Raw genomic sequence first — 561,672 nt, 5'->3', positions numbered from 1 at the left:
TTTCAACCTATATGTATCACTTTGGAAATTTATGGGGTGAAAAGTACAATCAAATTATTACAGTTAGTGGCAATTACAACAGCTACCTGCTAAGTGACTAATTTATCTCAACTGTTTATACAGCTGAGAGCACTGTGTGTGCTCATTTTTATGCTCACATTTAAAATCCTTTCTTCCAAATTAAATAAAAACCAATGTTACCTTTTTTTTCTTTTTTCAATAGCTGCTACAGATTATCTTGGTTGATATACAAGTGTCTCAGTTCACGTAACTGAGGCAAATTCATTGGGTTTATGCTTTCAAAAGTGAAAATTCAGGTAGGGAAATTTTACTTTCTTCAAGATCTTTGGTATCCATCCAGACATTTGAGCGATAGTTCCTCTGAAACAGCAGATGAAAACAAGACACTAAGTTTTTTGATGACTTAATTCTTTCCACAATAGTCTAATTGTTTCTCAGCATTCAGTTGAATATTATGAAAGCAGTACTCAAAGACTGGGCTCAAAGATTTTTGCTAATAGACTTTAATAATGCCATGAACATTCCTAAGAAAAAATGATGTAAACAGAGTTGTCAATTTACACAGGGACAGAAATTGGAGTGGCATTGAAGATCTCAAAGGAAACAAATCTAATAGGAAAATTTTCCTCTCTCTTTTCAACCTTCCATACCAGAACAGTCATTTGGGACCTCTCAAAGCAGTTAAAGCACATGAGTTCAGGAGGCACTGATAACTACCTGCAATACATCTCTGCTAAAAAACCAAGGCTCGTACATCAACTCTGCATTGCTTGGAGGAAATGTGCTCAACATCCAGCTGGCTGCCTTACAAGTCTCTACCAAAGACTTTTCCTCTCTTTCTGCCCATGATGATCCCATTCATCAAATTCAGTGTGCCTTAAAAATGGCTTTGGTACCACTTTTCCACTTGTCAGTTATTTAATGCACTCAGAGGCGGTCAATTGGAATGCTGTTTGGCTTTTGCTTGGTCCCATGTGCAGAACAAACTGTCTCTTCAAGCCTCTAAATTCTGCCTCTCTTTCCAGTATAACCCACGGTCCTTTGTGGATGACCAGGCAACAACGCTTACTCTGCTTTCAGTGGATTATGGTTCAGGTAAAAAGCAGGAAAGGCAATTTCCTGATTCCGATAGTTAGCAAATGTTATTTTTGGTTTGAATTTTGTAGGGTTCTGAGCACAACCTCATCCTGGGGAAAGTCGTGTAGATTTCCCTGCAAGACAGCACTGCCCTGAACAATGGAACCTTTAATGACAATAACCATAGCAAAATCCTCCTCATCAGGTGAAAGGGGAAACTGTGTGTGGTGTTTAGATGTTGCTTGTAATTATTAAAATTGGGAACACTGGCTGTTGGGAGTCTGAAAGAACAGGAAACAGGAAGGAGGGGGCAGGAGTTGGAAGGCTGGGAGCAAGCTACAGAGGGTGCAGCAGCAGCTTGGTAAAGAGGTTTCCACTTTGAAAATAAAGTCCTGTTGAAGCTTGTTAGTACCTTCCCTGGTTGATACAACATGCGAGAGTATTCAGTATTCAAATCCTAAACAGGGGTTACTTTAGTGATCACATGTTGTCCATGGCTTCAGGAAATATGTGGGTGGCCACCTATGGAGATGGCCATCTGTGGTACCTCTAAACACGCCATTACTGTGGATTGTACTTTATGCAGCAGATGCTCAGACCCATGTACGATCCATCCTGAAGATGGCAGGGACTGCAGCTGTGAGTGGGTCTATCTTCATCTTAGCACACTAAGCAGAGAATGCTTTTCAAATTCCTGAGTACCCTCGTGAGTACTCCATTTAGTTTTCTAGATTGCAGCACAGTAAATATCTGACATGCTGCTCTTCTTCAGGCTCATGAGTTCCAGCCCTAAGCCTGAAAGCTCATATCTTAAATTAGAACATTCTATCCCTGATAGTCACATTGGACTGTCCATAGGCCTGTTCACTAACTCAAGCTACCATGGGCCTCCTCAGGCACTCCAGAACTAATTGAATCAATGTTTTCATTGACTTGACAATCTTTGGATGGACTCTGGTCAGGGTGAGAAAGAATACATACACCAGTTCAAAGCGCTTTAGCATGGCCAGAGAGTCCATCCCACTTACCTTGGAGGCACTCTCTGAAGAAAGACCAATCCTGCTAATCCTTTTGTTGTAGTCTGCCAACACAGTTTGGCCTTCAGCCCCTTGACAAGGTCAGCTGTGCTCCCTGGTGGTGGGATCTCAGAGCACATGGGATGAAAAGCCCGTGGTTGCCTGTGTCTCATGCAAGCTGCAACTGCAGTTTGCACACATGTATTAAAGGGATTGTAGGCCCTCTCCTTCTAGCTATTTATCTGCTATATAGGTCCTCCATTTGCTAGAGACAGTAACTGAAGCCTGAAGAACAGCAGCATGTCAGATATCTAAATCCTTATTTGTGTGGGATGCTGTCATGCAAAGGTTTAGTGTTCTGCCTCTATCTGATGGTTGAATATAGTGTGACACTGGTTGGAAGGAAATATAATCCAAGTGTCAGGATTAATATGGAAGATTGGAGAGAGAAAAGAGGTTTGCATTTAGCTTCTGCTGGGATATGAGAACAGTCAAAGGTGGGAGAGAATTAGGCACTGCCAAATCTAGGCATGGATTTTTCATGGAAGCCATATACACACACTGTATAGTGCAGGCTAATATATTTGTTCAGAGTAAGAGGACAGAGGCAGAATTAGTATCAATCAGTACCTGTTAAAATGTGGAAACTTCTGACTGCAATCTCTGCTGGAAAATAAATTACCTTCATTTTATAGTAGGGACAATTGATCTATTGTTAGAAGGGGATGAAACTAAAATGAAGATAATACAAAATAGAACAATGGTAGAGCAAAATTTTGTAAACCAAAGGTTTTACTGCCACTTTTGAGAGAGAAAAACACTTTGAATCCAAGGCAAAGAAAAACCTCATCCTCATTTATAAAAATGTATTTTTAAACAAGTCCTTGAAAGGGAGCTCCAGAATTTAATACCAATTATTAGTAATCTAAAATCAGCTTTGTAAATAAGGGGAATAAGTTCTTTATTTTCCCTGACATCACCCACAATAGTCTTTGAAGATCAGCCACTTTATTTTAGCAATATCTGATTCTAAAGTGAAAGAAAATGTAGCACTTTTGTTCCTTCAGAAATGATTTATTTATAATACACAACATATTTGCCACAAATGATTTGAAGATATTTTTTGGACAGCCATATTCTGTCCCCTAAAGGCAAAACGATAGAAAAGATTAGTGTTCTAGCTACCTTCATCTACCAATTAACATCACAGCAAAAATAATAGAAGGATTAGAGGCAATTAATTTCTTCTATGTCAGAATCCCAGATAAGGGCAAGGAAATTCTGAATTTCAACAGCTGAATGGGCAATGCCATTTGCTTTCTTCCCTACCCTCCTCCAGAATGGCTGTGGGGTATGACTCTTTAAAACCTGCAGGTGTCAGCAGGTAAAGCCCACACATTTGGGGCTATCCATGGATATCCTAGACCCTCCATCCAATTTCCTGGCTATAAAGGTAAAATAATGCAAGTTTCAAGGGAAAAGAGATTGTAGAGACTGGTTTCCATCAACTTGACTCTGCTCTGTTACTCCACTACTTGAGACTCCCTAACATGTGGAAACATTCCTGTTAGACCAATGCATGTACCCCAAGTCCTACCTCCTCCCTTCCCATGGTCCCAGGCAGATCTCTTGTGGCAGTGAGTTCCACAACATATTTTATACAAATTATGATTTCCATCAATTTTAAGTGTACTCTTAATTTAATTGGGTGTCCTCTTAATCTGGTGTAATAACGACAAATGGTGAGATAACAGAAGTGACCTGCTCTGTAACATACATTGCTTTTTTTAACCTTATTACATCACCTCTTTAAATTACCCAGCCTTAGTCCTTTTAGTCTCTTCTCAGACAGAAAGTTTTCCATGTCTCTGATCATTTTCATTGCCCATTCTTAGGCGTTTCTGATTTTTGTTATATCCTTTCTGATATAGTATTCAAGGGGAAGATGAATAATAGTACATTTATACAATAGAATTTAGATTGTATTAAGATAGGGAGAGAGAATTTAACATCTTGTGTGTGTTTCTGTTTTGTGTTTCGCCACTGCTCCATGCTGAGGCATGATTAGAGACCATAAACAAGTTTTTCAATTTTGATCTTAAATAATTTAAATGTGTGTTTTGATTTTGCTAGCATTACTTTTCCAGCAAACTTTGCTCATATTGTCACATCCCAGTGATGTCAAAGCAATAAAAAGGAATTATATTGTATTGGACATTACTAAGAAATCACTTTTAAAGAATGGAAATCAAAAAAGGTCCCAATGATACATTGAATCATAGAAACATAGGGCTGGAAGGGACCTTGAGAGGTCATCTAGTCCAGCCCCTTGCACTGACGTAGGAACAAGTAAACCCAGACCATCTCTGACATGTGTTTGTTCAACCTGTTTTTTAAAACATCCATGGATAGGGATTTCACAACCTCCCTTATTAGTTACCTACAGGAATAAGTCACTATCCTTATAATTAGAATGTTTTTCCTAATATCTAATCTAGATCACCCTTGCTGCATACTAAACTGATTACTTCTTGTCCTGTCTTCAGTGGACAGAGAACAATTGGTCACTGTTCTCTTTATAAGAGCCTTGAACAACATATTTTGAATTCTGTTATCAGGTCCCTCCTCAGTCTTCTTTTCTCAAGAATAATTATACCACAGTTTTTAAATCTTTCCTTACAGGTCACATTTTCTAAACCGTTCATAATTTTTGTTGCTCTCCTCTGGATTCTCTCTCCAGTCTGTCCCCATGAATGGACTTTGGAAGTTCCATAGAGTGTCATATGTGACTAACCGGTTTACAGGCTGGAAAAAAAGATGACTAAAATTTCTGCTCTTTACCTTGATACAGTGGCATAAAATGGATGAGCGTTATCATGGTATCACACTGTTTGTGGTTCCACTCAGGCAATCACATCAGTATGGGCAGATCTTTATATCTTCTTGGAGCCCTATCAAAATCACAATTGTCTCCCTGCATGGCTCCATTTGAAAGAAGAGGGCCTAGATTTGTATGAATAAACACTCTCCTAGCTGTAGCAGGAATACACTGGGAAAATGTATGTTCATTTCAATAAAGAAATACCTTTGAAAATATCATTGCTGTTAGTTTATGGGGCACTTTCAAAAAAACACAGCAAGATACATTCCCTGGCCAAATAGTTTACAGTTTATATTAAACAAGAGAAATAAGACAACATTTCAAGGGGCATAGAGAAGGAAGTATTATGTGGAAGATGTGCCAATCCATCATCTCAGGATTGGTTTGGAAGGGATAGTAGCAAGGGTAAGCAGCAAGTGATAATACCATAGCCAGCCTGAATACCTTTATAAAACTTTGACTGAAAATTATGTTGCTATGCTAAAAATACCAAGCACTTACAGCTTCAATATATTACTCATCAAAACAGTAGCTGCCTTCCTGTAGCTCTAAGGTAAATGAGCATTGCTGTCATTGGAATAAAGTTCTGCCTTTACAGGGATGCTAAGAGTGGGAGCACTAATGTATTTGCATCTGCATCACTCACTAGTTTGATCTTCTGACTCACTCTCCTGACTCTAAGACAACAGGATGTATTTCAAAGTAAGGTGAAGTGTTCATGAGCAAGGCCATTGTAGCCATCCATGATATTTGTGCACAGAGTAAATTCATACCAGCATGCAGTTCTGGGTACAGAATGATAGCTTTTGCCAGCACGTCCAGCACCTCCTAATGCTGAGCATGTTTTAAAGACCTATAAACCAACTACACTGTGAAATACTTATTCCGGTGATAGATCTGTTACATACATATCATTTTACACAAAGAACTAACTCACGGATAGGAAGTTTTTCTTCAATATTAATCTTAAAATTTTCTTCTACCCAATTCACAAGAAATTTAAAGAGAAATAGCTACAGTATTAGTTTTTAAATACAAATAAATGACAAATTTACCAAATTATAAGAGTGAAAGTTACTGAAATTAAACAATTGCAAGTATATACTTAATATTAATACACAATTGAATGCAACATTTTACCTACTTATAGCTCTATGAAATATAGGAGGCCCTTACTGGATGTGGGGAAGTGGGGAAGGATGAGACTCTGGGCTTGGCAAGGGAGGCTGGCAAGCAGAATACCACACACTGTATTTCTGTAGTCTGACTTGATCCATACCCAACTCGTTTTCCAATTAGCACAGTAACCAAAGCTGCAGTAACTAGTATTGTCAACCCCAAACACGCATAAATCATGACTCAGCCCCCAAAATATCATAAGGTTTGTTTAAAAATTATGAAATTTCAAAACATTAGGTACTTTTTATTTGCCTTCTGGATTTTGAGCCTTCAGAGTGTCTCTGGGTCATGTCTTCAAGCTTCTCTTTTGCAACTGGCATGGCTAGAAGTTGACTGTTTTATTTACTTATTTATTTTTAAATTAAAACTGAGATTTTCACATATTCACCCAGCTCCAGAAGTGGGAGCATTAAGAAAAACCAAATATCATGAGAGTCATGATAAAACTCCAAGTGTTGGCAATACTATATAATTGCAGGCCTGAGACAACTCCCACTGATGTCAAAATAATTAAATGTGAATTGGATCCAGGTTTGCACTCTATGCTTCACGGTCTGTTTTAGCAAATACTCAAACCCAAGTAACGGTGATGCCACAAATGAAGGATTCACAGGGTGAGATCAGAAGTGAGGATGGTTATACCAAGGAAGAGTTTAGAAACTGGACAAAAGAACAAGGAGGAATTTGGACAGTGTCTAAGAAGCTCTGATATTAGATTTTGTCTGAACTTTGAAGAAAATTCTAAAGAGAGGTGAGAAGTTTAGTGAAGAATGAAGAAAGTAATCAGGCATGTTCCACAGTAGGCCTAGTTCTCATTTTCCCCAGAGAGCAGGGAAGGAATATCTTGGATTATTTTGATCTGCTGTGCCTGTATTAATCAGGGGACTGGGCTCTCTCTTCACTGAAATGCTATGTGAGCTTGGACAAGTTAGCTGCCCTTTCTGTACCTCCATTTATCCATCAGTGAAACGAGTACAATGCTACTAGCCTCAGAGGCATGTTGGTTCAGATTTAATATTTGTAAATTGCATTGAGATTTTTACATTAATAGCTTCTTATAAATTAATATATAATGTATAATTTTCCATGCCAGCTCCTGTTGCTGTGGATAATTTCTTTCATCAAGAGAAAGAATACAGGCAACTGTATCAGAATTTAATGGTGTGGAAATCAATTTATAAAACGAATTATAATATTTGTTAGACTAGAAAAAGTAATCTTCATGTAATCTTGATTTTTTTTTCTTTGCAGAACAAGATAATGCAGTTTTCATGTAAGGCTTTCCTCAGAATGGGACTAGCAGCAGTTTATACAGCAACAGCCAGGTAGTTACCCAACATGAATCAGGGACACAAGAGATTTGCTAAACTATCTAGTCCATATGCTTTCTAGACCTTAGGGCATACAGTATTCTCTAGTGCTTTGTCCAGTCTATTTTAAATGCCCCAAGTAGTATGGCTTCTTCCATTTCCCTTGAGAGTTTTTCTAAATACTCATCCTAAATTTTCACCCAATTCTAGGCCTGAGACACCTGCAACACTTCATCTCCGTCCTTGGTGATTACATCCACCAAGTATTTGTTAACAGTCATGTCATGCTCCCTCATGCTCCACAGCTACTGTTTCTTTAAGTTCTACTTATTTTTTTCCCCGATCCCTCAAGCCCCGTAATGATTTTGGTTGCTGCTCTCTTCTCTCAAATTCATGAATATCTTTCTGGTACTTCTCTAGAAGTGAACACTATATTCTAACTGTTGTCTCAAACCTGACTAGTGCCGAACTATTTACTTTTGGCTTGTATATACAGCAGAAGCATCACATCATGGAAGCAAGGAGTTGTTTTCCCCTCCCCTCATTCCCTTTTATGCGATGTTATTCCTTACTTGACTGTAAAGTGCCATGCACACCAACAACAACAATACCTAGCTCTTACAGGGCACTTTTCATCAGTAGATCTCAAAGCACTTTACAAAAGGAGGGTAGTATCATGATCTCCATTTTACAGATGGGGAAACCGAGGCACAAAGGCAAAGTAACTTGCAGGTCTAACCCAGGTCTCCTGAGTCCCAGTCCAGGGCTCTATCCCATAGGCTGCATTGCCCATACAATACAACAGCAGTTTATACAAAAGAGTATAACAAAGAGAAAAGTACTAAAGATGGCCCAGAAACCCCCTCCCTAATTCCAAGTAAATTTGACATGGCCTGTATTCTATGCTATATAAATTCATGTATCATGCTTGTCACCGTAGTAACAGATTGAGTGCTATGAAGTACCTGTTAAACAGACATATATCCCTGCAGCAACCACAAAACATACACAGAAATATGACCACCTTTTAAAAATCAATACTTGAAAAAGTACTTCACAAATCTCTATCATTTTGCAGATAGATAAACTGAGGCACAGAGAGGGGAATTGACTTGCCCAAAGTCACCCAGAAGGCCAGCAGTAGCAGAGCTGGGAAAAAAACCCCAGGTCTCCTAAATCCAAGTGTATTACTTTCTCCATTAGGCTCCACTGCCTCCTTTAGATGCAGGGATTTATATGTGCCATGGGATCACACGCTTGTCAGGCAAATTCATGGAGCAATGCAATTTTTCTCCTTGTTATGACTGCCCTGTCCCCAAAGCACCCTGAAATCTGCACTCATGATTGAAGGTGAACCAGAATATTCCTGCTGTGAAGTCCAAACTCTCTCAGACATACCAACCCATTTAAGGACTGACCTACATTTAAAAAGTTTTACTTGACAGCATAACTCTGTTGGGTAGGGTCGGTTATGTTTGCCAACATAGTTATACTGGGAGAGTCCTACGCCAGTATAAAGATGCCTTATACCAATATAGCTTATTTTGATTTGGGAACCAAATAAGCTATACTGGTGATATGAGACACCTTTGTACTGGTATAACCGCATCTACACTAGGGTTTTTTGCCATTTTAGCTATGTCTTGTTAAAGCGACAAAACATTTAAGTGTAACAAACCCTACGATGCGTCCGGAATATCTTTCAGAAATTAAAGGGAAGAGCCTAATTTTTTAAAAGGGGGGCTTGTGAGCCATTTCTTAATGGTCCTTCCCTGTCCAGGCAAAATAAGAGTAGCAAGCCTGAATAACCAGCCAGCCGAGCAAAGATCAGGAATTAAGATGAGGGGCCTGTATGTTGATGTTTGAAAATATCCTAAGGCACTTGAAGCAACTCCTCCTACTACTCCTCCCTGTGCTATGTAGTAAATACAAATTAGAGTTTTAAACTCAGCCCTTTATCTGAGGCTCATTGATAGGGCCCTACCAAATACACGCTACATTTTGGTCAATTTCATGGTCATAAGATTTTAAAAATCATAAATGTCATGATTTCAGATATTTAAGTCTGAAATTTCACGGTGTTGTAACTGATGGGTCCGGATTGTGGGTGGATGCAAAGTTATAGTAGGGGGGTTGCTTCAGAACTGGGCGGCTAGAGGATGGTGGCTGCTGGCTGGTAGCCCAGCTCTGAAGGCAGAGCTGCCACCAGCAGCAGCCCAGAAGTAAGGGTGGCACGGTATGGTATTGCCACCCTTACTTCTGCGCTGCTGCTGGTGGGGAGCTGCTTTCAGAGCTGGGTGCCTGGCCAGCAGCTGCCGCTCTCCAGCCACCCAGCTTTGAAGGCAGTGTAGAAGTAAGGGTGGCAATACTGCGATCCCGCCCCCCCCCCGACCACTTTTAGGGTCAGGATCCCCAGTCTGAAAGAAACACTGGTCTCCCCCGTGAAATCTGTATAGTATAGGATAAAGTTACACAAAAGACCAGATTTCACGGCTTGTGACACGTTTTTCACGGCGATGAATTTGGTAGGGCCCTACTCATAGTGGTGGTGGACGGTGCTGGAGGGTAGAGAAAACAAAAGAAAGATGGTGTAATATGGGGCTTGGAGGGCTGGGCTGCTTAGGGGTTAGCGCACCTGACTTCCAGCCCATTGTTCCTCTCTCAGGGTGGTAGAAGTGCCTGTTTTGGACCTTAAGCCAGGAGTCTTTGGCTTTCCACCTGCCTCTGAGCGTCAGCTCTTAAGGTTCTGGTGGCGGGGTCCCAGTCCATGGCCAGGTAGGAAGCAACCCCAGCAGGGTCTTCCCTACTCAAGTTCACATTCACTTTCCTGGGCTACTTGCCATTGTCCCTTCAATTTGGGGTGTGGCACCTATAGTCCAAACAGAGAGTCACTCAACCAAAAGAGTACAGATGAGCAGGGCCCTGCAGGATTTCAAAGGGGATAGTGGTTGGAGAAGACTCTGCCTTGTTGGGCCCTCTCAGTCTCAACCTTCTGTCTGGTTTCCTGCAGCCTCTCCACCCTCTGCCTGTGCTTTTCAGCTCCCTTTTAACCTGTGCCTCCAGTTGGAGGATGCACAGCGGGTCCAGAGGGGCAGGGCTAGTTGGGGTTGCCTTTTAACCCCTTCGTGCCCAGTGTGGGGTTTGTATACCTCACCACAGATGTGGTTATGCTGGTGCCCCCAAAAAGGGTAAGAGCTAATGCTCTGAAGGACATGTTCCCCCCCCCCACCCCACCCCCGGCTCAGTGGCAGGATGCCAAGGGAAATTTTGCAATCCTTACTCATGAAGAGGACTGACATGCAAGAGAATTCCTCTGTGAGGGGGCAGGTGGGAGGGAAGAAGAGGAGAATAGCATAGTAAATTCATGAGCCCACGCACCCCTATAGATAGACAAAGGGATAGCTGCAACGATAGAAAAGCATGGTATGTTAGGCTATAAGATAGCGAATTCATAGTGTAAAGATTTAACATAGGTATGTCAGGAATGAAGGAGGAAACTGTATAACAGGAGAAACAGCTTAGGAAAGAAGACCATTTAACTAAGTCATACGTTCAGGATTCAGTATAACATCGCTATTTCCAAATGCTGCCATGAGGGACAAACAAACCTGGCTGGTTACTCTCCATTTGAGCATCTTCCCTGCTCTTCTTCAGCATTCAGCTGATTATTTAAAAGTGTGTTTTTTTCTAACGTAGACCATGTGGCATATTTTTCTAAGAGTGCCACCCAGCCACACACACAGTCAATCAGCTACTGAAACAGACTCAAAGAGCTGACAAAAGCTGCTGGCAAAGATCCAGCTGCAGAAGGTGCTGTCCAGTTGCTGAGAGCTGGTGGAGAATTGTTCGTCCAATAACAGATTTCTCCAGCTACCAAGTAGCACAGCAAGAGAGGAGCTGTCCAGTTGAAAAATGCAAAGAGGAGGTCAGCTGGCAAGCACAATAATTGTGTAATTTAGCAAAAAGAAAAGGAGGACTTGTGGCACCTTAGAGACTAACAAATTTATTTGAGCATAAGCTTTCGTGAGCTACAGCTCACATCATCGGATGCATTCAGTGGAAAATACAGTGGGGAGATTTATATACATAGAGAACATGAAACAATGGGTGTTACCATACACACTGTAACCAGAGTGATCACTTAAGGTGAGCTATTACCAGCAGGAGAGCCGGGGGAGGACGGGGGGGGGGCGGGGGATGACACCTTTTGTAGTGATAATCCAGGTGGGCCATTTCCAGCAGTTGACAAGAACTCTGAGGAACAGTGAGGGGGGGAGATAAACATGGGGAAATAGTTTTACTTTGTGTAATGACACATCCACTCCCAGTCTCTATTCAAGCCTAAGTTAATTGTATCCAGTTTGCAAATTAATTCTAATTCAGCAGTCTCTCTTTGGAGTCTGTTTTTGAAGGTTTTTTGTTGAAGTATTGCCACTTCTAGGTCTGTAATCGAGTGAGTACTCCTTTTCTTTTTGCAAATACAGACTAACACAGCTGCTATTCTGAAACCTGTGTAATTTAGAACACACACCGTCTTGCAAAACATTCATGAGCTACTTTATGTACACCTTAGAAATGGACTCAGACCTGTAACCTCAGACCTGTTACAAGAAGAGGATTTCAGATCTGAATCTCGGGATTCTAGTCTGACCCAGTAGATCTGTTTCCAAATTGGATAAAAAAAAAATTAGATGGGATCCGTTTTCCTGATCCATTTTGCATTCAGCACAAAAGGATGGAAAGTTGCCAAGACTTTCCACTGTCCAGGCTGGTGACAACGTTGTTAAATCAGATGATTTCTCAAGATTTTCCATAATTTTTACATAAGAACGGCCATACTGGGTCAGATCAAAAGGTCCATCTAGCACAGTATCCTGTCTACCGACAATGACCAATGCCAGGTGCCCCAGAGGGAATGAACAGGTAATCATCAAGTGATCCATTCCCTGTCACTCATTCCAAGCTTCTGGAAAACAGAGGTTAGGGACACCATGCCTGCCCATCCTGGCTAATAGCCATTGATGGATCTATCCTCCATGAATTTATCTAGTTCTTTTTTATCTATATGTGTGTGTGTGTGTCTTTGGGTTAAGTCTCACAAGAACAGCTTGCAAGATTTCAGTGACATGAAGTCTGAGCTGAAACCATGGTTTGGCTTCAAACCCAAATTCCATATCTAAGCCTAAACCAGAGCTGAATAATGCCACTTTGGTCCAAACCTAGTAGTTCACCAGGTTCCACCAAGAGTGCTATGGTGGGAGGTCTAAGGCAGTGATACTCAGGACTCAGTCGTTCAGGAGCCAGGTTAGCAAGCAACATTACCCAAAAGAGTCACAGTAATGTTGCTTGCTAATTTGGCTCCTGAACCACTGAGTCCTGAGTATCACTGCCTTAGACCTCCCACCATAGCACTCTTGATGAAACCTGGTGAACTACTAGGTCTGGACCAAAGAGGCATTGTTCAGCTCTGGTTTAGGCTCTCTCTCTCTCTCTCTCTATATATATATACACACATACATACATACACACACACAGCAAAAGACTGATTGAGTATTATTTTATCAACTACAATTGGTTAACAACATAGTAAAAGCATCCTGATTGGTTAATAATTAAATCACACAATGTTTTAATCTCATGTGCTGCAAAGAGCTGCAGGAGATGCATTAAGGAGCCACTTGCAGCTTGCAAGCCTCAGTCTGAGTATCACTGCTCTAAGGTAATATAACCTTAACATGGGTAAAATAAGACTGAAAGTGTTCATAATTTAAACAAATTAATAAATCGCTATAAAGATAATGACAAAGAAACTAGTAATAATAGATACGCCCAGCTAAAAGCTCCCAAAAGCAAAAAAAGTGGGGGAGGAAGAGAAGAAAGAGCAACTAAGAATATTTCAGGTGTAAACTCGTGAAAATGAGAACTAGAAGAAGAGCAAGGCCAATAAGAGTTATGCACAGTGAAGAAAAAAGCACACAAAGCAGTTCCCCCAACAGATAAATATGTAGAGGAAGTGTTTTGTGCATCTGGTATAAATTCTCAAGTCTACAACATAAAGAATAGCATTTACCACCAACTGGACAGCAAATATGTAAAGACAGCCGAAGAGTTCACAAGAAAAATTCAATTAAAAATAAAAGTCCCCACACTTCCCTTAATGTTTTCTGCAAATTCAGTATCTTATGCTTTAGGTTACTCTAATTATTAGTTTACATGATCACATAGATCTGCAATTAATCAAAGATTCTTATCATACATATATGCACAGGAGTAGAATTAAATTAGACAGTGAAAGTTTACTTTTGGTACTGTATTTCCTAACTTGAGTGCTGGACTACAGACTTAGCAATTCTTGTAACTCAGTGTTATCAAAGGGGTTTTCTAGGGTTTTGCATTTAAATAAAATGGTAATCCCATAAACTAGAACTATTTGGCTAGGCACCATCAAAATGATCTGCCCCTCGCTTAGTGCCTTCTCAGTAAGCAATGGAGGGGCACATTTAAAAAAAAATCACTGTCTTCATAACAGGTACGTAAATGGTCTCAAGATCACTAAACACATAAGAGTGCATTTTGTACTATTTAACATCCCATGAAACTCCAATACCAGTGAGGAGGTTACACAAGAGGCAGAATTTAAGGATGCTTTTGGAACAAGATCCAGCATTGCATAACTACCCTGGATCTCCTTGCATGATGATTTAAGGCAGTTATGCAATCTTGGGTCTTGTTCCAAGAGATCCGTCCTTTCAAGGTAAGAGAAGGATGTATAAGTAACTTCAATAGTCAGGAATAACCTTGGCATGTCCTTTACAACTGATAAATTAACAGAATTTTCTTGACTTACTATGGCAAATGCCAATGAACAAGAACATAGTTGAAGGTTGGACTGCATTTACATGCGACAATTTCTCTTTTAAGTAGTCAGCATTGTATTTGTAAAAAGGAGATTGTTCTATACTTTTCCAATCTACTAGGGAGAGGAAGGTCTGTCTTGCCCTAGTTTAGACAGGTCTATCTATGTGTTGTGAACATTAGACATCTGAGGTGACAAGAAAGGAGAATGATTCATTCAGGCAAGAAGCTGCATAATAAAAGCTAAGAATAATCCAGTGACCTTCAGCTAACTGAATCAATTCAGTAATGTGGATGCTGCTAAAAATTAACATTTTTTTCCATTTTCATTCCTGAGGAAGTAGCTGACAGGATGATTTCATTTTCTCAGAACATCTTGTGGGTCAGCGGTTTTATTTTGACATTTTACAAATGTTTCCAGTGGTAGCAACTTGTACTGATCAGTTGAAAATGTATTTTCATTCGTCTAGTATAAACAAAGCCCTATGTATTATGCACTTAAGCAGTCTTGCAAATGGCTGCCCAGTGCTCCATTTTTGTAAAGGCAGGCACATCAATTATTTTGTATGCTGCATAAATAGCCAGTCAGGTGGACTGGTGGAAAAGAGTGCCTGCAGAGGCTGAAGAAAGAGTAAAAATTAAGGGGAGTGTTCTGAAGGAAGTGCTTCTCAAGGGGGAGAAGAAACTGTGCTCCCATGGTGTTTAGACACCCAACAAAACAGGCACCTTCCCCAGCTGAAGAGCTCCTTAAGTGCACAGGAAAGAGACTGTATCATGTGCACCTTAGAAACTCTGGCATAGTGAAGCCAGCAGAGATTGGGCATTCTGCCATGCAGCAGGCTGTCAGCAGAGGCTTTTTAGGCTCTGCTAGGCTGAAGTGGGAAATTTGTGGCTGCAGGTTGCGGGTGAGGGTGCTCTTAACTGTACTGGTCTTTACCATTTAATTTAGATCAGAGGAGCTTTGTAGGACAAGAGGCTGGCCCTTATGTATAAATGGATCTTAAATAGGCAAACAAATATTGCCACGTAAGTCTCTTAAGTGGAATTTTAAAATCTAAATGATCCTCTGTACCTGGTAATTACATGTTTTTCAATCTGAAGGATCAGACTACAACAAAAACAATCACTTCACACTGGGGCGGGACATGGCAGCAGTTTGACAGCACACACCCATATCTACACAACAACTACACAACAGCCATGCCTACACAACAACGTGGGTAGTCTGAAGGAAAGACACTGCATCCAGTAGAACCTGCAGAGAACTTTTCAGGCATGCTAAAATAATTGCTGAAATGGGAAATTAGCCAGCATACTGGAACCAACATGAACACCTGCAAAATGGCTATGAGGAATTAGGACCTCACTTTTACACCATTTCCAAAAGATGGCACTTACAGCAGCACAATGGCCTTATCACCATGCAATACTGACTAGGGGCGAGGGAACACTTGTACCTACCAGATTAACAATAACACTTCCAACAGCAGCCAAGTTCTAATCTTGGAGGTTCCTAAGCAAGAACTGACCCTGTTTAGCTTGTTACTGGAATGGCTGCTGGCCAGTGGGGCTTTTGTTTCTTTAAAAAACAACAGTACAAAAGAAAATTCTGTAGAAAGATAACTGAAAGGGAAAGCTACTACAATGCTAAGAGGTGTAATAGGGCTAATGAACCAGCTTCTACTGTCTCAGTAGGCCAGAAAGAAATTCTGAATAGTCATTAACACCCTGATTCAGGGAAGCACTTAAACCCATGCTTAAATCCTATTGAATTTTCAGTTTCAATAAGAAATAAATGGGATTTAAGCACATTCTTAAATCCTTTCCTGAATTAGGGCCTAGGTGACAAGTGAAGATGAGCTGGTTGGGTTCACACTAACCCTTAGGGGATATTTTTCACCATTATAAAAACCACCCAGAATTGGAAGTTGGTCAAACAACATTGTTATGAACATGTATAAGAATCTGACTAGAATAATGTAACAAAATTGGCACCTGGTTCTATATTTTTAATTAGCTAAGAGGTTTGAAGGTTGGATAAATATATCTAGTTTTATATCCTTGGTCTGCTGATCTTTCACATTTACATTTAAACAGATCTTGGCTAATGTTTTGTATCTGGATACATACTGCACCTAAATCACACTCATATCTGCACTTTTCCTATATTAAACACTTTCACAGTTTTCAGTATTAACATGCACACTGGTATGATTCTGCCTGGTCTGTAACTGATAAGAGCAGTTTAGGTGAGGTGATATTCTCTTAACCATGACGGTATAAAACAAATATTTTTTTTAAAGTTACCCTTAATACAGTTGGAGAGATACTACAGAGGACATCTTTAATCTTTTTTAATTTAAATTCCTGTAGATGTCAACTTCATTAATAGGTATTTCTTTAACTGGAAAGGGATATCCATAGCCATTAGGCTAATGATAAATCTAATCAATAATGTAAGTTATGGAAGGGCTATGGAAGTTATTTTAAGGGCTATTATATGACAAGTTAATTGATTGAAGCTATATGTAATACAGGGGTGTTATTTTTGATCTCGTCTTCTGCAGAATGGGAATCCAGATTGTGGAGTACATAGAAGACATGAGGGATCAAGGCCTTGATTCAGAAAAACAACCCTATTCAGAATAGCACTTAAGCACTTGCTTAATTTTGTTTAGTTCCAGCATATCACCATGTGTGCGAATTTTCTCTCAGGTCAGTGATCTTGGGGGGTTTTCCACTTTCCTTTTCAGTGTGGGGTCTGGGTTGCCTGCCAGGTTCATCTGGGTATTTCTCATTTAAATCTTTTCCCTGCCATTGCAGGGGCCTTGAGCACTAGTAATGTACCTTGGTCCCTCTTACTCCCTGCCTGTAGCACATAATTGTTTGGTCTTCTGAGTACTGTAATACCTTGGTCTAATTTCAGTTGTTGGGTTTAGTGTGCAGGTGGCCTGTGATATACAGGAGGTCAGACTAGATGATCTGGTAGGTCCTTCTGGCCTTAAACTCTATGACAAAAAACAAACAACCCAAACAAAAACATTTTAAGTTGAAATAAAAATGGTCATTTAATTTAAAAAACGTTGATTCAAAATGGAAAATTTACATTTTGAATTGGTTCCAAATTTCCAATGGGAAAGCTGAAGTTTTTCAAATCAAAGAATTTTTGGTTGACATTTCTTACAAGGAAAATTTCAGTTTTTTGAACATCTCTACTTTTTAGTCAGAAATAAACACAGCTCTGTTTATTTTAATACATATGGTTCCAGATATGATACATGATCATCAATGAATGTGGGTTCAGTGCCACATTTGTGAGGTTTACTTCATTACAGCATGTGTCTCTGTGTTTACAGTATGTGATTCTAGATTGCTTCTAACTTAATTTTTACTGAAATTGTCTGCAAATTAAGTTCATGCATTTCTTCTTGGTGGCTAGGTATGTGAGAAGCTTCAAGTATTAAAAAAACAGTTTCTAGTTATTTGAGCATTTTTAAAAATGAATTGTATTATATCTTTTCATAACTTGAAAACAGAAAAAAAATAAACAAGAATTTCAACAGGACAACAAATTACAACCTACAGAACAGAGGTGTTTATAAATAGAATAACCATTTCAGTGTTAGAGTGTTCCTACCCCAATGGTAAATAAATATATACAGACAGACAGAGGTGTGGGTGTGTATATATAAACTTCATAATAGAAAAAGATTTACAATTATACAAGTGTGAGCAAACTAAGAGAGCTAAGAAGACATATCCTCTTACAAGGCAAGGGTATTGTTATACCCACACTGTTAAATAACTGTTCAGTACAGGTACTAAATCCTCATAGCAAACAGCTTTCTATAATTTTAGGTCAAACTATTTTCACTTTTCACTTTGCTGATCTGTAGTATACAGACCACTGCCTTAAATGTTGTGTAGTCATTTACACCTGTGTAAAGTGAGTGCAGGATGGCTATAAAATGCTACTACCAGTCTGAATGAATAGATAATTCTGCTTTGGTAGCATTTTAATCCATTTTGCACAGATTAAATGACTACATAAAGATGCTAGGTATTGAAGAATAAGGTTCTACATGTTTCCAAGCAATAATAGCATGTACGAAATGCCAATCTACAAAAGGCACTTAGTAACCTTTGAGCTAGTAGCAATACAGGGTATAAATGCAATGCAATTTTATCAAATTAGATGTTGAAAAAAGACGCATCACAGAGCTGGATCATTAATTTCAACAGTAATCACTGTTAACCTTGGGGTTGTTTTGCCATTGCCATAGTACTAAGCTGCCAGTTCTAGCACTATGTATACTTACCAGCAAAAACAAACACACTTTTCAAACCAGCTAGGAAAGCATGTGCAATGGCAGAATTTATCAAGGGTATATCTCTGTCACGTTAGCTGGGCAATGTTCATCCTTTGATTGAGTCCTCAGTGTCCTGGCTTTCCGCTCTGGGATCCTGTTTAACATTCACAAGCAAGTGAAAAACTTGTGTAGCATCCTACAATATACCATACTTAACTTTACAAAATGAGTCTCAAGGGAACAGAAGCTGTAATTCTATCAGCAAAGAGTCTTTTGGAATCCTGAGACTAGAGCTCACAGTGTACTGCTAAGGTGATGTTTAGGAAAGCACGCAGTGTTAGACAGCTTCTCCAAATCCCAGTCCCAAACAAGGTAGATCGGTTATTCAGTACAACACAATCAGCAGGTGCAGAGATATTTAGCACAGAAATAATAAAATGTCTGGTGAACAAACCAACAACCAGCCATCTCTAGAAAAGTCTCCTCTCCCACAAGGCAATTAAAAAGTAGATCTCATGGCCTGCATGGAATAAGGCCACTTACACACATACTCCTCTCCATTGCTATGGAATTGCATTTAAATTGCGGTAGGTCACTAATATTATCTGTTACTTTTCAATCATGCTTTTCCGTGTCAGCAAGGCCACCCCAACTACCTCTCACAAGCACTGGATGAAACCACAATCATAGTGCTTGTTTGGCCTGGAGTTCAGATAATAGATCACTGTACAGAGGGGCTTTTATTTCCAGTCTTAACTTATTTTCATCAGGTGCCTCAATTTCCTGGCATGCTTCCAGGCCTGGCTGTACACTTCAGAGCTTCAGTCAGATGATGCATTCTGACAGAATAATTACATTTTTCTTCACTGTGAAAATATCATGGGCCATCTTGTTTTTGCACTCCATTTGTACTCCCACTTGCTTCATTTCTGCTGTCCAGGTTATTAATCTTGGCCATATGCATTTCAAACCTTCCCTTCTTAAAGAAAAACAGGTGTTCGCTCTGTTGTCTCTTTTTGAGTTGGGTACTAAGCAGAGATGATTTAAGGCTACAACATTTATTTCCAGATCTGAACTTCCCCAAAGTATGGATTTGTTTGAATACAGAGCTTAGGCAGAGGTTACTTCTAGTTCTATGTTCCAAGAGTTCCTGACCACCCCTGAACACACACACAGGCAGAAACAGAGACAAAATAAAGATCCTGATTTTCCTTTGCCTTGATATATGAAACCAGTATAATTTTTGGGAATTCACAGTCTTCAGAGTGGTTGAAAAACTGAGCGGGAACCAGTCCACTAGAATCAGCAAAACATTTATTGACGTGTTTATTGGCATTTCATTTATTGGAAAACTAAAAAAGGATGAAATCTTCCAGAAAACTGCCTTGCTGGCTGCCTGCAAGCCATGTTCATTACATGACTTCTTCTCTTTAAGAAAAAAAAAAAAAAGAAATTAAGAGAGCTGAGGGTTAAGAGTTCATTAGGGCACTAATTTCAGTTGCATTATCAGGCATTTTAAATCCAAGTGTTAAGACCCAAAATACAACAGGAAAAACACTGCTTAAAATGGACATATTGACAAACCCGCATACATATATCAGTGCTACCAGCTCTGAATATAGGTATAACATATAGCATGGCCAGCGTTATTACACGAGACCCATTTATATGAGTCAGAACTCTCTGTGTTACTCATGAGTGGTGGAGTGAAATGGAATCATATGGATTTACAGTGAGTGGGCCCATGGAATCCGATAGATTTACAGTTGTAGGACCAAGTGCTTTAGCAGCTTCCCTGGAAAGTCCTGACAGCTTTGATTTGTTTAACAAGAGGACATTAGCCAAGAAGGGGACTTACTTCCCTCCCCCCACCCCCATCTCATTAAGACACAATTTGTCAATTAAAAGGCTGAGTGCGGTCAATGCCAGCAATAGAGCGAGAGGAGCCAGCCAGCTTCTACCGAGTTTGGGGGGGGGGGCGGTTCCATCATCTCTTTCTTTCCCAGATGAAAGTTTGTATCAGCCACTTTCCTCTAGAGCTGGTCAGGAATTTTTCAACACAACTTTTTTTTGGTCAGGACATACTACTTTTGAAAAAACTTTGAGCCAGGAAGGTTTTTCTGGTCGAGGATGACTTTCTGGTCAGCTAGAGCTCCAAATAGCTAATAACCCAGTGGGTCGTGCACTCACCAGGGATGTAGAGACCAAGGTTTGAGTCCCTTCTCCATATCCGGCAGAACAGAGACTTGAAGCTGGGTCTGCACACCCCTGGTGAGCATCCTACCCATTGGGCCATCAGCTATTCTGGGGCCTGTCGTCCTCAGACTCTCCTGTTGGAGCTGTTCCATTTGGTATAAATAATTAAATATCCACAGGACCAGAGCAAGAGCCTGACTCCATAGGCTGGTGGTTAGAGCACTCATGTAGTATGTGGGAGAAACAGAGACTTGAACCTGAGTCTCCTGTATCCATGCCCTAACCCCTGGGCTACAAAGTCAGTCTCTCTGGCTCAATGAATGGTTAATTATTTATACAACGTGAAACAGCTCCACTAGGAGAGACTGACTCTGTAGCCCAGGGGTGACTCTGATGATTATGGCATGCACCTGGGGTATGGTAGACCCACTTTCAAATCCTTGATGTGGGTCTCCCACACGCCCTAAACAGTGGAGTATTGGCTTTGCTGGGATGGATTTATCTTTTTTTTGTAATTAAAATTGTCAAAGGGTCTTGGGTTCATCCCAGCACAAAACAGGAAACATTTTGAAATCTCAGAAATTCTCACAGGATGGGAAAATGGTTTCCCAACCAGGCTCCAATTTCCTGCAGACATTCCCAGGATAGCTGAAAAACAGTCCTATCTGCACTTGCTGAACAGATGTACAGGTAGGAATCTGGGCCAAATTCTTGAGAAGGATGTAATGATTGTCTGCTTCTGCTGCATCTGTTCTCTCAAAGCCAGAGAGACTCCCTCAAAAAGTGTTGATCTTTTCTGGGCAATCAGACAACAACTCTTTGCAGCTAGAGGTGCTCTGGTCAGATATTCAATGGAGACAACCAGGGGCGCCATTTCAGATTTTGGTGGGGAGTGGAGGGGGTCAACTTTAACCATGATTCCAGGTGCTACTTAGGCAATGGAAATGTCTCTGGCTTTTTTTGTAGATAATAATTTAGAAATTAGCTGACAGGAGCACTATATCTAATTCCTAAAGAATCTCTAATACTCAACACTAATACTAACATGTTCGGACATAAGAACACAAGAACAGCCATACTGGGTCAGACCAAAGGTCCATCAAGCCCGGTATCCTGTCCTCTGACAGTGGCCAATAGCAGGTGCTCCAAAGGGAATGAACACACAGGTTATCATCAAGTGATCCATGCCCTGTCACCCAATCCCAGTTTCTGCGAAACAGAGGCTAGGGACAATATTCCTGCCAATCCTTGCTAATAGCCATTGATGGACCTTTCCTCCATAATCCATCTAGCTCCCTTTTGAACCCTGACATGACATCTTGTGTCATGTCACTTAAGGAACACTGGTTAGGTTTAAAATTTTAAAGAAATTCTTACTCTTGAATATGACCATAGAAACAATTGTAGAAAAATCTAGATTGCTTTTTATAATTTATGCTACTTACTTTTTGCAATTTACTAAGCTTGGAATAGCTCATTTAACTTTTGGAAACATCATACTAGGGCAAGACTCTGTGAGTTTATACTGCACCAGCTTGGGGCTCTGGAGGTATTACCATACTACAAGTAATAGATTAGAAACTGACTTTAAACAGGAGTGAAACTGACACTTTCAAGTTACTTTCACAGTATTGCCAACCCCAAATGTTCAAAAATCATGAGTCAGGCTCACCAAAAATCATGAGATTAGGTAAAAATAATATATTTTGTGTTCCTTTTATTTGTCTTCTGCTTCTTGAGCCTTTAAGGTGCACTGGGGTCACATTCTGAAGCTTTCTCCACAGCCAACAGGGCTAGAAACTTACTTTTTCATCACATATCCACTTGACTCCAGGAGCTAGGGCTTTAAGGAAAACAATAATCATCATGAGACTCATGACAAAATCATGAGAGATGGCAACATTGCTTTCAGTTCTGTTTAAAGGCTAATTACTTTCCAGAAGGCTCTTGAGAAAAAACACTACAGTGATTGAGTTGCAGTTCTCACGGACAAATATTTAAAACCAAACACCAAGAAAATTCCACTTTTTAAAGTTGAGAAAAAAATTGGGACTTCTGAGGTATATCAGGGCCACTGCAGGCAGTAAAGGAAAATAAAGAGGCACAGGAGTTCTGGGCAGCTTTTGCACTTGAAAAAAAGTTGGAGGGTCAAATCTTCTAGTCCTTAATTGGGTAAAACTTCTATTACCATCAGCTCCTGCAGCCATGGATATTAACATGTGCTCAATAATTATACACTTCATATTTAAATATTTTGAGCCATCTTATCTAGGGCTACATATTTTATATGCATTGGCTCAGGGACTATATTTTCTGGCATATTCTGAACAGTTCTGAACACAATAAGAACACAAGAATGTCCATACTGGGTCAGACCAAAGGTCCATCTAGCCCAGTGTCCTGTCTTCCAACAGTGGCCAATGCCTGGTGCTTCAGAAGGAATTAACAGAAGAGTTAATCATCAAGTGATCCATCCCGTTGCCCATTCCCAGCTTCTGGCAAACAGAGGCTAGGAATACAATAATACAATACCATGAATAATACAAATCATGACAATAATCATCAACTTTATTGACTCTATGGCTGCAATTTCTATTCTTTGTTCTGAAATTGGTTTGAATACAGCTGAAACCCTAAGAAGTTGAGGAATAAACACATACTCATATGACACTTTCTCATTCCTTCCTTTTCTCAAACTCAGATAAAAAATGACAAAACAAAAATGGTTTTCAGCTAAAATATAAAATTTCACAGCAGCCATTGCTCTACAACCCAGCATGGGGCAGAACCTGCCACCCCTTGGGGGTTAAGTGACCCCCCTCTCATCTGACTCTCATTCTTCATCCTTCCTGACCTCTGTGCTGCTTTTTATGCTGTCAGCCAAGACATCCTTCCCAATAGCCTGGGACCATTTGCTGGTGTCTCAGAGAACTGGTCTTCTTGGTTTTGCTCCCATCTATCAGAGTCCTCTCTTTTTGCAGCATGCAGCAGAGAGAAAGGCTGGTCCAGTGAATAGGGAGCTAGCCCTGAGATACATGGGTTCTACTCCCCGACCCCCTCCCCCGGCCTCGTGGACTTCCGGTATGACCTCAGTTTCAAAGGCTTTTAGGCACCCAAAGATGCAGCGAGGCATCTAGTGGGGCTTACAAAGCACTTAACCTAAATGCTTTTGAAAATCTTACTAGGTGCCTAAATACCTGTGAAAATCTGACTTTTAGTCCTTCTGTGCCTCAGTGCCCCATCTGTACAATGGGGATAACAGCACTGCTCTACTTCACTGAGCAGCTGTGAGGAGAAATAGGTTACAGATTCTGAGGTGCTCAGATATTACAGTGATGGGGTCACATAAGTACCACAGGTAGAGAGGGAACTTGTGTATACTACTGCTATCCCTTCTCTGGGTTTTGGCCCCTTCTTTTCACCTATCCCCCTTACATGTCTCTGTTTTCTGAATGTACCTTGGCTCAGGCAGGGCTTGGCTGTATTTCTTCTGAGTTCCCTGCATTCTGTCTTCACTTCCAGATCCTTAATTTAATTGCCAGCCCTTTCTTATCTTAATCACCCTGCCTCTGTTTGTAAGCAAAATGCTGACTCCCTGCCCCTGGAACACAAGATGAGACCAGCACCACTCCTCTGATGAACTCACATTCCACATTCAGCATGTCTACATTGGCAGAGTTACAGCATCGGGAGTTACTGCGCCGCTCAGAGAGCGCTGAAGGGAAACCGCTGTTTTGTGTTCACACTGTCAGCTGCCTGCGCAATAGCATGGTCACACTTACGGCATTTGCAGTGGTATTCGGAGCGGTGCACTCTGGGCAGTTATCCCACAGAGCACCTCTTTCTCTTCTGCCGCTAAAACTTGTGGGAAGGCGGAAGAGATCCTGGGGGATCCTGGGGTCCTGTCCCAATGACCCGTGATGCATTGCTTTGCATCCCAGCAATCCCTGTGCTTCTGTCCACATTTGGCAGCATCTTTCAACGGTTTGTGTATGGTGTGCTGGAATGAATCCCGAATTGTTGACCAGTATACTGCTCGCTCTGACCAACACATCACGAGTGGCAGTGGAGTAATTCCTTAAACTACAAAGGCAACAGGAGTTTGTGACATTGATCTTGCCACACGTAGTAGCTATGACATGAGACTGCTTGTGGCATTCACAGAGGTGCTGACCACAGTGGAATGCCACTTTTGGGCTCGGGAAACAAGCACTGAGTGGTGGGGTCTCATCGCGATGCATGTCTGGGATGTGGAGCAGTGGATGCAGAACTTTTGGATGAGGAAACCCACATTCATGGGACTGTGCAATGAGCTCGCCCCAGCCCTGCGGCACAAGGACATGAGAATGAGAGCTCCCCTGCCGTTGGAGAAGCGCGTGGTGATTGAACTGTGGAAGCTGGCTACTTCAAACTGCTACCAATCAGTCGCTAATCAGTTTGAAGTGGGAAAGTCGACCATTGGACTTGTGTTGACAGAAGTTTGCAGGGCCATTGGAATCACAGACTTTAAGGTCAGAAGGGACCATTATGATAGTCTAGTCCGACTTCCTGTACAACGCAGGCCACAGAATCTCACCCATCCTGCTCCAAAAGATTGTGACTCTGGGCAACGTGCATTGTATTGTAGATTGCTTTGCACAAATGGGGTTCCCTAACTGGGGAGGGGCAATAGATGGCACGCATATTCCAATTCTGGCACCAGTCCACCTAGCCACTGAGTACATTAATCGCAAGGGGTATTTCTCAATGGGTCTACAGGTGCTTGTGGATCACTGTGGGCGTTTAACAGACATTAATACAGGCTGGTCCGGAAAGGTGCATGACGCACGCATCTTTCGGAACACTGGCCTGTTCAGGAAGCTGCAACCAGGGACTTTCTTCCCTGACCAGAAGATCACCCTATGGGAAGTCAAAATGTCCACTGTGATCCTGTGAGACCCGCCTACCCCTTAATGCCGTGGCTTATGAAGCCATACATGGGGCAACTTGACAGCAGCAAGTAGCAGTTCAACAACAGTCTGAGCAAGTGCCAAGTGCTTTGGGCCATTTAAAGGCCCACTGGCGCTGCCTCAGTGGGAAGCTGGACCTGGCCGATGACAATATTCCTCTGCTTATAGCCGCTTGCTGTATGCTCCATAATATTTGTGAAGGGAAGGGTGAAAGCTTCACTCAGGGCTGGACCACAGAGGCTCAGCGCCTGGAGGCTGAATTTGAACAGCCAGAGGCCAGGGCTATTAGAGGGACACAGCATGGGGCCATAAGGATCAGGGATGCCTTGAGGTACCAATTTGATGCTGAAAGCCACTAATATTTGTTGCTATGCTTGGGAGTGCAGTGCTTGTAATGCTAGGAGGTGACTAGTGCACATGATGCAATATGTGGGTTTAACATAATTGTATGTTGCTTTGCAGTTCTCTTTTTGCTTTCAATTAATAGAATAAAGATTGCTTTCAAACCAACATAATTCTTTTATTAAAAGACAACAACTGGAGGAGAGAGTCAAACATAAAAAAACCATCAGCAGTGAGGGGGATGGGGGGAAGGGAAGGTCCCAGGAGGAGAAGGGGTCCTGGGACGGCTAAAGATTTGTGTGTGTCCAGGGATTATATCCAACCTTCTCCTTTGGAGTACAATGCAGTGGGTACTGTACTTTTTCAGGGCCAAATTGCAGAGGGATAGGTGTTGAGTGCAATGGATAGTGGGAGTCTGCAGTGCTGGACTGTGAGGAGGGAGGAGTGGAATGCCGCAGGTATAGACTAGAGCCAGGAGGTTGATAAGAGTGTGCTGGCGGTGTGCGTGGGGTGCTTGGGAAAGAGTTTTGTGACAGCGGCTGCATGGGAGGGTGGGCGCGGAGCTGCTCGGTTTGAAGAGCTAGTATCGCCTGGAGCGTGCCCACTTGGTGCTCTATAACCTTTAAGAGCTGCTCCGTGGCTTCATTCTGGCATGCCGCATTCTCCTTTCGGTCCCTCTTCTCGCTGTCCCGGCACTCCTTCAATTCCTGTTTCTCGGCGGCAGAGTGCATCATAACTTCATGGAGAAAGTCCTCCTTAGTTCTTCTTGGCCACTTTCTAATTCTGTGCAGCTGTTCCACCGCCGATAACAAAAAGGGAGGCTGGGCTCCCAAGGACATCTCTGTGAAGTTTAAACACAACATTTTATAGAAGCAGTATTGTTTACAACACAGACAACACTGATTCAGTGATTGAAAACACAGCCAGTACTCACACACCTGTCACTAACTGACTGACCCCAGGCAAGCGCACATGAGCCACAAGACCCCCAAAATGGTGAGCAGCCGCAGGGGCAGGATAAATCGCTCTTCCCGGACCCTGCTGTACACTGGGCACGTGGCTCTTGGGGAGAGCCAGCACTGTAGCGGGGGGCCTGATAATCCTTCCTGTCCCCACACTTTCCACAGGAGGTGATCATTATGGAAGATATCTCGCTGCTGAGGGTAAGCAGGGAATCAAGGGAGGGTCTTCTCCAAGCCTGCAGCTTCTATCCTGGCCCCTATGCGGCTGGCCTGTGTGCAGCAATGGTCCCCCCCACCCCGTGATGGCAAAATGGCGCGGGAAAGTTATCGTTAATGGGGCAAGAAACAAAGCAGCTCTGTCGAAGAACATGCGACAGCAGATTGCCCAGTATCTCCATGAGAGTTTCCTGGAGATCTCTGAGGGAGATTCCCGTGAAGTGAGGGAGTCAATCAACAGCCTGTTCCGCCGCTCAGATTAGGCATGCGGCGGGAGACAAGCCTGTTTTCTGCAACCCTCCTGCCCCCAACAACTCGCTTCAGCAATTCCCAAAATCAGATCCACTTACCAGAGGCCTCCTCTCCTGTTTGCACTTCACCAATCTCTGACCTCTGAGTCATCCTCTGCCTCTGGGGCCCCCTCCCCATCCTCGTCCAAGATTTCCTCCTCCTGGCTCAGTCCACTCTCAACAGGCATTCAAGCCACCAAAGTATTCACAGTGGTCTTCACAGTGGAGGTGGGGTCACTGCCAAGTATCACATCCAGCTCTTTGTAGAACTGGCAGCTCATGGGCGCAGCATTGGAGCAGCGGTTTGACTCCCGCACCTTGTGGTAGGCATTCCGCAGCTCCTTCACTTTGACCCTATATTGCAAGGTGTCCCGGTCATGGCCCTTTTCTGTCATGCATCGTGAACTCTGTCCATAGGTATCATAATTCCTACAGCTGGAGCGCAGCTGGGACTGGACAGCTCTTTCTCTCCAAATGCTGATGAGGTCCAGCAGTTCGGCATTGCTCCAAGTGGGAGATCGCCTGGTGCGTGGAGCAGGCCTGGCCACCTGGAAGGATGCACTGAGACCACTGCACGCATCACCGAGCAAACAGGAAGGGGACTTTCAAAATTCCAAAGGAATTTACGGGGTGGGGATGACGGTTGCTCACATGAGGGCAGGGCAGCTGAGTTCAAATCCATGGCCAGAGAGGAGAGAACAGGCATTGTGGGACACCTCCCAGAGGCCAGTTGCAGCACCACAGCGCTGTAGCCACTCTACGCCTCTCGTTGGATGGAGTTTTTTTAAAGCGCTACAACTGCCCAGTTTCTGCGCACTGAGTGGCTTGGCAGTGTGTACACCTCGGGAGTTATAACGCAGAAAGCTACTTTACTGCACAGAAACTTGCCAGTGTAGACAGGGTAGTCAGGCTGCAGGGAAGTTAAGAGTTCTGCCTGGAGCTAGGACACCCACTAGGAGCAGAGCTCCTGTACAAAACTCAGCGGGGGATGGGGGAGGGCTAGATCCCCCCCAGAGACAACCTGGGTTGATTAGAACTTTACACATCTAGCACAATATACTGGACAGAATTTGCAGCTGCTATGGGGGAGGATGAGAAGGAATCCAAAGAACCTCGATCACAATCTCAGTATAGGATTATTCTGACACTTGTGCGCTAGCATTTTTTCATGGCCAGTAAGAATACATCCCATTTTTGCCTCTCTCTAGCCTTGAAGTTTTTTACCCTATATTATGGGGAGAGAAAGCTGCTGAGAGCATTTATTGTTAAATCTATTATGGGATGTTGGCCCCCTCAGTCTGGAAGTCCTTTCTCAAACTTGGGTCTCCCTCATGCAAGAGCAACAAATAAAGACACTAGTCAAAGATGCACCACTAAAACGGCAACACTCAAGCCAAGGGCACATAATACTTCATTGATATGCTGTGAACCACAAGCAAAAGCCACATATAAATGTTGTCACAGCAGCCAGCTGCCCTAAGAACGCAACCTCATGGATAAAGTCAAACTTTGGGGTTTTGAAAAGAAAAAACAAATGCCAGCTGCGCTCTCTTTTTAATGAATGCTGAAATTCTCATCTATGAGTTCTGAATGCTGGTGAGCATCTGCCTGCTCATCGCTGATCTGTCTAATCTAAGTATTTAGACAGATTACCATGGTGACGAGTTGAATGTGTGTTTCCCACCACTGGGACCACTTAGGGTCAGGGATTATTACAGCCATTATTACAACCCTTCTAATGGCTCCAGCAGATGGGAGACAACAGTTCCAGGGCTGATGTTTCTGAAAACAATAGAAAGGTACCAGGCTGAAGGAGGTGCCTCTCCTATCACCTGACTATTGAATCAAAGTTGGGGCAAGGTCCTGCCCCCAATCCCTGGTAATGATGATCTTACTCCTCTGGTAACCAATGGTCCATGTAGCCCAGTAGCCTGTCTTCCGACAGTAGCCAGTGCCAGGTGGGCAGCTATGGTCAGAGCTTCTCCATTGAAGAAGTACATGTTGGAGAGCCCTTCCTCCTTTCCATGTGGTTCTGTGGATGCCTCTCCATCTCAGCTCAACCTCAGAGCTATCAGCCAGAGAGGCCTAATTGTTCCTTGGTGTCAGCCAGCCACCAAAGAACCCCTCCCTCCCATCACCCAGGGGAACTACACTGAGCATATTCAGTCAAGAGGCAAAGAGAGTCAGGTTCAATATCTGCAAGAGAGCAGGTAAGGCCAGAACTGAATTACACAGCCATGGGCGTGTGGGAAAGAACAGGTTGCTGAATCCTGGATCCTCATGGAGGTTCTGCAGGATACACAGCAGTGGAAGTTATTGTGGACTGGATAGCGCTAGATGTAAGCAGTGACAACAGCCAACCCAGGGAAAAAAGAACAAAAAAATCCTCCAGAAACCTCAGATCATAGCAGGTTAAAAAGCCTTTTAATTCATCTTTAATTACAAAGAGGGCTGTAACTGATTAACAAACCGAAGCATGAGAGGCTTCCACAGCAAGCTGCCCCTTTTAATAGCTCCACGCTCCACTGCACTTTAAATTAACAGACTATATTCCATGGGGGATCTTATAGCTTTGCTATTTCTGTCATGTTCTGTTCCTTTTCTTTCAATGCAAAACTGTCAGAAGAGACTAAAAGACCCGAAGAACATAAGAATGGCCATACTGGGTCAGACCAACGATCCATCCAGCACAGTATCCTGTCTACCGACAGTGGCCAATGCCAGGTGCCCCAGAGGGAGTGAACCTAACAGGTAATGACCAAGTGATCTCTCTTGATGCCATCCACCTCCACCCTCTGACAAACAGAGGCTAGGGACACCATTCCTTACCCATCCTGGCTAATAGCCATTAATGGACTTAACCTCCATGAATTTATCTAGTTCTCTTTTAAACCCTGTTATAGTCCTAGCCTTCACAACCTCCTCAGGCAAGGAGTTCCACAGATTGACTGTGCGCTGAGTGAATAAGAACTTCCTTTTATTTGTTTTAAACCTGCTGCCCATTAATTTCATTTGGTGGCCCCTAGTTCTTATATTATGGGAACAAGTAAATAACTTTTCCTTATTCACTTTCTCCACACCACTCATGATTTTATAGACCTCTCTCATATCCCCCGTTAGTCTCGTTTCCAAGCTGAAAAGTCCTAGCCTCTTTAATCTCTCCTCATAGGGGACCCTTTCCAAACCCCTAATCATTTTAGTTGCCCTTTTCTGAACCTTTTCTAATGCCAGTATATCTTTTTTGAGATGGGGGAGACCACATCTGTACGCAGTATTAAAGATGTGGGCATACCATGGATTTATATAAGGGCAATAAGATATTCTCTGTCTTATTCTTTGTCCCTTTTTTAATGATTCCTAACATCCTGTTTGCTTTTTTGACTGCCACTGCACACTGCGTGGACGTCTTCAGAGAACTATCTACGATGACTCCAAGATCTTTTTCCTGATTAGTTGTAGCTAAATTAGCCCCCATCAGATTGTATGTATAGCTGGGGTTATTTTTTCCAATGTGCATTACTTTACATTTATCCACATAAAATTTAATTCCCCATTTTGTTGCCCAATCACTTAGTTTTGTGAGATCTTTTTGAAGTTCTTCACAGTCTGCTTTCGTCTTAACTATCTTGATCAGTTTAGTATCATCTGCAAACTTTGCCACCTCACTGTTTACCCCTTTCTCCAGATCATTTATGAATAAGTTGAATAGGATTGGTCCTAGGACTGACTCTTGGGGAACACCATGAGTTACCCCTCTCCATTCTGTAAATTTACCATTTATTCCTACCCTTTGTTCCCTGTCTTTTAACCAGTTCTCAATCCATGACAGGATCTTCCCTCTTATCTCATGACAACTTAATTTACTGTAATAGCCTTTGGTGCGGGACCTTGTCAAAGGCTTTCTGGAAATCTAGTAAGACATGATCTCCCTTTACAGAAACCATGTTGACAACAATTTATGTTCTTCTGTGTGCCTGACAATTTTATTCTTTACTATTTCAACCCTGTTAGTTGTCCTCTTTTTAAAAAAATATATATGAGAAGGTTGTTGCAGCAGTGAGTTTTATTTGTTGGGCCATCATGCAGTAGTTTGCTCTAATGTTAATACCAGCTATTAATTATTAGTACCTCTAACTTCAATGGACTCAGTCACAAGCCATTCTACATGCAGGCTACGTCCGAGATCCAGCAGCAGAACAGACAGAATTATTTCAGGTTTTTCCTTGGTCTATGTCACCTTTAGGTTTTCTCTGTACTTCTGAAAAGTGGCACTTATTTGAATGGTTTATCAGAATTATCCTTCCCTGTAGAGAGCACTGGAGTGAGTGCTCTTAAGGAGGAAAAGCAATATTTTCTTCATCATTAAGAAAAGTTATTCTCTCATTTGCATATATAAGAATCCTACGGGTTTCAGAGTAGCAGCCATGTTAGTCTGTATTCGCAAAAAGAAAAGGAGTACTTATGGCACCTTAGAGACTAACAAATTTATTTGAGCATAAGCTTTCGTGAGCTACAGCTCACTTCATTGGATGCACCCGATGAAGTGAGCTGTAGCTCACGAAAGCTTATGCTCAAATAAATTTGTTAGTCTCTAAGGTGCCACAAGTACTCCTTTTCTTTTTAAGAATCCTACAGAAGGACAGTGGGGTGGGAGGAGGTATTGTTTCATATTCTCTGTGTATATATAAAGTCTGCTGCAGTTTCCACGATATGCATCTGATGAAGTGAGCTGTAGCTCACGAAAGCTTATGCTCAAATAAATTGGCTAGTCTCTAAGGTGCCACAAGTACTCCTTTTCTTTTTGCGAATACAGACTAACACGGCTGTTACTCTGAAACCTACAGAAGTTTGAAACTCAATTCTACTTCGAAAACAAAGGGTTCGGTGATTTGTTGGATAATGAGCAGCTAGCTTGCAGCTAGAATGAACAGATGTGTTGCTGTTGACAGATTTTATTTTTAAAGGAACAAAGGTCACTGAAATGTTGGTTTTTGGTTTTTGAGTTTGGTTTTTTTAAAGGAAAAAACACAGTTACACAGGACTTTAAAAACAGATGCAAGAAAATCAGAGGTAGATCAAATTTGGGGCTATCTGGCCTTGAGAACATCCCTTTAGGCTGAACCTTAAGCGAAAAGTGTAAATTTAAGGAATGCCCACAGCCCTTAATGTGCTTAACTCTTTAACCTCACTCTGCTCCCCGAAGATTGCTCTCTGAAGAGTCACTCAGAAACCTCGCTTTCCACTCTTCCTGCAGTGGATCAGTGCTGACCACAAAAAACAGCACAGGAAGTGAAAGCTGATGTTAAATAGATAAATTCCATCTCCTCCTGCTGAGTCATTTTTACAAACTGTTTTATTTTTCATGATATAATATGGGTGCCTACCCTCATTTTATGAAAATCTCAGATGTTACTTTTGCTTGAAGTACTCAAAGATATCTTCTGTGGCCCCCATGCTACTGTATGTAGTCTATATTGTTAGAGGAACATACTACCTACATTCAAAAGAAACATAAAATCTTCTTTGTCGGAACAGAGAGATGCTGGTTTTGAGGGTGTTGAGGTTTCAGGCCCTTGGTATGCATTTCTAATTATGCCATTAGCATATTGAAAAAAATTGCCCTGCCTCTTTAAGTATGTTAAATACCACAAGGAAAAAGAGAGAGAGATGATTATAGAAACTTATTATAAGTGTGCCTTGCAGCTTGTGTTTGAAAAACTGCTCAAGCTTAATATATGTATAATAATAATATAGTTCAATCTAATGTGCAGATTAAAAAAAGTCGAAAGAGTAATTAACAGATTATTTGCTCTGAGATATTTAAAGGGACATTCAGTGTTTTCCTCTGTTTTTAATACCTTCTTAGATGCTTGAAATTATGTTTTCTTTAGTACTTGATGGCTCAGAGATTAGTCTCAGAAAAGAGAGTTTTCCCCCACACTTAAAAAGGCCCCATCTCTTGTTTCTGAATAAGGCTACATTTATTACCCCAGGAAGAGTAAGATGGGGTCAAAGGAGATGCACTAGCTGACAGCACTTTCCTAAAAAGTCTCAAAACTCAAAGGAAGTTTTGTGCAGGAAGTTTTCAAGTGAGGGTCACAGACCACATTTACATTAATAGTTTATATCAAGGGTCAACTTGCAGCAAGTCAAGAGAACCCCAGCTGCCTCTCATCACTACCTCCTATATGAACAGTAAGGAAAGTCTAATATGAAAAAAGTTCAGTAATTTAAAAGACAAACCAACCACACATGCCACCCACAGAATGGAGGATCAGGTCCAATGCACAGTACAGGACTTAGCAAATGGGATACCAGGGTTCAATTCCCTGCTTTGCCAGAGACTACCTGCATGAATGTGGGCAAATCACTTACTCTTTCTCAGTTTCCCATTTGTAAAGCAGGGGTAATAGCACATTACTACCTTACAGGGGTGTTGGGAGGATAAATACACTAAAAGATGGCAAAGTGATCATATTCTACAATAATGGTGACCATATAAATTCCAAACACCATATGAACAGGGATACAATAAGAACTACCATATATGAAGTGTAGTTGGTGCCTGTGAACTTTTTCCAGTCTTCCTCTCACTGGCTAAAATGTGTCACTTAAAGACTTTGAGGGTGAGTTTGACCCAGCAAACAGCACCTGAATTTCAGTTTCATGTTTTGGCAGATTTCATAACAAGAATTCAAGAGAAGCTTTACTTTGGTTTTGTCTCCTCTGACACCTAGAGCAACCCTTGGATTAAATCGCTCAGGTTTAATGGCACCTAATCCCAGAATAAAGCCAGCTGCGACTATAGGAAGGCCACACTCTGCTTGGTGCACCAACACAGTTTACATAGGAAAGGGTGTGTGTGAGGAGAACTTACTGGGGACTGACCCACATACAGGCTCTCACCAGGGCCGATTTCCAATTAGGCACATTAGGCACGTGCCTGGGGCACCGGTGTTCTAGGGGCACCTAAAAATTCAAAGTTTGCTGTGCATGGTTCCCAGAAGGGTGCGGGGCCGGCAGAAGTGGAGACAGCCTCATGCAGCCCTGCTGGAGTGCTCCTGCCAGTAGGGAAAGCAAAAGAGCCCCCTGTGTAGGGTTGCCAACTTTCTAATAGCAGAAAACTGAACACCTTTGCCCTGCCCCGCCCCTTCTCCGAGGCCCCATCCCTCACTCCCTCCATCCCCCCTCCCTCCATCGCTTGCTCTCCCCCACCATTACTCACTCATTTTCACTGGGCTGGGGCAGGCGGCTGAGTATAGGAGGGGGTGAGGCTCTGGCTAGGGTCAGAAATGAGGGGTTCAGGGTGTGGGAGAGGGCTCCGGGCTGGGGAAGGGGTGAGGTGCAGGAAGGGAGGAGAGTTCTGGCTGGAGGTGCGGGCTCTGGAGTAGTGCCAGGGATGAGAGGTTTGGGGTGCAGGAGGGGGCTGGGAGGTGGGGGCTGAGGGGTTCGGAGTGTGGGAGGAGGCTCCGGGATTGTGGTGTGGGAGGTGATATGAGCTCTAGGTTGGGGGTGCTGGCTCCAAGGTGGGGAAATGAAGGGTTTGGAGTGCAGGAGGGGACTCCGGGCTGGGGAACGGGGTTGGGGCGTGGGCTCTGGGAGGGAGTTTGGGTGCAGGGGGGCTCAGGGCTGGGGCAGTGGGGTGGGGTGAAGGAGGGGGCTTCTGGCATGGGCTCTGGGCGGTGCTTACGTCAGGCAGCTCCCGGAAGTGGCCGGCATGTCCAGCTCCTAGACGGAGGGGTGGCCAGTGGACTCTGTGCACTGCCCCATCCGCAAGTGCCACCCCTGCAGCTCCCATTGGCTGCGGTTCCTGGCCAATGGGAGCTGTGGAGCCAGCGCTCAGAGGGGCAGCACATAGAGCCCCCGTGGCTTCCCCTACACCTAGGAGCCAGAGGGATATGCCAGCTGCTTCCTGGCATCTGAGCAGAGCTGGGTAGGGAGCCTGCCAGCCCTACTGCACTGCCAACTGGATTTTTAACAGCCTAGTCAGGGGTGCTGACTGGAGCCATCAGGGTCCCTTTTCGACCAGGTGTTCTGGTCAAAAACCAGACACTTGGCAACCCTACCCCTGTGGCAGGAGAAGAGCTCAGCAGTCCAGTGCAGGAGGCCCTGCCAGGCAAGTGGGTCCTGAGGGAACCCGGCCTGGACAGGACCTGCTCCTGCTCCAGCCTGTCTGATCACGCCACTCCCAGCAGACACAGTCACCTCCCACAGGGGCCGGTGAGTGCAGCTGGTGGGTAGGGCATGGGAGAGTGGGGGATTTGTGGAGGAACTGGGGGGGTTGTGGGAGAGATCTGTGTGAGCTGAAGTGCTGGGCAGTGGGGGAGGCTGTGTGGGGCACTGGACAGTTGTGGTGATAGGGCTGTGCAGGGGGCGCTGGTTGGGGGTGGGGGTGTTAGGGTTGCCAGTTCTGGTTTGATGTATTTCTGGAGGTTTCATCGCATCACATAATATTTAATTGAATATTAATCTTTAATTGCTGGAGAGAGTTGGCAACCCTACGTGCTATGCAGGACGCTGTACAGTTGTGGTGGCGGGTTCTCCAGCCTGGGTAGCCGGGGGCGCTGAAAATGCTGTGCCTAGCCCTGGCTGTCACCGGAGAGAAATCAACGTTTAGCAATAGAAAAACAACCTTCTCTTCTGCTTCCCCTTTTCAGCCAAGGAATTTAAAGTAATTTTTACTAACCTCAAACTTAGGAATGGACTAAAACATGCAAGGAAAATCCTGATGTCCTTCTCTGCTGTCACTCCCACTTCCAGCCATTTTATCTCCACAGAGCTTTCTTTAGACTCCTCCTCCTTGCTTTGCTTTCTCTCTCCCTTTTTATTTTCTCTTCTTGCCCCTTTCCCCTCCTGAACCTCTATCTAGTTTTCCCTCCAACAGCCTCTTCTCCTTCTTGTCACCACTCAGGTCAGCAGCACCCAGCCTAGTTCACCTCAAAGGCTGTATCTGTGGCTTAGCCTGTTTTAATCCTTGGGGAAACTTATTTGGAGTTTATTTGCAGCGTTTTGAAGACACTCAAATGAGCGCAGTCAGCAAGTGCCAGCAATATCACATTTCAAACGACTACGCTTAATTGTGATGCAGACAGGCTCAGCCACCTCCAAAACTCTTCATTTACTAATCAGCTACTTTACCCTTTAAAGCAGTGCTTCTCAAGCTATTTTTTTTTCCCAGTGTGCGCACAGACCGGCAGCCGATGGCTCGCGGACCGGCACCGATCCGTGGACCACCACTTCAAGTAGCACTGCTTTAGACCACTCTCGAATGAGATGATTCGAACAACCTGTGACTCCTTGCCATCCTGGCTGAATTGATAATGAGCCTCAGCTGCCTTTCTGAAGACCCACACAAGCTCCAGAAGGATGTGTAAAACGTAGCTAGGATAATGCAGACTCTTCAAGTCCCTAGTGCCAGCTGCTGGCTTTCAATCCATTGCTGAGTGCTCAGACACAGCACTGATGACAGGGACTTACCCCAGAATACACTATGAAGAGGGATAAGGGTTCACTTGCTGAATCCCAAAGGACTTTTTTTCTTAAAAGTCCATGAAGAGAAAGAAGCGACCAGCTTACACATCTCAGCCAAAAAGGAGGACCTAGCTCTCACCCAGTGAACCCTTATTACAAGGAGACTAAATGGCCTCAATTTTTAACGGAAGAGACTTGATCTTCTGTAGATATTGAGCATTAAGACCCAGACAACCGTGTACACTATGTTTGAGCCTGGCTGACCCATGCTGGGGAAGGCCGCTTGATGGAAACAGAAGGGGCTATTTATTGCATGGGAGAATTACTTGGGGGCAAAGGGCATAGTAATCCACTGCCTGAATTCCTCCTCACTCAGGGTATGTCAACACAGCAAAGAGAAACCAGCAGCTGGCCTGTGCCAGCCGATGGCTGCAGAGCCATTTCATTGATATGCAGACTTCTGGGCTGGGGATGGCGTCTGAGCTCTGGGACCCTCCCACCCTGCAGGGTCCTAGAGGCTGGAATCCAGCACAAGCCCAGAAGTCTGCACAGCAATGAAACAGCCCCAGAGCCCAAGTTGGCTGGCACAGGCCAGCTACGGGTGTCTAGTTGTGGTGTAGAGATATCCTCAGTGCCACTGACACACATGCACAAACCACTGCCATGTCCTTCAAATCACGATCAGCCAATTTTCCAGAAGTTTCCCCAGCATGTGGTTTGAAAGTGGATATATTTATAAACAGGACTGAGTGCCCAGTTACTTATGGCTCAGCATGTGTAACTGCTCTTCTTTCCCCACAGAATCAAAAGCCATTCATATTAAAATGCCAACTAGATAAACAGATGTTGCAAGCTGATGCAATGACCTACAATGAAGTAATTTAACTAGAAGAACATTAATTGCAGGCAGTACTTGAAATCAGCAAAACCACTGGGCTTCCTTAAAAGTTGTAACAGGACCCAAATGAGAGATCTAAATCAGTTTGTACAGCTCACCCTGGAAACGGTTCAAACATTTCCTATCACTTCAGGCAGATAACTCCATTTGCAATGCAGATTACACTGATTTTGCTTAAGTAGCTGCAGAAGGCTGGATGATCTACTGCATAATTCATCTCTCCTAATGTCATGCATGTTAAATCAACTAGCTCAGTGATGCAGACTCTTAGAAGGGCCTGTGAACCAATTCTGACTTTAACTCCCCTCCCCCACACCATTTTGAAAGAACTAGGAAAGGGAACAAGAGGTGGCTTCATCACACACCTAATCTATCCAATACCCACCACTGACCCATTGCTACAATACTGATGGACCAACAGTGAACAGCATATTCTTTCATAGGAAGCAGTCATGGAAATTGAAATGGTTTGTGAAAGAGTGGAAAAAGTACATATGTAACTATGTAATTAAAACATGCATTACCTCTTCTCTCACATACACAAAATTAAGTAGCTTTCCTGACCACATCCAAATGTAAACAGTATTAACTTTTGAAAAGTCACTTACACCAAGATATGATCAATGTGTTCATGCAGGGCTCAGAGCTAGTAATAACAGAGCTTTCAGTTATTTAAAGGATGCAGACTGAAAAATGTATCTGAGGATGTGAAGGGTTTCCTGATGCCCCACACCTTAGTGGTCACATTCCAGTCCCAGTCCCACTCTCTTGGTCCTTGGGTTGGCAGGAGCTAGGTGCATGCTGGAGGGAACATGTGCGGTGCCTGGGAGGAGGAAGCATGCCTTGCATCATTCATGTCACAATGATTCTGCTCTCTAATTTAAGTGTATCTCTGGTTATCCCCCTGCACATGCTAAAGGGTGGGGGGGTGACTGTACCTTTTTTGTTTGCTTGTTTTTCTGACTCACGCAGCACTGCTGTGCTGTCTCCAACACACTTCCACTTCAGCCTGCCGTGTCCAGTGCCCTAGTTCCCCACAACTCCCGCAGCCAGCCAGCTGCTGGACTGCATTGGTGCCAGGCACCAGCTCTGGGGTGCAACTTTGACAAGTCAGCAGTGCACATAGAAAAGAGATGAAATTTGTTCCAGGCAACTGTTGAGGCAACTCCTCTAGGCACTGGCACTTGGGGGTTGGGATTTCACATCCTCTGAGCCCTACCCCTCTCCAAATGGCTGCATTCTGCAGCAGACAGTAGAAGAATGCACCAGCCTGCAGTGTTGCAACATTTCTGCCACTTGCAGCTCCAACCTGACTGGGACCCTAAATCAGTCTGCTCCTCCGAGGCTGCCAGCAGCGTAAGTGCTCTTGCATTCCATGCCACGTCTTGAGCCCAGCAGGCTTAGTGCGTCAGCCTCCTCCTGCGCTGTTGCTATTTCTTTGTCAGCTGTCTGCTGGCACTGCTATGTTTGACATCATAGGACCTGTGTAACACTTGCTTCTGAGACCCTTAGGATCAGCTCCATTTCCCTGCTGCATAAACATCCTGCCCCCAGGTTTGCAAAATGGACAGAAACTCCAGCAGCTTTACACAGCTCTATTCAGCATTTACCCTCAGGTAAAAATCTGACCGACTGCAGAGGAAGAGCATCTGATAGCATTTCTAATAAGGCAGCAGCACAGCAGAAAAATTCTTAAATTCTCTCTCTCTCAGGTATTTATATGGCCCCCATTACTGTAATATCTGAACGCCTTACAATCTTTAATTTATTTATCCTTGCAGCACCCCTGTGATGTACAGAAGTGCTATTATCCCCATTCTACAGGTGTGGAACTGTGGCACAGTGTGGATAAGTGTCTTGCCCAAGTCTTCACAGAAAGCCTGTGGCAAAGCTAAAAACGGAGTCTCCAGCATCCCAGTTAACCACTGGACCATCTTTCCCTCTCTATTAATACAAATGCACAGGGAAATAAAGAGATTACACTCATTAATATTTTGCAAAGTTTTATTCGCAAATCAGAATGACAAATATATTTCATGTGTTCTGATAGAGTTTGTATTCTTGCCAGATACTCAATAAAAATCTGAGTATTTCTCCTAGTAAAAACATAGGTACAGAGGTTAAAAACAGCACTGGTGTGTCAATAATAAAATATCCATATTATGTCAATTGATTTATAATAAAATATTTATTTATTCTTTAGTCAGGCTATTGCATCCCTCTTCTTCAGATTCCCAAGGGGCCAGGAATGCATTAAAAATATAGATCTTCTCCCAAAGAGGCATGTCCTGTAATATGTGCAATCATTATAATGAAGTACATTCTTACATTCTACTTTCAGTATCAAGGGGAAACCTCAAGGCTGTTGTACAAGGACAATTATATTTAAGATTCCAAATCATTAAGAGTGAAATTCACCCCTATGCACAGAGCAGGATGAGGACTATGCACCACGTAAGTCTTCTGGAAAGATCTTAACTAAGTGGTGCTTATATCTTGTACCGGTCCTTCTGCACAGGAGTGAATTTCACCCCAACAGAATACACAGGTGTAGAGGAAAGAAAATATAGTAAAACATACTAGTAAACCAGTGACTAGAGTTTGCACTGAAACCTCCAAAATATACACAGGCATTGGATTAGTATTTGAAAAAAGGTCAGGAAATAGTTTTGCTGAAATATGAGTATTGCCTATAACACCCCCTGGTGGTTCCCTTGCACTGAATGCCACATCCCATACAAGTCATGTGAAGCTACGGCTCACAGAACAGTTTAGTAAGGAAAGGAGGGCAATGCTGGTTTATCTGGGAGTGACAGTACGGTTGTGGTTATTACTGCATACTCATGTCCTTAGTTGCACAGGGGTACAGCCAAAACTAAAGGGCAAAATCCTGAAAAATGCTAACTCATACTGACTTCAGTGGGAGCTGAGTGCATTCAACTCCTCACAGGACTGGGTCCAAAGCAATGTCAGATGTTATAATCCAGGATGTTACTATAACCAGGACTCAGGGGCCTGATTTTCAGAGGTGCTGCACACCTGCAGTTCATGCAGACTTCAAATTAGAGCTCTGGATGCTCAGCACGTCTTTAAATTCTTTCTTTGCTTATCTCAAAATCTCAGGGCCAGAGCTTCATTTCCCATATCCCATCTGACAAACTCAGGCTAATCTGAGCACCATCACCTGGGAAAGGACAAAGAGAATCCTGAACTCAGAAACTGGGAGACAAGTGGAGGAGCCATTGATTTTTCAAATATATGTTTTTAGTGTTCTCTTTATAAATATTCCTCTGTAGAATGAAAAGAAAATACTTTTTCTATACACTATTCTCTTGTTATTATCCATTACTACAGTACAAATTCACTTTTAGTCCAATGTTTAAGTCTACACAAGCTGATGTGTAAAAAAAATATAAAAATAGGTAACTGAATGATACACTGAAGACTTGGTCTCCATTAGCTTGTAAACACAGAGGAATTGGGTGAGTGAGTAGAAGAGCAAATATAATTTAAGATGTGGAACCTGGAAAATAACAATAATAATAATGCAATCATACATTAAAATATCAGCACAACAGCTAATAAAACTATATATATATATATTTGAGTGTAGTATATTACAACATATGACCACACTACGGACAGTGTTGAAAGTCCTCAGTATGATTGTACAATATAATTTATCAAAACCTAGGTTTTAATATTGAATTTGTACCATTTATGTTAAAGTAATATTATAATCCCCTTTCATCCTTAATAGTCAATTGGGCTATCTGGAATTCTGCATAAAAACAGAATTGATATTTTGCTTGGTCCATGTGATATAGGTGCATTGTTGCCAGTGTTCAGCAATTACTCACTGTCTGGATACCTTATTAGAAAAGTGATAACAGCTCAGGACTTTAGAAGATGAGAGAGATGAAGAATCGGATATAATACATACTGCTGTACAAACAGTGTAAAATAGTTAAGGATGGTTTTAAGGACATGCATATATGACCCAGTGGCTCGGATACATGAAATATCCCTCTCCTGGAAGTGAACACAAAAATAAATTCCTTGCACACTGAAATAAACACGAATTCTTAGTGACCTAAACTGTAATCATTAGCAAACTTACCTTAACTTGGGAGATATTAAATATTATACACACAGAGAACTGCAGAGAGTAAGCAAAGAAGTGGGAGGAGTGGTAGATACGCTGGAGGGCAGGGATAGGATACAGAAAGACCTAGACAAATTGGAGGATTGGGCCAAAAGAAATCTGATGAGGTTCAATAAGGATAAGTGCAGGGTCCTGCACTTAGGACGGAAGAACCCAATGCACAGCTACAGACTAGGGACCGAATGGCTAGGCAGCAGTTCTGCGGAAAAGGACCTAGGGGTGACAGTGGACGAGAAGCTGGATATGAGTCAGCAGTGTGCCCTTGTTGCCAAGAAGGCCAATGGCATTTTGGGATGTATAAGTAGGGGCATAGCCAGCAGATCGAGGGAGGTGATCGTTCCCCTCTATTCGACATTGGTGAGGCCTCATCTGGAGTACTGTGTCCAGTTTTGGGCCCCAAACTTCAAGAAGGATGTGGATAAATTGGAGAGAGTCCAGCGAAGGGCAACAAAAATGATTAGGGGACTGGAACACATGAGTTATGAGGAGAGGCTGAGGGAGCTGGGATTGTTTAGCCTGCAGAAGAGAAGAATGAGGGGGGATTTGATAGCTGCTTTCAACTACCTGAAAGGGGGTTCCAAAGCGGATGGCTCTAGACTGTTCTCAATGGTAGCAGATGACAGAACGAGGAGTTATGGTCTCAAGTTGCAGTGGGGGAGGTTTAGATTGGATATTAGGAAAAACTTTTTCACTAAGAGGGTGGTGAAACACTGGAATGCGTTACCTAGGGAGGTGGTAGAATCTCCTTCCTTAGAGGTTTTTAAGGTCAGGCTTGACAAAGCCCTGGCTGGGATGATTTAACTGGGAATTGGTCCTGCTTTGAGCAGGGGGTTGGACTAGATGACCTTCTGGGGTCCCTTCCAACCCTGATATTCTATGATTCTAAGTAAATGGGTAGAAACATTGCTCTGTTGGGTACCTGGCTGACTCTTCAATATAAAAAGTGCAAAGAGAAGTGTTTGTTCTGCAAAGTGATGCTGACAAGTAAGCCAGATCCAGCGTTCCTCACAATGCCATTCTGGTGTTCAGATGCTGCTGCAGTACCTGGTCTAACTCAGAAGGCAGTTGTCCTCAATTAAAAACAAGGCTTAGTACTCAGGGAACAGTTGATCAAAGCAGAATTAAGTTAATTTTTTAAAAAATGTAGGGAAGCCACCTCAGATTTTACAACAAATATTCCTTACAAGGCTCAAGTCCATATTTCCAATCATCTACCCTTGACTTTTCTACTGTGGCCTACTAGCATAGTATCTAAGTGCTGGTTCAGATTTGTCATGCACAATGTCTCTCTAGCTCTCAGTAATCTAACGTTTCCTCCACTATCATCACTGTTGGGAAGCAGGCACTACTGCTGTGATAAGTGAATTTTTGGAAGCAACTTGTAACAAAAACAAAGATGTAGCACTTATTTCTTTGTGGGGAAAAAGAAAAAGGAGCTACCAAGACAATGCCAGTCACTGAGGCTAATGAGAGAGCACGGAAACACAGTAGAAACACTGAGGCAGAGCCTCAGCTGGTCTTAAATTGCCATAATTCCATTAACTTCCATGGAGCTAGGACAAGTTATGCCATCTGAGGCTCCATCTCAAAGAGTTTAGAATCAGACTTCTGAACAAGTCTAACAAGGTAAGGGAAGTCAAGAGTAGCTAAGAAAGTACTGTAGAAATCTAGATGAGAGATAAAAAGATTGCTGCATAATTTTGATACTCTGCAATTGGTCAGTTAGGTATTGTCTTCAATAGGAAAAAAAGGTATATTAACTTGAATTAGCTATCACAAGGCAAAATCCTAGTAAAGACAAGGCACTTGTAGTTTAAAATGAGTTAGCAGATCAAGATAAACCCTAGATAGCCATGTAGTCTTAACCTCAGCCAGCTAACGTGTGCAAACAAACTGCCTGGTCTTCACGAGGGTTTTACCTTGTGTTTGCTAACGCAAATTCAGAATACACCTTTTCATCCTAATGAAGACAAGGCTTTACAGGCTGAGGATCACCATAGACTTAGCCCTGGTCTACAGCATTGTTGAACATGAGGTAGCCTATATTTTACATCAACTGCTTCAGACTGTTGTCTGACATTTGGTGGAAACACTCTGCTTTCCATCCCTTTCCTTTGTAATCCTCCTACTCTATTTTCCCTTCTCTCCTCCAGTCTTTTCTAACCTCCCCAGTTCTTTATCTACCCTTCCTAGCTATCCCTTTCAGTCATTCCTCCTCATGGATAATTTCCCACCTGCTTACCATTGTGCCTCTTCCTTCACACTTTCCTTTCTGCTTCCACTTACGCTACTCTTTCTTCCTGGATGCTGGATACTTCTTCCTGATGCATGTGCTATGCATGTTTTTATCCCCACTTAAAATCGGATATAAAGCTATGACTCAAATTTGATTTTTAATGCTTTGCAAAATGTTCACAGTGAAACCTGAAGCCAGGCAAAATTTACCTGGTGTTATGTTTTAACACAAACTTGCAACTCTAACCTGTTAAAATCTCTAGCTTGGGATGACTGATACAAAACCGTTCAAATCAGGTGAAATTTTGTAGAACAAGCAGTTAATTCAGCTGATTTTGCTTTGTGGTTTTAGCTACATCAAACCCAAAACAAAGGGTTGGTCTCCACATACTTTGGTACCAATTTAACTATATTGGCTTAGAAACCAATATAGTGAAAGTGGTGCAACCCCCTAGTGTGGATGCAATTATACCAGTGTAGAGCTTATTTTCACAGATTTGTAGAGAATGGTCCCTAGTATAAAGCACAAATAGTCATTGGTCCAAGCAGACAGTATGGGACCGACTCTATAGCCAGTGGAGGAGGGAGACCCCAGATCAAATCCCTGCTCCAATGACTATTTAATTATTTATACACTGTAAAAACTGCTTCAACAGGAGAGACTGAGCGAGCTCCACATCAGAATATTCCATAGCCCAGTGGCTAGGGCACTTTTCTGCACCGAGGGAGCCCCAAGTTCAAATCCTTTCTCCACCTCAGGTAGAAGGGGGAACTGAATCCGGGTTTGCCATGAGTGCCCTAGCCACCAGGCTAAAGCTTATAAGGAAGACAGCAACGGTGGTACCACCACTTCTCCCTGTCTTTTGCCAATGGCATCTCAGTCTTTGGGAAAAAAAATTTTTTTTGCTGAAACTATGCAGCCCTTTGTGTTGATTCTGTGAATAGTTTCAGTTTGTTGAAAAATGCGTACTGTTTGTTGCAAAAAAAATTCCCTCAGGTCCAGTCCTTACGCCAGTTCTGTGCCATCAGGCTAGAGCCTTAGATGATAAAATGGAAAAACACGATGACTTTTCATCATGACAAGGATAGCGGTATTATTGCAGACCTCTCTCAGACGTGTGTATCTGTGTTACTAATAATAATGAGAAAAATTATTTGTAAAAGTTTGCTTAAGAAGTAATAACAGCTTCACTGCCATAAAGGCTGATCCTTTGGTATTAATACGCACATTCGTATATGTGGCTCAGGATGTGAATTGCGCTACACTTAAGAGAATGTCAGTAAAAACGCAATGTTCTGGATACAGGTGATATCACAGTTCACAGATGAATTCAAAGAAGAATGAAAAGCTCTACAAGTAAAATTATTCCGACGGTGTCGGTGCTCCCGCACTTCTCAGAGAATCCGGACTCCCCAGTTTTGTAAGTTTTCAGTGGATCTTGAAAAATATTATGCAGGTGCTCTGTGTAATTTGAAAAGTGAGCAGCATCACTGAATCTGACCATAAACCAGATTTGCTCTTAGGGCTGCATTTTTAGCCAGGGTGAGGTTTTCCTCCTGTGTCTCTCTAGTGTGGAATACTAGATACACTAAAATATGCTGCTTTTCCTCAGATGAGTGCCATTTCTTTGGGAAAGATCTTCTTCCTGGTCACTTTCACAATTTCTCTGAAATAAAGAGGCTGCCATGTTTCAGTCTGTTGAATGAGATACAGAGTTCCTACATAGATTAGCAAACACATACTTAATCTGTCACCTATGGGGGGATAAGCAGTAGTGTGAAGAGAAACATCACTGAGTTTCTCTAGAAGTGTAAGGTGCATTATGGACATTTTCCCCATCAACTGGAACATTTAGTAGGCCACAGCGAGACACAGGATTCTAGACTGGTTTGTCCACTTTGGGGTGGCTGTCCCCAGATGAGATTATTGTGCCAAAACTAAAATAAGTGACCTCCCAGCCAAAGTACAGCAGATGGTGTGTAGTGGGGTTGTTGATCTGACCCTAAAGCAGGACATCCTTGTTCCTATTTTTCTATATTGACTAAAACTCACTGTCAAAACAGCTTGACAGAAACCCCTATTTTATCTTTGGCTAAATAGAGACTGGGAAAATGCATGTAAATAATAAAGCAAAAAATAAATAACACCCACTAAAAAACTATAGATGGTATAAGAACCTATACAGAATAGAATACTTAGACAAAAATGCATCAGGAGTACATAAGCTTCTTATACTTGCAACCTAATGAATTTTTCGAATCACGTTTCTGCAAACCTAAAGTTTAAGCAATACAAACCGTCCAGTGATGTGCTCTCATGAGAAGCCACTGAACACAAGGGTTTTCCCATTTTAGATAAGACCTTTTATATTCAAGTGCTTCCTTAGTCCATGTTTGCTCACATAGCAACCTTCTGCTGAAGTCTATGGCAAAATCTCACTGGCATCAGTAGTGCAAGATTTGCCCTTAGCATCAAATTTCCATTCCCTATGCAAAGCCCATTTATTTTGTCTTTGCACAGGGGAACTACAATACATAGTAGGGTTTGGGATGAAATCACCCCTTCCCCACCCAGCACAGAGCAACTGCACCTCCTCGCCTCTCTCAGTTAAGGGTTTGATACCATGCTCATCACTATGGTAGCCATGTACTTAGTGCAACTTTCATACTACTCCCCCATATTATAATTTTGGCCATGAATTCAGTTTGCAGAGCCACTGGCCACTCCTTGCTCCCCATTTATGCCGCAGATAGCACTGTTGGAGCAATGGCCCAGGGTACACAAAAGGTACAGTATCTCATGGTCTGGTTTCTCCATGGGTTGACTACCCAGAACCATGGCAGTTCAGATTTTTTTGGACCTTAGGTGCCCATGCTAGGGGAGCAAGATTCACTTCACAGTAAAATGGTTACTTTTCCCTTCCCTTTTCCCCTTGTTTTTTCAATGTACCTACCGAACTTTCATCCTGCATCAGTGAGACCTTTCTCATCTGTGAGCGAGATAAGTGGTTGCACAGTGAGACAATACTGTAAGAGAGCTGGGGGAGGAGAGAGATGAGAATTAAGTGACACTTGCAATGTAGAAATCCCTAGCATACTTAAAAAGAAAAGGAGTACTTGTGGCACCTTAGAGACTAGTCTCTAAGGTGCCACAAGTACTCCTTTTCTTTTTGCGAATACAGACTAACACGGCTGTTACTCTGAAACCTAGCATACTTAATACAGCGATAGTGCTTTACACCTTCAAAGCACTATGCAAATGTTAACTTGCCCTCAAAGCCCCTCAGCGTAAGTAAGTATTACCACATCAGTATTAATGTCCCAATGCCGTACCTTCCATCGCCTTCTGGCATATTGCCTTTTGAAGTTTTCCAAGTTAATGACAGATTCTCGCCTCACCAAGGCCTGCTGCTTGTCCATTGGCTGGAAGACAAAAGATGACAAGTTTCAGAGTAACAGCCGTGTTAATCTGTATTCGCAAAAAGGAGTACTTGTGGCACCTTAGAGACTAACCAATTTATTTGAGCATAAGCTTTCGTGAGCTCCGATGAAGTGAGCTGTAGCTCAGGAAAGCTTATGCTCAAATAAATTGGTTAGTCTCTAAGGTGCCACAAGAGATGACAAGTTGATTGCTTAGCTTTCCCTAGGGACAGAAAGTAAACATAACTCTGCTTCTGTCAGTTACACACTGAACTGAGTTAAAAACCAGAGAGAGGATGGCAGAGAGGTGCTCAGCCGAGGGAGAAGTTCTTGACTGTGCTAATTCTTCAGAGCGCTTCCCTCTGTCGACCTGTAGCACCTGTGTCTTATCTGCATTGAGCCTGAGTTCGCTGGCTTTCATCCAACCCCCTTTCTCTGAAAGGCATTGGGAGAGCAGGGAAAGGGCTCCAGCAGGGGCTGTTGAGAAGGAGATGGAGAGGTGTTGTCAGCATATTGATGACATTTTAGCCTGTATCTCCACAGCCTTCCGCAGGGTTTTGACAAGTGTCGCTTTGGAATGATGATAGAACAGAACCCTGTGGGGTTCCTTAGTCAAGGCCCTTTAGGAAGGGAAACAGGTTTCCTGGCTCTACCTCTGACCCCTTTGGAAGTAATGAGGGTTTAAAATTAATTCCATCCAGCTGCCATAGTTAAGTGCATAAGGAACCCTCACAATCCATGGTGCTGACAGACCAAGTAGTATTAACTTGAACATCTGTCATAGGGAGCTAGGAATTGTCATACCAGGTCAGGCCTGTGGTTCATCTACTTCAGTGTCCTGTCTCTGACACGCATTCTGTATCTGTTTAGCTTTTTAAAGCCAAGCCACTGTTTCAACTCCTGAGAGGGTTTTAAGGTCCCATCAAAGGCAAAATCTCAGTTCAGCCTTAACTCTAAAGTCACTATTAGTTCCTCCAGGGTAAAGGGAAACAGACGAGTGTACTTTTTTCATTGTCCAAGCTGAGTGTGATGCTAAAAGTAAACAGCACAGATGGTGAAGGGCAAATTAGATTGATGATCAACGATCTGAAGTGTTTAACAGAGACATTACTAAGAAAAGCTGCTTTTTAAAAAAAAGAAATATATGATTTTTAAACCTGATAGTGTTCCCTTTAAAAAATAATACCCTTTTCAGAGGTTCCATAGGGCTTAGTCAATATCCCAACTGCTAATCAGCCATGTCAGATCCTTCCCTATGTACACTGTCAGGTGGGTGGGAAATGATGCTACTGATATCATTACTAGTACTTTAGAAATCAGGGAACTATATCAGTCCCAGTGTACTAATGAAATACTAACAATGGAAAAGCTGAGTAAGCCCCCAAAAAGCCAAATCATTGTTATTAAACAGTGTGGAAATTTTTGCATTACACTAGTTCAGAGGTTCTTAACCCATGGGCCATGTCCCCAAAGGAATTCAACCAACTCTTATCTGCTCCCATTCCCTCTCTCTGGTATTCTGCTGAAACTAGTTTATTCAGTTACTTGCATTGAGGTCCCCCATAAAGATGCTTCACATTGTACCAATCCTAGTGGTCCAAAACAACTGCATAGGATTCTGGGTGCATGCGAGAGGAATCAGATGCAAGGAGTTGCACATGGGCTTATGTGATGAAAGAGGTGAAAGGAGAGATAATCTCCACTTAAGGGGAACATAAAATGTTACAAACATTTTAAGATGTGATCACTAAACCTGATTCTCTGTTTTAATGCACGCAGCTTTTTCTAGAGATGAGCCCTAGTGACAAAGTTCAGATCTAGATCCTAGCTTTCTAGCTTTGGATGTGTTAATATTTAGGGTTTCAATGTTAGGCCCTTTAGAAAGATACACTTCAGCCAAAGTTCAGAGTGAACCTTTCCCTAATTTCGTACCTCTTTTTTCCCCCCAGCATGTCTTTTTGGTGTGTAAGTTTACTGGGTTTACTATTTACCAGAAGGATTTGATAACCCCACCTCGACAGTGCTGTTTCGTGCTACCAATCGGCACAGGGAGACTTTATAGACACAAATAACTTTTTGAGGGACTTGTTAATCCAGTTTTGAAACTGGAGAATGTATAACATATGAACAAGAAATACTGAGAAACTTCAAAGAGATCTATCTACATGTCCTCTGCTACTCACACATCCAATTGTAACGCACCAAGAGTGCTGCTTCTCCGCTGACCCAGGAAGTAGGTCAGTAGCATGCTGAAGCAATGGCAAAGACCCGAATAGGCCATAACTATGAGGAGTTTGCTGATCAGTAAAACAGGACATAAGAACAAAGTTATAACAAAGATAGCTTTCAACTGGAAGTGATTCACATTACAAGAACTGGACAGTTATTTAAGATGGATTGCAGGAGGTGCTCATTTAGGTTGTGAAACCAATAGGTTCAATTCAGAACTGAACAGGAAAAGTAACGGAATACATAGGTTTCACTTGCATGAGGCCTGTCATGAAGTATCATTTTCATGAAATAGTGCAAACTAAAAATGGGAACTTTTCCCAAACTCCTCATAATAAAATGAGAGAACGTTAGCTGACATTCAATATCAGTTACGGTACACATGCTACATCAGTAAATGGGGTCCAGGGAACTTATGTTGTAAGTAGATGTTATGGTGGTGGGAGATCCAGAAATGCTTAGATTTAATTGGATGAGAATGAAACAAACAAGGAAATAGAAGCACCAGAGCAGAATGGAAAGTGCACCCTCAAAGATTTAAACATCTTGTCAGAAAACTGGTAATACTGTTGAGCAGACAGATTCTCTTTCACACAAGCTATAATGCTGTTAAACAGCCAACACTGTTCTAAACAATACACCTATAACAGGGTACAACACCACATCTTTTCTTGTCAATAGTTCTGCAATTTGACTGTAGCCCGTCTGCTGATGTATTTTACAGAATCTTTATAAGAAAGGGAGAGAGAGCAAGGAGGTGCCATAGGACATCAGCATCAATGAGGGACTCAGAGTTTTAAAGCTTTATGCACATGTATTCTGAGATACTTGTCAGCCCAAGGACAACCTCAGAGCCAGCAGCATCTAAGTGCAAGTTGTTCAGCTTTGGCTCTAAGATTTTAACAAATATTTTTATGCAACAGACAAAAGGTATGTAACACCTTGAAGATATGCTGTTAGATAGTCATGGCTTGATCATCAGAGGGGTTGAGATTTCACAAATCCCTTTCAAATGGAACCTTTTAGTGCTCAGCACTTCTGATAATCAGGTCATCAATGTAAAAACTCCAGAGGATTTACCATAGTATAGCAGACCACCACTCAACCCTTTCTTCAGTCTTGGCCAATACCTGATCCTATCCCTTCTGGGCCACCAGAGGGCAGGGAGGCCATATAAATAGGATCTTTTTCTATAAAAGAGGATATGAAAATGTCAGTTCTAAAAAGAACACTTTTTGTGGGAAATCCAGGACAACTTTCACTGTTGCACAGAGAAATGTTTAAAGCCTAATGGCAAACACCTGAACCATTTGCACTGCTTCTGCTTCCCATCATTCTCCGAAACTGTCCTCAGCTTTGGAACCTGTACAAATAAATACAGAGGCTGCGATTTCATCTCCAATGACAAAGTATGTCAATACCTCTGAGAGAAAGGAGCTGAAATTATCAGCCTGCCCTCCATCTCCGTTAAAGATAGACAACATCTGTGCACAATTGACCCTGGATATTGAAGCATGAGATGTCAGTTCCCCACATTATAAGGGGCTAGGCAGCATGCCACAAATGTGCTAAGTCAAAAAGACTGGTGAGAAATCAGGTTAGACCTACAAAATGTCCCTGTTAAATGTCAGTTGAATAATCATCAAAAAACATTTAAGTGCTCGTTCAATGGCAGAGCCCTTGAAGCTCCACCAAAATAATTAGTTTTCTGATACTCCAGACTGTTAATAATCAGTTGCCCCATATTGCTAAGTACCTTGCAAAGTTGTGATCTTGTCATTCTCAGCTGGACATGCTCCTTTCTCAGGAGTGGTACAGCACTGTCCTCCTTCAGCTCATGAAAAAAGCACAGGCCTTGAGGAGTGGGTCATAATTATACTAGCCTCAGACATGCTAAAGAGCAGAGCACCTGCTCTAATGTCCCTTCTGTTCTGTGCTGGTACATTCATACACAGAGATAATCCAAAAGGACAGAAATATGGGGCCAGAAATGGGGCAGACAGATTCTGTACATTGAGGGTCTTTTCTCCAGATTTTGAATCTTACTAGATTTTCTTATTTTTCAAAATGAGGGGAAGAGAACTTAGATTCTGAAAAAGTTGTCTAGTCCCTCTGGACAGTGGCCTCTTCAACGTACCGTGCAGCACTGGGCAGAGCTCTAGGCTTGGACTCTCAAAGGAGCCTGACGCTCAGTGGCAGTTGGGCCCCTCCCTCCCTCCCTCCTCTGGCACCCTTGAAAATTACAAACGAGATATAAGATTTATTAGGTCCTTGGTAAAATTTTCATTTAAGCACTTAAGTGACTTTTGAGCCTGAGTCCCTTTTTCAAAGATATTTAGGCACCTTACTCTCATTGATTTTAGTGGGAGTTAGGCACCTAAATATCTTTAAGGATCTGGGCCTTCGGCACTTAGCAACCTCAGTCTCATTGAAAGACAATGTCACTTATGTGCCTAAGTCACTTAGAAACTTTTGAAAATTCTACTTCCATCCTGTCTAATGTGGAATGTGTCTCAGGATAGGGTGCGTGTCTATTTTCTGCCCATCACCAGACACAGCTATTGTGCTTCAGATAGGTGTAAAACAAATATATACATTAAGCATGGTTTTTCACAAGTCTCCCAAAGTCACTATGAGAACATGGCACTTTCTGATTTATCATTCTCTGTGAACTGAATGAGAATACATTGGTGCTTTGTAGATAAAAATAATAAACAGGATTATTCTTATAACCTTATGAGCAGCAGCCCATTACATTTAAATTATTAGCTTTTCCAGAACAGAGGAGTGGGCTTTTTAGGGGAGGGCAAGGGCGGACAAAGAGAAAAGTCTGACATGTCATCTCTCCCTTTGTCCTCTTCTTTGTTCAGAGCATGATTATCTGAAAAGGGGGATTTTGGCCACTAAGACTGGAGAGTTTGCCTGAAGCTATACAGAGTGACTCTCACTTTTACCCGTTTTGGGAAAGCAACTGCATCCATTTCCAAATGGGCTGCTAGAAGCAGCACTGAGAGCAAACATTGTTGTTTGACTCTTCTCTCATGGCCCATGCCAGAGCTAGAGAGCCTAGGGGGGAGGGATTTCTTGCTTGATCATGTTGTTTGTATTGTGGTAGTGCACAAAGGCCCAGTCAACATCAGCCCCATTGCAATAGCTGGCCCTGTACAAATCTGTGGGCCTGGCCCCAAGAGACTTCCACTAGATGCATCACAGAACTGGCCATGCAGATATTCTCTGACAATCTGCAGTCTTTATGTCAGGTCATTAAAAACATGGGTTTGATTCCTGCATTGGACCCTGCTATGGCATGGTCAAGTTCCCACTCCCTGATTCTCTGGGCTTCCAGGCAGCTCTATGTTGCACCACTGGTAAAGACTCCTTGAAAGGACCTATGCCAGTCTAGAACTGCCATGTGACACACAGGTCCACCACACTCCCTCCTGACCCACGACACACCCCTCATGCCAAAGTGGCAGGCAGCAGAGGGAGAGAAAGGAGGAGTGTGTGTGTGTGGAGTGTGAGTGTGACAACTGTGGTACAGATGCCCCAATTCATTTTCTCTGCAGGGCATTTGCCACTGGATTACAGCCCCTTTGCAGTACCTCAGCCTCACAAAGGAGCCATAAGCCAGCTAGAGAATCTGGCTCTATAATTACTTCACTAAGTAGATGTTTAAATATCCTATTTCAGTCACAGACTTCCCCATCAGAGACTACAGCATCCTGAATAAGAGACTATTTATTGTGTCCAAAACGTGAAATGGTTACATTTGTGCACATAAATACAGCCCGAGCAGTTAACCTTTCCTTTGAAACACAGGAAAAAGGTGCATTATTCTGTTTAAACATTGACTTTTTTTCCTTTTCCTTTCTTGTAAGTTTCAAAAATGACCTTTGGAACAAACACACCAGTCTCAAGTTCTACCACACTGAGTCAATGAATTGTTTCCTTTGAGAGACCTTTCTTATTGTGGAATAAAAGTCAAAGGTCTATTGACACTGCCTGATGGATCATCATCCTCACAAATAATTTTCCACAGCAAAATATACATACACAGTTCTCCAGTCATTCCATTACAGATTTATCATTCTGTCCTTCGAACAAAATATTTCTGGTACATAAAACATAAGGTAACTGTTTTTATGGCAAGAACTTCACATTAAAGAAATAAAAATGATCTAACACTGGTCCCCAAACTTTTTGCCTCGGGCCACCCCTTACTCCTGTCCGTGCCCCCCCCCCCCCGCCTCCAAGCTGGGTCTGGGAGCAGGGCTGCTGTACTGGGAGGGGGACGCTGACAGGGTTAAGGGGGCCAAGGCTGGGGCCACAGCCGGGGTCAGTGACGGAGCCTAGGCTGGGGCCAAGGCCGGCAGCTGGGGCACAGGCGCTTGACCGGCAGCTGGACCACTGGGAACAGAGACCTGGGCGTGGGGGCAGGGCCAGGAGCAGAGCTGGGGTGGGGCGGGGTGGCGCTCCTACCCCAAACCCTGTGGAGGCTAGCCTGAGCCCCAGCTGCATCCCCCAGACATTCCTCTGCACCCCCCTAGGGGAGCATGTCCCACAGTTTGGGGACTTCTAACATCTGATGATAATGAAAGAGAGACTGTACCCTGAATAACTAGCCTATAAAATAACCTTAACTTTCCTTCATTAGCTGTGATTTTCATGGTGTGAAATGATAAATCACTGCATCATTTGCTCCGTTTTAAAGGGCTGCAATAACCTTCATAAGTGTTTTTAATGATCTGCTGTGCAGAATTATCCCCAGCAAGTCTGCAAGACTATTGCCCTCATCCAAACAAGAATGCTACCAGGTGATTTTATAGACTTCAAAGCATGCTAAAAAAGGAGTGACATAGTTTTTCATTTCAAGTGAATTACCTAATAATCTTCAGGTAATTACCTGAAGATTATTACCTGAACATACAGGTAATTACCTGAACATACATTCAGGACCTGTATGTTTACATATTATTATAACGTTAGTACAGAATAACTGCAGGGTTACACGTGCCCTAAAACAAAGTGATTTCTAATTCTAAGGGTTCAGAAACTGGGCTGGTCACAACATCAGCACAAAAACCACCTCAGAGTATAAGTTTTTGGTCAATAGTTTGTGCAACATTTCCATATTTCTATTTTAATGCATAGGTGGTGGTTTTGTGCTGAAGTTACACACTGAGATGATTTCTTACAGCTGCACGTTGAGACAGACGGACAGCAAGGGGTTCTAACGAAGATTTTTGCCTGCTAACCAACATTACTGTCTTGATTCTGCAACATCAAGATTCAAGCCTGCAAGGAATTCCTCACAGCAAGATCTATTTAACAGCTCCATTAGTGATTCATTAATATCTTTGTTGAAAACAGAGCCAAAGTTTCCATTCACACGTGCTTCATTTCCATTCTCCAGCTGAAAACTACTCATTAAATCCTGGATCCATGCGAGTTCCTCAGAAAGTTCCTGACTCAGAGATTCATACTGAGACTTTAGATCAATGTATTTCCCAGTGACACTTGCAAGACTAGAACCTACAGTCTTGATGTCATCCTGAATATGTTTCTTCAGGGATTCAATTTTACGGTGCTCATACTTCAGCTGTGAAAGCTTGTGTCTCACATTTTCATTTTCTTCTTTGTACCAAGCTTCTTTTTCATTATATATGGAAACCAGAGCATCAATGTCCTCCTGCAGGGAATCGTGGGACATAGCCAGAGTGCTGAAACCATGTTCCATCAGAGAAATGTCTTCTACCACCCGGGCAAAGCGCTCAAAGTTGATGTAGGTGTTATTTGGTGGCATACTCGAATGGCACTTGATGGTGTACTCTTTCAGACGTTTTGTCTTCAGCTGACTGTTCTCAGCCTTCTTGTTTTCTTGGACTTTTGTTTCTTCTATCAACTGGTGAGTCTTCAGACAGAAGAACCAGTATTACTGATTGTTTATCAAGATTGCAAGATATTGCACAAATTCAACTCTACACAGCAGACAAGGGATGCAAGACTGCATTTCCACAATGCTGGGGAGAAGCGTCGTTTCCAGTCATTGTTCATGCATTTGATTAAAATAAAAGGGGTAATGTGACAAGCATTGAGCATTCATTCACATGGGACAAGTGTAAATAAATTAAAGGGCCGTGAACTATTTGCATGCTACAGTTTGTGCAGTTAAATTTGCAAAACCATCAACATTTGTGGGGGAAAAATAATCCTGAAAACACTCCACTCAATGTTTTGTACAATACATAACAAAATTAGAACGATCCAGTGTTTAAACATCCACATTTGCCATGCTGAGATTGCTAAATTTATTTTCATTAAGAGATTTATCTACGGAGGCAAGCTTTGCTTAGAACAAAACAACACACACACACACACACACAAATCCAAATACCAAGCAAATCCAGACAGCTACTAGCTCACTACACCAATGACATTTTGAGGGAGCTGATTTGTTTTCACATTTGGTGTGGTCAGCTCTTAACACCCAAAAGCACTACATGAGAGGTATGGTTTGTGTCCATGCAAACACTGAGTAGAGATGAAAACAATACAAATTGTGTTCTAATACAGAATACTGTATGCTGATTTATTTATAGTCCAGTCACCTCTCCTTTGGTGTTTATTGTAATAACAGAAGTCATAATTAAGGCTTGCAGAAATCCAAGATTTTGGAAGGAATTGAAGCAGTTTTTACTACTGTTTGTCTTGCACTCAAGGATCTCAGAGTGTTTAGTAGCCAGTTATTTCTCATAACTTACCTGTGAAAAAGGGGAGTATTCTCCCTGCTTTGCTCATAAGTGAAAGTGAGACATGGAGAGGCTAAGGTTCACTGTCTGGTTCAAACTGATTTCTGAAAGCCGTAACCATGATGAATTCTCTTGCCGTTTAGGCACATAGCCTTTTGTGTGGAAATATAAATTCCCATAAAAATTCTGTACTAGTTTGTCCTGAAGCAAATGTTCACCTGTTACAAAATCACCACCCATATTCTGTCACTATCTTTGGCCTTACCGTTATCCAAGGATGAGTGAGAGCTTCTTGAATTGTGAGCCGTTTCCTGCAATGAAACACAGACTTAAATGAGAGCCAAGCTGCTTACCATACACTTCTTTCAGGGTGTTTATGAAACAACATTTTAATATTGTACTTTGTATCTATAACACTGTCACCAGTAGTGACAGGATTACTTACAGTGAGGTACAACTTTCAGGCAGAAGGGTTCACACACAGTTTTCTGTCTTCAGTGTTAATACAGTGCTATCCCACAGCAGAGCTGTCAGCTCTACTTAATTTTCATTTCCACACAATCAAAATCTCTCCCTCTCTCATTGTTCTGTTAAAAAGAGGTGAAACGCTACTAATGTTTCATGATATGTTCTGTCTTACTAGTCTAACGTGCCTAATGAGTGAATTCTTCCTGCACACACTTGGTCTGCCTTTTTCTCTATATCAATTGATATAAGCTTAATGTAATCAAAAATGTCTTTAATGCACGAGCTATTAAGTCACCCCTGGAGCTCTTGCTTCCTGAAAGCAGTATTCCTGGGCAGGATGCTTCAGTACTAAATCAGAAAATCTCCCTTTCTCCTACACCCTAGCAGCACTGCAAACAGTACACTATCACCTTCAGGCAGGATGGATATAAACAGGGTACTGCCTTCACAGCTGGTTATGGCACAGATATCAATATGCCTGATCTGCCACGCTTGAAAGGCACTTGCTAAACCTGTGCAAAACATTCACATCAGGCTCTAACATATCCCAACATATCCTGGGGTCTGAAGTTTGGAGAAATGTTTGCTGATGTGTTTGGACAGATACCCTAGCTGGCATCCTTCTCCCAACAACCCCCATTATTTACCTTCTCCCCCATATGTCTTTAAAGGGCACCCTAGTAACCTGCTTTCCCACACCTTTCTGCAAGTGGCCCCCACTCTGTTTTCAGGAGACAACCGATGACCACTCCCCCTAGTACTAATAGACTCTTCAGAGGGCTCAGCAGCACATAACCCACAAGGATGCCCTTTCCTCCCTCCGCCCACCCCAACATAGTGCAGGAAGTGTGGCAAGATAGTCCTGGTGCATCCAGCTCATTAAAAAACTTCAGAAGCAGAGATCCCTCTCCTATAATCCCTACTGCAGTAGCTAAAGAATCTCTGATTCCCTAATCACCACGAGGTAGGAGAAAAGCCCCATATAGCTGCTAGAGAAGTGCCAGGTGTACCTAGCTGATGCACAAGAGTTAATGGGCCATATTTGACACGAAGACAACTGAAGAGCAAGGAGTTTGCAGCAATAAAGGGTACGAGCTGAGTGCATCTCACTTCCTAGAAGGTTTCTAATGGCTTGGGATGTGGGAGCAATTATCCAACATCCACGACAGACCAGGGATAAGAGCCATCCTGCCTCAAATGATGGACTCTGTTAGGACAGTGAAGAGAAAATGGTGGCCTACAGGTGTGAGTAGATAGGGTGTCCCTCTGGAGGTTTGAGATTGATGAACACAAGCCTCCAAGTGAACACACAGGAGCTAGTTTCCTGACAATCTCTGCAAGCCAATCTGCAGGCTTTAGCATGTGATTAATAGATTCCAAGGCCAGAAGGAACCATTGTGATCATCTAGTCTGACCTCCTGTGTAGCACAGGCTGATAGAACTTCCCCAAAATAATTCCTAGAGCAGATCTCCTAGAAAAACATTCAACTTTGATTTAAAAATGGTCAGTGATGGAGAGTCCACCAGGCCCCTTTTATTCATAGATACTAAGGTCAGAAGGGACCATTATGATCATCTAGTTTGACCTCCTGCACAACGCAGGCCACAGCATTTCACCCACCCACTCCTGTTCCAATGGTTGATTACTCACTATTAAAAATTTATGCCTTACTTCCAGTCTGAATTTGTCCATGCAGAGCAGCTGCTTTTGAAACACTGAATATAAAATCAACTCTCTCTCTCTCTAATTCACACACACACACTCACTCACCCAGGACATGTGAATTGAGATGTCATTAGAGGCAATAGAAAAAAACATTTAAAAATTACCAGACACAAGGGCAGCTTCTAAAACCCAATAAACTCCAGTAATTTGCACTTTACAAAAAAAAAAAAATATCCAACCCTACTGGTGAAAGAAAATGCATGCCAAATTTTGGCATATTTGGTGAATTTTGGTATAGGGCATATTTGTAGGTCTTCTGTATATAGAGATTTACAAGGGACACAGCAATACACCTGTACTTAATGCCTCACTCTGGGACAATGACCAACTCTGTAATGAAACTCTGAACTGCTCAGTGTGCTCATTTTTGCCTGGGTGGCATGAAAGGCAGCCAGCCATTTTTGTACATTCACTTACCGTGTGTCTTTCACCAGGAGTTTCCGGATAAAGTCTTTTGCCAGATCACTGGTGTGACTGAAAAATTCCTCATCAAATTCGTAATTCACGGCTGTGATGTTGGCGAGAGTTTCCTGCTTCGTTTCTCCAAGGAAAGGGGATGCGCCACTGAGCCTGAACAGGCCAGACAGGAAGATCATGTTTTGATTGGGGAAAAATAAAGTTACTTTGACGTGATTCTGAGATTGTGAAATGACAACGATAGAATGTGGGTCTCTCTTTCAGGGCAGCCAAGAAGATTTGGAAATAATAGGCACAAATCTGCATCACCATATATATAGCTACAAAACAGACTCACAAAAGCAGCATTAATGTGTTTCCATGTGCGACACCAAAGACCCTATTCTCAGACACCCCCATCCCTGACACACACACAGGCTATTGCCCCCCAGGGTAAGAATAATCCGCACTGGAGGAGAGGTCCAGTTGCTATGAATGCATCAGGGGTACACACACAGATACTCACAGGCTATGTCAGGGAATGTCCCCCCATAGTTCCCATCAAGGAAGCCCTGTTCAGTAGCCCCTCTGTAGGCTTTTTGGGAAAACTCCTGCCCTGTGCTGTTTTTCCGCCTGCAGTTCACTGGCAAGCATCTATGCACAATGTGCACCTAGAGTTGGGCCCAAGAGGTCCACATAAATAGAGAAAATTAATTGCTCAGATTTTTGTGGCCTTGCCCTGATTTCTGCAGGGTGGGAAGAGGACATGGCATTGATTAAAACTAGTCCGCAGGACAAGCCAGGGGACTTACAGTGCAATAAAATAGAACATGAAGAGCTAATTCTATCAGAGCTCAGCTCCATGCTTAAAACTGCAAAGATACACTGCAGTCATCATCCTCATAAAACACCATTCAGCAATCTTTTAGATGGAAAGGGCTGTGAGCCTGCCTTGCATCTCTCTCAAATATAACTGACATCCTTCATCTGAGACTCATATTTACCTCAATCACACAAAAACCTGGGGTTAAAGCACTTCTATTAGAGTTCCTTTTTTAATACCATGAATGCTGAGTCAAGAGAGTTAGATATCCAGCAAGTGTTCTTTATACTAAGGAAACTGATGTAATCCCATTAAAATAGTACTACTATTCTTGCCTCCCCTGTTTGGACTTTGGTAGTGGAAGTTCAGGATGCAGTGGGTTCAAAACAGAAATGCAGCAAACCGTTCAGCTCTAGGAGGAGTGACGTTGCTTGTTTAAGTGATTCTGCTCACAGTGGGCCTTTATCATCCAACACTGTCACACTAACCAAGGATCTTTTGCATTACACCTTAATAATGGTGATTACGTCTGCTCAGTGAGGATACGAGAAACACGGAGGCACTATGCACAAAAACAGGGAGCTCCGAAACGCTTTCATAGTGTGGACCAAATCTCAACAGAGAAATTGCCATGTAACAACCCAGAACTGCCACAGCTGCTGACATGGGAAGGTAATATTAGAGCACCGAAGAGCTAAAAATACTTCCCTAAGTATTGCCCTATTTGATTACAGTCAATTGTTCTGACTACTTACGCTCTTCACTCATCCCCCACTTGTCCCTTTGTTCCATTTCAGTCAGCTAGAAACAAGGAGGACAGCAGGCAACACGTGAAAAGCCAGCTCTTTGTGGCCCACCAGTGGTTACAAAACAGAGCTGGGGAATCCCTGCCATAATGTCTTTGGCCATATTTTTTCCCTTTCCTCAAAATCATACTGTGGGGCACTTGGCTTCTCTCCTCCCATCCACTGTCCCCTCAATTTGTGTGTCGTATTGGTCCTTTGTGACTTTGGGCAAGTCACTTCACCTCTCCATGTCTCAGTTTGTACATACGTAGAATGGAGATGATTCTCTCCCAACTTTAAATCACTAAATGATCCTTGAAAGGCACTGTATAAATGCTGCTTTAGGACCTTGGCTCTATGAGAGTAATCATGAGGATGTAGAGAAACTGGAAAGGATCCAGAGGCAAGCAACAAAGGTGATCAAGTTGGTGGAATGCAAGCCATATGAGCAGAGGCTGAAGGAACTGGGTATGTTTAGTTTGGAATAGAGGTGATTAAGGGGGGGCATAATAGTGGTCTTCAAATTCTTGAAAGGCTGCCATAAAAAAGATGGAGAAAAGTCGTTCTCTCTTGCCACAGAGGGCAGGACAAGAGGCAATGGGTTCAAACTACAGCATAGCAGATTTAGATTGAATCTCAGGAAAAACGTTCTACTTGTAAGAAGAGTAGGACAATGGAACTGCCTAGGGAAGTCGTGGAAGCTCCTCACTGGAGGTTTTCAAAAAGAGACAGGATTGCCATCTGTCCTGGACGGTCTTTAGACCCAAGAAATCCTGCATCTTGGCAAGGGGTTAGACTAGATGATCCTGGTGATCCCTTCTAACCTTATGGTTCTATGATTCTATGTCTTTATCAAGAGGCTGGCCCCAGTGATGATAACAGCTTACTACTTAGAACTAAATTAATTATTCCTTTAGCTCTGATGGTAGGGGCTCGTGCTCCTGGGGCTGAAAGACCTGGGTTTGACCCCTGCAGTGACCTTGGTGTCCATAAGAACGTGGTCATGTGTGTTACAGTAGGTAATGGTATATATACACTCAGCGTTCGTTAAGCATTTTGTAACTCCTTACAATGAGAGGCACCGTACGGTATCAACGGAAGTTAGTATCAATAAAATTAAGAAACAACTCTTGAAAAATACAAAATGGGTTTAAAAGTATTATAGTGTGTGCAGGGTCATACCCCACCCATTCAAGGGCTCACACAATCGTCTCCATCCCTTTTTACAGAGGGCTACTGTTTTTATGCTTGTTTACTATGTTAACCATTGCTACTTGTATTAGCCATTCTGGAAGCTACTGTTAGGGTGGGGAGAATATATATTCACAAGAACCGGGTAAGATTTTTTTGATTTGTAAATGCTGTCAAAGGATTTATGTCAGGTTAACTGTGCCACTAAGGATGTGGATTTTTCACACACCTGACCAATGTAGTTAAACTGACCGACTTGTCTAGTGTAGACCAGGCCTGAGAGAGGCAGATATGAATGTCACCTAGCTGTCTGCGCCTTAGTCTCCATATCCAAATACCAGGACACTGACACCTAGCAACCAAAAGCCCAGAGGGAGACAGACATCCCTACCTCTCAGCAGGGAAACTGAGCAACATACCCCTGCTCGAGAACAAAGGACTGGGGAATAGTATTCCCCCTAATTTTTTACGTCCATGTGCGCAATGAATTTTGTTATGTGCACCAATATGGAGGTGTTGTGAGACACATCACCTTCCTATTGGTGCACATAATAAAATTCATGTGGTGGGGGTTTGGAGTGTGGGAGGGGGCTCGGGGCTGGGACAGAGGGTTGGGGGGGGATGTGGGCTCTGGAGTGGGGCCAGGGATGGGGGTTTGGGGTGCAGACTGTCCCCAGTCTGCAGTGGGGAGAGAGGACTTCCCCCGCCCTCTCTTGCTTCAGCAGCTCGGGGCCAGGGGAGAGGCGCCTCTCCCTGGCTGCGGCGGCTCCAGTGGGGCTGGGCTGGGCCAGGCCGAGGGCGGGGCACCTCTCCCCACTGCGGCAGGTCCGTGCTTTGGCTGGTGGGCAGGGGCGCCTCTCCCTGCCATGGCAGGTCTGCGCTGGGGCCGGTGGAGAGGGGCACTTCTCCCCGCCGCAGCCCTGAGCCCCTGCGTGAGGCTTAATAGGCAGCTGCATGGCTGCACAGCTTAAACGGAACTTAGCTGGGGAGGTATGAGGTGTGCGTTGGGGGGGGGTAAAAGTTGGCTGCTGGAAGGCGTCAGGGTTCTCACCTGGTATCTGACCAAAGAGACAGACAGACACCTTGAACAATGGAGTTCACTAGAGCTCAGCTAGGCTCTGGGCTGACCAGAATGGTCTTGTTTTAAGTACTCTATGCTACTCTTTAAGTACCGTTCTGTATGTTAACCTAAGGACTTCCTATGCTATGTTCCAGTTGACTAATAAACCCTACTGTTTTGACAACACTGTTTGAATGTCACTACAGAGGCTAGCAGACATATATTGATCCCTGGAGAACGTACAAGTCTCTACCAGGAATCTATCTTGGTTGGACTCACAGAACAGAGCTCATGGTATGAAGCAGGAGTGCTGCAGGCCCAGAGATCCAGTCTAAGGAGGTGGAGAAGCCATCTGATTTACTTTGGAGGAAGAGGGAGACCCCTAGCAGGTCTGGCACACTGAAGGGGTTCCTCCTAGAGCAGTGTTTCTCAACTTGCGGCCCAATCAGCGCATGGGGCAGCCCATGTAACATCCTCATGGCCATAGTTAGTATTGATGTGGCCCACAATGGTAAATAAGGGGAAAACCACTGTCCTAGAGACTGTTCCAAAGTTGGGGGTATAGCACTAATGCTGTGGATCCATGACACACCCCAAATTTACTGCGATACAACAGAGCCAGGATTAGTAGTAATCTAAAGGGATACATTGTTTGCATGTCTCTTTTTTTTCCAATGGAGATTTTAGATATAAGTAGAGATGGGTCAGAGAAAACTCCTGTTCTGAACCACCTCCAAGTTTGGGGAAATTTGGATCTGGAATTCATGGGGCAAGCCCATCTCTGAATACAAACTTATTGTTGCAGAAGGTTTCTAGGTCATTTCAACCAGATGGAGCAATGCAAAAGCAAAATCAATGCTTCTATCTCTCTACAGAGCAAAGGTATATAAGTAGAAAAGAATTGTCCTATTGGAACAGAGTACTGCTCCACTCCCTCTATTATCCTGCCTCCAGCAAAGGCCTGTGTATGCGACACTTCAGAGGAAGGTGAAGGCCTCTCAGAACACCTGACTGTCTGTGCATTACTGTCATCACAGGGTAAGCATTCTAACCTGTTTCTTCTCAACATCCAGTCTCCCTTCCCATTAATCTATAAACAGATGTAAATAGCAATTTATGAAGACATTGATGTCCTATCACGTTCAGATGTATCAGCTGATGACATGAGGAATGCAAATAAAGATCAAGGATCTGGACAATTTTAGAATTGCTCTTTAGCTGCTGGTGGGCTACCTAATGTGTCTCGGACTGTATCCATGTGCCCCTTACTGTACCCCAGGGCATAAGGGACTTCACAGCATCCCGGCTATGTTGTCAGCTTACAGCCCTTTTATAGCGGGCGGGGTCGAAGCTCAGGGAACAAACCAAAAGCTTTCAGCATGGCCTGTGGGTGTGTTTAATTCTGCTCCACTTGCTTTGCCCACCAGAAAGAGATTCCTCTTTTAAGTGTCTCTATCTTTGTTGGGCCTGATGCTGCAAAGATTGCTAATGCAAAATTCCCGAGGCCAATGGGAGCTCTGGGTAATGGCTGCAGCATGTAGCCCATTGAGCCCACCCAGAAGAACCCCAGGGCTAGAGAGGCTGAGATTTAAGTGGGATTTTCAAAAGTGCTCAGTATTAGCCTAACTCTGTTCCCACTGAAGCTGATGGGTGTTTGACATCAATGGCAGCAGCGGTCGGCCAACACTTGGTGACCACTTTTGAAAATCCCACCCCCAAAAACATGAGGCACAGGTGCTTCTGGTCCTATGTAGAGGCATTTGCTGGTCATTGGTCCTATCGCCTCTCTTTTAGTTTCACTTAATTTTCTTTGCTTTCTCTATTTTAAAAGGCCTCTGGAGATCACTTGTCCATCAGTCCCTTGCCCCATTCCTGCTGTGCAGCTCCTTCCCTAAGGGACTGATGAGAAGAGCTGCTTTTCACTAGCTTCCTACAACTTTTACAGCTGTTCCATACAAGTGGATCAAATTCTGTACTTACAGTATGTAGGTGATGACTCCTATGCTCCTAGAAAACAAAAAGAGCAATTGATTGTAGGTTTTATACATGTGTGACATGAGTCAATTATAGCTGCTAGATTGGTAGATGAACTATGATATTAGCAGTCAGACAAAACCTATGTAAAAGTCAGTGCTTCATAAAAAGGAACATGAATTTTGGATACAGGCTCAAATGATGTGGATATCTGGGCTTTCTTTATATGGATTTCTTAAGTCATGTTGGTTCATGGTAGCTAATTAGCTATGGTACATGTCAGAAGCATGGAGGAATATCCGCACGGATGTTTTAGCCACTATGACCATTTTGGGCAGAATAGCTTGGTGTCGAAGCTTTCTCTATTCACAGCACTTTTATAAACAAAGCTATCACAAGGCATTGCAGGGACAATGGTGCCTTTCAAGAGGCTCTCTCCAAAAGGTGACAGCTAGTGGCAAATTGTTAACTCCTATTTTATATAATTCAATTTTTTTTATATCATGAGTAGAAGTTTACTATAAACAGCAGGTAAAAATGGAAGGATTGAATGAACAGCTATTTACTGTATGTCAGCATTGTCTGATATGTAGAGAATGGATTTTACAGAGAAACTGTGCAGTATAGAAACTATAAGAAATATAAGAAATATATAAGATATAAAATATATAAAAATATAAGAAACTAGCAGTATAACATCTTGGAAGAAAAGTTAATGCCGAGAACTTACCACATATCTGCAGCTAGCCCAAGTGGTTCATAGTTCACTATTTCTGGAGCTGTAAGAAGCATTTATTCAAACATCAGCAACAGATTGAGTAATTAATTTTAGCAACATGAATTGTATGTGTAGGTCAAGAATTATATCAATCCGTGGTAAAGGCAATGCCAGTAGTTATAGGAGGTCATTTCTGTTTAAAGTTCTACAGTGGTGTGCATGTGTGGCAGTAGGAATTTAATCTCCCAAACAGAGGGAGAGCTAATTTAGAGTCAATTGAGCATGAAAGGGATCAAAGAATAAAGAACAGGAAGACATTACAATCCATCTACAGTACTAATTATACCTTCAACAACAAATTATTTCATGTAACAGCATCCCTAAGCAGATGGATCTAAGCATTTTCTCCCCAATTATTTCAGAATGGCAATAAACTGATGCCATTAATGCCCGGTCTTTACTTAGTAATTGGCCAGTCAGGGACTGCTCTAGCGCAACTTGCCCAAGGTTTCTTTCCAGCCAACACACCATTCATTACTATTGTTGTCAGCTGTTACTGTAACTTCATTGTAGCATCTGTAGAAGAAACACCTTGTGGATGAAAAATATCCATGTAGAGGACTGAACAAAGGAAGTGATAAACGGCAGTGTATTGAGGTGTGAAGAGGTGTCTAGAACAGGGCAGCAGGGATCAGTGTTTATTTAACAGCTTCATTTATTATCCAGAAGAGGAAGTAAATTAAACTGAATAGATCTCAGATTGGCAGATGTAAAAACCAGTAAGGACCAAGAGATAATACAAGCAAACCTAGAGGTTAGAAACATGATCAGGAAGTCACAACATGACAGTCATCCTGGAGTAACAAAAGGAAGGGAGCTATAATCCAAATAAAAGGAGTACTTGTGGCACCTTAGAGACTCTGGTTAGTCTCTAAGGTGCCACAAGTACTCCTTTTTTTTGCGAATACAGACTAACACGGCTGTTACTCTGAAACCTGTCATAATCCAAACAGGTTCAGTGGGAGGGAGTTATACTTAGAAAGCAGTAACATCAACAGAGACCTATATTACTCCATTTTACAGATGCAAAGTGGCTCTGACTTGCCACAGGGAGAATAAGTAACAGAGATGGGATTAGTGAGCGGGGGGGGAGGGGAGGGGGTCCAAAATTTCAACCCTGTATTTATTTCTCTAGCTCACTAATTAGATAGCACCCTGATCTCTTCAGCTCAACACCTACAGTTTACAGAAGGCACCTTTTGGCTGCTCCACTGAGAAGATTCAAGCATGCCCTCTAGATGCAGTGCACCCAAATGGGGTGGCAATTTTAGGGGACTGAAAATGCAGAGGTGTTGCTGGCTTCTCCAGTGAAAAGCTGCAACACAAAGGAATTGCTTGAACACTCACCTACAAACTCGGGTGTCCCAAAAATATTCTTAAATTCAACTCCATCTTCTATTTTATGGGCTAGGCCGAAGTCAATGACTTTTATGTGTGGAATAGGAATATTCTTGTCTAGAAGCATAATGTTTTCGGGCTAAAAATAATGAAACAAAGATTAGTTATATTATTTGTGAGGAAGCTAACAGATCAAGAGCCTAAGCAGTATCCTTTAAGTCACCTTTTCATGCTTGTACATGTTTGCAATACTGCAGAACAGGTAAAAACCACAAACCTATTCCCGGCAATGCAGACTTCATTGTTTTGATAAACTGAACAAATTTATGTAATGTGACATTCATTGTCAAATCATACTTGACAGCAGCAAAATTAATACTCCTCAGTGTCTGAAGCCTCCCTCTCAAAAGCAATACTGTAATTCACTTCACTTATTGCCTTTATTCTTTTCTCTCACAAAAGCTGCAGCATGTCCTGCTTCCTAATAAGTCAGGACCTTCCTTGTTCTCTTCACCAGTTGCTTTCTCTCTCTGCCTGCCTATGTTTATTTTGTTAATTATAGTTGTTGTGGCAGGATGAAGATAAAATACACCTGGTTTCCAGGGAAATGATGACACACCAGAGTTATTCACATAACTGTAAATAATTGCTTGGCTCAACTAGATGCGTTACGAGATATGTTATGAGACTGACATGCTGAGCATGGTGGTACAACACAGAGGGTGAGCTTACCATGGCCTGGTCCCTTCCACCACAATGGGGTATGTTCAGATCCTGGGATGAGGATCTGAATGTCTCTGAAATTAGAAGGGGCTAGGATTGGAGATTCTGGCCCACCTCTAGTAACAAGCTATTCTAAGAACACATGGAGAATTTCTGACTGTTATGCAACCAAAAGCACCAGGCCAAACCTGATAGAATTGTGAAAAGAGAACCATTAGCATCCCTAAGCAGCAGGTTCGACTCCATACTCTGTGCTGTATCTATTAATTATTTTTCCACTAACTTTCTTAGCCCCTGTCATTCCTCCTTTATTTTATAGTTTTTAGAGCAACATGGCTAGCACAGCTCTGACGAAGAGCTCCAATGCTATTCAATTTTCATTTTTTAATCGTAGCCTGGAAGCAATAGTCAGAAAGTTTGATTCCCTGTTGGCAGCTGCCTGACCATTTCAGAACTAATTCTCATGTGCAAGGAGCTACTGCTAACACACACGCTCACTCTGCATTACACTTGCAGACAGGCTACATGAATAATTTATTTTCACAGCCATTGGACTAGGGTGATTTTAGCTCCAGGCTAACTATGCTGGTTTTCTTCTGAAGATTCAGTGCACTCAGCTGCCAGCAGTGTATGTTGCTGAGGTGATGCAGGCCTGTTTAGAACAGACTTATGCTAGAGGCTGTACAGCATGAAACAAGAAGTTATTCAACCGTCATCTCTATTCATCGCCTCTGCATCTTGGTGCAGATCCTCACCTGACGTACATAGGTACAGTTCTGCTGCAATCAGTGGTGCTGTGCCCATTTACACCAGAGAGAGCTGATCCCTGGTGTTCTCAGGCCTGCATCTGGATTTCAGCAAGTGACAAGGTGCAGACTATACCAGCTGGAAATAGGTCATGAGAACAGACTAGCAGGAAAGGGGGAGCTATCGGAAAAGTGGTTGCCTGGCTAATATCATAGGAATAAAACACAAATCCGTATTTCACTTCTCTCTAGTCACATAACTGGATACATGTACATGTCTGCCTTGTTCACAGTACAATTAACATTTTCATTATGTCACAATTCTTTACCCACCATCTAACCCTTTTTACTGCTGCAAAACATTCCCCAATATGTCCTGCTACCCCACTGATTTCAGCAGAACATTAGCAGAGGCCTGACAGTGCAATTATTATTGATATTGCACCAAGCTCTTCAGGGCAGGGTCTAGTTCTATTGTGGGTCTTTGTACAGTTCCAAGCCTACCATCAGTGCTTGTAAGAAATTAGCAAGAAATGGTTATATATTTATTTAAGCTTCCTTTGCCCCCAGAATCTCTGTGGGGAGTGCTAGGGTTTATGGGCCACTTGGGAGAAAGGAATTTTCAGTTGTTATAATGGCTATAAAATATTTTAAATGTGATTTCCCTCTTTTACATCCCCCTCCCTCCTTTGGTGTATTGTCCATCTCCAGCAGTTCAGTGGCACTGGGTTTTGAGTTTTGTTTGTTTGTTTCGCTTCAACAGCCTTTATTTTTGCAGACACTTCCACAGTCAAATCTCGGCAAGGCCACTAAAAACAAACAAACAAGCAAGCCTCCCCCCAAAAAACCCATTTCAAACTAGTTCCCATTATATGTTCCCCAAACTTCTGTTTTTTTATGGCAAGATTGAAGAGATTGATAAGAGTGACAAGATAATTATGGATCTCCATTTCCCTAGTTGGATTATTGCTTAAAAATAAATGCCTAGCTTAATGCTGCAGAAGCTCTAAAAATAGTCCTATAAAAGCCAGATGAGTGATATCTTGAATCCGGCTTTAAATCACTTGTGAGTGATTTATTTACTGTATTTATGAAATGATATCTCTTCTGCCCCACGTGCACATTTCTTTTTGCTCTTTTTCCAACATCATTATTGACCACTGAACTTTATTGACATGGGACGTGGATTTCAGTAGCCAGAACTCACCCTGGGAAAAGTTTTATTCATGTTCACATAATTATATTCCATCACTGAATGGTATCATATTTTTCAAATGCACAGTGTAAACCTTTGTTCTTGGGCTACGTGGCTTCAGGGTAACCCCAACATACTCACACCCATAAACAAACAAACATATGGACAGAAGTTTGATGAAGTGTACTATATTGCTGGGATATATGCAATTGCAACAAGAAGACTATATATTCAAGAGAAGAACTTGGGCATACATCTGCCCATGTAATACTCATCACTGCAGTAACTAGGCATCACAGAATTCTAGAACCAAAATTATGGTGAACAGCATGTGATCTACTCTAGGCCCCCCGCTCCCATTTTAAAGTTCCTCATATCTCCTCTACCTTCCACCTTGCTCTGAGGAGGGATGGAGCCATGTTTTGTACATAGTCCTGAAAATGGCAACATTTGTGGAAGCAAATTCCATAGCTGCAGGCCTGCTGCTGAGAATGCTCAGTTTCCCAGCCTCAAGTTTCATCCTTGTGGGTGACAGAATCCTAGTTCCAGAGGCAAATTGTTGTCGAGGCAGATCACAGTCATGGACAGAGACAGAGTCTCCCAGGAAGTCTGGGCCAGTTCCATGAAATGCTCTGAAGATAAGGACTAAAACTATAAATTCACCTGATAGTACATGGGGAACACTGGGGTGATGTGCTCTCAGTGACCTGGATGACTAAGCAGGCCAGCAGCCATATTCTGAACCAACTGATACTTGGTGTTGGAATGACAGTGCCAACTAAACCAGTGATTCTCAACCACAGATATGTGTACACCGGAGGGTACAGAGAAGTCTTCCAGGGGGTACATCAACTCTTCTAGATATTTGCCTACTTTTACAACAAGCTACATAAAAAGCACTAGCGAAATCAGTACAAACTAAAATTTCATACAGACAAGGACTTGTTTATACTGATCTATATCCTATACGCTGAAATGTAAGTACAATATTTATATTCCAATTGATTTATTTTATAATTATATGGTAAAAATCAGTAAGTAAACAATTTTTCAGTACTAGTGTGCTGTGACACTTTTGTGACCCTATTTTTATGTCTGATTTTGTAAGCAAGTATGTTTTAAGTGAGGTGTAGCTTGGGGTACACAAGACAAATCAGACACCTGAAAGGGGTACAGTAGTCTGGAAAGGTTGAGAGCCACTGAACTAATCTACCTCTTATTTCCTGGTCAAACATACATTGCCGAAGCTGTTTGAACTCTGTAGTTTCAGAATAATGTTCCTCACTCCTCACAGAATTCTAAACACAATCACTGTTGTAGTTTGTGCTGTGTTTGGTAAAGAAATGAACTGGACAGGACTGGAAGCAGCATGTAGCACTCACAACGCACATACTATAACTTGAACCCAGATCGAGTGGGTCTCTACATAGGAAATGCTTGCCAGAAGTGGGAATATGGATTAAGTCTAATATTTACAAGGCAAATGTTATATTGACTGTTATTAATATTTAAAAGTTCACTTAGACTAATTTGCTTTGATGGAGTTAGGATTCCAAAGGTAAATTACTTAGAAAAGGACTCATGATGGTTACTAGTTTGTGAGTTCTCTGGGGCAGGTACTGTACATCTTCCAGTATGTTTGTAAAAGCATCCACCACGTTTTGGGTGCTATTATATAAACAATAAATAACAGTAGCATTAATTAAAATATCTGACACCCACAAGATGAAGGCTTTTTTGATTTCTCATTCTCATCACTAAAAAGAAATACAAGGCTGGACATTAGGAAAAACTTCCTAACGGTCAGGGTAGTTAAGCACTGGAATAAATTGCCCAGGGAGGTTGTAGAATCTCCATCATTGGAGATTTTTAAGAGCAGGTTAGACAAACACCTGTCAGGGATGGTCTAGATAATTCTTAGTTCTGCCTTGAGTGCAGGGGATTGGACTAGATGACCTCTTGAGGTCCCTTCCAGACCTACGATTGTATGGTTCTAAAATCTTGGGAAATACCATTTCTGCTTTCCACTGAGTGCTGTCATGTCCATCCATCACAGGAAGCCTCAGTCCAAAAAGCTAAGCATTCTACGCTTCCACCTTCTCTATTATCAAACATATTTTATATACCATCACATTTAAATGTATCACATATGCTGCATTATAGAATATATGCTATAATTATTTCTTTTAACTAGGTCAATGTTTCTTTACCTTTAAATCAAAATGAGCAATTTTCTTGGCATGGAGGTAGTTTACACCATCTAAAATCTCCTTAATGAATCTGGTTGCTTCCTCCTCACTCAGAGACTCTTTCTGTGCCAGAAAGTCAAAAAGTTCTCCTCCAGACACTCTGCAAGACATACAGGGAAGCCTTGGGTTAGCTACAGCAGGGTAAGGCACACAAACATCAATATAGTTAAAATGGCAAACAAACAAAATGCCATTCAGAACAAGCCCACTCTGAAGTGTGAGCCAGGATATGAGAGTTCTAGTCCCAGTTCCGCCACAGACTTCCTCTGGGATACTGAACAAGTCACAACCTCCTTAAGTCCTACGGTAAACTGGGGATAATAATCCCCTATCTTCCAGGTGCTTAAAGGCTTAATTCATTAACGTTTGTAAAGCACTTTGAGTCTCACCTAAAGAGTCCTACAAAAATGCACAGCATTATTAACACATATATATGTGTACATAGGTACACTATAGCACTGTTAACAAGTGACTTTTTTACTGTCCATTTTAATAGGGATGGAGGAAATAGAACAAACTAATATTGTTGTCTTGATGAAAAACCATTTTCCTCATCTTTCACCATCAGTAGTATGATGCAATGAGATCTGCCAACAGAATCTGCTTCCTATCCCAGGACATAGATAAAGACCTATTAGTGCTCTTATGAGAATGCTTGTTTGACATGTACCTGACAGAGAAACCTTTATTTTGTGCCAGATTTTAAATAAGCAAATTAACTAAGCCTGGAAGATACTGTAAGCTGTTTCCCCCAAACAAGGAAATGTGAAAATAACAATCTACTTACAATTATGACCTTTCAGACCAATAGTAAAAAAATATTTACCCCAGACAAGAATTCTGCGGCCATTTTTGTTTTCTTATATTATAAGCCTCGGGACTGTTTTCTATATTGCAACATGGCAGAAGATCAACATAATGACTTAGCCAACATCTCTAGTGCTATTATTTTACAGGTCTGATATTTATACTATGATATTCCTCTTTCAGCTCATCACTTGTAGTACACAGCACGAATACTGAGTGCCTTTGGGCCTGCCTGATCCTGTCATTACTCACTCAAGGCCTCCTACTGAGAACCCAGCACTGAGCAAAGATTTCAGGATCCAGCAGTTACTATGGAAAATAAGCCACTGGCATCACTGATCAAACAACATATCACTAAAAGAACCAAGGGCTGGAGGCCTCAGATGCTTGAAGCTAAATATGCTGGAGCAGCAGCACAGAAGTAGCTTGATTGCAATATGATTTTTATAGCTGTTCCTGCCTACTGCTGATTTGTTTAGCAGCAGGGTCATATGCAATCACCTGTCTGAGCTCAGGTTTCAGAGTAGCAGCCATGTTAGTCTGTATCCGCAAAAAGAAAAGGAGTACTTGTGGCACCTTAGAGACTAACAAATAAGCTTATGCTCAGATAAATTTGTTAGTCTCTAAGGTGCCACAAGTACTCCTTTTCTTTTTGTCTGAGCTCAGGTTCCTATGCAGTATTTTTTGTGATGTGACTATGACTCCCATTCCACCCTCTTCCAAACAAGCAAGGGATTTTCTGGGCACGGCTATAAAAGCTGCCCCAGAAAGTCAAGTGCAAACAAGAACTCGATGAAAGCACTGTTAAAATACACAACAGAGAACTGGGCGTGAGCTCATTTCTTAGCCTGTGTGGTTGCTGTGGGCAATGAAGTGTATTCAGCTCTTCCAAAGCCGATGACCAGAGCCGTCCCTGGGGTACGGCGAATCAGGGTGACTTCCCCGGGCCCCATGCTTTGGGGGGCCCTGCAAGCGGGGAGGTGAGGTGGGAGGCGGGTAGGCCAGCGGGGTGAGGAGACTAGCAGGAAGGTGAGTGGCAGGCGGGGGGGGAGGGAGGGTTGAGGAGGAGCCTCCCCTACCAGAACCTCCCCCTTCCCGCAGTGCTTCCTGCCTGCCAGCGGGCCCCATCAATCAGCGCCTCCCGCTTCCTCCCAGCACCTACCGCGGATCAGATGTTTCACAGCATCAGGAGGTGCTGGGGATGAGGGCGGAGGAGTGAGGGCACAGCACGCTTGGGGAAAGGGGCAGAACTGGGCAGGGAAGAATCATAGAATATCAGAGTTGGAAGGGACCTCTGGAGGTCATCTAGTCCAACCCCCTGCCCAGAGCAGGACCAATCCCAACTAAATCATCCCAGCCAGGGCTTTGTCAAGCCTGACCTTAAAAACTTCTAAGGAAGGAGATTCCACCACCTCCCTAGGTAACGCATTCCAGTTTTTCACCACCCTCCTAGTGAAGAAGTTTTTCCTAATAGCCAACCTAAATCTCCCCCACTGCAACTTGAGACCATTACTCCTTGTCCTGTCATCTGCTATCACTGAGAATAGTCTAGATCCATCCTCTTTGGATCCACCTTTCAGGTAGTTAAAAGCAGCTATCAAATCCCCCCTCATTCCTCTCTTCCGTAGACTAAACAATCCCAGTTCCCTCAGCCTCTCCTCATAAGTCATGTGTTCCAGACCCCTAATCATTTTTGTTGCCCTTCACTGGACTCTTTCCAATTTTTCCACATTCTTCTCGTAGTGTGGGGCCCAAAACTGGACACAGTACTCCAGATGAGGCCTCACCAATGTCGAATAGAGGGGAACGATCACGTCCCTCGATCTGCTGGCAATGCCCCTACTTATACACCCCAAAATGCCATTGGCTTTCTTGGCAACAAGGGCACACTGTTGACTCATATCCAGCTTCTCGTCCACTGTCACCCCTAGGTCCTTCTCTGCAGAACTGCTGCCTAGCCATTCAGTCCCTAGTCTGTAGCGGTGCATTGGATTCATCTGTCCTAAGTGCAGGACTCTGCACTTGTCCTTGTTGAACCTCATCAGATTTCTTTTGGCCCAATCCTCCAATTTGTCTAGAGGCAGGGTGGGGGCAGAATGTGAAGAGGCGGGGGGGGGGGATGGGACTTTGGGGGAAGGGGTGGAGTTGGGGTGGTGCCTGGGCAGAGCAGGGGAGGGGGGAGCACCACCCGGCAGATATGCGCCAAGTTTCTAATGTCCCAGGCCCTGCACCCTCCTACGGATGGCCCTGCCAATGACTTACAAATGTTAACTGGCGCTGAGCAGGGATGATTATCAGTTGTATTTCAGAGCTTCCTCATGGTCGGAATCATAAGCAGTAGGACGCACGACATGGAGCATACTGATCTGGGAAGGAGTCGCGCAAAACTTTTGCTTTTATGAATAAATTGCTGGCAGACAAAAATTAACTTCATATGACCCAGGAGTCTGATACAACTATGGTTTCAATAGCTGCATTTGCTCCTTCTTCCTACTAGTCTCAATCTCCTCACCATACAGTCTTTTCTCATTTGATCTTCTGTCTTCCTTTTAGGTGATGTTTAACAAAGCCAACCTAAGCACTGACACCATGCCAGGTAGGTTTTCCTTCTACATTGAACAGACAGTTTTCCTTCTACATTGAACATTTCAGGAGCAGGGGAACATTGGCAAGTAGTAGCAGATTTTAAGGCCCTGTAGATCAGTTTAGAGGGGCCTGGAATAGATCTGCATAGATGGTGGGAGGAGAAAGGAATGTCACATATTTTCTTGGAGCAATTTGTTTGTTTACCAAATGTACACAAGTCCCATTTCCTTGAACAGAGACAAACTGCACACAGGCAATGCCTGTCACCAGGAAGTAGCTGTTTTGGGCCTCTGTCGTGAACTCTCCTGGAATTTGACAGTCTGAACACACATTCTTTCTATGGGCTTTTCTTCCGTGAAACCTGCTAGTCCACTCAGCAAGGACGACTTGGCCTGGAAAAGTGAGCGTGGGCATCAGTCCACCTCTGGTGCAGCTGCTTTGTAACAGGGTGCCCTCGCCTCTTGTGAGTGCCCCCTTGGCCGAGTGCATGCCTGCACACTCTCTCTCTCTCTCTGACTGTCCCTCCTCTGGGACAGAGCAGCGCCCCAGGGCTCCCTTTGTGGAAACAATGTCTTCACCCTCTTGGGGCTTCCTGGCTCCAGTCCTCCAGTCGGGCCACTATAGTTCAATCCCCCCCTCTGGGGTGTCTCACTGTTCAGGCCAGTGGCTAATAGGGGTTGGGGGGGAACCCAGGTCCACCCACTTCTCTGAGTCCCAATCCAGGGACCCTGTAGATAGCAGCTGTCTGCTGTGTCCCTTTATCTAAGTCACGCTGCCGCTCTAATTCTCTGGGCCACTTCCCCGTGGCCCTGTGCCATCTACAGCTTTACCTCAGGGCCTTGTCCTGATGGAGTCCCTGCAACCATCTCAGGGCTCCTTCTCACTCTCCCTGGCTTCCGACATGACTACCTCACGACACTACTGTGTCCCACACAGCCACTCTAGAAAGCTTAGAGGACCCTCTCCACTGCCTGCTTTTGGGGGCAGGGTGTGGCAGGACCATGAGGCCTCCAGCAGTGAGCCTCAGAGGGTCTGGTATACCCCATCACAATAATACAAAAAAATCTCAGAAAAGGGTTGACTGCCTACACAGGATACTTTATTCCGCATGATCTCCCCACTAGCTCTCACTGCACCCATCCTGAATGTTTATGCATTTAGAACACGCACAACATTAGCACCGTCTGCACTAACAGGAATGTCAGTAATATCACGATCCATTAACAGAATCTTGGTTGACGCTGAAGAAACTGCCAAGCTTTTGAGAATGGGAACTGTAGATGTATGCTGAAATAATTCCTCTTTTCTGGATTTTCCTTTTTCATTGTAATTTACACTGAGCTTGGTACAGACTGTGACTTTAGGGAATTAGACTGTGGAGAGAAAATTTCTGAGGTAGAGCATACAAAGGCAAAACAAACATTTAACGGAAGATTTGTGAGGTAGTGAAAACTAAAACCCCTCACAGAGCTAGTTCAACACAAAAAAAACACCACAGGAATATAGCATCCTCTAAGAAGCAAAGAGTACTTTATAAACAGTAATGATTTAATCTCCAGCACCCTGATAGGGTAGGAAAGAATTGTCCCCACATTACAGAGAGTTTAAGTAACTTGTCCAAGGTGATATAGTAAGTCAGTTGCACAAGTGACACTAGAATCCAAGTCCCCGGACTAATAGACCTGTGTTTCAACCATTCGGTCCATGTTTCTCTAAGGAAAGAACGGTACCTTGAACCCAAACATTACCTGAAGGGGGAAACTACCTTTGTTAGTTCAGTAAGAGATATATCACCTAACTTGGAGCTCAAAGAGACACAATGGCAGAAGAACCTACTCCTTCCCAGCTGCACCTGATTTCCCAAACATTTCTGAAAACAGTGCCTTTAGACAGCCACAGGTGAACCCACAGCAAAATGCTCTCAACACACTTACTCTTTTGTACCACAACACACAGATACACATTACAACATTTGTAAAAGCGGCAAAAAGTCCTGTGTCACCTTATAGACTAACAGACGTATTGGAGCATAAGCTTTCGTGGGTGAATACCCACTTCATCAGATGCACGTAGTGGAAATTTCCAGAGGCAGGTATAAATATGCAAGCAAGAATCAGGCTAGGGATAACGAGATTAGTTCAATCAGGGAGGATGAGGCCCGCTGCTAGCATTTGAGGTGTGAACACCAAGGGAGGAGAAACTGTTTTTGCAGTTGGCTAGCCAGTCACAGTCTTTGTTTAATCCTGAGCCGATGGTGTCAAATTTGCAAATGAACTGAAGCTCAGCAGTTTCGCTTTGAAGTCTGGTCCTGAAGTTTTTTTGCTGCAGGATGGCTACCTTTAAATCTGCTACTGTGTGTCCAGGGAGGTTGAAGTGTTCTCCTACAGGTTTTTGTATATTGCCATTCCTAATATCTGATTTGTGTCCATTTATCCTTTTACGTAGGGACTGTCCAGTATGGCCGATGGACATAGCAGAGGAGCATTGCTGGCACATGATGGCGTAGGTTACATTGGTAGACATGCAGGTGAATGAACCAGTGATGGTTGTGGCTGATCTGGTTAGGTCCTGTGATGGTGTCGCTGGTGTAGATATGTGGGCAGAGTTGGCATCGAGGTTTGTTGCATGGATTGGTTCCTGAGTTAGAGTTACTATGGTGCAGTGTGTAGTTGCTGGTGAGAATCACGGGACCTAACCATCACCGGTTCATTCACCTGCACGTTCACCAATGTAACCTATGCTCAGGATTAAACAAAGACTGTGACTGGCTAGCCAACTGCAAAAGCAGTTTCTCCTCCCTTGGTGTTCACACCTCAACTGCTAGAAGAGGGCCTCATCCTCCCTGATTGAACTAACCTCGTTATCCCTAGCCTGATTCTTGCTTGCATATTTATATCTGCCTCTGGAAATTTCCACTACATGCATCTGACGAAGTGGGTATTCACCCACGAAAGCTTATGCTCCAATACGTCTGTTAGTCTATAAGGTGACACAGGACTCTGCCACTTTTACAGATCCAGACTAACATGGCTACCCCTCTGATACATTACAACATTGGGATATCTGTATGATTGTATTTTTCAAACTGGTGCCACACACATCAGACTGAGTTCCCTGTCTGCCCTAAGAACCCTAGCCAAGAAGAACATCCCCAGTCTTTCCCTCCACACAGCTTCTTCACTTCCACATTTAGCAGCTGGCACCTTATCCTTGTTGTGAAGGATGAGGCTATTCCAGCAAAAGCTAGTAAGAATGGAATGATGCTATCCGCTTATCCCTTGGAAACAGCTGATCATTTTGTTGTATGTACACAGACTTCAACACCCACCCCAAACACAGACTGTTGTTTCAGGGCTGAGAGCTGGCAGGACCCAAGAGGCCAAGAATGAAGGAAACGGAACAAAGAGCTGCAGCCCCAGGGTGACCTCCAGGTGCAAGGGCATGTTGCGGAACTGCTGAGCTGCACGTAAAAAGGATCAGCTGCCGACTTAGCAGTGTTCTTCCTGTCCCCTTGTCTTCGATGGAACATATTCTGCAGAGGAGGAACGGCAGCAGTCACATTTGCTATAGGAGGGGGCCATGGCCACAGCTGAGCCAGCAAGTTTTGGTTGGGGATAGGTTCACCTCTCTCCCCAGGGTACTGGAGATCCTCCTGTAAATACCCTGTCAATAAATCAAACGGAGGGATGGGGTGGGGTGGAATTGGGTGGAGTACAAGGGAGAGCAAGGGGAGCTACTGAGACTGGGTGGGGACAGCCAGCTTCAGGTTGGGAATGGGCATCCGGGCAGTTCCTCCTGCCATTCCTATAGCAGTTCCTCAGCAGATGGTGCCTTGTGGACCCCTCCCTACTGCCCTGTACACTGAAGCCCCCTGCCCATGTGCCAGTACACTGTCCCTCACCCCATCCCAATGGCCTCTCCAGCCGCTTCTCTGCATCCCGCTCTCCCCTCAAGCCCCAGTGCACGCATGTGGGGTGGAAACATAGCCGGGTCCTGCTCTTCCCTCCATGAGATATTGTGTGGATGGAAAATATTGTGGCGGCAGAAACATACATCAGACCCACGCCCAACATTTTTATGGAGGGAGGAGGAGCTAGTCCCCTCCCCCAACCACTGTATCCCCTCCCCCCGCCAGCCCTGCAATCAAGGATATTGGATACGCACATTCAATTCTTCCACTCTCTGCTTTCCCCTGCTTATCATTTGTCAGCTTCCCTAGATCAGGAGCATGGCCAGACACTCATTACAGTTCCCCATTTCCCTGTGGGATAAGGTTTCTGCTTCCTCAAAGTGGCACCTTTTAGAATAGATTTAAGGGGCTGGCCTTTGACATACTCCCTTGTTGCTCCTTTGAACTCTGATGATTCTGAGTGCTTGTCTACACATGCACACCAGCTCTGAAATAACTACATCTGTTTGCCAACTTGAGTTACACTGAAATAAGAGGGGCTACTCACAGACTTGCACCCAAATAAATAAAGGTTGAACTCAAACTGATTTAGTTATTGTGCCTCCAGTTTGTGTGTAGACAAGCCCAGATGCTTTGAGCATCTCCCATCCCTGTTGTAAAAAAACAGAACATTTTGGGAGTGGGGGATTTCTTTTGGCTCAGTAATTGACAACAAACAGTTGCAAAATTTTCTTGAAAATGAGATTGAAACCAGCAAATTGATAGCAAATCTCTTAAATTTGGGGAGAAACAGACATGTACTGTGCTCAGCTCAAACAAAGGCAGTACAGCACGGACTTGGTGTTTCTGTGGATCTTTAAGCTGTGATGACTGGCTTGTTCTGAGTCAATGTCATACCATTTACAGCACGTCAGAGTGGCTGACGAATAGTACTGAGATGGAACAGACACTCTTGGAAGCCACTAAAATCAGCAGCATTTGACCACTTAATGTTGCTAGTTGTCAGATTCAGCCTGTGGAGAATTTCACACCATTATGCGGTGAGCTGTTTGCACAGTCACAGGATGTATCTGAAAAAGGTCACAGTGACACATTTAGGGGATGATTTTCAATAGTACCCAAGACTTACGTACATTTGGTCAGTCAAATTGCTTGATCAGCTACTTTTTTTAATACCGTCCCCCAGCTTTGTACAGTGGACTATCCTGGACAACATTGTCGCTGCTGTATGGACGTAGCTGTATTGTGTGTCTGTCTGTCTATGTTTCCACAGTAGTACTGCAAGAACAGTACTGTGCTCTGCTGGGATGTCATTGGCAGGCCTCCTACCAAACCTCGGCCTCTGTTCGCCTTCACAGCAAGCTGCAGTGACACGGGGAGAGAGAGTTCCTGCTGCTTAGGTCATTTTGCATTACGTGTTACATTGCCCAGACTGGGTTGGAGGGGCGGACATGCTGTACCGAGTAGTGAATGCCCAAGTCCTCCCCATTGCTACAAAAACTGAGCTCCCGTGGCGTGGCTGTGGAAGGACATTTCTCCTCTACATGGTCTTCACCTCTCTCCCTGCCCTGTTTTGTGCTATACAAAGGGAAGGAAATCCCTTATGTTGACATTTATTTGCATGTCTGTGGTGCTCACCTTGAGATTACTACCAGCTTCACAAACCAAACCACCCACCTACCCAGCCCAAGTATATAACCCAAACAACTTAATCATTCCTGGAGCACTGTAAAATTACCTGGCACCTCACACACAGTGTAAGACAAGTTCCTAGCCCTGCAGAGTTTATAATCTAAGGCCAGGAAGCCGAGGCATTTCAGTTTCAAATTGTCACACATACAGTGACAATGTCACTGGGAAGCAGAAATTAACATGGGCAGAAGAATGTGTGTCATAGAAAGGCATACAGTACCACCCAACCCATCTACAAAATGGGGCTACATCAACTGTTTGGACTCATTTTCCATTGGTGTAGGAAGGGCAATGCAGTGTTAGAAATAGCTGGCTGGATCCCGCTGTCATTTTGTATCCAGAGATGTTGCCTTGGGAGAAGTATTTCTAGATCAATGGGTAAAGCACCACTAGGGGGACCAGATTGCAAGTGTGAAAAATTGGGACACTTTTCCGGGGAGTGGGACTCAGGGGGCACAGCTGCGTACATAAGATAAAGCCCCTAATATTGGGAAGGTCCTAAGTGCCACTGGATCAGAAGATGTACAGCTAATTTATTGGTTATTTATTGGTTACTGTTGGAACTAGGAATTTTGATACTATCCTGAACGAACCCCATTAAAATGACAATTCTTTAATGAATAAAATCCCATGAGAGGGATTTTCGCACTCTGTTATTGTCAGCAGTATTAACCTTACATCGAGGGATTGCTGATGACATTATGATTAACCTTACACATAAAGGCAACTCCCTGAATGCAAACTCAGAGTTCTAAGCCATGCCACATGAATGCTTCCCACTCAAGGCTTTGCTAACAGGATTCCCAAGCGCACCGCCAGCCTGCCGCTGCTGTACATTGGTAAAGCATACAGACACACAAGTAAAAGTTTGTTGTTATCCAAGCCAAGAAGCAGGTGAAGAAGTCAAATTGTTTTCAGTCCTTTTAAACAGCACAAACTGGTCTGCATTAAAAAGCAACATCTGAAGCCAGATGATGCTTTGCCTTGTTTTGCAAACCATTCTTTCCTTTTAGGTCACACACTAGATGAAGAGTACGTTCTACACAATCTGTGCAACTGGTTCTTGGGGGAGGAGGTTGTTTGTGTGAGGAAGCTGCAGAACCCTAAGGATCTGCATTTCCCCCCTGCTGTTCTGGATATTATCCTTCTGGTTAAGGACAGAAACAACCACAACCTCTTTTGCCCATTACCTTCATCCTCACCTGTACCCCAGTCAGACACAGGCGTTCCCACTCATTGGCCAGAGACACTTTCTCTGCAGCACTACCAGCTCCTGCTGACTCAAGGAGCAAAAGTGCATGTCACACTGTACACAGGTCTGCCACATGGTGGGGCAGAGCACCACAAAAGGCTAATTAAATCGAGCTCATTGGGAGTTTTCAATTGAAAATGCAATTTCTGAAAAATCAAATTTTTTTGTGGAAAAATCTAAACAAAATATTTTGTTTTGGGTCACTTCAACATCAAATTGGTGTTTGCTGGAGTTGTTGCAGTGCATCATGAGAGCTTTAGTGCAGGCACCTTATGCTCTCCATTTTCCTCTATTGGCCAGGCTCCCTGGCAGGACTACAGCTCCCAAGATGCACTGCAGTCTGTCCTCTAGTTGAATCATCACAATGCATCATGGGAGACAAGCTTTACTTATTAATAGGATTTCACAGCAATTCTATTGTCCTTGATTCTTCATCAGGTTAAACTTCAGACACACTGCAGCAGTTTACCCAAGGATTTGACTCCAAAGCCACACGCATGTGATACACTGGAGGCGATGCAGAATTGGGCCGTAAAATAGTTAAGGCATCTAATTGTCTCCTTGAAAATAAGGACAGACACCTTAAACTTGACTTAATATTCTTTGAGAAGTGTCAATATAGAACAGAGGACAGTTTTGAGGTGCTTGTGAGAGTCTGAGTTGCTGAGGAGACAAGCTGCAGCGTTCTGTACTTGTTGGAGTTTCCTAATTGCTGATGGCTTCATGCCCAGATATATCGCATTGCTGTAATCCAGCCAAGAAGTGACTAAGGCATGAATAACTGAGGCCAGGTTATCATTCTCCAGGATGGGACAGACTCTCTTAGCTAACTAGATGGTATTAAGTGTTACTCTCAGATGCTGCTATGCAAGAATTTAGTTTCAGCAAGGAATACAGGAGTACTCTTAAACTATGGACTGAATTGACCAATTGTGGGTGTGACCCTTCAGCTAAAGTTGACTGCATTGTGGCTGCAAACCTCTTCAGAATGCTTTCATATGCCCACCAGCATCACCTCTGTCTTGTTATGGCTCAGCTTCAACCAGCGGTTCTTCATCAATAAGCTGATCTCATCCTAAAGCATGGGGCTGTCTTGGTGGTACTGGTGTGGTCATACATGGTGAAAGATAAGGAGTTATATGCTATCTGCATACTGTTGGCTCTGCGGTGCATATCATCTGATCAGTTCATTTAAGGGATGCATGCAAACAGGATCTGTTGTAATGACTGGGCCTACCCATTTGCCCTAATTGTGAGTTCTACTGTAAGGAGTGAACGAACATTTAGTAAATGACACAATGACTTATAACAATACATTTTGATGGGAAAAAGTACAAAAGGGAGACAAAGAAACTTAATTAGCCTATACAAGAAGGCCTACAGATATAATTCAAGGACTGCATTAAGACCATGCCTGCTAAACCAGAGAAGCATGGGACCAGAAATTAACGGATCAAAATTGGTGTGTCAGAAGCTAGGCCTTACTGATTAACAAAACAATGAGAGGATGGGCTATCCTGCCCATCATTCCCTTTTGGGATCCTCAGAAAGATATTTTGGAGGGAAAAGTTGGCTAGCATGACACTGGCTGACTGAAAGGAGGAGGAGGAATGAGCGTCACCATCATGGCTGCCACCCCCACCATTTCCTGGGACCCTGGACCTTTGTTCTAATCTTGAGAGATGTTCTGACCACTCCAGGCCAGAAAGAGGGAGCCAGATGAGCACTGCTCCGGCTAATTCCTGAACACCAGCTGGGACTGACACTATGACAACAATGCAAAATAAAAGAACCACTGTAGCAAGTCTCAGAGACCAGGTTAACTGACTTGGGCTTGTGGGGCTCATGCTACAGAGCTAAAATATTAGAGTGAATGTTTGGGCTTGGACTACAGGCTCTGAGATCCACCCCCTCACCGGTTTCAAAGCCCAGGCTCCAGAACTTCTACACTGCTATTTTTAGCCTTGTAGCACAAACCTTGAGAGGCTGAGTCAGTTGACCTGGGCTTTGAGACTCACTGCTATGGACTCATGGACTTTAAGTTCAGAAAGGAGTACTGTGATCATCTCGTCTGACCTCCTGCATATTGCAGGCCACAGACCTCACCCACCCACTCCTGTAATAGACCCCTAACCTCTGGCTGAGTTACTTAAGTCCTCAAATCATGATCCGCCTTTTACACTAGTTTAAACCTGCAAGTGCAGAGGAAGGTAAACCCTCCCCCCCACCAGGGTCTCTGCCAAACCAGCTCCAGGGCAAAATTCCTTACTGACCCCAAATATGGCGATCAGTTAGACCCTGAGTATTGGAGAGGACCCACCAGCCAGACACCTGGGAAAGAATTCTCTGAAGTAACTCAGAGCCCTCTCCATCTAGTGTCCCGTCTCCAGTCGTGGGGGATTTTTGCTACAGGCAGTAGCCAATGGGCTATTTTTGCAATACCCTTTAGTTCCCCATCCCTGGCTCTCTCTTCCAGTGGGTTCTTTTCCTTCCCCAATTTATTTCTTCTCTTTCCTATCCTTCTCCTTCTTCCTTCTGCCTATTACAAGTCTAGCTTAGCTGGCCAAGACTGCAAATTTTGCAACATTACTGCAAGCCTGTGACCAAAAAGACAGGTAAAACAAATGCCCGAAACAGTCCGATACCAGTACAAGTTTGCCAGGTCTTGAAGTGCATAATAAGACCGGGTGCTGTGTCTGTCTTTCTCCAGCAGCAAACTTGCAAGTGAAAGTTAACATCAGAGACAGAAGTTGCATTTTCTGTCTTTGCTGTTCTTTTTTCTCCCCTTTCGTGTGTGTTTGTCTTGTTTTGCCTTCTAGGAGACTGGACTAGACTTTAACAGCAGCAGCAGCAGTTCCAGCCCATCTCAATTACCTTCTTTTTTCCCCACAAAAGGACAGTTACCACTGTCTTTAACACCACTGTCAGACAAGGATTTTTCCCCTCTAAAGACTCTCTACAGCTAACAGAAAAAGGAACATGGGATGGTGTTAAATGAAATAGTTATTTAATGCTTTACATTTCAAATGCTTTTTCTTTCTGTTTTTCTTTCTTGTATCTTTAATAAAAGGTTAAAGAGGATTTCTAATAATGTTTTTGCCATGGTACTAAGCAGGCTGAGGTCTCTGTGTACCCAACCCTGAACCTTGTTTAAAACTGTTTAATGTTGGACAATACCAAGATCATGTTAACATTTTTGACTATTTGGGCACCTTTATTTCATCTAAATTAATACAACAGATCCTTGCTTTACCCCGGTCCATTGGGTTCCTTATAATCTTTGAGATTATTTGTTTATTAGACAATTCTGCTTTAAGAAACCTTTGAAAGAATCATCTAATTAAAAAAAAGCCAGATAAGGCAAGTGACACAGTGCTACCTGGGGCACTACAATAAGCTCAACCTTATCAAACCAGTCAGCAATGGGCTACAAACACAGTACCAAGTGTGTACTGGTGACAGGGCTGGGATTATATTACTACTGTGTAAAACCTTAATAAGGGATGGGCTAACAGGTTGGAGAACATTACAAACTGGTCCAAACTTCTGCCTGTCTCCCTAACAATTCTGACAGGTTTAGAACATGTGCCTTCCTCCATGCTTCAACTCCCACCATACCCACAATTAACTTCCTCCCTCCTTCCCCGCCCCCAACTCTCCAACCAAGGGAGAAGCAGACACATTTGTCTATAATCAGATTCCCATCACCGGCTCACCCATTCTCAACTCCACGAGTGAAAAGAGTGAAGGCAGAGCTGGTGCTAGGGAGGCGAGAACAGTGCCAGGCAATGCTTAGTGCCCCAGAGCCATCAGAGCTCTAGGGCTCGAGGCATCAGCTGTAAACTAAAGTTTTCTTTTGTAGAGCCTCAAGAGGATGCAGAGCATTTGAGGGGTGGATGAACATTGGATGTTTCTTGGGGTGGGCAGAGCAGGAGAGGAAATGAAGAAGACCCTGTTAGAGATACTTGCACTTCCTCTAAATGTACGTGTTAGGCCAGCAGTGAGCAAACATTAGGTAATCTCTGTGTTCACAAACCAACAGGACTCCATGGTTTTTTGCAGCAGTGACCCGAGAGGACTAACAGGCACATCTGTCTCTAGAGCGTGTGCTGATTTATTCAGGGGAGGCTGTTTACTGGTGACCTCATTCTATTTTTCTGCCTAGGTCTGCTGTTGGTTTCTCTAGCCCTATGGCCAAGCAGTTCCATTTTAAGAACACTCCTGTGCTCAGGAGGCCTCCACAGCTCTTTCCTGTTCCTATTTGCCTCATCCTACAGCGGAGGATAGGAAATCACTCTACTCACAGCTCGAGGATAAGGACCATATCTGTCCTGTTCTCATAGACGTCGTGCAGCTTGATGATGTTGGCATGCAGGATCTGCTGCAGAATGTTCACCTCCCGCTCAATTTCCTCACGTCTCACCCCCCGGCGGCTGGCCCGGCTCTGACGCTTCTTAATGAATTTGGCAGCATATTCCACTCCAGTGCTTTTCTCTCTGCATTTCTTCACTATTGCAAACTGGCCACTGTAAGGACAAAGTTATAACAGCAATTACACTAAAAGCTTTCACAAATCCCATGGGCAATACCATGAAGCTCCCAGAATTAGCTTGCATAGACAGGGTCTGAACCTGCAAATCCTTTGGTGAATAACCCTTATTCTTACTAAAAAGAAAAGGAGTACTTGTGGCACCTTAGAGACTAACAAATTTATCTGAGCATAAACTTCCATGAGCTACAGCTCATTTCATCGGAAGCTCACGAAAGCTCATGCTCAAATAAATTTGTTAGTCTCTAAGGTGCCACAAGCACTCCTTTTCTTTTTGCGAATACAGACTAACACGGCTGCTACTCTGAATCCTTATTCTTACTGCTACAGTAACAATTTTCAGGATTGGGTTAATAAATTGTACGTTCTGCATTCACCATACTTTAATGAAGTGCTTTAGACCATGCAAAACAAAGTAACCTGTCTGAATGGAAGGGAGGGTCCTAGATACAATCATCAAAGAAATTTTTTAAATTATCAAGGTCTGAGAGCTCAAGTCATCAAAAACTAGAAAATTTAAAGTGAGTCCAAACTGCCCTTCATTTGCTAAGTGAAGTTCAGGAACTGAAGTACACAAAATACAGAATGCCGTCTGATGCTCTGGAGGGGTAGATAATACCTACTACACACATTTGTGTCAGACCTGTAGGGTGTAATTTTCAGAAGGCTCAAAGAGTACATCAGCCTTTGTAATTGGAAAGTTAGAGACAAGTGCCCAGTTTGCATGTACAAGTGCAAGTTTGTGTGTGGAAGATGCTGGTCCACACACATTATTGCACTCGGCTTGAAAATCTGGCTCTCAATGTTATTTGAAACTATGCAAGTTTCTTAATGTCAGTTTAAACTAAGAAGAATGTTTCCCTAATACTTAGCAGGACAATAGTCTAATTCACTGCATCAAACTTTTAAACGGCAGGCAATTGTTTGCAGTTGCAAGCAGACTTTTCCTGACAGCAGCTGCTAGATGTAGAGGTCATCATTCCAGTCCCAAATTTAATATTTTCTCCCATCCCATAAAAAGGAAACACTTGGAGATCAGATCACTAATACAGAGTATAATGTCCTACATGTTTCAGTCTCATTTACATGATGGGAGCCTTGTGAAATGAGACATTTCCTTTAACAGGAAAGGGCAGGGGAACTCCTCATTTTAACCTGCATGAGGTCATTATCACCGACTCAGTTCCTCAGTTAGCTCCTGCAAGACGCATTGTTAGACCACAGAGCTGCCACTTTGGGTGCACAGCTGATAGTAGTTCCATTTCGTTTCTCTTTATGAGAGCTTCTCATAACTGGACAAAGTGAAAGATCATGTCCAAGGCAGGAATATTGCACAAGATGGAGGGGTTATTCATGTGACTCTCTGACCAGTTCAGTTCTAACAACTTATTCTGGACAAAGAAATCAGTGGTGTGTGAGTATGCGTGTGTGTGTGTATATATATATATATGCTTAGCCATGCAAAAAACATAAGAAGTTTACAAAGCAGGATAGGAAGGCAAGGGGATAGCCTTGGACTATGCAGTTAGTCTGTACAGAACATGTACATAAGCCACTGATGTTTACTCAAAGTTTTTTAATAGAGAAACATAGAAGGAGGATGGTCTTGTGGTTAAGCCAATGGAGGGACTCCGGAGATCCAAGTTCAATTCTCGGCTATACCACAGATTTCCTGTATTACCCTGGTCAAATCACTTAATCTTTCTATGCCTCAGTTTCCCCATCAATAAATGGGAATTACACTTATTTTCTCCTACTTGTCTTCTCTATTTAGATTTTATGCATTTAGTGCAGGAACTCTCTCAATATGTGTTTTACAGTGTTTCACACAAAGGGGTCTTGACTTCATTTGGGTGCTACCAAAATAGAATTATTATTCATAATCTATAGATGTTTCCAGGAGTGTCACTCCAAAGCCTAGAATGCCTGTTGAATCAGTGTGAAGCAATGGAAACAGCTACAAGCATGGCTGAGAGCTTTTTGTTTAGAATATCACCAGGGTCAATCGTCACTGGGACTCTCAGACTGTTACTATCCAATTTTTAATTTCTCAGCTCCCCCCCCCCTTTTTTTTTTTTTTACATTTTACAAATTCCACCCGTACAGCACCATGGGCTTTCACCTAGCAACAATAATAAATGGCATTTGGCAAGCTAGCAAGATTCCTCTTAAAATCAGCTGCCTTTAATTACTAACACGGCTTATGTAGGATGTAGCAGACTGTCACTTCAACTGGATCTGAAAAACAGACTAAAAAATGTGCTGTGACAAAAATGGGTTGCTTTTAACCAAGGATAACGTAGGGGATTTAAATGGAAACGCTTATTACTTATTATTATTTGGCTTGATGAAAATTTGCACTATTCATAGTAAGCAGAGAAAGCAGCAAGCACATGTGTATGAGCATATGTTAACCTTGTGCACAAAACCATGGTTGATAGATAGGTCTGTGAAAAATATTAATAACAACAACATCTGAAACCAAGTGAACCTTGCCCAACTTTAGGTTTCATTACAAACTTCAAATTCAGACAGGTTCATCAAAAGGGTCCCTGAAGTTCACAAGCCTGGCCAGATTTAAGGTTCCACACAAAATTTGTGCAAAGTTGTTTAGTTTGGATACAAATCTCTCACATTTTAGGTTCTTTCACTCAGATTTTGTGAAACCAAAACTCAAAGCTGAACTTGGGGCAGGAGGGGGAAGAAAGAGCAGGATAAAGCCAGATAAAATGCTGGCACAAACCTCTGCCAACCAAAAGGACGAGGATTCACACAGCTCTTCTAGCCAGTACCAGTAACTCTGTTTAAATTACAGTGCTAAATAGGTATCATTTCACCAGATTCAGATATACCTCCATATGAGGCTGCAGGGAATTCAGCTACAATTAGAAAGAGGAAGTGGTCAGTCTACTCCACTCATCGTGAGTTTAATTCGTTTACTGGCATCACTTAGTTCAGCAGAGAGTTAAGTTTTCTCTACTGGTGAAAATGCTGATCTTTTATACAAATCGACAACACCTAAACAAAGTTCTTTTATAACTATTAAATAGGCCATCTCAGGGTCTTCTCCAAGATGATGGTGCTTTCAGGAATATTTATTGATCTTTTCATTATCAGCAACACATTGCTGTTACATGGAGACCTCGTGAGACAATGCAATCATGTGGAAAGTACAGGATGAAATTCACTTCCCAGTATTAGCAGCTACCTTTTTTTACATAATTGCATCCTCACTGGAATTCATAAAATATTGATACTGATTTATGGCTGGGGGAAAAGTAGAATGAATGTTTAGATAATGTGCTGTTGTATATGTGCTGGGATATTGACAAATGAATTCCATTATAGGGATACAAAATATTAAGCCACCTGAGGCTTGGATCTGTGGTTAACATCAAAGGCTTGGTGTTCCATCCAAGCACAAGAGGCATAAAAAATGGTGACTTGTATAGAAAGCAGAGTCAGTTGGAACATTTTTGGCAAAACTAAGTTTTAAAATCTTGAAAGTTCCTATGAAACAGAATTGTTATCCTCAGGTCCAGTCAGCTCTAATAGTGTGTGCAGGGAGAACCTGATCCTGCATTAATGAGAGCACTTCTGTGAAGACAAAATAATTACTCATGCTTAATAGACTACAGAGGAGTTCAGAGCTATGGTCTCATTAATAAGAGGAGGATCAAGCTTAAACCTGTATCTCTTCAGAAACTCCCACTCTCTGCTCGTGCCCTGCCCCATTTTCATACTGTGTACTTGCAAGAGAAGGGATGCAAGATTTCATACTGCACAGAATAAAAGACAATACCCAGCACTTCACTTCACTTATACCCATGAGCAGCATCCACTCCCCCTTGTGCTGGCACACTATAACTTTGAGCAACCCACTGATCACAAATGGGTAGGATCCTGGCCCAAATGTATTTGTTCAATATCAGGTATATCCTCATTTAGGGCACTATATCCCAAGCTTGCAGGTAGTTCCATAGTTTCTACTATGAGCTTACAGACTACGCTCTGTGCAAGGATCTCCTGATAACAATCACAAACATACTCATTAAATGCAGGTTTCAGAGTAGCAGCCGTGTTAGTCTATATTTGCAAAAAGAAATGGAGTACTAGTGGCACCTTAGAGACTAACCAATTTATTTGAGCATAAGCTTTCATGAGCTACAGCTCACTTCATCGGATGCATAAAGTGGAAAATACAGTGAGGAGATTTATATACACACAGAACATGAAAAAATGGGTGTTATCATGCACACTGTAAGGAGAGTGATCACTTAAGATGAGCTATTACCAGTGGGGGACGGGGGGGGGACAGGGGGGGAGGAGGGAGAGGGGGAGAAAACCTTTTGTAGTGATAATCAAGGTGGGCCATTTCCAGCAGTTAACAAGAACATCTGAGGAACAGTGGGGTGTGTGTGTGTGTGTAAATAAACAAGGGGAAATAGTTTTACTTTGTGTAATGACTCAATCACTCCCAGTCTCTATTCAAGCCTAAGTTAATTGTATCCAATTTGCAAATTAATTCCAATTCAGCAGTCTCTCATTGGAGTCTGTTTCTGAAGTCTTTTTGTTGAAGAATAGCCACTTTTAGGTCAGAAATCTAGTGACCAGAGAGACTGAAGTGTTCTCCGACTGGTTTATGAATGCAAACACCTAAGATTACAGGCTTTCACTTACATTGGAGAAGCTATGAGCTGCAGTGATTTTCAACATTATTATATCCTTCACTGGCTTGTATGCAAGTGCAGTTGGGAATATAAATTATGCACACTGCATCACAGTCTGCAATCACACACTGCAATTGTATTCACTACCTGATAATGAAACACTCTAAGAACCTTACATAATTAACACAGAAACAGCTATTTGGAGTCAGTCTTAAATCTACAAAAGGCAAGGAAACCAAGAGTTAAAACCTTCCCTTGACCCTAGCTTGCCCTGGAATGCCTCGGTAGTATGGGGTAAAATCTCACTCACTAATTTCAGATTCTTATAAAAACATATTGATATGTTTATGAACCTTAGAGCCATTCCAAACATTTCTGGTGTGGTCTAGAAGATTTATTTATTTAGAAGACTTTTAGTGCATTAGACCTGATGTATGATTACACTAATCTACAACCACCTGCTTAAAGAATTTTGACAACAGACTACTAGTGTTAAAGTTCTCCCTTCTTTAATTTACCATTATGCAAAATCCTCACAACAGAACTTAATAGAGAATGAGATTCCTGCTATAGAATACCATAGGTTACTTTAAAAATTCTATTACAAGATTTGATCCCCCAATAAACCCTGTAGGTTGTCTAGAGTGATTTCTATAGAACCTGATAGTTTTAATTTCTATTAAATCCTCCAGGAATCATCTACCAGAATATTCTTTCCCAGGCAGGATTGTTTGATCATGTGTTTCTAAAGGAATTTGAAAGTAGCACTAGTTTTGTTTACTTCCTTGTCTTCAGGGCTGTGTCATCAATTTTATTAGTACAATTCTGGGAAGAGAAATCACTATGTTGCATCCGATGAAGCGAGCCGTAGCTCACGAAAGCTTATGCTCAAATAAATTGGTTAGTCTCTAAGGGGCCACAAGTCCTCCTTTTCTTTTTGCGAATACAGACTAACACAGCTGCTACTCTGAAACCTATGTAACCACTGATTCAGGTGTGTACAAACCACACACTCTTGTACGTATCCTAAATAAAACAGTGGTGTTGGGTAGCTTGGAGTTTTATTTTTTTTAAAAAATCTTTCAAGTTATCAGTTACACAGCACAAAAATTGTTTTCCAATAGGTATTTATAATCCAGGGGGGTGCTGACTATTACAAAAAAAAATTAAATTATGGCTTCCTGAGACATGGACTTTATTGAGTACTGGGACAGTCCAAGGGCTTGAGACAGTTGAAAAGAGGATGAAAATAATGAAGAGAAAGCATAAAGGAGCCAAATACACCATTGGTTAGCCAGAGATGTTCAGAAAAAGTTGATGTAATAGCACTGACATTATGAATAGTCCATATACATACACTGACCCGGAAACCTTTTCAGGTTTTTTCTTACATTAACATCAAGTGTTAATCCCCTTCCCCACTCCCTGCTTCTTGCTATATGGTGCAAATATATCCACTTTATATATACTTGTTGCCAAGATCCCATGCGTCTTCATTACAGTATCAGTGGACAATCAGAGCATTATTGGACCATTCTTGAAGATGAATGGCCCAAAATAGCAGCTAGTGTTTAATGATTTTCTGCACCACCAGCTCATTCTTTTCTAAGGAATGGATATTCTTCATTATATTAAGGCACGAGCTAAGAGTTGGAGGGAGGGCGGGGGAAGACGAGAGCACAATAATCTCAGTCAATGGTTATAAAAGCCAGCCCGTTGCTCTCCTTACACACTGACAGAACCTGTGTCTCAGTTACCCAAAGTACATATTTCTTGCAAAACCCCATAAAATTATCTTTTATGACATCAAAGAGATTTCCTCTCATCATACAGCAGTTGACATTCACCGCCAGGAATGTGCTCTAGCTTCCTTGTTAACGATCATAAAAAATGACAGCATACAGTCAGAAAAAAACCCTGGTACTACAGTATTTCCTTGTGACCCTGACCAAAATAACAGCCCTTCCTCCCATGCACCATGTAAGAAACAGTTGCCTGCCCCAAAGAGCTTGCAATATAGACAAGACAAGGGCTAGAAGAAAGGAAATATGACCTACATATATGGAACTGAAGCACAGTTAGATTAAGCCATTTACTTACCTTAGCACAGAATCTTTAGCAAACCTGATAAATGAATCCAGATCTCCCGAGTTCTAGCCAAGAGCTTTAACACAAGCCCACACTTCCTAGTGCATCAGTGAAATAAGGATGACTGAAGTCCTACATTGCAATATGAACAGCACACACGCAATATAATCCCAGAGACAGACATTTGCTAATGTTTTTTTAAACTAGTGAAGTTTGTTGCATTCCTCAAATATTTGGACAGCAGTACTGCAGTCCTGTCTCCCCACCACAGCCCTGGGGCAGCCTGCACCCAAACCCCCTCACTCCTAGCCCCACCCCCCACCGCAGAGCCTGCACCCCCAGCCGGAGCCCTCACCCCCCCAAACACTCCAACCCTTTGCCCCAGCCCTGAGCCCCCTCCCACACTCCAAACCCCTCAGCCCCACCCCCACCACACATCACCTCCACATAACAAAATTCATTCCGCACATGGATGTAAAAAATTAGAGGGAACATTGACAGTGCTTAACGTATTTAGATTCCATTTCAGAAGCAAAATTTAGATGAGTACAAAATGCAGTTTATTTTATCATCCTATAGTTTGTGGGCAACAAAAAGACCAGAATGATTGATACCACCAGTTTGGTTTGCTCTTTTTTAATGGTTATTTTTAATTCTGGTCTCGGAGGGGTAATCTTAAACTGAGTGGAGTGAACGAAACGCTTTGTGGCATCCCAAGAAGGCAGACAGCAATGCTAACAACAGTAACATCACCATGAAACATTAGAATAAAAATAGCCTTTCTAATAAGATGTAAATATACATATGGGATGGCATCCCCCCGCCCTTCTTCTTCTATTCCAGGAATACTGCTTCCTAGAGTGGCCGGCCTGAAATGCTGCAAAATGCACAAATAATATTGAAAAGACACTGTTAGCTACGGTGTCCCAGCCAGACCCTCTTTCCCTGTTTGTGGGATGGGGCTGTCAGGCAGCTGACTCCTCTTGTGATTTGAGAAGAGCAGATAACTTTTTTAGTTCAAATATCACAAACATACATTTGGAAGTGATTAAGTTACTGTTTTTATATTTTGTTTTTTAAAAATGCTATGATTAGGAATATCTGTAAGATAGTCGGGAATCCACTGACAGGGGCTTCTAGACATTGGTATACCAGTGAAAGATGTGATATAAAGCCAAAAGAAAACACCTCTTACAGTCTGACTGTAGTCAGAAAATGAGAGATTGTGCAGTTAAGGCAATGGGCTGGGACTGAGGAGAAGGAGGATAGTCCATGGTTAGGGTGCTAGGCAGAGACTTGGGTTCAAACCTCTGCTCCCCTACAAACTTCCTGAGTGACCTTGGTGTGACCCTGTGTGGGCAAGTCACAGCATCTGTGTGTCAGCTCCACATCTGTAAAATGCAACTACTACTAAACTCAAACTAAATGATAACATAATTATCATTGACTATAACAAAGGGGCCTGGATTTCAGTTTGGGCCCCCCAGGCACTACTGTCATACCAATAATAATGGTAATCACTCTCATTTTTATTTTCTCTCAATACCTTTCTATCCACATATGCCCAGCCCAGCCTACAAGTCACGAAGCTGAGTTCTCGTGTCATCCGCCCTGCAAACTCAATCTTGGACACAAGCATTGAGCTGGGCTTCCTTCCGTTTCCACTTCTGGAGTCAGAACATGGCTGACAATTCTGTCGTTGCACGAGGCAGACCAGAACTCAGCTCACTTTTTTATTCAGAGATGTTAACAGCAAGTAAGCTCAGCAGAGGGTCTGTAAAGAAATGCTAATAGTAATTTAGTTCAGCAGAGGGTCTGTAAAGCCAGCAGATAGAGCTCAGGACGTATGTAGAGAGCACACAAAATATGTTGAGCAAAGCACAATTTTCCAGTAATTTTTCTGACCCTTCCTCCATTTGAATGGCACCACAGGGTAACCCTACTGGGCCTTTTAGTGTCAACAGGTGCAGAAAGTTGAACGTCCCAGTTTCCCTTGACACGCCTGAACAGGCTGTTCTTTCCTTTCCCCTTGAGGACAAACAGAGTGCGTCAGACTAAGGGACAGAGTTATGATAAGCAACAATGTGTAGTTGTAAGTAATTTTGGCATTTTACCTCTGCCTGATGTAGTGATATTACACATGGTAAAGTTCAATAAACTGTGGTAGAGACAGAAAAACGTGCCTTTTTAGGGAAGCAAAGATGACCTTCCCCCACTTACTTTTTTGTGTGTGTTTTGTTTATTATGTTTAGCAAGGTTACACTTAACTTCCTACTGTGGTCCAGTTCCTGCTCAGATGTGCACTTCTCTAAAGATAGAAGCTGAGTTAAAGCAATTATGCTTGGTATGCCAGCCAGCTGGCTTTAACACAGTTCAGTCACATTCTGGGCCTAGGGACTTCAAGTGAACTTCGAATATCAGAAGAATAAAAAACTTAAACTGTAGATTTACATGCAACAGAAAGCTTGGGAAGGGATACCATAAATATATACGTCTTTTTCTTTGCAATTTCTTTACACATTTATTCTCCAAGAGAATATCCCCAAAAGATAAAGCCGCCAAATCAATAACATTGAATGGGAACGCTTGACCAAAGATAATCTGTAATCAAAGAAATGTCTCTACTCCATATTATGGATCTCTGTGCAAATACAAAGACAAACCCATTAAAACCAAATCACCTGTGCCAGAACACACAGTTATTTTTACATAGGCTGTACTGTGCTGTTAAACACTTGCTACATTTCACCCCAGCAGCGGCTGCATATCTGCAGTGGTCAAAGGAATTACACAGTGATATAGTGTGTGCAGTTTTTAAAATGTAATCTGAGATCTATGTGGATGGAGAGGAATTATATAAATTTGAATAAGGTATTTAATCTTTTAGAGAGAAAATACTTATGATTTTTTACGTTAATAACTTAACCTCTAGGACAGGGGTGGGCAAACTTTTTGGCCCGAAGGCCACATCGGGGTTGCAAAAGGGTATGGAGGGCAGGGTAGGGAAGGCTTTGCCTCCGCAAACAGCCTGGCCCCCACCCCCTATCCATCCCCTCTCACTTCCCACCCCTGACTGCCCCCCTCAGAACACCTGACCCATCCAACCCTCCCTGCTCCTTGTCCCCTGACCACCCCCTCCCAGACCCCCCAGGACCCCGCCCCCTACTTAATCCCCACTGTTCCTTGCCCCTGACTGCCCCAACCCTAGCCACACCCCGGCCCCCGACCACCCCCTCCTGGGACCCCCATCCCTAACTGCCCCCCAGGACTCCACCCCCTATCCAACCCTCCCTGCTCCCTGTCCCCCCAATTCCCGGGACCCCCCAACCCCCTGGGATCCCATCCCAATCCAACCCTCCCTGTCTCCTGACCGCCCCCCTCCCCGATCCTCTGCCCCATCCAACCGCCCCCCTGTCCCCTCACTGTCCCCCGGGACCTCCTGCCCCTTATCCAACCCTCCCTCCCCCCACCCCCTTACCATGCTGCTCAGAGTGGCAAGTCAGGCTTACTGGAAGGGCTGGGAGGTGGGCAAGCACAAGCCGCGCTGCCCGCGCGGCAGCACCATTACAGGGGAGAGGGGACAGTGCGGGAGGGGCTGGGGCGAGCCTCCCCAGCTGGGAGCTCAGGGGCCAGGCATGACTGTCCCGCGGGCCGGATGTGGCCTGCAAGCCATAGTTTGCCCACCTCTGCTCTAGGACAAAGAAACTTCAGAAACTATCTATTAGGCCATTGTTTTACATATTTGTCCCTTTAGGGGAACTTTTAAATTTTTTTCTATTAGAATACTGAATACATTTTAAAAAGACAACCACTAGAAGCACTGAAGAATGGAAAGTATGTATGGACTTCCAACTGTCAGTTAGATAACAGTACCATAAGATCAACGTACATGTTAGCTTATTTCCAAGAATCATCTTGACTGCTGGCAGGGCATCCATATGGCCCTGGAAAGCAGGATGCTCTGATATTTCAATACTGTGCATATTCCCAAGAATGTGTCAGGCAGGAGAGGCCGTTGATGTAATTCACACTCATGCTTTACCCAATGCCTGTGACAGGGCTAATTTTAGGGTTGCCAGACTTTTCAGGATTTGCCAGTTGTTGGCTCTCTTACTATTTAATGGAATAAAAATAATGTTTGGTCTCTTGACAACCCTGATCTATAGAAATTTTAAAAAATAATCCCATCCCATGCTATATATCCTCTGAGCTAGGCGATACTATATTTTAATCTGAAGATAAGCATAGCCATCTATGCTTACTGGCAGCAACCAATTCGTTCATTTTATACTGTACATTATGCGGAAGATTTTCAAAGTCAGTGGCAATCAGGTAACTAATACCTAATAATATCTAGTATCATGTAATGTTGAGAAGAATCCCATCATGGCTATGCAGCATTGCTTATAGTTGAAGGGTCACATTGCATAGTACCTAGTGAATTATATATAATGACTTCTAGTTATATTTTGTGTGTTGTTAGAATTATCTGGAGATCTATCAATAGCATGGTATCCATTCTAGTAGATATAAAATGGTTCACTATGTATGTTTAACATTTTCCTTTGAATTTAAAAAAAAAAAGATAATTTAAGTGAATTTAATGCTAGCGAATGATGCCAGAATGACCTAGAAATAGGACTCATCTGTGTGACTTGAAAAGATCACCACTACAGGGGAGAGGGTAACTCAATCTTTATGGCCCATTCACTCCTTGCCAAGCTCAAATAAGGGACAATTAATATCAATTATGATGGTAGTTTTGATGCCACAGACTTCAGATATGGACTTTTTGTTACTACTGACCTGGGCTCGATTTGAACCAGTGACTTGGAGTTGGGAAATTTCTATATCCTATTACCATTTCCTCAATGTATCAGTCTCCATCTCTTTGTTTCTCCTTTACTTTTTTAGGAGGTGGGAAGGTTTACATAGTTTTAAATACCTCAGTAATTACTATAGTTGCCTGGCTTTCAAAGGTAAGCCCTCTTTGTTCAAAGCCTTTTTTTAAAAAAACACAGGAACTCTAACACTGCTGTCCTCTCACAGTTAAGTAATTTTTCTTAATGGAATTTGTCTTATTACTCTACTGCTGGTCAGAAATTGTCCTCTCTCTTTCTCTGTATTGCCTGAAAGTTGCCTGCCCAATTCTGCTGGTAATTTTAAGTGGCATGTTTTTCCCAGCAGAGAGGCAGCCACACGTTTTGATAATTCCCCATACTAGCTGTTTTTTCAGTTTTTGTTTTCCTGTGACGCATGGCTCAGACATAAATCATGCATGGTTCACAAGCTAAATATGTAAAAGGACTTTCCTGGAGGATCTCTGTGGTCACACTTACCACTTTCTGAAAACAGAATGCCACAGTATTTTTAACATGTTTCACTTCTAGTGATCACAGACAGCAAACTATACAGTGAGGTCCAGCAGTCCATTTCAGGCTAAGCTACTTAGATTGCAAGCTCTTTGGGGCACGGAGAGTCTTTCTCCACAACACCTAGCACAATGGGGTTCTGGTCCACAACTAGGGCTCCTAGGAACTATGGTATTACAAATAATAAAATAAATAAATAATTGCTTCAATGAGAGTTTAATCTGACCGCAGTACATAGTAACAATCTATATCAGAGGTGGGCAAACTAAGGCCCGCGGGACCATCCTGCCCGGTCCCTGAGCTCCCGGCTGGGGAGGCTCGTCCCCTGGCCCCTCCCCCACTGTCCTGCCTTCCCTGCAGTGACACCGCTCAGGCTTTCCAATAAGCCAGTCCTGTCGCTCTGAGCGGCATAGTAAGGGGGCGGGGGGGTTGGATAAGGGGCAGGAGGTCCCAGGGGGCAGTCAGGGGACAGGGGGCGGTTGGATGGGGCGGAGGTTCGGGGAGGGGGTGGTCAGGAGACTGGGAGCGGGGGGGGGGGGAGAAGTTGGATGGGAGGGTCCCGGGGGGTTGGATAGGGGGTGGGGTCCTGGGGGAGCAGTTAAGGATAGGGGTCCCGGGAGGGGGCGGGGGTGTGGATTGGAGCGGGGCAGTCAGGGGACAGGGAACAGGAGAAGGTTGGATAGCAGGTGGAGTCCTGGGGGGCAGTCAGGGGACAAGCAGCAGGGAAGGTTGGATGGGTCGGGGGTTCTGACGGGGGTAGTCAGGGGGCCTTCCATACCGTTTTGCAACTCTGATGTGGCCCTCGGGCCAAAAAGTTTGCCCGCTCCTGATCTATAGCATGGTATTTGAGACAATGGAAAAGAAATCTAAGTAGTGGAAAAGTCGTTGGAGAAAGTGTCACTTTACTCCCATGCAATTTTATGGAACAAAGACCTTATAGTAAATCAGGGGTGGGCAACTTTTTGGCCTGAGGGCCAAATCGGGGTTGCAAAATGGTATGGTGGGCACAGCTGGGTAGGGAAGGCAGTGCCTCCACAAACAGCCTGGCCCCCACCCCATATCTGCCCCCTCTCACTTCCCACCCCGACTGTCCCCTTCAGAACCTCCGACCTGTCCAACTCCCCCTGCTCCTTGTCCCCTGACTGCCCCCTCCCGGGACCCCTGCCCCTAACCGCCCCCCAGGACCCCACCCCTTATCTAAGCCCCCCCTGTTCCCTGTCCCTTGATTGCCCTGACCCCTATCCACACCCCTGCCCCCTGACCGCCCCCTCCTGGGAGCCCCGTCCCTAACTGCCCCCCCAGGACTCCACCCCCTATCCAAACCGCCCCCCTCCCTGTCTCCTGACTGCCCCCTCCCCAAACCTCCGCCCCATCCAACAGCCCCCGTCCCCTGACTATTGAACCTTCCATCTAAACATCTCACAGTATTTAATAGACAGTGAAATAACCCTCTCAACAGACAGAGATAGAGATAGAGAAGGAAAAAACACCTAGGTAGGCAATAAGTGATTAATCTCTTTTTACTTGAGGTGTCTTATAGGCATGAGGCAGTCAGAATACTTCCAGCCAAACAAGATACAGTGACATTAGGTTGTGTCACTGCACCCTGAATTGTCTTATTATTCTTCTAAAAATGGACTGGCTTTTTATTCTGTTAAAGACACTTTATTTTGTTCATAAAGATCAAAAATGTCAGTTGCTAGTCAGTTCAAAGTATGGCATGGCATTTTCACAGACAAGTCATATTTTTACTTTTATTAATTCATTTTATGATGCCATTTCAAGTCTTCTTGCTTTAGATTAAGATTTAATATAAATTATTTGAAATTCTCGGTGCCATCCAATAAACTTGGCGTCTGATAATACTGACTGCCATTTCTATAACATCTCTCTTCCAAAGACCTTTACAATCTAAGCAAAACTATCACAATCTGTATAAAAAAAAAGGATCACTCTGCTCATCACCGAAACGTAGCTACTGTTGTGGCATACAGAGCCTTTAAAAGAGAAGTACTGAAGTAAGTTGAATAGGCAGAATGTAAATTACCCCTTTATAGGGATACGATTTTGTCATGGAGGTCACAGAAATCGTGAATGTGAATAAACGCCACGCAATCTTGGAAATGGCTGTAAAACCCATTTGATTAGGTATTCCCTTCATTGTCTTTCCAAAATGCAGTCCATGTCATATGCTGAAGTCAATACAAATCTGTACTGATAATTGTTTAACTGTGTACACACACAGTGGAGCCCGCAGCCATGGACGTATTATGAATGGTGTGTAGCACTGGCAGGTGCGCCAATTGGGAGGTAGGGCCAGCCGGGGCGGGGGGGGGAGAAAAGGGGCAGTTTACACTGGACCCCCGTTTGAGAGGGTCTTCCAACCGAGTGGCATGGCAACCTGGCACATAAGGTTGCAGTGCCACTCAGATTTGACCCACTGGTCCCTTGATGGGGAAGCTGCTGACACAAATCTGAATGGAGCTGTGCCCCTGTGCCAGGTCACACACCGGCTGGGGGGAGAAGCCAGACCACACCCCATTGGAGAGAAGCCATGCTACCACTGAGGTGGCAATGTGGTTCAGTTGTGCGTATCACTTGTTTAGTTGTGTTCTTATGTATGCAGATGTTGTGTACGTTGATGTAGCAAAAATTACATTGTTTGATTAACTTTCTGTGACTTATCACTTTTTTCCACACCTGTGCTGTGAAATTTACTAAAAATGTCCATGCCAAAATTGTAGCCTTACCCATTTGTAATTTAAATCAGGACACTGGGGCTAATATCGCCACTCTTTTGAGCAATGCTATCGGTTATTAACTGCCATGGATTAAGTGGTGGGGATATTGGCTTTACAGCTCTCAGCTACACAACACCATACTGGGACACTGCCTGAAGAGTGACTCGGAAGGAACAGTGCCACCTACTGAATCACCAGCAGCATTTTCTTTAGTAGCCAGGCATTTCTTGGAAGTCTCCCAACCAGGTAATGACCAAGCAGATTTGGCCCTTCTGAAGTTGCAGGAGTAGATCACAGGCTCCAGTAATATGCTCTAGCCCAGCAATTCTGCCCGTTTCCTGATAGTCTGACAAGTATTTTACATAGTCTCAAGCACAAAAATAAAACATGCATACTAAAATATTTTTCACTTATCACAGTAATTGATGGGCAGAATGTCAGCAACTGGAATGACAACTAATAGAATCCAGAGAACTTTGGAAGGTCAGAGCTGACACTTTTAGAAGTAATGGTTGGATTGATAGGGGTAATTGCTCTGTGCTGCTAGGCTGAGCATGCTAGTGTATAGATAATATTTGTGTAGTGGTTTAGTATAACCTTTCTGTACCTTCAGTTTAAAGGTCAAAAACTGTTTAACATGTACAGGCTGCATCACTTATATAATGCACCCGAGAGCAGGAAAGAGAGAACTTATGCTGTGCTATGAAAAGACATTCAACTATCAACAACTCCTTGGTTCACATGGGCCAGAGCTGGCTCAGGCAGAAATAAAAGGAGAGGAGAAATTTTTTTTTAAAGCTAGCAAACAATTCAAGTCTTTAGAAAAATCCACAAGGCCTATAGTGAGCACGTTTCTTTAAGCCGCCAATTTCTTTTTTCGTCAGGGATTTTTCTATTCTTCAGTGTAACTTTCTAGTCTCATTTAAAATCTGTGTTACAAGTAGCTGATGAGAATCCACCCTAGGTAGGAGGACAGCACAACGTCTATGCTGTTTATTCCCTCTGCTGCTCCAGTGCAGAGGGGAGGAATCTTAAGGGGGCAGTGGGGGAATAAATCTCTCATTACCACTGTTCTGAGCACATAGGATGGGACATTCAGATCAATATTGAGTTCGTTTCCTGGGAAAACAGCAGGTTCTGCGGTGGGAAAGAATTGACAAACTCCTTAGCATCCAATTACAGAGCAACACTGAAGCTTCATTGAAGGCCGCCTATCATCCAGTGGCAGATTATTGACAGGCAGAGAAACAATGGTGAAGAGAGAAAGGTAGCCCTGAACAAAGAGTGGAGAGCTCCATAATGCATCCTTTAGTTAATGAATTGACGAGGACCCCTTTAAAAAGGCAGATACACTGTGTATCTTCCAGTGTAGGAAATCCTATGACTGAGGATTCCTCCATGCAAGAATATGGCAAACAGTTATTCCAAAAAAACACCTCCTTCAAAGTCCATGGGTAGCGTGGTAGCTTGTTCCCCATACATCTGAAAGAGGAGGGGATGGCTTTCAATTGCATCAGGTACACAGCCTACTGATCTCTCCCTAAACACGGACCAGTTTTACTCCAAGCAACACCTCCAAGCAGTGGGACTAGTTTAGCTATTTGGATTATTTTAAACTTCTTTCCCCTCTAAGGTGTCAAAATGCTTTAAAAGCCCACAGCCCATACTGAGTTCGTTAGAAACAAGAATGAATGAAGGAAAATCCAGAAGGAACGAATGTTATAGACTCCTGACAACAACCACACATATGGTGGTGAAAGATCCAAGTGTTGGAAATGCTCCAGCACTAAATTCAATCCACACCTGCACGTTCCCTTCACACATATGTAATATTCTTCTGGATTTAGTAGCAAAATATTAGAGAGGTGCTGGTCACAACTAGAGTATGTCAACACTGCACATTAAGCCTGGGCTCTGACTCAGGTTTGAGACCAAGCCCCCTTTCCGTCTATGCTCAAATCAGACTCGGGTCAGCAAGCACTTAGGTCCCAGATCATAGGACCCTGCAAGGGGTGGGTCAGAATCAGCGTCCCACTGTGACTGACTCCAAGCCCTGTCATTCTGCTGTGTGGACACAGGTGAAGCTGCAGACCCAAGTCAGAAGGTCTACATAGTGCTGTATGGACGCAACACGGCTGTGAGATCCGGGTCCAGCAATTGTAAACTCAGGTTTACAACACAGTGTGGACACTCAGGCACAGTTTCGAAACACCCAGTCCCACAGACCCAGGTTTAGTGTGAAGTGTAGATGTATCCATAGAGTTTAATGCCAGAAGAGACCAACATATAGTCTGACCTCCTGTATATCACAGGCCACCAATGCTACAACTCAATAGTTAAGGTAGAGTTCCATTATGCATTTAAAGCAGGGAGTCAACATCTGTGCTTTGCATGAAAAATACAGCATAACCTCCCCAAATTTAAGCACTCACTCTGAATACTGAATGGATTTAAGGGCAGAGTTAAAGGTGTTTGGGTGGCTTAATTGTGAATTTTTTATCTCAATATGTCTGAATTTCTTTTAAGTGTAACCTCAACTCTAAATTTCCTGGGTTTGTATTGCTTGGCTTTGGGATAATTACAACATCCCGAAAATGCTTTTTACCCTTACGTTCACAAAATGTGCTCTCAACCATAACACCATCTTGACAAGTTCCTAGAAAAAAACTGTAGAAGCATTAAGGTCTTTGCTGAATAAATTTTCTTGTGAGGGTGGCACAACTTAAGCCGATTTAAGCAGTACTTATTTTACTGGACTTTTTAAAAACATGATTTTTTAAAAATTGTAAAGCATTCACTCTTAACTTTTTCTCACCATAGCTTAATTTGGAAGAAATTAAACCAAAATAATAAGCACTCTATTTTCAGTTCTATAGTATACTAAAGATCAGTAGACATCTCATTTTCTACTTCCTTTGAACCGGATACAAAAATATGTCTAGTGTTCAGTTATCTTTTAAAATCAAAAAGACATATTCTAGAAAAAATCCTCTCAGAGAGATAAAAATATTCTTTGGAACCTTGTTTTTTCCTTTAAAAAATTACCATTCCTGCCTCTTTCATGAACAAGTGTCAAAATCTGCCTACATCACAAATTTTCTGGCAGAACAAAACAAGGCCCTTAGCAAAATGTTGAAAAGGAGCCATTTTAAAGTCTTTCAATCTCTTAATTTAATCAAAGTTTTAAGAAAATGTTCTAGTTTGTTAATGAGAACTAACCCTAAATAATAAAATTAGGACTTCTCTTTTTGTTAAGATGATATTTTGAAAATACAAGGATCTGTTTTCTTCTTAAATGTCCGCACGGTGACTGGCCCCTTTAAGATGGAGCAGGGCACAATGCCCATCTGGGCTTAAGGGAAGGCACTTGGACCTTATAAAGGAGGACACCACTGCAGGCAGGTTTAAGCAGATGCCTTCAGGGAGTAAGAAGGCTCCTGCAGGGCCTTACACCAGCAGGGCGAAGATACCAGCTGGGAAGGCCAGTGGAGAAGGCCAAACTCCAGGCAAGAGGTGTTGGGAGAGAAGCAAAGACAGACCCTCAGAGAGGTGGGTTGTGCCCAGCTTGGAAGTGGGGTGGGGAAAAAATTAACTTAAAGGGATGATAGACATGGTTTGGGGGGTGGGGAAGCTGGGTCCAGCTAAACCTGGGATGAAGACTTTGTAGGCCTGTGTTCTATTCTGAAAAACTTTGTGCAGGACTTAATAAATTGGACCCCAAAGAGGAAACATTTTGAATATCTAAACTATGTTGACATTAAAGGGACCTGAGTGAAGGGAAAACTGAGAAAGACCTCAGTTGAGCCATGCTTGACTATCAGGGGGAGCTACAAGGCAGGCACACCCATTTGACTCCTCATCAGATCAGTCTTATAATGGGACACTGCTGGTTTTAACATCAACCATGGGTAGGCTATTACTTTCCCCATACTAAACCACATACACCTACAGAGTTGAACTAGAACCTGGTTCTACTGCTCCAAACACACTGGTCTCTCCCATGTGAGTTAAAGGACCATTTCAGTTTCCTCCAAACTACAGTACTGCAACCCACCAAGAAACATGCTCTTTCATACACAGCACCCTATTTTGTTCCCAGTAAAGCCATCGGTGATGAAAAATACATAATCCACTGATATCAATGGGAGTCCAATTGGGTCCAAGGCTATTCACACACACACACAAAACTTATTTTCTTCAAATATAACCACTGCATGAGATTTCAAGGAATTGTAAGTGTCATTTGCACTGAAGGGGCATATGAATGTTTAGCATATCTGGCACGTAAATACCTTGCAACTCTGGCTACAATAGTGCCATGCAAACGCCTGTTCTCACTTACAGGTGACATTGTAAATAAGAAGCAAGCAGCATTATCTCCCATAGATGTAAACAAACTTATTTATCTTAGCAATTGGCTGAACAAGAAGTAGGACTGTGTAGACGAATAGGCTCCAAAGTTTTACACAGTTTTGTTTTTGAGTGCAGTTATGTAAAAAAAATTCTATTTTCGTAAAATGCACTTTCACGATTAAGAGATTGCACTACAGTATTTGTATGAGATGAATTTAAACATACTATTTCTTTTATCTTTTTACAGTGCAAATATTTGTAATAAAAATAATACAAAGTGAGCATTGTGTACTTTGTATTTTGTGTTGTAAAGGAAATCAATTAATTGCAATTATTTTTTAAAATTGTTTGACAGCCCTAAAAATAATATTGACCTGTAACTCAAAACCAGCTTGCTGAATTCTCTTCACACTTTGCAGAAACATTCTCCTTTGCCTTCAGAGTAAATCTGACTATTTTCAGGCCAAACCAGTTTTCCAGGCCAAAGTTATAGGTGGGCTAAAATAAGATGTTACAGTGGAAGCTGGCTGCTATCTTAGCCACTCCCTAATACACAAACACACACAAAAGATACATTTTTCATATATATATGTATGTGTACACACACACACACACTCTCTCTCTCTCTCCTAGTATTTGTTTGGCTGGCTGTCCAGAAAAGAGCAGTGTTCAAAGAATTAAACATTGCTTCGAAGGATTTTCGCAGTTAGAAAAAATAAAAGCCCTGACCTGAAGCTATGACCAGTCCACACAAGAGATCCACTTCCTGGACACTACAGTGCTAATAAACGATGGTCACATAAACACCACCCTATACCGGAAAACTACTGACCGCTATTCCTACCTACATGCCTCCAGCTTTCACCCTGACCACACCACACGATCCATTGTCTACAGCCAAGCTCTGCGATACAATCGCATTTGCTCCAACCCCTCAGACAGAGACAAACACCTACAAGATCTCTATCAAGCATTCTTACAACTACAACACCCACCTGCGGAAGTGAAGAAACAGATTGATAGAGCCAGAAGAGTTCCCAGAAGTCACCTACTACAGGACAGGCCTAACAAAGAAAATAACAGAACGCCACTAGCCGTCACCTTCAGCCCCCAACTAAACCCCCTCTAACGCATTATCAAGGATCTACAACCTATCCTGAAGGATGACCCAACACTCTCACAAATCTTGGGAGACAGGCCAGTCCTTGCCTACAGACAGCCCCCCACCTGAAGCAAATACTCACCAGCAACCACATACCACACAACAGAACCATTAACTCAGGAACCTATCCTTGCAACAAAGCCCGTTGCCAACTGTGCCCACATATCTATTCAGGGGACACCATCACAGGGCCTAATACCATCAGCCACACTATCAGAGGCTCGTTCACCTGCACATCTACCAATGTGATATATGCCATCATGTGCCAGCAATGGCCCTCTGCCATGTACATTGGTCAAACTGGACAGTCTCTACGTAAAAGAATAAATGGACACAAATCAGATGTCAAGAATTATAACATTCATAAACCAGTTGGAGAATCTCTCTGGTCACGCGATTACAGACATGAAAGTTGCGATATTACAACAGAAAAACTTCAAATCCAGACTCCAGCGAGAGACTGCTGAATTGGAATTCATTTGCAAATTGGATACAATTAACTTAGGCTTGAATAGAGACTGGGAGTGGCTAAGTCATTATGCAAGGTAACCTATTTCCCCTTGTTCCCGCCCCCCCCCCAGATGTTCTTGTTAAACCCTGGATTTGTGCTGGAAATGGCTCACTTTGATTATCATACACATTGTAAGGAGAGTGATCACTTTAGATAAGCTATTACCAACAGGAGAGTGGGTTTGTGGTGGGGGGGAGAGAAAACCTGGATTTGTGCTGGAAATGGCCCACCTTGATTATCATATACATTGTAAGGAGAGTGATCACTTTACATAAGCTATTACCAGCAGGAGAGTGGGGTGGGGGGAGAGAAAACCTTTTGTAGTGATAATCACCCATTTTTTCATGGTTTGTGTGTATAAAAAGTCTTCTGTATCTTCCACAGTATGCATCCGATGAAGTGAGCTGTAGCTCACGAAAGCTTATGCTCAAATAAATTGGTTAGTCTCTAAGGTGCCACAAGTCCTCCTTTTCTTTTTGCAAATACAGACTAACACAGCTGTTACTCTGAAACCTATAACCAGAATGTACATTACAGGAAATTTCTCTCAGCAAGTAATCACATCGCTGGGGAGTAGCTGTGCATAACACATGTTTAAACTAGGACATCTTTTCTTATCATGGGTTGGCGAGCTCCTCCCATGTGTAGAATACCCCAGTTATCTCTGCTTTTCGGTTTCACTACAGTAAGTAAATATTTGCGAGCCATGTTACTAAAACACTGATTGTATGCCAGGCTTCAAGGTCTTATTGCTGGTAGTAAAACACTGAGTTTGATATCCTTTTAAGTCTATTTAATCAATAGTGAATTTCACTGAAAAGGGCACTAAGGCAGTGGGAGTTGAAAACTCAGCACCTTGCAAGACAAAGCCCACTGAAGTCAATGGGAATTGAGAGTGATCAGCACTTCGCAGGAGGCACTCAGCAGCCTGAGGGATTGGGCCTTTCAGAGCAACTAGCATTTCAGTCTTCAGCATACAAATCAATCCTGTTGATCCTACCATAGAGTATGGAAGGAAACAATATTGGCCAAAATAAATACCTACAGTAATTATGGGTATATTTGCAGAGCATACTTCCTGTTTTATTCTTCCGTGAAAGATCAGTGTCATCTAGTTCTCACACATTTAAAAAACCCACAAGAACATTTTATCTCCCATCAAAAATCTTACAGTTCAGAGACAAGTATAAAAAAAAAAGAAAAAAGAGAGAGATTCAGAAGCAGCCTTGATAAAGTAATGAAATGACAGTTCCCAGCTGGACACCACAAGAACAAAATCTAGCTCATGCACTGATTGGACCTTGTAAAGTCGGCTACTGAGCATGGTGACATAGCCAGTTTTTCAGGATATTTAACAATAGGCGACTGCCCAAGAACAAGATCAAGCCTTCGGTCTCAGGCCTTTTCAAATAAAGCCAAGTAGGTTTCTCTTGTGAAGCAGGAGAAATAGCCACCGTTAGTTCACCCAGAATGACCTTTTACTTAGCTCATCAGAGTAGCAGGAGGCTGATAAAGGGTTTCCTTTTTCTTCCGACTGACAGGAAAGCAGATTTCCACAGCATTAAAAATACGGACATTCACTTGAGTCTTATTCTTTTCCTTATTATTAATCATTTTATTATGATAGTGCCTAAAGATGAGGATCCCATGGAGCTAGGTGTGTATATCAGCAGAGTAAGAGACAGTCCTGGCCTTGAAGAGCTTATAATCTCAATAGACAAGACATGCAAAGAGTGGGGAGAGGAAATATTAATATCCTCATTTTACAGATGGGGAACTGAGACGCCAAGCAGTCCTGCCTTAAATCTGCAGAGAATAAAATGCAAGATAACAAGGCAACATACAGTGGTTGTAATTTTTAAAGCAGAGATACTGTACACTGAGTACAGTACATTATATTGGGAGCTTTATTATAGGGAGTGAACAGCCCAATTCATTAGCAAATCATGACTGATTTTTTGTAGCCCTGTATTGTATTAAACTCCTTTGTTGTTCAGACATTTGGAGAACTGGATGTTGGAATCTATCTTTTGTCTCATTTCCCGCCCCATTCAGGACTGCCCAGAAGCGGGCATACGCTTTAATCTGCGAAGGACAAGGTAGCATATACTGCCCCTTCCACTACACAGAGCCCCACTGAAAATAATAGGTCTTGAAGATACATAATGGTCCATTCCCCAAGCTCTGAACAGAAATACCAGGACAGACAAATGATTGAGTAAGAAATGAACTAGCTGCAACATGCAGTTAGTGATATCTGAAATAACTTCGCTCCAAAAATTAAAACACAAGAAAAATGAATAAAAAGAGGATCCTAGCAAATATGCAGGAAGTGAGGATTTCAGCCAAAGTCTCTCTTCTCCAACCCAGTTTGAAACCCTCTAAGAAATGCACAGAAATGGCATGCATGTGCAGCCAAACTTGATCCCTCTAAGGTCTACAGTCTAAGCACAGCACTGACTGATGATAATGCAGGAAAGACCAACTTGGATTCAGCACAGCTTTTGTGACAAGTGAGCATTGCTCCAACTAACCCATTCCTGGCCTCTCTGGGCAGTATGTAGTACCGAGGAACAAGATGGCTGTGTCACCACACCGATTTCCGTACCTTCAGAAGGCTGTATGTGCTTCTCCAGACACCAAAAGGTAACCTGTACCGTGAAGGCACACCTGTCTGCCCCTTTGTAGGCCAGGGTGCAGTATAAGAAGCCATATCAAACAGCCAGGTGTTTCCTGCTCATTCCTATGGCCAAGAGGATTTCAGACACGCCTGAGTATTTAAGTTGGCAGAAGCGTTCCTTGCTTTTCACACATACTGAGCAACTTCTGGTTTTGGTCCCCTTCTGACATCAGCTCAGCTCCTGCCCCCTAGATCTGTGCATAGAGGGGACCTTCCCAGAGGTGAAAGTAAGCTGTTACAGTCCAGTATGGCATACCAGCAAGAGCTGGTACACAGCTGACCGTACCGGCAGGGGGCAGCTTCCCCAGGAGGCAATTTAAAAGGGCTCCCGGACACTGCTACTGCAGCCGGAGTCCCAGACAGGGTGATCAGATAGCAACTGCGAAAAAATGGGATGGGGTGGGGGAGGGGGGGTTAAATAGGTGTCTATATAAGAAAAAATCCCCCAAAACGGAATTGTCCCTATAAAAACAGGACATCTGGTCACCATAGTCCCGGGCCCTTTAAATCGCTACCCAGGCCCCAGGGTAGAGGCGGCAATTTAAAGGGCCCGGAGATTTAAAGGTCCCACCCCTTCTGCCCAAGTTTCCCCCCCCAGCCCCCTTTTAGGACCCCGGCCCTGCGTACTGGTAAGTCCCTAAGTTACTTTCACCCCTGGACCCTCCATGTGTGGATCTTCTCCCTCCTGCACCAAAGGCTGCTCAGCCCTCTCCAAAAGAGGAGGCCTCATGGCCGGCTCCGGACCCACACAGGGCGACAGGCTCAAGATAGAGCATGCAGGGGTGAATGCACATTATTCCTCCCCCAGTGCCATAGACTTGCCTGTCACATATCGCCTAGGGCTATACGAACATCATTTTCACAGCCCCTAGTGGCTGCTATCACCAAGGAAGCGGGAGGGTCCAAGCCAAGAATGACAGGCTGTTGGAAGCACAGGGTCTTTCAGAGAGCTATCAGATTTGGAGGAGGAAGTTGTTGCCCCACTATCATGACCGGACAAGAAGGTGGGAAAAGAAGAGGGGATCTGCAGAGATTTCTTCCCCCAGAATTGCCTCCCATGGTAAGGATATCCTGGGCCTCTGGATGGAAGAGGAAGATACTGTCCCAGGGACCCGACTCATGCCAGGCACCGCAGAACAGCACCTGAAGTTCCTACCTCTGCCGTTCCTGCAGCGCTCTGTGTTTGACCTGCTTTCTTAGGGGAAAGACTTCACGCAAAGCTTCCCTGTGAGCCACATCACACTTCCAGACAGCTCCATATGTGTAATACACAAGGTGGAACAATACTGTCAGGAGGACAAAAATGACAACATCAGCCTGTGGATGAGACTATGACATATTTAGGGGACAGTCTAATGACTCTAAAAGATGCACCCTTCCATTGATGATGATGATGATGATGTTAAACAGTAAAAAGCCATACATACTGGAAAGCCCTTGTCACCATAAATCCATTAATCAGAGGAGCTGTGGTCTTTAAAATTAAAATACAAAACACTTAATACAGCTACTCCTTTTGCCTGCATGCAAACTTCTTTTAGCTGTTATTTTTGCTTTGAAGACAATGAGACTGCAGGCCTGGCACATTTAATAACCCAATGTTTTATGTCTATTACTAAGGTGGGGAGGGGGTGGGTGTGTGAGAAAGAGAGAGAATGTGTGTTGTGGTGTTACTGTGGCTTTAGGGGGATGAACAGAATCTTCAGGGTGTGGGAGCCGACAGTGGGAGGATGCTGTTGGTTTTAGTTTAGTTTGATAGATTGACTGAGTTAAGATGCTCGGTATATAAGTTAACTCTATACGTAATACAGATTGTTAAATTACTAGCAATGAATTATTATTAAGATTTGTGGATTACCTGAATACAAAACAATACATGTGTATGTCTGTGTGTATCTATCTATCTATCTAAATGTGTGTGGGCGTGTGTGTATTGACTGTAGGGTAATTACTGGAATGATTTTACCAAGAGATGTGGTGGATTCTCCATCGCTGGAAGCCTTTAAATCAAAATGGGACCTCTTTTTCTTTAAAAATGTGCTCTAGCTCAACCACAATATAGGAGTTTAATGCAGGGATTACTGGATGAAATTCTGTGGCCTGTGCTATGCAGGAGCTCAGACTAGGTGATCATAATAGTCCCTTCTAGCCTTAAAAATCAATGAATAAATACTGCAAACCACTCTAGAAGGCTGCGCTGTCAATGCTATTAATACCAGCTTTTATGCACCTTTGATACTGCACAGTGTTAACAATATAATTTAAGGAGGACAACTTGGCCCACACTGCTTCAGACAGAAGTATCTGTCAAGCCCTGTCTCATTTATGTGGGCTCTGTGTGGTTAGAATGATCGGCCACTGCACTGCAAGCACATCTGTTCAACACTTACAGTAGGAAACAAAAAAATGGACAGGAAATGCTTACAGACAGCCTGTAGTGGACTGTCACAAACTGAACAACCAAAAGGGCCACACAATTTGCCATTACGTGAATAACAGTGACATTAAGAAGTCAAAGAACCTTTTATATACCCCTGAATGGGCTTTAGGGGGTTAACGCTAAAAAACATTCTGTGGAAAATAGCCTTTGGAATTTCCATTCTCTAGGAAACATCCCTGCCGTCACATAGGTATATGGGAACTGGCTCCTCTAGTCTGGTTTCCTGTCTACAAAAAAGGCCAGCCCCAGATGCTTTAGAGGAATGTGTAAAAGTCCCATAATGGACAATTACGCAGTTGGATACCTTTGGGTTAGGAGCAAGATGGGGAACCTCTGTTCCTAACCCTGGGACAGGCAAAAGTTAGCTTATGCCCTGAAGTAGGAGTGTTGATTAGCTCTCATACAATTCTGCCCTAGCTAGTAGAACAGAGGGTATTTTTATTATCCATATAAAAGTCTAGCCTTTTTTCTTGCCCTCAGTAGTAACAACAGTGGCACAAGACCCACTTCAAATCTGCTCATCACAAAGACTTCTGGCAGGACTACAGTACTGCAGGATAGCAAGAAAGTGCCATGTCCCCTCTTTCCACATCCTGGCCAGAGGAGCTCTTGGGAGCCGCAAACCAGCTAAGCAAACCTGAGTGTTTGAGGTAAACATCAGACCCAAGCATCAACCTCTGCAAAAGATTTGTTTTGCCCTTTTGAAGATGGAAAGGAAAGTGTGACAAGTGCCAATGTTTAGTCCATCAAAAATACAGTTATAGCTGTAGTCAAACGCACTCAGTCAAGAGCAGCCATCCCCTAAGCAGGAATGTATCTCCAGGCTGAATCTCTGACCCCAGGGCAGAACAATGCTGGGTTGTAATAAGAAATACTGTGCGTCTGTGTTTCTCACCATATATTTGGGTAAGCTTTCACATTCAAGGGTCATGATCTTCTCAGGCTGATCAATTGTGACGGAAGAGATGGCTCCCAACCCCTCAGCTGTAATAGCATGTCTGACCAAGCCCACCTACGCCATGGAAATAAAAGCCTAACATGAATCCAGTCTCTCTGACTTTAACCAAAAGCCCAAACCCTGAAGTGTCCACTGCCATTAAATGGAAAAGGGTCACAAGGAGCAGGAGAAAGAGGCTTTGTACATCTAGCAGGAGTTGGTCCCATTGCTTGCTCTTCATGTACTCTCACCTTGTGTGAACAATGTTTAAGTTGATGCTCAGCTGTGTTCTTGGCAGTTTCTTGCTGCTGTCCTCCAAACTAGACAGATGACAGTGTCCAGCAATCCACCTGCCACCCCATGTATTTGTCTCAGAAGTGTTAAAAAAAAAAAAAAAAAAAGGGTGGAGAACTAACAACCAGGCATCTTCTGGCCACCCATTTGGGGATGAAGCTGTGGCTCTTTTCAGACTAGGGGTAGGCAGCAGTATGCCTTGGCTGAAGTTATGTTTGGATAGCCAGTTCATTTCTCTCCTATCTTAATTTCTCTAAACTGCTTTTTATATACTATGAGGGGGAGGGATTCATGATGCAGCTACTGCAAAGTTTTAACTCTGTTTCCCATGTCGGCACCTCCTAAGGATTACAGACAGGATCACTGATACATGGAGTCAGACCTGTGTCCAAATCTAGCACAGGAGCCTTCCCCTCTTCCTCATGACAGCATAATGCAGTCCGTAAAGCATGCAAAGTAAATATACAAAATTTACTTAGACTAGATTTGTAAAACAGCAATGCATGGACAGTGTGCATGAATATGCAATGTTCTACTCTATCACTCGTGTGTGCAGGAAAGAGACTACATTGTCAGCTGCATCAGTTTAAATCACGCTTCAGTGTCTGATAATGTTGCAGTGGATACATATCCTGTTTCCATGTCTAATGTTGTTGTCAGCCCCATGTTTATGGTGGAGAATGGGTGCCAGGAGTTTTGAACCTTCATGTCACATTTTGAAAGATTACTGCTGCATTTGAGGGGTTCAGTACTGTAATCTCAGATAGGTGACTGTGCATAGCCACAGCGGTTATAAAGTTTGCAGTTGTTCTTGTCTTACAGCTGAGCTTATCAGTCACGTGATACCAAGTCAGAGTAGGGCTGAGTGTTAGCTGATTGGGAGGGATGATTAAAAGCTATATTTCTATATCTTGGACACTGCTTTCCTCTGACCAAACTGCAGCCCCGCCTGTCAGTGTCTCATAGCCAGAATGTAGCTACTCCAGAATGTAGTAACTGGCTCCAAAGAGCTGCAATCCTTTCAAATACATAACTGCAAGGATACCTGAAATGAATCCCGGTGATGAAACTCTGATTCCTCAGTGTGGAGGCAGGGATCCCTCCTCCAGGATTGAAAGGACACAGAGCATCTCAATTAACTCCTATTTCTAGCTTCATCTTCAGAGCTCAAAATAGAAATGCAGGCTTTGCTTTGCATCTGACTGCAAGAACCAACTGAGTCTCGGAACTGAGGACTCAAAATGCTGACTCTCAACTCTGCAGTATGTTCTGCATGGGTAAAAATAGATACCTGAGTAACCAGTAAAAGTCACATTCTCTAGAATAAGCAAATGTACTACATTTATACCTTGTAGGTGGCACAAGGCTAAATCTCTGTGTGTCTGTATTATAGATACACACACAGATTTTTTATATATATATTTTAAAAATATGACTTTGCAGACTTAACTCAAAGTTGCTTTTGCTGGCAAACAGACAAGTTCAGATAATCATATACTGAAAGCTTCAAAGCTTAGAACTGAAGTCCCAAAACATCTCACTTGATCCAGAGTTCTAGAATTAAAGTGCAATGCACCCTCATTAAGCAGCACCTGTCATTTTGCTTTTTCCAAGTTACGGAGGTATTGGTAGTGATAGTGACCCTAGAGTTGAAGATGAATTAAGATTTACACTTAGAGCATGACTCAATTTAGTTTCCATTTTATACACACTAACTCTTCCTAGAACAACTGAATGTTCTACACATTCTTCCTCTCTGCCCCTGACAAAACCCCACATTTTCTTTTTGAAAGAGGAAACATTTAAAGACCAGCCCTTCCTAAAATTTGGTCCTGAGACTCTCAGTTTTCTAGGGTCCCTTTGAGCTAAAGAGCCATAATCACCATAAACTCCAGTCTTCACACGCACACTCTGATAACATATTGAAGGCAGCCTCTTTGAAAGTATTTATATCAAAATAAATTATTCCCCTGGCATAATCTATTCTAGCTTCGCTATCAAGTACCACCAGCTCCTTCAATTTTCCGGTGCTGCCTGATGGACCAGATGTGTTCTGCACTTTGCCCGAGGGAGACAGGTTGGGCAGCACGGGTGAAGCGGGCGTGACAGCTTTCACACGGATGCACAAGAGGCCAAGGAAAAGGGAAGGAGAGGTTCTGTGCACCGGAGCTGGGGAGACTGGGACACACTATGGAACTGGGAGTGCGGGAAGCTCAGAGCCTTTACTGCTACAGCACCGCACATGACGAGTTCCATCTGCAGGCTGTTGTGATTTGTACGTTGTGAATGGTTCCACGTTAGAGCTGAAAGGGATTTCGCTGTGGAATCAGCAAGCGTATTTGGGCAGAAAGAAAAGGAGTACTTGTGGCACCTTAGAGACTAACCAATTTATTTGAGCATGAGCTTTCGTGAGCTACAGCTCACTTTATCTGAATGCATCTGAAGAAGTGAGCTGTAGCTCACGAAAGCTTACGCTCAAATAAATTGGTACTCCTTTTCTTTTTGCGAATACAGACTAACACAGCTGCTACTCTGAAACCTGTCTTTGGGCAGAAAGTTATGCTTGGTGAAGTTGCTGTGGCTGTGAACATCCTCAACTGCGGGGTTATAGCCAGTTGCTGTGGATGCGCTGATTGATGACTGTAGGGAGGGGTCCATATCACTAGTACATATTTATGGCTTGTCGAGAAGCGCCTAGAGCAAAGGACAAATGCTCCCTTTTTAAAATGGATGTGTATATAAATAAATGAATGTGTTTGCTTTACTTGCGACATCCTGGATTTTTACTGAATGTGCTGGTTGAATCTGAACTGGAACAATCTTAATCCTAGGTTAATGAAGATTTTTGTTCTGAAGTAATAAATAATAGAGTCAAGGAGATACAGTTAGAAGTTGAACAACTGCCAAAGCATGGAGATTACATTTCATACAAACCTCTTTGTTTGCCAATTACTTACCTGGTCACTGCTCCTGTAAATGAATCTTTTTATCCACCTGTTTCTGCCAGCATTGAAAGCTGCTGCAAATACGAAATAATTAAAAGCAGCTATTGGCAAAGAGCTCCATCAGCCAACACTGGAAGAAAATCTTCTCTTGAAGTTGCTGGAACATGTCTAGTATGTTACTTTACTTACACTAAAGCAAGTAATCACTTGTCACAGACCCTGTAATTACTGCTCAGAGATCAAGGCATGATAACCAGCTCAAACTACAGATTTAATGCACAGCTGGAACAAGAAGTCTGTGAAGCCCTCACAAGATCCGAAAGAGTGAAAATAAAGCCAACATAGGAAGTCAGTGTGACATTATATGCATTATAATTCCAACAATACATCCTGAAATTGTTAAGAATAAAAAAGCAATTCCATTGTGGATCTCCCCTGCTATAAGCATTTACAGGTTAAAATTATTTACTTACAAAGTCTGAATTAGTAACAGAAAAGCAAGGAGTCAGAGTCTAGGCTTATCCATTAAAGTCTTTCATTGAACACGTTTTCCCTGTTGCAATCCTAGGTAAGTAGACCCAAATTGCTCATCTGTACAGAGAGAAGATTTCCTCCCCTGGTAACTAATCATGATCATTCGGAACACTTGGAAGTCAGATGTAAAAAATGTACTAAAATGTTAGCTAGAATAGTTTTGCAGTGTGCGTTTCTTGGCTCCAGAGGATGGAGTCTCCTTATGGTATGCTGAGAGTACTTGCGCACATAGAGGAGTTCCCTCTTCTGGCTGATCTAATGGAGCAGTTCCTGTAGCTCACTAGGAAACGACCATGCTTCTGGATCCAAAGTCTAAGTATTGCATATGGTTGTCAGATAATCATGGTGCCACTACGTGAAAGGTCAAGGGATTGCTACACACCAAAAAGGAATGCCGATTTTTACCCACAATGTTCTGACAATTACAGCACATAATACTAGGATATAAAGTGACACTATATAAAAGATACAGTAAAAAATTCTGTACTGAGTAGAGAACTAGAAGATATTAAAGCAAGGATGATACTAATGGCTATAATTCAGGTTACCTATGCATTTTCATTACAAACACACAGACACAAATGTCATTTCAGTCACAAATTTTCACCTTCCAAGCTGAAATATCCCAGACCCAGCCTCTGCCCAAAGTTAATCTGTTTCAGAATGTTTGAGCATTTCTGAGAGAGGAGAATGGGAGCAATGGAATAGCTGGGGGTGAAGATAAAGATTTGGCAGGTGTGACTAAGTGGGATTTTTTGTAATATTTTTATGAACCCTATGTGTGTCTCAGTTTCTCCTCTATGCGGCATTGTTACCCAGTGGGGAGAAAAGGACTGTTTGCTCTTGGGACAAGCTAGGAGATAGAGGTGTGGATGTTGCCTACCTGTTTGGCCCTTAATCCCCATATCAGTGGGCCTCTTGAGAATACAATGGCAGATCCAATTGCCCGGACACTTAGCAAGCAATGACCCAAAGGGATATGGACTTCACTGCCCCTCAGCAAGGAGACTGAACAGTATTTCCCCACCTGGAGAACAAAGGACTGGAGAGGTGTTAGGTGGGGGTTAACGTGGACTTGGGAAGCAGTCAGGCACACCTGGGCGTCTGACAAATAAGCTCAGATAGACAGAGAGAGGGAGCTTGAACAACGGAGTTCACTTCAGCTTGGCTTGGCTCGGCTCCGTGTTAACTAGAACGGACTATGCTTTAATCTTCATTCTTCTATGCTAGCCTAAGGACTTCCTGTGCTGTGTTCCAGATGACTAATAAACCCTACTCTTTTGATAATGCTGTGTCAATGTCACTGCAAATGCTTGGAGGGGTGCACTGATCCCTAAAAACTCTACAAGTTTCCATCAGGGGTCTGTCTCTGTTGGACTCACTGACTGGAGTTCACAATATGAAGCAGAAGTGCTTCAGGTCCAGAGGTCCAGTCTAAGGAGGCAGTGAAGTCGTGTGGCTTATCCTGGAGGAAGAGTAAGTTCCATGGCACACCAGAGGGCTTCCTCCTAGAGACCATTCCAAAGCTGAGGCCATAGCACTGATCCTGTGGATCTGTGACAGCAGGGAAACAGCCCTTAGTGAGGAGTTTTAATATGACTAAGTTATGGGCCTTTGAAGAACACAGTATGTACATGCACAGCCATTTATCAAAGACAACTGTCTGATGTCCAGCAGGCGATAACTTAGCTGCATGTTAAAAAATTATTGGAGGTGTGATCTTTTTATGGATCTGGGCCTTCTGCATTCAGTGCACTGTAAAGTGCAAATTTAGTGGAGGAGACTTGCCTTATTTAGTCCCCAAATCCAGCAGAGCACTTAAGCATATGCTTAACTATCAGCATGGGAGTAGTCCCATTGATTTCAAAGGTAGTAATACTTCAGTGGTAGTTAATACCCGTAAAGCCCTTTGAAGACTGCAAGTGATATGAAAGTGCTAACTATTAAAGCTTAAAATTTGATTTTTGCAACACTTTATTGTTTTATATGTTAGAAAGCAAATGGAGGATTGGAACAGAGAAATTTTCTACAGACTGAAAATAAATTTTATGCTAAAGAATAGGTTTCTGTTGTAATATATTGGGAATAACACCAGTTATCTGGGACCTGTGCTGTTCAACTCAGAATGGACAAAAATCAATGATTTAAAAAAAAATCTGATTTTTTTTTTATAAAATGCTTTTTGAGGAAGAAACCTATCTAAAGATAGCTTTAATTAAGATACATTATAGCTCAAAGATATCTCATCATAGAATAGGCATTATAAATTCTAATTCTACAGTATGAGACAATATATTCATGTAATGTTTAAGAAAGATTTTGTAAATGAGTTCAAATAGTTCATGGATTAGGGACCCAATCTCATGGGGTTCCAGGGGCTTCTGTACAGAGATGTTTAGTTTTGCAGTTCTCAGACTATGGATTTGTGTCTCCAGAGAGAACATGCTTGTTAACAGCAAAAATGTTTTAAAATAAATAAATAATATATAGAGAGGTGAGAAATAACAGACCTCAACCCTATTGTCCCTTTGCAAATTTATGTACACAGAGTCAATTCCTTACCTCTCTCTAAAAGTGCAAAGTTTCAAAAAGTTCAATGAATAGAAGATTGTTGGGGTCGGAATAGATCTGGACAAAGAAGTAGTCTGAAGATAATGTGAGAAGGGAGCCACAGGGAGTAGAAACAAAAGTGAAACTGTTTGAGCAGCAAGAAGAAAAGGAGTACTAGTGGCACCTTAGAGACTAACCAATTTATTTGAGCATAAGCTTCCATGAGCTACAGCTCACTTCATCAGATGCATTCAGTGGAAAATACAGTGAGGAGATGAGCTGTAGCTCACGGAAGCTTATGCTCAAATAAATTGGTTAGTCTCTAAGGTGCCACTAGTACTCCTTTTCTTTTTGCGAATACAGACTAACACGGCTGCTACTTTGAAACCTGTTTGAGCAGCATATTCCAGAAGTCTTGAGGTCTTTCTGAGTGTATCCTTCATTGATTTGAGATCTACCGTACCATTCTCTCACTAGAAGGGAAAATCTATAATGGCAGCAGGCTGTAAAAGAGACCCAGTTTGGGAATAAGAACCATTCAATAAATATGTTTGCTGATGATGTTTTAAAGAAAGTCACACCAGTAAACTGGTGGAAGTCATTTAAGCACTTGGATTCAGAGACCCTTGAAGTGATAATTTCACTTTTAACATCAGTAGCTTCTTCTGCCGGTGTAGAAAGAATATTTTCTTCCTTTGGACTAAGTCATTCCAAACTGAGAAATCATTTGGGATCTGAAAAAGCAGGAAAGCTTGTTTTTCTTTTCCAGATTATGAACAAACAGGAAAATGAATGAGAAGATGACTGAGTTAGCTGCAGAAGTCAATATTTTAAGTTTCTCATGTTGACTATGGTGCACATAGTCGATTTAATTTTTTTAAAATATTTCATTTAACTATTTTAGTTCAAAACAATTTTAACAAAAACAAACCTGATTTTAAAAAACTTGAATGTTTAACTAAATTAAAAAATTCATATGCTTGTTTTGTTAAAATATTATATGTTTGCTGTTGAAGAAAAAAAATCCAGAATACATAATATTGTTGTTTTAGTTAAATAAAACAATTTAAATGTCTGTCTGGTGATGTTCTCCTCCTAATACAGCATGGCAAGAAAATCCTCCCAATGTTAACGATTAACCTGTTGAATTGGAGATAGTTCACCTCCCAATGACTTCATAAATATCTACTTCAATTACCTTTGGTAAATGAAATAACCAAACAATCATTCATTTTCTGATATAGCTGTAAAACTAATCTGAAAAGTTTTCAAAATAAGTCACTTAAAAATGTATAGTGTGTACCTTCTAAAAATTCAACCTACATCTATCTCCAAGTTGTGAAGAATATGTATTAAGGTTATAACAACCAACAAGAATGCACTTTTAATGTAGAAATCCATGATTAAATCGAGTCTTCCAAACTAGTGATTTAAATCAAATCCACCCTGGTTCAATTTATTCATAAATGATCCAGAAAAGTGGGTGAACAAAGAGGTAGCAACATTGGCAGACAATACAAAATTACTCAAGACAGTTAAGGCCCACGTTGACTGCAAAGAGTTACAAAGGAATCTTACTAAATTGGGTGACTGGGCAAGAAAATGGGAGGAAAAATTCCATGTTGATAAGTGAAATGTACCACAAATTGTAAAAAAATAATCCCAACTATACATACAATATGATGAGGTCTAAATTAGCTGTTATCATTCAAGAAATAGATTTTAGAGTCACTATGGATAGTTCTCTGAAAACATCAGCTCAATGTGTAGCTAACTATGTTAGGAACCATTAGGAAAGGGATAGATAATAAAACAGAAAATATCATAATGCCACTATATAAATCCATGGTATGCACACACCTGAAATATTGCATGCAGTTCTGGTCACCCCATCTCCAAAAAGATATATTAGAATTGGAAAAGGTGCAGAGAAGGGCAACAAAAGTTATTAGAGATACAGAACAGCTTCTGTATGAAGAGAGATTAAAAAATCTGGCACTGTTCAGTTTGGAAAAAGAACACTCAGGAAGATCTGATAGAGGTCTATAAAATCTTGACTGGTGTGGAGAAAGTGAATAAGGAAGCATTATTTATCCCTTCACATAGCACTAGAACTAGGGGTCAATTGATTAAATTATTACGCAGCAGGTTTAAAACAAACATAAGGAAGTACTTCTTCACACAACACACAGTCAACCTGTGGAACTCCTTGCCATGGGATGTTGTGAAGGCCAAAAGTATAACTGGGTTCAAAAAGAAAGAGTAAGTTCATGGAGGATAAGTCCAACAATGGCTATTAGCCAAGATGATAAGGGATGCAACCCCATTCTCTGAGTGTCCCTAAACCTCTAACTGCCAGAGACAGGGACTAGAAAACAAGGGATGGATCACTCAAATTCCCAGTTCTGTTCATTCCCTCTGACGCATCTGACACTGGCCACTGTCAGAGACAGGATACTGGGCTAGATGGACAATTGATCTGATCCAGTATGGCAGTTCTTATGTTATCAAGAAGAACACCAATTCAATAGTTCATTCATTCTTACAAGATACTGCAAATATCACGGCATCTGTCACCCTCTGAAGTGTGTTGGTGCCATCTATATGCACTTACCTTCCTAGCTCTTCCCCAATTTCATAAACGTCTTCCACCTTCTGTTGTTTGAACACAGCCATCCCTGGACTCCTCATTGATGCACCTAGATAATGTGACTGGAATATAAAATACAAAGATGGTAAATTAATTGTGCAGTTCAAGAGTAGCACAAGCTCAACCACAATAAACAAAGAATCATTAAAAACACACTTCACTGTGACTCTATTCCAGCTCATTACGTTCAAAGTTACCACCAGCTGATGGCTGTTCTGTGGACTGTGTGAAATAAATGTGGTGGTGTGAGCACAGCTGCCAGGACCTGATCCTGGGTGGTGCTGAGTACCCTCCACTCCTATTGGCTTCCAGTAGTGTACAGCACCATGCAGAATCAAGCTCCTGGGTCCTCACCCAACAAAGTGCTTAAGCACATGCTTAACTTAAAGCATAGATATAGACCTATTGACTTAAATGGGACAAGTCACATGCATAAAGTTAAGCACACGCTTAACTGCTTTGCTAGATCAGGGACCCTAAGTGACCATCTCACGGAAAAAAACCACCGTCAGAATCAGCACAATTGGCCTCCACATGGGCAGTCTCAGCAGAGAGGCTCAGGATAGAATGGGCGAGGAAACTGAAATTCCTTCTTCCTGATTGAGCTGGTCAGTGTTGAAGCACATTGGTGGGGCAGCATGGGCAAGCTTGCACTACTGCTGTGCAGATCAACCGAGGGATTTGGTCTCCAGGCACCTCTCAAACATGAGTCACTTCAAACAAGGGGAAAAAGCAGCAAGGGGCAGCTCAGCACTTGTGTACCTATTGCACTGCACAGCCATGAGATACAATCAGGTTCATTTCCCAGGCTTGCTCCCTTCCTGGGTAACAGTGTCTGAGAGAGCTGCAGAAGCAGGGCCCAACACTGGGGGTTTCAGAATCAGGAGCGTATCACATTTCTATGTAGTGACTGCCTCTGACTATTTTAGGAGCAGTGATGGATTTTGAAGGGTGTCTTGCACAAAGGAAAGTTATGGCAATATAAATCACAGGGCCTTGACAGGGTGGTAAGCAAGAGAAGTAAGTGGCTGGGTGGCCTAGGAGTAATAGTCCTTACTTTCTGTGCTAGAGGTATTGGGTTCAAATTCGGGGGATGCTCTGGTGGACAGGAACTACATTTTAGGCTCCCAAATTTTTGGGGCAGAGGATGACACAAAGCACAAACCACAAGTGACAGATTTTATTCACATAATTTAAGACACTATTGGAAGGAGATCAGACGCTACAGGCATGAGGACAGTGTAAGAACCTATACAGAACAGCATTCTCCAATGCAGAGCTCCTAGGCTTTAATTTTACATTACAACATTTTTGAGGCAGCTGCTGTGTGAGAAGGAACTAAAAAGCCTATCTGAAAACCTTTTTTTTTAAGTGTTCATATTCATTCAAATTCCTGTGTAGCAGGTGTTTTATCCCAAGGAGTTTTCATAATAAAATTAAAAGGATAATGCTAATGTGAGTGACTCTCAGTAGGGGAAAAAATTTAGGTCCAAACAGGCGGATCAGATATCCTGATTTTATAGAAACAGTCCCGATATTCGGGGCTTTGTCTTATATAGGCACCTATTACCCCCCTCACACACACATCCTGTCCCAATTTTTCACACTTGCTATCTGGTCCAAGATCCAAAGTGTGACATTGGAATTGTTAGAAACTGGTCAGAATGCCCTATGGATTCCATTTTTAAAAAATACCCCCCCAAAAGCTGACCCCTCTACTAGATCTCTTTTATGAACAATGTTGCTTTTCATTCCTGTCCACTTAGTTCAGAGACTGCTACCTAAGTACAAGATCATGGACCCTGTTCCTTAGGGCAGTGATTCTCAACCAAGGGTTCACTTACCCCAGGGGGCAAGCAGAGGCCTTCCAAGGGATACACCAACTCATCTAGATATTTGCCTAGTTTTAAAACAGGCTACACGAAAAGTACTAGAAGTCAGTACAAACTAAAATTTCATACAATGACTTGTTTATACTGCGCTATATACTATATTAATGTTTGTCAACCGGGGGGGGGGTCGCAATTTATTTTATAATTGTACAGTAAAAGAGAAAGTAAGCAATTTTTCAGTACTAGTGTGCTGTGACACTTTTGTATTTTTATGTCTGATTTTGGAAGCAAGTAGTTTTTAAGTGAGGGGAAACTTGGGGTATGCAAGACAAATCAGTCTCCTGAAAGGGTTACAGTAGTCTGGAAGGGTTGAGAATCACTGCCTCAGTGCACATCCCCACAGTAAAGACTGATAAGTTTTAAAATGGGAGCATGCTGAGCAGCTTACAATATGGTTTGGTCTTTCCTGTGTAAACAGGACCCCACGGTTATACTCATGTCATGGACCCATGCTACAGCTACTATGCAGTTCAATATTTTTAAGTATGTTTGTACATCCCTTACAAATATTTATAATGTTACAGTAAAAATGTAACTACCCCAAACTTATCTAACAGAAATTCTAGTGCACACCTGAGAAATACCCCTCAGGTGTATTTCAGGCCCAGCTGTGATTACCACACCTCTCAATTCAATTCTCATTTGCCCATGTGGATTAGCCCCAATGCTTGCAAGCAATACATTAGGAACTCCCAGTTTCTGTATTTCTGTACAACTCTTATGACCTTTTTAAAGAATGTCTTTCACTCTATAATACTTTTGCACACTGGAGAACTAGAAGCATAAGCACATCAAAACCTATTTTGATCCTTTAAAATTATGTTCGATCTAAATGCTGCAACAAGACATGGCTATTTAGATAAATTAGTAGATTTGTAATTCTTTAGACACTGTGTTAATAGCTTTGAAATACTGAAAAACCATTGAAAGGGATTCTGCCAAATTGAAACTCATGTTCCTTTAAAAGATTTCCCTGTGTTCCCAACACTATCTTAAATCATAACACTGAAAGAGTTGTACAAATCGAACTTCCTTATCACAATTCATGCTATTAGTTTGCTTTTTCCACTGCATAGACTAGCCAATTTATTCTCACTCTTTTTTTGCGGGGAGGGAGGGAGAAGAAGGGAATTGTCAGGTTTTTACAATTAGGAAACAAACACTACAGGTTACTGGGATTCCTTTCCAAGGATAGTGTTTCCATTTAAACTAAGAAAGAAAATCAAGGAAACATTCCACCCACTGCCACGTACTGCTTTTTGAAAGCCTGTTTTAACAAAGCTTATATGTTGGGCCTACAATTACTCTCAGTGACCCCTAGTCTCAAGAGGAAAGATTCCTGTCTGAATGTCACATCAACCCTTAACCTGAATAGTGAACTATGACTAACATTTACACTCATAAAACCTTATCAGTAAATGAAGGGATGCAAATAAGATTACAGATCCTTTTTTTAAAAAGTCCAACTCAACTGATCCTTGCAAAGGGAGGAAGAGAACCAGTATCTGGTATCCTCCTCTGCTATTCCAGCCTTTTCCATAACTATTTAATACATTCCAATAGCTCTTACTAGATGCTACATTTAACATCTTTGTTGTGCATGCTTTTGTACAATACTATTTTCTTAGTATTTTGAGATCCAGATGAATTTTGAGATCATTCATTTTCCTTTCCTTACCGTTTCAATAATATACGATAAGCACTCCAGCTGTCTAACTGATCAGGATTGCCCTGTTATATGCCCATGCCTAATGTCCATTATCCATTCATATTTTAGTAAATGCTCTACAGAATTGCCTTTCTGCAATTCCCAAGTTTGAGATGCTGAAATGTAGCTCATTTGTTCCCTAAATCCTCTTTTGACCCTTTCCCAAATAATGATGGGTCACTATTTTACAGTGTAGTAGAACCTAAGGGAAACAATGGAAATCCCAACACTGAAGACATTTAAAACTAGAATGGATAAAGCACTAGAAAAATATACAGTTGGGAACAATTCTGTGCTGCTGACAAGGGTGGACTAGATGAGCAAAAAGGGCTTCTATCTCTTATTCTCCCTTTCCATCTCCATTCACCTTCAGAGATCTTAATCTCCCTTGTTGATTACCATTACTACATGTTGAGCATTCTGAAAGGTTCAGTAATCTGTTATTTTGTTCATTGTTTACTATTTTGTTTTCTTCTCCCCAAATCTAATCCCACTACTGGCATAAAAACCTCTCTCCTCCAGCTGAAAATAAACAGCTCACTAGCAGCTTCACCCAAACTAGTGTATCCCTCAGGCAATTCTTTCGTCTCCTCAAAAAAGTTCTAAGATCAGCTCTGCTTAGGGCTTAAAGAAACAAGTTTACTACCTTGTGTTGGGTGTCTTAAAAAAAAGCTTGTAAGGCGTGCAGTGTACAACAGTACATATTTCCATTCTGAGAAAATATTTTATTCATAGATGTTAAGATGGGATTTTCAGAAGTGCTCAGTGCTTACCTAACTCAGCCCCTCCTGACTTTTTTAGGAGCAGAATAAAGGCAACTTGACGACTTTTGAAAACCCAACCCTTATACCGTGTTCATATCACTTTTCAGGAGAAAGTTCTAAGCGTGTGCAGCAGTTCGCAACTAATGGCAAGGCATTTCTGGGAAGAGACTTATCTATTACAGTACTAAACTCTGCTGAGACTTGTCAAAAGAATGTAATTCCCTTAGGTTGATTGCTCCCTTTATCACAATCCAAGATGTAAGCCTAACAACAACATTACTGCAAACAAAGCTAAAAAAAAATACCATTGCCCTGAAAGAGACACTGGACTGTGACATGGAGGGACAAGTTGAAAATACTGCTCTAAAAATGAAGAACTTGCCCAAGACACCTCTGGGGAAACAGCTAGGTCCTGTCAACTGACCATTTACTCATCTCCCCTGAGGTTATCAAGTGGAAGTTTTGCCTGATTTGAACACATCACAGTGGTAGCCACATACAAAAAGAAAACCCAGACTTGCTGGTTAGAGCTTCCTTGTTTCTATAGCTTTATAATTTGCTCATCTATTTCTGAAGTGACTAAAGAAACCAGCTTCTCTCTTGATCTTTGAAGCACGTCTTTCTTCCAGAAGGTCAAACCAGCAAGCCTTCCCACAGGTATTATATACTGTAGTAGCATCCAAATGTCTCAGTCAGGACCGGAACTCCATTTTATAAACTGCCCCAAAGAGTTTACAACCTCCAACCTACAAACCTTACAATCTTTGATATGTTGGCGTTTCCCATTCTATCACTACAGCCTATTCTGTAAAACCCTCCACTCCACATTACTTCTGCAGATAGGCCTCACTGGCTCTCACCCAGCAGTAACTGTAGTAAAAGCCCAAAATAAATCACACACTTGAGGAACCAAATTGCCTGTCATTAGCAAATATGGAGGCATGGGGCGGGGAAGCTAGCATAAAATGACCTTCATGGTGTTAAAATGCCTTTGGAATGAAATATTCCACTCTCAAGTGGCATTTACTGTTCATAAAAAGAACTATCGCCAGATATTCTGTGGTAATTCTAGAAAATTATGAAGATTTCTCCCATACTCAAAGAACTAGATTATGCCATTTTTGTTATGATGCATTCAGAGGTTTGGAGCACAATCAAACCAAAGAAGGGATGAGAACCTTAATACTTTTTTAATCAGGTGGTCAATTTTTCCTTAGGTCAACTAGTGAAACCAAGTCAGCTGAATCAGGGTTGGGCACTCAGATTTGGTTGATTTAAACACCAAGGCATACACAATATCCTGGAAAAGCAGAAATAATCTATTGTATTTTCTGCCAATCTATTTTTATTCCAATATTTCTCAGGCAGTTCTACACAAAAACCATTCGTGATGCATTGGGCTATGATCATTTTATTCATTTTGGCTCTAATCCAAAGCACATTTAAAAGTTGATGGGAGTCTATTGACTCCCAGTGGGCTTTGGATCAGGGCTAATTTTAAACTAAGATTCAATTACTGATGTTTGAAAGGATTTTATTGTGCGAAAAAGGTTATCCAGATACCTCTGCTGCATCTAATGTGCAGCAGTGACCTCAGCAGAGGATATAGCCTTCTTCATTTTTCTCCTCTGGTTTGGTTGGACACTGTATGTGCATAAATGCATTCTCTTTCAGATTTTCTTTTCTGTGCAACAAGTAGCACCGTGTGCCCTGATATTTAGGTAAAAGGCGTTAACTAAAGTAAATACCAGGAACACTTTTTAAAAATAGATTTTAATCTGCAGAATAATCTCTATTCAGCAGCATCAGTAGTGGTAATGGAGCTTTAATACTAGTTCAGAGTATTATAGTACTTTTTAACTCAGGAATTCAAAACACTTTACAAACAAATAAGCCTCTATACCTCAGTGAGTCAGAATGGTGTTATTCTCATTTTACAGATGAGAAAACCAAGGGAGAGAATTTAAGTGATTGGCCTATGGCCAGCAAGTCAGTGGCTCTAACCATTAAAAGGTATCCCTTTCCTTTTTTATTTTACATTCATGAGTTCTATTATATCATAAAACAGGCCTTGTCCACACAGGATAGCTTTTTCTGTATAACATAAGGTGTGAATTTGAACTGATATTGTCATATGAGTATTATCCCGGTGGGCAGACACTAATACTCCAGTATGCAACTCATTTTCCAGTTTATCTAATGTTGCTCGGAAAGGTGTTTAAACTAAACTGAACAATGCACCAGAACAAGTGACACGAGGGGGTTATATCACAGGACTATCCTGTGTAACTGGAGAAACTTTCCCATGTAGACAAGGCTTCTTTCTGTAGTCACTTAATTATTCTAGGGAGGTGACAAGTAATGACTGGCCTGCACATGATAAATCCATAATAAATGCCAACCATTCAATCCTAGTGGGATGATAGAAATTAGATCTGGAAAATGTCTAAACTCTATTAGATCATTTGGCCTGACCCCAGAGGGTGCAGGATTCTTCCCTTGGATATGTTCTCCATTTATTTGCCAAACAATTTCACTTTCCCAAATACACATGACATGAAGTCTCTCTCTGAACCTAGTGCTGAAATCAGAGAAGCTACTTCTGTGGCCTCATTTTACATTACATATGGTAAACAACCACAACAATTAGAACTAGATTTTTCCTGCATGGAATGTTTCACAGGAAAAATATCTTCATCAAAATTTTGGGGCTGAACGCAAATTGTTGCAAACTGATATACTGAAATAAACATAAAATTTCATTTAGATTTCAAATGTCATCTACTTCTGATTTTTAAACTCCAAAAATAGGATTATAACATTTGAGTTTTTGGTGTTTATGTGCTTCCTCCACCTCCATTTATTTTTCCTCCTTTTTTCCACTGGAAAAGGTTGGAAGACTGTAACAAACTGAGAGAAAATGGGGAAAACCTATTTAAATACAAGAGTAAAAAGGTGTGAAAAAGTAGTTTTTCTCCACTTTGCCAGATTTCTAACTTTTGCAAGTCAAAGATGTTTTCCCATGAATAATCTAGTTTTCACCAAACCCCTATTTTTCTATATAAAAAAAAACCTTTGTCAGGAAATTTTCAGCCACTTCTACTACTTATTATCCAGACATCTCTGAATGGTACATTCCAGACGTGCCAGTAACTCAATGTAACCAAGTCTTGTTTTAGAATCACCCTTATTGTTGCCACTAGTTCTCAAGAGACCCCCCCTTTCCATTCTCCCAAGTTACTCTGGAATATTTAGGTTTGTGGTGGCTGATCACACACTGCAGTTCAAACCCCTTCCACTTCCGCAATGAGTGGCTATCCTGTCCTCTCTGCAGCTAATTATGGGTCAACAGAGACAAGGATTGCCTGGATTGCCATTGTAACTGATCCTAAGGTTTTTGGATGATGCCATAGCAATGAATATAAATGCCTAGACAGACAGCAGGGGAAAGCTCTAGACTTGATACATAATGGGTCTTGGAATGGACAAGCATGGAATTGCAACCCACCTCTCTATTCCTGAGTAGGCTGCCTTCAAGTCTTTTGTTATCACAAGTGATAAACATAACGGGATTTTGACTATTAAATTTTTCTACCCTGAAGTCAAACACGATTTGGCTTGCACGCTCTATGAACTTTGGCCACATGGACCAGTGAAGGCCAAATGAAGCCTGGGCCCACCTCTGGAGGACGGTCAGGGCATCTCAGACAAGCTCTTTACCCGTGTGCCCATGAACCCGCTGCTGAGTATGTTACAAGTCTCCCTCTGTGCCCAGTCTGTGGATGATAGGAACCTGTTATAACCCCAAGCTAGCGTGCTTTAGCTCTTCATCTGTGAACGTCCCCAGTTCAATCCCTGATGTATAAACCAGGATGGCAGCCATCACAACCCTAGATGGGGAAATCTCATTCCTTTGATCTTGATCTTCCCCTAAAGCGAGACAGCCTAGGGTGTTCAGTCAAGTGTGCACTGTGCTGCATCCTGATATTCTGTTTCTGACTCACTGTCTCAGATACCAACAATCCAATAGTTCCTACCCCTGTTTGTATGGAAATAAAAAATGAAGGGATCCACCCCACATTCCTGCAAGTCATAAACAAACAAGGCTGAGGACACAAGTAGAATTTATGAAGAGGTCTCAAAGAGTGGATGTGTGCATGAGGTCACCACCACCCAATGGGTTAGAAACAAAGCCAGTGTATTAAACCAGCCTAGTCTACAACACACTTTTTAAACACAGTTCTAATCCCACCCCCCCACTGGCCCATCAGCCTATGCTAAAAACAAATCTAGGTGGAACAACGTTTATGTTTGGGTCCTTAACTCTGTTTGAAGTCCAGTGTAGATGGGATCTAGTAGCAAGAATGTCATGAACCTGTACAGAAGTGCTTTTCCACAATGGCTGCTTAAAGGAAAATTAAGTAGCAAAAAACCTCTAATTTGAGAAAAAGCTAAAGAAGACAGAGGAAAACTATAAGGGGCATAAGTGAAGTGGGGCAAAAGCCAGAACAAGAAGGATTTTAGTAGGACCTAGCTGCATAATGCTCATTCTGAGAATGCATGGACTACCAAAAAAAATTTTTTTTTGGCCCGCCCTTTGGATTACTATGCTGCAGATCCATTTTTCACCCATTGCCATATCCCGGAGTTACAGCATATTGGCATAGTAGGTGCATTCTAAGTGTGACACCTGTGCAGAGATTATTAGGCTGATGCTTTAGCCCAATCCTGTATAGCTGAAACCTCTTAATTTGGGAAGCTAACAGGATGATCGGAGACAGGTGTTATGATGATCTTCCACCTTCTAGGAAGGGCTTGATAAAGTCCAGCCTGTTAAGCTCCCCTGCTTTTCCTTTCTCGGCTTTGTCAGCTGTTGCCCATTCCTGGGAGCACCACGTGCACAGCAACACAGTGTCCCCTGGCACCTCTGCAGAACCCACCGGTCACCTATTTCCTTTCCTCCCCTCCCTAAAGGCCACAAGCAGGAGAAGGCACCAGATGGATAAACCACCCCCTCCCCTGCCCTGGGTCCAGCCTCACCCCCGTACCTGGGAAGGCACCGCGACCAGGGCAGGGCAGGGCAGACGCTCAGGAGCCGAGCCCGGCGCTGCGCTGCCAGTGAGCTCGCGGGGGCACTGGCGGGCCGAGCCCTGCTGCACCTCCAGAGCCCCCCACCGAGAAAGCCCAGCAGCAGGTGCCGACCCAGGCCGGAGGGGCAGCCCGCCACGCCGCTCTCAGCCCGGGGAGCAGGGCGCACTGGGGACGCAGGCTGGACAGCCCCCGCCCGGGGAGCTGTGCCAAGGAGACGCAGGGACGAACCCTCGCTGCTTCGGCGGGGGCCAGGCAGCCCAGCCGCCTGCACTAGGCGCCGGCCGGAGGGCGCGGGGCAGGGAGCGGAGTCGGCTCGCGGCGGGGCCCGGGGCGGGCGCTACTCACCCTGGGGAGCCGCAGTGTCCAGGCGCTGATGCTGCCGGCTACTCCCCCTGCGCGCCGCTCCAGCCGACTCCCGCTGCCGGCAGCGGGGAGGAGCCGCTCCGCCAGTGTCAGGTCGCGGCTGCGGGCGAGCCCTGCGGGATGGTGAGCTGAGGGCGCCCCCTGCCGGACTGCAGCAGCCGCGTCCCACCAGCCCCCTCCTGGGAGCGCTCAGGCCCTGCGCCCCCTCACTGAGCTGAGATGCCCCAGAAAGCGCCTTTGGGCGGCTGGGGGACGGGCAGTGCCAAGAGGTTTGGAGCCCTGTGCACTATGGAAATGAGGCCCGCACCCCACCTTTCTGCGGGGGCCTGGGAGCTCTCTTTGGGGCCTGGTTGCAGTAGCGGTGGTGGGGCCAAGTGCCAGGCCCGAGGCCACCCTCCGTCCGCTGGGGGCGGCCAGGCCAGGTCCATGGCAGTGGTGTTGGAACGTGGCACACGGGGTCAGCGCCACTCCGGGCTTTGTCTTGGAGGCTTTTCTGGTGGTCAGGAGTCACCTGAGCTGGGGGCCCTGTGCAAGTGACCCAAATGCACACTGATCCATCCATGCCTGGGGTAGAGGGGGTGTTAAAGGGTGGCACCAGGCTCTGGTCATTTATGGGGTTTTTAAACATCTAGATGATTAGTTTGGAAAGAACCTATTTTGTGAGTGAGTTCCTGACAATTAGAGGAAGAAATTAAACTATTCCCCATCTACCCCCATTAGCCAGGTTGGTGAATGTCTGTGTTGTAGATTAGAGAGACAAGGTAATATCTTTTATTGAACCAACTTCTGTTGGTGAGAGAGACAAGCTTTGGAGGAGCCACACAGAGCTCACTCTCCCAGGCAAGGATTTTCTCTGGATTTGTGCCTTGTACAGCACAGAGCACTTTGTTGGTGCTCAACAAATACCAAATGAGAATAAGGCTAATACAACTTGTGCTTAATGTTGTAAGTAGGCATGTGTAGAATTGCTATGAAAATTCATCAATCCAGACAAACGTGCCCAGGCCCTCTCAGATTATTATCTGCTGTCCCTGGAACGTCTTTCAGCATATCTGCAATGTGTCATTTCACCCATCAAAACATATGGGTTGCTTTAGAACTACAAAATGTTTGTTCAGGATATATTGGTATAGAGAGTAGCATTTTCCCTGTTTGCTAGGAACAAACAACCCACTGGAAGGAGTGCTCAGTGTGGGAACCATGCTTGTAGGGAAGAACAGAGACAAATGACCATTGACCCCATCAGAACAGTACTTTTGCTCAAAATGCAGTGTTTTGTGATAAACTCACTCAGAACACTCATATAGTCTCCCTTGAGGAATATGCCCAATCACTTGTGAATCTGAAGCTACAGTAGTGACATCATACACCCTTTCTAAAAAGAGTCCTTTTGTGTGACTATTTTACAAGTGTCCCAGTATTGCTGATTCCATGTGTTCAAAAATCATTAGCCAGGAAGCTCCACAAAATCACGAGATTGGTTTAAAAATCACAAGATTTGAAAAATACATTTTAGGTTCTTTTTATTTGCTTTTTGGTTGTTGAGCATTTAGGGTTAATGTTTTCAAGCTTTTCTCTGCAACCATGAGAGCCAGAAGCATTGTAGGTTAACATCTAATCCCAGAAAACATTAATAATACATATGCATCATTTGTAATGAACAAGCTGGAACTGAACATCAATGCCAGTTTGCCTTCATTTCCAGTTGGGTACATACCAGTTTTAGAGAGAAACTTGCATGGGGCATGCTGGCTTCTGTCTCTCCAAGCATTGGGCTTATTCCCCTTCAAAAATTCCTAGGATCAGATATAATGAATTTCAAAATCATTTCACTCTGTCACATTATTGAACTGGAGCCAGCCTCGAGGCAGTGCTCTGCATTGCAGTTCGGAAGACTTGGCTTCATTCCTGGTCCCAGCCTATCTCCTTCCTCCTTGGCAGTAGAATTCAACTGCGACCCCTTCTAGCTGATTAAGGAGTGGTGTTCATGGCCTTTGAGGAAGTTCCACCCAGTTCCCCAAATCCAAAACGAAAGTAGCTGCATCAAATGAGGTTGGAATGGGGAAAGATGGAGGAGGAGGAAATGGGGAGGGATTCTAAAGGCTCTAACAGGCCTCTGGAGGAATCCAGATTCTCCAGCCTCAGTGCTGAGGTTGTCATCTGATAGCTTGAAACACCCTTATGACAAAAGCCATGTTAGTTATCAGAGGAATAAAGACACTCATGGAAATCTTTTGCCTTTTGTTTGGACATGGCTGGAAGGGAAGGTGACAAAATAACATGCATTGTACTGACACTTAAAATTGCAATGGCTTTTCAAACCTGGGTGAGCTTTCCCTACCCACTCTATTACATTGAGGAGTCTAACTCTGAGGCCTGATCAAGTTGGCACCTATAGCCTACATTGCAAGCAGGGGTGGACTGGCTCTAAACAGATCTTTTCCACCTCTAACCTCTACGCTTTAATCCAAAGCAATAAATATAAAAGATTAAGGGTTAGAATAAGAAGGAGCTCCCCTCTTCTCTGGGGCTTGTATACACCCCCCTTCCTTGGCTGCTGCAGTAAGAGCTTCTGTTCCTATTTCAGTCAATTCTGACCACTGCAAAAGGTACATTTCTGTGCAGCACATAGTATTAATCTTAATTTAAAAGAACACTGTGCAACCATAACCTTAGATCTCAATTAAATTTATCTTTGACAGCCTGCTGGAAATAGATCCTATGCAAAGTATGGTCCAGTGGGTTTGTAAAAAACTATCTAGATCTTACCTCAATAGAAAAACTTGCCCTTCTATCATTTATATAAACCCATCAAAGGCTCTCAAAGCCCTTAGATCAGAGATCTTCAATCTGTGGGGCACCCCCCCCCCAGGGGGGCATGGAGTAATGTTCAGGGGAGCCCATCTGGGGCCCAGACCAGTCCCCACATGGGGCAGGAAGGGACCACCATGCAGCTCTGCTCCTGGTCCCAGCTGCCAGCCCTGCACCCGGGCTGCCCAGGGAGCTCAGCCTGGGGTCGTGGCTGCCCAGCCACAGTTGCAGGCTGAGGGTCCACTCCCACCCCCAATTGTGGTCCCAGCCTCAGACTCCTTACCACTGTCTGCATCCCCTCTCCCAGAGCCATGGCCTCACTCCTGGCTGGGGGAGCACCAACAGGGGTAAAAGGAGGCATGAGGTAAAATGTTTGGGGACCACTGCCTTAGATAGACATTAGCAAACTGCTTTAAGGTCCAGAGATGCCTCTCTGTATGACACATTATTCTACTCTAATGTTTCATGGCTGTTATGGATCCTGTGAAAAAGACTTAATTGTAGAGATCATGCTCCAATTGCAGAGATAGTGTTCCAATTGCTGAGAGATGTCATGTGCATGCAAGACAGTACGACAGGAAAGAGAACTCTGCAATTTGAATGGATCTCAAAAGAGGCAGCACATTTCTGGTACTGAGCAGCCCCATAAAGCACTGAGCTTTGGAGGTCAGCATTTGCTCTCTCTTTATGGGCCATGCTCTGTCACACACATCCCTTATCTCATCTCATTTAGGAAGTGACAGAAAAGGAAGCACATATCCTACATTCCTAAAGGAGAGTTCAAACTTGATATGGACCGACCAAGAAAGCACCATCTGTGTGTCACTTACAGAATATTGACAGTGCCTTTAACTATCGCTTCAAGTGTAATTTCCTCTTGTATTTGAAGGGGTTATAAAATATTATGTTGGAGATGTTACAAGTTACACACACACATGCACAAAAGCCGTGTTAAAACATTATTAAGGTTGCAAAGTCAAGGGCTCAAAAGTTACGAAATGCCAGAACAAAGGTTGGCTTTGCAATCTTATTTTCGTCACCTTGTACATATGCATGACGATACAGCCTTTAAACAACCACATTCTAGCTTTTCCACAGGTCCCTGCAGTGAAAGTCCTGTTCAGCTCATCTTCGTCTGGATCATACTCAATGTGGCTAGAATCTTAAGGAATTAAGATGCAAAGTTCTAGCAAATCTCTATTGAGCCTTAGAACTAGGCCAAATTTTGGCAGATTTTCACTAAAACAACAAAAGGCACATCTTGGACACAGAGGCCCTCTTTCTCCACAGCCAAATTTCAAGTCCCTACTGCACCGAAGCAGGGGTCGGGTGGGGTGGGGTGTGCTAGAGTTTTTTTAAAAATAGGTCACCAGAAATTTTTAATATGGGTAAAACAATGCATTTTCCCCTAGTTTGTTCTCAGAAATGGCTGAATCTGAACACTTTTGGCTGAAATGATTAAAAAACATCAGCCTGAAGCAGACACCCAGCATGGAAAATTTTAGCCCAAATGGTTTAGAGACTGACAAAATTAAAAGCAACTGAAAACAGTGTCTTAAAATGGGAAATGGGCAACATTTAAAGCAGGAGATGATAGCTGCCATGCTGCAACCAATGGGTATAATTTTTCAGAATAGCTCCTTCCCAGGATGACGAAATACCAATTTGGTAGCTTGCCTTTGGCTTTTCTTTAACCTTTAGTCTTTCTGCTTCCCTGGGAAAAATATTCAAGGTCCAGTATGCCCGTTGTTTGTACTATCTGAGTGAAATAAAAACTTCCAGTACTGAAGACTTCACTATAATCAATATGATCACACAATTGTTTTAGTCTTTTATTTTTTTATTGAAAGCCTGGTTTGATAAGGTTGGGTGGGCGAAGGGGTGGGATTTTCTAAAGCACTGAAGTCAAGTGGGAGCAGAGTTAGAACAGTGCTAAATGCTTTAGATTAGAAAATCCCAGCCTAGGGGTGAAATCCTGGTAAAAGAGATTGGTATAACGAGGTCCCCAGTGAACTTCTGCTCTTCTCCAGTTAGAAGTGACTCTTCCCTTTCACCCAAGACACTGGGGCAGATCCTCGGGCTAACTATGGCTAGTTTGTGCCACTCCAGAGGTTCAAAGACGCCACAGTGCTTTTTAACTGGGTTACCTACAATTTTTAGACAAAAGTACATAACAGTGGGCATACAGATAAAATCATATAAAAATAATTCCTATTAAGGGTACAATTATTTGTCACATATGATTTTTCACTAGTATTTGAGCATATTTGCTTTGGCCTTTTATTAGACATGTTCATGATAAGAGCTTCAAGGCAAAGTATTTGCATATGTAAACATGAGCATCAAACTGCAGTTTTGTTTTTTAACTGAACTGGCTAATCGAATTTATACATGCTCATTTCACTTACTGTCTTACTGGCCTACATGGCTCCTTAAAGCACTGCAGTTCTTAAACAATAATGACAACTCTGGCTGCCTATTAAATCTAAAAAGACTCAACTTTTCAACATGAAAATTCGGTGTCACACTAAACCAGGATGTTTTCAGAATACAGGTTGTATCTGCCAGACTTTCCTAATACAGAGCATCCCCAAAATTCTGACATTGCATTCATTAGCTCTTATGATACTAATGCTCATCTGTGTCCACTCTTCTTGTAAGTTCTTTTGGCTGAAGGTTTTTCCCAGCTGTTTTACTTCCTCTTCTTTCCAAGTCTTTTAAACCAAGCTGTAAAGCTAGTCAAAAAAAATTTTCATATAAAAATTTTGTCTGTACAATGCCTAGCACAATGCAATCCTACCCCAACACAGGGGCTCAGAGGTGCTGCTGCAATACAAATATTAATATTTTTTTATTTTTAAAAATGGCTTTTCAACTAAAGAAAAAGAAATTTCAGAAAATGTTTATCCTGAGTCAGGACATCACCTCTGTGCAATTTACTGAAGCATCTGAATGCCAGCGCTGGTTACGCCTTATCCCTTCAGATTACCATCTTCAGCACAGAAGGTCCTTAGGCCACCTACAGCCACGTTCTGTCTCAGATGCTCTTCTTTATCCTTTACCGTGTCTTGTGATTAGCAGAGATTTCCCAGTTGAATGAGCTCCCACACTTTAAGAGCCTACTGTGCTCTGACAAAGCTAACATCCTATCAACTGAAATAAAGTGATCATGCTAGCCATACAACCATAACTGGTTGCATAACACTGTTGAAGGGGACAGCCCTAGCAACAGGTAACATTTTCAAAACTGCTTAAGTGATTTTAGGCTCCTAAGTCCAATTTTCAAAGTGGCATAGATGTTTCAGAATTTAAATCTCATTAAAAGTCAATGAGACTTAGACTACTAATTATTTTTTGAAAAAGGGGCTTTGGGACAGATTTTCCAAACTTATTTAGGCAACTAGTAGTATTTTCAAAAGCACTTAAGCAGATTACGCACCTAACTAGCACACACTTAAATGAGAGGTTTCAGAGTAGCAGCCGTGTTGGTCTGTATTCACAAAAAGAAAAGGAGGACTTGTGGCACCTTAGAGACTAACAAATTTATTTGAGCATAAGCTTTCGTGAGCTACAGCTCACTTCTGTAGCTCACGAAAGCTTATGCTCAAATAAATTTGTTAGTCTCTAAGGTGCCACAAGTACTCCTCTTTTTTTTTTTTTTTTAAATTTAAATGAGAGTTCGGGTCAGACTTTCAAAAGGTATTTCGGGGTCTATGGAATTTTCAAAGCCCCCTACACAAGGTAGGTTCTTAACTCCCATTGAGATTATGGTATTAGTTAGGTGCCTGACCTGCTTAGGGGTGTTGAAAATCCCATGGACTCCTAAATATCTTTGAAAATTCTGGTGTAACATACACGTTTGCAGTTTGGATCTTCCAAGTTCAAATCCAAAATTTCATGTTTGCTCTTCTACAGAAACTTTTCCATACCCCACTGCATCATGCACAAAAAACAGCCTTTAAATACTGAACTTTTCAGTTCCAAAATAGCTTACCTTACAATCAATGTAAGAAACACAGAATAAACTGCATTATTCAAGGAAAATTAGATTACTGTAGAATAAAGTTCTCTTCTTTCCCTTCTGCCCCCTTGGATCATTCACAGCCACTATAGCTCTTGGTTGCGAAACAGTTCCAACTTCAGGTAGATGTTTTTCAAGATCAGACTCTGCCTGAAGATGAATTTTTCTGGGAAGCTTGAGCAAAAGCCCTGTAGCCATTTTAAACTTAAGGGAAAGTGAAAAGAGTCTAACCATGCTTATTGCAGACAGGTCAACCGAAAAAATAGCTGTTCAAAATGTTTTAAAGAAGCAAACCGGGAAAAAAAGGACACAAACCCAATTCCACACCCTCCTCACACATACACTTTGTAGGTCTTATATATTTAAGTTTATAAAACTAATTTAAGGCTGTAGATTGGTTTAAGATGCTTATGCAGCTTTAAAGCCTTCCATCAGTGTCACTGTAAACTGGCTCCAAAACGTAATCTGGGGAGGAAGCTACAGCCTTGAAAGTTGGTCAAGGACAGAAGATACTCATTCTGTCTTAAACACTGAATGTATTGTACCAGTACATGCACGCTCAGGCATGAAAATACATATTCAATCTACAATACAAACATGCCTTTGAATGAGTAGTACCGATTATGCCTACAGGTGCACGTGAGTGATAATCAGCTCACATTGAATGTTTGAAGTCTATCTAGGCTTCAGACTTTAACGTTGCATTGAGGTTTGTCACCTTCTTGGCTGACAGAACCCTCTCCCCCCCCCCCCCCCGCCCTCAGTTCTTAAGGCAAGAAGTTTTCACAGCAAAACTAAAGAAGTGGGAGTTTTTTTAATTAGCCAATACTGATTTAGGAAGGTCCATTATCATGTTATGTATGTGTGTTATTTTTAAAAGGGTGCAGAGGCACTACTGTTAGAAAAGCTCATGTTCCTATGATCAGGAATGGATGGTCAGACACTGCACAATTTATAAAATGCCATCTAAAGCCAAAATTGGAGTTGAATGTTGATTGTGTATGATTAACAAGTTGAGAAAAACAATAATTTGACTGAATGCCACAAAAGTCCTTCTGTCCCCTCTCTGTTCTTTCACTGAAAAAAGAAGAGCTCAAGAGTGGCTTATTTATTATGAACTAAACTCACAACTTGATGGAGACATCTAGTGTTATATGTCATTTGTATTCCAACCATAATCAGAAGAGACCGAGAAAAATCAGATAGTGACCTTGCATGACTGTGAAAAATTAACAAGATGGTACCAGCTTAAATAAGGTACCTACCTTAAATAAAAAGTTTCATGTTAAGAATCTCACCTATTACAAGACTTTATTATTTTTTTTTTTTTTTGGAAAGTGTGCATGTATTTACTCCTGAAACCTGCAGGCCACTGGCTAAGGCCCTGATTCAGCAAGGTATTTTAAACAGGTGTTTAAAGCATAGCACATGCTTAAGTACTTTGCTGAATCAGCAAATACAAAACCAAATCGTTATGTGCTAGAAGTGTAAAGCTAGCGTATACTAGTCTAGATATATAACCATACTGCACATTAAGCAGGAGAGGTCGTTGTTGGGCTTATCAGAGAAGGTACGTACCTCTTTAAAGGGTTAGAGAGGCATGGAGTGATTTTTACAGCAGCCACAGAGCAGGTCAGCATCCCTCCCCCCGAGGTGACTGGAAGAGAGGAGGTACTATATAGGTCCATGCTGGGTAGGAAAAGCTCTCTTTTATCTGGGCTAGGCAGAGCAGCACCCACCGCCCCACCCATGGAAGTGGTCAAATACCAGGTTGTCAGGATGTGCTGTGGGCATTACACTAGTTGCTCCTTTCTCAAGCAGGCTGGGAAGGAATTTTTCCCTCACCGCCAGATTGGCCAAGGCAAAGTGGGGGTTATTTCACCTTCCCTAGAAAGTATTCAGGGGAGCTTAGTTGGGGTGAACATTAAATGGGAGTTAGGCTATGATGTCAAAACTCATTATGTAAAGGTAGGGCAGACATCCAGTGAAGGTACTGCATAGGGAAGGGATACAGCACTCAGATAAAATGGATTGATAAAGGAACAGAAACGGGGGGTTCGGGACTCCTATGACTGGCACGGCAGAGAGCCAACCCCTCCTCCTTTATAACTTCCCCCAATTCTCATTCAAGGGAGGGGATGATGAGGTCCCAGCAACAGGTTGGCTGGGGTCCAGGATGGGTTAAGGAGAGAGCTGATGGAATCCCTCCCCCCAGGGACAATAATGGAATTACTTTCACTGTACACTTTTATCTGCTGTGTATTCCCACACAGTTAAGAATAAAGTTGCGGCCTAATTAAGCCACATCCAGTGCCTCCAGTACTTCTGGCATAGGTGAACAGTCTTCAAAATTGCATGAAATGCCAGTTGTTTTGATTAATTCAGACAAGAGAAATTTCATTAAAGAGAATTCCTGTAATATGATTCTCACACTCTCATTCCCTTGTTCTGTTTGCTTTCTTTTCCTTCATTCCAGAACAATTACAGTCAGACAATACTTGCTCCAGCCCTAGACGAGAGTGTTCCACTAAAACTCAGAATTGATGATCTGACTTTTAAAGGACTTCGAGTGTCAAAATGTATTCCTCTTCTAGAAGTTTTAATGGCTCCAGCACATACGTTTATTAAAAATAAACTCAAGCCAAATTATAATGCAAAGTAATAAATGGTTTATTTTTCTTTCAATCTTACAATAATCTTTAGCAAAATAAGATCAGTTAAGTTTTGTGATTGAAAGTGATTATACCATGTACCATTGATTGTTTATGAAATATGGGTACTAAGTTTTATTTAAACATCTGTATATAGCTCCAGAGTAGAAAAAGTGACTAGTTTCATTTCTCAACAGTTTAACAGAACAAACTGGCATGGATTGTGAACATGACTTATTTGTCAAATTCAAGAATGCTCTTACTCTAGCTGTTTCAAACCACAAAATCCTATTCTTATTGCTCAGACACCCTACTATGTGTACATACCTGTACACCTACAGAAGAACAATGAAAAAGCAAATTCTTTCTCCTTAACTACATATATAATTTTAATTGGTAAAAGAACCTATCCAATAATACTGGATTATAATACTGTACGCATAGGTGGAAAGGGAATACTGTGCAGTCCTAATAATAGCTAAGATTTATAATGCACCATATTTCTCTGTATAATGTAACAGAAGACAACATTTTTTACAAGTTACTTTGTGTTTTGAATCATGCATAATGGGTGAGGGAAGAATAGTCTGCAGGATTTTAATTTAGTGGCTTGGTTTACATAAACACACAATGTGAGCCATGCATAACAAATATTTTGCACATATGTACATAACCTTGAAATTATTTTTTAAAGTCTGTAAAAGTGTTGTAGTGAAGAGACATGAAAGCACTAAACAAGATGTTAAACATACAAAAAGATATTTGGTCATCAATTTTTAAGTTGATCTTTATTATTTTCATTAAGGGGTTTATTTCCAAAACAATGGCAGGGATGCACACTTAAATCCTCATGCACTGTTTTGAAAGTTGGTCCTATAATGTTAATATTATTTGTTGACACATCCCAGCTTTTGAAGGTCACTCCATATGTGTCTGATGTCACCTGATGAAGATACTGAATGTGTGTAACCTTGCGTGTTCATTTAAAAAGGTGAACATTAGTGCTCTTGAAAGCCACCAGATTAAGCAACACTCAAAACCCTTTATTTGGCCACAGAGCAGGATGGACAATAGCAAAGCAACCTTCCCCTGCCACTGCCTCCTACTATATGCACCTCACTCCTGTTCTGCAGGGATTTCTAGGAATGAGAGTACAGTTCAGTCTTTATTGTCCTTTTAAATTTTTGGCCCTTCTGCCCAAGACAGCAGCAAGGATGCCAATTGAGATGTAAGCACCAGGCTACAGGAAACCTGACTGAAGCCACCAACTCATTTCACATATGGTACCCAACAAAACAATTTGAACAAATGGTATCTGTGTATCAGATTTTACATACTTGCAGTTCAAAACAGTAAACAGTCATTCAATGTTACTGTACAACTTTTATACCCCAGCAATAACATTTAATACAAACTGCAGGAACACAAGAAATTAAATTTAACCATCAGCAACATCATTTCTTACAAGGAAGGGGCCTGCAACATTGCAAGTCATCTCTACTCCTCCATAAACTTGTCAGCTATGGGGAACATCCTGAACAGCGATTCAGAAGTTAACAGTTTTCTCTTCATCACCTGAGGGCTTTTGTGCATTCAGTTTGAAAACGTTTGTAACATCACTTAACTGGTCTGTAATTAAGGCTCAAAATAGCAAGATCTCAACAAATGGTAGGCTAGCAAAATGTTCCAACCTAGTATTTTCAACGTTGCTATGCTAAGGAAGAACTTAAACAAGTTTACAAAAATGGACGGATTTCATTTAACGCTTGAAAATTTTTTTAAAAGAAGTAGAGACACAGATCTGGTTAGAGACCAGCTCCTCCAAGACACTGACAGCAAACAATCAGAACATTTAAAAAGTTGGTCTGATTTGTATATTCAAATACTCATTGTAGTAGTAAGTATAACAGAAATACAGAACATGCAATAATATGAAAAACTTGCCTAGTAAATTCAAGTATAAGGCAAGAGGTGCAAGTAAGAAATTTACTGCTTGTACTATTCATGCTAGAAATGTTTTAAAACACAACTGAAATAATTCTGAAGATCATTCCAGTTTTCTCTAATAAGCATAAGGGCTTGTTGCGTATTTGAACTTATATGTTTTGCTAGTTAAACAAACAAACAAACAAGTCTTTCAATATATATCTAACCAGGATTTTCAAGTTACATGATATGCGTTGATCTTATTCTGTTCAGGCTTAACACCGGACAATTTCTGTATAAAGGAAATATTTGTTGAAAAGCAAAATATCTTTAACCAAGTTTCAGCCAAGCCAACAGAAATTAAAAAAAAAAAAAGAAAGAAAAAAAGTGTTGTGAAATACCACCCCACTCCTCCCACAATATTCTAACCTTTTTTACACGAATAGGACTGAAATAGAAGAGTAAATAAATATACCATCTAACGGCTGAATGGAAGGTTATTGAAATCTGATACTTTAAACTGCTACTGCAATTCTCACTGCTTTATTGCCAAGGAAAGGAAAACACCTTTGAGAGAGAGAGAGATATTTAATTACTTTTGTTTGACTTCTTATTTTATGTTGCCCTCACAAAGGTAATGTTTAGATCAAACAGACATTCTGATGATTGAAAAGCTGGGAAAAGCTTGGGAAAGAAGACTATCAAACAAACCTAAACAGAATAAGAACAAAGCAAGAAAAATCCATCAGGTTCTCTAGCTAACCTTCTAACAGCGTACATCACAAAGTGAAACAGTGGTACCCAACAAGCTATTCATAGTCACAATGCCAGAGACAATGCTAGGGGAATAACACTGTCTGTTTCCTGAGCTCTCTTGTGGATACATATGCATACAGCATTCACAGCAGCATGTTTTTGGAAGTGTGTATAGGGTTTATTTCCACAAAAAAAGAATGTTAACCAACTTCTTCACAGGCTCTGTGGCCTTTAGATTGCTCTGATGCACTTCTAAAATTTGTTTTCCTTTCTAAGAATACTGTAATGTAAACATTGCAATGTATAGTTTTTATTCATGAAAAAAGTTGTTCCCTTGGGTGCTTTTCTAAAATCCAAACATCATCCTAGTATAGACCCCAAACAGAGAGAAGAATAGGACTTATTAAAAAACAAACGTTACAACATAAGCAACAGAAAATCTGCTACATGTTTGTGGGACTCCTGTGGTGAACTCCATCTCCTTAACAGCTGCTTGTCATTTTTTGAGAAGTTGTGGCCAGAAGAAAAACAAAAAGATTAAATGGCAGAACATGATGGACATTTCCCTCTGCATTAAGGGGAATCTGATAATATAAAACAGCTGTTCAAAATAAATACAACCATTATGTTTTGCACTGTAATTAAAGTAGTCTGAAAGATAAAATAAAAAACAAACACTCATTTAAAGTATATATATATATGCACACACACACTTTCTTTTTAGCTATCCCTTTTTCATGCTGCCTTTAGAGAAACAGAACAACGTGAAAGCTCTTGCTGTGTTCCATTCCATACCCTCTCAGCTGTAACAGAAATAATGGTTGATTTGTTCATGACAATACTATGAAAGACAGTTTTGTGCATCTGCCTGAAATTGAAAAATGAGGTCTTTTTATGTTGTGGGGCTGTGCTATGCAAATTTATAACTATGTTCAGTATAATATACAAGTTCAGAAATGAGACAAAATGGTAGATTAAAAGAGCAAGGACTTTTCTATGCTACTTCTTCACATACAGGCACTGTGACGAGGCACTTCAGAAGAACAACTGGCAACTCATCTGTTTAACTGATTGAAAGACTAATTTTTAAGTGCTCTATACAGTGGCACGAACACAGGTGTAAACAGAACTGTTTGGCCTCCGATACAAAACAATATTTTTGAAAGAAAGTGCTGAGGTTTGGAAATCTGTCCTGCATATTTCCAAATGCTACTATTTAACATTCAGTTTTAAAGGATTAATAAAATAGAAGTGTATTTGAAGTTACCCCATTCAATAAGCTTTGGTCACGATTCCAAAAAGAGAGCGCAAGTCAAAGAATTCTCTCAACTATCTTCTTCGTCATCACTAATAAGGTCCCTTTTGTCTAGGCTGGTCTCCCGTTCACGCAGGAAGTCCTCACGAATGGCTTCAAGTTCAGTTAGCTCCAAGCGCACTTTCTCCAGGTGGTAGGTCCTCCGGTTCCTGATCTGACGCAGCGGGAAAGGATTCAGATCCCCAAAAGCAATGCTGATCAGTTTCCTGAAAGATTACCTAGCATTAGACGATCACAACAGGATCTATGGCTTTTAATGGCAGTTTTAAGCTTCATTCACTTTAGTGCTTTATAAAAGGTGCAAAATGAATCTCTGGCATAGCTCTCCCCATGTACCTGGTGTGTCTTGGGTGAAATGCTGAAATTTCAAGGTAGCTTTGGAAAAGAAGCAGTTTTTAAATGACAACTTTAGTTACAGAATCTCCCCTTAAATGCTGGCCAGACTGCAGAAGCAGCTGCCAAGTCTACACTATGCTATGGTTTTAAGGACATTGAAACATTGTGGCAGGAGGTGTAACCAAGCTTTGATTAACAAGAGTTTCGTCAACCAGGGTGGTTACTGAATATTTATTTCCTAAATATTCCTTATTTCAGATCTTCTGCTTTAGTTCTGCTGAAATTAATTCAATACTATTGCCTTGAGAAATCTGACATTAGGTTACTGTACGAGTCTAAATGCACTGCACTTTCAAAATAAATGGGCTACAACAACAGTTGCATTCTGCATTTCATGGCTCCAGAAAGTACTGCACCAGTTTCTGTATTAAAAAAAAGTACTATAATTCTATTTAGCCTATTCTTGTAGGAGAATAAGCAATATTGCTGATCTGCAACTGTGATAAAACATCTTTAATGATCATATCTGAAGTTCTCATTTTCCCCATAATAGCTCATTTGAGCACCTGAGAAATTGATCCCAACTGTTACTGAAATTAGCTAGCTTCTCTTAAGATGGTCTGCAGTTTACAGATTGAAAGGCTGGGATTTTCCTACATTCATATTGTAGAAGACTCAGAGGTCTTATAGGTTGAAACAGTAATTTCCTTGCTTCTATGCACACAAACATCAATAACCTCTCACTAAATATATACTCTAAAACAGGTTATCTAAGGTACAATTTTATCATAGTGAGACAATTAGGTATACAACTCTTATTTCCCTGTACATTATTCTGAAGCTGCACCAATGCACACATTAGTCGGGACTTTTCCAATTAGGCAGCTTAAACTTCAGAAATGTGTTAGTGCCCATTAATTATTCCAGCCTCTTGAAAATGTCCAGGAATCACATAACTGAATGTCTATCTTTTCTGTATTATGAATAGGATGTGTGTTTTTTCACAAGACTGGACTCACATCTAGAATAATCATTTTTCTACATTTTTTAAATCACTTAGCTTTACAAGTTCAAAAATATACTTTTTAAAAGTAAATTGCAAAATGGTGAACTTGAGAGGCTAGAAGGGCATGAATCATGTATCTTATTTTACAAAGATTGATTTTTAAATTAATCAATTCAGCTTAAATCCACAAGGTGGCACTGTACTACTATAAAATATTTTCATAGAGTGTCCATTTTAAAGTCAAATACAGAATGGGATTTAAAAAATAGAACGCAGTGCGCATGTATTACAAAGCTTTTGTACACCAATATGTGCCTTAACTTAAACCATCTGAGAATGTCAGTCTGCCATCCCTAAAATAAAAGGAATATAATTTAAAAAAAGTAAATAGTTGGGGCCCCAAGTTTTCCAGACTTAAGCCAATCTGGTTTAGTAAACATGCCTTGGTAATACAAAAAGGTTTCTGTGGGAGCTGCAGTAATCCGATTTTAAAAATCAAAATTGAATTCCATCACTAGGTGTTATACACATTTGTAAAAAAAAGAAGGTCCAGCTTGACAAGTCTTGTAAGCCTCAAGATTGACATTATCTCAAAGAAAAGAGCACCACTGTTTAAATTAGGGAGGGACAACAATTCAGTCTGCAAACATCAGTTTCTGGCAGTGTTGTTGCGGAAAGTCATTTTAATTCAAAGGAGATTATAGGTTAAAAATTCCTGGAATACTCAAAAGGCTCAGGTTTAGTAAGCACTAATTCCATTTATCTTTCTGTTGCTTTGTATGTTTAAAAACATTTCCACCCACAAAAACACACTTTTCCCCACTCGTAGTTTGGGAGTCATGAGCATCATTTTCCTTTGGCCAAGAAGAACTAAACACAGCTCTCCGCAATCATTTCTTAAATCATCATTATCAAAGGGGTGGGGGGAGGGAGTCAATGCTCAGGTACACAGAACAGTCTGGGTTCCAACCCCTCAGAGCCACTTTACTCTGGGGAGCCAAAGGCAAACTTCCCTCTCCTATGTGGAAGTGCAGAAGATTTTCCCTGGGTCAGCCCTTCACATTCATCTTTAAGCACTGGGTGAAACTATACAGACAAGTTAGTCTTTTCTTCCATTCAGAACTCCCAAACCATACAGGGAGCTCTGAACAGGAATCCGATTTTAAAGCCTAATTCGCATGCAATTTAGTATAGTAAATACCACCCAACTTGCACCCTGAGTTTAGCGGTTATCAGAGAACAGCCAAGAATGTTAAAAAAGTTTCAAGTGTATCTAGTGTTGTGCCGAATTCTAATCCAAACAAACTGCTATTTTATGAAAAATAATTTTTTTGCTATTATTTAACTTACCACCCTCCCTGTATCAAATATTTAAGAACATTAGGTGCTAATTTATGCTGAACACAGTGCACATAAACTGCACTCCCTATGCAAAGAAGGAGGAAAGACAGAATAGCACTTATAGCACTGTCTAGTTCCTGTCATCTCAAACACAGGCATACCAGAATATAAAATATTCTGACAACCCAATGCTTGCCTATGTACATGTATTAGTAGTACACAAGGTATCCTTGATTCAATAGGACATATCCACATCTCTTACTTTATGCTTACATTATAAATTGTTAAGGGCAGGGACTATCATTTTGTGTGGTTCTACTGCACCTAGCATAATGGGGCTCTGGGTGCGACTGCAATACAAATATGAATAAGAGTAAATGGCAACACTACAAAGTAACTCTAGTAATATGGGGTTAAACTGCCAAATTGCTTAGAAGATGATGCTTTTTATCATTTTATCAGCAGCTACTTTTTTGCTTTTGAATTCTGAATGGGGGGAGTCTTTCATATACACATTTTAAGGAAGAGAATAGACAAAAATTAAACCAGTGACTAGAAATCTAAATAGGTATTCTTCTGAACAGACGCCACCCATCTAGGTGAAGTGTCTCATTTGTGCCCCAACATAAAATATTGTAGATATTGAATATGTTTTTAAAGTACTTACCTAGCATCAAGAATGGTGCGAGTGAAGTATCGGAGATACTTGAATATGGACATTGAATCTTGCAGTTTTAAGATCTCCTCTTCTTTGTATTTAAAAAGAGCCAGGGCAAAACGGAAAATGACCTGGATATTCAAAAAAGGTTTATATATACACATTACATTCTGAATCCAATGATTCACACCTTCACTTTTATTATAAAACTGATTTTTAGAAATGTTGTGATCTTTCTGCATTAGTGTGTGCTCTTTAGCCTAATGGCAGCCTTCTGTAGAGGAAACAGCTCTGTTTGTGATGCTCAAACATTTTTTTCCCCAGGTACAATAATAATTTGGGCACCATCTAAACTAATGTCCAAAGGCTTCTGAGCTCCTTACAAAAACTAATCTGTAAAGCAAAGACAATATGGCCTAATAAACCACCAAAGCTGTTTCAGAGTTGAAATTAAAAAAAAATATATTTTGCATTACATTAAAAAAAAGTAATTGGCTTTTCAAAGCCAATTCAACTTTTGCCAACAGCTGCTCAGTCAGTCACTGGTAGGAGTTACAACAGTCTTGACACTCTCTCCATGATAGAATGGGTTCAGCAGGCCTAGCACTTTGCAACTCTGTACAGGTATATCTTATCACAGTACTGTGGTCTTTTAAAAGTTATTTTAAATAAACACACTAAAAAAAAAAAAAAGAAAAGAAAAAAAAGCCACACTGTAAACTGGAATGTTCATTTACGAGAAAGCTATGGCAGTGAACTTACTACTCTTGCCTATTTTCCCCCATCTCTTTCTCTTCCCCCTTCCCCTATTTGCTTAAGTGCTGTGTTCCTGTTGTATCTAAGTGTCTGAGGAAAAAAAAACCTTTTAAACAAAACTGTCCATCTTATTCAGCTACCATTTCATATGTGGGTTTCTGCTGAGGTGGGTACATTTATAGGCAACTGTTTGTCGTCTCTTTTTAATGCTAAAATTCTCAATTAATGGGTTAGGTGCCCCGAGCACTAGATGGGTGTCTACAGAAAATAAAAAAAAAAATTTTGCTGTAGGGTGACAGGAAAACAACCGAATCTTGCACTTTCCTACACCTCTATTTTAGAATATTTGTAACCCAGGAAATACTGGTTAGATATCTGCTTATTTCTCAAAAAGGACTTTGATGCATCCAAGTCCCAAAATTTAGACTTAAAATGGAAGAATTTGTTGGCTGGAGAAGCTGTTCTGTAAATTTCCTCCTCACTCCATTTTTTGACCAGCTCTTAAAACTAACATACTCTTGCGAAATACAACCATCCCCCATCTTGGATTTCTCAACACCACAGTGTCTTGTTACAACGTCTGATATGAACTGAAGAACATCTAGCTCATACAACTTACCTTTGATCCCTCATATAGGAAAGAGTCCCATATTTTAAAGAGGATGTCACTGACCACGCTGTCCACAAATACTACCAGAAACCAGTTGAAAGTTATGAGTGTGTAGTCAACTTTGTATTGTTCAAAGTGAGCATGCAACCGTGGCAGTTTCTCACTCATCAGATCCTTGAACACTCGCTGGTCAACCTAAAGAGGACAGACATGTTATTACTGCTGCTAAGCACTTACACAGCTCTATACGTGTTTCAAAGCACACCACTTTTTATTAGACATTTATACTGTAGTAGTACTTAGAAGTCTCAGTCAGGTGTGGGCCCCCATTGTACAAGGCACTTACATATACTAACCAATCTAATCTCACAATAGCCCCATTGTTGGAGGCAAGTATTATTACCCAATTTCTAAGAAGTAGCTTTCAAAATCAGGATTAGATTGAAACCATATTTCAGCGGCAGTTTTCAAGACTGTTTTATTTTGGCATAATGCATACCTGAGAGCCTAGCAGAGTTTTAGTATAATAATCACGAGGCATGAAAACTTCCACTATTGTAACCAGACACCAAAAAGCATCTTCCTGTTCCAAGTAGAGAAGTGCAATTGCTACCAATCTAAAAATAAAAAGAGAGTTTTGAAAAGAAGCCGACTAAAACACCAATCAAATCTATTAAAACAAAGTTTTAAAATAAAACAACCTTACTTTTTGTTCAGCAAGGAATAATGGACTGATAATGGGCTATACTAACCAATTTACTAAATACATTTAAAATTATTAGGCTAGCTCAAACAGGAGGCATGTCTTGGGTGTCAGTACTTCTATTCAGCTAAATAAGTGGACCAATTAAGGCAAAAGGAAGCCAGCTGATTTGCTGGAAGCCATTCAGTCAGTGGCTTGGCCAAATTAAAGTAATGGGAACCTGTTGGTTCCAAGGCCATTGCTGTGGTTCCTAATCCTCACTGCCTCCTTTAATGGCAGAGTTGAAAATAAAGATCCTCCTATACTTTATACACAAAGGAAGTCCTGTGCATTATTTAAATAGCCTTCTGTGACAGAATTAAAGGAGTTACAAGTTCTTAAAGCTACTGTTTTATGTATAACAACACTACCAACTTGAAATTTATCATAATTTTAAAAATGAGCAAAAAGTAATTCTAAGGACTATGCATGCCCGAGACCCCATACTGATATTTATGATCTTACTTTACTTACTTAATATTTATGATCTTACTTTACTTACTTACTTTACTTTAAAAATATTTATGATCTTACTTTACTTAAAAAAATTCTCCCCCCTTTTGCTGTGTTTCACATAATCATTAAAAACTAACGGACTACATACGGGAAACAGTGACAATGATTACACATAATTTATTTTGTGAGTTTGCTGCCAAACTAACAGAAAAAAGGTAAATCAATATTTCTCACCAATCTCTTCCAAGTTATAGTAATTTTAGGTCTTAGTTGAGATATTAGGCTAAAAAATTTCAAACTGAAGCATGATTTTAAGTTGATATGTTCCTTTAATTTCCAACTTATTTAGTGAGCTTTCCAAAAGTATCTAGCCTCTAAAGTGAAATTACTGTGCAGCTTTTCAAGGTATTTTGTGATATACTAAGGCTGCTTTGGCACAGGAGAACCTTTGCACCTGCAGTGAGCCCCACTGAAGTCAATGGAGCACCATGCGCTTGCAGGGATCAGCCCACATAAAGCATCTTGTGGGTTTGGTGCCTTAGAAGTTTATTTGCCAAAAGCTATTGGGAAAAAAAATACATTGATTATATTTTGTTGTATAAAGTAATAATCGTCTCTCTTTTCTGGTAACAGAGAGAACTGAATTTCATTTTTGCTTTTTGTGAAGAAGCTGGGATGGCCACTGAATCAGAAAAAAACCCAAATTAAAGAGTGAACTGTTTGAGGAAAAATTCCCCTAAGGCTCTACTATAAAGCATTCGTAGTGAAGGAGCTTTCAAGAATGTAACGGCAAGTGAGGCATATTCAGGGCTTCCGAAAAAGTAACTGGTTGGGCTGTGTAGTTTGAAAAATAAAATAAAAATACTAATGTGTCAGTCTCACTTTTCCATTTCATGAAAACCATAACATGATCAAAGGACATTTAGCTGCATTTCTGGTCTTCCTGTTTGCACAGTCAAGGGGAGCGATGAAAACCAAAGTTACATTAAGTGCATATAATATCAGACTTGACTTTTCTTTTTCAAGTCACATTGCCTTAACCTAACATCACTTGCTTGCTGAAACTTCTGAATGTGGAAACAGTAACTACTTAGGACATCACAGAACTTTGACAACTTCTCAGATTTTGCAAGGGGAAGGAAACTACAGTAAGGGCATAGATACTAACTTTTCCTTAAGTTTCGTGAATCTGCTGAAGTCTGACAATTAATGTTCAAAAACAGCAAAAACATTTTATAATTATTTTAATAAGTTAGGTCACACTCAGTCTGAAATGCTTATTCAGCTGTGAGGTTTCTTGCATTGTCTCCTTAATCACCCTGTGTTGGCCAAGAGCATGATGGCTCTGATCCAGAATGGCCATTCCTTTTGTGATCTCCAATGGTAGTTCATTTTTTGGCATAGTACAATTACCTTCAGGACCCAAGTTTTTCTAAGCATAGGTGACTGATAAGCAATCAAAAGGGAACACTTCTGTTTCTTGTACCCTCTACCCCTGTGTGTAATCCTATAGACCTTGTTTAGGCTCCCAATTCTTGGACAAGTCCAGTGGCAAAGTTGTTTAACTAGTTATTTCTTTCATCTATCTACCACAGTAAGCAAAACTGATTAACACACTTCATTCCGCAACTTCACTTTTTGCTAGCTTCTTATGTCAGCAGCTCTCTCTGTACAATTTAAGCATTTCAAACCAAGGGATTCCTGGGGTCTCCAGATAGCAACCCGTCTGCCTTGATTTGGGCACTTTGTTTTTTAAATCCAAAAAAAGCAAACTATACATAATTCTCTCTAATGTATGAGGATTTCATTTCATTACAAAATATCTTGAAAATTTCTGTGTCACACAGAGTTATTAGATTCACCTACATGTGAATCAGATTGGATTGCATTTCCGCACTCTCTTCTTTTGCCCTCTCTCTTTCTTCTCTTTACCAACTGCCAGTACAGCAATATTCCAATCAAGTGTCTCAAAACAATCATCAAGGAGAAGTGACAACTTTAAAAATGGTGGTGGTGGAGACAAAAGAAAACCAGGAAGGAAGTTACAGAAGAGAATATTACTTCCCGCCTCCCCCCCATGCAGCCCGAGCCAATCTCCCTTACCACCAGGTTCCTGCAATCCTTTATTTTATTTTATTTTTGGGTCATATTCTCTTCGTAAAAAAAGTAGAAGTACCAATTGCATAGTGAATACTAAACAGAATGTTCTTGCTCTAGCTGAGGCTTATGTGAAAATAACTGGGGAAATTTTGGAAATATTTTGCACACATTAAGAGAAGATTAATTTACCACAAATTCCTCTCAGAGAAGAATCCTTTTGGGCTTGTCTACACTATTTTTGTTATTTTTCTTTTATGCACACATATGGCCTCACCAGATTCATTTGGCATAGATTTCAAATCAGGATAAAGCTGCACCAGTGCAAGTCACTTTACACCAATGCAGTAAACCTACTAAACTCCACAGGTGTTCACCAGTGTAATTACATCAGTGAAAAACTGTATCAATGGGGGAAAAAAAGTTCAGACAACCCCCTCTTTTATAGAGGCCTTTTATGGATCCTGAATACTTTTCTGAACTTAAGTTAGAAATGCTACAAACTCTTGAAATGTTTTTTAGAATAGAAACACCAGAGTCAGGATTTCCTGACCAGATTTATTAGCGTAAGATGCACTAGGGCAAATGATAGGATCTGTGGCCCTTGACTCCTGGGAGAATTCTGTGCCAAAAAATTAAAAATTCTGCGACCAATATTTTAAAATTCTGCATATTTTTGGTCAAAATAATGCAATATAATCCAGATAGTTTCAATTATTTTGGTCATTTATTTAAACTACAATACAATGGATGGAGAATGGGAGTGTGAAGCATTGGAGGAAATCATCAGACCCCCTCTGTCTAACAGTAATGTAGCTAGCATTGACCCTTTACTTCTAATTATTAGTCAACAAATATATGCAGCCACATGCTCAGTGTTACATCATGGGCAACTGAAGAGCAAGTAAGGGCCAGGGACTCAAACTCACAGTCTATACTGATTATGGACCATCTCGAAAAAGGTCAGTAGCAAACAGTTCATGGAGCACATTTTGATAGGAAATTTTTTCAGTCCAAAAATGTATACCAATTCTAATCACTAAAAGACCATAAGCATTTATAAGACTATACTGTCCTTTACAATAAGGCTCCTTTACACCACTCTGGCAATGTAATAGAGCCTTAAAATTTACACACCTGTTTTATACTCCTGGGGGAATTCACTAAGAACAATTAACTAAGCAGACAGGCTGCTACATTCTCCTCTGCCAGAGGGAACAGAGCCTGCCCTACACCTACCTCTTCAGAAATACCCCAAAGCCCTGCCCCTCCACACTGAGCGTGCAGCAATACTGTGCGAGAGGGACAGAATGTCTCTGTCTCACACACAACTACCGAGCCCCTGCCAGGTAGTGATTTACATCTCTACTGGCTGCTTTGGGTGTCCAAACCTACCTGTCTGCATTGCCAGAGAGTGGGTGCATTACCACTCTTGCGGCTTCCCTTTGCTTCTCTCTCAGAAGTCATTTTTCTGTGGGTAAGCAAATAAATCTATGGGAGCAATGAATTCTGCGCACACGCAGTGATGCAAAATTCACCCAGGAGCAGCCCTTCTAGTGCCAAACGTTTTTAACCAATCAGCCAGAACTTTCATTTTTTTATGTTTTAAACTAAAGACAGACATTAAAGCAACACAAAACTTCAGCTCAGTTAAACACCACATTAATTGTATCAGTTCCCTACAATCCTACCTCCTCTGCAAAAATCTATTTTTACAGGTTTCTGTCAGTCTATGTTTATGGCCCAAGCATGAATTTCTCTCCTCATTAAAAAAAGCCAACAAATCAAAGCACTTGATCAAGTCGTCAACTCTTCTGAACAGAAAAAACTGTGATCATCTAGTGCATGTCTTTGAAAAATGAACTAGTACTCCAAAATGTGGCCCTTAGATTAACTTGTTCTTCATATTATAGGAGGGAGAATTAAGCCCCTTATTTTTCAGGAAATTATTTATCAATTTTATGATCACTGTCTTAAAACGACACTTTTAAACATCATTTTGAATGACTTTTTTTCTTGCAAATTCTTCCTGTTCAATAATTCAACTATTTGATACATTTATTCCCAAACTGTTACCAAGGTTTGAAACAGCTTCCAAATTATCAAATCAGCAAGATGAGGAATATCTCTAATGAAGGCAACAATAAAAAAAAAAAATCATCTTCCCAAGGCACAGTGCTATCCTTACTGTACACATCTACCAAGTGTTTCACTCTTATTAATCAGATTTGAAATATAATACCTGTTGAGACCTTGGCAATATCCTATATCAGGATTTCTCCACGAAAATGCCAGAAGGACATTTCTTAGCTTCTGGATCCCTTCAGAAGTGGGGGAAGAGTAATGCTTGTTGTTTGGCAAAGTTCGCAAGAGATCCAGCTCTATTTGTTTGGATGCAGGATTCTGTTTTTCAAGGGCATTCTGAAGCAGGGTTTGGAAATATCCAGGATCAGTACTGTCCTTGCACTTTTTAATGTGGAGGTTGATGCACCACCTCCACATCTTGGAACGATGTTCATGCGGGATTCCAGAGCGGATAAGATTCTTCAATTCTGGACAGCATATCATCTCCCTGTTCATTGTGCTTGCAAAATAGTTTTCCCATTTTACCCCTGTAGAAATCTCCTGGTTTTCAGTGAGAGAAATGGATTTCAGATCTAAGGCTCGCACCTTTGCTACTAATTTCTCTTCCTCATCATCTTCTGGGACTGTCTGAAACCCATAAATATCATGTTCACTGTAAGAAAAAAAAGAATATGATTTCTACAAAAAGTTTGCAGTCTGGTATGTTCTAAGGAAATTCCAAGTAGTCATTCTTAAGTTACTTTGGTAATAGTTTATACAGCAATATCCTTAAACCATGCCAGAGCTTTCATACTATTTTAATAAAAGTGTCAAAGTTCCCTATTTAGTTTATTACAAAATATATTTTACTTTTTGAACAATTCTGTATTCAGAGACTGTATCCACATTTGGAATTAATGTTATGTAAGTCACTGCAAGGAGTTTAAGCCATAGAATTATGTACACAAAATTATGGGACAACCACGTTACATTAATATCTGGAATAGTTAAATGTATTGGGTAATTTTGCTGATATTTAATTTGATACCAAATTATTTAATATAATTGAAACAAAGTATTGTGCTTACAAGGCCTGTTATGGGATTTCACAGATATAGTTATGCTATTATTCATGGAGGGAAAGTAAACTAGAAATTAAAAAAAAAAACCTATCAATTTTCATATGCAAATACCTTTGGCCCAGCAATACACATCAGCCAAGATGCCTAGGGTATAAGTGTACTGTTCAGAGGGGAAATGGAGGATGAGAAAACACTGTATATTCATTCACCTGAAGTACTTTTAGGATACTTAAGACTTTACAATACATACGAAGTTTCATATCTAAAATCCACTCTCCACCCACGCCTCCCTTCAAATACAGACTGGATTCCCTCAAAATAAATAAATTAGCCTCAGGTTTACCTGACAAGGAAAGGTTTAAAGAAAGCTTGTTCTGGTTGCTCACTACTGTCCACCTTTAATGCATCTTCGAGCAATCGAGTAATGACATCATGAGTAGGTCTCTGTTCCTCAGAGCAAACAGGAGTCTTCATTTCTTGAAGCAAGATCAAGTATTTACTTTCTATCTGACAAAGTTTGGCTTCCAGGCTAGCACACTGTACAAAATAACATGCCAAATTACTGTACTAATTAGAAATACAAATACATGTCACACTAAGTATTTCTAAACATCTGATTCAAAATTCACACAGCCTAAAGATCAAAGGCATACTAATCTATAACCTGAAAATAGTGAGTTTTCCTTTCCTATTTTTACATGTCCAGATTGCACAAAGCAACTCAAACATTTGAACAAACATTCCGAAATGGATTTTATTTTATTATACTGTTTATGATAGCAAATACTATAATTAAATGCTGCATGCTCAGACTGGAAAAGACAGTTACCTTTTCCATAACTGGTGTTCTTTGAGATGTGTTGCTCATGTCCATTCCACAATAGGAGTGTGTGCTTGACATTTATGTGCAGGGCTAGTTCCTACACGGACCACAGACTAAGTCTGGAGATTTCCCATGTGGGCCTCCCACCCTAAGTCCGACGCATAGGACACCAACTCCACAGTTGGGGACTGGCCCCTGAACGGGACCCCTTGGAGCATGTTCACCGGGGTGGACCACCAGCAGAGGTAAGTTAGTACAGGTCCCGGCACAGTGAGGAATTTGTCCATCCTGTCTCTGGACTGGGAGAAAGCAGAGGCCAACCAGAGCTGAAGGGGCCACATCCTGAGTCTGGCGTGATGAACCACATACGTGCATGCCAACATACGACCCAGGAGTTGGAGGCACACTCTGGCACCCGTCACGGGAAACCTCGTGACCACCCTGATGAGCTCCCTCATGGTTTTGAATCTGTCTGTAGAGAGGGAGGCTCTTGCCAATGTCGTGTCCAGAATCACTTCAATGAACTCTATGCATTGCATTGGTACCAATATGGATTTGGTGCTGTTTACCAGCAGCCCTTGTGGAGCACGTAGACAGGAGTGTTATGTGATCCTGTACCTGTGATCTGGAGCTGGCTTTGACCAGCCAGTCGTCAAGGTAGGGAAAAATCTGGACCCCCCCGACGCCTGAGGTAGGCTGCTACCACAGACATACACTTTGTGAAGACCCTGGGAGCCACTGATAGGCCAAACGGGAGGACAGTGAACTGGTACTGTTCCTGCCCTACCGTGAAACGGAGGAAAGGCCTGTGGCCCTCGAATATGTGAATGTGGAGGTATGCGTCCTGTAGATCAAGGGTGGTGTACCAGTCTCCAGGAAGGGAATGATGGAGGCCAGAGAGACCATGCGAAACTTGAGCTTTACCATGTACTGCTTCAGGCCTCGCAGGTCCAGGATGAGCCTGAGGCCCCCTTTCGCCTTCAGGATAAGGAAATAGCAGGATTGTATTTGAACTCCGCCAGCACTACCTTCAACGCTCCTAAGTGAAGGAGCCGCCGCACCTCTTGCTCGAGTAAGCCCTCATGAGAGGGGACCCTGAAGAGTGACGGGGAGAGAAGGTGGGGTAGCAAGAAATTGGAGGGTATAGCCCTGGGAGATGGTGTTAAGGACCCATTGGTCCGAGGTCAGCCGCGACCACTCTGGGAGGAAAGTACATAGGTGGTTGGAGAAGAGAAGGTTGGGTGGATTCCTGGTACAAACTGTTAAGTTGTCCCTGGGCCTCCCATCAAAACTGCCACTTACCTGCCTGCTTGCCCTTGGAGGGCCCAGGCTGAGGCACAGGCTGAGATTGTTGTTGTGGGTGCTTTTTATAGTCCCTTGATTTTTTTTTTATAAGGGGGCTCATATCTGGAGTGCGTGGCCTGACTAGGAGCCTGCTGCAGTTTGAATTTGGTCCTGGCCAAGGCCAGGACATAGAGCCCAAGAGTCTTTAGTGTCGTGCGAGAGTCCTTAAGACCGTGTAACTTCACGTCTGTTTGTTCCGCAAACAGGACCTTGCTGTCAAAAGGGAGGTCCTGCAGGGCGTCCTGTGCCTTGCTGGACAACCTTGATAACAGGAGCCACGACGCTCTCCTCATGGACACGTCGTAGGCCATAGAACTTGCAGCCGTATCCACAGCATCCGAGGCTGCCTGAAGGGCCGCCCTGGCGGCAGCTGTGCTCTCCTCGACCAGAGCCTTAAACTCCTTTTTAGCATGCTCCTGGAGGGAGTCCGCAAACTTGGGCATTGAGTCCCACAAGTTGAAGTCATATCTGCCCAGCAGGGCTTGGTGGTTTGCCACCCTCAGCTGGAAACTTGAGGACGAATAAATCTTCCTACCGAATAAATCTAGTCTCCTTGAGTCCTCATTCTTAGGAATAGGAGCTGGTTGGCCCTGGCGCTCTTTGTGGTTGACGGCCTCGACCACTAGAGAGTTGAGGGTAGAATGGGGTACTCGTGCCCCTTCGCAGGCATGAAATACTTTCATTCTGCCCTTTTAGAGATGGGGGCAAGGAAGCTGGGGTTTCCCACAGGGCATTTGAGATCTTTGCCACCCCTTCATAGAGTGGGAGAACCACCCTGGCTGGTGCTGTAACTGAGAGGACATCAAAGAGGGAATCTGAGGGCTCCTCCACCTCCTCAGCTTGTAGGCTGAGGCTTGATGCCACCCTTTTCAAAAATTCCTGATTGGCTTTACTGTCCCCTCCTGCAGGACAGGAGGAGGAGGGGCCGTGATTGCCTCATCGGGGGAGGCCGAAGAGGGGGTGCGGTTCTCTGCGTCCCCACCAGTGCCGCAGGACCCTCCACTTGGTCCCCTTTGGACTACAGAACTGGGGAGAAGCACTCCACTGACACCTTTCTGGGGGCTGCGAGAGGGCGGCTGACGGTCTTTCTGAGGCTCTGGCCACCAAGCGAGTCACCGCTGGGGGCTGTGTCAGGGCCCACAGGGCCCACTGGTACCACTGTACCTGCTGCGGCACCAACGGAGCAGACTGTCCCGCCTGGCTCACCGACTGTCAACTTTGAAGGGAGGCCAGGCTGGCATACGATCTATTGCTATCCCGGGATGGGGATAAGCGACGGTGTCAGGAGCAGTGCTGATCTCAGGACCGTGATCCTGGCGTGGAGGAGTGGGTGTACTGTCAGTAGCGGCTGCTCTGCAAATGGCTACGATCGGCGGATCCGCAGTGGCTGGGTGCTGGCAATCTACGTCTGGGGCTGCAGGAGCGGTGCCACGGCGGGGACCTCGAGTGGGATGAAGAACATGAGCAGCACCAACATCCGGACCGCGAGAGACTACAATAGCTTCTTGGAGTCAGCAATCTCCAGTGCCGTCTGTCCCGGTCCCGGCAGGGCACACTCTGGTGCCGTCTATCCCGGTCTGATCGCAAGATCTGCGTTCTCTCGAGGCGAAGCGGTGCCTGGAACCCCTGCTGCTCAGCACCCAGCCAGACAACCTGGTGGGGGTCTATGGGGACCGGTGCGGGCTGCACACGGGACGGTCACTGCGTGGAGAACAGTGTCGGGAACTTTCCCTCGACTGCGAGCGGCACCGTCCGGAAGGCGCCTATGGAGGTCTGAGCACCCGTTTGCCACTGGACTGGGGAGCCACTGGTGTTGGTGCAACAGGTACTGGTAGAGACATAACGTCTCAAGCCGCCTGCAGGGCCTCCAGAGTGGGCCGGGCTACTTGGAGTGGGCTACTCCACTCGATTTGAGTAGGAGGCCGCGAGGTTGATGGGGATCAAGAACTGCCCAACGCGGATCTAGTCTCTCCCCCAGCCTTGCCCCGGTGCCTTGGTGGAAAAGACCTCTTCGCCTTTTTAGAGTGTCCCGTGGATGGGGAGCGGTGTCGACTAGTGGAAGGCACCGATGGGTCACCGCGCACCGATGCCAATTTGATGGAGTCGACCCTGTCCCAGACACCGCTGTACCACTCCAAATAGGCACCGAGCACTGCGGCAGTATAGTTCCACGTCTGGACATGTCCTGCTCAAACAACATATCCACATACATAAACATACCTAATTAGCCCCAACCAAACCATAACTTGACCACTTTCATTCAAATACCCTACTCACCTGTACACAAATGTGCTCTAAATCTACATACACTGAAAAAGGCTACAAAAAAATTTATTCGCCCTTCACACTCACTAAAGCTTACCGTACTCAATGTGACATATTTAGTGTACTATTGTACATGACAATACAGTCTCATCCTTAACTGCATTTCCTGACTTGTGTGTACTGAAAAGCAAAATGTTGTAATATTAATGTTGAAGAGACAGCTTTTTGCATGAAATATTCCTGTGCTCATAAATTAAGACTGCACTTTTTAATTCACTGGTAATGTCAAGTCATACAAATATCTGAAAAATCATTCATGCAGCAAGATTAAATAGATTGTAACATGCACAGTGGCACTCATCAGAGTCACCATACAAAACATATCTAAACAGTTCCATTTCTACTGTTTAGTGAAGTTTCTTGGGCAGATTTACAAACGAAATTGCAACACGATAGAATATAAACAGCATGTGTGGGGGGATAAGTCATGCCCACATTACCATGTGTCACTCTTCAAGACAACTGAGAAATAAAACTTTTAAAAAGACGATGGATTTAAGGAGCTGTGCAGTTCTGAGTGCTGAAAGGATCATTTTCAGTGTTTAAACATTTCTCCAATATCTATTTTAGACATTTTCAAATGGAAGTATAGAAAAGCTGGGTTAATCTGACCTTTGCCATCAAGTCTCTCTCCCTTGTTTCTGCATTTCTTCGTAGAGCAGAAAGTTCCAAAATCTCCTTATTTAAAAATTTATTCTGGGTTTTGTACCCCTGAAGATTGTCCTGTTAATAAAAATTGAAGTTTACCATCTATAGATATTGACATTTAAACTTCTATTTGAGAATATACAGTAGAATACAGGACAAGCAGTCACTATTAGATCTTGACCCGACCTGAAGAAGAGCTCTGTGTAGTTTGAAAACTTGTATCTTTCGCCAACAGAAGCTGGTCCAATAAAAGATATTACCTCATCCATCTTGTTTAGCTATTAGATCTCGTCAATTAAATATCACTATCACTATCAAACCAAATAATATTCTTTTCTAGCCTTGCACAAAAAAAGCCAAACTTACATTGCTAGTACAAATCTGCAGGAATAGGTTCAATCAATTGGTACTATATATATATATGATTATTATTATTATATTATTATATATATATATATGATTATTTCAAAGGCTATGTCCATGATGCAGAAATACACGTATCTAGCAAAAAGCTCTCTCGCGTCAACCTATCTCAACCCTGAACTCCAGAGCTTGAAGTTCGGGGATGAATGAGAGAAAGATGATACTTTTCAAACAATCGTCTCTTGCTACTCCCACATCCTCAGCATTCCTCATCTGCTACATCCACTTCTGTCAGTAGATAAAATACTATTTGCTTATTCATTTCTGTAGTTTAATCCCTTATTATCCAGAATTCCTTATGTTCTGATGTAGGAAGTTGTGGATTAAAATGTCAAAAACGCATTTTCCCTTTGAAAGTTTTGTTTAAATAGGAACACAATCATATTCCAAATTGTTTTGGAGTACAGTAATTATCCAACGGCAAGCAAGCTTAAATGGTAGTTTAGGGAGCTACCAAAAAAAATTTTTTGTTTGAACCCAAACTCCAATATCCTATAAAACTGTGAAAGGAGTTAGGGGAGAAAGTAGGTCACTAGCAATAGGGCCAGCACTATTAATTTTGACTTTATTGGTCTATTCCTCCTTTTACATCTAAATCACCTTTCCGTCATTTTACAATGGTCTTTTATCCCCCCCCCCCCTTATTCCTTTTGCTCTCATTTATTTTTTACCGGTTGTTCTTTGTTTCTGACTCTTCCCTTACATCTTTGTTTTCTTCCTGCCCCCTACTTTTTTCCACTTTATTCCTGATTACTTCTCATGGTATTCTTCCTCCATAGCAATTACTGTATTCACAGGCGCCGACTTTCCAAAGTGCCGGGGCGGGGGAAGGGGTACTCAACCCTGGCTCTGCCCCAGGCCATGCCCCCACTCCACCCCTTCCCCCAAGGCCCCGCTCTGCCTCTTCCCGCCCTGCCCCTTCCCGCCCCCTCCCCTGAGTGCGCCACGTCCTCATTCCTCCCCACAAGCCTTCTGAACACAACGAAACAGCTGATTGTGGCAGGCATGGGGAAGGAGGGGGAGCACCCACCATTTTTCCCCCATGGGTGCTCCAGCCCCGGAGCACCCACAGAGTCAGCGCCTCTGACTGTATTACTGAAAACACAATATACTGTACTACAGCAGAATTGACCAGCACAACACTTTTCAGGACAATATAATCCATAGCCACTAGAGAACAAAATGTAGATCCCAAGCTCCACTGGGAAGAGAAAAAAAATCTCATGGGTGTGAGTATTCTAGAGCAATACTGACAGGTTTCAGAGTAACAGCCGTGTTAGTCTGTATTCGCAAAAAGAAAAGGAGTATTTGTGGCACCTTAGAGACTAACCAATTTATTTGAGCATGAGCTTTCATGAGCTACAGCTCACTTCAATACTGCAGCTTCTAGTGATCTCTTACACATGATGGCCTATTGTGAAGCATTATAGAGAACTAAGGATTCCTCTACCCCGAATGGAGAGACACACTGCTCTTACTTTTAGTCTGTCCAGCTCCTGTAGTTCCCTGTTAAAAGAGGATGACATGGAAGAATTTGCTGTTCCACTTTGGGAGAATGGATTGACCTCACATTCACTGAGCTGACGAGAGAGTTTCATGATCACTTCATCTTTGGCTTGAATTGTTTCCATTAACATACCCAGCTGCTCATTGAGTTCTCCAACCTTGCATTTCAGATTCTTTACTTCCTGCTGAAGACTATCTTTTTCCAGATTTAGCTTTTCAAGCTGGTTGTTGAGACCCAAAATCTGATCATCTTTTTGGTGTAGCAGCTCTAATTTGTCTTTTGGAACCCCATCACAAAGACGGCTTGCAAAGTATTTATCGTACTGGGAAGACCGAACTGTCTGCTGCAAGAGTCGCACAAGTTCCTGAAAAGAGTAAAGTAAAGTGAGGGTGGAGAAAAGGCATGAGACATTACAGCCTAAGAATATAATTATGTAAAACGAAAGAAAAAAAGAATTGGAATATTACATGAAGTAACAAGTGTAAATGGAATAAAGTCAGTGGGTTTCTGGAGGCCACTGAAGCAAAGAATAATAATTCTAAGTGGGTACATACATCTGGCACACCATTAACTGATGTATGTATTAAGCTATATTATGTGTCAGGCTTGCAGAAAGCAGTGACAGATGGGGCCCATTAGGTAGCTGAAGAGTAGAACTGAGCTTATTAAGAGGAAGCCCTAATAGGCGATAGATTTCAATAGGATGTAATGGGGCTGTACTTTTGGGATAGGGGAATGGAGCTCCTCCCCACAAACTGAGATGAAGGGTGGAGCCTGGGGATGAGACTAGTGTTCTCTCCTGGGGGCCCAGTGAAGATGGATTTGGACGTTCACAGTGATTTGAAGAACCATGTAGATGGGTCTAGGTTGAACCAGGGCCTCATGACAGTGGAGATACTGGTGGGTTATTTTGTTCCCTAGAATAAAACAGGATACAGCAGAGAGAACTGTGCTTATAAGCCTACCTATCAAGCCTGAGATCCTTGGAGGCGTTTGGAGCAACCCTATGGATTTCGAGAGAAAGGTTTCCCCATATAACAAGAAATCCAGACTCTCTTTTCTTCATCCTCCCCTGGGGTTTATCACCTTTCTTTGGGTATTTTATTCCAAAGAGCCTGAACTGCTGAAGAGAACAGCTGGAGCCCTGACCCAGCTGGAAAACCTAAACTCTCTCTTACCAGAGTGTTCTGCACAATCAAGGAACCAATGCTGAATTGACTGGTCAGAGATGAGGTCATTGATAATCTAATGGCTAGCAGCATATCACAGCATCACCTGGGGTTGGTAGTCAACCAGGAAGCGGATGCTAGGAGAATCTATCAGTACACAGTGTTGACGCCAGGCTTGATTATTTTAACTCATATCTAGGAATGAATCTACACACCCTAAAAAAGTTTCAACTGTTACAAAATGCAAAGACTGTTTAATCATATAGGTTACTGTGAACACATCCTTCTGGCGCTCAGCTCCCAAAGAACCCAGTTCAACATATCTGTCCTGATATTCAAAGCCTCTGCTAGATTAGCCCTAGCTTCCTTTAAGATAATAATTCTTGGCTATGGAAGAAGTAGCTATGACAGCTCCGATCTACTTGACCAATGAAACTATCAACCAACTGGGAGGAGACCTGTGAGTGTAGAAGTTTAAGAATTCTCACAGGAGCTAGATCTAGAATAGGGAACTCACTCCTATGAGAGTGACCGACTGCTTTCCACAAGTAAATGTGGAACTCATCTAAATTGATTCAGCTTTCCCCTCAATAAGGTCACACAGGAAAATTCAAAACAACCCGCCTCATAATCTAATAAAGTTGGAAAGAAAGAGTTGTTTCTACTGGTTTTAAATACGTGGAAATCACTCATTTACTACAATTATAGGGGCTATGTGAGTATCTACATAGCGTGTGGATCAGTATCTAAAGCTGTTGGTCTAAGCTTTGTACCATGCTCTATCAAACCCTGTTGGTGATACAGACTGAAACCAAATGAGGCATAAACGTTTCTTTTTCTCTAATGTGATTAGGAAAGAGATGGATCTCAGACATCAGAAGTTCTCCGGGGGAGAATATAGGAGGACTGCAGATACAGATGGTGAATAGTCTTTAATTGCCCACAGACACACTCTGGAAAGCTGGTTTCAATGGGTAAATAAAGGAGGATATAAAAGCCAAAAGAGCAGTTACTGAACCCTATGCAAACTAAAGACCTTTCCATCTCTTGGTACTCTGTTTTGAGATTTTCAAATGCACAGGTACATTTAGCATTGGTATTTGTTATCAGATAATTAACTACCATTGAAATTAAATAGTTTAAAAGGGTTGATTTACTCTCAGTTGTGGACAGGCCTGACAATGTTGTGCTTGTCCTTCTTGTGCGAATTACCTTTTGGCTCGACAAATCTTTCTTTAGCCTTTCCAACTCTTCTTGCTGGCTTTGAAACTTCAGTTGCATTTCAGAAGCTAGTTTGTTGCCATTCCCAGAATTCCATTCAACTGGGGATGTGTCACTGCTATTCCGATTTTTGCTTGATCCAATCATTTCTTTCAATGGACGTCTTGCTTTGTATGGAATGCGGCCAAAATCAAATGGAAAGGCTGAACTAGTCACTCCTGTGTAAAAACAATTTGTTCTAGTTCACATCTTTTAATAAAGAGGTTTCAATGTATTCAAAAAGTTCTTTATAAAAATATATATGTCTGCACTTGCTCATTAAAATTAGACTTATACTGAAGTTTAAACACACCCAACATGTCATTTTCCAAGTTGCTTCTTTTGACATCTCTTTTGGCATTAAAGGTCTTTATTTTTTAGAGAGACCATGAATGTGAGACTGAAGAAATAATACACTTGCCAAATTGAACAGAATTTTACACACTCACTACAACAATGAAAGATATTCCAAGCCACCAAGTTTACTTTGCCATGGAAGCAAACTAGAGTTAACTGTTAAGATTTCTTCTGTTTTAAACAACTATGGCCCTAACCTTAAAATCAGACCCAAACAAGCAGCCACACCTGTGCAGCACCATTTAAGCTACTAGTGTTCTGCATAGGTGTGAGGGCCCTCCTGAATGGAACAGATTGCAGGGATAAGTGCCTTTGTTTAGACCAGGGGTCGGCAACCTTTCAGAAGTGCATGCCGAGTCTTCATTTATTCACTTTAATTTAAGGTTTCGCGTGCCAATAACACATTTTAACGTTTTTTAGAATGTCTCTCTCTCAAAAAGTCTATATATTATATAACTAAACTATTGTCGTATGTAAACAAGGCTTTCAAAATGTTTAAGAAGCTTCATTTAAAATCAAATTAAAATACTGATCTTATGCCGTGGGCCCGCTCAGCCCGCTGCCGGCCTGGGGTTCCGTTCACCTAGGCCGGCAGCAGGCTGAGCGGGGCCTGTGGCCAGTACCCCGGCTGGCAAGGGGCAGGCAGCCAGAACCCCAGACCGGCAGCGGGCTGAGCGGGGCCCGCTGCCGGTCTGGGGTTCCCTCTGCCGGCTCCTGCCAGCCAAGGTCCCAGCTGCCGGCCCCGCTCAGCCTGCTGCCGGTCTGGAGTCCCGGCTCTGTCCACATAGAGTAGGTACCTACTTTCTCCCTGGTTCTGGCCCATTCTCTTCCTCTCTCTGCACTGAAATGAGGGTGGGAGGGCACTGAGAACAGGGCTGGGGGTGAAGGAGCAGGCTAGGGGTTGGGGAGCAGGGTCTGGCCAGGAGCTAGAATGAGGGAGGGGGCTCAGGATTGGGGCAGGAGGTTTGGGTGTGGAGCACTTACCTGGGCAGCTCCCATTTGGTGCGAGTGGTGCAGGTGGGAATGTGGGGGTGTGTGTGCAGGAGCTCCCGTTTGGTGCTCGATGTGGATGTGGGGGGTGCAAGAGTCAGGGCATGGGGGGGCTGGGTATGTGTGGGGGGTGCCGGAGTCAGGGCTGGGGTTGTGGGGGGGTGCAGGGGTCAGGGCACGGGGCTGGGGTGTGTGAGGAGGGTGCAGGAGTCAGGGCAGAGGGCTGGGGGTGTGGGCTGGGGTCGTGGGGGTGCTCCCAGCCCCCTGTCCTGAGTGGCTCACGGCAGGGGGCTGGGGGGATATGCCGATTCCACCCCCTTCCCCAAGGTCCCCGGAGCAGAGAGGTGTGCTGCGGCTCTGCTTTTCCCTCTCTCCCTCTGTAGCAAGGGCCATCAGCTGATCGGCCACAGTGTGGGAGAGAAGGAGGGGCAGGAACCCTGCATGCTGGGGGAAGAGGCGGGAGAGGGGGAAGCTTGCCTGCCCCGCAAGGAGAGAACGGTGGGCGGGAGCAGAGAAGAGTGGGCCGGACTGGGCAGAATTTTTAATTGCACGCTGCTGTCCCCGGCAGACAGCAGTGTGCCATTAAAAATTGGCTCACATGCCGTCTTTGGCACGCATGCCATAGGTTGCCGACCCCTGGTTTAGACAGAAGGATGCTATCTCCTACATTAACTAATGCTTATCACAATCGAAGAGCTCTAAAGAGTAGTGAAAATTTTCATGAAGTTACTCCAAAAACTTATGACTATAAGAATTAATCAAAGCATAGATGCATTTCCCACCCATTATCCCCCTCCCTCATCAAGTAGCAGCAACCAGGATGTTGTTTCTCTATTTTGGATGAAGAGTGACACCTCTGAAGTCTGAAGCCAGTGACTCCCCTAAGCAGCTGGCTCTACATAAGATTATAACCAAAGATCTTGACTCTTTCCTCCCCTCTTGTTGCCCGGCATCTCAACAACAAAACAAAGATACACCTGCCCACGGAGTCAAATAAAAGATCTCTTGTATACCTTGTCACATGCACCACAGTATACAGTATTATGGACAAATCCCACTGTTTGACCCTTGAATACACTACAAGGAGATAATTTCATGTGCAAAGGGGTGTCTGTAGACACAAAGATTTGGTTTACAAAGAAATGACTGAATTTGTGTTATATTTTCTGTTGATACAGCTAACAGTGTGGTATATTAACAGAAAAAGAATCTTTTGGTACCTTTGTTTCCTTCTGATGCATGTTTCCGCCTTTCTTCCAGTGCCATTGACTCCTCTAAGTCTTTTGGGGTTGGATCTAACATCTCCCACTCTTCGCTGGTATAAAACACACTCTTACGATTTTCACTGTTTCCTTTTCCAGATCTTAAGGAAGACATTGAATTTCTATGGAATAAAAAAAATAATCACAGTGATGCCATTTTCTCTCTTTTTTGGGGGTAATATTTTTTAATTTACCTTTTTAGTCACATTGTACATGTACACCTTATGAAAATCACCCAAACAACATACACTTTCAAAACACATCAATGAATCCACTTTGTTAAACAGAGCTTAAATTAAAACCAATGCTAAATAAAATGCAAACAAAAACCAAGTAGTCATGTCCTGTAATACCTACTATTAGTATTTAAGCACTGATCATAACATATTCAAGGGCCAAGAGAGTGGCTTGGCTGCAGCACGTGGTACTGTGAGGCAAATGACCAAAATACATGAGACTCCTATGGTCTTTCACTCCTGTCTCTGCTCCATGTGTTTTGGCAGTGAAACATTTGGTTTTTCTGGGGAGTGGCGGTTTTGTTTTTTTGTTTTTAATCTGTTTAACTAAAATAATTCTTTATTTTAAATTTCAGGTTAAACAACTGCTAAGTGTTAAACAGAATCGGGAGTATGCAGGTCAAAAGGCCACTGTGTATTATCGTATCACAAACTGAATTAACATAACACTTAGGGTCATCCAAAAGCTGAATCTATTGTAGTTACACAGATGTTGAGGAGAGAATCTCCATGCTAGTCAGAATGCTGCCAACTATTTGCAAGGGACTTGCAAGGGCAATCTCTAGGGTCCAATCTGACAGTTTTGTAGAAAGTGTAACCTATTTTTCATATGAGTAAAAGATTTTATGCTGTAGGAGCACTGAAATCACAAAGGCCTAAACCAACACTGCATATCAATATATTTGTACACTTCAGATCTGGATCTGAACATTGCATCTCAAGTCTCTTTCTAAATGTAGCACCGCTACATTTAAGGATCAGTTAACTTTTCAAATACAAGTATGTTTAATCTCCATCCCTTAAGGATGGAGGCCCCATCTTCACCCTTCCCTGAGAGCAGTTCACCTCCCGTTTAAGGAAAAGTAATTGACTTACAATGCATATTTGACCATATAGGTGTCTCACTATTGATACTATTTGCTGGCTTGACCCAATGGTTCCCTAAAGTTTTACAGGAAATCTGTCACCTGAGCTAAGTGATCTAATACACTAAACATATCACAATGCCACAATTCCAAATAATTTGGTTCAATTAAGCAGTCTGATAATGATCATTTTGATACAGGTTTTTTAAAACACAATGTAATCCTTCATAAAGCAAGGAGCATCTGATTTGCAAACTTGGCTGGGATTTGATTATGTATTCAGTAAACTTTTCGCGGCTATTCTTTCTGTGTATGTAGGACTACACGATCCACATGGGACAGCGAGCCTGTTATTTCTAAGTTACTGGCTCCGATGAAGCCCCAGTCCTTAGACATCTACAAAGTCTGTGTGTAGTGAACGTGGCAGTCTCCAACTAGTTCCTGGTGAACAAGAATCCACATCACAAAACTCACGGACATCTCTCTAGGAATTCTCAGTATAGAAGCAAAGAACTGAACTATTCTCTTTCCGCAAGAGTTGAGCTTTCCACTGCCCATGCCTGTCTTGTCCTGTGGCTGGAGGACTTCAGTCTCAAAGGCTGTTAAACCTCCCCCTTTCCAGAGTTTTAAGATAACTATATTTAGAAAGAGTAATGAGGCAAGAGAAACAATAGTAAGCAAAAGGTACTTGAGAATGTTTTTCAAATATTCCCCATGAGGGTAAGTATCAGGATAGTTGGTGTTCAATTTCTACATGTACTTCTCATAAGGACTTTGCTGACTCTTTGAGGACTGAGGATTAAGTATGTGCTATTGGACTACAAATTAAGAGTAAAGAGTAGCTTGTTGAATTCCTTTATAATATGTATTTAAATAATTAAATACAGCATACCTTCCCTTTCCTCCCCCCCATACCATTACTGAAATTTATGTAAAGCAGTAGTACCAGAGGACTTTAGGTTTACAGAGCTACAACAGCAAACCAAGGTAGTTTATTCTTTTAAATAATACTTTAATTATATATAATTACACAAAATATGTGAAAGTTCAAAAGTGATCTACTGGCTCATTCTATATTATGAAATCCCATCATATGATTAGGTAACTCAGGGGTTATTACAGTACATCCTTTTAAACAAGCAGGACTCTACACAAACAAAGGAGGCTGCAGGAACTGTCAGCATAAGAAGAAAGGACTATTGAGCTCTGAACATTTATCTGATCCAATTAGTTTTTAGTGGCTTTAATTGTTGAAAGCTGATTTAAAATGAAAGCAACTTCCATCTTAGGCAAGTGCATTAATGTGCACATATAGTACATTCTTTATATGCAACATACCCTCTTCACTTCCCTCTTGTTATGTCTTTACTGTTGCTTAAGGCATATGCAGATATTACAACAAGCCCTTGCTGTCAAGCAGATGTTAACCATATGTTAAAGCTCTACACAAAGAACTACTGTGATGAAATTGTGCTGCATGGCTAACAAAGTAAGGATGGCCTTGTGTTTACGATACTGACATAAGGGACTCAGAAAGTATGGGCTCCCAGCACTGCCAAAGACTTCTTCTAAAACTTTGGATAAATCCCTTCATCTCCGTGCCGCAGTTCACCTTCTGTACTATAGAGTTAACAATAATTCCAAATTCTTGGCCATGAAAAACGCGTCATGGACCATGAAATCTGGTCTCCCTGCCATGAAACCTGGTCTTTTGTGTGCTTGTACCCTATACTATACAGGGTAGACCAGCATTTCTCAAATTGGGGGTCCTGACCCAAAAAGGAGTTACAGAAGGGTCACAAGATTATTTTAGTGTGGTCACGGTACTGCCATCCTTACTTCTGCACTGCCTTCAGAGCTGGGTGGCTGGAGAGCAGCAGCTGTTGGCCAGGTGCCCAGCTCTGAAGGCAGCTCCCTACCAGCAGCAGTGCAGAAGTACGGGTAGCAATACCATACCGTGCCACCCTTACTTCTGCACTGCTGCCTTCAGAGCTGGGCAGCTGGACAGTGGTGGCTGCTGACTGAGGGCCCAGCTCCGCAGGCAGCAGCGCAGAAGGGTGGCAATACCATATCATGCCACCCTTACTTCTGTGCTGCCGCCTTCAGAGCTGAGCTCCCAGCCAGCAGCCACTGCTCTCCAGCTGCTCAGCTGTGAACGCAGCACCACCGCCAGCAGCGCAGAAATAAGGGTAGCAATACCGCAACTCCCCCTACAATAACTTTGCGACAGCCCCCCCACACACACAAATCCTTTTTGGGTCAAGACCCCTACAATTACAACACCGTGAAATTTCAGATTTAAGTAACTGAAACCATGAAATTTATGATTTTTATAATCCCATGACCGTGAAATTGACCAAAGTGGACCGTGAGTTTGGTAGGGCCCTACTAATAGTGTGTTGCAAGAATTAATCAGTCTTTGTATAAGGCACACAGATACTAAGGTGCTGAAAATCACAATATGACCTATACAAATAAATAAAATTGCTTAAAGTTTTGATACTATCCTTCCCATTCCTCAACTATATTAGCTCTGCATCTTAGGTATTTCTAGGTTGCCTATCACGTCAATAGCCTGCTTAGCCATCATTAACTATTATAGTACAGTAAAACTCAATTCTAATCAGGTTTAAAAACTGATTTTTATTTGTATTTTAAGTTTATGATTATGAAGATGTCATTAACTACCCCTTAAGGATCGAATTCCATCAGCACTCTACAAGCAGAAATCCCTCACAGCTAATCAGAGTTCTAGCTTACGTATAAAAAAAAAATATGTTAAAAGAACATTAAGATTGCAAATTCCAGCACTTAAAAGTTAGGAAGTTTAAATAAGGCTGCCTGTGCAACTTTCATTTGGATCCCTCATGCATATGCATTATGATACACTCTTTAATTACAGGTTTCAGAGTAACAGCCGTGTTAGTCTGTATTCGCAAAAAGAAAATCCGATGAAGTGAGCTGTAGCTCACGAAAGCTCATGCTCAAATAAACTGGTTAGTCTCTAAGGTGCCACAAGTACTCCTTTTCTTTAATTACATAATCACATTCTACTCTCCCCCCCCCCCCCAAGATGCCACCTTATTCAGTGCACTGAATGGACAGTGCTCAGTGCTATACAATATTTTCTTTTATCCACATTATTCAATGCATGGGCCTAGGCCTTATTTACTGCAAGCTATTCAAACCCTGCTCTGAACACAGAATTATTAATTTCCTCATGGGATTTTCCATGGTGCTCATCTCTATGGTATGGATACTTCAGAAACAATTAATTTATCTTCATGAAACCCTGTGAGACGAGGGGGGTTTAATCCTCATTTTACAGGTGGGGAACTGAGACGCAGATATTAAGGTCAAGAGTAATCACTATTTTGGGCGTCCAACTTGAGATGGCTATGATTAGATTTTCAAGAATTATAGAACACTTTATACGTTTGAAGCACAGTTCCCAATGACTGCAGATGTAAGTGCTCAGCACTTCTGTATATCAGACACTACGGTCTCAGGCTGGGCACCCAGAAAATGAAGAACACAATCCAGTGACCACCTGTAAAAAGTCTGGTTAAGTAATTTGCTTAGCTTCACACAGGATCTCTCCAGCACAGGCAGTGATAGAACGCAGTTCTCCAGAGCAGCACTCAATTGCCTTAACCATGAGACCATCCTTCCTCTTCCTGAAGCCTCCTGCCTCATTCACAACACATCTTCCAACTTCAGATTTCTGTGCCTAACAGATTTCATTTAAAGGTTTCCTTATTTAACTCAACTGCACTGGTAAAATAAAATAAAATAAATAAATAATCGCTTCTTCTCATTGTCAGCGCAAGAAGGATGTGGTCTAGTTGACAGGACAGCAGCCACTGCATCATGAACTGCTCTAACATCATAGGAAAAGGATCAGCTGTCCTTCTAACAGTAGCAGAAGGTCACTAGACAGATTATATGAAATGTTTCAGAGTAACAGCTGTGTATATAGTCTATAGTCTGTATTCACAAAAAGAAAAGGAGTACTTGTGGCACCTTAGAGGCTAACCAATTTATTTGAGCTGTAGCTCACGAAAGCTTATGCTCAAATAAATTGGTTAGCCTCTAAGGTGCCACAAGTACTCCTTTTCTTTTTATTATATGAAATGTTCATAAAGAACCTACAGTAGTAGGAGAGCCAGATATCAGCCACTGTATGACTGTTTTTGAAAACAATTAGTGTCGAAGAGCAAACTCAAGTAAACTTGTCTTAAAATAGTTACTTCCATTCTTTAAAATGCTTAAAAAAAAAGTTTCTTAGTTTAAGAAAGTGGTTGTCACAACTTGATCAGTGTTGGCCTGAGCTTCTTGTATTTAATCTACAGTACATATCTTTTTTAAAAATGGAAAAAATAAACGAAGAATATAAATAGGGTTTTTAATCTCCAAACTACTATTTTTAGTATTAACTAATGAATCACCATACCGCCACTGAAGTAAGCAATTACTACGCCCATTTTACAGAAAAAGGATAGGATGCAGAATGGTTAAATATTTAACTTTCCCAAGGGCACAGAGAAATAGATCCTGGCTCCTTGTCTTGTGCTCAGACCATAGTGCTCAGACCTTGTCTTGTGCTCAGAGCTATTACTCACTATCTGACAGATTGTTCATTTTACATCAGATGTTTTACTAACACTACTGTATCTCTATACCCAACTCTACCTGTTAAATTAGTAATCCTATTATGAATAAATAGACAGTCTACTTTAAGAGATGTTGTGGCAATGGACAGGCCACTAATTTTTCCAATTTCTTGCTTAATTTGTACATTCTCTCTCTCCATCTTATACTGGCCCCATCACTACAGTATCTGAGCAACTTGTAGTATCGTTGGCCATTTGCTAGGGACAAGTACAATTCTTACGTGGAGAAAAGAACTCACTTGATCTCAGTACCCCATTGTTTTAGGGAGAAATTGATGGCACTTTGTTGGACTGGTGCTGGCTGGCAAGCTGCTTGTTCTCCTACCAGTTCCGTGGGAGCAGTCTCCACAGCTAGGACATTTCTAGCTTTCTCTGCTGAGACATTTGGATTCAGGGTACTCAGATCTGAGAAAGGAAAAACATTTGTTTATTATGATGATTTTATCACCTTAAATTGCACAAGGCCCCCACAAATGCCATGTTCTTAAAAGATGTATTTGAACAACAACAAAATAACAGGACTTTGTCCTTATCCTCAGTATGCTAAGATCTCATTGCATTCATATTGTGTGCATTAGCTAACAAAATCTCAGAGGTACACAGTGTTCTACGTGGCTGAAAACAATGTATTGCAAATGTGTACGCTGAAGAATGTACTATGGGTAGCACAAGGCATTAGTTAGAGGTTTTTAGCAGAGGCCTTTTGCTAACCCTCTGCATAGCAGTTATTTTCACTCCAGTGCACTTTAAAAATAAAATACAGCCTTTGCTGATGTTAGCAATGAGCAGGCTTACAAATATCCTGCTTTGAAGTCACACAGAAGATAAACAGGAAGATCTCTCAGATTCTGAAATGTTAAAAGGGAAAGTAGTAGATAAAACATTTAAAAAATATTGGTTAGGATGTAGAACACTGAAGAACTAACAAGTCAGAAAGGTAGCTGGTACCTTACACCTCTGAAAATCTGGGGTGAAATCCTGAATAGGCAACAGTGAATGGTTGCTCTCATTTTATATCTTGTGCTGATAAGGTCTTGCAAAAAGTTCCCACAGGGCCAAATCTTAGTCTTACAGAGTCCTAAATTCTATTGGACCAGCGCTGAATGAAGGCCAGCTTCTAGTTAAAGGGGCCTTAGCCTAGTCTGCTACCGGGTGCACCTTTCAAGCACCAAGACTGACGTGTGTGTGTGTACTTTAAAAAAAAAAAAATCACCTGTGCATGCAGATGTTGGTGCTTGCTTGTGCATATGTCTGTATGTGCAGACTACAGTGTTGCACGTGCACTACTGATGCAACCTTCTGAAAAATCACACCTATAGCTATGTGCATAGATTTAAGAATGCAAGTTGTAGAGTTCATGAAAAGAAGCTAGAGTATACGCTGAGTACACAGTTTTCCAATACAATTTTGCTTAGGCAAAACCATTCTTTCATACACCTCATTCATCCCAAAGTCCATCCACTACTTCTCAGTGAGGACTATTTTCCAGCCAAGTTTCAACTTTCAATCATCAGCCACTTTTGCTGTAGCCCCATTTAAAAAAAAAAAAAAAAAAAGGTAAAAAGGTTGCCAAAATATTCTTACACTGACAAGAGTGAAATTTTGCCACTTCTTCTTAACTCTGATAAAATTCATTTTCTGGAAGAGAAAAAGTATGGAAAAGTATGGAAAATTTCAGCCCAATAGCCAAGTTCTTCAAAAAATGACGGGCACTCCCTCTCCAGCTATAGTTTTCATCCAAAACCACTTTACAGTTCGGCACAACTGACAAGACTCTCCGCTCCTGAGCGCTGATAGAGCAAGCATGTTTCAGCTCAAGAGTAGCGAGCGCAGGCAAAAACTGCATAAGGCACCTGCCTCAGTGCCTGGAACTAGCCAGTGCTCTCAGTGCCTAACTTTCAAGAGTAAATTCAAGTGGTTACAAAACTTAACAGCTGCAATCCCAGAAAATCATCAAGACTCTCTGCTTGAAAGCAGATGGGGCGACGGGATACAGACAACCATACCGCTGGAAACACTTCGGTAGCTAGGTTTATGTTGGTCAAGACTGGAAACACATTCAAGATTTTCATTACTAGGAAAGAGGTTCATTACAAAGCAGGCACTACATGTAAACCAGCAGGGTAAATTAGAGTAAACGACCGTGAAATATCTTTAAGACAAATATTAAAAAGCTGCCCCTGTACCACTGGAAAAACAGAGAGAAACAAGCGTAAATCCTAATGGTTGTAACCAGAAGCTGAGGTGTTATCAATTCTACTTGCACTCATTTTCCTGAGTTACAGAAAGTACAGACTTATTTTGTTACCCTTAAGTTTTATGTTAAAGCGTATGCTTTAGAGCAGGGGTGGGCAAACTTTTTGGCCCGAGGGCTACATCACAGTTGCAAAACTGCATGGAAGGCCAGGTAGGGAAGGCTGTGCCTCTGCAAACAGTCTGGCCCCCGCCCCCATCTGCCTCTCCCACTTCCCACCCCCTGACTGCCACGCTCAGAACGCCTGACTCATCCAACTCTCCCTGTTCCTTGGCCTCTGACCCCCCCCCCCGGATCCCCTGCCCGTAACTGCCCCCCCCCAGGATGCTGCCCCCATCCAACCCCCCCTGCTCCCTGTCCCCTGACTGCCCCAAACCCTATCCACACTCCCGCTCCCTGACAGGCCCCCCGGAACTCCCACGCCTATCCAACCCCCCCAGTTCCCTGACCCCTGACCAACCCCCCTCCCCCCCCCCGAGAACCTCCACCCCATCCAACCCCCCACTCCTCGTCCCTTTACCATGCCGCTCAGAGCAACAGGAGCTCGCAGCCCTGCCACCCAGCCAGATCCAGCCACGCTGCCCACGCTGCCCAGGAGGAGCAGCAGGCCAGAGCGCTGGCAGCGCGGCAAGGTGAGGCTGCAGGGGACGGGGGACAACAGGGAAGGGGCCGGGACTAGCCTCCCAGACTGGGAGCTCAAGGGCCGGGCCGGATGTGGCCTGCGGGCCGCAGTTTGCCCACCTCTGCTTTAGAGTGTATCTTGAGCAGCAAGACAATCTGAAGCAGTTTTCTGAAGCTCCATGTGTATAAACAAAAGTTCAGATTTATGGCTAGTCAAACAGAAAATACAAGAGCTCTTGCACTGAATGGAATTATTTTTCCAATTATTGATTTTTGTTTCCGAATACTTCATGTAATATTCCAGTATTTTCTTTTTAATATGTGTGATACCTTCCCACAAATCTCTCCCTTCATTCAGTTTCAGTTCCCAGGATGGACTTCCATAAGCTTTTGGCATTTCTACAAATACCATCACAACTCTTAGCAGAAAACCTCAACACTGCTACAAAGTTTCTTGCACAAAGCTTTACCAGTCAAGACAATTTATGCAGTTATGCATTGCGACAGAAGAACAAATCTACATTTGACGATCTGCAGGCACTTAGCAATGAGGGCTGTAAGAGAACCTGAACAGAATGCTTATATGGGGCAGAAATCATTGTAGAACCTTCTGCAAAATACAACCAAATGGCTCCAAAACTAACTGTATAGTTCTTCTATATTGTGTACCAGTCTTAAGCAAAACTTGCAACTGAAGTCTTTTATAGAATACTTGTGATCATACTGCAGTTTTGAAGACGGTAACAGATTACAAGTAACTTTAGTAACTCTATAAATTGTGTGCCAGACGTGGGGTGGAAGAAATAAAAAACATCAAAACGATTCTCACATTTTTCCTCCATTACATTTTGGAGAACTAGGTTGCATAACTTGGAGAATAAAGTATAATTAACGAACTCTTACTGCCACTTGGGATGGCATCTTATAGTTCCTGGCAAATAGTAATTCACCTCTTAAATCCAATACTCAAAACTGGGATTTTGGAACACATCTTCCAGTCTCATGCACAACAAAATAGACGGTCATAGGTCCATCTACTGTAGGTCAATGTACAGTAGAGAACATTACTAGGGTCATGAACAAAAGAGTATACCAAGCTCCTACAGCACTACATATGGCTAACCTGAGTGGATAAACGGAGTATCGTTTTTTTGCTGGAGTTAGTCCATTTACAGTCATGAATGAAAGTTCCACAGAAAAATTATTAACTATACACATGCATTGTGTAAAAAAGTTAGTTTTCATCATGCTGTGTGTTTATATCGATTCTGCAATTGTTTTCCGAGAGGTGGCAGAAAATATAGCATGCAACAGATGATAAAAACATCTGCTACTAATTACAATGTCAGGTTTCAGAGTAACAGCCGTGTTAGACTGTATTCGCAAAAAGAAAAGGAGTACTTGTGGCACCTTAGAGACTAACCAATTTATTTGAGCATGAGCTTTCGTGGGCTACAGCTCACTTCATCGGATGCATTTCCACGGCATGCATCCGATGAAGTGAGCTGTAGCTCACGAAAGCTCATGCTCAAATAAATTGGTTAGTCTCTAAGGTGCCACAAGTACTCCTTTTCTAATTACAATGTAAGACTGTATGCAGAAAAGGACAGCTTAATTTCTTCTCTCTGGAAAGACTCTGATCCATGATGTCAGCAGTCTGACAGTCTCTTAAAAAAAAAAAGTTCTTATTTTAATTGCTACTTCAGCATGGTTTTCCAGAACTAACTACGGGTATGTCTACACTGCAATTTAAAAACCGCAACTGGCTTCTGTCAGCTGACTCGGGCTTGTGGGGCTCAGGCTAAGAGCTGTTTAAAGGCAGTGTAGACATTCGAACTAGAGCGTGGGCTTTGGGACCCTAAGCCTCACAGGGGTCCTAGAGCCCAGGCTCCAAACCAAGCCTGAAAGTCTAACACTTCACTTAAACAGCCCCTTAGCCTGAGCCCCGTAGCCTGAGGCAGCTGGCATGGGTCAGCTGCAGGTGTCTACTTGCAGAGTAGATATACCCTATGTTTTCTGCCTTCTGCAATACTGCATTTATTTAATAGACAGTGTCTGAATTGACTTTCAAAGGCTCATGTAGCCGCTGAAAGGCTGCACTGGTAGCCATAGTCTCAGTTCATCCTACTAACTGCTGGACTCCACAACAGCTTTTCTGATTACAGCAGACAAGGCCAAGTTCTTTCCAAGTGGTGACATTCAGTTTTGGAGGAGTGCTTTGTATGATCTACTGGTATGTAGGGCAGCAGAAGTTAAAATTTTTGCTAAGCAGGGGTGAGAAACTTCTTTAGACAGGAGGTTAGGCTGTTACTTAAGGTTAGTCTCTAGAAAGCACATTATGATTTTGTTTTATATTTAACCTTTTGTTTCCAATATTCTTACTCACTATCACTTGAACCTTTAATAAACTTTTGTTCTTTTCACTATAAATATATCTAAGTGTTGTGATATTAAGCAAGGCGCTGAGCCTGAGCTGAATCACACAAGATGGTGCGTACACTGTTCCTTTGGGGATGGCAGACCTGGTATTTCTGTGGGTGCTCAGTGGACAAGGGATTGGACACTACAGGGGAATGCTTCAAAAGGACTTAGGGCCTGAGGTACAACCAGGGCCGGATCTAGGATTTTTGCCACCCCAAGCAAAAAAATTTTTGGCCATCCATGCTTTTTTTTTGTGCCCCCTCACCCCAACTCCACCCCTTCCCACCCCCTTCCCCAAATCCCCGGCCCCGCCTCCTCCCTCGGGCATGCTGCATTTCCCCTCCCCCATTGCTTCCTGCAGCTCCCCCATCCCGCAACCCAGCTCACCTCTGCTCCGCCTGCTCCCCTGAACCCGTGGCCGCTCTGCTTCTCCCCCTCCCTCTCAGGCGAGGGAGAGGCAGTGCGTTCAGGGGAGCAGGCAGAGCGGAGGTGAGGGGGGAGCGCAAGAAGTAACTGGGGGGGGGAACCACTCCCCGCCCCAGCTCACCTCCGCTGAGGTATATTTGAGGGGCAAAAAGACACCCTGACATCAGGTGCCTAGGAAGTAAACTGACAGCGAGTTGGTGTCATGAAAAAGGAATCTCAGCCAGCTAAACCTGGCTCCGCTCCACCACTACCGCCACCCCCAAGTGCACCGCCGCTCGGCTTCTCCTCCCTCCCTCCCAGGCTTGCTGCGCGAAATAGCTGTTTCACGCACGGCAAGCCTGAGAGGGAGGGGGGAGAAGTGGAGTGGCGGCGGCACGCTCAGAGGAACAGGCGGAGGCGAGCTGGACCACATTTCTAGTGGCGTCCCTAGAAACGTGCCGCCCCAAGCACCTGCTTGTTTTGCTGGTGCCTAGAGCTGGACCTGGGTGCAACTATTGCTAATATGCAAGACAAGGACTAGCATTGCCCAGAGGAAAGTGCTTGAGTGGTTAACAGGCTGGTGGTGTTGGAGTGGACACCCAGTTAAGCACAAGCACGACACCCTCACATTGGAGGCAGTAAGGGTGATAACTTGACCACTCTTGTGGGTAACCTGAGAGCCATCACAGAAAGGTATGGATCCCATGTCAGTCTAGCACTTTTAACAAGTACCTATTTGACTCTAAAACATCCACATACAAGTTGATTGGGGAGGAAAGCAAATCTTGCACCTGAACAGTGAGTCACTTTACTCAACATCTAGAAGTTTTTGGACAGATGCAGTAGTAATTACAATATGCCTCACTATACTATGTTGAAGATGTATGCAAATAATTTTAAAACCACATTACAGTTATGTACATTCCTTTGTTGAAGCAATTCATAGAATCATAGAATATCAGGGTTGGAAGGGACCTCAGGAGGTCATCTAGTCCAACTCCCTGCTCAAAAGCAGGACCCATCCCCATTAAATCATCCCAGCCAGGGCTTTGTCAAGCCTGACCTTAAAAACTTCTAAAGGAAGGAGATTCCACCACCTCCCTAGGCAACGCATTCCAGTGTTTCACCACCCTCCTAGTGAAAAAGTTTTTCCTAATATCCAACCTAAACCTCCCCCACTGCAACTTGAGACCATTACTCCTTGTCCTGTCCTCTTCCACCACTGAGAATAGTCTAGAACCATCCTCTCTGGGACCACCTCTCAGGTAGTTGAAAGCAGCTATTAAATCCCCCCTCATTCTTCTCTTCCGCAGACTAAACAATCCCAGTTCCCTCAGCCTCTCCTCATAAGTCATGTGTTCCAGACCCCTAATCATTTTTGTTGCCCTTCGCTGGACTCTTTCCAATTTATCCACATCCTTCTTGTAGTGTGGGGCCCAAAACTGGACACAGTACTCCAGATGAGGCCTCACCAATGTCGAATAGAGGGGGACAATCACGTCCCTCGATCTGCTCGCTATGCCCCTACTTATACATCCCAAAATGCCATTGGCCTTCTTGGCAACAAGGGCACACTGCTGACTCATATCCAGCTTCTCGTCCACTGTCACCCCTAGGTCCTTTTCCGCAGAACTGCTGCCTAGCCATTCGGTCCCTAGTCTGTAGCTGTGCATTGGGTTCTTCCGTCCTAAGTGCAGGACCCTGCACTTATCCTTATTGAACCTCATCAGATTTCTTTTGGCCCAATCCTCCAATTTGTCTAGGTCCCTCTGTATCCTATCCCTGCCCTCCAGCATATCTACCACTCCTCCCAGTTTAGTATCATCCGCAAATTTGCTGAGAGTGCAATCCACACCATCCTCCAGATCATTTATGAAGATATTGAATAAAACCGGCCCCAGGACCGACCCCTGGGGCACTCCACTTCACACCGGCTGCCAACTAGACATGGAGCCATTAAATATGTACAGCTATTAAATATATACAGCTCATCACTAGCACAAAATGCACACAATTGTTTGACTATAAGAAAAACAAGTTACTGTGTAACTATCTAGGCTCTAATCATAATCTTCCCTCTTTTTTAAAGTGGTGTTTTATTTAAAAAAAGTTAATGCCTTTTTTGTTAGTTTTTTTTTTAAGAAAAAAAAGTTAAGCTTAATGAGTTTCTTTTCTTTGAGAAGGTTTCCACATATACCTACACAGCTAATCAAAAATGTCAGTCCAGGTTTGTGAAACAAACAATCTGACCCAGTAAAAAACAAAATGTAGCTTTAAAACTTTTGTTCTGTTAAGGAGATCACTAGAAAAAGCACTAATAATGGAGATCAGAAGTTAATGAGAAAAGTAGACATCCTCACCACTATTAGTTTGAAGCAAACAATCCAATTTAAAACGAGGCTACATCCTTCAGTCTTGTGGTGAAACAGAATATTTGAGTTATTTCATCAGGTTTGAAGTATTTTGCAGGAATTAATGCATAACACAATACTACTGGAAACAATGGTAACTGCAATAGGTTATTTGTGATTTCAATACCACTTTACCATCTTCCCTTAATAATCAAGTACTTGATATCAAAGTCAAAATAAAAATGGATTCAATATTATAAACAGTGGAAGATGTCAAAAGAAAGGTGTGCTCTGGTTGAGCTCCAGTTTACTTATGGCTTTTGTCATACAAAACAAATTTGGTTGCAAAAAAATAAGATGGAAACAGATGAAAAGCCTCTTATCCCACTTGAAATTTTTTAAAACCAAATTTCAAAACAGGAGGATGCCATGTTACTAAGGCAGCACTGAGGAATGGTGGAATTCAATTCCAGGTAGTAATAAATTCTGTGATGACAGCTCAATCCATTGAATATATAACAGGAAATAAACACCACACTGATATGCAAATGAAGTGATAGACATTGATGAATATAAACAAACATCTAACTAGGATTTTGTGGTTGGGGGGAAAAGGTAGCTTTGTCCCTCTCTCAGGAAGCAGTGGAAAGAGAGTGATTTCCTTGCTCTCCTCTGGCCTGGTTACAAATTGTTGATACAAAGTCTGGACCTCATTCTGTTACATTACTTTGAATAGTACCTTATGCTGCAAGTGGTCCCACGGGGGAGGTGGCATAAGTAGGCCCGCTATGAACACACATCAGTCCCTCCATCTCGTCTCTTTTCTAGTGTTCTACAATAGTTGTAAAAATTACAGAACCCTAATTACCACCTTCTTGCATTTATACAGCACTTTTTATCAGCTCACCACAAAGGTCTTTGCAAATATTAACTAATTAAGCCTCACAATATCCCTGAAGTTGATAATTATTCCTATTTTGCTGGCCATAGAACCTGAAGCCATAGATAAATTGTTCTCATGTGCTTTAATAATTACACACTTACTGAAAGGATTTTTATTCAAGTTTTCCATATAGCTCACCCACTTTCTTGGGTAGAGAAGCAGCAAGAGAAATTTCAACATAGTAATTTCCCCAAAAATATTATTATAGAACTTGAAAATAGGAGCTTATTGAAAATGCCTCCTCAGCCATAATTATAGCATCACTACTGGGATGCTAGAACTATATTTGAAGATACCAATAATTTAAAGAAACTGCGTCCAAACCATGCTCCTTTAAAATATCAGGATAACTTTGTGTCTCGCCATTATATGAACTAAACATCAGTGCTGCTTATTAGCTGGAAGGGAATCTGAAACAGGAGACATCTACCACTGTTCAACAGTTTTGCTAGATATATAATCAGAGGAAATTATCCATTACTCAATAATTTCATAGACTCCAGAGCACCTTTTGTAGACTCCAGGGCAGGGTGAAGAAGAATGCTCTTATATGAAACTATTTCTCTTCTAATCCTGTCTTTCTCAGACTAGGATAACTGGCTTCTAACTACTTAATATGGGTGTGCAATTTTGAATATACAATATCTCCATTCAGTTGTTTTCCTTTATGTTTTAATGCTACATATATCAATAATTTCTCAATGGATACTTAATTGATGAAGCATTAGGCATGGTGCACTGTTGTAAACAGAATTGTGAAAAGCTTACTGACATTGAAAGCAGTTGTTGCAAGTTATGTCAAAATATATGGGGCTTGTTATAAAAATGCAGTATACTAATATTAATTAAAAACTAAATGTAGATGAATGCAGTAATATCAGATTGTTCATTTGGTTCTTAGTTTTTTGGCAAACTGAAGCTATAATAAATTCCAAGAAACTGAAAGTTCAAGGCACTGGAAAGTACAAATTATTTACTTGACATCCATGAATGTACAATGGCTCCATTACAAGACATACAAAAGCAGTATTACTATATTTGCTTTTCATAGCCCACTTTTTCATAAACATGAATATTAAAAGAAACTAGTAACAAGAACGCCTCCTTGTCAAGTCTACATCAGACAGAATGGTAGGACAATCTCTACTTTTCACTCTAAAATGGTTTAAATTAGAAATCTGAGTAACTGAAAGAAACGAAAAATTACTTCTCTCATATAATCTAAATAAAAAAAAAGATATTGCAATGAATAATTTGTTTCTTGATCTGAAGCAGCACTACTTCATCATTCAGATGATTAGTAACTGAACCTGCTTTCAAAGACTCACTTTTGTAATGCAGCTTGTATATTCTGCTACAAAGTATGTAATCACTAGCACACTAGGAGGTTTTTACAAGTTATAGAGGTAATTTACAACCTCTGATCAGAGGGGAAAAATCCCCTCCCTTTGTAAAGCACTTAATCTACAGATATAAATCACTGTAGATTCATAGATATTTAGGTCAGAAGGGACCATTATGATCATCTAGTCTGACCTCCAGCACAACGCAGGCCACAGAATTTCACACACCACTCCTGCAAAAAACCTCACACCTATATCTGTGCTATTGAAGTCCTCAAATTGTAGTTTAAAGACTACAAGGAGCAGAGAATCCTCCAGCAAGTGACCCGTGCCCCATGCTACAGAGAAAGGCGAAAAACCTCCAGGGCCTCTTCCAATCTGCCCTGGAGGAAAATTCCTTCCCGACCCCATATATGGTGATCAGCTAAACCCTGAGCATATGGGCAAGATTCATCAGCCAGACAGTACAGAAAATTCTTTCCTGGGTAACTCAGATCCCACCCCATCTAATATCCCATCACAGGCCATTGGGCCTATTTACCATGAATATTTAATTACCAAAACCATGTTATGCCATCACACCATCTCCTTCATATACTTATCGAGTTTAATCTTAAAGCCAGATAGATCTTTTGCCCACACTGCTTCCCTTGGAAGGCTATTCCAAAACTTCACTCCTCTGATGGTTAGAAACCTTCGTCTAATTTCTAGTCTAAAATTTCCTGGTGGCCAGTTTATATCCATTTGTTCTTGTGTCCACACTGGTACTGAGCTTAAATGATTCCTCTCCCTCTCCGGTATTTATCCCTCTGATATATTTATAGAGAGCAATCATATCTCCCCTCAACCTTCTTTTAGTTAGGCTAAACAAGCCACGCTCCTTGAGTCTCCTTTCCATTCCTCAGATCATCCTAGTAGCCCTTCTCTGTACCTGTTCCAGTTTGAATTCATCCTTCTTAAACATGGGAGACCAGAACTGCACACAGTATTCCAGGTGAGGTCTCATCAGTGCCTTGTATAACAGTACTAAAACCTCCTTATCCCTACTGGAAATACCTCTCCTGATGCATCCCAAGACCGCATTAGCTTTTTTCACAGCCATATCACATTGGCGGCCCCTAGTCATCCTATGATCAACTAATACTCCAAGGTCCTTTTCCTCCTCCGTTACTTCTAACTGATGCGTCCCTAGCTTATAACTAAAATTCTTGTTATTAATCCCTAAATGCATGACCTTACACTTCTCACTATTAAATTTCATCCTATTACTATTACTCCAGTTTACAAGGTCATCCAGATCCTCCTGTAGGATATCCCTGTCCTTCTCTAAATTGGCAATACCTCCCAGCTTTGTATCATCCGCAAACTTTATTAAGTGACATGTATAATTTTTAGAAGTTTAAACAAGTAGTAAGGAAGGGAGACCTAGTAAAAATAACTAGTCTCATATTTGCAAATCCTCTGTGGTAGAGAACGGTCAAACTATAACTACTCTCTCAAATGTAGGCAGGGAACTGGGTTAGAGGGTAGTGCTGCAGCGGGCCAACAGGGGAATCTGAACTTTGGGGAGTCGGGGGAGGAAACTCTACTTAAATTTCCTCTGTTACTATGGAATGAACCAGTCTAAGTCAATGAATTTTGAACAGTTTTGAGTTTTGCCAAATACTGGAAAAATATACCTGACCTTAAAAGTCTGCATTAGCCCAAGGGAGCTTTGTTTCATGTCCCATGTGGAATACAACAGAATTACTTCAAGATCTACGTCCCCATTTCTGGATATGATGGAAGGCATCAGTTTTCTGCAATAATCAAAGAGCAAACCGAATCGAAGTGTCTGTCCTACATCAGCAAAAACAGAAAAGTTTGAAAAATGCATTGCTGCACTTTCTAGACCTCTTATATCTCTGCAAGTTTATATTAAGCTTGACTAAAGATATTCTCTTTCTGTCAAACCACACATGCAAAATTTGAAGTGAAAAGTTGTCTTTCACTGTCTTAAAGGTTAGGAGAAAACATCAAACTTCTAATGAAAAGTTGGTTACTAATTAGAGCTGCTTCCACCTCTCCATACTTTCATAAGGACAACTATCAGAATTAGTACCGAATATTCAATATATTACCTGCATGTAAGTCGTGTTTCATAGTAACACAGTAGAAAGTGAATTATCATCACAAAATGAAAGTGGCCTATCTTGAAACTGCATTATTCAGCAAGACATCATACTTTGTAAATTAGTTTATACCCACTCACTCTCATTAGGGCACCATATATTAGGCATTTGATTAGACCTGAAATCAGGTTCTCTTTTAGTAAAGTATATGCTTTGGAAGGACAAGACTTTTGATACCAGGCATGTCTATCAGTCTTTTTCATATTGGGAACAAACAAGAGACTAAGTCCATGATTTGGCAAAGCACTTAAGCACATGCTGTGACATTCCAGGGTACAATCTAGACTAATGAGTAGGTGTGCCACCCTGGCCCTGCAACTTTGAGTGCCTTACAATGCTTTGCTGAAGTAGTTCCCTCCTGGGCTGCTCACAAACTGTCTTCCACAGCATGCAAGTCACACCCTGAGTGTTTGTGTGTAACTGCAGGCTGCCAGCCACACTTGGGTTAGGTTCTGGCGCTCACCAGCCTTAGTTATACTGCAGGGTGACCCAAAGACACCCCCAGTCTTAGATTTTCCCCAGACATGTATGTCCTGCACTGCCCAACCCCCTCTTCTGGTCAAAACAAATCCATTATTTCTTTAATAGAAATAATATGCACAAAAATGCCACCATAACTGGAGTTTCCCAAACACTTCAATTTTAACATACTGGATTAGATAAAACAATAAAACAAGTTCATTAACTACAAAGAGATAGTGAGTACAAGTAATGAGGCATAAAAGTAAGAAATGGTTACAAGAAAAATAAAAATAAAACACGAGTGTCTAACAAACTATGTTCTCTCACCACATGTCTTCAGCAGTCTTGTTTTGCTTATTCTCCCCCACCATAGCAATTACGTTTACATCAATGCACTGCCCTTAGCAGTAAAGACATGAGCTTTATTTGGTCTGCTACATTTGTAATAACTGTTCAGAATGTAGAACAGGGTAATTTTTTATGCTTTCTGTAGTTGACCAAAGTAAAAAATCAACTAGACTCTTTCCGTCTGAAAAGATTTTTCTCCCTTCCCACTGAGGAAGTGGACCTTAAATGCCAAGAAACTAAACATGCCACATTTTAAGATATTCTGACAATAAAAGGATGAATTAACACCCTTTAAATTGAGGTCTCTCACACTGTATGACCCAAACTTAACAGTACTCCATTTTGTTTCCATTTACAAAATCTATTCTTCCAAGCATCATTATGTTCCATGACTGAAATAGGTTAGGACAGCCATATGAACTTACATTTACGTCTAAGAGGCACATTTATAAACACAAGAAATGAATATAAAATATTGATTTTAGAGAATGTGATTCTGCAAACTTTACAAGAACATTTGCAATCTGCTTTAAAGAAGGAAAAAAAGGAGGGAAATTGTAGAAAATTTACCATGAACAAAATCATAGTGGTAAACTCTTACTAAACAGAAATACTTCATGCTCCATATGTGTAACTCAAGTTTTCAACCTACCTATATTGTCTTTGGCAACAAGACCTTTGGAAAAGTCACTGGGTGTAGGTGAAGTTCTGCTATCCCTCTTTGCTACATCAAGGTTGTTACAATATTCCCATCTCTTCTGTTGAAGTTCTTGAAGCCAGTATGTCATGTCCTGACGGGTAGCAGCCTACAAAAAAGAGACCAGAGTACTGAAAAACAAAGACTGATACACTTGTCAAGCATGAATATAATTTAACTTGTGTTGAAAGGAAGACAACAGAGGTACCAAGTAGAGCCCTATGCGGATACAAAATTTGTATCTGCATCCGATCCATAATCCGCAAACATGGTCTGCACATTTGCAGGACTCTAGTGCCAAGAGAGCAGAGGTGCCAATAACATTCAACTAAATATGATAACCCAAAAACGGCTTTATTGTAATTTTAGATAGATAGATACACACACACGTCACTAATAAGACAAATCGACCTTTAAAAACTAATCATGTATGCCTAGTTTCTCCACCTTTGCATCTCCATCTCCCCAAGTCTCAAGAAGCTGCTCCCATACTATAGCACAGCCCTGATGTGGTTGCTTCCTTGACAGCCTCCTGAACATTTAAGTTAGCCCAAGACACTATGAAGAATTCTTAATATACATGAATAAAGACTGCAGAAAAAACCAAGTCTCCATACCTACAATCAGCAAGAACCCGATTCTAAGTATTTGTAATGTGCTTGGCTGAAAGTGGACAAGAATATATACTGTTACAGTGCGTCCTTTAATAATAATATATTTACATGTTCTGTTACGTATCTATTGCTATATGAACTATTAACTCCTACAGCAAGAGGAAGTGTAACAAAACTGCAATGAAATAAATATTTAAGACATTTAATCTACAAATTTAAAACAGTTAAGTCCTCTGCTAATTAACAGAATGAGCAATGGAAATGTAAACATCTTTAAACTATGCAGTAAAACCCAAATCTAAATACATTTTTATCATATTTTACTTGAGAGCGTTTGTTGCCATTATTCTTATCAGATTGGTCTTCTCTGTTAAATCAATAAGGAAAAATGACTGGGTAGAACAGGGATCGGCAACCTTTGGCAAGTGGCCTGCCAGGGAAACCTGCTGGCGGGCTGGGACAGTTTGTTTACCTGCAGTGTCTGCAGGTTCGGCCGATTGCAGCTCCCAGTGGTTGTGGTTCGCCGTTCCAGGGCTGCAGGAAGAGTTGGAGCTGCGATCGGCCAAACCTGCAGATGCGACAGGTAAACGAACTGTCCCGGCCTGCCAACGCTTTCCCTGGTGGGCCGCGTGCCAAAGGTTGCCGATCCCTGGGGTATAAGGAAGAGGATTATGGATCTGGTGACCAGATTTTACACAAATGACTCTCAATACTTCACATGCAGAATCAGATAGCTTAAATCTCCTGTCCTGGTGCCTTGTTAAACAAAACTCACAGAAGAGACGATACCAAAGGTTCAAAGACAAACATCCTGCATGAGGTATTTCAAATTCCTTGTATCAGCAGAACCCAGTTTCACACATTCTGTTCTTTTTCACCCACTAGTTGTGGAGAAAAATTTGCATTATAAAATGAGATAGAAAATGACTGGTTTGCATAGTATCTGCCATGAATTGAAGAACAAAAGTGAAAAACAGAACACAAAGTAAACACTCATTTACCCATTCAGCTATCACTGGGAGTGACTGAGTCAGATCTCTAAATGTCTCTCCTTTTAGGTCCAATCTTTGACATCATCATAAGTGAAAATGGAAAATTTCCTGGCTGTAGAGTCCTTGAGAGATTTCTAAACCAAACACTGTTCTCCACATCTATATCAGAAGTTATCTCCTGCTCAATTTTTATCCAGTGGCAGTTTTATCCAGTTACTAATAAATTATAGAGCCCAGGTTACCTGGTAGATTAGAATTTCCCTTTAGGTCTCTCTATATGTAGACTTTGTCAACTATCATGTTATTGTCTTAAAGCAGAAGGCAACTGAGTATTTACAGGGCTATATATCTATACAGTGTTTAGAATTTAAAAAGCTGTTCTCTGTTTGTCACTCAGTAGCAGCTTCTAAGTCTCACTGCCTCAAACTTTTTTTTTTAAAAGGTATATTTATTCACATCAGTGTTTCTGTTCATAATTTGCTCATAACCATTTTCATGCTATACTCCTTCTCCTCCTCCCCCATATTAGTTACCTAGGAAGCGATAGATTAAAAACAGCAACAGCTTAAACTCAAAGCCCTGGCTATATTTGATTTCCTTCTTCAACCTCACTCAGACATTCCCAGCTTCTTGGGATCCCACTCTTGTGCCTTAAGTCAGCAGGCAATTGTGCTTCTGCTGTAGTTGCCTTAAGGTATAAAACTCATATCTTTGTCCCATTTTTAAAAACCAAACTCATCATTTTCCCAGAAGAACTGTTAGTATCACCGCTGTGCCCCAAATTTATTAGCTCTCCTTCCCCCACCCAACTCCTCTCCATTTATATTTGTTGTGACCAGATTACTGGCATGTAAAATTAAAAAGTCCATAGAGGAGATTTTAAACTAAGGGCTGGGGTTACCATACAACCGGATTTTCCCAGACACTGCCTCTTTTTTGAGCCTCCTTTCTTTGTCCGGGCAGATTTTTCAAACAACAGGAAATGTCCGGGGCTTTTGCAGAGCACACGAGCTGCAGTTCAGAAAGAACCCTGACTGGTCCACTTCCCAACTGGTCCCTCCCCTGAAAGCCACAGCTGTGGGATCCCACCCACTTAGGACCCAGCTCCCAGCCCTACGGAGGGGGTCCTGGAGGGAGGCGCTGACTGATGGCTGTAGCTGCATCCTGGGCTTGTACCAACCACCCTGCAACTGTGACAGGGAGCAACAGTGCCCTCCACTTTCAGCGAGTATCCCTGCTGCAGGTACCCCCTCCAGAACTGTACCATCCGCCCTCACAAATATTCCCCCCTCCCACAGCAGTGTCCTTTCTTTGGAAACCTGAAATGTGATAACCCTACGCTGGGGGAAAGCTGACAGGTGCGGAGGAGCATGCAGTTCAGACAGAGACATCCCTCAGGGCAAGATCTATTAATGGAGGATTCTCTATATCCTAGTAAGGAGAAGAGGATGGAAGATGATTAAGTACAGGTAGGATCTAATGAGAAACAGCCAAATGAAAAAGAGTCCCATCCAATTACATCACATAATGGCAGACAGCTAAAAAGGTGTCAAGTTTTATAAGTGCTTATATATAAATGCTAGAAGACTAAATACTAAAATGGGTGAACTTGAGTGCCTGGTATTAAATGAGTATATTGATGTAATAGGTATCACAGAAACTTGGTGGAGTGATGATCGTTAGTGGGACATAGTAAAACCAGGGTACAAAATATATAGGAATGACAGAATAGGATGTGCAGGTGGGAAGTGGCACTATATGTGAAGGAAAGCACGTAATGCGGAGTCAAATGCAGTAAAAATCTAAATGTACCAAACTGTACCACAGAATCTCTACGGATAGAAATTCCATGCTTGAATAATAAAAAGATATCAGTAGGGATATACTACAAACCATCTGATCAGGATGCTGATGGTGAATGTGAAATACTCAGGGAGATTAGAGAGGCTATTAAAAAAAAACCCTCAATAATAATGGGGGATTTCTCTATCCCCAAATTGACTGGGTACATGGCACCTCAGGACAGGATGCAGAGATAAAATTTCTTGACACCATAAATGACTGTTTCTTGGAGCAGCTAGGCCTGAAACCCACAAGACGACAGGCAATTCTTGATTTAGTCCTTAGTGGCGCACAGGATCTGCTCCAAGAGGTGAATATAGCTGAACCACTTGGTAATAGCGACCATAATATAATTTAACATCCTTGTTGGGGGGAACACACCAAAGAAGCCCACCACAGTAGCATTCAATTTTAGAAAGGGGAACTATGCAAAAATGAGGAATAGTTAAACAGAAATTAAAAGGTACAGACCAAAAGTGAAATGCCTGCAAGCTGCATGGAAACTTTTTAAAAACACCATAATGCAGACTCAAATTAAATGTATACCCCAAATTTAAAAAAAACATAGTAAGACCACCAAAAAAAAGTGCCACCGTGGCTAAACAATTAAATAAAAGAAGTGGTTAGAGGCAAAAAGGCATCCTTTAAAAATTAGAAGTTAAATCCTATTGAGGAAAATAGAAAGGAGCATATTTCAGCATGGTAGCTGTGTTAGTCTGTATCAGCAAAAAGAATGAGGAGAACTTGTGGCACCTTAGAGACTAACAAATTTATTCGTAGGCTAGCCCACGAAAGCTTATGTTCAAAATAAATTTGTTAGTCTTTAAGGTGCCACAAGTACTCCTTGTTTTTTTTAGAAAGGAGCATGAACTCTTGCAAGTCAAGTGTAAAAGTATAACTAGACAGGCCAAAAAAGAATTTGAAGAGCAACTAGCCAAAGACTCAAAAAGTAACAGCAAATATTTTTTTAAGTATATCAGAAGTAGGAAGCCTGCTAAACAATCAGTGTGCCCACTGGACGACAAAGATGCTAAAGGAGCATCTCCAGGAAGATAAAGCCATTGTGGAGAAACTAAATCAATTCTTTGCATCGGTCTTCACTACAGAGGATGTGAGGGAGATTCCCATACCTGAGCCAATCTTTTTAGGTGACAAATCTGAGGAACTGTCCCAGACTGAGGTGTCATTAAAGGAGGTTTTGGAACAAATTGATAAGTTAAACCAGGGGTGGCCAACCTGAGCCTGAGAAGGAGCCAAAATTTACAAATGTACATTGCCAAAGAGCCACAGGAATACATCAGCAGCCCCCATCGGCTCCTCCCTGCCCTGCCACCCCCAGCACCTCCTGCCCGCTGGCAGCCCTGCCGATCAGCATCTCCCCTTCCCTCCCCATGCCTCCTGCCTGCCACGACAGTGTACAGGAGGCTCTGGGATGGAGGGGGGAAGAGCAAGGGTGCAGCAAGCTCAGGGGAGGGGGTGGGAAGGGGTGAGTCCCTCGGAGTAAGGGGTGGAGTGTGGGCAGGGCCTGGGATTGAGCAGTGGAAAATTGGCACCTGTAGCTCCAGCCCCAGAGTCAGCACCCATGCAAGGAACCACATATTAACTTCTGAAGAGCCGCAGGCGGCTCTGGAGCCCCAGGTTGGCCACCTCTGAGTTATACAGTACTAAGTCACCAGAACCAGATGGTATTCACCCAAGAATTCTGAAGAAACTCAAATATGAAATTGCAGAACTACTAACTGTGATATGTAATCTATCATTTAAACCAGCTTCTGTACCAGATGGCTGGTGGATAGCTAATGTAACACCAATTTTTAAAAAAATGTCCAGAGGTGATCCTGGCAATTACAGGCCAGTAAACCTCACTTCAGTACCAGGCAAACTGGTTGAAACTATGGTAAAGAACAGAATTATCAGACACATAGATGAACATAATTTGTTGGGGAAGAGTCAACATGGTTTTTGTAAAGGGAATTCATGCCTCACCAATCTATTAGAATTCTTTGAAGGGGTCAACAAAAATGTGGACAAGGGTGATCCAGTGAATATAGTGTACTTAGACTTTCAGAAAGCCTTTAAAAAGGTCCCTAACCAAAGGTACTTAAACAAAGTAAGCTGTCATTGGATAAGAGGGAAGGTCCTCTCACGGATCAGTAACTGATTAAAAGATAGAAAAAGGTTGGAATAAATGGTCAGTTTTGAGAATGGAGAGAGGTAAATAATAGTGTCCCACAGGATTCTATACTGGGACGAGTGCTGTTCAACATATTCATAAATGATCTGGAAAACAGCGAGGTGGCAAAATTTCCAGATGATACAAAACTACTCAAGATAGTTAAATCCAAAGCAGACTGTGAAGTTACAAAGCAATCTCACAAAACTGGGTGACTGAGCAACAAAATGGTAGATGAAATTCAATGCTGATAAATGCAAAGTAATGCATGTTAGAAAACATAATTCCAACTATATATATACAAAATAATGGGATCTAAATTAGCTGATACCACTCAAGCAAGATCTTGGAGTCATTATGGATACTTCTCTAAAAAATACCTGCTCCATGTGCAGCAGCAGTCAAAAAAGCTATCAGAACGTTAGGAAACATTAGGAAAGGAATAGATAATAAAACAGCAAATATTATAATGTCTCTATATAAATACATGGTACACCCATATCTTGAATACTGTGTGCAGATCTGGTCACCCCATCTCAAAAAAGATATATTGGAATTAGAAAAAGGGTACAGAGAACAACAAATTATTAGGGGTATGGAATAGCTTCAGTTTAAGGAGAGTTTAAAAAGACTGGGATTTTTCAGCTTGGAAAAGAGACCACTAAGGGAGGGATATGATAGAAGTCTATAAAATCTTGACTGCTGTGGAGAAAGTGAATAAGGAAGCATTATTTACTCCTTCACATAACACAAGAACTACGGGTCACGCAATGAAATTAATAGGCAGCAAGTTTAAAACAAACAAAAGGAAGTATTTCTTCATAAAACGCACAGTCAATCTGTGGAATTCCCTGCCGGAGATGTTGTGAAGGCTTCAAAAAAGAACTGGATAAGGTCCTCAAGGATAGGTTCATCGATGGCTATTAGCCAGGATGGGCAGGGATGCAACCCCATGCTCTGAGTGCCCCTAGCCTTTGTTTGCCAGAAGCTGGGAGTGGAAAACAGGGGATGGATCACTTGATTATTACCTGTTCTGTTCATTCCCTCTGAAGCACCTGGCATTGGCCAGCGTTGGAAGACTGGATACTGGGCTAGACAGACCACTGGCCTGACCAAGTATTGGATGTTTTTATGACCCCTTTAATCTATGTAGTTTGAATCTATATGTGGGGTTTTTAATTATGTTGTTACTGTATTTTACATTGTTTTATCATATTATGCCCTAAGCACTATTGTGAGTAGTGCTTTTATAAACCAGGTCAGTTCACTTGTCTATTGGTATAGATCAAAGTAACTGTTAAATGTGTAAGAGTGTATTTGGTGTTTAAACTTCATGAAAACTAATGGGATGCTACTTGCATTATTTTCACTTATCTGTATCCTGTTATAATGCAATAGCAAACATCTACATTGAGTATACCCTGTAACTAAACAACACATCAAATGAGCCATCAAACAGGAAAGAAGCCTTGTAAAATTCAAATGAAGAACTGTAACACAGAATTGGGGAAACTACGGCTCGTGAGCCAAATCCGGCCTGCTGCTTAATTTCATCCAGCCCACGGGAAAGTCTCCTCACTGTGGGCCAGAAACCCCAAGCCTTGGTGCTCCCCATGCAGGGCTGGAACCATGAGTGCCAGCTCGCCCTGCTGCAGGGGGAACCTAGGGTTGTCAGACCATTAAAAGTCCAGTCAGCTTCGCACAGCTCCCGGAAGCGGCCGGCATGTCCCTGCGGCCCCTAGGCACAGAGGCGATCAGGGAAGCTCCGCGTGCTGCCTCTGTCCCCAGCACCGGCTCTGCAGCTCCCATTGACTGGGAACCATGGCCAATGGGAGCTGCGGGGGCGGTGGCTGTGGGCACGAGCAGGATGCACCGCACAGAGCCGCCTGGCCACGCCTCCGTGTAGGAGCCAGACTTGCAAGCCACTTTAGGGAGAAGTGCGGAGCCAGGCAAGGCAGGGAATCTGCCTTAGCTCCACTGTGCTGCCAATCAAGAACCGCCTGAGGTAAGCACCACCTGGCCAGAGCCCATACCCTGAACCTCCTGCCCCAGTCCTGAGCCCCTCCTGCATCCAAACTCCCTCCCGGAGCTTGTACCCCGAACCTCCTCCTGCACCACAACCCCCTGCCCCAGCCCGGAGCCCCCTCCTGCACCCCACACCCCTGCCCCCTCCCATACCCTGAACGCCTCATTTCTAGCCCCACACAGGAGCCTAAGGGAATCCCTGAGCCTCCACATTCCCCCGTGGGACTGGAGCCATGAGAGCCAGCTCACCCCACTGCAGGAGGAAGCCTTGAGCCTCCACACTCCCCCCCATGGGGCTGTGTGTGGCCCAGGACTGATTTTTTCTATGGGTCTATGGCCCCTGATAGACAAAAGGTTCCCCACCACTGTTCTAACAGAAAAATGCTAATTTCAAAGCAAGTGGTCGTTGTGTGCGATGATCGGAGGTCAAAGACTCAAAATGCATTCCTCACTCTATATCAAGGTGGATAAAAATCAACGATCAAAAAAATGATTTTTTTGATAAAATGCTTTTTGAGGAAAAACCTATCTAATGATAAAGATACATTATACCTCAAAGATATCTCATCATAGAATACGGATTAGAAATTCTAATTCTATGGTATGAGACAATATAGTCATGTAATTTTTAAGAAAAGTTTTGTAAATGAGTTCCAATAGTTCCTGGATTAAGGACCCAATTTTATGGGGTTCCAGGGGCTTCTGTATAGATTATTTAGGTTAATCTTCCTATCTACGGGACTCAGTGCTCAGTCTAGAAGATACCATCAGAGATGCTTTGTTTTATAGTTCTCAAACTGTGGATTTGTGTCTCCAGAGATAACATGCTTGTTAACAGAAAAAATGTTTTTAAAATAAATAAATAAATATAGAGGCGAAAAATAACAGACCTCAACCCTATTGTCCTTCTGCAAATTTATGTAAACAGAGTCAACTCCTTACCTCTCTTTAAAAGTGCTAAATTTCAAAAAGTTCAATGAATAGGAGATTGTTGGGGGCAGAAAAGATCTGGACAAGGAGAATTCTGGAGATAAACGTGAGAAGGGAGGGACAGGCAGTAGACACAAATGTGAAACTGTTTGAGCAGGATATTCCAGAAGCCTTGAGGTCTTTCTGAGTGTAGGCTTCATTGATTTGAGATCTACCATACAACTCTCTCACTAGAAGGGAAAACCTCTAATGGCAGCAGGCTGTACAAGAAACGCAGTTTGGGAATAAGAGCCATTCAAGAAATATAAGTTTGCTGATGATGGTTTAAAAAAAGTCACACCAGTGAACTGGTGGAAGTCACTTAAGCTCTCGGATTCAGAGACCCTTGAAGAGATAATCTCACTTTTAACAGAAGTAGCTTCTTCTGCCAGTGTAGAAAGAATATTTTCTTCCTTTGGAAGAATTCATTCCAAACTGAGAAATCGTTTGGGACCTGAAAAAGCAGGAAAGCTTGTTTTTCTTTCCCAGATTATGAACAAACAGGTGAAGACGACTGAGTTAGCTGCAGAAGCCAATATTTTAACTTTCCCATGTTGACCTCGCTGACACAGTATATTTAATTTTTGTTTGTTTTTTAAAAAAGATTTCATTTAACTATTTTAGTTAAAAACAATTTTAACAAAAACAAACCTGATTTTAAAAAACTTGAATGTTTAACTACATGCAAAAATTCATGTTTGTTTTGTTAAGATATTATATGGTTGCTGCTGAAGTAAAAAAAATCCTGAATACATAAGACTATTGTTTTAGTTAAATAAAACAATTTAAATTCTCCTCTGTACCTACAAATGTTCTCCACCTAATACAGCATGGCAAGAAAATCCTCCAAATATTAATGATTAACCTGTTGAATTGGAGATTATTTATGAAGTCACAGGGAGGTAATCTTATACTTCAATTAGCTTTGGTAAATGCTAATTACCAATCATTCATATTCTGATATAGCTGTAAAACTAATCTGTAAAGTTTTCAAAATAAATCACTTAAAAATGTATAATGTGTACCTTCTAAAAATGAAATCTACATCTATCTCGGAGTTGTGAAGAATATGTATTAAGGTTTTAAGAACCAACAAGAATGCATTTTTATGTAGAAATCCATTATTAAATCGAGTCTTCTTAACTAGTGATTTAAATCAATTTGCTTTAAATCAAATCCACCCTGCTCTATATCGTCAAAGGAAAAGCCCACGTGGGTAGTGACCCTGTCAACTTGATTTCTGTGAGAAGAAGCTACAAGTATGGATTCAGGGAAAGATCCTGCATCTCTGGAAAGTTTGGATTTTAACAGGGCAGAATAACTGAATGAGAAGACTGAGATCCCCAGAATTCTTCTGGGTAGCCCTGAGACACTTTTGGGAAACTGGCAGATTATTAGATCTTTGCTACCATTCGGAATTATAGATTGTGATTTACGCGAACATATATTTTACCTGCTTTAAACTCTCAAAAACTCACTTCCTTTTCTTAGCTAATAAACCTTTAGTTAGTTTACTGTAGAACTGGCTACCAATGTTGTCTTTGGTGTAAGATCTAGAGTACCAATTGATCTCTGGTAAGTGACTGGTCTCTTTGGACTGGAAGCAACCTAAATGTGATGTGATCTTTGGTATAAATGCCCCATTTATCACTAAGTCCCATCTGTCTCAGTAGCAAGATAGACTGGAGCGTCTAAGGGGACTGTGACTCCATGCTAAGATTGACATAGTGATCCAGGAGTTCACATTTGGTACTAGCTTGGTGAAATCTAATTATAGACTACACCACCAGTTTGGGGTATCTGCCCTGTTTTCTGACAGTCTGCCATGAGGCAAGCACTTACAGTTGTGAGCCACATCAGACAGCATGACACCTGGTAAGAAATATTTATAGGATTTGTGAGGAAAAGGATGTGACATTACACTCCATAATTTTATGGAAATATGCTTATGATATGGACATGGCATAACTGAGATATAGTTTATGCAGATGCTCATGTAAGTTATCACTGGAAAGGTTATTATATACTGAATGTGATTATCCAATCTGCATGCCTGTATCATTTCTGACAGGTTTCAGTTTGGTAACCATATTAGTTAGTCTGTATCAACAAAAACAATGAGTCCTTGTGGCACCTTAGAGACTAACAAATTTATTTGGGCATATGCTTTTGTGGGCTAAAACCCACTTCATCAGATACATGGAGTGAAAAATACAATAAGCAGCATATATATTACAGCACATGAAAAGATGGGAGTTGCCTTAACAAGTGGGGGGTCAAGATCTTGAGATCTCAAGCTGCAGGCCAGTGCAGCTGCCTTTCAAGCCTTTTTGTAATTTGCCTGTAACAATACCGAGGGTGAGAAATTACTATTTGTAACCAATTTCTTTAGTGAATCAACCTTCGTATGTGTGTTTTGTTTTGTTTGCTTGGTAATTTGCTTTGTTCTGTTTGCTATCTCTTTAATCACTTAAAATCTACCTTTTATAGTTAATAAATTTATTTTATTATTAAACCCAATTTCTAACTGGGGGGGGGGCAAGAAGTCGTGCATCTCTCTCTTCACATTAAGGAAGAGGGAAAATTTTTATGAGCTTGCACTGTGCAGATTTTTCTATACAGTGCAAGACAATATACCTTTGGGTCTGCACTCCAAAGCAGGTAGACACCTGAGTGCTGGGGCAAGTCCCTTAAGCGGAGTGTTCCCAGAGCTGATCTCAGTGTCTGTGTCTTTCTGCAGTGGGATGTGGCCCTGCCTGTGTGTGCATGCTAGAGGAGGCTTAAAAGCCTGACTCAGCCAGACCAGGTTAAAGGGAGCGTCTGCTGGCTGAACAGGCGGACTCAGTGATATCTCAGCACTTCAGGTGGCATCTTAAAAGGGGGGCAACCCCTCACAGGAAGGTTGGTTTTTTCCCCTCATTTCTATGAAACAAAGGGCCTGATTCTGCAAACAGAAATTGATGTTCACTCTTGAGCTTATCCAGCCAAATCAATACCATTAAGTGCAGGTAGCAAATGGTTCCAGGATAGGCCCTATTATTCTAAAGCAAGGATGTGAAGAAGTGGGAATGTTCTTAATGTTTTCTCTGAATACTGTGTGGGTGCCTCAGTTTTCCCATGACATTTCTTAAGTATCTAGGCAGTAGGATAAGGGTATGTGATTGTTACAGAGCCCTAAAGGGCCAGCGTGATGGTGTCTGCATAGAGAATGGCCGACACCCTGTCTCCTGGCAACTGATGGCCTGGGCCTCTCCTCTGCAAAGGTGCCAACTGAAGGTGTTGGAGAACAAAGAGATCAGGTGGCCTCCTGGCCCAGGAAAGGGACAAAGGTGAGAGGAGGGGCTGGAGAGTTTCAGTTTGGAGTTGGCTGGGGAAATGGAGGGAGGCCCAGATGGGACTCTGGCCTCCCTGTCCCCCAAGACGGACCTGACTGAGGGGTCCTGTTCTCTGTACCTACAAGCTCTGTTTTAGACCATGTTCCTGTCTTCTAATAAACCTTCTGGTGTATTGGTGCATGGTGTAAAGAGGGGATGCTGAATGCTCCAAGGTCAGCCCCAGGAAGGCCAAAGTTGTATAAGCTTCTTGCCCTGGAGACAGTCTGCTCAGAGACAGGAGGCTTCCCCAGAGTCCTGACTGGCTTCGTATGGAGTAGTTTCAGAGCATCGCCTGGTGACTCCGTGACAAAGGGTTCTCAAATTTTTCATGATTTGGATCACTAGAAGACAGATAATTTCAAAAACCACCTTCCCCACTCCACTCATCAACGGCCTGTGGTGGCAATTACAATAATTGCTTATGAAGCGAAGTAAAATTAAAAAAAGCCTTTAATGTTCTGTTAACCTTCTTTAATGTGCTTTAAGAGCTAGAAATAAGAAGGAAAGCCAGCACCATGCAACCAGCAAATTGTCCAAGGACCACTGATGGTTAAGGCTACATTTTAGTCATGGGTATTTTTAGTAAAAGTAATAGACAGGTCACAGGCAGTAAACAAAAATTCACAGCCCGTGACCTCTCCATGACTTGTACGATATACCCCTGACTAAAACTTGGGTGCTCTGACGTAGGAGTGAGTGGGCGGGGGGGGGGGGGGGCAGGGACAGCCCGAGTGCACTGTGGGTGCTCTGAGGGGGGGTGACCCTGTGGCACCACTGGGGGTGGAGGCAGTGCGCATCCTGGAACCACTGCTACTGCTGGGGGAAGGGGTGTTGACGTGGCTGGCAGGCTCCCTACCCAGCGCCCTGGAAATGGCAACATGTTCCTCGGCTCCTAGGTGGAGGTGCGACCAGGGGCTCCACACACTGCCCCCCTCCAGAGCGCCTGGGAACCACGGCCAATGGGAGTTGCGGGGGCAGCGCCTGCAGGCGGAGGCAGCGCCTGCAGGCGGAGGCAGCGCCTGCAGGCGGAGGCAGCACACACAGTCGCCTGGCTGTGCCTCCGCCTAGGAGCCGAGGGACATGTCGTCGCTTCCGGAGAGCCCCCCTGAGGTAAGCGCCACCCAGAGCCCTCACACTCCCACACCCCAACCCTCTGCCTTAGCCCTGAGCCCCCTCCTAAACCCAAACTCTTGCTGCTGCTGCAGGGGAAGGGCGCAGTGGCCCAAGACTGCCCCAGCAGCAGTCAGGGCAGTTGGCCCAGGACCACCTGCTGCAGAAGTCCCGGAAAGTCACGGAATCCGTGACTTCTGTGACAGACTCGCAGTCATACTGATGGTCCACTAAACCCAATTTGGGACCCGCATATTATTTCATGAAGACTGTGACACTTTTCCTGAAACGTTTTCAAATGGGAAAACGGTCTCTTGAGAGTAATTGAGCTGATTACCTGCAACTCCCATTAAGTTACAAGTGCTGAGCAACTCTGAGGATTAGGTCCTGAATGTTAAAAAGCTAATCTGAAGCACTGTGAAGTACTAATATGTTCTTCAATAATACAGTCATTTCAGATTGGGGTGCTGATGCTTATTTCTTATTTAAGCTTATAAATACTGAATGGGAAAGACTGTACCATGAGATTTGGAAATTATGAACAAGAAGCAAATTGAGGAAAATTAAGCATATGACATAGGGGGAGGATGAAAGCTACACTTGATTCGACTTTCTTCCTCAGTAAGGTCCTCGTGCTCCTATGTGTAATTTTTTCTTAAATCAGCTAGGCTTTTATCCTGCATTAAAAATTTAGTAAGGGCCCAATCCAACTCTCACTGACTTCAACAAGGGATGGATCAGGCCACCAGTATTTTGAACATCAATTCATCTTTATTTCTATTTCTGCAGAACTTGGCTGAAAACAATTTTAGTTCTTAAAGTATTATTGTTCTGGTTACTTTTGAGTAAAGAGATCAATTAAATCCTGGATCCAGAATTCTTATTTATGGTTTGTGTTGTCGTAATGTCAAGGAGCCACAATCATGGACCAGGACCCCACTATGCTAGGTACTGTACAAACACAGAATAAAAACCTGCCAGTGCAGTAAAACATACACTAATGATCACCTCCAGCAACTAAATCTTCACTTAACCAGTTCCTTTCAAAATAGCCCCAAGATTCCAGTATAAAAGTTTGCTTGATCTTTAAGTAAGGACTACATATATTAGGCAATAGCTTTTTTGATGGTCAATCACATGGCTGCTTAAGACAAGCATCCCAACCCTGTGAAAGGTAAAAACAGATGACAAAGAGATTTGCTTTTATTTCTGGTACCTATACATCACCTCTGGCCTCTTGATTGTGCTTGACTGAATGCAGACTTCTAAGTCCCTACCATCACATAACCCCTCTCTTTCCCAAAGGCCCTCACATCGAAGAGGGGTCTGAGACCACAGGAACCAAGAAAAGCTTATGCAGGGAAACTTGAGTAGAGGAGCTATAGGTTGCTTGCACTAGCATGACTAGGTCTAATATATATATTTACTTAATTTTATTATTTATCTTTTACTACAAAATATGTGCTGCAATACAAAGTGTGTCATGTAAAAACTGACATTAAATGAATAGGAATAATATTTAAAGAGAAACACTTCCCCCAATAATGAACAAATATATTTAAAGTAAAACCTTGTTCTGTAATCTGAACAGACCTATGAAAAAGTCTTTCATCGTGAGATGGAACAAAGGATGCATACATAAAATACAAGGTCATAAGTTTAAGGTTCCAATCCTGTGAAGGCCTGAGCGCCTGCTACCAGGAGTTGAGGCAGTTCACTAGCGCAGATCAAACCTTCCACCCTCTACCGCTCCCTCCTAAAAAAAGTGTTACACTTTTTTTGTTTTCATCATATATAGAAATATTTCCTTCCTATGAAAGCCTCAGATTTTTGATAAAGCCAGATTTGTTGCATGAAATTTTCATTTAACTGAAAAGCCATTTTTTATAGGAATAGTGTTTTGACAAAAAAAATTCTAACAGCTCTAGAGCTCAGTTCCCTTCACAAGATCAGACCAGGTACCACAAACATTTTTCTTTCTCAAGGTGTTTGCTTCTGGGGGTAGTTTGGGACCCTACTTTTGGCCTGTGTTTTGAAAGCTGTTCTTTCCATTTCTTGGGAAAAGACAAAATTTATGGGTTATTTCTAAGTTCTGGATGTGTACCCAAAGATGCATTATGGGGTACTTCCACATCAAAAAGTGAACACACATATGAAGGAGAGCCTTTCATTTCCACAAACATATAAAGCAAAAAATTATCAGCTAAAGAAGCCTTTTAGATCATTCGACAGAGGAGATCTTTGCCTGTAACCATACTATATCACTACTTTAAAAAAGAGAAACTGTTTAACAAAAGACATGCTAAAAAGGAGCAGACAGATGTGGAGCATAGTTAATCCGCCTCCATGAGAGGCGGTAGCTGCGGGGACAGGAGAAGCTCTCCCCTTGACATAGCACTGTCTACACTGGGCTTAGGGCGTACAGCTTTCTCTCTCAGGGGGGTAAATTTTTCACACCCAAGTGAGGCAGTTACACCGATGTAAGTTTATAGTGTAGACCTGGCCTAACAGAGCAGCACCTGACATTGGCAGTGCTTAACATAACAGTGACTGAGAGCAAGCCAAGGAGGAACGGTAACATCTCATTTACAATCGCAGTCGCAGACTGTGGGGAAGGGGAACCTGCTGGCTGGGGTCACACAGTCACATTTAGCCAGACTCCATTGGAAAGTCCCTTGTTTGCTACCTGGCACCCAGAGTGTCACAAGCTCCCCTGTGTAAAAGATGGGCATCAAGTGGTATTTTATAGAGTGAGGAAGCCTCTAGCAGACATCCGCTGTCATGGGTACCCAGGCTGGGGGAACACCCCGCGGGGCTTCGGATCAGGAGCAGCTACCAAGAGGTGAGGTGACTGAGGAAAGGGGTCCCTATCTGAGCCCACTGGGGGGCGGCTACAGGGCTTTAAGAAGGCCCCTCGAGTGCTATAGAGCTGGATCCCTGGCCCAGCCCCCCAGGGGATTCCGGGCATGGGGGGCCCTGAAACAGAGGCGGGGGACCTGGGGTCTCTGTGGGGGATGTGCGTGGGGGAGGGACCCCTGCCCCAACCCCTCCGGAGTCGGAGGACGTTCCCTGGCTGGGGGGCATAAGGCGCGGGTTGGGGGGGCCCAGCAGGCAGCCTGGGGCGAGGCCCAGGCCCGTTAGCGGCGTGGGGGTACCTTGAGCACGGTGACGGTGCCGCCGGGACTGTGCACCTCAAAGGCGGCGGCCTCGTCCCCGCTAGCGGCGGCGGCCTCGGGCTGGTGGTAGCTGAAGCAGGCGGCGGCGATATCCAGGTGGCCGAGCGGCAGCGCCTCCTGCGGGCCTTTGAAGTAGTACAGGTAGCAGCGGCGGGGGTCGAAGACGAACCAGCGGCTGCGGAAATTCCGCAGCGGGCCCTTGCCCGACAGCTTCTGCAGGTAACCGCACAGCTTGGGGGCGCCCGGCCCGGCCTGCTCCGCCGGGCTCAGCGGCACCGCGGCGTCCCCGCCGCCGCCCTCCCCACCCTCGGCGGACCCCGCCGCCGGCATCTCCCCTCGCCTCCCTGCCAGCACTGCCGCGGGCACACAGCCTCGCTCCGGCCGCTCCGCAGAGCAGCCCAGCCCAGCCCGCCGCCTGACGGGACTTGTAGTCCCCGCGCCTCCCTCCGCTCTCTCGCTGACAGAGGACGGGGAGCTACTAGCGGCGCTGCCCGGGCATCTCCTGCCCGGCCCCGCACAGCCCAGGCCAGCCGGCCTCTCCCCTGGCCAGCCTGGCGCTGCAGCCGGGAATCTCCCCCGCTCAGGGCCTCGCTCCGCCCCCCTCAACCACAGCTTGTGCACTCGTGGCTGCATGTTCGTGCACACACATTCTGGGTGTGCAGACGGAGCTGGGCCCCTTCCATGGGGAAGTTAAGTTGGGCCCTACGCATGTCTTTTCGGTCCTGAGTACGCGGCGAGCGGGAGCGTTGCTAAATCCTGCCTGCCAGATGTCCCAGGACATTTGACGTGATCCAGCTCAAGTTTTGGTTGCTTTTACAGCAAGGAAAGTCTCCATAAGCAGGTTTCAGAGTGGTAGCTGTGTTAGTCTGTATCAGCAAAAAAAAACAAAACAAAAAACGAGGAGTACTTGTGGCACCTTAGAGACTAACAAATAAATAATAAAGGTGTCACAAGTACTCCTCGTTTTTTTCTCTATAAGCAGGCGCTACCCAAACCTTCTTGGGATACTTCCTGATTTATGTATTGCCAGTAATCAGACTTCTGAAATTGGGTTTGCCCTTAATGCCTCTGTCATAAATATAAAGGGAAGGGTAAACCCCTTTGAAATCCCTCCTGGCCAGGGGAAAGCTCCTCTCACCTGTAAAGGGTTAAGAAGCTAAAGGTAACCTCGCTGGCACCTGACCAAAATGACCAATGAGGAGACAAGATACTTTCAAAAGCTGGGAGGAGGGAGAGAAACAAAGGGTTTGTGTGTCTGTCTGTAGTCATCTTGGCCAGGGACAGAACAGGAATGGAGTCTTAGAACTTTTAGTAAGTAATCTAGCTAGGTATGTGTTAGATTATGATTTCTTTAAATGGCTGAGAAAAGAATTGTGCTGAATAGAATAACTATTTCTGTCTGTGTATCTTTTTTGTAACTTAAGGTTTTGCCTAGAGGGGTTCTCTATGTTTTTGAATCTAATTACCCTGTAAGATATCTACCATCCTGATTTTACAGGGGGGATTTCTTTATTTCTATTTACTTCTATTTTTTTATTAAAAGTCTTCTTGTAAAACACTGAATGCTTTTTCATTGTTCTCAGATCCAAGGGTTTGGGTTTGTGGTCACCTATGCAAATTGGTGAGGCTTTTTATCCAACATTTCCCAGGAAAGGGGGGGTGCAAGTGTTGGGAGGATTGTTCATTGTTCTTAAGATCCAAGGGTCTGGGTCTGTAGTCACCTAGACAAATTGGTGAGGCTTTTTACCAAACCTTGTCCAGGAAGTGGGGTGCAAGGTTTTGGGAAGTATTTTGGGGGGAAGGACGCGTCCAAACAGCTCTTCCCCAGTAACCAGTATTAGTTTGGTGGTGGTAGCGGCCATTCCAAGGATAACGGGGGTAATATTTTGTACCTTGGGGAAGTTTTGACCTAAGCTGGTAAAGATAAGCTTAGGAGGGTTTTCATGCAGGTCCCCACATCTGTACCCTAGAGTTCAGAGTGGGGGAGGAACCTTGACATGGTGGCACAGTGGTGGGATTAACCTGAAATCATTTTGAGATCCAGTTGAGATTTTTTGAACTAGAAATACAGATTTTAAAAAGGAATTTTTAGGAAGTCCAGAAGGCAGCTTTGAAACTGAAAGCAGCTTGGTTTCTCTCTGCTTTGTGGCCAAGCAGAGACAAAAGGGGATTATCTTGTGAATTGCAGGTTTCATTTGCCTGGAGGCAGGGTACTTAACTCCTGCAGGGAAATTCACAGTCTTCCAACCCAGAGGTTTGTTTTTTTTTTCTTTTCTTCCTAAAAGTAAATAGGGGGTGTGTGCTCTACCCATTTGCCTGGAGACAAAAGTGGCAGGGTTTTTTTTAGGATTTTGATTTTTTTTTTTGTTTTACAAGGAGCACAGGTTTGAAAAGAAATTTTTTTTTTTTCTTCGTTGGGCTGGGTAAGCAGGTTTCCAAGTAGTTGGAGGTTTTTTGCTTTAATTTGGGCCCAGAGCAGAGACAAGGGAATTGTCTTTTTCTGTAGGCTGACAATCACTATCAGAGAATAGGTATTCTATTCCAGCACAGCAAAATTTTACAGCCAAGTTTTGTTTGTTTATTTCTAAACCTCAGGTGTAAAGTTAGTTAAAAACAGAGAGGTTAGAATGACCAAATCCTCAGCTCGACTACAGCTGGAATTAGCCAAATTTCAGGCTGAGGAAAAACAAAGGGAACATGAAAGACAGATAGAACTCATGCGGCTGAAGGAGGAGGTACAGGAGGCTGCCCACAAGAGGGAAATGGAGGCAAGGAAGCATGTGGAGGAGGTGGAGAGGATAAAGGCCCAGCAGAATATACCAACAAACCCTAACAATCCTTCTCCAGGTACCACTTCCCATCCCAGAAAGTTCCCCACCTACAAGGCAGGTGATGATACCGAGGCCTTCTTAGAAAACTTCGAAAGGGCCTGCCTTGGGTACAACATCTCTACTGACCAATACATGGTAGAGCTGAGGCCGCAGCTCAGTGGACCCTTAGCTGAGGTGGCAGCTGAAATGCCTAAAGAACACATGAACAAGTATGAACTGTTTAAATCCAAGGCGAGAGTCAGAATGGGGATAACACCCGAGCAGTCTCGTCGGAGGTTCCGAGCCCTAAGGTGGAAACCAGACATGTCATTTACCCGACATGCCTACCACATTGTGAAACATTGGGATGCCTGGATATCAGGAGCAAGTGTTGAATCTCCAGGAAATTTGCCCTTCCTAATGCAAATGGAACAATTCTTAGAGGGTGTTCCTGAGGAAATAGAAAGATACATCCTAGATGGGAAACCCAAAACTGTAATCGAGGCAGGAGAGATTGGAGCCAGATGGGTGGAGGTGGCAGAGAAGAAGAAAACTGGTCGCAGTTGGAGCGGAGACCAGAAGGGACCACCCCAGACCACACCCTATTACCGGGGGCCGCCCAAAGCCCCACCTACCTCCCAAAGAACCCTCCAGACCCCTTATCGTCCCACCACCCCATTCTCCAGCAACCCTCCTCGTCCCAGTGACCCGTCAGCTGGACGATGTTTTAAGTGTAACGAGCTGGGGCATGTAAAGGCCAACTGCCCCAAGAACCCCAACAGATTACAGTTCATTGCACCGGAATCACACCAGAGGTCCACAGGCCCAGATACCTCCCAGATACCCTTGGAGCGGAGGGAAACTGTGAGTGTGGGCGGGAAGAAGGTCACCGCGTGGAGGGACACCGGAGCACAAGTGTCAGCTATCCATGCTTCCTTAGTGGACCCCAATTTAATCAACCCAGAGATCCAAGTGACGATTCAACCCTTCAAGTCCAACTCTTTCAATTTGCCTACAGCCAAGTTGCCTGTCCAGTACAAGGGCTGGTCAGGAATGTGGACTTTTGCAGTCTATGATGATTATCCCATCCCCATGCTGTTGGGGGAAGACTTGGCCAATCATGTGAAGCAGGCCAAGAGGGTGGGAATGGTCACCCGCAACCAGGCTAAACAAGCCGTGAGGCCTAGCTCTGTTCCGGAAACTTCTATCAGGACCCAGTCAGAGGTGATGGACCTGGACCCCAGGCCAATGTCTGCAACAGCAGTAGTGGATCCAGTCCCAGAGACCCAGACGGAACCAGTCCCAGAACCGGAACCAGCCGAACAACCAACACCAGACCCCGTGTCAGCACTGAATCCAGTACTTGCAACCTCAACACCAGAGGGCCCCACCGAACCTGAACTGGCAGCAGCCGATAACCCTACACAAGAGGCTCAGCCGGAGCCTGAATCCCAACATAGTGCACCAGCGGAGAGCGGTTCACAGTCAACAGAAACAGCTCCATCCCCTATATCGCTTCCAGAGGGACCAAGCCTAGGTCCACAATCCCATGAGGAACTGATGTCTCCAGCATCAAGGGAACAGTTCCAGACCGAACAGGAAGCAGATGAAAGCCTCCAGAGAGCTTGGACGGCGGCACGGAGCAACCCACCGCCTCTCAGCTCTTCTAATCGATCCAGGTTTGTTGTAGAAAGAGGACTTTTATACCAGGAAACTCTTTCTGGGGGACACCAGGAAGACTGGCATCCTCAGAGACAGTTGGTAGTTCCAACTAAATACCGGGCCAAGCTCTTGAGCTTAGCCCATGATCACCCTAGTGGCCATGCTGGGGTGAACAGGACCAAAGACCGTTTGGGGGGGTCATTCCACTGGGAGGGAATGGGCAAGGATGTTTCTACCTATGTCCAGTCTTGTGAGGTGTGCCAAAGAGTGGGAAAACCCCAAGACCAGGTCAAAGCTCCTCTCCAGCCACTCCCCATCATTGAAGTTCCATTTCAGCGAGTAGCTGTGGATATTCTGGGTCCTTTTCCGAAAAAGACACCCAGAGGAAAGCAGTACATACTGACTTTCATGGATTTTGCCACCCGATGGCCGGAAGCAGTAGCTCTAAGCAACACCAGGGCTAAAAGTGTGTGCCAGGCACTAGCAGACATTTTTGCCAGGGTAGGTTGGCCCTCCGACATCCTCACAGATGCAGGGACTAATTTCCTGGCAGGAACTATGAAAAACCTTTGGGAAGCTCATGGGGTAAATCACTTGGTTGCCACTCCTTACCATCATCAAACAAATGGCATGGTGGAGAAGTTTAATGGAACTTTGGGGGCCATGATACGTAAATTCGTAAATGAGCACTCCAATGATTGGGACCTAGTATTGCAGCAGTTGCTCTTTGCCTACAGAGCTGTACCACATCCCAGTTTAGGGTTTTCCCCATTTGAACTTGTATATGGCCGTGAGGTTAAGGGGCCATTGCAGTTGGTGAAGCAGCAATGGGAGGGATTTACACCTTCTCCAGGAACTAACATTCTGGACTTTGTAACCAACCTACAAAACACCCTCCGAACCTCTTTAGCCCTTGCTAGAGAAAACTTACAGGATGCTCAAAAAGAGCAAAAAGCCTGGTATGATAAACATGCCAGAGAGCGTTCCTTCAAAGTAGGAGACCAGGTCATGGTCTTAAAGGCGCTCCAGGCCCATAAAATGGAAGCATCGTGGGAAGGGCCATTCGTGGTCCAGGAGCGCCTGGGAGCTGTTAATTATCTCATAGCATTCCCCACCTCCAACCGAAAGCCTAAGGTGTACCATATTAATTCTCTAAAGCCCTTTTATTCCAGAGAATTAAAGGTTTGTCAGTTTACAGCCCAGGGAGGAGACGACGCTGAGTGGCCTGAAGGTGTTTACTACGAAGGGAAATGTGCTGGTGGTGTGGAAGAGGTGAACCTCTCCATGACCCTTGGGCGTATGCAGCGACAGCAGATCCAGGAGCTGTGCACTAGCTACGCGCCAACGTTCTCAGCCACCCCAGGACGGACTGAACGGGCATACCACTCCATTGACACAGGTAATGCTCACCCAATTAGGGTCCACCCTTACCGGGTGTCTCCTCAAGCTAAAACTGCTATAGAACGGGAGATCCAGGATATGTTACAGATGGGTGTAATCCGCCCCTCTGAAAGTGCATGGGCATCTCCAGTGGTTCTAGTTCCCAAACCAGATGGGGAAATATGTTTTTGCGTGGACTACCGTAAGCTAAATGCTGTAACTCGCCCAGACAACTATCCCATGCCACGCACAGATGAACTATTAGAGAAACTGGGAAGGGCCCAGTTCATCTCTACCTTGGACTTAACCAAGGGGTACTGGCAGGTACCACTAGATGAATCTGCCAAGGAAAGGTCAGCCTTCATCACACATCTCGGGCTGTATGAATTTAATGTACTCCCTTTCGGGCTGCGAAATGCACCCGCCACTTTCCAAAGACTTGTAGATGGTCTCCTAGCGGGATTAGGAGAATATGCAGTCGCCTACCTTGACGATGTGGCCATATTTTCGGATTCCTGGGCAGACCACCTGGAACATCTACAAAAAGTCCTTGAGCGCATAAGGGAGGCAGGACTAACTGTTAAGGCTAAGAAGTGTCAAATAGGCCTAAACAGAGTGACTTACCTTGGACACCAGGTGGGTCAAGGAACTATCAGCCCCCTACAGGCCAAAGTGGATGTTATCCAAAAGTGGCCTGTCCCAAAGTCAAAGAAACAGGTTCAATCCTTCTTAGGCTTGGCCGGTTATTACAGACGATTTGTACCGCACTACAGCCAAATCGCTGCCCCACTGACAGACCTAACCAAAAAGAAACAGCCAAATGCTGTTCAGTGGACCGGAAGGTGTCAGAAGGCCTTTAACAAGCTTAAAGCGACACTCATGTCTGACCCTGTACTAAGGGCCCCAGACTTTGACAAACCGTTCCTAGTAACCACAGATGCATCCGAGCGTGGTGTGGGAGCAGTTTTAATGCAGAAAGGACCTGATCAAGAATTCCACCCTGTAGTGTTTCTCAGCAAAAAACTGTCTGAGAGGGAAAGCAACTGGTCAGTCACTGAAAAAGAATGTTATGCCATTGTCTACGCTCTGGAAAAGCTACGCCCATATGTTTGGGGACGGCGTTTCCACCTGCAAACCGACCATGCTGCACTAAAGTGGCTTCACACCGTCAAAGAAACTAACAGAAAACTTCTTCGGTGGAGTTTAGCTCTCCAAGATTTTGATTTCGACATCCAACACATCTCAGGAGCTTCTAACAAAGTGGCTGATGCACTCTCCCGTGAAAGTTTCCCAGAATCAACTGGTTAAAATCGTCCTTGAGATGTGGAAAATATTGTTAGTCTTTATGTACTTGGTAGTATATTTAGAGATGCATGTGTCTTATTAACTCTGTTTTCCTAGAGCTCCAGGAAGAAATCCCAGCCAGTGTTTCACCCTAGCTGAGATTTGGGGGGCGTGTCATAAATATAAAGGGAAGGGTAAACCCCTTTGAAATCCCTCCTGGCCAGGGGAAAGCTCCTCTCACCTGTAAAGGGTTAAGAAGCTAAAGGTAACCTCGCTGGCACCTGACCAAAATGACCAATGAGGAGACAAGATACTTTCAAAAGCTGGGAGGAGGGAGAGAAACAAAGGGTTTGTGTGTCTGTCTGTAGTCATCTTGGCCAGGGACAGAACAGGAATGGAGTCTTAGAACTTTTAGTAAGTAATCTAGCTAGGTATGTGTTAGATTATGATTTCTTTAAATGGCTGAGAAAAGAATTGTGCTGAATAGAATAACTATTTCTGTCTGTGTATCTTTTTTGTAACTTAAGGTTTTGCCTAGAGGGGTTCTCTATGTTTTTGAATCTAATTACCCTGTAAGATATCTACCATCCTGATTTTACAGGGGGGATTTCTTTATTTCTATTTACTTCTATTTTTTTATTAAAAGTCTTCTTGTAAAACACTGAATGCTTTTTCATTGTTCTCAGATCCAAGGGTTTGGGTTTGTGGTCACCTATGCAAATTGGTGAGGCTTTTTATCCAACATTTCCCAGGAAAGGGGGGGTGCAAGTGTTGGGAGGATTGTTCATTGTTCTTAAGATCCAAGGGTCTGGGTCTGTAGTCACCTAGACAAATTGGTGAGGCTTTTTACCAAACCTTGTCCAGGAAGTGGGGTGCAAGGTTTTGGGAAGTATTTTGGGGGGAAGGACGCGTCCAAACAGCTCTTCCCCAGTAACCAGTATTAGTTTGGTGGTGGTAGCGGCCATTCCAAGGATAACGGGGGTAATATTTTGTACCTTGGGGAAGTTTTGACCTAAGCTGGTAAAGATAAGCTTAGGAGGGTTTTCATGCAGGTCCCCACATCTGTACCCTAGAGTTCAGAGTGGGGGAGGAACCTTGACAGCCTCCAGTAGCCCCTTTGCAGGAAATCAGTATGAAATGGGCTGTAATTGGTGGGGAAGATTACCTTCTTCCGTTTTTGGCTAGTATGCTCCATGTCTGCCTCTTTGAGGTATTCTTTCTTGGTGTATTGCTACCAGACTCACTATTATGACTACATTCAACTGTATATTCCATATCATGGCCTAACCTACAAATAAGATTAGATTAGAATCTCTCTCAATACTCATCTGTGAAATCTCTATATTAATTTCAGTTACTTCTGGTGTAGTGAGTTAATTAAAAAACAATAATTGTGTTACAGAAGCTCAAGATGTGCACATGCCAAAATTGAGTCCATGGACAATCTTTTTGTAATGCTTGTATTTACTCACAGGTCATTTTTTGTTGCCCACCCATTGAGTCACACAAAATTCAGCCCCAGTTCTGCCTTGATTTCCACCCTGTGCAACCTCCTTGACTTCAGAAATTTGCTGTGTATCTCTGAATCCGACATGCACAAAGGCCACTTGGCCTGTCTTTATCTCTATATCCCCAGATCAGTCTCAATTACTATAGAATCATAGAATATCAGGGTTGGAAGGGACTTCAAGAGGTCATCTAGTCCAACCCCTCGCTCAAAGCAGGACCAATCCCCAATTAAATCATCCCAGCCAGGGCTTTGTCAAGCCTGACTTTAAAAACCTCGAAGGAAGGAGATTCCACCATCTCCTTAGGTAACCCATTCCAGTGCTTCACCACCCTCCTAGTGAAAAGTTTTTCCTAATATCCAACCCAAACCTCCCCCATTGCAACTTGAGACCATTTTCTCTTGTTCTGTCATCTGCTACCACTGAGAACAGTCTAGATCCATCCTCTTTGGAACCCCCTTTCAGGTAGTTGAAAGCAGCTATCAAATCTCCCCTCATTCTTCTCTTCTGCAGATTAAATAATCCCAGCCTCTCCTCATAAATGATGTGCTCCAGCCCCCTAATAATTTTTGTTGCCCTCCACTGGACTCTTTCCAATTTTTCCACATCCTTCTTGTAGTGTGGGGCCCCAGACTGGACCCAGTACTCCAGATGAGGCCTCACCAATGCCAAATAGAGGGGAATGATCACGTCCAACGATCTGCTGGCAATGCTCCTACTTATACAGTCCAAAATGCTGTTAGCCTTCTTGGCAACAAGGGCACACTATTGACTCATATCCAGCTTCTCGTCAACTGTAACCCCTAGGTCCTTTTCTGCAGAACTGCTGCCTACCCACTCAGTCCCTAGTCTGTAGCAGTGCCTGGGATTCTTCCGTCCTAAGTGCAGGACTCTGCACTTGTCCTTGTTGAACCTCATCAGATTTATTTTGGCCCAATCCTCCAATTTGTCTAGGTCCCTCTGTATCCTATCCCTACCCTCCAACGTATCTACCACTCCTCCCAGTTTCGTGTCATCTGCAAACTTGCTGAGGGTGCAGCCCACGCCATCCTCCAGATCATTAATGAAGATATTGAACAAAACCGGCCCCAGGACTGACCCTTGGGGCACTCCGCTTGATACCGGCTGCCAACTAGACATGGAGCCATTGATCACTACCCACTGAGCCTGATGATCTAGCCAGCTTTCTATCCACCTTATAGTCCATTCAACCAGCCCTTATTTCTGTAACTTGCTGGCAAGAATACTGTGGGAGATCATATCAAAAACTTTGCTAAAGTCAAGGAATAACACATCCACTGCTTTTCCCTCATCCACAGAGCCAGTTATTTCATCATAGAACGCAATTAGGTTAGTCAGGCATGACTTGACCTTAGTGAATCCATGCCGACTGTTCCTGATCACTTTCATCTCCTTTAAGTGCTTCAAAATTGATTCCTTGAGTACCTGCTCCATGATTTTTCCAGGGACTGAGGTGAGGCTGACTGGCCTGTAGTTCCCCTGATCCTCCTCCTTCTCCTTTTTAAAGATGGGAACTACATTAGCCTTTTTCCAGTCATCCGGGACCTCCCCCGATCACCAGGAGTTTTCAAAGATAATGGCCAATGGCTCTGCAATCACATCAGCCAACTCCTTTAGCACTCTCTGATGCAGTGCATCTGGCCCCATGGACTTGTGCTCATCCAGCTTTTCTAAATAGTCCCGAACCACTTCTTTCTTCAGAGAGGGCTGGCTGCCTCCTCCCCATGTTGTGCTGCCCAGTGCAGTAGTCTGGGAACTAACCTTGTTTGTGAAGACAGAAGCAAAAAAAGCATTGAGTACATTAGCTTTTTCCACATCCTTTGTCACTAGGTTGCCTCCCGCATTCAGTAAAAGGCCCACACTTTCCCTGACCTTCTTCTTGTTGCTAACATACCTGTAGAAACCCTTCTTGTTACTCTTAACATCCCTTGCTAGCTGCAACTCCCAATTGTGATTTGGCCTTCCTGCATGCCTGAGCAATATTTTTATACTCCTCCCTGGTCATTTTTCCAATCTTCCACTTCTTGTAAGCTTCTTTTTTGTGTTTTAAGATCAGCAAGGATTTCACTGTTAAGCCAAGTTGGTCGCCTGCCATATTTACTATTCTTTCTACACATTGTGATGGTTTGTTCCTGCAACCTCAATAAGGATTCTTTAAAATACAGCCAGGTCTCCTGGACTCCTTTCCCCCTCATGTTATTCTCCCAGGAGATCCTGCCCATCAGTTCCCTAAAGGAGTTAAAGTCTACTTTTCTGAAGTCCAGGGTCCATATTCTGCTGCTCTCCTTTCTTCCTTTTGTCAGGATCCTGAACTCGACCATCTCATGGTCGCTGCCTCCCAGATTTCTATCCACTTTTGCTTCCCCTACTAATTCTTCCCTGTTTGTGAGCAGCAGGTCAAGAAGAGCTCTGCCCCTAGTTGGTTCCTCCAGCACGTGCACCAGGAAATTGTCCCCTACACTTTCCAAAAACTTCCTGGATTGTCTGTGCATTGCGGAATTACTCTCCCAGCAGATATCGGGGTGATTGAAGTCCCCCATGAGAACCAGAGCCTGTGAGCTAGTAACTTCTATTAGTTGCCTGAAGAAAGCCTCGTCCACCTCATCCCCCAGGTCCGGTGGTCTATAGCAGACTCCACCACGACATCACCCTTGTTGCTCACACTTCTAAACTTAATCGAGAGACTCTCAGGTTTTTCTGCAGTTTCATACTGGAGCTCTGAACAGTCATACTGCTCTCTTACATACAATACAACTCCCCCACCTTTTCTGCCCTGCCTGTCCTTCCTGAACAGTTTATATTCATCCATGACAGTACTCCAGTCTTGTGAGTTATCCCACAAAGTCTCTGTTATTCCAATCCCATCATAAATCCTTGACTGTGCCAGGACTTCCAGTTCTCCCTGCTTGTTTCCCAGGCTTCTTGCATTTGCATATAGGCACTTAAGATAACTCGCTCTCAGTGTGGGGCAGGAGTCCTACCCTATTGCGCTCTCCTGTTCATTCTTCCTCCTGGTATCACACTTACCCACTTACCTCAGGGCTTTGGTCTCCTTCCCCTGATGAACCTAGTTTAAAGCCCTCCTCATTAGGTTAGCCAGTCTGCTTGCAAAGATGATCTTCCCTCTCTTTGTTAGAGATTCTCTTCGTTAGAACGTCTTGTCTGACATTCTAATTTGTCTCATAGTCTTGGCACTGTATGAAAAAAATTATGTCTGAATAGTTAGTGCTTCTGTCACTAGATCCCACTTTAAGGCACAGATGAGGGACTAGAGCTTCTCAATTCCAAATCCCCTGGTATAGCCAACATCATTAGCCCTCCATTCTGAATGATGTGTAGAAAACCGTGGGGTTAAACAGAAGTAAAATGTTTTAGTCTCAGTTCTTGGGTTTCCAGCCTTCACTGGGTCATGCTTCATTTCATATGTAGCTGAGGAGTTATTTTCTCAAATTTGATTTCTACAACTGAATTACCCATTTCCCTGTTAACAGAGCATAGCAACTTTCAGTATTGTTTATCAGCAGATGGTACATTATGAGGGGATATTTTAATCCTAGAGGACAGTTAATACTTAACTGGCATTGATGCATATTCAAGCTATGTAGGGGTGGCTCAGCTAAAGGAAGCCACATCAGTGCTGTGCTTATCTTGGCATATCTGTTAAAGCTTTACTTGATGTTGAGGCTTTGTTAATAGACATGGGGGAAAAGAAGGCTGATCTCACTTACAGGGCAAGTAAATGTCACTTCTATAATATAGGCTATTCAATAGTTCCCCTACCAAATAGTCCCATAATGCGTACAAATTCAAAACCCTGCGACTGTCAACAATTGCCAAATCATTCAAGGTCTGATCTTGCAAGGCACTGAGCATTCTCAACTTCCCCTGACTTCAGTGAGAGCTGAAGGTGTTACTGGGCTAGCTGCATTGCTGTCCCTTCTCGGGAGTCTCTGAATGAACCTCCTCCCCCTACCCACACAGGTGTCAGGCCTTTACCCCTTATGGGATGGAATTCTGCAGTTCATCCACTTTCAGACCAGGACTTCATTTACAGTCCCTTGGGTACCCGCTGAGTGATTCAGCGGGTCCACCTGCGGGTGGAGCCTACTAGGGTTTCTCTGTTGGAGCCTGTGATGGCCAGGGCTGGCTCCAGGCACCAGCTTTCCAAGCAGGTGCTTGGGATGGCGTTCAGAATGGGGCGGCAGCCCGTGTCCCGCAGCGGCAATTCGGCGGCAGCTCCACCGCTCTTCCCGCTGCGGTGGCTTATGGGCGGCAGCTCTGACGCTCTGACGCTCTTCCGGGGGCAGCGGCAATTCAGCGACGACTGTTTGGGGCAGCAAAACTGGTAGAGCCGCCCCTGGTGATGGCATACCTTTGCAGCGAGACTGAAACAGCTTCTGCAAACACAAAGCATGATTTATATTTTGCCATAAAGGTACACAGCCACTTACAGAGATTTAAAATAACTAATCTTCACTTCAAACTTAGGTCAACATAGCTATGGTGTTCCGGGACTTTGAGTGCTGTAGCTATGCCAACCTGACCCCTAGTGTAGACACAATTAGGTCAACAGAAGAATGCTTCCGTCATCCTAGCTAGAATGGCTCAGGGAGGTCGAGTTCCTACAATGCTGTAGTCTGCGTCTACACAGTGCTGTAGTCTGTGACTATGGGGTTACAGCAGCAGCGCCGTAGTGTAGACGTGGTCAAAGACCTACATGCATATTCCCTTACCTAAGCTTAACCTCTCTCTAGCTGCAACTCAGGCAGCTCTGGCCTACACTTCTTGCAGCCTTCTCCTTCTGTCTCTGTCAGACTGCCAGCCTTTTCACTGACACATTGTGGCCACTCTGACCACTTCCCCTTCCCTTTTTGTCACGGGCACCTTTTTAACTGGTCAGGGTCTCAGCCCTGGCAAAACAAATCCTGATAACTTTGCTGGCACCTAGAAATAGCAGCTCCCAGTAATGGACCGTTATTCTCCTTGCTGCTTTGAAGTTATGTACCTGCACCTGTCTTATCAGTCTCATTGTTTTAACTTTCCTGTATGGTTCTTTTACAGTCTCCTTTGATTTTTCAGTATGCATTTAGTCAGGCAGCCTACAAAATTAAAACCAAGTCACACATATTCATAATACAGACATTTTCCCAGTTTGTCACAGAAGGCACTCAGCATCTCGCAGGATCAGGCCTTTCCTGTAAAGTGTCATTTACCAGACAACACATGACACTTTCTTCTTCCCAGTTTCCAGAAGAGATGTTGGCACTATTTAGAAGTCTCACATTGCCCTGGCCTCATTCATTCAGATATGCTTAAATACCAAAGAGATTGTCTCCAGTATTTTTCTTTAACGTATCACATGACCAGCAGTGGGCCCATTCCTATGAAGTGTTTAGCACCCTGATCTTGCACCTGCAGCTGCTACTGGCATCAACAGAAATTTGGGGGTTCCAGCAACTCACAGAATCAGGCTCTATACTCTCAAGACTTTTGCTCTCAATACTTCTCTTTTTTCATACTTGCTGTACAGCTTCCTCACTTACAACACTCTAAACAGCCTGTACTGTTTTTACAGTTAGTTCATTGAACCAGAAAGTTCCTCTTCTTAGGAAGGTAAGTTCCTTATTTCATGCATGTTCTCTTTCTACAGATATAATCCAGATGTGAACTGATAAACGATAGCTGCATCTTTCAACATTATTATTGTGTTTGCAGTAAGTTTGTACTCACTTTACATGCTTTTTTTTTTTTTTTACATCTTCAGCTCTAGAATGCAGAGTCCATGTGGGTGACATTCAGTTGTTTGGCAGAAGTTTAGAAAATGAAAATAAATAGCAAATTAATCCCAGAGGGTGAAATTCCCCTCCTATGCAGATGGCCAATACAAGGCCAGCAAAGATCTCCATATAGGGCGAAAGTGGGAGTTGATGGAGTGTAGGCATTATGCTGGCCCACCACTAAGGGGTAAATTTCACCCAAAAAGTGCAACATACAGGATGAGTTTTCTATGGTTATATTGATGATCAGCTCATAAAGCTTGACAAAATATTTACTTTTTCTTGTTTTGGTAAGTTTGACCTTTCTTAAAATGAACCAGTAATTCTGTAGGCACATTATTGGTTCAAACATGTTTACAAAACATATCAAATGAGAGAGCCATTTTTACTCTGAATAAGGAGAACCCTTCAACTACTTATTTCATAACATTTGGAGTGTTTTTCACCATGTTGTGGCTATAGGTATTCGCAGTGCTTGAAGTAAGTTCTCATTTCAATGCAACAGGAACAATAAGAAAATCAGTATCTAGGGCATGTTATTTAATACAAATGTATCAAGAATACAATCAGTGCAGAACCTTTGGCTCAGACTTTTGTGGTTACACAAGTGTAGGAAATTGGTAAATTCTGAGCAGCACAACATCAGTACTTTGCCTTTGGTTAAACACTTACTGCTTTTGGTTTGCAGAGCAGTAGAGCCACACCTAATAAACACAAAGATTGGGCCTGAGCTGCAAAATTCAGATACAGTTTTGGGGGTCACTCTGAAAAAATATCTTGCAGAGACTGAACCACAAATGCAGTCTGTCACTATCAAAGATAATCATTTTCTCTGTTGCAAGAACCTCTGCAGGGTTCTAATGTGAAGAACTTTGAATTCGTGCTATGTCATTTGTATTGTGGGATGGATGTGCCTACCCACTGCACTTCAGGTTCTTGAGAGGGAGGGCACAATGCTGTGGAAAGCAGGAGGCCAAGGTGCCCTAAGCCACTTTTACAACAGGAGCCAAACAGATAGAAAGTTGCTCTAACTTAAGCTTGGTAGATGTTTGCAGTGTTTGTAGCTGTGTTGATTCCAGGGTATCAGAGAGACAAGGTGGGAGAGGTAATATCTTTTATTGGGCCAGCTTCTGTTGGTGAAAGAGACAAACTTTTAAGCTTACTCAGCTCTTCGTAAGCTTGTCTCTTTCCCAACCAGAAGTTGGTCCCAATAATATTACCTCAACCCACCTTGACCTGCTAGATGGTCTCCTAGAGACCATTCGGCTGGCAGGGGATCAGAGGAGCACATCATGCTCCATATACTCCCCCACCTTTAGAGCAGCTTGAAGGTCATTTGAAAGTCCCTCATGAATATCAAATGTATCCAGTTTGCAAAGCAAATCCCGCCTTATGGGTGAGCTAATCACCCAAAATATTAAATTGTACGTACTATAGTTTAACTGATTGGAAGTGGTCAGGAGAGTTGATCACTATTAACATACCATAAGGTGTTCCAATATTTTACTCTATAGCAGTGGTTCTCAGCCTGTGGTCTGTGGACCCTTGGGGGTTTGCAGACTATGTCTAAGGGAGCTGCAAAAGGTTGTCATTACCATAAAACAGTGGTTTTCAGCCTGTGGTTGGCAGACCACTGGGGGTCTGCAGACTACGTCTAAGATTTCCAAAGGGGTCTGCACCTCCATTCGAAATTTGTAGCAGAAATTTGTCTGCAAATTAAAAATAGGTTGAAAACCACTGCTCTATAGAAACACTAGGTGGTGCTCCTCTGCTGTTTCACATTCTCTATTGCAAGTCTTGCTCAATTTTTCTCAAAATGGAAAAAATGTATCCTGAATAAGCCTGCAGATTAAAGCAGGAAAGATATATATGTACAGCTCTAAATCATCTGGCTTTTGTATTAAGAGCAATTAAGGCACAACACTATTTCAGTGGGAAAGATGTAATTTAGCTTTATTAGCTCAGCCTCAGAGATTAAAAAATGCCAAATATATTGTAACGGGAAAGTTGTAAAATATATTTTTTGTTGTGGTAGAAGAGCATCTCTTGACAAAGAAAACTGCTTTTTGCTTGTTGTATGACAATGAAGGGGAAGGAATCAAAGGAGAAAGGTCGCATAGGTTTCTAGTTATATGTTTATGATTTGAATCTGACATCACAGGCAGCAGAGGCAGTGAGGATTTTAGAGGACAAAAAGTAAACAGAAAACCGTTTTTTTAATTACCTAAACTGGGGGGGTGGGGTGACTGAGACAGGGAAATAATCTACTAATTAAATTGATGGATTCTTATGTTCCTTTGTAATGAGCAATTTTTTCCATTGTGTAATCTACTTTGATTTCAGATGTAGCATATAGGAGAAAGACCAAATGGAAAATGAGAAAGGAAGAGACATGGACACAAACCAACATTTCTGCATATATTTTTGTGCAATTTTTTATATTCTACATTGGTGGGAAACAGAAAAGATCCCAAAAGTTTCACTGACTGCCATCTATGAAGAACTGGTTTATAGATGAAGAAATAAGGTTTTTATTTTTTAATTTGTACGCTCCTTGATTAGACACAACAGTGTGAAATAAACAAAAATAATTTCTCTTTGTACTCCCTATGGCCTTGACCTTACAGTCAAATCCATGTAAGCAGATCCTTGCAGAACCCCACTGACTACAACAGGTTTCTGCACAAGTGCAAGGAACTGCCTGGATCTGATTGCAGGGTGGGTGCTTGAGCCCCAGAGCACCCATGGAGTCAGCGCCTATGGGACTGATGCTATGTTCCATCATCTCTTTCTCCTGTTAATCTGCAGCAACTACAAACAGGCTGTAATGAAGCAAGAAAACAATTCCATCTTCTCTCTGCAGCTTTTTCACTCTTCCCTAGCCAGCTACCTTCCGAGCTACACTCTATAGGCCAGCTACATATGAACTGGGTTCTTTCCCCTGATCCAGGGACTCCTGCAGGAATTGAACAAGCCATCACCTGATCCCTAGTCTCATAGCATCAGCTAGGAGGCAGGTGATTAGTCACAGGTGGGAGCTAAACCCAGCTTCCTTAAAGGGCTACCCTACCCTACCCTACCCTGTGACAGAGTCCTTGAATTTTCCATGGTCTTTGGTTTCAGAGTGTTTTATGACATCAGCTCTATCCTAACATATTTGCATTTTTTCCTATTATGAAATAATAAAACTACCTTTTCTTACATAGTGGCTGATGTGATGATTTACATAACATGCCTGTGATGGCAGAGCTAGTGGAGGGTGTCCTTTAGTTTACCAAACAAAGCTCTATAGCCAGAAAATCTACAGAGTTCGTAAAATAACTATTTGCATTTACAGAGGACCTTTTATCTAGGCTTCTTAAAATGCTTTATGCAGTGGCCCTGTGAGATATTATCCTAATTTTACACAATGAGAAACTGACGCACACAGAGATTATGTTAATTGATATGCCCAGGAGCACACACCAAGTTATCATTAGAGTCCAAAATAGAACCCAGGAGTCCTGACTCCCTGTGTTCCAATAGCCCAGATCTTGAGCAGTGTCTGAGAAACACGGAGGGCAACTCAAGAGAGGGAATTGTGAAGGCCCCAGTCCTCGGTCCAATCCAGCCCCTGGCTTAAGTTAGAGGCTGCTCTGATTTATGCAGGTTGTCGAGGTCACTCCTACAGTCAAGGATGATCAGGGCCTAAGGGAGCTCCAGCAACACCTAGGCCATTGCCAGAAGAGTGGTAGTGTTGAAACCACCAAGGTATTGCTACAACATTTTACAGTCCCCCTCCATTGAGGGAATTCGCTGATAGTCAGGTAAGAAGACTCCTGCTGGTGCAAAGTTGCCATAAGGCAGGATAGTATGGGAGACAGCATGGCTAAAACCATGTTCTTTCTTTGTTTTCCAAAGCTATCTTCACATCCTGCATTCTGTTACTGTTGATATCACCACCATGTTCCCTGACTCTCAGGCTTTTAATATGGGGGTCATGATCTTCGACTCTTCCCTCTCATTCTCCCCTTAAATCTAGGCAGTGTCCATTCCTCCACAATGTTTCAAAAGATCCATCCCTTCCACTTCTTGCTGACAGCTAGCATTCTCATCCATGCCCTAATAATCTTCTGTCTGGATTACCGCAGCCTCCTCCTGCCTCACATCCTCTATACCCACATGACCCCCGCACAAAACATGTAGCCACAATGCCTTCAAGCTTGTCATTCTGACAATTTACTTAATTCTGCACAGGCTCCCCATTCCATGTTATATCACATGGAAGTTTTCCCCTCCCCCCTTACTTTAATCTGCCCCTTCCTGATTTTTACCTGTTTCTATCTCTTATCATGTGGCCACTTGGCCCCTTCTACTTCATCAATGACTACAGACATGAAATGACATTTCTTCCACAAGCATCTTGGTGCCTGCTTTCACCCCTTACATGGAATGAAGTCCCTAATCTGATCTGCAGGTCACTACTCTCCCCTCATTTAAATCCCTGCAGCAGACTCACCTTCTCCAAGATGTGAGGCAGGATGGTCTTACAGTTAAGGAACTGGACTGGGGCTTTGGAAACCTGGCTTCAGTTCCTAGTTGTGTTGCAGAGTTCCTGGGTGACCCAGAGCAAGTCACTGAGGACTGACTTAGCTCCCACTGATTTCATTAGGAATTGCAGCTGCTTAGTGCCCCTGAAAATCAGGTTCTTAATCTGTGCCTCAGTAAAATAGGGATAACACTAGTACCTTTCTCACACTCTTTGGCTGTCTTGTCTATTTAGATTATAATCTCTTTAGGGCAGGAGCTGTCTCTTATTACATATTTGTACAGCACCTAGCACAATGGGGTCTTGATCTGATTTGAGGTCTATAGGGGCTATTGCAATACACGTGATACTAGTTCTGCTCAAGAAGTGATTCAGTGTAACCGGGTCAACCACCTCCCAGGCACCCAGTCATACCCCTGCAGTGCCCTGCTAACAATTTCTCCTATACATTGCATCTTAAACTCCACACAGGCTTTTCTTGTTCATTCACTATCCTGTTTCAGGAGTCCAAGTTTATTCACATAAATAAAGCTCCAAAATAAAACTTAAAAGTCCCCCCAAAACACCCCATTGGCTTTACCCTCTTGTCAGGTCACTCCCAGGCTTTTCCCATGTGGGGCCTTTCCTGGTTGAAGCCTCAAGTTTCTAGCTGTAGCTCCAGCTTCCAAACCCCCTAGTATTAAGGTCTCCCTGCAGAAGCCTTTCTTGCTTTCCCCCTTGCAGCGCAGCCACCTGCTTCCCTTTATTGGGAGTTACCTGATTCAACCCTGGTGGCCTATTTAGTAAACCAGGTTTGCTAGCCCCAGGCCTTCCAGCCCTTAAGGGGCAAGCCACCATGTTACACTCAATATTAATATATATATTCAGAACATGTATTTGAATCTCAAAGATGAACACATACCTACACTGGGTATCCCCACTGCCTACTGCTGTAACTCTCATTGTTCACCTTCTTCATCCTCTTTATACCGTGTGCCACTTTCACATCTGTAGTATAGACTGTGAGCTCTTTGGCAGGAACTGTTTTGTTTGATGTGGTCTGTGAAGCATTTAGTACAATTATGAGTGCTACTTAAAAATGTAATTATAATAAGCAGACTGGTTCTGTACAATCCAGTGTCCTTCAGAGCCCTTTACTTACTAGCTCAATTCTCAGGTCTGTTAATTTCCTTTTCAAAAAGAAAGAAAGTGGGTGTATTTTGGCATCTCTGCTTTGGTCTTGGACGAAATCAAGAGGCACATTCAAATTCTGGAAAGTTCAGATCTGGATTTATCAGTTGACTAATAAAAATATCAGATACTAGCACTATGTGTTAAAGCATGAGGGCAAAATTCTCCTATCATATCCATATTATGGATGTACATATTTGGTATGATATGGGCCAAATCTGGCATTACATTACACCAGTGACACTATATTGGTTGCACAAATATAGCAGACTTGTATTTGAGCCACACTGCATGCATAACACCACTGATATCTGTACTCTGGAAAAAGGTCCGCAGTGCAGATGATTGAGGAAAAATTCCCTCAGACTTTTAATTAAGATCTACGATTTTCCTGTCATCTGTTCAGAACTGCTTGGGGAAAGTTCCGAGCAATTTGGGTGATTGAAGTCGACTGCTGCTTATTGTATGTGTTTTCCCCCAAACTGCTGTTGCTATATCAGCACTCACATGTATAGCAATCTCCTTTTCATTATCAGCCCCTTTCTAGGACTGTAGAAAATAGCAAATATGTAAAGTGTCCGCATAAACAGGGCAACTAATTATATTCCTAACTGCAAATATTGTAAATGGTGAGGGTAGCTATCTGGGGAGTGCCATCTAAAACATAAGTAACTGTTATGCTGCTTGTCATTTGTGGAACCTGTCTTGCTGCCCTAGTGCTCTGAATTCTCTGTTTAAATCAATGGGATATTAAGGCCTCATATTTAGTGCACACAGCAAGTGTTGTAGGCAGTCTATCTGGAATGTTTTAAGGGCATCAATCAGTTAATTTAAATATTTGCTACACAGCTACCCAGTCTCAATACTGCTGCCTGTTGGCATTTCCTGGAAGTGGGATAGGTGCATAAAGCCAACTATCCACCTCTCCCCTGTATCCAATGCTCTCTCTGTACTCCCAGCCCTCCTGGCTGTTTATTAGGAAATACATTGTTTGCAGCGAGGGTTAATTCCCCTTAACAAGTGGGGGAAGTGGTCTGGGTCTGGTAAGTCAAGACAACACTGTATCTCTTTTATTAAGATCTCAGTCTTTAAAAGCTCTCATTGAAAAGACAATTTACCTTGAGAGAATTATACTGTTCAGTACTAACAAGTAACATGGGGTATGGGTTTTGGGGGGTAGGGAGATGGAGGTGAGGAGGATGGTGAGAGCAGAACTTTTCTGAAATGAGGATGAGTCAGAGATGATAATGATGACGAACATGATCTGCTCACTGCCAGTACAGTATACTGGGTCAAGTCCTTCAGTCCTTATTCAGACAAAACTCCCACTGAAATCAATGAAAATTTTATGCAAGGAGGGACCAGAAGATGCAGGATGTGGCTCACTGCTGCTCAGCTCATGGTTCAAAAGATCTCTTGTGAATAATAAACTGTAATAGTGGGATCAAATTTGATTAGAAATACACTGAAGGGAGAACATGTCTCAGATTCTAATAACTTACTGTATGCAACTCAAGTCTTTCTTCCAAAACTCGTAAGAAATATTGTTTTGTTTACCTGGGAAAAATCCATTCAACAAAAAGCACTTCTTCATAATGGAAAAATAATGTACAGACAGACATTTATTAACTGTGCAGCCAGTATCACACAACAATGAGCAGCAGTCACCTAAGAGCTGTGAATCACAAGAAAGCATTACCACTGCTCAACATGAGCTCTTCACCCACATTCTAGAAATTATCTCAGCATCAGTGTTTATATAGAACAACAAAGACTCACTAAAGCATTAGGATACAAACAATAGCATTAATTTTGTGATATGCAATGAGAAAATACAAAGAAATGCCAAGTGAAGGCTGATGCTTTGTGGTTATCACACCCTGTTTTCCCCAACTATTGCAACCCTTATGAGATGGAATAACAATGGGCCATATCCTGCAATCATTGTTCATCCTTACTCAGGCCAAACTCCCACTAAAGTAAAGGTACAATGCAAGAACTGTACAGTTATTAAAGGTGATCTGCAAAGAAAATAAATATAGGCATTTGCCCTTTTTGTTTCTTTGTGGTGCATAAAGATCTGAAGTTTTAATGCTGCTTATTTTACATTAAAAATATCATGGCTTGATTTGTTTTAATTCTGCTAGAAAATTCCTTGGAAGACAAAAGAGCTGGAGTGAGCTTTTTCCAACCCTCAGAAGTAATACCGTCTGGCACAGAGTATCCATATAGGACCTGCAGACCCACAGTAAAGTGTTAAACAACAGAGAAGAACTGGCAAGAAGGGGCCTTATCCTTTGTGGCCTTGCACCTTTTGTCATCATTTACTCCAATGCAAAATGGATGTAAAATGCTACCAAATTAGAATGGTACCATTTTTCTCTCACTTTGCACTGTTGTAAATGACTACAGAAGGTAGAAGGCCATGGAGAATCAGGTTAAAGGTTTCAGAATCAACAGCTGGAAAAATCAAGTTGCTTGTGTTGGAAGCACAGTGGCTCCCTGGAAGGAGAATTTGGAAGAGTCTGCCTAGAAATTAGGTTTCAGAGCAGCAGCCATGTTAGTCTATATACGCAAAAAGAAAAGGAGGACTTGTGGCACCTGAGAGACTAACAAATTTATTTGAGCATAAGCTTTCGTGAGCTACAGCTCACTTCATTGGATGCATGAAATTAGCACCATGTGAAGGTTTGATGGGGATTGGGTATGTAAGAGAAGACCCAGAAACTGAGAAGAGACAGAAAAGCAGGTAGAGGCAAAAAGGAAGAAAGCCAAGCAGTAGGTTGTGAGCATAGTGGAAAGAAATAGTGTGTGCTTTTGGGTCTGTTGGCTAAAGAGGCTGTAAGCCAGGAAACTGCTCCTTTTGTTCTTGGTTCCGTCTGCATTCAGACACAGAACTTTGTACACTCTTTGTAAATAAATACAACCGCATCAAAGAACAACCTGACTATCACCAATTTCTACTCCCATCTGGAACATCGCAGAGCCCTGAAATCAGAGAAGCCACTCTGCTTGAAAAGGGACAACAAAACATTGTGATACATTGATGTGATTATATATACTCTGTGAGATCAAGTTATTGTTGTTATTAATACTCAGCCAATCACTTTTAAAGATTAGCAATTTTTACCTGGTTTATCAGCATTCCAAATCAAAAGTTGTGAAAAACAGACGGCAAGAATTTACAGTGCTTTAGAAAGCAACCTGTTTTCACTGGAGCAGTGTGCTCTCCTCTCTCTACTGTTTCTCACCCAGAGAAATCCCTGCTGATTGAATGAGAATACTGCCTAAAAATCTGATGTAAAGCAATGATTGTTTAGATTATGTAACCATATGAAAGAAACATGAACACAACAGAGTTCTAAACATGCTTCTGCTGATAGCAGTGGCATTACAACGAGGGTGAGGTTTTCACCCACACACACACCCTTTGTGTAAGGAAACCCTGATACCTGTAGATCCAGCCATGGGAAAATTCCTCTTGTGAAGATACCGCAGAAAATAGGCAAGGGCTGTCCTCAGAGGACCTCTTTGCAAGCTCTCGCATAGAGGGAGTGAGGCTGGGGGAAAGAGATGTGTCTGGAGCAGGACTGCAGCATGGAGTACTATGGTTTTCTGGGCAGTGTTTTGACCCATAGGACAGCTCCAGGGAGGCTCCTGCAACTGCAACTATGATAAGTAAGCCCTTTTGATGGTTTACAGTCAGGGCTGCTGTGGCCACCAGATCGCCCAGGTTTGGGGGGGTGCAAAGCCAGGCAGGTAAAGTCACCTTATCTTCTCCTCCCAATGGGGTGTGAATTCTTTGCAGCATCTCTTAGAACCCCAGCACAGAGTCTCATTCCCAAGTTTCACTAGGTATAAGATTGGGCCCTGTTCCCAAGAACTTTTAGTTGGAGTCACAGGAGATTATGGGCCTGATACACTACTGCCCTGCCCCTTATATAGTCCTTTGTACCTGTGCAGAATAGGTGTAAACATGCTCCCAAATTGTACTTGTAGTGTTTCACACCCACTTTGCACAGATATTAATGACTATGCACAGTCCAGGCAGGTCAGAATCAGACCCTATGCAAGTGTTTATACGGTCAACTGTCCTCCAGGCTTGTTGGAGGGTTCATACCTGTTGATTTGTAGAGCTGCCTCATTTCTAGAGTTCTGGCAGAAACATGGGCCAGATCCTGGACCGAGACTGAACTGTACAGAGCACAGTTAGGGGGTGATGTGCAAAGATGGATTAGAGCTCTACTCTACAACCCCGGATCCTGATATTGCTGTGTACTGGGTCAGCCCCTTTTAACCCAGGCAGTACATAGTGAAGGAGAAGTTGCAGCTGCTTTGTAACCTCTTCCCCAGTGGATTTTCTGTTCTGGGGACCCCAGACATAGATTTATGCTGGCAGAGGCTGATATAAACTCTAGAAGAATTTGACCCTTGTGTTCCTAGGGAAGATCTTATTTGGGGCTTGGCAGTAGGCAAAGGGACAGAATAACTAGTCCTGCTGTGTAGCATTGCATAGAGAAATGTAAAGTCTCAGAGCTCTGTTCCATGCAGCAATCTGCATTATGTATTAGGGAACAATAATAAAAGGCATCCCAGAAGACCCACATACAGTGTTAAGGCCAAAATTCTCAAAAGCTACATGCACTATCAGTTGTCTCTGGTTTTGGGTTCACAAGTTAAGACAATTCTGGTTTGATTTTCAGAGGTGCTGGGCACCCATAGCGCCCAATGACTTCATCTGGGATTGTGGGTGCTCTGCACTTCTGAATAATCAATCAGTCCCAGATAGCTCAAGTTTGGCATCCAAAGGTCAGTGACCACTTTTATAAATTTGGGCAAGTTTTTAAACTTAAAACTGCAGGAAAACATCTGATGATGAAAGAGCTGATGACATTAGCTCTAAACAAAGTCCAGATCATTTTTTTCACAGAAATGCAAATTAACACCTACCAGTTTGACATTCCTATTTTTAACAGTTTGCAAATGAACGAACAAAAGCGTTTGTTCCCTCATGCAAAGTGTAAACGGCTCTAGTCAAATGAGAATATTATTTCTTTCCACTTATAAAAAGAAATGGTAAAAGGTCCTCTTGTCGAAGGTTTTAAAAATATTTTTATTTACCCAAGGGAATGGAATATTGAAAGACCAGCATGTTCAGTTCCTACATTAAAATGGCCATACTGGGTCAGATCAATGGTCCATCTAGTCCAGTAACCTGTCTCCCAACAGTGGCCAGCACCAGATGCTTCAGAAGGAATGACCAGAACAGGGCAATAATTGAGTGATCGATCCCTGTCATCCAATCCCAGCTTCTGGCAGCCAGTGGTTTTGGGACACCGAAAGCATGGGGTTGCATCCCTGACCATCTTGGCTAATAAGCATTGATGGACCTATCCTCTAACAATTTATCTAATTATTTTTTTAACCGAGTTATACTTTTGGCCTTCACAACATTGCCTTACACCGAGTTCCATAGGTTAACCGCGTATTGTGTGAAGAAGTATTTCCTTATGTTTATTTTAAACGTGCTGCCCATTAATTTCATTGGGTGACCCTGGTTTTTCTATTCACTGTCTCCACGCCATTCATGAAGTTATAGACCTCTATCATATCCCTCCTTAGTCATCTCTTTTCTAAAATGAACAATCCCAGTCTTTTTAATCTCACTTTATATGGAAGCTGTTCCATCCCCTAATAATTTTCGTTGCTCTTCTCTGTACCTTTTCCAGTTCTAATATATCTTTTTTAAGATGAAGAGAACAGAACTGCATGTAGTATTCAAGGTGTGGGCATTCCATGGATCTTATTTATCCCTTTCCTAATGGTTCCTAACATTGTTAGCCTTTTTGACTGCCAGTCAAATTGATCAAATGTTTTCAGAGCACTATCCACAATGACTCCAAGATCTCTCTCGAGTGGTAACCGCTAATTTAGAGCACATTTTGTATGTGTAGTTGGGATTATGTTTTCCAATATGCATTACTTTGCACTTATCAACACAGAATTTCATCTGCCATTTTGTTGCCCAGTCACCCAGTTTTGTAAGATCCCTTGTAACTCAAAAATGACAACAACGACTTAAGTAGATACATATTTAAAGCCCCTACTGTGATTAGTAGTGAAGGAGAACAGATCAGCTCAATCTAATTTCTTAGTTAGATATGTATTTAGATAGGTTTTTAAGATGCTGTCTTATATAACATTTTGTGCAGGTAACGTGGAAGTGAAATACTGACAAAGACAGACTGAAATGGCTGTTTGATGTGGACAGAATACGGACATCAGGATGTGCCACATAGTTCTGAAAAGCAGCTCATGTGAATGCATAGGAGCCTCTATTCTAAGTGTTTACCCCCCCAAGAGAAAATTTTGACAGGTTTCTAGTCTGTGTTCGCAAAAAGAAAAGGAATACTTGTGGCACCTTAGAGACTAACAAATTTATTTGAGCATAGGCTTTCATGAGCTACAGCTCACTTCATCAGATGCATGCAGTGGAAAATACAGTGGGGAGATTTGCAACTCACTTTATTAATTTACATTGTTTCAAAATTAAAACCAAGTAGGATTTATTCAAGTATGCATCTTAAATGGGTATATATCACTGTTTAACTCCACACTGACTATTCTGGAGGAGTCAGCCTTCTGTAAAAACTATGTGCTGTGCCCAATCCAGGCTGCTGCTGGCCCTGACATAGCAAGAGGGAAAACACTGCAAGCATTTAGCCCCTTTCTATGCAAGTGAGAATATTATACACATATGGTTATATTAACAGAGCTGCTCCAAATAGAAGGCCATGCATTTTGGAAGCAAAATGTCAGGAACATATGCTGTATATACCAATGCTATACTTGTCACCAGTATGCCATATTAGTCAGCAAGAGGATGGCATTACACCTGCACAGGCAGGAAGCCCCTCTCTATAGTTGTTTGGATGACTGGCTCACTAACGTATCTCACATGAAAAGTGTACACACTGGCATTTCTGAATCTTGGCATTTTGCTCTCCCTAAATGGGCCATCATAATCTTGAGGCTCATTTTTATGTGAGCTCTCACAGCTACCTCTTTCACCCTAACTTCCTTTCTTTGGAGAAGTCAAGCTCCAGATAGTTTGCCTCTCCCCCGGGGGATGCTGCAACAGCGGAGGTCAGCTGAAATGCTTTCACTTTCTCCCCACTCTAAGTATAAACTAGAGGGTCTAATTGTAGGACATTCTTGGTAAGAGGGTTTTGGTTCTGGAATCTGCTTCCTTTCCTGTAAGAGTCCTGACTCAGTCACCTTTAGGACACTCTGCAAGACCTTTCCAGGGCCAAGGAAGGTCTGCTGGAGCAAGGGAATGGTACTATGAGTGGGAGATGCTGTTTGAGATTGGGAACTCATTTTATTGAAACTGGTTTAGATAAATTATGTGTACCTCACAGGCAAATGCCTGTCTTGAAATATGGTGGTGTGAGCACCAAAGCAGTTCTGTTAATGTGTGTCATGCTGCAGCATCATGACTGGATAAAAATATCCAATTCTTGAGTGACGGTCATTGCCACAGATAATGCTGTTGTAAGGCGCAGGGCCGGAAGATGAAGCCAGCACACTATTGGTGCTTGAGGCCTGGTGCACTTTCCTCTTCACTCTCCTCTCTCTCAACCACCTCTCTTCAGCCTCTTTGATTCCCTGGTGCAGCGCAGCCCTGCAACGTAGCCAGTTGCTAGCTGCATCTTCCATCTTTGCAGTACCAGCTTTAAAGTTTTCAAGTTCCTCTTGCAAATGCCCTTGACATTGAGCCTTGGTTGGCACAGTGGCCTTGGAGCATCCACTAGTTCTCCATACAGGAGATCCTTTGGAATGCATCCATCGTCCATCTGGTTCAGATGACCAAGCCTACAGAGACATCTGTGTTTGAGAAGAGTGATTAGACTTGGCAACTTTTCTTTCTCAGATACTTTGATGTCAGGAAATTGCGTTTCCCACTTGATATTTAAAATTAGAAAGACCGAGGGTATGGAAGATGTTTAGCCTTCTCTCCTACCTGCTGCAAGTGGTCCAGGTCTTGCCACTATACAGTAGCATGCTCACAATGCATGTATGGTAGACCTGTATCTTGGGAATTGGTGTCAATTTCCTGTTATCCCATACATGCCTTGTCAGGTGGCTGAATGTGGTAGCTATTAGCCAGGATGGGCATGGAGGGTGTCCCTCGACTCTATTTGCCAGAAGCTAGGAGTGGATGATGGGGGATGGATCCCTTGATGATTACTTGTTCTGTTCATTCCCTCTGGATCACCTGGCATTGGCCACCATCAGAAGACAGGATACCTGGCTAGATGGATCTTTTGTCTGACCCAGCATGGCATTTCTTAAGTTTGTATGTTAGCTCCCTTTCCAATGTGAGAATTATGCTAGTCATCTAGAGATAAGGTATCCAGTACAGTTGATCATAGATAGCAGAAATTGTGCTACTGAAACTTCAGGGAAAGACAATACATCTTGTGCCATAATCATTGTCTTCTTTAGACTGATGGTTACTCCAAATTCATCAACAACTATCACAAAGCTATTGCAAAGTTTCTGGAGCTGCTCTCACAAGCACTGTGCTGTCAGAAAAAGAAGTTCTCTTAACAGCAAATGTTTGACTTTACTTTTTGCTCTTAGACATGCAATGTTGAAGAGTTTTCCATCTGATCTTGCACAGAAATGTACAACTTCAGTGCTAAATGAGAAAGCATGATGAAGCACCAGAAAGAGTACACAAAAAGAGTGCTGGTGCCAAAACACATCCCTGTTTGACACCGCTGCAGATTTTAGAGCTGTCAGATTGATCACCATTTTATTGGAATGTAGCCTTTATCATGGAAGGATTGAATCAGACTGAGGAGGACTGAGGGGCAGCCAGTTCCCTCTAGCAACTGGAAAAGTCCCTTTCTGCTGACAAGGTCAAAAGTCCGAGATCTATGAAGGCCAGGCAGAGAGGTTTTCCTTGTTCTTGACACTTTTCTTGCAATTGCCTTAATTTGAAGCCCATCTTGATAACTGATCTGTTGGCACGGAAGCTGCACTGACTCTATATATATACACATATGTTCAGCCAGAACTTGCAGTCTTGAGAATGACCTGTGCAAATGCCTTGCCCACAACATTAAAGAGAGAAATTCTTCTGTAGTTGTTACAGTCACTCCAATCTCCTTTGTTTTTATACAGCATTATGATGTTGGCATCCTTCATGTCTTGTGATATCCCTTCTTTTCTCCAGCAGGCAAGCAAAACATTGTGTGATACTGAAGCACAACCTGTCGCCCTTGTTTCAGTACTTCAGCTGGAATTCCATTGTTTCCTGCCGCTTTTTCTGGTGCTAAAGAGGTGATTGCCTTTTCAAGATCATGTATAGATAGCTCTATATCAAGCTCTTCAATTTTCTGGAGCCTGGAGATTGCAGCTGGAGCCTCCCCACCTCTCCCCCGGGGCTCACAGCTGGAGTCCCCCAGCTCCAGGGTCAACAGCCAGAGAACAAATGTTAAATAGCAGCACTGTGAAACTATCCATTTCACTGCTGGTAGGCTCCCTGCTGTAAAATTAAGCCTGGCCAGGCTCATAGTTCAGGCTGTCAGCCCAGGCAGGGAGGGCTCCTGCTGTGAGCCCTGCACCTGGCTGACAGCTTAGGCTGTCAGCTTAAGGTGGTGGTAGGGAGCTCCCTCTGTGAGCCCACGGGGCTCTTGCTGTGAGCCCTGCTGCTGCCTCCCAATGATGGATTGCAAGGGGGGCGGGGAGGGAAACCTGGACCTTATGTCAGCCTAACTCTGTAGTGTAGACCAGGCCTCAGGTGATTCCAAAGTAAGGACAGCCTAAACACTCCTGTGTGCTGTTCAGCTCACTCAGGGGTATATTGAACTCAGACATTTGGTTATATCTAAACCAGGGTAGTCAACAGGCGGCCCATGGTCCAAATCCGGACTGCCAGAGGCTTTTCAGTGGGGGGTGGGGCATGCCAGAACCCGGGGCTTCCAGCCCCACAGGAAGCATAGTGAGACTCAGGGTTTCAGCCTCACCTGGAATGCCAGGGCTTGGGGCTTCAGCCCCTCCCAGACATGCCAGAGGTTGGGGCTTCAGCTTGGAGCTTCAGCTGAAGCCTGCAGCCTGGCATCTCATGTGGGAATGAAGCTCCAAGCCCCAGTGTTCCCTGGCACACCCGGTGAAGCTCTATTTAGAGAGGGTGGGGGAATACCTGCCCTCCCTGAGCTACGAGTCAGCCCAGAGCATCTGCCAGGGCTCCATTTAGAGAGAGCAGCGGGAGGGGCACCTGTACCCTGAGTTACATGTCAGCCCAGGCGCCACCTCCCCCAATCCTGCCAGCATGCAGCCAGGTACTCCTCTACCTGCATTAGCCCCACCCGCACTAACTGCCCATGGCCCCCCAGAGTTTCATGGTCCCATCAAAAGCCTTTGGCAGCCTGGATTTGGCCTGCGGTCCACCTATTGACTACCTCTGGAATAGGCAGTGGGTATATTACACAGCATCTTATGTGTTCATTGAACAGGGGCACTTGGGGTGTGAAAAAATGTTCTTCTGGAGTCCAGACCTTGACCAAGAAATCTGGATCTTGACAAAAAATAATTGACTGCCCAGATCTAAATGCTAACCCACTTCTATAAAAAGAGGTGAGTAGATAGATACACTGTAATGAATATGGATATTTGTGTAAGGATCAGCAACTCCCCATACATTTGTGTAACAAAAATATAGTTGTAAAGAGCAAATAATAAAGAGATAATATATACACATGATAGAAATGTTTAGAATTTAAACTAGCATTCTTGCAGCATTCAACCAGTGTGGACTGGTCTCCTGTTTATTTTTTTTTTCTTATTGATGTTTGTAAGCCCATCAGTATGCCTAAGCGTAACTATATAGGTCTCCATTTAACAGAGTTAATATCTGTGTTAATCTGCATAAAGCTTTCTGCTAGATCTTCTTTACTGTACATATTCCATAACTGATTTTAAAAAATTGTTTGGAGCAGTTTAGATGTTTACATACCTTTACAATATGCCTAAATTATAATAAAGTAGGTTCCTCAGTGACTATGGTTTAGAAGTTCCAATATTTAACATGATTTAGTTAATCCACTCAAAAGGCAAAACACCTTTTTGTAAAAGTGTCAGGGGAAAGTTTTCCCGTCAGACCTGTGGTATATCTAGATTGGTGTTACTGCAATACAAATAATAATTTTCTGCTTCCTGTTACATACCCAAAGCTTGCACTGACATCAGTTTTGTTCCAGAATACAGAGAAATATTGCATATTGGGATCAAATTCTATTATATGGATCAGAAAGGAAGATTTTGCATTAAAGTTCTTGCACAAGGGGAAAGCACCATATAGCCTTTGCAACAATGACAGCATTGAGCATATGTTATCTGGTTAATGAGCCAAAGGGAAGAGTGTACAATAAGCAAATGAGATGTCATATTCCCCATAATAAAGACAGTAGTGGAGGTTTACACGTAGCATTGCTCTCTTTTTTCTCCCTTCAAATGCTTCAGATTCAACCTCAAGACAGCATGGAGAATAAACAGCTGCAATTACTCTTAGGAAGGGAAACTAACCCAGCAACTGAAAACCAGTCCTTTGAGATGCTAAAAGATCTAGCATTGAAGTGGTTTATGGAGACACAGGTTCCTCTTATATTACAGAATGGTATTTTACCTGAGTGGTTCTATGGATTCATTACAAGAAAGTAAGACAGCCTATACCTTACTGTATAGCATAAAGTAGATTAAATAAATATGCTTGTCAAGTGCCTCTGTCTTCACAAATCCTCTCATATTTCAGACTAGGTTTTAGCTTACTTTGCAAAAAAACAACAAGTCACCAACCTCTGCTTACTTTAAAGTCATTGTTCTTCTAGTGAGAAGTGTTTAGCAGGATGGCATTCATATAGAGAAAGCAGGTTTTAAACCATGTCACTGTGTTTCATCACCTACATGTTGGTGTTTGGCATGTGTTCTGGAGAGGCGAGAATGCCTGAATGCAGTTTTGCATCAGCTTGTAATGTATTGTACAGTCTCTAGTCATCCAGGTATCAGTTTTAGAAATGGATTAAAATTATATGAATTATCAGACTGTTAAAATCAATCTTAATTTTTCTAACCAGAAACTTTAAAAATGAATGTTTTTGTTTGATGGTGGTATGAGAAGTGCTTTTCCGGCTGGAAATAACTGTAATGTCCATTGACTTGAACAAGTGTCTTTAGTGTGGCAATACACTGCATTTTGTGTCCCTAGGCGTCACTAGGAATTTTAGTGTACTACCTTGAAATTAATTGTAATCCACTCTTTTTCAACAGGCAGAGTGAAGAGCTGCTTAAAGACAAAGATGTTGGCTGTTTTCTTATCAGATTAAGTGACAGAACAATTGGTTACATTCTGTCATATAGGTAAGAACATGGAACATAAAGCTGCTGACATTTGATTGGGAAATGTCACCATTTATAATTTGCTCTTCTTTTTACATACACCCTTCTTTGATTCATGAACCCTTTACACCTTTGAGTTTGCTTCCTGACCTGCTCAGGTGATTAGTTTATACCTTGAGTCATGAGGAATGAGGATCCTCTCTCTTACACTTTCTAGCTAAATATCCCAAAAGAATAAAGAGGTCAGTAATCTACACAATGGCATGAAGTGTCATATTTATAGCTATTGGGAAACCAAGAAGAAATATATTACCAAAGTCTATGGTAATGATTTTATCTTTTGGATTTTTTTATTCCCTAAGAGCCCAGTCCTGAAGTTCTCACCCCATTAAATGAGTAGGGACTTCAAGACTGGGCCCTTTATTGGGCTAAAAAACCAAGGCCTATTTTAAACTGATCATTCTGGTGAAGAAAGGATCATGAAACCCAATTACGAGGGAAAACTTTCATGGGCTAAAACCCACTTCATCAGATACATGGAGTGAAAAATACAGTAAGCAGAATATATATTGTAGCACATGAAAAGATGGGAGTTGCCTTACCAAGTTGGGGGGTCAGTGCTAACGAGCCAATTCATTTAAGGTGGAAGTGGCCTATTCTCAACAGTTGACAAGAAAGGCTGAATACCAAGGGAGGGAAAATTACTTTTGTAGTGCAAACGAGGCCAATGCAATCAAGGTGACCCATTTCCAGCAGTTGACAAGCAGTTGCCATCATGTGCCAACAATGCCACTCTGCCATGTACATTGGCCAAACTGGACAGTCTTTACGCAATATAATAAATGGACACAAATCAGACATCAAGAATTGTAACATTCAAAAACCAGCAGGAGAGTACTTCAATCTCCCTGGACGCTCAACAACAGACTTAAAAGTGGCAATTCTTCAACAAAAAAACTTCAAAAAAAGACTCCAACGACAAACTGCAGAACTGGAATTAATTTGCAAACTGGATACCATCAAATTAGGCCTTAATAAAGACTGGGAGTGGATGGGTAACTACAAAAAGTAATTTTCCTGTCTGCTGATTCTCAGCCCTTCTTATCAACTGTTGGAAACGGGCCACCTTGATTGCATTAGCCTTGTTAGCAGTACAAAAGTAATTTTCCCTCCCTTGGTATTCACCCCTTGTCAACTGTTGAGAATAGGCCACTTCCACCTTAAATGAATTGGCTTGTTAGCATTGACCCCCCACTTGGTAAGGCAACTCCCATCTTTTCATGTGGTATAATATACATTCTGCTTAGTGTATTTTTCATGCCAAGCATCTGATGAAGTGGGTTTTAGCCCACGAAAACTTATGTCCAAATAAATTTGTTAGTCTCTAAGGTGCCACAAGGACTCCTTGTTGTTTTTGCTGATACAGACTAACACGGCTATCACTCTGAAATCAATTATCAGGAAGGGTCTGCCTATCTGATCAGTATAGGAGATGGGGAGAGGCACATGCAAAACACTTCTGCTGTCCTTTCACAGTTGTTAGATATTGTGTGTGCAGCAGCAGCAACATGACTCATTGTGGTCAAATGCAAAACTGCTTTTCGGTTCAACCAGCACGTCATGGGAGTTTCTCCTCTCCTTTTCTCACACTGACACCCTACCTCAGAACTCAGACAACATCTCCTCTTCCTCATTAGACTCACCATGAATTCACACTGCTTTTCAGCTAACAGGTTGGTGCTGAACCTCATACTGCTGTTTACCAAAAGGTGTTGGTGCTTAGCTCAATAGCTGGTCACTGGTGATGATTTTTTCCTAGGTTTGCTGCTGATGCAATGGATTTTCAATCAAGTTCATGGGTAATGTGAGATGGTGCCAGAAATCTGTCATCAGCTGCTCCTGTGGAAAAAACCAACACCACATTTTTACCTTGTAAAAAGCCTTTGAAAAAAAATCTCAATTTACACATTTTCGGTAGAAATTTGTTGGAGTGTGACCACTAAATTCTTCAAATATTCTGCCTGCACTGAACATGTTTCATCGCAGGGCTTCAGGGTCTGAGCTGGACTTTCCCTGCAACAGCCACTCCTGCCTGCCTGCAGCCACAGTGGCCCCAGGCACCAGAACTGAGAGCAGGGAGACTGCCTCTCCTGGGCTCAAAATGCTCCCCTCAGTGGTGCCCAGGCAGGGAGAAGGAGACGGAGAAATAGCCTGACTGTACTGGGTTGGAGAGGAGCAGAGTGGGAGGTGGGCAGGAGCCAGGATTGGGCGTAGTGGATAGGAGCAGAGTAGGAGAGATGGCAGGAGCCAGAGGGTTGGATAGGAGCAGAAGAGGAGGAGGAGGGCAGGAGCCAAGATTTGGCATGATGGATAGGAGCAGAGGGGGAAGGAGGCCAGGAGTGGGTGTGGTGGATAAGAGTAGAGGGAGACAGGGCAGGAGCTGGGATTAGGGGTGGATAGGAGCAAAGGGGAACAGAGACAGGCTGGGGCACTGGGACAGAAGGTCTGTCCACTAAAGCACATTCCCCTCCAGGGCCTGGCATGGAGCCCATTATTCCTGGATCTCACCATTCCTCCATGGTCAGCAAGTATCTGTGAAATCCACTGCCAGAGTAAGTTTCTCATCCCTTACTAGTGGCTGGTCCACATGGAGAATAACAGCCTACTAATGCTACAAGTTACAATCTTGCTGAGGACCCAATTTGAAGTCAATATGGTTCCACATGATGGAATTTCTATTTTTTTTTCCAGTTTTTTTTAAATGTAGGAAATTACATTTAAAAACTACACTAAAAGAATATTATGGTTGAAAGTCAAGCATTCAAAAGTTAGGACATTCGAGAATTAAGACTGTCCATGCAACAATAGGCCAAATCCAACCCTTTCATTCAAAATCTCTTCCTTTATAGTGTTTCAAATAAAATGGAAGCTGGTTCCAAACACCCTCAGGTTTGGGTTTTGCAAACCTGAACCATGAGTGCAAACACAGAACAGTCTTCTCAGCCTGTTTGTTGTGCTTGCTATTTAAGTCTAAACTATGTATTTCAATTGCAGAGGAAAAGATCGATGTCGGCATTTCGTCATTAATCACCTACGGAATGGACATTATGTAGTATCAGGGGATACCTGTACCCATGAAAGCCTCGCAGAGCTGATAAGCTATTACCAGACTTCAGAAATCAACCCTTTTGGAGAAAATCTTACAACAGTTTGTGCTCAGGTATGTTCAACTCTTCAGAATTCACTTAGTTCCTGATGAAAGGAGATCAAACGTAGTAACTATTGCCTTTTGCTCAGGCTAAATATCAGAGAATCATAGGACTGGAAGGGACCTCGAGAGGTCTTCTAGTTCAGTCCCCTGCACTCAAGGCAGGACTGAGTGTTATCTAGACTATCCCTGACAGGTGTTTGTCTAATCTGCCCTTTAAAAATTTCCAATGATGGAAATTCTACAACCTTCCTAGGCAAGTTATTCCAGTGCTTAGCTACTCTGACAATTAGGAAGTTTTTCCTAAATGTCCAACCTAAACTGCCCTTGCTGCAATTTAAGCCCATTGCTTCTTGTCCTAGCCTCAGAGGTTATTGAGAACAATTTTTCTCCCTCCTCCTTCTGAAGAATCTTTCATGGACTTGAAAACTGTTATCATGTCCCTCCCCCCGTCAGTCTTCTCCTCTTCAGACTAAACAAATCCAATTTTTTCAACCTTCCTTCACAGGTCATGTTTTCCAGACCTTAATAATTTTTGTTGCTTTTCTCTGGACTTTCTCCAATTTGTCCACATTTTTTCTGAAATGTGGCATCCAGAACTGGACACAATGCTTCAGTTGAGGCCTAATCAGTGTAGAGTAGAGCAGAAGAATTTTACTTCTTATGTCTTGCTTACAACACTCCTTCTAATACATGCCAGAATTATCTTTGCTTTTTTTGCAACAGTGTCACACTGTTGACTCAAATTTAGCTTGTGATCCACTATGACCCCAGGTCCCGTTCTGCAGTACTCCATCTGAGGCAGTCATTTCCCATTTTGTACGTGTTCAACTGATTACTCCAACTAGGAAGGAACACTTTGCATTTGTCCTTACTGAATTTCATCCTATTTACTTCAGACCATTTCAACAGTTTGTCCAGACCATGCTGAATTTTAATCCTGTCCTCCAAAGCACTTGCAAACCAGACCTGATCCCTGTGGGACCCCACTTGATATGCCCTTCCAGCTTGACTGTGACCCACTGATAACTACTCTCTGGGAATGGTTTTCCAACCAATTATACATCCATCTTATAGTAGCTCAATCTAGGTTGTATTTCCCTAGTTTCTTTATGAGACTGTCATGCGAGACAGTATCAACAGCCCTACTAAAGTTAAGATATACTACATCTCCCACTTCCCGCCCACATCCACAAGGCTTGTTACCTTGTCAAAGAAAGCTACTAGGTTGGTTTGATATGATTTGTTGTTGGCGAATCCAAGCTGACTGTTATCACCTTATTATCTTCTAGATGTTTGCAAATTGATTGCTTAGCTATTTGCTGCATTATTTTTCTGGGTACTGAAGTTAAGCTGACTAGTCTGTAATTCCCTGGTTGTCCTTATTCCCCTTTTTATAGATGGACACTATATTTGCCCTCTTCCAGTCCTCTGGAATCTCTCCCATCTTCCATGAGTTTTCAAAGATAATCACTAATGGCTCAGATAGCTCCTTTCTCAGCTCAAGTATCCTATGATTTATTTCATCAGGCCCTCATGCCTTGAAGACATCTAATTTGTCTAAATAATTTTTAACTTATTTCTCTAATTTACCCTCTCATCTTACCTCATTTTCACTGGCATTTACTATGTTAGGTATCCAGTCGCTACTGTTTGTTGAAAAAAAAGTCATTTAGCACTCCTGCCATTTCAACAGCTTGTTATTGCTTTTCCCCTCACTGAGTAATGGAGCTATGCTATTCTTGGTCTTCCTCTTGCTCCTAATGTATTCGTAGAATGTTTTCTTGTTATCCTTTATATCTCTAGCTAGTTTAATCTCATTTTGTGCCTTGGCCTTTCTAAATTAGTCTCTACATACTTGTATGATTTGTTTATATTCATCCTTTGCAATTTGACTTAGTTTCCACTTTTTGTGGGACTCTTTTTTGAGTTTCAGATCATTGAAGATATCCTGGTTAAGCCAGGGTAGTCTCTTGCCACACTTCCTATCTTTCCTTCGCAGTGGAATTGTTTGCTCGTGCCCTTAATAATGAAACTCTGAAAAACTGCCAACTCTCTTGAACTGTTTTTCCCCCTTAGACTTGCTTCCCATGGGATCAACTCCCTGAGTTTGCGAAAGTCGCTTTTTTGAAATCCATTATCTTTATTGTGCTGTTTTCCCTCTTACCATTCCTTAGAATCATGAACTCTATCATTTCATGATCACTTTCACCCAAGCTGCCTTCCACTTTCAAATTCTCAACCAGTTCCTCATTTGTCAAAATCAAATCTAGAACAACCTCTCCCTAGTAGCTTTCTCCACCTTCTGAAATAAAAAATTGTCTCCAATACATTCCAAGAACTTGTTGGATAATCTGTGCCCTGCTCTGTCATTTTTCCAAAGAGATGTCTGGGTAGTTGAAATCCACCATCAACAGCAAGTCCTGGGCTTTAGATGATTTTTTTTTTTTAAAAACAATTAAGAGCCTCATCCACTTCTTCTTCTTCCTTGTTAGGTGAGCTGTAGTAGACCCCGACCACATCACCACCCTAGGTTTTTACCCCTTTAATCCATACTCAGAGACTTTCAACAAGTCTGTCTCTTATTTCCATCTCAACCTCACTCCAAATGTGTACACATTTTTGATATACGAGGCAACACCTCCTCCCTTTTTTCCCTGCCTGTCCTTCCTGAGCAAGCTGTACCCTTCTGTACCAATATTATCTCCCCAAGTCTCTGTGATGCCAGCTATGTCATAGTTAGGTTTATTTACTAGCATTTCTAGTTCTTCCTGCTTATTCCCCATACTTCTCGTATCAAATCTAAGGTACTGATTTGATCCCCCCACCATTGTTTTCTCTTGTTGCCCCCATGTCTTCCCACCTATGTGCAGGAAGCAAAAAAAGTGTTCTCAGCCTGGTAAGCTGTCTTAGGTATTGATGCCAAATTAGACAAGCAGATAGAACTTGAAATGTGTGAAAGAATGCATTGGACACAATATCTTCAAGGAGCAGCTGTTGTAGAAGGATGGGGCTGCACAACTCGGATTAGATCAGGGAGCTGCAGGCTTTAGCCAACACCAGACTCTGGTTTTTGTTGTGTTAGAATTATGTAACATGAAAAATAAAATTAAAATACAAAGAACATGTCATACTACAGGATGGATTTGAGACCCATCATCAGAAAGAATTTCCACAGTGATTTCAGATGCCAGAACTTCACACACCCAGCCAGTAAAAATAAATGGCCTGAAGCCAGCAGTAGACCTAAATTTGCTTAGGGACCAGGCTAAGAGTCAGCTGTGCCCGTTATGTATGATTGCAGTGGATGCAGACAGAATGGGTGGTATCAAGAAAATTGCCTTATTAGGTGTTGCTGGCACCGAGGTCCCAGGTATTCTTAACAGCTTCCAACTCTGGCCCCTGGACAGTACTGATAGAGTGATCTGGATAGGATTTTAGCAGTATGGTTTGAAGTTTGTGTACCTAGAAAGAATGAAATATTTCTCTTCCATATGAAAGTACACTACAGACTTGAAGCTCTAGGATCAGGCCTGCAATTTTGGCCCCTTAAGATATTTAGATTTGAGACAGAGGGTGATAAGTTGCAGCAATGTAAAGGTGCATGAGCTACTACTGAGGGAATTCTGTGCCAAAAAATTAAAAGTTCTGCACCAAAAATAAAAATTGTGCACACAATATTTTAAAATTCAAATTTTATTTGTCAATAAATAAATGTGGCTCCAGCATGGCAGTGGGGATCACAGGCCAGTGGTTGCTTTGAGGTGGGAGATCACCCTGAAGCCCCCACCTCCTGCAGTACAGGGGATTGGCAGTGAAGTCAAGGTTGCAAAGATTTTCCATAGTTGTGTCTATGAAATGCCATTTATCATAAATGGATCACAAATCCCCCTTAACTCTCTCAGAGAAGGGTCTATGAGAAGCCCCACCCAGAACTGAAAGCCTGCTACTGAAGCTCCAGAAATATGACTACACTATGGAATTTACTTAGCAAGTTGTTTAATTGTAGCTGACACTTTGTCCATCACCTGGCATGAGATCCATTGAAGCCAGTCAAGCAAGTAAATCTGACAACATGGAAAAGTACTCAGGTGCCGTGCCACACATGGGAAAAGTTACACGGTATTACAAACCACAGGATGAGACACGACAGTCCATGCGCCATGCTGAACATTCCAGAGGGGAAAAATAGTTCATGGCCAACCACTGTATATAGTGCAGGCATGATCTCTCAATGATCGATTGTGTTCTTCTTAGAAAGGGTTTCATGATTCCATTTGTACTCAAAAAATATGAAGGCTCATTCATGAAGGTGTATAGAAATGGAAAATGCAAAAGGAGGGCATGAGAAGCAATATATTGGCCAGGAGTAAGCATAGTTGTCACTTGCATAGTAAATGACTGTGGCACATGCCAAATATACAGATCATCCCTACCTTAAAAAAATTATAGGCACATCAGCTGGAGTCTGGGATGCAGGGGATATTTTAATCCTAGAGGACAGATAATACTTAATTGGCATTGATGCCTATTCAAGCTATGTAGACGTAGCTCAGCTAAAGGAGGCTACATCAGTCCAGATGATCTTAAAGCTTAGAGTTATTTTGTTAGATCTGGGATTTCTAAATAGTGAAAACTAACCGATCTCAGTTTGCCAGCAAAGATTTTAAGGCCGTCTCAGAAGATTTGGGATTTCATCATATAACCTGCAGTCCTACATATCCTCAGCATAATGAACTGGCAGAATAGGGAATTAATTTTTTTAAGAAGCTGTTAAAGACTAGACATACAATGGAAGTTTCTCTCATTGTGCTAAATTACTTAGCAACACTGTTAAAAAGTAACATGCTAAATTACTGCTGGGATATCAGATCTGGTTACGGCTCAAAGAGAAAAACAAACGAGAGTTAATAAAAAGGAAAACAAAGAATATCACTGACAAAACTGCTGTATATCCAAGGATGTTTAAACCAGAAGAAAATTAGAATTTGGACTGATGGCAGCTGAGGAGACGGGTGAGGGTAGACACCTGCTTGCCCCAAGATCATATTAGATTAAGTGAGAGGACACTTGCTGAAACAAACACCTGTTGCTGCTTCCAGAGATCCACTGAACAAATGACTTACCGAGTTTACACAGAAGAATGTGTCTGAACTCACCCATCACACTATCTGTAGACTTGTCTGGGGCCATGCACATCTGCACAGAAATGATGCAACAGATTGAGAACCACCATCTGGCACAGAGCCACTGGGCTCATTTACTAATGATGTTGGCTATATCAAGGCCACAACGGAAGCAGCAGCTATATCTTCAGTATAGTCAGCTGACTGGCCTGTTGCCACTTCCATAAAAAACTCACTGAACATTGCCGATTCTTTGAGGAATAGTTTGATGGAGAAAGAACAGAAGTTTATTTACTAATAAAGGCAAGGATAAATTAAGTAGCTGTTATTATGTAATCACATGGGTATGGCTAAAGAGTTGGGGGGGGGGTCAAGGCAGATGAGGCAGCTGCAGGCTTTGGTTGCTGTTGTGTTAGAGTTCTGTAATGTTTCAAGAAAAGAATGTTAAAATATAAGCACTGTTGCTTTAGTGCAGAGACCACCACAATGTCTCAATGATCAGAGGCCCATCAGGAAACATAACCAAGTCAAACTGAAATGAAAGTGGCAAAATTGTATAAACACACCTGTGTAATTTTTCCTTCTCTTTTCACCGTGGATGTTGCTGCTAATTTAGCACGGTCAAAGCCTCTTGCCCATCTAAGTCCATAGGTAGTTATCAGACATGGAGACTAGATACACTTTAGTCCCAGTTCTGCTCTCATTTTCACCAGTGTAAATCATAAATAGCTCCACTGAAGTCAAGGGAGTTGCTAAAAATTTGCACTATCATACTTGAGAGCAGAATTTGGCCTTTTTTGGCTGTAATTTTAGATTACCTGCACATCTTATTTCTCCAGCACAAAACAAAAAGAAGAAACATCCCCCAGTGCAAATAGGTGCATCTGAGATCTAGTCTACTAGGAGTGCTATATCAGCGCAGCTGCACCAATGCGGCTATGCTGCTGCACCATATCTGGTGAAGACACTATGCCAATGGGAGACTTCTCTCCCGTCAGCATAACTACCATGAGAGGTGGTAGCTATGTTGGCGGGAGAAGCTGTCCCGCCAACATAGCGCTGTCCACAACTGTGCTTGAATTGGTGTAATTTATGGCACACAGAGGGATGGCTTATTCACACCCTTGAGTGACCTATGTTGCACCAACATAAGTGGTAGTGTGTACAATTCTTGACACTTTGATTCTTGAAGTATCCCACCTTAACTACTGTCAGAGATAGGGTACCAGACTAGATGGACTATGGGTCTGTTCTGGTACAGCAATTTGATGTTCCTAACACTCCTTGTGGAGTATTATATAAAGCTATTTAAGAAGGTATTGCCTTATGCAGAATGAATAATTCAAGATTGCTAACTGAACTTATTGATATTATTAAAAAGTAAAGATTTCATGCTATTGCTCTTTCAGGAAAGGCATGAACATCCCAGTTACCACCATAGTACTTATTCACATGTTTTAGTAACTACTAATTTTTTCCCCCACAGCCTATTGAGAATAGTTTATATGATGAGATCGCTTTGGATCAGCAAACCTCTTCAAAGCAAAGTAAATCAAACAGTGGCGAAGTCAATCCCTTGCTGAAAAGGCAAGCGTCTGGCAGCTCACAAACCACTGTGCTAATGAAGGAAGCCACCTCTGTACCTCCAAAGTCAAAGACAGAGCACAAGAACTTATCAGGAGAAAGAAAGAACTTTAACCCCCAGGTAGGTTTTATGCAGAATGCAAAAGTAACAGCCCACTGTTGGGGACTTGTCTGAAGCAGAAAACAGGTATCTTGAATTAGTGTTGTTAGGGTGACCTGCTGTGCTGTGACCATGTTCCAGAAAGTGCCGTACCAGTTTGGTGGTGTTTCAGAATCAGAAATACAGATTCAGTAACATTGCCCTTGGAATTATTTTCTGCCAACATAAGAATGGTCATACTGTGTCAGACCAAAAGTCCATCTAGCCCAGTATCTGGTCTTCCGACAGTGGCCAGTGCCAGGTGCTTCAGAGGGAATGAACAGGACAGGTAATCAAGTCATCCATCCCCTGTCACCCATTCTCAGCTTCTGCCAGAGGTGACCTTACTAGACAAAGGAAATGTAATCATATTTTTGGCCACTAGTGAAGAGTGAAATTCACTCCATGCAGAGGTCCAGGTACAAGGCCTGGACACTCAAAATAGAGCGCTAAGTGGGACTTAAGTGCATAGGCCTTGTACTGGCCTTTCATACAGTGAGGAAATTTAATCCTATAAACACATATCCCCTGTTTTTCCCAGAAGTGTCACAGGAAAGCAATAAGGAGTCCAGTGGCATCTTAAAGGCTAACATATTTATTTGGACATAAGGTTTTGTGGGCTAGAACCCGCTTCATGGGATGCATGGAGTGAAAATTACAGATGCTGGCATTATTATACTGACACAAGAAGAGAAGGGAGTTACCTCACAAGTGGAGAACCAGTGTTGACAGGCCAATTCAATCAGGGTGGATAGTCGACACCTCCTCATCTATTATTAGGAGCGCACTACAATCCACCCTGATTGAATTGGCCTGTCAACACTGGTTCTCCACTTGTGAGGTAACTCCCTTCTCTTCTTGTGTCAGTATAATAATGCCCACATCTGTAATTTTCACTCCATGCATCCCATGAAGAGGGTTCTAGCCCACAAAACCTTATGCCCAAATAAGTCTTAGTCTTTAAGGTGCCACCAGACTCATTGTTTTTGTGGATACAGACTAACCCTTCTGATAGGAAAGCAGTGATGCAGAAAGATCTAATAGTGATTGTGGACAGGTTACATATTAATTTTTGCAATGTGACTTGGCATCAAAAAAGCCAGTGCAATCTTGGGCTGCATAAGCAAATGCATCAAATCAGAGCAAGGAGGTGATTGTCTCTTCTCCTGTATGACTCTGGTGATCCCTTACCTAGAGCAGGACATTTGGTTCTGTGGTTCTCCACAGTGCACTAAGACCCATGTCTGAGCTCACCTTCTGCCAAAAAAAGGAGGTAAAGAGCTGCTGAACAGCTGCTGCTTTTCAAGGGTGAGGAACTGACTTCTGAAGACAGGCCCAAATTCCTGCTGGTTGAGATTTTCAGAGAAATACTGAAGAGAATGTAACCATACATTCTCCTTGAAAATTAATGGGCTAAGTTCCCTATGTTTCTTTGAAAATCTCAACCACTGTCTTTATTCTGAATCAGGCCAAATTCCCCATTGCTTCAATAAGAGTTCGAGTAAGGAGTTGGATCTAAGTAAGGATGTAGTAAGTGCTACAGGATTTGTAAAATACCTAAGGATTCTTTGATTTCTGTAAAGTTGCCTGGGAGTAACCACGGTCTGAATGTATCACCACCTTTTGTGGATGCATTGTATTTTACAAACATTACTGACCCCTGAAAATTGTGTTCCTCTCTTTCCTACCCCCACCCCCTCATATCAGGATCCAGACATAGCCCCACCACTGCCGGATAGGATCAGCTTGCTTATGCAGGAGACATTCAAGCTAGACTTAAACGATCAAGGAAACACTATATATGCAGAGCTGAACAAACATCATCTGAAGAACGGAGGCCTTAGTTTGGAGACCCACTCTGCCACTGACAAAGTCCTCATTGAGAAACCAGCCTGTTCATCACAAGGAGACACCCAGCAAAAACCAGGAGAACCAGACCAAGCAAACTACTCTCCTTGCAAAAAAATCAGCTCGGTGTATGCTTTGGCTAAGCAAGCCGAACGTTTCTATGACAAAAAAATTGACCTTATAAAGCTATCGCCTCCAGAAACTGTTTATTCTGAAGTTAAGCTTGAGCAAGGTAAAAGCCATTCCACACTTCCTTGGGGTCAAAATGTCCATTCTCTATCACTTTGTCCATCAACTTCTGCAGACACAAAGAAGTTGACATTAAGTACTCCTGCTTCAACACCCCCTAAGTTGTCTCCTAAGTTACCTATTAAAGCTAGGACCTCTGTGGAGTCCCAAAGTTCAGAAGAGCTATTTGCACCCTATGCAACCTTCCTCCAAAGCAATGAAAGGCTTAGAAAACCAAACAAGATCCTTTGTGATTCACCTACACATAGCACATATGGGCAGATTGAGAAGGTGAAAACTTGTAAGCCTTTTGCTTCTGGCTCTGATAGTGGGAACAATACTTATGAACAGATTCCTGTTGGACAGCCAAAGTCATCTACTCATGACCAAGCTTCTGAGAGACATTCTAAGTCTCCTCTAGTACAACTCAATGATACTTATGATGAGGTGTCTTCTTTGACCATAGGATCCTCCAGAACAGAGAAGTGTACTGAAAATACGTATGAAAAGATCCCCGAGAATCTCCAGAAAGGCTCATCTGCAAAGCAAATTCCTGCTACTGATAACACATATGAGCAAATTTCCCTAGATCTTGTGAAGGGAGCAGAAGCAAAACCAAACCAGAAGGTACAGTACAGTTAATTGACTTTAAAAATAAAACCTGAGTACCATTCAGAATCATTCAAAAGGATCAGATCCTGTTTTCCTCAGGCAAATTTCTAAAGTCCTAAACTTCTAGGCACTTAAGACATGATTTCAGTTGTTTAAAGGATACTATTCAGGACAGAAAGCTCAAAGTTATAAACATCTTTAGCTTGTTATTAGATATCAAAAGCAAGAAAAAAAAGTCAGGCATCAGGATGACCAAAGATGAACATTTCTTGTAATTATAGCTTGCTGCTATAGACAGTATTCCTAGTACAGGGCAAGATAAAGGCAGAGAAATCACCATACATCCTGAAAACAGAACTTTTTGGCAGGGAGATGCATTAGGCTGTAGAATATTCTCGAGAGAGGTAGTGGACCTTAGTTTGGACATACAAAACTACAGTGGTCAAGGCATTAACTAAACTACTGTATAAAACACAGTCAGGACTGGATGGACCAGATGGGTCTAATAGAACTTTTTCATCTCAGACATGATTCTATGGTTAAGTAGATAAAAGTACATTTAAATGTTTAACATCTGGAGGTGGTTTGTTCCAGTCACTGAATCTGTATTTGCTAGTTTTCAAGTATTAATGACCGTAAATATACAGAATATTCAACTGTGCTTCAGAGACTTGGGAACTATTTCTTTCCATCTAAAAAACGTGTTCTTTTTTATTGGCAGATGGACAAGCGAAGAAGATTTTTTTTTTTCTAACAAGAAGAATAAATTCTGAAGGAGGAGTTTTAAATTTGTTCCATTTAGCCTAGACTAAAGATCATAGAAAAATATGCAGACAAATTCATCCCTTGTGTAATTTCCCCAATGGCTGTGGTAAACCAGGGACATGTTTAGCCTGTACTGTCTATAATAGCACAAACAGAGATAATGCTGGAAAATGAATACCTGTTTGTCAAATAGTTATAAAGGCCCCAGCTCATAGAAATCTGCACAACTTCAATTTTCTTTTCACTTGAACCATGTGAATTTAGGACCAAATTCAGGCACTGACCTAGAGTCCTAAGCCCAGGAGCATGAAACATGGTGGAAGTTGGCCACCCCATGCCAATTCTCCCCCAAGCTTGTGGGGAAGCAATCCCTCCATCACAGAGGGTTTTAAATTGGAATAGGGGAGACACACAGATTGTGTGGATCAGCTGAAAGTTTGTATCCATCTTGCCTTGTGTGTCCCTGGTTGGGTAGAGAAACAGGGATAGCACTGTTTTGATATCTGTTTAAGGAACCACTTTAGAGCTATTCAGCTAGGAAGCCATCCTGGACCTGCAGTGCAACAACTTTATTGAACATACAAATTCATGAACAATATTGCAGACCCTGTTGTAATAAGAACTACTGGCATATATGAACTTGTGTTCCCTGTCTGTAGAAACTTGTAACCCTTATTCTTAGCCTATAAGCTCTTTAGAAGCAAGGACTGTCAGTGCTTTTGTTCTTTGCACAGTGCCTAAAACAATGGGGTCCTGGTCTTTGACTGGGGCTCCACAATTCACATCACACCCACCTTTTTATTAGGGTGGTCAAGAGATTAAATAAGTGGTATTCTATTATTGTTTAACCACATGATTAATTTTTAAAATTTTTTGGATGCTTTCTATATTTTCAATTATATTGATTTCAATTAACAACAGCGCTCACTTGGCAGCGCTCACTTTATATTTTTGATTAAAAGTGTTTGCACTGTAAAAAGACAAAAGAAATAGTATGTTTCAATTCACCCAACACAAGTACTGTAGTGCAATTGAGTGCAGTTATGTAACAAAAAAAATCTACATTTTTAAGTTGCATTTTCAGGACAAAGACTGCATTACAGTACTTGGAGGTGAACTGAAAAATACTATTTTTTCTGTTTATCATTTTTACAGTGCAAATGTGTAATCAAAATATACACTGATTTCAATTACACCACAGAATACAAGATATATGAAAATGTAGAAAAACATCCAAAATATTTAATAAATTTCAATTGGTAGTCTCTTGTTTAACCATGTGATTAAAACTACAATTAATGTTTCAGAGTTAATCACATGAGTTAACTACAATTGACAGCCCTTTCTATATACAACTCTCGACAGAAGTAATTGAGTAATGCTACTAAATTATTTCAATATGGTATTTTTCCATTTTTAAAAAATCCTCAGCCTGATTCTAATCAGACATCAGTTTTACATTGGTTAAACTCCATTTGCGCAAGTTATTCCTGATTTGCAGAGATGTAAGTAAAAGCAGGATAAAGCCCTTTGAACTTGAGTTAATGTAGTTATTTTGAAATCATCACACTGAATGTTGATGACAGAGCAATACTTTCATACTTTTTGTTTAGGACTTAGAATTAAATGCCTCAGATATGCATAACTGTAACAGTCCCACCTCACCACTGTAGCACTTCCTGCTGGTCAGTCTGGGAATTAGCTCAGTCTTTTCACAGGGCACCCACCTCTGGTAGTGTCTCACCACCATCACTTCTGCTTCAGACACACATCATCTCAAGGATCGCAACATTCTCTTCCATTCTCCCCCACTTCCTGGGGAACAGTAGTCTTCTGTCAAGCCACTCACCTCCATGGCCAACTGCAGCCAAGGTTCTAGCTACTTGCTAGAGTGGCAAACTGCAGCCCTTCACTGGCCACTCCTCCCAGTGGCAAGTGTGGGGGGCAGAGAGGGGAAGAACTCCCTCCATGCATTTCCCTTGGCCACTTCCATATAGCCCTAGCACCTTCTCTGCCTCTGTATCAGGGCTTCAGTCTTTCCACCAGTCAAACTAAAGTACCCTCTTACTCCCCCCACAATTCCCTCAGCCCTTCAGGAACCCAGTCCTTTCTCCCTGGGCTCCTAAGAGGGAACTGCCCCCTTTGTCCTGCAGCTCTCTTTATATATGGGCCTGCTCTGCCCTGATTGGCTGCTCATTGCAGCCCCTCTCTGATTGGCTGTCTGCTGTGCTGCCTCTCCAGGACTGCTTTTAACCCTTTCTCCACCAGTATGGGACAGACACCGTATCACAGTAACTAAAAATAAATTATGCTGCTATTTGTAGCTTATTTGGAAATGTGCCCTCTTTCCTGCATGTATCTTTTCAATCAGAGTTATAAAGATTGAATCTTGCAAAGATCTGAACACCCCCAAAACTTTGTGAGATTCAAAATCCAGATCTAAGCTTTGTACCTTGGGCTTGTCCATCATAACAACCCATCAGAATCTTTGCCCAAAAGTAAAAGCAAAAGTTTGCATCTCTCTGAACTTCTTCATTTCAGCAGGGACTGGAGGGAGAAATATCATGAAAAGATACATCAATTCTCATCCAGTCTAGAAGCACTGGGAATCTTGCAAGAAAGCATGTTCTTGTATAATTTCTGGCCAGTCTGATGTATTGACCACATTTGTTCAAAGACATAGCAAAGCCAAACTCTCATCCCTTTCTTGATGTTTTCTCAAGCTTGCCTACAACTATTTTTTATATTTTTGAAGATATATTTTACAATCTCAAAACTCACAGCTAGAAGACTCAGAAGAGTTCAGGTTATGAGTCACTACTATGCCTTGCAGATGGCTATAAACCATAACTGAAAACAGCAAAAGGTCAGAGGTTAATTTTCATCCAACAAGAATCATTAAACTAAACAAAGTCCGGGTCTTAAATATATACGTGAATTTAATCATAAAGACATACATACACAGTCAGCATCATCTACAGAATGCTTAAGAGTAAAGGGGATATTCAGAGAATTAAAAACAACACTAGGTGGGGGAAAAAAATCCCTTGCAAGAAAAAAATGCTCTAAAAATCTTGATTAAAAATGATAACCCCAGCTGACTTTTCTTCCTGTACTTATAATGGCTTTTTAAACTGAAAAAGAGTTTAGAAATTGGCTGCCTCAGCAGCCATGGAGGTGATTAAGGGTCCTAGGTGGAGGCAGAATAAATCTGTCATGCAGAGACCAGGGAAGTGTTCTTGACTCTACTCCTCAGCAGACAATGCATCATTTCCCCTCCTCAGTGTGATGGAAGATGGAGATTAATTAGAAGCCAAAGCCCCAAACACAGAAGTCACATTATTTGTAATAATGACTCGATTACAGTCTGCAGCAACAGATTAGCTAGTAATTCAGAAATTCCACTCCCTCTACATTTTCCCCAAGGTGAAGGGGATAGGGGGAAGAGAGGATGTTTTGCAATGGTTAGAGCTGAGGGACAGAGAGTCAGGATTCTGGGTTTCTAAGTGCCAACAGCCCCCTGTGAGGTGCTGAGCACCTTCAACTCCCAATGAAGGACTTTGCAAGAGCTCAGCACCTTGCAATATCAGACCCTTAATCTCACAGTCTCCGTTTAGCCATCAGTTTAGTACATCACTTATACACTTTAATGCTAACAGTATTCCCACCAATTCACCTATCATAATGGCTACAAAAGTAGATATTCTTTTAGATTTCCTAACTCCAACCTCAGGGATGCAAGAGGCTGCTCCCACTGTTTTTTCATCTTTAAACCCATCAGTATATATTGGCAACGCAAAAGTGACTCCATTTACCATATGTAAACTCATAAACCAAGGGTATCGGAGCCTTCCCAAAAGTGGGGGGCTAGGGGGCCTGCCCCCCTGAGACCCCTTCCCTCCCTGAGGCCCCGCCAAGCTGGAAACCAGAGCGAGACTGGGGAGCCCACCTGGGGTGAGGCTGAAAGCAGCCCCCTGCCTGTGTCCCCATCCCCCAGGGCAGGTGGAGGGACCCAGGCTCCCCACAGCTGCCCTCTTGGCTCTCCCTGACTTGGCTCCAGCTGAAGGTGGAACCTTGGAACCACAACCTGGCCATGATAAGAGCCGTTGCTAGCTTTTGTGACTGTATTATGAATCTTGCCATATTTGGTATTTTTCTTAAAGCCCCAGTTCTTGTGTGTCCTCTGATGATGTAAGAATTTTTGCTTTCATTTAAAAACCTGTTTCTAGCCCCCATGATTGTAGAGAAAAGCTTGAAAATGTTAAGGCTAAAAGCTCAGAAGGGAAAAAAAGAATCCAACATTCTTTTTTTTTTTAATCTCATAATTTTTTAAAGCTAAATCTGATTCACGACCTTTGAATGTTTGAGCTTGGCCATATTGTACTAAGGAAGTGGAAAATAATATCTGAAATCTTTTTGTGTAGTAGCTGGCTGCTAACAAAATACTTGTATTCATTTAACTTGGGTTGCATATGCTGGATGGGCCAAGAATTTGTTGGAGGGGAATCATAGAATCATACAAATGTTGGGCTGCAAGGATGTCATGAGATCATCAAGTCCAGCCCGCTGCACTATTAAAGGCCTGATGTATTTTTGTAAAGTATTCTTATTAGTCATGGCTTTAAAATTGAAACTGGACAAGTTGGCAGTGTTTGCTTGAACCACCTAACCTCTGAGCCAATGTTCGTTCTGCGGGGGAAAGGGTTAAGTGGATCCTGATGACTCATTGAGGCAGGTGACTCATTACCCCACTGTATATAAGGGAGGAGGAAGTGGCTGTCAGAGGAGAGAGGATTTAAAGTATAAACTGATCAGGCCTGAAATCAGAATCCTAGGAGTAGCCAAACCTAAGGAGATAGTTGAGATGAACTATGTGTTACTAATTTCTTAATAAAGTCAAGCCAGAGGAAAAATGTGGAGTTTTGACTCTATACCATGCGTGGACTTTGTTTTAGGGCAAGCTGGGAAAGACATTTGCTCACAGGGAAAATAAAAAGCTGTCAGCTGATGGAATGCAGATACTACTTGTCTTCTCAGCTCTTTGGGGCAGGGATTATCATTTTGTTCTGTGTTTGTACAATGGGGCACCCGGTGCTGGCCTGTGACTGGAACTCCTAGGTGCTACTGCAGTACACATAATAAATCAAAATAAAATATATAAACATACAGACAATGGATCTGAGTCTCCTCTAACTTATATAACTTTTACACTAGTACCAATCCATTGAGTTCAGGGGAGTTACTCGTGGGCTACATCAGAATGATCAGAATCAGACCCAAAAGCAAATTCCCTTTGTAGCGCCTGAAAAACATAATGTGGCCCAGAAAGACAAGGATATTAACGCCAGACCTATTCCACTAACTCAATCCTCTGACTGGCTCTAAAGAAATGAGAGTAACTAATGAGTAAACCTCTAAAGCAGCAAATAAGAGGCTGAAATTCTCAAAAGGCTGGGTTTCTAGTTGGGGTGCATTTGTTGATGACAATTTCAAAATATTGTTCATTATTTTATATATTTCCTAGTGAATATTTTATCAGCACACTTTTAGTAAATGCTCATTCTGTAATGCCAAAGGATAGGGAAATGCTGGCAAGAAGCATGCAGCCGCTATATGTACAAGATGTACTCATCTCAACCAGGGGCATGATGGTAAATGCTAGACAAGTTCACTGTAGAATGTTACAGGAAATGAGAATACAATGCATACTCAAAGAACAGTGCTCTTCATAAAAACCGCAGTGCTCATTGCTGTGGGCAGCGTACACTCAAGAAAACTCAACTGGAAAGGTGCACCAGGCACAATGAGGTTAGACAGCTCCGGTTTCAGTTTCATTTCACACACACTCAGGGCTTTATTCTGTCTTCCCTTTACCAACATTGATTAACACCTTAGTCTGCAACTGATCCAGTGAAACAAATGGGACTTCTTGTACAGAACGATGCTACTCTTTGTGAGTAAAAGGGAAACATAACTGGGCCCCCAATGGGCAAAATTCAGAGGTTTTGTGTACATCTCAATAAGGTAGCTGAAATTGGTATAACTTAAAGAGAGAGCATAGTAGAAAAAGCCACTAACAGAAAATTATTAATTTAATAGCCTCCCTGCTACCAAGAAATGTATGGCTGGAGTTTGGAAAAGGCCTCGGCACCATTTCATCAGACATATCAGTCTCCAGATGGCACATGCCCGATTCAGAGTGGCCTGCGTACAGGAGCCAGAACACTGTGCTAGGCATGATGCACATTTGTTTTGTGCTGTGTGGTACTCGCAGAGCACATGAGCGCAGCTCAGCAGGAACATCTCTCTGTGCTGAGTCCTGGGCTTCAGGACCAAGTGCAATGTTCCTGGGAGAAAAGGGTGATGATTTGGTGACTCACTTGTCATAACTTTTAACATTATAAACCTGAATGCCTAATGATACCAGAAATTATGGGGTTCAATAGAAAGTTTGTTATTTTCTTCTGAAGGAAGGGATGTGATTAAATGTGAGCAGGCCATAACAAAGAAGTGTGCTTTGAACAGATTGAGTGAATTCTTTCATTGTAACTATGTGACAGATTTAGGGTACCAGGCCTCAGCAGTGCTGGCTCATGGGGTATTCAGTAACTCTCCTTATTCATTTTTCATGTATAGGGTTCACACTTTGGCAGTTTTGCTTTGACTTTTGAAGGTGCTGGCTGGAGAAGCCAAAGGGGAACTTGGCTGAAACTGCTGAGTCTCATGTGGATACCAATTGATACTGGAAATCCCTTGCCCAGTGAGTAGAATGTGAGTTGCCTGAAATCCAGTCCCACCTTACCTAAAAATGGTCCAAGTTTACCAGACTGGTTGTGAACCACAAAAGTTCACTGCTCCCCTCAGTTCTAGTGCCTACTACTATCCAAACCTTCTCTTAACATATTTTCTAAATATAAGTCTAGCGTCTTTACTTCTCTTCTTGCACCTCACCCACTGAACAGTGCAATGAGACAATAATGAAGGTTGCTTGGCATTGCCTCGTTTCATACCCTCTTTGAGGGGGGAATCCGTACCAATGTTCTACAGAAAATAGAGCCCATTTGTCATCTGCCCTCTTTGGTTCACCATATGCTTGAATAAAGCAAGATATCACTTGATTATCTGTTCTGTTCACTCCCTCTGCAGCACCTGGCATTGGCCACTGTTGGAAGACAGGATAGTGACCTTTGGCCTGACCCAGTATGGCCATTCTTATGTTTGATGTCTATGTCTTCTTATGCCCACTAAGACCTTTGAATCATGCACAGAGTGTTTAATAAATCTGAGTCCTGGAGGAAAGGAGATGGAGCATGGGTCCCTGATCTTGGTGTAGTGTCAATTGACATTTTCATCATGCAAATCTAAGGGAAGACCATTTGTATAATGACTGACTATGGTACAATCAAAGATTTTCAGTTCCTCCTCCTGCCCATGAACAGTTTCAGTGATGAAGTAATTAACCCCGAGAGGTCCAAATCAGATCATTCTGAAACTTGTAAGTGAAATATTTTTAATGACAACTTACTTTTCAGTAATGACAACTTCCTAAAAGTACCAGGGGGTTTGAATCCATATCTATGTTTTTTAAATTTCAGAATCACAATTAATAAGGTGGTAATAAAGGATAGGAGAGGCTGCATTATATATTCTTTTAATCTAGTGCATTTCTGAAATCTGCTTTTAACTTTTCACACTATATACAGTCTCTCTCATTTCTCCTCTCTTCTTCTATTTCCACATAGCACTTTCTTTTTTACATATCACAGGCACATGACCACCACTCTGGCAATTGTGAAATCCAGATGGGGGATTACCAAATTACACTTCATCTTTAAACTACAGGAGTAGAAAATTTTCTTTGTAAATAAACTTGATGGATGTTAGTATTTTGAATAATGATAGAAACAGGATAGCAAAAGATTCTTAGGAATTTAGAAACACATGCATCAGTGCTTAATGCTCTGGACTTTGTGAAAATATCTTCCACTGGAGCTGAAAGACCGGGGAATAGTGAGAGAGGGACTCTGGTGGTGGTTTGATGGGTGGGACACATTCCATTTTTATTATATTCATGTTGCTGCCGGGATAGTGTTATTATCTGTGGGTAATTGCCAGAGTCTGTTTATGTATGAAAGTAATTTTAAGAGCTTGTCAAAGGTGCCCAGAGCTAGGGTTGGGTGCTCTTATGTCAGGTAGCATGAACAGACAAAATAGATTGTGCTTTCTGCTGTTCCAGGAAAGTAAAGCTCCACCTGTCTTTAATTCTCATTAACAGGTTCAACTAACCCCCAAGGCTTTTGAAATTAATTCCATCAGTTTAGAAGGCTTATCGTTCCAACAGTTTCCAGTCTGTCATTAATCCTTAACCACACATTACTCAGTAACATTGGCCACTGTGACTCAGGAAGTACAAGACCCAGGAGTGTGAATGCTCCAGGCTGCTTGCACCTTCTCCCTAAGACCTGGCTCTATGCTTTTTCCATTGATTGGTATATGGAAGGTGCAGCCTTTCAACCCTGCACCCGCATCTAACAGGGAGAGTCATCTTCAAAGAGACGTTTCTCCTTCCACTGCATCGTTTTGTTTATGTCTCGAAGTGGCTTGTTTCCTTACTTAGTAGGGAACAAGGCTGTAAACATCGGCTGATGATTATCAAAATTGGTAACATCCATACATCATAATACATCAAGAGTCTAATAACCTCTCTTGTATGAAAAAATCCTCTATTAGCCAGTTGCCTCTCCCAACCCTTTTCTCTCTGAAAGTTAGCTCAGTTACAAATTCCCTCTGGCTGGGCATGGACCTTCTCTGAGCAATTGCTTTTTATTCATCTCGATGGAGAATTATTTGCTTGGAAACTATTCCAGACTTTTCCATTACTCTGTTGGGCCCAATGCTGCAAGGTGCTGAGCATCTTTTCCAAGATGCTGAGCACTTGTAGCTCCTGCTGAAGTCTTTTTTGTTTTAATTCACTCCCCCACATAGCAGCTGACATGCATTTTAGCACATTTACTATTGTTTACTCCCACTTTTCTTTGTTCCCTGTCACCCTCTAGCTTTCTTTTCCTTACAGAGGAGAAACCACTGGATCTATTTCAAACTGATAAGAGGGAGGAACTCCCTGAGTATGTGAGTGTAATAGAGAAGCTTAGAAGTAGTGGCTATGAACTACAATACAATATGAATGCAGAATAGTGAGGAAGGGGTTCCCTAGAGGCAGCGTGGTGAGGAAGGGGTTCCCCGGAGGCAATGTGGTGAGGAATGGGTTCCCAGGAGGCAGTGTGGCAAGGAAGGGGTTCCCAGGAGACAGCGTGGTAAGGAATGGTTCACAGGAGGTGGCATAGCCAGGAATGGGTTAATAGGCGGCAGTGTAGCAAGGAATGGGTTCACAGGAGGCAGCATAGCCAGGAATGGGTTAATAAGTGAATGGGTTCACAGGACAAAACAGAACCAGGGGATTGGATTTCAGCAAAACAAATATTGAGAAATTAGGATTGGGGCCCTGTCCAAAACCCACTGAGTCACTGGTAAGACTCTTTGGCTCTATGAGGAGTTGGACCAGGGCCCTTGGGTGTAAATATAATGGGAGGAATGACTAAAATCCATCTGTCTAGCAAAGGCTGCCAAATCCTAAAATGGAGCATGAGTGCTGTGGAGGCTAATGTGCCCCCCCTCAAGCTTATGGGGGGCAGGGCAGCTGTTCCAGGGGAGTCATTCAGAATGAGGACAGGTAGAAGGATCATGGACATCCCGCCACAGGTTCTCTCTGCTAGTAGAGTGCAGCTTTAAGTTCAGGACAGGTGTCTTTTGGAACTTTGCTAGGGGAGAGTGCCCAAGAGACATGGTGCCTTGGCCCAAACCCTCCTTGCCCAGTATTGCTCACGCTTTGGGCTGTCCTAAGTAGCTCCAGTTGCTTTGTGTCCTCCCCTGCAGGTGGACGTTCCATCACTGGGAACCTGCAGCCTGGAATCCACCATCAAGGCCAGCCAGAATGAAGGCACAACATATTAATTTTCAAAAGGGGAAAGGAAAGGGATGCCTGCCAATGTTTGCCTCATAAGCCTGACTTCTGGTTCTAGAAAAATGACAGGATAATTATTCAAAGAAAAATGACCCACTCGACACCTGGAGAATAGTGGAACTGTAAGCAGCACTGGGTTTCTGCAGTGTTAATCTTCCCAGATGACATTGATCACTGTCTTTGATAGAACAATTAAATCAGTGGCCAAAATGAAAGCAGCAAATGTAATGGGTCCAACTGAGGCTGGCATTTGTGTCGGGGGAAGAGGGAGGAGCACTTCCTATACTCTGAGGGCAGGGATTGCTCCCACCTTGACCCTCCTCCCCCTGGAGGGGACTTGGGGGAAGCAGGCTGCACCACCTAAAGACGGTGTAGGCTATGTGCAAGCCCCTGTGCACTGAGAAGCTTGTGCCTGAAATGCAGCTCCCTACCTGAATACAGCTCGGTATCAGCCCCAGCATGTTTCAGGGCCTAACTGGCCCAATTTGGCTCAATGTGTTTTGACTTCAGTGATGCCTTTGTTACACTATCTCCCAAAAACTCACTCTCAGAACTAGTCCCAATTGGCTCAGGTAGGGGTACAGTCACATGGATTAGTTACTGGTGCAGAGGCCAAAGATAAATTGTGGGGAGGGGCTTAGTGGGTAGTACAGGGAGCGGGGCTGGTCCTGGTCCTGTCTAATATCTTCTTTCATGATCTGGAAGAAGGAGTTAGCGACACATTTGTATAATCTACAGAAGATACTAAAATGCACTCACTCATGCTGGCTTTCAATTGGGCAGTTCCACTCTGTCCTTTACTGTTAGTGTTATGGTGGCTGGTGGTGTCTCCTTCACTGAAGAGTTATTATTTATTATTTGTATTGTGGTAACACCTAGGAGCCCCAGGCATGGCCCAGGACCCATTGTGCTAGGCACTGTACAAATACAGAACAAAAGGATAGGCCCTGTCCCAAAGAGCTGATAATCATTTAATATTTGTGGTTCTGTTTTAGAACAAACTCCTGTGACAGTGTTTGAAGCACTGTCATAGCAGGCAGCTCTTATTTTCATAAACACATGATGGAAAAGCCCTACTTGCCCATCTTCTGCCCTAGTGGGATTGTTCCCTGCAGTCCACTGTCCATTACATTATTGCATGTCCCAAACGATGGGGCTTCCATCACTTTGCCTAGGAGACCATTTCTCAGTCTAACAGATGGCCCTGCTAGAAACTCTCTCCTGATATTCAGCCTTAATTGAGTCTGATGAATTTAATAACTATGAAAATTTTTTCCTACATCCTAAATGGTTGGATTGGCTTCTATAACAGAAAGGGAATGAAAGTGCTAGATTGAGAATAAGGGGTCCAGGATGGAGTAGATAGATCCCATGCTGGCACTGAGAGCATTGAGGAGAGCTTGTGGATTCAGTCAGCCCCATCCTGCTACACCTGCAACAAATGACTGCCATGGAGAGAGGAGTTAAAAGAAGGAGACCTAGTCCAGTTCAGGGCCGACCAGGAAGGAGAGCAGAGCTCTGCTTCTTCCTTGACGAGGGAAGCCTGGTTCCAGACAAGAGCCTGAGCCAACGTGGTACCTGAATGAACCTCCCCGTGGATGGCATGTGTAGGCCAAAGAAGACTGACTAAAAGGATTAACTGCATAGTGACAAGCCCTGAGTAGAAGGGCAAGGTCCTCTTGACTAATCCTCGGGTGACCCTGATTTTAAGTTCACTGTTATCCTTTTATTTTGGACTCTGCTACCCTGGAAGGGGTAGGATTCAAACATGCCATAGCTGGAGGGGCAGCATCCAACAATAAGGAGCTGCAGCTGGGTGCACAAGGGAGTGTGTGTGTGGGGGGGGTTGCCTAGGCAACCTGCTTACAGGGCTCGATCCTAATATCATTATTTTATTGTAGCCACAGACACACACACATAGATGACAGGTTCCTGCTCCAAATAAACTTACAATGTAAACAACAGATTTACTATTGTCTTCCATGTGACTAATTTCATGAGTCATATGAGTAAAGATTGCACAATCAGGCCCTCAGTCTTTTCTGACAAAGAAACAATTAAGATTTTTGAAACTCCTATAAAATCACAACTGGAAACAATCAGCCACCGAAGTGGACATTTCAATTATGCAGACACCATAAAGGCAGCCAGTCGGGCCCAAAATATTTACATGCAAAAGCATACCCGAATGAAAGATAGGATTGCCTAGAGGTTACAGTGTGAGATTGGGAGGCCAGACGCTTGTGTTCTGTTTCTGGCAACCCCTGACTTGCTAAGTAGCTTTGGGCAACTCACTGTCTCCATTTACCCATACATAAAACGTGTATAACAAGCAGCTATTTATTTATGTTGAGGGGAATATCTGGATCTATTGACCAGATATTGATTGAGGAAAACATGAACACAGTGGTCCAGACTGATCCCCAGTGTATTCTGTGGAGCTCCTGAACTAACATAATGTTGGCTTGTCACTAGTCTCACAAACATGGGGCATGTCGAGAAGGGGGTGGCAGTAGTGAATTTGCCAGGAGCTCCCTCTTCGGCTTCCTCTTCTTCCAGACTGTGGAAAGGTTAGGAGCTCTTTTAGAGATAAGAACGGAAGAAAGATAGGCACTTTACCCTGTAATACTGATACCCTTTAAATTCCAACCAGAGCAGTCTCCTCCTCTTCCCCACTGGAGGGAATTTGATAGTCACTTAGTGTAATTTATCTCTCTCCATGAATACTGCGTGCACACACATAAGTGGAACCAAATTCAGAGAGGAAAAGCAGGACATTTGCTCAGCCCTGCTTCACTGTGCCCTTCCTTTCTGTCTCTATCATACATATTTTGAAGGGCAGCACCAATAATCATAATCCTGTTATCTTTTAATGCCTTCCTTATCTCATCATCAAATTTCATTCCACTGTCTGTCCTGCAGAGAAGGTGCATAGTGCACTAACATTATAAGTCCTCTAATCCTTCTGTTATTTCAATCCAAATTGATTCATTATGGCTCTCTTGCGCTGACAAGTGCAATTCCTTCCACTATACATTTTCACTGACATACAAAACTACACCTCCGGCTTCCTTTCTCCTCTGTTATTCCAGGATATCAGGTGGCATTGAAATCTGAATTCATTCAGGTCTTTCATGCTACTGTGACTCTTGCTTTGTGCATAACACTATAAGAATTTTTAACTTATATTTCAGAGTTTCAAATATTTTACTTGCAATATTACTCTAGCCAGAATCTAGAAAAGCAAAAATATTGCATGAGGTTCTGGCTACTCAGGGGACAGGTAATGTGATATGGACCCTTTCATCAAGAAGACCCCAATTCTGGAAAGCATTCCTATTCAGGACAGTACTTATGCATGTATAACTTTAAGCATGTGCTTAAGTCCCACTGAAATAAAAATTTTGCAGATGACACAAACTTATTTAGGTCAGTGACGACTGTGAGGCACTTCAGAGGGACTTAATGCAGTTGGTGAACAAGCAACACAAAGCAGATAAAATTCAATGCACAGGATAATGCACATCTAAAAGATTAATCTGAATTACTCCTTCACATTAGCAGGCTCTATATTAACCGTAACAGTGCAGGACAAAGACATGTGGATCATTATAGACAGCTTAATTAAGACCTGTACTCAATGTGCAGCAGTGTTCAAAGGTAACCAAGATATTACGATTTGTAAAGAACAGTATAGAAAATATTGAAAATATTATGCAAATCAATGGTTTGCTCACACCTGGAATAATATGTTTTGTTTCAGTCACCATATCTTCAAAGGATATAGCAGAAATAAAAAGGGTCAGAGAGAGATGACAAAAACTATGAGAGGCTTGCAAAGATTTGTGTATGAGGAAAGACTGAAAGACTCAGACTTTAGAGAGGAAATAAGTAAGAGGGGACATGATAAATACATACAAAATAACAAATGGTGCAGAGAAGAAAAAATGGGTGCTTGTACTTACCCTTTCTCATAATAAAAGAATCAGGGGACATCCAATGAGAGTGAAAGTTAACATATTTAAATTGGTAAAATTACACACACATACACTGGCATAATTAACCTGTAGAATGCACTGCCACTAGATATTATTGTGGCCAAGAACTTAATAAGATTCAACAATAAATTATATATTTACAGTAACTCCTCACTTAATGTCATCCCGGTTAACATTGTTTCATTGTGACGTCGCTGATCTGTTAGACTCATTTAAAGTTGCGTAATGTTTGCTTATAACATTGTTTGGCCATGGGGGTTTGGAACCAGGCTGGGCCGACAGCCCCCCATCAGCTGCCCTCCACCCCCATCCCCACCAGTGCCTCCCGCTCGGCGGTGGCCCCACGGATCAGCAACTCCCACATCCCTCCACGTGCCTCCTGCCTGCAGCAATTAGCTGTTTCAGGAGGCTGGTGGGGAGGGGGAGGAGCGAGGACAGGGTGCGCTTGGCGGGAGGCGGTGGAACAGGGCCGGGAAGAGGCAAGGTGGGGGTGGAGTGGGGCGGGGTCTTGGGGGAAGGGGAGGAGTGGGGGTGGGCCTGGGGCAGAGCTGGGGGTTGAGCACCCCCCCAGCACTTTGGAAAGAACAGCAAGAGGAGCAGTCGGATGATCCACCCTCTTTCACCCTCTGACTCCACCACCTCAACCAAGCTTCACAATCATCATTGCTGAGTACAGTATTACATTGTTTTAAATTGTTTAAAAATTATACTGTATATGTATATAATGTCTTTTATCTGGCAAAAAAAAAATTCCCTGGAACCTAACCCTCCCCCTCATTTACATTAATTCTATGTATGGATAATCGTATGATATAAATCCTCATGTATTGGGGCATAACCCAACCTCTAAATGTCAGAAGGTTAGAAAAATACTTCTCCTGTGGACAAATTTTTCTATAAAATTGTCTAGTATAAGTTTTCTTGCACTTGCCTTCAAAGCACCTGGTACTGGCCAGTATCAAGAGGCAAGATACTTGACTAGGTGGAGCACAGACCTAATCAGGTACAGTATTCCTATGTAACTCTCTGTAGTACTGTGTCTCTGCTGAAACAACAATTTTCCTCTTTTAATGTAGTCTCATACAGACCACAGGGACATCATACATGTCAGAGGAATGTTTAAATAATGACCCGCTAGAAGAATTCTGTTCTGAGAAAGGACAGGCGATAGTGTTATGATGCCATCCAGTGGTAGTGTGTCATCAATGCTTCTAGCATGCATAATGACATGATGAGCCAGCCAACAGGAAGTGGGAGTATGAGCCTGGTTCCGGATGACAGGAGCCATGTGTAGGATATAGTCCTGGAGTTCCAAGAAGTGTCAGAGAAGTCAGATGACTGTAGCATCATACACCTGCTGACACAGAGGAAATTGTGACTATCAAGCAGCAGAAGAACATACAGCAGCAAATGTCTAAATAAAAGAAATAAGAAGAGGCAAAGCAGGAATGGAAGCACTGCAGCAGAGGATCATCTGCTTTCCTCAGGCCAGGCACAGAGGTTAACCTCAGGTATATTGATGTAAATCTGAATTTATTCCAATGGAGTTACTCTATACCACTATACCAGAGATCATGCTCCTAACTCACTTAGGTATTTTTGAACATTTTACCCCCCACCTCTCTTCTTTAAGGAGCTCTTTAGGTCAATATGCAACAGAAATTTCGGACAGTCACACATTCCCTGAAAGATTTAAGATTACACTGATTGGAGGAAAATACTGACAGAAAAGGGAATTAATGTTCATATTATAGCTCAGGACAAAAATCCTCAAAGCATGATAAATCAGTCAGCTGTTTTAATTGTAGTTGACTTTGATACAGAAGCCATGTAAATGACAGAGCCCTTCTATTGACTGTTAGAACAGGTATACAAGTATGATTGTCGTCATGCTCCAGTACCTAACCAATAGTGGAATTTAAAAAAGGAATGACAAAGCTGATTTTCAGGAGGGATAGGAGAGAGAAATACAGAGCTGCATTCATGCATTTTATGAGAAAAATTGCATAGCTGGTTTAAAAAATGTCTTTTTTGTGTCCTTGGTACTGGTGCTGTGCTTCTTGGGGCTACAGATGACAGTATTCTTCTATCCAACAGTATCCGCCCAAGACATGAGAAAAGGAAAGACCTACTTGAAGAACAAAGACACAAGTTAAAGTTGGTCTTGGGAAGAAGTGAATCACTTATGCAGATGTCGTACAAAAGGCAGATACTTCAAGCTTCATACGGGACATGACAACCCATAAACTATTGGTTGCGGGTTAAGCACCAAACCCAGCAACCTGGCATTTCTCTGGCTTAGATGGCAAACCCAGTATGTGGGTGTCTTCAACACCCTGAACTTGACCTTGACTGCAAATTTTAATCAAATGATTTCCATGCATGATCCCCAGCTGTGTAACACAATGGTGGAGGCATCTTGTTATTTTAAGGCCAGTGCTTTCTTTCAGTTAATAACCTCTGGGAAAGTCACTGTAGCTTATATCTGTCTTTCTTTTTTGCTTTGAAGAACAATATTAAATTTTCATAAATATAAAAACTACAGGGAAATACATTTAATAGTATTCTCTTTGTTTAAAAAAACTCAGTCAACCACGCTTTTCCAGAATGCCATTGTTGGACAACACTGAAGATAAAAACGTAGACATCCCAAAGGTCTTGTAGATCAGTGATGAGTCTTTCCCCCATGGGCCAGAATGATTCCAGTCCTTGTTGCCAAGTTCTAAGAAGCCATAATAAGAGGACAAAAGCCCCCAAAGTGCCTGAGATTCAGAGAGGCAGGACTGATGTCAAGTCATTTCTGATAATAGTGGCTTACACCAACATCTTCAGATTCTTATGTGGAAGGTACTGCAAAGAAAAAAGAGATTAAGATGTATCAACACATGTTGTTATATAAGATATTTTTTCAAAGAGCCCATTTTAATGGAGAAAAGTGGGAAGGGATGGATCTGATCACTGGTCCATCATGCCCTTTATCCAAATATGGATGTTTCAGAAGAAGGTGAACTGTGCCAACCACACAGTGCTGTATGTGAAAGGGAAATCCCTTCCTGACTCTGTGGTAATCAGTTTATACCATGAAGCATAAGGTTGGATTATACTTCTCTTAGAATGCCCAACAACTAAAGGGATCAGGTACCAAATGATGAATGGATGCCAGGATTAAGAAGTGTATGCCATGTTGAAAGTTTCTACTGGTTTGAGAAATATTCCCTATACTTAAAATAGGGCGTTTTACTGTAAGCTCTAATATCTTCAATTGTTTTAGAAATGACCCTCATAGAAAGATAGTGAGAAGCAGTGCTGGCCACAAAACTATTCAACCCTTTTTAAAATCCAGACACAGTATTTGACTTGCCAACCTTCTGCATCAGGGAGTTCCCTTTCCAGTTTCAATCAGTGTGTGACAGGAAGGTAATTCACAGCACAAAACAATAGTTTATCTAAATAAATATATGGAGATATACCTGTCTCATAGAACTGGAAGGGACCTTAGAAGGTCATCAAGTCCAGTCCCCTGCTTTCACAGCAGGACCAAGTAATATCCCTTATTTTTGCCCCAGATACCTAAATGGCCCCTTCAAGGATTGAACTCACAAGCCTGGGTTTAGCAGGCTAATGCTCAAACTATTAAGCTATCCCTCCCTCCTAAATATAGTCCTGGGGAAGGAAGCTGAGATTCAGATCTGAACTCTTTCAAAACTTGGACCTGTCTATATACAGAAGGAGTTTGACCTCTCAGAGATCGGCCCAAGTAGAAAGCTTAGCCTTGGATATTGAGAGTTCAGTGGCAGAAGGTTTTGAGATCTGCTGTTTCAGTTTGGATCTAACTCGTTGTTGAGCCTCAGATGAGGGGTGTCCATATGCAAATTGCATGCATTTAATTGTAGTGGCTAATTTACTTCTTCAAAAAAGTACTTAAGCATGTGCTGAAGTCCTATTTTGCTCAAACAGGTGCTAAAGTGCTTTGCTGAACTGGGGCCTTGGTCATTAATGACTGCCAGCATGGAGACCCAGAACACCGCAGTACGGCACTATTTTTCTACCTGCTGGTAGGAGGATCTTCTAGGAAAAGCTGTGTCGGATGTTACATTGCCTTTCCTCTTTCTGCAGGTCAGTCAAGAAACCATGGGACGGATTCATCCCAGGTACAATTTCACTAAGCCACTGGAGATATGGCAGGGAAAACTGTTCCCTGTTCTCTTCTCTGCTTCGTGTTGTGTGCGTGTTTGAGGCTGGTGGGAATGTTCTGGCAGTTCTGCTGAATGTGGAGAAGTTTTTATTTGGGGCAATCTCAGGAGGTCATTATTGGTTAGATCCTTTAGGTGACTAATATTCAGCATTGGGTGGGTCTGGTATTGTCTACTGTGGCTAGACTACAGGACAGCATGTTAACTTATTTGCCACTAAACAGTACACAACTCCACAAACCAAGAAGCTACCAGAGCTATAGTGGAGCCATAGTCTGGTCCATCACTGTGTCTAGCTTTTTGATGGCATAGTTAATAAAGAGGTTCAAGAGGTGCTCTGTCTTGTTCAACCCCCTGTCCTTTTTCAACAGAGGGCCACAGACTGTGTGGGTTGGGAGTGGGATGGGAAGGGACAAGATTTTGAGAGGCATAGAGTCATGCTCTGCAGGGTCTCCTTGTACACTGCATTGCTCCTCGTTCCCTGTCAATCATGCATGGGCCAGGGGAGGTGCAGGAACAGAGCTGGTGGATTCACCACTACACTAGGAAGCTTCTGCAGCCTCAGGACAGTAGTAATAATAACTAACGCTTATATGGCACTTTTTATCTGCAGATCTCCAAGCACTTTACCAAGGAGGTCAGTATCATTACTCCCATTTTACAGATGGGGAAATTGAGGCACAGAGAAGTGACATGCTTAAGGTCACCCAGAAGGCCGGTGACACCCAGGTCTCCTGACTCCCAGTCCAGTGCTTTTATACACTAGGCTACACTGTTTAGTAATGGCCATGAAATGGCCTGGAAAAAGATTCTTTCTCTTCGCCTCCACAGAGAAACCCAACTACTCAAAATGTGTGTTAAATGTCAGTACTTGGGGCATAGTGATGCTATTCTCAGGAGGGAGAGTACTGCCCTTTAAAAAGGTTTTCACCATGTTATCATGGATGAACAACTCTGGAAGCCTAACTTGACAGGGACACATTTACAGAGGTGGGATGGATAGAAAGCATCACACAGCACAAGTTCAAACTCAAAACCCTCAATGTACCTCAATAAAAAAAAATTAGATGCATTTCCTAGTAGTAGTGTCATATTTTCCTTTCTCTTTGCAATAAAGCTAAGTATACACAGGGTGGTAATATGTCTTTAAAAACACAATCAGAGCAGCTTCAGTTATGGAGTAACATAGCAGTAGCGATTTAGTTCAATATTGTCACAACTATGATTTCTAGAGCCCCTTTCCAGTGTACTGCAGTTGACCTCCAGGAGTTCTTCAAAACCACTAACCCAAGGCTCAGTCTACCGAGCTGTTCTTTAGAAATTTTAATTAAAGAGACTTTTCGTTCTGGTTCTGGCTGTAAACCAGACTACAGAGCTATGCACATGAATGGATGACAAGGTCAGCCAGGTTAGAATGCTTCTCTGATGCTGGAAGATTTCATTAGTCTCTCAGCAAGGAACACTGCGATGTCTTAACACTGTCTTGTGTGTGTAAGTCCAAATCCTGCCTTCAGATACACTCATATAAATCTGGAAAAACTCAGCTGATTTCAGTGGTTTTGATCTGGATTTATACCAGTGAAACAGAGAAGAATTTATTCCAGAATACAGTGTATACAATAAAGTAACTGATTCATTCATAATTATGGTGTTGTGGAGGGTGGAGTTACAAACCAAGACCTATGGAATTCAGGGGCATCTTATATTCAAGCTCTGATTCAGAAATTTGCAATGGCTTCAATCTTTGTGCTATACTGAATCAAGACCCTAGAACTGGATTTGAATGTTGCCACCTTAATTTATCTCGAACAGAGAGATGAGAAGAATGGAAACTTATTCTGGAGTTCATATGACATCAGCAGAATATAAGCAAGGTACTGAGACCTGAGGTTGATGGAGCCTTAGCATCATGCTCAAGTTCTGAAATGACATGTGGACTTCCATTCCCTGGGATGGTTAAGATCCAGGGCTGGACTCTGCATTAGTACTTGCTAGTTATCTGTAGGACAAGTCCTGTCCTGTCAAGTCCTGTTTTTTTTGTGTTTTTTGTGGGGTTTTTTTTGGGGGGGGGGAGGGGGAGGAGGGAAGGAGGGAATGTCCATATTCCCAGAAATATCTGTTCAGTGAGCCAAGTTCAGTCCTGGAATAAGACAGATGGAACTGCACTGACCTCACTGGGGGAAGGCCTGTTAATAGCAGTGCTTAATTTGGCCGAGTAGGTCCTATGCAGCTGCAGAACATTTCTGGATCCCTGAAAGGCCAGTTGAGACATGTCTGTTTGTGTTTCCATGAGGACTGCGTGATTGGGACCTTTGGGTCTATCATCAGCCCTGTATTTGAAGTGTATTGAGTGGTTCATCCCCGCTGGTAGCGAGAGAGTAGAGTTAAGTAGCAAGGCTTAGTACAGAAGTCAGTTGCCAGCGAACTCAGCCGGTGAATAGGAGCAGCAAACAGGGGAATTTAGAGAATGTGAAAGGTTTTCTTTCTCGGTACAGTTCTACATTCAGTACTGTGATGGAAACAATGGAACAACCTCAGGTCTCAGTACCTTGCTTATATTCTGCTGATGTCATATGAACTCCAGAATAAGTCTGCATTCTTCTCATCTCTCTGTTTGAGATAAATTAAGGTGGCAACATTCAAATCCAGTTCTAGGGTCATGTGAAGGTTCTGGAAACAAAGCGCTGGCTATAAGGGGGAAAGTTTTGATTTGGTGGAACATTACCCATAGAAGATGGACCAGAAGGGGCTGTATAGTTTGGATGGCCTACATTCAGAAGAAGAACCAACCATCTAGAGCAGGGGTTCTCAAACTGGGGGTTGGGACCCCTCAGGGGATCGCGAGGTCATCACATGGGGGGTCGTGAGCTGTCAACCTCCACCCCAAACCCCGCTTGCCTCCAGCATTTATAATGGTGTTAAATATATTAAAAAGTGTGTTTAGTTTATTAGGGGGTGTTGCAATGTGGTTGCGATGTGAAAGGGGCTTGCCAGTAAAAAAGTTTGAGACCCACTGTTCTAGAGCAGTGGTCTCCAAAGTGGGGTGCGTGCACCCCAGGGGGTGTGCAAGACTATCCCTGGGGGTGCGGCAGGAGGAGCGCCGCTGAAGGAGCACTGCTGGCACGGCGGCAGCAGTGCTCCCGGACCTTTGATTCTTCAGCGGCATGGCTCTCCCCGCTCCGTCTTCGGCAGCACGCCGCTGGCAGCTCTTTTTTTTTTTTTTTTTTGGTGCTTCCCTAAAGCTGGCCCTGGGGGTGCGCGATCCAAAAAGTTTGGAAACCACTGTTCTAGAGGACAGTCTGGGTAGAATATCCAGGAGGGCATTAAACTAACAACAAAACAGGAGGATGAAAAGTAGGAACAAATGAAAGCTCATGTGGTAGAAAATCCTGATGTCAAGAACAAAATTAATCAACCACTGAAGAGAAGAAATTTTTTATATGGCCTATATCCCAAAGCCAGAAGCCTGGGCAATAAACAAGAGGAATTGGAATTGCTCATTTATGAGCATTAATTTGATCTAGTTGGTATTACTGAAACTGGGTGGAAAGAGTCATATGAGTGGAATAAAGGGGACAGGAAGTGGCACTCATAAAAAATGTTATTACCTGTTTCCAAGTCACTGACAACTCAGAAGCAAATAATCTTGTGCTTCATATAAAAAACAAGATGGGATACTAGTTGGTGTCTGCTGCTGAGCACCAAATCACAATAGGGAACAGGATGACTGGCTCTTTAAGCACCTATCTAAAATGTGTAGGAAAACAAAGTTGCATTATCATGGAGGACTTTAACCTGAATGATATGTGCTGGAGGTCTCAGGCTGCCAGTACAATTCCCTCCCCCTCCCCCAACCTGGAATATTATAGATGACAATTTTTTAACTCCAAAAGTGTTGCATCCAACATGGGAGAGAATTCAACATTAAACCTCTTGACAGATAAAGAGGAAGTGATCACAGAATTAAAAGTTAGTGCTTGCTTAGGTGAAAGTGATCATGACTTGATTACATTTATTATGTGCAAACAGAATAAATCCCCAACCAGTAATATATATACTTGGTACTTTAAATCAGTGTCTCTCAATCTTTCCAGACTACTGAACCCCTTTCAGAAGTCTGATTTGTTTTGCATACCCACAAGTTTCACCTCACTTAAAAGCTACTTGCTTACAAAATCAGACATAAAAATACAAAAGTGTCACCACACACTATTACTGAAAAATTGCTTACTTTCTCATTTCTACCATATAATTATAAAATAAATCAGTTGGTATATAAATATTGTACTTACATTTCAGTACATAGATCAGTATAAACAAGTCATTGTCTGTATGACATTTTAATTTATGCGTACCCCTAGTAGAGAACTGTCGCTATAAAAGGGCAAATTTCACAAAGCTGAAAATAATTATGAGCCAAATCAAATGGGAGAAAGAATTTAAACAGAAAAATATGAATGATAATTGAGAGCTGTTTAAGAACATTTTACTAGATACTCAAAAAGCCACAATTCCAGAATTGGGAAAAAAGGCCATAATAATTAAAAAACAGGCTGGCTTAGAGGTAGTGAAAGCAAAAATAAAAATTAAAAACAATATAACAAATGAAAAAAGAAGTTGATAGCAATGAATAAAATTATAAGATAGAAACTGTAGAAAACCAATAAGGGATGCAAAAGGACACAGGGACACAGGGAGAATCTATTGCCAACAGAGTTAAGGACAGTCAGAAGGAAATTTTCAGTGTATCATGTAGCATGAATAAATGGAACCCTAACAATGGTATTGGTCCATTGCTAGCTGGAACTAGTAGAACTGACAATTGTAATGCAGAAAAGGCAGAAATGTTCAATAAATATTTATATTCTAACTAGAATATTTGAGAAAAAGCCAGATGATATATTCATATCAATTGAAGATGAAATATTTTCCACTCCAACAGTAGCTAAGGAAATGCTAGACAGTAACTATTAAAGTTAGACATTTTCAAATCAGCAGGTCCAGTTAAGCTGCATCCAAGAGTTTTTAAATGAGCTGGCTCAGGAGCAAGCTGGACCACTAATGTTGATTTTTAATATCTCTTAAAACTGGGGAAGTTCCAGAGGATTGGAAGAAAGCTAATGTTTTGACAAATAGCTTCAAAGGGTAACCAAGGTGACTTGAATTATTATAGATCTATCAGACTACATTGATCCCAAGTAAAATAATTGAATGGCTGATATGGGACTCAATTAACAAAGAATGAAAGGAGAGCAATATAATGAATGCCAATCAACATGGGTTTATGGAAAATAGATCATGTCAACCTAGCTTGATATCATAGTTGATAAGATTACAACCTAGGTTGACAAAGGTAATAGTGTTGACAGAAGCTGGTCCAATAAATGATACTTCATCCACCATGTCTGTCTAGATGCGTCTAGTAAGGCATTTGACTTGGTGCCACTGAAGCTAAACAAATTCAGACTAGAAGTAAAGAGCAGATTTTTAACAGTTAGGGTAAGGAACCACTGGGACAATTTATCAAGGGCTATGGTGGATTCCAGAATTTTTAAAATCAAGATTGGATGTTTTCTAAAAGGGATGCTCTAGCTCAATTACAGCTCTTGGATTTGAAGCAGGAATTAATCCAAGGAAGCCCCATGGGTGTTATGCAGTAGCTCTGATTAGATGATCAAAATGGTCTCTTCTGGCTTTAAAAATCTAAATCGATGGCACAGGCAGATATGGTGCACCACAATCTGGACCGTTAGCCTGGAGATTGTAAGATACGGATTGCATTTGTCAAAGAGCTTCCCAGTTATTGGGTTTTAAAAAAAGGGGTGTTAAACCAGTTTCAGTTAAACCTCTAGGGCTAGCGTGTCTAGTAACTCCCCTAACCCCAATCGCCTTTAGCACTCTAAAATCCAAGTGCCCAGAACCTGCAGTTTCCATGAACAAAAAACCCCATCTATTGCTTGTGAAATCATTTTTGTTAGGGCTGGTCAAAAATTTTCCATTACTACTGTTTTTGATGGAAAACAGGGTTTTTGAGTAAACTAAATTTTGCACTGAAAGTATCTGGTTTCCAGGGGAAAATCTCAACTTTTGTCAATAAAACAAAAACCAAAAAGTTTTTGATTTTAGAGTTTTTGGGTTTTTTTAAATGACAATAGTGTTTCCTCCCCCATTTTTTCAAACTTTTCTGCAGTAGCCCTCCTACTCCCCCAGGTACCTGACTAGCTTTAGTCTTAGGTCTTAAGATCTGAAAAATCTGCATTGTGGGGAGATCCTGTGAGATGCTAAGTGCCTCTTGTGAGGTGGCTTCAATAGAAGCTTAGAGCCCTCAACCTCAAACTGGATTGGGCCCAAGGTGCAGACTGTTTGCTTCCAATGGATGAAGGCAGATGATGAAGGTTCAGAGATGGTACATCTCCCATCAGGATATATACTTTTTATCCTTTCTATTGTTTCCCTGTCCGGTTTTGGCAGCTCTGGAGTGTTGCTAATGTCATGTTTTTCTCAAGACCTGTTTCAAATTGCTACACTGTGTATCATCCTCAGGCCTTAAAATAAGTTTAAGCTTCCATGATGATTTATAAAACAATTTCCTGTGGAAAACGTAACCAGTCTTGTAGAACAGAACACTTATCCAGTGCCAGTTCAGAGTGCTAATGCTTCCATTAAGCGACAAGCAGGCTCTTAATAATAACATTTTTGAGTGAAATAAACCCAGTGGGATCAAATTTTCTGAACTAGCAACTGTCACTATCATTTACAACTTATTCAGCTTCTGGGATAGTAGCCAAGAATGCATATTTCCTCTGCCCTGGTCAGTGATTATAGCTGACTTTTCTCAAAGTATTTAAAAAAAAAGCATTTCCTCAACACAGGAGTGCAAATCAGGCAAAAACATTTTACTGCATCTTCATTTCCTTGACAGCAATACAAAGCTTGGCAGACTGTCTCTAGGAGATTAAACCCACTCAGTATCATTAAATAAAGGTTTGCAAAGGGAGAAATGAGAGAGAAAAAAGTCACTATTCTATGAGTGAACTACAGCAGGTATCAGGACAAATGCTGGGCCAAAGATAATGACTGTACTATACGTACAAGTGCATAGCTGTGTGACATGGCTTAAAAAATCCATGGTTGGTTGTACATGCAAGAGCAAATATGTAAAAACAGCTTTCTCTATCTGAATATGAAACTGGCCTTCATCATTTTCCTAACAGGCAGCATGGGGATGATATAACCATCACTTTTATAATTATGCATTTGGCTTCATTTTAATGATAATGATGCTTTGTACTTAGCACCTTTCATAGGAGGTTCTCAAAGTGTTTCACAAGTAGGGTCCCCATTTTTCAGAACAAGGAAGAGAGACAGAAATTATGAGACTTACCACAGGCCACACAATGAACCAGTGGAAGTGTCAGGAACAGAACCCAGGAGTCTTGAGTTTCTGACTCTAATCACCTGAAGGATTTGCTTTCATGGGGGACGGGAGGAGAGATAGGAGGAGGGGTCCTTTGTCACTGACACCAGATCAATAGATGAAACTAGTATAACCAGCATTTTCAAAAGGGATCAGATATTAGGTGCCAAACTTGAAATACCTTGTGCTAGATATTCAGAGATGCTGAATGCCCATAGACTCAGTGGAAGTCACTGAAAACTGGAGGCACTTAGGACCTCTGAACATCAGGTTCAAGAAGGACCATGTTGGATCATATTAAAGAAGTTCTGTATTAAAATCACAAATAAGTTTGATTCCCCAGAGTTTAAATTCCAGGATATTACTAATTAAGAGGTCTCTTGGTTTTTGGTATTGTTTCTCTCCCTCTATGTGTGAAACTTGCAAGCTGCTAATTGTGTTAGTACATTCTAAGACAGAGTCTGTTCTCAAAGCAATTCACAGAGAGAGAGACTCAAAGCAATACTCTAACAACAGAAACAGCACCCAGAGACTCCCCGCCCTTTTGTTGTATTAACCATTGTGATTAAAATAGAGATAGAGGATGTATGTGGATGGATGCTTGGTGTGGATAATAACTGAATGATCAGGGAGGTGCCAGCCTAAGAATCCAGTGTCCATCGGCTGAAGAAGGCGTCAAGTGGAAATAACCAGAGGACCCCCCCCGGAGGGCAGACTGGAATCCACCCAACAGCCTCAAGAATGGGAGAACCAAAGAACAAGATAACATCTTGGAGCTGTCAGGAATGTGCTATCTGCTGATTGATTCAGCAACAGCATGATGAAGCAATTCCCATAGACTGGCATAGGAAGAAATTCCTATAAAAATAGACTCTAAAAAGTGAGAACTTTGGGGTCTGATTCTGCAAACCAACTTCCAGGAGCATCAGATGAGCATCTGACAAGGCCCTGCTCCCTCCTCATGTCCAGGCCACCTGGCCAGTGGCTTGGCATGAGCAACTCTAAGGCTGGTAACTATGATAACAACCTTGCAGAACCTGTGTGTGTGTGTGTGTGTTTGTATGAATGAATGTGTGACTAAATATGAGATTGAATGGCATGTTATAGCTATAACTAACTGCTTACTATGATTCTTTCTGTATTCACAATAAATGTGGTATTTTGCCTTTTTCCCTTTAATAAGATCCTGCTGGTTTTTATTTTATTGGTACAACATTTTGGTGGAGAATTGCGAAAGGGGGAATATTGGTAAAAAACCTCAGTTATTGTAAATATTGGTGTGCACACCGCCAGCTCTATTGAGCTAGGCATTTCTATTAGGTTAACCAGACCTGCTGGCCTCCGAGAAGGTAGCAGGGAACCTGCTGGCCTCCGAGAAGGTAGCAGGAAAAACAGATTAAACCAGACCTGCTGGCCTCCGAGAAGGTAGCAGGGGACCTGCTGGCCTCCGAGAAGGTAGCAGGAAAAACAGATTAAACCAGACCTGCTGGCCTCCGAGAAGGTAGCAGGGGACCTGCTGGCCTCCGAGAAGGTAGTAGGGAAAACAGATTAAACCAGACCTGCTGGCCTCCGAGAAGGTAGTAGGGAAAACAGATTAAACCAGACCTGCTGGCCTCCGAGAAGGTAGCAGGGAAAACAGATTAAACCAGACCTGCTGGCCTCCGAGAAGGTAGCAGGGGACCTGCTGGCCTCCGAGAAGGTAGCAGGGAAGAACAGGTTAACCGGACCTGCTGGCCTCCGAGAAGGTAGCAGGGAGAAACAGGTTAACCAGACCTGCTGGCCTCCGAGAAGGTAGCAGGGAGAAATAGGTTAACTGGACCTGCTGGCCTCTGGGAAGGTAGCAGGGGACCTGCTGGCCTCCGGGAAGGTAGCAGGGGAAAAACGCATAGATTAAGCTATGATTTCAGAATCTAGGCTGTGTCACTTGCTAAGTAATACCAGCAGTGACAAAGAGATTGAAATATCCATGTTAAGATGTTTAAAAGAAAACAGGGTAAGCCAGTACTAGAGGGAGGAATGGAGTCAGAAGGAACTCCAACCTCACCTTTTGTTAAAGAAATTACACCTTTTAAACAAATCCTTCAAAAATTTGGGCACAGTCCTTGGACTAAACAAGCCCTAGCTGATGTCTGCACTATTTCGGACCTAGAGGATAGATTGGCTCAGTATATCCTCATATACAAACCTTCTAGTGCTGCCAAAAGAGATGCAGCAGCAATTTGGTTGTTGTGGGAGGCATGTAAGGATTCTTCCCTCCGCTTGTCTTCATGTAAAGAGGAAAAGGCACAAATGGAAAAGGGAGCAGACAATTGGAAGGTGCTGGCTACAAATACCCAAAGCCAGCTGAAAATAGTGAAAGAGGCACTCCAGGAATACAAAAAGAGTGAAAAAGTTAACTCTGCAGAGGCTGGAGGGAGGCAGGTAAAGGGGTAGAAGGTCCTATGTACGGCACCCCCAGGCATAATTACAAAGAGAAAAGAGAGTAAAAAAAAAAAAAAAAAGTTAACTCTGCAGAGGCTGGAGGGAATTAAGCAGTTAAACTTTGTATTTCACCCAAACAACTTTTAACCGAAAATGTTAAAAAGGAAAAGTGTTAGAGCATTCTTGGTTTCTTTGCAGCCATTCTGAAAGAAAAATGGGCCCTTTTCCAAAGGAATGTCTGTAAATTAGCCAGGCAAAAATAAACTATCTGATTAAAATCATTTGACTGGACAATTTAGTCAAATTTGCTAAAAGAACATAAGAGGGTTCTATTGGAACTTAACTGCCTCAAATGTATAAAGGGAATGTAAGATGTAAAAAACAGAGCAGTGTGGAAGGGATGTTAAGGAAAAGAAAATGTGTATGTATCTGTCTGTGTGTGTGTAAATATGTAAAGTTCTAAGGACCAGTTAGTTTTGTTTTTGTTTTAAATAATGCCACTAAAAATCCATTTGACTCTTTAATTCAAAGTTGCAAAACTGACAGACCTTTTTGCTAGACACAGGTAATTAGTGTTGTTTGGCTTTGGGATTTGGCATTTAACCCTTAAAAGGTAACTCAATGCTTTACAAAATTTAAAATGTTTTTAAGTTGTGGCTGCAGCAGGGCAGTCAAAATCAGGAGAATATAAAAAAAAATTTTGGATTCTTTTTGTTTGTTTGTTTTTGTAACAAAATAGCAGATGAGAGTTGTAGTAAAAAAAAAAAAATTAAAAAAAAGACAGTGCCTCTCTGAAGCAACAGCAGGGGTGAAGTGCACAAAACAAAAAGAAGCAATGTTAGAAACACTGAGTCTTAAAATGGCTCTGAGTAATCAGACTGTCACTTTGATAAAGGTACATGAAAACTCTGTAAGCAAAAAAAAGAAATAGTGACACCTTATGTAAAAATGGATCTGGATAATGTTATAGAAGTTAAACTATGGAAGGAATGTGCATTTGCCCCAGAACATGTGCAGGATATATTGTAGAAGGGGCAAAAGAAATGCAAACATACCATGCTACTTAATTAAAATGCTATTAGGGCTCCAAAGGGAGCCACAATAGGTTGGGTTTTCTTTTTCAGATTGCTGTGTGTTTTGGAAGCAGAAGTTAAAAGTAATCAAAACTCTGGTGAAAGTTGATTGTGTCCCTTTTAAGACAGAGTCTCTGAGCTGCTGATGGCTTTAAATCCAAAAGCAGGAAGTTTCTGTGAAAATGCAAATTATCTAAATGATAAAGGAAGGAAAGAACTAGCAGCACAAAGGAGCTGCAGATAAAGGACATACCTGGTCAGCAAACAAATTGTCTAAATAAAAGGCATGGGATAACAAGATAATTTTAATAAATTTAATGATAATAAGTATCCCTGTAACAACATATAGTGTGTATGATTTTTGGAAAAATCCTTTAAGGTCGTATGGTAATGATGCTTCTCAGTTATTACCTGTAAATAAAACTTAAAGCTTAACACAGCAGGAAAAACATTATAAACTTGGTCTGCTGTATAAGAAGGAAAACTCAGGGATTTAATGACTAAACAGTGGGATAATTTCCCCATAACCCTTAAAAGATAAAAGCCTTTGAAACCTGGCCTGCCTATAGAACAAAAACAGGAAAATATGGGGGCAATTTCTCTGTTTTGCCTGCAATCAGCAAGGGTATTTGTAAAAGAAATATTTTAAGCAATAATCTGCCACCCCAAAAGGGGTAGAAACATGTTCTTTTTGTCTTTCAGAAAATCAGGAAAAGCTGCCAGCTGAAAAGCAACCCAATACCATGAATCTACTGTCACAATAGAAATTGTGTTCTGTGTTCTATGTTTTGTCTTGTGTTTTGTGTTGTTGCTAGCACTGTTGTGTGTTTAAAAAAAAAAATACTGAAGACCTGCAGGAACTTAAAAATAAATTAAGCTTTCTGTCCCAGCTACAGGACAGCCTGATACAAAAACAAGTACATGCCAATGTAGACTTGGTCCAAATTGGTCTGGGTAACCTAAAAGGCCGATGGAATCTTTAGTAATGGCTTAATACTACCACGTGGCTTATCCATAAGAAAAAAAATATATTAGAAATAGGATACTACACAGCCATAGCTATGGGATGCACTGAAATGCAGATACTTGCACTAGCTACTTTGGAACACAAAATGTTCTGGGTCATATTGGGAAATATTAAGGGTTTGATGCATTTGTCAAAAAAGAAAGAGATCATTGTTTGACACTTATCAATATGAATGGATGCAACATGTTTCCACTATTGTAAACCAGACTTGTTAATGGGAGAAATTGTTGTCAAAATTGCACACCAACAGTCCCTGGAGGCAAAGGTATTGAAGGTTAACCCACTCCCCATATTACACATGGGATCCTTTTGGCTACCCTGGACCTCGAGCCAGTGGGCTGGGGAGGGAGGGAAGCTATTGGACACTAGAGGTTGTACCGAATGGACTCCTCAAAAGTGGGTGTGCCTCACCTTGCCTGTTGCCCCAGAACCTTGTAGTAAAGATACATCACTAGGATCATGTATGTGGCATGAATTGGAATCACAAACTCAAATTGCCTCACAGTACTTTCTCTTGAATAGGCTACATAGAAAGTGACACTGACGATTATAAATCTTAGTGTCAAAAGGGGGATTATGTTGGATCATATTAAAGAAGTTCTGTATTAAAATCACAAATAAGTTTGATTCCCCAGAGTTTAAATTCCAGGATATTACTAATTAAGAGGTCTCTTGGTTTTTGGTATTGTTTCTCTCCCTCTATGTGTGAAACTTGCAAGCTGCTAATTGTGTTAGTACATTCTAAGACAGAGTCTGTTCTCAAAGCAATTCACAGAGAGAGAGACTCAAAGCAATACTCTAACAACAGAAACAGCACCCAGAGACTCCCCGCCCTTTTGTTGTATTAACCATTGTGATTAAAATAGAGATAGAGGATGTATGTGGATGGATGCTTGGTGTGGATAATAACTGAATGATCAGGGAGGTGCCAGCCTAAGAATCCAGTGTCCATCGGCTGAAGAAGGCGTCAAGTGGAAATAACCAGAGGACCCCCCCCGGAGGGCAGACTGGAATCCACCCAACAGCCTCAAGAATGGGAGAACCAAAGAACAAGATAACATCTTGGAGCTGTCAGGAATGTGCTATCTGCTGATTGATTCAGCAACAGCATGATGAAGCAATTCCCATAGACTGGCATAGGAAGAAATTCCTATAAAAATAGACTCTAAAAAGTGAGAACTTTGGGGTCTGATTCTGCAAACCAACTTCCAGGAGCATCAGATGAGCATCTGACAAGGCCCTGCTCCCTCCTCATGTCCAGGCCACCTGGCCAGTGGCTTGGCATGAGCAACTCTAAGGCTGGTAACTATGATAACAACCTTGCAGAACCTGTGTGTGTGTGTGTGTGTTTGTATGAATGAATGTGTGACTAAATATGAGATTGAATGGCATGTTATAGCTATAACTAACTGCTTACTATGATTCTTTCTGTATTCACAATAAATGTGGTATTTTGCCTTTTTCCCTTTAATAAGATCCTGCTGGTTTTTATTTTATTGGTACAACAACCACAATTTTCAGAAGTGGCCATGGATTTTGGGTGCCTCCATTATTGGGATCCTTTGGACCTAATTTTCAGAGATGCTGACCACCCAAAACTACAGCGGAAGTCAATGGGTGCTCAGACATCTCTAAAAAAAAGGGCTAATGTGTGTCTCAAATTGGGTATCAGAAAATGGAGGCACACAAAATCAGTGGTATCTTTAAAAATGTGGCTGTATCTGTACATGATTGGGTAGGTATTTCCTCCATAGATCTGGAGACCTTCACAGGAGCATTTTTATAAAGAGAAAAAATATTTTACTACCACACTCCAATATTATGAAGATAGTTGCCACTTACAGGACCATTACTGCCTTTGGCACTGGATAGACAAGAGAACCAGAGGCCATAAATGGAGCTTGAGATAAATTCAGTCCAGACACAGGAAATGTTGTTCCATTCAGTGAGCAGTAAATGTTTGGAATGGCCAATCAAGATTGTTCCACCAGAAATAATTGAGATCAATGAATAAGCAAACTTATTTAATGTTGGGGAAAATCGAAGGCAATGCTTCTTAGGGCAAATTGCTGTCTTTCCTGTGTGTTAGCCCACACAGAGAGAAATGCCTCACTGTCGTAGGTGTATTGTTACCTAAGTGATTAGTCAGAGTGTTTTTTTACATGGATTTAGGGTTTGGACTGTAACTTGATAATCCAATCCAAGTAATAGGCTGCACATAGTTGAGCTGCCTGTGACAGGATGACTGGCCCCTTGAAGAGGGAGCAGGGCCCATACACCTATGACTGTTCAGCTGACCCCAGTTAGGTTTAAAAGAGTACATCTGGGCCTAGTGAGGCCCGGTGAGTTAGAGCCAGGGAGCTGCAAGAACCAGGAGCAACAGGAAGGCCAGCCAGCAGAATCCCCTGGAGGGGAGGCAAGACTCCAGGTATGGCAGTGGGTTCTCTATGAGCTGGGGAGAAGGCCAGCTTGTTAAATGTGATGGGAACTGTGGGCAGAAAATTGGCTTCTGGAACTGAGGGGAGATTGAAGCCTTTGCACACTGACTGATGCCCCACCCAGTTTGGGTGACCAGGCAAGGTGGAGGAGGCGATATAACTGTTGATAAGGACACAGTGGCAGCAGAAACAGCCCCAGCCCAGGCTGCTGCAGTTAATGGAGAGCCTGCAGAAACACCAGGAGGCACATTTGCCATTCTACAGCAGTGGCAAGAGGCTCATTTCTAGCAATAAGAATGGTTACAGAAGTGACTGGCCCAAGAGACTCTGGGGAATTTGGTTGGTATTAGAGAGAATAGCTTAGGGTTGCAAACTGTCTAATTGCACAAAACCGAACACACTAGCCATGCCCCCTTCCCTGAGGCCATGCCCCCTTCCCTGAGGCCCTGCCCCTCCGCTCACTACATTTCCTCTCCCTCTGGCTTGCTCTCCCGCACCCACTTTCACTGGGCTGGGTTAGGGGGTTGAGGTGTGGGAGGGGGTGAGGGCTCTAACTGGGGGTGTGGGCTCCAGGGTGGGGCCAGAAATGAGGGGTTCAGGGTTTGGGATGGAGCTTTGGCCTGGGGATGAGGGATTTGGGGTGCAGGAGGGGGCTCCAGGCCGGGAGATGGGATAGAGGGGTTCAGGGTGTGGGGGGGGTTCTGGGGAGGGGAGTTGGGGTGCAGAGGGGCTGTGGGCTCCATCTGCAGGTGCTGGCTCTGGGGTGGGGTTGGGGATGAGGGGTTTGGGGTCTAGGAGGGGGCTCTGGGTTTGGGGGGCCTCAGGGCTGGGGCAGGGGATTGGGGTGTGGGCTTACCTCCGGCGGCTCTCGGTCAGTGGCGCAGCGTGGAGCCAGGACAGGTAGGGACTAGCCTTAGCTCCGCAGCACTGCCAACCGGACTTTAATGGCCCGGTTGGCAGTGCTGACTGGAGCTGCCAGGGACCCTTTTCGACCGGGTGTTCCGGTCAAAAACCGGACACCTGGTCACCCTACGTACCTTCGAGTTAGTGCCCAGTGCAGTGGATTGGGAAGAATTCACTGGGTCATCCCTCATAGCACGGTTTGACAGGTGAGGGGCTGGCAGCCTACCAAGCACTGAGCAATAAGCAGGCGTTCCTATCCTGTGGTGAAGGCTGCTATCTTAGACAGATTGATACTGACCCTGGAGACATACCAGCACTATTTTTGGGCTGAGTCATTCCCGTGGAGGGCATGAACATGGGTAGTGGACCTGGCTGCCCAATGGTTATGCCCAGAGACTAGTTCCATAGAGAAAATTATGGACTGAGTGGTCCTGGAGACATTTTTGAAGGCCTTTCCAGTGGGATCCCAGAGCTGGGTAAGGTGGTTCCAGACTGGTTTAGTGGGCGAGGCACTCAAAAGAAGCCTTCTTTGAAGCCAAAGAAGCTGAACAGTGTGGCAAAGTAGGGGTGGCCTACTTTGGGGTGAAAACTCGTGGCGAACCAGGGAAGTCCCGGATGACTGGAAAAAGGCTAATGTAGTGCCAATCTTTAAAAAAGGGAAGAAGGAGGATCCTGGGAACTACAGGCCAGTCAGCCTCACCTCAGTCCCTGGAAAAATCATGGAGCAGGTCCTCAAAGAATCAATCCTGAAGCACTTGCATGAGAGGAAAGTGATCAGGAACAGCCAGCATGGATTCACCAAGGGAAGGTCATGCCTGACTAATCTAATCGCCTTTTATGATGAGATTACTAGTTCTGTGGATGAAGGGAAAGCAGTGGATGTATTGTTTCTTGACTTTAGCAAAGCTTTTGACACGGTCTCCCACAGTATTCTTGTCAGCAAGTTAAGGAAGTATGGGCTGGATGAATGCACTATAAGGTGAGTAGAAAGCTGGCTAGATTGTCGGGCTCAACGGGTAGTGATCAATGGCTCCATGTCTAGTTGGCAGCCGGTATCAAGTGGAGTGCCCCAAGGGTCGGTCCTGGGGCCAGTTTTATTCAATATCTTCATAAATGATCTGGAGGATGGTGTGGATTGCACTCTCAACAAATTTGCGGATGATACTAAACTGGGAGGAGTGGTAGATACGCTGGAGGGGAGGGATAGGATACAGAAGGACCTAGACAAATTGGAGGATTGGGCCAAAAGAAATCTGATGAGGTTCAACAAGGATAAGTGCAGGGTCCTGCACTTAGGATGGAAGAATCCAATGCACCGCTACAGACTAGGGACCGAATGGCTAGCAGCAGTTCTGCGGAAAGGGACCTAGGGGTGACAGTGGACGAGAAGCTGGATATGAGTCAGCAGTGTGCCCTTGTTGCCAAGAAGGCCAATGGCATTTTGGGATGTATAAGTAGGGGCATAGCGAGCAGATCGAGGGACGTGATTGTTCCCCTCTATTCGACATTGGTGAGGCCTCATCTGGAGTACTGTGTCCAGTTTTGGGCCCCACACTACAAGAAGAATGTGGATGAATTGGAGGGAGTCCAGCGAAGGGCAACAAAAAATGATTAGGGGTCTAGAACACATGACTTATGAGGAGAGGCTGAGGGAACTGGGATTGTTTAGTCTGCGGAAGAGAAGAATGAGGGGGGATTTGATAGCTGCTTTCAACTACCTGAAAGGGGGTTCCAAAGAGGATGGCTCTAGACTGTTCTCAGTGGTAGCAGATGACAGAACGAGGAGTAATGGTCTCAAGTTGCAGTGGGGGAGGTTTAGATTGGATATTAGGAAAAACTTTTTCACTAAGAGGGTGGTGAAACACTGGAATGCGTTACCTAGGGAGGTGGTAGAATCTCCTTCCTTAGAGGTTTTTAAGGTCAGGCTTGACAAAGCCCTGGCTGGGATGATTTAACTGGGAATTGGTCCTGCTTTGAGCAGGGGGTTGGACTAGATGACCTTCAGGGGTCCCTTCCAACCCTGATATTCTATGATTCTATGGCCCATCCAGGGAGACAAGAGAATCAGAGCCAAGGAGCTGCAAGAAGCAAGTGCAGCAGGAATTCCCTTGCAGAGGTTGCCAGATTCTCTGGGGAAGCAAGGTGGTGGAAACCTGCTGGGGAAAAAGGGCCCCCAAGGAAAAAGCCCTGGTTAGCAGTGTTCAGTAAGCAGAGCATGGAAGATTCCTGCATGACGCCCTGAAGCAGAGAGGACTGAGAAAAGAGGGATAATCCCCTGGGAATGGTAGCCCAGATTCAGCTGAGAAACTGATTTTGTTCATTTAGCCTATATTAGGAAAATAAAACTGCCTGGGGGAAAACTGTGTGTGGGAGTGGATCCTATGTGAGCTGGGGAGAAGGCTAGCTTGTTACACTGCCCCACAAACAGAGCAGGGTCCCAGTTTCCCCCTCTGTACCCATTCAGTTATGCTAGTCAGTCTGTTGAAAGGGTGGAGTCTTGGCTTTGCCCATTCTCCACCCCTGCCTGCCCACTCTCTGCCCATGTGTGTGGGAGAGGTACCGGCAACCCTATGGTTTCTCCTTACCACGCGGAGTTCATGATTGAGCCCTTGGAGATTGCAAACAATGGCAGAGCAAAAACACTGGAAGCTTTGTAATCAGACCGCAGATGTAAGAATTGCAAGCTTCTGCCGCACTGCTATCGAATAGCAGGCTCCAGCCCAGGTTCTGAAGGGACCATCAGAGAGAGCTGTTTAGTCTCAGTGATCCATTCAGTTCTTGGTCTCCCTATTGTGATGGTAGTTTGTGAAGTAGATCCCTACCCCATTGGGGGTTGAACCTGAATGCCTCATATTAAAAATATTTGCACAGATTTTCAAAACCAAGGGTAAACAACTGAAAACACAGAGTTCAGTATAAGACTCAAGTATGACCAGGATACAGAGCACAAAGGAGGCAGGTAATAAAGACCTCTAATAAATGCCTTCTGTAGTATAAACAGATCAGGTACAGACCCTGAGAACCAGGCAAGACAATAAAAGAAGTAATGAAGGTAACAAAGGGATATACAGAGGCATCCGAATGGTAACTTAGAAAAGGCAAGCCACAACAATGCCAATTTCTCTCTCTTTAAGGGGCAAATGATACCTTCCACAAAATGTGCATTGAAAAAATGACAAGGGCCATACTCAGTGGTTAGCTGGAGCTGGTTTGCACCGGTTTGCGTGAACTGGTGTTTAAATTTTGAAGACTGTTTAGAACCGGTTGTTAAAGGGGTGGGCAAACCATCCTGTCCGTCCCGTCTGAGCTCTCGGCTGGGGAGGCTGCCCTGTGAATTTTTACTCACCCGGCGGCACTCCGAGCCTTCGGCAGCACTTCGGCAGCGGATCCTTCAGTGCCGCCGAGGACCCGGAGCTACTGAAGTACATGCTGCTGAAGTGCCGCCAAAGGCTCGGAGCGACTGAAGGAACTGGTTCTTCAGCTTCTGGCAGCTCATCACTGGCGATGTTAATCTGAGATACATATGACTGAGTATGTAGAATAGCAGCCTTAGGCCCAAAAGCAATCAAGGATTTTTTTGAGACCTTCTGTGTAGTGATGATACACTCATGCCACAATATATACAGTACAAGAAGTGTCAGTGAAGTATTGCACCATGGTTTGGTGACAGCAGAGAAGGAGGAGCAGCTGGCCACCCAATGTTTTATAAGATCTTATACAGTGTCAAAGAACCAGTCCAATGGAATGCTACTGTATTGTACACAGAAGGTGCAGCAGGTGTCGTCTGTTAAATAAAAAGCTTCCTTACCACTGAAAACCTAGAATAGAACTTGATCTTTAGTCAATGAAATGGAAGTCGCCAGTCAACTTACTATCCACCCTGTCTATCATTAGTATACAAATTCTGAGTACTAGTCCCTATTCAATGCACATCTACATTTATTGTGAGATTCAGAATGATTGGTCATTGCATTTCAATAGGAGCTCCAAGGTGAGACTGGGGAGGATGTGTAGTTTGGGACAGAGGTGCACTAACAGGAGAGGGTAGGATCAGTTGGCCAACATGTGCCTGCAGTATGCTTTGCTGTGATTAGTAATAATATAATTCCCTTATTTCAGTGGATAATTAAACATGCCAAATCCAGCTACAAAAAATAATGCAAACAGGCAGTAAGGTAGGCACAGCTGTTAAAAACAATACTAAAGATGCATCATACTCCTGTTCCCACAGTCTTAAAAACATAGCCAGATGAATTTCATGGGGTGTGAATGCTCAACTTCCACCTTTGAACATGCCCATCAATGTGTGTTCCAGGTTCCATTTAAAACAGAAGGAAACTATTTTCCAGTTCGGATGCAGACCGGACAGCAGACGTCTCATGAACCCCTATCCTATGCTGGATTCATCCTCATGTCTGAATCCTGAAACTTTCAACCATCTCTGTTGATAGTGTAACCAAAGACTTGTGAAGCTGCTGAATGTCTCTTAATGATCAAACAATAAATCAGCAGATAAAGGCGACTCATCAAGTTCAGAATGCAGCCTGGCTTGCTTAGAAGAGGCTCCTGGGAACTGTCTGTTTCATTTCCTGTAGCCATTACATGGTGGCTCTAAGAGAAACCACGGAGAAAACACAGCATGCAGCCTCCTCTTGGCCCTGAGGCTGCACAGGCATTTGTACCAGTGTTGCACAACAGAGGATTGAAATGTGGAAGAGATCAGTTGCAAGGCTCAGGGTCAGAAGCTATGAGCCAGATGGCTTTCAGTGAGAGACTGGAAGGAAGCCCATCACTTCAGGGCATGCCTTATCAGGAGCACTTCAGTCTGAGCACATCAAGACTCTTTCTACAGACTCTTCCCTGGGAAAAGAGAGGATCCTGTGTCTCACTCAACCTGCAATCAAAGCACAACCAGAGGGGCAGCATTAAGTCATCTTTATGCTCCCCGGAGGCCAGATGGGGCCAGCCTTGCCCTGGAATAGATTTACAGCTGGCTGCCTATGGCTCTGTGAGGCCATCGTGGTAGCAGCGGATCACTGGGGCAGAAGTGGTTATTAAAGTGGGGGTTGAGATGGAAAGGAGGAGGATTGCTAACATAGTCCTTTGAGTCATCCGTATTGTCAGAGATCCCTTGTTCTCTGCTAGCTTTCTCTTTATATCTCCTGTGTAACTGTTTACCAGGTCTTCCATCCATATGCTCTCTCACCTACGTCCACAGTTCAAGTCCCCCCACTCACTCCCTTGCCACCGTCCCAAAATGTCACAAGTTGTGGGGGAAAAAAAGAAAGGGTGCAGGGACTCTGTGGCTGCAGTGACAAACATTCCACTGCCTCATCCTCTCTCAGGAGCTGCTGAGTTCCTGCGATTGTATAGCATCCTCAGCTGCCTTTGAGTTCTAGGACAGCAGTTTGCAAGTCTCCTCTGCACAGCCATAAAGAAAGGGGTGGCACTATCAGCCTATAAAACTACAGCCTCTACAGAGCTCTCATGCCTACCCACATCCCTTGCAGCTGATCCATTCTCTCTACCAGGTTTCCATGTATAGTTGCAGCATTTTCTACTATAAGGAAAAAAACAACAAATCTACATGGAGAAATTTAAAAGGTGTTTGTTTTTTTTAAAACTGATTTAAAAATTAGAATGCTGCCTATTATTTCAGAGGACATGCTCAACTGCCTGAGGCTCTGGTACTACAACTGCTGAAACTGACTCACTTGACTAATCAAAAAAAGAAAAGGAGTACTTGTGGCACCTTAGAGACTAACCAATTTATTAGAACATAAGCTTTCGTGAGCTACAGCTCACTTCATCAGATGCATATCGTGGAAACTGACTAATCAAGTGATGTCTGACATGGAGCCTTTAATATATAGGAAACTCTCTCACTGACACTGTGGCAGCTCCTCTTGAGTTGGTACACTGTCAATGACCTTCTTCAAGTGATGTCCCTGTGGGCATGCAGCACTCAGTTCCCACTCAGCATCAGTGGAATATAAAATTTCATTGCAATGTGACATTTTTCAAATTTTGTGTGCTGAATAAATGCATGTAACTGCTGTGTGTCCTCCTGGCTACTTACAAGTCATAAAATTAGCCAGTGGTACCAAGATTAACAGTCCAAATTTGGTTTGACCTGTTTTTATCTCTTTACAATACAAGTGTTTGTAAAGTCCATGTAATTCTCTAGACATACATTTTCTCCCCAAGTTCCCTTGTTCTGTTCTTTTTAAAATCAATGCCACCAGTCCAGTGCATGCTAACTAAATGCTCTATGTCTGAACAAAGAGTTGTGGGGAAAACATCTCAGTTTCAAGTTAACAAGGGGCAATTTTTAGGGACAGATGAGCCCACGCCTCAAGTTCTGAGCCAGAACAAAACAGAGGGAGACTTTGAATCTGGAAGTTTGGTTATACAAATAGAGTCTGGATCTAAATCTGATCTTCCTCAAAATTTGAGGTATTTAGGTTTGTGGTCTTATAGAATCATAGAATATCAGGGTTGGAAGGGACCCCAGAAGGTCATCTAGTCCAACCCCCTGCTCAAAGCAGGACCAATTCCCAGTTAAATCATCTTAGTTCAGTCCCCTCTGAAACATTACTGGTATAATTCAGTCCTCCCTGCACAAAACCTGAGGAACTAGGGAAGGTTGGAATTTACCCATCTATAGGCATTTGGGGTCACAGAAGTGCAGATCCTATGGCTCTATTTCTAACCTGCACCCCCCCCTGCCCCACAGGCCTTTTTAGCAGTGATTATTTGTGTAGAGGACACTTGAATGGATGCTCCACTCACACCCTCTCTCTGATATGCAGCCACACAAAGGTAGGTGGTGAATTTCACAGGTTAAACAATAGTCATCATGGAAATTTCTATAGATGAAATCTAGTTTTTAAAAATCCGTTTTAATATACTCAGTGTAAATTCATGGCTGATGGGAACTAGTGAATTGAAAATAGATCTCTCTCCTTCACTAACTATACAAGAGACTCCTGTACTGGAGTGGACACCATCCTTCTGTACCATAGTACCTGCTGTGACACTGTAAGCAAAGCATAAAATCTTTGCATGATAATGAAGTATTCCCCTTCCATTATCAGGGAAGATAATGCAATTGAAATGCATGAGACTTTCCAATGACTGGAGAGTATGGCAAATGAAATGTAATGTGGATAAATGTAAAGTAATGCACATTTGGAAAAAAAAAACCCAGCTATACATACAATATGATGGGGGCTAATTTAGCTACAACTAATCAGGAGAAAGATCTTGGAGTCATCATGGATAGTTCTCTGAAGACGTCCACGCAGTGTGAAGCGGCAGTCAAAAAAGCAAACAGGATGTTAGGAATCATTAAAAAAGGGACAGAGAATAAGACAGAGAATATCTTATTGCCCTTATATAAATCCATGGTACACCCACATCTTGAATACCGCATACAGATGTGGTCCCCTTATCTCAAAAAAGATATACTGGCATTAGAAAAGGTTCAGAAAAGGGGCAACTAAAATGATTAGGGGTTTGGAACGGGTCCCCTATGAGGAGAGATTAAAGAGGCTAGGACTTTTCAGCTTGGAAAAGAGGAGACTAACAGGGGATATGATAGAGGTCTATAAAATCATGAGTGGTGTGGAGAAAGTGAATAAGGAAAAGTTATTTACTTGTTCCCATAATATAAGAACTAGGGGCCACCAAATGAAATTAATGGGCAGCAGGTTTAAAACAAATAAAAGGAAGTTCTTTTTCACTCAGCGCACAGTCAACCTGTGGAACTCCTTGCCTGAGGAGGTTGTGAGGGCTAGGACTGTAACAGGGTTTAAAACAGAACTAGATAAATTCATGGAGGTTAAGTCCATTAATGGCTATTAGCCAGGATGGGTAAGGAATGGTGTCCCTAGCCTCTGTTTGTCAGAGGGTGGAGGTGGATGGCATCAAGAGAGATCACTTGATCATTGTCTGTTAGGTTCACTCCCTCTGGGGCACCTGGCATTGGCCACTGTCGGTAGACAGGATACTGGGCTGAATGAACCTTTGGTCTGACCCAGTATGGCCATTCTTATGTTCTTATGAGAGGATTTCCTGATCAGTGGACTATCTGCCTGTGGTAGCTATAATGTGGTTATGACTATAGTATCTAGGTACCATGCTAGGCTGAAAGGCTATGTAGAATATTTTATTAATATGTACAAGTGGAAGCTCTGCCTTTTCACAAGGTTCCTTTAAATATGAAACGTGCAAGGGAAAACACGCATGGTTTTTAGAAGTCCAATATGTTGGAAAAATTGGTATGTGTGGGCTGAATAATTGATTTTGATTCTGGTTTTAAGCTCAACTTTCCCTTCTTTGCTTAGAGGGCATCTTTCTTGCTCAGTAATAGGCCCAAGTAGCATTTAGAAAACAAAAGAAAATCAATCGCCAAAAAAACAAAACAAAAAACCAAACTAACTGCAGATTCAGAAAAGATTGCAGTATTTAGTTAGTTTAATTAGTTCTGTATTACCAGTATGAATTATACAGTTGCTATAGTCTCTGGCTTTAATTTCATGAGGACAAATTACCCAGTGTTTTCATGTGTATTCATAAATTATGACTAAGGCTACGATTTAGTCACGGGTATTTTTAGTAAAAGTCATGGACAGGTAAACAAAAAGTCATGACCTGTCCATGATTTTTACTAAAAATACCCATGACTAAATCTTACCTACTGGGAGCGGGGTGCTCCTGAAGACTCTGCGGAGGAGAGAAGGGGGGAAGACAGAGTAGGGCGATGCTTCTGCAGGGGCGCAGCCAGGGGCCCCCCCGCTGCCACTGGAGGGGGTGTGGCCTGGGGCCCTCTGCTGCTGCAAGGGGCGGCCTGGGGCCCTGTTGCTGCTGGAGGGCAGGGGAGCGGCCCGGGGCCAGGCGGGGGGTAGCCCAGGGCCCTGCCACCGCTGGTCCGGGCAGAGGGCGTCCTGTGGCCCTGCTGCCGCCAGTCCGGGCAGGAGGTGGCCTCACAGCCCCACCACTGCTGGTCCAGGCAGGGGGCATCCCAGCATCCCACTGGTCTGGGCAGGGGGCGGCCCAGGGTCCCACCGCCACCAGTCCCAGACTGCTGCTCCAGGGCAGTGCAGGGGACCAGCTGCCTGGGACTGCCAGAACAGCAGCCGGTGAGGCTGGCCCCAAGGCTTTACCAGCTGCTGGGGTGGTCCTGGGGTCAGCTGCACCAGTGCTGCAAAATTCACTGAGGTCATGGAAAATCACAGAAGCCGTGACTTCCGTGACCTCTGTGAATGATTCGCAGCCTTACTTGTACTATATACCCCTCACTAAATCTTGGTGTTCTGGGAAGATCTGGGGGCACCCGCTGGTGCTGGGGGGGCTCAGGGCGCCTGCTGGTGCTCATGGGGTGGTTCCAGGGAGACTTCTGGTGCTGGAGGGAAGCTAGGTGCCCACTGGTGCTGGGGGGCGGCCTGGGACTGCCATTACTGCTTCTGGTGCTTCTGGCAGGGGTGACCCAGGACCACCGCTTCTGCTTGGGGGCAGGGGGTGGCCCAGGACTACCGCTCTAGCTGTGGGGGCTGGAGCAGCTGGCCCCAGGGCTGTCCAAGCTGCTCAGGCAGCCCTGGGGTCAGGCACACCAGCAGGCTGCAGAAATCACGGAGGTCCCAGAAAGTCACAGAATGTGCAGCTTTAATCATGACTTATATTCAATAAATTATGCCAGTGAATATAATTCCTAATTCCATTAGGTGCTGGGCATTCTTATCTCCTCATGACTACAGTGGGAGTTGAGGGGTATCAACTTTTTTGGCCTTTTGTTAGCCAGCCTTCCCTCTCCAAAAAGTCTGGTCTTTTCTTATCAGAGTAAGCGCTGCCCTTTCAGATCCCAGAGTATGTTGTTCAGATAATACACCATTTTGCAGGCCCAGTGGGCTTGGCAATGCTGAGAAGAGATCCCTCTGTTAAACAAATGAGTTCCATTTCATTTTAAAGGCTACTGTGCTCAGAGCAGGATTTAGACAAAATGTCTGTACTCTGCTAGCGCTCTCACTGTTGATTCCACTGGGGAAGCAGCAGTGGTACTGGTGCACAGTAGGGAAATATCTTTTATGCATAGGTTTTATGGTCCCCCTGTTATCAGAGAGGACCAGCATGTTGTAAAAGAGTTAATAAATTGAGGGACCTCTGGATAGGAGATCATTCTCTGCTAAAGGGCTTACAGTCTTGTGTCTCTGGGCTCACATTAGCTGTGCCAGCAGTGACAGATCCACCTCCAGAGTGGGGGAGAGGGAGGAAAAGAAAGGAAAGGAAAAGAAGAAAAAGGTCAGTGTAACTCTTCTGCAGGGAGAGGAAACAGTCTGAGTTCCTCACCTGCCAGTACTAGAGCAGGCCCAGAACAAGCTGGGGCTGAACACAGAGAGAGCAGAGAAGGCTTGAAGAAGGGCTTTGAGAGCAGGAAAAGCTCCAGCCTAGAGAAGAGGTGACAAGGACAAAAAGAGGGAGAATACAGAAAAATGAACTGCAGCATGGAGCCCTAGAGAGAGCCCATGGAGAGCTGCAGCATGGAGCCCTAGAAACAGAAAAGGGGGGCCATCTCTACAGGAATAGAAAGACAGATCAAACTACCTTAAAGGATAGAAGCAGCATAAATAGAGTCTGAAGAGGAATAAGGACAATGGAGCTAATAGCTTCCATAACAACTTCAGATGCTGTAACTGCTGATAAATCAGTACAGCCAAAATGGATACGCCATTCTGAGCGGTTTCATGTGGCATCAGAATGTGTAAACAAGAAAGGGCCATGACAGACAGGGTTACAGAGTTGCCAATTCCCCGATTGTGACAGTGCTGAAAGTGATGAAAACGAATCCAGAAAAAGGAAAAATCCACAGCAGATTGGACAACCGAGCTGCCAATGGCTGATTATGGCAATATTGAAAAAAGGTAAAAAAGAGCCAGAGAAAGTGATGCCCATGATAGTCATGACTGTGGAGTAGCAGATATTGGTGCATGGTACTGGTCAGAATGAAGTTTCTGCTCCTCTGCTGCTACATCCTACTGAGGAGCAGTTCAATGAAGATCATAGACCACTATTGGGTTAATCAGCAAGTTTAACAGTTCAGTGGTTAAAAGTAGGAACTTTGATGCCAGCCATACTACAGGGGAACCTTCATATTCAGAACCTCAGAAAAGAGTGAATTTAGGGATTCTCCCAGTTAGGCATCTACTCCTGATGGAAGATACCACTTGGGCTGCTTCCAGCCGACAATTTTTTATAACCAGTACTGGAATTTCAAATGGTGCTGTATAGTAGAAATCTATCAGGAGGAAGGGAAGGTGATCTCATACATGGCTGTTGCTGGAGTGGAAATCTGGTTTGCCTGTATGTCTGGAGCTACACTCCACATATTCCACAATGAAACACTTAATCATCTCCAGGACATTAACATTGCCATTCCTGTATACAATATGTCATGAGGACAGCAATGTGTTTCTGTGACTGTTTTACTGTGCTATGGATCATGTTATTTGGAACAAATCTGGGCATTTTAGTAGCACTTCCAGTTCCTTGTTAGCAGAGAATTCCAAGAGGAACTGGAAGGGACTGATATCCATTTATGAACATAATGGCTAAATTAAATTCCTTATAATGGCTACAGCTTTAAGCAACAAAAACAAATCCAGAAACAGTCTGCCCTCTAATTCAGGATCTAAAGATGACGACGAAAAATTGTCCTGCACAATGAAAGACCAAGTTCCCTTAAGTAATACAATTGTGCTAGGAGTTTCCACAGAGGTCCATTACACAAAGAAGGAACTTGTCTACATCATCTGGGTCTCTAACATTGTCTCATGGATCAAATACCCTAGAACACAAGTGTCACAGGGTGAACTGGCCCTTTAAGGGGATTGGGGGAATCAGCCTCACCTGTGGCAGGTGTAGCTTACCTCCCCAGCTGGAGGGAATGAGAGAGCACAAGGGTCATGTAACTAGGAATCAGGTCTGCTGGGAGATAGGACAGACTGTGGTCATGCAGAGAGAACGGAGCTGGAAGTGAGCAAACAGCGAGCCAGGGAGAAGGCCAGTCTAAGTATACAGGAAGAGTCTGAGAAAGGAAAGACAGAGCTACAGGGCTCAGCTGTTTGGAGTCTCAGGGGCGGGAACCCATAGCAAAGGATTGGCATAGGTTCCCCTCATGCAGCTGCCTTGTGAGATGGTACAGCCGTCCCTGCCAACAATGGGATGGGGATGAAGGAATTGATTGGAGCTCAGGAGAGCGAGAAGCTGAGACCTGGGGAAGGGACTGTTGTGAAACAGGATAGACCCTGAGAGGAAGGCTGTGCCAAGCATGATGCTGGGACAGAAGATCTGGGATGGCCTTGTGATTAACTCCAGAAGGGATGGGCATTTGAAACTTAGCCAAGGGAAACTGAGGCAGAGGATGGGCCCAAAGCCAGATTGGGTAGGTACCTGATACAACAGGCCTGAGGACAGGCCCACCGACAGGAGGGGGGAAAGGGGACAATTGCCCAGGGGCCCGGGCAATTTAAAAGGACCTGGGAGCCTCTGGCTGCCACCACCACTGGCAGCACAGTGGGGCTAAGGCAAGCTTCCTGCCCGCCCTTGCTCTGCACCGCTCCTGGAAGCGGCTGGCACATTCCTGTGGCCCCTGGAGAGGGGGGTCTCTGTGCGCTGCCCCTGCCCCGACCGCCAACTTCGCAGCTTCCATTGGCCACAGTCCCCGGCCAATGGGAGCTGCGGGGGCGGTGCCTGCAGGCAGCAATGCACGGAGACCCCCCAGGCATCTCTGCCTAGGAGCCTCTGCCAGAGGGGTGTGCCAGTCATTTTCGGGAGCCACCTGAGGTAAGCACCGACCCCTTGATCCCCTCCTGCACCCTAATCCCCTGCCCCAAGCTAGAGCCAGCACCCGAACTCCCTCCCAGAGCCTGCACCCCACACTCCCTCCTGCACTCAAATTCCCTCCCAGAGCCTGACCCCACACCTCCTCTCACACCCCAACCCCCTGCCTCAGCCTGGTGAAAATGAGTGAGGGTTGGGGAGAGTGAGCAGTGGAGGGAGGGGGTATGGAGTGAGCAGCGGACAGGACAGGGGCATGGTCTCAGGGAAGGGATGGGGCGGGGCAAGAGTCTTTAGGTTTGCGTGCTTAGACAGTTGGCAACCCTACTGAGCGGGCATATGGAAGCCCTGGTTGTGCTGGAATAGCTCGCTGGGCACCAGCAGCGCAGTTGGCAGCTTGCTGGGCACCAGCCAGCGCAGGCACAGCACTGCCCAAATGTCAGGCAGACGCGGTTTGTGCGTACGTAGGGGCCCATTCATTGTTCTGCCCTGGGGCCCGGAATTGCTGTCAGCAGGCCTGCCTGAGGACAGTATCACTTGAGCTTTTAAAAGATCAAAACGTCTAAGAAAATACCTAAGAAGATCAAATGCAGAGATAATCAAAACTCATTGAGTTCTTGGTCTTCAAATAGTCAGTAAAGTAAGGGATTTCTGGGTAGAGGTCATCCCTTAGTTTGCAGCTGAAGGACTTGGGTTCAGATCCTCAAAAGGTATTAGTGCGTCTAACTCCCATTGAAATTAATAGGAGTTTGGCTTCTAAATAGTGCTGAGGATCTGAGCCCAGGGGTCTGGTGTCTTTCCGCTTACACTACACTTTAGGAGATCTTCCAGAATAATTAATAATAATAATTAATAATATTAAAAAGTAGAGAGAAGACATTGATCTGGGAGAAAGTGCAGAGACCTTGGCTGAACACCAGGGCAGAAGAGTAAATAAAAAACCCTAAGCATTGCTGCTTGCCTGTCCTCAAAAGAGGATAAATTGTAACTCAGCCTTAGAGCCTGTCAAATGTTACTCCAGCATGTCAACATTTGTCAAGGCCATCATCTTTCCAACTGGAACAAAATATGTAAACAAAGAACATTTGATACTTTTTAAGGCAATTCTGATACCTGAGAAAGTCTGGTGCTTTGGAAATCATATTTTCAAAGTCTGCAAATGCTAATTTCCCATCACCATCCATATCAGCTTCTTCTATCACCTTCTCACAAACTAGAGTGATTTCTTCTGCTGTTAGCTCTTCTCGTGTCAGCTTGTTGAGGGTTTTTTCAAGGTCAGATTTACAAATGAAGTTATCTGTGTTAAAATCTAAACAAGAAGAGGAAGAAAGAAAAGAAGATTGTCAATACCTCTCTCCAGATTTTGTTAGAGTAAATTAATGTGTACAAAAGAAAATAGTTTAAACAAATGTTTATGTCTGTCTTCAACCGCAGCAAACTTGGGACCAATTTCTCTCACAACAGGTAACTCCCATTTATTTCAACAGGACTTGATTCTGTACGGTACAAGCAAACACTAGGCCAGCATTCAGAAGATCCCATACTTGCTTGACCAAATACGGAGCATTTCCATCTAACTCAAATCCAAAGCTCTTGGTCAACATCTGGATTCTCCCAAATACACTTGACCCAGTTTCTGTGGCAAGTGACAGCCTGCATATCTGTTTAGTAGAGCTTATATTCTCTGTAGGTCAACCATAATCAGGCAACGTAATCACATCCATACTTGTAGCCTGAACTTCCAGAGGAGGTCATGGCATGGAGCAACTCACAGAATCAAGGCCTGATCAAGAACACAGCAGTCTGCTTCCCCACCCATAAAACAAATACTTGGGAGGATCAATTAAGGTTTAGAAAGTGCTTTGAAGACAAAGCACTCTATCTGCAGAGTACTATTTTTAGTGTTACCATTCAATCCGGGTTTCTGCTAACATTGACATTTTGAGACACCAACCACAGAAGTGATGGGGGAAACAGTAAATTACAGTACTGCTCCATACAACGGTACTAACATACAAACAGCTAATAAGTTGCCAATAAATCTCCATGGAGTACTTCCATGGTCACATGAGCGCAGAACTTAGTTGTCCACTGAGCAGCAATATTCCAAGCCTGATGGAACTGTCAGATTTGCAGCCTTGTATGCCTCAAGATTTAGTAGGTTGTCTGGCAAGAAAATGTACACATAGCAGGTTTGTTTCCTGCTTGCTTTTTTATAATGGGTTATAGCTAAGCGGTTGCCTTTCTTTGCTCTCACTAAGGAAACCCTAAGCAGCAAAGCAGGCTGTTCACAAGGTGATGGCTGTTTTTCTTGGCTTGGCAGAAGTATGCTCCAGCAGGGGGTTGGTGAATATATGCATAGTATTAGCTGGGGAAATGGTGTGTGTGCAGCTACATGGCATTGTGACAAATGTCTCTCGATAGATTAGTGAGTTCCCCCCCCTTTAACCCGTAATCTTTGAAAGCAGCTGTGTGAGATGATCTGACTGGCTAGTGGCCACCCCACTGATTAGATAATAAAACAATAACCAGCAATTATACAGGCTTCTCCATCCATAGATCCCAATGTGCTTAACAACAAGGTCATTACCATTTCCAGCATCTGATGAAAGACATACAACAGGGAAGTGACTTGCCCAGCATCACAACACAGATCAGTGGCAGAGTCAGAAACAGAACTCAGGCCTCATGTCTTATGGCACACGCATATGGCACTAGCTAAGTAATCACCAGCCCTTATATAGCCAACAATACTCTGACTCTCACCAGAGAAGATAATGGCTGATGTAGGGAACTCGGGTGGCAACACATCCTAAAGGAGTGTAATGGGACTGGAAAGTTTCCTGCAAAGACTCCATCTTTCTATTTTTTTACCTGGTGCCTTGCTCTGTTTTTTATATTTGCTAATATCAAAATACCAGCATCAAAAACACAACTGTTGTGAGCAAATCACGAGTTTTCTGTTTTATACATTTCAGCTGATGTCACAATCCATTTCTTGGTGGAGATTATGAAAAGACACTAGGGTGATCAGGTGTCCCGATTTTATAGGGACAGTCCTGATTTTTGGGTCTTTTTCTTGTATAAGCTCCTATTACCCCTCACCCCTTTCCTGATTTTTCACACTTGTTGCCTGATCACCCTAAGGGATACTCAATTTAGAAACATTTCACCCATCGATTTTGCAATAACAGGTTTCAGAATCTCACACATGCTTTCATTGTCACTGCCGACTGTTCCATTTTACATGGGTATGGATGTAACACACACTGACAAGAAGGTTACACAGACATCTACCAATAATGCAAAAGGGCAGTATTTACAGACCAGCATTTGGTGATTAAATATCTCTATCTAAGGTATTTTGCAATTACTTCTGCAAATGTATAACAGAATGCCTGTTAAAAGACCATTGTGAGCTTTTTTTTCCTAATCAGCCTTTGAAAATAGGTTGAATTAGCATAAGTTAATTTAATTATAAATTCAAGAGGATATTTAGCATGCTGTATTGAAGGATTATAGAATAGTGATTCAGTAGGTATGAATTTATATGTAAGGTCTGTGGCAAGTGGCAGCTGATTTTATGCTACAGAAAACATTATGGGAGGCTTGGTTTTGCTCTAATTGATTGGAAAAATATGCTTTCAGCAACCCTGAAAGCAGTTGTTACTTTAAACTAGATACTTTAAACATAGCCTAAATGATCACCGTGGTCCCTTTCTGGTCTTGGAATCCATGAACTGTTCTCAATGTCCATTGAAGGTAGGAGAAAAAAATGGGCTTAATCTGGAGCAAGGGAGATTTAGGTTAGATATTAGGAAAAATTCTAATGATAAGAGTAGTTAAACTCTGGAATAAGTTTCCATGGGAGGTTGTGGAATTCCCATTACTGGAGGTTAAGAACAAGTTAGACAAACACCTGGTTAGGGATGGTTTAGGTTTACTTGGTCCTGCCTCAGTGCAGGGGACTGGATTCTATGACTTTGAGGTCTTTTTCTGCCCTACATTTCCATGATTCTATTAATCTAAACGGTTATGAGTAAGGCTGTAAGAAAGGTCTGACGTTTGTTTCTTCAAAAGTTGCGGTCACAGTTTGTTCAAGTTGAGGTTTCAGTGCAGTCATGCCAAAACTGCAACTCCACCTGCCATAAATATAAAGGGAAGGGTAACCACCTTTCTGTATACAGTGCTATAAAATCCCTCCTGGCCAGAAGCAAAGTCCTTTTACCTGTAAAGGGTTAAGAAGCTCAGGTAACCTGGCTGTCACCTGACCCAAAATGACCAATGAGGGGACAAGATACTTTCAAATCTGGAGCGGGGGGGAAAGGCTTTTGTTTGTCTGTGTGATACCTTTGCTGGTAACAGATCAAGGATGCAAGCCTTCCAACTCCTGTAAAGTTAGTAAGTAATCTAGCTAGAAAATGCGTTAGATTTTCTTTGTTTTGGCTTGTGAAATTCGCTGTGCTGAAGGAAATGTGTATTCCTGGTTTTGTGTCTTTTTGTAACTTAAGGTTTTGCCTAGAGGGATTCTCTATGTTTTGAATCTGACTGCCTGTAAGATTTTCTTCCATTCTGATCTTACAGAGTTGTTCTCTTATCTTTTTTTGTTCTTCTAATAAAGTTTAAGTTTTAAGAATCTGATTGGTTTTTTTGGGTCTTAAAAATCCAAGGCTGGTTTGTGCTCATCTCAAGCCTCCCCAGGAAAGGGGGTGTAAGGGCTTGGGGGGATATTTTGGGGAAATAGGAACTCCAAGTGGTCCTTTCCCTGTTCTTTGTCTAAATCACTTGGTGGTGGCAGCATACAGTTCAAAGACAAGTTGAAATTTGTGCCTTGGGAAAATTTTTAACCTAAGCTGGTAAAAATAAGCTTAGGGGATTTTTCATGCAGGTCCCCACATCTGTACCCTAGAGTTCAGAGTAGGGAGGGAACCCTGACACCACCCAACAGATGTTAGAGACTTTGGGAACAGGCTGGTCTAAGGAGAGGAAGTCATAAGGGAAAACAAGGAGCCATAAGCAGAAGGCTCAGAAGGGGAGGGTCTCGTGTATAGCTGCTGGAGATATTGCTTTTTGAGACCTTCTTAGTAAGTGAGACCCCAGGAGGGGAGACCTTGCTTTGAACTTGGAAAGGTGTGATCCATTTCAAAGACAGGGCAAGCTAAAGCAGAAATTTTGTACTGACAGTGGGGAGTAAAGATATGCTGTGTTGGCCACCTTTGCATCTACCTTTTTTCATTTGTGCTCAATGCTTCTTGGCTGGACCCCGGAATTTAGACACTAATCTCTAGCTAATAAAGAACTTTCAACCATTTGATTATTATAGAAATTAGCAGTTTGTTGCCTGAGCTCTGTTATTACTATTTTGCAAACATCCTGGAAAGCACATGAAGTGGATTTCTCCCAGGAAATTGTTGTGCAAAGATGCAACAACAAGAATATTTTCTACAAAAATGTTGCCAAAGTGCTAATATAAAAAGATTCGCTTCACGTTTTCAGAAACATTAGTGCTTCATTTAGCATTCTTCCATGTGTCTAAAATTAGAAACACAAAATGAGAATTTCCTATGAGCAAGAGAGAAATTCAGAAAGTATCTTTGTGTGAACATCATGCTCTCTGATGATCCTCTGGTTTCTAGAATTTAATTGATATTGGAAGTCTGAAACAATCTTATTTATCATCTTTGCTGTTGTCACAATGACATACCACAAGATCTTTTGACTTTTCAGTGGACTAAATAATACAGTATATCTAGAGGGGAAAATCCCTGAATTACACTAAAATAATCTCAAATACCAAAACATCTCTTCCTAGGGTTTGATCCTACATGTGCTTAACTTCAAGAATATAAGTAGTTCTGTGGATTTTACAGCTAAGTGCATGTTTGCTGATTGGCCAGAATGCTCAGCACCTTGCAGAACTAAGACATTTTGCTTTTTGGCTAAGCACAGAGCTGATAGTGAACATCTCTCCTAGGTAGACAGTCAATCTGAATTAATGGAGCCATTTATCTACAGCGTCCCCACACATTACCATAGATCTTAAAGGCATAGATTGCTTTGAGCTCTCTGGGAGCCATTTCACTGAGCACAGAGAACATGTCCACGAAGTCATTGAAGCTGAGGTTCCCGTCTCCATCCTCTGAGAAAGCCTCCACAATCCTCTCCTTGAAGGGGTTCTCCTGCATAAAACACATAGGCTCATTTTTAAAACCTGGGACTTCACGAAAGCAGCAAGCACAGCAGTCACATAGTGCAGCCTCCAGACTCCCCCCTGCAAACTGCAGCCTGGGAGGTAAAATAGGCTGGTGTGGAGAATAGGATGGGGGCAAGGCAGGTAAACAGCCACACAGATACACTGATCTGGGTGCCAAATCCTGCTTACCTTACTCCTGAAAATAGTCCCAGTGAAATCAGTGGAGCTACTTGTGTGAATCAGGCAAGGAAAATTTGGCCCTGGATGAATTAACTAAAATAATCGGGAATTGTAAAGATTGTATGCAAATTGTTTAGTTTTTAAAAATCTAGATACAGTAAAAGCTGTGTTATCCAGCACTTTATCAACCAGAAAGCTCTATACCAGCATTTCTAATATCTCCCAATACAAATCTTCAATCTAGTAACCGGGACTAGTATACTGCCTGGGAGGTTAGGCAGTTGCACTTTCCTTTTATGCAAAAGAGATGGAAGACAAGTAATCAGGGATTTATTCAAAAAAGCCGCTTCCAGGGTGTGTCATAGGCACAGGTGCCAGAACTAAGGGTGCTGGGGATGCTGCAGCACACCCTGGCTTGAAGTGATTTCCATTATATACAGGGCTTAACGTCTGATTCAATGGCTCTCAGCACTCCTGCTATAAAAATTGTTCCAGCACTCCTGGTCATAGGGTCATTACAGATCAGATTCAGCCCAGTCTCCTACACCTTCTACATCTACTATGATCACTGATGTTGATAATGATGACCCTGAGGCACTGGAAGATCCTGATGTGCCTTCTGAATCATCAAAGAAAGATTAAATTATGTTCAATGTAGTTTTAGTGTTGTGTATTTTTAGTGACCTGGGTGTACGCCATGCGCTGCACATAGTGATATGTGGTATCATAAGATAACCCTACTGGATAGAAAATTTTACCCATATACACCTAAGTGCTTCAAGAAACCAACCACTCTGCAGTGCAGTATTACTACTGGATTGGTGAGTACCTGTATATTATTTTATACATTATTCATTTTATTGTATTCTAGTTCTTTGAAAATTGGTATTCCATTGGTAAGTATAACTCTTAGTAAACCAGAATTTTTGACTAACCGACACCCCCATCCCCCCAACATGCTGGATAACAAAGCTTTTACTGTATAACAAAAACCCAACACTGTAACAGATACTAAAACACTTCTATAAGATCACTCCCATGCCTACCAGCATGTGTCAGCTGGTCATTGTTGACTTAAGAGTCAATGTCACTCCCAGAAGTATGGCTTTTTATAGGGGGTAATTTCAAAACTGACTCTGACTTTGAAATAGTGCTGCTCAGCGCGTGGGTCACAGTCAAATGAATGACCTTATATTTCACTAAATTGGGCCTTGACTACACTACCACTTATGTCAGCAAAACTTATGTCACTCATGGGTGTGGGAACCCCCCAAGTGACATAGTTTTGCTGGCATAAGTGGTAATGTGCACAATGCTATGTCAGTGGGAGAGCTTCTCCCGCCAGCATAGCTAGTGCCACTCGTGGTGGTGGTTTTATTATATTGACGGGAGAGCTCTCTCCCATCAGCACAGAATGGCAACATGAGCGATCTTATGATGGTGCAGCTGCATCAGTACAGCTGTGTCACTGTAAGCTTGCTAATGTAGGTATGGCCTTGGTATCTCTGTGGTCAAAAAGAAAAGGAGTACTTGTGGCACCTTAGAGACTAACCAATTTATTTGAGCATGAGCTTTCGTGAGCTACAGCTCAAAGAACTTCAAAGTTTGCCAAGTCAGGCATTTTAGTGTATATATATTGCTGAGTGTATATTTTCAAACAAATCACATGAATATATTTATGTATCTTTGTAAGTGGAAAATGAAAGTGACCAAGATGGGCTGTATCATTTTAAAAAAAAAATCGTATTGCCTCTAAGTTCCAGGCAGCAAATGAATTGAACAGAAAGTCTACAAGGAAAAATATGAATCCATACCACCCTTTTTATTCAAAAAAGAAACAGAATCATAGACGTGTAGGGCTGGAAGGAAGCTCAAAAAGTCATTGAGTCCAGCCCCTGCACTGAGGCAGGACCTAGTAGCTCTAGACCATCCCTGACAAGTGTTTGTACAATTGTTCTTAAAAACCTCCAATGATGGGGATTCCTCAACCTCCCTATGAATCTGTTTCCAAAGTTTAACTACCCTTATATTTAGAAAGTTTTTTCTAATATCTAGTGTAAATCTCCCTTGCTGCAGATTAAGTCCATTACTTCTTGTCTCCCTTTAGTTGACATGGAGAACAATTGAGCACAGTTCTCTTTATAACAGCCCTTAATGTATGTGAAGAACGTTATCAGTAGGGCCCTACCAAATTCACGGCCATGAAAAACGCATCACCAGCCGTGAAATCTGGTGTCCCGCTGTGAAATCTAGTCTTTCGTGTGCTTTTACCCTATATTATATAGATTTCACAGGGAGACCAGCGTTTCTCAAACTGGGGATCCTGACCCAAAAGGGAATTGCAGGAGGGTTGCAAGGTTATTTGGGGGTGGGGGAGCAGTATTGCCACCCTTACTTCTGTGCTGCCTTCAGAGCTGGGCAGCTGGAGAGCAGCAGCTGCTGGATGGGATCCTGGCTCTGAAGGAAGGGTAGCAGTACCGCCACCCCCCCTACAATAACCTTGTAACCCGCCCACAACTCCTTTTTGGGTCAGGACCCCTACAATTACAGTACTGTGAAATTTTAGATAGCTGAAATCATGACATTTACGATTTTTAAAATCTTATGACCATGAAATTGACCAAAATGGACCATGAATTTGGTAGGGACCTAGTTATCAGGTCCCCCCTCAATCTTGTTTTCTCAAGACTAAACGCATTCATTTTTTTAACTTTTCCTCATAGGTCAGGTTTTCTAAACCTTTTATCATTTTTTGTTGCTCTGCTCTGGACTCAAATTTGTCCACATCTCTTCTAAAGCATTGTGCCCAGAATTGGACACAGTACTCAAACTGAGTGCCAAATGTCAAGTGGAGTGGGACAATTACCTCCCATGTCTTACATACAACACTCCTGTTAATATACCCCAGAATGATATTAGCCTGTTTCGCAACTGCGTCATATTGAACTAACACTATAAGTTTTACAAGAAAATAAACAGTACATTTTGGAAATCAAATATATATAAAAAGGGACGCTCCAGATTGGTAAATTTGAATTACAGCCTACTACTTTGTTATGAACTTGCACAGATTTTTTTAGAATCCATGTGGTCCAAAAAGGACAGTAGTATTGTACAGTCATGGGCCAAATATACTACTGGTACCACACTTCCATAGTACCCTATTTCTTTAGGAGCAATTCATTATATGATGTATCTGGCTTTCATACCTTTTTTTCCTAAGCCAAACAAAAAATACGATGCCAGCAGCAGCCCTACCTTCCTAAATCACTCCACAACCCCCAGCTCAGTGCTTATATACAATGGAGCAAAATCAAATATGGGGAAAAAGACACAATAACACAAGTCATGACAAATGGCAAATAAAAATTAGTAGCACATTAGGGAAGAAATCTTGTGTGTCATTTTTAAAAACTCAGTGACATTATTTGAACGGTAACAATCGTTCTGTTGATGTTGCTCTCCTGCCAAGACCGAATCACTATGCATTTCTACGGCAATGAGTTTAAGCAATCCCAGCGGCCTTCAAAGGAAAACACTGCAGGCACACAATTGTGGCATTCTGCTGTAAATGATTGATTCCCACTTTATATGAAGTTGACTGCATCTGAAGAAGTGGGTTTTTTACCCATGAAAGCTTATGCCCAAATAAATCTGTTAGTCTTTAAGGTGCCACCAGACTCCTTATTGTTTTTTTTTTGGATACAGACTAACACGGCTGCCCCTCTGATACTTCATTACAACTGGATCTTATGTAAGTACAATTTACGGTCTGACACATCAGAGGGAGCATTTGTAATGAACTAGTGCTGGAGAGATACAGGTACCATTAACATCAGTGAAGATCAAACCTTGGACCTCCGGCAGCACAAGTGAAAGACATGGTCATACTTACAGAATAAGTTTACTGCATAAGACTACCAATTTAACATGTCAGACACTTAGAAAAGACAAATAATCCAAGCATGGATTAATGGGGCCTCAGTATGTTTCTTAAATAATTCTGTATATTCGTCCAATCAATCTTTTAAATTTGAGTAAAAAAAATTAAATCTTTCTTATCTATTTCTTTCCTTTACCTTCCCCATATTACATATACAAGGAGGTAGAGCTTTAGCTTGCACAATGGAAAGTATTAGTTACTTTAACAGATACTTCTCAAATCCTTTATGTAATTCCATTACCTCTGCTCTAAAGAGCACAGATTAAGGTTTCATAATATTTAAAGGAAAAAGCATTTTCACATAAACTGTGGGATTGTGTTCCTTCCTAGCTTCTTGTGTTCCCTTCAGCATTAATTGTTTAAAAAAGAGCCACTGTAAAATTCAAAACCTGGGTTTAGCTTGTTAAAAAAGCTTTTTATGTCCTCTCACAATACAAATTAAGGGAGAGAGAGAAGCAGGAAAGAACTGTTAATGCTGAGAATTTTGCAATCTAATAGACTGCTTGAACATTGGTCTGGTGGGTTGAAATCATCAGAACCCCTTTGGATGGGCTTATTACATTTGTCATTAATCTTCTGATTTTTGGACATGCTACAATGTATATTATGAAACGCAGTCCTGGAATACAATGCACCAAGGCAGCACCTGGCTATTACAGTATGTGTAATTAATTATATGTAAGCTTTTCTGCTGTTCTAGTTATGAATCCTGACATGCAATTTGTTGTTTACTCCTCTGTTATTTTTCTCCAAAGCCTTTTATAAAACATTCATGTTCTGCTTTAATCCCATCCATTTTGTATTTATCTGTGGTTCGATCAGTGAATTCAGAATACTGTGTACTGTGAGCATGAGCTGATTGCGTGTTGGAAATATGAGGTTACTAGGCACAGATAAGTAAAGTAATACTCAGGGCTGTGAACAGGTCAAGATAACCAAGCAGGAGTGGCTTGGTTGTTATTAAGAAATGCCTTTATATCAAAACAAATCTTGAGACTATTCTCCCTTCAGTGTTTGCACATAAATCCCCTTTGACTTTAATGGAGGAGTTTCACTGCATCAACAAGACAATAATATGCTATGTGGACTATTGAGGTTGTGTTAGGATGTTTTAAACAGAAATGGACTTGGCCTGAACTGGTCAGAATGAGAAGTTCCCCAAAATTTGGGGTGTTTTGGTGTGGGCCCAGCTCTACTTTTAGCTTGAGATGTTCATATCATGGATGGATGCTTTAAACAGGTAAAATGTTCACTAGCAGATGTGACCCATCGTCTGCTGATTAAAAAAAGTTGTATAACCAAGGGCAGGGGAGATAATTATTTTTAAAACTTCTGGGTCCATCCTGTCTGTCTTTCTAGGTATGCATAAGGGAGTTTTATAGTCTACAATGTGCAATATGACGGCAATCAGTGTTGACATATTAAAAGCAATGCACATTGGAAAGAAAATTTTAAGTAGATGTCATTGAGGCCAATAACTTAGCAAAATTAAAAAAAGGATTTATATGGATAACAAATATCCAGAGTTAAAACATACACCTTTTCAATTAACAGTATCAGCTCAGGGACCTGGACATCACTGTAGACAGCTCAATTAAGGTGTTAGCTCAATGCGGACCTGTGGTCAAAATATCAAATAAGATGCTAGTATGCATAAGAAATGGGATAGAGAAAGAAGGCATTATAAATGTTTTTGTGTTATGTAAATCGATGGTGCAGATTCATCTGGAATGCTTAAGACCCATATACTAATGCCAAGAGGAGTCATACTTGTAGACAAGGGCACTATGACTAAGATTTTCAGAAATCTAGGAATTACATCCCCATCTCACACTGATACGAGCTGGACTCTTAACATCCTTCGATGTAGAGAGTCCCAGCCTCTATGGCCCTAGGTCTCATTGACCCTTTTTTTGCTTTTATACTAAATCTCCTGTGTTTCAGCTTTGACATTGCTATTCAAAGACTTGCCACTCTGTGACTAGAGAGCACATATTTTAGGAATGGTTTATGTGAGCACTTGGCCTATAATATAGTATGGAAGAGAAGAAATGTCTTGACCCCACTTGTGTCTACAATAATAAGTGCAATAATTGATGTAGAAGCAGGAGAAAAGTATCTCTGTAGCCTTTAAAAAGGACCCTTATCTACTGACATCCCTCAAAATACTAATTTGCTCATGTGGATATGGATTCTAGTAAAGCACTTGACTAGAAAGGGAAAAGTGGAATTGCTAGAGCCTGATGATTAATTCTTAAGTAATTGGACAAATTTCACCTCTGGTCATGTATTGCTATTGAGCAAACTGCAATTTTTTCAGCTGTATTCACTTATCAAAATGAATTTACCACATATTTGCTGCAAATAATTATTTTCTGTAGTTTGTTTTACCAGTTTTCTGAGAGACATAAATGAATATTTACCAAATATTGTTTGTGGTCTTACCTAATTCTAGTAATTTTCTTTACACTTTAAGGTTCTCTAGGGAGGGAACTTGGGACAAATTCTGCCCTAAGAATACCTGTACCTCCAAATTGATTTCAATATGGGTAGGTGTGTAACTAGCAGAACTCAGTCCTTTGTCATTTTATTTTTGCCTGTAAAGCACAATACACCTGCATGATGCTAAATAAAGATAATAATATCCTAGTCGCCTGAGTGACACATGGAACAATATAGTGCATGCATACCTTTGCCAGACTAAAGTCTCTTTTGTTTCTACTTTCCTCTTTTATAGATCTGGATGATCAACTGTCTGTTTGATTATCAACCAAGCTACCTCCCCTACATAATGAAAAAGAAATGCCAAAATTTGAGACTGAGCTCTTCACAGAGTTCTTAGATGCTAGCTAAGATCATGTTAGGTATCAGGTTAATATCTGATAAGTTCTTTAGCTAAGGCAGGGGAATAGATGCAATGATCTAATAGACTTTTTCTATTGCTAACTCCAATGACCTATTTTAGCCCAATGTGCAATCATTTCACCATAGGAGCAAACAAAAGACATTGGGGACTATTGTATCCATAGCTCAACACAGTGTCTTTCCAGATCAAGAATTGCTCCAGTTCTCTGGCACCCTAACACTCTGCTCAAAAATCCAGCTCATGACCAGCTAAGGGCTTTTCCTTATTGTCTGTGCTGCTTTATCCAGTGGCAGTTCTTGGGTTTCTGTTTTACTACCTGCCACATTTCAGAAAGGAGCAAAATGTTTAAAGATGCGAATGATCCATGGACAGAGCACACAAGCCACATCAACACCAAGAGCTCAGACGAAGAATCAAAGGTGTAAAAATGGCATTGAGCAATCCTGCACTGCAACCCCCCCGTCAGCGAATGGTGCAGGGGACCGTGGAGCCAACACAGAGGGATGTGGAGGTCCAACCACCCTCAGTGGAATGGTCCAACGAGGATGCTGTAGGACTCCCGTGTGGATGTTTCTGCAGGAGCAGGTTGATAGTATTGCCAGGGCCTAAGGCAGTGTGGACAGCAGGTGGAACAAAAATATAAGCGAACTCCAGAAAGCGAAGTTGCCAGTGGCTTTTCAGCCAGGAAGCTCCCGTCGGGCATGGTTTGTATAGGACAAGATGATCATGTTGGATGCGGCCATGCGGTCGTAAAGGAAGACCTCAACTCGGCATGTGTCAGCTGAATGTCAAAAACCCTCGAGGTCCAGGCTATTAGTAGTGCTGCCCATTTAGAACCAAAAAAAAAGCCCCCTGGTATATTAGCACTGTGTTTACGTAATGGAACTGTTAAAATCTAGAGAATCTAGAACCTAATTTAACAGCTGTTGAAGTGGGATAAATTGGCACAGCTCTATGACTTCAATAGAACAACACAGATTTACATCAGCTGAGCATCTGGCCTAATACGTTTGTTTATTTTCCTGTCCCAACACTGAAACCTCCTCAGGCAATAGAAGCTCTTCTGTCACTTTATCATTCATTAATGCATGATTCCTGGCAGATTAAGGTTTGTGACTGTCAGCAAACTTTCTCTCCTTGAGTCATGGAAGTTGCATTTAAATTCAGCCTGGCTCAACCATTAGCGTGTGTAGTAGTGATCTGTCTTCCTCTACATCTAATTCCCTCTGAATCTAATTTAGAAAAGTGCATTATTGATTCTATCTATTTATCAGATCCTGCGGCTGTGGTGCTGAGCTCAGTCTTGGAAGTAACTACAAATGATACAAAAAGAAAAAAAATTGCAGGAGAAAAGCCAGGTATACTGGAAATCTCTCAAATTTACTTAGAATTCAATAGATATTTTTTGTTTGTTTCTTTTTAGAGAGACTCCGATGTTCGCTTTATCTTCAACTCTATGATGCTGAAAAGCTACTGATGGGAAAGACCACTACAGCAATCTCTTTGGCATTACGTTTGGAAAAGTTGCAAATGCAGAGCTAGATTATGCATCTTTTCTTTGCGCATAAATCAAAGGGACCACAGCTGTTAGACTGTAAGCTCTTTGGGCAGGGACTATTTTTGTTCTATTTGTATGGCCCCTAGCACAATGGGATCCTGGTCCAAGACTGGGGCTCCTACATGCTGCCACAATACAAATAAATACAAATAATTTTTAAGACGGCCCTAGCAAAAATAGGAAATCAAATCCCCTCCTTCAAACCAAATTCCTCGCGGGAAGCAAATTCACCAGCCACTGAAATAAAGGTAATCGCATTACAAATAGTCTGAGAGTCAGTTTCTCAATCAACAAAAATTTGCAAGCTGACAGCAATCTTTTCAAGAAATCTACAAACTCTGATGAAACTGAAAAACAAACTGTTGTGTAATAACCAGAAATTTGACACTGAGTTTTGTCCTACTGTTTTCACAAAACCAAGTTCCAAGATTTTCATCCCGTTCCTTTCCCCTATAAACCCCTTCTCAAAGCCAACCAAGAAGCCTTAAAGGTTTTGCATATTCTCACTGAGAAGACCAGATAGATTCTGCTGAATTTAAAGATAGTTATGAGAACTCTGGCCCATAAAGAAATACAGTATAACACTATTACATCCTATTCTTTTCTAGGCAGCCTGCCTCAATCTTAGGAGGGGAAGTCTTATTCCTGCATCTCAAAATCTGATCACATTTTAAAAAGAAACTTCTGCTTTGTGCTTCATTAGTAATTTAGGAATAAGTATGCTCTATTGCAACTATACCTAATCTATGGATATTCTCTCAAAGTAGGTAGCTTCCTAAAGACTTCATCATTTGGGGCCTGTCACTGGATGCACCACTCACAGTTGAGCTGGTGACTCCTCCTGGTCACTCTGGGGATTAGTTCTCAAGGCCAACATCCCCATCTCATATGACTGGCATCATATGGGAGCAGCACTGAGGTTTCTCAGTTGTCCTAACAACTTACTTCTTGTAGGGCCACTAACCACCATTTGACAGTTACAATTTTTGTTGGTGCCATCCAGTTCTGGATTCATATCATTGAACTAAAGCCAAAGGGTTTCATATCCCATTACCAATACCCAGAGGTCTTCAGTTACCCCACTTCTTCCATTTTGGTGCTTATGTAAAATGAAAAGTGTGGTGACTCTTCATATACACTCCACAAGCCCTTAGATACTGCCATGATGGGTGACCTGCCAGTATGACAGATTAGAGAGATACATTTCATATCTATGTAAAATGTCCTTGCAGGGGATGGATGAGTCAAAGAAACAGTTTCTAAATCAAACAGCCCTGAGTGATGACTGGATTTCTAACGGGCGTAATTCAGTTTGCATGCAATGTTTCTGAAAAAGCAGCAGCAGGTAGAAGGCTAAATACAACTGGGGACATATTTCCATTCTGCAAAAGTATGTTAAATGTGAAGAACATGCTGCTTTACCCTCCTATTTACCAAGTATGTGAGCTGGTTAGTTTCTTCAGATAAACCATGTTTCACTTTGTGTCAATGTAGATATGGCAAGTGGCACTGTCTGGTGTATAACATAGTGTCCCAAACAACAATACTTTGCACTTGTGTGTAGCACTATTCATCCAATAATCTGACAGCAGTTCAGAGCAGTGAGTAAGTATTATTCCCATTTTACAGATAAGTATACTTATCTGGTGTACACAGATATACAGGGGCCAAATCCTTGGTCCCACTCTAGTTGCCTTGCACCACCTGAGAGACACACAACAACTGGAAACTCAGTGCATCTGGCCCCCTCGTTATTCCCCCAGCATCAGGAATACCCTAGGAATAACAGAGCCACCAGAGAGGTGTTATGCCATCCACCCTTGCAGCCAGAGGGGGAAGGTTGTGTGGACAGGTTACTTTTGTAAATTAAAATTAAAGCAACCTGGGTGTTGCTCTAAGTTACACTAGGGGTTGGCTGCAGGGCGGGGGAGCAGCAAAAGGAGACTTGAAACCACCTTTGTTTTGCCTCCCCTCTCAGCTGCACTGCATGTATCTTGTCACAACTGAGGATCTAGCCCAAAGATGTAGTTGGTTCTGCAGGGTGCTGGCACTTCTGATCATCAGGCAATTGATTTAAGCGCTGAAATATGGATTTAGGAGCCTAACTTTAGGCATTGAAGTCAGACAGTCTTAGTCAATATGTCTAAAGTTATCCATTAAAAAACTGAGACATCTAAAATTAAAGGCCATATTTTAAGAATGTGGCTATTAATCTCTGTGCCTGTGAAAAAGGTGGGAAGGGTTATTCCTATAACACATGCTTTGAGATCTATGAAAAGTATTTTAGAGATTTAATAACAGGATATTTTACGTAAAAGGACGTAGGTGACTGATTAAAAGGTTTCTGAAATAAATATTTACTGCTCCAAAATAGTCTATTCATATTATGAGCTATTAAAATGTTCTTTACTGTGACAAATGATATAATTAACAATTCAACATTATGTTTTAAAACATATCATTTCACAGAATGTTTCAGAAGAATAATGGTTCTTGGAATATTGCAGATATTATAGGTTTGTAAATAAGTAATAAACCTTGAATTGCCCTCATTTTGTCTTCTGTTCCTACTGTCATGCTATATATCATGGTGAACATGGTAGGGAATCGTTTTGTATTCCTTGATTATCCACATGTTGTCTCACATTGTTAAAATATCGCTCATATTCTGAAGAGATGAGTTGTGAGGTGCCAGGGAATGTTTGTTTGGATACATAGCATTATCATGGCAACCAAGGGTACAGGCTTCCCGTATAGCTGGTATGCTTAATTAGTAAAAACCATTCTGGGGCTGGATACTGATCTGGGTGGAATTGAGTTGCCTACCTTCATGAGCTAGGGGCTGAACAGCTGTACTTTAGGGTAGAAAGTCCATTTGTCCTAATTTTAGAGTAATGAGTTAAATCACACATTGTGACTTTGATACAATATAAGGTAGATAACCATTAATGTCAAAAAAGTGAGGTGTGATCAAATTTAATAACATAGGAATAACATACGAATCTAGTTAAGGAAATGACCCTACCAAAATATTAATAATATAACATATTTAATATTAAATTTGAATATCAGTATGTTATAATGCTGGTGACAGTGGTATTTATGATACTGATGGCATTCAAAAGTTTGATTCACATGAGGGTTTTTTTCTGCACTTTTTGGTAAAGTGTTTGTTACATTTTTGTAACAACTTTTGAAAGCGTGCTGCATCTTTTTGTACCCTCTCTATGCCTTTTAAAGGGTTAGCGCATAATGAGAATTTATAAATACTACAGGACTCATGTTTTGATCTTGCCAAAGAAATCAAAGTATCCCAGCACAAAAGAACCCTTGGTTAACCTCCAATTTTCTTCCTGAATCCCACTTCTGAGGGATTTTTTAGGCCCCCAGCAAATCATAATTATGCCAGAAGTTCTCAAAAAATTCTTCAAAGATCTTTTTATATAATAAATCCTTACGGGCTGAAAGCCCTTCATTTCTCTATTTACATTAAACAAATTATGTATTTCTAGATCTGGTCAAGTCCTCTTCAATAAATACATTTTTCTGAGTCAAATGGGCTCCTGGGAACATGTAGGATGTTGCCCCAGCCCTGAGCGTGCACCAGACATGGTAGGGGGACGAACAATGCTGAACTTCAGTTTGAGTTTGGCTTTAAATGCCTTTCAATGCATGCTGACTTCAGGACTGTACATTTATTTTTTCAGAAAAATACTGCATTTGCTTTTGCTTCCATTCAGGTGCTGATTGCTGTGCTACATTATGGAGATTTTTTAAACCATTGAAATGAAGATCACCAGTTACAACATTTTTGCACTATTCCCTTAAATATTTGGGTGACACTGCCAATGATGGTAGCAGTGAGTGGACTGTGGTTTTTGCATGATAGTACATAGAAACTCTATTAACCTATTTTATATTACACAGAAAAACTAACAAACGTATTATGTCATAACTGGTACAATTCAATACTTTGCTTCAAAAGGTTAAATGGTATCTAACAATCCATACTTGTCCTGTTAAACTATGGTACATTTAGTTGCTGTACTGGATAAAGGATAGATGTGCGGACTCATATTTCTCACTCCAAATTTTTGCATGATGTGAACCACATTTTGATTTTCTTATGGACACCCTCTCCTCCCACTAAGATGATGTGATATCCCTGTAGCAACACAAGCTCTTGCTTATATGGAAAAGTAATATGGGGAGTAGTTAGTGTGTTTTCAGCTTCTTTTTTAGGCAAGTTAGCCTCAGGAAACAAGGAAGAGGAACCAGCACCTGTGATAAGCCAGCTCTCTGAAGACCACCAGCAAGTTCTCCACAGATCACAGTGAAAGACTTCCTGACTCAGTGGTCTGAGCAAAGAGCTAGGAGCCAGGAACTCCTGGGGGCCCTATCAGTTGTTTGCACACTGCTTCCATCAATTTCAACAGGAGTTGCATACATACAGCTGATGTTATGATGAGATACCCCCCAACACCTTTCAAGTATTGGTCCTGGCTCCCTTGGTGATGGGGAAGTCTGTACTTCATGTAGTTACATAAATCACTCCAGTGGCTGACATTGGTTTTGCCTGGAATAGGAAGGGGAGGAACTCAGTTTCTCGCATTACTTATCACTCAACCATGGTACTTCACTTCCTTGAAGCAAATTTAACATGATGCCATTTTTAAGCAGTTAGAAGCAATACCTTTAGTTCAGGCATGTTAATTATAAGCTGTATAGGTAGTTTAACATCTGGATCCTTGGTGTAGTCCATGGGCACAATGTTCGGTGCCATTTCATGGTATCGGCCATGCAACCTGCAAACAAGCAAAAAAGAAGCCATTCCATTCAGTAAACAGGCTCACATTGTTTTGCTGCTCTAGGCCCCATTTACTTTTATTAAAACACGAGTCTTGCCACTTGAGTCACAGCATTTAAGGCCAGAAGGGATCAACTAGTCTGACCTCTTGTGTATCACAGAGTACACCAACAACACCCAGCACACTAAATCCAACAATAGAAATGAGACCAACAGAAATGAGACCCACCAGAGACTAAACTATCATGCGCCATAGGCAGAGAATGGGAGGGACCAAAGTGCACCAGTGCTCGAGGCCCCTACAATGGCAGTGAATTAATTAAATGAGATATACCCAGATAATCCTGTCAAGCGACCTACTCCCACACGCTGCAGCAAAAGGCAAAAAACCCCCAAGGTCACTACCAATCTGACCTGAGGGGAAATTCCTTCCTAATCCCACATATCGCGATCAGTTAGACCTTGAGCATATGAGCAAGAACTAGCCAACCAAGCACCTGATAGAGAGAAAGCTAGGTGCCACCGCAGAGCCCTAGCCCACCCTGCCCACTGTCCCATCTCCAGCCACTGCCATCCCAGATGAGACAGAGGAAGGAGATAAAAAACTTCCCAGAATACACTGGGGGAGGGAGGGCAATCTCTTCCTCATTCCTGCCAGTGGCTGGCTCAAACCCTGAAGCATGAGCTTTAGGAATATAAGATAAAAACCAAAAGTGAGCCCCATGGCTGTTGATCCCTGCACCTCACCATCACAAGCAATCCATCATACAGTTGCACTCAAATTTGTCCAGCTCTTTCTCAAAAATAATTAAGTCGTTTGACCCACAACTCCTGTGAGAAGGCTGTTCGAGAACTTCACTCCTCTGATAGTTAGAAATATTCTTCTAATTTCCAGCCTGAATTTGGTCATGACCTCTCTCACTTCCAACTGATAAGCCCTCAGCTTGTAGCAGAAATTCTTATTATTAGACCCTAAGTGGATGACCTTGCACTTTGTACTAATGAATTTCCGCCCATTGTTGTTAGTCGAGTCTTCAAGTTCATCCAAATCTTCCTGCATAATATTCCAGTCCACCTCTGTATGGACGATACCTCCCAGGTTTGCATCAGCAGCAAATTTCAGAGCACACTCCTACTTCTTCTGCCAAGGTCATTAATAAAAATACTGAATAAGACTGTTCCCAAGACTGATCCTTGAGGAATTCCACTTGTAACCTCTCTCTGATACAATAATTCACCTTTCAGCACAACCTGTTGTTTTCTTCTCTTTAGCCAATTCCTTATCCACCTTACAATGTTTGTACTGACCCCACCTTCCCTAATTGAATTAAATTAATTTAATTGAATTAATTGACATTAGGTACTGTGTCAAATGCTTTACTGAAGTCCAAATATATTAGATCTACTGAGCTTCCCTTATCAAAAAAATCATTTATTTTCTCAAAGAGGGAAATCGGATTAGTCTGGCATGATCTACCTTTGGTAAACCCGTATTGCAATACATCTCCTTTACTGTTTAGATCTATGAATTTAATTATTCTTGCTTTCATAATTTTCTCTAAACCCTTGCATACTACTAAGAGAGCATGATACAGTACCTGACATGCAAACAGCAAGTAATGTCCATTAGACCCCTATTAGGGTGCAAAGCAGGAGTGGCATTCACAGGTGTCAGTATACAATAAGCTAGGTATGAAACTGGTGAGTCCGTGGGTGCGTGAGACCCAGTTTATATAATATGTCCACACAGCAAATGTGGCCCAGGGCAATTCATTAGAGTATTTGCTGTGCAGCTATGCAAGAACAGGATCACCTAGGGTATGTTTACGCAATTGATCTGCAGTGATGCAAGAACAGGGTCATCTGGAATATGTCTAGATTGCTTCTGGGAGCAAGACGCCCAGCCCAGCTCCACAAACTTATGCTAGCAGGGCTTACGCTGATGTTGTAGCTGGGGGCTGGAGCTTGGGCTGTCAAGCCTGAGACAGCGGTGTTCCAGTCTGAGCTGCAACACCAAAGCAATGTCTATACAGCTATTTTTAGCATCCTAGTGCGAGCCCCCCTAACCCTAGTCTGTGGATCCAGGCTGGGAGGCTTGCCCCGGGTGCAGCATAGACATACCCCTCGAGGGCCAATGACTGGGGCAAAAAGGTATTTAAAAGACACAGAATACATGACTGCACTTGTAGTCACCCCGGCAAATACCGGAGAAAGCACTTGTCAGTATCCCAGTATCCACCTGCAATAATTCAGAGGAGCCCTGGTCTCGCACCAGTGCTGCACCTTATTATTAGTATTGTGGTAGTACCTATAAGCCCCACTCTGGGATCAGGCCCCACTGTACTAGGTGCTGTACACAAAGTCCCTGTCCCAAAGAGCTTACAGATTAATGAAGATGAGAGAGAACAGGTGCATACAAACACACACAGGGGAACAAAGAGTCAGTTATAATTAGTGTAATAAGCAGTGGGCACAGTGCACCAGCTGCCTTAATCATTGCCAGCAGCATGGCATAAATGTGTTTTAAGGACAGGTTTAGAGGAGGATAATGTAGTAGCTTTGCCACTGACATTGATTTGCTATATGTTCTAGTGAGATAAAGGAAACTTAACCTTGGGCTGTACTGGAAAATACAATAAGGTTGCTCATGTGGAAGTATAACATTGTATAAGTATAACGTTGTATAAGGGGACATGCTGGATACATTGTATATGAGAGGGCATGCCAAAACATGTTACAAAGTATCTGAGGGAGCACACATAGGGACAGTTAGCTTTTGAATGGAGAAGCAATTAAGATAGAGCCAGCACGTCTAAGAAGCAGGCATCAGAATGGAAGGTGTGAAGGGCAATTAGTTAAGTTAACTGGAAGCTGTTAAAGGAGATTGTTAAGGGTGGCAGGTAATTGAAGATACGTGACTGGTCTCAGGGATCTCGAAGGGTGGTGACTAAAATCTTTTTCTTCTTTTGTCTGTAACTTCTCTGTAACTTCTTCTCCAAAAAACTGTATAAATTAAGAGACACAAGCCCCACTCGGGGGGCTCACTTCTAAATGTATTAGCAGAGCAGCTTTGCTAATAAAACAGAGTGGTCTGATAAACTGTGAGTCTTAGTCAAACTTTGACACTCAGTAGCTACTGAGAGCATGTATTCAGTTAACAACGCCAAAGGCTCTTTACTATTGACCTGCCGTCTGATCCTGCACACCCTCACTCATCGCTTCAGACTGGATGATCACAATGTTCCCTTCTGGCCTTGTAATCTATGAATAGGTAGCTCCACTAAGTTTAATGGCATTATACACCTGAGTAAGGACTAGTCTCATGGGAAGATAAGGACAAGTCTCATTCTCTTTGCAGGATTTGGCCCCTAGTTTGGATCAGTATCAATGATCTACAAGTGAAAGATTGCATTACAGTACCAATTCCATATGCCATCTAGTCAAGTGCCCCTTGAAATGATTTTATACAGCTATTTGTGCCTAAATATTTTACATAACCTAGCTATACAGCAAGAAATATCTGAAGGGTCTCACACAGGCTGATCTGCATCAACATTGTAATTTGTCAGCTGTCTCTCTGCAGTTCTCCTCAGCTGCATTCAGTGCGGTTCACAGTACAGCTGCGTCAAGCTGTGATGTGCTTTTTAGTGTCATAGAGAGGCCAGACTGTTTTACAAACGTTTCCAAGAGCAAAATGTTAAGAGAAGTCAATTTCCCCACAGCTATCAAATACAGTTAATCACTTCTAGCTCCCTTAAAAATCTCATTTATGCTTCTAAGATTCCATGTGTAACGTTTTGGCTAAAGTCATTTTTTATGCATTTAGTAGAAAAATGAAAGTCATATTTTTCCTTTACAGGTTCAATTTATTGGAAGGTTTCTATAGGATGTTCTCAGTACTATATGACAGTATGATATAGCCTATCTATGTGCATTTACAGATGTAATTTCATCAAGGGAATCTAGGTACATTATATACAAAGCATTTATAAACCACTGCCGGATTAGCTTGCTGATAATCACCAAACCCCAGAGGACAGAATTATACATCTTGGCTTGGAGACTTGGCTATGGCTAAGGATCATAAAATGTACCTCAGGAGGGGGTACTGCAAAGATGCCTGACCTGTCTATGCATCTCTTTGCTCGCCGTGTGTAACACAGAGCAGCCTAAGAGCTGCTCTAAATTACATTGGCTGCCAAAAGGCACAAGGGCCTGATACAGACACCAAAGTTTGCTGGAGTATAAGGAAGCTCCAGCCACGTCTCCTTTCTCCTCCAGTTATACCTGCTGCACCAGGAGCAGGAGAAGGGGAGGTAGCATAGAAGCCTCTACACTAGCTCTGTGTCATAAACTCATAGATTTTAAGGCCAGTAGGGAGCAGCAGATCATCTGATCTGACCTCTTGTATATCACAGATCATAGAATTTTACCCAGCAACGCCTATATCGAGCCCAATAACTTGTGTTTGACTCACTGAGGGGCCCCTACACCGGGTCAATCCCCATGAAGCTGCACTATTGTGCATAGTTATTTAAAAACAATAATAGCTACTGAGAAGATACTTATTGTCTCCCAGTCTATAGGCTTGTTTAAGCAATCCAAAGGGTGCAAACATCAAAGAACCACAGGCTTGACCATCATATTCAGAAGCACACCAGAAGGTTCTCTAAGCTTATTTGAATCAGCTTCTGGCTCATATAACCATCAGCACCTATTGAAATAACATTTCTTTATCACCATTTATTAATTTTGTTAATTTCAGTTTAGATAACATTTTCTTCAGTCTCTAAGGTGCCACAAGTACTCCTATTCAAGGTAGAGTGGCCTGTTAACACCTCTGCAGTCATAGGACAAAAAGAGGGGGTTAATGGGTTACAGATTGTTGTAATAAACCATAAATCCAGTGTCTGTTCAGGGTATGATTTTTAGAGTCTAGCAGAGAAATGAATTTAAGCTCCCAAGTTTGTCTTTTTAAAGTGCTGTGAAGGTTTCCTTCAAGGATGAAGACTGATGGGTCACATAGAGACAGCAGTGTACTGAGCCCTTGCACAACAGAATTAATTCAAACAGCCAGTAATTCAAGCAGCAAGACCCCACTAAAACCTCTTCCTCCCGAGGCCTCAGCCTGCCCTCAACACCGCAGCCAACAGATATGCTTTATATAAGAACTGAGCTGTTTCACCCCAAGATGAGGGACCACATTCTGGAGTCAAGGGGTCTTCATGGAAAATATCCTGCTGACAGCTCTTTCTGGAGTTCCCCTCTCACTGCAGCTGTGGCAGTATCTTAAAGAGCAGATTGAGCTGAACATAAAAGGAGTGTCCAAGTCTTGCTACCATTTTTTGCCTGCATCTTAGGAAAATAATGTCTTCAACTATGATGCACAGCAAGAATTGTGCCATACAGGAAATTAAATATCCCAGTGACCTCATCACATTTCAGCAGCACTTGGTATCACACAGGTAGTTTGCTGACTCTGTCCAATATGCAATTTCATAAATACTGTGCACTTTGATATAAAGCAGCCATTTCTCACTTTAAACAGCTCTCTAAACAGCATTTGCAAGGGCTTCTCTAAATGCCCTGGGAAAAGCAGTTGAAAACAAAACCTCCAAACCAATATTAATTTTTAGGATTAATTAATCTTTTAACCTTTTTTAGCCTTCAGAGACTGGAATGGTGTTTCATTCTACAAAAATATGGTATTCCCTTCCCTCCAAGCCTCCCTACATGTATTGTCAATGGGATAGCTGGGCATCATTCTGGACTCCATTCCAAAGCACACCTACAATGAAGTGTTCCTATTCATATTGCTTAGATTTCCTCTTCTCCGTTTCTCTCTTTAGTCCCCTCCTATCTGGCTTCCATGCTGTCCATCCACCAGAACTTCCCTCAATACAGCCACTAATGTGACCTCCTAGGTAGCCATAGAAAAGTAGCATTTCCCCATAGGTCTTTTCAGGATGCTTTGCTGGAATCAGAGCAACAGTTTGTGTTTCATAGATTTTCCCCCGGGAGAGAACCATTAGAATCATAGTTTGACCTGCACAACACAGAGCATAGAATTTCACCCAGTCTTGAGTGAAATTTTGATAGAGATACAAAGGCGTCTTGTGCTGCTCACCAAATTAACTGGTGTCACAATGATTGATGTCCCCCGTGCAAGTAACATTCTGCTAGGAACAGCACACTGGGCAGGTATGTGAGAGATGGCAACGATGTATCCCAGCTGTTGTGGACTAGTGTTTGTGTGCAGTATCTGACTTTTTAAAATAAGAGCAATGGATGAGGGCTCAATGAGTGGTTGGTGGGAAGGGTTAGGAGGACAGCAGCAGTTGGAATAGCCATTATTTTTGCTCAGTATAAAGACCGAGACTCAGTCTTTTTGTGACACATACAAAGCACAAAGTAAACACAGCCCAAGAGTAATAAAAGGACCTTTCCTGCTAATGAACCCTCTATCCTGTCCAGAGAAACCAAATCAATCCATTTATATAGAAATGGGTCCAAATTCTGATGTGGCTCATCAACGTGATATGTGAGTTTCAAATGGAAAATAAGATATGGTGTTGTTAATCTCATCCCATTCAGAAAAGCGACTGGGTTTCATATTAGATTACAGAACTACTTTTGTTGTCCCACAGGATACCAAGCAACTTGTGTCTTCCAGTGTAAGGCCAACAGTTGTTCTCATCTTATTTACCATGGACACTTTCACGTAATTAGCTTCCTTGTAAAGCACTTTGGGAAGTAAAATTGTGCAAGAGCGGTGTGCCTCCTTGACCAATGCATCCTGTCTCCTTGTTTGTGCTTTTCTCATTACTTAAACATTTAGCTGTTGCAACTGTATAAAGGAAAATGATATTCCTGCAGCACATTTGCATCTCTTTGTGGCATTTCAGCAGTCCACAAATGTTAGGAGGCATCACCAAGGGAACGTTACAAGCAGTGTTCCTTGGCAGACTATTAAAATGATTAAGCTACACAACAAGGCAGAAAGACATAGAAAGTAGTATGTTCCGTGTGGTTAGCTTATCAGAGATTGTAAATAAAACCCATTCCACTTTGCCCTACTGCAGGGAAGCATGACCAGAATTTTAGAATTGGACAACACTTCTGATCAGAGAACTAAGTTCGGTTTTTAGAATCAGAAGAAAAATGCATATTCTTAGGTAGAAAAACACAGCACCATGTACCTGAATATCTGTCCTTCCTATACTTGGTAATAATGCACCTATGTGTTTTACCTGGAAGTTTCTCTATGAAAACACACAAAGGTTTATTTTTAAAGAAAGTTGAACTAACAACAGGAGCTTATCAGAGCCCTTCTGCAAATGCTAGCTGTGAAAGCTGGGACGGGCAGGGTGCTCTATAAATGGTTTAATAATTAACCGTCATTTTGACTGAGCTGCTCACCCATCTGATTGTCCTCCCTCCTCCCATCCTCCCATCAAAACACCAGGGAGTTAGAGACAAGAGAGGAATTGTGAGGTAAAGGGAAGAAAGGGTTCAAATGCCACCATCCCAATGGTAGAAAAATCATTTTATTCTCTATTGCTTGCTTTGTTTCTTTGTTACCTCAGAGCAGATCTCTCCCTTCTTGGGCCCATCCATCTACTAGCTAATGGACCAGTACCTCAGGTTTTACCAGCTGAGAATTGGGCCCATTGGCTTTAGTTCTAGCTCACTCACAGTTGAAGGGAGAGGCAAGTCTGACAATCTAAACTGAAACTCAGAGTCACAAACTTCTCCCATTCAGCCCTAAATTCTATCTCTTCTCTCACCCAGGTAATTGTCTGATCACCTGGCTTTTTATCTCACTGCCATGATGTTTTTACTAAAACATATCTATTGATTTTTTTCTATGCTTTTTCATATACTGTTTATTCCGGCATTGATCCTCGAGCACGGAGAGCTGGGAATATATCCGTTGAAGTGGAATAGGATTTCCAGCTACTTCCTGTAAATAATTAACCTTTTAGACAAAAAACAAAGGCTGTTCCTGTTCTTTTCTGGAGTCTGACAGACAGGACGTATTGACAGGTTTCTGAGAATCTTTGGAGATGGGACCAAGTGAATGAATAGCCTGCTGCAATGATATTCATGGCTGAACTGTACAAACAATTGCTTTACTGTAAAACATTTCATTCAGGATAATGGATGACTGCACAAAGTACAGGAGAAGAGGGAGCAGAATTTTAGCTAGAGTAACAGTCCCAGTTGTGATTAAACACTGTGAGCTGAATAAACAGTTAAGGCAGGATAATGCCATTGTGCACAGGCTGAGAATGCACAATTTGAGTGGAACATTTTCCCTATAGCAGCGGTTCTCAACATGGGTCGCAAACCCCTTTGAAAGGGGTTGCCAGGGCTGGCTTAGATTTGCTGTGGCTTGGGGCTGAAGCCTGAGCCCCACTGGCCAGGGCTGAAGCCAAAGCCCAAGGGCTTCAGCCCTGGGTGACAGGGCTCAGGTTGCAGGCCCCCTGCCTGGGGTAGAAGCCCTTGAGCTTCAGCTTTGGCACCCCGTACTCAGAGCGGTGGGGCTGAAGCTTTGGCTCCCCCACCTAGAGCACTGGGGCTTGGGTGGGCTCAGGCTTCGATCCCCCTCCTGGGGTTGTGAAGTAATTTTTGTTGTCAGAAGGGGGTGCAATGAAGTTTGAGAACCCCTGCCCTATAGGAAAAGGTAATCTCAGTTTCTCAGGGCAGTTGCCTTGGCTTGGGGAGGTAAGGAAGAGATTGCAGGAGGCTCCTTGAGGTACCCACTGCATCCTTATGGGATGCAATCTCTGCTGAAACTGGACTGTGTCCACAGACACACCCATCTAAGCTCCTGCTAGAATGTGGAGACTGATGCGAGGGGGAGAGAACGCAGACCTCTAAAAAGTGTAGGAAGGTCCATTCCTGAACATGTGACCTGCTTTACTCCACCAGTTTTGTCTCTGCACCTACCCTATGTACACCTATGTAGTCAACTCTGCACCTCTCCATTAGAGCCACTGGTTCATATTTTAGCTGATATCTGGAATTAAAGTTGCATTCTGGTGTGTATTTAGGGAAATAGGAGGTGGTTTATGTGGTGCTGGCAGCTGGCTAGCTCAGGTCAAGACCTCAAAGAAGTGTTAAGTGTACCAGTTCATTGGTGGGTGAATTTCAAAAGAATGTTAAAAGGTACTATTGTATATATAGGCAATTCACTCTTTAGAATAGATGTTAATTGTATTTGTCTTCATCTACCTGCATTCTGTTTAACGTATATTAATGTAACTCAAGTAAGCTGTTGTTGCTATATCCTTTTTCTGTGTCCTGTAACTCTGTAATTACCTTTACATTATGTATGCAACGCTACTTAATTAACAGGTTTCAGAGTAACAGCCGTGTTAGTCTGTATTCGCAAAAAGAAAAGGAGTACTTGTGGCACCTTAGAGACTAACCAATTTATTTGAGCATAAGCTTTCATGAGCTACAGCTCACTTCATCGGATGCATCACGAAAGCTTATGCTCAAATAAATTGGTTAGTCTCTAAGGTGCCACAAGTACTCCTTTTCTTTTTACTTAATTAACATTAGGTCAAAAGGCCTGTAGTTAAATGTTTAGTTGTGAAGTTATTTGATTTGTAAAATCTAATGAAGAATTGTTCCTGGCCGTCACATTGTGTTTCCTTTATCTCTAAATAGCCTATCAACTGGAACTGAAGCCTTAGAACTTTGAATGATAAGGTTGTTGACGTCTAAGCATGGGTCATTATATGAAAAACAAAGGAAGATCCACAGACTTTATCTTCCTTTAGTCAACAAAGCAAGGCCCAGGAGGTGATGAAAACACTTTCTAAAGACTGTTTTCAACTATAAAAAGGCACAGTGGGAATGATTCTGCATCTCTAATTCATCTGAATTCTGTCAGGGGGCATTCCAAGATACCAGACAGAGGTCCCCAAAAGACATTTTGGGAAGCCCTGAGGAATTTACAAAAAGACTCTAAGAGACTGGCAGATTACTACATCTCTCCTATCATTTTGGACTTATAAACTTTAACTCACCTGTTACATATTTTATTTGCTTTAACCTTGTAGTAACTCATTTATTTTCCTAGCTAATAAATCTTTAGTTTATGAAAGAAATTGGCTACAGTGTGTCTTTGGTGTGAGATCCAGAAGCATCCAATGACCTGGGGTGACTGACTGATTCTTTGGGGTTAGAAGAACCTAGTGTATGTGATTTTGAGTTTTAATAATCTTTTATCACAAAGTCCAGTTTGTTGGGGTGATAAAGAGCAGCTAGAGAGCATAAGGGGACTGTCTGTGACTCCATGGTAAAATTAATACTGTATAGTGAGCCACAAGTACACTTTTGTTACTGGCCAAGTCAGGGCTGGCTCCACGGTTTTTGCCACCCCAAGCAGTGAAAAAAACTGCCACCGCGGATGGCAAAAGGGAGAAGCTGCCGCCGATTTGCCGCCGCAGCCGGAGGAACTGCCGCCCCTTTCTAACTGCCGCCCCAAGCACCTGCTTGGAACGCTGGTGCCTGGAGCCGGCCCTGGGCCGAGTGAAACCTAATGATAGAATGTACCAGCAGTCTGGGAGTGTCTGCCCTGGTTTCTGACAGTCTGACTAGAGTTTGGCACTCTTAGCTGCGAGCCACTCCAGGCACCATGACAATTACTGTAGTCTTTTCAGGATTCAAATGCCACAGGTCAATTGGGCTTTAAGATCAGAACCCAACACTAATTAAAGTTTAAAGTTTTATATTGAGAGTTTTAAGGGTTAAAGATTAGTTACAATGGGTGAATCACAAACATATGAGGGTCTTGACAGAAAAGACCTTAAGCAATTGTGCTTTTTAAGAAAAATACCCCTCAGATTAGGAGCTGAGAGCGTTGCTCGTGGACTATGACCAAAACGCAGGGACTCAGCCCCTTCTCCCCCATGTCCCAGATGCAGAAGTGATCCAGATGCAGATCCTGGTAGATGAGAAATGACACAATCAGGAAATGATGGAACTCCGAATAAAGGAGAAGAAAGATACAAGAAAGATCTAGCATAGCACATCTGTTTCTGTGTTTGTCTAATATAAATAGCAAGTGTCTAACCCATCCCAGGATAACAATTCACCATTAAGTAAAGGATCTTTTAGAGGAAGAGAGGGCAGCTGCTCAGTCACGATCAAGGATACTGTATGTCTTTTCCATTCATTTTTATTTCCCTCTCTATATATTACTATCTTATTCTAGCATAGGCCTGCTTCTGTTGCCAAAATAGGGCACATATTAGGTACCACCTAGCTTTATTCAAGCTGCAAAGATGAACTCCATTTTCAAAATCCCCAGCAAACTTGTGTTGTTGAGCAGACCAGTTACTCTCTAAAAGGCTATTTCTGGTAATCACACACTGCTTTATGGGAGCTGAGTGTTGTATCGTCAATCTCTACAATTGACATTAATGGAGAACTGGCAGACAGAGTACAGTGTATGAAGGAGTAGAATAGCTTTGATTATGCAGCATGGCATCATTAGATAGTCATTCAGGAATGTGCTTTAGTAACAAGCTGCAGTTTACCTGGGTTACTGCACTAGCTTTTCACCTCTGCAGACTTGGATTCAGATTTGATTTTGACAAGGGAGCTGAATGCATTTCTAATCAATCTTACACAGTGTAAAGACCAAAGTATAGAGGGGCTATTTCCTAAACTGAATACTTGCTTCATTTTAGGGCCATAATCCTCCTATTTTTATGAAGCAGATAATCACAGTCAGTCAGTCATGCAACAGCCACTATTTGGAACAAGTATAGTTCTCAGTGCTGAGAGTCAGATTCAGCTACCAATTCCCAAAAGTTGCAGTGAATGGCACTGCATGGAATATTATCTGCTGAGAGTCATCTCTTGCTGAAAACTATTATTAATCACAAATTAATACAGAACATCACTCGTCCTCTATGCTAAAGGCTAGCAGCTCTAACACTTGCTGTGTTCTTACAGGAGCAGAAGACACTTCATCTTTCATCTGATGACCTCTGGTCATACCAGCCTGAGTTGGATCAGTGACCTGGAGACGAAGGTCTCTCTTGCATTACCTAGATTTGGAGCTCTCCATGCCCTTCAAAGGAGGAGGGGTATTTGGAAATAACTTAAAATTGCTTTAATTACTCTGGTCCTTTCCCCTTTCATGAAAAACTCCATATCTTGTCAGAAGGGGGCAGTGTGGGGTTTGCCCCCTAGAAAAGGTTTCAGGGTCTGTCCCAACCCTTGGGATCTGGAGGGAAATTGGGGCCAACCACGTGGAAGCCCCCTTCATTCTAGCCCCCAACAGCTCCCACTCCCCTTGCAACATGGCTCCATTGGCTGCAGCAGTCCTGCACGCTATAGTATCTTCTCCAGGGAATCTCCAAGGGACCAGAGAGGGATAAGCATCCATCTACTCTGTACTCTGACCTGTTCAGTCTTGACCCTGTGGAGATCATAGAATCATAGAATATCAGGGTTGGAAGGGACCCCAGAAGGTCATCTAGTCCAACCCCCTGCTCGAAGCAGGACCAAAACCCAGTTAAATCATCCCAGCCAGGGCTTTGTCAAGCCTGACCTTAAAAACCTCTAAGGAAGGAGATTCTACCACCTCCCTAGGTAACGCATTCCAGTGTTTCACCACCCTCCTAGTGAAAAAGTTTTTCCTAATATCCAATCTAAACCTCCCCCACTGCAACTTGAGACCATTACTCCTCGTTCTGTCATCTGCTACCATTGAGAACAGTCTAGAGCCATCCTCTTTGGAACCCCCTTTCAGGTAGTTGAAAGCAGCTATCAAATCCCCCCTCATTCTTCTCTTCTGCAGACTAAACAATCCCAGCTCCCTCAGCCTCTCCTCAGAAGTCATGTGTTCTTGACCCCTAATCATTTTTGTTGCCCTTCGCTGGACTCTCTCCAATTTATCCACATCCTTCTTGTAGTGGGGGGCCCAAAACTGGATACAGTACTCCAGATGAGGCCTCACCAATGTCGAATAGAGGGGAACGATCACGTCCCTCGATCTGCTGGCTATGCCCCTACTTATACATCCCAAAATGCCATTGGCCTTCTTGGCAACAAGGGCACACTGCTGACTCATATCCAGCTTCTCATCCACTGTCACCCCTAGGTCCTTTTCCGCAGAACTGCTGCCTAGCCATTCGGCCCCTAGTCTGTAGCGGTGCATTGGGTTCTTCCGTCCTAAGTGCAGGACCCTGCACTTATCCTTGTTGAACCTCATCAGATTTCTTTTGGCCCAATCCTCCAATTTGTCTAGGTCCTTCTGTATCCTATCCCTCCCCTCCAGCGTATCTACCACTCCTCCCAGTTTAGTATCATCCGCAAATTTGCTGAGAGTGCAATCTACACCATCCTCCAGATCATTTATGAAGATATTGAACAAAACCGGCCCCAGGACCGACCCCTGGGGCACTCCACTTGACACCGGCTGCCAACTAGACATGGAGCCATTGATCACTACCCGTTGAGCCCAACAATCTAGCCAGCTTTCTACCCACCTTATAGTGCATTCATCCAGAGATCCCAGACGCAATATGTGTTCTGGTGGCTGAGGGGGGAAAGGAAGAAGTTGGTGCTGTGGAGGTGATTGGGTCCTCCCTTCTGCATAGAAGGGAGCAGACCCATTGAGGGTTCTCTTCTGGCGACAGATCTCAGGAAGGGAGCATCCCAGGCCTCTGACCTCACATGTGTGGACTTAGAGAGCCTATTATTTCAGTAAAATGGCCAAGTGGATTTCCAAGCTCTCACAACTGCAGTGACTGTTTTCATTTGCTGTCAAATTTTTATCGGAGCGAGGCTCAGATTTTCCCAAGGCAAGACCCAAAGGCAAACTCTTCTTTGGCCTGGTACCCATAAATCACCACCAAGCTAGGCAATGACAACACACTATAGCTGGCTACACTGCCTTTGTGATAAGAACTCCACACACAGAGGAATGCTGGAAACAAAAGATAAAAGCTGATAATGGCTCATTGATTAAAAATAAGTAGAAGCTTTAGTGGCCATTTGACCCTAATACATTAAATATCTCATTAACTCTGCAGTGCTTTCACAATATCATAAGCTAGCAGTAGAGGCAAGGTAAGAATAGATTGCACATATTTATTCAGCAATATTATATATTCTCTTATACATCAGGAATTTATTCAAACACATTTGATAGTGTGAATCATTTAAATAAAAAGAAAAGGAGTACTTGTGGCACCTTAGAGACTAACAAATTTATTTGAGCATAAGCTTTCGTGAGCTACAGCTCACTTCATCGGATGCATTCCACTGAAAGCTTATGCTCAAATAAATTGGTTAGTCTCTAAGGTGCCACAAGTACTCCTTTTCTTTTTGCGAATACAGACTAACACGAATGCTACTCTGAAACCTGTCATTTAAATAAAAACATCCGAAGTTGAATTCTAGATTACTTTGCATATTTATAGAAAATTACATGCAAAATGGCTTTACTAGATTTCAGTGACAATGGCGTGTCTTGGAAAGAACTATCAGTATCAAGTGAAATGCTGATTAAAGTCACATCTTCTCATTATAAACCAGTTCACCATTCACTAGTGACTCGTATCAGCCCATCACCAACCCAAGATAATGCAACAAAATCAGCATAGCTCCTCTCAATACCATTTTCTTCCAGTGCAAAATATGGCTTCTAGCTTATGAAAAAAACATTTCAGAGATGGATTGTGCTCAAGTGAGAGTGTGCCATTCAAAACACTCATTTTTACACATTATTTTCACTCCATTTGTATTATTAGTAATTAATTTAACATATGAACTAGCTGTTTACTTCTGAGGCAGGTTTCTCTGTGCATTAGCTACCCTATGCGGGCAAAGAAATTCTGTGTTTTACTTTAGGGTCCAATCCTGCAAGGTGTTATGCACCCTCACAGTTCCCACTGAAGTCCTTATGTGGTCAGGTTAAATCACAGCAGCAGCCAAGTCCACTCCTGATGTAAGCAGGCACTATTCCACTGGCATCCATGAAGTTGTGCTGCTTCACTCCAGTAGTGAATTTTACCATAGGTCAGTATTGTCTATCAGACAAGACAAAGAAAGATCTCAGCCCTGGTCTACACTACAGGGTTAGGTCGAATTTAGCTGCGTTAGGTCGATTTTAAAATGAATGAGTCTACACAACCAATCCTGTTCCATTGACCTAAAGGGCTCTTAAAATTGACTTCTGTATTCCTCCCCGGTGAGGGGAGTATCACTAAAATTGACCTTGCTGGGTTGAATTTGGGATACTGCAGATGCAATTTGATGGTACTGGCCTCTGGGAGCTATCCCAGAGTGCTCCAATGTGACCACTCTGGACAGCACTTTGAACTCTTATGCACTAGCCAGGTACACAGGAAAAGCCCCAGGAAATTTTGAATTTCATTTCCTGTTTGGTCAGCATGGCAAGCTCAGCAGCAAAGGTGACCATGCAGTTCCCCCAGAATTGCAAATGAGCTCCAGCATGGACTGAAAGGGAGACACTGGATCTGATTGCTGTATGTGGAGAAGAATCTGTGCAGGCTGAACTCTGATCAAAAAGAAGAAATGCTAATATATATGCCAAAGTCGTACAGGGCATGGTGGAGAGAGGCTACAACAGGGACACACAGCAGTGCCGCGCAAAAATTAAGGAGCTCAGGCAAGCCTACTAAAAGACAAAGGAGGCAAATGGTCGCTCCAGGTCAGAGCCCCATACATGCCGCTTCTATGATCAGCTGCATTCTAGGGGGGACCCTACCACTACCCCACCAATGTCCGTGGACACCTGCAAGGGGGGAGTCTCACGCAACAGGGAGGAGGATTTTGTGGAGGAGGTAGAGGAGGAGAATGCTCAGCAGGCAAGCGGTGAATCCGTTCTCCCTAGCAGCAAGGACCTTTTCATCACCCTGGAGCCAATACCCTCTCAAGGCGGGATCCCTGACCCTGAAGCCGGAGAAGGCAACTCTGGTTAGTGCACATTTGTAACTACAGTATAGGGTTTAAAAGCAATAGTGTTTAATGTTTGATTTGCCCTGAAGAATTGGAATGCATTCGCAGCCAGTACAGCTACTGGGAAAGTCTGTTAACATGCTTTTAAAGGAGCAGGAATCCTCCAGGGACATCTCCATGAAGCTCTCCTGGAGGTACTCTGAAAGCCTTTGCAGAAGGGGAGCCCTGAGGAGGGCTACCTTATTTCATCCTCCACGGTAGGACACTTTACCACGCCAAGCCAGTAGCAAGTAGTCTGGAATCACTGCAGCACAAAGCATGGCAATGATTGGTCTTGGGTTTTGGACGCATTCAAGCAACATTCGGTCTTTATCTTTCTGTGTTAGCCTTAGGAGAGTGATATCATTCATGGTCACCTGGTTGAAATAGGGGAATTTTTGTAAGGGAACAGTAAAAGGACCCCGTTCATGCTGGGTTGTTTGTGTTTGGCTAAAAGGGATCATCCCGGAGAATAGCCACTAAGCGGGGGGTGGGGGGAGGTGTGTGCTGCACATCCACCTGAAAACCGCAGCCCCTCCTTTTAAATGTGAAACCCAGCTGGCATTGCTTGCTATGGGAAAGGATAGCGCTGCAGTTTGAAACCATTCCCACATGTTATGAAGGTGTAAGAAGCCAACCCCTCATACCCTTTGGCTTATCATGGCTGCCTGGAAACCGAATTCTGTTGCCCAGCCATTTGTGATGTGTCACCATACCGGCAGGCGCTCAATATAAAAGGCAAAATGCAGCCTTGTACCTAAAGCACATGTGCTGTCTGCTGTGAATTGCTTGATTCACTGTGAAAGAGTTTCCCTTTTGTTCTCAGAAATGTATCATCTTAAATTTTACTCTCCCTTTTTATCTCCCCCCAGGTGCAAATGTTTCTATGCTCCCCCTATCATCTCCGTCCCTGAGGTTACCGCAGATTAGAAGGTGAAAAAAACAAACTCGCGATGACATGTTTTCTGAGTTCATGCAGTCCTCCCACACTGATAGGGCACAGCTTAGTGCATGGAGGCACTCAGTGGCAGAGGCCAGGAAAGCATTAAGTGAGCATGAAGAGTAGAGGCAGGAGGTGATCCTGAGGCTAATGGGGGAGCAAACGGACATGATGAAGCACCTGTTGAGCTGCAGGAAAGCCAACAAGAGCACGGACCCCCGCTGCATCCATTGTATAACCGCCTGCCCTCCTCTCCAAGTTCCATATCCTCCTCCCCAGATGCCCAAGAATGCGGGGGGGGGTGGGAGAGCCTCCGGGCACCCAGCCACTTCACTCCAGAGGATGGCTCAAGCAACAGAAGGCTGTCATTCAAACAGTTCTGATTTGTAGTGTGGCTACAATAAGCAATGTGGCCTTGTCCTTCCCTTCTCCTGCACCCCACCCCATTCAGGCTACCTTGTCAGTTATCTCACTTTTATTTTAATTAATAAAGAAAGAATGCATGGTTTCAAAACAATAGTTACTTTATTTCCTTTGCCAGCTATGATTGAAGTGGGGAGGGTGGTTGGCTTACAGAGAATTAAAATCAACAAAGGGGGCGGGTTTACAGCAAGGAGAAACACACACAACTGTCACACCATAGCCTGGCCAGTCACGAAACTGGTTTTCAAAGCCTCTCTGATGCGCAGTGCGCCTAGCTGTGCTCTTCTAATCGCCCTGGTGTCTGGCTGCTCCAAATCGGCCACCAGGCGATTTGCCTCAATCTCCCACCCTCCCATAAATGTCTCCTCCTTACTCTCACAGACATTATGGAGCACACAGCAAGCAGCAATAACAATGGAAATGTTGGTTGTGCTGAGATCTAACCTAGTCAGCAAACAGCGCTAGCAACCTTTTAAACATCCAAAGGCACATTCTACCACCATTCTGCTCTTGCTCAGCCTATAGTTGAACTGCTCCTTACTACTGTCCAGGCTGCCTGTGTACGGCTTCATGAGCCATGGCATTAAGGGGTAGGCTGGGTCCCCAAAGATAACTATTGGCATTTCAACATTCCCAATGGTAATTTTCTGGTCTGGGAAGTAAGTCCTTTCTTGCAACTGCTCAAACAGCCCAGAGTTCCTAAAGATGCGAGCATCATGCACCTTTCCTGGCCATCCCACGCTGATGTCGGTGAAACGTCCCTTGTGATCCACCAGTGCTTGCAGCACCATTGAGAAGTAGTCCTTGCGGTTTACGTACTGGTTGGCAAGGTGGTCTGGTGCCAAGATAGGGATATATGTTCTAACGCCCCACCACAGTTAGGGAACCCCATTGCAGCAAAGCCATCCAGTATGACCTGCACATTTCCCAGAGTCACTACCCTTGATAGCAGAACATCAGTGATTGCATTGGCTACTTGGATCACAGCAGTCCCCACAGTAGACTTTCCCACTCCAAATTGAATCCTGGACTGACCGGTAGCAGTCAGGCGTTGAAGCTTTCACAGGGCTATCGCCACTCACTTCTCAACTGTCAGGGCAGCTCTCATCTTGGTATTCCTGTGCTTCAGGGCAGGGGAAAGCAACTCACAAAGTTGAAGGAAAGTGGCCTTACGCAAACAAAAGTGGCCTTTTGCAGCCACTGTGAATCATCCCATACCTGCAACACTGTGCAGTCCCACCAGTCTGTGCTTGTTTGCTGGGCCCAGAATCAGCGTTCCACTGTATCAAGCAGCCCCACTGCCACCATGATGTCCCAAATGCCACAGCCTGTGCTTTCAGGAACGTCTGTGTCCATGCCCTCATCACAATCATCCTCGTGCTGGCATCTCTTAGCCCAGTTCTGCACATACTCCAGGATAATGCGCGAGGTGTTTACAATGCTCACAACAGCAGCGGTGAGCTAAGTGGGCTCCAAGCTTGCCATGGTGTGGCGTCTGCACAGGTAACCCAGGAAAAAAGGTGCAAAACGATTGTCTGCCGTTGCTTGCATGGAGGGAAGGAGGGGCAACTGACAACATGTACCCAAAACCACCCTCAACAATGTTTTTGCCCCATTAGGCATTGGGAGCTTAACCCAGAATTCCAATGGGCAGTGGAGACTGCAGGAACTGTGGGATAGCTACCCACAGTGCACAGCTCTGTATGTCGATCCTAGCCATGGTATTGAGGACGCACTCCGCTGACTTCATGCTCTTAGTGGGGACATACACAATCGACTGTATAAAACTGATTTCTAAAAATCGACTTCTATAAAATTGACCTAATTTCGTAGTCTAGACATACCCTCAGTGAAGGCTTAAACCCTGAAGGAAACAGAAAATATGCATTGCTACATGGCTATTTGAGACTAGGGTATGAAGTGCAACTATGGAAGAGTTGGTCACTATAAGCCTGATCCTTTGGTCTTGCTGAAGTCAGTGGAGTTATAGCTGCTTATGCCAGTGGTGAATTTAATTTGTGCATATAAAAAATTTTAACTACTTCTAGAAAACTGGAGGTAAGAATGAAGTCTCCAAGTTCTAGATCATTGTCAGGAAGTTAATCTCCTTCCAATACAACAGGCATATGAATGGGGAAAATATTGGCCAAGGAGTTTGGACAGAAAAGATAATGGAACTGGTAGCTAACTATTCCTTTGTAGCACTGTTTTAAAGTGGAGGGAAAGATACACACTGTAGTGGTCTGAGCACAAAAAAACTGAGAGCCAGGGAATCTAGTGTTCAGAACCAGGATCTGACCTCAACTCTTTCCCAAGGCCTAGAGAAATTCACTGGAGTGTGCAATATATAGGAAGCCTTGTGTAGGGGACAGTGTGGAGCTCCACTGCCCTAGGGGAAGCTCAGAAGAGGGTGGCAGAGTAATGGCCTGGGTTGGCATAAGCTGCACAGACTGTACTCACCATCTTTTGTAGCGGCAGCAGGTCCAAAGCAGTGGTTTGTTGCTCTTCTTGGCATTCTCAGCTATTCAGTACAATCAAAGTGATGGGTTTATTGGGACACTAATAGGTGCACAAGCTGAGCACAGAGTGGCCTAGATGGAACACTCAAGAGCACACAGGCAGCTTCTCTCCAAGGTTCTTCAAGAGGTTCAGATAAGATGTTGCAGCCAAGGTGCCCAGGCAAACGGGATTAGCCTGGGAAACATCATTTACCTGACTTGGTGTTAGGCCCAGAGGAAATGAAGGAAGGGGGAAACTGCGCTCAGGAAGGGGTAGGTGTAGGGCATACATTAGTGTGGCCTGTAGCCCAATTTTTATCCATATGTGAAGCCCTCAATTCCACAGATCAGTAGCAGACAGTACTGTGGATACTAGCCGTAGCCCAAACCCCAGGCTGGCCTCTCCAAATCCCCAGAGCCCTGGTTGGTTAGAGAGCTGGCAGAAAATCCTGCCCTATTTCTTGCTCCTAGTCCTCCTCTGATTAGAGGGTGGGACTGTCATTTGAGAATGGACTGCATGGGCTGGAGGAGAGGGCATGTGCTTCTGCTGCCTGGACATAGCAAGCCAAGAGTCTGAGCTCAGAGCTGGACAGGCAGGCCCAAGGAGCACAATTTGAATGTGGTCCCTAGGAGCCTGCACTGAACCACAAATCAGCCACAGCCAAAAGCGAAAGAGGCACCTTAACCTGGGACTAAGGAGCCAGGGCTGGAGGGGCTGTCAAGATTGTGACTGATGGAAATAAAGTTCCTTTTAGGCATGTGGGAATTATGTCCTGCTCCCACCGATGATTCTGTGCAATGTCACAGGGGTTCTGTATCTGGTATTACAGGCTCTGGATAGATCTGTGGATTGGAGCAACTCCTGGGTGAAGTCCTGCCTCCTCAATGGTTGTAAGTAGGGCTGTCAATTAATCACAGTTAACTCACGTGATTAACTCAGAAAAATTAATTGTGAGTTGTCAAGGTTCCTTCCCCACTCTGAACTCTAGGATACAGATGTGGGGACCTGCATGAAAACCTCCTAAGCTTACTTTTACCAGCTTAGGTTAAAACTTCCCCAAGGTACAAAATTATTTTACTCTTGGATTTCCACTGCTACCACCAAACTTTATCTGGGTTTACTGGGAAAACGTAGTTTGGACACGTCTTTCCCCCCAAAATCCTCCCAACCCTTGCACCCCACTTCCTGGGGAAGGTTTGGTAAAAATCCTCACCAATTTGCATAGGTGACCACAGACCCAAACCCTTGGATCTTAGAACAATGAAAAAACATTCAGTTTTCTTACAAGAAGACTTTTAATAGAAGTAAAGGAATCACCTCTGTAAAATCAGCATAGTAGATACCTTACAGGGTAATTAGATTAAAAACATAGAGAATCCCTCTAGGCAAAACCTTAAGTTACAAAAAAGACACACAGACAGGAATAGTTATTCTATTCAGCACAGCTCTTTTCTCAGCCATTTAAAGAAATCATAATCTAACACATACCTAGCTAGATTACTTACTAAAAGTTCTAAGACTCCATTCCTGTTCTGTCCCCGGCAAAAGCAGCATACAGACAGACACAGACCCTTTGTTTCTCTTCCTCCTCCCAGCTTTTGAAAGTATCTTGTCTCCTCATTGGTCATTTTGGTCCTGTGCCAGCGAGGTTACCTTTAGCTTCTTAACCCTTTACAGGTAAGAGGATTTTTCCTCTGGCCAGGAGGGATTTTAAAGGGGTTTACCCTTCCCTTTATATTTATGACATGAGTAAAAAAAATTATCGCGATTAATCGCACTTATAACAATAGAACACCAACTGAAATGTATTAAATATTTTGGATGTTTTTCTACATTTTCCATATTGATTCAATTACAACACAGAATACAAAGTGCACAGTGCTCACTTTATATTTTTATTTTTGATTATAAATATATGCACTGTAAAAATGATAAAAGAAATAGTATTTTTCAATTCACCTTATACAAGTACTGAAGTGCAATCTCTTTATCGTGAAAGTATAACTTACAAATGCAGATATTTTTGGTTACATAACTGCACTCAAAAACAAAACAGTGTAAAACTTTAGAGCCTACAAGACCACACAGTCCTACTTCTTATTCTGCCAATTGCTAAGACAAACAAGTTTGTTTACAGTGACAGGAGATACTGCTGCCTGCTTCTTATTAACTATGTCACCTGAAAGTGAGAACAGGCATTCGCATGGCAGTTTTGTAGCCAGCGTTGCAACATATTTATATGCCAGATATGCTAAACATTTGTATGCCCTGTCATGCTTCAGCCACCATTCCAGAGGACATGTTTCCATTTTGATGATGCTCATTAAAAAAATAACATGTCAATTAAATTTGTGACTGTACTCCTTGGGGAGAGAACTGTATGACTCTTGCTCTATTTTACTCACCTTCTGCATATATTTCATGTTATAGCAATCACAGATGATGACCCAGCACATGTTCGTTTTAAGAACACTTTCATAGCAGATTTGACAAAACGCAAAGAAGATACCGATGTGAGATTTCTAAAAATAGCTACAGCACTCAACCCAAGGTTTAAGAATCTGAAGTGCCATCCAAAATCTGAGAGGGACGAGGTGTGGAGCATGCTTTTAGAAGTCTTAAAAGAGAAATTTCAGAGTAACAGCCGTGTTAGTCTGTATTTGCAAAAAGAAAAGGAGTACTTGTGGCACCTTAGAGACTAACCAATTTATTTGAGCATAAGCTTTCGTGAGCTCACGAAAGCTTATGCTCAAATAAATTGGTTAGTCTCTAAGGTGCCACAAGTACTCCTTTTCTTTTTAAAAGAGAAACACTCTGATGCGGAAACTACAGAACCCGAACCACCAAAAAAGAAAATCAACCTTCTGCTGGTGGCATCTGACCCAGATGATGAAAATGAACATGCATCAATCTGCAGTGCTTTGGATCGTTATCAAGCAGAACCCATCATCAGCATGGAAGCATGTCCTCTGGAATGGTGGTTGAAGCATGAAGAGATATATGAATCTTTAGTGCATCTAGCACATAAATATCTTGCAACACCAGCTACAACAGTACCATGCGAATGCCTGTTCTCACTTTCAGGTGACATTGTAAACAAGAAGCAGGGAGCATTATTTCCTGCAAATTCTAACCAACCTTATTTGTCTGAGTGATTGGCTGACCGAAAAGTAGGACTGGGTGGACTTGTAGGCACTAAAGTTTTACATTGTTTTATTTTTGAATGCAGTGGTTTTTTTTGTACATAATTCTATATTTGTAAATTCAACTTTCATGATAAAGAGATTGCACTACAGTATTTGTATGAGGTGAATTGAAAAATATTTTTTTTTGTTTTTTACGGTGCAAATATTTGTAATAAAAAATAAATATAAAGTGAGCACTGTACACTTTGTATTCTGTGCTGTAATTGAAATTAATATATTTTAAAATGTAGTAAACTTCCAAAAATGTTTTAAATAAATGGTATTCTATTGTTGTTTAAGAGCGCCATTAATTGTGATTAATTTTTTTAATTGCTTGACAGCCCTAGTTGTAAGAGTTAGGGACAACCTAGCAGAGAAGGGCGCTCCCACCACACACCTGAAGCAGTCTCATAGCAGGAAACATGGGGCAACTGCTACATCTGGACCTCAGGGTGACAATAGGGAGAAACCGAGACCAGAGACTACAGGACTGAACCCCGGCCAGTGGGACCTGCAGCTCAGTACTTAATTGTTCTCTAATAGAGGGATGGAAGGCTAGAAAAATTAGTGAGGAGGGGGATTGTACCCACAGGGGCATTTTAGAAGTTTAGGAAGTTTGTATGATATCAATCACTATGCTGATGTATTATGGATCCAGACTCTCTTGCATCCTGATTTAAATCTTCTCTACATTGAATAGAAATACACTGGAGAACTTCTTATTGTTTTTAAAAATTAGGTTTACAATAAAATAGTATAAGAAAGGGAAAGGAAAGAGAAGGGGCAGGTAGATGGGCATGTAGCCAATTTTTTAGTAGACATGTCAAATGTAGCTTGATTCCTTCTATAAATTCAGTAAGTAAATTGTAGAGCCACTCAAACCAATGTTAAATATTCTCTCACCAGCCTCACCAACACTTCCACTTCAAACCACACACTGAATCATAGAATCATAGAATATCAGGGTTGGAAGGGACCTCAGGAGGTCATCTAGTCCAACCCCCTGCTCAAAGCAGGACCAATCCCCAATTAAATCATCCCAGCCAGGGCTTTGTCAAGCCTGACCTTAAAAACTTCTAAGGAAGGAGATTCCACCACCTCCCTAGGTAACGCATTCCAGTGTTTCACCACCCTCCTAGTGAAAAAGTTTTTCCTAATATCCAACCTAAACCTCCCCCACTGCAACTTGAGACCATTACTCCTTGTCCTGTCATCTTCTACCACTGAGAATAGTCTAGAACCATCCTCTTTGGAACCACCTCTCAGGTAGTTGAAAGCAGCTATCCAATCCCCCCTCATTCTTCTCTTCTGCAGACTAAACAATCCCAGTTCCCTCAGCCTCTCCTCATAAGTCATGTGTTCCAGACCCCTAATCATTTTTGTTGCCCTTCGCTGGACTCTCTCCAATTTATCCACATCCTTCTTGTAGCGTGGGGCCCAAAACTGGACACAGTACTCCAGATGAGGCCTCACCAATGTCGAATAGAGGGGAACGATCACGTCCCTCGATCTGCTGGCTATGCCCCTACTTATACATCCCAAAATGCCATTGGCCTTCTTGGCAACAAGGGCACACTGTTGACTCATATCCAGCTTCTCGTCCACTGTCACCCCTAGGTCCTTTTCCGCAGAACTGCTGCCTAGCCATTCGGTCCCTAGTCTGTAGCGGTGCATTGGGTTCTTCCGTCCTAAGTGCAGGACCCTGCACTTATCCTTGTTGAACCTCATCAGATTTCTTTTGGCCCAATCCTCCAATTTGTCTAGGTCCCTTTGTATCCTATCCCTACCTGCCACCGTATCTACCACTCCTCCCAGTTTAGTATCATCCACCAATTTGCTGAGAGTGCAATCCACACCATCCTCCAGATCATTTATGAAGATATTGAACAAAATCGGCCCCAGGACCGACCCTTGGGGCACTCCACTTGACACCGGCTGCCAATGAGACATGGAGCCATTGATCACTATCCGTTGAGCCCGACAATCTAGCCAACTTTCTACCCACCTTATAGTGCATTCATCCAGCCCGTACTTCTTTAACTTGCTGACAAGAATACTGTGGGAGACCGTGTCAAAAGCTTTGCTAAAGTCAAGAAACAATACATCCACTGCTTTCCCTTCATCCACAGAACCAGTAATCTCATCATAGAAGGCGATTAGATTAGTCAGGCATGACCTTCCCTTGGTGAATCCATGCTGACTGTTCCTGGTCACTTTCCTCTCGTGTAAGTGCTTCAGGATAGATTCTGGGCTACTTGTGTTGACACGCTCCTGAGCCAGCCATGATGACCATTTTGTTTTAGAATAATTAAACTACTGTGAACATTGTGTTCATGCATTAGGGAGGATTTGTTCTTTATCTTTCAGCGAATGTAGTGTGGCTATTCCCAACCTTACAGTTACAGTTACAGTTATACTTATTCACAGCACTGTTTAAGACTCTCATATTCCTCTTGCCACAATGCACCCTGCCCACACTCCCCATCTTGCCACTGTGTCTCAACTCTGACATCTAGGAACCACCCCTGGAAAGCAGAACAGTTCAGTCCCTGTCTCAGCTGAGACTGCCAGGAAAGGTGCATCCCAACTGGAATATTAAAGGGAAAAGTTTTGCCAAAAGACGCACCTGAATGGGGATGCAGAGGATGAAAACGTGTATGGAAGCCACATTTTCCATGCATCAGGGAACTAGAAACATTAGTTAAAAACTAGAACCACCAAAAACTAGAGCCAGCACTACGGACTTTTCAGGTTATATGCTATTCTCATGTGAGTTAGAAAGATCTACAATCTACTAACAGAGCTTCGTCAAAATCAGTCTGTTAGGCACAATCTCATGAGTTTCCCCATAAACTGAACATACAGGGGGTTTCTCCCCTTAATTGTGTGGATCTCGAGCACCCCATGTGGGGCGATGGTGTAAGAATGTGTGTATAGAACAAGAGCCATTGTACTATTTCAGCTCTGCATTTTTCGCATTGCAGCTTGCTATAGTAAGAGCTGCGTGCTCCCTCATCAGTAGTTTGCTGCATTTGCTCCCTTTACATGGAGGATTTCCAGCCCCTTAGATGGGGGTCGCTGCTGGTATGGCCAGGATGACTCCTAGGCAGATTTCTGCTTGGAAATCCACTCTAAGCTGAAGAAAGCATGCTATGTTGAGCAGCTACTTCCCATCGGTGCACATATCTTTCACCCCCTGGGAGGCAGGAACAGAAGGGATCCTGTAGTATACAGGGCAGAGAAGAGAATGCACCAGTTTCTCCCTCCTTTGCAGCCTTTAAAGCTTGTTGGGTGCATTTGCCCACCCCCTCTGCAGCATGCTGTTTGGCACCATGTTCCCCCACTAATTTGCTGGCCAGGCTCAGTCCATCTCAAGAATTATAACTTTTATTTACAAAGTTGCTGTGTTCTGGCTGGGAGAGCCAAGCATTCTTGAACACCTGTACTTGCAGGGTTGGGTATTTGCCAAATTATACCAGTCTAGAGGGAGAAATAGAAACAGACGGGCTTGCCAACAAAAACATTATTACCGGAATAAAAACTTGTCTGCTGGAAAATTAGATTGACAAAACACATAACAGAAATACCATAGCTCGCCGGCTGCCTTACAGGGGACAATTTAACCATTTGCCACCATGAGCAATTACAGGAGAGACAGGTTGTGCACATATCTTCACTGCTGTGCTGAGCTGCACAGAATCTGTGTGGTTCTGAGGCAAGAAGACAATAAAAAGGTCCAAACACACCCATGTTCCTACCGGGTTCTGTGTAACTGTTTCCATTTTGATCACGACCAAGGATTGAGCTAGGGCAGGGATCAGCAACCTTTGACATGCAGCCCACCAGGGTAAGCCCCCTGGCAGGCCGGGCCAGTTTGTTTACCTGCCGTGTCCGCAGGTTCAGCCGATCACAGCTCCCACTGGCTGCAGTTCGCCACTCCAGGCCAATGGGGGCTGCAGGAAGCAGGGTGGGCTGAGGGACGTGCTGGCTGCCGCTTCCCGGAGAACTCATTGGCTTGGAGTGGTGAACCGCGGCCAGTGGGAGCTGTGATCGGCCGAACCTGCGGATGCAGCAGGTAAACAAACTGGCCCGGTCCTCCAGAGGGGCTTACCCCTGGGGGCCACGTGCCAAAGGTTGCCGATCCCTGATCTAGACTTTAAATCGTTCTCCACAGTTTATAGGTCTGGGGGAAGTAAGTGTGCTCAGTCATCTTTCAGTGGAAAATGTGCATTTAGTATAATTTAAGTAAAAGTGCGATTGGAGAACTGAGACATACTCAGTGATTACAACACCTAACAGTTGTATTCAAAGAGTTTCCATCCAAAGACCTCAGAGCACTTTGCAATTCATAGTTAATTCAACCTCACACTGCCCTGGGAGGCAAGTAAGTATATATATCCCCATTGTACAGATGGCAAAACTATGGCAGAAAGAAAGATGGTGTCAGTTGCCCAAGATCATACACTAGCAACAGGAAGTTAACTGACTCCCACTCTGATCTATTCTGCAGATAATACTCTGCACTCAATGAAGACAGTTATTCAGTAAATAAAATGCCACTGATTGGGTTACTGTTTGTCAGATAATGTATGTTGGTTATAGATAAAGTTTCTCAGAACCATCACACTAGTAGTAGGAGGAAACATGAGGATCTGAAGAAGCCTCCATTCCTTCCTTCCTCCTTCCCATGATTTTCAGCCTTTGATAGTGCTATTCCCATGTTTTTGTTGTTCTAGACATTGTGCATCAGACACGAGCATCTTTTCAGCCCATGGAATAACCCATTTTCACTAGGTTTAGCCCCAACTTTAACCCCAAGAATGTCTATTTTCACAAGACTTTTTTATTATGTAATGCAAGGATCTGAGATTCACACTCTGCTTTCTCTCTCTCATGGAAATGTGCTCTTTTCTCTCTCTTTGGCCCAGATCCTGCAAGGGGGTTTTTTAGACAGGGGTTCCCTCACTCCCCACATGGAGTCCTATCCGAGGATCAGCTCCTTGTTTTCTTTATGTAACCAAAGTCATCGAGGCTGTAAGAGTATGTTTTGGTCTGTGTATCTAGGGAAACATAACAGCCTGGTATGAAAAATTGCTTCCTCACAACTGTTATGATACTCAGGATATATTAGGGTTTTGAGGCAGTCAGACTGTGATGTATCACAATAGATAATTGCCACAGGACAATGCAGCGAGTTGAATTTCATAATAAATTGTTACCATTTCTGTTGTCATTAGTGCCATCTCTTATCCCCAGGTGTCTTACTGAATTGATAAGAGCACGCCAAGACAGTGCTCTGTTTACATTTCTGTACAGTTTTTTTTTCTGTTTTCTAGAAACATCTATTTCCCTGTTTTATTGAGGGGTTCTAAGTTAAATACATTTGCAACATTCAGTACATCCCTTTCCCAGTTCTTTAATCACTCCACTTGTAAGGCCAGGTTCACTCTTGCTGGTGAATTCCACCTCCTTGAGTTAGCTAGGCTCCATGCACCCGAAAGAGTATTCACCTAAAGGGAGAGCAGGGAGTAGTACTATGTGCAATTCATGTTACAGCAGAGCCTAAAGGCTTCAAAAAAGATCAGGTCCCTACTGCACTGTATATACAGACAGCAAGAGACTCTCCCTGCTCTGCAGCGGTGCTGGAACAATTTGTATAGAGGGGGTGCTGAGAGCCATTGAACCGAACTGTAAACCCTGGATATGATGGAAATCACTTCAAGCCAGGGGGTCGGCAGCACCATCAGTACCCCTAGTTACTAGCACCTATGTCTGCAGAGTTTGCAATCTAAATAGAGAAGCCAGACAGAGCGAGTATTATCTATCCCCGTATCTATAGGTGGAGAATAGAAGCAAAGAGAGATTCAGTGACCTGTTCAAGGTCACACACGACATCTATGGCAGACACAAGGATTGACTTCCTTAGTCTCAGTTCAGTGATCTTCGCTATGAGATAATCCATCCTCGCTAACTCCTGACACCTTCCCGTAGGTTCTCTGCCAGGCAGGTAACTTTATCTGTGGCTGGGACTGCCCAGGAGCTCCAGTGGAAAGTGTTGAGAAGTGGTGCCCCAGCCTCATCCGTTGTCCTGACCTGACCTTGTCTCTTGTCCTGCCCAAGCAGTTACTGTGAACTTAAGGCCTTCTCCTCCAATTCCTTTACTCCTACCACTGCTTGGAATGATCTTGGTGAAACTGCGGAGGGATGCATCAAGGAGCCTATGAATGAGCCAATCTTGTTCCTTCTTACCAGCCATTGCTTCATCACCCACAGTTCTAACAGCTCAGCAACTGGTTTAACTCCACAGTCCGAACAGCAGAGAAACTGTAGAGCTTGAACTGGTTTTGATGAAGCCAGAAGTAGGGCCCAGAGTACCCCGCACTTTCTCTCCAGGCACCCTATTTTGGGTTATGCGTGTGCAAGAGGGGTGGTGTGAATTTGGCCCATCGCAAGTTGTTGCATGAATGAAACTGGAAAGCACGTTGAATCCTCTTGTATGGAGTAAATGCAAGCATAGCCATGACAGCTTACTGCAAGTTAGCCTAGCAGGCAAGCAAGGGAGCTGATTCCTGAGCATTCCCAAAGACTTTCACATGGACAAATTCAGCTGCTAGTTTATATTCAATTTTAAAAAGAAGTCATGTTGGTGTCACCATTGGCATAAATGATAGGATTCTGGAAACAGAGAGGAACTGAACCCAATGCAACCAGAATGAAAACTAAGCAAGGACATCAATGGTACTGCAGAATCCATTAGCCATTTCAGCAGAAAGAAAAAACCTCCATTAGCTGATTCAGTAAGAGTCTTATTGATTATAAGCCCTAGATTTGAAGGGAGAACTTTACACCCTAGTGTACTATCCAGATAGGAGAAGATTCACCAATAGGCATAGAAGGCCCTGTTCTCCACTGTACAAGAGTAGACAGCTCCCTATTGTTGGGAGTGAAGGTGTATTTAAGCCTGACAGAAGCCTGTTGTGATTTAACAGGTTTACAATTTGACCATATGTAGTGGGCTAGGGTGACCATATTTCCCTATGCTGAATATGGGACACCTGGTAAAATTTCTCATATTCAAGCAAGTTCAATGGCTATCAGAGCTATGCAGTAAAAACATTCAGATTAACATCAAGTTGACTGAGCCTCTGTTAAAAAGAAATACTGCATAGTTGGATTCGTTTTACTTACCTTTTTATCTTTAAAGCTTTAGGATTCACATGGGGAGACAGGACACGCACGCTCCCCTACACTCTCTCACACAGGGGTTGGGGGGGTGACCGACCGATCAGACCCACCCTGCCTGGTGCTCTCCGCCCTCCATGCCTGGCTGGGCCCCCGGGATGGACCCACCTCTCCTGGTACCTGGCGCCGTGTCTTCCCAAGGCAACACGTCTTCCGCTGCTCCCCAGATTTCTGCCACAATTCATATCAGAATGTGGCCAGCAGCAGCATTTTGGCACTGTGGGGGAGGGAAGGGATGGGAGCTGCTTCCAGCCATGGGGCGGGAGGGGGAAGGGAAGGGATGACCTAGCCCGTGTCTTTGCAGAATTCATCTCTTCCCACCCATCCCCCACTCCCCTGTGGCTGGAAGCAGTTTGTCCCTTCCTGCTCATGCAGTATCAGGAGGCAGCTAACACCTCCAGGCTGCTGCAGGCCACCGACAGAACCCAGCTGCCACCTGTTCCCCAACTACAGCATGGGCAGGAAGGGGTTAATCCCTAAGGATGCATTTTGTGCACCAGGGCCCAGGGAACCTGACTGCAGGGGCTTCAGCAAACCCAGCCAGAGAGGTGGCTCAGCAGGGGAGGGTGCCTAGGGAACGGAGCAGGTGAAAAGGGTGCTAAGCCCCTGCCCAGGGGGCTGCTGTGGAGCCTGCAGGGTCGTGGCATGAACAGGCGGGAAATCACTTCCCCCCCTGCCACTCCAGAGCTTAGCTGAGGGGCGGAGAGGCTTCCCTGTGCCAGTGCTGTGCTGGGCTTTAGCATACGCAGGGCTTGGCTCCTCCTGGCCAGAGCCCCAGTCCCAAGGGTCTTGGGCTTTCCAAGGGCGCCAGCCCAGCCAGAGGCAGTGAGGGAAGGAAGGAGCCTGCCAGCCAGGCTGTTGGTGAGCTTAGCACTCCAACTAGGGGCTGGTTCTCCGCACAGAGCTGGGCGCAGGCTGCACCCTGCCAGTGGGGATATGGAGGAGCAGCGGGGCTGTGGGCTGTGAAGGGGCAAAGCAGGGACACGACAGCAAGAGGGGGAGCACGTAAAGGGACAATAGGTGGGCAACAGAGGCAACATATAACTAGCCACCCCCTGGCACTACCAACACTCATCGGCCACCGCAGCTCACAGCCAGTGCCGTCCAGAAATGGGATGGGGGGCAGGGTCCTGCTGGCTGAGAGCCGGCATGCAGCAGGGGCTGCACTGATGGAACAGCAGGGGGAGCAGCCAGCCCCACACGCTGCAGCTTTGCCCCGCCATCAGCATTGCACACCCATCCCCAATCACTGGACCCTGCCACTCACTGCTGGTGGGCAGGCAGCTGGCGAGCAAAGATCCGCCCAGCAGCAGGTCCCAGCAGCAGGACCCACCAGTACTCACTGTGGGAGACAGAAAATACGGGACAATTTGCCCGTTTCTAAGAAAAAGTTGGGACACCTGCAGGAGGGCTTAAATATGGGACTGTCCCTTTAAAAATGAGACGTCTGGTCACCCTAAGTGTGGCGCATGTGTAAGAAATTGCAGAGTAATCAAGTCTGTGAGGAAAACAGAAGATGCAAGCAACTACAGAGCTAGAAAAGACCGGCATAAAGTTGGAAGTTGGCACAATAATTTTACTGACAGGGCTAGAGAACTGATAGAGAAATGAGAAACTAATACATATGTATTAAAAAAAAGCTATATAAAATCAGCTTAATAAAGGGAAGCAGAAGCTGTTAATTGTCCAGTGCTGGAGAGACAATGGTGAGATCGTCCTGATATGCTCCCAATTGTAATGAACTGATCCCTGCCTGTGGTGTTCTGCCTTAACAAAGATTTGTTAGACCCATCTGCTGAGTGGTGAATTTCAATCCAACACCTATCAGGTGCACTTTGCACCCCATGTCAGTGGCTTAGCTGGGTTCCACACAAGCTCCACTGGGGGGAGGAGGGAAAGAGTTTGGGCAAAGGGAAGGGGTGTAGCCAGTGGTCCACCATAAAAGCAGATCTGATGTCCACAAACCATTATCTAGTGGATGCCTAAGAATCAGAGCTCCTATTCCAGCCTGGGGATTTTAGGGGCTGCAGAGCCTATGGATCTAGGTGATAGGTATTTTAGAAATAATTCAACCTAGCTACTATAAAGCCCTTTCCATTTATATAATTCAAAGCACTTTACAAAGAAGTACACGATTCATTATTTCCATTTTAAAGATGAAAAGCATAGTGATAAAGTGCCTTGCCCAAGGTCATATAAGCAAGTCAGTGGTAAAGCAGGGAGCAGAACCGCCATCTTCTGATTCCCATCTAGTATTCTGCCACTAGATTAGATTGCTTCCTCATACCCTGCCCTGGGGTTCGGAGATGAATTCTATCCCCCAATCTGCGTGTAGATCCCTGAACAGAGCGCCTGTTTCTGTTGGAGCAGTGACTCATAAGCTCCATGAGCCCCTCTATACCATATCACAATATGTCTTACAGGGGGAAATACTACTAGGTATTTTTCTTCAAGAATAAGTGCCAAAATTATAAAAGTTTGAAAAAGGAAAATGTAATATAATGTTTCCAGAAGTGGGCCACTTGGAATACTGTGGACTATGCCCAAATCAGAGGGGAAGAAGATCTTTTGCCCCAGAGATCCCCTAGGGGTGATGGAGTAAAAAGAAAGAACTTGTGGCTCTTATTTACAAAATTAAACACCTAGTTATTGCCATCAATACCAAGGGCCCCATATTCAGTGAGGTCCTATCTTGTTGATACTGCACACACACAACCCTTCCTCCCCCAGAGTACTGATACATAAACTGCTGCCTGTCAGCTTTTTGTAGGAGTCTGTTCTTCATCTTCATCCATTATCTGTGACTATGTATTACTAATGTGCTATTAGATCACCATATATTTTTGCAGTGCAAGAACTTGTATGTCATTTTTCCTCATTATAGTTTTCAAATTAGTAGCAGAATAAGAAGCAATACAGGCCACAGATTTCTTCAGGGTCAATTATCCTTGATAAATTAGCCCTGAATTTTTAACCATAGCACTGTCCAGAGCAGATTGAGTAATTTGCTACACAAAGCTGTACATGTGATATTGACAACATACAGTGCTAAGACTTATGTGCCTTTATACATGTTGTGAGAGAAAATAATTCTGAAGCCCATAGATTGTTTCCATATAATAATATACAAATCCCGACTTTGGGGTTCCCTAATATTAAGGAAGGACTCTGAGCACTATGCTATTTTAAAACAATTTTCCTTCCCTGTACTACTGACATCTTACCTTATTCTAGATGAAAGGATTTTAAAGATCTATTTTAGTTCTCACTGCTTGTTTAATTTTTGCATTTCACTGAGCTTGGACAATGAAGAAAAACTAATAAAAAAGACTGGACATTTATATGGCTAAGGATGTCCAGAGTTATAATAAGGATATTTAAAAGACCAAGAGTTTTGGGAGGGATATCCGTGTTGCTAACTCATGATTGTATCAAGAGTCTCACAATATTTGTTGATTTTCTTAAAGCCCCAGCTCCTGGAGTCATGTTATTACATGAGCATCTCAGCTTTCATTTTAAAAACAGTTACTAGCCCTCATGGTTGTGGAAAAAGCATGAAAATGTAAATTCTAAAGGCTCAGAAACCAGAAACCAAATTAAAAGCACCCAAAAAACCTTATTTTTAGAAATCAAATGATCTTTTAGGCCCTAACTCATGATTTTTCAATGTTTGGGGCTGGCAATATTGGAATATAAATCCATGCTTCAGATCGCAAACCATCCCTGTTAGACTAAATTAGGCTGACCAGATAGCAAGTGTGAAAAATCGGGACGGGGGGTGGGGCATAATAGGAGCCTATATAAGAAAAAGCTCCAAATATCAGGACTGTCCCTATAAAATCGGGACACCTGGTCACCCTAGACTAAATGCAGGTTACAGCTAGTGAAATTGTAGGGACTGTGCTATGAAGGAGGTCACTCTAAATGGTCATAATGGTCTCTTTTGGCCTTGAAATCTACAAGCATCTAAGTAATGTTTTATTTCCCAATCTCCTTTCCCTGGGGCCAAGTTATTCCATAGCTACCCACTGCGGGGTTTATTGCACCTGCCTCAGCAACAGCGGACACCGGCACTGTTGGACACAAGATATTGAACTAGAGAGATCACTGGTCTGATTTGTTATGGCAATTCCAATGTTCCTAATATCATTACTATGTATCATTTGTGTCGCTGTAGTATTTAGGAGCACCACTCAGAGAACAGGATCCCTTGTGCCAAGTGCTGTATAAACAGAACAAAACAAAACAAACAGACAAACAAAAGACTGGCCCCTGCCCAAAGAGCTTACTATCTAATCAAATACAATGTTTTTGTTACTCATATATTCAAAAGTGGCAACTAACTTTGAATTCTTCATAAGTCTCAGTTTTAGGTTCCATGCTCTAGCACAAGGCTTCATCATTTGGGAAGCAGACACCTCTGAGAAATGGTTTTGGTTTTAGTTTTTTTAAGAAGACAAAAGTTTTCCATTGGAATTTCAAAAATCACACCCATATTCCTAGTGCTCTTACATTTGGTAAAGGTTTGTTGACACAAAATCTAAATTTTGGACCACATATGTTACTGGATATGTTGCTGTAAGCTAAACATAAACATGTTGCATAACCATCTCTGTTACAGAGGGGGAAATAGAGCACACCCCCGGGTTTACTCACGCTAGTTTAGTCACGCTAGTTTAGTCGTATTGAGAAAACTCCACAAAAGAGAAGAGAGCGCAAAGGATTTTTCACAAAACTAACCATGACAACTGTGCTTTTGTGGTTGTCTTTTACCTGCTTCACTGAGTCTTTTTGTGTGTGCCTACCTCCCAGGTAAATAGCCTGGATTAAACAAAACATAAAACTGAAACAGAGCCTACATTTTACAGGATCATCACATACCCTAATACTAACCAACCCTGTGAGCACACAACAAAGTAGAGAGAAAGAAACTTAGGGAATTAACTCTTTGCCTGCTAGCTTCTTAGAAGGAGAGATAGGAGACCCATTGGTACTGTGCCTCCCTAAGCCAAGGAGACACTTGATTTTTGTTCCATGTAACTTTGGTGGCTCTTCTGCCTCTGTAATGCTAGGAACATTGAAATGAACTGCTCCTGTGTCTCAGCTGACGAGAGACCACTATTAAAAACTTGACTTTTGTATAATAAACCTGTGCGGTGCTATTCCCCTGATGCAGTCTCTTAAATCCTGATTCTGCAAACACTTATGCACATGCTTAAACTTTAAGCCTGAGTAGTTCCATTGACATCAGAGGCACTGCTTGCCTGCTTTATGCCCCCATAACAAAGTGATTTGATCCTGACGTTACAACAGCACAGTCTGAACTGTAGGTTAAAACAATATAGCTGAGTAATTGGATGAATCAGGGAAGTGATAATGGCAAAGAGAACCTGTTTCCTTGGGTCGCTCATTCATATCTGCTCCAAGTCAGCAGTGACCAATAGTCCCTACCAGTTGTAAAGGTTGTTCTACTGTTTATGTGAAATAAATTGATGGTCTCAGACCAGTTCTCTGTCATAGTGCACATGCTCCAGATCATACAAAACACCATTACATTTGCATTCCTTCTATCAGTCTCAGTGAACGGGCCAATGATTAAATGGGTATAATTCCAGATCCTCAAAGATATTTAGGTATATAACTCCATTGACTTCAATAGGAGTTAGGTGCCTAAATACCTTTGAAAATCTGAGCCATAGTCCCTGGGTTCCCGTCTAGGTCAGTGATCAGGGATCAGGCACATTAACAGGGCAGCATGGGGAAGCTTGCATTGCTGCTGTCTGCTCTCTAACTGTGGACAAAGACCTCCTGTCCCCAGAGCCGTCAGTCCATCACCGTCCACAAGCTAAATTCACTAAATGAAATACTGTAGGGAAAAGTCTCCAAACAAAACTTCTGCTTTAACAAAAGTGACGCAATTCATCGGCCTTGGCTTCAATCTATCTCTAGGTTGTACACTGAAATATATGTTTGCATATATAAAAAAGTTTTTGAGACAAACAATGACCACAATAAGCAGAAACCTATTTTACCTTCTACAAATGATCTTTTAGATTTTCCTTCTGTCAGATGGCTTAGGAAGATCAAACACACTAGCTAATACTTCCCAGCTTGTGAGACTAAGATCACAAAATGTTAACAGGGATCGTTGTGAAGGGGCCTTGCTAAAATCAAAGGCTAAGTAATTTTAAAAAAATCAAGATGATTAAGATTCCCAGGAAGTAGAATATTATTAATTCAGAGTCATCGGGAGGAAACCTCCTGAGCCTAGAAACTGACAACCGCACAAATCCATTGCATGATGAGACCCAGCCAGTGTAATAGGGACTAGAGACCTAGACAATGCCATAAGGCAACCAATCTGGCAGTGAGCCAAAGAGATAAAAACACTAATATGTGGGAAGATCCTGTTGAACAAATTACTTCATTGCCGCTATAGAGATTCATCACCACTGACAAGTGCCTGTCAATGCAGTTAGATCGGCTGTGGTTTCAATCAGCCAGCTGGAGTAGGACAACATTAATCAGTTAGGCTTACTTTCATAGAAACAAAGGATGGATTCAATTGCTCGCCACGTCAGAAAGTAGCACATAAAATGGACACGTGCTTGGTAATCAATAATAACCCAGAGAATTGCTCAAATGAGCTTGTAAATCATATAAGCATCTGAACCTATTCCATGTTAACTATTTCTGCAGCTGTTTAGTTGCTATTGCAGAAACATTTTCTTTGTACAGACACCTATCAGGAGTTTTAACTAGGGTTTCCCCTACAATAACATATTAATCATGATCTCTACTTGGAAATTTGCTCTCTTATATTGTCTCTTTCAAATCCAGTTAAATGTCATTAGCGTCTCAGTCATTACTGTGCTTGTTCAAATTTCATGAACCCATTTATTACACAGACTTGTGCCATGCGGAGCAATGACACCACACAAGTTGTTCTAAATTATGTATAATAGCTACAATTTGCCAGTTTTTAGATTACTGTGATTACCCTGGGATGGCTATAGATGGCATAGTTTAGAACAGCCCATAGGCTGCTCTAATTTATGCTGGGGGTCATTTTGACCCCACAATAGCCCAGAATTGGAAGCACAAAGGTGGCCTTCCCTTCCCACACTGCAGTGAGTCTAGACTTGGCACAGCTGAGATTCTAGCCGAGAGTACAGACAGCTGAAGTAAGCTGGTCACTGGTGCAGGGCTGTGAGGGGGCTGGGTATAAAGCAGTTTTTCTCTGATAAGAAAAAAAATTCTTCTGCATGTTCAGCTTTAGCAGTTTGGGAATAAGAACTTTAATGAAGAAAATTAAATCCTTACTTCCTTTCTTTGCTGGGATTCCACATTTTTGAGCCTACATTTGTTTTTTCCAAATATTAAATTCTTGCCACAAATTTAGTCGACACATTAGTACTGATTGTCACCCGAGACATATTCAGCCAGGCCTCCAATGCAGGTGTTCTGAATTCTTCATTGGTCTGTAATTTTTTCTCTCTGGACTGCCTATCCTGCATATTTCAGAGTAGCAGCCATGTTAGTATGCATCTGCAAAAAGAACAGGAGTATTTGTGGCACCTTAGAGACTAACAAATTAATTAGAGCATAAGCTTTCGTGGGCTACAGCCCACTTCATTGGATGCATAGAATGGAACATATAGTAAGAAGATATATACGTACAGAGAAGGTGGAAGTTGCCATACAAACTGTAAGAGGCTAATTAATTAATATAAGTTATTATCAGCAGGAGAATCATAGAATATCAGGGTTGGAAGTGACCTCAGGAGGTCATCTAGTCCAACCCCCTGCTCAAAAGCAGGACCAATCCCCAATTAAATCATCCCAGCCAGGGCTTTGTCAAGCCTGACCTTAAAAACTTCTAAGGAAGGAGATTCCACCACCTCCCTAGGCAACGCATTCCAGTGTTTCACCACCCTCCTAGTGAAAAAGTTTTTCCTAATATCCAACCTAAACCTCCCCCACTGCAACTTGAGACCATTACTCTTTGTCCTGTCATCTTCTACCACTGAGAATAGTCTAGAACCATCCTCTCTGGAACCACCTCTCAGGTAGTTGAAAGCAGCTATCAAATCCCCCCTCATTCTTCTCTTCTGCAGAATAAACAATCCTAGTTCCCTCAGCCTCTCCTCATAAGTCATGTGTTCCAGACCCCTAATCATTTTTGTTGCCCTTCGCTGGACTCTCTCCAATTTATCCACATCCTTCTTGTAGCGTGGGGCCCAAAACTGGACACAGTACTCCAGATGAGGCCTCACCAATGTCGAATAGAGGGGAACGATCACGTCCCTCGATCTGCTCGCTATGCCCCTACTTATACATCCCAAAATGCCATTGGCCTTCTTGGCAACAAGGGCACACTGCTGACTCATATCCAGCTTCTCGTCCACTGTCACCCATAGGTCCTTTTCCGCAGAACTGCTGCCTAGCCATTCGGTCCCTAGTCTGTAGCTGTGCATTGGGTTCTTCCGTCCTAAGTGCAGGACCCTGCACTTATCCTTATTGAACCTCATCAGATTTCTTTTGGCCCAATCCTCCAATTTGTCTAGGTCCCTCTGTATCCTATCCCTGCCCTCCAGCGTATCTACCACTCCTCCCAGTTTAGTATCATCCGCAAATTTGCTGAGAGTGCAATCCACACCATCCTCCAGATCATTTATGAAGATATTGAACAAAACCGGCCCCAGGACCGACCCTTGGGGCACTCCACTTGACACCGGCTGCCAATGAGACATGGAGCCATTGATCACTATCCGTTGAGCCCGACAATCTAGCCAACTTTCTACCCACCTTATAGTGCATTCATCCAGCCCGTACTTCTTTAATTTGCTGACAAGAATACTGTGGGAGACCGTGTCAAAAGCTTTGCTAAAGTCAAGAAACAATACATCCACTGCTTTCCCTTCATCCACAGAACCAGTAATCTCATCATAGAAGGCGATTAGATTAGTCAGGCATGACCTTCCCTTGGTGAATCCATGCTGACTGTTCCTGATCCAGAAAATAATTTTTGTAGTGATAATCAAGATGGCCCATTTAGACAGTTGACAAGAAGGCGTGAGGATACTTAACATAGGGAAATAGATTCAATATGTGTAATGATCCAGCCACTCCCAGACTCTATTCAAACCCAAGTTAATGGTATCTAGTTTGCATATTAATTCAAGCTCAGCAGTTTCTCACTGGAGTCTGTTTTTGAAGCTTTTCTGTTGCAAAATTGCCACCCTTAAATCTTTTACTGAGTGGCCGGAGAGGCTGAAGTGTTCTCCTACCGGTTTTTGAATGTTATGATTCCTGATGTCAGATTTGTGTCCATTTATTCTTTTGCGTAGAGACAGTCCGATTTGGCCAATGTACAAGGCAGAGGGGCATTGCTGGCACATGATGGCATATATCACATTGGTAGATGTGCAGGTGAATGAGCCCTGATGGCGTGGCTAATGTGATCAGGTCCTATGATGGTGTCACTTGAATAAATATGTGGACAGAGTTGGCATTGGGCTTTGTTGTAAGGATAGGTTCCTGGGTTATTTTTTTTTATTGTCTGGTGTGTGGTTGCTGGAGAGTATTTGCTTCAGGTTGGGGGGCTGTCTGTAAGAGAGGACTGGTCTGTCTCCCAAGATCTGTGAGAGTGAGGGATCATTTTTCAGGATAGGTTGTAAATCTTTGATGATACGCTGGAGAGGTTTTAGTTGGGAGCTGAAGGTGACAGCTAGTGGCATTCTGTTACTTTCTTTGTTGGGCCTGTCCTGTAGTAAGTGACTTCTGGGTACGCTTCTGGCTCTGTCAATCTGTTTTTTCACTTCAGCAGGTGGGTATTGTAGTTTTAAGAATGCTTGATAAAGATCTTGTAGGTGTTTGTCTCTGTCTGAGGGGTTGGAGCAAATGCAGTTGTATCGTAGAGCTTGGCTGTAGACAATGGATTGTGTGGTGTGTCCTGGATGGAAGCTGGAGGCATGTAGGTAAGTATAGCAGCCAGTAGGTTTCCGGTATAGGGTGGTGTTTATGTGACCATCACTTATTAGCACAGTAGTGTCCAGGAAATGGACCACTCGTGTGGATTGGTCTAGGCTGAGGCTGATGGTGGGATGGAAATTGTTGAAATCATGGTGGAATTCCTCAAGGGCTTCTTTTCCCTAGGTCCAGATGATGAAGATGTCGTCAATGTAGCACAAGTAGAGTAGGGGCATTAGGGGACGAGAGCTAAGGAAGCATTGTTCTAACTCAGCAATACAAATTTTGGCATACTGTGGGGCCATGTGGGTACCCACAGCAGTGCCACTGACTTGAAGGTATATATTGTCCCCAAATGTGAAATAGTTGTGGGTGAGGACAAAGTCACAAAGGTCAGCCACCAGGTTTGCCGTGACATTATTAGCCTCTTACAGTTTGTATGGCAACTTCCACCTTCTCTGTATGTATATATATATATCTTCTTACTATATGTTCCATTCTATGCATCCAATGAAATGGGCTGTAGCCCACGAAAGCTTATGCTCTAATATATTTGTTAGTGTCTTAAGTGCCACAAGTACTCCTAACCTGCATACTGTATGTTTAGCAGAAATTCATCCCATCTCTAACTGTGATGAAGTCAATGATTCTCTCAGGCTGTTGGTTCTATTACTGAGTGTTTCCAGCATGCCCTTAGAAATGAACTAATAGGAGAGAGAGAGAAATTACTCCAGAGAGAAAGGCTCTGAAATGACTCCAGAGAGAAAGGCATTGAATCAGGCTTGGCAAATCACCACATCTAAAAAAGGTTCAAACATTCTGACCTTCTGTTAACATGTCTCTATGAAATTGGAACTCACAGCCAACCAGAACCTTGACCGTAAACCACTTAATTTTGTGTCACCTAAGAGTGCATGAGAAGGATGCCTGCTGTAAGAAACTTTAGCTTATATGTCGAAGACTCTAACTTATTAAAGAGTTTTATAACCTTCTCCCAGATCAATATTTCTTAATAGATTCTCCTCAGAAATTAAGTCAGATTTTCTGGCCTTTTGTTCTCCAGATCCTATCCACATACCACTTTCTTCAACATGGGAATGATCAAAAGCATTCTCCACCCTTGTGCTGCTGAGAATGCTCTTGAGATTAAAGCCCAGGAGTGGAAATCAAGAGAGCTGTGTGTTAGTCCTAACTCATTCCTAACTACAGACTCCCTGTCCTATCTACAGATTCGGTCCTAACTACAGACTTCCTGTATGAAACATGGCAAGTCGCTTATCTTCTCTGTCCTTAAGTTTCCCCTATCTAAAATGGAGATCATCATAATTACTTCCCTCACAGGAGTGCAGTCCAGTTACAATTAATTCATTAATGTTTATAAAGTGCTTTGAGTTCCACAGAGGAAAGGGGCTTTAGAAGTTCATTTTAAAGATGTGTATAAAAGTGTGTGTGTGTGTGCATATGAAAATCAAAATAACCTGTGCAATAGGAGTGCAACATCAGCTGATTTTTACAGAGCTCTGGATGGATACACTGCTGCCATTCAGCATAAACAGGCTGAATTGTCACAGGAAACTGTATGCTTTCTCCCAGTATCAAACTCCCAGGAATATCACTGAACAATTTCTAAAAGTTATATTACCATTTGTCCATTAGTTTGGTGCCCACTTCACTCTTCTGTACCAATTATGACAAATTCTGTTATTGTCTAAGTTGCTGTTCTTCAGCAGAACTGAGAGTCCTGCAGCCTTGACTGGACATATAATTATCATTCATTTTTATTTTATCTGCATGGCTTTTTGTCAGGTACACTGAACACAGAAATGACATGTCTTTCCAGCTGTAATGATAACATATCATTCCTGGGGGTACACAACTGGGGAGGAGCGCTTTGTCAAAGAAGTTACAGCCAGGCCTACAACAAACCACAAACTGTGGGATAATTTTTAGCCACAGCCTTTGGTAGGGAATGGTTCAGAGCTGCCTAACCACAGCAGGAACTCCTGGGGGGGTGTGTGACATTGCACTCCATATGTTTATGGAAATATGCTTATGAGTGTGAATATAAGGTAACTGGAATATGCTTTATGCAAAAGGTCTCCTGTAAGGTATCATTACAAAGCTTATAATCTACTGAGTGTGTTCATCCTATTTGTATGAATGTATCATTCTTGTATCCGAAGATAGAAATATGAAGTATTACTCTGAAATCCTTTGTAATTATGCAAAGTGTGGGCCATTAATAGTGGTTTAGAATCTTGATCGCTCCCATCGACCAGGACAATTGGTTGTAAATGGCTCTGTTTACTTGTAAGCCTTCCTGCATATGTGGGTGCCAGCCAGTGAGTAATGAAGTCTCACAGGACATGTGAACATGTCACATGACACTGGAATCCATCTTAAACCTGGTGCTTTTCCATTTAGAAGGAAGGGTAGGTACCTAGAGAGAGACAAAGGATTCCCACCTTGTGCCAAAGATATAAAAGGGGGTGGAACAGAACAAAGGGGGCTGTAGTCATGAGAAACCCCTAGTTACCACCTGAGCTGGAACTAACAAGAACTGTACCGGGGAAAGGATTGGGCCCAGAATAAGAAGGAGTCTAGTCTGTGAAAGAAGCTTATTGGAATATCTCTGAGGGTGAGATTTACCTGTATTCAGTTTCTTAAATGTATTAGGTTTAGACTTGCGTATTTTGTTGTATTTTGCTTGGTAATTTACTTTGTTCTGTCTGTTATTACTTGAAACCACTTAAATCCTACTTTTTATACTTAATAAAATCACGTTTGTTTATTAATGAACCCAGAGTAAGTGATTAATACCTGGGGGAGAAAACAGCTGTGTATATCTCTCTATCAGTGTTATAGAGGGTGGACAGTTTATGAGTTTACCCTGTATAAGCTTTATACAGAGTAAAATGAATTTATTTGGGGTTTGGATCCCATTGGGAGCTGGGTATCTGGGTGCTGGAGACAGGAAACCTGCTGAGCAGTTTTAAAGTCTGCAGGTTTGGGGGTGTAGTTCAGACCCTGGGTCTGTGTTGCAGCGGAGTAGCGTGTCTGGCTCAACAAGACAGGGTTCTGGAGTCCCAAGCTGGCAGGGAAAATTGGCTCAGAGGTAATTTCAGCACATCAGGTGACAGTCCCAAGGGGGTCTCTGTGACCAAGTCACAGTATGCACCTGAGAAAGGTTCAATGTCTGGGGGCTTAAGGTGAGAGGGTAGCAGCTGCTTCACATACATTTGAAGAGGTTAGTGCCTGTCTTGGTGCTGGCTTGGAACAGCTTTTCACACCTTGTGTTCAGGGACTGGGTTTGTCTGGCCCTTGCACCCATTCCCACCCTTGCACACATGCTCAGAGTTAGCACAATCTAGCCAATTCACATCACAGAAATGCTCTCTCACAGCCCGGCAGTATTTTAGATAATAAATTACAGATAGTAGAGACCTGGGACACATTCAGCCCCCGCATAAGTGGATGCATCTCTCAGTGGCTTTGAGGAAGCCCAGGACAAGACGGCATCCTTTCCTCTGTGCACAGTGAGATAATCCAAGTTATTGGCTTAAACTCACCTCCACTTTCCCAATAACTGTGTACTCACCATGGAGCCATTTAGTCTTTTGTGGACAGAACTCATTGAACATTTGACTCACAGAGTTTTACAGACACAAAGGCAAAGGCAAATAATGTTTTCCACACAGACCACATTTATTCCTGAGCTCAACACAGCTCCTAACATTTGCAAAGACAAAAACCTTTTACCTGCCATTTCTCACAGATGATCGATCGCAGTATGGCTCAATCCTGCACTACTGATGCAGGCAAAACACCTCCACTGAAGTCAATGAGATTTTTGCCCGCTTCAGAAGGATGGGATTAGGCCCTAGTATCTTCATGAAAATTAAGCTGTCCATAAACCAACACATTTTAATGTTACTGCAATTTCGGCCCCATCTGTCCTGCTCACGCAAAACTTTCACTAACAAGAAAGGATGGGGCCTTTAATGGTTTAACTGAGCAGGTGTGCAAGGGTATAGCAAATACAAAGTTCTTTTAGATGACAGTACAAGTTGGCAGGCATTCAACAGAGGAATGACTTCCCTGAGTTTCCCTGCCAGGATACTACAAGAGTTGGTTTTTTGCTCTCGCCTGTCTTGCCAATGTAACAGTATTACAAAAAGAACAGTAGCAGAACTGATTCCCTAGCTAGTAGCGTATTGGTGAGTTCATACATTTGCGTATTATAGGTACATTTTAGGACCAAATCCTGTGCTCATTTACTCACATGAATAATCCCATTGTCTTTACTGAGTTTCCTCACATGAGTGAGGAGAGCATAATTTGGCCCTTTCCATACAAATTATGAAGGAAGAATGGAGTATGATCTGCTTACCGAAGGATTTCTTTCCGAGTGAAGAAGGTACAATCCTGTTAAAAAAGAAAACACGTTATTGTACTAGAGAGATACAGCTATCAATTGTAAGAAAATGGCTTCTACATTCATGGAAAGAAGATAAGTTTATGCACAGAATCACTACAAAAGGTTTTCTTCCCCCTTCTCCTCCCCCCACTCTCCTGCTGGTATTAGCTCATCTTAAGTGATCACTCTCCTTACAGTGTGTATGATAACACTCATTGTTTCATGTTCTCTGTGTATATAAATCTCCCCACTGTATTTTCCACTGAATGCACCCAATGAAGTGAGCTGTAGCTCACGAAAGCTTATGCTCAAATAAATTTGTTAGTCTCTAAGGTGCCACAAGTACTCCTTTTCTTTTTGCGAATACAGACTAACACAGCTGCTACTCTGAAACCTGTCATTATGCAATACACTGCATTTAGCCGTATGCAGTGGAAATCTATCAACTTCATGAAAAACTCGTACAGATACAGACAGACATCATCTTCCTTTCCAAATGCAAACAAATGGACATCATACCAAAAGGACTGAAGGTAAAAAATCCATTACAATCTACATACCACACAGACTATGCTGACAGCTTGTGCCACACGCTCTCAAAGAAACTGCGGAACCACCTGATCAACATCCTCTACAGCAAACAGGGAAAGATTAAGAATGAGCTCTCAAAACTGGATACTCTCATAAAAAACCAACCTTCCACACAAACTTCCTCGTGGCTGGACTTTACAAAAACTAGACAAGCCATTTACAACACACACTTTGCTTCTCTGCAAAAGAAAAAGGACACTAAACTATCTAAACTACTACATGCCACAAGGGGCCACAGCAATGGTTCCCTTAACCCACCCAGCAATATTGTTAATCTATCCAACTATACTCTTAGCCCAGCGGAAGAATTTGTCCTATCTCGGGGCCTCTCCTTCTGCCCCTCCACCCCCATGAATATGATACAGTTCTGTGGTGACCTAGAATCGTATTTTCGACGTCTCCGACTCAAGGAATATTTCCAACACACCTCTGAACAACATACTAACCCACAGAAACCTTCCTACCAATATTACAAAAAGAAGGATTCTGGGTGGACTCCTCCTGAAGGTCGAAACAACAGACTGGACTTCTACATAGAGTGCTTCCGCCGACGTGCACGGGCTGAAATTGTGGAAAAGCAGCATCACTTGCCCCATAACCTCAGCCGTGCAGAACACAATGCCATCCACAGCCTCAGAAACAACTCTGACATCATAATCAAAAAGGCTGACAAAGGAGGTGCTGTTGTCATCATGAATAGGTCGGAATATGAACGAGAGGCTGTTAGGCAGCTCTCCAACACCACTTTCTACAAGCCATTACCCTCTGATCCCACTGAGGGTTACCAAAAGAAACTACACCATTTGCTCAAGAAACTCCCTGAAAAAGCTCAAGAACAAATCCACACAGACACATCCCTGGAACTCCGACCTGGGGTATTCTATCTGCTACCCAAGATCCATAAACCTGGAAATCCTGGACACCCTATCATCTCAGGCATTGGCACCCTGACAGCAGGATTGCCTGGCTATGTATACTCCCTCCTCAGGCCCTACGCTACCAGCACTCCCAGCTATCTTCGAGACACCACTGACTTCCTGAGGAAACTACAATCCATCAGTGATCTTCCTGAAAACACCATCCTGGCCACTATGGATGTAGAAGCCCTCTACACCAACATTCCACACAAAGATGGACTACAAGTCGTCATGAACAGTGTCCTCGATAATGTCACGGCAAACCTGGTGGCTGAACTTTGTGACTTTGTCCTCACCCATAACTGTTTCACATTTGGGGACAATATATACCTTCAAGTCAGTGACACTTCTATGGGTACCCACATGGCCCCACAGTATGCCAACATTTTTATGGATGACTTAGAACAATGCTTCTTCAGCTCTCGTCCCCTAATACCCCTACTCTACTTGCACTATATTGATGACATCTTCATCATCTGGACCCATGGAAAAGAAGCCCTTGAGGAATTCCACCATGATTTCAACAATTTCCATCCCACCATCAACCTGAGCCTGGACCAGTCCACACAAGAGATCCGCTTCCTGGACACTAAGGTGCTAATAAGCGATGGTCACATAAACACCACCCTATACCGGAAACCTACTGACCGCTATTCCTACCTACATTCCTCCAGCTTTCACCCGGATCACACCACACGATCCATTGTCTACAGCCAAGCTCAACGATACAACAGCATTTGCTCCAACCCCTCAGACAGAGACAAACACCTACAAGATCTCTATCAGGCATTCTTACAACTACAATACCCACCTGCTGAAGTGAAAAAACAGATTGACAGAGCCAGAAGAGTACCCAGAAGTCACCAACAAAGAAAATAACAGAACGCCACTAGCCATCACCTTCAGCCCCAAACTAAAACCTCTCCAATGCATCATCAAGGATCTACAACCTATCCTGAAGGATGACCCATCACTCTCACAGATCTTGGGGGACAGGCCAGTCCTTGCTTACAGACAGCCCCCCAACCTGAAGCAAATACTCACCAGCAACCACACAACAGAACCACTAACCCAGGAACCTATCCTTGCAACAAAACCTGTTGCCAACTGTGCCCACATATCTATTCAGGGGACACCATCATAGGGCCTAATCACATCAGCCACACTATCAGAGGCTCGTTCACCTGCACATCTACCAATGTGATATATGCCCTCATGTGCCAGCAATGCCCCTCCGCCATGTACGTTGGTCAAACTGAACAGTCTCTACGTAAAAGAATAAATGGACATAAATCAGATGTCAAGAATTATAACATTCAAAACCCAGTCAGAGAACACTTCAATCTCTCTGGTCACTCGATTACAGACCTAAAAGTCGCAATATTACAACAAAAAGTCTTCAAAAATCAGAATCCAGCGAGAGACTGCTGAATTGGAATTAATTTGCAAACTGGATACAATTAACTTAGGCTTGAATAAAGACTGGGAGTGGATGGGTCATTACACAAAGTAAAACTATTTCCCCATGTTTATTCCCCCCTGCCCTGCAAGTGTTCCTCAGACATTCTTGTCAACTGCTGGAAATGGCCCACCTTGATTATCACTACAAAAGGTTTTCTCACCCCGCCCACCCCCCGCTCTCCTGCTGGTATTAGCTCATCGTAAGTGATCACTCTCCTTACAGTGTGTATGGTAACACGCATGGTTTCATGTTCTCTGTGTATATAACTCTCCCCACTGTATTTTCCACTGAATGCATCCGATGAAGGGAGCTGTAGCTCACGAAAGCTTAAATTTGTTAGTCTCTAAGGTGCCACAAGTCCTCCTTTTCTTTTTAATGAGGTGTCAGGAAATGTAGGCTGTAAAATAACTGACCTATAACTGAGGATATGACTGTCAGAAGGGTTTTATTTATTGATGGACTGAAACATCAGAAAACATATCATGTCTGCTATACATGCTATGTGTGGCATTGCTCAGGCTAGCCCCAGAATTGTGAGATGACCAGACTAGAAAGGGGACTAAGGCCAATAAGAAGAGCTCTGTGCCAAAAACATGCAGTAAATGGACTTGGGGGAATCTGTCTTTTAACTTTTAAAATTTTACTGCAAAATATATACAGCAATCTAAATAGCAAACTATTATTATTAATACTTATTTATATTGTGGTAGTACTTAAGAGCCCCAGTGATGGATCAGGACTCCATTGTCGTAGGCACTGTACAAACACAGAACAAAAAGAAGAGCCCCCTCCAATGAGCTTACAAATTAATCCAGTTTCCCAATGGTATTAGGAGAGACAAGCCATTGCATAGCTGGAAATAATTTACTAAAGTTCAAAACAGAGCTGGCTGACTACGACCAAGCACAGCACCCAGACCTCATGGCGATTCTGAGTGCTGTCTGGTTCAACCATGTCTGTTTCTTTTTTTAGTCACTGTTTACAAACATTCGTATGAATGGGGTTGTTGTTTTTTCTGAGGATTGGCACTTCCGACCATACCGCAAAAAGCTCATCATCATTATTGCTTCTAGTTGATGCCCTTGGTGGAGGTCTCAGTAATGGCTAACAACTGACCAGACCATGGAAAATTCACACCTAGATCAGCAAGCTCCCCAGGGATTCAGTCCTGTGAGGTTCTGAGCACTCTGGCCTGGATCTATCAATACACTTGCTAAGCACGCGTCTAAGTGTTTTACTGGATTGAGGCCAGACTGCTCAGCACCTTGCAGGATCCAACATGAGGTGAAGGATGAGCTACATTGTCAGGCACTGTGGGGAAGCATAACCTGCCACTGTCCATACTGCAGTATGCAGTTCTGTGGATAAAGAGAAAATTCCTCTTCACCAGCTCTGTTAATCCAGCGCCTTCCTCCAGCATAGACTCATAGCAAATTCATTGAGACCACGTTTCCCTAGTTTGCTTATGAGAATGTTATGTGGGACTGTCAAAAGCCTTACTAAAATCAAAATATATCACATCTACAAAATATATCACAGCTTCCCTTCATCCACAAGGCCAGCAACCCTGTCAAAGGAGGATATTAGGTTGGTTTGGCATGATTTGTTCTTGATAAATCCATGCTGGCTGTTCACTATTCGACTCTAGGTGCTTACAAATTTATTGTTTATTAATGTGTTCCAGTATCTTTCCAGGTATCAAAATTAGGCTGATTGGTCTATAATGTTATTCACTTGGAGAAAATCCCACCCCAGCCTCCACAGCTGGGAAGGGTTCCCTGGTAGCAGAATTGGCACGGTTCTCCTGGACAAGAGGTTAGGGGCAATGTTTGGGGAGCAAACACAGGGAATGGGCATCCTCTGGTCTTCCAGTCTGTTGCCAAGGCACGTGAAGGGAGCTGAGCCTCAGCAGCGCAGCTCCATGGCCTGGCAGGAGGATACCTCCTGCTCCACCCCACCATACTCCTGTGCCCAGCACTTGCCCAGTTTAATCAGGCTGGCACGAGGATTTGGCCCTTAATTATTTTCCTTTTAATGTAAATAATGTAAAAATATATTGCATTTTCCACAGTCAGTTAGTGACAAGGTAATAATGTTTGACCTGTTAGATGTCCTGATTAGAGCAGGTGGGGGAAGCAAATACTCTTGCTCTTTAGATCTCTGAAGAAAAATCATTTAATTCCTGCACTGAGAATCATTTTGGCCAACTGCCTGTTCCTTCCAGGAAGGGCAAAACAGATCCATCATAGCTGGTTGAAGCAGCATCCTCTAGGTTGTCTCAGGTTTCCAGATAGGCGATCACGCCTGCTCCCATCAATTATTAAGTTGTCTTGCTCCTCTCTATATGAAGTGGTAGGAGAGGCCGCTCCTCCTTTCGCATATTGTGTAACAGAATATTGTTACAGGGGCACAATCGGAGGGCTCCTTGTGAGCTGCTGACAGTGATGTCACATTGTCTGGAACTGCACAAAGTGAAATAAGAGCCAGCTGGTTAAGTCTTCATTAATTCCAGCACATGTAACACCTACTGTCAAGGTATCGTTTAAAGACACTTCATTTACCAACGAATGGCTGGTGTAGTTTGACAAATAAATGTGATGCTGTCACTAGCAATCTTCCTGTAATTATATAGACTCAGGAAAGCAATGGAAACTGTTATTTAATGAGTGAGCTAATGTGGGATTTATGTGCAAGTGGATGAAAAAGACAAAATTACCTTTTAAGAATGAGTTAAGCTGCTCTACATTCTAGAAATAAACACATTTAAAGAAGATTTGGAAACACAGTGGTGGACCAGCTATTTTATAACAGTTTCTTTTTGAGCGTGGTGACAGAAAAAAGCATGGTTGAATCATGTTAGGGAGTCATGTTTTAATCCTGCTAGAGCCAAAGGCTAAAACATAGTGACATAGGACATAGGATTGGAAGGGACTTCCAGGGTCATCATGTTGAGTCCTCTACTATTGTAGGCAACCCTGTCACATAATCCTGCTCACTAATTTATCAAGTTCAATCTTAAAACTAGTTAGGATGTTTGCCCCCACTACTCCTGTTGGGAAGCTCTTCCAGAACCTCACTCTTCTGATGGTTAGAAACCTTATTTTAATTCGCACCCTGAATTTATTCATGGCCAGTTTATATCCATTTGTTCTTGTGCCATCAGTGTCCTTTAGTTTACATATCTCTTCTCACTCCCTGGTGTTTACACCCCTCCCCACACACACACAACGTATTTATAGACAGTAATCATATCCCCTCTCAGCCTTCAATTTGCTAGGCTAAACATGCCAAGCTCTTTTAGTCTCCTTTCCTAAGATAGGCTCTCCATTCCCCTGGGTCCTTTCCATAAGTGAATCTCAACCTTTGCCAGGCTGTGACCCCAGGTTAAAAAGAAAAATATTTCAGGACTCCCCAACTGGCTATCCAGAGGTGGTGGTGCTGATCCCCAGATTGAGAACCCATCCTTTACATGGCTCTCCACAGTGGACCCAGGAAAAAAACCATCCCTGGTTATAAAAAGGGTGGGCCATGACAATGTCCCTCAGCCAATTCTGAACGTGATTATTTTTATAATACCAATGGGGTCTTACAGTGGTATAGAGAGGCAAGGTGGGTGAGGTAAAATCTTTTATTGGACCAACTTCTGTTGGAGACAGAGACAAGCTTTTGAGCTACAGGGAGCTCTTCTTCAGGTTTGGGAAATGTACTTAGAGCATCACAGCTATATACAAGGTAGAACAGATTGTTTAGCATATGTAGTTAACATATTTCAAGGGACCATTCAAGGTGAAGTGACCCATTAACATCTCACCAGTCATGGGAGGGAGGGAAGGGGGAAAAAGGCAGTGGGGGGGGGGGTTAAGTGCTTTACAGATTATTGTAAGAAGCCATAAATCCAGTGACTCTGTTCAGTCCATGATTTTTAGTATCTAGCAAAGTTGTGAATTTAAGCTCTCAGGCTTGTCCTTTGAAGGTGTGCAGGTTTCCTTTGAGGATGAGGACTGAGAGGTCAGACATAGAGTGATCACTTTGTGAAAAGTGTTCACCCACAAGCGATAAGATATTTTTGTCCTTTATCATTTTTCTATGTAAGTTCATTCAAGAGTGATTGTCTTGTTTCAACCAGATAGTTGTTATTGGGGCATTTAGTGAATTGGAAGAAATACACCATGTTGTTAGATGTTTGGCTGTGTGTGCTCCCTCTGTGTGCCGTCCCAGCTCTGTGCTGGTAGCTGGCACAGCAGACCTTTAGTGAACCACCCAAGGACCACAAGATCTGTTAAGGTATGAAGGCACTTGGTCAGGTTTATTGTCAACGAAGCACAGTCCTAGCTCCCCAGATCAATGCCTATAGTTATACTAGCACATGTATGCCCGTGACAATGGAAACAGCTCAGTGAATGGTGGGACTTTCCATTCCCCCCTCAGCTGGCCACAGACACTCCCTCTGAGGTACCTCTTTATACACCGATACAAACAAGTTACTTATTGCCCCTCTGATGGGGCTAGGTGCCACCCATTACCTTGTATTTGTTGGTTCAATCAAAAACATCTATATCCATCACGCTGTCCTCCTGACCTTATCTTTAGGATGGGTCAGCCTGTTCCTGTTATCTTTGGGAAATGTGTTGGTATTGAAGTGTTCTGGTACCATCCTCTGGAATGTGTGTGCATGTGTATTCTTGTGCCTAGCACTACTTAGGAAAGAGCATTGGCCTGCTAAACCTAGGGTTGTGAGTTCAATCCTTGAGGAGGCCATTTGGGGCAAAAATTGGGGATTGGTCCTGCTTTGAGCAGGGGGTTGGACTAGATGACCTCCTGAGGTCCCTTCCAATCCTGATATTCTATGATATGTGTGTTTTTGCAATATTGGCCCTGTTCTCGCCAGGTTCTGTGAGCAAGCCCTGCCTCTAGTCATAGCCTGACTTTGCTTTAAATTAGCAAAGCTTTGACCACTATTTTAGTCCAGGCCTCAGGCCTCATACTAGGCCTCTGATACAAGGGCTTATGTTTCAGGCCCTCTTCCTACTACACACCACATTCTGTGATATGCATCTGTAGACTCATGGATCTTAAAGGTGTGCTGTGGGGGGTATTGCATCATCATAGCAGTGGAGATATGGCTACAGGTTTTGTATCTGTTCTTCTGTCAGGGTCTGGTGCCAGTTTCAGTTCGTGAGTCTTGGTCTGTGGGGAGCTTGCTTCTAGAGATGAGCCTGGAGAGGTTGGAGGGATTATTTGAAGACCAGAAGAGGGGGTTTAGGAAAGATGTCTTTTAGGATGTGGTCCCCATCAAGTGTGGGTTGTAATTGTTTGATGATATACCGTATAGGTTCCAGGTGACAACAAAAGGTGTGCGACTGGAGGGACTTTTATTTTTGTATTGAAGCAGGTTCTCTCAGGGTATTTGTGTGCCTGTTCTATGATGTGATGACCTATTTCTCTGGTGGAGTGTCCTTGTTGGGTGAAGGTGTTTTTAGGTGAACTAAGATGTATATTCCAGACCTTCTTGTTGGAGCATATTCTGTGGTACTTGAGTGCCTGGCTGTAGAGAACAGATTTCTTGGTGTGTTTGGGGTGGTTACTGGATCTGTGAAGGTAGGTGTGATGATCCGTGGGTTTCTTGTATATAGTTGTCTGTAGGGTTCCATTACTGAAGCTGATCATGGAGTCCAGGAAGTTGATGCTGATGTGAGAATGTTCTAGAGAAATTTTAATGGCTGGGTGGTGGTGGTGGTGGTTGAAGTTGTGGTGGAAATCTATGAAGGAGTGTAGGTTGTCTGTCCAGAGGATGAAAATGCCATCAATGTAACCATCAGGAATTAAGGCCTGTAGCAAAACTAGTCTCCAGGCAGCCTCATCAGTACAGCTGGCCTGCAACACCAGTCTGATTAGCCATGCAACCTGATTGGCTGCTGAGGCCAGCAGGGTGGCTCTTAAGCCAGCAAGAGCAGCAGCTTGCTACCTTCTCAACACTTATGCCCACCACTGTACCTGCTCCTGTGCTACCTTGCTCCTGCTGCTCCTGCCTTGCACCTAATCTTGCCATGGTCCTGTCCCTGCCTTGAGCCTTTCCTTGCCTAATACTCTACTTGCTCCACTTTCTGACCTCAGGTTTTGACCCCTGGCTCTGGCTCCTGACTATGGACTCTGGCTTTGACAAGTTGCAAAGTGTGGATAAGATTAAAACTACCCCAAAGTTTAGGCATGTTGATAGCTGCAGTTTTGGTTTGTTCCATCACAGAAACTTCAAGGATGTTCGCATCCTGGATTTTGGTTCAAGCTTCTCTCTAGTAACAAAGGCATCATCCCTTTATATAGGCACTTTAAGTAACATGCTGTCTATAAACTCATTTCAGGACTGCATGTTCAAATGTAAGCCCAAGGTCTAAAAAGTGTTTTGCATTTGAGAAGATTGGCTGATCCCACCTGGCATATAGTAAATAATTTTATTACATTTTGTAGTGGCTGGAACTCTGGCAATTTAATTCCAATTTAATTAAAGACTTTTGGCCAGGATAAACATGGAGGTGAATCATCTGATTTTCATCTGGCAATTTCATTCATACAGAAGATTATATAATGAGAAAGAATAAGTAGTAAACTAGCACTTTATATTACCTCCTTTATAGTGGAGGGTGGATGGGGCTGGGAGAGATATGGGTTTAGTGGTCTATGTATTAGATTGGCACTACCTATCCTCCCTCAAACTAGAAGTTCAAATCCCAGTAGAATCACCCCATCTTTCTAAGAGATAGAACATTTACTACCATGTACATTACTGCATGTGAGTCTTCCTGATCAGACCTTAACAACCACACACCTGTCTATGCTGCATGGGTATTGATGCTCCCATGGCATTTTTCATAAAAGCAGGGGCCAGATCCTCAGCTGGTGTAAATGTCCATAGTAAACCAAGTTAAAACAATTTGCGCAAACTGAGGATTTGCCCTCAAGAGTTTATCCCCATGACCCCAGCCAAAATATTCCCTTCCTTTTTGATCCCCACTGTTATACAGATGGCTGAACTACCTTCAACCTACTAGAGGTGCTCTCTGTGTGTGAAAGCTTCTGGAACTAAGATCCTGCTCTCCAAGTAGGAAATGCACAATGTTACATGTTTTAGCCACTGAGATAATGTCTCCTCCTTTTATGTAGATCTAACGTTCCATTTATGATGTGCCAATGCCCTTAAAAATAAAAGCTAATTAGATGTCTGTTGAAGGGTCATTGATGTCCTTAGAAGTTAGATGTCATATAAGCAAAGGTGTACTTTATCTACTAATGCACCTTCACCATTAAATTTCTTTTTTCTGTTTACCTGACTGGGGCAGTAGAAATATAATGAGCTTCTTTTGGTCATAAACCAACCACAGTCCAATTAACTCTTCAGGATTCTCCTTCCCTCATACCCCATCACCTTTACACTGAACACTAGGCCTAAATGTCAAGAGTCTGAGTCTGTTCAAATGTGCTCAGAATCTAAAATTTGTTCCAAGTAGTATTATGTGTTGCCTTAATTAGCAAGGGTGAAGTACTGGCTTTTCAGCATAGGCGATCAATTCTTAAATTTAACCCTAATTTGGATGATTTTTTAAAGAGGTTTTTTGAGGGCAGAAGATTAAGAGAAAGGGGGGAGGGGCTCTCTTCCATTCTCATGGGAGGATTAATAGCCATCTTGTGCTTTAAGGGATAAATTACAGCCACCCTTTTCTGGGTGCACAAGGTTGAGACAAGGTTGCAGCAGGAAGTTGAATTGCAGTAGAGCAATAGTCCTGAGGTCAGAGAGGTGCCTTTTGCTGCCCCTATGAAAATCTATCTAGATTTAGCCAAAATCTAAGCCACAGAAAATCATCATTTGTGCATATGCATATGCACAAGTTTCTGGTACAATTTGATCTCCTACCTGGCTGTACTGTACATGTTCTCAGGCCATAATGAGCATCCCACAGCTCTTCAAAGTGAACACAGAATTCTAAATGCTCAGAACACTGGCAAAAGGGTGCCTGCTCCTACTGTTCTCACCAAAATGCCCTTTGGCCTAGGAAAAAGTGCATAGACTGAGAGCCAGGCAGCCAAGAGCTCCAATCCCACCCTCTGCACTATACAACCCTTACTACTGGGCAAGGCCTCATTCCCCTATGCAATGAGGGAACCAAGTATCATTTCCACAATTTTATAGATTAGCTCTGGCAGAGCTAGGATTAGAAACAAGATCTCTAATATAGCACACCAAACTCTCATTCATTAAGCCAGAGGTTCTCAACCAGGGGTACGTGTACCCCCAGGGATATGCAGAGGTCTTCCAGGGGATACATCACCTCATCTAGATATTTGCCTAGTTTTACAACAGGCTAAATAAAAAGCACTAGTGAAGTCAGTACAAACTAAAATTTCATACAGCCGATGACTTGTTTATATTGCTCTATGGACTATACACTGAAATGTAAGTACAATATTTATATTCCAATTGATTTATTTTATAATTATATAGTAAAAATGAGAAAGTAAGCCATTTTTCAGTAATAGTGTTTTGTGACACTTTTGTATTTTTATGTCTGATTTTGTAAGCAAGTAGTTTTTAAGTGAGATGAAACTTAGGGATATGCAAGACAAACCATACTCCTAACTGGGGTACATTGGTCTGGAAAGGTTGAGAGCCACTGCATTGAGCCATACTGCTTCTCAAAAAGAATATGCCAAATCTATAGGCTTGGATATGATTTCAGTAAAATTGGGCTACTTCTGCATACTTACTTTTATGATACCTACAGATTAAAAAAAAAAAAAAATACCCCAGAGTCCTAACTTTAGTCCCTTGCTCTAAATGCTGGAACATATTTTTCTTGTGGAACTATAAATAGAACTCAGGAGTTCTAAATTTCAATCCCCTAGTCTCATCATTAGAACATGCTCTCCTCCTAGAACAAGACAGAGTACCCAGGAATAAGCATAACCCTATAAGCATATATATATATATATATATATATATATATATATATAGTCTGACTCCAGTGAAGACACTGGAACTCCTCACATGCTTATTTTAGGGCTTATCTAAAATAGGGCTATTCTAAAATAACTCCATGTGTGGATACTCTTATTCCAGAATAAGAGTGCCCTTTTCCAAATTAGCTGTAAAAAGTGGAAGTGTTCTGGAATAGCTACTCTGCTTTAAATTCAAACCCTACCTTATTCTGGAAGAGCTTGCATGTGTAGACAACTGCCCACAAATGGTCTGAATGAAATCATGGGGGCACCCACAAAGTCATGTCAGGTACGTAATACTCAGTGTGAGTAAGGGTGACCAAATCTGGCTGTTAGACACAGAGAATGGGATTTTCAAAGCCACCAGGAGTTTAATTTGAATGGAAATTGCGTGTTCACTGCTCCTTAAGAAGCTTTTAAAAGCTCAATCTTAAAATACACTGTTAGAGAAATGTTTCTTTTCTATTGATTAATGTTTACTCTTTTCTCCTCCAGACATTACTTCTATTTTGCATTTGTATGTTAAAATGATTTCACTAACCTGAGCATAGGGAAATGGCAGTAGAAAGCAGAGAGCCCTGGTAGGATTTGTTTTCCTACTAGTATATAGTTTTTAACTGACATAAAGTTCTGCTGGGAAACCAATCTGTGCAAAAGCCCATTTCCTTTGAATTTCCAAAGCTTTTCAATGTGCTTATTTAAAGAGCTGTCAACTGGTGCGCTACACTAAGGGAATAAAGGCTGCCAAATGATAGGAGAAGGTATTAGATTTGTAGCTTTGTAGAATTTTGATGGTTAATTTGCCTCCATCTTTCACTAAAATAAGAGATGGAGAGGGTTTAAATATGATCAAGTCTCACTACATAGCTCTCTTACAAACAGTTTCAGTCAAATATTCATCTCCAGACTTACAAAAACCTCTCCTTAAAATACATTATATAGTGTAATGACACAAGGATCATCTTGTGGATGATTGAACCCAAAATTTCTGGGTCTAAATGCAAGAGCTAAAAGACCAACTCCTCAAGCCTATATGGTATAGATCTATTGAAGTACCATGTATAAAAAGGCCATGTCTCGGTTGCCAAGGAGTCATTCAGATGCCACTGTGATGAGTATGGTACAAATGCCTAGACAGATATAAGCGGGCAGGGGGAAGCTACCTAATTCCAATTACCAAAAGTGCAAAATAAGGATTGATCAAACTGCAAGGTCCATTTTAAACGTTTTTACATTTCATGAGTAATGTTTTTAATTCACAATCCTGATGTTGCTGAGGTGAGTTCTCTTTCATAAAGACCATCTGTGAGTTACATGCACACAGGTGCATATCAAGTGTACTCTAATCTATATACACCATATACTATAAGGAATTGGTCCTTTAGCAAAAATGATCGAGGCTCTTTTAATTTAGATCTGGAAGTCCTAGACTCAATGGATTTGGCATCCTAGCTCTCTTAGGCCCCTTTGAATTTCCCACCCATTGTTTCCAAACAATGGAAAGTCCATATTTTAAACAGCTGTGGGCCCAGTGCTCTATGCTCCCCTTCCTCCAGCACAACAGAGACACCCTTGAAGAATTTCAATGGTGGAAAGGGGGCAGGTGGGTTAGCAGGTCTCCAGCCTATTCTCCACCTCCCCAAACCTACACAACATCACATGTAAGTTACTGCAGCCAGGGGGCCACTGCTAAGTACATGACAGAAAAACACCATAACTTACTACATACTCTTGGTCACATCTTGTCCTACTTATGCTGGTGTAAATCTTCAGCTTCAATGGTATTACTCTGGAGTATGCAGGGAGTTATGTCACCTCTTCCTCATCTCTGTGGAACACTCCACATGGCTCCTGTGGTTCAGGGGTCTAGGGTCAGCAGGAAGCCAGGGTGAAGAGTGGGAGAACACATGCAGTGTGGAAGAAAGAGACTTGGTGCAGATGCCCCAGGGCTATAATGGTGCTTCCAAAATCCTTACATATCTAGAGGATCCAAACATTGATCCCTGAATCTGCCCTCAAAGAAGAATGGAAAGGAAGCTCTGAGGTGGGTATCACAGAAGTCCTTCACCCACAGATGGGAATAACCAGCACAGGGGGATTTTAGCTTTTTTGCTTGAGTAAACTGGAAACTGCAATTAACTTACCCAAGTTGGGATATTCAAAGAAAAAGGCTGAAACTCCATCCTTAGGCTAAATCTTGTTTGCCTTACTCATGCAGGTAGCCCTGCTACCCTCAATGGGGCTGCTTGTGTGAGATAAGCAGGATAGGGTCTCCTGCTCCTTCACTTATGCTGCCATCAATGTACAATAATTGATGCTCCAGAGAAGGCAAATAAGCAGTAAAACACTTTGCCTACTTTGCCACTTTGCCTGCACAGTGTATGTGGGTAATATTCCTTCCTGACCCATGGGGTGATTAGCTGATGTCCTGAAGCATGAAATTCAATTGCCCTTATCTTAACATGCATAAAAACAAATGTTATTACTGGTCATAAAATTATCCAGCCCTTTTAAAAATCCAGTGACTCTAATTAATTTTATGACCTCCTGCAGAAGAGAAATTCCATAGGCTAACTCAACCCATTGTGCCTAGCTACTGCAAGGGTCTGAGATAAATTTCCCGATGTTATGAAAGGTATGGGCTGCAAATTCAAGATGAAGTGTAATGAATTAAGGATGGCATTTCAGCTCTAACATTTGCCAGCTTGTGCCAAGATGTTAATGTTAATTACATTCAGATCTTGTTTTGTTTTACTGCAGCTGGGTCTCCGCTCTGTGTTCACTTTTATTGGTAGTAGGAATATAGACATTTGGGTGTTTTACAGATCTCTGATTTCCCTCTCCACAACATGTTGAGCATTGCTATAAACATAACCTTGGTTAAGCTTGCGGAGGTTACAGAATGTACTACAATAACCGATGGCAGGTTGGGGTGAGATCAGCAACTAAGTAAGGTTAAATGAGCCTTTCCCGCATGCTGCTTGTGATCACTATATGAACATGACAAAGCACATGTCTGTGACATTATGAAAGGGAGGAATCCAGTCAGCATATTGGATCGTGTGTGAATGTATTTATTCTTATATTGTATTATGAAACTATCCTGTTTTCATCATAGGAGAGCTGTTTTAAGGTGAGAAGTAACAGGCAAAGTATAGAAGAGCATTGCCTTTTGCCTACTTCAGTATTTGTTAAATATTAAGAAATCTGAGAATGTCCCCATCTGGGGTTGTTCTAAATAAATCTTAAATAAATAAGTTAAATAAATAAACTTGTGCCACAGGTGCCACAAGTACTCCTTTTCTTTTTGCGAATACAGACTAACACGGCTGTTACTCTGAAACCTAAATAAATCTAGTTTCTGAAATTAGGCATTCCATTTTAAAGCCTGATTCAAAGCCCACTGAGGCTAGTGAAAAGACTATTGACTTTAGATCAGGTCCTGGGTCAGGAGAGAAGCTGAATGTTGCAATGTTATTTACTGCACTATTCACTCTACTGTCATTTAATGCTTTGTGGAAGAGAACAGAGCAGCCAGCCCCCTATACCTCTCGGGATAGTTATATAGCTCCCTCTTTTCTCTGCTTTCTCCTATTTTACATTTTGTCATCTTTTATTCTCTTGGATTTGTGCAAGATGCCAGCTACTGCAGGCAGCTCCCCACCCTGCTTCAGGCACCTCTGCAGTGTGCTGAGATGTTGAGAATGGAGATGGGGAAAGACTTTGGTGGGCAGAGAAAAAATGCAACAGAGGTGACATGTTGTATTCAAAGAGATATAAAAAACCTGTCACTTCTGGAGAGTGCTGTTCCCAAAATGCAGATCTCTCTTTGTCAGGGGGAGAAGGACAATCTCCACCCAGAAGTGTGAGCAAACCTAGGGCAACCATATCTAATGGATTGAAACTGAAACACCTCTCTACGTCTTTGAAGAGCAGTGAGTGCAGTACATAGTTGTTAGGAGACATGAAACTGACCTGTCTATAAATTTCCTTGCCACTGAAGGGATCAGGGACATGAAGTGCAAGTGTGTCTGATTGATACAATCTCTTCTATAAAACATGCTAAATGCAAGGATCACTCTAAAACCTCCCATTTATCACAGTGGTCACAAACTTTAATCTCTGTTTCCTCGTCTTCCGTGTCTGGGATTTGATTCCCCTTCCTGGTGGAGGGGAAGAGTTCTTTTTGCACCAGGATAGGGGACTGGACTTATTTGCATGCGCAAACACACACTAATTATCTAATTAACAGGTATAAGAGGTGAGGGAGAGAGACAGTAAAGTATAAACATGTCCCTACAAGCTAAGTTGGATCATACATCAAAAACCAGAGCAGCATATTCAGATCACCCCCTTAATGCAAACTTAGGAATCTTACCTGATAGGCATCTAGCTGTTCATCAGTAAATATCGTTTGCTTATTACCCATCTTAAATGAGGAATTCTCCCTTTGTGCAAATGCATCACATAAGAAGTTGCAAGAGTTCTCTGTACTGTAGGCATTTAGAGCATATACACTTCGTGATCGTGCTGAAGAAATCCCCAAGCCCGCATTGAACTGCACTTGCCTGCACCTGTCCGGCTAGCAAGGAGCAATGAAGTCGTTTCTGGGAACCTTGGCAAAGGCTGCTTTTTGATGTGCCAGGAGGGATAAGGTTAAAATCCCAGGCAGGTATCACCCAGAAATGGTGGTGCCATCGTCCTTTCCCCTGTTTTCCTCGAGTACAGTACAGGGCTTGTGTGGCGTGAAAACTGATGAGGAACATCCAGTGTCAGAAGGAAACGAGCTCTCTGCTGCCCCAGTCTCTGTCTCCGCGGCACTCCCTCTCTGTAACTTCCCGGTGTGAGAGTAGCTCTGCACCACTAGGTGTCGCCCGACAATCCATTTATCTTCCGCAGGAGGCTAGCAAGAGAGGCTGGCTGGGTTGCTCCAGTCCATCAGGGACAGGACCCCAATGTGGATTTTTATTGCGGGGAAATGTATTGCTGCCATGCGCTGGGTTCAGCTAAAAGCCAAGGGAAATACAGGAACAAGGTGTAATGAGGAACATGAGGGGCTGCAGGCAACATGCTGAGCGTGCCAGTAAGAACAATAACCCGAGGTAAAAAAAACCCCATGGCCATGTTATTGTAAGTGGAATGGGCTTCCGGACAAACTACAACTGGCTTTTCTGAGACTGCCGTTGAACAATGACGCCCCTGGACGCTCCAGCAGCATGGCATTTTCCTTTCCCCCACCCCCCTCCCACCACACACACACACATATATACACCCACACTCTATCAGAGACCATAATCCAGCCTGCTTCAAATCAATCTTAATAACTGAATGAAGACTGTATAGAGACAATGTGGATGAGGCATTATTTTGTATTGGACCAACTTCTGATGGAGAGGGTGACAGGCTTTCCAGTTTCTCCCTGAAGAAGCGCTCTGTGTAAGCTGAAAAGCCTGTCTCTCTAACCAACAGAAGTTGATCCAATAAAAAATATTAATCTAATATCCTGGAACCTACACAGCTACACCACCACTGCATACAATAATTTGCATAGACAGGCAGCAATGCCTAGTGGTTTGAACAAGGCACCAGGGCTGACCCTAGACCACATGGCGCCCCCTCCATTTGTTAAACTTTTGGATACCTTACTTTTGTTGCATTTATAGCCCATTTCATGACTTTGATGCATGATTTGCATGCATGATTTATCCCTTTCACATAAGACAATAAATTTGCATGCAAATCATGCATCAAAGTCATTAAACAAAAACCCCGAGCCCAATGCCCCTGAAGCCTGGCACCAAAGGCAGTTGCCTGGGTTGGCTGCCCCTAAATCTGGCCCTGCAAGGCACTAAGGGAACCAAGGTATCTGAAGTCAGAGTCTCCCCCCACTCAGGTACAAATCCCAGTTTATCCCTGGTTCAGGGTGTGACCTGTGGCACATCACCTATGCTCATACAACATTTGGCAGCCAGGAAAGCTATCAGGGCTGCTCTAATCTGCTCTGGAAGGGGAAGGCATTGCCCCGTGTGCTCACCCCCCAATGTTGGGGAAAGCATGTTGCATCCCCTACTGCCTCTGAGCACAGTACCAATACAGCACAGAGAAAATCAGGGCCTTGGTGGATAGCGAACAGAATTTCTCTGTCTGGTGGCCTTATGTGAAATCCTGGTCACTCCTTAATGGACACCAGTTCATAGAAAAAAGGCATCTTGGCAGTGACAGCAGAAGCCAAGGACTGAATTCATTATGGAGGCTGAACCCTTCTCTCACCCTTGCAGAATTCCCTCCAGGTCGTGGTTGAAATACACTGGTTAGGCAGTGGGGAGCAGGTTGCACACATACTTCCTTTACTACATTTATTTTATTGGTCAATATAAAACCTCAGTCTCCAAGGCTATTAATCCAGCACCTTTACCCAGCACTGCAATTCACTAAACTATATTTAACAGATAGCAGTGAGAGCACATTGCATATCATGACGTCTGACTTCATGGGCCCAATATTAACAATGTTCCTGACCCAGACCCCTCCTAGAGCTCTTCCCCTCCCTGTGGAGACCCATTTACCCAGGCCTGACAGCTGGGCTGGGTGCTGGAAATAAGATTTGCCTTGGTATATAGCAACTGGAAATGGGAAACTATCTATAATAGTAGTATTGAAAGTAAATGTATCAAATCTGTAGTAAACAAGCTCTGGGAGCTACTGAACCATATGATGTTCCAAGGCAGACAATTAATTCAGATCATAATGAGTAGGAATACAAGATTAGATTCACTGGAATACAGTATCAGTCTATTACGGTGCTCTAAAGGTATAAGACATTACAGCATTTTTACAAGTTAATGGTTTGAGTTTAGCAGATGGCAATGCATTTGCCAAAACTTATTAATGAGAGAACGAAACAACAGTGGCAGACATCTGAATTTTAATACTGAAAACATAGCAGTCTTATGATCAACAATATATAGTTGGGTTGTTTGAAAATATTAAAGGAAGAAGCTAGAATAACATGACCTATTCTCTGACCTAATGTAAGTGCTGAGTTAAGTGCTGCTGCTATCTGGCATGTGATAAAGACCCACTAGAAGATCAGAGGGTTGAACCTGCTGCACCTGGTATATAGCCAAACTGACCTTTATTTTTCTGACTGAAAATTATTTTTATTTCTTCAAGGTGCAATGAGATCAAGTCCTCCTTCTGTCCCAAAAAAATCACCAGTATCAACAATAAATGGCAAGAACAAAGATTGTAAAATACATTGTCGGGGTGGCCTAGCTTTAAGCCACATCAGTAAATTGAAGTTGTGGGTGCTCAGCATTTTTTAAAAGCAGGCCCTAAGAGACTCTAGCTGCCTCAAGTTGGGCAACCAAAAATTAAGGCACCTAAATTTGGTGAATACTTCTGAAAATCTGGGTCAGTTTAATCTGAATCTCTGTACCTCAGGTTTCCCCTTCTATAAAATGGGGAAAATTATACTTACCTTATAAATATCTTTGAGAACTATGGATGAAAGCACTAAGTATCTCCAAGTATACCTGTTAACCTCATATCTAAACATCCTGGTTGAAGTATTAGCAAGAAAAGTGTCTGTTAATCAGATAGTGTTTTATGGAGGCCGGGAAGAATTTGTTAGTAGGTGCCGCTTGCCAAATGATAATGTCTGTTCTCTACCTGGTCTCATTCAGAGGTCTCAGAATAACAGCTGTGTTAGTCTGTATTCGCAAAAAGAAAAGGAGTACTTGTGGCACCTTAGAGACTAACCAATTTATTTGAGCATAAGCTTTCGTGAGCTACAGCTCACTTCATTGGATGTCTGTATTCAGAGGTCTGTATTATGCTTGTAAACTAGTGGGCATTTCTCACATATGTTTGGAAAAGTTGTAAAACTGGCTCTGGTTGAGAATTATATTTTGAGGATAAATAGCAACCAATATAGCCAACTCTGACCTTCTATAACAGTTTGTGAAAGGAGATCCAGGAGAGGAAGTAACTAGGAGGACAGCCATTTTAGATTTGATTCTGATCAACAGGGAGGAACTGGTAGCAAATCTGAAGGTGGAAGACAATTTGGGTGAACTGATCATAAAATGTTAGATTTCATGATTGTAAGGAAGGGAAGGAGTGAGAGCAGCAGAATAAGGAAAATGGATTTCAAAAAGTCAGACTTTAACAAACTCAGAGAGCTGGCAGTTTCTCAAGGAGATAATATTAAAGGCATAACTGCAAACTATCTTGATGTGAAGGAAAGATAGGACAAATAGTAAGTGACCAATATGGCTCCATCAGAAGCTCTTTTATAACCTGAAAGTCGAAAGGGAATCCAACAAAAAATGGAAACAAGGACAAATTGCCAAGGAAGACTACAAAAGAATAGCACAAGTGTGTAGGAACAAAATCTGAATGGCTACCTCGCAAGGGACATAAAAGGTAGTTAAGAGGAATAAATACGTTAGGAGAAGAGGAAAAAAAAGGAAAATATAGGTCCTCTACTTAGCAGGGAAGGAGAGCTAATAACTGATGACATCAAGAAAGCTAAGGTGTTTAATGCCTATTTTGTTTCAGCTTTCACTAATAACATTAACAGTGACTAGATACTCAAGACAATGAATATCAACAACAGGGAGAAGGAATTCAAGCCAAAATAGGGAAAGAACAGGTTAAAGACTATTTAGATAACTTAGATGTATTCAAGTTGGCAGGGCCTGATGGAATTCATCCTAGAGTACTTCCTTAATTAGCTAAAAACAATCTCAGAACCACCAGCAGTTATCTTTGAGAACTTTGGAAGGTGGATGAGGTCTCAGAAGACTGGCGAAGAGCAAACATAATACCTATCTTTCAAAAGGGTAGGAAAGAGGACCCTTTCAATTATCAACCAGTCATCTTAACTTCAATACCTGGAAAGATACTGGAACAAATGAATAAATGAATAAATAGAATAGAGCTATGAAGAATAGCCAGTATGGATTTGTCAAGAACAAATCATACCAAACCAACCTAATTTCCTTCCTTTACAGGGTTACTGGCCTAATGAATAGACTGGCGAAGAGCAAACATAATACCTATCTTTCAAAAGGGTAGGAAAGAGGACCCTTTCAATTATCAACCAGTCATCTTAACTTCAATACCTGGAAAGATACTGGAACAAATGAATAAATGAATAAATAGAATAGAGCTATGAAGAATAGCCAGTATAGATTTGTCAAGAACAAATCATACCAAACCAACCTAATTTCCTTCCTTTACAGGGTTACTGGCCTAATGAATAGGGAGGAAGCGGTAAATGTTATATATCTTGTTTTTGACAGTCCCACATGGCATTCTTATACACAAATCATGGAAATGTGGTCTAGATGAAATTACTATAAGGTGGGTACACAACTGATTGAAAGACAGTACTTAAAGAGTAGTTATCAATAATTCACTGTCAAACAGGGAGGGTAGATCCTGTGTGGGCCCATCCTGGCTCTAGTACTATTCAATATTTTCATTAATGACTTGGATAATGGAGTAGGCTTATAAAATCTGCAGATGACACCAAGATGGGAGGGCTTTGGAGGACAGGATTAGAATTCAAAACAACATTGAGAAATTGGAGAATTGGTCTGAACTCAACAAGATGAAATTCAATAAAGACAAGTGCAAAGTACTTCACTTAGGAAGGAAAAATCAAATGTACAACTAGAAAATGGGGAATTAATGGCTAGGTAGTAGTACTGCTGAAAATGATCTGGGGATTATAGTGGATCACAAATGCAATACAAGTCAACCATGTGATGCAGCTGCAAAAAAGGCTGATATCATTCTGGGTGTATTAATAGGAGTGTTGATTGTAAATCACAGCAGGTAATTGACTTTTGTTTCATTTTTCCCCAAAAAGGTTAGTAATGATTATATATCTAACACAGTGAATGCCAGTGAAAATGAGGCTAAAATAGGATCTGACGCTAAAATAGGGAAAGAACAAGTTAACATTTAGACAAGTTCATAGGCGCCAACTCCGTGGGTGCTCTGCGGCTGGAGCACCCATGGGGGAAAAATTGGTGGGTGCTCTGCCAAGCTCCCCACCCCGCCTCAGCTCATCTCACCTCTGCCTCCTCCCCTGAGTGCACCACATCCCCGCTTCTCCTCCCAGCGCTTGCCACCACAAAACAGCTTGTTTCACGGTGTAACAAGCTGTGAGAGGGAGGGGGGAGGAGTGGGAACACAGCATGCTCAGGGGAGGAGGCAGGGAAGAGGCAGGGCTGGGGCGGGGATTTGGGGAAGGAGTCCAATAGGGTCAGGGAGGGGGCGGGGACTTTGGGGAAGGGGCTGGAATGGAGGTGGGAGGGGGCAGGGCAGGGGTGGATTCAGGGCGGGAGCAGCAGGGGGGAGGTCGAGCACCCACCAGCGCCAGCAGATGTCAGCACCTATGGACAAGTTAGATGTCTTTAAGTCAGCAGTGCCTGATGAAATACATCCTAGAATACTCAAGGAGCTGACTGAGGAGATATTATCTTTGAAAACTCATGGAAGATGGGAGAGATTCCAGAGTAATGGAAGAGGGTAAATATAGTGTCAATCTATAAAAAAGGGGAATAAGGACAACCTGGGGAATTGCAGATCAGTCAGCTTAACTTCAGTACCCGGAAAGATAATGGAGCAAATAATCAAGCAATCATTTTGCAAACACTTTTAGAAGATAATAAGGTGAGAAGTAACAGTCAGCATGGATTTGTCAAGAATCAACCATGTCAAACCAACTTAATGGCTTTCTCTGACAGGGTAACAAGCCTTGTGGTTGGGAATGGTATATCTTGACTTTAGTAAGGCTTTTGATACTGTCTCCCATGATCTTCTCATAAAAAAATTAGGGAAATACAGCTTCGATGGAGCGACTATAAAGTGGATGCACAACCGATTGGAAAACTATTTCTAGAGAGTAGTTATCAGTGGTTAATAGTCAAGCTGGAATGGCATATTGAGTGGAGCCCCGCAGGAATCGGTTCTGGTCTAGTTCTGTGCAATATCTTCATCAATGATTTAGATAATGACAGAGTAAACGTATAAAGTTTGCAGATGATACCAAACTGGGAGGGGTTGCAAGTGCTTTGGAGGATAGAATTAAAATTCACCATGATATGGAAAAACTGAAGAAATTGTCTGAAGTAAACAGGAAGAAATTCAATAAGGACAATTGCAAAGTACTCCACTTAGGAAGGAACAATCAGTTGCACACATACAAAATGGGAAATGACTGTCTAGGAAGGAGTATTGCAAAAAGGGATCTGAGAGTTACAGTGGATCACAAGCTAAATGAGAGTCAACAGTGTAACACTGTTGCAAAAAAAGTGAACATAATTCTGGAATGTATTAGCAGGAGTGTTGTAAGCAGGACATAAGAAGTAAGTCTTCCACTTTTCTCAGCTGGAATATTGTGTCCGGTTCTGGGCACCACATTTCAGGAAAGGTGTGGACAAATTGAGAAAATCCAGGGAAGAGCAACAAAAATGATTAAAGGTCTAAAAACATGACCAATGAGGAAAGGTTAAAAAAACAGTATGTTTAGTTTTGAGAAAAGATGACTGAGGGGGAACTTGATAACAGTCTTCAAATATGTTAAGGGCTGTTATAAAGAGGACAAAGATCAATTGTTCTCCAGGTCCACTGAAAGTAGGACAAGAAGTAATGGGCTTAATCTGCAGCAAGGGAGATTTAGGTTAGATAACAGGAAAAAACTTTTAAACTAGATGGGTAGTTAAACTCTGGCTTCCAAGAGAGGCTGTGGAATCTCCACCTTCAGAAGTTTTTAAAAACAGGTTGGACAAACACTTGTCAGGGTTGCTCTAGGTTTACTTGGTACTGTCACATCAGGGGGCTGAACTTGATGTCTTCTTGAGATCCCTTCCAGTCCTATATATCTGATTCTGTGATCAAGGACTTTTTAGCTGAGAAAAGGAACTGGCCAAAGCTGCCTTGTCTCCTCTGCTATCTACAGAGGTTTAATTATTATTTCTTGATTCTTAAATAGCACATTTTGTAATTATCATAGTGCCGTGTGGAATGACAGATTAAGTATTGGTACATACATGGATCACTTTATCTACTGAAGAAATGCATCCATCTCTAAGGTGTAACATAGCAGCTTTTATACTATCAGCAACACTCACACAGCAGCCTTAGATACAGAAAGTGAAGAAGACCACTGCATCTAGTTAAAGCAAAGGAATTTGTGCCAGAACACAGGCAGAATGTAACAATCCAGACTGAAATTTGTTCAGGATACTAGGTCTTACATACTCATGTTACAAAAAGTGCAATAGGATCCTAAATGGCCAAGATTTTGCTTAGATGTACAACTCAAAAGATGGCAGCCATTAGCAGCAAAAGGCCACCTTGGAGGGATTTTTCTTAGGGTTTTCTGTAGCCCCATCACCACTATAATTATGTGCTTTTGGATACTGGTCCAATTTGGGCTCAGCAAGAAGAATGCAACCCATTGAATCAACAACTTCACTTTCTGAAGAACCTTGGTGGGTTCCCATTTATCTACTAAATAGCCTGATCCTTCTTAGTCTGTAAGATCTAACAAGACAGCAACCTGAGACATTATGACTATGCCTAATTAGGGGCTTGCCCCTTAAAATAAAACAATGTCTCCAGGATTAATAATGGAACAAATTGTCACAAATTGGAAAGTCCATTATGAAAAATGTATATATTTGTAGCCAAGTTGGTTATTTGGTGCAATAATGATATATATATATAGTTATTTGCTGAAATATATCCAGCAAATCCTAGCCCTTTTTGAAGAGCAGATTTTTTATTTTTACCAATTTGTTCTCATACAGATCATGTACTGCTTTTGCAGTGCAAGTTTGAAACCTTAATTACGGGAACTTCATGATTTCCTTTTAGGTTACAAAGATATTCTAGGCTATAACTATAGTCTTTGGGTCAATAGGTACAGCAGCCAATGATGGCCATTTAAGGTAGGACTGAGGTCCCAGTCCAGCAGATACTTATGCATATGCTTAACTTAGTATAAATTGTCTTATTGACTGTAGAGGGACTATACTCACATGCTTAAAACTAAAGAATGTTTTAAAGCTATCCTAAATACATGAGATCCTGTACCACTGAAATGGATGGGAATTTGCTATTGATTTCAGTGACAGCAGTGTAGCTAGCATTGAGATGGCTTGTGTTAGACAGAAATCCTCAAACAAGACACGTATTTCAAGCTGTCTGCCTATGCAGAAGATCAGACTAGATTTAAAGGGACAATTCCATCCCCAGTGCAACTACAAGGAAGTAACTGGAATTACACCAGGGACAGACTGGACCCAGTGTCTTTTAATCTTGTGATTACTTGGGCTGAGAGGATTATTATAGTTAAAATAGTGATGTCCTCATTTGCTCACTTCTTACCTGGCTTAATATGCCTGATTCATGTTTTTAAAAGCTTAGGACAATTAGCAGCTAGAGTAAGCATTATCATCAGAAGAAGGAAACTACAGGAGATATTTACTGCTCCAATTTCTCCCCAGTATAGGGGCAACGTTAGTACATAGCCAAATGACTGATAAATGATCTGGGAGGCTACTGAGGACTTTGCAGCCAAACACGGAAATAAGATGTGAGATGTTCCATTGTCTGTGCATTTAAGGAGAGAAAGGATCTAATCCTGCTCCCCTTGAAGTCAATGGGAGTGCTTGCCTTTGACTCCAGTGGGATCAACATAAAGTTATAATGGAAGTTTGAGAATCCTAGCAAAAAACTAATGCCATGGATTCTCATTCTCCATTGTGCTGAAAAGTGTGTATATAATCCACTGGTCTGTGTGTGTTACCCGTCCCTCTCTGTGCCCGTTGCACCACAGAGGGTGTATCATGTAACACACACTGACCAGTGGGTTACCTATGGCATTCAAATACAGTGCACCAGAAGAGGTAGCAAAAGCTCACAGATGGCTTTTTTGCCATAGACAGGTTCCCCTTAGTGGTAGCTCGTTAGCTACAGAAGTCACTGGCTGAATCCCTGGTGTATCAGCCAGAATGGTAACAGGCATGTAAGTGGGGGGCTTGTCCACTATTTAAACTGCTCTGGACCTCAGGTGCTTGGCACAAGCTTCCTCAGACATGAGTAAGTATGGAGCTCACTAGTCAGTGTGGTTTAGGTATCATATCCCGTTGATTATTCAGAGAGGAGGAAGGGTAACACATACTGACCAGTGGATTACATATACAGATCAGTTTCCTATTCTACATGACAGGTATATTCCTATCTGCTACTGGGCAGCACTTAAGGCTTGTGTACATGACAAGTGATAGAGACTCTTTGGAGCCCTCATGCACTCCCATTCCAATTTCCACAATAAAGTAAAATATTAGCATAGAAGCCAGGATAAAAGGACTCCAAGGGAAGCTAGGCCCCAGGGGAATTCCCTGCAAACCCAAGGAAACTTGATAGAGAACATCTGAATCCTTTGGTTTACAGTACACTGTCACAAAGGGCTTCCAAAGGGATGTCAGGCTCTAAGGAATGGGGTTAACTCTCTGTATTTTTGCAGGAAGTTTAAGGAGACCTTCTTGTGATGGGTTTGCTCACAGAGACCCCCTTGGGACTGACACCTGATGTGCTGAAATGACCTCTGAGCCCATTTTCCCTGCCAGCCTGGGACTTCCAGAACCTTGTCTTGTTGAGCCAGACACTCTAGTCTGCTGCAACACAGACCCAGGGTCTGGTCCACACCCCCAAAGCTGCAGACTTAACTGAAAACAGCTCAGCAGTTTACCTGTCTCCAGCACCCAATTCCCAATGGAATCCAAATCCCAAATAAATTCGTTTTATTGTGTATAAAGCTTACACAGGGTAAACTCATAAATTGTCCACTCTCTATAACACTGATAAAGAGATATGCACAGCTGTTTGCTCCCTCAGGTATTAATCACTTACTCTGGGTTTATTAATAAACAAAAGTGATTTTATTAAGTATAAAAAGTAGGATTTACGTGGTTTCAAGTAATAACAGACAAAAAGTAAGTCACCAAGAAAAATAAAACAAAACACGCCAGTCTAAGCCTAATGCATTAAGAAACTGATTAGAGGTAATATCTCACCGTCAAAGATGTTCCAATAAGCTTTTCTCACAGACTAGACTCCTTCCTAGTCTGGGCCCAATCCTTTCCCCTGGTACAGTCCTTGTAAGTTCCAGCAGACATCTCAGGTGGGAAGCAGGGGTGTTCTCATGACTGGCAGTCCCTTTTGTCCTGCTCCACCCCCATTTATAGCTTTGGCACAAGGCAGGAATCTTGTCTCTCTGGGTCCCCACCCCTCCTTCTAAATGGAAAAGTACCAGATTTAGGATGGATTCCAGGGATATGAACTTGTCTTCTAAGGGTGCAAAGAATGTGGTCCTTGAATCAAGTACAGAACTGGCAAAAGGGGTGCAATTCTATTGACTTCAGTGCAGTTGCCCCACATACAGCAGGCATGAATTTGGTCCTTAGGTGAAGGATGTTCCAATAGTTCTCTGCCTTCAGATGAAATGCATCCTGGGGTTAATTCATGAAAGTTAGAGAAACTGTATCTCTAGGGCTTCTTTCCCCAGTCTGAAGAGTCTCTTCATGTATGCAATAATAAAATAATAATATGTAGATAATTATTTAAACAAAAGAACACACAAACCACAGAAGTGGTGAGGTCCTATTGTATTAGCCATCTCTTCTCAAGTATCCTATAATACTGCCACCTGTTTCATCACTGCATAGTTATTTTGCTACATTAACTGGGTAGGTTTTACAGACTTTGGCATAAGGCACAAACTTCTTATCACTCCCTCTGTCTGTATGTACCTAAGAGTGCTTTAATTGGTCATTTGGACTATTATGCAACATTTATCTCTATTTGTAATATGAGATACTACATGAAATCAACACACTTTTATGTACATAAGGCTGAGTCTGCATAGTGTTATCAATACATGTCTTTCATCACACACTTTATTTCAGTTTACTATCTTTAAAACATTTGTCAAGTAAATTTAAACTATCTAGCAAGGTAAAGTTTATCAACTACAATCAAACTTGGAAAGTGCCTTCAGCAAACTTAACTGAAAAGAATGGGTACATACAATAATCAACTTACTAACATTTATACTGCAGAGTACAGAGCATTAGTCATCTGTTTTAAAAGTTTCACTCATTCATTCAGGGAACAGAAAATATACTACTTGTCTGCACACATACCGTGAATAGCAGATAACTAAAGTTAATAGCAAGTAATTCATGTTCTCTGATTGTACGGTGCCTACAATTGAGTCCCGCACCATGATCAGCGCTCCTAGATGATACCACAATACAGTTAATAAATAATAGTAAAATAATTTAAGCAAACAGTTACAAATAACCTAGAATTTGAAAATTATTCATCCAAACTATTCAGTAAATACTAACAAATTCTGATGACAGTTGCAAAAGTTAGGATCTGTTTGTGATTGATTTGCAAATCCATCAAACTCTGGCAAACCTTGATGCTCTTCAGTCTCACTCTTGTTACATTATAGTTGGTCTTTTAACAGCCTGTATAAGACAAAGCCATGCTGGGGTGCACTGGCTTGTGGGTACTGGAGGGAACACACTGAGCAGTGCCTTTTGCTACACCTTTAGAAAAGGTGTAGCCATTTACAATTTGAGTTAATTACATATATCATGCACCCCTAGCTAGAGCTAAAACTTGAGGTTCTTTTTCATAGTCTAAGGCCTTGTCCTCACTAAAGAAAAAAAAATGTTTTTAAATTGAATTAGCTAATCTGGTAAAATTAGCAAGGACAAGACAGTTTGTAGTTTTCACACAAGTTAGCAGGTCAACCATAGGCTCCCTCATAGTCTTTATAACTTGATCTACTACTAACTTGTCTAAACAAACTGCCTTATCTTCAGTAAGATTTTCCAACCTGTTAGCTAATTCAAGGTAAGATCACATCTTTGTTCCTAGTGAAAATGCACCCCTTCAGCTTTAATTCCTTAATAACCATGTGCATAGTTTAACCTGGTCCCTTCTATTACACTATATTAACATAAAATTGCAGGTTACAACAACAGCTTTTCCATCTTCAATTATGCTGATGTATTCTCAGTTTTCTCACAAGCTTAGTTTTATCATGCAATTTTCCCTGACAAACACATAAAAGAAAAAACCAGGAGAAGGAAAAATAAGGCTTCCTTTTCATGGTAAGAGATACCATGAGATACCATGATTGGACAAAGTCTCTTTCTCTCTCTCTCTCTCCTGGCAACAGAAATCAGTAGAAGTGTCAGATGAGCAGGTGAAGTCAAATCCAGGTGCATCTAAGCTATGTTGTTAAATGTGAAAACCTCAGAACCTGAGGTACTATAGGATATAGGGCCATTAGACCCACTATTCCATGAATTTCTCTCCCATCCTTCTCTTCCTTGCTGAATTAGCTCTTCCATGTAAGGTTTCACCCTGGTGACAAATTCTGTTAGGTGGCCCCCCGAAAGAATAGTTTTGATTGAGAGAGACATTTTGTATATTTATCCTGTCTCTACTTTACCACAGGAGAAACAGATCACAGACAAGTTTGATATTCTTTGATGAACAGATGGCATTGGGGTGATAACATGAAACATTACAGTTCAGCTAGGGATGACTCTCCACTGACGCACTGTCCACTAGCACAATTTACAGGGCAGCTAGAAGACCTGAAATATGTACAGTATATCTGGTAATGATTACGGGATTTAAGAACTAAATTACACTTCTCATACTATGAAGCAGGGGTTCTCAAACTTCATTGCACCGCAACCCCCTTCTGTCAATAAAAATTACTACACAACCCCAAAGGGGTGGGGGGGACTGAAGCCTGAGCCCACCCTCATTCCCTCCGTCCTGTGGGGAGTGGGGCAAAGCCAAAGCCCCACCAGGCCAGGTGGAGGGTCCAAAGCTGAAGCCCAAGGACTTCAGCCCAAGGACTTCAGCCCAAGGCAAGGGGCCTGTAACCTGAGCCCCACTACACAGGGCTGAAGCCCTTGGGCTTTGGCCCCAGGCGGTGGAACTCGGGCTTCAGCACCGGGCCGCAGCAAGTCTAAGCCAGCCTTGGCGACCCCATTAAAATGGGATCGTGACCCACTTTGGGGGCCTGACCCACATTTTGAAAACTGCTGCTATAAAGGACACTACTAGTAAGAATGCATAAACAAAAAAATTCTGGAGAGACAAAGCAAGATCTAGTGGATGCACTGAAGAAAAATAGTGTTCTCTCTTTTTAAAAAGCTGAAAAGGAACAGATGGCATTTTACTATGTATTAATGCACAGTAAGGAGAAAGAATAAAAGGAGACATAGGTGTGAGCTTTGTCTGGTGGTTAAAAGAAGACTGGAGTGGAAGGGGGGACACCCAAAACCCTATTCTTCCATTACAGCATCCACTCCAATCTTACTAAAGTCATACTGACTTACTGAAGTCAATGGGAGCTACTTGTATCCTGTGGCAGAGGAGAATAGGGTCCTTAGGTTCTACTCCTGTCTGTCTATGTGACATTGGGGAAATTCAGTTAACCTCTTTAGGCCTCAGTTTACCTAGTTGTCACTTCTCTATGCTGCTATTTGCCTAGCAGTAATTTGGGGATAATGTTTATCTCCCACAAACAGCTTTTGTGGGGCTTAATTTATTAAAGTTTATAAAGTGATTAGGAGTGTCTCAGAAGGTGCTACAGAACGGCAAAGCATTATTATTATTTTTGTACAATACATTATACAATGTCAAAGTTTGCTTGCATTCATTAAATTATATCATAAAGTAATTTTAGAAACGGTGTGTGCACAATCAGAAGCATTATTATCAAGGGTCTTTCAGTCTTCTAGGATTTAGATACCAAAACAGACTTTTATGACTACATCATCAGTTGTGGAGCGATTTCCTTGGAGAAAACTGAAAAAAAGGACAGTAAAATTTGTAAGTGAGCAGAAACAGAGGATAAGTGAAACAAGAATCTTCCCAGCAACTACTGGGGGGGTTGCCATTGATCTCAGTGGAGCCAGGACTTCTCCATGAATGATTTATTTGAGCATAAGCTTTTGTGAGCTACAGCTCACTTCATTGGATGCATACTGTGGAAACTGCAGAAGACATTATATACACAGAGACCATGAAACAATACCTCCTCCCACCCCACTCTCCTGCTGGTAATAGCTTATCTAAAGTGATCACTCTCCTTACAATGTGTATGATAATCAAGTTGGGCCATTTCCAGCACAAATCCAGGTTTTCTCACCCTCCGCCTTCCCCCCCCCCCCCAAACTCACTCTTCTGCTGGTAATAGCCCATCCAAACTGACCACTCTCCTTACAATGTGTATGATAATCAAGTTGGGCCATTTCCAGCATAAATCCAGGTTTTCTCATCCTCCGCCCCCCTCACTCACAAACTCACTCTCCTGCTGGTAATAGCCCATCCAAAGTGACCACTCTCCTTACAATGTGTATGAAAATCAAGGTGGGCCATTTCCAGCACAAAACCAGGTTTTCTCACCCCCCCCCCCCCAAACACACACACACACAAACTCACTCTCCTGCTGGTAATAGCTCATCCAAACTGACCACTCTCCTTACAATGTGTATGATAATCAAGGTGGGCCATTTCCAGCATAAATCCAAGTTTAACCAGAACATCTGGGGAGGAGGGGGAGAGGAAAAAACAAGGGGAAATAGGCTACCTTGCATAATGACTTAGCCACTCCCAGTCTCTATTTAAGCCTAAATTAATAGTATCCAATTTGCAAATGAATTCCAATTCAGCAGTTTCTCGCTGGAGTCTGGATTTGAAGTTTTTTTGTTTTAAGATAGCGACCTTCATGTCTGTAATTGCGTGACCAGAGAGATTGAAGTGCTAATAAACAATGGTCACATAAACACCACCCTATACTGGAAACCTACTGACAGCTATTCCTACCTACATGCCTCCAGCTTTCACCCTGACCACACCACACAGTTCATCGTCTACAGCCAAGTTCTGCGATACAACCGCATTTGCTCCAACCCCTCAGACAGAGACAAACACCTACAAGATCTCTATCAAGCATTCTTACAACTACAATACCCACCTGCGGAAGTGAAGAAACAGATTGATAGAGCCAGAAGAGTTCCCAGAAGTCACCTACTACAGGACAGGCCTAACAAAGAAAATAACAGAATGCCACTAGCCGTCACCTTCAGTCCCCAAATAAAACCCCTCCAATGCATTATTAAGGATCTACAACCTATCCTGAAGGATGACCCAACACTCTCACAAAGCTTGGGAGACAGGCCAGTCCTTGCCTACAGACAGCCCCCCAACCTGAAGCAAATACTCACCAACAACCACATACCACACAACAGAACCACTAACCCAGGAACCTATCCTTGCAACAAAGCCCGTTGCCAACTGTGCCCACATATCTATTCAGGGGACACCATCAAAGGGCCTAATAACATCAGCCACGCTATCAGAGGCTCATTCACCTGCACATCCACCAATGTGATATATGCCATCATGTGCCAGCAATGCCCCTCTGCCATGTACATTGGTCAAACTGGACAGTCTCTACGTAAAAGAATAAATGGACACAAATCAGATGTCAAGAATTATAACATTCATAAACCAGTCAGAGAACACTTTAATCTCTCTGGTCACGCAATTACAGACATGAAGGTCGCTATCTTAAAACAAAAAAACTTCAAATCCAAACTCCAGCGAGAAACTGCTGAATTGGAATTCATTTGCAAATTGGATACTATTAATTTAGGCTTAAATAGAGACTGGGAGTGGCTAAGTCATTATGCAAGGTAGCCTATTTCCCCTTGTTTTTTCCTCTCCCCCTCCCCCCCCAGACGTTCTGGTTAAACTTGGATTTGTGCTGGAAGTGGCCCACCTTGATTATCATGCACACTGTAGGGAGAGTGGTCACTTTGGATAAGCTATTACCAGCAGGAGAGAGAGTTTGTGTGTGTGTGTTTGGGGGGGAGGTGAGAAAACCTGGATTTGTGCTGGAAATGGCCCACCTTGATTTTCATACACATTGTAAGGAGAGTGGTCACTTTGGATGGGCTGTTACCAGCAGGAGAGTGAGTTTGTGTGTGTGTGTGGGGGGGGGGGGGCGCGGAGGGTGAGAAAACCTGGATTTGTGCTGGAAATGGCCCAACTTGATTATCATACACATTGTAAGGAGAGTGATCACTTTAGATAAGCTATTACCAGCAGGAGAGTGGGGTGGGAGGAGGTATTGTTTCATGGTCTCTGTGTATATAATGTCTTCTGCAGTTTCCACAGTATGCATCCGATGAAGTGAGCTGTAGCTCACGAAAGCTTATGCTCAAATAAATTGGTTAGTCGCTAAGGTGCCACAAGTATTCCTTTTCTTTTTGCGAATACAGACTAACACGGCTGTTACTCTGAAACTTCTCCCTGAATGTTTACGGTGAAAATTAAACTCATTGGAGAGGGGAAAAAATACTATCTAAAATGAGATGCAGAGACACACTTATGCTACAAATGGCACACAAAAAGCAGGCTTTAAATACACATGATCCCAGAAAACAAACTCAAAAATATGTAAAAGAAATGCTAAAATATCAAGGAATGCTTCACAGAACTGAATCCTGGTTAAAGGTACAGAAGGAGAATCTGAAAGAAAAAAATCTTGCACTGACATTGTCTTTTGAAAATCCTTGCGATATAGTCCTTATATAGCTATTGTAAATAACGGATGAATGAGACTACGAAAGGTACTACACAAGCAATGCAAAAATCATCACTTCTAAAACAAAGACATAAGATAACTGACTGAATCCACAAAAGAAACTGAAGAAAATAAGCAGCTTCTCACTCTGCCCTACATTGATAAAGGCAACAGCCATACATGCTTCTCGCACACTGCCATTACAATGTGCTTCAACATTGATTGGAGAAACCATGTCAAAGAGTGAAAGGCTAATTCGAGCTCCATTCAGATACTTGACCTTTCTGATGAGACTGCTACCAAAGGTTAAAATTGTGATGGCTATGTCTGAAAGTGGAGACCTTTCCACTGGAAATTGTACTGCAACCTTCAAATCCATTTCACATAGGCAGGGTGCTTACCAAACAGGCATCACATGAGAACAACTTTCTGTGACTACTGATCTAGGCTGCATTTAAACCAGTGACCTGCAGGTGAAAGACCCTGTTCCATTACCAATCCCCTGAGCCCTGCTTAAATCAAAAAGAAAGAAGCCAAAATTTAGAAATTTAATCCCAGAAAACTCTCCTGAATTATGTAAAAGTGTTTTACTATTGTAGTACTTAACATACTTGTATAAGGAGATCCAGGTCTCCCACTCCCGACCAACGATACAAAAGTAATGAAACTTTATTTTGCTGTTTGAAATTTAGAAATTCACTGAAAGCAATCAGCACAAGAATTTTATAGGAATAGCATGATGCCTCTTTACATGTACTAGGGAACAGGGTAAAAAAGGTCCTAATTCACCAAAGTCAGGGTGTGACATTCCTCAGGGTGCAATCTGAACTGCTAGACTGCTGTGTCCCCTGAGCTCTCCAACCTGTGATGCCTTTTACTCTGCTCTGCTGGTTAACAGCAACCGCTCCAGGTTCTGCTCACACCCAGCCACTAGCATCTGAAATCACTCTAGCCGAACACATGAATGCTATGCCCAGCCATCCATAAATTACATACAAGGTGACATGTGTATATTCTCAGTCCCAACCTTGTCCCCCAGAAATGTGCGCCTTGTACTGTCCAGTGCACTACTGAACAATGCAAGCTCATAATAAGTCTGTTATTTCAACAAAGGAAAATTATATGTACCAGCTTTGTTGACCTGAATAAAGATTCCCAAACACTTCAGCCAAAACAATCTTAGATTTTTATTTAGATATTATCTAATATTTGTATTAGATAAAACAATAAAACACGTTTATTAGTTAGAGAAAGAGACTCTAGTGATTACAAGCGATAAGGCATAAAAGTTAGCATTTGTTACAAAAGAAATAAAAGGATAAACACACAAACTAATTCCCAAACTTAACCATGGCTAAGAGATTTAAATGCAAAAAAGGAGTTTTTTGCCCTAAAAGCTTACAGCAGTCTGTACTGGCTGGGAAACCTTCAGGCAAGGACCACTCCCCAAGTTCAATGATGCTTCTTTTGTCTTTCAAGCGATCTTGCTGCCGTGAGTAGAGATGGAGGGGAAGAGGTGAGGATTACCTCCCACCTGAGTGCAAATAGTCTCCCATGTACATGAGGTTTGAAGAATTTCTGGGATGAAATGTAAATTCTTTGTTATACCTTCCCTCCCGCCCCCCACTGGTGGATGACCAGTTAAGCAGGTAATGGCTCTTTAACACCTTGCTGGCATGCTAGTTTGTCTTTGTCTCTAAGAAAATAGTTTGTGGGCGTTACCCAGAATTACAGCATATTTCAGTAATAATCATAGCAAAATCTCATAATTTGACATACAGTGATATTACACACATTTCAGCAGGATAATAATATTCAGCAGATAATGAGTTTTTAAATACCACCTCACAATGCATACTTTGTACACAATATATAATAACTATATAAAAATGGTGAACATAGCGTACAGGGTGTCACACAAGGATGTAGCCTATCAAGAAACAGCAGCTAGTGAGGAAAAATCCCAATGTACCAAACTTCTCAGATGTGGCCAGTTCATGGTTCTGTTGGAGGGAGGCTTGCCAATAATTTCAGTCAGACTAGGATCTGACGCATAGTCTGAGTTTAAGTTAGCAGTAACCAGCTACCATAGTGAAAAAGAATATATTACAGATTCAGAACTGAAATCATGGGCCAAATATTTATTCACAATTTTAGAAACCATTATGGATTTTAAGGCCATAAGGGGCCATGATGATCATCTAGTCTGAGCTCCTGCATAACAGAGGCCATAGAATTTCACTCAGTAATTCTTATATTAAATATCTAGAAACATCTTGCTTCTCTCAGTATTCTCTCTCCTGACTGGTTGCTTTGTTTGCTTCTTCCACTCTCTACAAAGGGTTTTATTTTCTAGCTGTCTTCCACATCTGGAACTTTCTCTGACCCAAAGTCTCCCTTTCCTCCTTGCAATCCATCCATAAAATTCACTTCTCTTTTAAAGCTCTCTTATGTTAATCTACTTATTGATGTCTCCTTGTGTTGTTTCCCTGCCTCCTTGTCTTTTACAAGGTTTATAAAGCACTATGTACACTTTAAGGTGCTCTATAAATAATAAATTAATGATTGATGTAAAGCAGGGGTGGGCAAACTTTTTGGCCTGAGGACCACACTGGGGTTCCGAAACTGTAAGATGAGCCAGGTAGGGAAGGCTGTGCTTCCCCAAACAGCCTGGTCCCGCCCCCATCCGCCCCCTCCCACTTCCTGCCCCCTGACTGCCCCCCTCAGAACCTTCAACCCATCCAACCCCCTCTGCTCCTTATCCCCTGACCGGCCATCCCGGGACCCCCGCCCCTAACCGCCCCCCCAAGGCTCCACCCCCATTGTCACGGAGTCCCTGGGCGATGCTCTGGAACTGCTCCCTACGAAGCCGGTCAGGACTCTGGGGAAGTCGCCTTTCTGTGAGCAGCCTGTCTGCAGGACACACAGCTCACCCAGCTTCCACCTTCCTGGGTCTGACCTCGGAGCATTCAGCATCCTCTGCCCCTCCGTGCGCTTCCCACAGCGAGTCCGCCCAGGTGGGCTCCTGGGGAAGCCAGAGGGTCCTGCACCCCAACTTCGCAGTCAGACATGACTCTCAACCAGACAGTAAAACAGAGGTTTATTAAATGACAGGAACATGGTCTAAAACAGAGCTTGCAGGTGCAGAGAATGGGACCTCTCGGCTGGGTCCATTTTGGGGGACAGTGAGTCAGACAACCACATCTGCACTTCACTACATGTCCCAGCCAGCCCCAAACTGAAACTCCCTCCAGCCCCTCCTCCTCTGTGCTTTGTTCCTTTCCCCGGGCCAGGAGGTCACCTGATTCCTTTGTTCTCCAACCCTTCAGCTCTCACCTTGCAGGGGGGATGGGCCCAGGCCATCAGTTGCCAGGAAACAGGGTGTTGGCCATTCTCTGTGTCCAGACCCCTGCACACACCTGCCCTGTAGGGCTCTACAATGATCATACACCCTTACCCCATCCCCTAGATACTTAAGAACTGCATAGGAGAAACTGAGGCACCCCCACAATATTCAGAGGAAACAGTCCCACTTCGTCACACCCATCCAACCACCCCATCCCCCAACTCTCCGACCCCTATGCACACCCCAGCCCCCTGACAGGCACCCAGGACTCCCACACCTATCCAACCCCCCTGTTCCCCATCCCCTGACAGCCCCACCGAACCTCTGCCCCATCCAACCGCCCCCTGCTCCCTGTCCCCTAAGTGCCCCCCGGGACTCTCTGCCCCTTATCCAACCCCCACGCTCCCTGCCCCCTTACCACGCTGCTCAGAGCAGCAGGAGCTCGCAGCTCCACCCCCTGGCCAGAGCCAGCCACGCTGCAGTGCTGCCCAGCAGGAGCAGCAAGCTAGAGCACTGGCAGGGCTGCGAGCTGAGGCGGAATGGGAGGGGGATGGGGGGAAGGGGCCGGGGGCTAGTCTCCCCTGCCAGGAGCTCAAGGGCAGGGCAGGACAGTCCCACGGGTCGGATGTGGCCCGCGGACCATAGTTTGCCCACCTCTGATGTAAAGTATGCAAACAAAATAAGCTAGGCAACCTCCCACTAGGAAGATTTCAGACTGAATCTGCTGTGGAAAATGCTTCATTGCTACAGCATGTGCTACATAGTGGGTATAAGATCCCAGGCTTCATCCTGCTTAGTGGCCATATACAGCAACTAACTTTCCAGTCATATGGCACTGTGTACTCTATATATCTAAGGAGAGAACCAAGTCCTTACTGGGTGTCACGTACGAAAAAAAAATCTAATGGTTATGAAAAGGAAGTCTAGCTACATTTGTTATTCTCCTTATATGGATGGAAAATATTTACTACGTAAACTCTACTGCAGTTTCAATGATTTGGAACTTGTATATTGGCCTTATATGCTAAACAGATATCGAGTAAGTAGAATGGTAGATTTTGTGCCAAGCTTTTTGGCTTTCACAGTAATTCTCATCTGATCTAATAAAATTCACTACATTATCCTGGAAGATGTGGGCTGTGACTGCACTTCATTAAGCCTAATTCAACCACAATATTTAATGTAAAATGTAACATTATGTTTTGTCCCTAGGGCCAAACACTGTCTTGTGCAAAATATCCTTTAAAAAATTACAGATAAAGTCAATGGTTGTCCAAAGCAGACTGAATTTGTTAGAATCATAAATTCCCCAGCTAATGATGCCCTGAATGCAATGGTCATTAGAAGACACTATAGCTGTCTCTCCACTGGGATTTTTTTCCCCCAGGGAAACTCCTTCCACTGTTGCACAGCACTGCCATTGGTGTGGCAACACCAATGCCAGCAAGTGTGGGAGTACAAGGGCATATGAGCTGCTGGAGCTTTTTCCGCTATGTTGTTTAGCCCTGCTCAGAACAGATATGCTGTTTTACACTAGAACTCCTGCTGTTGATGCCATTGCAAGAGCTCCCCAACAAGAGCTGCCAACATAATAAGGCCTTATGGTCAATTCTGCTCCTAGTAAAATGCATCGTTGTCAAAAAAACAATTGGATGCACACTGAAAATAATAAAATTAACATGTAAAAGCCTGTTTTGTTAGCAGGAAACTATTTGGATCCCTACCGCTGCTCTGCACCTGAGAGAGAGTAGCAACTGGCTTTCTTTCCCCATGAAGGCGGGTGAAACCACAACGATATGTTTGAAGACAGAACCCCTTTTGGGAGTGTGAATGAATAGAAAAAACACAAATAGCCCTACTTCTTGCAGGGATCAGCAAATTTAGGACAGAACTTCAAGGCCGATTCCTTAAGCACATGTAGGATGGGGTGGGGGAAAAAAGAATTAAAAATGCTGATAGTCTTCCCTAGGGTGACCAGATGTCCCGGTTTTACAGGGACAGTCCCATTTTTTGGGACTTTTTCTTATATAGGCGCCTATTACGCTCCCACCCCTGTCCCATTTTTTCACAGTTGCTATCTAGTCACCCTAGTCTTGCCAAGCCCAAGCATTTAAAAATCATGAATTGGACCCCAAAAATATGAGATTTTTAAAAAATAATACATTTTAGGTTCTTTTTGTTTGCTTGCTGGTTTTTGAGCATTTAGGATGCATTCTGATAATGTTTTCAGGCTTTTCTCTCAACCTTTGGGGCTAAATACATTAAATGAAGGCTGAGATTCTCACATAGTCACATGGCTCCAGGACTTGGGGCTTTGAGAAAATAACCAAATATCATGAAGTCTTTATAAAATTCCAAGCAGTGTGAACATTATTAGATCAGGGACTATGTTACGCATTGTTTATACACATTGTAAAAATTGGCCCCTGGCCCAAATAGCTTACAGGTGCGAAGGGACCCTGACCTGGCTGTAGAATCAGGGTGGGGGGATGGATCCTGGTCTCACCCTGATCCCCGCACCAGGGCAGGGCCTCTTCACACAGCTGTTCATGTTCCAAGTGGTGGATCCCAGGCTCAGTTCCTTGCCAGGGGTCAATGTGGGGTGGACCAGGAGGCAGGCAGGGGCTCCTAATCATTACATGTTGTCCATACAGTACCACCCCATTTTTCCTGCTAGCTGGCAGGAAAGCTAACTCCCTACAAGCAGCTGAATTTGCCCCATGCAGTGATTCTTTCAACAACAGCAAGGCAGAAGGTGGAATCCCCCCTCCTGACTCCCCACTGTCTGAAAAAACACCCCACATCATTAGACTAATTTAACAATTTCCATATAGTCTGTCAAATGGTGATTTAAACAGAACCTTATCCATGGTTAAACCCTAGCTCAGGGCCTTTCACAGGGACCATGTGCAAGGCTGAGTAGTGCTGCTATCTGATATGCCCAACAACCACCATTCAAACCCCAAGTTAGGCCCCTTAATATTGAGAGTGTCTTAAAAATTATGAAGTTTAAAAAATACATTTGGATTGTTTTTGTGTGCTGTCTGGATTGGGACCCTGTAGGACTTATGTTTTCAAACTTTTCTCACACCCAGGAAGGCTTGAAACTCACTTTTTTGTTGTTTTAAATGAAAGCGGAGATTTTGTGGTAATAAGCTGACTCCAGGAGACAAAGACCAGCTGTTGTGAGGCTTGCAATAAAGTCACAGCAGATGGCAACGTAGCAAATCCCTGAGCCTGGCCCTGGTCTCTCACAGCCCATAGCAGTCCGGCACCGCCTGGGCCCGCTCCCTGCCCGTGCGGGCCCCGCTCCACGGGGCAGAGGCTCTCTGACTGTAGCTGCACCTTGCGCGGGGGGAGGAGGTCGCGGGTGCTACTTGACAAAGCTCCCTGCGCAGAGCCCCCGCGGCGGTTGCTGCGGGCTAGGGCCGCCATTCTCTACGGCCAGGCCGCTGAACGTCTCTTGCCCACCCCGTGCGAACCGGCTGCTGCTGATGCGGGAGAACACCCTGCGCTCCCACCCCTGGTTACCCCCACGGCCCGCCTCACGAGTGCCTCCGGAGCCCTGTCCCCTCAGCCCCCAGCCTCGCTCTGGGCCCCTCGCCCTGCCTAGGCGATGCGGGGGCGGGGGGGTGGGACTGATGCCCTGGGTCAGGGGAGAGCAGGCCCAGCAGCCCTGCCCCGAGCCCTTATTTCTTTGTACTGCGGCGGCTGAGGCCCGGGTGCGCAGGAATGGCGGGAACACCCAACCTCCCCCGGCTCTGCGAGAGGCGTTGGCCGGAGAGGCCGCAGGCAGCGTCACTAGCCCTACCCGAGCATCATCCATTGTCTGACTGACAGCCTCGCTCTAGGCGGGCGCAGTTGCGCTGGGCGGGTCAAGTGGCGGCTGGTGGGCGTGTCCTCCGGGGCGGGGCCGGTGCTATTGCGCGTGCCGGTTCTGGCCGCTGGCTGCGGGAGCGAGCGTGAGAGGGGCCGGGTCTGTCAGCGCAGCCGGAGAACGGAGTAGGAGTCGCCATGGCCGCCACCGCATGGATGCCCACGGTAAGCGGGTCCCCTGTGCTTGCCCTTGCCGGGGTCTGGCCCTTCCCCCCCGCGGGGGCTGGGATCCCGGGGAGGGACCGCCGCCCTATTGCGTCCCGAGGCTCCCCTGGCTGCTGCCGGGCGCGGGGGGCCTTGTCCGGGTGTCGGGGGGTGCGGCCCAGTGCCCGCGCTGCGCTGCTCCTCCGCCCGCTGCCCCCAGGTGACCGCAGTTGGGGGAACCGGGCCCCAGGCCTGTTCGTGCCCTTGACTCCCCGGTGCAGGGAGCTGGGAAGCCGCAGGCCCGGCGGATGGGAGGGGGAAACGGGCCTGGCTGCTCAGTGGGGTGCACGGTTCTGAGGAGTCAAATGCCACTGCCCTTGGTTCAGTCTAGGCAGACCCTGTTTAGTGCCTTTGAATCCCCTCGCCGCTCCTCTGGATGGAGGGAGCTAGGACAGTGGTGACCTTTCCTTCCTGTCCTGTAACGCCTCCCCCTGAGGACAGAGGGAGCCAGGCAACTACCCCGGCTGCTTGCTTCCCCACAACTGCAGATCTTAAAATATCCAACTTACTGTAATTTCATAATTATTTTAGCACTGGGAAGAACATTCTTACTTTCCTGTTGAGCTGGACTTGCTTTCCTTACGCCTCCTGTTTGTATCTTACAGTACTTACATTTGTAAGACATTTGTTCTCAAGTTACTGACATTAGTATTTTCCATTCTTTATCTACTACATGCCAAGGTCCTATTCTGTACTCTTTGTGTCCATTAGCTAATGGTTTTCTGAGAGGCTGCCACACTTGGATTGTGTGGGGTTTCTTGAGCATGGTGGTGTTGTCCATGGACACACACTTGGTTCTTACCAAGGTTAAATGTTTTGAGGGCTCCTGTACCTAGGAAAATTGCACATTCTGATTATTTCTTGTAAATGTGCATACATTGGTGTTTGCACATAACAGAGCAGTAAAATCCTTATTCTTCAAACTAGCAGCAATGCAAATAGAGTTCACCTTACCCCTGCTGTCCCTCATATTTTAGCAATAAAACAGGAGATAATTAACTTTTCCTGAAGCTCAGTAATGTGCATTTTTGAATGCATTTACTGTTACTTGTGTTTTTGAATAAGCTACTAACAACTTGCTCCCATATACTCCTTTTATTTAATATTTTATAGTTAGACTAAAAATGGATCCTAATGATAGGATCACTTTCACAATGAATTAATGGTATCTCTTTCATTCTGGAGTCTGGAAAAAACAAGCTTCTTAATACTTTGTATTTATATTCTAACTAGCAGTCCTCTGCACTCGTGTCCACCAACACTTTGTTTTTTGAAAATGGTAGTTATTCTGGAAGTTGTTCCACAGACATGGTCAATTGTGTTGGATAAACAAGAATAAAATTCTTCTGCTCTGCTTGAAAGATGCCTAGCCTATACTTAATAGCATCCACTTACTGTCCACAACATAGTGAACAATACTTTTCAGTATTTTCCAGCGAACAATAAACTTTTACTTTCAGACCTGCACTCGACATAGCATATGTCAAATCATTGAAAAATTCAACCTCTTTGAGCCCTCTGTTAAATTTTTACTAATTTGGACAAAAACAGTTTTGATTCATTGAAACCTAATTAAGGCCATAACAGAGCAATCTGATCATCTAGTCAAAGGCCCTACATAACACAGGCTATAGAATTTCAGTGTTTGAATCCTATATCAAGCTCATAACTTCCAGTAAACACAGGTCTGATTCCCAGTCCCCTGTTCCAACCACTATACTACACTAGCAGTCTGTAATACAGTCCCCTGTCTATAATTTTCACTTGTCTCCAGAGTTATCCCTTGGTACCACAGGCAAGAACTATGCCATGAAGACCCCCAGGTGTTTATGTAGCTAAGCCAGTTCACCTTTTCTGTTGTGTCTGCTTCTCTCTCAAGTGTGTAGCTTGTTATGATATGCAGCGCTTGCTGTTATGACATTGTACGTTTCATGTTCAGTTACAGGTCAGAATGAATCTTAGCTGTAATTAACTTTTCTACAGCATTCATTACAATATCCTAGATGAGAACTACATAATTTCTAATCATCTTGCCTACACTCTGTCCTCCTTGTCATACAGTTATGTTAATGCCAACTCCGCATAAGTGTCAAAGACCTATGGTGGGAGGTTACAGTAGTAAGTTTCAGGTGAAATGTGTCCGACTGTCCTTTATCCAGCCCTTCCAACTGGTACTTACTTCAGTATGACATGATGTATCTATAGTTTAGTCTGCCCATATACAACTTTTTACTGTATATGGTAGAATGGGTTATAATAAACTAGTTGGTTTTCAAACTAAAAGCATCTCTTTAGTATACACCCTTCTTAAGAATTGTCTAAATATCATTGCATCAGGTACTTTACTAGTAATATCACCACATTTAAAACAGACTAGTAGTTAAAATTCCACCATATTCATGAATGCAATCCAGATATGAAAATGCCAAGAGTGGTATTTACAGAAGGTAAATCTGCCATGGGCTTCAATGGTAGTAAGACCAATGCTGAGTGCTTTTGAAAATCCTATCCCAGGTATTTAAGTGCCATGAAAGCTGCTACTAATCAAATCTTGCAGCAAAATCCTTGGAGTAAATTTTCAATACTTGTAAAGACAGTGTTTTCATATTTCATGACTTGTTCTGTTTGTCACAAATTTGCTGTAAGTTTCTGTGCAGCTTTATATCAGCTCTCCATGTTCAGCTTCTTGTCTTATTGTGTCCTTGTACTTTCCTGTCTGTATCCATCTGTTGTCTCTTTGGGGCAGGGATCATCTTTTTATTCTGTGTGTGCACAGTACCTAGCACAATGGGGTCTTGGTACTTAACTGGAGCTATTGGGTAATACAGCCATAAACGTAAAAAAGTTAGTCAACCATTAGCCATATAACTGGACCCAAAGATGCAATAATTTTAAAGTGTAATATCTGTGTGTGTTCCCTTCATTTCCATGGCTTTCATGGACTGTGCCTCTACAAATTTTTGTTCCTATAATAAAACATTTCTTTCTCACCACTTATTGGACACAAGGACAAATATTTAACGGAGACTCCAAAGTTCTCTTATTTTAGACTTCAAAATCCACATAGTGTTTGTGGTGGAATTTACTCTTTTCCTAACATTCAGTCAATATATTACAAGCTCATTGTCAAAATTCATAAAGAATGGAAGAAATGTTTGTTGGTAGCAGAGTGTACATTTAAAACTCTTGAAAGTACAAGACAGAATAATTAAAATGTTTGCAAACTGAAAGTTTTGGTCATCTGAAGAAAATATTTATATACTAAATGTATGACAACTAATGTTAGCAAAGATATTCCTAGTATAAAATGTGACCTGAAATAAGTGTACTATAAAATGAAAACCTGCTGCAGTATTAGAAATTAATATTGTCTTGCTTTCTGTTCACACACTAAAATATCTTTAAAAACAACGAGGAGTTCTTGTGGCATTTAGGGACTAACACATTTATTTGGGCATACGCTTTTGTGGGCTATAACCCACTTCATCAGATGTATGGAGTGGAAAATACAATAAGCAGGGATAAATATACAGCACATGAAAAGATGGAAGTTGCCTTACCAAGTGGGGGGTCAGTGCTAATTAGGGGAATTCAATGAGGGTAGATGTGGCTTATTCCCAACAGTTGACAAGGTGTGAATATCAACAGAGGGAAAATTATTTTTTGTAGTGACCCAGCCACTCCCCGTCTTTATTCAGGCTTAATTTGATGGTGTCAAGTTTGCAAATTAATTCCAGTTCTGCAGTTTTATGTGCTGTATATTTATCCCTGCTTACTGTATTTTCCACTCCATGCATCTGATGAAGTGGGTTATAGCCCACGAAAGCTTATGCCCAGATACATTTGTTAGTCTCTAAGGTACCACAAGGACTCCTCATTGTTTTTACTGATACAGACTAACATGGCTACCACTCTGAAATAACTTTGTTTTTACAGGTATCTCGGTTGCTGGGAGTTTTCAAAAACCAAAAACAGGTGACCAGATGTTTTAGTAGTGCTGTGAGTATAATAGTATTTTTTTTTCTTTTGAGAAGTTTCTCAATAAAAGTACAGGGCAACTTACTGAATAAGATAGGGTTGCTATATTACCTGTCCACACACTTTTAAAGATAAGCTGCAAGTACAATGGCCATATGCTCTTATGCCATGTTGGATTTCTATTGACTAACTTTAGCACCAATATCTTTTGACAATTTCACATTCAAAAGAATCATATATTCTTAGACAAATAATTTGAATAACCGCTTATGAAAAATTATAGCAATTGCATCAAAAAATCACATAATTGGGTCACATTAATAGGATAGTGATTGGCTTAGAAATCAACCCATCTGAAACTGCTACAGAAACTTCAATGGCAACGTTGTTGAGAAGCTTCTAAGCATCTTTTTATTTTGCAAACTTTTCTATAAGCAGTAGACTTACTTGCTGTTTAGCAAATGTCTTGTAGCTTTATTCAAATCTATACCTATGAAGTCTTTAAAGAATTCTGTAAACACTTTTATACCAGTATTAACACTGACATTTTAAAACTGCTGCTTTTAGAATATCTAGACACCTGTCCTTTTGAAGTCCCTCTGTAATGCTTCATTTTAGCTTACAATATGATTGTGTGATTTTTCTCTTGAGCGTGTTTTTGTAAGTGATTTGTTTATATTTGGGTTTCTTACCCTCTGTGTGTATGTACAAAATGCACACAAGCATGCTCTTGAAGCCTCATTTAAAGAGGGTTTTGAAGAATGCTCTGACTGATGTATGTATCAAGGCTACGCCTACTCTTTTTATGGGTGGTGTGCATTTCAGGAGAGAATGGCTTTTAATGCTATCATTATAGCTCTGCACTGTGAGTTATAAAACATTTGGGAAAAAGAGAAACCAAGAAGTTGTCCATGGCTTGTATATTAGTGAAATAATTAAGAATGGGTGTTGCACCTCAGGCTCCAGGTACACTAGAGTTAGCATTTCAGACTTAATGCAGGATCTTACATCCTACTTTTGAGTGTACTATAGCCACACATTGCTATGTAACCAGTTATATCAGTGGGGGAGAAAGAAAACACAAGCATAACAGCTGAGCAGTCAGCCTAAGTGTCAGAGGACATGGCAATTCTTGAAGACATTCAAATAATTATGTATTTAACATTTCTGATGAGCCTTATAAATAGCAGTCCCCACATCCCCATTAGTTTGTTTCCTTTCTCTGAATCTCCACTTTCTCTTTTCTTTATAGATAACCTTAATGACTGTTTCATTCAAAAGAAATTCAGATACTCAGCATTTCAATGTATATTTTGTATCTTGTGTGGCCAATTGTGAAACATCTTTTGTGTTTTCACAGTGATCCTAATCAGGGCTTTTTCAGATAACATTGTATCTGGGGCTGCTTTTATTGATATTAAAAGACTCCTATGGATGTTGGTCTGAAAACTAAACGCCTATTTCTAAGATTCAAAATGAATAGTAAAAGTAAACCTGGAGTAGCAGTTCTTAGATCTTTAAACCAAGTTTGATCATGTACTTCCCTAGACACCTGATGAGTCCAAGCTGTGCAGTCAGTTTCCTCTGCTTCAGGGATGACATCAGAAACAAAGTGCTGGGGAAACTCAGCAGAAGTTATGGTGGAAAAATAACTTCATTTTGCTAAAAATAAGTTAGCCAAATAAGTGAAGCTTTTTTAAAATGAATGTTGGACTTCACAAAATTAAGAAAATAACCTTCAAACAAAATCTTCTCTAGGAATAAGTTAGCATGACTGGAGCCTGTTGTAGTGTAGGATAGGTCCTAGTATACATGACATAACTGGATAATGCTGTGTCCTGTACAAAGTGCTAGGAAGAAATAAATACCTGTATTGTACTGGGGAGGAATGTGAATAGCAAGGCTGCTTTTCAATTAGGTTAGCCACTTCTTCTGTATTTCAGAAAGACTGAGGCACCAGGTGGATTCTTTGGAACACTATGCAAGCTGTTTGTCTGGGAAACAGACTTCCTGCTTGCACTCCTCTCTAGTGCAGTGCCTTCTTTAAAGTGACTTTGGGAATTGAGTGATTGTTTTCTGTTCTAGCAACTAGCTTGATTTTCACCAAAACACTTGTAAATGCTCTGATGAATGCAATGTTCCTGAGGTCTACTATCTGACTTCTTGCATAGGTACAGACAGTAACTTTAATCCCAGGAGATGGCATAGGACCGGAGATTTCTGCTGCTGTTATGAAGATTTTTGATGCTGCTAAAGTAAGCAATTCATTTGCCTTGTTAGTGTACATTACAACTTGAAGTGAGTGTTTGCATAGGGATTTTACTTGTGACTTCTGTTTAAGTTTGTGGGGGTTCCACTTTGGAATTTTTCACCGAATTGTCAAGTGTCTGGGTTGTATCTCTAGCCAGAAAAAGAAAAAATACTGAAGCTCTGTATATAACATAACGGAGTGGTTAGGGTTGCAGTATCAGGACAGAGCCTGTACTTCTTGGGCAAAGGAATGGGAAGCTCACAGCAAATACTGTGTTTTTAATTCTTAGAAATTTAAGCTACAGTATTTTGTGTGAAATAATTATCTAATTGAGTAAATATGTAGCAACTGATCGAAAGGTGTTTTTTTGTCCACTTTGATTTGTGGATACAAGTAAAAGAAAAACGTACATTAAAAACATTGGCTTGTTCTTAGCAATGTATCTGAAATTAATCCACTATTGCTTTAAACTAGGGCTATCAATTAATTGCAGTTAAGTCATGCGATTAACTCAAAAAAATTAACTGTGATTAAAAAAATTAATCGCGATTAATCACACTGTTAAAACAATAGAATACCAACTGAAATTTATTACATATCTTGGATGTTTTTCTACATTTTCAAATATCTATTTCAATTACAACACAGAATACAAAGTATACAGTGCTCACTTTATATTTATTACAAATATTTGCACTGTAAAAATAAAGAAATAGTATTTTTCAATTCATCTCATACACGTATTGTTGTGCAATTTCTTTATCATGAAAGTGCAACTTACAAATGTAGGTTTGTTACATAACTGCACTCAAAAACAAAACAATGTAAAACTTCAGGGCCTACAAGTCCACTCAGTCCTACTCCTTGTTCAGCCAATTGCTAAGAGAGATAAGTTTGTTTACATTTACAAGAGATAATGCTGCCCACTTAATTACAATGCCACCTGAAAGTGAGAACAGGCATTTGCATGGCACTGTTGTAGCTGATATTGCAAGACATTTATGTGCCAGATGTGCTAAAGAATCATATGCCTCTTCATGCTTTGGCCATTGTTCCAGAGGGCATGCTTCCATGCTGATGACACTTGTTTTAAAAAAAATAAAATAAAATGCATTAATTAAACTTGTGACTGAACTCCTTGAGAGAGAATTGTATGTCTCCTGCTCTGATTTACCCACATTCTGCCATATATTTCATGTTATAGCAGTCTTGGATGATGACCCAGCACATGTTCGTTTTAAGAACAATTTCACTGCAAATTTGACAAAATGCAAAGAAGATACCAATGTAAAATTTCTAAAGATAGCTACAGCACTCAACCCAAGATTTAAGAATCTGAAGTGCCTTCCAAAATCTGAGAGGGATGAGGTGTGGAGCATGCTTTCTGAAGTCTTAAAAGAGCAACACTCTGATGTGGAAACTACAGATACCCAAACCACCAAAAAACAAAATAAACGTTCTGCTGGTGGCATCTGAATCATGGTTATGAAAATGAACATGCATTGGTCTACACTCCTTTGAATGGTTATCAAGCAGAACCAGTCATCAACATGGACGCATGTCCCCCGGAAATGGTGGTTGAAGCATGAAGGCACATATGAATCTTTAGTGCATATAGCATGTAAATATCTTGCGACACTAGGTACAACAGTGCCATGTAAACACCTGTTCTCACTTTCAGGTAACATTGTAAACAAGAAGCAGGCAGCATTATCTTCTGCAAATGTAAACACACCTGTTTGAGCAATTGGCTGAACAAGAAGTAGGACTGATTGGACTTGCAGGCACTAAAGTTTTACAGTGTTTTATTTTTGAATGCAGGGGTTTTTTTGTACATAATTTTACATTTGTAAGTTCAACTTTCATGATAAAGAGACTGCACTACAGTATTTGTATGAGGTGAATTGAAAAATACAATTTGTTTTTTACAGTACAAATATTTGTTATCAAAAATAAAGTGAGCACTGTACACTTTGTATTCTGTGTTGTAATTGAAATAAATATATTTGAAAATGTAGAAAACATCCAAAAATCTTTAAATAAATGGTATTCTATTATTAACAGAGCGATTAATTGCGATTAATTTTTTTAATTGCTTGACAGCCCTACTTTAAAACTATTTACCTTTGCAATATGGAAACCTAACATGTCCAAAGATTGATATAGTACATATGCAGAGAACTTACTCAGAATTTAAGAGAAGATGCATACAAAATCAAAATGTACCTCTTCTGAAATAACCTTGGTAAGTTAAAATGGTTTCCCATCATTGGTACCAAAAAGGAGTTTATCCTTAAAATTCTTCTTCCCACTACAAGATAGCTTTTTCCACAGTTGGCTTAGATTAACTACTTTTAATTATAGGGGGTATAACTTTATATTAAAGAGCTCATGCATAGTTCAGTTTTGAGAGGCAGGGAATAGACTTATCACTGTTGTATTTAACACCTGAGAGAGATGGAAAGGGAATGTTTAGTTTGGATTACTCCTGATAGGAAATCAACTCATTCAAGATTTAAAAAAAAGCATGTTAACATTTACTGGAAATTCTCTAATTTGTTCAGTTTCAAAGATGGTAGTTATTTAAGGAGCATAGAATACAGTTATATTGTTCTTCTCTTACACTCCTTCCTGAAAAAAATTAACATGTGGCAACCTTTCGTAACAGGGAGATTCCCTAGGTAAATGAAAAATTAAGACACTGGTGATGAGTGGGACTGACTGGAACATTCACAGCATTCTATTTCGGCATGCAGCCCAGTCAAATCTGTTCCTGTCTGTTAAACAGGATCAACAAGAGCAGCTAATTACAAAGTTGAATTTTAAAAGTCTTTTAAAATTCATTTTGTATTTCTTGAAAATAACATGAGATAGATCACCATACGGAAACCACAAGCTTGAAAGTGTAGATAGCATGGTGCAAGTAGTTCTAATGATATAAGTCTGGAAAAATATTATAGTAGGCATCTCATAGTGCCTTAGTAGTTAGTTACATTCTCCTTTAAAGAGTTAGGCATGTGAAAACAGGAGGTTATAAACAGTTCTCTGTGGGCTGAAATATCCTATGCTTGTCAGCTCTGAGATAAATTACTTTGGGAGGTTTGAGCAAAATCAAATCCAAAGGGATTTTGCTGAAACCTCCCAAAGTAATTATATGCACACACACGCTTACAAAATTCCTAATTCAGAAGATAATGTGGAACAAATGTGTTTAGGTTCCTATTCAGTGGGAAGAGAGAAATGTTACAGCTATCCAGGGACCAGGAGGAAGGTGGATGATTCCTCTAGATGCCAAAGAATCCATGGATAAAAACAAGATGGGACTGAAAGGTACTGCAGAGGTTAATGTTGAGCTATTAAAAGCAACTGTTGCTTGTATTGTGTGTGTGGGGTGTTCTTGGAAGTATGTGTGGCGATGTAAAAGACAAAGTACTCTACACCGTACTAGAATGGCTAATTCTAGGGTACAAACTGCATGACAGCAGTCATATGAAACTTCAAAGCATGACCTTTATTTCAACTTTTAGTGTAGCTTTCTTATTTAATGAGTGGATATTCCTAGCCAGAATCAGCCAGTGTGTAGGTAAGTATCCTTGGAGTTTCCCCGTGTGAGACCTATCCACACCATTTCATAAATGGCATTGCATTTCAGTGAATGAATATAGCAATTGGGGTGTGTTGAAGGGTTGACTCACTGGTGGCATTACCCTTCGTGACTGGGCATAGTGTACCAGGCTTTCTTCCTCTGGTGCCCCCTGCCAACAGCTGCTCCAACTCGAGTGGTCTGCCGCTTCTCATGACTTAGTCCTGTGACCAGGTCACTTATAGTGCACCTTCCAGAGGAACAGTCCAACAAACAAAAGTCCAGTGTCCTTCCATCAGGTCTTTCTCCCCCCAGCTCTGGGCCCTGAGGTCCTTACGCTCATCTCAGGGTTTCAAAAGTCCATATTCCCTTAAGGGGGCTTGACACCACCTTCCCTTGCAGCTGGTAGGGGAACCCAGGCACCTTTGGGTTCCAGCTCAGGGACTGTTTAGTGAGCAGGCAAGGTCTGTCAGTTCTGACCTGCCACCTCCCTGGGTTTCTTTCTGCCTCAACCTGTCAACAGCCCCTTCCTGGGCCCCTTGGTACCTGTATTTGTCTCAGGTGCCACACCTTTTCCATCTCCCTAAGCTCCATGACCTTGCAAGGTGCACCTTTTTTTAGGGCCATGGCTCATAGGGGTCCCTCGCTTGGAGTCCCCCAACAAATCTCAACTGAAAAAATAAATGTAAGCCAACTTTTGCCCTCCTCGAGCTTGACCTTTTTATTCAGTTTTCCCTGTACTCCATTCCCCAGTTAAATGCCTCCCAGGGGTCTGTTCTGGGAAATCTAGTCCCTGCCTTTTTATCAGAGTTGCTCCACCCTAGTGGCTGCACCATGTCTCTCCTTGTCCTTTACCAGATGTTCTTAGGAGAGGATCCCAAGACCATCTGTTCCCCCAGGTCTCCTCTTCCCTCTACTGCCCTGAAGTCCTTCCCTGGCCCATCAGACCTCTCTATATCTCCGAGACGGATTTCTAAGTTCTGCCCTGTAGCCCTCTTCTGTTCTGGTCTTCCTCTTTATATTAACCATTCATCTCTTTCCCATCTGGGACTCATCTTTCATTGAACCTGACCCACCCTGCAGGTACATTGATTAAGCCCTCTTTGGTTAATGCTTTTAGTCTCAGTGGAGGTATACCCCCCCTTACAGGGTGACATTTTGTGAAAGCCCAAACGAAGGCGCATGCCACATGTCAGTCAGAGCTCTGTGGAGGCCCGAAAGCTTGTCTCTCTCCCCACCAAAAGTTGGTCCACTAAAAGATGTTACCTTGCCCACCTCTTCAGTCTTTAGTGTCAGACTTTTCATGGGTTCACTAGGAGGACTATTAGAGATGGGAATATTATTATTAATAGAACCCTGAACTGGAGCCCATATCTAAAACAGCACAAACCGGTTCCCCTGCTGCTGGAATACTTCGTAGCCAGAATGTGATTCCTTCTTATTCTCACTGAGTAACACCTTACTCCCCAAGTAGTCCTATTGAATTCAGTGAGAATGCTTGTGGTGTTAATTGCTACTCAACATGAATAGAGGGGTCACAAAGTGGCTCTTAAACAGTAGAATAACTTCACTCTTTAATGGTCTACAGGGAGAGTTCTTCACCCTTTCAGCTCTAGTCAACACAAGACCCTAACAAGGGAACCTAGGTCTCCCATGAGACTGTGCCTAGACCTATCTCCCGGATGGTTGTAGTGAATTTAAACTCTAAATTGGTGCTTTTCTCTCACTCATTCCTGTTGTATATTATAGGACCTTTAAAAACACCCATAGCTGCTGGGCACCCTTCGATGAATCTGCTGTTGCGTAAAACCTTTGATCTTTATGCAAATATTCGTCCCTGTGTCTCGATTGAAGGATACAAAACACCTTACACAGATGTAAATATTGTCACAATTCGAGAGAACACAGAAGGAGAATACAGTGGAATTGAGCATGTGGTATGTTATTGGGAAACAGTTAATTTTCTGGCAGGGTTTTCTCTTCTCTGCAAATTGCAAACTTGTATGTCAAAATTAGGAAATTTGTTTTTTTTTTTAAATTAACTCTGATTCAGAATTTATTTTTAATGTGAAATGCCTTGTGTACAGTGCTTTTCAGATACTTGCCCATCAGAATTATATGATGCTGTTCCAAATCTCCACACTATCAACTCCTGCTTTATAAATCAGCTTAAGTTTTAACTTGTGATAACTGTCTGTTTTTCAGATTGTTGATGGTGTTGTACAGAGTATCAAACTCATCACAGAAGAAGCAAGCAAACGTATTGCTGAATTTGCTTTTGAGTACGCCAGAAACAATCATAGAAGCTATGTTACTGCAGTGCACAAAGCAAACATTATGTATGTTGACATCATAAAGTAACAAACTCTTACGAATGGATTTAAAAACTATGGATTTTGCAGTTTTCAAGATGCAAAGTAACTTGTGAAATCTCCCTCTGTTGTGTAACACCCATTAATGCTAGTGGGGAAAACCATAAGCAACATGGGGAAAATTGACCCAGTGTTGGTGGGACTGCATTAGTTACATACTCAAATCACTGACAAGTTAGTATGCTCCTTCTCTCTGTACTCTTACCTATTTTAATAGTAAACTTAAGAATAAAAAACACAAAAGTGAAACTTGCACATATAGGCCTGGTCTACACTTAAAAATTAGATCAACCTAGCTATGTTGCTCACGGCTGTGAAAAATTTCACCCTGTGCAACGTAGTTAGGCCAGCCTAACCCCCAGTAGAGGATGTGGTTAAGTTCACAGCAGAATTCTTCCATTGTCGTAGCTACCACCTCTTGGAGAGGTGGATTACCTACTGCAATGGAAAAACCCCTTCCATAGGAAGCATCTGGGCTACAGTGGCACAACTACAATGTTGTAGACTGTGACTTTCACCCAAGGATTTCAAAGCACTTCACAATAAGCCTCAGAATTGAGCCACAGTATGTATGGAATTGCATGACACTTCTTTGCCTGTTTTTATATACTCAGGCTTTAATTACAAAAGTGTCACTTTTGTTGGTCTTAGTAGTGCATACCATAGATAGATATTAAAGTGTTCTGGTCAAAAAACACTTGCATAGTACAAAATGTGCTTGTTGGGAGGATGTACTTTTCCAGATCTGATTTCTGGTTTACTTTGTCAGTCTCACTTCTGTCTTTAATGCAATTGACAAGTGCAGTTTAACTCACTGAGGTGTCAGTTCAGATCAGTTTTGTGGGTTCTGACAACATAGCTCTCATTCTGTAAAGTAAGCATTGAGAAGTTCGACGTATATATTAAAATAAAACAAACCTTTGCTGTCCAAAGATAAGGACAAAGACTTTGCTCTGAACATATGGTAAATTGTAAGAAGGTTTTTAATGCAATGAAATCAGAAAAGTTAATGTATGAAGTAATTTTTTGCTCTATTGCTAAATTAGACTTTTAGGGCCAGATCTTGGCTTCTGGTGAGGCTGGTTTGTCATGACATAAAACAGCCTTATAGTTGCTTTAACCAGGCAGCTGGGAATTCCCCCCCCCCCCTTGTGAGGGGAATCCCCAAGTGGTCTAAGGCTGGCAGAGCCAATTCTGCGCCATCCTTTTCATACATGCACATTGGGGGAGTGTTGGATGCAGGAGTGGGCCATGGTCAAACATACTTCTCTCTGGCAATTTCCTGCCCCTGGGGGGCCATTACAGGCCAGCCCAAATTAGAAATTGCCCTAATTTGCTCCAACAGTTGAATCAGCTCTTGGCTGATCCCACAAACCAGGAGGTGAAAAGTCACCTTTGGGTTCCCCAGTGTATCTCCAGTGAGAATCTGGCCTATATTTTTCTATTTATTTGTTTCCAGAGGTGCATCCATACTTACCTTGATGCAGTTGCTTTTTAAAACTTGTTTACTCAGTCATGCTCTGTAACATTCTTCTCTTTGTCTAATTGCAGGCGAATGTCCGATGGGCTTTTTCTGAGAAAATGCAGGGAAGCTGCAGAAAACTATAAAGATATTAAATTTAATGAAATGTACCTTGATACTGTGTGTCTGAATGTGAGTACCTAATCTATTATATCCAGCTTTTTATAGTTATAAAACATGACCTTAAAATTAAAACAGTTTTCTTCCTAGATGGTACAGGATCCATCACAGTTTGATGTGCTTGTTATGCCAAACCTGTACGGTGACATCCTGAGGTAAGCAGAAGTGAGCTGGTTATAATTTAACCCTTAAAATACCATCACTTTCAAGATTACCATTCAGATTAAATGTTAGGCAAGTGGGTGTCTGTTTTCAGCATCCAGAAGGTTAAAACATAACCCTTTCAGATTCTCAATCCTAGAAAAAAAAAAGCCGCAATTGAGAACCAAACACAGAATATCTTAGTATCGAGGGAGCTGTATGATGAGGCTGTGCTTCATGGCATCAGAAGGGATGGTGTTTGTCCATATACCATGTAAATGTGATTCAGATATAAAAATGGAAGGATGTGTGTGAAATGAACATCTGTAAAATACTTACTAAGGTACCTTCAGTTACTGTTTCTCAGACAACTTTGTTTTTGAAGAATATTGTCAGTAGCACTCTGCCGTCAAAACAATTAATTTGACTTGTGAAGTCAACTGCCAGACCCATTTGCCATAAAACATTTACTTAATTGAATTTGATACTGTTCTAATCACGTAGCAAAAACTAGTGTCTTTAATCTGGAGTCTTAAATGTGTGTGCATATAACTAAGAATTTGGTCCTTGCTTCTCTTGTATCATCCAGGAAATCCTAAAATGTTGTTTCTTATTTTGATTCAGGCCAAACTTTAAAAGAGTACCTTTCTATGGTTCTGGATGTTAGAATGTATTTTTAATATGTGATCCTAATACAAATAAATAACTGCAGTCACCCCAAAACCAGGAAGGTGGTGGAGAGGGAGGAAACCCACTCCAGTTACAGCCTGCAGTGCACACTCCCACCCCAAAAGCCTTGGAAAAGAGAGAGGTTTAGTACAGAATAGCTTTCTTCCAGTTGTGGGTGGAATATGTACTCATGTGCATGCACTTTAGAACTACAGATTTTCTATACTACAACTGACATACAGTAAAGTGCAAAACACTGAATGGAGGATTTTAAACTCCTTACCAATCATTAGATAAGATAAATAAATGAAAATTATTTTAAAAACAATGTGTGTATGTAAAATACATGGAGATAAAGTCCTAGGATTGCAGGGATTTCTCAGATTGTTGCTATTTGAGTTGCATGTGGCTTCATAGCCTTGTATTGGTTCTCTTCTAAAAGGTTAAGAAAGGAGTCTCATGGGCTCAGATTCATACAGGTGTTTAGGCTCCTAACTTCCATTGAAATCAATGGAAGTCAGAAGCCTATATACCGTTGTGGTTGTGGGCCATGATGTCTTGATTGTTGGGTGGCTGTTGCCTCGGGAAGAACAGAAATACCCACACAGGTGGCAGTAGCCCGATTTCTCGGAATTGGTATCAGGTTTTAAACTAAGGGTCCCTCCATGGATCCTAGTACTGCTCTGACTGTAGTTTTGCTTTAGCTGTGTAGATGAATGAATTCCTTAATTTACAATGTTTATTACAGGCATTTTTGCATTTTAAATAGGTTTAATTCTTTTTGTGGCTCTTGGCATCCCCCTGCAATGACGAAGTGGCTTTTGGCTGTTGCAGTTGAGTAAATCTGGTATAAATACCATTGTGAACTAATTCATTGTAGAATCATCTTTCACATTCTGTACAGATAATAGGGAAAAGACCGCTTAGCTCAACAAGCAGCTCTCCTTTTGGTACCCAGAAGCACACCATTCTTCCTTTGCTACTGTATTCCCTAATCACCTTCTGGTTGAACAAAATATAGAGCTCAAACTAACTATGTGCTTTAACAGCTGGTAGTGTTTTCTCTGTAGTTGCTGTTGAAAGTTCTGCCTGATAGCTCCGCTTATTTTTCTGATGTTTAGCTGGCATCCTAGTTTGATTCTCCTCCACATTGTTGCTTATGTTCTTTTTCCCTAGTATAGATTTCCCCGCCAATTTGAGTTCTAATGACAGTTCCTTAAAACATTTTACATTTGTGCTCAGTTTTGATAAAGGAGAGTTTCTTCATAAAGGTAGGTGGCCCCAACACACTCCCTTCCCTGTAAACTGCCTCTCTGCTCTTATGGCTTTTTGAAAGTGCCTTATGACATACTGCCCAAAATGTTCTACTCTCTGAACAGATATTGGATGACATTCCCTACCTTGAAGTGTGTAATGCCCAAAGTGACAAACAAAGGATGGAGGAGGGGGATACAAAATACAAGCAAAGCTATTCCCTTTATTTTAAATTTAAAAAACGGTTATATAGACTGGTTTTAGAGTAGCAGCCGTGTTAGTCTGTATTCGCAAAAAAAAGGAGTACTTGTGGCACCTTAGAGACTAACAAATTTATTTGAGCGTAAGCTTTTGTGAGCTACAGCTTGCTTCGTCGGATGCATTCCCCACTTCCTGTTTGTTCAGCACTTATTGGGTGGCTGATTTCTTGTAGGCATTGGTATAAAAGTGGGTTTTGAATAGTTTTCTAAATATCAACATTTGATGATGCTTGTTTAATGTCTTCCCCTTTCAGGAAGGTGTTATGGGCACTTGTTGGCTTAGTCCTTGCTCATATTGATCTTGGAGGTAGTCCCGCTAAAGTCAGATTTTTTGTGTTGCTTTCTTTAATTCTTTCACAGATCATGTAGGCTGTTCGGTAATGAAGTAGCAAAGCAATCTTGTGTCACTTAACACCTGTTTCCTTCAGTTTTGCATAATAGTTGTTAGTAATTCAGATTTCTTGTGAGCAAAGTTCTGGCCTCGTTATAGGCAGCTCTTATAGGAAATATCTAATTTCTTGGGGAAAATGTTGGATTATACATTGAAGGACCTCCAAATAATTACATAAAACCCCTCAACTGATATTTCTCTGATTTTTTTTTTTTTTATTTGTATTGGTATCATGTAGGGGGGTTGGGTACCTTTTTTTATTGTGCTGATTGGCTGTCCAAACTTTCTTCTGCTGTATGCAAATTTATAGTATTTTCCACCTTGCCCTATGATTTTGGTAAGCTCGATCCTGGAATTTGAAGTTCCCCTGTCATTTTTCTCATTAAACTGTTTTTGTTGGTCTAGTAGTCCTGCTCATCTTCAAACATGCTGCTGTAGTATAGCTAACTTATTACATGTTCTTTTTGCCACAGGGTTAAACACATTAACCGCTGGCTGTGTTGGCAGCTAAATTTTGTTTTATTAATATGGAATAAACTATTACAATAATCTCTTTATACCTTTTTGGTAGGAGGTTGTACCTTTGTAACTTATATGAAGAATTTTTTCTTCCAGTGACTTGTGTGCTGGATTGATTGGGGGCCTTGGAGTAACACCAAGCGGAAACATTGGAGCTAATGGAATCGCAATCTTTGAATCTGTAAGATCTCTTTTGCAAGAGGAAATTTTAATAACTAACTTTGCCTAGAAAGCTAAAGCTACAAGATATCCTGTAGCCATTACTGAAATACATTCTCTGCAAAATGTCTGACTGCTTTAATTGTGAAGCTTACTTAAATTCTGCATAAAAGGAAATGTTACTTTTAAAATGATTAGTTATTTCAATTGGCTTTTAACAGTCAAGGAAATAACACAGTCAGTGCGGTGTTTTAAACGAAGATTTCAAATTTAAGAGTTTCACAGTAATTGTAATATTTATTAACCTATTTTAGAAAGGATCTTGAATAATTTTTAGTTGTCAGGGACATCATCTTTTAGGATATCCATGTCCTCTGGATTTTTAGGGGAAAGACTTTGAAAAGTACAGAGGAGTTAGGTGTCCAATTCCCATTTGCTTGCACTGGGAATTGGAAACCAGAATTAATTCCCCTTTCTTGATCTTTGAAACTCTTTCCCCACCCCCACCTTAAACTATTATGGTTTTGTATACTTATTGGATGAATACGCTTTGTTCAAAAGAATTAATATAGTAAGTTATTTCAAATTTAACTCAGATTAATTTTTCAATTGTCTAAATTACTTTAGATAACAAAACAGACACTAGATGCTTGATATATTGACTTCATAATATAGATAATTTCATTTTCATCTGTAGGTTCATGGAACAGCACCAGACATTGCAGGAAAAGATTTAGCAAATCCAACTGCCCTTCTTCTGAGTGCTGTGATGATGCTGCGTCACATGGGACTACACGAATATGCCACAAAAATCGAGACTGCATGTTTTGAAACAATTAAAGCTAGAAAGGTATTCTCAGGGTTTACAGACAAAGTATTGACCTTATCACTTTTCATACCTCTACAATAATTAATATAGAACACCAAAGCCTAACCTGCAGATTATGAGGAGGATGCAGAGGCTCACTGTCTCAGCAGGAGTGGGCACACTGCCTTGGGAAATGCTGGGGGACTTGTAGATTCAGCTCTCTGAAAAGAGCACTAGCACCTCCTGAGTGTGTCTCCAACCTCATGTTGGGACAGACTCTGCTTATGAAGTCCTAGAGCTGAGATTGGGCCTGGCTCCTGTATGCACAACGGAGGAGTCTGCTTAGTTGGCCCCCATGGAATCTAAATTTTAAAATACAAATTCTTTCTGTGTGTATATTTGGTGCTCAAGAAGGTGAAGGAACTGATTTTCCTATCTCTAGTTGAATCTAGTGTCTGTATGTCATGTAAAGGCTTCATCACATAACTTTCCCAAAACATTTCGTTCCTGACCTATACCACCTTTGTTCCCATTCTGGACTCAGGCCTTTTCTAAACTTCTTCCCTGCAACCTCATTGACTTAGTAGTGTTACATGGGTGTAAACGAGGCCAGAATTGGACACACAAGCTAGATTTTGCTCAGTTGTGTGCATGGTTTCTCTTATGCAGTTAGTATCTAAGATTTGGAGGCCACCAAATAGATTTTCACTTGTAACTTGAGTAAAATTTGAATTCATGTTTCCAGAAGTTGAGCCTTACCAACTCTCTTCACTGCCATCTTGGCTTTCATCTTTTTAAAATGTAGGTGGGTGGATTCTAAAGATTGTGCTTTAAAAAAGGAACATTACTTAGCCACACTGGTGAAATTCTTTGGTCCAGGAGCATGGGAGGGTGCTTTGCAATTCCTCGTAAGTGGATTTTTATGCAAATATTGAACAAGATAAAATGAACATCTTTTCATTTTATAACTGACCTATTTGTGGTGGCTGCCATACTGTACATATACACTTAAAAATCCAATTTAAATTACAAGTAAATACGAAGTGCTTCAGAAAAGCTCCAGATATACTGTCTGGAGTGGAAGTCCTTTATCTGTAGATCAGTAACACAATGGTTGACAGAACAAGTATTAGTTTGCTACTGGCTCACTATGTGATGGATATCTCTGCTCACAATGCAGAGAACTCATCTTTCATTTAAAAATTGTATAGTGAAAATGACAAAAGACAAAACACAAATTATAAATTGTCATCTCTTATGCCTGCATGTCCTTCCATACACACTCTTAAGATCTTGCTGTATGTCTGAGACATTAGTCTCTATCATGCAAATTGCCCCATTATCATGCCTTATCAAAGGAGCCAGATAATGCTATTATCCCATATTTTGCCATCACAAGAGTAGTAAGACTAAAAATTTGAACATATGTCCATTGTACCTATTCAGCAGCTTTTCCCATCATTTAACTTTTTGCATTCTTCCCCTCCCCAATTATAGATCTTGCTCCTTGTAAGTTGGCTTGGCCATCCCTCCGAGTCTGCCTCTGAGGAAGACCACGCCTCCATGCAGTCTGGTCTGCTAGAGTACTCTCAAAAATAAGGAAAGGGGGAATTAGTGGTACTCAGTAGGCCACAGCCTTCAAGCAGGACAGGGCCACAAGCAGTCTGGGCTCTGGCCTGCAGTCAGACAGAGCTGTAGCACCAAGCATAGTCTATGGGGCTCAGACAGGGGCGAGCCTGAGGAGCGCCGGCCTTCTGGCTTAAGGAGAGGGAGTACTGCCCACCCCAGGGGTAGGGAGATGCGGGTCTGCCCAGCTGCACTGCATCCCAGCCCAGAGTCAGTGGGGAATCCACCCGAAACATGCTCACCGTGCTTCTAGCAGTACCACTGCCAGACAATAGTCTGGTTCCCCACGGCTGCTTCCTACTCTCACCCTTGGTAGTAGCTCCTCAGCATCGGGTGTGGCAGGGCTCTCTGGAAGCTTGTGCATGTCCTCAGAGTAGCAGCAATTCTCCTTAGCATCCCTCTCCAGCAGCGAGGAAGAAGTGTCTGTCTCTCTCAGCAGTTCCTTCTCAACTGAGTTGCTAAACTAGCTTTTTATACTTCCTCTTCCTGTCCCGCCCCTCTGCTTCCGACGTATGGGGTGTGGCCCTCCTGGTTCCACCCACCAGGCGGCTTGCTGCATTCCCTCCACATCCGCGTCTGAAGGAAGCCACGCCTCCTTGCCTCCTCAAGGACTATTAACATGCTAAGTTTCAACTTCTATATTTATGCTGCTGTTGTGTGGTTGTTATTTATAAATAAATAAAATCCTCCAGAAGTTTCATTGTGTAAGAATTACTCATCTTTGCCCTAAACCTAAGCTCCCAAAAAAACTTCAGAAAGCTAACTCCTGGAAATATGAAGTTATAATAGTTGGGAGCTGTTTTACTGTGCAGCTAGGAAACCAGAGGACTTACAACAGTTTTAGCTAAATATGTTTAGGCAGTATAATTCCAGCTAAATTATGAATAAAGATAAAATCACTAATCATAGAACCACAGGGTTAGAAGGAACGGCAAGGGTCATCTAGTCTAACCCCCTGCTAAGGTGCAGGATTTGTTGTGTCTAAACCATCCAAGACAAATGGCTATCCAGCATAATGATGGTGCTAAAGTCTTAACATGTGATAACCTACTACTGTGATGAAAACTTGCTGTTTGAATTTGCCTTCTGTACATGCTGCAATTTGCAAGCTCATTTCTATTAAAATTGTTGCAGTACAGAGAACCTTGGACAGTTAACATTGTTCCCTTGCATACATAATACCACATACTCTGTGTTCAGAATGTAAAATTAATTTAGAAGCTGCAATACTCAGATTACATTTTTTTAATTAAAATGTCTATTTTTTTCTCTCTCAGGTCCTAACAAAAGATTTGGGAGGTAATGCCAAGTGTTCGGACTACACAGCAGAGATCTGTCGCAGAGTACAGGATATTGACTAAAGTTTCCTCATATCACTAATGTTGCAATCACTCCAAATGGACACATTACAAATACATTATATAGTCATCTGCAATTCGTATACATTTGGTTTGCTTATCTCGAGAGAGAGCAAAGTTTTTAGATGGGGCCATTTTGTTAATAAATTTAGCCCAAATGGATACAAATAACATTTGTGCCTGCTTTCAGTGGACTTTTTCCAAGTGCTTTGTTTTATTTATTACTCGTCTCTGGTGACATTTTTTTGTATAAGTGGATTCCTTTATTGTATCACTTGGAATTGTTTACCATTTTACATTTCAATTAAGTGGTTTTTACTTCTCAAAAGACTTGCTGTAAATATCGAGATGACTGAATTATCATGATTATAAAAGCACCTTTTAAAGAAAGCTTAAAATCTATTTTATTGGTCTTAGAATGGAATAAAATAGGCTTTTCGGCCTTAAAATAGCACAAGAAGACACTTTTGTAAACAAACGGGTATGAAACTTACTAGGAATGTTGTATCAAAAGCAATGAAGAGACACTTTCAGGTGCTGTGATGTTCCAAGAAAAACAAAGTTCTCTAAATGCATGAATAAAGACTTAAAACCCTACAGATATTTAATCTCTCTTAAAATATGTTTCTGTATAAAAATCAAGGCATCAAAACAGATGTGAGAAATAATGCTAGTAAAGTAAAATCTTACAAACCTACGTATCCAAATATTCTTGTAAGGTGGCTCTGAGAGGAAGACTATTACTTATTTTACAATAGAGTTCTCCTAATGAGTAGATGATAAAATTCCTTGAATTCCACTCTGTAGTGTCAGGTGGAAATATAAATTTTCTGTAGCTTTGTACTACAGTTTTTCTGTTATACTTTGTTTTTATGTATTGCATTGTCTGTTCTGATGTTTAAATGTACTGATTAGTAACTTCCTCAAATTCTGAATGTAACCGACGAGATAACAAGGGATTGCTACAGAGCTTGAAACTGAGTATCCTCTTGTACAGTGATCTATAATTTTGGTTCTGTTGCTTAATATTTCTGGAACCTATAATCTGTCTTCACTATATGGGTGGATATGAGGTTTCCAGGCATTTGCTCACTAAGCCTAGCAAAGACCATGAAGTTAAGTCCTCTTCTCATCTCCATATAGTGATATAATGGACACACGTGACAGATACTGACCTAAATGTCTTAGAATACTCAATCCCTACAACCTTTAACATACATATAAGTCATATTTCCTGGTTATGGTTCTGATCTGTACCCCAACTGTATTCAGCTTAATTCTGTCTATAGGTCCTATGCCACTAATTTCACTTATTTCCTTATTCAGTGTGGTGGTTTCCAAAGCAAAACCGAGCAATGCAAAGTCACTTCATTTTCCCCTGCAAAATAAGCATCCCAGCTTTTGTTATACTTCTGCTATCCTATGGCAGGGATAGGGACAAAGATTTTTTTTTCCTTGTGTATTCATAACTGCTTCTAGTGATAAAGGTAATTTTTCTTCTCTTGGATGTACCACAGCAGAGGTTGAGCTTGATTTGAATGTGCATGGTGTGGTTGCTATTCTCTTGATTCATTTGTATTATGCTAAGTAAGCAACTGAGTTACGTTTACGCACAAAGTGAGAAAATAAAGACTTCCCAAAGTCATACCATTTGTTGTGTTTTTTATAAGCCTAGGCTGCTGACTTGTTTAATGCTTTGAGTAGATACATCTTATTGCAAATATCAGTTATGTATAGAGGAGGTACAGTTGAGCATGTTTTCTTACTTGCTGTAACATGATTTTCAGTAAAGGACAAACTTTTTGTAGAACTTCCACTTCATATGGTGCTATCCTCCATTTGATAAGGACCAGATATCAAAATCAGGCTCTTTAAACAATTTGGTTTGGTGGGGAGGAGGTGGTGTACCACAGGTTTGTAAAGATCTAATATATAAATAAGATTTCAAACTCTTAACAAGCGTGTGTTTAAAGCAAATGTTGTTGTTGGGACATAGTAGCCAAACACACACACCTCAAAATCCTAGCAGTAAGCATTTTGCAAAGTGCTGCAAATAGATGGAAAACTTCAAGATGACTGGTATTACAGTTAGTTTTCCGGCTTGTTATCAGCACAGGATTGATTGATTTAAATCACTGATTTTAATTGTTTTGCGTTAGTACTTCAGTTATAAGAAAGGGTGATTCTTGTTGGTAACCATTAAAACAATCATTCGCAATTAAATAGAACCTTTTACTCTAAACTTCCTTCTTTTTGCTAAGCAGGAGGATACACTAGCTGTACACTTAAGCAATTACATAGTTTAATTTAATCAGATTCTTAAATTTTTACTTGCAATTTGTGTCAAGATTTATTTAGATGGAAATCCAAATTCAATTAATTGCACAAACAGCATTTACATTTTTTTTTATTAAACTACATTATGTGCTGGGTACAAACTTTTTCTCTCGTCAAAACATGTTTTGCATTTAAAATGAACTGATTTATTAAACAAAGGAGGTATCTGTAATAAGTGAATTGAACTGATTGTTTCTAGTCACTATGTCCATGAAGATTTTAGTACTAGTAAAGCTCATCCTCTTACAGCTAGTTGTTAGATTGGAAGAGGAAAACAAGCTCTTCTTTTTTTCCAACTTCCAATTGGTTTCTTAACTTTGAATGAACTAGTCATTGAACTGAACTAGCTGAATAAACAGAAATGAAGAAAATATTCCCTCTACACCTGCAGAAAAGATTACTGCTGTCAAAAGCTGGTTGAGTATTTTAACAAATTAGTTCCAAGTGCATAGTCAGAAATTCCCACCAATTCAGTGCTTTGATTGTCTTTAAAACTCAACAGCAAATGTACTGCTTTATTTTTAATTTAAATGATTAAAAGATAAGTTTAGGCTTTTAGAGACTGTCACTTTAAATTTAATTTTAAATAGTTTTGTTTAAATAAACCTGCATTTAAATATTTTTTTAAAATCATGACTTTTATCCATTCTGAATCAGGGCCCCTGCATTGAGTGAGACATCCTTTGACCTGGTCTAGATTTTGATCTTGAGCTGCTATTTCTGTTCATGCCCACCAACTCATCACTTGACTCTTTGGGAAATGCTAAACTGAAGTGTCTTTCAGCATGAACCAAAGATTGAAAAAATCTTCATTGTCTTTTTTTGGGATGGTCAATCCAGAACTCACTTGACAAGCTACAAGGCTGGAAAGAGGAATTAATTAGGCCACAATATGTAGCATTTCTTTTGGTACAAGATTATTTAGATGCTCTTCACTGAAAACATTATAGAGCTGTTGATGTTTTAATTTCAGTTAGTATCAATAGCCATTGAGCCCCATGAGGATGTAACAGTTTCATTAAACAGTGCCACTTGATTAGTTATGTCTACCAAACATTTGAATTATAATCAATTTAGCCTATTACAGAACTATAAAAACTGTAAGGAAATATCCATCAGGGTGTTGCTTAGTCTTCTCTTATTCTTTTACCCCCCCCCCCATAAGAATACGAGCTACATCCTTACAATAAACAGTTAAACCCACATTAGTATGTCATTAAGTTTAACTCATTTAAGACCAAAAGTAAAATATTCACGACGGGCAATATAAATACTTATCTGTAGCAAGAAATTTTATTACTTTGCAGGCTGAATTACAACTAGATCTTTATATGGATGTTTCTCTTCTAATGCCTGTTGCATAGGGTGCAAAACAAATGGTAGGTGTGCTAGCCTAAAAAAGTAAATCCTCAAATGCATTTGTTGGGAGCTGTTTCCGGCAACACAGAGTTGGTGAATTTGTTTTGCTTCATGGGAAACTTGCAGACAATACTTGGCACGAAGACTAGCTTTATTCTTTGTAAAATGAATCAATTTCATCTTTGTATTTTTCAAGCACAGCAAGTCGTTTTAATTTCATCGTAGGACCTAAAACAAAAAACATACCACCAAAAAACAAACCAAAGTTGATTACAAGAGGAGAGAGAAATTACAGCAAAGTTTCCTAGCTGGAGGGTCAACAAGCCCTAGTACATCATTCCTGCAAAGGGACTGACTAGTAGATGTTCCTGTTGCTTCAAGGGCTGATCTCTCATAGGAACTGTAGAATAGCTGGGGCAGAAACAAAGTAGTTCAGTCCAAATGATTTGTGGACAAAGCAATGTCAGGCTTCATGACCAGAGGTAACAAAATAGCTACTGCCCAGTTTAGTAATACTTTAAGAGAACTAATCAAGCTTTCTCCCTTAATGTCCTTAGTTAAAGAGCCCTCTCTTATGGCAGGTCTACACTATTGCTTAAGTAAATCTAACTTGCGTTCCTCGGGGTGTGAAAAACACCCCCCCCCAAGCAATGAAAGTAACAGCAACCTAAGTGTTGTTCACACCAGCGCTATGTTGGCAGGAGACGCTCTCCCACTGACATAGCTTCTGCCTCTCCTGGAGGTGGATAATTATGCCGATAGGAGAGAATTCTCATCGGCATAGAGCACCTTCACCAGACACACTACAGCAATGCAGTTACACCGATATAGCACTTCTGGTGTAGACCTGCCCTTAGCAGGGTTGTGTCTACTTGTTACAAGAGCCCTGGACTTGACATAACCTGCAGCCACCTGTGCACTTAGCCACCATGGGCTGGAAGCGAGGACCCCACATCGCGAGAAAGAATTTGGCCTTGCTTAGGCAGACAAAAACATCTGCTCAGCTGTAGTATTAAAGGATAGCTGACCTTGGTCTGGGTGCCTACCTGTACGTTTTTTTGCTAGAGTTGCTTTACTGATAAGAAGAAATTGAGATTTCTTTGCTGTTGCTAGGGAAATGGTCAGCCCATTAGGGGTTATTTTGAGTTATGCTTTGTTTTGAATTACGTATAAAAGAATTTAGTTAGTGTGTGTACTTTGGAGTAGTTCTTCTGAGAGGATTTCTATGAGCTTGCAGTCTGACAGCTATCTCCCCAGCGCGTAGGAGGAAGGCCAGCCACCAGAAACCTGCTGCTGTCACTGGATACTGCCTCAGACTTCGGGTAACTCTATTCCGGGGTGCTCTAAGTTATTTCTATTTTAGATGTGTGCTTTGTACTCAATAAAAACAAGGATTTTTGGGTAGAAGCACTCATGTATACCCGTCATTTATCAGAGGGAGGTGCTGTTCCCCCCCAATTTGTTTCCTGATATCACCTGGAAAACAGAGATTAGTTACCATAGGTTTGGGTTCAAATAACCTAGAGTAACATACTCACAGGGTCCTCCCAAAAATTGCATCTTACTTTCTGTGAGGTTGTGTTTTGCTTACTTTTCTCTCTATCCCCTCTCCCCCAATCTCATGTGATATGCACTAAAGACAAAATCATTATAATACTGAACGGAGCAAGGAATGTAATAACTCAGCATTACTGTAGCCAGGGCTGAAATAGGAGTTGGGAGATATATGCTTACTCCACTCACGGAGACTATAGGGGATAACTGAGTCAGAATGGATGGAGAGAAGAAACTAAGTATGCCCTCAGCTACACTAGTCAGCAGGGTGGAAGGAAGCAGATGCAGCCATAGAGGATACTGCTACCAAAAAAGGATCCACTCTCACACACATGGATGCATGCTAAGAGTATAATTGGTGTAGCTAATCATTTGATGGTATCAGTACAGAGCCTTGAAGGAGAAGCTTAATTTCAACCTGAGACAGAATGAGTCAAGAAGCTATTGGAGGGATTTAAGTCAGTGGGATGAGATGTAGTAGACAGGGAAGGTAACTATAGCTATGGTGTGGATGGATTTGAGTGGAAAGAAATAAGTCATCAGGGCTGTAGAAATGCACGCATTATTTCCCAAACAACTGCAACAACCTCCAGTAGGCCCTAGTGGATGGGCCCCACAATTCATTTATGCCCAAGACACTTTATTTTAAAAAAATCAGCTTCTTGGAAAAAAGTCATATCTATCTACTTGGTAAACATGAACCGCATTCCTATAAAGGACACCCCATTGTTATAACCCTATAAGGTTAGAGGAAGGACGACATGCTGTCTGCATTATTAAAGAAATAGAATGTAATGGATACCACACTGTTATTTTTCCGACATCTCAGTTCAGCCACAAACTAGAATACAGAATTTTTCTGTTCTGAAATAATGTTGTGAATGAAGGAATCAAGGCCTCAAACTTTTCATCCACTAGCACAGTTCAAATTCACTTGATCGGAAATCATTCTGGTATTGAATAACTGGCATGTGACTTTGGCACTTTTGAAAATTTTACCGCTAGACAGTATTATCCAAGATGCTGCTCAAGGCTAAGATTATAACCTGGAAGAAACTAACACTGACAGAAACAGACCCCCCACATGTATATTAACCTCCCACCTTTGACATGGTCCCTTTCTTCCTTTACTAGATCTTCTGTGTATTTGGCAACAGTGTAAATCTTTCATACAATATGTGACACACGGCCAGAAAGGGTAAGCATCCTGCAGGATAAATGACCCAAATTCAACCTTTAGAGACATGTTAGAAAAGTATGTAAATGGTAATTAGGGCCATTGTATGTCACATAGGCTAGAACTTTGAAATGTAAACCTGTATTATTAGCAATTAGAGGTGATACTAATTGTATGTGTGTACTTATATCTTGTTTGAGGTTAACATGTAACCAAACGGTTCCTGTCTATGCTGTATTCTGTTAATTCAGAGATCAAAAGGAGATCTTAACATTTAAATGAACTGTAAAAATAATAATATTACTGTATTCATCTCTCTGTGAATGTTGGAAAACAGGCAATTGCTTTATGTTAATCCATGTAGCTAATTACCGGTGATGCTTAGGAAATAGGTCTACTTCAAAGTCTCTCTGATTGCCTATTGTTCGCTTAAGGACTCCATGCTGTAAAGAGAAGGCCTGAAACTGTATAAAGATGTCTGGGGTCCTGATCATTTTTATCTCAGATCTGCTTGATGCTTTATGTGGGGAAGCTTGAGTCATAAATCATCTCCAGTCCTGCCTGGATCACCCTGAATATGAACATTGGACTAATTCTGAACTACAACGCTCACCATCTCTACTATAAAACTGATCTCAGAATGGTACTCATGTCTGCATGTATACTGATCTTTTAACCAATATGTTCTTTTTTAATAGATTTGAGTTTAGTTAATAAGGATTGGCTGTAAGCGTGTCCTTACACACTTACTGGAATATTCATTAATCTGGGAGGTAATGTGTCTGATCTTTTGGGATTGGTAGAATTTTCTTATATGATGAATAAGATTTTCAGTAATCCTCATCATATTTGACTTGGGTGTCTGGGTGGAGGCTGAGTTACTTTAAGGGAACTGTATCATTGGCTTCTGGGTAACCAGTGAGGTATTATAGAAGCTGTTTTGTGCTGACTTGGTAAATCTAAGTATTGGAATATCCACCAGCTTTGGGGATTGCCTGCCCCATTCTTTGCAGTTTGCCTGAATTGAGTTACCTCAGTGTGGCTCCCCTAGGATCCTGGGCACACAATACATCTTTAAATACCTACAGGGGTCCGCATAAATATTCTGTATTCCATTAGTTAGAAGTTAAAGTTGGTGAAGCAAGAAACTAGAACATCTTTCACCAACATATATTTATTTATTTAATTATTGCTCATAATTTTCCCTCCCCACAAAAGACAGGCCTTGGCTGCCAAATGACCTTGATTTCCTGGTTAATTTTTAAGCAAGGGTTACAATAAGATTTTGTTTTCTCTGATTAAACTGACTTCATTTTACCTTCTTCTAAAAAGAGAAAAAGCTGTGGACACAATTAACAATTATTAAATAGGTTGGCATATAGATTATATAATTTTTTTTGTATTTTTGATTCTTTCTCTGGCACCAAAATTGTAGGACTTCTTGAATTTCTTAATTTAAAAAAAAATTGATCAAGGATAACTTACCAGTATGTTATATTAAGGTTTTTATGAAGCTCCCATATTTCACAAACCATGGGTTAAATTTCAAATTGTAATATGAATTGATTTTATCCTGGAGTGGTTGACATCCCTAAGATTGTATCAATATCATTGTTCTGTAATCTGACAGTGTGAATTGCTATCAGAGAATTGTCACTTGTTTCGGAAGAGCTATATAACTCCCATCTCCACCATTCCTGAGAAATAGAAATCCCAATCTTACAGTACTCCACACCCCTCCTGTATTCACTTAGTATCTCAGTATAGATTAGTATGCAGAGGTCTCACCAAATTCTCCACCAGAAATGGAGAAATCCCTTTCCAGGACTGTCCATTTCTGAATATGCTGAACACTGGCAGTGGACTTCATGTTGACTCTGTCGATTCCTTCTTGAATGGCCTGGTAAACAGCCTGATCTCTTGTTGCCACAATCTCTGACACTTTAGTGGCTTTGCTGCCAATTTTCTGGCAGAATTCTCTGGCTTGCTCTGTCAGATTGTCAGTAGGATCGGATGTATCTGGGTCCAGAGCACTCTACAATATCAAGTGACAGAGTTTCAGTATTAATGGCTGGCTCCAATAGGGCACTAAGTGTCCTCAATCCCCACTCAAACCAGTGGGATTTGAGGGCAGCTCAGAGTATCAAAACTTAAGTGAAACAGTCCAAACTGCAGTCCTAAGTCTACAAAATGGGACCATTTGTGGACTCTTGCTAGATGAGAGATAGTTTGTCAATTTGGCCACACAACGCAAACAGGCTGGCTAATATGTGATCGTCATGTATGTGACATGATCACATTTGAAACATGTCAAAATATTTAACATAGAAAAAGCTCTGTATATACTCTGAATAAGTTTAGCACTGTGGGTATGTCTACACTGCATTAAAAGACCTGGCCAGAGTTAGCTGACTCAGGCTTGCGGGGCTCAGGATGCAGCACTTTGAAACTTCAGTGTAGACATTTGGGCTTGGGCTGGAGCCCAGCTTTGACACCCTATAAGGGAGAGGGAATCTCAGACTCTGGGCTTGAGCCCAAGCCCAAACCTCTACACTGCTATTTTTAACCCTGCAGCCCAAGCCCTGGAGCCCAAGTCAGCTGATCTAGGCTCTCAGACTGGGTGCTGTGGGCTTTTTATCACATTGTAGACATACCCTGTGTTTTTCCAAATCAATTGCATTGTTATTTCAAGAAATGTATTCAAGATGCTGTTTATAAAAATGGCTTACTGAAAATTGTATAGTTCTGTTTGATCTCTCGAGACAGAGCTGCTGTTTAAAATTAGAAAAAATATATATTTTTTACACTTGGTGGTGGGGAGGAATCAGTGACAGAGATAATAAATATAAAGGGTGACTAACCCTGGGACACCCGAGACAAGAAATTTTATATAATAATATACTGGGCCCTTTTTTTCATTCTGTTACTATAATATTTGCATTTTAACAAAGGACAATCTTTCAGTTGGGCTTGATCCTGTAGCTCAGCTATTCATAATCTTGTTCCTAAATTCATTCTTTGATTTCTTCCCAAAAGGAACAAATAGGTGGAAAATAGGGTCTGTTAGAAAGTAAACATTCTCTGTCTTAAGCATAAATTGTAATGAGAAAACATGGCCAGAAAAGCCTTTTGTGTAAGTAGCTATGAAACTGTGTAGCCTTTTGTTTTTTATGTATTGAGACTTTAAAATTCTAAGGACTCTGCCTGTGCAGAGTGACAACAGCCCATTATAGAGAAGGCAAATGCTGAACTCTCATGGAGACCTCACTTCTGCTCTTCCAGGTTTTTCTTAATGCAAGTGAATTTGAATTTTAGACTGAAAGTAAGTCTTGTTTTGTTTATGGAAGAATATTAGAAATGAATGTGAAGTATTTTTTCTGCTATACAGCATAAGGGCCAAATCCTGCTTGCTCACAGCAAATCTACCAGCGTGAGTAAAGCCAGCAGACTTTGTAATTTGAACATTTTTCCCAATGTGGAACCACACACACTTGCTATTTTTCAAACCAGAAAAATATCCAGGAAGTTTCAAGTCTTTTCACCCCTAGACTTCAGGCTTCATTAAACTAACAAGGTATCTAGAAGATTTTAGATCTCAGGAGTTTAGTGGGGTGTGATTTTGTCAAAATCAGCAGTAAGAGTAGTTTACCTTTAAGGTCAGCAACATTGATAAGAACTTCTTTTGATCTCCAATCAACATAGCATTGCTAACAATGGGCAGTTCCTTTTTGACCTCATCTTCAATTGGGATCGGAGGCACATTTTCACCTCCAGCTGTAATAATTAACTCTAGGCATAAAAAGAAACTTATTAGTTGAATTCAAATAATTTCCTCACAGCTGCCTAAGAGGTGGGCTGAACCATTTATCACATTCCTGCTAATAGAAGATAATAGGAATACCAATAGCTTTCAAAGAGAACAAAACTTGTTTAGCTGTGAAAATTAACCTTCCTGAAAGCCAGATATATCCTTTGCAATATCCCTAGAGGGCACTCTCTCTCCCTCTGTAACAAACACAAACACACACTATTGTGCATACAAAGCAAAACCCTTTATACCAGACTGCAGATAACCTAAACTCTTGGTTAACTGAAGATTAATTATGACTCTCGAGGTGTTACTGATAACCTGGGATTTTCAGCAGTTAGGCTCCCTTCAGTGCTATCTGGCATTCATTCTCTTTGTGCTCTAGTGTTGCGAAACTGCGAAAATCCCTTTCACAGCTGGCACCATAATAAAAAGCAACCTTAAAACCACCCAGAGGGGGCAGGTCAGCACAAGCAAGCACATGGAGATGGATCTTTAGAAGACGCAGATCGGCACGGAACAGCCAGGGAGTAACTGGGGCAGTCCAGAGTAGGGCTGGATGAATAATAGATTTCTTGGTTTGCTGCCAATAAAATAAATAATAATTAATAATTGTTTGGGGTCAAATGAACCACTGAATTCCTTGAAATTTTCAGCGAATCAAGAAGTCACAATGTCATTCCATTCTGAGCATTTTGTTTCCTTCAAAATCAAAATGTTTTGTTTTGTTTTTTGACCATTTTAAAATGTTTTTGATTAGTTTTATTTAAAAAACAAAGGACATTTTAAAGTGAAGAGTCATTTCAAATTTTAAAAAATGATTTAAAAAAAGTCTGTGACATGGCCAGAAAGGGTTAAGTAGCTTGCAGGCTAAATGACCCAGGGTCAACCTTTTGAGACATGTTAGGTAGGCTGGAACTTTGAAATGCAAACCTGTATTGTTAGAAAATTAGAGGTGATACTAATTGTATGTGTTTACTTATATCTTGTTAGATGTTAGACATGTAAACAGACAGTTCCTGTCTATCACTATAGCTACTGATTCAGAGATCAAAAGGGAATGTTAACATTTAGATGAAATCTTGGGTGAAATAATGTCATTGTCTATATGTCTCTTTAAAGTTTGTGGTAAACAGTATATGAACTGTTTAATGGATAAATTACCTTATTTCAGAGTAACAGCCGTGTTAGTCTGTATTCGCAAAAAGAAAAGGAGTACTTGTGGCACCTTAGAGACTAACCAATTTATTTCAGCATAAGCTTTTGTGAGCTACACCTCACTTCATCGGATGCATACTGTGGAAAGTACAGAAGATCTTTTTATACACACAAAGCATGAAAAAATACCTCCCCCCACCCCACTCTCCTGTTGGTAATAGCTTATCTAAAGTGACCACTCTCCTTACAATGTGTATGATAATCAAGGTGGGCCATTTCCAGCACAAATCCAGGGTTTAATAAGAACGTCTGGGGGGGGTAAGGAAAAAACAAGGGGAAATAGGTTACCTTGCATAATGACTTAGCCACTCCTAGTCTCTATTCAAGCCTAAGTTAATTGTATCCAATTTGCAAATGAATTCCAATTCAACAGTCTCTCGCTGGAGTCTGGTTTTGAAGTTTTTTTTGTTGTAATATCGCAACTTTCACGTCTGTAATCGCATGACCAGAGAGATTGAAGTGTTCTCCGACTGGTTTATGAATGTTATAACTCTTGACATCTGATTTGTGTCCATTTATTCTTTTACGTAGAGACTGTCCCGTTTGACCAATGTACATGGCAGAGGGGCATTGCTGGCACATGAGGGCATATATCACATTGGTGGATGTGCAGGTGAACGAGCCTCTGATAGTGTGGCTGATGTTATTAGGCCCTGTGATGATGTCCCCTGAATAGATATGTGGGCACAGTTGGCAACGGGCTTTGTTGCAAGGATAGGTTCCTGGGTTAGTGGTTCTGTTGTGTAGTATGTGGTTGCTGGTGAGTATTTGCTTCAGGCTGGGGGGCTGTCTGTAGGCAAGGACAGGCCTGTCTCCCAAGATTTGTGAGAGTGTTGGGTCATCCTTCAGGATAGGTTGTAGATCCTTAATAATGCATTGGAGGGGTTTTAGTTGGGGGCTGAAGGTGACGGCTAGTGGCGTTCTGTTATTTTCTTTGTTAGGCCTGTCCTGTAGTAGGTGACTTCTGGGAACTCTTCTGGCTCTATCAACCTGTTTCTTCACTTCCGCAGGTGGGTATTGTAGTTGTAAGAATGCTTGATAGAGATCTTGTAGGTGTTTGTCTCTGTCTGAGGGGTTGGAGCAAATGCGGTTGTATCGCAGAGCTTGGCTGTAGACAATGGATCGTGTGGTGTGGTCAGGGTGAAAGCTGGAGGCATGTAGGTAGGAACAGCGGTCAGTAGGTTTCTGGTATAGGGTGGTGTTTATGTGACCATCGTTTATTAGCACTGTAGTGTCCAGGAAGTGGATCTCTTGTGTGGACTGGACCAGGCTGAGGTTGATGGTGGGATGGAAATTGTTGAAATCATGGTGGAATTCCTCAAGGGCTTCTTTTCCATGGGTCCAGATGATGAAGATGTCATCAATATAGCGCAAGTAGAGTAGGGGCATTAGGGGACGAGAGCTGAGGAAGCGTTTGTTCTAAGTCAGCCATAAAAATGTTGGCGTACTGTGGGGCCACCCGCGTGGGGGTGGGGGGGGAGAGAAAACCAGGATTTGTGCTGGAAATGGCTCAACTTGATTATCATACACATTGTAAGGAGAGTGATCACTTTAGATAAGCTATTACCAGCAGGAGAGTGGGGTAGGGGGAGGTATTTTTTCATGCTTTGTGTGTATAAAAAGATCTTCTGTACTTTCCACAGTATGCATCCGATGAAGTGAGCTGTAGCTCACGAAAGCTTATGCTCAAATAAATTGGTTAGTCTCTAAGGTGCCACAAGTACTCCTTTTCTTTTTGCAAATTACCTTATGTTAATCCATGTAGTTGATTACATGATGTTTGGGAAACAGAAAGTTACATCAAAAGCCTATTGTTCACCAGCAACTACACACCACACCACAGAAACACTAACCCAGGAACCAATCCCTGTAACAAACCCCGTTGCCTTCTCTGTCCCCATATCTACTCTAGTGACACCATCAGAGGACCCAACCACAGCAGCCACACCATTAGAGGCTCATTCACCTGCATATCTACTAATGGAATATATGCCATCATGTGCCAGCAATGCCCCTCTGCCATGTACATTGGCCAAACCAGACAATCTCTACGTAAAAGGATAAATGGACACAAATCATACATCAGGAATGGTACATCCAAAACCCAGTAGGAGAGCTCTCAATAACAGATTTAAAAGTATCCATTCTTCAACAAAAAAAACTTCAAAAACAGACTTCAACTAGAAACTGCTGAGCTACAATTCGTTTGCAAACATAACACCATCTATTTGTGCTTGAACAGGGATGGGGAGTGGTTGGCTCACTACAAAAGCAATTTTCCCTCTCTTGGTATTGACACTTCCTCATCAGTTATTGGGAGTTGACCACATCCACTTTGACTAAATTGGCCTTCAGCATTGGTTCTCCACTTGTAAGGTAACTCCCTTCTCTTTATGTGCCAATATATATTTATGCCTGTTTCTGTAATTTTCATTCCATGCATCTGAAGAAGTGGATTTTCTACCTATGAAAGCTAATGCACAAATAAATCTGGTAGTCTTTAAGGTGCCACCGGACTCCTCACTGTTTTTGTGGATACAGACTAACATGGCTACCCCTCTGATACTTGTCTATTAAAGTAAAATTCTTTGACTATTACAATTCTCAATACATTGCACCATCCCATAAGCAAACAACGAGGGCTCCACTGCATTAAACTTGTGTCCTCTGCCTGTGCCTAAAATAAATTGTCATTTTAAATACATAAAACATTTTAAGAAATAATGTACTCATAGATTCATAGATACTAAGGTCAGAAGGGACCATTATGATCATCTAGTCTGACCTCCTGCACAATGCAGGCCACAGAATCTCACCCACCCACTCCTGCAAAAAACCTCTCACCTATGTCTGAGCTATTGAAATCCTCAATTCGTGGTTTAAAGACTTCAAGGAGCAGAGAATCCTCCAGCAAATGACCCGTGCCCCATGCTGCAGAGGAAGGCGAAAAACCTCCAGGGCCTCTTCCCATCTGCCCTAGAGGAAAATTCCTTTCCGACCCCAAATATGGCGATCAGCTAAACCCTGAGCATATGGGCAAGATTCACCAGCCAGATACTACAGAAAATTCTTTCCTGGGTAACTCAGATCCCATCCCATCTAACATCCCATCACAGGCCATGAGGCCTATTTACCGTGCACTCAGTACAGAAGAGTGCAGACAAATGGACTTCAGTGTACTATTGTAACTGAAAGCCCTACATTAAGGGACCTGATCCTGGAAACACTTTTATGGAAATGCTCAACTTTACTTATGTACTTCCATGGAAGTCAGTAGTACTACTGCTGCACGTGAAGGTAAGCACCTGTAAGTATTTGCTGAATCCATTTCTTAGTTGACAGTAGCATATTCAGTATTAACTAAGAGGCTTCTTGTCTGTATTTTAATTTGGTTCTTTGCCAAAATTTGTGGTATTGAATACAATAAGATGATAGAAACTTGACTAACTGTTTCAGTGGAATTATGTTTTTGGAGATTATCAGAATTTGCATATTGAGTAGATATTAAGTCTGGTAAACAGATGAGTCTAAGAAGGAAACAGAGGAAATGAGAAGGAAAGAAAAGGTTATGGAAAACTGACGTGTCTTATTTCTTACAAGAAACATTAGATTGTCTGACTTGTGTGCTGTGTTATGGTAAAACTACCATTTGGCAGTGAGTTGTGAGATAGGGAGAAAGTAGAATAGAGAGGAGAAAGAGGTTACCTCTGATATTCAGTGTTTACTTTTAAACCAGCTTATTGCTCCTTACACACCCCCTCTGAGATATCCTATACTTCATGGATCAGCATTTGTTTCAAACTCCCTAACTGTGATAATCTGTTGTCTCAGTGATACAAAAATAGTTATCTTTATAGTTATCAGTTTTTTAAAAACGTGAAGGGGGAAAAGCTTAACAAAGGTAGCACATTCAGTAGCTTAGTACCTGATCCCATTTGCTACTGAGCTTTATTCAATTCAGGTTTCAGAGTAACAGCCGTGTTAGTCTGTATTCGCAAAAATAAAAGGAGTACTTGTGGCACCTTAGAGACTAACCAATTTATTTGAGCATAAGCTTTCGTGAGCTACAGCATCCGATGAAGTGAGCTGTAGCTCACGAAAGCTTAAGCTCAAATAAATTGGTTAGTCTCTAAGGTGCCACAAGTACTCCTTTTCTTTACTCAATTCAGTGGCACTTGAGGGAACTCAGGGGAAATAGTTACTCACAGGTTTGGGTCCTAATTTCACTAGTGTTCAGTAACAGCTTTGGAGGCTATAGGGCAGGGAAAGTATATAATAGGCCCATGTGTGTTTTATATACAATAGCCAGTCAGCTAAATCCACATAAATTGGCACAGTCAATACTCCACAATTATTTTCCTGGATAATATGATGTGTGTACAGAATTATTTTATGAAGTACAATTTATATTTCTAGGATGAGAGACTACACTATGCTTTATCATATCTTAAATATATGGTCACCCCTCCACAAATCAGATGTTGGTCTAAACCTTAAAGATTTCTTCCTCCTCAACTTTTCCAAACCCACCAGAGCCCCTGTAATTTTATAACTGCTGCTGCCCCACCCGCAATGAGGTTCCATTAAGGGGGTTCTCTTATCTAGCTATCTCTGACATGTGACTATTCAAATCTTAAGAGCTACTCTGGGTCAGAGATATCACAAAACATCATCATTTGTCCCTCCCATCCTTGATGCATTGAAAGTCCTGCCAGAACTCATGAGAACTGAAGACACCAGCCAGACCTGCTGAGATGGATTTCTGCAAATGGAGGAGACCTGTTCAAGGCTCAAGGATGCGGGGGCGGGGGGGAGGGCAGAGATTTATCTGACCTTCCAATATATTTTAAATGGTTTAGACTTGGACTTGAAGTTTGCCTGGAAATTCAGGCAGTATTTATTTTATCCAAACTGGCTCACTTAGCCTTAATTTATCTTTCATTTACAGTATTTATTCTTTTAAAAAATGGCACTCCCATCACTGAAGGTATAAGTGCAATGCAAACATTAACATAATCGAACTGGGCCACTTTGTTAAAGAATAACATGGGAGGAAAGGAAAAGTAACCAGAAAAGGGAAAGACAGAGAATTAAGGGAGGCCAAAATGATCACATTCAGTGCAGGCTAATTTTACTGTCTAATAAAGCCCACTAGGATTGACTGCACATGGTAATGTTATCCTGTTACAAATTCACCAGCAAGTGCAGCTACTTCCCTCATGATTCATCTTGTTTTCAGGGCTTACAGTTACTCATTACACAAGGTAGTTTAGGAAGCATCTGAACTGTGACAAAATATCACCCTTCTGAGTATGTATCTTGGAAGTGAGCTTCCAGGCAAACAAATTACCAAAACCTTCCCTGGACAACATTTCAAGCAAAATACTGTCACCAGACCCAAATATTCCTCTTTGTTTTAACTTATCCTTCTACCTTCAAAAACTAAGAGGATATTGTTCAAATGGTCTGGAAATGCGGAGCTTACAGCCATCTCAGATGTCCAGTTCCCACATGGCAGTAAGAGTACAGTGAGTTTTCCTATTTCATTAGGCACCCTCTTCTAGCATGTAGCCCCATGATTCATGACTTAATACAAAACATAGTGATTGTCTAACATTATTGTCTGAATATTTTGATCAGTCAGTAAGGCAAAGGACTTAGCAAGATTCAAAGCGGGATTGAACATTTACATGGATAACAAAACATCCAGAATTATTGTTAATGCTAACAAAGTGAATATTGGAAGGGAGATAAAACCTCATGTTGCAATGCTTAAGCCAATCTCTAAGGATGAGACCTTCATGGGAGCAGATTCTCTCACATCTACTTATTGTGAGGGCTCCTCTGAAGCACTTGGAGTTGGAGACACTCAACCAGGTGAACCACAAGTCTGATCCAATAAGGTATTCCTATGTGCTTATCTGTTGTATGACTGAACAACACTGAATAGTTACTTTAAAAAGTTGGGAGGAGACTGCTTTTTACCTTTAATTCTTCCAGTAACATAGAGGAAGCCGTCCTTGTCTAGTCTTCCTAGGTCTCCAGAATGCAACCACCCATCATCATCAATAGCTTCTTTAGTTTTATCCTCCATATTTAAATAACCCATGAAAACAGTTCTTCCCCAGAAACAAATTTCTCCATTGCCATCTGCATCCTCATTCACCAGTTTCACTTTGCAGCCAGGCACTGCTTTGCCACAGCTACAAGGGAACAAGAAGGAAAAGATTCATAAGGAATGCTAGAAAAGCCAGATAAAATATAGAGCCAACCTTTATAATATCTCATCTCTAAATCCTTGAGAAGGTATAAACAAACACATTCCCATCGTTGTTAGAAAGTTACAGGCCAGAATTTCAGCTGATGTAAAGCAGCAGTGTAAGTGGAGTTCTGCACATTTATACCAGCTGAGGATTTTGCCCTGTGTTGCTACTCAAGTGGACCTTTTGTTTCTTTTGGAGCATTAAAACACTTCTCTGTTTTAAATTTCGTATTTGCACATTATTCCCTCTTAAGTAGGCCAGCCCTTTGGTTTAATAGTTGTGCTCTGCACAGTGTGCAAGAGACCGGGTTTGACTGACACCGTGGGTCAAAGCGTGGTGGAAGCAAGATGCTCAGCTTCTGGCATGAAGACTGTCTTGAGCTGGAACACAGAGCCTTGAAGATGGGGAAGTTAAAGGAAAGAACAAAGAGAACCTACATCTCCCAAGTCTCAGTCCAGCACTGTATCCACTAGACAACACCGCCTCTCAAGTTCAAGTCTCAAGGGACATGAATCTAAATTTTACAGCAAAGCAACCTGAAAATACAGTAGCAGCTTTTCATACATTAAAAATAGAGCATTTTATTGAATTAAATATATATATATATATATCAAATATATATATTTGATATTCAATTCATTCTGTCTTTTCCCAATTTTCTGTTTTCAATTTGTTGCAGATTTTTGTAGTAAAAATGCATAAATATGTGGTAGAAATTGACATGGGTGAAAGTAGAAGTTTTAGCAGCTGGGTCCAGTGCAATAAGGGCTTTTGCCACCTAAGTAGATGCGGGAGGCAACTTGGGACAGTGGGATAGAGCACAGTCAAAGTGAAGACAAAGATAAAGACTTGGCAAATTCACAGAATAATGTGAAATTCTGTATCACGACTTAATTACCCAGAAACTGCCATAAAAACAAGAAGGTGAAAGAGGGAGTGGGAAAGAAAAACAGTGGGAACAGGAGACATCATGGGCATTCTCACGTTGGCAGGATTGTTTGGTTCCTGCATGTAAAAGGTTCTGTAAAATTACCTGTGACGTCTGTAAACATATGGCCCAGACATGCAGTGCGGGCCTGTAGTCTCGCTCATCCCATATGCCTGGTACAAGGGGATGTTCAGACTCAAGAAGAAATCCAGAGTTTCTGTAGTGACAGGAGCAGCACCAGAGAAATGCTTCTGACAGTGGGAAAATCCCAGAGCACTGCGGATTTTTGCATGTACTAAGTAGTCTGCTAATCTTGTTCGAAAGGGCTTTAAATCACTGCTGAGTGGAAAAAACACAGAGAAAGACAGGGGAATTCAGAGGAAATGTAAATAATTTCCAAAACAAACCAACTTTGTGTTTCAATTACACATTCATCATTCGGGTTTGGATGTCTAGGCACATTATTTCCCATTTGTATCATTTACAGAATGTCCTTCCCTGAATAAAGAAAAGGAGTACTTGTGGCACCTTAGAGACTAACCAATTTATTTGAGCATAAGCTTTCGTGAGCTACAGCTCACTTCATCGGATATCCGATGAAGTGAGCTGTAGCTCACGAAAGCTTATGCTCAAATAAATTGGTTAGTCTCTAAGGTGCCACAAGTACTCCTTTTCTTTTTGCAAATACAGGCTGTTACTCTGAAACCTTCCCTGAATACTAACTCCAAATACCAGGGATGCCCCAGTTTTGCAGGCTCATGAAGGATTGGTGAAATGCATTGTGGAGATCACTATTTTCACTATTCCTTGATTCTTTATCACTTAAATATGAGCTAGTTCCACCAAAATCTACAATCATTATGATAACAAGAGCCTCATTGTCTGGGCAATTTGATAAACCTATCTGGGAAACTGAAAAGTCATACAAGTAAATCAGTACAGACATGCAATGTTTTTTGGAATCTCTATGGGTATGTGTACACAGCAAAGAAAAACCCACGGCTGGCCCATGACAGCCAACTTGGCCTTGTGGGGCTCGGGCTGAGAGGCTGTTTCATTGCTGTGTAGACTTCCAGGCTCCGGCTGGAGCCTGAGCTCTGGGACCTTCCCACCCCATAGTGTCTTAGAGCCTAGGCCCTAGCCTGAGCTCCGAAGTCTACACAGCAATGAAACAGTCCCACAGCTGAGCCCCATGAGCCTGAGTTGGCTGGCCTGGGCCAGCTGCGAATTTTTCTTTATTGTGTAGACATACGCTATAGGATCTTCTCCCCTGCTGTACATAAATTCATAGTCAAGTGCTATCATGCCACAGGCCTCTATAAAACTGTTTCTTTTTGGTGAGGGAATGGAGTGATTAATCCTGAGGGCGCTGTAGATAACATAAGAACCTAGGAACAGCCATATTGGGTCAGACTTAAGCCAAAAGATGACTTTGACTCCTTCAGGGAACTGATGGGCAGGATCCCCTGGGAGGCTAATATGAGGGGGAAAGGAGTCTAGGAGAGCTGGCTGTATTTTAAAGAAGCCTTATTGAGAGCGCAAGAACAAACTATCCCGATGTGCAGAAAGAATAGTAAATATAGCAGGCGACCAGCTTGGCTTAACAGAGAAATCTTCGGTGAGCTAAAACACAAAAAGGAAGCTTACAAGAAGTGGAAACTTGAACAGATCACTAGAGAGGAGTATAAAAATATTGCTCGAGCATGCAGGGGTATAATCAGGAAGGCCAAACCACAATTGGAGTTGCAGCTAGCAAGGGATGTGAAGCATAACAAGAAGGGTTTCTACAGGTGAGTTAGCAACAAGAAGAAGGTCAGGGAAAGTGTGGGACCCTTACTGAATGGGGGAAGCAAACTAGTGACAGATGATGTGGAAAAAGCTGAAGTACTCAATGCTTTTTTTGCCTCAGTCTTCACAGACAAGGTCAGCTCCCAGACTGCTGAACTGGGCAGCACAGTATGGGGAGGAGGTGAGCAGCCCTCAGTGGTGAAAGAACAGGTTAAGGACTATTTAGAAAAGCTGAACATGCACAAGTCCATGGGGCCAGATCTAATGCATCTGAGGGAGTTGGCTGATGCGATTGCAGAGCCATTGGCTATTATCTTGTCATGCCTCACCAACCTCAGGGGCAGCTTTACCAATTTTGCCGCCCCAAGCAGTTGCCACCAAATTGCCACCGCCCCCAGGAAAGCAGCGGAGCTGCCGCACAAAAGCCGCCGCGGGAAACGGACTGCTGCCCCATTCTCATTGCCGCCCCAAGCGCCGGTTTGGAAAGCTGGTGCCTGGTGCCTGGAGCTGGCCCTGCCAACCTGACTGCCTTCTATGACGAGATAACTGGCTCTGTGGATATGGGGAAAGTGATGGATGTGACATATCTTGACTTTAGCAAAGCTTTTGATACGGTCTCCCACAATATTCTTGCCAACAAGTTAAAAAAGTACGGATTAGATGAACGGACTATAAGGTGGATAGAAAGCTGGCTAGATCATCAGGCTCAGTGGGTGGTGATCAATGGCTCGATGTCTAGTTGGCAACTGGTATCAAGCGGAGTGCCCCAGTGGTCCCGGGGCCGGTTTTGTTTAACATCTTCATTAATGATCTAGATGATGGGATGGAGTGCACCCTCAGCAAGTTTGTGGATGACTAAGCTGGGGGGGAGAGGTAGATACGCTGGAGGGTAGGCCAAAAGAAATCTGATGAGGTTCAACAAGGACAAGTGCAGAGTCCTGCACTTAGGACGGAAGAATCCTATGCAGTGCTACAGAGTGGAGACCGACTGGCTAAGCAGCAGAAAAGGACTTGGGGATTACAGTAGACAACACTGTGCCCTTGTTGCCAAGAAGGCTAATGGCATATTGGGCTGCATTAGTAGGAGCATTGCCAGCAGATCAAGGGAAGTGATTATTCCTGTCTATTCAACACTGGTGAGGCCACATCTGGTATATTGCATCCAGTTTTGGACCTCCCACTACAGAAAGGATATGGACAAATTGGAGAGAGTCCAGCGGAAGGCAACGAAAATGATTAGGGGGCTGGGGCACATGACTTATGAGGAGAGGCTGAGGGAACTGGGCTTAGTTAGTCTGCAGAAGAGAAGAGTGAGGAGGGATTTGATAGCAACCTTCAACTACCTGAAAGGGGTTCCAAGAGGATGGAGCTTGGCTTTTCTCAGTGGTGGCAGATGACAAAACAAGGAACAATGGTCTCAAGTTGCAGTGGGGGAGGTCTAGGTTGGATATTAGGAAAAACTATTTCACTAGGAGGGTGGTGAAGCACTGGAATGGGTTACCGAGGGAGGTGGTGGAATCTCCATCCTTAGAGGTTTTTAAGGCTCGGCTTGCCAAAGCCCTGGCTAGAATAATTTAGTTGGGGTTGGTCCTGCTTTGAGCAGGGGCTTGGGCTAGATGACCTCCTGAGCTCTCTTCCAACCCTAATCTGCTATGATTCCACCAAGCCCGGTATCCTGTCTTCCAGAGGCAATGAACAGAACAGGCAATCATCAAGTGATTCATCGCTTGTCATCCACTCCCAGCTTCTGGCAAACAAACGCTAGGGACACCCAGAGCATAGTGTTGCATCCCTGACCATTTTGGCCAATGACCATTGATGGACTTATCCTCCATGAACTTATCTAATTTTTTTTTAATTGCATTATAGTTTTGGCCTTCACAACATCACCTGGCAATGAGTTTAATGACCTTGGGAAATCAGATAAAAATGCATTGATACACTTGGAATGGATGCCAAAGCCTGCAACAAAGGTGGAGAAAATCTCCAGTGGAAAACTATAGTAAAGCCCAGGGCAGAAATCCATCTATCTTTAAAAATCCAGTCAAAACTAGATACCCCAGCAGAACCCGAGATCAGTTTTACGAGATGCTGCTGAACATCTCTTCCCCCCACTGATTTCTACCAAAATATAAAACTACAGTGCTGAATGCCAATTACCAGGTAAAATATCTGTGCTAGTGAGAACAGAAAGGCAATCCCCATGAAGTCAGTGGGGCTACTTGGGGATAATTGAGGGCAGATAGGATTCTTTGGGCATAGCTAAAGTAGTATTTGTTACTAAGTGTACCTTCCTGAGCAGCTTAGGTTCCTCTCTAAGCTAATGGACATGGCCCATGATAACACTTTCTTTTTCATAAATCCCGACTGAGCAGACGTGTCCTTTAATTTCTCCATGATTTTCTCCCATACTCGTGGAACTCCCATATGAGATGTTGGCTGTGCTTCTTTCAGTGTATTGACCAAGCTGCCCTGTTAAAATAAGAGAATATATTGCGAAAGTCAGGATTGGTGTTATGGAGGGTTTTTTCTTCCTAATGAACTACGTCTTGCAGCACTTATATGTATAATATCATTGAAGTCAGAGCCTATTATTTCAGCTAGATCTCCAGGTGAACTAGAACAGTGCTTGACACAACTGTGTATGTGCTGGGGGAGCGCACAGGTGGCTTTACTCCTCCTTTCTGTCCCCCCTGATCCTGCCTACCTGGAACATTGCTTACACTCCCTCCTGTGCCAGGGGAATCCTCAAGCTGCTGCCTTAAAAAGAGCTTGGGTTCTGGCTATATTATTTTTTCATTTTATAATGTAATGAACTAACTTTGTGTACAGAGAGGGTAAGAGATCCACTATTGCTATCAGTTAGAGGAGCTCTTTAGCTAAAGTGATAGAGGCCTGTGGTTTTGGAGCTGACGGAACACAGTTCTAGGCATGGCTCTGGGTTAGGGTAAAATGGGGCCTTAGGTCACTGGAGTATTGGCTCTACATCTCCCATTCAATTCACTTTTCCAGAATGGTTACACAAAACTTGCAATTATCGCCTGCATCTCCTTAAAACCAAATGCTCTACTTAGTGCTTCTGCTGGTGAAAAAATTACCTTAAATGTATATGTAAAGTACTACAGGTACCTTTAAAGCATCTGGCTCAGCGAAGTAAACTTGCTCTCCCCACTTGATTCCAGTCCAGAGGTCATATATCTGAGCAGCTATGTGGCTGAGCGGGAGGTAACTGACTATAATCTCCTGTTGGATTTCTGCTGGTTGCATATCCCCAGCTCTGCTGGCGTGTGCTGCTGTCCAGGTTATCTGTTCACATAAATAACAAGATGTTAATAGAAAAGGAGTACTTATGGCACCTTAGAGACTAACAAATTTATCTGAGCATAAGCTTTCGTGAGCTACAGCTCACTTCATCGGATGCATTCAGTGGAAAATACCTGAATGCATCTGATGAAGTGAGCTGTAGCTCACGAAAAGTTATGCTCAAATAAATTTGTTCGTCTCTAAGATGCCACAAGTACTCCTTTTCTTTTTGCGAATACAGACTAACACGGCTGCTACTCTGAAACCTGTCAAGATGTTAAATATTATTTTAATACAATTTAAGCAGCCAGTCCTGTTATGTTAGTAAACTATGACTCTGTCTGTATAATACACATGTGTTGTTAGAGATATCACTACCTTTAACAACCTATTTAGAGCAAATGAACTGCAAGGAATATAATGAATTGGTGGCAGTCTGTTTTCCCCCTGCTGCACTGTAAGCACTACAATTCCTGCCTTACATACACAATGGGTATTGTTGACACAATTAACCTCACCAGAGGGCCTATGGACTGAACAGACAAAGGAACTGAACTACACCTTCACAGAATCATAGAAATGTAGGACTGGAAGGGACCTTAATAGATCATCTACTCCAGTCCCCTGCACTGAGACAGGACTAAATATTATCTAGACTATCTCTGACAGGTGTTTGTCTAACCTGTTCTTAAAAACCTCCAATGACAGAGATTTTACAACCTCTGTAGGTAATTTGTTCCTGTGCTTAACTATCCTGATGGTTAGGAAGTTTTTCCTAATATTTAATCTAAATCTCCCTTGCTGCAATTTCAGCCCATTATTTTTTATCCTGTCTTCAGTAGTTAAGGAGAACAATTTATTACCCTTCCCTTTATAACAAGCTTTTATGTATTTGAAGACTGTTATGTCTCCCCTCTGTCTTCTCTTTTCCAGACTAAACAAACCCAATTTTTTCAATCTCTCCTCGTAGGTCAGCTTTTCTAGACCTTTAATCATTTTTGTTATTCTCCTCTGAAGTTTCTTGAGTTTGTCCTCATCTTTCCCACAGTGTGGTGCCCAGAACTGGCCACAATACTCCAGTTGAGGCCTTATCGGTGCTGAGTAGAGCAGAAGAATTACTTTTCGTGTCCTGCTTTCAACATTCTTGCTAGACATCCCAGAGTGGTGTTTGCTTTTTTTGCAACAGTATTACATTGTTGACTCATATTTAGTTTGTGATCCACTATAGCCACCAGATCCTTTTCTGCAATACTTCTTTCTAGACAATCATTTCCCATTTTGTACTTGTGCACTTGATTATTCGTTCCTAAGTGTACTACTTTGCATTTGTCCTTATTGAATTTCACCTATTTATTTTAGACCATTTCCCCATTTCACTCCTAAAGATGGCCCTTCCCAGTCAGGCTTGAGGAACACTGGGAGATCCATGAGGGGAAGCTTGCACTGTTTCTGCTTGTGCTGCTGCCCCATAGGCATTGACTTTGTGGGTTCTCCAGGGCTGGAGCACCCACAGGAAAAAATGGTGGCTGCTGAGCACCCACCGGCAGCCCCCCTATCAGCTCCCCCTTACCGCCTCTCGCCCGTTGGCAGGCCCCATGGATCAGCGCCTCCCCCTCTATCTCTACACCTCCCACCCACCGCAGTCAGCTGTTTCACAGCATGCAGGAGGCTGGGGGGAAGGCGTGAGGATGCGGCGCGCTCAGGGAGGGGGCAGAACTAGGTGCGAAGAGGTGGGGGTGGGAAGAGGTGGGGTGGAGCAGGGGCGGGAAGAGGCGGGATGGGGTGGGGCCTTGAAGGAAGGGATGGAGTAGGGATGGGGCTTGGGGCAGAGCTGAGGGTCCAGCACCCCCCAGCATTTTGAAAAGTTGGTGCCTGTGTGTTGCCCTGCTCTGGGTAAAGAGGACTCCCGTGTCCAGGAAGGTTAGTCTGTCACCTTTCATCAGCACAGCATTTCTAGGATGTCATTTGAAACAAAACAGCAATAAATACTATAGAACACTGAGTTCGCATGACAGAAGGGGTAATTTGCTTACACAAATTCATTCAGGATCACCAGTGGTATTTATCATTAGGAATACTAGCCATGGTGTATAGGTTCAGGGAGGCTGCCCTAGGTGCAGAAGGCAATATTGGGCAAGCGCTTGTGGAAAAAGAGTACAAAGAGGCTTGACAAGATGTTTTCTAAATATGTAGCTGCATTATCAGCTTAGCATCCAAAAATCCCTCAACACGCAGTTATGTTCACACGTCAGATCAGGGTGGGGATGAAAGGGATGAAAGCCTGACCCAGCACAGGTTTAGAATAAGGGCAGAGGAAAACTTCTTTTGACTAAAGAAGGCAGCAGTACAGTTACAGGCAAAGGATGTTTTCCACTGTGTTGATCAGCATAAAAATAGCCTGCTTGTGCACAGTAGCCAGAAATAGTTTGACAGCAAAATAAAATCTGTACCAGATTCCTTTGAGACAGAAGAACACAGGATTTGCCATGCCAGATCAGACCTTTGGTCCATCATGTCCAGCATATCCTACTTCCAGATATTGCTCTGCCTACTCCCTACTTTAGGGTGAATTGCTTTCATTATCAGACCCTGTGCTCCATCAAGAGCAGAAGGTGCAATTCCAGCCAGCTCTTTTATGGGCTACACGAGTGTTCACGCAAGTTCCTTAATCCTTTCCCGCACTGCATAGCCATGTAAGAGCCAACCACATTCTAGCCCGTGGTAAGCAGACTTTTGTGTAAAGTCTCTTTTCCGCTTGGCTTTTTGACTCTCTTTGGCACTATAGAGTTGGCTGTTTGCAGCAACATAGACACGGATTTTGTGAATAAGAGGGCTGTAGAATATACAAAACTTTTCCTATTCTTTACTAAATTAGGAGGAACTAAAATGAATGTAACTTGGAAAGGTAATAATGTTACAGATAAAGGGCCAAGTTTAATAAAACCTTGCAAAAACTTCTAATATCAGGCTGCTGTGACATTGGCTGCCTAAGGTGTATGATTCTTTTGAAGATGATCTTGAGAGGTCATTTGAAGATATTTGTGCTAACAGTGTTTTATCACACAATCAACTGCATGAACCAGAGAAAGTCATTTATAAACTCAGCTATGAGAAGAGCTTGTAGTTTCTCAGAAATATATAGTTTGGATATAATTTCTTTTGCTATTCCGTCCTTAAAACAGAGTGCCACAGTGCTTGGAGACTCCACCATGATCCCATTTTGTTCTAAAGCACAGAAATAAACACCCTCATGCTTTGAAAAGCTTTATCATAAAGCTGTGTCTAGAGTACATACATTGTCATGACTCAACATGGCTCCTTTTGGCTTCCCAGTTGTTCCAGAAGTGTACACTAGCACACAACATTGATTTGGCTTTTGAGAGCTAATAATGTCATTGAGTGTAGCATCTGGTATCTCATTTCCCAACTCCATAAATTCTTCCATCTACAAAATGAAATGGGGAAAAAACAATTCAAGGAGTCAGCTAATAGAAAGCGTGGAAATTGCAATATTTTAAGAGTCTGGAAAAAGGACAGAAAAATTAAGATGGGCCTGGTTCTTCTGACCTTTCTTAGGCAATACTCCCATTCAGGTAAATTGGAATTTCGCCTGTCTGAGGGGTCTAAGCCCAATATAGGACCACAGTTTTGATCTGTATGTCACACAGTCCCTTCTCCACAAGTTATCCCAAAAGTTTTGCATCAGCACCCCAACATACAGCTATTAAAAGTGGAGTGTGCAAAGGCAGTGAAGTTTTATTAATTCTTTAGGTGACTACTTAGGGAATAACATTCCTTTTCACTTTTCTAGTCACATGGGCTGAAAATGTGATTCAGAGCTCACGTTAGAAATGGTTTTGATTCATATTTAAAGTAAATTGTATCACAGCTTATAGTTAAAATACTAAGTAAACTGTCCAATTTTGTTGGATTTCCAATAGATTATTTCTTGTCTAGTCTATATGCAAAGAACTTTGAGATGCTAGAATGAAAGGCTCTATGTAAAAGCCAAGTATTCTTATTATTTAAATGTGTGAACAATGGCCTTAGTTCTCCACTATCTAGGGAAGATGAGCAGATGCAGGAAGCTGGCTGAAGCTCTCTGATTCAGGGCCATCCAGTCCCTGAACAAGGCAGAGCATGAGCGGTTCTACTCTAATTTATGCTGCAAGCATATGGTCCCTTTGTGCAACACAAAATTGCCTTAGCAGAATGGAGAATCTGGGCCAATATGTTCTATTGATTACTATCAGATATGTGTCGGCACAATGCATTTATATGGGTCTGAATGTAACATATACACATTAAGATCCCATTATTTCAATGTTAATAGGTGACGGAGTGGGGTAGTCACAGCATGTGGGAAAGAAAACCAAAAAGGGTTATTTTCCCACTGAAAGACTGGATTATTCATATAATGTTTACACAGCTGTATATGAGCAGTGACTGAGGGAAGCACCCCAGTTCTATACCTGGCAAGGAATCTCCCCACTACTGACTTACGGGCAAAACTTGGACACTGCACCAAGCTTGTAATCAGCAACTGGGCTTTAGGGTGGCAGTGGCAAGGGAGAATTTACATAGTTGAGAAGGATGGATCCTTCCCCTCAGGATGCACTCTGTGATCAGTACCTCAGCATTTAACCTGTAGTATTCTTCATGGCAGGGGAGCTGCCCCTCCATGGGAGAGTCTGTCTTGGGATTCCTTTTTAGTCACTGACACACCACTCATGCCCCATCCCTCCTCCAAACTCCCACCTGTAAAAGCATGCAGGAGCCCACCACAGACAACAGTTTCACGGCATATAGAGGGTGTGGACACCTTCATGGTTTCCTCACATCCTGCTTCTCCCCACATAGTGGATTGCATCAATGCCACAGCAACTGGCAATGGTGTGGGGTCCGGATTTGTTCCTATATGACTTGACTCTTCATGCCTTGTATTCTTGACCTTACTCTCTTTCACACCACAAGGCATTAATCTCTGTGCGCCTGTTGCCTAGGCTTTGTTTACTTGAACAGCACCTGCACTAGGATAGTGTTTCCATTCCACAGAGACTGAAGGGTAAAGTCACACAGATTTATGGAAATACACTGTCCAGAGGACTAGGAGTCTGTCGTAGCTGCAGCAACTGCTCATTACTGTACAATTATCTCAACTATCAATCTGTTACACACAAACCTTCTCCTATCAATAGCCTGTGTTTTATGTGACTGGGTTTTTATCAAAACTAATACACAACTATCTCTACCATTGGTGATTCGATCTCTGAGTGTCTCTGTATGGAATACAAATATGGCAACTGCCAATTCTTATCATCACAACTGATGTAACAATTATGCTCTCTCACTGAAAAAAGGTGGCAGATCTGTCACTACATCAGTAGCATTTTCAGTTACATTTTGTCCTCCACTATTAGAAAATATAAACTTCAGGTCATTTATCTCTTTCGAAGTTCTCAGACACTTGGAACTCAGTGTGAGTTCATCTCTACTGTTTACTGTTATTTAATAACAAATGTATATGATTAAATAAGCTCTTCTTTACACAGCAAATTAATTTTTCTTATTATTGCTCTGCATTTTGTATATCACACTCTTGATATCTATGTGTCTTTGTATAGTTAAGTGTTTTATAATATGAAAAGCAATACAGAGAGAAGGAACAATGTTGGCACAAAATATGTTAAACATTTTCTCCTCACTTCTGTTACCAGTAAAATACTTTCAGTTTTGATATCTGAAGCCTTAAGAGATTTGCTTACTATTCACTCTCTACTAAATGCTGTGTAGTCTTTTTGCAATTCTTTCAGCATGGGCAATGAAACTAAGCAGGGGATTTACACTGTTAATTCACAGTCAGTTCCAAGCAGAATGCTGATTTCAATGTTCACATTAGAAAATTGTCTTCAGTGACATTTAAAAAATAAATAATGAAAATTCTTCTACACATGTTAGGTTTTGTAAAACCCTATTTTTTAAACCTAAATTTTGGGCCTATAGTTGACAATGAGTCTGATCCTTAATCTTGTCCCTAATCTTGCTGTCTAAGGACTGCATGAGCTAAAGAAGACCCTGAATACACTAGAACTAGTGTTTTATTCTTTGCATATGTAATAGTTGCTTGTATTCAACAGTTGCTTATGGATAGAAATATTTGCTACAAATACAAAGATTAGCAGAATAGGAGGTTCCATAGACAACAAAATATTGACAATGGATTGTGAGAGCACAAGCATTTTCTAGTTCCCAGATCCAGCATAATTTACCACAATTCACTAGAGCTGGGCAGACAATGTATTAACAAAACAACAACAACAACAACAAAAGTTCTGCGAGTATAGTCTCACCAGAAGTCTGGTAAATATTATGTTAATCCAATCTAGTAACTGAAACATAACACATGACCAAGCCAGCCAACCAATGTAGCTCTAATTTTGAATATCAACTATCAAACAAACGGAAGAGTAAATTAAATTAATGAAAAATTACACTGAAGTATTTTGAAGAGCAAACATATTTGAAAACATTGTTATCCTCTGGCAGACATTCCACAGACAGAAAAGAAGGTGAAATACATCAAATGAATGAATTGTTACACCACTCTAAAATTCACATACCGTATATAAATTGGGATGTCTCTCTGATAAAGAGTCATTGTATAGCACAACTGCTTTTAAGTATGGTAGACGACTCCAGATCTGTTGGGGTTTAAAAAAAAAACAGCATATTAATTTATTATTCACTTGTTTCTGATTTAATTAAAAATGTCTATCAAAAGATTCCAAAAATTGAATTAGATTGATATCCACAAAAACCCTCAAACCCACCATAAATAATACAGTACTCTTCTCTAAAGCTACTCAGACCCAGTTCATCCCAACACCCCTGGGGAAACACACAGGCCTTGCAGCATGCTCTGGAGGAGACTATACCCATGCTATGTTGGACCAAGGTGCTCCAACTAAGGTTCCTCCTGAGTTGAGGACCTTAATTTAAAATGACCTGCCACCAGCCTCTTTGCATTTAAACCAGTGAGAGTAATGCTTTTAGGGTGGGATGTGAGAGGATTACAGCTGCTGTGGTTATCACATGAAGACAGAGATGGTCTCTAAAGTAGCCAAGCCTTGGTTAAGTTTTTTATAATGTTCTGCCTCATTTTAAACATTTTATATATAAACATATATAATTTAAAAAAATAAAAGCAATTTGGCAATTTCAAAGAAATAGAAAACATTGAAAGAGTGCTATTGTATCTGAACACTTAGCTGGTGTTTAGCCTGTAAAAATGTTAGGTTAGTTTCACCACTAGATACCAGTGCTGCTGCTTTCACTTCCCCTGTTGTAGTTTTGCCTATCCTTGCCAGAAGCATTTAATTGCATCATGGTGCACTAACAGCCAAAGTCGCACCTACATTATTGACCTGAACCATGGATAGCTGAACTGGTGAAACTGTACCTGTGTGGATAGCAATGGTTAGGCCTCCAAACTAACCATGTATTACTAGCATGATAAACCCACAGGCTTAAAAACAAGACATCTGTATTATGTTTGAGGCAGATTTCTCCTGGAAAAGCACCACAGAAAATGTTCAGCTGGATAAAACAGGGTTGGCCACAGGCTTCCTTTTAACTTTCTAGATAAAAACGTGTATAGACAAAAAGAAACAAGCATCAGGATTCAGATACCTTTCTCACTTGCTTTTGACAGTATAGCATGGTATTCAACTAGTGTAAATGGTATTCAAACTAGAGTGTCTGTCTGGATGTACGCCCTGTTTAGGAGTATCTTATCTCCCGAAATGTACAAAATATACCTAGTAGTTGGTGCAATCTGCTGCGTTCCAAAATAATAATAAAAAAAAAGACTCCTCAGAAGTATGTTTGACAAGCCCGAGGAATATGTTATCTCTGGCCAGAGGGACTTTATTGGAGTATCCAGAGAAGGGGCAAACTCCATCAGAGGCAGAGCAATCAACACACTTTTTCATTTTCAGCAAGGACTTCAAGGACACCTCTCCTCCTCCATCCCCGAGAGCCTTCTCGAACATACCACTGAAAGAAACACCTGACCTAATGTGTTCACTTGGGCTCAATCCAAAGACTGCTGAAGTCAGTGGAAAGATCACATTGTCTTCCTGGGGCACTGGATCAGGCCCCATATGGAGAAGCAGCATGGTCCCATTTGTAGCATCCAATAAGTTTTGCCAAAATTGTGACACATTCCTTTTAAATAAAGAGCTTCCCACTCTGTCCATGTGTTTATATCATGTTAGTCACCATGATATTGGACTGCAGTTCATACCTGCCTCAATAGTTAACATTAATAGCAGGAAGAGATGATGTTCTGGAGAGGGAAGATTCAGTCTCTAAACATCAATATCTTTAATACTTAGCTGGATGTCTGTTATAAAATGGATGCACTTAAAAGTTTCCTCTGGTATGATAGCCCCTCTTTAACCATTATTTCATTTGCTCATTGGAGACCAACTGGGTATACCACCGAATTCAATGGAAACTGAAGCTGGCTCAGTCTAAATGGAGTAAATTCACTGGGATTGAATGAAAGCCCTGTTCTGTTTCATTGCTCTGCAATGTGCAGGTTGTAATTCCAATTACAGTGAGGTAAACCTCCAATGATAGTTAAGTCGTGCTGGGAAATAGTAACTGCTCTGTAAGAAGTCACCACTGTGATTCCTGAAATCCAGATCCAAATAACATGAAATGCGTCAGCCCATAAAAGGTCACCATGTTAATCAGAACTCAGCATTATTACACTAGTTAATCCTATAGTGAAATCGTTATTGCAATGAATTTTTGCCATCCTAATCACTTGCATTGAAGCAGACTGTGATATCCCACTCAGAATTAAGATATGATGCTCATCATCAGAAAATGGCTTGTCAGACAACACTAATAAACTGGCTACTGTGCTATGTACTGGATAGAATGAGAACTGCTCAGTTGTGTGTTACAGGCACTGTATTTTTTTAATAGCTATGGAGATTATCCTTTAGCTCAAATATCTCAAGTATCTCAGAGGCCTGTGATTTCAGGACAAAGAAATATTAGTTCTGTCTCTAGTTTTGTGAGACGTTCCAAAATACCATTTTACAGCTAAAATATCTGATATTTGGGCTTTCACAGCATCATGAGCAGTGGAATTACATCTCAGAAGTTATAAAAGCAACCCCCATACCTGCATTATCTTGTCCAATTGTTTTTGATTTTCCACCACAATGATATTGGCTTTGCAGTCATAAGCAATGTAGTGGCAGGCCTCAGGAGAGTTGGTTGTATAGATGCCTGTGACAATTCCTCTGTTAAAAAAAAACGTGAATTTGAGGGCTAAGCAGGAAAACACTGAGTACGATACACTTTTCCCTTGATACTACAGTTCAGACACGCCGACTTCCCCAGTTTCCGGAGATGCTTGACCCCCGTTTTGCCCCAGGCGTTGCCCCCACTCCACCCTTCCCCAAAAAACTCTCACCCCCGCCCCGCCTCTTCCCGCCCCTACTTCGCCCCTGCTCCTCCCCCCAGCACCTCCTGCACACCATTGAACAGTTGATTGTGGTGGGCGGGAGGTGCTGGAGGGGGACGGGAAAGAGCTGATTGGCGGGGCCACCAGTGGGCAGGAGGCTGGGGGATGCAGGGGGAGGAGCTGCTTAGCGGGACCCACTAGGAGACAGGAGGGCTTGGGGGAGGGAGAGGAGCTGATCGGCCGGGCCCGCCAGCTGGCAGGAGGGCTGGGGGGAGAGGGGAAGTAACTGATATGCCGGGCTGCCGGTGCATGCTGAGCATCCACAATTTTTTTTTCTGTGGGTGCTTCAGTCCTGGAGCACCCCTGGAGTCGGCACCTTTGCTACAGTTGTTCAAAAGGGAAGAAGAATTTGAGATTGGATGAAACCCAGTGGAGTGCATAAGGGAAGGGTACACACAGTGTGCAGCATAGATGTGGCTGTCAGGCATGCCCCAGGTATTCTGCACAGCTAACAGTAACAGACACAAGAAAAGAGTCTGAAAAACAGCAACATTATGTGGTAGTGTGAATATCTGAAGCACCCAAGGCCTTGTCTAAGCTAGAGAAATTCATAATTGAAGCAATAATAGTGGAGGCTGTAGCGTAGGACTCAGCACTTTTACCCTACATGTTGCCTAGAGTAGCCTTAGACCATGCAATGGAAAAATGCCTAAGTCCTCTTTACAGAACATCCTCCAGTATTTCTGCCACTGATGGAGCTGCACTGATGGTGAATTACCAGTTTGAATTTTGCTGGCGTAAATGCACCCTCAGAGAGACCAAACCGAGAAATTGATTATTGGAATTAGACAGACAGACACTGTGACAGACAGAATTTGGCTGGTTAATACTTTGCTTGTCACTTCATCAATGTCATATTCTGCACTGGAACCAGGCCAGGGATCAGTTCATGGGCAGGCTCAGACGCACTGACAGGAAATTGGTAGGCTTTGGTCCATATCGCTCAAGGAACAGAGATAAGAGACAGTACAGTATCTTCTGTGTCTACTGCAGTTGGGGCTTTAGCAAAGAGGCTCATTTTGTGAGGTTTTGGATTGCTTTATTTTAGATACAGGGAAAGTAACAGGTCCCCACCATGTGACTGAACATACTTATGAGAAGGTAATCTTTTCAAATGAAACAATACTACTGGTCATAGTTTACGGGGTCTTTAACTCAACCCTAGAGGCACTGTGAGCCACAATAGCTCCAACATGTTTAGGGGCTATAAGAGAAAAGAGGTGGTTTATTTGGAGTGCACAAGGAGAATGAAATGTGGTTTCTCTTCTCTCCCTTTCTACAGGAGGGGATGGTCAGACTCTACAGAAGCAAATGCTACACTGGAAAACATTCATTCCTAGGCCTAGCACCGATCCAAAACTTACCCAGCAAAAATAGCTCCAACAGCTGACACGAACCATTCTGGAGAGTTAAATCCAAGTATTGCTACGCTGTGGAATCGTTCAAGACCAAGCTTAAAACAAAAGAGCAAACACTGGGATATGTAATGCAGGCATATTAGAGAGAAAGATATAGTCAACACACAAAAAAATAGATTTGGCTTCTTTATTATTTATGCATTTAAAAATGTACCCATCCATAGCTCTAGGCATAAGTGCAAAATGTATTAATAGACCATATATACAATAAAAATGGAATCACTGTCTGCAATTAACACTCCCTAAGTTCATGCAAACATAAGACTCTCCCATCCTTCACACCCAACTTCCCAGTCCAGCCCAGTCCCTCCAAGAAGGTCTGAAAAACAGAAGGGCTTTGCACCATGAACTGAAGTTCAACAAATATTAGACTTATCCCGTACTCAGAATCTTTACTAAATCCTTTTCACCTTGCCAGGTTAGATTTGTTTAATTATACTTACGGCCAGATTGTGGACTTAGTACATAGCCCCGAATGAGGAGTGTTGCAGAGCTGTATGGCCCTGGGGCATCTCTGTGAAGGATTATACTTCAAGTTCCCTAGGGAACAGGGAGAAATATGCATGCTGCCCTTAAGGATGTTCTCCCTGCATGCCCAGCCCACTCTGTTGGCTTGTGCAAGGTGGGCCATGAATCAGACCTCTCTATGACCCTCTATGTAATTTGCATCCCCAAGGAGCAAGTCCCCATTCTCAGGAGCACCAGGTCTGAGATTGTGCCCTTTTCCTACCTAGGGCCATACACGAGGAGAAGGCTCTGTGTGCCCTCCCTCCTGTGGCCATAAGGGATCAGAGCACAACCTAGTTGTTCATGTAGCGCTGCTCTGTTACTGTCTATAGTGACAGATGCCAACTTTTGTTGGCATTATTTTCTTTTGAACTCTTTCTGAAAAATATGCACTAGTTTCTAGAACATAATGAAAACTAACTAACATACTTGACATTTTAGCATCCAAAGATAATCTAAAGACCATGCCAACACTCTGCATCACAGACTCTAAAAAAATAGTCAGCCAAGACTCCTGTATTGCTCCTTTTCTTTTTACTCTTGTCTCCCTGATTGCAACTGCTTTCACAAGCAGAGTCTCACCTATTGACTTTGCCACTGTTTCTGCCAACACCTTTGCAAGAACAGGCATCAGTGCCATCTGCTACCATTGAAATATTAGTATCTGTCTGATATACAACTAAAATAGTATAATAAATATAACTATAACAATAATAATATATTAAATAGAAATATTTACTAATTTGCCTCTCATTGCCTTGGTCAATCATAAAAAAGAAAATTGCTAGCCAATTCAGAGATTTAAGAGACATAACTTGTTGGGGCCATCAAATATATGGTCCTTAAAAGGAAGGTAAATCCCAGGGGGCATTCCAGGATGAAACTCATCCTCTACTACGGGTTGAGGGGGTCTCATTAATATTTGAATGGTACAGTTACTAGAGATTTACTTCAATAAAGGCTGTTATGCAGAACACGCGACTGCTACTCTTCATAAGGACTGAAAACCCACAGGAATGTTTTCATGCTATGACCTGTAATAAAAAAACCTGCATAACGAGTATGGGTTTGGATTGTTGTTTTTTTAAACATTTACCTTCAAAAAGCTTTTGGCTGCTTTCCAGGAAAGATTGTAATACTCTGCAAATGTGATCTTTTCCCATTTTCCATTCTTTTTGCTGGCCATAGCATTGAGAGGCCCATATTTATCCACAGTCTCTTTGAACATCTGATGAACTGTTATTGGAGTTTGTGAACATGAGTGATCTATTCTCAGCTTGACCACACTATCAGCAAATGTAGTCCATAAAGGCTCTGAAAGGCAAGTTATTATCGAGATAGTAGATCAGTGAAAAAAATAGTGTGTGATCGTGTAATTAAAGACTACTATTATAATGCATATGCATGAAGGATCAAATTAAGGTTGCATGGGCAACTTTAATTCTGGCATTTCTAAACTTCTGCATGCTTGACTTTGCAACCTTAAAGTTCTTTTAACAGAGGGTATATTTTTTAAAAGTATAATTTCCTAATTTTTTAGAAAACTTAAAAATTGGAAAAAAAAAGTCATAATGTAGAACCATATTCACCCTCCACCTGATTCATCAGCAGAGTTGCGATCTTTAGAGCCACAGCACAGTCCATTACGACATATGCTAATGCAGTAACTGGTAGCAGCAGATGGCTGTACGTGAACATGAAACTAGAAGGGGATGGACACACACTTTGGATTTAACTACACAGGGTTCAGTCAAAGCTTTTTGACAAGCGTCAGGTAACTCGCAGAACGTAAGTCACACCTATAGTGCGCACACAGAACATCTGTTCCATTTTCAATTCACATGGTGTGAATACATGGCAGTGGTTTGCTGAGAACCGAGGGCATAAAGTTTTCGGTGAGTATCCCATGGTCCTTTATTTTGCAGCTGACCAACATGCATCCTAGAATTGTTTTTGCTGTGATTTGTGGGAAGCCAGGTGATTTCACGTTTTTTTTTAAATCCCATGTTTCCACTGTCTTCCCCCCATACATCCTTTCTGGGCAATTTCACACCATTTTTGAATTGCTGTCTTCTGGCATGGACCCAACAATGCTCCGTACTGCTATGGTGACAAGCACAAATATGCAGAGGCTAGTTGGGCTGTATTACAGCAGCCATAGCCAGATGACTTCAGCAGCAGACTTTGCCCAACACACCACTGAGCAGATGATGTGGGAGCAGGAGACTATTCTGTGGCAGACGCAGCAGCTCCTCCAGCTGCAGAAGAACACCTTGAGGCAATTGCAGCAGGATGAAGAAGAAGAGGACAATGCCAAGTCGTTGGAATTAGAGCACTGGTTCCTGGATCTGCCATGTGGCATTCAGCGCTGTTTCAGGGCCTGGGAAACCAGCATGGATTGGTGGGAGAGGATCGTTTTGCAGACCTGGGACAACCAGCTGTAGCGAGAGAACTTCAGAGTGGGAAGGACTACCTTTTCTGTGATCTGTGCAGAACTGACCCAAAGCTGCAGCTACAAGCACTGTAGTACCAATATGCAGTGTGCCATACCCATAGAGAAGCAGGTCACCATTGCCATCTGGAAACTGGCCACCCCAGAATGCTACCGATCTGTAGCCAGCCAACTTTGCATGGGGAGATCAACTGCTGGAGCCACTCTCATGCAGGCCCTATGCCACTGATAAGGTGCTGTCCAGCCAGGTCATAAACTGGGTAGTGCTCCAGAGATTATTGATGGCTTTGCATGGGGCAACTGATAGAACCTATGTGCCTATAATTTGACACACACACCCCAGCATGCCCCCTCCCCTCAGGATGCAGAATTTATAAACAAGAAAGGGGTATTTAACCCTGGTGCTTCAAGACCTGGTTGGCCACCGCAGTAGGTTTACAGACATAAGTGCAGGCTGGTAGGGTCCACAGTGCTAGGATCTTTCAGAACGCCGTTCTATTTAAATTAATGGGAAAAGGACTGTTTTTCCCTGAGGACTACTGTGGACATTAATGGCGTAGACGTAGGTCCAGTTATTCTGGGAGACCTGACTTATCCTCTGATGCCCATTATGGTCCTTTGGATGATAATTTAAGTGAACTAGAACATACTGTCATCAATGAAATATAGTCTGTGGATACTCATACCTCGATGCCTCTGTCATGCAGTCTGGAGTGGCTCACAGCTGTGAGTGCCTACCTCAGGGCAGAGTGTCAGAAAACAGGGCAGACACCCCAAATTGGTGGTGTATTCTATAATTAGATTTTACCAAGCCAGTAACAACTGTGAACTTCTGGATCACAGTTCCAATCTTACCATGGAGTCAAAGACACTACCCTTAGATGCCCCAGTCTATCTTTCCACTATTTTTCCATTGAGACAAATGGAACTTAGTGATAAATGGTCACTTACACCAAAGATCACACCACATTTAGGTTTCTCCCAGTTCCAAGAGACCAGTCACTTACCTCAGATCAACTGGTACTCTAGATCTTACAATAAAGACAGTATATGTAGCCAATCCCATAAAAAACTATCTAAAGGTTTATTAACTAGGAAAAAGAAATAAGGAAGTTATTTACAGGTTAAGAGTAACAGCCGTGTTAGTCTGTATTCACAAAAAGAAAAGGAGTACTTGTGGCACCTTAGAGACTAACCAATTTATTTGAGCATAAGCTTTCGTGAGCTACAGCATCTGATGAAGTGAGCTGTAGCTCACAAAAGCTTTATGCTCAAATAAATTGGTTAGTCTCTAAGGTGCCACAAGTACTCCTTTTCTTTTTACAGGTTAAAGCAACCAAACATATACACACAAATAAGTTATCTAAATCCTAAGAGTGCCAGAGTTTTAGTGATCTATCAATTCAAAGTCTCTTTCAGGGTGGACCCAAGAGGCAGCCCCAGGGGATCTCTGTCTTCAGTTTGGTGTTTCTAAACCTGTCAGAGTTCAAACAGCCAAAAAGATGGAAAATGTTCATGTGACTTTGTTTTATTTTTCATTCAGCTTCTAAGACACAGGGCAAGTTTCCTTGCACATAGTATTTCCTGATGCAATAGGGCCATTAACCAATCTTTTTTATTGTGATGTTCCTTGATGGCCCAACTGATTTTGATAGTCCTTTGGGATAGGCAGGGAACAAGTCCTGTGCCTGGATTCACAAGTTCAGAGCAAACATTCTCAAAGACATAAAGCAAAACGTACATGTTTTCTTATAGCATGGAATACCCACATTGCATGTGAGATTAATACAGGCAGCAACTTACAATCATTTCATAGAATCATAGAATCATAGAATATCAGGGTTGGAAGGGACCCCAGAAGGTCATCTAGTCCAACCCCCTGCTCAAAGCAGGACCAATTCCCAGTTAAATCATCCCAGCCAGAGCTTTGTCAAGCCTGACCTTAAAAACCTCTAAGGAAGGAGATTCTACCACCTCCCTAGGTAACGCATTCCAGTGTTTCACCACCCTCTTAGTGAAAAAGTTTTTCCTAATATCCAATCTAAACCTCCCCCACTGCAACTTGAGACCATTACTCCTCGTTCTGTCATCTGCTACCATTGAGAACAGTTTAGAGCCATCCTCTTTGGAACCCCCTTTCAGGTAGTTGAAAGCAGCTATCAAATCCCCCCTCATTCTTCTCTTCTGCAGGCTAAACAATCCCAGCTCCCTCAGCCTCTCCTCATAACTCATGTGTTCCAGAACCCTAATCATTTTTGTTGCCCTTCGCTGGACTCTCTCCAATTTATCCACATCCTTCTTGAAGTGTGGGGCCCAAAACTGGACACAGTACTCCAGATGAGGCCTCACCAATGTCGAATAGAGGGGAACGATCACGTCCCTCGATCTGCTCGCTATGCCCCTACTTATACATCCCAAAATGCCATTGGCCTTCTTGGCAACAAGGGCACACTGCTGACTCATATCCAGCTTCTCGTCCACTATCACCCCTAGGTCCTTTTCCGCAGAACTGCTGCCTAGCCATTCGGTCCCTAGTCTGTAGCTGTGCATTGGGTTCTTCCGTCCTAAGTGCAGGACCCTGCACTTATCCTTATTGAACCTCATCAGATTTCTTTTGGCCCAATCCTCCAATTTGTCTAGGTCCTTCTCTATCCTATCCCTCCCCTCCAGCGTATCTACCACTCCTCCCAGTTTAGTATCATCCGCAAATTTGCTGAGAGTGCAATCCACACCATCCTCCAGATCATTTATGAAGATATTGAACAAAACCGGCCCCAGGACTGACCCTTGGGGCACTCCACTTGATACCAGCTGCCAACTAGACATGGAGCCATTGATCACTACCCGTTGAGCCCGACAATCTAGCCAGCTTTCTACCCACCTTATAGTCCAAATACTAAATACATTCTTATAAGGTTAATACCTATTTTGAGCAAAATTAACATACAGGCAAACTGATCTGGTTTCCAGCTGTGAGTTTGTTAGGTCTTAGCTAATGCCTGCAGTCTGGCTGGCAGGTAGCCTGCCAGCATCACAGCCTCCTCATCAGAAGCTATTTCATGTCAGTTAGAATTGGAGTCAACTCTGAGAGGAAGTATCTGATATTCATTTTCTTTTTTATATACTATCAAACAAGATTCAGAGAATGGAAGTCAGTCTGATCTCTTCTTAATACTATGTTATGTTTGGCATAGGCCAGTAAACAGTAGGTTGCTATTTGGTATGAATTATTATAAATGCTTACAGCAATTTTTGTTATAAATACTTCAAAACAAACAAAATAAACAAAATAAGCTCTTTGCACATGCCAGAGCTTTAATGCTTTTTCAGTCTGATTGCTTTACAAGGAAGCAAAGGAGAAAGCAAACTTTAAGCTAGCTTGCATGACTTGCTATGAAACTTTGAGCTTTTTTTACAATATTGCCTCATAACAAAATATTAAGCTTCAGGACTAGAAAAAAAAAAGGAATTTATTATCTGATCTATCTTGGCATCTGGAAAACTGCCAGATGGTGGAACAGCCCAGCACATGCACAAGTAAGCAGGGCCTTTCAGTTTCCTGACAGCAGGATATATTCCCACTCCCGTGCTCCAACTGCTGTCATTGAATAATCTATTTTTTTATTTTCACATCAAATCTCACTTGGGGTTGCCAAAGAACTGACCTATCCTTTTCATGGGAAAGTCACAGATCTAGCAGTTGATGGGTCAGGGGAAAGGGAGGAAAAAGATTAAGGTGTGACTGTGTTCTTCCATAGCTCTTGCACATATGCCAAAATTGAAGCTGACAAGAAGTCAATTTCACAGTCTGGACATGATGGCTTCCGAAACGACATTTGTGTACCCAGCCAGATATGTCCAAAAATGGGTGGAAAAGCGATCCAGAGCAGCATAAAGACTCCATAAAGCTGGGATAGTTGGTATCCTGAGTATTCCATAGCAAAAGGGGATTCCCCAGGTGCGGCAGAGTCAGAGTGGAAGGCATAGTCTGGGGAAAGAGGATGTGGCCAGAGAGCAGCTGCACTCTACTGCTAGGGAAGTTGGGAGCAACTCAGAGCAGTCCTGAGTCCTGGAGCTGCTCTAAATTGTGCCTCCACCAAACCAGCCTTCAAAATGCCTTAAGATAGGGAAAAATGTGGGACAAAGATCCAAAATGAGGGGCACATAAAATTATTCTTGCAAAAACTTAAAATGTTGAAGGATTCATCCCTTTAGTGTAAACAGGCTATAACTTCAGTTCCATGATTCTTTAGTTCCGATGTAAATAACTTTCAGCAATAAAAGTGAGGGTACACCAGATAGGTATGCAGCATAGCTAGCTTGGGAACTAAAATGATCAATGCCTCTTGAAATAAGGTACAACTGAGATATATGGATTGAGGAGTCACAAAGGTAGCATAAAACCGACTTTGCTCCCTTGGTTCCATGCTGAGCCCAGCTTAATCAGACCAGAGGATACAGCCTAGCTGTAGAGAATTATAAAAATTACAGATAAAGGTAAAAGTAGAGAATAAAGACAGACTGCACAGGAAATTAAGTTAATGAGACTTTTCAAGTTCACAAGAAGTGAAGGAGGATGTGGGGTCTCAAAGAGAAGTCAGCAATCACTGATTGAAAAGTGTTAAACATTGCTTAAAAAGTTAGTCATTTGCTACCCTGTCTCACGTATTGGCTCCAAATAAAGAGTAAAGCAGAATGAAAACTGAAATAAGCTGTGGCAGATAGCAGACAAAGGACCACTGCATAACAACACAACACAACAATACAGCATTTCTTGATTAGAAATTTGCTCTCGTTCTAAGAAGAAAAGCTTGTAAGACTATGTGGAACAGTACCAGCTGGTAACCCCTGCCAAAATATTTAACTAGCTTATCCCACATTAATCATAAGGCAGCACCACACAACTGTGTCATTTCAATTTACCTAAGAACATAAGAACAGCTATACAGAGTCAGACCAGTGGTCCATCTAACCCAGTATCCTGTCTTCCAACAGTGGACAGTGCAAGGTGCTTCAAAGGGAATAAATAGAATAGGCAACCATCGAGTGATCCATTCCCTGTCATCCACTCCCCGCTTCTGGCAATCAGAGGCTAGGGGCACCCAGAGAATGGGGTTGCATCCCTGACCATCTTGGCTAATAGCTATTGATGGACCTATCCTCCATGACCCTATCTAATTCTTTTTTTAACCCCGTTATACTTTTGGCCTTCACAACATCCCCTGGCAATAAGTTCCACAGGTTGACTGTATATTGTGTGAAGAAGTATTTCCTTTTGTTTGTTTTAAACCTGCTGCCTCTTAATTTCATTGGATGACCCCCTGGCTCTTGTATTATGTTAAGGGGTAATAACACTTCCTTATTCACTTTCTCCACATCATTCAAGCTTTTGTAGACCTCTATCATATCCCCTCTTAACTGTCTGTTTTCCAAGCTGAAAAGTCCCAGTCTTTTTAATCTCTCCTCATACAGAAGCTGTTCCATACCCTTAATTATTTTTCTGCCCTTCTTTGTACCTTTTTCAATTCTAATATATCTTTTTTGAGATGGAGTGACCAAAAATCATTGGAGATTTTTAAAAGCAGGTTAGACAAACACCTGTCAGGAATGGTCTAGAATGATAGCTTAGTCCTGCCATGAGTGCAGGGGACTGGACTAGATGACCTCTCGAGGTCCCTTCCAGTCCTATGGTTCTATGAAAACGACACACAGTATTGAAGGTGTGGGATTACCATGGATTTATATAGTGGCATTATGATATTTTCTGTTTTATCATCTATCCCTTTCTAACATTCTGTTAGATTTTTTGACTGCTGTACCACACTGAGTGGATGTTTTCAAATAACTATCCACAATGACTCCAAGATCTCTTTCCTGATTAGTTGTAGCTAAATTAGCCCCCATCATTTTGTATGTAGAGTTGGGATTATGTTTTCCAATGTGCATTACTTTGCATTTATCAGCATTGAATTCCATCTGCCATTTTGTTGCCCAGTCACCCAGTTTTGTGAGATCCCTTTGTAACTCTTTGCAGTCTGCTTTGGATTTAACTATCTTGAGTAATTTTGTAATTTCTGCAAATTTTGCCACTTCTTTGTTTGCCCCTTTTTCCAGATCATTTATGAATATGTTGAATAGCACTGGTCCCAGTACAGGTCCATGTGGGACAACACTATTTACCTCTCTCTATTCTGAAAACTGACCGTTTATTCCTATCCTTTGTTTCCTTTTAACCTGTTACTGATGTATGAGGACCTTCCCTCTTAACCCATAACTGCTTACTTTGCTTAAAAGCCTTTGGCAAGGGACCTTGTTAAAGGCTTTCTGAAACTCCAAGTACACTGTTTCCACTGGATCACCTTTATACATGTTTGTTGACCCCCTTGAAGAATTCTAATAGATTGGTGAGGCATGATTTCCCTTTACAAAAACCGTGTTGACTCTTCCTCAACAAATTGTGTTTATCTGTGTGTCTGATAATTCTGTTCATTACTATAGATTTAACCAATTTGCCTGGTTCTGAAATTAGGTTTACTGGCCTGTATTTGCTAGGATCACCTCTGGAGCCCTTTTTAAAAATTAGCATCACATTAGCTATCCACCAGTTATGTGGCACAGAGTCCAATTTAAATGATAAGTTACATACCACAGCTAGTAGTTCTGCAACTTTATACTTGAGTTCCTTCAGAACTCTTGAGTGAATACCATCTGGTCTTGGTGACTTATTGCTGTTTAATTTATCAGTTTATTCCAAAGCCTCCTCTACTGACACCTCAGTCTAGGACAGTTCCTCAGATCTGTCACCTAACAAGAATGGCTCAGGTGTGGGAATCTCCCTCATATCCTCTGAAGTGAAGACCAATGCAAATAATTCATTTAGCTTCTCCTCAATGGCCTAATCTTCCTTTAATGCTCCTTTAGCACCTTGATCATCCAGGCTTTGTTTGGCAGGCTTGTTTGGCAGGCTTCCTGTTTCTGATGTACTTAAAAAAATTTGCTATTAGTTTTTGAGTCTTTAGCTAGTTGCTCTTCAAATTCTTTTTTGGCCTGCCTAATTATACTTTTACACTTGACTTGCCAGAGTTTATACACCTTTCTACTTTCCTCTGTAGGATTTAACTTCCAGTTTTTAAAGGATGCCTTTTGGTCTCTAACCACTTCTTTTGCTTTGTTATTTAACGATGGTGGCACTTTTTTGTCCTCTTACTATGTTTTTACCCCAAATTAAATTGAGTCACTACTATGGAGCTTTTAAAAAGTTTCCATGCAGCTTGCAGGTGTTTCATTTTTGGGACTGTACCTTTTAATTTCTGTTTAACAAGCTTCCTCATTTTTGTGTAATTCCACTTTCTGAAGTTAAATTCTACTATGGTGGGCTTCTTTGGTGTCCCTCTTCCCCATAAGGATGTTAAATTTAATTATATTATGGTCGTTATTACCAAGTGGTTCAGCTATATTCACCTCTTGGACCAGATCCTGTGCTCCACTTAGGACTAAATCAAGAATTGCCTCTCCCCTTGTGGGTTCCAGGACTAGCTACTCCAAGAAGCAGTCATTTATGGTGTCAAGAAACTTTATCTCTGCATCCCGTTCTGAGGTGACACGTATCCAGTCAATATGGGGATAGCTGAAATCCCCCTTTATTATTGAGTTTTTATTTTTATAGCCTCTCCAATCTCCCAGAGCATTTCACAATTGCCATCACCATCCTGGTCATGTGGTGGGAGTATATTCCTACTTCTGTAGTCTTATTATTCAAGCACGAGAATTTCTATCCAGAGAGATTTAATAGTACTGTTTGATTCATTTAAGATTTTTATTATATTTGACTCTATGCTTTCTTTCACATATAGTGTCACTCCCCCACCAGCATGACCTACTCTGTCATTGCTATAGATTTTGTATCCTGGTATTACCATGTCCCATTGCTTATCATCATTCCACCAAGTTTCTGTGGTGCCTATTATATTAATATCCTCACTCCTTTTACTGTTTCCTTCGCTCTCTCTCTCTCGCTCTCTCTGTCTCATGTCCTTAGCTAGCTAGTACATGATACTAATCTCTAAGAAAGAGAGCTCGTATGTCTAGTTTTTAGAATAGGGGAAGGACATCTGAGTTCTATTCCCAGCTCTGTCACAGACACACTGTATGACCTTGAGCAAGTTGTTTAACCTTTATGTGCCTTAGTTTCCCCATCTGTAAACTGAGGATAATAATCATTACACCTCAGAGATGTTGAGATTTAATTAATTAAAGCTTGTAATGTGCTTTGAGATCACTGAGTAAAAGGCACCAGAAAAACTGAAATTAGTAATCAAGATGAAGATTGATGTCAAAAATTTCAACTGTAATGAAAAATGGAAAATCAAGGAGAATAATGACCAATACTATCCCCAAGGATACATCTACCACAGGCTATAATAAAATAAAAAATATGATTATATCAAGTTGTTATAGCGTGTCTGGACTCATAGGTTCTCTTTCAGTTCTGCCAACTAACTCACTGTATGACCTTGGGTTTAACCTCTTTGTGGTTTGGTATAGCTGTAGAATGAAGATAATATTATTTGCCTACCTCAAAAATGCTTTGATATGTTCAAAGCATGGATGCACAATAGAAGTACAAATTATTATTACTAGGTTGTCCCTTACAGCCCAGAAAAGTTCGTCTTCAATTATTTATTTATATTTTATGCTGTCTCTCTTGCAAAGTCTAGTGTTGCCTGAGACATAATTGTGAATCTGTGCTCTGGCAATGTTTATTTTCAGTCTGATGTAGCAAGTTAGTATGCACTGTTTTTTGCACTATCTGCTGTATAAATATCAACAGAATAGGAAGGGTTATTCAAAGACAAGACTGGAAATTCAAATTAACATTACTTTGAATAAACATGACTCCAGTAGATTTGTGCCTCCACCCTTCACTTGGGACACTTTCCAGAGATGGCTAGCAGGCAGCTCTATGAAGCAATGTTCCCAAGACCAATATAAGAGCAGAAGGAAATAGGCGGAAGTCAGTCATAGCACAACAATTCCAGTGTCCTCTGTCAAACTCTTTTTAAAGCAGCCAGCACTATTAGACATTTTATGGGTATACGTTACAAAACCAAATATTTAAAAATTGTGTGGAGAGTCCTCTATTAGAGCTTGCTGTAGAAGTGCCATAATCTGGAAAGTGTCTCTATTCCTGGAGTCACCGAATCATAAAATGGTGTCAATCATTGCTGATACCTGCTACAGATTAAGCATGATTTGCAGAATGCTTAAACTCTTAGTGACTTCCAACATAATACCCATGCTCTTTGAATGGATTGGATGACACGTAAAACCTAAGAACATCTTGACATCCTGCAAGGCCAGAACAATCCTGACCCAGGAAGCTTCAGGAAGCAGTTAGCTTGATGAATCATCTGCTCAAGCAGGACATTCTAAATCAATAAAAAGAACAGGAGTACTTGTGGCACCTTAGAGACTAACAAATTTATTTGAGCATAAGCTTTCGTGGGCTACAGCCCACTTCATCGGCTGCATTCAGTGGAACATACAGGAGGATGATTTTATATACACAGAGAACATGAAACAATGGGTGTTACCATGCACACTATAACGAGAGTGATCACTTAAGGTGAGCTGTTACCAGCAGGAGAGAAAAAAACCTTTTGTAGTGATAATCAAGATGGGCCATTTCCAGCAGTTGACAAGAACGTGTGAGGAACAGTAGGGGGGAAAAAAAACACACAAAGTAAAACTATTTCCCCGTGTTTAATGACACATCCACTCCCAGTCTTTATTCAAGCCTAATTTAATAGTGTCCAGTTTGCAAATTAATTCCAATTCAGCAGTTTCTCGTTGGAGTCTGTTTCTGAAGTTTTTTTGTTGTAATATTGCGACTTTTAGGTCTATAGTCGTCTGATTTGTGTCCATTTATTCTTTTATGTAGAGATTGTCCAGTTTGGCCATTGTGCCAGCAATGCCCCTCTGCCATGTACATTGGCCAAATCAGACGTCAAGAATTATAACATTCAAAAACCAGTCAGAGAACACTTCAATCTCTCTGGTCAGGCTGAATTGGAATTAATTTGCAAACTGGACACCATTAAATTAGGCCTGAATAAAGACTGGGAGTGGATGTGTCATTAGACAAAGTAAAATTATTTCTCTGTGTTTGTTTTCCCCTCCTACTGTTCCTCACACGTTCTTGTCAACTGCTGGAAATGGCCCATCTTGATTATCACTACAAAAGGTTTTTTTTTCTCTCCTGTTGGTAATAGCTCACCTTAAATGATTGCTCTCGTTATAGTGTGCATGGTAACACCTATTGTTTCATGTTCTCTGTGTATATAAAATCGTCCTACTGTATTTTCCACTGCATGCATCCGATTAAATTGGCTGTAGCCCACGAAAGCTTATGCTCAAATGAATTTGTTAGTCTCGAAGGTGCCACAAATACTCCTGTTCTTTTTGTGCGTACAGACTAACACGGCTGCTACTCTGAAATCTAAATCAATAGACGCTCTTGTCCTATATATTTGAACCATCAAGGAGAACACTGAAAGATACAACCTCATGTCTATGTTGACAAGATGCAAGACTCAGGGTTTCTTCTCCACCAGTCATAATATTTATTGTTATTTCTCTTATCTCTTGGAGTTGGTCACTTAGGAAGTTGTTGATTATGCAATTATGGGTCTCCTGCTGCTACATATCACAAGCACATAGGAGGAAGAACAACTGTATTGTGTTCTAGTTTTCAAGCAGGTGAAGAAGAGCTGGACTTCTAGAGCAGATTGACTCCTTGTTGGAAGAAACATTAGGCAATACAGAGCCAGAATATGTTTTTTCTAATCTACTGTATTCATGGAGATAGCAAAAGCACATCTTTAAGGGAAGAGAACATGTTAGCAACACTTCTAGATCTGTGTCTCAAAAGAAAACTCCAAATTTCTACTCACTGCAGATGTGGTATATAGCTCAACAGTTCTCCAGAAACAAGTGTTAAATATCACATTACTCTCTTTATTATCCACACCAACTAAAATGTACTTCAGAATATTCCTGGGACTCATTTTGCTCTTACTTGTACAAGTTTTACACTGGCTTTGGTGGGGTTACTTCTGATTCACACCAGCATAACTGAGAACAGAATCAGGCTCACTGAGATTAGGCTGAGTCACTGCAGTGCTATGACATATTCTGAGGATCTGGAGACTGGAAACCAGGTCTGCAGAGCCTGGGGTAACTAATATTTCCACAGTACCACCAAGAGGCCATGGTCAGGGAGCACTGTGGAGAATAGGTGCTGCAGGAAATACCACCTATGAGATCCAGAGTGTCTGTATCCTGCTGCCTTCTGATTGGACAAGTGCCTCCACTTAACCCCAGGAGTTGGCCCAGGAAGTTGTTTGGGTAACCACACAGATCTTGGCCTGCTACAACGTCAGACTTTGCCTTGTCTCCTGATCTCTGACTCCAGCCTGACTTCAACCCAGATTCCTGCCTTTTGATTCTAACCTGGTACTACCTCTGATCTCCAGCCATAGGTGACTGGTAACGGCTGGGTGGGTGGTTGGGCACAATGGCAGACCCTCCCTCCCCTTCTCACCAGAGCCATGGTCCGCTTCCTGCTGACTACCAAGGTACCCTTCAGCAACACCCTCTTGACCATGGCACCCCCCCGACCACCGCCTCTTTGGTGGTTGCCCACCCTTAAGACCAGCCCTGCTTATCTCTCTTAGGGAAAATGGCACCCTGGGTGAACTTATATTTTGGTGCCCTGGCCCCTGCTGCCTCCCCCAGTCCCCCATCCATCCCCTGCATTGCCCCTGGCCCTTGCTGCCTCCCCTGGTCCCTTACCCATCCCCCCCAATCACCCCTGGCCCCCCTTTGCCTCCCTGGGCTCCCCACCCACCTCCCTATTGCCCCAGCCCCTGCTGACTCTCCCAGACCACCCACCTATTGATCCTGGCCCCTACTACCTCCCTGGGCTCCCCACCCCAGCCCTAGCTCCCCTGGGCCCTGCTGCCAACCCTCTCCCATTGCCCCAAGTGACACCTTGAGTTTCCTTCCGTTCACCCCAAGCAGGTAACTGCAGCTGCAGACTTCCCCGTGCCCCCTCTGGCACAGAGCTGTGCTGTCAGTCCAGCCTCACTTCTCTGCTCTGGGTGACAACTAGTAGGGCTCAGCAGGAGCACTTACTGCTGGTGCCTTTCCCAGACACGTCCCTTCAGCAGTACTCTGCCCAACTCCCATCCTGGCAGAAATCTGGGGGCGGTGTGAGATGCCATATCCCCCCTCTGCATGTGTTGCCTATGCCAGTCTCTGACCCTGACCTGACTAACCCAGACTCTTGTTTATGGAACTTGGCCTTGCAATTCCTCCAACTCTGGCCTGGTGAATCCTGTCCCTGGTGGGTAGGCCTCAGGCCAGCTCTGACCACTAGACATGACTGCCTACATCCCAGTCCCTTACACGTGTATACAGCTATATGAACTTGAATACCCTTTCAGTGTCTAATGTGACTGCTTGTAGAAAAAGAAACTGAAAATAGCTCTGCATCCTGGAAAATAAACCAAAGGATTCTAAAGGCGCTGATTATTCTGTTTCCTAGAGGGCTTTGTAAGAGCAGCAGCAAATGAAAAGAACTTTTCTGCTCCCACATAGCAGAAGCACGTGCTAACGTTGAAAGAGCCTGGGAAGGAACTACTGGCTAAAGGCTGAATAAGATGATTATTCACTTTCAGAAAAGCAAAATAAGTACCATGCATAGTTGAACTACTTGGTTTGAGCATTGGCCTGCTAAACCGAGGGTTGTGAGTTCAATCCTTGAGGGGGCCATTTGGGATCTGGGGCAAAAATTGGGGGTTGGTCCTGCTTTGAGCAGGGGGTTGGACTAGATGACCACCTGAGGTCCCTTCCAACCGTGGTATTCTATGATTCCATACTATGCATAGTTTCAGAGTAACAGCCGTGTTAGTCTGTATTCACAAAAAGAAAAGGAGTACTTGTGGCACCTTAGAGACTAACCAATTTATTTGAGCATAAGCTTTTATGAGCTACAGTGAGTATGCATCTGATGAAGTGGGCTGTAGCTCACGAAAGCTTATGCTCAAATAAATTGGTTAGTCTCTAAGGTGCCACAAGTACTCCTGTTCTTTAGGCATAGTTTGAAGATCAAATTGTATTAGAGGTATAGACGGGTGATGAACTCAGAGCACTAACTGAAACCAATGTGGAACTAAAAAATGACCCTTTCATACTGGTTTTTTTTAAATGCACTATGACGTAGCAAATTGTATATGTAGACACACTGAGTCCATCAGCAAAGTAAATGACCATTTCATCTCAACGGGGTTTGCACAACTAAGTGCATCCTAAAATTCCTTGGTGTAGTAGATGGCAAGGTTTGTGTCCCCTCTTCTTGTAGCTCTGATTGCTCCTGCCCCCTTTGGCACTTTTCTGTGTCACTTTATCCCTACTGAAGCATGACACTGATTAAAGATTACTTGTCTGGATTCTGGGGACAGCTGGCTGAATCATTCACTGCATATTAGAACTGGTCAGAATTTTTTTTCCCCCCTGAGGAAGGATTTTTTCCCCCAAAGTATTGAGAACCAAAATATTTTGATTCAGACATGCCTTTTAGGAACTGCAGTTTGGGTGCCTCATGGCCCCCTCCCCCAATTCTTCTCTGTGGGCCGAGCTCCCTGCTTGGATTAAATTTCCTGGATGTACTGTGGTCTCTCCCTCTGGTGGGGAGGCAGTGCTTCATGGAAGCCTGAGCCTAGAGGAGAATGGGAGACATAAGGCAAATGAACAGCAGCTCTCAAGGCACCACAGTGGCAGATCCAAATACAAATATTTCAGTTTTCAAGCAGTGGGTTTTTCAACAACAAACAACAACCACCAATTTCCCATGGAAAGCAGATGCTTTTTATGAAAAAAATTTGTTTAGCTGAAAACCCAGTTCTCCAGGGAAAAACAGTTTAAATAAAACAAATTTGAGTAGCTGTCTAAATTATTTATTTTCTGAACAGCTTAGCTGACTTTGTTTACAAGTCATTCAAGAACTGATCCTGGTTTATACAAACATAGGTATCATTCACAAATTTTGCTAAATAGTTTATATGAATTTATGACAGCCTATGGGCTTTCTGTAAACTGTTTACTGACTATTTGCTATTCACTTTTCATGGTGTATGACTGAACTCCTATGACACATAGTATTGTTTCCACTGCCTGATTGAATGGCTGAAAATTTTTTAAACAATAACAAATAGAAAATAATGCAATTTCTGGTACAAATTTTCAGCCATCCAATGGCTGAGTGTCTGCATGCTGGTGAATAACTATAAGCCCCCCCAAGAAAAATAAGGGAGTGAATCCTCCATGTTTATTCACAAAAATATTTACAAATCACTTTAACTCTGGGATGTAAATGATTCTAGGGTGCAGAATTCTGACATTCAAGTGAGACAGATTCTGGGATGGATATAAGACCCAAAGGTGACTATTGCACATGGTTCAGCAGAAACAATTGGTAGACTGAGAAATTGAGTGTGGGACTGACCAATGGAGGAGCGATCACAACAGTTCCAAGCTCTATTCTGGGATATCCCATTAAATGCATTACCCTGAACAGTTGCTTAGTTAGCCTATGCCTAAAACCAATCCCGATGTACCTTGTAAAACATTACCATTCATGATAAACCTGATGATTCTGCAAAGTGCTAAGGATACTTGACTCTAATGGGACATGACCGTGCTCAGCACTTTCAGGAGGTGCTCCTCATCAGCCAGGATTCCTCACTGTTCTGAAGTCCTCTCATTTTTGCTAAGAGTACAGTCATGTGAATCTCTAAGACTGCAAGAACTCCAGCTTAACCAATGTTCTTTCCTCCTGACACGTCTCGCCTCTGAAAATCAGTCCACTTATTGATTTTATTGCCTACAAATGGAGTTACGTGCTTAAGTTTAAGGAAAGGAGTTTGAAAGTCTGGGACTTTGACTTCTCCCTCAACCTTCCTCTTATGTAGAATAATGGAGATGATAAATCACGATTATTAGGCCTTTGAGTTCCATGTGAATCTGAATAAATAGCAGATGTCATTGAGCAGCAATAAAATAAAATATTTTCCTCTGTGTTTACTCTTTCCATAGGCTCCAGAAACAGTAGAAGGATTTTAAAAGGTGTGGGGAAAGACCACACATATGCAAATAAACAGCTGACGCACAAATACTAGATCCCCATGCACATGCTTGTCAATTAGTGAAAAGCCTTTAAGATGAAAAGCACTGCATATATCATAGTACTTTGTACATTTATATATGTGTGGAAGGATTAGATTTTTATCCATAAATGTTACACACAAACCAATGACAAAATATTTTCATCAATGATCACTGAAATTTACAGATAGGCAAAGAAAGAAATGCTGCTTGAGAACATATCTGAGTCTGATTTAAGGCTATTTGTATTGTAACGGTTATAAAGCTTTAACTTTTTGAATCGCACCATCCCCCCCTTAGTTCCTGCAACTGTGAAAATAGAAAAAAAATGCTTAAAAATAAACATTGACATTTCTATTGAAATTACACTAGAACATCAGAGTTATGAACTGACTGGTCAACCATACACCTTATTTGGAAGCAGTAGTACACAATCAGCCAGCAGAGACCAAAAAAAGCAAATACAGTACAGTACTGTCTTAAACATAAACTACTAAAACAATAAGGGAAAGCAGCATTTTTCTCCTGGATAGAAAAGTTTCAGAGCTGTATTTAGTCAATGTCCAGTTGTAAGCTTTTGAAAGAACAACCATAACATTTTGTTCAGAGTTATGAACATTTCAGTTATGAACAACCTCCATTCCCAAAGTTCTACTGTATACAAGAATAAAAATCTAATTCTGCCAAACCCATATTTATAGCATCTTTAATCCAAGGATTTCAGAGCATGTTACAAGCTTTAATTAAGTTGGACTTATGACATACCTGTGGAGTAAGAATTATCCCCATTTTATGGTGCGGGAAACCGAGGCCCAAGAGAGCAGTAAGAACAGGATCGGGCTGTTCAAGTCAACACACATTTTAGTATGGACTTGAATAGGAGCAGTATCTGGCCCAGGGGAATTGGGAAGGGATGCAAATAAGTTAAAAACAAATCTTATAATATTATATTAGTCAATTTGGATGGCTTCTTACAACTGAGGTAAATCAGTAGTAACTCCACTAAAGTCAGTTATGTTGCACCAATGTAAAACTGGCATTCATGAGAGGAGAATCAGACCAATTATGTTAGAATTGGACCCCATTCTCATTCTACTTACGTAAGTTTTAAACCAGTAAGCAACTCTCACTGACTTCAGTGGAGTTACTTGGATTTATATCGGTTCAGTGGATATCAAAATCTGGGCCTGGCCCCATACTGTAGACAGGATAGAGTGGATCTGCTGGCTCAGTAATAAAAAATGAATCCATCTTTTAATCAGCAGTTTTATCCCTCAAGGTTATATTTCTAAACTTCAGTGTCCACCGATTACAACAAAAGAAAAACTCTCTACTAAAAAACAAACAGGATTCCCTCCTACTGTCTAGAACTAGGTTGTATACCTAGAGAGTAACAACTGGGTGTGGTGCTCTCCCTTCTTAAAGGCTTTCTTCTCGGACCAGGTGACTGTCATTATAGTTATTTCCTATATAACTTCTGAGAACATTCTTGAGCATTCAGTCCCCAACTTTCCCTTGTGACTCAGCACTTGTACTTGTGTATGATCTCAAAACACAAAGTTTGTTATCTGTCAAGCAGAAAGTTAACATGGACTCTGGACCCTGCTACAGGTTCATTGACACAAAATGGCAAAACAAAGTTAACAAAAACTTACATAAGGCCCTGATTCAGTAAAGTATTTGGACAACTCGTGCTTAAAGTCAGGTGCATGTCAAGTACTTAGCCGAATCAGAGCCTTAGTAACTATCAATACATGTAATGTGTCCCCCAAAAGGTCCTATCAAATATTTCTGAACTCTGAACATTGGACAATTAGCGACCACATTTGACTATTCTAATTTGTAATTGGCTTTACAGAATGAATCTGCCAGCTGTCCATGCCTTTGTTAAATAAAAACCCTTTTCTGTGAGCCTAGAATGGCTTTTCTGTAGCTAAAAATCTGCTTACAAGATTCCTGTGGAGCACCTCCATTTCTTCATCTTACAGTCTACTGTTATTGCCTAATACATACAATTCTGTAAGGGTTCCTATTATTTCAAAACTTGTGAACAGGCTTCAGCGGCAAAGCTAACAGGGGACCCTTGTGAGATTCTGCCTACAATTAGATTAATTTTTTCACTTTTATGTAGTAATTCTCCCAAAGCCAGACAAAGGCCACTCTGCAGCCTGGTGAAATTGGTCAGGTCACATGGGTTTACACAAACCTCCCAGCAGTTTTGAGTCACCCTGATTTACCACAGTTAAAGTTTTATTTTCATTCTTCATCACTCCTCACCATCCCATCAGCCATGCATGTGACACCCAGCCATGAACTGCATTCAGTACAATCTGCAAGACTATACAAAGGCCAAATGAACACACTAGTAGGAGATTACTAGAAAAGGATCCCTTAAATATGGGGCAGCTACCACTACCCATAATATGCTATTAATGCAAATTTCTCTCTTAATTCAGGTTTCTTCCCTGTTTAATAAATCATGCAGAATATCATGACTTCTCCAGTCACTACTATCACTGGAACAAATGAAACAAGCAGTAATGTCCCAAGTTTTCAAACAAATGTCCTTTATTTGCTTACCTGGGGGTTCTTTGCCTTTATCTTGGATCTTCTCAGAATAAGTTAGTGATTCTTTTGAGATTTTCTGTTTATCTGTCAGTGTTCTAAGACAAAAGACACAGTTATAAAAAAGTTATCTATAGAGTAACTTTAAAAGTCAGCTAGTAAATACTACATAAGGGAGAGATTATATGGCTCCTGGGAATGGGGAGCCTTTTCACCTCTTGGTCACTGTTTCTAATATGACCACACTAGTGACTGAAAGCATTTCTTATCTGATGGCTGATACTCTCATTTCACATGGTTTAGATTATGAAATCTCAGTCCAAATCTACTGAATAAAGTTAATATCATTTCACATGGTTTAGATTATGAAATCTCAGTCCAAATCTACTGAATAAAGTTAATATCATTTCACATGGTTTAGATTATGAAATCTCAGTCCAAATCTACTGAATAAAGTTAATATCATTTCACATGGTTTAGATTATGAAATCTCAGTCCAAATCTACTGAATAAAGTTAATATCAAATACATCATTACGCTGGGCACTAATTGACCTGTTGTTGGCAGTCACAGCAGAACGGACATGAATTGTACAAGTATAAATTGTGAGCATGTTGGTAATACAGTATGTGGAAGATTTCACTGCTGATATCTGTACTATATCTGTTAAAGGGATTAAAAACAAGTTGCAGAGACTCTTAGTTCCAAATACTATTAATCTAGCACCTGGTACAAACAATTAAAAAAAAAAACAACTTTGTCAACGCAACAGAATCTTTATCACAAGGATGAAATTCACCCCTCCACAGAAGTTTGTTGCAGGGTTGCAAACAACGTATACTCTATACTTGCCTTTGCACACACGTAAAACACAATGGCCACTGGAACAAAAACCAGCTGGCTACTTCAAGTATTAAGGGTTGTTTGAGCCTTTAAGTCCCTGCTCCAGGAGGCTGACTCAGGCACAATGAGACGGGTCCTCTATTGCATCACACTTGTGCATCCACCTAGCACAAACATCAAGGACTACACAATGCTATAGAATCAGAATTCTCCCATCATTACACCAGTGCTAGCATTGTAAATGAGTGGAGGCTTTGAATTTGGGAGCTTTTTATGCCCATGTTGCACAGGTGTAAATGATGGCACAAGCTGCAAGGCACTGGAGAATCAAGCCCATTGCATCACACTTGGAGAAGTTGCAGCATCTGCTCTCCTGTGTGCCTAGCCAGATCTGCTGGCTGGCATAGTTGGTATAGTGCAGTACTTTGTAAAAATTGATGTGATCAACAATGCTCATATTTATACTTTAAAAAAAACACCGACAATCCAAATTGGGAGCAAAAAGCTTTGGTGTCCAATGATTCATGAACATTACTAAAATGGTTTTAGAAACATTAGAATAATGCCAGTATTACTTTTCTCCTACTGCCAGATATTCCAGGCAGCAGTGCAGGATTCCCATCACTGAGAAAGAGCTTATGTAGTAGCTCAACCTCAGCAGCCTGCAGAGTCTCCATGAGCAGACCTCTTAATGGTCAATGAGTGGAGCCTTTAGAAAAGTGTTTCTCAAATTCAGCCACCAGTGGTTTTTCTGCAGTCACAGATTTCTGGGTGGTGATTTGCAAGGGCAAAGCAATGGCTCCTCCTTCAGGGCCACAAGCAGGGGTTGGCCCCTGCTCCCCTCTGGAGCCACAAACACCAGAGGAGCAGGCAGCTGGTGTGAATTCCCCACCTTCCTGGGACAGTGAACTCGGGCTTCAGCTCTGTGGTGGTAGGCTCTGGGTGTGGAGCCCTGGCCACATGGTGGCAGAAGCCACAGTGCTGGCCCTGGGGTCACCCCTCCCAGCATCACCTCTGGCCCCTGTTGCCTCCTTCAGGCACAGGCCCCATCCACAACCATGGGATCCCAGGATCCGGTCGTGGAGCTTCAGGCTCTGGACCCCAACCACAGGTACCAGCCCTTGGCTCACCACCCCACCCCATCACTCCTAGCCCTCGCTGCCTCCTCTGACCCTTCATTCATCCCCCCATGACCCTGCTGCCTCCCTACCCACCTCCCCATCCAGGGCTTAATTTGTCCCCACCTTGATGGGGCTGAGTAAGTCTGCTTGTGAAAATGGATATTTGTATGTTTGTTAATATCTCTCTCCACAGCAGACTTAGTAGCTAGATGGGAGGCTGTGAAAAGGAACATACAAATATCAATTTTCACAGCAGCAGACTTACCAGCTAGCAAGTTTTAAAAAAGCAACCAAAAAAGCAAAAAAAAAAAACAACAACAAAAGACAAGAATGTGCAATGCACCTTATTTGTGTTTCTATTCTGTTTAGGTTCAGTGAAGACTAAAGATAACTGCATATTTTTATTATTAAGCCTTCAAAAAATACCCTACATAAATAAATTATAATGATTTGGACACGTATATGTATGCCTATTTATTTGTTTTTCCTAAAGTTAATTAAGAATTTTAGGAAAAATTGTCAGAGCTGCCACCAGCAAGAGTTGGTGGCTGCATTTTGAGGCCACCAAAAAATTTGTTGTGAGAACCCCTGCTTTAGAAGTGACTGACTACACAATGTAATATTACAGAGAATTTTTTAAATACCTTTGTGTATTTCCGATTTTATTAATATTTCAAATTCTAAACTGAACTGTGTTACTAAGAATCTCTTAACCCTACTCCATTCTTACCCTCTGGACAGAGCCACGAGGAGAGCATGGAGGGAAACACAGGCTAGTTTTTTTTTTTTTAAAAGGAGTAGCAAAAACCCATTCCTCTGTATATGCACGCACACACACACACACACACACACGCCCTGAAAGCGGTATGAACTGTACAGGCTTAGCACCTCCCTCCACCACTGCAGAAACACTGGAAGCACTCTCTACCCCACACAACATAATAATTTTGTTTTAAAAGTCAAATGACCCCAAAAAAACCCAACAATGCATGAGTGGCACCTTAGAGACTGACCAATTTGAGCATAAGCTTTCGTGAGCTACAGCTCACTTCATCGGATGCATACTGTGGAAAGTACAGAAGATCTTTTTATACACAGAAACCATGAAAAAATGGGTGTTTACCACTACAAAAGGTTCTCTCCCCCCACCCCACTCTCCTGCTGGTAATAGCTTATCTAAAGCGATCACTCTCCTTACAATGTGTATGATAATCGAGGTGGGCCATTTCCAGCACAAATCCAGGGTTTAACAAGAATGTCGGGGGGGTGGGGGAAGAGGGTAGGAAAAAAACAAGGGAAATAGGTTACCTTGCACAATGACTTAGCCACTTCCAGTCTCTATTCAAGCCTAAGTTAATAGTATCCAATTTGCAAATGAATTCCAATTCAACAGTCTCTCGCTGGAGTCTGGTTTTGAAGTTTTTCTGTTGTAATATTGCAACTTTCATGTCTGTAATCGCATGACCAGAGAGATTGAAGTGTTCTCCGACTGGTTTATGAATGTTATAATTCTTGACATCTGATTGGTGTCCATTTATTCTTTTATGTAGAGACTGTCCAGTCTGACCAATGTACATGGCAGAGGAGCATTGCTGGCACATGATAGCATATATCACATTGGTGAACGTGCAGGTGAACGAGCCTCTGATAGTGTGGCTGATGTTATTAGGCCCTGTGATGGTGTCCCCTGAATAGATGTGGGCAGTTGGCAACGGGCTTTGTTGCAAGGATAGGTTCCTGGGTTAGTGGTTCTGTGTGTGATATGTGATTGCTGGTGAGTATTTGCTTCAGGTTGGGGGACTATCTGTAGGCAAGGACTGGCCTGTCTCCCAAGATTTGTGAGATAACTTGATTATCATACACATTGTAAGGAGAGTGATCACTTTAGATAAGCTATTACCAGCAGGAGAGTGGGGTGGGGGGGAGAGAAAGCCTTTTGTAGTGGTAAACACCCATTTTTTCATGGCTTGGGTGTATAAAAAGATCTTCTGTACTTTCCACAGTATGCATCCGATGAAGTGAGCTGTAGCTCACGAAAGCTTATGCTCAAATAAATTGGTTAGTCTCTAAGATGCCACAAGTACTCCTTTTCTTTTTGCGAATATAGACTAACACGGCTGGTACTCTGAAACTTATCCTTGTACTAGTGTAGGGATTTTTTTTTGTTTGTTTTGTATTAAATTACATTACCCTGAAGATGGGTTAAGATGGAATGTGCGAACCTCTAGTGTGGGGTGTCTGTCTCCCAGTTAACAAATTTCTTCTATCACTCACGTGTTTCTTCTAGAAGTGATTCCGTTTGCTCCTCCTGGGGGCAGCTGCTTCTCCACTCTGAAAGATTTGCTTGTGTTTTCCCCACATCAGGTTCCACAGTGTGCAGCAGCTTTCATTTACTCAGCAGCTCTTGCTGCTAGCTCATTTAAGGTCTCACTCTACAATCTGCTTTCCTAAAGGCAGTAAGCTTTTGACTACTGATTGCTATTTATTGTTAACAGTAGGTGTACCTCCTCTGCATTAATCACTCCACTCCCTTATCATACCTGAATTATTGTGCAATGTCTACTTGTTTGTCTTTAGTAATTTAGGACTGAATCCTGCAAGCTTTTACTTATGCAAATAGTTTCTTCATATGTGAATTCCTGTTGCCTTCAGTGGCGCTCCTGGCATAAATGAACATGTGTTTATAATTTGCCTAGTAATGAATTAAACTAAATTAGACAATATGCCATTTTTATCCACTACAGAACTTTTTGATCAAACATGGCTTTCCTATCCAACTGCTTACTTCTCTTGAGGACAATCTGAAATACTAAGTCTCTCAAACTGTTCAAAAACCAAAATGATTTAAGAGACCAATACTAGAATACATGAAAAAGATGCTCTCATAAACCCAATTTCCCTGGCCAGTGTGTCCTAACACAGCAAAAGATCAATTGTTAAGAAGATATCATTGAACATCAGTTAAGCTCCTAGTATATACATTCCCCAACATTTATTTTCTAAGTACATTCCACTATTCACAGTCCAATAGATTCAGGTAGAATATCTGGGGCCAAACCTGCAAGGTCTGTAGTGCCTCCCACTAGATAGGGCTGAGCAAATAATTGATTTTTTGGTTCGGTGGTTGAACAGAAAAATTAAAAAGAAAATTTTTGGTTAGTTTCAAACCAAAACTAGATTTAAAGAAAAACTTTGGAGAAACAAAACCAAAAAATATTTGGGTCAAACAAAACGTTCTGATTGATTTTAAATTGACATTGTCAAAGAAGTCCATTTAGAAAAATGTTTGGGGGGGGAACCAACCTTTTGACATTTCTGAAATTTTTCTTCCCAGTTTTTTTCAGCCAAAAATATTTGCCAAATTTGACCCAAAATGCGGATAAGATTCAATGCCCCTCAAAATGCATGTAATAAGGCAGGCCTGCCTGAAGTGTCCTGTTGTGGCAGAACAAAGGACTTCCTTAGTTGCCTTTTCTTCAGAGTCCCCACTAACTCCACAACAGCTCTCTTGTCTCAATACTTTCCCTCTTTGGGACCAGCTTATTACTAAAAGTCCCAGACATAGTCCATTTCTCACACCCAGTTTATGCAGTCCTTAAAATCCCACAATCTTTACACTATTGATAAAGCCAGGGCTGACCTCAGAGAAAAATGGCATCCTGGGCGAACTTGCATTTTGGTGCACCAGCCCCCTCTGCCTTCCCAGGTTCCCCACCTACCCCACCCCCCATCATCCCTAGCCCCCACTACCTCCCTGAATTCCCCACCCACCCACCCTGCTCCCGTTGTCTCCCTAGGCTCCCCGCCCATCCTCTCCACTCATCCCCCCCATTGCCTTCAACCCCTGCTGCCTCCTTCAGTCCCCCAGCCACTGCCCCTGGCCCCACACATCATCCCTGCTCCCCACCCATCCCCCCTGGCCCAAGATAACTCCCTGGATCCCAGTGATTAATTTGTAATGCAAGAGGTGCCAGGGCTCAGGAAGTTCCTCTGGCCACTGAGTGATGTGTAACTGACATGGCAAGCCCAGAGGTGCTGGGGCTGACTGCCAAGCCTAGAGGTGCCAGGGCTCAGCCCTGGAACAAATTAAGCTCTGTGGGCTCCCCACCCATCCCCTCCCTAACCTCCACAGCCTCCTTGGGCTCCCCAACCCTCTATTGTCCCCAGGCCCCACTGCTTCCCCTGCCCCATTGCCCTAAGCTCCCTTCCACATCCTTGCAACCAAGGTCCACCCCAATCTTGCTTCTGGACCACAGCACTACCTGACCATTGTGCCCAGGACAGCCACCCACCCATAAGGCCAGCCCTGGACGAAGCACCTAGCATGCTCCAGCATCTTCCACCACAGGTGGGCACTTCTGGTCCTGATTGAAAGATAGGAGAGGACCAAAGAAGTGCTGAAACCATTTTTTCTAGCTGGGGTGCTGAGAGCCATTAAACCAAACTGTAAACCCTGTATATAATGGAACCACTTCAAGCCAGGGGGTCCTGCAGGACAACCACCTCAGGCCTTCCAGATGCATCACAACCCTGCTGTTCCCAGCAGGAATGACCACAGCCTCTCTGCTGGAGTTCATTCTCACCAGGGGAGCATCCCTCACCCTCCCTGGCCTTCAGCTCTCCAGCATGGGATTTATCCACTGATGTCTCCTTCACTGGTCTCTGCCATCAGCCCTCTCTGGCACTCAGCTTTGGCTCTCCAGCTTAGAAGTCAGCAGGCAACTTCCTCTGCTGCTCTCTGGCCTTCAGCCATCTCCAGCCCTAGTTGGCCAGCCCCTGGTTAAGAGGGATCCACCAGCAAACCCCTCTGCTGCTCTTCTACCTTCAGCTTTCCCCCAGGAGCCTCCTGCAGCTTCTTTCTATAGTTTCCTGGCTCTCACTTGCTAATCTCTCACCCCATTGAAGCTCTCATGTGCACTTCTCTAGACTGAACCCTCCACTATCTCTTTCCCCATTTTTATGGCTCAGATGCCATCCCTTGAAACCCAACTGGGAAGCAGTTGATGAGTCAAAAGGCCAGTGCTACCCTGTGACAATGCATTTTTTGGTGAAATTGCTATTCACCAAAAAAGTTTCACCCAACTTTACTACTAGGTACTAAACATTCTCAACTGCCACTGAGACAGGATTGAGCCCTTAGGTACATTAAATAAATATGCAAACATGCGGATATCTTTAATTTATATTATATTAAGGGCTCAATTGTGCCCTCCTTATGCAGGTGCAAGTAGTGCAAGGTGCAATTCCAGGAAGAAATGTGGCTGAATCATCTTGAATTCTTTTTGGTAATTCCTGTTGTAATGTTAGCCCCTCCTGCAAGGGCTGTGGTTTAAAGACCACAAGTTTGCAGTAAGAATTCTAAACACTCAAGACAGCGGAGTCACCCTAGCTTTACATCAATGCAAGATGAGAATATGGCCCTGAAGCTCCCGAGTTGTATAACCCCTGTGTCTCATCACAGGGTATACAGAAATATGTGAAGAAGAAAAAAAACCCGCCATCACTAAAATGAGTTTTAGTACCAGATAATGCACCCACTTGGGCCAGTGACTGAACTCAATGGACATAAATAATGTTGTGATGGGTTTGGTCACACAGAGTCCCCCTTGGAACTGTCACCTGAAGTGCTGAGATTACCTCTGAGCACATTTCCCCTGCCAGCTTGGGACTCCAAAACCCTGTCATGTTGAGCCAGACACGCTAGCCTGCTGAAACACAGACCCAGGTGTGGTCCATGCCTGCAAAGCTGCAGGCTTTAAGTGAAAACAGATCAGAAGGTCACCTAGCTCCAGCACCCAGACACCCAGTTCCCAATGGGATCCAAACCCCAAATAAATCCGTTTTACTCTGTATAAAGCTTATACAGGGTAAACTCAAATTGTCCACCCTCTATAATACTGGTAGAGATGCACAGCTGTTTGCTCCCCCAGATATTAATCTCTTACTCTGGGTTCATTAACAAACAAAAACGTGATTTTATTAAATATAAAAAGTAGGATTTAAGTGGTTTCAAGTAATGACAGAACAAAGTAAGTCACCAAGCAAAATAAAGCAAAAACATGCAAGTCTAAGCCTAATACATTAAGAAACTGATTACAGATAATATCTCACCCTCAGAGATGTTCCAATAAGCTTCTTTCACAGACTAGACTCCTTCCTAGTCTGGGCCCAATCCTTTCCCCTGGTACAGTCCTTGTTAGTTCCAGCAGACATCTTAGGTGGAAAGCAGGGGTGTTCTCAAGACTCGCAGCCACCTCTGTCCTGCTTCACCCCTTTTTATGGTTTTGTCACAAGGCGGCAATCTTTTGTCTCTCTGGGTCCCCACCCCTCCTAAATGGAAAAGTACCAGATTTAGGATGGATTCCAGTATGAGGTGACATGATCACATGTCCTGTGAGACTCCAGCCTCCATTCTTCCTGGGCTGGCCCCCCCATGTACACTGGAAGGTTTGTAAGTAAACAGAGCCGTTTACAACCAATTGTCCTGGTCAATGGGAGCCATCAAGATTTAAACCACCATTAATGGGCCAGCCTTTGCATAATTACAATAGAACCTCAGTTATACTTCATATTTTTAGCTTCAGATCCAAGAATAATACCTATATACAAATAGGAGGAATACATTCAGTAGATTATAACCTTTGTTATGATACCTTACAAGAGACCTTTTGCATAAAGCATATTCCAGTTACATCATATTCACACTCATAAGCATATTTCCATAAAACACAGGGAGTGCAATGTCACAAATGTAACGGAGGAAACCACGTTGGCCACAAGATAAATTATAAGAAATCCAGGCTACCTTTCTATGGAGGAGACAAAATTATGCTAAACAGATTTCTCTCACACTTGCACTAGTCCAAATAGCCACACCTACTAATCCTGTCAACAGGCTCAGCTTATTTACAAGCTAGTAGTAGTAGCTATTTATCGCTGACTGTGCAAACTTGTTTTTCATAAATACTGAAACAAACTTTCTCAAACTACTAATGTAATGTAAAAAGAAAAGGAGTACTTGTGGCACCTTAGAGACTAACAAATTTGAGCATAAGCTTTCGTCAGCTACAGCTCACTTCATCGGATGCAATGTAAAAGCTACATTAAGCTTAAAGAACAAAATAAAATAAAAAAATTACTGCCTACTAAAGTTCACAAGTAGCTAATAGCTTTTATAAAAGGGAGGCTGCTAATCACAGGCATAGTTTGACTTCTATATTTGGGGGGGGCCAGGAGCCACCCCTCCCCAGCCACCCTGCTCTGAAGGGCAGCAGAAATTCAGAGCTGGGTAGCTGGAAAGTGGTGGCTGCTGGCTGGGATGTTCATGTGTTTGTGGCATGGGAGGATTATATTTTTAATCCCACTCCCAGCCCCATCCGCCCACCCAATACCCACTCCCACCCATTCCCGGATTGTTTCTTGAATTTTTATCCTGCTCCTGCTATTATGGCAGCAGGTCCTGCAAGACCCATGGGATCCCAGTCCCACTGCAGGGCTCTACCTCACATTAGGAATCAAATCGGAATTGTAAACTACTAAAACAAAAATTGTATATAGTTTGGGGGTGGGGGGGACAACACCTCTACATACAAATCTATGCTCCTGCTGCCAACAATAGCCTATCCTGAAGTGGAAACAGCTATCTTGATTTGCAAGAAAAGGACCAAAAATCTCTTTTTTAGTCACTAAAAATAAGTTGATTCTTTTCCTTTTAGTTTGGTAAGTAGACAAATTTAGTACATTATTAAAAACTATATGAGAGCATGGAAAAGAAATAAGGCTTTACTCGGACGATAAAGTGTATGACACAACTCTAGAATGATCTTGTAATAGACTGGCTTGCTCCCTTCTGACCTATGCAGCAGAAATCCAGCTCTCCAGTGATGAATTCTATCCAACTCAGCCTCATTGTACTCTCTACAAATGGCTATACAGAAGTTATTATAATACTTTTTCTCTCTTCCCCATCCATTTTCAAGTAACTGCAGCCCAGTTTCCAGACTCAAAAACATGTCACAGAAGGTATTTTTCCCTCCACAAATTCTGCACTTTCATCTTCCTTAATATCAGAGTTCTGGATACCATATAAGCCTAGAATCCTGTGTCCAGCACACACACAGAGCTATGCATATAATTTAACTGCCCAAACTCAAGCCTATATATAGGTGGCACTGTTTGATGGGATCAAAGTACTATGCCAGTTTCTTTATAAGTGTCACCACAGAAGCATATGTATCTCAAGTATTTGAGACGACTATCTCCAGTCCTTGAAACTCCAGTGTCACCAATATCCTTTTAACAGAAGAAAAAAAAAACAAAACAAAACAAAACTAAAAATCAAGCAAAACTCCCCTTTACTAAAATGAAAGCAAAATTTGAGAGGCTTAAACTGCCCCCCTAAAGTCCAAAAGTCACAGATCAGCATCTTTTTCTCTTGATTCATCATCTCCTTTAGCATATATTTATTGACCACTGTGAACAAAATTTCTTTGCTTATGTATCAACATCCCGGACATCTGCTGAGTAAAAGTATGCAAAGATTGAACAAGAGTCTTTATCTGTAATTTGCAGAAAGCACAGATTTTATGAGTAACCTATAATATGGATATTTACACAAAGTGTCAAACCTCTGATTTTTATTTTTGGACAAAATATAATTTAAGAGAGAAATTCCTGTTTTAGCTACGTTAAGATTCGAGAAGAAGTCAATTCAATTGAAGAGGTTATCAATATTATTCATCAGCGCAAAAGGCTAATGTATACATTTGCCCTTATGAGAATGTATAATACTTTCTGAATACATATTATCCTTGATACAAGAAGGCACTAGCCTGAAAATGGCCCAAATTAACGAAATTACCTTTGATCGTAAAGCAAGTCTACCTGGACACACAAGTTATCATCTAGAGTTTTACACTTATGTAAAGTGGATGACAGGAAATATAAAATCCAATTTCATTTTTACAGAAAAGGTGAGGCCGTTGTTCTAATAAGATGTACTGCTGGAACTCACATTCATGGTGTTCTCACCACTTTATTTTAAGCCTTTAACGGTTACAGTAATGGACTTTACAGAAAATACTAAAATTGTAATAATATGAACACTATGTTAAGAAAACATCTATAGTGTGGTTTGTGCTTATATTACATACCTCCCAACCTTTCCAATCCAAGCAGGATTTGGTCACTGTCAATCCCTGTGGTCCCATCTCCACTGCAGCCCCTGGTCCCAGTGCCTCCTTTATCATGCCCATGCCACAGTCAGCCTCCACCTTCCAGCCCAAGCAGGTGCAATGTCATTTCCCATTCCTGAGCTCCCTACAGCCATTGAACATGCCCAAGGAGGCTGAACATGCCCAGGAGCAGCTGAAACTGCTGCCCTCTCTAGCTCTGCCCCTGCCAATGATGCACACCATATGTACGGCTATGGGTGCCACTGAATGCAGGAAATGATCTACTTCAACTAGGACATGGGGTTTAGTGGGTCAAAGTGGGACAGTCTCATGGAACCCAAAACTGTTGGTAGACATTACTAATAATTATTACACACATTTCCAAAGAGTCTGGAGAAAGAGAAGGGGTCACTGGGAAGAGCCTCATTACAGTAATAGTAACAGTTGTAATTATTCCCTTCTGCTCTGATCAGACAGGAAAAGAGGTACTGACTAATAATAGTTGGAATAGTCCACCATCTTTAGTGGGACACAACAAACTTCTAGTAAATGTCACTCATTTCACAATCTTCTCTTAAATTAAGTTTCAAATTTCCCCATGAAATCATAGTAACAAGTCATAAAACAGAGACTGGTGAACTAAAATTAATAAACCTGAGGTAAAATTCTTAGGATGCCCTTGTCTCTTTTCTCGTATGCAATTTCCCATCCAAGAGATGGATCAGTCTGTCTGCTCCTGTTCTACTGCAGGCAGTGATCTAGGTGCCAGTCTACTAAAAATCCCATGACTTGTGATCAATTTGCAAGAGTTGGCAACGTGCCTTCCCCTGGCTGCTCGGAGGGGACTTCCTTTACCTGCCTCCACCTCCATGCTATGAAACCTGGCATCCAATCCCTTTTATTTCTCACCTCCCTCATCGTTCTCTGCACAACTTCTCAGCCTCCTTCCTGCCCCACATACCCCTGCATCATTCTGCTGCAACCCCTAAATCTGCCTCTTGCTCTTCCCAGTGACCCCTTCCCCTCATTCACTTTTCAGTGGCTCTGCACCTCTTCACAGTCCATGTCCTGTCTAGCCCCCTAAAATACACAGGGACAGCCATTTTACCTGGTAGCATAGCTTCAATCTCGCTGAAAACAGCAAGAGGTGACAGACAACTTTATTAAGGGCAGCCTCACTTCCGCAAGCTGATAACCAGCTGGGAAATGGTGGCCATCTTGCTGGCTTCAGCCCCATTGACAGTAATAGGAGGTGGTAGCCATTTTGAATATGTGAAAATTCATGAGTTAGCAACCTTTCTTCATGTTTTTACATGAAAAGGTTAAAAAAATCCCAAAATTGCTAGAGTTGTGACCAAAACAAAACCAAAACAAGAACTGGCAATACTGCATCCTGTTAGTCACACATCATAACCCTCAGAAAATCATACAGTTACCCATCCACTCTGTGGTCGCTCACAGAGGCCCCAGTTCAGCAAAGCACTTAAGTACATACTTACATTTAAGTATGTACTTAAGTCCCATTGACTGTAATGTTAAACATGAACTTAACTGCATTGCTGAATACAAACCAAAATCAGGGCTCATTCATCTAAACAGGCAAGAGGGGAAAGGCCTAGTTCAGGTTATCCACAGTCACAATCTGGATATTTCCAAAAGTCCATATTTACATTTCACATAACTTTCTGATTTGAATAGGTCTACACTCCTAAATATGGACTTCTCACAGCCCAGAGTGGAATAGGGGGGATTCAAAATATTCCCAGCTGCTAGTATATAAATCAAAGATACATGAAAATGGTACAGGAGCACAGTTAAGGGTTTCTGGACTGTCTTACCTGTGCATTTCCAGGCACTTGGGAGTTGGGTTTAACCTCATTAAATGGTCAAAAAGTCAGAAGATTTTCAGTGCAAGGTTCTAATAACGATTCTTTTAACAAATTAATTATACAAACTTATTTCCATTTTACTGAAATTTTTGATCTGGGAATTTCACATAGAATTATATACTTTTGTCTAGCAGTTAGCCATGAATTTCTGCAGTTGACCGTCTGAATCATAATTCAGTTTTTAGAACTGCTAGACTAAGCTATTGCTTGTGGAGAAGTTTTTTGTTTTGTTTTTTTACAATGCAATGTACTGAGTTGCTTTCCATTGCCAGAAGTCAGCACTAGATGACAGGATATGGATCACTCAATAATTGACCTGTTCTGTTCATTCTTTCTGAAGCATCTGGCACTGGCGTGTCAGAAGACAGGATACTGGTCTGACCCAGGATGGCTGTTATGTTTTTATGCACCGAGTTATATTTTCTGGATTTTGGGCCATTTGTTTGGTACATTTGTAATAGACCTGCACCTATGGTTTATTTACTGAATCCTAAGTCCTCTGCATCTTGATGGAACATAGGTAAATATTTTGAATGTAATAAAGATGACTTTTCGCAAAAAGTCTTTAATGTTTAATATGAAATAAGGTTTTAAACACATTGCACCAATAGGTTGGCTAATAAGGAGTGTATTGAGAATGGTGTGTCTGGATGGTGATTTCATCCACCCTTGAGACTAAGTCCTTCATGTGATACGTCTAATACCAGCTTGGAATATTTAAGTCCACTGATAGGTTCCTAACCTGAATTTCCTTCAAATTATATTTAATCAAGTGCTTGTTTCCATGGCAGATTGGGGTGAAATTCTGTCCCTATTAAGTCAATGCCAAAACTTCCACTGACCTCAACAGAGTCAGGATTCTACCTTATTCACTTATGTACAAATTTAAAAACACAAGTTACATTAAGCTACCCACAGCAGGTACTCCGATATCAACTGTGAAATAGAGAGAACCACTACTTCTGCCTCTAGAAATATTAGCAGTCATGTATTCCAGATGAAAAATAAAGAACTTAAGGGGTGGGAAGAAAAATAAACCTTAAAAGGGAAATACAAATGAATCTTATTGAAACAAAGTTTTAAGGTGCTGATAATGATTTGTCAGTGCTTAGTGTAAGTCTAGAATAAGGTGTCTATCAGGAACCAAGCTCTTTCATGTATTGGGAAAAAAAATCGAGACTTAATTTCGAGATTCTGAAATTAATTGATATTGGCTGTTGCCCACCCTGAGCAGGCTGCCAGTTCTACAGTACTATTTGCCTTGCTTTACATACATGTATGCTGAAGGAGAAGAAAAAAAAAATCACATTACGCTGAGAGTGACTGCTGCCCTAAGGTTGAAGTAACTTTTAAGCCATTTTTCAACTCCATACTCTTTTTTTACAGAACTGTTTTCAATTTTTGTAGAACTACAAATCTTCACATCAGTATTCAGATCACTGTTTCCCCATCCCCCAAAATCACTGCTACACCCATTTCTGGATTTAACGGTTTCTGTCTTATGCAGTGAACACTATGCCACTGGACACAGGTGTTCAAATAAAAAAAACTGTGCAAACTGACTATTTTTATAAATAAACGCACAGAATACTATAAAGGGACAGTCTGTGATCCAGAGATCCAGAACAGAATTGGTAAAATTTTGATAATTATTTCACTGTGGATAGGACATAGTCTGAACTGAATAATGCTAGTAGCAATAAAATTCAGACAGTCTATGGATTAGCAAAGGAGATTGTCAATTCAGAATCATTGGCACAGTTTTCTTTGCTTTCTAGTTTCAACAAAGGACTTTTGTCATTCTGCATTAAATAGTAAAGTTAACATTAAGTGAATATGGTTCACATTGACTTTAGCAGGAGCAGAATCAGGTCCTTAGTTTTAGGGTTTGTGAAATAAAGATTGTTTGTTAGTATAAATTCTCAAAGTTACTTTACCTGGTTTCGTGGCTTTCTGCCATTTCATTTTCATCTTGCAATTTTTTCTTAAGGGTCTCTTCGCTGCCAGCCATTCTGACAAACTCTCCACAACAAATATGCTAAAAATTTGTCTGGATCAGGCATAAATAAGCTCCTGAGACCATTTAAGAAACTAACAGAAACAGGATACTTGTTCAAATAAAGACGTAATGCAAGAGGAGGAGACTAAAGCTCCATTTCTCTCCGATTTTAACATGCTTGAAATGTCACAGAGCCTGCCAGTTGCTTACTGTTAAAAGTTTTTTATTCAGTTTTCTGTAATTATACATGAGAAGAATTTCAATGAGACCATAGTTCTTTAAGATGCAAATTTTCTCTTTTGCTGGGATATCTAACCCCAATCAGTCCACAGCTTACAACAACCGAAGCAATTCTGATTCTCTTATTAATTCTAGTTTCAAAATAGAGCATCCAAGTAAACTATTTTCTCCAAAAAATGTAGATTAATTAAATTAGGATATGACTCCGACAAGTCAATGACACATATGAAACCCATTCCTTTAAATGGCTGAGTGCCAACAGCTCCCTTTTACTTCAATTCACAGGACCAGGACTACCATATATATTGAAAAGGATCTGCTCACCACTTAACTAATAGCCTGCCAGAATTTAAGAAAAAACTGTTTTGCCACTTGGGGAATAAATGTATATGAACACTTTCCTAAATTTATATTATCCCCTTTGCTAGAAGTGTATTATTGCTGAAATATATCCCCAGTATATTGACAATGCAGCACAGTATTCAATAAGTATCATTCTATCGAGTGCAATTTGAAATCGGCGGGGAAAAAGAGAAAACCTTGGAGGTAGGTCCCAAGAGTTCTCATCCTAACCACCCCCAGATACGTTTGAAAATATGTAATAGCACAATATGAAACATTACAAAGGCAAAAAAGTGTATATTTATGGGGCCCAGGATTCAAGAATAAGCATTTTTGTCAAGGGTGATTAAAATCAGAGTCAGAGAAATCTCCCTACTTCTTCCTTCAGTTTGGTGACAATTTTCAAAAGGGTTCCTTCAGGGCTCTAGAAAGCCCACTTAAATTTATTACTGGTTTTCCCAATCATTACAAGGAAAATGTGTTGGTTTCAGCTTGGATAACTTTTACTGTAGAATGTAACAAAGCAGCAGGCCATCGCAGACCAAGTGGGCCCTTTTGCTTTTTTTTTTTTTTTGGGTGTTCAGTTTATTAGAAGCCCAAAGTCAAGAGGAATAAATTCCAGACATTTATTCTCCTCTAATCATATTTTTTTTCCCTCTCTTTCTCTTATCACCTAAAATTTTTTACCTTCTACTGAAAGTGAAGGAGTCCAGCTAGAAGATCACTGGCTTCTGTGGGTGGGTGCTGTCTGTGGTTTTGGGTGGTTCAATGACAGGAGTGGACCTCATGGAGGGAGCATGAGTTCTGATGAGAATGCTCTGAAACCTGTCCTCTGAATGAGTGCTCCATCTTAAATTAAAAAAAAAAAAGCCACTTCAGAGATCTGGTCTTTAAAATATTTTACTTCAGGTCAAAGAAATAACAAGGGAAAACTCAATAACCATCCCTAAATTAACCTGAAAGTACTGTACTTGGGAAGCAAGCTAGTGACTGGTAGGGGTGCAAGGAGCCACAGACCCTTTAAATACTTGTTCTTTTCCCAAGCTCAAGCAGTGAGAAGAAGCACAGTGACAAAGGTAGCTAAACCATTACAGTAGAGAGGATTTGTTTGCTTGAGAGGTATTTGGTAGAGAAAACTTGTTTTTCTATGGGAAAGATGATTGGACTGTATAGCTTTATAGTAACCTCTTTGCAAATTTCTTGCAGCCTCCAGCTAGAGAGGGACCTGTGTCAGAACTGCCAGGCAGCCAGCTGAGGCAGGGGCAGATATAAGCTGGAACAGGTTGGCTAGCATGGAAAAAGGAACAGGCTAGAGAGTAAGAACAGGCTGAATTCAGCATGAGCAATGGCGAGCTGGAGCAGTCCGTCAGAACTGCTGGGCAATATGAACGCTCCCAGCCAAGAAGTCACATTTCAGTAGCCTGAAGAGACTGTTTCCCTTGGGATCACCTGCCCTGCTAGGGAACTGGGTGAACCCTGGTTGAATGGGGAGGGGCCTATCACAAGAGCTGCAGGTAATTGCCTCTAATGACACATCACACTCTCTGGCTCAGGGATGACTCTGAGACGTAAGCAGGTTTAAGCTGAGAGGTAACGGATTCGTCAGGTTTAAGAAGGCAGGCTCAAAGATAAGAGGTTTAAGAATCTCATGGCTTGTCTATACTTACAGGGCTGCAGCAGCACAGCTGTAACACTTAGTGAATATGCTACCTATACCGACAGCACAGCTTCTCCCATGAGCGTAGGTACTCCACCTCCCTGAGAGGCGGTAGATAAGTCAACAGGAGAAGACCTCCCTTTGACATAACACTGTTTACACTGGGAGTTAGGTCAGTATAACGGTGTCGCTCAGGGGTGTTAATTTTCCACACCCCGAGCAACATAGTAATACCAATGAAGTTTGTAGTGTAGACCACAGCTCAGGCTCAGAGGTAACTCGTCACATCCTGACAGCCTAATTGCAGTGTCATGAACAATACAAATCTGTACTTAATTTGCCAGTGCAGTTCCTACACCACATTTCTAGCTCCTCTTCCAGTTGTACTAAAAAATACTTCCTTACAAACAAGGGTAACTTGAAGCATTCAAGAAGGAAGGACCTGCACCTTCACTCTTTACATGCAACAGTCTAAGTTATGTGACTAGCTTGGTCATTTTGTTGTATACCAGAATCTGTCGATCTTAGGAATTTCCAAGGCACTTATTTTATCAACATGATCTCTAAACATCAGAGATCAGAATAAAATGAGAGCTACGCTATATGCATCAAGTGGATGATACACTCTTGGACTGCTTCATGTACACCTATGAAAGCTATAAAGAGGAACATTTGGGGAGACTGAAGCTATGTTCCCATCTCCACTGAAACACAAACTGGACTCAAAGAGCTTTTCAGAGGAGCAATGTGATAAAAAAATATGATAGTTTTGCTTAAAAAAATTATAGGATTCTCTCTCCTAAATAGGGATAGTTAACACATACATTTATGTAATTTGCATGAAACTGCTGATGGCTGCATGCTCTCCGATTCCTGTTCTTGATAGGCCAGTGTTGTCTATGAACTGCAGTAACTTGCAATTACTATGTACAGGCAACAGAGGATACTAACTCAGAATGTTCTTGCTGTTTCACTGTGCTAATACCAGCACTCTGAGCCCCCTGGTCCCTTCTCCATGTTAAAAATCCCAGTTAATATTCTGTGGCATCAGTCTATATTATTTTAGCATGAATGCACAAAGGATTAAACAATGCACAAAGGATTCATAGTGGCTAAATTTTCTGCTGTTTGAAAACAGTAGCAAACAGATTTAACAAATAAAAACCACGGATTATATTCATCCTGGCATAACAGTAAAATATTGCTAATTTCACTGGAGTTATGCCAGGACTGAGTCTGGTTCTTATAGATTTTAAAGGATTACCATGATAAATATTATTGTACATAGATGTCATTGTAGACATTTTAATTTAAAATAAAATTAATCTGTACAACATGAATAATCACTCATTAACCAAATTACATTTTACAAAGATGTTTAAACATGTTGGGCTATATTCCCAACTGGCATGGCCTGGAGCCATGGCTGAAAATTGTCCATTAAATATATGGATTTGTGCAGAATTTTTAAATATATTTTGGGTTTTAGTTTGTTATAAAATAAAAGCACTAACCCTGGGCTCTAGACACTTTTGCCCAAAATTAAAAATACAATCAAGTCAAAAGTAAAAGTCAGTAAATACTCCTCACCTGGAAAACTTTAAAGCTCCCTGTAGCAAGATCTTAGTTGGTCCGCCAAACCGCTGGGGGGGCGGTGGAGAGCTACTGCCTCACCAAAAGGCCTTGATCACACCTCTCCGTCGATGAGAAATTAGCAGAGGGAGGTGTGCCGTCACAGTTGGCACAACACAGAAGTCCTGTCCAGAGTCAGTGGCACACCCCACAGGCAGGGGAGCGCCAGCAAGAGTCTGTGACGCACCCCTCAGGCAGGGGAGCGCCGGCAGAGTCCTTAACTCTTTATCAGGGTTCTGCCACCCTGAGGTGGGGTAGCAGAACACAGGCCCACCTGACTCCACTGCATTCCAGCCTAGGGCCCTGATAGTGGCGGGAGGAGAGTGTCCCACCACTGGGTGAGCAGGGATCCATCCGCAACATGCTGATCAAACACTAACTCACCACACTGTCCAGTTCCACCCCGGGCTACTTCCTACCCAGTCTCTCAAGTGGGTCCCTCTGGTTCCTCCAACTTGTCAGGGTATTCAGCTGCCAGTAGCCCCAGCTCACGCTCAGCATTGGGCTCACTCTGGCTTGGGTTGCTGCCTGGCTCCTCCAGCTCCTTTGTGGCCAGCAGTCCTGGTAGCCCAAGTCCTTCCTCTGGGTCAATTTTCCCCTGGTTCAGCAGCAGGGTCTACAGGGAGCAGCCTGTGTCTACCCCCCCCCCCCCATGTCTGGCCCCTGGTGCTGCCCTGACTGGGCTAAGGGCTCTGCCTTTTGTACTTCCTGTTCCACCCTCCCCTTCCGGGGAGGGGGTGGATGGAGTAACCTTGGCCTGGCTCCGCCCAGTCAGGCAGAGAGAGTAGCTCTTTACCCTCTGGTTCGGAGGAAGGCTATCCCAGCTCCCTACAATCCCAAACAAACAATGACATCAAAGTGAGAGAAAAAAACTCCCTTCAAAACCTCAGTCCCATTTGTGTCATTGCCCATTGGTAAACAAATGCACATTGCACATGCCCTGAAAGTGAACAAATCTGAGCTATTTGGGACGCAATATGGAAGGACATAGAATCATAGAATATCAGGGTTGGAAGGGACCTCAGGAGGTCATCTAGTCCAACCCCCTGCTCAAAGCAGGACCAATCCCCAATTTTTGCCCCACATCCCTAAATGGCCCCCTCAAGGATTGAACTCACAACCCTGGGGTTAGCAGGCCAAAGCTCAACCCACTAAGCTATCCCTCCCTCTGATTAGGTTGCAAAACTCAAGGATACCTCCGAGACAATGTTGTGCCATCAGCACAACCCCTCACCCACTTCTTTTACACTAAGGGGGCTCCAGCTCAAAAAAGGCAACTCCTCTCCCTAGTTGAATCTCCCACCCCTAGAAAAAAAACAACCCTACCCTCACCCATTTCTACTGCCCTGTCACTGCAGCTGGAACACAGGGATGACCTAGTAGCCATTAGTCAGAAGAAGCATCATTTCCCTCACAAAATTTGCCTTCCCAGGCACAAGCATACCCAGCCACACCTACAAACACTCAAAAGCTCACTTCCTGTAACGTCTCCTCCTAAAACCTGCTTCCCTGCCTCACCAGGCCTCTGAGGCAGGAACTGCAGTGCCCTTTTGAAGAGTGCCTTGTGATTTCTGGGAATTATTTGGGAATAAGTTGCAGAGGAGATGGAACAATTTTTTATAGGGGGGGGCTGAGAGCCATTGAGCCAAACTGTAAACCCTGTATTTAATGGAAACCACTTCAAGCCAGAGGCTGCTGTAGCACCCCCAGCATCTATGATAAGTTGAATTTTAAAAATAAATAAATGACCACAAAACTTCCTTGGAGTTGAGTATTATTTACTGTTGACCCTAATTAATGAAGGTTATATTTCAAAGAAAAAAGGTATTATAGAGTTATAATTATTAAATTACATATGGCATCATGAGGAAGAAAAAGGAGATGGGTATGTAAATCGGGGGAAAAAACAGATAGTTTTTTCTAATCTAGACAACTGGAGAGGGAAAGAACATTCTGTTAGATCAGAGTGGCACCTGACCTGAGGCAAGAAAGGCCTAGAAGACAAAGCTACTTTGTGCTGAAGGGCCTGAGGACCTGTCTACACTTACTGGAGGACCAATGCTGCTGCGATCAATGCATCAGTGGTCAATATTGCTCTCCCATCAACTCCTGTACTCCAGCTGATCGAGAAGAGTAAGGGGAGTCGACGGGAGATCATCTCCTGTCGACGTCACGTAGTATGTAAGTAGATCTAAGCTATGTCGATTTGAGTTATACTATTCATGTAACTCAAATTGCCTAGCTTAGATCAGCTTTTCCCTTTAGTGCAGACAAGGCCTGAGTTAGTTCCAAATAAATAACCTGAAGTGAACCTTTACATTTGTCTTCAGTTATTCATTCATCTAGTTACCCTGTCTACAGCACTAAGCCACTTAGGGTATGTCTCAGCATCTCTTTGGCCAGTAGAACTCACAGTGTGAAAGCAGGCATGTTTTCTCCCAGTTGTTTTATTATTAATAATTATTTATTAAAGGTTTTCATGTACTTTAATTAAAACTTTCCTTAGACCAGGACTTCTAAAGATGTTGGTCATACATCCCGTACTGCCTTAAATGTCTTGAATCAAAAAGAATCATCTGATTGATCTTAAAGTTATAGTTTTGACCTTCCCTCCAATGCTGGTTACTTCTAAACAAACAGCTTCCATAAGAGAGCTGATCAAGATGTCCTTTTCTGGTATTTATCCAGGGGAAATACCCCACTTGCAGTACCACTACAGATACCAAATCTATCTTTTTATAAGATCTTTTCTAAGTCACCCTAAATTGAAGCTGAAAAAATGTTAATAGCTGGAAAATAATATTAGAGGTTTTTTCCCCTCAGAACTCTATCAGTTCAGATTTGGACTGCAGAAGCAACCATTCACAGAGCAGGGAGGTTGCTCTAAGTGACTGATTCTAAGAGAAGGTTACTTACCCTGTGCAGTAACTGTGATTCTTGGTTTTAGAGGGGTAACCATGTTAGACTGTATCAGTAAAAACAATGAGGAGTTCTTGTGGCACCTTAGAGACTAACAAATTTATGCCCAAATAAATTTGTTAGTCTCTGTGATTCCTGGAGATGTGTGTCCCTATGGGCGCTCCACTCTAGGTGTGCTTGCACCCCCTGTGCTTCAGATCAGAGATTTTAAGTAGCAGTGTCCACTCAGCCCACACATGCACTCTCCCCATCTCGTGCCCTGCATCAGGGCTACATAGCACTGCATGGGCAAATCATGCTCAAGTCCTTCTCTGCCACAGTGCTCACTAGAAAGAACTCCAAAGCAGAGGGAAGGGGGACCAGCAATGGAGCACTGTAGTGGAGCGGCTGCCCCACACAGGTAGATGAAGGGTTAAAGCAGCCCTCAGGGAGGCTGAACAAAACCCAACTAATGGGAAGAGGGCTTGTACAGAGCCAATCAGGAGAAGGTTTGTTGGAGCAGTCAATCAGGGCCAGGGAGGACCATATAAGAAAGGCTGCTCAACAGAGCAGAGTCAGTCTCTCCTTGGAGTGCAAGGGAGAAGGACTGGCTGCCTAAGAGGAGTACCAGAGATAGGGTCAGGGGGCCAATAGGAAGCTCTAGCCTGAGGCCTGCCACACTGAGGCTCCTGATACAAAGGGCTAGGAAGGTGCTAGGGATACAGGAAAGTGGCCAAGGGAAATAGGTGATGGGAGTTGGAAGGGCAGCAGCACGTGGCTGCTAGCTATAGGGTCCCTGGGACAGACTGTGGAGTAGTGGGCAGACCTGGGTTTCTTCCCATGGACCCCCCCCTTGCCACTGAGGGGAATGGCTAGTGCATGGACTGCAGTTCACCACTGAGGAGAGTGGCCAGATCAGAGATTGCAGTGTGCCATTGAGGGAAGTGGCTAGACTAAGGACTGTCACTTCCCCTGGAAGTGGGGAGAGAACCAAGTGGGGCACAGCCAAAGGGCTGTGTCTAGAAGAGGATGCTGCGGTCTGGGGAGCAACGCGGGGTCTTAGGGGTGGAGCAGAAGTGATTGCCGTGAGACACCACTAGAGGAAGATGCACTGGCAACCAAGAGCTAATTCCTAGCACAGCCAGCAGGAGGCGCCAAGGTGGTGAGTCAGGCCCCCGTCACAAGCACCCATAGGGACATACATCTCGAAGAACCACAGTTACTGCACAGGATGAGTAACCTTCTTTCTCAAGTAGCAATCCACTTTAGGTGACTCTGCAGCAGTACCCCTAACAGAGGGATGGGGCTTTGGTGTTGGGTCTAGAATTGAGAATGAAACAGTGAAGCCAAATATGGCATTGGACACTGAGTTGTGAGTGACAGCATAAAGTTCAGCAAAATGTATGAGCAGATAGATGTCCAAGTAGTGGCTCTACATATTTCTGTGACCAGAATGTTTTTGAGGAAAGCTATGGAAGTGGAGAGGGATCTCGTGGAATGAGATCATACTCTAGAAAGAGGCTGAAGATTGTGAGACCAATAGCAGTAGGTAATCCAGCTTGATAGCCATTTAGAAAGGCTTTGTCTGAAGACTGATGATCCCTTAGATCTGTCTGCAATGGAGAGAAAGTCTAAGATTTCCTGAAGGACTTAGTCTTATCTAAATAAAAAGCTAGTGCTCTCCTGACATCCAGTGTGTGCAATGTCGCATCTTTGTCTCCATGTGGTTTTGAAAAGAAAACCTGGAGGTGGATAGGTTGACTTATGTGGAAGTCCAAAGATATTTTCAGTAGGAAGTTGGGGTGTGGTCTTAATGTGACCTTCTCTGTAAAAAAGACTGTAAAGGCAGGGTATGTCATTAGAGCCTCTAGCTCTCCCACTCTTCAAGCAGAAATGCAGTTTTCATAGAGGTGTAAAAGTGAGGAGGTGGCCATGGGTTTGAATGGAGGTCTTATAAGACCCCTGAGGACAAAATCGAGGCCAGTGTGGAGCATCTGATTTCTGGGAAGATGTTACCCAGACCTTTGCGAAGTCTTCTTGTTGTGAGAAAAGTGAAAACAGAACAACCCTCTATCTTATGATGGGAGGTCATGATAGCTGCAAGGTGCACCTTTACGGAGTTTAGAGATAATCCTGACCTTTTTAGCTCTAGGATGTAACCTAGCACAAATGATAGTGCAGAGGATGTAAGAGGAATGTGTCCCAAGTCACACGAGAGTTTGATTCTCTCTTCCACTTTTAGATATACGTGTTGTGAGTAGTTTGCTTCCTGCTACGTAACAGCACTGCATTTACATCCTCAGAGCAGGTCATTTCTAACTCCTGAAGCCATCAACCAGCCACACCTTGAGCTGGAGGACCTGGAAATTGGACTGATGGATCTGGTGGCAACTTGAGAGAGGAGATGAGGAACAGGCTGGAGAACAGTTAATTGGCAAACAGCGAGCTCAGTAAGGTAGGGGAAGTATTTGTCTTGGCCATGTGGGAACTATAAGTATAATCCGGTCTTTTTCTTGGTTTATCTTGAGCAGGACCTTGGATATTAGTGGAATTGGTGGAAATGTATACAAGAGACCTCTCTTCCATTGGAGAAGAGAGGCATCTCCGAGAGAGTGTGACACAGACTGACCCTAGAGCAGAACCAGGAGCATTTCTTGTTTTTTAATACGGCAAATAAGTCTATTTTTGGGATGCCCCAGTGTAGAAATATGCTGTGGAGAATGGAGGGTTCTATTTCCCATTTTTGAGCCTGGGAGAAGCATCTACTGAAAGTGTCTGCCACAGTGTTTTGTATACCCAGAAGGTAAACTGCTGAGATGTTGATGTGGTTATGAACGCACCAATTCCAGAGTTTCATTGCTTTGGCGCAGAGGGAAGACCATCTCGCTCCTCCCTGGTGGTTTATATAAAAAATACATACATGAGCTGTTGTCCATGATATTTATATGCTTGCCCCTAATTGTAGGAGGAAACATGTACAGCCATTTCTGACTGCTCTGAGTTCCAACAAGTTGATATGTAGCATGGACTCAAGTGGAGACCACCTACCTTGAACACCATGGGTTCCCAAGTGGGCTCTCCATCCCAATAGGGATGTGTCCATTGCTAATACCAACATTAGGGGTGGTTCAGAGAAGGGAACCCTTGTGAAAATATTGTGAGGGTCCTTCTGCCAGGTCAGTGACTTTTTTACTATCAAGGACATAGACAGAAGTTTGTTTAAGATGTGTTTGCTTGGTAAGTAGACAGTTCGGAGCCACCTTTTTGAAGAGGAGTCTCACCTGATTTATTTCAAAGGTGCCCAATGCCATGTGAGTCAGAAGCTGGAGGCCATTTCTGGACAATGTCTGAGAGCTGACCTGGACTGCTGAGATGAAATTGATCAGAGTGTTGAACTTGTGTAAGGAAAGGAATGCTCTGGCTGCTGCTGCACCAAGGTAGGCTCCTATGAGTTCCAGATGTTGTACTGTAATTGTAGTCCCAGTCGGAAGAATAGGTTCATGGCCTTTTGTGTGGCCATCAAACCCTCACTCAAGGAGCGTGCTATGAGCAGGCAATCATCTAAGTATGAGAAGATCACAATTTCTTCTTTGTGAAGATATGCCACTACCACAGAAAGGACCTTTGAGAACACTCTGGCCATGGATAATAGACTGAATGGGAGCACCTTGTATTGAGAGTAATCATGACGCAGCATGAATCATAGAAACCTTCTGTGGGGTGGGTGAATTGCAATATGGAAGTAAGTGTCCTGTAGGTTGTGGGCTGAGAACCAGTTCCCTTGGACCAGAGATGGAATTATTGCTGCAAGAGTTACCATTTTGAACCACTGAACCTTTACAAATCTGAGTGTTCTTTTTCGGGACCAGGAAGTACTTGGAATAGAATCCCCTCCCTCCCTGTGTGGGAACTGGTTCTATAGCAACCAGGTTCAGGAAAGAGTTGGTTTCCTATCATAAAAGGTGCTCGTGAGAGAGGTCCCTGAAGAGGGACAGGAAGAGGAAGGGAAAATGGATAGAATAACTTCCAGAAATGATCTCCGACACCCACTTATCTCTAGGTATGTGTTCCCAGTTTTGATAAAGAGAGAGGCGGTCACTGAAGCAAGAGACATTGATTGTTGCAGCAGATAAGAGTGGGGGTGGTAACTCAGGTCCTTGACCAACCCATCAAAATTGATGTTTAGATGCAGTGGGTTGTGAAACGGATGCTTGTGAGGTATTTGGTCTCCTTTTCTGCAACTGTTGTCTTTTGCACTGTGTTCATAATGCCTCGGGAGGAAGGGAATTGAGTAAGCCAGGGTCTCTCCACCATCTGGGATTTATTGAATCTTCTCTTTTGTGCAGGCATGTAAATTTTCAGCGAACACAAGATGGCTTTAGAATCTCTTAATGTGTGGAGGGATTCATCAGTTTTCTTGGCAAACAACTTTGATCCCTCAAATGGAAGGTCCTTGACTGTAGACTGGAGGCAGTTTGGAAAGCAGAATAACTGAAGCCAGGAAGTCCTCCTCATGACCACCGCCGTGGCGACAGAATGAGCAGCTAGGTCAGTGGTGTCTAGAGAAGCCTGCAGAGAAGTTCTTGCAAGGAGTTGGCCTGCAGCAATGATCACCTGAAATTTCTCCCTCTGGTCTGTTGGAAGATGCTCAATAAAGGCATTCAGTTTGGAGAAATTAATATGGTTATACTTTGCCACAAGAGCCTGGAACATAGTGATCCTAAATTGTAGGGTAGCCAATGAGTATGATTTACATCCAAATAAATCAAGAGGTTGAAAATCTTTGTCATATGGCACTGATTTAGCCTGATGCTGTTGCTATGTTCATTTACAGTATCGACAACATGAGAATTCAGGGATGGGTCTGAAAATAAAGTCTGGTTCCTTGGAGGGAACCTAGTACTTTTTGTCCACCCTCTTACTGGTGGGAGGTATTGTAGCTGGGGTAAGCAATATTATTTTTGCTGGGTCCAGCAAGTCCTTGTTAATGGGTAATGCAACACGGCAGATGAGGAAGTTTGCAGGATGTCTACTAGCTTGTGCTGTGACTCCTTAACCTCTTCTTGTAAGGAGTCCACTGCCCTTTTAATAAGGTCCTGAAATTGTTTAAAATCATTTGTCAAGGTCGGTGAAGGAGATACAATGGCTTCAACGGGGGAGAATGAAGGAATGGGAGTTGTAGGAATAATCTTGTCTAATCTCACTTCCTGTACTTCAAGACTCTCCTCTTGCAAATCAGGAGCTCTAGAGAAGCTCAAGGGAACTGCCTTCTCTTCAAGTGAGAAACACTAATGGCCCTTGAGAATTAGAAGCGATAAACCACCTAGGGGTCCCAGTAAGGCCACTGAGGTGGTGCAAAAGGCATGGGTGGGGCACTCAAGGATGTCCATACCAACTGGGTGGGCCATGTCTCCCATGACAGTAAACTGGTTCTGCAAAGATCTCAGAATGGAAAGCTCCCTAGTCGTGGAAAGGAGAGCATTGGACAGAAATGTGAGAGACTGATGAGAAATTGTCGTCATTGTCCTCTTCAAGATTTGGCAGAGGTGGAGCAATTATGGAAGCTATGGTAGACTCTGTCAGTACTATGCACATCTCCAAGGAGTGAGGGGTGATCAATACTGGGAATGAGTCAGTGCTGAGCAGGAGAGACTCAAGCCTTTCTGAAACCACCAAGTACAGGGAAAGCAAAATTCCTGCAGTACCGGGATGGAGGGTGGTACCACTGAGGTAAGATGAGCAGAGGTGGCTGAGGTAGATGGTGCTGACAAGTTCCAGAGGTCTCTTGCACTCTGAATGACCAGTAGGAGTTGGTTTGGTTTTATGCAGGGCTGAAGTACTAGGTTCTGAGGCCCTAGGGGACCATCAGTACCGATTTAGAGGAGCTGTGTTTTTTCCCTGCTGCTTCATTCACACAACAGTACCAATCTTCAAGAGCCCAAACTCTTGGAGTCCTTAGACTTGCTGGCAATAATTGTACCTGAGGAGTCTGCAGCCTCATGGGTACTGAGTCAGAGATCAGTGCGTGCTGAGGAGGTCAATCTTGTCAGGGATCGTCTCTTTGTGGTAGATTCTCTACCCAAGGGATTTGAAGCCTGCTTTCTAGAGGATTTTTGAGAGGAATCCAGGGATCTTTTATTTGAAGCTATGCAGGAGTGTTGCATCAAGGAAGTTGATGGAGTTGGCCTTCTCGGGGCTCATTGTATGTGGAGGGGCCCTGGGCTGGGGTTGGAAGCTAGTCAGTGAACTCTCCATCATAAGCAGATGCAACATTAGTTCCGTTTTTTCTGGCCCTTGATTTTAATTTGAGGCAGAAATTATACTTTTGAGGGCTGTGTGACTCCCTGAGACGGCATATATGGTGGGAATGTCTGTCACTGGCTAGGATAGCCTCTCAGCAGGAAAGGCAATGTTTAAACCTGGGGAGCCAGGCATACCCTTTCCAGGTTCCACTTCCCAAGAGGGAAGAAACAAGGAGGGAAAATCTATGCATGGGTAACAGTTCACTGTTCTAAAACTTTTTTTAATTGTTTTAGAAACTCGAACAAAAAAGAGAGAGGGGATACTAGCACTAACTATCTTGAACAAGAGAAAATAAGAGTGAGGTAATTTCAGTTCAGACGTTCCTGAGGCTCTGTTTCAGGCTGATGTGTTAGGGAAGGAACTCTGGCAGTTGGCCAGGTAGCGCTTTATAGCCTTGGTGCAGGGCACAAGACAGGGACAGCATATGCACTGGCTGAACATACAGTGCTACCTAAGATCTCCCCTCTGAGGCACAGGGGGCACAAGCACACACAGAGTGGAGCACCCAAAGGGACACTATACACAAGACGAATCTCCCTTACACACATGATGAAATAATCCGTGGAGCTACACGTATCCTATTGTAACTGAGTACACATTCAGGCTCTATACCACATAGGCTGTAATTTTTGTCAGATCTCCTAATCTAAGTAAAACCAATCTTGGGAACATTTTTAAGAAAACAGATGGCTGAAGGAAGTTGTATTAGCAATTCAGCAGGTGGCTCTTTTTTCCCCTCTGAGACAGTAGTGAACAAATGGCCCAGCAATTTAGAAGGTATGATTTAGAGGAGATTGAGGCCTATTTCATATAGCAAGGGAGAAAAATAAAAACCCAAACCATTAACAAGTCACACAGGGATTCTAAGAGCATTTAATGTAGCAAGGATTAAAGATAAAGTGGTACTGGTTGTTATATGTGAAAATAATGCTTGTTTCAGAGCCCAGGTGGGGGTGGCGTCCTGTCTCTCCCCAGATAACCACGAGAGATGAATTTTGGAAACAGAAAACAGAGTCCAGTGACAGTTTAGCGAGAAACTAGTAGGAGGCAAGAGTGTACAACTAGCTTCTTCCTACTCCCAGTCCTGCCTACTTCCATGGACCAACAGCATTATAACTGTGGAACATCTCCTGTTGTGTTTACGTGCACACGTGTAGTTGGTGAATTAGAAGCAGATGGGAGTTAGTAATAGCACATGAAGCAGGAGGAGAGGGAAGTAAAGGAATAAAGAGATGGTGGCCATTGGTCATTTGATAAGAAGGTGGGCAGCTATTAGTCTGAGATGTTGCAAGGACTTACGAGGGGAAAAGTTCTTGGGGAGAGAAGCACTGATCAGCAGTTAGATGTTGAACGGTATTCAGAAATCACACAGGCAGGCTTCCGGCTACTAATCTGAGAAGCAAAGGAAAATACAACTAGAAGATCTGAGAAAGCTGTGCCTGAATGTTTAATGAAAACAAACTATTAATAGTTATGGAAAATTACAGGTATTAAATTTAGCTACTAGAGGGTTCCTCCTCTGTTCCTTAAACACAGCTGAAACATTGATAATTACAAATAAAATGGTGCTAAAAGTCAAATATTTTATTTTGGAGGGTCAAAGAATTACCAGGAGTCCTCGGACTTATGAGGCCCAACTTTCATCGGACACCACTTACGACGCTTTTCAATCAGCTGCCTGTTTTGCCCCATGATGCTCATTTTGCCCTTATGACAACACTCAACTTGTATACGGTTTGCTTGAAATCACTTCCTGGTTGCATTATACTGGTATGGAGCTGGAAGGGGTCACTTCTGATTCGCTTTGAGGCAGTAGGGTAGCTTGTTGCCCGGCAGGGATCCTGCTTGGTTTTTTTGGCTCCTGGCCCCAGGCTCAGCCAATCAGAAAGCTTGGACAGTGATTGGCTGGGCCTTGCTCAGCCATTGTGCCATTCTCCCTCGTTTCTGAGCCTGTATTGCCAGCATTCTGAGCAGCGCATGTGAGTTTATATGTTTATTTTAATGCTGTTTACCAAATACAGTGTATGGTAAATAAATTGTTGCAATACTAGTCATCTATACTTCATTTAGTACAATAATTTGGGCTATTGTGGTGAAAATAGTGTATCAAGCCTTGGTTCAGGAACCAATCTCCCCTTCATACCATTTCAGAGTAACAGCCATGTTAGTCTGTATTCGCAAAAAGAAAAGGAGTACTTGTGGCACCTTAGAGACTAACCAATTTATTTGAGCATAAGCTTTCGTGAGCTACAGCTCACTTCATCGGATGCATACTGTGGAAAGTATAGAAGATCTTTTACACACAAAGCATGGAAAAAATAGGTGTTTACCACTACAAACGGTTTTCTCTCCCCCCACCCCACTCTCCTGCTGGTAATAGCTTATCTAAAGTGATCACTCTCCTTACAATGTGTATGATGATCATGGTAGGCCATTTCCAGCACAAATCCATGGTTTAATAACGTTTGGGGGGAGGAAAAAACAAGGGGAAATAGGCTTGAATAGAGACTGGGAGTGGCTAAGTCATTATGCAAGGAAACCTAAGTTAATTGTATCCAATTTTGCAAATGAATTCCAATTCAACAGTCTCTCGCTGGAGTCTGGTTTTGAAGTTTTTTTTGTTGTAATATCGCAACTTTCACGTCTGTAATCGCGTGATCAGAGAGATTGAAGTGTTCTCCGACTGGTTTATGAATGTTATAATTCTTGACATCTGATTTGTGTCCATTTATTCTTTTACGTAGAGACTGTCCAGTTTGACCAATGTACATGGCAGAGGGGCATTGCTGGCACATGATGGCATATATCACATTGGTGGATGTGCAGGTGAACGAGCCTCTGATAGTGTGGCTGATGTTATTAGGCCCTGTGATGGTGTCCCCTGAATAGATATGTGGGCACAGTTGGCAACGGGCTTTGTTGCAAGGATAGGTTCCTGGGTTAGTGGTTCTGTTGTGTAGTATGTGGTTGCTGGTGAGTATTTGCTTCAGGTTCGGGGGCTGTCTGTAGGCAAGGACTGGCCTGTCTCCCAAGATTTGTGAGAGTGTTGGGTCATCCTTCAGGATAGGTTGTAGATCCTTAATGCGTTTGGAGGGTTTTTAGTTGGGGGCTGAAGGTGACGGCTAGTGGCGTTCTGTTATTTTCTTAGGCCTGTCCTGTAGTAGGTGACTTCTGGGAACTCTTCTGGCTCTATCAATCTGTTTCTTCACTTCCGCAGGTGGGTATTGTAGTTGTAAGAATGCTTGATAGAGATCTTGTAGGTATTTGTCTCTGTCTGAGGGGTTGGAGCAAATGCGGTTGTATCGCAGAGCTTGGCTGTAGGCAATGGATTGTGTGGTGTGGTCAGGGTGAAAGCTGGAGGCATGTAGGTAGGAATAGCGGTCAGTAGGTTTCCGGTATAAGGTGGTGTTTATGTGACCATCGTTTATTAGCACTGTAGTGTCCAGGAAGTGGATCTCTTGTGTGGACTGGACCAGGCTGAGGTTGCTGGTGGGATGGAAATTGTTGAAATCATGGTGGAATTCCTCAAGGGCTTCTTTTCCGTGGGTCCAGATGATGATGTCATCAATATAGCACAAGTAGAGTAGGGGGGTAAAGGGACGAGAGCTGAGAAAGCGTTGTTCTAAGTCAGCCATAAAAATGTTGGCATACTGTGGGGCCATGCAGGTACCCATAGCAGTGCCGCTGATTTGAAGGTATACATTGTCCCCAAATGTAAAATAGTTATGGGTAAGGACAAAGTCACAAAGTTCAGCCACCAGGTTAGCCGTGACATTATCGGGGATAGTGTTCTTGATGGCTTGCAGTCCATCTTTGTGTGGAATGTTGGTGTAGAGGGCTTCTACATCCATAGTGGCCAGGATGGTGTTATCAGGAAGATCACTGATGGATTGTAGTTTCCTCAGGAACTCAGTGGTGTCTCGAAGGTAGCTGGGAGTGTTGGTAGCATAGGGCCTGAGGAGGGAGTCTACATAGCCAGACAGTCCTGCTGTCAGGGTGCCAATGCCTGAGATGATGGGGCACCCAGGATTTCCAGGTTTATGGATCTTGGGTAGTAGATAGAATATCCCAGGTCGGGGTTCCAGGGGTGTGTCTGTGCGGATTTGATCTTGTGCATTTTCAGGGAGTTTCTTGAGCAAATGCTGTAGTTTCTTTTGGTAACCCTCAGTGGGATCAGAGGGTAATGGCTTGTAGAAAGTGGTGTTGGAGAGCTGCCGAGCAGCCTCTTTTTCATATTCCGACCTATTCATGAAGACAACAGCACCTCCTTTGTCAGCCTTTTTGATTATGATGTCAGAGTTGTTTCTGAGGCTGTGGATGGCATTGTGTTCTGCACGGCTGAGGTTGTGGGGCAAGTGATGCTGCTTTTCCACAATTTCAGCCCGTGCACATCGGCGGAAGCACTCTATGTAGAAGTCCAGTCTGTTGTTTCGACCTTCAGGAGGAGTCCACCTAGAATCCTTCTTTTTGTAGTGTTGGTAGGGAGGTCTCTGTGGATTAGTATGTTGCCCAGAGGTGTGTTGGGAGACAGGCCAGTCCTTGCCTACAGACAACCCCCCAACCTGAAGCAAATACTCACCAGCAACCACATACCACACAACAGAACCACTAACACAGGAACAGTTTTAGAGTAACAGCCATGTTAGTCTGTATTCGCAAAAAGAAAAGGAATACTTGTGGCACCTTAGAGACTAACCAATTTATTTGAGCATAAGCTTTCGTGAGCTACAGCTCACTTCATCGGATGCATACTGTGGAAACTGCAGAAGACATTATATACACAGAGACCATGAAACAATACCTCCTCCCATCCCACTCTCCTGCTGGTAACAGCTTATCTAAAGTGATTACTCTCCTTACAACAATGTGTATGATAATCAAGGTGGGCCATTTCCAGCACAAATCCAGGTTCTCACCCCCACTTTGGATAAGCTATTACCAGCAGGAGAGTGAGATGGGAGAAGGTATTGTTTCATGGTCTCTGTGTATATAATGTCTTCTGCAGTTTCCACAGTATGCATCCGATGAAGTGAGCTGTAGCTCACGAAAGCTTATGCTCAAATAAATTGGTTAGTCTCTAAGGTGCCACAAGTACTCCTTTTCTTTTAACCCAGGAACCTATCCTTCCAACAAAGCCCATTGCCAACTGTGCCCACATATCTATTCAGGGGACACCATCACAGGGCCTAATAACATCAGCCACACTATCAGAGGCTTGTTCACCTCCACATCCACCAATGTGATATATGCCATCATGTGCCAGCAATACCCCCTGCCACATACATTGGTCAAACTGGACAGTCTCTACATAAAAGAATAAATGGACACAAATCAGATGTCAAGAATTATAACATTCATAAACCAGTCGGAGAACACTTCAATCTCTCTGGTCACACGATTACAGACATAAAAGTTGCGATATTACAACAAAAAAACTTCAAAACCAGACTCCAGCGAGAGACTGTTGAATTGGAATTCATTTGCAAATTGGATACAATTAACTTGGGTTACCTTGCATAATGACTTAGCCACTCCCAGTCTCTATTCAAGCCTATTTCCCCTTGTTTTTTTCCAACCCCCCCCCGACGTTCTTATTAAAACCTGGATTTGTGCTGGAAATGGCCCAACTTGATTATCATACACATTGTAAGGAGGGTGATCACTTTAGATAAGCTATTACTAGCAGGAGAGTGGGGTGGGGGGAGAGAAAACCTTTTGTAGTGGTAAATACCCATTTTTTCATGCTTTGTGTGTATAAAAGATCTTCTATACTTCCCACAGTATGTATCCGATGAAGTGAGCTGTAGCTCACGAAAGCTTATGCTCAGATAAATTGGTTAGTCTCTAAGGTGCCACACATACTCCTTTTCTTTTTGCTTCATACTACTGCTTCCTATGGGAAAAGCAGTTTCAACTTGTGTTTCAACTTACAATGCAATTCTGAGGAACGAATTGTGCCATAAGTCTAAGGACTCCCTGTATTTTTATTTATTCTGTTAGGTGGGAGGGTGATGATTGTAGCTTGTAGGTGGAGGGATACAAGAGAAGGGATACAGGAGAATGATTGAACTGGGAACTATTGCAGTAGAGTAGGTTCAAGAAACTGGCCTTATGTAACTTTCCTGTTACTTCTAAAAATGTGGAATCACCTCTTCTTATCTGAGTGTAAGATTGACAGAATAAATACCTTACATTGAAGAAAGACACAAATTTAACCTGAGTCACACCAAGAACTGACCTTCTCTCAGGGCTTGTCTACACTTACATCTAAATCGGCACTGCTGTGATCGATGCAGCTGTGTCAATGGGATGGGAGAGCACTCTCCTGTTGACGTCTGTACTCCACCTCCACAAGAGGCGGAAGGTAAGTCAGCAGGAGAGCATCTCCCGTCCACACAGCATGGTGTAAACGCCGCTGTAAGTCAACCTAAGTTACATCGACTTCAATTACAAAATCCAAATACTGATAGCTCTGTGATCTTGCAAGTACTCTGAGTTGAATGAAGCTTTCCAATAAGGTCTGGAGCGTCTGCCACAATAGCCATGTTTATCCAGAGTTCCTGTCATTGGCTGCCATATCACAAACCAGGAACATACATAACTGAAGTAGCGTAACTTAAAGGTCGACTTATAGCTTTAGTGTAGATCAGGCCTTAGTCAAATAAAGTAAAGGGAAGTAAAACATCCAAACACTTTTTAGCTAAAGATACCTGTAATGAGCTATCTGCCAGAGCATCTGTGACTGGAATCCCAGGGGAGCTATGCTGAGTTCACTCAATTAGGGTGAACTGCAAAGAATAGGGCAGACAATCCCTAAAGCTGGTGGATATTCCAATACTTAGATTTACCAAGACAGGACAAAACAGCTTCTATAAATACCTCACTGGTTACCCAGAAGCCAACAACACAGTTCCCTCAAAGCAACCCAGCCTCAGGCCTCCAGCCAGATACCCAAGTCAAATATGATGAGAATTACTGAAAAACTTATTCATCATATAAAAAAGTTCTACCAGTCCCAAAGGATCAGACACATTACCTCCCAGGTTAATGAATATTTTGGCTCTTACCCAAATACAAGCTTACAGCCAATTCTCATTAACTAAACCAGGGATCGGCAAACCGCGGGCCACAGGGATATGCTGGCCGCCGCTTCCCACAGCTCCCATTGGCCGGGAACGGTGAACTGCAGCCATTGAGAGCTGCGGGGGGCCATGCTTGCGGGCGGTCAATATGAACAAAATGTCTCGCAGCCCGCCAGCAGATTACCCTGACGGGCTGCATGCCGAACATTGCCAACCCCTGAACTAAACTAAAATGTATTTAAAAAGAAGAGAGAGAGAGAGAGTATTGGTTAAAAGATCAATATACATACAGACATGAGTACAGTTCTAAGATTAGATTCATAGTCGAGATGGTGAACTTTGTAGCTGCAAAGAGTTAGTCCATAGTTATAGTCCAATGTTCATACTCAGAGTGATCCAGACAGGACTGGAGATCTCAGCCTTATGACTTACGTTTCCCCTGCATGAAGCGTCAAGCCAATCTGAGATAAAAAGGATCAGGATCCAAGGGGGTTTTATACAGTTCCAGGACTTCTCTTGACAGGTTGGAGTCCTTAGGTGAACAACAGGCAATCATGGAGACTTTGAAGTAGACCTATTTCCTAAGCATCACTGGTAATTACCTACATGGATTAACATAAGGCAATTGCCCGTTTTCCACCATTCTCAGGTGATTTGCTATACATTTCAAAGAGAGATGAATACAGTGATATCCTATGTTTACAGTTCATTTAGATGTGAATACTTCCTTTTGATCTCTGAATTAACAGAATACAGCATAGACAGGGACTGTTTGATTACATTGTTAACCTCTAACAATATATATGTAAACCCACAAAAACACAAACATTATCTACCAATATGTCCCTAAAGGTTGAATCTGGGTCAATTAGCCTGCAAGCTGCTTTACCCTTTCTGGCCATGCATCACACTTTGGATAAGATTCGTTGCAATTATATAACAGTGGTAGCAACAATGATTTGCATGGTCATACTCTAATCGGATAACGTCACAGCATCTTACTGATAGTTGACTGTTACTGATGAAAAGTTGCTTAAAAGTTTGAATTCACGTTTATCTATATCTAACTGCTAATGTATGGTTATCTTTAATTACACATACATACTTTTCTAAATCCTTATTCTATAACTTATATTGACCCTTGAAATTAACTATCGAGTGAAGTTCTTAGTGATCTTCATGGTCAGTCCCTAGCTATCTGTTAGAGTATCCAGCCAGTTTAAAGTCAGTGATAGATTTCTCATTCATTGTCAAACAAGTGTACTATCTCAAGGCCAATCAAACCATTGATTTTTAAGCAAAATTCCCCCACTTTAATGAATGGGGAATTTTTCTTAATAAAAAAACAATAGCATGTGTCCTTCAGTCTTCAAATTTACAAAATATGCAATTAAAGTATTTCTGCATTTAGTTGCCTATATAACTTCATAGCTGCTATGTACAGTATTTTAATTACTAGCAATGTGATTTTTCAGCATTGAACTGTGCCCTTGATTGCCATTTTGATTTTCTGTGGATTTTTTTCTCTATTTTATTCAGTAAACCTGCACAACTTAACCAGAAACAGAAAGTCCATAAAGAACACAGACAACTTGAGTTTATATGGTAAGACAGCTTTATCATATTTCATGCAATTCGTGCTTAACCTAAAGGGGCACCGCATAGCCAAATACCATATAGTTAAAGTATACTGCAAAATGACCTATCTATGCAGCTAATTACATTAGATTTTTCAACCAAACAGATTTTTATTAAAATGGAATGGATTTTTAAAATCAAAATTAATTTAAAGTTTATGATGTTTATGTTGTGTCTTTCCCGGGTGTTAGACAATGAAACAAACTAGTCACTTTCAGTTTTCCTTAAAGCCATTTTTAGTTAATTTCATTTTTTAGCTCTAATGGAATCTCTGTGTTGCAAAAACTGGATGGGAATTTCTCTTTTTTAAAAAGCTGTTTCCATTGGAATGAAAAAAATCCTGCAACAGTTCTATGAATTTTAGGTCTGGACATTAACTTGTTTTTACAAAGCCTACTGTTTGTACCTTAGAGTGTCACTTTAAATTGCGATTTTCTACATTGAATTTTGGTCTTACGGTCTTTCAGTGAAATGATTACATAACTTGGTTATACTGCTAGCCCATGTTATCTAAATATTGCATTTGTGTAGTAAATTATTCATATAAGTCTCTGGTTGCCTGGGGAAAGGTGAAAACCAATCCAGATATCTAAACTTTTCTAAGAGGAATGGAAAAAGAATAGAACAAATGAAAAATGTACATCTAGTGGAGGTACCATCAGAGATTGGTTACATTAAAAATGCCTAAAGTATGTAAGTTCTAATGCAAATCCAATACATTAATTTATAAAAATAACTTACCTGTAACATGTAATATGACCTTTGCTTCTTAATAGCCTAGGAAGGGTTTGTGTCTGACTACTAATGAATATATTCAAAAGCTATTTATAAAATAATAAATTCTACAGGAGAGAAGGACTATAAATTCTGCAAAACATTCTGCAACAGCAACATTATAGTCTAAGGCCTTTCTACAGTAAGGAGCAGCAGCCATTAGCTAAAAGTGGGGAGTCACGTTCCATCTAAACTGTACAAAACAATAGAATATCTGGTTGTTAAGAAAGCATTCCTGGCCTAAGAAGGCTTGCACCAACAAGTGACCAAATAAACAGACAGACCTTAAAACAGTTTTAAGAAAAACTTTGCAAGATAATACTCTGTCTGGAAGAAACACTTAGTAGTTTAAGTTGGGAAATCTATAATTAGGGCCCTACCAAATTCACGGCCATGAAAAACACATCATGGACCATGAAATCTGGTCTCCCCTGTGAAATCTGGTCTCTTATGTACTTTTACCCTGTACTATACAGATTGCATGGGGGAGACCACTATTTCTCAAACTGGGGGTCCTGACCCAAAAGGGGGTTGCGGGGAGGGGGTTGCAAGCTAAGTTCCCTCTAAGCTGCGTGACCGCACAGCTGCATATTAAGTCCCACTCAGGTGCTCAGGGCTGCGGTGGGGAGAGGCGCCCCTCCACACTGGCCAAAGCACAGACCTGCAACAGCAGGGAGAGTAGCCTCTCCCTGCCATGGCAGGTCCATGCTTTGGCGCCCCTCCCCGCCAGCCCCAGCACAGACCTGCCGTGGCGGGGAGAGGTGCCCCTCTCTGCTGGCCCCAGCACAGAGCTGCCTCGCACTTACTGTGGCCGGGGGAGAGGAGCCCCTCCCTCAGCCCAACCCAGCTGCCACAACCTGAGAGAGGTGCTTCTACCCCAGCCCAAGCTGCTGTGGCGAGAGTGGGCTGGGGGGAGTCCTCTCTTCCCACTGCAGCCTGGGGGCAGCCTGCACCCTGAATCCATCATCCGCAGCCCCAGCCCACAGCCCAAGCCCTGAGCCCCCTCCCACACTCTGAACCCCTCATCCCCAGCCCACCAGAGAGCTTGCACCCCCAGCCAGAGCCATCAACCCCAACACCCCAACCCTCTATCCTAGCACTGAGCCCCCTCCCACACCCCAAACCCCTCAAAGCCAGCCCCACCCCAGAGCCTGCACCCCCACCCCAATCCTCTTCCCCGGCCCTGAGCCCCCCTCCCACACCCTGAACCCCTCATCCCCAGCCCCACCCCAGAGCCCGCACCTACAGCCAGAGCCTTCATCCCCCCAGACCACAACCCTCTGCCCCAGCCCTGAGCCTACTCCCACACTGCAAACCCCTCAGCCCCACCCCCACCACATGAATTTTGTTATGTGCACCAATATGAAGGTGATGTGTCACACAACACCTCCATATTGGTGCACATTACAAAATTCATTCTGCATATGGATGTAAAAAATTATAGGGAACACTGGTCGCAAGGTTACTGTAGGGAGGTCACAGTATTGCTACCTTTACTTCTGCGCGGTCTTCAGAGCTGGGTGGCCAGAGACTGGCAGCTACTAGCTGGATGACCAGCTCTGAAGGCAGCACCCTGCCAGCAGCAGTGCAGAAGTAAGGGTGGCGATACCATACATTTCACCCTTACTTCTGCACTGCTGCCTTCAGAGCTGGGTGGACGGAGTGGCAGCTGCTTGCTGAGGGCTCAGCTTTGAAGGCAGCAGCGCAAAACTCAGGGTGGCAAAACCATACCATGCCACCCTTACTTCTGCACTGCTGCAGGAAGTGGTGCTGCCTTCAGAGCTGAGCTCCCAGCCACCACTGCCACTCTCCGGCCGCCCAGCTCTGCAGGCAGCGCCACCAGCAACAGCAGCACAGAAATACCGCAACCCCGCCACAATAACATTGCAAACCCCCCACCCACCCCATGACCCCCTTTTGGGTCAGGACCCCTACAGTTACAACACTGTGAAATTTCAAATTTAAATATCTGAAATCATGACATTTATGATTTTTTAAATCCTCTGACTGTGAAATTGACCAAAATGGACCATGAATTTGGTAGGGCCCTATCTATGACCCAAAGGTAGCAAGTCACAATTCCCTTTTATTTTATCTTTAATTGTTTCTGACTGTTTTGTAACTGGTTTCACAATATTTGAATTGACTCTTGTATGTAGCAGGTGATGTGCTAGGATTGGTTAAAGAATTGTTTTGTAATGTGCCAGGACTGGTTAAAATATTGTTTCATAATACTTTAGTAAAAATGATTCATTAAGGTACAGATAAGCAGGACCTAAGTTTAATTATATAAACTTGAGTCTAAAAAGAAGTTCTTTGGAACCTAGCTCCAGGACACAACCTAAGATCAAAGCTGTCAGAACCCTCACACCCTGCCGATCACACCATGCAGAACACGGAGGCCCAGATGACTCAGTCCTGACTGACCATCAGGAAAAGTTTGTCTGCTTTATCGGAAGTGGTGAGCATTGTATCCTTAGCGTGTGTATTCTGTTGATCAGTTGCTAATAAGTACAAGTTAAGGATATTATTGTGTAAAGGCTCTTTCATTGGGAAAAGGCCCCGCCAACCCATAGAGAGTTACACCCCGAGCCCAGGCAGGGTAGGAGTGGGTGTCCTAAATTGATTGGGTTACACCTCAAGCCCATGGAAGGGTAGGGGTGGGTGGCCTACATTATGCGGATAACAACATCAAGAGGCATTTATGTGGCATTAGATTTTAGTGACACAAACATTCTTCAGTAGCTGATAAAGGAAAACAGACCCCTTAGAATCCGTATTCTTCAGGAGGCAAAAGGAAACTTCTGTTATGTTCACTGAATATTGCTTTGGCAATTTACAAAACTAGAATTTAAACAGAATACACAGAACCTCCCCAAGCACCAGAAGGGTACTCTCATCAGTCTCGTTACTAAAACATTTGCAGTCCCTAGTTCAAAACAGATGAAATCATGATTGCTAGTATACAAAGAAACTTATTATGTATCCAAAGCTTTATATTAAGTAAAAAACAATTGATATTACCTTCTTTTTGCTTGTTAATAGACAGCCTGAAATTATTGCTCCTTGTTGTTTTCTGGCTTAAAGCCACAATTATTTTCTTGACCTGCTTGCTATTTTACATCTGCAGGAATTTCCCATTTCCCAGGAATTAATTTCATTAATATATTATTCACTCTGTAAATTTATTCTCTCTAGTGTTGCCAGACAAAGAATGTCTGCATCCCTACCCTAAAAACAAACTGCAAAACTTTTTTTTAAAAAAATTAAAATTAAAGATCTTAACATTCTTAAAAAAATATGTATAGTCTTAAAGTGCAAATAATTTACATTAATTAACAGACTCTCTCAATACCATTCCCTCCTTCATTTACCCTCAAAGACCACAATACTCAAACTAGATGATCAGAGTTGTCCCTTCTAGCCTTAAAATCTATTATTCCAAATACTGTACTTGTGTAAAAAGAATCTTAAAAAGCATAACTGAGTCTGTACATTATTATAGCAAATACCTGATTTTCAGAAATGCTGAGCATCAGCAAGTCCCACTGAAGTCAATGGGAGTTGCAGGTGTCCAACATCGCTAAAGATTAGGCATTCAGACATCTTGCAACAGTGTAAATGGCCTTTGTTATGAAGGTTTAAGAAGGGAGATTCTGGGCTAGATTCTGTTTGTTACCACCAGTGTAAATCCAGATTACCTCCGTTTACTTTAATGAAGACACTCTGGATTTAAATTGGTGTAACTGAGTTAAAAAACCAGGCATAAATCCAGACATGAGCATGACTGGTCAAATAGGAGGCATGTCTTATGCAAAGTGCACTTAAGAGCATCCTTTGTTAAAATAAAGGGCACCTAAATCAGTGAGGTATGTTAGAGTAGTTCCCACTTTCCAGCAGTGCACTGGGATACTTTCCAATTACAATACTCATCAAAAGACTATGCAGCACATCCAGCCAGCCAAACAGAAAACAATCCCAGTAAAATGGTGAGGAGCAGTGTCCTCCAAACTTTACCCCTGTTGCAGTGTTCCCCTCTGTGGCCACACTGCTGACCAGATTTCAGATCAGGATCTCTCCCAAAGCCCAAGGGCTGGTCCCTTTGTCTTTTTAGATGAAAGAGAGAGCACGAGCAGTGATGAGCTGCCAAAATCTTAACAACCAGTTCCCTATAAAAAGTTCTGGTTGAAGGGATGTGCCCCAGTATGTATTTTTTCTACCAGTAGGGTTACCATATTACCTTATTTTTATCTTACCTTAAATTACCTATTACCCCCACCCCCTGTCCTGATTTTTCACACTTGCTGTCTGGTCACCCTAGGGTGTGCACATGTGTGGGGCCCAGCTGTTCCCTGCCCCCCTCATTGAAGCAGGTGTGCAGGGTTACTGCCCTGGGAACTGCAGGGCACCAGTGGATGTTGGGCCAGCTGCAGACAGGGGCGTGGGCCAGGGCTAGCTGGAGGCAGGGGGTGCGGGGCTGGCTGTGGGCAGGGCAGGGGCTGACTGGAGGTAGGGGCTGGCTGGAGGCAGGGCAGGGGAGTGCGGGGCTGGCTGGAGACAGGGGGTATGGGGCTGGCTGGCTTCGGGCAGGGCTGAAGGAGGGTGCAGCAGGGGTTGGCTGGAGACGGGGGGTGTGGGGCTGGCTAGCTTCCGGCAGGGGGTGCGGCAGGGGCTGGCTGCGGGCACGGCAGGGAGTGCGGCAGGGGCTGGCTGGAGACAGGGCAGGGGTGAGTGTGGCAGGGGTTGGCTGGAGTTAGGGCAGGGGGTGCGGGGCTGGCTGGAGACGGGGGCTGGCTGTGGGCAGGGGCTGCGGGGGCGGCTGGAGATGGGAGCTGGTTGCGGGCAGGGGGTGCAGGGCTGGCTGCAGCAGGGCGGGGGTGCGTGCAGCAGGGATTGGCTGGATACAGGCAGGAGGTGCGGGGGTGGCTGGAGGCAGGGGCTGGCTGCGGGCGGGGGGTGCAGGGCTGGTTGCAGAAGGGCAGGGGGTGCATGCAGCAGGGGTTGGCTGGATACAGGGCAGGGGGTGCGGCAGGGGTGGCTTGATACAGGGCAGGGGGTGCAGGGGTGGCTGGAGATGGGGGCTGGCTGCGGGCAGGGGCTGCAGGGCTGGCTGTGGGCAGGGGGTGCTGGCGTGGCTGGAGGCAGGGCAGGGGGTGGCTGGAGACGGGGGATGGCTGCAGGCAGGGGGTCCTGGGGTGGCTGGAGACGGGCTGGCTGCGGGCGGGGGGTGCAGGGCTGGTTGCAGAAGGGCAGGGGGTGCATGCAGCAGGGGTTGGCTGGATACAGGGCAGGGGGTGCGGCAGAGGTGCCTTGATACAGGGCAGGGGGTGCGGCTGGAGATGGGGGCTGGCTGCGGGCAGGGGGTGCAGGGCTGGCTGTGCGCAGGGGGTGCTGGGGTGGCTGGAGGCAGGGCAGGGGGTGGCTGGAGACGGGGGATGGCTGCGGGCAGGGGGTGCAGGGGGTGGCTGGAGACAGGGGCTGGCTGCAGGCAGGGTGGTGGGTACTCACGGGGAGAGTGGCTCGGAGCAGCCCGAGCAGCAGGACGCAGCCCAGGCCCAGCAGAGCAGCCGGGGACCCACCAGGCAGCAGCGGGAGCCCCAGGGCCAGGGGAGCAGCAGCAGCAACAGGGCTCGTGCCCAGGGCCAGGCGGCAGCCCACATGGCTCCCGCAGTGCAGCGCCCCCGGCGGCCGGAGGAGGAATTACATCACTTCCTGGCTGGAGTCCATCAAAGCCTCAGCGCCCCCTGCAGGGAAGCAGGTAAACAACCGGTTCTAAAACTGCTTCAAAATTTAACAACCAGTTCATGCGAACAGGTGCGAACCGGTGCAAACCGGCTCCAGCTCACCACTGAGCACGGGAAAGAGGAGAGAGAGAGAAAAGTGAATAGGGAGAGATGACCTGGGGTGTTTTTGCCCCGCCTCACTTTTATACTCCAGTCACCTTTGAAGTGGGTTTTTCTGTGGATTACCCCTCAAAGCTAAGGGCACATCTACACAGGGAAAGTTACAGCACCGGCAGTTACAGCGTCACTCACAGAGCGCTGAAGGGAAACCGCTGTTGTGTGTTCACACTGTCAGCTGCCTGCGCAATAGCGTGTTCACACTTGCGGCACTTGCAGTGGTATTCGGAGTGGTGCACTCTGGGCAGCTATCCCACAGAGTACCTCTTTCTCTTCTGCCGCTAAGACTTGTGGGAAGGCAGAGGGGGTCGTGGAGCATTCTGGGTCCTATCCCAATGACTTGTGATGCATTGCTTCACATCCCAGCAATCCCTGTGCTTCTGTCCACATTTGGCACCATCTTTCAATGGTTTGTATACTGCACGCCCTGCCTCTTCAGGCTGCAGGAATGGATCCCAAACTGTTGACCAATATGCTGCTCGCTCTGACTAACACGTCACAAGTGGCAGTGGAGTTATTTCTTAAACTACAAAGGCAAGAGGAGTCCGACATTGATCTTGCCACACAAGTAGCTTTGACACAAGATTGCTTCTGGCATTCATGGAGGTGCTGACCACAGTGGAACATTACTTTTGGGCTCAGGAAACAAGCACTGAGTGGTGGGATCACATGTGATGCACGTCTGGGATGATGAGCAGAGGCTGCAGGACTTTTGGATGAGGAAACCCACATTCATGTGACTGTGTGATAAGCTCACCCCAGCCCTGCGGTGCAAGGACATGAGAATGAGAGCTGCCCTGTCATTGGAAAAGCGTGTGACAATTGCACTGTGGAAGCTGGCTACTCCAGACTACTACCGATCGGTCGCTGACCAGGTCAGAGTGGGAAAGTCGACCGTTGGACTTGTGTTGATGGAAGTGTGCAGTGCCATTAATTCCATCCTGCTCCGAAAGACTATGGTTCTGGGCAACGTGCATGACATTGTGGATTGTTTTGCACAAACGGGCTTCCCTAACTGTGGAGGAGTGATAGATGGCATGCATATTCCTATTCTAGCACCAGACCACCTAGCCACCAAGTACATTAATTGCAAGGGATATTTATCAATGGTTCTCCAGGTGCTTGTGGATCACCGTGGGCGTTTCACAGACATTAATGCAGGCTGGTCTTGAAAGGTGCATGATACACGCATCTTTCGGAACACTGGCCTGTTCAGGAATCTGCAAGCTGGGACTTTCTTCCCAGACCAGAAGATCACTGTAGAGGAAGTCAAAATGCCCAGTGTGATCCTAAGCCCGCCTACCCCTTAATGCTGTGGCTTATGAAGCCATACACGGGGCAACTTGACAGCAGCAAGGAGCGATTCAACAACAGGCTGAGCAAGTGCAGAATGACTGTTGAGTGTGTTTTTGGCCATTTAAAAGCCAGCTGGCGATGTCTGTATGGGAAGCTGGACCTGGCCAATGACAATATTCCTATGCTTATAGTTGTGTACTGTATGCTCCACAATATTTGTGAAGGGAAGGGTGAAAGCTTCACTCAGGGCTGGACTGCAGAAGCTCAGTGCCTAGAGGCTGAGTTTCAACAGCCAGAGACCAGGGCTATTAGAGGGGCACAGTACGGGGCCATAAGGATCAGGGATGCCTTGAGGCAGCAATTTGAAGCTGAAAGCCACTAATATTTGTTGCTATGCTCGGGATTGCAGTGCTTGTAATGCTAGGAGGTGATTGGTACACATGATGCAATAAGGGGATTTAGCATAATTGTATGAGGGAGGGAGGCTGGGCTCCCAAAGTAATCTCTGTGAAGTTTAAATGCAACATTTTACAGAAACAGTATTGTTTGCAACACAGACAACACTGATTCAGTGCTTTAAAACACAGCCAGTATTCATATACCTGTCACTAACTGGCTGACTCCAGGCAAGCGCACGTGAGCCACAAGACCCCCAAAATGGTGAGTAGCCGCAGGAGCAAGGTAAATCACTCTTTCTGGACCCTGCTGCTGTACACTGGGCATGTGGCTCTTGGGGAGAGCCAGCACTGTAGTGGGGGCCTGATAATCATTCCTGTCCCCATACTTTTCACAGGATGTGATCATTATGGAAGATATCTCGCTGCTGACGATGAGCAGGGAATCAAGGGAGGGTCTTCTCCAAGCCTGTGGCCTCCGCCCTGGCCCCTATGGGGCTCGCCTATGTGCAGCAATGAGCCCAGCACAGTGGTGTGGGAAAGTTACCACTAATGGGGAAAAAAACAAAGCAGTTCTGCTGAAGAACATGTGGCAACAGATTGCCCAGTATCTACATGAGAGTATCCTAGAGATCTCTGAGGGAGATTCCCGTGAAGTGAGGGAGTCAATCAACAGCCTGTTCTGCTGCTCAGACTAGGCATACGGTGGGAGACAAGCCTGTTTTCTGCAACCTTCCTACCCCCAACAACTCACTTCAGCGATTCCCAAAATCAGATCCACTTACCAGGGGCCTCCTCTCCTGTTTGCGCTTAGTCAATCTCCGATAGTGGAAACACAAAAAAGAAGCTTACAAGAAGGGGAGGTTGGACAAATGACCAGAGAGGAGTATAAAAATATTGCTCACACATGCAGGAGTGAAATCAGGAAGGCCAAATCACACTTAGAGTTGCAGCTAGCAAGGGATGTTAAGAGTAACAAGAAGGGTTTCTTCAGGTACGTTAGCAACAAGAAGAAAGTCAAGGAAAGTGTGAGCTCCTTACTGAATGAGGGAGGCAACTTAGTGACAGAGGATGTGGAAAAAGCTAATGTACTCAATGCTTTTTTCGTCTCTGTCTTTACGAACAAGGTCAGCTCCCAGACTACTGCACTGGGCAGCACAGCATGGGGAGGAGGTGACCAGCCCTCTGTGGAGAAAGAAGTGGTTCAGGACTATTTAGAAAAGCTGGACGAGCACAAGTCCATGGGGCCGGATGCGCTGCATCTGAGGGTTCTAAAGGAGTTGGTGGATGTGATCGCAGAGCCATTGGCCATTATCTTTGAAAACTCATGGCGATCGGGGGAGGTCCTGGATGACTGGAAAAAGGCTAAAGTACTGCCCATCTTTTAAAAAGAGAAGAAGGAGGATCCAGGGAACTACAGGCCAGTCAGCCTCACCTCAGTCCCTGGAAAAATCATGGAGCAGGTCCTCAAAGAATCAATTCTGAAGCACTTAGAGGAAAGTGATCAGGAACAGTCAGCATGGATTCACCAAGGGCAAGTCATGCCTGACTAACCTAATTGCCTTCTATGACGAGATAACTGGCTCTGTGTATGCGGGGAAAGCAGTGGATGTGTTATTCCTTGACTTTAGCAAAGCTTTTGATATGGTCTCCCACAGTATTCTTGCCAGCAAATTAAAGAAGTATGGGCTGGATGAATGGACTATAAGGTGGACAGAAAGCTCGCTAGATTGTCGGGCTCAATGGGTAGTGATCAATGGTTCCATGTCTAGTTGGCAGCCGGTATCAAGTGGAGTGCCCATGGGGTCGGTCCTGGGGCCGGTTTTGTTCAATATCTTCATTAATGACCGGGAGGATGGCGTGGACTGAACCCTCAGCAAGTTTTCAGATGACACTAAACTGGGAGGAGTGGTAGATATGCTGGAGGGTAGGGATAGGATACAGAGGGACCTAGACAAATTAAAGAATTGGGCCAAAAGAAATCTGATGAGGTTCAACAAGGACAAGTGCAGAGTCCTGCACTTAGGACGGAAGAATCCCATGCACTGTTACAGACTAGGGACTGAGTTGCTAGGCAGCAGTTCTTCAGAAAAGGATCTAGGGGTTACAGTGGATGAGAAGCTGGATATGAGTCAACAGCATGCTCTTGTTGCCAAGAATGCTAATGGCTTTTTGGGCTGTATAAGCAGGAACATTGCCAGCAGAGCGAGGGACATGATTGTTCCCCTCTATTTGGCATTGGTGAGGCCTCATCTGGAGTACCGTGTTCAGTTTTGGGCCCCACACTACAAGAAGGATGTGGAAAAATTGGAGAGAGTCCAGCGGAGGGCAACAAAAATGGTTAGGGGGCTGGAGCACATGATTTATGAGGAGACGCTGAGGGAACTGGGATTATTTAGTCTGCAGAAGAGAAGAATGAGGGGGTATCTGATAGCTGCTTTCATCTACCTTAAAGGGGGTTCCAAAGAGGGTGGATCTGTTCTCAGTGGTAGCAGATGACAGAACAAGGAGTAATGGTCTCAAGTTGCAGTGGGGGAGGTTTAGGTTGGATATTAGGAAAAAATTTTCACTAGGAGGGTGGTGAAGCACTGGAATGGGTTACCTAGGGAGGTGGTGGAATCTCCTTCTTTCGAGGTTTTTAAGGTCAGGCTTGACAAAGCCCTGGCTGGGATGAGTTAGTTGGGGATTGGTCCTGCTTTGAGCAGCAGGTTGGACTAGATGACCTCCTGAGTTCCCTTCCAACCCTGATATTCTATGATTCCTTCACTTGAACCTACATTGCAATGTGTCCCAGTCATGGCCTCTTTCTGTCATGCATCATGATATCTTTCCATCGGTATCATAATTCCTACAGCTGGAGCGCAGCTGGAACTGGACAGCCTCCTCTCCCCAAATGCTGATGAGGTCCAGCAGCTCGGCATTGCTCCAAGCAGGGGATCGCCTGGTGCGTGGAGCATTCATGGCCACCTGGAAAGATACGTTGAGACCACTGCACGTATCACCAAGCAAACAGGAAGGGGACTTTCAAATTTCCAAAGGAATTTACAGGGTGGGGATGATGGTTGGTCACCTGAGGGCAGGGCAGTAGAGTTCAAACTGATGACCAGAGAGGTGAGAACAGGCATTATAGGACACCTCCCACAGACCAATCACAGCGCTGTAATCAACCACAGTGGGTTTTTAAAGCGCTACAACTGCACGGTTTCTGCGCACTAAGTGGCTTGGCAGTGTGTACACCTCAGGAGTTACAGCGCATAAAGCTGCTTTACTGCACAGAAACTTACCAGTGTAGACAAGGCCTAAGTTTATTCAAACGGTAAAGAAGGTGGTGAAGATGGCTCCATGCTCTTTCTTCTCCTCTGTGTATGCTGAAATGCTGATTTGCCTTGTCTCCCGATTGTCTCAAGGAGCCTGTTTACTATTTATATGTAAATTGAGGTAAACACACATTTCTTTGTTTAACCACTCCTGCCTAGACAGTGCGGGGTGGATTTGAACAAGTGCCACCAAAAGTTTGCATAGAGCAGGCCAAGCGTACAAAGGATCAGAAACAGGGCCCAGATCTACTGACTACAAGTTTTGTGCCTTAACTCCAAGACAATTTATCCTCAGACAGGTGCGCCAACTACCGCATCAAATATATAGCCATCTCCTACAAGGAAGTGCCCAAGTGGGAAGGGGGGTTACAATGCTATACAGGCCAAACCATAGGTAATATCTATGAATAATGCTTAGTCTGTATAGCATTTATGAGTAGTTTGTTGTGAGTTTTTGATATTCAAAAGTCAAGCTGTATTGGTTAATTTCAATTGGATACACAGGTCATGTGGTATTCTTCTGTTTCCTGGTTGGTTGAGCATAACTGATAGAAGCAGGTTTTTGGTGTGAAAACTCAGGTTTACAAATTTCTATGAGTATTCTCTTGAACAGTGCTGTTTCCACAAACATCCCTTCTACAAAACTCACAATCCTGAAGTTTTGAAGAGTTGGGTAAGACTGTGATTTTTCAAATATTTTAATGTACATTCATTTATGACTATACATTCTGCTCTACACGAGCAACTTCAGTATAGGCCCTCTGAATTTACAACAGTGTAACAGAGAGCAGAATTTGGCATAAGAACCTGATTTGCTGATTCCCTGATGCTGCATGGCCCCACCAGTGAATACTCCCTGGTTCAGAATAACCCCAAACAGCTTTGTGACACTCCCAAAGAAGTCCCTGGCACAAGGGACATTTCAGGGCAAACTAGAGGTTGATCAGAGTAGGAGGTGGAGGAGGGTGTTTCAGCAGGAAGAGTCGCAGCCCAGACAATCCTGCACCTTATATATTGGGAATTATTATCAGGAGAATTTTTTTACTAGACATTCCATGTGCTTTGTGAAACCATTAACTTCATCTTTATGTTGATTATTTTGTTCCTGGATCAAAACTCTGTCTTGTGCACTGTATCTTTTTTTTTTAATTATGTTTTTAAGGGGTAGCTCCCTCCCACCCCCACCCATCTCTCCTTTTTGCATGCTCACCTCCTCTTTTTCCATCCATTACTGCTCTAGGAACAGTTCACTGTTGAATGGTGGAACTTTGGAATTAGAAGTAGTTCCTCCTCTTCACAGTTCCTTCTGCTGCTACTAACCTATAAATAGTGCAGCTCAACATTCAGTGTTTGGATTTACACGTGAGAAGCGTGTGACCCTGTTTTTAGGGGTGGATGCCAGAAGAAAGCCAGTCACAAAACAGATCACAAAACTGAGGCACAGAAGAGCGGTGGAATTGAGAGTGATGTCAGAGGGGAGAAGGTGATGTCGTGGGCACAGTTGAGATGGCGAGGTTAGAGGTGGATGGACAATGCAGTTGGTGGAAGTGGGATAGTGACAGAAGTGGGGTATTGATGTGGCAGGTGGGAGATCGACTCCTGGCAGTATGAGAGGTCAGTGTCAGGGCAGTGGTATAATGACCTGAGGGGGTAGGTGACATGGGAGGGCAGGGAAGAAGCCACAGGGGGCACTGTGAGGAATGCAGAGGAGTACCTCAATGATGTGGATAAATCATGAAAAAGGCAGTGTTGAGTGTGTTTCGGGGAGCACCCCAGGGGTTGTCTCAGAAAAAGGTGTGAAGTGGTTCATGGGGAAGCAGCGGGGGTTGTGTTTTGCATTGAGGTCAAGGAGGCTTTGGAGGGGGAAATGACAGGTATGTCTTTGGGAAGGAGGGTGACCTAAAGGTGTCTCAGTGGGGAGTTATGTGTGGGTGAGGAAGGATGTTGGAGGAACGGCAGTGTGTGTCTCGGGTAGGGTGGCATTGGGGTTGTGTTGTGGTCTGAGGGATTAGCAGGAGTACATTGTGGTGAGACAGAGGGCATTGTGATGCTGGAGGATTTTTTTTTTCTGGTGAGAGGGCAACCTGGGGTGTCTCAGGGAAGGAAATTTGGAGCGTACTGGGCATGGGTTTGTCAGAAAGAGTCAGGAGTTGTGTTTCTTCTGATGTGAAGAGAAAGGGATATCTCAGGTAAGGGTTGCCTCCAATGCGGAGTGCTTCCTGGAGGTACATAAGAACGGCCATACTGGGTCAGACCAAAGGTCCATCCAGCCCAGTATCCAGTGTCTACCGACACTGGCCAATGCCAAGTGCCCCAGAGGGAGTGAACCTAACAGATAATGATCAATTGATCTCTTTCCTGCCGTCCATCTCCACCCTTTGACAGAGGCTAGGGACACCATTCCTTACTCATCCTGGCTAATAGCCATTAATGGATTTAACCCCATGAATTTATCTAGTTCTCTTTTAAACCCTGTTATAGTCCTAGCCTTCACAACCTCCTCAGGCAAGGAGTTCCACAGGTTGACTGTGCGCTGAGTGAAAAAGAACTTCCTTTTATTTGTTTTAAACCTGCTGCCCATTAATTTCATTTGGTGGCTCCTAGTTCTTATATTATGGGAACAAGAAAATAACTTTTCCTTATTCACTTTGTCCACCCCACTCGTGATTTTATAGACCTCTATCATAGGCCCCCTTAGTCTCCTCTTTTCCAAGCTGAAAAGTCCTAGCCTCTTTAATCTCTCCTCATAGGGGACCCGCTCCAAACCCCTAATCATTTTAGTTGCCCTTCTCTGAACCTTTTCTAATGTCAGTATATCTTTTTTGAGATAAGGAGACCACATCTGTATGTAGTATTAAAGATGTGGGTGTACCATAGATTTATATAAGGGCAATAAGATATTCTCTATCTTATTCTCTATCCCTTTTTAAATGATTCCTAACATCCTGTTTGCTTTTTTGACTGTCACTGCACACTGTGTGAATGTCTTCAGAGAACTATCCATGATGACTCCAAGATCTCTTTCCTGATTAGTTGTGGCTAAATTAGCCCCCATCATATTGTATGTATAGCTGGGGTTATTTTTTTCCAATGTGCATTACTTTACATTTATCCACATTACATTTCATTTGCCATTTTGTTGCCCAATCATTTAGTTTTGTGAAATCTTTTTAAGTTCTTCACAGTCTGCTTTGGTCTTAACTATCTTGAGCAGTTTAGTATTGTCTGCAAACTTTGCCACCTCACTGTTTACCCCTTTCTCCAGATTATGTATGAATAAATTGAATAGGATTGGTCCTAGGACTGACCCTTGGGGAACACCACTAGTTACCCCTCTCCATTCTGAAAATTTACTATTTATTCCTACACTTTGTTCTCTGTCTTTTAACCAGTTCTCAATCCATGAAAGGATCTTCCCTCTTATCCCATGACAACTTAATTTACGTAAGAGCCTTTGGTTTGGGAACTTGTCAAAGGCTTTCTGGAAATCTACGTATACTATGTCCACTGAATCCCCCTTGTCCACATGTTTGTTGACCCCTTCAAAGAACTCTAATAGATTTCCCTTTACAGAAACCATGTTGACTTCTGCCCAACAATTTATGTTCTTCTATGTGTCTGACCATTTTATCCTTTACTATTGTTTCAACTAATTTGCCCGGTACTGACGTTGGACTTATCGGTCTGTAATTGCCGGGATCACCTCTAGAGCCCTTTTTAAATATTGGCATTACATTAGTTATCTTCCAGTCATTGGGTACAGAAGCTGATTTAAAGGACAGGTTACAAACTACAGTTAATAGTTCCGCAATTTCACATTTGAGTTCTTTCAGAACTCTTGGGTGAATGCCATCTGGTCCCGGTGGCTTGTTACTGTTAAATTTATCAATTAATTCCAATACCTCCTCTAATGACACTTCAGTCTGTGACAATTCCTCAGATTTGTCACCTACAATGGACAGCTCTGGTTTGGGAATCTCCCTAACGTCCTCAGCCGTGAAGACTGAAGCAAAGAGGTAGGTAGGTAGGGGTGTGTGTCCTGTATGGGGTGTGACAGTGTGTGTGTTAGGGTGACCAGATGTCCCAATTTTATAGGGATAGTCCCGATATTTGGGGCTTTATCTTATATAGGCACCTATTACCCCCGGCCCCCCGTCCTGATTTTTCACACTTGCTCTCTGGTCCCCCTAGTGTGTGTGTGTAGAGCAGCAGGGCATGACGGTGTGTGGGGGGTGTGACAGGAGCATATTATCTGGGAGGGGAAGGCAGCCTGGGGCAGGTGGAAGGAGGAGGTGGGTGGGGAAGTCTCAGGTGGAGGGGAGGCCTGTGCTGTCTTGTGGGGAGGAAAACACTGGAAGTGGCTTTGCTGCGGGTTTCTCGGGGTGTGCTGGGACTGTGTGTAAGTGAGCTGTAGCTCACGAAAGCTCATGCTCAAATAAATTGGTTAGTCTCTAAGGTGCCACAAGTCCTCCTTTTCTTTTTGAGTACCGGAGTGTCTGGCGTGGTCAGTCTGGGCTGGGAGGAGCGGAAGTGGCCGTGTACAGTGTTTCTCCGGGGAAGGGCGTTGAATGTGCGGTGTATGGGGGGAGGGGGGGCACAGCTAAGCCCCTTTCAGTACCGTGAGCGCCGGTAGCAGCAGCGGTTGCCTAGTAACAGCAGGCGGCTGCTGCAAAGCGCGTCCCGCCCCGGCTCCTCCTCCTACAAGGGCTGGGCGGTGACGTCACACGCAGGCATTCTAGACCGTTCCAGAACTGTGACATAGGGTGGCGTCATTCCAGAAGGTTCGGCGCTGCCGCTATAAAAGCTGCGGAGCTGGCCGGGCGCTGCGCTACGAACTAGTACTAAATCAGTTGCGTGCGGGGGCTCGTGAGTGCCATAGCGGTAAGAGCGGCCGGTCCCAGCGGCGCCGGGTCAGGGATGCCCCTATGTCTGCTGGGGGCTGGAAGGATCAGCCGGTGCCTGACCTGAGGGAGCCGATCGCCTCCCGGCCGGCGTCCTATGCCCTAGGCACCAGCTGCCCGGCAGTCCCCAGCCGGGGCCGGGCAGCGCCGTGCGGGCCCCCGGTCGGGGTGGGGGCTGGTCGCTGGCCGGGCGAGGCAGCGCCGTGTCACGGAGCGCTGGTCCCCGGCCCGCAGCCCCCTAACGCTGGTGTCGCTCTCCCGCCCAGGGCGCCATGGTGAAGGAAACGGGATACTACGACATCCTGCAGGTGAAGCCCAGCGCCTCCTCGGACGAGATCAAGCGCGCCTACCGCAAGCTGGCGCTGAAGTATCACCCCGACAAGAACCCCAGCGAGGGCGAGCGGGTACGTGATGGAGCGCGCCCGGCTCTCGGCGGGCACCGCGCGGGCTGGCGGCACTACGGTTCAACCGCCTGTGGGGGGTGGGGCCTGCCGCAGCCATGAACCCTTCGGCCCCCCTGCCCAGGGGCTCCCCGGGTCTCGCAGAGCCGGAGGCGGGGTGTAAAGTCTCCCTGATCATGCTAGGGCCCGGCAAGAGAGACGCTGCTTAGCCCGGGGGGAGGGGGCGGTGTGTAAAAAGCACCTGCCGTGCGGCGCGGGGTTGCTTTCCCCTGGCGCGCCAGAGCCTTGGTGTTGGCGGGTGCTGTCCCTTCTGCCCTAGCAGCCGGCCGGGCCGGGGCCGGACCGCTCACGTTAGCGCCTTCCGATCGCCAGCCGGCTGCAAAGGGACTTGCTTGGCTGCTGGTGTTCCAGCTGGTGAGGCTTTGCCGCATGAGGACGGCCTCCGACGCTGTGTTCAGAAAAGCCAGTCGTAATTAAAAGCTCGTTTGAAAACCATGCTTCAGTTTCGACATATAACAAGTGCTGCTTTCGGCAAGCTTCTAGGATGAGCAAAACGGTTGTGGCTCACATGAAAACTAGCTTTTTAACCTGGTTCTGCATTTCTACACTAAGATCTTTCCACAGGACCACTTACTTGGCTGTGTCTAGGACTTTGCCTTGAGTTCCATGAATAATGCCACTTACATTTTAAACGGGGCTCAACTGCCCAGTATCTTGATGTCTATGGTATCAAAAGAAGAGCAATTAGGAGCACTTGGGTATCAGGATTGTTGATTGGTCCATGAAAAGCAAGTTAGTTATATTTAGTCATGTGCAGATGAGTGACCATTGGTCTCCTAAATAGCAGATGCTTTCTACAAGTGCCAGGGTAGATTTGGTTTAAATGGAATTGATTTAAATCACTGATCAGGAAGACTCGATTTAATCATGGATTTCTACATAAATGTGCATTCTTGTTGGTTGTTACAACCTTAATACATATTCTTCACAACTTGGAGGTAGATGCAGGTTTCATTTTTAGAAAGTACACATTATACATTTTTAAAGTGATTTCTTTTGAAAACTTTTCAGATTAGTTTACAACTATATCAAAAAATGAATGGTTGTTTGATTATTTCATTTACCAAAGCTAATTGAAGTAGTTCACCTCCCAGTGACTTCATACATAGCTATCTCCATTCCAATTCAACAGGTTAATTACATTAACATTTGGAGGATTTTCTTGCCATGCTGTATTAGGAGGAGAACATCACCAGACAGACATTTAAGTTGTTTTATTTAACTAAAACAATAATGTTATGTATTCTGGATTTTTTTCTTCAACAGCAAACATAATATTTTAACAAAACAAGCATATGAATTTTTGAATTTAGTTAAATATTCAAGTTTTTAAAAATCAGGTTTGTTTTTGTTAAAACTGTTAACTAAAATAGTTAAATGAAATTCTAAAAAAACCCCAAAAATTAAATAGAATATGTCAGCCAGGTCAACAGGAGAAACTTAAAATATTGTCTTCTGCAGCTAACTCCTTCATCTTCATTTTCCTGTTTGTTCATAATCTGGAAAAGGAGAACAAGCTTTCCTTCTTTTTCAGGTCCCAAACTATTTCTCAATTTGGAATGAATTAGTCCAAAGGAAGAAAATATTCTTTCTACCGGCAGAAGAAGCTACTGCTGTTAAAAGTGAGATTATCACTTCAACAGTCTCTGAATCCAAGTGCTTAAGTGACTTCCACCAGTTCACTGGTGTGACTTTCTTTAAAACATCATCAGAAAACATATATTTCTTGAATGGTTCTTATTCCCAAACTGGGTCTCTTTTACAGCCTGCTGCCATTACAGGTTTTCCTTTCTAGTGAGAGAATGGTAGGGTAGATCTCAAATCAATGAAGGCTACACTCAGAAAGACCTCAAGACTTCTGGAATATGCTGCTCAAACAGTTTCACTTTTGTTTCTACTGCCTGTCCCTCCTTTCTCACATTTATCTCCAGACTTCTCCTTGTCCAGATCTATTCCGCTCCCAGCAATCTTCTAGTCATTGAACTTTTTGAAACTTTGCACTTTTAGAGAGAGGTTAGGGATTAAATCTCTGTACACAAATTTTCAGAGGGACAATGGGGTTGAGGTCTGTTATTTCTCACTGTTATCTATTATTTACTTATTTTAAAACATATTTGCTGTTAACAAGCATGTTATCTCTGGAGATACCAATCCACATTTTGAGAACTGCAAAACTAAGCATCTCTGATAGTATCTTCTACACTGAGCACTGAGTCCCATTGGGTAGATAGAAAGATTAACCTAAATAATCTATACAGAAGCCCCTGGAACTCTGTAAAATTGGGTCCCTAATCCATAAACTATTGGAACTCATTTACAAAACTTTTCTTAAACATTACATGAATATATTCTCTCATACTATAGAATTAGTATTTATAATCCTAGTCCATGATGAAATATTTTTGAGCTATAATGTATCTTAATTAGAACTATCTTTAGATAGGTTTTTTCCTCAAAAAGAATTTTATCAAAAAAAATCAGATTTAAGTTAAAAAATCTGATTTTTTTTAATTGAATCATTGATTTTTATCCACCCTGACAAATGCAGAGTAAAGGATTATTTAGTTCTGGTTCTCTTCTGTTATATCTGTTCTATATTGAACGAATGAATGTAGTGTTCTTATTGCGGTAAAGAGTATTTCCAATTAAGCATAATGCATTTTCCAGACCCTTTTGAGACTTAACTTTTTTGCTCATGTCTTTGGAGCATATAATCTCATATGCTTTCATAAACTTTAAGGGGGAGGGAGGATTGCTAGCTCAGCTGTCACAAGCTTGTGGAAGAAGTAGATTGACACCATTTTTGTTCCTACAGTCTCTTCTGATTTATGGGACTTTTTGGTGCTATCCTGTTGCTAAGAAATTCAGTTCATCAGTGTTAGTTCTGCTGTAAACAAGACTCAAATGACGGCTATGAGCACTTTAATCACTGTCATGCAGTGCTAAATGGCATGATAAGTAAAGCACTGCTACCAGTATTGCTGTACTACACTACTGTTACAATTGTTGGAGCTGTGCTTGTGATGGCAACAGCAAAAAAAGACAATGGAGATGTGTGACTTAATTGTCCAGAGGGAACCATGTCAGCTCTCTATGTGGAATTAACTACAGTAGAATTTTTTTTGTGGATGGTCAGAAGGAAAGCGCCTTTCTCAAACATCATTTGATGAGATGACAAGAGCAGTGTAGTTACATGCTCAGAAAACTAGCTGTACTCTGAGTGGTAGGTTTATGAATTTAGTGAAGCTTCTGGAAATTGCTTTAACAAAGGGCATAAGTGAAATCAGTATCTCTAGTCTTAAAGAGCAGTGTGCAGAACAAAAATTGAAGTAGCAGGGTCTAGCATGTAATTACTGTAATGTGGTCTGCTGTGTCTTCCATTTTTGGAATTTTGCCATTTTATTAATGCACGTACCGTTGTAATCTAAGACCTCTGGCTCCATAGGTATTAAAAACCCTTTCAGAAACAGTGTAGACAGTCTTTTCTCTAAGAAAATAACCTTGTGTCAAAAAGAATGCAAGATTAGCCTCTTTACTTAGGAACTCTAACTGCCTTACAGTGGAGTCTTGGTCAGGGGAAAAGAACTGCAGGTGACGTGTTAGGATATAGATAGTCAGGCCTGTCTGTAAAGGCCTATACTCTAAGAATTTAGGTGTATTCTTATCACTTGGCTGGTTAGAGGTATAAAAGAAAGAATCAAAATCACTATCTGCCAGTGTAAGGTCGATCTCTTACTGTGACAGTCTGAGGCCCTGTTCTTAGGCTAAGGCCTTTGGCTAAGCAACAGAAGCAGCCATAAGCTGGGAAGCAACCGGTCACCACCTCACATTCCAAACTAGTCACATTGAAATAAGGTGCTATTGGGCTGTTAGGAATACAGTCCTGTCCTGATAGTGCCTCTCATCTCCAGAGAAAGGGAAGTGCCTAGAAAATGTAAAAGGAAACTTAGTTTGATAGCATCCTGTCTGGCAAGAACACACTTATCAATAGCTGGGATGTGAAATCCTCACTTCTGTATTGTTTTGTCATTATAGTTCCCACTTTGCTATTGTTTGTCTGTATAATCTCTGTCTGGTTCTGTGATTGTTTCTGTCTGCTGTATAATTAATTTTGCTGGGTGTAAGGTGGTGGGATATAATTGGTTACATAATCATGTTACAATATGTTAGGATTGGTTAGTTAAATTTCAGGAAAATGATTGGTTAAGGTATAGCTAAGCAGAACTCAAGTTTTACTATATAGTCTGCAGTCAATCAGGAAGGGGGGGGGGGGAATTGGACTCATGTTTTGCTAAAAGGGGAAATGGGAACAGGGAATGGGGGTGGGGAAATTGGAATCATGTTTGGCTAAGGGCAGGAATGGGAACAGGGACACAGGTGTAAGGCTCTGTGGTGTCAGAGCTGGGAAGGGGGCACTAAGGAAGGAAACTGGAATCATGCTTGCTGGAAGTTCACCCCAATAAATATTGAATTGTTTGCACCTTTGGACTTTGGGTATTGTTGCTCTCTCTTCATGTGAGAAGGACCAGGGAAGTAAGCGGATGAAGGAATAAGCCCCCTAACAATATACAGCAGCAGATCATGAGGAACACAGATCATAAAAATAATAGTCAAAAGAACTGACATATGAGTCAGGTCACTAGAAAAAAGTTCAGTTGTTCATCATTTTGTCTTCAGCCTGTTGCATAGTAATAGGAGAACTATAAATCTGGATTCATATAATAAAATTTCCCTTGAAACCAAGGGATATGTCCACTTCTAGACAAGACATAAAACTGACTTTCTGACCACTTAATGTCAGTGAAGTACCTCTTCCTTTTGTCATAAAAGGCTTGTTAAACCTAATTTGACCAAAATATTACAGTTAAATCCTGCAGGTTTAACTGGATATAAAATCCTTCATTGCTATCCTTGCAGTGGTGAGTGAAGTAGTTATCAATGGCACTTCAGTGTTCTGTAATAAAACTAATGGAAGCAAACAACACCCAAACAGAATGTATAGCTGTTGGTGGCAGACAGTTGAGAAGGCTTGATGTGACTTTGTTGTAACTTGTATTTACCATCTCTTAGTGCAGCATAGAAATCACTTAATATGTGTTGGGGAAAACACTGCAAAAACACAGGTGGTATCTGTACATTTTAACTAACTTTCTGTTGACAGTGCTTTCTGCCGCAAAAGGATTACAAGTACTGCAGAAAAATCTTGTTGCAGTTCAAATTTTCTTGAGATTCACTTCTAGGTTATTCTTGCTCTTGGTCATAGTTGCTCAGAGCTTTTCTCTTTCTCTTTTTTAGTTTAAGCTCATATCCCAGGCTTATGAAGTTCTGTCGGACCCAAAGAAAAGGGACATCTATGACCAGGGTGGGGAGCAGGCTATTAAAGAAGGAGGCTTGGGTGGCAGCAACTTCTCTTCACCCATGGACATCTTTGACATGTTCTTTGGTGGTGGAGGCCGAATGAATAGAGAGAGAAGAGGTACATAGCTCTAAAGAGAAGTTCTAGAAACTTACTATGAACCAGTGCGTAAGACACCTGTGCTGCAGTATTGCTATTTTTATTAAAATGCCTCTAGTTTGGATATTGTTAATAGCAACGGCATAGGTCATGTATAGTATGAGCTGATCTGTTGATTATAGAAATAATTTTATATCATGTAGCTGATACTAAAAAAAAAAAATCAGTGACATGGCTAGATTATGTTAAATGGGTCATGGATAATCTAGAGGAGAGACGATTTAGTGGCCAGAACAGAGGACTGGGAGTCAGGACCTATTTCTAGGTCTGCAACTGACTTGCTGATACACCTTGGACAGATTGCTTAAAAGGGTACTATCAACTTGAAAATAACACTTCAAAGCGTTACATGTAACATCTAACACTACAAACAAAAGATTGGAGGGGATAGGGGGAACAAAATTTAAAAACTAAGAATTCTTGCTGTGCTTTTGATGGCACTTTCTGTATAGGTCGTTTTACTGTCTGCCTATCCCCCATTTTTATGGGTTTAGTAATAGGGGAGAGAAACTTTTTAAAATTATGCCACAAACTGGTGAGGGAATATGAAGGCAGCTCTAGCATTAAAGTGCTTCTAAATTGACATGATCGCATGTTTACAATGCCCCAATAATGTCTTGCTGTCTCAGTTAATCTACAAAATGAGGTTAATAATGGCTGCCTAATTTATGGCCAAATTAAGTTCTCATGTAAGTGGATGCAACTCCATGGAAGCTGTCAGGAGTTGCATTTGCTTACACCAGGATTGAATTTGGCTTTTTAAAATTTGTAACAAACTGAGATTCCTCAGTTAGCCTAAACATATACTAACAAGTAGTCTGTTTAGAGACCCTATAATAAGAAATTGCCATTAATAATGTTTGTATTGGCCTTTAATTTTTCTAAACTCTTTTCCTTGAAGGCAAGAATGTTGTGCATCAATTGAGTGTCTCTCTTGAAGACTTATATAATGGAGTTACAAGGAAGTTGGCACTACAAAAGAATGTAATCTGTGAGAAGTGTAAAGGTATGAACTTCAGTAATGTGGATCATATAAAATTCAGCTTTTTAAGGTACAGACAAAGGGAAAGAAGCACTGAGTGGCTACACGAATCTCTGTAGAGCCCATCATTATCATGGCACCTAGCCATCAATGAAAGGGTCTGAAAACCTTTTTTACACTGTACTTATCAACAAATAAGGCCATTCCTTTCAAGTAAAACAGTAGCCTTATCATATATTAGTGAATAGAACCTAGATTTTAGTTCCCGAAGGAGCAATAATAAAATTCAAATACAGGATGTTAAGATGGTCGCTTCTCTACAACATTAAACAACCAACCATGTATGTTCTTAAAATCTTCTTTTATATGTCCATTAAACATCATATGCTTACGTAATTGTCTGACCTTGTTGACTAGCATAAATCTTCAAGTGTTAAGACGCTAGACAATTATGTAAAATTCTAGCAGACAGCTTTGTTTTAGAATGCTGCTGGAATGCCAAATGGCTACATTTCCAAGACATGATAAATATGCTGATCATTCACTGAAAATTGCTAAAATGTGAAGGGAGGGTGAAATCAAGTGTGTGCAACTGGGAATGTACCAAATGTGTCTGATTTCACATGCAGTACATCCTAAGTGTACTTCCCTCTTAATGCTAAGAACTAGGGTTCAAGCAGTCTTATTGCAGAATGGTATGAAGGAATAGCTTTCCCTAAGGTGTCGACCTCAGATTTTCTTTCTACCTCAAGGATATGGTGGAAAGAAAGGAGCAATTGAAAAATGCCCCATGTGCAAAGGAAGAGGAATGCAGGTTCTTGTTCAGCAGATTGGACCTGGTATGGTACAGCAAATTCAAACTATGTGCTCAGAATGCAAAGGCCAAGGTGAACGAATAAACCCAAAGGACAGATGTGACAATTGCAATGGATGTAAAGTTGTCAGAGAGAAAAAGATCATAGAAGTTCACATTGATAAAGGTAAGAATACTTAAAATAGTAGCTCAATCTCAAATTTAGTGTAAATCTTTGAAGTGTACAGATTTGTCCCAGAAATTTAGTTTTGTTAAAATGAGATCTTAAAACATGTTACAGTATTGGTATCTAACAAAACCGGTATAGAGTAAACCTATTAATTTAAATTACCCTTTATAGGTATGAAAGATGGGCAAAAGTTGGTATTTCATGGAGAAGGTGATCAGGAACCTGACCTGGAACCTGGTGATGTTATAATTGTGCTGGATCAGAAGGATCATAGTGTCTTTCAGAGACGAGGACATGATTTAATTATGAAAATGAAAATTCACCTCTCTGAGTCTTTATGTGGCTTCAAAAGGACTATTGAAACACTGGATAATAGAGTCCTTTTTATAACTTCTAGACCAGGTAGGCTTTCAGAATTTTACTTGTTCTTTTAGAAATTGCTTGTTAGTTGGCAAAAGTCAAACTTCACTGTTTAAGGTTCCACTGAATTTGTTACAGGAATGGGATTTTAGAAATTAGTCAACCCTGATCTGATTGAGTTAGTTCTGTCAGAGTTCCTGCTCCCGTTCTATTTCCAACTCCAACTTGTTGGCTTCCTTTATTACAGGTGGAGTGGATAGCACTGCCTGTAGATGAGGTTGCTTGACACTTTCCAGTATAAGATCCTGGTTTTGATTGCTTTATAATTTTGCTAAAACTAAAATGGGAGTCAAACATCTATGAAGTTAAAAATTGGAGTGAAGAACCAGGAAGCTACTGAGTCCATATACAGCTGAAACACTTTCTGCAAGAAAATCCCTTAAAGAGAAACCAACTAACCCCCCCCCCCCACACACACACACACCTCTACCCCCCCTTGGATTTTCACCTACTGTTCTTTAAGGGTTACTTTTAAGACTGGAGAACAGACTTCATTTTTTTCTCATTACACTTTGTGTACAGTCAGCATCCCCTTGTGTTTGTATGGGCTTTCGCAGCAATGGTGAAGAGAAAATCATAAACCCAGGAATGTTTCCTGTTACAAAGCTTTGCTTTTATGGCTGTAAACCCAAATGTAAAGATACCAAAATGTATACTGATTCCAGATCCCTCTTTGTGGGCAGGTGAAGTGATAAAGCATGGTGCTCTAAAATGTATCCTTAATGAAGGGATGCCTATCTACAAGTCTCCACTGGACAAAGGCTATTTAATTATACAGTTTATGGTAAGTTCACTGCTTATTCACCTTCATGTTTAATGGAAATGTAAGGCAAGGAATTACTTACAGGGAAAACATTTTTTATTTGTAGGTCATGTTTCCAGAGCATCAGTGGCTTCCCATGGAGAAACTGCCTATATTGGAAGCTTTGCTTCCTCCACGAGAAGAAGTAATGATTACAGAGGACATGGATCAGGTTGAACTTACAGAGTTTGATCCAAGAGAGCAAACTTGCCGTAATAGTAGAGAAGTATATGAAGAAGATGAAGAAGGTCCCAGAACAGGAGTGCAATGCCAGACGTCTTAAAATGAAATTGAATGGATGAGTCATCTGGAATGTTAATTTTCACAATGAAAACTGCATGGCTTCAATAGCCACTACCTCTTTTTTTTTTTTTTTTTTTTTTGTCTTCAGCAAATTGAGTTGCTGTGTTGCCCATATGTTTGTAACCAATTCATATTTAAGTATTCATAGTCTTTATATGTAACTTAACATTTCCTAGTTATGCAGCTGAGAAAATGGACTGTGCATATCTTTTAGTTGCTATAAAGGTCCACAGCTTTAGTGAAGTACCGCTCAGGAAGCAGATTTTTACTATTTTATGTAAGACTCTTGCAATACCAGCTTAGTGTGTCTTATGTAAATATTTTTCATATGGTAAAGTTAGCTTGTTTCCTACAATAAAAACATCTTAGGACCAAGCAGAAGTCTGTCTGAAAAGTAGAGTCTTATGCTCCTTTCATCATTAAGCCTGTTATAAGTCTATAAATCTTTGTTCTGTATGCCAGCCCAGAACTAAATGTTGAGCTGAGGCTGTGTTATGTCCAGTAGCCAATCTCAGAACGAACTTGCTTTAGTGTCTCCATGTTAACTTTTCAAAGTTTATTCCTCTGTTGCTAGGCAGTTCAGGCTAGGGCTTTAAGGTTTAGTTTAAACAAGCCTTTAGACTGTTTAGTATAGTAATACTATGTTTTTACCTCCTCAACAATGTCCAGAAGTATAATGGATTCTAGGCAAACATACTGCTACACAAAACAAGCTTTTCATTAATCATTTACTTGAGCACCAGCTTTGTTTGCCTGTCTTACCACCTAGCATAAGTATGGCTAAGTAGCAAAAACTCAAATAGGATAAGGCATGGTATGTCTATAAGTTAGTCTACTAGGAAAAGCTTTTTACAACTATAATTCCTTGTGATGAATACACTTAATCGGGTAAGTAATGTCAGTTTAGCTGAAACACTTGCCAAAATGATAAGCTAAACTGGAAAAAGAGCACTTCCACCAGAATAAGTACCTAGAGGGGCCATTATAGCCAGAACTCAGCTTTTTCTTTTCCACAAACCAAGTACATGACCCTGCCTCAAACAGTGCATAGAGGCCCTGAGACTTCCCCCATTCCTCTCTGTAATTCACAGTACCTTTAGAAGGAGTGGAGAAGTTAGGTTTACCTGCCACTTACACTAGCAGGCCAAGGGAACTTATGTCCTGTATTTTTAATAGGACCTATATTTTTTTCCTCTCCCCATACTGTCAAATGTACTCTTCCACCTTAAGATCTGTTCTATTTGTACTTTAGGCTGTAGAGTAACTACAGGGGCTTGTCTGACAGTGATCTCTTTAGATTTTATTCCAGCACCAAGTTAAAATAATAATCCTGTAAAACATTAGTGTTACTGTTCCAGCTTCAGGTAGCAGAGGTTTCCCTATCCTATGTTTTAGGTCCTTTCTTAGCTCATTTACTCTCTCAAAGCTAGGACTGTTTCAGATTACAGCAGCCTACAGTAAAGTCATAAGTTTTCTGAAGGGGGATTATATCAAACAAGTCCCTATTCAGAATCCATTGGTTCTAAAATCTCCAGCCTGTATTCAGATGAAATGCACAGGGGCTATCAGCACTTGTCAATTATATTTCTAGAAGTAGTCGAGATGGTCTGTATTAGCAGTTTAGTCACATGAGATAGCTCCACTGTCTAAATCAGTGTAGGATTTATGTACTACTGCTGAATGGAAAAATGGGTGCTTCCTGTAGCTGAGCTTTTCAAATTCTCATTGATGTGCTGTAGTAACTGTAACAGCAATGTGCAGGGCCTCATACATAATTTTACAAACACAGAATGACACCAGTCATGCTTAAGTTCAAAGTAGCTAGCTGTTTTTATTTATGCAGCTGATAGGACTTATTGTGTTTATAGCAGTATACATCTCTATCCAAGGGTATTTGTATAGAGAATCAGCAAGATCTGAGATGGCACTAGGGATCAGCATATAGCTGCTGTTCACATAAAAACATATGGCCATATGCCCACATGGTATAAAAGGCAACACCCTTGTACACCATTTGATTTAGTTTCTGTAACATAACCCCCTATATCAGTTCTATTTACCTGCTTTTTCCACTAAAGGAATTCCTAGCTTCAGACAAGAAAAGAGCTGATCTTACATATGACTTCAACCTGCAGAATAAAGACTTGAACCTTCAGCTCTTGCTTGCAGTGGGATGGGGTGGGCAAACTATAGCCCATAGGCTAGCTCTGGCCCACCAGCCGTTTTAAGCCAGCCCATAAGCTCCAGCTGGGGAGCAGGGTCTCATGCTTGCCTGGCTCCAGCACTCCAGCTGAGCAGCAGGGTCGGGGGCCACTCTATGTGGCTCCTAGAAGCCACAGCATGGCCCCGCTTCAGCTCCTACATGCTCCAATGGATCCCTCTGACGCTCCAATGGGAGCTGCAGAGGCCGTGCCTGTGGATAGGGCAGTATGTCGAGTCACTCGGCCATGCTTCCATGTTGGAGCCAGAGAAGGGACCTGCTTCCGGGAGCTGCTTGAGGTAAGTGCTGCCTAGAGGCGGCACACCTGAGCCTCTCCCCATGCCCCCAACCCCTGCCCTGATCCCCCTCCCACCCTCTGAACCCCACAATCCCAGCCCAAAGCCTCCTGTCCCACGCCAGAGGCCCCTCCTGCACTCTGAACTCATTTCTGGCCCCATGCCAGAGCCCATACCCCCTCCTGCACCACAACCCCAATTTTGTGATCATGGCCACCATACAATTTCTATTCCCAGATGCGGCCCTCTAGCCAAAATGTTTGCCCACCCCTGCAGTAGGAAGAGGAAAAAAAGTCCCCTTTGAACATTACCACTGACCACAGAGTGTCATACTTCGCTTGTAAATACCTGTCTACCACTACATGAAGCATAGTATAACTTTTACTTTTGGCCCATTTTATAATTAGGTAGCTGTCTTACACATTTGGGATAGCCTGCTTGCAGTTCACGGTACAGGCATAGGCTGCTACTTATTAGACTATGCAGAATAGATGTTAAACTTAAAAACCTATACCTAATCCTGCACTAGAGCTAGGAAGAGGGTTTTTACATGGAGTGGGGAGGAAGAGTAACATTTGTAGAACACAAATTATGGAAGTTATTTTATTAAGATTTTGCCACTCACAGCATTAGTGTCGATAAAAACTTAATGGGAAACAGGGACCCTTAAAATGTGTCTTACATAGTGCTGGGAACTGTTAGAGTATCTCACCTTTAAATGTTTATTATTTCCTCAAGCTGGTAGTTAACACAGAGGATATGACCATACATACTTCTTGTCTGGAGGACATATGATAGAGGAAAATGTGAAATTAAGCCTGTATTTTATAGAAGTAGCAAATGGTAGCATCAACCTTAGAATGCAAGAAATTAATGGTTTACTTTGTATATAACTGTTCTGCATTGAGATAGAATTGAAAAAAAAACTCTAGTAAAACCTACTGCAGGAGGGAAATTTGAAGCTGAAACAATCCAGAGGTTCTGCATCAATAGCTTACCTACTATATGCCCTACAATGAGACTGTATTACAAGAGCTCCCAGAAACAGGTCATCTAAGCACTGACATGAAAGGAAACTTCTCCTCTACAGTTTGGTTTTATGGGTTTAAAAAAAAAAAAAAGTTGAATTTTAACTGGAACACTGAGGAAATGTTTTTCCATGTGTCACATTGAATTCCACCCCCCCTCAAGAATCAGTTCACAGTCAGGAGACAGGACTAGGAAATGGGTTATAACTTTTACAGCTAATACACTTCCAGTAAAAAGAGAATATAAATTTAAGTTTGGGGTGGTTGTTTTTAATTTAAAGTTGATACATCATGACTAGTGAACCATGTGCCTTGAGCACAGGTGCTAGAATATGTTCAACTTAAATGACCCTGTCCCACATCACCAGGACAACTGTTTAGCAACCAGCATGCTGGCTGCCATATCTGACACATATACATGGTTTAAGAGCCAGTAATGTTTCTTAAATTAAGTCTCAGCCAGAGCCAGTCAACAATTTCAGATTCAAATCTATTTATATAGTTCTGGAGAGAAAAATATGGAGGTAGCTTAAGTAAGCAGTTACTTCACCTTGGAACAGTATGTATTTGGAAATATGTACCTGAGACTGCTTAAGAGAAAGCAGTAGTTTAGTTATATGCAACTACAATAGTAACTTCTATTTTAAAATGTAGAGTTCTTTCATGCCAAATGTAAAGTGATAAAGATACATATAAACCTTATGTATATTTTGATTTTTCTATTGTGTCAATAGAGTCCAAGATTCATCTCAGCATTGTTAAAATATATTATCACATTAACAAAATAATCAGAAGCATCTTTAAGTAAGTGGCAACATATGAGAAGTGCAGTTCTCCTGAAAACCTGTACATACATAATTAACCAATACGCCTGACTCGGCATATTTAAATTGGACAGTCATAGATATGGATTTCCTGGTCGTCTCCAACAGATACAATTTTGGAACCATTTCCATTGTATTTCACTCCCCAGACCTGCAAACAGAAGAGTGCAAACAATAGCTCATTGAAGTGGGTAACAAGATGCCATTGTTTCACATTTTCAGTAGGCACCAAGTAGTGGGGATAGTATTTAAATATATCACTTCCACTACTAGTGTAAAGCTGTTGAGATGACCTAGGCACGGTAGGAGACTGCCGTTGGTCTGAAAAAGGCACTAGCCTCATTTTTCATCTTCTGAACCCTGATACTGTTTAAATACTATAAAAACCCAATAATCTTCCCACTGCACCCATCTAGCTGAATATGCAGTTTATGCTCCAATAACTTGGATGAATGAGGAATGAAAGGTATGTACAATGGTCATTCTAATGTGAATCGATTTCAACAAGTTCGGTTCTCTCAGTAGCTGTGGTAACCTACTCCATTCCAAGCCAAACTAGTTTATAGTAATTTCGGGAAGGGGAAGAGGAAGGAAACCAAGCATGAGAAATGCAAGGCTGAAAGGAAATGGAGGGGTGCACAGGCTGAAAGATGGCCACCTTCAGCAGAAGTAAACCCAGACAGCTATCTAATGACTTAAGTACTAATACAAACCCTATAGAGGTTTGGTCAGTCCTTAAACTATTCCTATCATGTTACAAGGTCTAAGATAAAAATTTAAAAATAGCACATTAGCGGGCTATTGCCAAAAGGGCTCTGTCTTCAGTCTATTTTGGGAAGTCTTTGTCAGTTGCACCACCACTTTTCATTAACACTCCTCTCACACACCTGGAAGGGCACTACTGTGTGTTAGTCTCCTGAGAGCAAGACATCAATACAGATAGTTATCAAAAAGAAAAAGAATAATTTATTTTACTTTTTTAAAAATTAGATATCCAGGTCTTATCTACCCTGTTTATCCTCAAAGACTGGGGGAAATTAGTAGCGATGACAGCACAAATTACCAAGGAAGTGAAAACTGACTAATAGGGAAGATAGGGTTGGTTTGTTTTTAATGATTTTGTTTTTAATTAAATACACCCCTCTCTTTGGTTTGTTTTTGTTAACACTTACATTCAAAAGCCCAAAATGTTTGGGAGGAAAGAGGTTAGTTTGGGAAAGATTTAGCCCCCACGCTGTCTCAAAGACAGCTACCACTCCAGTGAGAGCGCCTATTCCAAGAAGGCCTCCCAGCAAATGAGTTGATAACCCTGATTTTTGAGAAAAAAACCTCAAGAAGAAATAAGCTTTCAGGATTTCTTCCTACATAATTAGGGGAAAGGCACCAACCCACTCCCTTTAACAGTCTATATTTTTTCCTTTACATACAGAGCACACTCACCCTGTTTGCTATGAACCAAAATAGGAGTGTAGCAAAGATGTACTGATTTGATACAGACTGATGAGATTCCATTTCACCACCCTAGAGGGTGCCTCTTGACTGGGGTTGTAAAAAGTATTACAGTACTTAGAAAAGGTCAGCCTGGGAGCTAGGGGGAATAGATTCTAGGATAGCAACTGTCAAATACCATCAAATCTTTAAAATGTTAATGCACTATCCCAAGGACTAGTGGTGAAATCCTGGCCCCACTGATTTCAATGGGCTTTTGACTTCAATGGAGCCTGGATTTCAATTAAAATACGTAAGGACCTGCCAATACAAAACACTTAGTTTGCAGCAAGCCAGGGTGTAAATCAACCCCATTCTAGCCTGTTTCAAAACTGGAGCAGATTAAAGCACACTAGGGAACTTCTGGTGTACTGCAGCAGGGTTCACATGCCTGCTTGCTGCAAACTAAGCATTTGTATGGACAAGCCCTAAGTGAAGGGAAGTTTTCATACTAGTAAATCAATCTAGATAAGAAGACCGGATAAGAGAATTATACATGTCCTACATTCTTAATATACCTGATCCTGATGATCAAAGAAGGTATGAACACAGGTCCTTGTTCCAGCATCCCAAACTTTTACGCTTTTGTCAGATGAACTGGAAAATATTTTAGATCAATATCTGAATTAGTAGCAATTCGATTATAGTATAATTAAAAGACCAAAGATCTGATACTACAGTATTAAAAAAACCTCAAAATTAGGGGGAAGACAACAGAATAAATGAAGATCTACCAGCAGGTTCTAGAAACATTGGCCTCAATTTGCAATTATTTTAATATGAACAGCATGAAAAATAAATGAGAATTCCAAACACAGCAATCACCAATTCTCTGAAGCACATTGGTTAGCTAAAGAAAGCACAACTGAGTAGACTCTTACTAGTCTGTACTGTTCCAAGGGTTATTACCAAGATACTATTTTTACAATATACTATAGTACAATAGGATGATGCATCAATTAAATAATGAGAAGCTAAGCTACAATCGTTAAAATAAATTAACATGCATTTTAAGAATCAGTATCTTTGCCTTCAATTAGGTATGTTCACTTACTTGCTACTTTACAAAAATTTAGGGCCAGCTTGTGATACCCTTATTTACATGCAGAAGTACCTCAACTGCACAAAAAGCCCCCTGGATGTCAATGGGATTGTTTGTATAAGGCACTATTCCGACGTAGCGAGCCGTAGCTCACGAAAGCTTATGCTCAAATAAATTGGTTAGTCTCTAAGGTGTCACAAGTCCTCCTTTTTGCGGATACAGACTAACACGGCTGCTACTCTGAAACCTATTCTATGTAAGTAAGGATATCAGTCTGGCCCACAGTAATTTATAACAGATCTTTCACTCACTAAAAATGCTAAATACCTGGAAACAAAATGAGTATCATCTGGACAAAATGCCACATTTAATACCCAGGATCCATGACCACTTAGTGTGCCTGCCAAGTTTGCATGTTGTCTACAGGAGACAAAAAGTTTAGTTAGACACCATATAATAAAAAAAAATGCATTAAAATTTCATGTGCTAATTCCAGGTAAGTTCTTGGGGGCCTAGGTCACAGTTATCTGAGACACAGCCCCTCCCGCACTGGGGAGAGAGTCAGGCAGGGTGCTTGAACTAACAAGGCCTAGGATTTGAGCATAAAATACCTTTGGACTTAGCTAGGAAAAGGTAGGTAGTGATTTTGAGAGAAGTTTCAGCAAAGCGGAAAGGACAAAAGCCAGACTGGTGGAAATCAAAGAAAGCCCAGATAGCAGGAGGAAGAACGTATTGCCACAGAGAGTCGGGAGAGTGATAGGCTGTGCAAAAAAAGAGGGCAGCGATAGGGAGAAAGCCAAGGGCTTCAGGGAAGTGTGAAGACAAAGACAATGAATGAGGCAGCATATCTTAGGCATGAAGCAGAAATTCTAAAGGTGGACCAGAAAAAAAAATGTATGCAGGAGAAGAACGAGGCTAGTAGGTATACTGAACTACCAAATACAGTGAGTGGGCATCAATTTTCTGAGCCAGTTCCGCCATCTACCCTTGCACCTTTTTAAAAGAGTCCAAGTTCACAGGATTTAGTGTTTTACAGTTTAAAATGTCAGATTTTTAAAAAATAGTTAGTTATTCAACCACACTTTTAAGATAATTCCATACAGCAGAATGCTTGGTTTGTTACTCCTGGTGGAATTCTGGTGACAAAAAAATAAAAATTCTATGCACAATATTTTAACATTTTGCAAAATTCTGCATATTTTATTTGTCAAAACAACACAATATAATCACACCAGTTTCAATTATTTTTGGTCATTTATTTCAAAATACCTGTCAGCAAGTATGTCTGTAACAATACAGACAGCAAAAAAGATTCAGGACACGTTTTTTAACAAATAGATTCCTTACTGAGCATATTAATACAGAACTTTGCGTAATAATTCATTTAAACTACAATACAGAACCGTATTTCCCACACACCTCAGAAGCAGAGCAAAGGCTTGTGGGAGTCAGGGTAACGGAGAAGCTGAGGGAGAGGGAAGTAAATTGCTGGGAAGGAGCCTCGGTGTGAACTTGGAAGGCTGTTGGGTATGGGTGGGAAAAGTACGGAACAGGTGTTTTGTTTTTGGGGCACAAGGCAGGGAGGAATTGTTAGGGAGCTTCTCCCATGTAGACCCTGGATGACCCGTAGCCTCTCCCAGTTAGTCAGGCACATCTGCCCATCCCCATGTGTCTCTGTGCCCTCACCTAGCCACTCCCCTGCCCCTATGTAGTTCTGCCCTCCCTCCCCCTGTCCCCATGTCTCTGCACTTCCCTCCCTACGTGCCTCCTCTCCCATTCAGCCTCTGTCCCAGTCAGTCCTCCCCCACTAGCCCTTATGAGCCCCCATCTGACAGCCCCCCCTCCTCCTGCACCCCACAGCCCGTCTCCTGACCTGGCCTGACAAGCGCTGGGAAGGCAGCTCTCCCCATCACTGTGGAGAGCTGCAACTTTATTCTATTGCCACATCGCCGTCTGGTGGGCAAAAGGCAGCACTGCAGCAACATTTTGGCAGCAGCTTTTTTCTGCGCAAAAAGTTAGAAATCTGCAGGGCTCATTCAATATACACATGCGCTGTAGCGCAGAATTCCCCCAAGAGTATTTTGTCCTGGGACATTACAGCCTCTTAGAATATTAGTTTTATATCACATGTCTTGTGAAACAACTTACACATCATAGATTTTGATATAGCCATCATCTGAAGCTGTAACGAGCAGCTGGGAATCCGGAGAAAACGTCAATGAGCGAATTGGCATCGCATGGCCTAAAATTCAAAATAGGCATGGTTGATCTGTAAATACTCTATCATTGGAAAGAAGAATTATTAAAGCGAGTTTTAGTCAAGATAATATCTTTCCTCAAAAAAAAAAAAAAGGCAACGAGATACTCTTCAATTTACATATTTGAACAATTGTTAAAGCTCCTCATTCTTAGGCTACTTCCGCCCTTGCCCCCAAAACTCTTCTCAATACAGTCAGTATAAGTATATACAAGTAATCTGGAGGGTTCCTGAGCACTAGTCTCTGTCATGGCAGAGCATACTCATTTCCACACAGGATTATCATGTTTTTACAGCTATGGTTCTTACTTAGAAGAACTACAGAAAAAAATTCAGCACCGTGGTATCAGAAGTCATATTGTGCCCTGTGTGTCATTTATCTTCAGTCTTTTACATATTTTCTAAGACTACATTAAAAAGAGAGTTGCATAAACTACTTAAGAGTATCTCTTCATCCCTGTTAGAGAGTTTCAACGTTCCAGAACTCTTCTAGCCATGGGAACTAACGATATTAAAAAGGGGGGGGGGAGGGGGAAGGAGTAAGGCAGCATTGAGAGACCAGCTTCATTTGCTAGCACTGGGGAAAGTTAAACTGATTTGTTAGGAAGAATCCAGTTAAGCATAACTGGTTTTCCTTTCTAAAACACATCCATGGTGCATGCTGAAGATTTACAATTGGATCCTGCACATACTTCAGCATTTAGAACAGAGCTGGGCAACCTACGGCCCGCGGGCCACATCCGGCCTGTGGGACCGTCCTGCCTGGCCCCCGAGCTCCTGGCTGGGGAGGCTAGCCCCCGGTCCCTTCCCCATTGTCTCCCCCTCCCCCGCATCCATGCGGGCAGCGCGGCTTGCGCCCACCCACCTCCCAGGCTTTCCAATAAGCCTGTCCTGCCACTCTGAGCAGCATGGTAAGGGAGCAGGGGTAGGAGGGGTTGGATAAGGCGCAGGAGGTCCCAGGGGCTGGCTGGCTGGGGCAGAGGTTCAGGGTGGAAGCGGTCAGGAGAGAGGGAGTGGGGGGGGGTTGGATGGGTCGGGGGTTCTGAAGCAGACAGTCAGGGGGCAGGAAGTGGGAGGTGGCAGATGGGGGCAGGGGCCAGGCTGTTTGCAGAGGCACAGCCTTTGCTACCCGGCCCTCCATACCGTTTCGCAACCCCGATGTGGCCCTCAGGGCAAAAAAAAAAAAAAAAAAAAAAAAAAAAAAAAGTTTGCCCACCCTGATTTAGAACCATAAAAATGATGGTGCCTAAATGAGAGCACAGATATAGGTGGACTAGCTTGGAAACCTGTCCATCAGTGTAAGCTTGCAAGTGAACATTCAAGATGGACAAATTAACATGACATTTCAACCCATCAAACAATATTAAAGTGTTTCTTAACTAACATTTTAACCTGGACTAAAGCTATAACTTGCACACTGCAAACATTCCAAGACTTACCTTCTAGCGTATGCAGAAGTTTTCCAGTTGCAATATCAAAAATATTGATGATGCCATCTATTGCTCCACTGGCTAAATATTTTCCATCTGGACTCTATAACAATACATATATTACACATTTTATAACGACTCTTATTTTGTATTGGGAGGATGGGGAAGGTGCAAAGAGACAAGATGACATCAAAACAATCTGCCATGCAAGATATTTAGTATGGTGGGCTCAGAAAAATCTGAAGATCTAAGACTGATATTCATAAGTAGCGCATGAGCAAGAGCGACTTTTCCAGACAGTTTTCAGACTGCATGTTGTCCTTAATGTCCATCTGCCTCTTTATTTTACTAGATGCACTATTCATTCTAATGTACAACAGGGGATTTTCTATTGTAATAATTTACAGTCAAGAGTGTGTGCTTTTCAATAGTTTTGTGTCTCACTTAGGAAAAGTCATTTAAACTTATTATGCCTCAGTTTCACCATCAACAAAGTTACCTCCTAATGTGGAATTCAGAGATTTAATTGGTATCTGTAATGGTCGGATATCCTTGCTGGAAGAGCAAGGGCATTATAGAAAGCTTGTATTACCTTTAAGGCTGGTCCAATTCATCAGTTAAGTTGGAGCAAAGGATCATTATACATACATGAAAGGGCAATGGCAATTATAAGCAGAAGTAAAGTGCTTGCTTTAGGAGGTTATTGCCTAGAAGTGGAGGATAGGTAGGAAGGAAGTCGGTGTTGTTTTTTAAATAAAGGTTCCTGTTAAGGTTGTTACTACAGTGTTAGAAAATGAGTGATTTACAGCAGATTACAAGGATGATATTTTAACAGAAGAGAAGTTCTTACATATGCAATGCTAAGGATGAATTTCCCTCTAGTGTCCAGAGAATATTCCTTTTTTCCAGTTTCAACACCAAAAATGTTCACTTTTCCCACATGACTTCCTGTTGCAAGATACTGGGAATCTGGTGAAAAAGCCAACGACCAGGCATCAACTGTACGGAAAAAGAAAAAATATTTGGTATATTTAATCTTGTTTATAGTTTTTAGCCAACAATGTTAATTCCACGTATACCTCTTCACAGATAGTTTATTCCCCTGTACTTCAGCCACAAAAGTTAAATTCACACCAAGCTAACAAAAGCTGACAGAATAAACGCTTAAGGTGTTTGTTTTTCAGCTGAATCACAGATCACATTTTCCAGAAATATCTTAGTCTAGGGCATCCTCCTAGAACAGCAGCATATTAAGTGCGTTAAATAGCAGTAGCTATCACTGCCTTTCAAAAAAAAAAAAAAAAAATCCTCCTATTTGCTTGAAAAGCATTAGAAGAAAGAACGGTTGCCTTTGTCAGAAGCAGCACTACAGCAACAGAGACCGAAAGCACTTACAGACAGAAGGGAAAAGAGTGCCGGGCAGATCATTATTCATTGAAATAGAATTACATGGTGACTTTTTATAGTTATCTACTTAGCCTGGTGCTGCGTGCCTCAGATTTATTATATATGTGCTTAGTCATTCATTCCCCGACCCTACAAGGTTGATCTACCAACATTCCTTGTTATAATACACCTCTACCCTGATATAACGAGGTCCTTGGGAGACAAAAAAAATCTTACAGCGTTATATCAAACTTGCTTTCGTCTCGAGCATTTCCGTTATTAATAGTCATTTCCCACCCCCCGACTGACCACTCACAACCCCCGACCCATCCAACCCTCCCTGGCTCCTTGCCCCCTGACTACCTCCTCCAGAGACCCCCGCTCCTAACCACCCCTCCCAAGACTCCACCCCCTACCCAACCCCCCCTGCTCCCTGTCCCCTGACTGCCCCAACCCCTATCCACACGCCCACGCCCTGACAGGCCCCCCAGGACTCCCATGCCCTATCCAACGCCCCCGTTCCCCGTCCCCTGACTGCCCTGCCCCCAGATCCTCCAAACCATCCAAACCCCCTACTCCCTGACCGCGTCCCCGAGACCCTCTGCCCCTTATCCAACCCCTCAGCCCCGGCCCAGAACCCTTAACACGCCGCTCAGATCAGTGTCGGAACCAGACATGCTGATGCGCTGATCTGCTGGAGCATGCAGCCCCACCCCCCAGAGCGCTGCTTTACCGCATTATATCGAGGTACAGGTGTATTTCAATCCTTTGGTTAAGATCTTGTGCCCTCCAGATTGAAATTCAGTGCTTGTCAAGGCTTATCTAGGCTTACGCCTTATTTGTTTTGATTTGCACCTTCGGACATAGCCATGCATTCCATAAACAAGCACTCTCTGCACAGTACTGAATTTCAAAGTGCACCTGCAGCAAACCTGGGGCCTTCTTAGTATGCAAATCTCAGCCATCACTATGTATTTGAATAGGGTTTTTTGCCACCACTAGACTTTCTGATCACTACACCTATGAGATAACTGGATTCTATTCTGCCTTATGCATTCTCAACAAAAGTCACTTTAGTGCAATTCAGAACTCTAATGAGACAGTGAGTAAAACCAGCAAGATTACATGACGGCCTTGTCTACACCTAGAAGTTGCACTAGTTTAACTAAAATCAGCCACACCGGCTGATTAAATAGATTGTTATCAGTGCAACCCCAAATAGAGACACATCAGTTTAACACTGGCTTATACCAGTATAGAGTGCACTGGTAAAGTGAATGCAAGTGAATGTCTGTTAATCTCATATCCTTGTTTTGCAAAAGGAAGGAGACAGTTGTGACACTATAAAAAAAGCTAATCACTCCCAGCTAGTATGTTAGTTCTTTACTGTACTGTATACACACACACACACACACACACTACACAGATTACAAATAAACCAAATTAGCACCAAGATCTTACCAGGACCAGCATCTATGGACTTGATCTGTTTGCCAGTTTCTAAGTCCCACAGACGAATATGAGCATCTAGGGAACTGGATGCTGCAATGGTACCGGTGTGGCTGATATCTACTGATACCACACCCAGTTGATGGCCCTCTAAAGTCCATTGTAGATCTAATTTTTCATCAGTCCTTTTGTTAAAAACCACAAACAAAAACAAACTAATTAACAGTAATTTCAGATACTGCACCCACCTCCAGCTTTCCCACCTCCCCCTTCTTTATCGGTCTCTCTTTTTTTAAAAAGCATTTCTTACCTTTTGCACAGCAGGTGAAGAGTGAAAGCAGACAGTTTGTGCGTAGCACTACTTACAACCTTTTTTTCCAGTTTGTTTCCCAAGCCCAGCCCCCATTTCAGCAAAGCAAAGTGCTCTGCTACTTACTGTGCAGTGCACAGCTACTGATGTTCTAGGGCTAGAGAAAGGAAAGAATACTGTATTTCTGCACTAGTTTACATTGTATTTCCAATTGTTAATCAGTTTAACCAATGTTTATTGAACCCCTCACTTACCATTTCCAGACCTTTACTAGATCATCTAATGATCCAGAGATTACCGTTTCAGAACCATCTCTTTTATTCTTTCCCCATGCAACTGACCAGATGGCATCATCATGTGCTGAAAGAGAGCACAAATGTTAGAGAGAAAACAATGGTGTTTCTTGGAATCAAGCAGGTATATTTACCCACAGCAGTTGCTTGTTCTTACTTCCTGCTATAAGCAGACGGAAGCACTAATAATGCGCTGAATCGGCTAACAATACCTTCCCCTCTCACCTATAATTCTCATGTCATCCTGAGAACATATACACTATGGAAAGAACAGAATAGAAAGCTGCTAGCAAGCATGGTATCTGAGCAGCAGCCATGTTAGACTCCACCCATAGCACAATGCAAGCCCTGGTCAAGGCCACGTGAACCATGTAGCCAGCTGGACCTAAATCCTGCAGCAAAGCTTCTGGTTACTGTGGCAGTTCAGTCCAAAAGACTTCGAAATTCTGCGTCAGGTTTAGGTAGTTTACACAACAAAACAGGGACATTTAACAAAAACCAATCAGATTCAAAAATGAAAAATAAATCAGTATAGCATTCATTGTGTTAGAAATCTAGGAGCTCAGTAAATCAAACACGTTGCAGATGTTCGTATTGACAATTCATAACTATAATGGAAAAGTTGTCAGGGAGGAAGCTCTTGGTATCTGCAGTTGGGAATACTATCACTCATGAAAGCATGGGATTCTGTGGCAGAATTCTGTGGCACATGCTGTAGAACCACAGAATCCAGGGAGCCGTGGTCACAGTAAACGGCCTCAGGGATCATGGGCTTGCCTATGAATCCATACATTCTCAAGTACACCTGAACCAGTCTACAAAAAAGTAACATGGATTGGGAATGTTCTCATAGGGCCTGAACCAAAGCCCACTGAAGTCAACTGGAGTCCTTTTGTTGACTTTGGTGTGCTTGGATCATGCCCATGCAGCATTAAATCCAATTTTATTTACCGTGATTACTGCAGCTAAAAATACCATAAAACCCACTCAGATTTGTGAAACATTTCACATAGATTTAGACTTAGTGAGAATACAATCTGTTAGTACTCATTTTAAATCCAAGGAAATAAAGATTTTAGAGAAGAAAAATTAACAGCACAATACCATGTTAGTATCTCCTCACCTTGTTCTTGCTTGAAGAGAATACTGTACTGAAATGAAAAAGAACATCCACGTTATAGAAATGGTCAAAAATCAAACTAGAGAGATTAGTTTAATTACTCCTGTGTATTTACCTGTGTGGTCATTTCTTTATATAAGCTGAATATGCATAGGAATACTCTGGAAACAAAAAGAAAAAAATTAAGGTCAGAAATAAGAATTAGGGCTGTCAAGTGATTAAAAAAATTAATCGCGATTAATTGTGCTGTTAAACAACAATAGAATACCAATTATTTTAAATATTTTGGATGTTTACTACATTTTCAAATATATGAATTTCAATTACAACACAGAATACAAAGTGTACAGTGCTCGCTTTATGTTTGTTTTTTATCACAAATATTTGCACTGTAAAAACCAAAAAAAATATTTTTCAATTCACTTCATACAAGTACTGTAGTGCAATCTCTTTATCATGAAAGTTGAACTTACAAGTATAGAATTAACTAGGAAAAAAACCTGCATTCAAAAATAAAACAATGTAAAACTTTACAGCCTACAAGTCGACTCACTCCTCCTACTTCTTGGTCAGCCAATCACTCAGACAAACAAGTTTGGTGACAATTTGCAGGAGATAATACTGCCTGCTTCTTGTTTACATCACCTGAAAGTGAGGACAGGTAACGCCAGCTACAACAGTGCCATGCGAACGCAAGATATTTACGTGCTTGTTGTGCTAAAGATTCATATGTCCCTTCATGCTTCAGCCACCATTCCAGAAGACATGCATCCATGCTGATGATGGGTTCTACTTGATAATGATCCAAAGCAGTGCAAACTGACACATGTTCATTTTCATCATCTGAGTCAGATGCCACCAGCAGAAGGTTGATTTTCTTTTTTGGTGTTTTGGGTTCTGTAGTTTCCGCATCAGGGTGTTGCTCTTTTAAGACTTCTAAAAGTATGCTCCACACCTGGTCCCTCTCAGATTTTGGACGGCACTTCAGATTCTTAAACCTTGGGTTGAGTGCTATGGCTATCTTTAGAAATCTCACATCAGTACTTTCTTTGCGTTTTGTCAAATCTGCTGTGAAAGTATTCTTAAAACGAACATGTGCTGGGTCATCATCTGAGACTGCTATAACATGAAATATATGGCAGAATGCAGGTAAAACAGAGCAGGAGACATACAATTCTCCCCCCAAGGAGAAGAGTCACATATTTAATTGACATTTTTTAACGAGCATCATCAGCATGGAAGCATGTCCTCTGGAATGGTAGCCAAAGCATGAAGGAGTATTCGAATGTTTAGCATACCTGGCATGTAAATACCTTGCAATGCTGGCTATAAAAGTACCACACGAACGCCTGTTCTCACTTCCAGGTGACACTAAATTGGAAGCAGGCAGCAGTATCTCCCGTCAATGTAAACAAACCCTTAGAGGTTTGGCAGAATAAGAAGTAGGACTGAGTGGACTTGTAGGCTCTTGTAGAAAGTTTTACACTGTTCTGTTTTTGAGTATGGTTATGTAACCAAAAAATCTGCATTTGTAAGTTACACTTTTATGATAAAGAGACTGCATGTCAGTACTTGTAGGAGGTGAATTGAAAAATACTATTTCTTTTGTTTATCATTTTTACAGTGCATTTATTTGTAATAAAAAATAATATAAAGTGAGCACTGTGCACTTTGTATTCTGTGTTGTAACTGAAATCAATATCGAAAATGTATAAAAACATCCAAAAATATTTAATAAATTTCAATTGGTATTCTATTGTTATAAGTGCGATTAATTTTTTTAATTGTGATTTTTTTTTTTTAGTTAATTGCGTGAGTTAACTGCGACTGACAGCCCAAATAAGAATACAAATAAATCTTCACAAGACAGTTTACCCTTCCTCTTTCTTCCCCCAGGTTTACCACAAGAATGAACTAAAAGGGCAGAAGTACTATTTAACCTTCCAAAGCAAGACTTGCCACTGAGCCCTACCTGGGATTCAAACAGTGGCATATAAAGTAGTGTCAGCAATAAGAAGCCTCTAGTAATCATATCATGTTCTGATATGCAGTAAGATATTATTTTTCCAAGGTCACAGTCCTGCATCAGGATCCAGTACCATATACCTCTCCACTTAAATCAATTGGACTTTGTACAGATTCATGGGACCAGGACAATGGATCCTGCAATATGCATCCTATGGGAATGAGGGTCCAACCCACTTGGAGCTCATTCCAAGATTGAGGCCTTAGGCTGTAAACACTTCAGGGCAGAGAAACTTGAAAAGAGTGAAAGATGAAATACAATGCACATGTATAGCCCTGAAAAAGTAACAACAGAAATATGACAGAGCTGGGTGAGTGGAAGTAAAGCAAATATGAAATCCATTTTTCATTACTTAAATTTTCTAATTTCAAATCTGCGGTTTCCTGTATTGTCACAGATTAAATGGGCACTGTCATCTTGAAATCAAGCTGATTTTTAAAAGTGAGTTTAAAACACTTCCAGGTTCTACACCTACTCCTGGGTCCCCCTACCACTTCTTTGGGTTTGATAATCACGTTTTCCTAATTTTTAAGAAATGCTTCTCTCCCCTCTGGCTGGGTGAAAGGTTCACACGAAGAAGAGGGGGAACTGGCTAATTACACGGGGGGGGGGGGGGGGGGGGGGAGTGACACCCACTACGCAGAGCGCGGCCAACTGCACGGAGGGCCAGGCCAGTTACTGGGATCCTGGGGGCGGGAGTAACAGCAGGCGGGTGGGCACTGCCCAAGAGGAACGCAGGACATGGGACCCTCGACATCCTGTACCACCCCCACCTCCCCGGAAACCGCCTGAGGGTCCCCCCCGGGTCCCCAGCGGCCCCCCCCTCCAGCACCCGCCGTCCGCGGCGCCAGCTCCCCTCTCCCGCACCAGTTAACACCCCAACAGGCGCCTGGCGCCCGCCCCGAGACCCCACATCTCTTACCTGGGCGCCGCTCCTGCTCCTCCCACCCGAACTCGCTGCCACCCAACCAGCACCCGCGACGCCGGCGCCCTATGATGAGGTTTCTTACCATAGAGAGAAAGGCTGGAGCGTCCAACTTCAGTGCCTGTCTCCCCGCAGTGATCATAGAGGAAGACGCGGCCGGGGCGTCGTGCTGCCGCCTTGTGGCTGAGAAGGCCCCTTGAGCCGCCCTCCACGTGCCCTGGGGGCTACCCACGGCGCCGCCCCCGCTGGCCCCTCTTCTCCTCGTCTCTCTCCTTTCAGAAGAGCAGCGCACGGGCCCTGTTCGCCCCGAGCGCGACTCCACCGAGCCCAGGGCCATGTGCAGCCAGGCGGGGTGGGGCTGGCCTGGGCTGCAGGGCGCAGTGGGTGGGCATCCAGGGTGCCAGGCAAGTGCCTCTGCGCACAGGCCCAGCCAGGCCCACGCAGGGCTGTGGCCAGTTAGGAAAGTCCCATCACTTCAGCCCGCTGTCTAGCCAAAATGCTGCCGTGAAAGTCCTCCCCAGCCACATCCAGCCCCTCACCAATCCCAGCCCCTCGCCTCTACTTCACACCCGGACGCCTGTTCCTGGCCTCCTGCCCACATAGCACCTGCCGAGCAGCCTGCTCCGTCCAGCCATTCACCAGTCCCTTAGCTAGCTGCCGCCGCCGCACCCCTTTCCTCTCTGCACCTGCTGCCTCTATGGCTGCCCCATTCCTGGCCTCCCTCCCTGGCCTGGCCTCCACCTTTTCCTTGGTCAAGTTCCCCCTCAAAACATTTCTTCAGTGGGGCCAAAAACCCTCTCCAAAAAATGATAGTGAAACTGGTGGTACTACCCACACTCCTGCTGAATCACACTGCTCAGTCGCTTGCTGTGCACCACTTCCCTTCCCCCATCCTCCTGTGAAATATTGCCATTCAGATTGTAACTTCCTTGGGGCAGGGACCTTGCCCTCATATTTGACCGTAAGGCCCTTCGCACATTTTGGGCTCCAAATAAAGTAACTAATTATT

At 42.5% G+C, this 561,672-nt stretch overlaps 7 protein-coding genes and 1 long non-coding RNA gene across 16 annotated transcripts; 3 read left to right on the top strand and 5 right to left on the bottom strand.

Moving 5' to 3' along the window:
* Window positions 1-42,929: 42,929 nt before the first annotated feature.
* DAPK2 (death associated protein kinase 2) lies at window positions 42,930-132,819 on the bottom strand. Of its 2 annotated transcripts, XM_073303561.2 has the most exons (12): window positions 132,747-132,819; window positions 122,911-123,008; window positions 86,775-86,996; window positions 72,185-72,323; window positions 67,320-67,449; window positions 65,925-65,973; window positions 65,201-65,227; window positions 59,383-59,535; window positions 57,037-57,082; window positions 47,707-47,796; window positions 47,328-47,411; window positions 42,930-46,040 (listed from the first exon to the last, which is right to left on the bottom strand). In XM_073303561.2, the coding sequence occupies exons 2-12, from the start codon at window positions 122,985-122,987 to the stop codon at window positions 45,963-45,965; spliced, it is 1,095 nt and encodes a 364-aa protein (XP_073159662.2). In that variant the 5' UTR covers window positions 122,988-123,008; window positions 132,747-132,819; the 3' UTR covers window positions 42,930-45,962. The 2 variants fall into 2 exon arrangements, with proteins under 2 accessions (XP_073159662.2, XP_073159661.1); XM_073303560.2 differs by lacking the exons at window positions 42,930-46,040; window positions 47,328-47,411; window positions 47,707-47,796 and adding an exon at window positions 54,977-55,933.
* A 10,197-nt stretch (window positions 132,820-143,016) lies between these two features.
* TBC1D2B (TBC1 domain family member 2B) lies at window positions 143,017-206,128 on the bottom strand. 2 transcript variants are annotated; one of them, XM_073303558.2, is made up of 13 exons: window positions 205,546-206,128; window positions 189,247-189,400; window positions 175,515-175,680; window positions 169,459-169,622; window positions 166,844-167,070; window positions 164,434-164,826; window positions 162,497-162,607; window positions 157,736-157,929; window positions 156,489-156,983; window positions 151,451-151,568; window positions 150,961-151,146; window positions 149,595-149,716; window positions 143,017-146,450 (listed from the first exon to the last, which is right to left on the bottom strand). In XM_073303558.2, the coding sequence occupies exons 1-13, from the start codon at window positions 205,894-205,896 to the stop codon at window positions 146,255-146,257; spliced, it is 2,877 nt and encodes a 958-aa protein (XP_073159659.2). In that variant the 5' UTR covers window positions 205,897-206,128; the 3' UTR covers window positions 143,017-146,254. The 2 variants fall into 2 exon arrangements, with proteins under 2 accessions (XP_073159659.2, XP_073159660.2); XM_073303559.2 differs by lacking the exons at window positions 143,017-146,450; window positions 149,595-149,716; window positions 150,961-151,146; window positions 151,451-151,568 and adding an exon at window positions 153,979-154,145.
* Window positions 205,620-223,179, top strand: LOC140894843 (uncharacterized). The gene is made up of 3 exons (XR_012153958.1): window positions 205,620-205,785; window positions 219,882-219,945; window positions 222,352-223,179. It is a non-coding gene; the product is annotated as an uncharacterized LOC140894843 (long non-coding RNA).
* Window positions 223,180-267,423: 44,244 nt separating this feature from the next.
* Window positions 267,424-403,011, bottom strand: CIB2 (calcium and integrin binding family member 2). Of its 3 annotated transcripts, none has more exons than XM_073303557.2 (6): window positions 402,299-403,011; window positions 362,138-362,172; window positions 317,380-317,491; window positions 303,978-304,125; window positions 299,060-299,255; window positions 267,424-268,490 (listed from the first exon to the last, which is right to left on the bottom strand). In XM_073303557.2, exons 3-6 carry the CDS (start codon window positions 317,467-317,469, stop codon window positions 268,469-268,471), a joined length of 456 nt encoding a protein of 151 aa, XP_073159658.1. In that variant the 5' UTR covers window positions 317,470-317,491; window positions 362,138-362,172; window positions 402,299-403,011; the 3' UTR covers window positions 267,424-268,468. The 3 variants fall into 3 exon arrangements, with proteins under 3 accessions (XP_073159658.1, XP_073159657.1, XP_073159656.1); XM_073303556.1 differs by lacking the exon at window positions 402,299-403,011 and adding an exon at window positions 378,501-378,827; XM_073303555.2 differs by lacking the exons at window positions 303,978-304,125; window positions 317,380-317,491.
* Window positions 403,012-403,107: 96 nt separating this feature from the next.
* On the top strand, window positions 403,108-425,922 carry IDH3A (isocitrate dehydrogenase (NAD(+)) 3 catalytic subunit alpha). Of its 2 annotated transcripts, none has more exons than XM_073303554.2 (11): window positions 403,108-403,227; window positions 407,203-407,241; window positions 409,416-409,499; window positions 412,711-412,825; window positions 414,828-415,015; window positions 415,284-415,417; window positions 417,002-417,104; window positions 417,183-417,247; window positions 420,423-420,507; window positions 421,183-421,335; window positions 424,197-425,922. In XM_073303554.2, the coding sequence occupies exons 1-11, from the start codon at window positions 403,201-403,203 to the stop codon at window positions 424,278-424,280; spliced, it is 1,077 nt and encodes a 358-aa protein (XP_073159655.1). In that variant the 5' UTR covers window positions 403,108-403,200; the 3' UTR covers window positions 424,281-425,922. The 2 variants fall into 2 exon arrangements, with proteins under 2 accessions (XP_073159655.1, XP_073159654.1); XM_073303553.2 differs by having other exon boundaries at window positions 403,109-403,227; window positions 407,203-407,265.
* An 8-nt stretch (window positions 425,923-425,930) lies between these two features.
* Window positions 425,931-494,900, bottom strand: ACSBG1 (acyl-CoA synthetase bubblegum family member 1). 3 transcript variants are annotated; one of them, XM_073303550.2, is made up of 14 exons: window positions 494,687-494,900; window positions 479,739-479,821; window positions 460,578-460,795; window positions 458,921-459,009; window positions 457,212-457,332; window positions 454,633-454,713; window positions 451,308-451,457; window positions 447,839-448,015; window positions 447,000-447,181; window positions 443,027-443,260; window positions 441,716-441,933; window positions 434,354-434,493; window positions 432,493-432,739; window positions 425,931-428,201 (listed from the first exon to the last, which is right to left on the bottom strand). In XM_073303550.2, the coding sequence occupies exons 1-14, from the start codon at window positions 494,758-494,760 to the stop codon at window positions 428,125-428,127; spliced, it is 2,091 nt and encodes a 696-aa protein (XP_073159651.1). In that variant the 5' UTR covers window positions 494,761-494,900; the 3' UTR covers window positions 425,931-428,124. The 3 variants fall into 3 exon arrangements, with proteins under 3 accessions (XP_073159651.1, XP_073159652.1, XP_073159653.1); XM_073303551.2 differs by having other exon boundaries at window positions 443,027-443,257; XM_073303552.2 differs by lacking the exon at window positions 494,687-494,900 and adding an exon at window positions 479,939-480,003.
* Window positions 494,901-532,989: 38,089 nt separating this feature from the next.
* On the top strand, window positions 532,990-546,815 carry DNAJA4 (DnaJ heat shock protein family (Hsp40) member A4). Of its 2 annotated transcripts, XM_073303547.2 has the most exons (8): window positions 532,990-533,103; window positions 533,390-533,527; window positions 538,880-539,060; window positions 540,001-540,105; window positions 540,834-541,061; window positions 541,236-541,466; window positions 542,168-542,268; window positions 542,354-546,815. In XM_073303547.2, the coding sequence occupies exons 2-8, from the start codon at window positions 533,396-533,398 to the stop codon at window positions 542,567-542,569; spliced, it is 1,194 nt and encodes a 397-aa protein (XP_073159648.1). In that variant the 5' UTR covers window positions 532,990-533,103; window positions 533,390-533,395; the 3' UTR covers window positions 542,570-546,815. The 2 variants fall into 2 exon arrangements, with proteins under 2 accessions (XP_073159648.1, XP_073159649.1); XM_073303548.2 differs by having other exon boundaries at window positions 532,990-533,527.
* Window positions 546,816-546,862: 47 nt separating this feature from the next.
* SKIC8 (SKI8 subunit of superkiller complex) lies at window positions 546,863-560,739 on the bottom strand. The gene is made up of 11 exons (XM_073303549.2): window positions 560,661-560,739; window positions 557,828-557,873; window positions 557,716-557,743; window positions 556,554-556,659; window positions 556,002-556,174; window positions 554,005-554,153; window positions 553,164-553,257; window positions 551,616-551,709; window positions 549,795-549,887; window positions 548,944-549,022; window positions 546,863-547,088 (listed from the first exon to the last, which is right to left on the bottom strand). The coding sequence occupies exons 2-11, from the start codon at window positions 557,837-557,839 to the stop codon at window positions 546,999-547,001; spliced, it is 918 nt and encodes a 305-aa protein (XP_073159650.1). The 5' UTR covers window positions 557,840-557,873; window positions 560,661-560,739; the 3' UTR covers window positions 546,863-546,998.
* Window positions 560,740-561,672: the final 933 nt, after the last annotated feature.

Source organism: Lepidochelys kempii, chromosome 10 (assembly GCF_965140285.1).
Source record: "Lepidochelys kempii isolate rLepKem1 chromosome 10, rLepKem1.hap1, whole genome shotgun sequence".
Lineage (NCBI taxonomy): Eukaryota > Metazoa > Chordata > Testudines > Cheloniidae > Lepidochelys > Lepidochelys kempii.
This window is presented reverse-complemented; position numbering and strand designations above follow the sequence as displayed.

Bases quoted from the DNA above. Each gene is read 5' to 3' on its own strand.
- DAPK2 (XM_073303560.2), bottom strand. From the start codon at position 122,987: ATGAGGAGTCCAGGGATGGCTGTGTTCAAACAACAGAAGGTGGAAGAC. The intron at 72,324-86,774 runs GTGAGTAGAGTG...TATGTCTTGCAG, and splicing joins ATGGTCCTTATCCTCGAGCT to AGTGTCTGGAGGAGAACTTT. The intron at 67,450-72,184 runs GTAAAGAAACAT...CATTATTTTTAG, and splicing joins TTGCTCATTTTGATTTAAAG to CCCGAAAACATTATGCTTCT.
- TBC1D2B (XM_073303558.2), bottom strand. From the start codon at position 205,896: ATGCCGGCGGCGGGGTCCGCCGAGGGTGGGGAGGGCGGCGGCGGGGAC. The intron at 162,608-164,433 runs GTAAGAGCAGTG...TTTTATTAACAG, and splicing joins AGGAGCTGGACAGACTAAAA to GACAATCTTCAGGGGTACAA. The intron at 156,984-157,735 runs GTAAACCTGAGG...TTTTTCTTACAG, and splicing joins TTTAAACCTTTCCTTGTCAG to TGAACATGATATTTATGGGT.
- CIB2 (XM_073303555.2), bottom strand. From the start codon at position 402,621: ATGGCGGCCCTAGCCCGCAGCAACCGCCGCGGGGGCTCTGCGCAGGGA. The intron at 362,173-402,298 runs GTGAGTTTCAAG...CTTTTTTAACAG, and splicing joins TCATTTAAAACAACAAAAAA to GATTGTACCTTCTTCACTCG. The intron at 268,491-299,059 runs GTATCAGAATTG...TTTTCTTTGCAG, and splicing joins AAAGCACCAGACTTTCTCAG to TACCTTCCACATAAGAATCT.
- IDH3A (XM_073303553.2), top strand. From the start codon at position 403,201: ATGGCCGCCACCGCATGGATGCCCACG. The intron at 403,228-407,202 runs GTAAGCGGGTCC...TTGTTTTTACAG, and splicing joins CCACCGCATGGATGCCCACG to GTATCTCGGTTGCTGGGAGT. The intron at 420,508-421,182 runs GTAAGATCTCTT...TTTCATCTGTAG, and splicing joins GAATCGCAATCTTTGAATCT to GTTCATGGAACAGCACCAGA.
- ACSBG1 (XM_073303550.2), bottom strand. From the start codon at position 494,760: ATGGCTGGCAGCGAAGAGACCCTTAAGAAAAAATTGCAAGATGAAAAT. The intron at 454,714-457,211 runs GTATGGGGGTTG...AAACCCCAACAG, and splicing joins AATTGGACAAGATAATGCAG to ATCTGGAGTCGTCTACCATA. The intron at 432,740-434,353 runs GTAAACTACTCT...TTGATATTGTAG, and splicing joins CAATGTTGCTGACCTTAAAG to AGTGCTCTGGACCCAGATAC.
- DNAJA4 (XM_073303547.2), top strand. From the start codon at position 533,396: ATGGTGAAGGAAACGGGATACTACGACATCCTGCAGGTGAAGCCCAGC. The intron at 539,061-540,000 runs GTACATAGCTCT...TTTTCCTTGAAG, and splicing joins AATGAATAGAGAGAGAAGAG to GCAAGAATGTTGTGCATCAA. The intron at 542,269-542,353 runs GTAAGTTCACTG...TTTTATTTGTAG, and splicing joins ATTTAATTATACAGTTTATG to GTCATGTTTCCAGAGCATCA.
- SKIC8 (XM_073303549.2), bottom strand. The intron at 549,888-551,615 runs GTAAGTTGTTTC...TGTCTCCTGTAG, and splicing joins TATATCAAAATCTATGATGT to ACAACATGCAAACTTGGCAG. The intron at 549,023-549,794 runs GTATTTAGCATT...AATATTTTCCAG, and splicing joins GATACTCATTTTGTTTCCAG to TTCATCTGACAAAAGCGTAA.